Here is a 548,195-nt window from a genome sequence, read left to right as displayed (position 1 = left end):
CGGACATTTTTTATTGTCATAATTAGGGGAGTGCTACTGGCATCTAGGGAGCAGAGGCCAAGAATGCTGCTAAACATCTTAGAACACACAGGACAGCCCCCATCACAGAATTCTTCAATCCAAAATGTCAACAGTCCTGAGGCTGAAAAGCCCTGGTCTGCAAATTGGACAGTCTCAGGCAATTGCCTTGTGGAAATTTTCCTACTCTGTTCTCTCCCCTATTCTCCAGAATACCTGTTCCAGACCTGCTCCACTCTCTTCAAACTCTTATCCCAACCACCATCTCTGCTGTATGGCTGGAGGCTCTGGGAGGCCGGTGGAAGGCGCAGCAGGGCAGACCGGCGGTGCTTGGGCGTAGAAGGGGAGAGCAGTCCGACCGCAGGCGAGCAGCTCAGGGGTCCCCAGTCCGAGCCCCACGACCCTGGGGTGGCAGTGACGCCTGGAGTCGGGCGGGCGTGGCTGGGCCGGGCTCTTGAAGAGGCAGCCAGGCACCACCATTAGTGTCTACGGCCATACCACCCTGAACACGCCAGATCTCGGAAACTAAGCAGGGTCGGGCCTGGTTAGTACTTGGATGGGAGACCGCCTGGGAATACCTGGTGCTGTAGGCTTTTTGGCTCCCTCCCTCCTTTTGTCTCCGAGCTTCCCAACTGCCCCCTGACTCTGCTCCCCCTTTTCCGCCCGCCTGTGTACCCCGCGGTAGCCCAGGACCTCCTCGTGGAGGTCTGCCGCCGCAGCACCGCCAGGCAGCAGCATCCCACCTCTTCCGCCTCACTGCAGCCCCACCAGGAGCTGGCTTCAGCCCTGGCGGGGCAGACCTGGACCTGACCCCGAAAGCGCAGGCGCGGGTTCCCTGCCATCAGGGTGTCTTCCCGTTCCCAGGATGCCCAGGCAATTCAATTCACTCATCTCTCTCTGTCCATGCTTTCAGCGACACTAAACTTTCTAGTTCTTCCCAGATGCCACTGTTTTCTCACCTCAAGACCTTGGCATGTTTCCTCCTAACTACGGCACTTTTCCCTTCCTCTCCTAACTCCTAACCTTCCTTTAATCTCAGCTCATCTCTTCCCGGAGGTTGTTCAGAAGCTCTTGGCTACATTACGTCCCCCTTCTGTATTTCTCATAGCAGCATGTAGTCTCACAACAAAACATTCACTATGCTAATATTTACATGCTTAACCAGTTTCCCTAGACAGGAGAACAGGAACCATGTTCATCTTCATCACGGTATCCCCCAGTGCCTAGACAATACGAAATACATGATACGTACTTAATATTTACAGCTCAGGTGTCTCCTAAGCTCCACTTCCATTTGGATGTTCTCATATGCACAAACTCAACACAACCAAAACTAAACTCATCATTTTTTCCTATCTCACCACCATCATCAAAAACCTACTCTTCTATTGTCTTTTTTTTTTTTTTTCCCTTGGTCTGTCACCCAGGCTGGAGTGCAGTGGTATGATCTCGGCTCACTGCAACCTCCGCCTCCCTGAGTTCAAGCGAGTCTCCTGCCTCAGTCTCCCGAGTAGCTGGAACTACAGGCTCGCACCACCACACCCGGCTAATTTTTGTATTTTTAGTAGAGACAGGGTTTCACCATGTTGGCCAGACTGGTCTCGAACTCCTGACCTCAGGTGATCTGCTCACCTCAGCCTCCCAAAGTGCTGGGATTACAGGTGTGAGCCACCACACCCGGTCCTATATTCTTTATCTCAACGAATGGCACCACCATCTACCAGTTACCCAGTCATCCTTGACTCCCTGCTTCCCTCAAACCACATTTATTCATCTTTTTTTTTCTAAAAACGATGGTCACTTTAAACATACATTGTTTAAAGTGCACGCATTGTCATGAAGTCTGTCTCTTCTACCTTGATTTCTCTCAAATCCTTGCACTTCTTTTGGGCTTTTGTCTCAAACATACTGGGTTTAACCACTGACTATCTGCAATTCTGAATTGCCTTTGACAGGCTATTTAACATCTCTGAGCCTTAAATGCCTCATGGAATAACAGATGTCAAGTCAGCACCTACTAAGTGTTCTATTACAATAATGCATCTATTACTATTCTTGCCCAGCCCACTGCCATGACTTTAGGAGTATCAATGCAGCCCAGATTACTGCCATGGCCTCACTGTTATCCCTGCTCTAAACAGCACTCCAGTCTACTCTCACCAATGCAGCCAGAAGGATCTTTCAAAAATGCCAATGAGATGATGTCACTCTCCTGCTTAAGACCTTTGTAGCTCTCCACTACCTTCAGGATAACATTCAAACCTACTAGGTTAGCATATCACACTTTCAACACCCAGGCCCCTTCCCACTCCAGCACCATCTCTCATCACTTTTCCAAGCACATCATTTGCTCCAGGCACAACAAACACTTAAGAGTTCCCCCCAAAAGCCATTCTCTCTCCTTTAGTTCTTTCAGCTACTGTTTCCTTGGCTCATGTGGAAACCGTCTTAAGTATCTAACTCCATTGTCTGGCCATAGGCAACTTGAGAGCAGCTTCCTTACTGTTGTATTCTCAGTATCAACCAGTCTCTGGCTCATATTAACATTTAATAAGTATTTATTTGTTAAAGCAAACCAAATATGGCCTGAGAAGGACTCCATACTTACATATTTGAGTCCCTGTGGATGAACTGTAACCTAGCTTAATAGGCAGACAAGATTGAAAACCTAATTTACGAGTATGTGCCTGTAACAATAGCTGAGTCTTGGCCAATCCCAGCAGCCATACTTCAACCACTCATACACTGCTGAGTGTTCAAACTGTGTTCAAATAAGGCAAACGCCCACCTGTAACCAATCCAGCCAGCTGTTTCTGTACTTCACTGCCTATTTATTTACGTCACTTCCCTCTTTTTGTCTATAAATTTGTTCTGACCATGAGGCATCCCTGGAGTCTCTCTGAATCTGCTGTGATTCTGGAGACTGCCCAATTCGTGAATCGTTCATTGCTCTATTAAACTCCTCTAAATTTAATTCGGCTGAAGTTTTTAACAAATTGATTGAATGTAATCCTTTATTTTAAAGAGGATTAATCAAATAAATTCAGGGCTGGGGATGTACATCACAAGGTTAACCCTGTATGCCCAAACCTATAATGACTTGAATTTTTCCTAATAGCAATAACTCTTTTCATACCTTTATATGATGGACTTGTGTAACTCCACCAAAAACAAACAAAAAACCCCCAAACCCTCAAAACAAACAGTGATGTGAAATTTACCTACTAACAATTGTGCCAGGCAAAAGCAACATTTTGGGAGGCTGAGCTAGGAGGATCGCTTGAGCCCAGGAGTTCTAGACAAACATGAGCAACACAGTAAGACCACACCTCCTCACAAAAAAAATATTTTAAATTAGCCAGGTGTAGTGGCATGAGCTTGTGGTCCCAACTACTCAGGAGGCTGAGGAGGACGATCACTTGAGCCTTAAAGGCTGAGGCTGTGGTGAGTTGTGATTGCATCACTGCACTCCAGCCTGGGGGGACAAAGCGAGACCCTATTTCCAAAAAAAACTGCAATACTCTGTAAGCTTAGTTACCAGTTTCAGCTTGCCTTCTTCTTCTAGTATCAAGAATACATTCAACAAAAATGATACATCTACAGCACCAGGAACTCAAGGTGAGCAGGATGGAAAACCCCAGGAAACACGTTATGCCATTGAAATTGCATTAGAGTACCTTATACAGGTCACATACAAAATGTGAAAGGCTTAAGTAGACAAAGAAGCTGGCCCCATTTTTGTTTCTAATGCTCCTTGTTTTGTTTTCATTTAAAAAGTGTTACCCTGGGTGCCCAGTATGGTGGCTCCTGCCTGTAAACCCAGCACTTTGGGAGGCTGAGGTGGGTGATTACTTGGGCCCAGGAGTTCAAGACCAGCCTGGGCAACATGGCAAAACGCCATCTCTTCAAAAACACAAAAAATTCAGCCAGACGTGGTGTACATGCCTGTGGTCTCAGCTACTCGGGGGGCTGAGATGGCTGGATCGCTTCAGCCAGGAGGTCAAGGCTGCCGTGAACCTCTCGCCACTGCACTTCAGCCTGGGTGACAGAACAAGACCCTGTATCAAAAAAAAAAGTTACGATGGTATGTCCATTATCACCCCACCCCACCCCCAAGGCCTCCTCAGATATATATTACACATCTCTAAAGGATCATTTATATGGCAGCCTATGAACAGTGCCCCAAGAGTTATACAGTTCACAGCAATCTGCACCAACTATATGGTAATCCTGCCCCTACCCAAGCTCAGGACAACTAGCCAGATGTTTCACTCACCTTAATGGCTTTAGCTGTAAGTGCATGACCTTTTGAAAAGCGTATGTGCTACCAGGCTCTTTGTGGGCCATTCACTCTTCTTTGGCATCCTGCCAAAGAACAGAACCTGAGGGTCATGGATCAGTGGTTTCAATGAAGCCCTGAAATTGATGTTTAATATTGTGCTACTTATAAGAAGAGGTTTCATGAGGTTCATTAGCTTTTCAAGGAGGACTATAATCCCCAAAGTTTAAGAACCGCCATTAGAGACCCTAGCAGATGCTAGGCATACCAACTGATTAATGCATATGGTGTGACAAACCCTCAGTACCTCTCGTACTAGCCCCAATTCAAAACCACAACGAGCTCAATGTTAGAAAATACTCTGTAAAATTTGATGGATTTCTTCAGGATTGGGACCCTGAAAATAAAATATAGCAATTGCTCTAAAAGGTAACTGGGGGAAAATATCCAATGCTGCTGATTTTAAGTCCATTAATTTCCCCAAAGAAGTAACAGAAGTAATTTTCTGTTGTATCTTTGGTCTATCAGACCAAAAGATCCAATAGCAATGAGATTTAACTGTATACACACAAAATTACCTATTTCAAAAATAATGACAACACACAATGGCAAAAGGAAAAACATTTAATACATAAAAAAGCACAATTAAAAAGTATTAAAAGCATTACATAGTGCAAACACCAAAAAGACAGAGCTATTAACTTAGTGGTGCTTATAAGGAAAACTAGGCAAGAATGCAGAAAATGCCTTCCTCTTTCCTCATCTAGTGAGCTGGCCACATTCAATAAGTTGTTGTTATTATTATTATTATTATTATTATTAGCGAAAGACTGAAGTTTTATTATTACTCAATTCAGTCTCCCAAAAAGTTATTTTAAATTGCTGCTTTCTTCCCACTTGATGAAACCACATTTGCTGCTCTTGTGATTCTCTGATCGGAAATATTTGGAAAATTTCATGTTTTCTATATATTGACAGTGCATTTTATGCCACCTACTCAAGTGTATGTAGAAAGAGATGTTTTGGGCCAGGAGCAGTTGCTCACGCCTGTAATCCCAGTACTTTGGGAGGCCAAGGCGGGCAGATCGCCTGAGGTCAGGAGTTCAAGACCAGCCTGGCCAACATGGTGAAACCCTGTCTCTACTAAAAATACAAAATTAGCCAGGTGTGGTGGTGCACGCCTGTAGTCCCAGCTACTTGAGAGGTTGAGGCAGGAGGATCGCTTGAACCCAGGAGGCGGGGGTTGCAGTGAACCAAGATTGCGCCACTGCATTCCAGCCTGGGTGACAGAGTAAGACTCTGTCTCAAAAAAAAAATTTTTTTTTGTACATCAAGACCACAGCAAGGTGGTTTTATCAGGATAGAATGTACTATCCAAATTTACAAACTTCTCTCAGAACACCTAGAGAAAGAACTCTTTTCTGGTCAAGAGCCTCATATCAAAGAAAGAATACCTAAACTAGAAGCATGGGTAAAAGGGCCTGCAGTAATCAAACAGGCTCTGCCAGGCAGGCAATAAAGGGGAGCTAGTGCTCAGCTTCCAGAACATGAGGTATTCTGAATATATACCCCAGAGCTTGGTACACCAAGAGCATAATAGGTTCTTAGATCTCTTCAAGGAAATTTATAGGCTTCAGAATTGCTCTCCCGGATTTAATCCCTACAACAAATGATGAGGTAGAAAAGGGTAGGTATGTATACTGCTTTTTATATATGAGAAAAACTGAGGCATACGGACGTCAAGACTGGCACTCAATACTTAACTCTACCTCTACCCAAGAGGCACTTAATAGTGCATAGCTAGAGACTAAAGAAAGTCATATTCAAGGTTGCTATGAGGTCTACCTTGCCAAGTGCTGAGGAAGCCAAGAAGCATTTCATCCCTCCTTTGAAACATTTCCTGTTGATTTTAAAAGGGGGAAAAAAAAACCCAAAAGAAACACTTCGATTCTCATTGAAAAGAAAGTGAAAAAATGAGGCAAACTACAGAGAAAAAAATAATTCTGTAAGAAGGAAGCCTGACCTCAATTTCTTTGAGACAGCGTCTCTGTCACCCACCTTGGATTGCAGTGGTGCCATCTCAGCTCACTGCAACCTCCACCTCCCAGGCTCAAGCGATCCTCCCACCTCAGCCTCCTCAGTAGCTGGGACAAGCATGCACCCACCATGCCCAGCTTTTTTTTTGTATTTTTGGTAGAGACAGGGTTTCACCATGTTGCCCAGGCTGGTCTCGAGCTCCAGAGCGCAAGCAATCTGCCCACTTTGGCCACCCCAGTGCTGGAATAACAGGAGTGAACCACCGCGCCTGGCCTGACCTCAATTTCTTAGTGCTGAGACAACAGGGGAGCTAACTCCCTATCCCCCATCACACACAGAAAGGAAGCCTCAACTACGAGTTGTTACTTTATTAGATAGTAGCTCTGCCATCACAGCTTCCCATCTACCGCCTAACTCTGCAACAGAAACATTTCCCAGGACTGACTGGAAAGAGGAATCTTATCTAAAGATACTGTAGTTACAAGGGCTGATAAGGGTCTTTGGTATAAAAGCAATATCCAGAAATAAGATAATTAACTTTGGAACTAAGGGGATATAAATGACACAGTAAAGGTGGAAGGGTTTTTTTTTCTTAAGGGAGACCAGAGTTTTATTATTACTCAAATCAGTCTCCCAAAAAGTTACTTTAAAATGCTGTTTTCTTCCCACTTTATGAAACCACATTTGCTACTGTTGACAGGGGACTATCTGATCAGAAATATTTGTCTGTTGACATCAGTACTTAACTGTTTAAAAAAAAAAACAGTGCCTTCAGATAAGAAATTAGGGGCTCTAATAAGATGTTATAATGATAAATGTCCTTTTTTTTGAGACAGAGTCTCTGTCACCCAGGTGGGAGCGCAGTGGTGCAGTCTCGGCTCACTGCAACCTCCACCTCCCAGGTTCAAGCGATTCTCCTGTCTCAACCTGCCAAGTAGCTGGGACTACAGGTGCACGCCACCACGACCGGCTAATTTTTGTATTTTTAGTAGAGACAGGGTTTCACCATACTGGTCAGACTGGTCTCGAACTCCTGAGCTCAGGCAATCCACCCACCTCGGCCTCCCAAAGTGCTGGGATTACAGGCGTAAGCCACCGCCCCTAGCCTAATATCAATCTTCGATAAAGCATTTGCCAAATTACAGCAACTGCTCTGAAAGAGGAATTGCTCTTCTAGCATTATTTGACCCTTTTTAGGTATCCTTGACCCTCTTTACCTTAAGAAATGGAGAGTTCCGGCCGGGCGCGGTGGCTCACGCCTGTAATCCCAGTACTTTGGGAGGCTGAGGTGGGCAGATCACGAGGTCAGGAGATCAAGACCATCCTGGCTAAGACGGTGAAACCCCGTCTCCAATAAAAATACAAAAATTAGCCAGGCGTGGTGGCGGGCGCCTATAGTCCCAGCTACTAGGGAGGCTGAGGCAGGAGAATGGGGTGAACCCGGGAGGCGGAGGTTGCAGTGAGCCGAGATCGCGCCACTGCACTCCAGCCGGGGCGACAGAGAGAGACTCCGTCTAAAAAAAAAAAAAAAGAAATGGAGAGTTCTACTAACTGTCCTGTGCTCCCAGAGGGGATTCAATGAGGATCGTAAGAAGGAAAACAACCTGCAGGGGAAGCAGCATCTTGGATTTCAGATAAAGTACCAAAAAATATTAGCTATCTCTTTCTGCAGACATGCCTCTTTCTCTGTTAACACTTTCAGTCATTCAAAAGGCTATTGGTAGAGGTGCAGCAAATCCAAGTGTAGATTTACTGTAACAGTTTATTTAACTATGCTGTATTCACCAATAACGGCATTACCAATAATGGCATTAGTGCACATCAAAAGATCTGAAAATGCTAATGGGACATTTCCCACAAAAGGAAAGAAATCCAATGGCTCCTATAAAGGGAGAATATAGCAATGGCAAGCAGAATGAAAATTTCTGTCAAAAGAAAGTACTTCTCAAAGCAATCAGGAAAAACTGTTCCCAAATTAGGCCTGGGGAGCCACATTAGCCACTATCTCAGATACTGATTATTTTGTTTAGCCTTAGGGGCCTCAATATTCCCCCTCATCTGCTAAACTTCAACTTGTTTACTCACAAGTCTGATAAATTCCAGCCAAGTAACCTTAACATTCCCTATGGCAGTGCAAAATTCCAGACATTTGTAAACACTGTAAATTTCACGTTTGGTACATGAGACAGCTTACCGGTTCATCTTTGATTCTAAAAACATAGCTAGTTCCTAATCTATGGCCATTTTTAGCAAAGGTAGCATCAGGATCAAAACATGCTTGCACACATGCACACTCATGACTGGGAGAACCATCAGAACTAATTGCTCGTTAGGATATAGTTCTGAACAATTTAAGCAGATAACTGACTAAATGGAAAACAGATTCACAGTATCTAAAGCCATATATCAGAAATTCACATAATTCTGAGGGGAAAAAACTCAAATATCTAGTTAACAATTGTCTTCCTTTCAAAAGCGAGTCAAGAGGTAACATTACATAGCTTTGTATTATAGATCAGAAGAATATTCACCAATATATCAAAGACTTCAAAAGGCAGCCAACATTGCATTGAATTGACACACACAAAATGTTACAAATGACCTTGACCCTTAAAAATAAATTCTTACAAACCAAATAATACCACACAATGCACTACATACATCTAACTATACATAAATTATAATTAAAACACAACTGCATATTTCAAATGCTTGGCAGTGACTCAATCTTACATTACAGAAGTTAGTGGCAGTGTGGAGGCTGGCATGGCTCAACTCCAATCCATTGTACAAGCCTAGGATTAGAAACCCATACTATTCCATTGGTAGACTGGGGAAATGGCATACCATATTAAAGATCTGGTCTAAGATTTTTATAAAGTTTGATTTAAGCATTAAATAAAAAAGCATACCAATTACTGTGAAGTACACTGGAAGGAGAGTGAGTTAATATTCAGACAGAAGAACTTTTTAGCCGTAATACTGAAATTCATCGTTGTTCTAATGATTTGTCATCTCTGCTCTGAACTTTTCGCCCAAGATAACAATCATAAATATTAATTTGACAACTAAAACAAGAAATCTGATGGTAATGTGGTGTGATTTCATTATTCATAGTCTACAGCACGTTGCAGCAGAAACAAGCTCCAATGACACAGATCCTTCCTCACAATCAAGATATCAACTCGAACAAGGCTTACCTATAACTAGGTGACCATATAATTTAACATCCAAATGAAGAGGTTTGAAAGTGAAAGGGGACATGCAGAAAGAAACCAGGTGGGATGCAGAAAAATGGGAGCAATTTGGCAGTCTCCAGAAAACCAGAGCACATGGTCCCAATAACTACAGCTAAAAGGTAAATGTCAGTATTTGGAAGTTTCCTTATAGCAGTAAACTCTGAACACTTCACATATAAACTATGCCTTGCTTTAGTTTAGTGGCAGTGAGTAAAAAAAATCTGTACCGCAGTGGCAAGGAAAAAAGAAAATCAAAAACAGACCAAGAAAATAGTTTAAGCTGGGCGCTGTGGCTCATGCCTGTAATCTCAGCACTTTGCGAGGCTGAGGTGGGTGGATGACCTGAGGTCAGGAGTTCGAGACCAGCCTGACCAACATGGTGAAACCATCTCTACTAAAAATACAAAATTAGCCAGACATGGTGGTGCACACCTGTAATCCCAGCTACTTGGGAGGCTGAGGCAGGAGAATCATTTGAACCCGGGAGGCAGAGGTTGCAGTGAGCCGAGATCACTCCACTGCACTCCAGCCTGGGCGACAAGAGCAAAACTCCATCTCAAGTAAAAAAAAAAAAAAAAGAAAAGAAAAGAAATAGTTTAAAGTTTCCTACAAGTAAAGATGAAATTCGGCTCAAGCACATATCTTAGGATCGTCTAAGTACTTAGTGCTAACAGAAGCAGTGAAAAACCCCGGTGGGCAAGCAGGAAGAGTGAAGCTGAGCAGCCTAAGAGGATTCTTTCATGGGCAATGATGTGTCAAATTTAGGATCAAATACCTATAAACATAAGTAAAATGTTTACTTCTTAAGTTTTATTAAAAATTACAACTTGGCTGGGTGCGGTAGCTCACGCCTGTAATCGCAGGACTTTGGGAGGCCGAGGTGTGTGGATCATGAGGTCAGGAGTTCGAGACCAGCCTGGCCAACACAGTGAAACCCCCATCTCTACTAAAAATACAAAAATTAGCCAGGCATGGTGGTATGTGCCTGTAGTCCCAGCTATCTGGGAGGCTGAGGCAGGAGAATCACCTGAACCCGGGAGGCAGAGGTTGCGGTGAGCAGAGATCATGCCATTGCACTCCAGCCTGGGCAACAGAGTGAGACTGTCTCAAAAAAAAAAAAAAAAACCAACAACGACATTATGAGATTTTTCTTTTTGCGATTTTTTTTTTCTTTTTTCTGAGACAGTTTCGCTATTGTTGCCCAGGCTGGGGTGCAATGGCGCAATCTCAGCTCACCGCAATCTCCCCCTCTCAGGTTCAAGCGATTCTCCTGCCTCAGCCTCCTGAGTAGCTGGGACTACAGGCATGCACCACCATGCCCAGCTAATTTTTTGTATTTTTAGTAAAAATGGGGTTTCTCCATGTCGGTCAGGCTGGTCTCAAACTCCCGACCTAGGTGATCTCCCAAAGTGTTGGGATTACAGGCGTGAGCCACTACGCCCGGTCCACGATTTTTTTTTTTTTTTTTTTTAGCTCATCAGCTATTGTTAGTGTTAGTGTATTTTATGTGTGGTCCAAGACAATTCTTCTTCCATTGTGGACCAGGGAAGCCAAAAGATTGGACACCCCTGTCTAGGGCAAGGATTCCAAAAGTATGTTCTGTATAAAACTTGCATAGAGATTCCAGGAACACTTGTTCAAATGCAAATTCCTGGTCCAGATCTCAAAGATCAGTCTCTGCACGTTTGGACATTTTTAACAAGCAACCCTCATGATTTTTATGATCCTTAAGTTTGACAATTCTAGGGCCTTGGTCTTCAAAATGACACATGCATACCCTTGAGAACACACCAACATTTTCCCATGGGGGTAAGGATACATGCATAGCTCTATGGAAACCAACTTAAAGATGTCCAATTTCCATATGTGTTGTCCTAAAATATGTGCTCTGATGAGGCCTCTTCAGATCTACCATTTCTCTTTACCTCCCTTTTCACAACAGCCATACTCCCTATCCTCCAAAAAAAAAAAAAAAAAAAAAAAAAAAAAGAGGCTGCCTCTCAACCATCCAGTATATCAAGGCGTATTGCCTTGGTGTAAGCAGCTCCAGAGGCACTAAACAAAAGGATCAAAAAAAATCTAAATGACTCCTAAGACGCAAAGAGGGTAGGGGGCAGTAGCTCAGGACTGCAATCCTAGCACTTTGAGAGGCTGAGGCAGGAGGGTTGCTTGAGGCTAGAAGTTTGGGACCAGCCTGGGCAACATGGCAAAATGCTGTCTGTACAAAAAATACAAAATTCAGCTGGGCATGGTGGTGGCACGCGCCTATAGACCCAGCTACTTGGGAGGCTTAGGTGGGAGGATTGCTTGGATCTGGGAGGTCGAGGCTGCAGTGAACTGTGATTGTGCCAGTGCACTCCAGCCTGGGCGACAGAGCAAGACCCTGTCTCAAAAAACAAAACAAAACAAAACAAAAACTGATGCTTCTGAAGGCTGTGCCAGAGAAGTATGTTTGTGTGTTTATCTGAATTAAAACCAAGACATGTTCTGACGGAAGTTAAGTCTGATTTGGCTAATTAAATTAAGAACAGACTTTGCCAGTTTATATGACAGGACTTTTTCTATAAATTTAATCAGCTAAATCTATAGTCCCAGGGCTTTCATAAAAATATCTTTGAGCCAAGCATAGTGGCTCAAGGCTGTAAGCCCAACACTTTGGGAGGCTGAGGCGGGGGAATCACTTAAACCCAGGAGTTCGAGACCAGCCTGGGCAACATAACGAGACACCGTCTACAAATTATTTTAATTAGCTGGGAGTGATAGTGAATGCCTGTGAGGGAAGCTGAGGCTGGAGGATCACTTGAGCCCAGGAGGTGGGCCGTGTTTGCACCACTGCACTCCAGCTTGGATGACAAAGTGAGACCGTCTCTCAAAAAAAAAAAAAAACTTTAAAGCACATATATAATATGCAATATGTTGGATAGTATATCCTTTGTAAGTACTTAAATTTTAAAAATTTAGATTTCAGATTAAAGTCTTGCAAAAGGGCCAGACTAGGTGCCTCATGACTATAATCCCAGCAATTTGGAAGGCTGAGGCGGGAGGATTGTTTGAGCCCAGGAGTTCGAGACCAGCCTGGGCAACATAGTGAGACTTCATCTCCACAAAAAATTAGCCAGTGTGGTTATGCTAGTCTATAGTCTCAGCTACTCAGGAGGCTGAAGTGGGAAGACCACTTATGCCCAGGAAACCAAGGCTGCAGTGAGCCATGATCATACCACTGCACTGCACTTCAGCCTGGGAGACAGAACAAGACAGACCCTGTCGCCCCACACCTCCCCTATACCCCCGGAAAAAAAAAAGTGCAAAAAAAAAAAAAACTAGGGTGAGAGCCATGAAATAGCTGAAGGACTGTCTGAAGAGGGGCAGAAGGGAGTGTTTTGGGGTGACAGAAACATTCTATTGCTTTTTTGGGTGGTTACTCAGATTTCTACAACTCGTTAGAAGGAAACACTTTATCATGTTAATTATACCTCAATATTGTAAATGTGCATGGAAGAAATCTCTTGTTTTCAAGAGTTTTTCTTTTGGGTTCACCTAACTATGTACCTGACTGCTGCATAAAGTAATCCATGGCACTTAATAATTTGACTAATCAGATTACTTCTGTTCTTCATTGTTAGCTCCAGTATTTTTCTTACAGCTACCTTGGATTTTGATGCCTAAGAACATTCTCTGACAGGTTGGAAATAAAATTAAATAAAGGATTGATTTTCAAATAATGTGGTAAGTGAACGGAATAAATGCATTTTTATGTTCGTACTACCATTATGCTATAAAAACCTTAATAACCAGCTGAATCTCTTTCTTGCAAATAGGGCATGAAGCCCCAGCCTTCTTTAGTCTTCTGGCACAGTGAAAACAAGTGACAAGATGGCCCGTCCTTCCATGAATAATGTTCCCGTCTCGTGGTCTTTTCTCACATAAGCTACATGGCTTCAAGAGATTCTGGCAATCCTCCATGTTTTCTGTATCTGTTCTCTGTTCAGAAAGGTTATCTAACTGTTCTCCCATGCTTGAGATGGTCTCTTGGCTTTCAGAACTGTGAGCCAAATCCAAGAATTCCACTGAGTTGCAGGGATCAAAAAGTTTGGAGTTTTCTTTCTTTATATACGCATCTTTAGGTCTAACGACAGGAGCCGAAATGGTTCTTCGACAATCAGGGACATCATTTCCTTCATTTTCCTTTTCAGGTATGGCAGTGATATCAGACGTGGAGAGAGAATGGGTTAACTTTGAACAATCTGAATACCAATCCTTCCTCAAGGCCCAACAACGAAAACAGTACCTCTTGCTTGGAGAGTTAAATTTCTTGCATTCAGTACACTGCCACTCATCCTACAAAGACAAGTGAAGCCAATTAATACTCAGGGGGTTAATATGATGCTGAGAAAAAGGAAAGGAGGTCAAATTCATTCACATCCTCTCACTAAGCTATTCCACACCAGTGATCTAGCCTAGGATTTGAGCAAATTCTACAGCCACATGAAGGAAAGTCTTTGGAAGGTTTACACTGATAGTGCCACAACTGCTATTTTCAAGCCAAAATCTGATATAGTTATCTTTAAGAAAGTGGCTTTAAGAAAGGTGGCTTTCTACCTCATCTCGGTGAAATTTACATTGTTTGCTGTACCTTATGGGCTTCTTTGGAGTTATTTTTCTTTGCACAACTTACTCCTTTATCGGGCAAGAGGCTGAAGAATGAAGAGAATACTCTGTCATTCTTTTCTACACTAATAGCAAATGTTATAAAGTTTGGCAAAAAAGAAAGCTAAAACAAATGAGATTTGAAAACGACTAAATTTACTCATGCACTCTCATTGCACCCAGAATTATAGGTGTAACTGTATGCCTAAATCATGCCCTCTGAAAAATAAATGTTATTGTCCTTGAATGCCAAGTAATTTTTCCCTACTTCTCCATATTCAAATTAGGAGACACTAGATCTCAATGAATTTTAAATGCTTTGCTTAATTCAAAAATAGCTACAGGGAACAAGAAAGAATATTTAATGCGGTTAACTGGCTTTGACAGGATTTGATTTGACATAAGCTGAACTTGATTACTTTTAGGTCAAAGGCCAAGCACTTCAAGTCTAGAAGTCATAACTCAATTGTCCAGACTGAGGCAAGGGCACAACCATGTGTTAAACTGGGATTCCAGATGGCCTCAAAACACTCTTGCCAGTCTAAGATCTTCCAATCTCATTTAAAATGCTATACAAATAATCAAAGGAACTTCATAAAGATTTGGAATTCATGAGTGATGGTGTGCCACAGTTTAATTGGCATCACTTTTTCTTAGTAGGACATAAAATAATAGGGCTTATTAAATTCAATGGCATCTTTGATATGATGAAATACAGTCCATTTGCTTAATAGGTTTTCTGCACCCAAGTAGCCACAGAAGTCTGATTAAGATGGAAACATGGCCGGGAGTGGTGGCTCACGCCTGTAATCCCAGCACTGTGGGAGGCTGAGGCGGGCGGATCACCTGAGATCAGAAGTTCAAGACCAGCCTGACCAACATGGAGATCCTCGTCTCTACTAAAAATACAAAATTAGCTGGGCATGGTGGCACATGTCTGTAATCTCAGCTACTTGGGAGACTGAGGCAGGAGAATCGCTCGAAGCCGGGAGGCGGAAGTTGCAGTGAGCCGAGATTATGCCATTGCATTCCAACCTTGGCAACAAGAGTGAAACTCCATCTCAAAAAAACAGATGGAAACATTTATCTCTGTTATTTGTATTACAGTCAAGAACACTTACTGGACCAATATATTTTACTTTATTACTAAGCTACACACAGATCATTGGCAATGAACTACCATAATGCTCAACAGTGGTGTGGTGGGAATGGGGGAAGGATCAACACCAGAAACAACCTAAAAATGTTTCTCTTTCCAAGCAGCAAAATGTAAAATCCCCTTCTTATCCTTCCTCCACCAACCTTTTTCCCATAGTGTGTTACCTGTGGCAAGACTAAAAGAAACATGGGGAAATAGCAACAAAAAAGCAAGGTATACATTTGGGTCTAGACTTGAGTTGTCAACTAGTGACAAATCCATCCCTATTAACCTAAGAGTGGAATATCAAGTCTTCTTTAATAGTCCTCCATTAATACTAATCTGTGTGGAAATTAAGCTGTTTTCCATTTGCTTCTTTTTAAGAAAACAATGACAATATTATTTTTATATTCAACAAATAATTTTAGATAGCCTATGGGTCTGTCTTTGGGATTGCAGAGAGGTGTTGAGTCAGGGAAAGCAGTGCAAGACTATTTTGAATAACTTTGTGTCTCCAGAGAGATTTGATGGCAGGGAGAAAGGCACACAGAGGCATTTATCTCATCCTTTTCAAGGTAGGGAGAGGATAAGATCAAATTATCCCCTTCCCTTCTTAAGTTCCAATAAAAATCTCTTAAAAAAATGTAAAGAAACCAACATCACTTAGCAACTAGGCAAGGGAGACAGAAATGAGGGGTAAACAGCACTCTTCAACACAAGTGAACTGCTGGGATTACATCATCTGAAGATGGGGCTGGTGCAAAATAGTTCTTGCTAAAGATTCATACCTCAGAGGTAACCTCTACATCGGTATCATCACTTAAGGACTTAGAGTCCTCCAGGTCATCATTTTTTCCCACTTCAATCACCTGTGAAGGCAAAAACATCTCATTAGTAATGTTTACTTGTTTTAGATGAGGCTAATTAACTGAAAGCAAAAAAGACAACTGCTTCAATTTAAAACTCACATTCTTCTCCCATCTCTAGCACTTAAGGAGACAGCTTAAATGCAAGACCAAACACATGATTCTGTACTTCTAGTTGGCATTTCAGTAGTAGCACAAACGACAGAAAAGCACCCAGAAGAGTTACCAAATAAATTTTGCATTCAGAAGAGAGAAGATGCCCATATTTATGACTTTAAAGAAAATAGCTGGGCATGGTGGCTATTTTACAGCCAGGTGCCTATAATTTCAGCACTTTGGGAGGCCAAGGCAGGAGGATACCTTGAGCCCAGGAGTTTGAAACTGGCCTAGGCAACAGAGCAAGACCCTGTCTCTGCAAAAAATAAAAAAAATTAGCCAGGTGTGGTGGTGCACGCCTGTAGTCCCAGTTACTTGGGGGCTGAGACAAGAGAATCGCTTGAGCCCAAGAGTTCCGGCTTGCAGTAAGCTATGATCTCACCACTGCACTCCAGCCTGGGTGACAGAATAAGAGCTTGTCTCTAAAACAATTTAAAAATAAATAAATAAATAATTTCAGAGTAGAAAAGCTCCAAATTGTTAAACGTGCAATTTTTTATCTAAGCAGACAGGAAGAATGAAACAAAGTATCTTAAAAATTTACTTTTCACTTTCAAAAGTGAAACTAGTTATGTGATACTCTGGCTGTCCTATAAAAACATGCCCACAGAAACAGAAACAAACAAAAAAAGTCCGTTTCAAAAGTAAGGAGTGTTCTAAATTTTAAAATTTAGAATTTAAAAATTTAAAGCCCTAGTTTTGTGGTCCAATAAAAAGAATAAAACCAATTATGAAACAATTATGAACCTCTGTACAGCAACCTTCTCACAAATGGCCAAGTATTTTAAGTCCCATCTCTCTCTATAGACGTTTCCTAGGCCAGGTATGGCTGCACATGCCTGTGACCCCAGCTACTTGGGAGGCTGAAGTGGAAGGACCACTTGAGCTAAGAAGTTTAAGACCAGGTTGGGCAAAACAGTGAGATCCCATCTCAAAAATAAATAAATAAAAGTTTCCAAATGTCACTTTTGTCTTAATTCAAGCCACCTGCATTCCTTCTAATGCTACCCATATAACTAGTCTAAGAGAACCCAGGTACCATTTGACTACAACGAATATACTAGGGTATCCTTCAGGAACTCAAAATTCTTATGAAAATCCCTTAAATAACTAAAAAGGATGACCCAATTTTTTCTTTGCTGTATTTATCCGATGGATGTTTACCAACACTCTTCTACATGCTGGCCACTGGATCTCCTCCCCAATTTCTTCTGAGTCTTGAGCAAGTTGCCTGTATGACTCTTCATCTGTACATGAGTACATACCATACACATGAGTACTTCATGAGTACATACCATATGTATGTACTCAGAGTTCAATCTCCCCTCTTTTCTACTATTTTAACACTAAAATAGCTACAAAGAAATAATCTTATCTTTCCATTTAGGTACAACATGGTTATGGAAGCTATCAAGATTTCCAAGAAATAAGTTTTCTCCTACAGACTGCTGTTCATTTACAACAGGGGTGTCCAACCTTTTGGCTTCCCTGGGTCACACTGGAAGAATTGTCTTGGGCCACACATAAAATACACTAACACTAATGATAACTGATGAGCTAAAAGGAGAAAAAAAATCGCAAGAAAACTCATAATGTTTTTTAAAAGTTTATGAATTTGTGTTGATTCAAAGTTGTTCTGGGCCGCATGTGGTCCACAGGCTGTGGGTTGGACAAGCTTGATTAGCACCTTACCTTGTTAGCAAAGGGAGAGAAAAGGTAGCTTGTTGCTATAATCAGGGGAAAAAAGAGTAGCTTACTGCTTTTGACTAAGTAGGGGCTTTTAAGGCAGCCCTGGTTAACATTACTTAATGTGAATCTTAAAATTGGATTGAAAAATTAATTAAAGTTAAAAAGGGGATTATGTGAGCAATCTGTTGTAAAAACAGATACAAAGAAATCTCAACAGATGATACTATGAGCACACAAACAGAATCAACATGGAATTTTTCCACAACATACCTTTTTGTCACTTACTTTCCCTACTTCTTCACTTGTTTGTTCAGTATCAGCAGCTTCAACTTTTATTCCAACACCTAACTGCTCTGATACTGACTCATTCAAAAACCACAAGTCATCTGTAGTATCTGAAACAATGGCAGTACCCACATCCTAACAGAAAAAAAACAAACATGAGTTTCTGTATTCAGAGGTTTATCAGAGATGTTGAAACAACACAAATGAACCCAAAACTCAATGTCGTCACACTACATCGCCAAAGAACATCTTGCCTTTATTCAGTGGACATGTATTCATTCAACATATATCTACTTGACACCTACTGTGGATAAACTAATGGATGGATATAATGGTGTCAGGCATGGACTTTTCTCTTTTAACACTAAATCAGGTATAACACCTAAGAAACAGTACTGAAGAGTTTAAAAGGTAAGGACTTGTAGTTGCTCAAGTAAATAGAATCTATTCCCTAAATTCCCTTCTACAGGTGACACTCTAAGAAGCTACAAAACATTCCATTAGTTCTGACATATTCTTTCCCTTAAAATGGTCAAGGATGTTTATTAAAGAAATATGAGAAATACTGATGGTCACCCAAACCTTTTGTCCTGACACTTTCTGAACTCCATATAGAACTAACCTTCTGCATTCATCTATGAATATTTCATGACATGCTTTTCTACAACATTCATGAGAGACAATTTATTATTTTGCACACTATTAAATACTCATCCATTTATTAAACAAATACTCACTGAATACCTATTATGTGCCACATACTGTTCTAGGTACCAGGTAATGGAAAAAGTAGTGAATAATACAAAAGCCCTGGCCTTACATTTCAGTGGTAAACAGACAACACATACATAAAATATAGCAATATTTTTACAAAGTGAGAAGTACTATGGAGAATAAAATAGGATAAAAGAGAAGAGTGGCTAGAGAGGAGGCTATTTTAACTAGGGATGGGTTTGGCAGGGCCACCACCTATAGCTACACAGCTCCAAAACAAAAAGCGAATGGATCCTACTGGAACTGTGTAACATAATAGCCTTTGTGGCCAGGGATGACCTCTTTGAAGAAATTACATTTGAGGTGAGTCCTAAATCATGAGAAGGCAAAGAAAGAATGTGGGGGAACAGTGTTCCAGAAAGAGTAAAGAACAAACTTAAGGTGCCTGAGGAAGGCAGCAATTTTGGGCTACAGTGTCAGAAAGGAGCCTAGTATATCCAAAACGCATGTAGTGAACAAAGAAGAATGACAGGAAGTGAGGAAGGAGGGGGCTGAATCAGTTATTACTATAGTAAAACAGGCGCACGCCACCACGCCTGGCTAATTTTTAATTTTTTGTAAAAATGGTGTCTATGTTGCCTAGGCTGGTCTCAAACTCCTGGGCTCAAGCAATCCTCCTGTCTCGGCCTCCCAGTGTTATAGGCTGGGACTCCCAGAGATTACAGGCATGAGCCACTACGCACAGCCAAAGGCTCCATTTTGAAATTGTTCAATGTCAAATCCTCTAAGTAGAGTTGTTAGTTAAATAGGCATCTGGAAACTGAAGTTGGGCATTTAGGGAAGAGGTAAGGACTAGAGATACAGATTTGGGTATCACATGCATACAGATGGTATTTAACGCCATAGGAGTAAATAAGAATTCTTAGAGAATATAATGTGTGGTCAAGAGTAACCAAGAATGTTACCCTTTCAAAAGAAAAAAAACCACTTCCCTTCAAATGTGAAATTTACCTGATTTGTCTGTAAATCAGTTGAGCCATTACTTCTAGGTGTATAGTTGCTTCTCAAGTTTCCTAAAAACCACCAAGGCAGGCCAGCTACATCCCACTCCTCAAATCCAAGGTCCAGCCTAGATGTTTCATCTTGGGCTAAATTTTCAATTAAGTCTTCATCTATAGAAGTCAAATGAAAAGAATGATAACTATGCACAATACGTAATAACTAAGACTATCTTTAGAATACTTAAAACTTCTTTATAAAATAGGTAAAAAGAAATTCCTGTTCTAAGAAAGAAAGAACCAGAAATCAAGTATCTGTCTTAGTGGCAGAGCTCAAATCTCCTCCCTTGTTTAGACTTCATTAGCAAGTAATGACACTACAAACAGATCATCGTTTATCAAGTTTAAACTCTAAAAGCATTGTCTTCTATGAGAAGACAGGAAAAAAAAAAGACTCTAAAAGCATCTGAACAATGACCTTGTGCTAAAAGAATTTCTAAATGGGCATTTACTGGTATTTTAAACACTCCTACCATGTATAAACTATAGAATTACTTGCTCTAGTACATAGTGCCTGATAATAGTTTGATTAACAGCATTGCAAATGATGGTAACATAGTGGTCTAACCCTTAAGATCAAAGCAAGGCAATACAAACCATAATAGGTGATCACAAGGTTGTCCAGGCAATCTCACTGGTACCACATATTCTGGGTCAATTCTCAATAATTCGTATGTTTTAGTAGGTAACAACCACTATAAAACACTAAACTCTAGGTTGTCCAAATACATACATATGCCCTCGCTGGATCAATGGGCTCTTAGAGTTAAGTATCTAGACATACCACAAATACTAAGACCCCACGTTATTTCAAGTAAAAGATCTCACATTGTACATTTGAATGACACTGAGGGCAGCTAATTAACATAAGTCTGTTGTTATCACATGATACTCTTTTCTTTCCCATACTCCAGTCTTTTGTTGGGCTCTACTGCTCCTTTCTTACTTTCTCATTCTCTTCTACCTCCTCCCAATACATTAGGCCTGCCCATAGCAACCATGGGGTTAACGTGTGCTGAAGTACATATGGTGAAAGAATTTCTGCAATACATGGGTCCTTGCCAGAACATAAGGTTACCCTATTTACTTATAAATTATGTCAATATTGCTGACTAAAAGGCTTATCTGTGGCCAGGGAAACTTCAATTATGTTTCCACTTATTCATTATTGAAACTATCAGAAGCCAAATTCTTGAAATGGTGCCATATTAAAGTTATTCTTCCCTACTCGAGCTCTACAACTTATGAAGGAAATGAAAATAGGTCATTCTTTCCACAAATAAAAATTCTGTCCCTTCTACCTATAGGTCTTCCTGAAAATACTATTATTTATTCCCAAATTTTCATCACAAACTACATATCCCCCCTTGAGTTGGCTATTCTTAAATACCTGCCCTTGCCCCCAACTTTTTTTTGAGACAGGGCACCACTTTGTTGCCCAGGCTGGAGTGCAGTGACATGATATTGATTCACTGCAACCTCCGCTCACTGCAATCTCCACCTCTTGGGCTCAAGTGATCCTTCCATCTCAGCCTCCTGAGTAGCTGGGACGACTGGTGCGCACCATCATGCCCAGCTAATTTTCTACTGGGCTGATTTTTTGTAGAGACGAGGTCTCGCTATGTTACCCAAGCTGGTCTCGAACTCTTGAGCTCAAGTAATGCCCCTGCCTCAGCCTCCCAAAGTGCTGGGATTACAGGCACGAGCTACCATGCCCAGCCTTGATTTTCTAACAGTGCCCAGCCATGTTCTTATATATCTTAAAATTGCCTTTTGAGTACAAAATAAGCAAGGATTTGCATTAAGGAATAAAATTACACATTTAATATCATATAGACTGGAATAGTTACAAAGTAACTAGGTAGACCAAAATTCAGTTTATGCTCAAATGCAATGTAAAGAAAACAATCCAGCATGATAAACTTATTCAAATTTAAGCTTTTAAAATAACTTCAGCAGCCAAAGTTTCTCAGACATAACTAGAGGCTTAACCTGCCATTGGTCCACATGCCTAGACTAGAAGCCATCATGCCATAAAATGACTTTGGGGAATTTATGATTTTACACATCTTCGCCAACACAAAAACAGAAACAAAAAACTAATTTTAGAAAGTGTTTTTTTTGTTTGTTTTTTGAGACAAAGTCTTGCTCTTGTCCCCCAGGCTGGAGGGCAATGGCGCGATCTCGGCTCACTGCAACCTCTGCCTCCCGGGTTCAAGCAATTATCCTGCCTCAGCCTCCCGAGTAGCTGGGATTACAGGCGCCTGCCACCATGTCCGGCTAATTTTTGTATTTTTAATATAGACAGTGTTTCACCATGTTGACCAGGCTGGTCTCGAACTCCTGACCTCAGGTGATCCGCCTGCCTCAGCCTCCCAAAGTGCTAGGATTACAAGCATGAGCCACCATGCCCAGCCTAGAAAGTGTTTTTTAGAGTTTTGGGGAAAATATGGATGAACTCATTAGCCTGACCACAACATATCTAATGGAATGGCAAAGATCTGGTGACTACCATCCAAGGGCAAAAACAATTTTTCTGGATTTGGAATATTTGCATATACATAATGAGATATCCTGGGGATGGGACCCAAGTTTCCCTTTTGTTTTTTTTTTGAGACAGAGTCTCGCTCTGTCGCCCAGGCTGGAGTGCAGTGGCACAATCTCGGCTCACTGCTAGCTCCACCTCCTGGGTTCACGCAATTCTCCTGCCTCAGCCTCCCGGGTAGCTGGGACTACGGGCGCCCGCCACCACACCCAGCTAATTTTTTGTATTTTTTTTAAGTAGAGACAGGATTTCACCGTGTTGGCCAGGATGGTCTCAATCTCCTGACCTCGTGATCCGCCCACCTCAGCCTCCCAAAGTGCTGGGATTACAGGCGTGAGCCACCGCGCCCGGCTAATGGGACCCAAGTTTTCATGTACACCTTGTACACATAGCCTGAAGACAGTTTTTTGTAATATTTTAAATAATTCCGTGCATGAAACTAAGTTTTCACTGCAACCTGTCATATGAGGTCAGGTGTTAAATTTTCTACTTGTGGTGTCATGTGAAAAAGTTTTCAGAGGCTGGGTGTGGTGGCTCATGCCTATAATCCCAGCACTTTGGGAGGCCAAGGCGGGTGGATCACGAGGTCATGACATCAACCCATCCTGGTCAACATGGTAAAACCCCGTCTCTACTAAGAATACAAAAATTAGCTGGGCGTAGTGGTGCACGCCTGTAATCCCAGCTACTTAGGAGGCTGAGGCAGGAGAATCGCTTGAACACGGGAGGTGGAGGTTGTTGCAGTGAGCTGAGACTGTGCCACTGCACTCCAGCCTGGTGACAGAGCAAGACCCTGTCTCAAAAAAAAAAAAACAAAACAAAACAAAAAAAAAAAACAAGTTTTCAGATTTTGGATGCTCAACTTATTCTAAGATCCTTTGAAAGGGTCTTGCACCATCCTAGTACTCATGAGTTGCTAAAAGAGCATTACAATCTTTCAAATTGAGAATGCTCAACATTTCAAATTTAGAGTGCTCAACTTATACCAGGCTTCTTATATCTCATTCTTGGCTTTGTGATTAAGTATATTATGTCATCTTTGCAAACTTCAAAATGTGTAAAAATTGGGCCAGGTGCAGTGGCTCACGCCTGTAATCCCAGCACTTTAGGAGGCTGAGGCGGGTAGACCATTTGAGGCCAGTAGTTCGAGACCAGCCTGGCCAACATGGCAAAACCCCAAAATTAGCCAGGCGTAGTGGCATGCACCTGTAATCCCAGCACTTTGGGAGGCCAAGGTAGGCAGATCACCTGAGGTCGGGAGTTGGAGACCAGCCTAACCAACGTGGGGAAACCCCATCTCTACTAAAAATACAAAATTAGCCGGGTGTGGTGGCGTGCGCCTGTAATCCCAGCTACTCCAGAGGCTGAGGCAGGAGAATGGCTTGAACCTGGGAGGCGGAGGCTGCGGTGAGCTGAGATCACACCATTGCACTCAGCCCAGGTAACAAGAATGAGACTCCGTCTCAAAAAAAAAAAAAAAAAAGCCAGGCGTGGTGGCACACACCTGTAATCTCAGCTACTCAGGAGGCTGAGGCACAAGAATCACTTGAACCAAGGAGGTGGAGGTCGCAGTGAGCTGAGATCGCACTGCTGCACTCCAACCTGGGTGACCCAGGGAAACTCTGACTCCAAAAAAAAAAAAAAAAGTATGAAAATTGGCCTTTGCCTCAAGTAGATAAATCAAAATAAAAATTCTAACCAAATCATATACATACAAGAATACTAAGATTGAAAAGTCTAAGGCAGCTGAATTCATGTATGTAGAAAATTCACCTGGTAGCAAATCAATAAATGTGTAGCTATTTTCTAGTAGCATGCTAGCTCATGGAAGGGTCTTGCACCATCCTAGTACTCACGGGTTGCTAAAATAGCACTACCTCTTCAAAGCTAACAATGGTAGTAACTAGGCTGATAAAAAGGTTTTCAGAAAAGGATGAGAAATTGTGACATATCCCTCTCCTACTTCACATACGGAGAGATTAAAAATAAAAAGGTTGGAAGAGGAAGAGAACAAAAGTCTATATAGCCTTAATCCAAAACATACCTTCTCTAGAATGTATGCATTTATGCTCTGAGGTAGGCAGTGTGGGGATATCGTCTTCTGTAGTTCTTTTTCTGGAAGTGGAACTTTCCTCTGCACTTTGCTGAAAGAAGGGAAAGGTGTCCATCAGTGCAGTAGAAATAACTGAGACCAGGGGATGTAGCAGTTCCATTCTGGCTCACCAGTTAGTGTGCAACACAATGGGTTACACACAAGAAAGAGAACTCAAGTTCACAACAGTCATCAAATAAAGGCAACACCTCTCCTCAACCCACTGTGAGCAAAGCTAGAAGAATCCCAAACCTGGGGGGAAAAAAAACCTCTGCACAAAGGCCAAAATCTACTGTTAAAAACAGGCTATCTGTATAAACCCTCCAGTCTACTACAAAATTAGGCATAATTCAGAAAACATATGAAACCCTCGCCACGTACCAAGATGACTATAAAGTTTCCCCAGGTTTGGGGAAGCTTTAGGAAATGGCCTGACATGAACTTAACTGCAACACGCCTATTAAAATCTAATAAAGCAATATCCTCAAACACACACACACAGGTACACACAAACCCAAAGAAAAATGCAACTGGAAGAACTGAAGATCAGAAGTGCTACATCCCAAAGAAAGGTTCAGAGACTGGAACTCTGTTATGGGCAGAACAGAGAAGGTTCACTCTGTCCCTGGTCTGTGAACTCCCAAGAACCTTTCTTATTAAATTCTTACCACATTCAGGGAAAGGTCTTGGGAGTCCAAGATCCATAGGTACAGAGAAGGGGCCACTCTGTACAACAAAAGAAGTCACCGTGTGGTGATTTTACCTTCAGTTGGTCTTGACTTGGAATATCCATACTGTGATCCTGTGCGAGAGCGAGAGTCTGAGCAGCATCTGGATAGCAAGTAAAACAAAAGGAAAACCTTCCCTGGTAATAACCATTCTTTCCACACAAAAAGGACCTCAGCAAACAACCCGGGAGCCAGGTTTAGTCCCTAGAAATGTACTTCTCCATGTTGGCTGGACAAAGCTCTCATTTGCAAGGGAAAAATCAAAATTGATAAAAATGACAAAGACCAAGACAGGCCATATCCAAAATATATTACCAAAATATAATCGGGAAAAAAAACAGTGAAAAATAGCTAAAAATGTTCTTCCATATCAAGCTTTTAAATTTTTATATGAAAACTGGTTCCAAGCAGGACATAATGGAGTCTATTTTTGTCATCTCTTCCTATATATTACCAAATTCGCCTAACTCACAAACAAAAGGAAAAGAGTGTATGGCTTTTTACATTTAATTTCAACTTTCAAGTGTTAAGTCATACAGGGTTATGGGATCTTGAAATCTGGATTTTTCCCCGTTTGCTTCATAAAACAATAGCATCTTCATCTAAAGCGACATTCTAAGTGTCAAGGATAATTTTATGGTTTAAATTCCCATTACCATCACCTGTATATAAATTAATTTTTTTCATTGTCTTATTTTTCCCAGTTACTATAAACATTTCCTAAGAAGCAGCAGCAAATAAAGTTTTTCTCAAGGCCAATAAAAAGAACCAAGGAAAACAACACAGTACAGAGAAATTCTTAGATATTACATTAATCTAAAAGAGAAATGCATTCCAAGGACTTACAAAGAAATTTTTCAAGTAGAACAAAAGACAAAAACTTGGCTACACGAAAAGATCAAGCTGCAAACAATTTAATAATCTGGACTATTCATTATTTGAGGCTATGTGAATGAGATAGACCCAAAATAAGTCTACTGTGGGTCAGGTTCACCAACCACTACCAGGTTCAGAGATAAAATATGGAAAATATCATCACCATCTGATAAAGGCTGCTAGAGGAAGGATACAGATCCTACAACTGATCTGTCAATGCGGTTCTATTGAAAAAAGCAAACATTTTCAAAATTCTAATTATAAAAAACATTATTTCCAGAAACATTTTTGTGGACAAACGGAGACAACAAAAAGTTTGAGAGACAGCATTTTCTGACCACAGTGGTCTTCAAAGCGAAGTTGGACTAACATATAATGCAGATGGAGCAATTTTTTTGTTTGTTTGAGACGGAGTCTTGCTCTGTCACCCTGGCTGGAGAGCAGTGGCGCAATCTCGGCTCACTAAAACCTCTACCTCCCTGGCTCAAGTGATTCTCCTGCCTCAGCCTCCCAAGTAGCTAGGATTATAGGCGCACGCCTGACTAATTTTTGTATTTTTAGTAGAGACAGGATTTTATCATCTTGGCCAGGCTGGTCTCAAACTCCTGACTTTGTGATCCACCCGCCTCGGCCTCCCAAAGTGCTGGGATTACAGGCATGAGCCACCGCACAGGCCAGGAGCAATTCTTTAATAAAGCAATCCTATTACTGTCATTTATATTTCCAAAGCCTTACTACCTTACTTAGGTTAAAACAGTTACAAGCAAAAATAAATTATCTGGTGAAACCACAATGTAAAAAAGAAGTTTTAAAATTAGCCGGGTGTGGTGGCTCACGCCTGTAATCCCAGAACTTTGGGAGGTCGAGGTGTGTGGATCACTTGAGTCCAGGAGTTTGAGACCAGCCTGGGCAACCCACCAGCCTGGTGAAACCTCATCTCTACTAAAATCACAAAAATTAGCCGGGCTTGGTGGTGCGCACCTGTAATCCCAGCTACTCGGGAGGCTGAGGCAGGAGATCACCTGAACCCAGGAGGCAGAGGTTGCAGTGAGCCGAGATCGCACCACTGCACTCCAGCCTAGTCGACAAAGCGAGACTCAGTCTCAAAAATTAATAAACACACACAAAGTTAGTCATATTTATTTCATTTGTATACATGGGAAAATTTGGAGAGACAATTTAGAAAGAACTACCATTTTAGGCTGGGTGCAGTGGCTCACGCCTGTAATCCCAGTACTTTAGGAGGCCAAGGCGGGCAGATCACGAGGTCAGGAGATCGAGACCATCCTGGCTAACACGGTGAAACCCCGTCTCTACTAAAAATATAAAAAATTAGCCAGGCATGATGGCGGGCGCCTGTAGTCCCAGCTACTCAGGAGGCTGAGGCAGGAGAACTGCGTGAACCCGGGAGGTGGAGGCTGCAGTGAGCCAAAATCATGCCACTGCACTCCAGCCTAGGCGACAGAGCGAGACTCCATCTCAAAAAAAAAAAAAAAAAAGAACTACCATTTTAAACAATGGCATCTTCTTGACCAAAATGAAAAGTTTAACCCATTTGCAAAGGTATAAAATTATATGAAAAGCACTTCTCTCATTTGTCCTTTCAAATAAAACACAAGCAACCCAAATCACAAAAATCAACAGAGATGGCCATCCACAAGCACCAATGCAATTGCAAGTCAGAACAGATAACCAATCAGAATTACTTGGGGCAATTTTCTGGTTTTGATCATCATACTATTATTATGTAAGATGTTACCATTTGGGGACTCTGGATAAAGGGTATAGAGAAACTCTATGCAATACTTTTGCAACTTTATTAAGTCTGAAATTTTTTCAAAACGACAAGTTAAAAAATAAAAATGGGCCACGCATGGTGGCTCACGCCTGTCATCCCAACACTTTGGGAGGCCGAAGAAGGGGGATCGCTTGAGTCCTGGAGTTCAAGACCAGCCTAAGCAACAAGCAGAAAACCTGTACCTACAAAAAAATATACAAAAAACTAGCCAGGTGTGGTGGCATACTCCTGTAGTCCCAGCTACTGAGGAGGCTGAGGTGGGAGGACTGCTTGTGCCACGGAGGCGGAGGTTGCAGTGAGCCGAGATCTTGCCACTGCACTCTAGCCTGAGCAACAGAGAGATCCTGTCTCAAACAAAACAAAACAAAACCAACAAAATATTCTTTATATGGCATGTTAAATTCTGCAGAGAAAGTACAAGAAAGAAAATGAGAGAAAAAAGGAGAATTATAGATATTCAGAAAACAGATCAATCCAAAAACAAATTTTAATGAAAAAGTAGATCAGCAATTATAAAATCCTCCATGTATCTCAAACCTTTAGTGACTATCGCAGGAAAGCCATGCTATTTTACAAGTGATTGAATTTCAATAAAGCTGCCGTATCATTTGCAGGATCTTCACTCTCAAATTTACAGCTATGTGAAGTGGGCATATGACTCAATGAGACTAACAGGCTTCAAAATTCAGTAAGTTCAAAATCATGTTTCGGTATGACAGCAATGTCTCTTTCTCTGCCTTTAAAGAATAAATCTTTATTAGTAATTGATTTAGGTCTGGGGGCGGTGGCTCATGCCTGTAATCCCAACACCTCGGGAGGCTGAAGTGGAAGAATCACTTGAGGCCAGGAGTTCAAGACCAACCTGAGCAACAAAGCAAGACCCCATTTCTACAAAAAAACAAAATTAGCCAGGTGCAGTGCAGTGCCATGCACCTATAGTCCTAGCTATTTGGGAGGCTGAGACAGGAAGATGAGTTAAGCCCAGGAGGTAAAGGCTGCAGTGAACTATGATTGCACCACTGCATTCCAGCCTGAGTGACAGAGCAAGACGCTCTACATTTAAAAAAAAAAAAAAAGAAAAAGAAAAGAAAGAAAGAAAAAGATAAAAAGGAATGGATTCTTCTCAACCTACTTATTTCAGTAAACTATCAAAAGACAGTGCAAAAGACAGTTCAGTAAACTATCAAAAGACAGTGGCAGTGGCCAAGTGCAGTGGTTCACACGCATAATCCCAGGACTCTGGGAGGCCAAAGTGGGTGGACTGCTTGAGTCCAGGAGCTCAAGATCAGCCTGAGCAACACAGCAAAACCCTGTCTCTACTAAAAATACAAAAAATTAGCCAGGCATGGTGGCATGTGCCTATAATCCCAGCTACTCGGGAGGCTGAGGTGGGAGAATCACCTGAGCCCGAGAGGTCCAGGCTGCAGTGAGCTGAGATAGTGCCACTGCACTCCAGCCTGGGCAACCTGAGAAGAAAAAAAGATGGTCAATCTAAAAAGATTACTAACTTGGGCTTTCTTCAAAGGGCAATGTTAATATGAAGCTCACAAAAGGGCTTTATGTAGTAGTGGAGAGGGAAAAAGTTTCATTATTTGGAAATGGCTATGTTCAGTCTGTCCAGTTTATTTACCTATCTCTTACAGACCACCATTTTGGAGACTCCAGACTCCAGTACAGCCAGTTTCCTATACATACCTAATAGTTAAAGAGCAGTATTTAGAAGGTCTAGAATCAAGCAAAGGGTTAGACAAATTGGCATTCAGATAAGAGATGGCTAAAGCCATTAGGTAAAAGGTTCTTGAGTGACCTGTGTAACAGATGGATCAGACTGATACCACCTGAGCCCACAGATTATTAACATGACTGACTAAAATAGACAGGCAGACCTTACATGACTCTGATGTGATTAAACAGAAGTACAAAGCATTACCTATAAAGCTTTCTTGGCAAAAAATTTAAACTTGAATTTATTCAAGCACTACCAGTTTACCAAAAATAGAGAGGGTAAAGAAACACATTAAACAAAATCACAAGGATACAATCTGCCAACTCTAGAGCGTGGGAAATTCTACAGAACAAATGACCCATTTCTTCAACACGTAAATGACATGAAAACAAAAGGAAAGTTAAGTTTTATAGATTAAAGACACTTATGAGACATATCAACCAAAGGCAATGTGTGGACTTTGGATCCTAATTCAAGTAAGACAAAAATACAAGGTATTTTTGAGATAACTGGGGGAAATGATACATAAACTGGCTATGAAATAGGATTATGGAATTACATGTTAAATTTGTTATGTGTAATAATGATATTGAATGTTTGGAGAAAAAAGTCCTTATCTGCTAGAGATTTTTAAAAGTGTGTCTAGATGAAGCAATATGACAAAACGTTAACAGTACGTCTAGAAAGTGGAAATCCTTCTACTCTATGTTTGATTTTTCAGTAAAAAGTTAATAACATAACATTCTGTGTGACAGGTAGTATGTATTTCTCCCAGTCATGCCAAAGATAGCATTCCATTTCCACCTTCATCTTCTTTGTTTTCCCATCATTTGCCCCCTTGAACTCAAAGCTGTGATACAGACTGAAGAAATATGATGTGACATACCTGTAGTAGCAGTGGCTAAAGTGACAAGATTCTTTCTTAGCATATCATAGAGAGGGCTGTTAAAGAGAGAAGATAAAAAATTAACAACCCCAAATGCCACTATGAAGATATCAGTGGTTTGCCGTTAAATATTAAATGTATTTCTGATGTTATCTCCCAAGTCTCTCTGTAAGGCATACAAAGGCAGAATCTTTTTCCCAGAACAGTTTTTAATTATTTAAATATTAAGATGTTAATGCCCAGGCCCCTGTGTTACTCTGCCCCCATTAAAAAACTGATTAATTTACATTTTATTTCATTAGCGAACAGTAATCCAAGTGGGGAAATCTCTTTTGGAAACTATTCCTTCCTTCCAGGACTGAAGTTTCACATTGTAATTGGAAAGTGGGGGTGGAGGGGAGTCTTTTTTTTTTGGAGACGGAGTTTTGCTATTATTGCCCAGGCTGGAGTGCCATGGCACAATCTCAGCTCACTGCAATCTCTGCCTCCCGGACTCAGGCAATTCTCCTGCCTCAGCCTCCCTACTAGCTAGGATTATAGGCGCCCGCCACCACGCCCAGCTAATTTTTTGTATTTTTAGTAGAGACGGCGTTTCACTTATGTTGGCCAGGCTGGTCTTGAACTCCTGAAGTCAGGTGATCCACCCACCTCAGCCTCCCAAAGTGCTGGAATTACAGGCTTGAGCCACCACACCCAGCTAAGGGAAGTCTTAGTGTAAGACAGAATGAGCTCAGAAGCAGCAGTCATCAAAGCTATAGAGAAAGAGAGCTTCTAAATTACTAATTAGCTTTTGACTATATAAGCTAATAACTTACACCCCATGCAGCTGGAGAAAAGTAACAGGTCAGGTTAGCCCTACTGTGATTCTTACCAGGCTCATCATCAACCTCTAACTGCCCAGCAATTCTACATTTCTCTCATCTGCTCACTCTTCCTCCCTCTCCAACAATTATTTCACAAAATTCTAACCTAGTCACATCAAGCTTCCTCCTACCCAGGCCTTTACACATGGTGTTCAATCAACCTCAAACTCTCTGATTGACTACTTAATTATCTATCTTTCAGCTTTTGGCTGAAATTTCACTTCCTCAAAAGAACATTTTCTTGACCTCTAACACTCTAAATCCCACCCACTCCCTGCTTCATGTATCTCTTTTCTGTAGCACTTGCCATAGTGTAGGTTTACCATGAATTAGTGTGATTATTTGACTAAGATGGGCAAGAGCATCTACTGACTCACTACTCTGTATACTCCATAAAATCAGACTGTGTGTCGCTCATTACCATATTCTCAGTGCCTCATAGGCTACCTAACATATGTAGGCTCTTACATATTTGTTGAGTGAAGTAATAAATATTAATAACCCATAGAAATTAAGTGGCTAGGTATAAGCACCCAAAAAGATACGCAAGCCCTCACTGTTTTTACCTTGGGTCTTTCACGGAGAAGCTCTGACGTCCCAGTAGTTCTCCCAAAAGATCTCCACCACAATATACCATATGCTGCTCCTGCTGATCATAAAGTTGCTTCACCATTATGTACTGACCTAAATAGTGCATGACCTGCATGGAATAAAATACCATGTTGTGATCTGTCCAGCTGCTACCAAAAACACAAATTCATTAGAGGAGGTAAGGTAAGTTAGTTTGCTAAAGAAAGAAATAACATATTTACAAGACTGTCAAAGTTTGTGTAAGGGGTCCTACAACAGGAAAGCCGCTCCCAACTACTAGGTCCATCTACTCATTGTCTTTCTGACAATTAACAGACCCAGACTTTTCAGCACAGAAATGAACTGATCTGACAATGAGAAAAAGCAGTGAATTTACCTAGTATCCTCTTAAAAATTTTCTCAGACGTCCAAATAAAGAAGTCTATTCTATTACTAGAAGTAATTTGCCTGGATTATAAAAATATTTTCCCAGTCCAGGGCACATAAACGACTTTAGGCTTTTGATATGTGTTCACATAATAATTCTTTTTGGCAAATGAAGTACAATGTTTAATAAGAGCCATCAGCATTGTAAGTGGACAAAACATAAAATCCAAGTGTTTATCAAATAAAAATTTAGTCGGCTGAAGTGGTTCACACCTGTAATCCCAGCACTTTGGGAGGCCAAGGCAGGCAAATTGCTTGAACCCAGGAGTTTGATACCAGCCTGGGCAACATGGCAAAACCTGTCTCTACATAACATACAAAACTTAGCCAGGTGTGGTGAGGCACGCTTGTAGTCCCAGCTACTAGGAAGGCTGAGGCGGGAGGATCACTTGAACCTGGGAAGCGGAGGTTGCAGTGAGCTGAGATACCACCACTGCATTCCAGCATGGGTGACAGAGTAAGACCCTGGCTCTAAATAAATAAATAATAAAAATCAGGAAATTCCCTTTATGCAATAGATAGAGTCAAGGTTCATAACAGAAAGCTCATCGTGTAAACTCAGGCAAACTCTGCCATGCTAAATGAAGGAGATGGCATAATTCATCATAACCACTATAATGATATAAAAATCCAGACTTTACCCCTTGCCTGTGTGTGACGTCAGAATTGCCACAGCCAGCTATCTGTATGGGCGGGGCTGCCCTGGAGATGCAGGGCAAGCGCCAGGAACCCCTCCGGGTAGCTACTACCTTGGACCCCCCCCAGTAGTGGAGGGCAGTATGGCAGCGTGCTACCCCCTGGTGGTGGCTATGGGGGTCCTGCCCCTGGAGGGCCTTATGGACCACCAGCTGGTAGAGGGCCCTATGGACACCTCAATCCTGGGATGTTCCCCTCTGGAACTCCAGGAGGACCAAATGATGGTACAGCTCCAGGGGGCCCCTATGGTCAGCCACCTCCAAATTCCTACGGTGCCCAGCAGCCCAGGCCTCATGGACAGGGTGGCTCCCCTCCCAATATGGATGAGGCCTACTCCTGGTTCCAGTCGGTGACTCTGATCACAGTGGCTTTATCTCCATGAAGGAGGTGAAGCAGGCTCTGGTCAACTGCAACTGGTCCTTGTTCAATGATGAGACCTGCCTCATGATGATAAACATGTTTGACAAGACCTAATCAGGCCACATAAATGTCTACGGCTTCTCAGCCCTGTGGAAATTCATCCAGCAGTGGAAGCAGCTCTTCCAGCAGTTATGACTGGGACAACTCAGGCTCCATTAGCTACACAGAGCTGCAGCAAGCTCTGTCCCAAATGGGCTACAACCTGAGCCCCCAGTTCACCCAGCTACTGGTCTCCAGCTACTGCCCACGCTCTGTCAATCCTGCCAGACAGCTTGATTGCTTCATCCAGGTGTGCACCCAGCTGCAGATGCCGACAGAGGCCTTCCGGGAGAAGGACACAGCTGTACAAGGCAACATTCGGCTCAGCTTCAAGGACGTCGTCACCATGACAGCTCGGATGCTATGACCCAACCCATCTGTGGAGAGTGGAGTGCACCAGGGACCTTTCCTGGCTTCCTAGAGTGACAGAAGTACGTGGACCTCTCTCTTCTTTTCCTGTCCCTCTAGAAGAACATTCTCCCTTGCTTGATGCAACACTGTTCCAAAAGAGGGTTGAGAGTCCTGCATCACAGCCACCAAATAGTGAGGACCAGGGCTGAGGCCACACAGGTAGGGGCCTGATGAAGGAGAGGATGAAAGCTGAATGTCCCGACGGCCATGAGCAGTTGAGTGGCACAGCCTGGCACCAGACGCAGGAGATTCTGGTCCTTGTAATGGAGTTAGTGTCCAGTCAGCTGAGCTCCACCCTGATGCCAGTGGCGAGTGTTCACTGGCCTGTTACCATTAGCACCTGTGTTCCCTCACCAGGCCATCCTGTCACATGAGCCCATTTTCTCCAAAGTGGAATCTGACCAAGCATGAGAGAGATTTGCCCCTGGGACCAGTGGCTTGGATTCCATCACACCCATAAATCCTTGGGTATTAACTTCTAGCTGCCTGGGGCTGGCCCTGCTCAGACAAATCTGTTCCCTGGGCATCTTTGGCCAGGCTACTGCCTCCGCAGCTGGGATCCCTCACTTGCCTGCCACGCTCTGCTCGGCTTCCATCTCCAGGGGACAGTGGTCACCTCTCCTTGCCAATACTTTTTTTAATTTGCATTTTTTTCATTTGGGGCCAAAAGTTCAGTGAAATTGTAAGCTTCAATAAAAGGATAAAACTAAAAAAAAAAAAAAAAAATTCCAGACTTTAATAAGTTTGGGGAAAAAAAGGTCTTACGTGTCAAATTTTATACTCCAAAACGATGTGCTTAATTTAAAATCGTAAAAGTAATATAGGTATTCTAAAAAATCAGAAATGCCTCCAGATTTGTCTCCTTGAGAAGTGTAATGGTTCTGGAGTGTGGCAGTGTTGATAGGTGTGAAGGTTTTAAGTTCGAAAAAAAAAAAAGCCTGATAATTTTGTTTCTTCTCTTTAGGAAGGGTTAGATATCTACCCCACCAAATGAAAGCAGTTCCCAACATTAACATTTTAATACTGAGTCTTTTCCACTTAAAGAATACAAATTGTTTTTTAAAAAACTTCAGAAGCTAAATAAGTTATTTAAATGCATGTGTTTAAAATAACTCACAGTGCTCAGAAGAGTGTCTGACACTTTTTTTTTTTTTTTTGAGATGGAGTTTCACTCTTGTTGCCCAGGATGGAGTTCAATGGCACAATCTTGGCTCACCGCAACCTCCGCCTCCCAGGTTCAAGAAATTCTCCTGCCTCAGCCTCCCAAGTAGCTGGGATTACAACCATGCCAAGCTAGTTTTGTATTTTTAGTAGAGATGGGGTTTCTCCATGTTGGTCAGGCTGGTCTCGAACTCCTGACCTCAGGTGATCTGCCCACCTCAGCCTCGCAAAGTGCTGGGATTACAGGCGTGAGCCACCATATCTGACACATTTATAATAAAAACTACTGCATTTAATTCCTGCCTCAAAATACAGCCTGTAAATCAGACAGTGTCTTTTTTTTCTGAGACAGGGTCTCTCATTCTATCAACCAAGCTGGAGTGCACCTCATTGCAACCTTCACCTTCTGGGTTCAAGCGATCCTCCCACTTCAGCCTCCCATGTAGCTGCTGGGACTAAACGAGCAGACCACCATGCCCGCCCAATTTTTGTATTTTTTTTTTTTTTTTTAGAGACAGGGTTTCATCATGTTGCCCAGGCTGGTCTCAAAATCCTGGGTTCATGCAATCCCTCCACCTCAGCCTCCCAAAATACTGGGATTGCAGGCGTGAGCTATGGTGCCAGGCCCAGTGTCTTTTTAATCTTTACTTGCTCTGCATTTTAACTCTACGATCAATGAATTCATGGTTCATCTTATGTTTATCTTATAACACACTTCAAAAGAAAGGAAATATGATGTTCAACCTAACAGTCTTTAAAACAGAGTATAAGTTGCCCCTCTGATACCTCAGGAGTAGAACTTCCTTTCTTAGGCCTGATTTCAAAACTACATATTCACTGGCTTCTACTTCTCAACTGTTCTTAAAACTGAGAATTTGGCCAGGCGCGGTGGCTCATGCCTGTAATCCCAGCACTTTGGGAGGCCAAGGCGGATGGATCATGAGGTCAGGAGACTGAGACCATCCTGGCTAACACGGTGAAACCCCATCTCTACTAAAAATACAAAAAATTAGCCGGGCGTGGCAGCAGGCACCTGTAATCCCAGCTACTCGGGAGGCTGAGGCAGGAGAATGGCGTGAACCCAGGAGGCGGAGCTTGCAGTGATCTGAGATCGCACCACTGCACTCCAGCCTGGGCAAAAGAGGGAGACTCCATCTCAAAAAAAAAAAAAACAAAAAAAATGAGAATTTTATTTGATGGCTTACCTCTTTAACAGTGAACATTTCACCTTGCGCACCTGCTGCATGCAAAATCTTCAAAAGCGGCAGTTTTGGTCGTACCTGATATAAACATAAAATAAATGTGCTATTTACATTTCAAGTAGGTTTCTGAAACTATGGAACAAGAGAACCTCTTTAAACAGCTCCCCCCGCTTTTGTTTTTTGAGGCAAGGTCTTGCTCTGTCGCCTTGGCTGGAGTGCAGTGGTGTGATCACAGGTCACTGCAGCCTCAACCTCCCAGACTCAACTGATCCTCCCACTTCAGCCTCCAGAGTAGCTGGGACTACAGGTGCACGCCACCATATCCAGGTAATTTTTGTATTTTTTTGTAGAGAGGGGGTTTCACCATGTTTCCCTGGCTGTTCTCAAACCCCTGGGCTCAAGAGACCTGCCTACCTCCGCCTCCCGAAGTGCTGGGATTATAGGCATGACCCACCTCGCCCAGCACAACCCCCACCTCCCCTACTTTTTTTAAAAAAGAGACAAGGTCTCACTCTCTTGCCCAGCCTGGGGTGCACTGGTTGTGATCATAATTCACTGCAGCTTTGAACTCCTGGGCTCAAGTGATATCCCGCCTCAGGCTCCCAAGTAGCTAGAACTAAAGGCACACCCCACTGCATCTAGCTAATTTTTTCTTTTAGAAATGTTTTGTAGAGATACAGGTCTCACTATGTTGCCAAGGCTGGTCTCAAACACCTGGCTTCAAGTAAGCTTCCTGCCTTGACTTCTCAAAGTGCTGGGATTACAGTCATGAGACAGCTAAACTTTTTAAAAATTAAAAAAAAAAAAAACCAAAAAACTAGAAATACCGAAAATGATTTACCTGATTGATTTGTCCAGGAGAGATCCTGCAAGCACTGTCAGATGTTGAACACTGAGCAGAGGTGGAAAATGATGTCATTTTGGTAGTGAAGAAACTGCAGTCTGTTGGTAAAACTAAATAGAAAAAAAAATTTATAACATCTATTCTAATGCAGAAAATTCCCTATTTAGCATTCACACAAAGGCAACCAGCAGAAGTAAAAGACACATATGACACATATAATGGAGCACCGTACACAAATGCTGTATACCCTTGCTGAGGTTCTGCATATCTTCTGACTACTTTCTAGTTCTGATTTAATTAAGAGTAAGAATCGTCCAAGCTTCTCTCAGGTGAAGGCTGAAACAGTAACAGTTTCAGGCACGCTCCAACCTCCAACTGATGTTAATCAGTAAACTGTTTTAGCTGAAAGTCAAATCATTATCTCCCCAATGGTTATCAGGTAGAGCACTCTCTAGATGCAAGACTGGGGATTTACCAAGGTAAGTCACAGGTTTTAAGATTCCAACAGGACTTCTAGGAAAACCTCTACAACATGTTGGAACATGTCTTGACAAAGGACCATAGAAAGTTAACTAAGAGTCAACATTTTAAGTACCAGTTAAAACAGCTTGTAAATGTACCAACCCCAGAAAAAAACACAGCAATTACAAACCTACAAAATGGGTTAAACCGAGATGGACATATACCATCAAAGAAAAGATGTAGCATGAAGTGAAATACAGAGTAAAGTTCAATGAAAATCTTTCACCTACCTTTTATCCTTAAAAAAACAAAAGCTACAGAGAAGGAAGATAGATTGTTTATTTATTTATTTATTTTGAGACACAGTCTCGCTGTCCCCCAGGCTGAAGCGCAATGGCGCAATCTCGGCTCACTGTAACCTCTGCTTCCCAGGTTCAAGCGATTCTCCTGCCTCAGCCTCCTGAGTAGCTGGGATTACAGGCACACGCCACCACGCCCAGCTCATTATTGTATTTTTAGTAGAGACGGGGTTTCACCCTGTTGGTCAGGCTGGTCTCAAATTCCTGACCTCGTGATCCGCCCACCTCAGCCTCCCAAAGTGCTGGGATTACAGGCGTGAGCCACCATGCCCAGCCGGAAAATAGATTTTTAAATAAACTTAAGTTAACCTTCATTTATGCCTTTTTCTAACAAAAGGCAACAATTATTAAAACTGATGACTAACAAGCCACATCAGGGAAAGGGTAAATGGCGACTAGAATAGGCCAGGTGCAGTGGCTCACGCCTGTAATCCTAACAGTTTGGGAGACTAAGATGGGCAGATCACCTGAGGTCAGGAGTTTGAGATGTAGGATTTAATAAATTCCTCTTCAAAGGTTTTAGCCTGTAAATTGTTAAGTACAATGAGTTCTGAGATGCTCTCCAAAAAACCAATGTATCTGTATGTTCAGCTCCCCTGTTCTTTGTTCTTCATTTAAAACTTTAAAAGTTTAACTTCCTCATTCTCTTCATCTCCTTGCCCCTCGTTTCAGTAAACAACCCCCTCCTAGCTTCTATCACCTGCTCCATCCTGAGTCACTCCTGGTCACCTCCCTTGACCTGAGTCATCCTGAGTCACCTGTTCTGTAACTGTTCTTCCCGCCATACTACTCGCCCAGCCACTCCAGCTCATACCCCTGCTCTCTTTAAAATAGCCCATCAGTATTAGCTTAGACTGTGCGGTCCAACCCTAGCCAATACGGGAACAACACAGAAGTAGGGGCTACCTGCGTCAGGGATAAGAACCCCTTCCCCTCCCTTGTTCAGGTGTGCTCTCACCATTGCTCCATCCGTGAGATGCACCCTTCCATAGAAGTAAAATTGCCTTGCTGAGAAAATTAAATTTATGTTTGAGTGATATTCATTTGCAGCTTCGAAAATTTATTTCTAACAGAGGCCAGACTAGGCAACAGGGCAAAACCCTGTCTCTACTAAAAATACAACAACTAGCTGGGCATGGCACGAGCCTGCAGTCCCAACTACTAAGGAAGCTGAGGCATGAGAATCACCTGAACTGGCAAGGTGGAGGTTGCAGTGAGCCAAGACTGTGCCACTGCACTCCAGCCTGGGTGACAAAGCGATACCCTGTCGCAAAAAAAAAAAAAAAAAAAAAAAAAAAATTTTTTTTAGGTGGAGTCTCGCTCTGTCGCCCAGGCTGGAGTGCAGTGGCATGATCTCGGCTCACTGCAAGCTCCGCCTCCTGGGTTCACACCATTCTCCTGCCTCAGCCTCCCGAGTAGCTGGGACTACAGGCGCCCACCACCACGCCCAGCTAATTTTGTGTATTTAGTAGAGACGGGGTTTCACCATGTTAGCCAGGATGGTCTTGATCTCCTGACCTCGTGATCCGCCTGCCTCAGCCTCCCAAAGTGCTGGGATTACAGGCATGAGCCACCACGTCTGGACAAAAAAAAATTTTTTTAAGACTATCAGCCGGGCACGCTGGCCCATGCCTGTAATCCCAGCACTTTGGGAGGCTGAGGAAGGTGGATCACCTGAGGTCAGGAGTTCAACACCAGCCTGGCCAACATGGTGAAACCCCGTCTCTACTAAAGCTCCAAAAATTAGGCGAGCGTGGTGGCACATGCATGTAATCCCAGCTACTCAGGAGGCTGAGGCAGGAGAATCACTTGAACCTGGGAGGCGGAGGTTGCAGTGAGCTGAGATCGCACCATTGCACTCCAACCTGGGTTACAAGAGTGAAACTCCATCTCAAAAAAAAAAAAAAAAGACAATCAGTAAATACACTGGCTGAAGATAACAAGATCCCTCATGCTTCTGAAAAGGCTTATAGCTGTAATCAAGTATAAATTCCTCCCTCTCCCATTACCTTACTTTGCTATAAAATAAGTCAAATAGGAAACAAGCACAATTTAAAATTCAGAAGTGGGCCAGGCATGGTGGCTCACGCCTATAATCTCAGCACTTTGGGATTGTACTCCCCAGATGAGGCAGGCAGATCATGAGGTCAAGAGATCAAGACTATCCTGGCCAAAATGGTGAAACCGTCTCTACTAAAAATACAAAAATTAGCCAGGTGTGGTGGCACACGCCTGTAGTCCCAACTACTCGGGAGGCTGAGACAGGAGAATCGCCTGAACTTGGGAAGCGGAGGTTGCAGTGAGCCGAGATCGTGCCACTGCACTACAGCCTGGTGACAGAGCAAGATTGTTTCAAAAAAAAAAAAAAAATTTAAAACCTGGCTTTTAATGGGTGGCTATTGATCTCATCACCTACTTCCTCATTTGCTTTTTTTGTGTGTGTGTGATGGAGTCTCACTCTGTCACTCAGGCTGGAGTGCAGTGGCACAATCACAGCTCACTGCAGCCTTTCAACCTCCTGGGCTCAAGCAGTCCTCCCACCTCAGCCTCCCAAGTAGTTGGGACTACAGGTGCATGCCACCATGCCCAGCTAATTTATTTTTTGTAGAGACGGGGTCTTGCTATGTTGCCCAGGCTGGTCTCAAACTCCTGGGCTCAAGTGATCCTCCTGCTTCAGCCTCCCAAAGTGCTGTAATCCCTGGGATTACAGGCATGGGCCACCACTCCTAGCCTGCCCTCTAATTCTTATCCTTCTTTTTGTCTATGCTCAAATGACAGTTTGTCAACAAGGCCTCATATGAACACCCATTTTTAAAACTAAAACTCCCAACCGCTTGTATTCCCTATCTCCTTCCCTGCTTTATTTTTCCCTACCAACCTTTTTACCAACCAAAACACTACATATTTTAATTATTTATTATGTAAAATATAAGCTACAAGTGGACAGGAATTTGTAACTGTCTATTTATACATTTCCAGTGTCTAAATCTGACAACTACATACATGGTAGAGCAACATGGTAGATAGAAACATTAATTATAATGTGCAGACCGTTTCCAAAAATGGCTCCCAATGAACCACGCTCCCTAACTGGCCCTATGACTTAATAAATAGAATGCAGCAGGTGATAATGTGACAATTCCAGGCCTGGCAGGCTCATGTTTTGTACTTTTGGAGGTGCTTGAAATCTGGCTACTCTACTGGAGACTACACAAAAAGGCTACAAGGAGAGGGAGGTGCAGTTGCCCAGCTGAGCCCAGACTCTTAGCCATACCCTCCAAAGCACCACACATCTTCCAGCCCCAGTTGCCACCTGACTACAACAAAGCACTTACTCAACGGTCTCGAGGTGTCCTTAAAAAAAAGAAAGAAAACAAAACAAAGCATCACACACGTTCCAGCCTCAGCTGCACCTGACTTAACAGCTGCATGACAAACCACAAAACCACAAGAACTATCCAACTCAGCCTATCATCCCACTGAATGAAAAATAAATAAAATGACTGTTTCAACTCACTAAGTTTTGGGGTGGTTTATTCCATAGCATTAGATAATTGAAACAAATGGTAAGGACTCATCAAGCCTATTATGTACCAGGCATACATATAAACCCATTTAATACCAAAACAGCCCTATTATGTAGCTATTATCCTTATTTTACAGATCAGGAAAGAGAAACAGAAGTTATTTGTCCAAGATCACCCAATGAGTAAGTTGTTGGAGTCAAGATTTCAAACTCAGACAAGCACTAACATCCCCGTTTAGCAGCATTTTTTCCCATTAGACCTCAAGTACACAGAATTAATCATAACTCTTTTATTCAAGACATATGCTGATTATTCATCCACACATGGCCCATTTTACTTATTTTTACCTTTTTATTTTCATAATTTTTTTGAGACAGGGTATTGTTCTGTCACCCAGGCTGGAGTACAGTGGCACAAACATAGCTCACTGCCACCTCGACCTCCTGGGCTCAAGTAATCCTCCCACCTCAGTCTCCTGATTATCTGGGACTACAGGCATGCGCCACCATTCCTGGCTAATTTTTTTATTTTTTGTAGAGACAGGATTTTGCTATGTTGCCCAGGCTAGTCTCAAACTCTTGGCCTCAAGTGATTCTCTCAACGAAAGTGTTGGGATTACAGGCATGAGCCACCACACCTGGCCTGGATTATTTTTAACGCAATAATCTTCCACAAACTAAGACTCTGATCATAACCTATATTTAACGATAATATCCCCCATCCCATTTTGCTGCCTTCCTGCAATAATAATCATCCTGAACCCTATTGTTTTCATTTCCCTTGCTTTCCTTTTTATACATTTTACTGCATCAAAATGGATTCCTAAAAAGTATTTTTAGTTTAGTTGCTCTTAATTATTAAAAAAAAAAAAAAGCAGGGATGTTGCATGTAATTTGGGAAATTTTGTTCCACTAACATAGATTAATTCCTACTGTCATATCAAAATTCATTTTTTTTTTTTTTTTTTTGAGATGGAGTCTCGCTCTGTCGCACAGGCTGGAGTGCAGTGGCGAGATCTCCCCTCACTGCAGGCTCCACCCCCCGGGGTTCATGCCATTCTTCTGCCTCAGCCTCCCGCGTAGCTGGGACTACAGGCGTCCACCACCTCGCCTGGCTAATTTTTTGTATTTTTAGTAGAGACGGGGTTTCACCATGTTAGCCAGGATGGTCTCGATCTCCTGACCTCGTGATCCGCCCGCCTCGGCCTCCCAAAGTGCTGGGATTACAGGCATAAGCCACCGCGCCCAGCCTAAAATGGTAGTTCTTTCTTATCTCTTAGTTTTTCGTTTATATTTTTCTCTTTCTTTGTTCTAGATTTTCTCCTTCTAGAATTCTAATTCATTCCTCAGTTGTATCCGTTCTGTTATTTATTCCATCTGTGATTCCATAACATTACAGATGGAATAAATTACAGAATAGATATAGATGTTTTGAGACAAGGTCTCACTCTGTCGCCCAGGCTGGACTGCAGTGCCGTGATCATGGCTTACTGCAACCTCAACCTCCCCAGCTCAAGCAAGCCTCCCACCTTAGCCTCTGGAGTAGCTGGGACTACAGGCGTGTACCACCTAATCCAGCTAGTTTTTTTAATGTTCCCCAGGCTAGTCTCAAATTCTGAGCTAAAGCAATCCTTTTCAGCCTCCCAAAGTGCTGGGATTACAGGCATGAGCCACCATGCCAGGCCAATGTTCTTTAATCCAACCACTGTATTTTTCTTTTTCATATACATATATTTTTTGAGACGGAGTTTCGCTCTTGTTGCCCAGGTTGGAGTGCAATGGAGCGATCCTGGTCCACCGCAACCTCCACCTCCTGGGTTCAAACGATTCTCCTGCCTCAGCCTCCCGAGTAGCTAGGATTACAGGCATGCACCATCACGCCCAGCTAACTTTAACTTTATATTTTTAGTAGAGACGCGGTTTCTTTTTGTTGGTCAGGCTGGTCTCGAACTCCCAACCAGGTGATCCGCCCACCTTGGCCCAGCCTGCCAAAAGCATTTTAAAAAGTAAAAAAATCCTATAGTGTCAGGCCCTGCTCAACAGCTTGCTATTGCTGTAAAGATAAACACGTGGTCTATCCCCTCAGCACATTTTCACTCTTATCTTGCACTGTTTAGTCGTATCTTGAGCCTCAGCCACCCTGATCTTTTAGTTTCTCAAACAGGGCCTTTGCACAAATCGTCCCTTCATTTGGAGCACTGTGAGTTTTGTACAAAACTGATTCATCCTAAACCTTCAAGTCTCAGGTTAAATGTCACCTCTTCAACAGTCATCACGAGATTCCAGGCCAGAAGCAGTGGCTCACACCTGTAATCCCAGCACTTTGGGAGGCCAAGGCAGGCAGATTGAGGCCAGGAGTTCAAGACCAGCCTGGCCAACATAATGAAAACCTCTCTCTACTGAAAATACAAAAATTAGCTGGGCGTGGTGGCACAACGCCTGTAATCCAGCTACTTGCGTGGCTGCGGCAGAAGAATAGCTTGAACCCAGAAGGCAGAGGTTGCAGTGAGCCAAGATCATACCACTTCACTCCAGTGGCAGGGGTAGGGGATGCTAAAGCCATCTGAGTGAAAGGTTGGGGTGGAAAGAAAACACGTGGAGTAGGCTGACCATTCCACCATCCCCAACCTTATCACTAAAAGAGGGTCATTCACACACCATATACTACTTGATTATGAAGCAACAAGAAACTAGCACAACACCTATTAAGTATTCCTGACCAAAAGATAAATAATCCAAATCTAGACCTACCTACTAACTGCAAGTTACTAGGGAAAATGGAGAGCAAGCAGTTAATAAGTCAAATCCAGAACGTAGGTGTTCTACAGGACCTGGGACGGCAGGGAAGATTAAAGTGGGAAGATTAAACTGGGAAGATTAAATCTTTAATTAAAGATTAACGATTGTTATAGAATCTTAAAAAACCAACTGCAGCCGGTGGCCTGTGCCTGTAGTCCCAGCTATTCCGGAGGGCTGAGGCAGGAGGATCCCTAGAGTCCAGGAGTTTCAGGCTGTAGTGTGCAATGATCACACCTGTGAATAGCCACTGCACTGCAGCCTGAGCACACAGTGAGACCTCATCTCTTTTTTTGAGACAGGCTCTCGCGCTGTCGCCTAAGCTAGAGTGCAGTAGCTCCATCCCGGCTTGCTGCAGCCTTTACCTCCTGGGATCAAGCAATCCTCCCACCTCAGTCTCTTGGGTAGCTGGGACTGGAAGCTCGCTCTATGACACTGATTTTTTTATTTTTTGCAGAGATGGGGCTCAGTTTGTTGCCTAGGCTGGTGTCGAACTCCGAGACTCAAGCAAACCTGCCCCCTTGGCCTCCCAAAGTGCTGGGATTAAAGGTGTGAGCCACTGGGCCTGGCCGAAATCCCATCTATTAAAAAAAAAATGTATGAGGAGAGAGAAGACTAAATCTAAACTGAGATACAGTAATACTTAACACCAAGAGGTTCCAAGTATCTTTGACAGATACTAGTTCCACGTGCCAACAGCACAGAGCTGCAGCATTTTCTCCGGGTGTTGCTTTTAAACTGTGGTTTTCGGCCGGGCACGGTGGCTCACGCCTGTAATCCCAACACTTTCGGAGGCCGAGGTGGGCGGATCACCTGAGGTCTGGAGTTCGAGAACAGCCTGGCCAACCTGGTGAAACCTCATCTCTAATAAAACACAAAATTAGCCAGGCGTGGTGGCGCACACCTGTAATCCCAGCGACCCGGGAGGCTGAGGCAGAAGAATCACTTGAACCCGTGAGGCAGAAGTTGCAGTGAGCCAAGATCGCGCCACTGCACGCCAGCCTGGGCAAAAAGAGCGAAACTCCACTCAAAAAAAACAAAAACAAAACAAAAACACAACCAAAAAAACCTGTGGTTTTCAAGCTTTAAGGTATACAAAAATCACTGGGAGGTGTGCTCATTAAAATATATTTCTCTGAGCCCCATCTCGATACTGTCTGTAGGTTTCAGTGTGGCCCCAAAACGAACATTTTTTCTTTTTTTTTTTTTGAGACGGAATCTCCCTCTGTAGCCCAAGCTGGAGTGCAGTGGCGCGATCTCGACTCACTGCAACCCCCGCCCACGGATTCAAGTGATTCTCCTGCCTCAGCCTCCCGAGTAGCTAGGATTACAGGCATGCGCCACCACACACATCTAATATTTTTGTATTTTTACTAGAGACGGGGTTTCACCAGGTTGGCCAGGTTGGTCTCGAACTCCTGTCCTCAGGTAGATCCACCCACCTCGGCCTCCTGAAGTGCTGGGATTACAGGCGTGAGCCACCGCGCCAAGCCAAAACAAGCATTTTCAAACAAGCACTCAAGTGCCTCTAAGGTAGACTGTCCGCAGACCTAAAAACTAACTTAAAAACTTAAGACACGTCAATGTCATTCTACCCGGTTCCCTCTCTCCCACCTCCTTTCTCCAAATTGCCTCAACAGTCCTCAAATGTTGTGTCCAGTTAAACTCAATCCAACTACGTCGACTTTAGGTTTGTCACCTGTTGGCCAAAGTTACTTCACGTCACCCCACCTCCACTTTTATCTTCCGCGAGCCCTCATCCCACAACTCTTCCCCTCCCCCCGAGCCCTTCTTCCGCCTGGCGCGGCCTTCCCCACGCCGCCCGACCCACCTCTCAAGCTCCTCCCGCCCGCTACCCGCACAACTGGCGGTACGGCCGCCTGCTCCTCACTCTCCAGCTCCCGCTCCCGGCACCCCGCCGACGAAGGCCAAGAGCCACACCTTACGGCAGCTCCATGAGTCGCTCCCCCGCCGAGCCCGGGTGGGGGGAGGGGTGGCAGTCACAGATCCTAGGGCCTCGGCAGCATTTTGAAATGGCGAGTAATGAAGCCGCAACTTCCGGCCTCCCACACGGCCTCACACGAGGGCTTCCGGTGAGGCCTCCGGAAACCATAGATGGAGCAATGGGAGGACTAGAGAGCTAGAAAGGCTGAGCTCACTACCATAGAGTAGATCCTAGTCCGGGGAGAGAGTCGTGGGGCCCGAACGGTTGAAAGTCGTCAGATTTGAAGAGATAATAAGTGAGGGACTTGCAGGGTCTTGTGATATTTACAGACGTGTATTAGGAGATCAGAAAACAGAGAAGAGGAAGAGCTAAGGTCATAATCACAGGCTGCCTTCAGCTCTTCGGAAAAACTACGCTTCCTCTGCCATTCCCCAGTCCTCACCCTTACTCCCCAAGGGTGGTAGGGAAGGGAAACGGAGCGATGGCGGCACTAGGGTGGCAAGGAAGCTTGAAGCCATGTCAAATAAATAGTTGAAAGCACCAGCCGCTGTGGCTCACGCCTGTAATCCCAGCACTTTGGGAGGCCTAAGGCAGGCGGATCACCTGAGGTCAGGAGTTCGAGACCAGTCTGACCAATATGGTGAAACCCTGTTTCTACTAAAAATACAAAATTAGTCGGGTGTGGTGGCGCATGCCTGTAATCCCAGCTACTCAGGAGAATCGTTTGAACTTGGGAGGCGGAGGTTGCAGTGAGCCGAGATAGCGCCATTCCAGCCTGGGCAACAAGAGCGAAACTCCTCAAAAAAAAAAAAAAAAAAGAAAAAGAAATAGTTGAAGGCTCAAGGGAGTTTTTAACCTGCATATAAACGAGGGAGGCCGGGCGCAGTGGCTCTCCCCTGTAATCCCAGCGCACTTTGGGAGGCCGAGGCGGGCGGATCACCTGAGGTCAGCAGTTCGAGACCATCCTGCCCAACATGGCGAAACCCCCGTTTCTACTAAAAATACAAAAAATTAGCGGGGCATGGTGGCGGTCACCTGTAATCCCAGCTACTTAGGAGGCCGAGGCAGGAGAATCGTTTGAACCCGGGTGGCGGAGGTTGCAGTGAGCCGAGATAGCGCCATTGCACTCCAGCCTGGGCGACAAGAGCGAAACTGCATCTCAAAAAAAAAAAAAAAAAAAAAGAGGGAAAGGGTTGAGCATAGAAATTGGAAGCTGTCTTCAAATAACTGAATAGTATAATATTGGAAATAACGGAGCCTTATTCTCTTCTCCAAAGTGCAGAACTAAAACCAATAGAAATTACAAGGCAGTATTTTTAAGCTCAGAAAATCCTCTAACATTTAGAGTTGTTCTGAAATAAATGAAATTAGGTATTTGGGGGAAGTAATGTCATTTGAAGACAGCCTGCCTGAGAGGTTTGTTGAAAGCTCTTCTATATTAGGAAACATTAAAACTGGCTGTGTAACCCAAGAAAGCTCCATCTCAGTGTTCTTTGCACCTGTCTTTTAGCATTTACCACGTATTTTTTTTTTAGTTATTTGTGTATATACCATTCTTATCTCTCCCAATAAGCAACAACAAAACCTGGCTCCCAATGCTAGATACAGACCCATGCAAAAGAACACAGGGCAGTAACCTTCCTTAAATTTGTACATTCCGCTTTGTTCTACTTCTAGCATAACCTCCTGCATAGCTGGGAGATCCAGGGTTCCATTAAGGAGCTGAAGAATTAACTTCTTTTTCATAGAAATCTGCAACCACCTCACTCACAAAAAAAAAAAAAAAAAGGTCAAGGGTGCTTTTTTAGGTGAACCACTGTCAACTATTTCCCCTGTCCTTTTGTGCAATTAGTATTTTTTAAAACTTTCAACAGGAATTTTTTTTTTGTAACTTTTAAATAGCATCTGGTTAGTTTGGATCCTTTCCTAATGTCTCCTGGAGCCTTGGAATATGATCTGTTCATGCAATTCAGTTTGTGTGAGATCAACAGGTATTTGTTGAGGCCAGGTGCAGTGGCTCACACCTGTAATCCCAACCCTTTGGGAGGCCAAGGTGGGAGGATCGTTTAAGCCCAGGAGTTCAAGACCAGCCTGGGCAAGAAAGCGAGAACACCATCTCTACAAAAAAAAAAAAAAAAAAAAAAAAAAAAAAATTAATTAGCTGAGCATCCTACTTGTGCCAAGCACCAATCTAGAGGATTCCAAAACAAGACCTGAAATCTGTCTAGTGGAGGAATCAGACTGTCCAGGTAAAAAGAATGTGGTAAGTGCAATGATTGATGAGCTGCAGTTAACCTCCTCTAGGTTAAGAGAGATAAGCCTTTTCAATTTGGGCAAAATATTGACCAACATCTTTAATTCGTCTTCATTTAAAATCTCGAGGGCCCGGCGCAGTGGCTTATGCCTGTAATCCCAGCACTTTGGGAGGTCGAGGCAGGTGGATCACGTGAGGTCAGAAGTTCGAGACTAGCCTGGCCAACATGGTAAAACACTGTCTAAAGATACAAAAAAGATTAGCCGGGTGCAGTGGTAGGCGCCTATAATCCCAGCTACTCGGGAGGCTGAGGGAGGAGAATTGCTTGAACCCGGAGGAGGAGATTGCAGTGAGTCGAGATTGCTCCACTGCACTCTAGCCTGGGTGATGGAGCCAGACTCTATCTCAGTCAATCAAAAAAAACAAAACGTTGATAAATATGTTGACGAGGCCATGGTGAAGAATAGAGTTTTTCCCATCGTGGTTGACACTGATTTGTGAGTAATTGCTCATCTTCTAATTTTTTTAAAAAAATAGACACAGGGTCTTACTATGTCGCCCAGTCTGGTCTTGAACTCCTGGCCTCAAGTGATCCTCCCCCACACCTTGGCCTCCCAAAGTGTTAGGATTACAGGTGTAATCTTATAATCCTACAGGTGGCACCCGCCAGCACGCCCAGCTAATTCTATGTGTGTGGTTATTTTGTTTTGTTTTGTTTTGTTTTGTTTTTGAGACGGAGTTCCCTTCTGTTGCCAGGCTGGAGTGCAGTGGCACGATCTCAGCTCGCTGCATTCTCCGCCTCCCAGATTCAAACGATTCTCCTGCCTCACCCTCCCAAATTGCTGGGATTACAGGCGCGTGCCACTACGCTCCAGCGTGGGCGACAGAGGAAGACTCCATCTCAAAAAAAAAAAAAAGAAGAAATGAAAGAAAGAAATGAAATTGGAAATTGGCTTAAAAACTCAACTGAGTGATCACCACTTCCTTCTTTAAGAACTATGCTCACAAACCATTGATTCGAATAAAAAGACAGGAAATCTGGGTTCTAGTCTAGCTATTTGTAGAAAACAGAAGAAGTTACACAGGTTTCCGGTCTTCAGTTCCCTAATCTGTAAAACAAAATGGCTGAATTCAGCCATTTCTTATGGCCCTTCTAGTTTTAAAAAAATTAAAAGTCAGTATTATTGGTCTATAGCCTTTCTGAAAAAAAAATATAATTAATGACTTTATACATATCAAAAGGTATAAAGAATATGATCTCCCAGCTGGGCGCAGTGGCTCAGGCCTGTAATCCCAGCACTTTGGGATGCTGAGGCGGACGGATCACCTGGGGTCGGGAGTTCAAGACCAGCCTGCCCAACATGGCAAAACCCCATCTCTACTAAAAATACAAAACAATTAGCCGGGTGTGGTGGTGCATGCCTGTAATCCCAGCTACTCGGGAGGCTGAGGCAGGAGAATCGCTCCAACCCTGGAGGCGGAGGTTGCAGTGAGCTGAGATGGCGCCATTGCACTCCACCCTGGAAAACATAGTGAGACTCTGTCTCAAAAAAAAAAAAAAAAAGAATATGATGTCCCTTTTCCCATTCCTCTTCCTAAGAACAATACACATACAAAGAAGTTCCCTGTAGTCACCTCTATGGTATCTCCTTTCTTCATCCTCTGGGAACCACTATCTTGAATTTGGTATGTACCCCTGCCATGCATTTCTTTAGACTTTTAGAGTTTATATGTGTATATATTCCTTAAAAATCTGTTTATGCTTTTAAAATTTTTATAAATGGCATCAAACTATATGTGGTCTACTGCAACTTACATTTTTGCTCAGCATTGTGAAGTTCAGTGCTGTTAAACCGTGTAGTTATGGTTAATTTAATTTTGTTGTTGTTCGAGACAGAGTCTTGCTCCGTCACCCAGGCTGGAGTGCAGTGGCGCAATCTTGGCTCACTGCAATCTCCACCTCCAGGGTTCAAGCAGTTCTCCTGCCTCAGCCTCCGGAGTAGATGGGATTACAGGCACGCGCCACCACGCCAAGCTATATTTTGTATTCTTAGTAGAGACAGGGTTTCACCATGTTGGCCAGGCTGGTCTCAAACTCTTGACCTCGTGATCCACCCGCCTCAGCCTCCCAAAGTGCTGGCATGACAGGTGTGAGCCACCGCACCTGGCCCTGGTTAATTCATTTTTAATGTTTTAACGTTGTTCTACAGTAACATACTGAATTGTATAAATGTATAATGAATTGTTGTATAGTAATTGTATTAGTTTTCTAGAGTTGCCATAACAAAGTACCACTGAATGGCTTAAACAGAAATTTATTTTCTCATAGTTCTGGAAGCTGGAAGTTGAAGATCAAGTTGTTAGCAAGTTAGGTTTCTCCTGATGCCCTCTTTCCTTGGCTTGATAAATATGTTGACTAGGCCATGGTGAAGAATAGAGTTTTTCCTATCATGGTTGACACTGATTTGTGAGTAATTGCTCATCTTCTAATTTTTTTAAAAAAATAGACACAGGGTCTTACTATGTTGCCCAATCTGGTCTTGAACTCCTGGCCTCAAGTGATCCTCCCCACTTGGCCTCCCAAAGTGTTAGGATTATAGGTATAATCTTGTAATCCTACAGGTGGCACCCACCAGGATGCCCAGCTAATTTTTTGTTTGTGGTTGTTTTGCTTTGTTTTGTTTTGTTTTGTTTTTGAGGTGGAGTTCCCCTCTGTTGCCAGGCTGGAGTGCAGCCTGTCTTTTCACTGTGTCCTTGTGTGGTTGCCCATTGTCTGTATGTTGTCTATATCCTAATCCCCTCTTCTTATGAGGACACTAATCATATTGGGCCCATCCATGTGACCTCATTTTACCTTAATCACCTCTTTAAAGGCCCTGTCTCCAAATACATTCCCATTCTGAAGTACTGGGGATGGTGTTCAACATGATGTTTGAGAGGGACACATTCAGCCCATAATAGTAACGGATGCACCACAATTTTTATTCATCTCCTCCTTTAATAAATACTTAGGCATTATTCAATCGTTTGCCGTTGCAAACAATGCTGTTATCATTCTCATGCTTATCTCCGTGTGTACTCTAGAGGAAATGATTGAGTCACAGACTATATATGTTGTCCACCCTATTAGACCATGCCAAAGTGCTCTCCAAAGTGATCACAGAAAAATACTCACTCCTGACAGATGTGTATAAGAATTACCTTGGCCAGGTGCAGTGGTTCACGCCTGTAATCCCAGCACTTTGGGAGGCCGAGGCGGGCGGATCACCTGAGGTCAGGAGTTTGAGACCAGCCTGGCCAACACGGTGAAACCCTGTCTCTACTAAAAATACAAAAATTAGCTGGGCATGGTGGTGAGTGCCTGTAGTCCCAGCTACTCGGGAGGCTGAGGCAAGAGAATCGCTTGAACCCGGGAGGCGGAGGTTGCAGTGAGCTGAGATCCCGCCACTGCACTCCAGCCTGGTGACAGAGTGAGACTCTGTCAAAAAAAAGAATTATCTTTGCATATGTTTGCCAGTACTTGGCATTTTCAAATTATAAAAAACAATCTGATAGATGCAAAATGGTTTCTCATGGTGGTTTGTTTTATAGGTCCATGATTATTAGTAAGGTTGAGCACTTTTTCATATTTATCGACTTAAGGTTCCTTTTTTTTTTTTTTTTTGAGACAGAGTCTCGCTCTGTCACCCAGGCTGGAGTGCAGTGGCGGGATCTCGGCTCACTGCAAACTCTGCCTCCTGAATTCACGCCATTCTCCTGCCTCAGCCTCCTGAGCAGCTGGGACTACAGGCACCCGCCACGGTGCCTGGCTAATTTTTTGTATTTTTAGTAGAGATGGGGTTTCACCGTGTTAGCCAGGATGGTCTCAATCTCCTGACCTTGTGATCTGCCTGCCTTGGCTTCCCAAAGTGCTAGAATTACAGGCATGAGCCACCACACCCCGCTGACTTAAGGTTCCTATATATGAATTGCCTAATCAGACCTTTTGCCCATTTTTCTATGGGATTGTCTTTTACTTTTTTTTTTTTTTTGAGACAGAGTCTTGCTCTGTCGCCCAGGCTAGAGTGGAGTGGCACAATCTCGGCTCACTGCAACCTCTGCCTCCTGGGTTCAAGCAATTCTTCTGCCTCAGCCTCCCAAGTAGCTGGTACTACAGGTGCCCGCCACCATGCCTGGCTAATTTTTTGTATTTTTAGTAGAGACAGGGTTTCACTGTGTTAGCCAGGTTGGTCTTGATCTCCTGACCTCAGGTGATCCACCCACCTTGGCCTCCCAAAGTGCTGGGATAATAGGCGTGAGCCACCACGGTAGGCTTGTCTTTTACTTATTGATTTGTAGGAGTTTTCCATATAATCTGGATATTAATCCTTCTTGGTTATATATGTTATAAATAATGACTTCACGTATGTAGCTTTTCACTTTTTAAACATTGTCTTTGATTAACAATTTTTAATGAAATAAAATTTGTTAATTTTCTTATGTTTTGTGCTTTTTAAAAATTTATTATGTAAGAGATTCTTCCCCATCTCTGGGTCATAAAGATACTCTCATATATTTTCTTCTAAAAGTTCCAAAGATTTGTTTTTCTTTTTTCAAGGGTCCAAAGGGCCAGCTAGAAAGATTTGCTTTTCACACTTAGGGCCAGCTAGAAAGATTTGCTTTTCACACTTAGGGCATGTTGTAACATGCAGATCCAACATACAGTGCCCTGACTGGAGCACAGTGACTCCGTCCTGGCTCACTGCAGTCTCCACCTCCTGGGCCCAAGCGATTCTCCCACCTCAGCCTCCTAAGTAGCTGGAACTATAGGCTCACGCCACCACACCCGGCTAGTTTTTAATTTTTGTATTTTTTTGTAGAGAGGGAGTTTCACCACATTGCCCAAGCTGATCTTGAACTCCTGGGCAAGAGCGATCCTCCCACCTCAGCCTCTCCAGTAGCAGGAATCACAGCCAGGTGCCACCACGCCCAGTTTATTGATTGATTATGTGGGGGGAGGGTGGCGGCAGGAGGGGGCAGGTCTCGCTATGTTGTCTAGGCTGCTCTCGAACTCCTGGCCTCAAGCAGTCCTCCCATCTCGGCCTCCCAAAGTGCTAGGATACCGTGCCCAGCCTTAAAAATCAGCTTTATACATCTCGTTCCACTTCAATCAAATATGTTAATTCTTTGTTGAAAGGTGAATGGTGTCACAGAAGGTTGAAAGAGCAGGATCCATAGGATCTGTTCTTGTTACATCTTTGCCATTAAATCTTTATGTGCCTCCATGAATGCTTATTACATGTCAGACACTATTGCAAACAATGTCTATATACTATATTATTTAAATCTCACAGTCATCCTATTGTCCTGACACACAGAGAAATAGCTTGCTCAAGGTTACACAATGGTAGTCAGGATTCAAATAGAGCACCTAACTTCAGAACCCAGGTTTTGTATAAGCATTTATCCTTTGTTTGTTGTCTTTTTTTATCCTTTGTTTTTCAGTGCACATATATGCACCCTTTTCTTGAAAATACAAAACAAACAAAACCCTATTGATTTGAAATGTTTCCTAACTTAAAAATGTTTTCTATTTTTTTCCCAAATCCTATTCTTCCGAAACATGATTATTAATAGCTGCATAATAATTAAGGCCGTACCATAATTTATGTAGCTATTTTTCTCGTTTCTGATTAAAATGCCGTGACGATCTCTCCTGTAGTCAGATCTTTTTGTACACCCCTGATTCTTCTTTTTTTTTTTTTTTTTTTTTTTTGAGACAGAGTCTCTCCCTGTCGCCCAGGCTGGAGTGCAGTGGTGTTATCTCGGCTCACTGCAACCTCCGCCTCCCAGCTTCAAGCGATTCTCCTGACTCAGCCTCCTGAGTAGATGGGATTACAGGAGTGTGCCACCACGCCCGGCTAACTTTTTTGTATTTTTTAGTAGAGACGGGGTTTCACCATGTCGATCAGGTTGGTCTCGAACTCCTGACCTCGTGATCCGCCCTCCTGGGCCTCCCAAAGTGCTGGCATTACAGGCGTGAGCCACCGCGCCCCGTCACCTCTGATTATTTCTTCAGGACAAATTCCTAAAAGTGGAATTGCTGGACCAGAGCAATCACCCCGAAAGAGGTTAAGGATGGAATTAAGGTGAAGTAACATCAGCTAACAAAGACCTTTACTGTCCCACTCTCAAAGCTCTACCGTGGTCATTCTCAACACCAGCTCCATAGCAAAGGGCAGTGCTCAAATTACTGATGGCTACGGAAGGGAAGAACCTCCAATGCCAAGATCAAAACAATCTCTCTTCAATGCCATGTTCAGTTTTCCTGTCTCTCTAGCTTAGTAGGGCTTCTACCCCCAAGGTCGCTGCTGGTGAACTCTTCCAGAGTTTGCGCCCCTTAAAATTACTTGGATGCGCCGGGCCAATCACCGGAGGTCAGGAATTCGAGACCAGATTGGCCAACACGATGAAACCCAGTCTCTACCAAAAATACAAAAATTAGCTGGGCATGGTGGCAGGCGCCTGTAATCCCAGCTACTCGGAAGGCTGAGGCAGGAGAATTGCTTGAACCCGGGAGGTGGAGGTTGCAGTGAGCCGAGAGATCGTGCCATTGCACGCCAGCCTGGGCGACAGAGGGAGGCTCCGTCTCAAAAAAAACAAAAACAAAAACAAAAAAACAACTTGGATGCTTTCAGGCGACCTATTGGATAACCTCACCATCCTTCCTTTCTCTCACTTTATACCGCACAGTGCAACCCGATAGCTTCAGAACAGCATATTCATAGTCTCTTAGACAGATTCATTTTTTTCTATTATTGGATAGGTTTTAGCACTGATGCCCATTCTGTTATCAATGGTAAAATAGATCGAAGGTTATTACAGCACTTCAAAAGTGACACCTCGCCATTCTTTTAATCCTGAACCTATTTAACTACAAATAAAAAAAGCCTACCTAATCATGCTTACTAGGCGCATAAATATCTCGCAATTCTAAATTAGCTGGTGATGCTGGTGAAAGGCGCAGAATTTGGGCCTTCTGTTTTTCCTTTTACGCACGAATCACGAACTTTCTTGGCGTTAAAGCAGTCTCACAGTGTGGATGATGCAATCACTCAAGGGTCCTCATTCTTATGTAAGAAACGGCAGAACAAGCTGTTGTCTACGGGAGCCCGGATAGCTCAGTCGGTAGAGCATCAGACTTTTAATCTGAGGGTCCAGGGTTCAAGTCCCTGTTCGGGCGTCTTGTTCTCTTTTCCTCAATGAACAAATACAAATTGTACACATTATGGTGTATAACACCATGTTCTGAAATACGTATATATTGTTGAATGATTAAATCAAACTGATAAGGTTATGCATTACCTCGCATACCTTTTTTTGTGGTGAGAGCACAAGGTGCTTGCTTTTAAGTTTTTTTCTTCCTTTCTCAATTATGAGCCATCAAAAAACAAATATTTTTCTGGGAAACCACTGTGCCAGACCTCGATACTCTCCAAGAAATTAAATGACTTTTCAGTCATTTTTTTTCCTCCCTGAAAACACGTCTATCTAGCATATTCTGAACCCAGTGAAAAATGATTTGAATTCAACTTGAAATGTAAGGGTTTACGATGTCCGCTCTTGGGACTTGATGGGATAATTTAGCAGGTTAAAGTAACGAAAACTACAAACGCCCGAACAGGGACTTGAACCCTGGACCCTCAGATTAAAAGTCTGATGCTCTACCGACTGAGCTATCCGGGCGCTCCCGAAGAAAAGCTCTTTCTGTTCACTCCATATAGGTTGCTACCTTTTTTTCTTTTTTTTTTTTTTTCAGTTTTGAGATGGTGTCTTACTCTGTCGCCAGGCTGGAGTGCAGTAGCGCGATCTCGGCTCACTGCAACCACCGCCTCCCGGGTTCAAGTGATTCTCCTGCCTCAGCCTCCCGAGTAGCTGAGACTACAGGCGCGCGCTACCACTCCCAGCTAATTTTTGTATTTTTGGAAAAGACGGAGTTTCATCATGTTGGCCAGGACGGTCTCGATTTCTTGACCTCATGATCCGCCCACCTTGGCCTTCCAAAGTACTGGGATTATAGGCGTGAGCCACCGCGCCCGGCCTGCTTCCTTTTAAGTAGCTACATTTAGGTTTTAATTAGAATTAAAGGGTTTTTTTTGTTTTTTGTTTTAGCAAGATAAAGCAAAACAAATATTTTCCTTTCCTTTTCTTTTTGTTCCATTCACACATGTTCCATGAAGAACATGTGTTCTTCAGCTGTTTCATGTTTGATAAGTTACCAGTATTTACTAAACTCTCTAAAAGGAAATTAATGGTAGTAAATGACAGAAAAATGGGCAACCAAGATGAATATTCAAAATTTAGACATGGGGTTACAACCTCTCTTTCCTTCCTTCCTTCTTTCCTTCCTTCCTTTCTTCTTTTTTTTTCTTTCAATCTTTGCAGCTGTGCCAAGGAGCAACCTCTTTTTATTATACTTCTGCCTTCTATTTAGCACTTCCCTGATAAGATCTCTTAATTTTAATTATTCTACCAAACTAGATTACAACATCTCTCCCATTAATGAAAAATACATTTCCATTCATCAGATGATGTAGTTGTTAGATAAGTATTACTTAGCACAAAAGAAGGAAAGACACTTTTGATTCATGCACAGAGGAGCTAATACTATAAGAAAATAGACGTGATTGTGGAAAGGTCTGAATTAAGATTGCGGGAAAAGGAGTTTAGACCTTTAATTTAGATTGAATTTTGCCTTTCCTCCCCTTTCAGGCAAGTTGCCGTTTTCTTTTCTTTTCTTTTTTTTTTTTTTTTTTTTTGAGTCGGAGTCTTACTCAGTCGCCCAGGCTGGAATGGAGTGGCAGGATCTCGGCTCACTGCAACCTTTGCCTCCCAAGTTCAAGCAATTCTCCTGCCTCAGTCTCCCGAGTAGCTGGGATTACAGGCGCCTGCCACCACACCCGGCTAATATTTTTGAATTTTTTTAGTAGAGATGGGGTTTCACCATGTTGGCCAGGCTGGTCTTGAACTCCTGACCTCAGGTGATCCGCCTGCCTCTGCCTCCCAAAGTGCTGGGATTACAGGTGTGAACCACCGCACCGGCCTCAAGTTGCAGTTTTCAAGACAATCTCATAAGATGAATCCTCCCAAAGCAGTGTGCACCAGTGGGAGCAACATAGGGTATTAAGAATACAAATCTCCAGATCAGCCTAGTTTTTCCTAAAATCAGTTTCTTTTCTTTTCTTTTTTTTTTCTTTGAGACGGAGTCTCGCTCTTGTTGTCCAAGCTGGAGTACAATGGAGTGACCTCGGCTCACTGCAATCTCCACTTCTTCGGTTCAAGCGTTTCTCCTGCCTCAGCCTCCCGAGTAGCTGGGATTATAGGCACAAGCCACCACGCCTGGCTAAATTTTTGTATTTTTAGTAGAAATGGGGTTTCACCATGTTGGCCAGGCTGGTTTCGAACTCCGTACCTCAGGTGATCCACCCGCCTCGGCCTCCAAAAGTGCTGAGATTACAGGCATGAGCCACTGCGCCCAGCCACCTAAAATCAAATTTCATCAACCCTGACACATGGGGTGTGGAACACAAGATTATGAAATTTCAAATACTGATAAGGGAATTTATTTTAGTTTCTGGGAACTAGTGGCTTCTGAACACAATGAACAACAAAATAGCTCAGCCTCAGTTGGAGGAATTTTTCTTTCCTACAATTGTCTGATTCTTACAGAACAAAGACCAACAAACTGTGTGATCCTGAGCAGGCCTGGGTTTCCACATTTATAAAACAAGGGAAATTGATTAGATGGCCTCGAGATAACTTGTAATTCTAAAGTTTTACCATTCTGTTACTTTTTTCCATTGTGAATAAGATTAGAAGGAACAGACTCAAAATTTGCCAGAATGGAGTGATTTAATTCAACAAACATTTACTGATCGTCTATTACAGGTTAGGCTATGCGCTAGCCCTAGAGTCTGAGATGAGTAGGACATGGGTCCTGCTAACAGTCTAGGAAAGAAGACACACACAGAAACAAACAATTTCAACATAAAGTGGAGTGGCGGCAGATGAAGATGGACAGGAAAGCAGGGTTTATAAAATAAGGGTGGCTGGGCCCTTGAGTTTTCAGCAGGGAAACTGCATGATCATATTTCAGTTTAAACAGTTTAAACAAGTTAAACAGTAAAACAGTTTAAACAATGTTAGAGGTGTACTGAAGAAATTGTAATGAGCAAAACACAGACATTTATTTATTTAGACATATTTTTTTCAGCACCCACTGTGTTAGATAAGGAAAAACTGCTAGAACTGTTTCTATGAATGAGATGTGGAAATAAATTATAACACTTAAATTTTAGGGAAGGGAAATGGTGTCTATCCAGGCCTCCTTAAAAGGGCAAGAATAGATAAAGGGGTCTTCAAGTTTTTTCCTCCCCAAGGCTTTGTTACATCACACTCCCTTTCTTCCGGGATAACAAAACCTGCTGTTTAAAATTAAACTGAATGGGATTAATCAATCTAAAATTTGCTTACTCATTACCCACTGCTTCCACAGCAGTGAGCTAGGCACAGTAGGGAGGAAAACAGGAAATCTGGAAGGAATGTGGGGACTGCAAGGTGTATTTAGAGAATGGGGAATAACTTAATCTTGTTGGAGCAGAAGGAGATACAGAGGAGTAAGGTCACATTGGAGACTACACTTCCATCAGGCTAAGGCAAACGATTTTATCCTACAGGCAATGGTGAGCTATTGAAAGATCGGCTTGTTAACATTGCAAAGTCCACCCGAAATAGCATGAAATGAATCTGTTTGCTTCATTTATGTTGCATCAAAAACACCACAAGTGCCATCTTGTACTTTAGCATAAAATCTTCCTGGAGTGCTTCTTGAAGCTTCTTTATGCAGACTGTTGAACTTAATTTTCCCACTAGAGGGCAGGCTAAACTCACAGATTCTATATATTTGGTGATTCTCCTAGTTCTTAAATTTAATTTCTCCCACTATTTTTAAACTGTGTGCGTGTGGTGTGGTGAGAACACTTGAGATTACACTCTTAGCAAATTTCAAGTACACCATACATTATTAATAACTATAGTCACTGTACTGTATGTTAGATCCCCGAAATTTATTCATCTTACGACTGAAAATTTGTACTGTTTGATCAAGATCTATTTGTTTCCCTCACCTGCCAGCCCCATGGTAATCATTCTGCTGTTTCTATGAGTTTAACTTTTTTGGATTCCACATATAAGTGAAATAATATAGTATTTGTCTTTCTGTTTCTAGCTTATTTCACTTAGCATAAAGTCCTCCAGATTTGTCCATGTTGTCGCAAATGGCAGGATTTCCTTATGTATCACATTTTCTTTCTTTGTTTCTTTTTTTTTTTTCTTTAGATGGAGTTTCACCCTTGTTGTCCAGGCTGGAGTGCAGTGGCATGGTCTCAGCTCACTGCAACCTCATCCTCTGCCTCCTGGTTTCAAGTGATTTTCCTGCCTCAGCTTCCCAAGCAACTGGGACTACAGGCGCCTGCCACCACGCCCAGCTAATTTTTGTATTTTTAATGAGACAGGGTTTCATCATCATTTTGGCCAGACTGGTCTTGAACTCCTGACCTCAGGTGATCTGCCCACCTCGGCCTCCCAAAGTGCTGGGATAACAGGCATGAGCCACCGCACCCGGACCCCATATTTTTTATCCAGTCACCTGTAGACAGATACTTCTGCTGATTCCACATCTTGTCAATTGTGAATAATGCTGCGATGAACATGGAAGCACAGATCTCTCTTTAACATACTGATTTCATTTCCTTTGGATATATTCCCAGAAGTGGGATTGCTGGTTCTTACAGTAGTTCTATTTTTAATATTTTAAAGGAAACTCCATACTGTTTTCCATATGGCTGTACCAGTTTACATTCCCACCAACAGTGTACAAAGATCCCTTTTCTCCACACCCTCGACATCACTTGTAATCTTTTGACTTTTTGAGAGTAGCCACACTACCAGGTGTGAGGTGATATCTCGTTATGGTTTTGCCTTACACTTCTCTGATGATTAATGATGTCGAGCACCTTTTCATATACCTGTGGGTCATTTGTATGTCTTCTCTGGGAAAATGTTGATTGAAGTCCTTTGCACATTCAAACAAAATTCTGGTTATTTGTTTTTGTTTTGTTTTGCTATTGAGTTTTATGAGTTCCTTATATATTTTGTATGTTAATCCCTGATCAGATATATGGTTTGCAAATATTTTCTCCCGTTCTGTATGTTGCCTTTTCATTTTGTTGATCCCTACTATAATAATCTTTAAAGGGATGTTTTTTACCCTCCTTCTCATCAGAATTACTGCCTTTGGAAAAAAATCACCATCAATCTGATTACCCACTGTTTCCACAGCAGTGAGCTAGGCACAGAGGGGGAAAGTTGTGGACCCTTCCTTCCCAGAGTTCCCCAAACCAACACCAAGTCGTAGCTACCTACTCTGGGGCCCAGTCTTCTATCGCCACAGTATAGTGCATAGAGTCTTTGGAGCTGACACCATCACAAGGTACTAAGAAGATGTATAGTACAGGTTGTTTTTGTTTGTTTGTTTGTTTTGAGACAGTGTTGCAATCATAGCTTACTGTGACCTCAATCTCCTGGCTCAAGTGATTCTCTCACTTCTGCCTCCAGAGTAGCTGGGACTACAGGCATGCACCACCATGCCTGGTGAATTTTTTTTAAAAATGTTTTCGTAGAGATGGGGTCTTGGTATGTTGCCCAGGCTACTTTTATACTCCCTTAGCTCAAGGGATCCTCCTGCTTCAGCCTCACAAACTGTTGGAATTATAGGCATGAACCACCATGCCTGGCTGAGCCCAAGAATCTTACATAGCATCAAGAGCTCAGATACTGGAATAAATACTCCCTAAACAATGCAGCCCTCAAATGTCATGGATCATTGAAAAGGTGTAGGGAAGAAGTAGGACTGATTTCAAAGCCAGTAAGAGTCAAAGGATTGAAGAAGTCAATCTATACATAAAATATTTACAGAGCACCCCACCCCATCTCTAACATCCAATCATCTTTCAAAGATATTTGAATATTTTTGAAGAAAGCCTACTGAAGGATTTTAAAATAAAATTGTTATAAATACTGTCTTTCAAAATATTAGTTTTGAGTTGTATTACAGATTAGTCCTAGCCTAGAGCAGACCTATGAGAGAATATAGCACAGATAAACAGATTCTACCATCATCTCCTTCCATTGATTTCAGCCATTTGCTCCCTCACCAGTAATCTACTTATTATTACCACTGAAATCTTTTTTTTTTTTAAGATAGGACCTCAACTCTGTTGCCCAGGTTGGCATGCAGTTGTACCATCATGGCTCACTGCAGCCTCGACCTCCTGGACTCAGGTGATCCTCCCACCTCAGCCTCCTGGGTAGCTGGTAGTACAGGTACACACCACCATGCCCAGCTAATTTTTTGTGTTTTTTGTAGAGATGAGGTTTTGCCATATTGCCCAGGCTGGTCTTGAACCCCTGGGCTCAAGCAATCCACCAGCCTAGGCCTCCCATAGTGCCAGGGTTACAGGCATGAGCCATCACACCCGGTCACCACTGAAATCTTAGACTCTCAAGCTTTTCATTTTCTGGCTCAGTCACTCTGTCTTCCTGTAAACTAGATCCAGGTTTTCATCCATTCACTTATTGACCAAGAATTTATTGAGCACCAGCTTTGAATGAGGCAATGAATTAGGCCTAGAAATTCAAAGGTAAAAATAATGGAGATTCCTTGTCTTTAAGGCGCTTACAGTCCGTTGCCCTCCTCTTCTGTCCCCTCCCCAATTCAGAAAAAAGTGGACAAGCAATTATATATAACACCCATGATCAGTGTTATAATCCAAGTAGCTATTGGGTGTGTCTAGACACTCTTAGGAGGCACTCTAGGGAAACTTTGCAGAGAATTTGTTGTAGGATGTATTAGTTTGTTATTGCTGCTATAACAAATGACCACAAATTTAGTGGATTAAAGGAACACAAATTTATTATCCTACAGTTCTGCAGATCAAAAGCCCAACATGGGGTTCACTGGGCTAAAATCAAGTATCTGCAGGGTCATGTTCCTTCCTGGAGGCTCTAGGGCAGGATCTGTTTTTTGACCTTTCCAGTTTCTAGAGGCCATTCACCCCCTCCAGCTCAGGACCTCCATGCTTCAACTTTCAAGCCAGCAATGTTGCATTTTTCCAACCAGTCTTGCGTCATCACATCTCTCCCTGACTTCGGCTAGGAAAGGTTTGCAGCTTTTAAGGACTGACGTAATTAGATTGGGCCCACCTGGATAATCCAGGCTAATCTTCCACTCCCAAGGGCCTTAACTTAATCACATCCGTAAAATCCTTTTGCCTTGTAAAATAATGCAGCCATAGGTTCCAGGGATTAGGAAGTGGACATTTCCTCCTTTGGGAGGCCATTATTCTGCCTACCATGTAGAGAGACAGCTGCATAAAAGGAAGCGGGTAGAGGTGGGGATTGGAGGTAGGAGGCCCTTTCCAGGAAACCATGTGGAAGGGCCGTTAGGTGAGAATATTGTGCATTCTAGGAACTGTAGGGAGTTTCGTAAGGCCCAAGTATGAAGTTTACATTGGAATGTGGGAGGCTATTCATTCAATACATATTTATTGAATACTATGTGGTGGGTGCAGTTTGGGAGATGCAGGGATGCACAAGACAAAGTCCTTGTTCTCTGAGGCTAGAATGAAAAGCAAGGGCTGACTGTGAGAGAATTCAGAGTTTCCTTAGGAGATTGGACTTTAAGAGTTAGAGAAAGTCATGCATTAATTCATCTGCCAAAAATTTTGTGAGCACAAGTGCCAGGCATTGTTCTAGGCTCTGAGAATACAGATGTTTAAAAACCAAAGTCAAAAAATGCCATGTCCTACATGTTAGTTGATTTTAAGCAGGAGAAGCAGATGTTTGCTTTGGAAACATCACCCTGGCTGGGTTACTTGAGAAAAGATTGGAAGGGGAATAAGATTAGAGGTAGCTCAGTCCCTTTCCTCCCGCTTCTTGAAGATTCACAGCCTTTGCTGAGCTTCACTTCCGTCCTTGAGGACTTCCTCTTTTGTCAGGAGCCCTCTTTTCCTTTTATGCCTCTACTGTACCTATCTTGGAAACCTGACCTCATGTTCTACACCTGGGCTTCCAAGTGCTGCAGAAGAAAATGATGAAAACATTCGGATGTTTTTATTCATAGCCACAACATATTAGAGTATCCAATGCCAGCTGTATCTTCAACTCTGCTGACAATTCTCTCTCTCTCTCCTCTCTCTGGAGCTACCACTCTCATTCCTTATTCCTTTCTATTTTAACCTTAACCACTTTTTTTTTTTGAGATGGAGTTTCACTCTTGTTGCCCAGCCTGGAGTACAATGGCGCGATCTCGGCTCACCGCAACCTCTGCCTCCCTGGTTCAAGCGATTCTCCTGCCTTAGCTTCCCGAGTAGCTGGTATTACAGGCATGCGCCACCACGCCCAGCTATTTTTGTATCTTTAGTAGAGACGGGGTTTCTCCATGTTGGTCAGGCTAGTCTGGAACTCCCGACCTTAGGTGATGCGTCCACCTCGGCCTCCCAAAGTTCTGGGATTATAGGCGTGAGCCACCGTGCCCAGCAACCTTAACCACTTTCTTTAAGCCTTTAACCTCATCTTGAGCCTTTCTCTCTCAGCAGATTGCTTAGAGACTACAAGGCAGCAACTAGTCCTCTCAACATCTAGTCTCAAGTTCTAGTCTCTTTACCAGTCTACAGATGCCTCTGCTTTTGTACAGCCTTCCTCTCAAAGATATCAGAGGCAGCTCCACCCCATATACCTGGGTCCCAACTCCCTCCTATTCATGATCTCGCTCTCCTTGGTCTTACTCTTCAGCATATGAAAATGCTTAAGCCTTTCTTATCCTAAAAAGAAAAAACAAAAGTCTCCCCTTTGATCCTGCATTCCCCTCTACCCACTGCCTTATATTTCTCCTTGTCTTAAATTGCCAAGCTTCTAGAAAAAGCATGTGTCTTTTATTCCAGATCCAGGTTCATTCATTCACTTAGTGACCAATAATTTATTGAGCACCAGCTTTGAATCAGGGAATGAATTAGGCCTAGAATCCACTGGAGGCATTTTCTAGCCTACCCTCCTGGAGGTTCCTGCTGCACTGGTTATCCAGTCATTCTCTTCTGAGATTCTCCCACCCTAGTTTCTGACACTCTGTGGCCTCCAGTTTTTCTCTTACCTCTCTGGTTGTTTCTTCTTTCCTCCTTATGCCCATCTGGACGACCTCATACAGGCTTATAACTTCACTGACTACCCATAACCTACAGAATCCAAAGCTGCTATCACTTGTTCACACCCCAATATGAGTTTAGTTTCATAAGTTTGCTGTCTACTAGACATCCCCATCTAGACATTCCACAGATACCTCAAACCCAACATGTTCAAAATTAAGCTCAAGATCCCTCTGCCAACACCTGGGCCCTGTCTTTCTAATTGTCCCTAACTTAGGGAATGGTACCACCTGCCAACAATTTCTAAGGCTTCAAATGGGGAGTAATTCCAGAGTCCTCCTCTTCCCTAATTTCCTACATTTTATATATTTATCAAATACTATTGATTTCTCTTTATAAGTATCTTTTGTATCTGCTCCGTTTTTTTCATCCCCACTGCCACAGCTCTGGCACAGTTTTGAGATTCCCTGATTTCCCACCTGGAACGTAGCCATGGTTTCTCTGTTGAGCTCCCAGGCTGCACTCCTGACTTGTGTTACTAGGTCCTGGCAGAAAGCAAATGGCACACTGCACTTGAGGGGTAATTTGAGGAGAGGTTAAAAAATAAGGGGACAATTTATAAAGGGTCGGCGGAGTACAGGAAAACCACAAGAAATAGTGTACAATCTACTAGGGCCAGTAGCAAATCAATGTTTCCACCCCCAGGCCCGAAAAGTCAAAGGAGGGGAGTGATTACCTGAATCAAGAGAGAGGGAGGGGGCTGGCACTGTGGCTCACGCCTGTAATCCCAGCACTTTGGGAGGCTGAGGAGGGTGGATCATGAGGTCAGGAGATTGAGACCATCCTGGCTAACAAAGTGAAACCCTGTCTCTACTAAAAATACAAAAAAAATTTGGCCGGGCATGGTGGCATGCGCCTGTAGTCCCAGCTACTCAGGAGGCTGAGGCAGGAGAATCGCTTGCACCCGGGAGGCAGAGGTTGCAGTAAGCCACTGCACTCCAGCCTGGGCAATAGAGTGAGACTCGGTCTCAAGAAAAAGAAAAAAAGAAAAACAAAAGAGAGAGGGAGGGGAGAGAGAACCACCCGTGGAAGCTGTGATCTTTGGTTGAGGGTGGCAGCCAGCGCACTGTGACCCCAAAGAGAGGAATCCTGAAGAATAAATATCCAGTTTCCCCTGACCTCCCTCCTTATTCAATCTTCAGCCATGGCCCCCATTGGCCAACCCAGTCTAGGAAGCCAGAGGGCCAGGAAGATCTGGAGGGGCAAACGGAAGACATGCAGTGCATCTTCCAAATCCTTCTCTATAATATGCCAGGAAGTCTTTTTCTGGTCACACTACTTCCCAGTTCCATTTGTGCACAGCAGGTTCTCTGTCACCTACAGCACCTAAACTTTTTGGCATGCCCTGGTTTCTCTTTATTCAATTTTTTCCTTACCAAAATGCATGATAAAGCCTGTGATCTGATCCTCCACTCAGCTACCTATGCCTACTTCCTGTTAGTTCTTTCCTTCAGACTTTTCACCCCAGCAGCATAGAACCACCAGTGGTCGCCGGGCGCGGTGGCTCACGCCTGTAATCCCAGCACTTTGGGAGGCCGAGGTGGGTGGAACACAAGGTCAGGAGATCGAGACCATCCTGGCTAACACGGTGAAACCCTGTCTCTACTAAAAATACAAAAAAAAAAAAAAAAAAAAAGAAAAAATTAGCTGGGCATAGTGGCGGGCGCCTGTAGTCCCAGCTACTCCGGAGGCTGGGCCAGAAGAATGGCGTGAACCCGGGAGGCAGAGCTTGCAGCGAGCCGAGATCACGCCACTGCACTCCAGCCTGGGCGACAGAGCAAGACTCCGTCTCAAAAAAAAAAAAAAAAAAAAGAACCACCAGTGGCCCCTGTAACACTCTGTTCTCTCAGGCTCCTGAGCTTGACCTGATGACAGACACAGAGTAAGCTGTCATAAATATTTGTATGGTGAAGAAGTGCACGGACACGTTTTTTAACCCCTGTGGCTCCTGAGATCAGGAGTAGCATCATATACATTATGACATATGTGCAGACCAAGCTGCCTTCAGTTAATTATCAAGATGTTTCACCTACATTCTCTCCTTTGATCATTACGAAAGCGTGATAGGTGAGGACGCTATTCTTGATATTCAGAGGGTGAAGTGGAATACTGAAAGTCACAAGCATTGGGTACAGAAGGCACTGTAGGATCAGAAAGGGGAGTGATCCCTTTCCTCCCCATCATAAGAGTCACAGCCGACACTTCTATAACAAAAGACAAGTTAACCAGAGAAAAGCATAACAAATTTATTTAATCATGGTTTTACTTGAGAGGCTGAGGACCAGGTGTTAATCTTCATAGTCTGTCGAGAAAGAAAGAAGAAATGAGGGCAGTGGAGGAAAACACGATTCACGTTTTTAGGAAAATATACTTTGAGATTAGTGATCGTTGGTACTATGCAAACCAAATGCAAACGAGGAGCTGGCCAACTCATGGTTTCTTTTGGGTGGAGCCTTTAGGAAAATTCTTCCAGAGACCACTGCTGGAAGAAAGGTATTTAGAGTAGAAAATTTAAATATAACATATTGTATGAAAGGTTTTTTTTTTTTACTTTTTTTTCTCACTACCCTAGTTGGGTTGGAGGATCCTCTATCTCCCCTCCCTACTTAGGTTGACTGCTGTTTCCTGGATCGCAGCTCGGAAGATCCACCTGGGCGAATACAAAAACAAACGAGACTCCCCTTCCAGAAAGGGAGGAAGGAAGGAGACAGAAAGACGAATGACACTGAGCGTGTAAAGCCCGGAGACAGCCTCTCTCTACCCCAACCTAACCCTCAAGGTAGGGGATCCCCCGAACATCGCTACCGTAATTATGGTAGAAATTCCTGAAACGGATAACTGGACCTCAGCACCGTCATTTCTAGCAGAATGATTGAGCTTTCCTCTGACCCAAAGCCAAGGGGTTCCAGCAGGGGAAACTAACGACCATCCGCAAAAACCCTCACCCAAGTGGGGAGTGGAAATCCTGGCTCTTGGGTTGCAGAGCACAACTTGACGCCAGCGCGTTTCTCTTCCCCCACGCAATGGCAAGTGGGGCGGGAGTCGGAGGGGAGAGGAGGAGAGGAGAAGAGAAGAGGAGGGGGAAGGGGAGGGGAGAGGCGAAGGGCGGCCCGGGTTCCAGCAGCCGCCCCGCCCTCCGGCTCGCGGCGGATTCGGCGCTGCGGCTGGAGCCGGCGGCCGGGTGCCTGCCTGTCCAGGCAGGGTCTGGCCGAGCGTCGCGTCGCCGTGCAGTGCGCCGGGTGTCCGGGAGATGGCTTCCCCTCTCTCGCCCGCTGCTGCCGCTATTGTCTCACCCGGGGTGGCCTGACTCTGCGAGCTCGCGCACGCTCTCGGCGGAGAGCACCCCTCCCCACCCCCACAAGCTGGTCCTTGCGCCCTTTGCTGCCTCTCCCTCTGCCCCTTGGAGCCTAGGGTCTGTGCGGAGCCTGGAGAGGGGAGCGGCCCGGGAGCAGGCGGCGTGCGGCCGGCCAGCTCCTCTCGCGCTGGTGCAAGAGGCGCCTGGAGCCGCAGAGCGAGCCCGGGAGGCGCGGAGCGAGCAGCCCACGTCGCCAGGCACAAGACACGTCGGATGTTGCAGCAGAGCCAGCAGCTAGCGCAGGTAGGACACGCATCCTGCGGGTTGCATCGGCCCCAGCGTCTGTAAAGTGCCCCCAGAGTGGAGGCAGCCGAGGTCAGGGGGCTCTCCCTCCAACATGGCAACAGCGGAGGTGCAACAATGGAAGCAGCCGAGGGTTCCTGGCGGCGGGCTGAGCGGCGGACGCCGTGGGAGCCTGAGCTCCTGCCCGCCGGGCAGAGCAGGTTGCCCCTCACCCCACTCCACTCCACTCCAGCAGCTTCAGGGCCTCTGGGGCTCCAGGCACCCGCGTCCCCACCCCCTTCTCGCTAAACACACTTCCTGGCTCCCAGCTGCAGGGCGATCTGAACCAGTCAATGGCTTTGGGGTTTGTTTATTTAAGATAAGAAATAAAAAAAGCAAAACCTGTCCTGTGATGGGGTTAGTGCCTTCTGTGGACTGGGTGAGAAGTCGGCATCTAGCCTGGGGAATGTGTACGTTTCTTAGTCGGGCGGAGGGTAGAATTGGATTCTCCCTTATAAGGATACTGCAGCAAAAGGAGACTGAAAGCTTGAAAGAGGGAGAGGGACCCTCAGGCCTGAGTTCGCCGGTGCTGGGAGAAGGCGCTGCTCTCCTGGCCTATACTTGTCCCTCATTTTCAGCTCCCGACAGCGGTGACTTTGATGTTGGAGGAGCAATCGCAGCAGGAAGCACAAGCAAGGCTGCCAAGCTGGTGTGGGGTGGAGTAGGGTGGGGAGCCCAGGGGCTTGGCAGGCTTCTGGATTGTGGGAAGAGGTTACCAAATGTATGAGGTTAGTGCACACACCCTAGTTGGCTGATGTTGAAGTGTGTGTGTGTGTGTGTGTGTGTGTGTGTTTTCTGCCATTGCTCTTGCTCCTTCAGGCCTGCCTTTTCTCCTCTCCACCCGCTTCTGGGGTCTTCGTAGCTTCCCTGCCCCAGCCCTTCCAATCATGCCTGGGATGGAATCGCTGTATTGTCTCTGGCAGCTCTCTTGGGCTGTTTTTTCTCAACTCTGTTGGAGAGTTTTGTACCCTGGGCTGGCTGGTCCCAGCATGGCACCAGATTCTTTAGCAGGCGGCTACCCGGGCTCCAAGAAGTGGGCCAATGCTGCCCCTCCTCCTTGCTCTAAACTACCTATTTGGGATATGGCCAGGCAGATGTAAGCAATTTGTACTAAATTCCAACCCTGAATCAGTGCTGAATGAAAACTTACTCTGTTGCTGCATCAGGCTTTGGGAAGATATTAGGAAGAGAAATGGCCCAGGAGGTGGCAATGCCGACCCCCAAATACTTCCCTCTCCCCAACTCCAGCTGCCGATCCCAGAGCAGACAGGCAGTGAGACTTTGGAATCCCAGCTCCTCCAGAGTCTGGCTGGCCCATCTTGAGGTTGTGTCCATGGAAAAATTAAGTCGAGGCACATTTTATAGCTCTGCTTGGCAGCCAGCATCTGAAGAGATGGTGGCTCTGAGCTGGAGCCCTAGACCCAGGCTGTGGCTGCTTCTCCTTTGGCCTTTGGGTGAGCCTGAGGTTTGATTGCCATGGCTCTGAGCTTACTGCTGAGTGTGTATGGCTGAATCTGATCAAGCTCTCAGACCCGGCTGCTTGTCTATTTCCTTCTCCACTGGAAGCATGAGTGAGAAAGGGCCAAGGGGGTGTGCTGGGTGAGGAAGGGTCAGTTTATCTGGGGACTTGGGCTGTTTCTGGGGGAGCTCCTTTGGACTTCCTTGGTGGTCTGGAATGCCTTTGGTCTTTGTCATGACCTAGTATGCTCTGGCAGATACTCTATACCCTCGTGGGCCTTTGGTCCCCGCTTGGTGGTGTCCCCACTCCTCCTGTGCCTGGTGCTTTGCATCTATATCATGTCTGTGGTGCTTCAGCTGGGATGGCCCTGGCCTGGACCAGTGGGTAGAAAAATGAGGTCTCTGTTCCTTTTAGGGGCTTGTAACTAGCTATAAGGTTCAGGCTCCTCATGTTCCCAGGATGTGAACTTGGACATCATAATGTGAAGTAGTAGAGAAAACAGTGTCTTGGTGTGACTTTCTTTTTAGCTATGTGAGCACAGACAATTTGTGGACCTAAGATTTAGTTTGTATATTTGTAAAATGGAGGTGGGGGAGTAGCCATGGCTCACAGGATTAATAATGAAATGCTGCTTACCAAGAACTAAACAGAATCATGTGTGCAAAAGTACCCTGAAAACTACAGAGTACTTTACAAATGATTATTCTTACTGGGTTTAGCCTCCCACATAAGGGAGGGAGATCTGTGAGGGATGGGGATAGGGTGGGATCTGAGGGCCACATGGAGTAGGGAATGTTTTGGGACCTTTTCTTTCTTGCTAAGGAAAGAGTAGTGTGACAATACCAAGGTAACTGCTGTATTCCTTGGGTATTTTTCTTTAAATAGTGTTGGCAGGATGGGAACTGGGAGAGAAGGAAAGGATGCCTCATGATATTTGTAGGAATTGAGGAGGGATAAACACCTTCCAAAGGCTGGCTACTGCCTATAGAGAGGATAATGCTGAGCTGGCAAGTAATGTAATCACTAACACTCACTGATGTCAGCCAGCTAGTAAATGATAGAGGTGGGATTTGAAGCAAGCAGTCTCACTCCTTACCCTGTGTTCATAGCCTCAGTGCTACTCAGAGAGATATTGGGTCTTGGGAGAACAGAAAGGGACAGCAAAATTGTGGAGTTCATTCTTTTTGTTTGTTCTTGAGACAGGGTCTCTCCCTGTTGCCTAGGCTGGAGTGCAGTGGGCTCAAGTGATCCTTCGACCTCAGTCCCCACCCTGAGTAGCTTGGACTATAGGCATGCACCACTACATGTGGCTAATTTTTTAAGTTTTTGTAGAGATGGGGTCTCAGTATGTTGCCCAGGCTGGTCTCAAACTCCTGGCCTCAAAGGAACCTCCTGCCTTGGCCTCCCAAAGGGTTAGGATTATAGGCATGAGCCACTATGTCCAGCCTCAGAATTCATTTTTTTTTTTTGAGACAGAGTCTCACCCTGTCACCCAGACTGGAGTGCAGTGGTGTCATCTCAGCTCCCTGCAACCTCCGTCTCCCAGGTTCAAGGGATTCTTGTGCTTCAGCCTCCCGAGTAGCTGGGATTATAGGCGTGTGCCACCATGCCTGGCTAATTTTTTGTATTTTTAGTAGAGACAGGGTTTCACCATGTTGGCCAGGCTGGTCTCGAACTCCTGACCTCAGGTGATCCACCTGCCTCAGCCTCCCAAAGGGCCAGGATTACAGGTGTGAGTCACCATGTCCAGCCTCAGAATTCATTCTTAATGGATTCCTTGAATGCCCATGAGACGTCACCAGCCTGGGACATCTCATGGGCATGTAGGCATAATAAATTTTTCTGGGCCTCATCTGCTTTTCTATGCATTTTTATTTCTATGTCTACCTTCCAAGGAAGGAAGAGATGTGGGATAATCTGATCAAGTCATATTGCTGCCTTCTGAGCAACACTAATAGAAGGTTTGGGACTTGGAGGATCCTGGGGAAATTAAGGCAGATTTCTTGTTTTGGTATTTTCATATCTGCTTTATTTTGCATCTGTTTTATAAAATGAAACTTGAGGGACTATTCTTGCCTTTTTTTTTTTTCTTTTTCTGTTGAGACAGGATTTCACTATGTTGCCTAGACTGATCTCGAACTTCTGGTCTCAAGTGATCCTCCCACCTCGGCCTCCCAAAGTGTTGGGATTACGGGCATGAGCCACCTCTCCCAGCTTGTTCTTGCATTTTGTAAGATCACATAGAGTATCAAAACTGGAAAGGACCTGGGCCATCACTTCCCTGAGAAAAAGTGACTTTCTCAAGGTCATGCAGTTAGTAGCAATGCTGGAACTGAACGCCTACCCCGCAGATCACAACATGACCCGTGAAAGGACCTATCCTGCAACACTTTGGAGTTTCGTGCCGACCCAATTAGTGGCTTTGTCTTTGGGAAATTTACTTCCCCAAAACACTGGGACATTGGGATGGAATTCACTCACCCCAAATCATCACCCTGGTTAAGGAGACTAAAGAATCAGAAGACATTTGTGCTTTGGGGAGCAGAGGCCCTCAGGGTATAGAGAAGGAAGAAGAGAGAGGTTCACTGTAGTCCTGAAGCAGAAATAAGACCTGTGGCTGAAGGAAGCCTTAGCAATTCACTCCTTCCTCTTCCTGAGAACTCTCTGTAGGAAGTCTCACCTAGCAGAGGCTTCACAGTATTTCAGAGAAGCCAAAGATTGTTTGCCTCTTTGGAAACTGTTATCCTTCCATCATGACTGTGTCACTCCTGCCACTGTTCCACCATAGAGGTGGGTGCCTAATATTAGAGAGTTGTTTCACACACGTGGCTCATTCCTCAAGCCTCGCTAAGCCAAGCCCACCAGGAAGAAGCTTGAGTGGAAGCATTCTCTCCAGCCACATCTTTCTCTCTTTCTCTCATACTAGATGGCGTCCTTTGCAGCAAACCGTAAGTTATAAGGATGAGGGAAGAAGAGTAGAGGGCCAAAAGGATTCCATTTTGAGGAAAAACTACAGTTTGCCTTGCCAGGTAGAAGAATCAGGTATGAGTTCTTTTTGTCTCAGGTAATAAACTAAGCAAAGCCCAGATAGTAGTAATGATGGAGCCCTTCAACTATTGACGTCTCCCTAAGAGCCCTCATTTTCTGAAAGCAGAGTGTTTGTCCCATTCCTGACTCGCCATGCTGTGTGTCTCCCAGAGAGTGAAAGAAATTGCTGTGACTGCGAGCACCAGTAGAGTGGATTTAATTCTCACCAAGAAAAGGGAGGTGGTTTGCAAATGGGTTGTTTTGGGATCCTGGGAGAGGAACATTGTAGCCAGAGATATTAGATTTTCACTCTAGACTTTAAGGAGGCAGATTTTTTTTTTTTTTTAAATTAAAAGATAGGGGCCAGGAATAGTGGCTTATGCTGTAATCTCAGCACTTGGGAGACTGACATGGGATGATCACTTGAGCCAAGGAGTTTGAGACCAGCCTGGGCAACATAGCAAGACCTTGTCTCTACTAAAAATAAAAATAAAAACAATTAGGGTGTGATGGCGCACACTTGTGGTCTCAGCTACTCAGGAGGCTGAAGTGGGAGGATCTTTTGAGCCCAGGAGTTTGAGGCTGCAGTGAGCTATAATTGCACCACTCTGATTGCATCCAGGTTTCACTGTAGCCTGGGTGACAGAGTGAGACCCTGTCTCTGAAAATAATAATAATAATAAAGAGCTTGTACAATTAACTTGAGAGGAGCCAAAATTTGAGTCTAGGTCAGGAAACCTCTAGAACCTGTGTTCCTTCTGTGCTATGCTGAAGGGGACTGTGAGAAAAAAAATGTTCATGAGGCTCGAGTCCTGAATGAGATGGAGCTTCCCCAAGAGCCAGTAATGACACAAGTGGTTCTTAAAGTCATTTCTGGAAGACAATAGGATCACAAGGGTTTAAGTCTATCAGATCATGTTAAAAAGGAACTCATTCATTTATTCATTAATTTGACTAACATCTTGATTGTTTACTAGTGACTTTAGGTACTTTTAAGTCATTGAGTGGGGGAAATATGGGTTGCCTTGTGAACTCATCAGTGGGGCCTTTTTGATGGTCAGACTTCTTGGAGGAAATTAAGTGTTTGCAGAGATCTGAACAATGAGTAGGAATTGGGGCAGGATGGGGAATGGAGTGTGGTGAATGAGGTGAACTGAAAGCAGTTTAATCTCGCCAGAGCCACTGAAGGAGTTTGCATTTTATCTTTTGGGCATTCATTCCACCATTGTACATTGAATGTGCACTGACACTCTTCTACGTGCACAGCAGTGAAGAGGACAGGTAAAACCCTTGCCTAGTGCTTGGTGTTCTGAGAAAACTTAGTTCACTCATAGTTCTTAGTCCACTAAGAGTAGTTCACTAAGAATTAAACCAAGCTTTTTAATGTTACTGACAGGAATTCTATACTGATAGATAGGGAATTACTTGGAGAGATTCTCTAGTTGAATGCAAGGAAAGTTTGAGAAGGACTCTCATGATAATCCTATAGATTATACAGGGTAGAGACAAAAGGTGGGTTAATGATTGGTTGATTGTTCATTCAGCAAAAACATCTTCAGTGCCTCTTCTCATTCATTCTTACATTTATTCACTCATTTATCAAATGACTGGCAGTGCAAGTTCGGCAGATGGTTAAGAGCACGGCTTTGGAGCCAGATTACTTGGGTTCAAAGCCTGGCTCCACCACTTACAAGCTGTATGACCTTGGAAAAGTTATTTAACTTATCTGTGCATCACTTTCCTCATACGTAAGATGAGGGAAATAATAATACCAGACAAAATTTGTTGTAAAATGAAATGAGTTAATTAATGAACTACTTAGAGCAGTGCCTGATGCATGTAAATGGTGACTCAACAGCTCATGGTTCTTGTAATTATTATTCCTCAATAGCAGGTTTGTGCTAAATTCTAGGAATACAACCTTGAATTGAGTGTGGTCCCTGACCTTGAGGGAACCACATTGCACCCCCCTCCCACCCAAAATGCAGGTAAATGGATGAGTTTCTTCATGGAGTGGGGTAATCCTATAAGCTCAATATGAATCGATTGTGATAAGGTGCCCCAAGAGTTATATATATACAGTCTTAGGCAGCATTTCCCAGCGTCTTAATATATAGTCTTAGGCAGCATTTCCTAGAGATTATAGAAACTAGAACTGTGGTGTTTATTATTTTGGAGATCTCTAAACTTAAGAATCTGATAAATGCTGTGGGGTGTCTACTTGGAAAAATACATTACAATTTTGCCTTCAAACAGCCTCCAAACCTCTGATCCTATGATGAGGAGCTGTTAACTCTTCTCCTCTGGGTTGGTCAGACCACGCTGAGAACACAGTATTAACAGTTCTGTACTGGAGCATGTACTTCGTGTAAAACATTGTGCTAAGTATCCTGGGGGAGACAAAGATAAATACGAGGTAATCCATGCGGTTTAAAGGCTTAGTGGAAAAGAATGTTTTGTATGTAATGAGATGTTTGTAGATACATGTTGAAATGATAAAAGTAAGAATGTTCATCTTGAGCAATGGAACGAGATTTATCTATACAAAAATTTAAAAATTAGCCAGACATGGTGGTGTGCACCTGTAGTCCTAGCTACTTGAGAGGCTGAGGTGGGAGGATCACTTGACCTGGGGAGTTTGAGGTTACAGTAAGCTATGATTGCACCACTGCACTCCAGCCTGGGCAACAGAGTGAAACCCTGTCTCTTTAAAAAACAAACATAGAGGCTGGGCGCAGTGGCTCACGCCTGTACCAGCACTTTGGGAGGCTGAGAAGGGTGAATCACCTGAGGTCAGGAGTTCAAGACCAGCCTGGCTAACATAATGAAACCCTGTCTCTACTGAAAATACAAAGATTAACTGGGCCTGGTGGCATGTGCCTGTAATCCCAGCTACTCTGGAGGCTGAGGCAGGATAATTGCTTGAATCCAGGAGGTGGAGATTGCAGTGAGCGGAGATTGTGCCACTGAACTCCAGCCTGGGCAGCAGAGCGAGACTCCATCTCAAAAACAAACAAAAAACCAAACAAAAAATGAAGGATGTTACTTAAAAGTTGTGTTGGTAACTGTGTTAATAAATAAATAAGAGGTAATCTTTTTTTGAGATGGAATCTCCCTCAGTCGTCCAGGCTGGAGTGCAATGGCGCAATCTCGGGTCATTGCAACCTCTGTCCTCCAGGATCAGGCGATTCTCCCACCTCTGCCTCCCAAGTAGCTGGGATTACAGGCACCTGCCTTCATGCCCGGCTACTTTTTGTATTTTTGTAGAGATGAGGTTTCACCATGTTGGCCAGGCCAGTCTTGAACTCCCTACCTCAGGTGATCCATCTGCCTCAGCCTCCCAAAATGCTGGAATTACAGGCATGAGCCACCGTGCCCAGCCATCTTTATTCGTTTTTTTTTTGTTGTGTTTTGTTTTCTTTTTTTTTTTTTTTTTGAGACTGAGTCTCACTCTGTCACCCAGGCTGGAGTGCAGTGGCACTATCCCAGCTCACTGCAACCTCCACCTCCCGGGTTCAAGTGATTCTCCTGCCTCAGCCTCCTGAGTAGCTGGGATTACTGGCGCGCATCACCATGCCCAGCTAACTTTATATATTTAGTAGAGACAGGGTTTCACCATGTTAGCCAGGCTGATCTGGAATTCCCGACCTCTGGTGATCCGCCCGCCTCGACCTCCCAAAGTGCTGGGATTACAGGCGTGAGCCACCATGGCCAGCATTATTCTTAAGATTAGTGGGCTAATGTCTATAAAAGTGCTTTGTAGCTATAAATACCTATACAAATAAAAGCTATTATTTTTATTCTAGTCACTAGTAGGGATAATCCAAAGCAGAATGCACATAAATGCAGTAGAGCACATTACAAATTATAAAAATATTCAAAAGAGCAAAGTCACTTTTATTCATGGGGGATGTGCAGGCACTGCTCTTATATTACAGCCATCGCACATCCCCCATGAATAAAAGGGTGCAGTGGCTCACGGCTGTAATCCTAGCACTTTGGGAGGCCGGGGCAGGCAGATCGCTTGAGTTTGCAATCAGCCTAGGCAACGTGGTGAAACCCCATCTCTACCAAAAAGACAAAAAATTAGCCAGTTGTGGTGGCGACCACGTCTGTAGTCCCAGCTTCTCAGGAGGCTAGGATGGGAGAAGATCGCTTGGGCCTGGGAGGTGGAAGTTGCAGTGAGCCAAGATCCTGCCACTGCACTGCAGTCTGGGCGACAGAGCAAGACCCTGTCTCAAAAAAAAAAAAAAAGGAAGAATGACATGATCAGAGCTGCCCTGTAGGAAGATTATCCTGGCAGTGGAGAGCAGATACTTTAGGGGGTCAGCAAGGAGACAGACTAGTTAGTGGTCTGTTTCAATCATTCATCATTCAGGTGAGAAAAAGGAATAATAATTTTTTTGGTGCCTAATAAAATAATTTTTCAGGTAAAAGAATAATCATTCAGGTAGAAGAAAGGAATAACAAATTTTTTGGTGCCCAATATATGCTTTATATAGGTTATTTCACTTAAAGTCATCAGAGGTTTGGAAAGGAATGGACCAATTTAAGAGAGATTAGAACAGGAAGGCTGGGGGATTTCCTTTCCTGAAGGATTCTAAGAACGGGAGAGATAGCTGGGTGCAGTGGCTTACCCCTGTAATTCCAGCCACTTGTGAAACCGGGGTGGGAGGATTGCTTGAGACTGGGAGGTCAAGGCTGCAGTGATCCGTGATCACACCACTTCACTCCAACCTGGATGGCAGAGTGAGACCTTGTCTCTTAAAATTAAAAAAAAAAAAAAAAAGACTGGAAGACTGGTTATAGCTCAGCCTGGGAAGAGCACTGGAGAGGGAGTCTAAGGACCTGGACTCCCACTTCTGGTCTCACCTCTATCACTGACCAGCTATATGACTTCACACAGTGCCCCTTGCTCATTGGTTCTCTTGTCTACCAAACTGTGGGGTGTGTTTGTTTGCTTTGCTTGTTTGTTTATTTTTATGTTTATTTTTTTGAGTGGCCTGGGAGAGTGAAATGTTCTGGGATGGGGGTGTGGAGAGCATGGAGGTGTTCTAGAATAATCACCAACATCAGCTTAAACACTTTTTTTTTTTTGAGACGGAGTCTCGCTTTGTCGCCCAGGCTGGAGTGCAGTGGCACGATCTTGGCTTACTGCAACTTCCACCTCCCAGTTTCAAGCGATTCTCCTGCCTCAGCCTCCCAAATAGCTGGGACCACAGACATGCGCCACCATGCCCAGCTAATTTTTAGTATTTTTAGTAGGGACGGGCTTTCACTATGTTGGCCAGGATGGTCTCGATCTCATGACCTCGTGATCCGCCCACCTTGGCCTCCCAAAGTGCTGGAATTGAGTGAGCCACCGCGCCCGGCCATCAGCTTAAACACTTAATCAAATGTGATGTGCCTGGGTTTCCACAACAGGATGGGAAAAAGACCATGAAGTTTGGGCTCACACACATTTCAGTTTAACTCTTGATTTTATCATTTACAAGTTGTGTGACCTTTGGGCCAATTATTGCATCCCTTTCCTGTTTTCTACTTTCCTCTTCCATAAAAGAAGGATGATAACATCCACATTTAAGGATTGTTGTGAGGACTAAATAAGACAATACCTGGCACAAAATACCAGAGGGGGGAAAAAAAGGTATATTTCCTTCCTTCTATTTCTGTGATGCTCATATGCATGTAGTCTTCCCTCCTGTCTCCCCACTTCTCTGCCTTCCTTCTCTTTCCCTTTCACCAGCACAAAGTGTAACACCCTCACTCCCGTTGCTACAGTGGGCTGTACTAGTTTCACAGACCTTGAAATGGCACATACACGGGAAAGGTGTTTCGACACAGTTCCTATGGACTGTTGGTGCCGGATGCTTACACGGTCACACCCTGGTCGCTCATCCAGCTTAAGCAGTCAGTGAATCCCTGCTGAGAATGACCTCTGACTGTTGCTACCCTGGGAGACACTGGGCGAGGGTCACATGGGCAAGGGGCTGGTGGAATGTGAGCATGCTATACTGTGCCAGTGGTTCACCCTTTGCTTAGTGTAGACTTAGGTTCTGTCTTAAGGACATCTGTCTCTCTTGGGACCTTCCTGTGCAAACTGGGGGGATAAGAGATCGGAGAAAGGCATCAGGGCATGTACAAAGCAACATCAAAACTAATTGACATGATTCTTTGCTCTATACCCCTCCCCCTCGCTAAAGTCACTTTCTTTTTTCAAAATCTTCATGACCCATAACCATTCCATGCACAGAGATGCAAAAATGGTCAGTTAATATCCAAAGCAAAAGCGTTGCTCTTGTTCCCCAGGCGACAGGGCCACCATTTTTATCAGTGTGAAACAGAGTATCAGGGTATTAAGGAGACACTGAGAATAAAAGTGAGGAGATATTGGAAGGCTTAACCAGGGAAGGCTTCTGAAGATCGTTTTTTTTTTTTTTTGAGTCAGGGTTCTCTGTCACCCAGGCTGGAGTGCAGTGTCTCAATCATGGCTCAGTTGAGCCTCCTATTTCAGCCTCCCAAGTAGCTGGGACTACAGGTACATGCCACCACACCCAGCTAATTTTTGTGTTTTTTGTAAAGATGGAGTCTATGTTTCCCAGGCTGGCCTCAAACTTCTGGGCTCAAGCGATCGTCCTGCTTTGGCCTCCCAAAATGCTGGGATTGCAGTTGTGAGCCACTGTGCCTGGCCTTTCTGAGGATCTTGAATTCGGATGGAAGCAGGAGAGAGAGAAAGCAGGAGGAAGAGAAAGGCACCCCCAGTGGTAGCCATGGCTTTGGGGCCCTAAGAGTCAGGTGCAAATGGAAATAGGGATGGGGAGTCCATACCACGCTGTACGTGCAGGTGAGCAGGGCTAAGGGGAAACTGAAACCTACGGCTGCAACATGTCTAGGGGTGACCAGGCTGACATGGGCAGTCCTTCTGGGATCCCCTGTGGTCTGGCACCATCAGGACCACTGCCTTCTTCCCATTCCCCCCATCGAGATATTCTTCCTGTGGTTTGAGGATTCTGGGACACCACAGGCATCTTGGAGAATATCTTGTTTCTCAGTTCTTTTTTTTTTTTGAGACAGAGTGCAGTGCAGTGGCGCGATCTCGGCTCACTGCAGCCTCTGCTTCCTGGGTTCAAGAGATTCTTCTGCCTCAGCCTCCCAAGTAGCTGGTGTTACAGGCACCCACCACCACACCAGCTAATTTTTGTATTTTTGGTGGAGACGGGGTTTCACCATGTTGCCCAGGCTGGTCTCGAACTCCTGACCTCAGTCTGCCCACCTCGGCCTCCCAAAGTGCTGGGATTACAGGCATGAGCCACTGCACCCAGCCTTCAGTTCTCTCTTAAGGCGTTGCATCCTGAGTAGGGTTTCTCCTTTGACCTGGCTAAAGTAGAATCCTTGGTCTTCCGGCTGGGTTCAGTGTCCTTGACTGACCCTGGAGCAGGATATCCTTCTGGCCTGCTACCAGGAAGAATGGAGGCTCCCAGCTTGGGAACTGCATGGCTGTAGGCAGAGGACCGTGGCCACCTGGATCAACCTGGGCTAAGAATAGCCAAGGCCAGGGTTTGGAGGGGTCAGTGCCTTAAAGGGGCAGGCTGCCCAGTGGGCAGCATTGTGGGGACTGTACTCTAGAGGGGCAAGAGGTTCCTACACTCAGGAGCAGAGACCAGGGGGAGGCCATGGAGCTATGGGGCCTAACATTAGAGAGCACCCCCCCCCCCCCCCCCGTCTTTTCATGGCTCATTCCTCCCTGGGAAAATAGAAGTCTTACCATTTCCAGGGCCTGTTGGGTTGGGTGCTCCCCTCCTTAGATTCTGCTTTTTAATGCAAATGGCCCTGGGAGGGACTAACACCTTGACCTCTCACACCCCTGTGTAAGTGAGTATCAGATGTTTAGGGGTGTTTCATTTTTCTGTTTTTCTCTGGATTGAAAGACTGGAACTGCTTGAAAACCGGTGTCCCTTTCCTTTCCTACCCTGGTCTGTGGGGACCCCACGGCTTCTTTACACCTTCCTGATTTAGGGAATGACCGGCCACCCTGGGGGGCCTGCCAGAAGGCCTGGGGGCATTTGGGAGAGGGCTCTTGTGAAGCTCTTCTGCCTGAGGCTCCTTCTGTGGCATTCTCTTTGCCTGAGTGCCCTCAGCCTGCTGGAACGCAGAGAACAGCCTGCTTGGGGAAGGGCCGGAGCTGCCCCCTGGTGCTGAGAGGGCCTGTTTTCCTTTTTCTTCTGGGTTTAACCTTTTTTCTCAGACTTCTTTGCCAGTGACACTAAGAATGTGACCTCGGCGTGGTGGCTCATGCCTGTAATCCCAGCACTTTGGGAGGCCCAGGCAGGTGGATCATGAGGTCAGGAGATCGAGACCATCCTGGCTAACATGATGAAACCCCGTGTCTACTAAAAATACAAAAAATTAGCTGGGCATGGTGGCGGGTGCCTGTGGTTCAGGAAGCTGAGGCAGAGAATTGCTTCAACCTGGGAGGTGGAGGTTGCAGTGAGCGGAGATCACGCCACTGCACTCAGCCTGGGCGACAGAGCGAGACTATGTCTCAAAAAAAAAAAAAAAAAAGAATGTGACCTTATGGGTCTAGGCCAGCTTCCTCTCTTCTCTTCTGGGAGAGCTGGTGAGGGAGTGAGTGAGCAGGAGGGTGTGTGTCGGGGGAGAGTAGGGTGTGTATGGGGAGGGTGTGAGGGGTATGGGATAAGCATGGGAGGTGTGTGGTGTGTATGTAGCGGGGAGACATAGATGTGTGTGTGGGGTGCAGGGGGAAAAGTATGTGGAGGGGTTGGGGGTTACACATGGTTTGTGTGATCCCTATGGCTTCAGGCCCCCAAGAGTGACTGTAATCTATTAGGGATTGCCTTGATATTTGAGGAGTTAGCATTAACTGAAGATATCCTGCTTTATCATTAGACTCTGAGTCTAGCTTGCTGGTTGAGGAACACCACGATGGCACAGGGACAGTGGGCTGGGCTGTGGGCACGTGGTGGAGAGCCTTCCTATCCCAAGGGAAGAAAGAAGCATGGCGCGGGGGCTGGTCGGCGCCTTAGCCGGTTCCCATGAATGGCTGGCTCTGCCTTTTTCTGCTTGACTTCCTTTGGCCCTTCTCAGAGCTGAGCAGGTGGCTGTCAGCTGCCGGCAGCCCACCACCCACACAGCCTGGCCCTGCCCATTGGCTCCTGCACCCAGGCTTACAGGCAGTCACCCCCATCCTCCCCACAGACAGCACCACCACCTGGGAGCTGCTGGCCCTGCCTCCTCTACTCTTATGTGTGTGATCCTTCTGGGTACTGGGGCTCTGGCATATCTGTGCTGAGTGTATACTTGCAGGGGAGAGCACAGGGCTGGGGCCAAGAGTGTTTCTGAGTATTCCCACCATGCCAGCCTCCCTTCATCGGGTCTACAATCTTTTCCCAACTCTGGAACAGCTCCAGTAGGAGAGACAGTACAAAGTCACTTAGCCTGAGTGGTCCTCCCTCTCATCTGGGACAGAAAGGAGGACCCTGTCTTCAAGACCAGAGAGAACCTTTTGGACATCTGAGAAAGGTGCTACCAGAAAGCACCCTAACAATCATTATAATTGAACAAATTGGAGACGCTTGCTCAAAAAGCCAGTGTCAGCCCAGCAAGGATGTCTTCCTTCTGGAGGATGGTCTCACTGGCATTATTCAGTGCTCTCTGGTCAGTCCAGTGCCTCTGCAGTTACCCCGACGTACATCCTCATCCCCTTGGAATGGGGCTGGGCCCTCGTTTGAAGTACGCCTCCACACTGCCTCCTTGCTCCTTGCAGACCTGGATGGGTTAGCCCGGCCCCGCCGAGCCCAGTGCAGAAGACCTGCGGAGGCAGCTCCTCTGCCGTGGCCTCTCCTGTCCTCTCTCTGATGAGCCCTCCAGGCAGAGCAGAGCCTTGTTGTTATGTTGTTTCCTCACTTTGGTGCCCTGGCTGGATGGGAACAGCTGGGACTTGCTTTATGGACTCTGCTGAACAGGCTGGCATCCTCCAGGGAGTTTTCCCCACCCACACAGGAATGAATCCTGCAGAACTGGATTCCCAAGGGCATGAGCTAAGGAAGCTGAACTGAGGCTGGAGGTGACAGTGGTGACAATCTGGGCCTTGCAGAAGACCTCAGTTTATAGGAAGCAAATGCTGTATCGAGGCAAAGCTGAGGAGGATGGTAGATGGGGGAGGCCAGGCCTAAAGAGAGCTACTGTGTCTTCGTCTCTAACTCCACCCATTTTCTGTGTCCTCTTTCAGAGGACCTTTGTTTATACTTCACAGCATCTACAGTATTTTCAGAGCGTTTAGGGTTTCCTAGGTGTTGCTTTTTGGAAATTCTGTGGTTGTTTTTCTGATACAGGATGGGCTGGTGTGAAAGTTGTGTGTAAAGAAGTTCCCTCGGTGGTCTCCTCAGCTGGAGGCCAAGGTTGGTCAGGGGAGGTCATCCTGGGACCTTCCCTGTCCCCCTACCTTTCTCTGGAAGGCCAAGAAAGCTGGAGGAGTCCCTCATAACTACCATGCCCTTGGAACCTGGGGTGAACTGGATGAGAAGGATTGGTTCTTGGGTGAGGGAAGAGGGGAGGAGGAAGCAGGAAGTAGGAACCAGACAGAGATGTGGCTGCTCTGGCTCCTGGGATGATTCCTGGGTTAGAAATACACGTACTGCCAAAGCTTTTCTTCCTTCTTTGCCAAATGTTCCATTCAGTTGATTGCCAGCTTCTGGTTCCTGACCCTGCAATCAAAATTGCCAGCTCTAGAGGAAGGAAAGTTTTTAGAGGAGCCACAAGCTGCCTCACCTCTTCCATCCTGGTCTCCTCATAACACAGAGCCCACAGTCTACAGGGTATGTAGCAGGAGCTATGATCTCCAAGGATTCTATGTGTGTGCATGAGACCAAATGGTTTCTGAGCTAGAATCGGGGTCTCTGAGTTGGAGTCAGCAGTGCATGCAGACCTGACTTTATGTAGCTGTGTCCCACAGGCTCCAAGCTTCTGTCCCTCTGATTGTCTAGGACCCAGAAAGACTTCCACTAAACTCTTGTGTGCACTTTGGCTTCAAATTAATGGAGAGTCCAGGGTATGGTATGCCCAGAGAGTAGAATAATGGAGAGTAAGTCCTGGTAGGAAATGCCAGACCATGTGCGGCTGCTTTAGTTTAGCTATAGAGGTCACTAGAGAGGGGATGTATAAGTGGGAAGAAAACACAAGCTGTTATTTTGTCTTCTCACATTTGGAACTAGATGAGAGGCACCCAGAGGGCACGCACACTAGAGAAGAGAAAGACCTTATGGATGCATGTGATTCTGTAATAGACCTGCCATCAAAAAAGCTTATAGAGCTGTATACAACCTGTGGGTTTTCCATAAGGAAGCAGGGATCAGATGCACATCTGTTGGAGGCTGGGGGAGCCGGCTTGCTTGACCTTAATACACCTCCCTGCTGTAGGAGTCGGATTCCTGGCAGTGTGTTGATGTTCCCTGTTAGAGCCGGGCTGTGGGAGGGGCAGTTGGAGCCAGCGGCATGTGTGTGGAGTGAGATGCGAGGCAGGGTCCCTGGCTGCAAAGGAGGTGGGATTGGGGGTATGGGTGAGTGTGGGTGCTGGGGGATGGACAGAAGTGGAGGTCCTCTCTGAAGAGAAAAACCTGGACACCAAAGGGTTTAAGTCCTAATGGCCTCTGACTCCCTGACCCTGCCTGTCCTTAGGGGAAGTGCTGAGGGTCCCTTCCTGGGGAAGTCCTAGAGCTGAGTCTCTTCCCTTAGTAAAATCTACTGAAAATCAGGATGCCCAAGACTGGGGGCTTGAAACCCTGCATATTCTTCACCGCCTTGCTTGAGAGCTTTCCATTTTCCCTGCCCACTGAAGATGGTCCAAGACATGCAGTACCTTCTTGCTTCCTGCTTTACACCCCAAGAGGGGATTGAATTCTTTATGTATGTGTCTGCCACCTTTGCTAGATTGTAAGCTCCCTGGAATTGTGCCATAGTCATCTGAATACTTGTAGTCTTTAGATATGTATGTGCCTGGCCTGGCATGTAGCTGGTACTCAACACCCTTTGGGATCCAATCTGTGGCTCAGGGTATGGGGAAGAGATGACCCAGACCCCTCTAGATTCTCCCAGTCCCAAGGAGAACAATTCTGTTAGGGTGCCTTCCAGCAAGACAGCAGGAACCCTCACCACCCACTGGCTCCAGTGGTGGCCCCTGGGCTCCTCCCTCTCTGGCACAGGGACTAAACAGAGCCAGCTCCACTGGAGGGAGTGCCCTCTCCTTTCTTTCCATCCTTTGACTCTGAACCATTGTGTCACTCTGTCCTGACCCCATTTCCTCCCCGGCTAGCCCTCAGCCATCTGTGGGCAGCTGTGAGACTGAGTTTGGTGCCTGGTGCAGCTCAGACCCTGGCACCGACCTGCTTGGCCATAGGCATGTCCTCTTGTTTCTTCAGCTGACTGGTGCTTTTTGGGGTGCCTCTACCCAGGTCTTCTTGTCTTCCTGAGAGTTCTGAAACCCTCTTCTGTGGGGTCAAACCTGGCTGCACATTTGAATCACTTTAGGGGCTACTGAAGCATCCAGCATCCAGGGACTCACCCTACTGAGTCAGAACTTCCAGAGGAGAGGTCGGGAATGTGTATATTTTTAAAGCTTCGCAGATGACAATTGCGGTCACTCAAATGTGGAGTGTGCATTAGATAATATTATTGTTGTCAATGTTAAGTTTTGTGGGTGTGCTCATGGCATTGTGTTTTACATAGGAGAATGCCCTTGCTCTTAGAGATTCAGGCTGAAGTTTTTAGAGGCAAAGTGTTTCTTACAAACACTTTGCAAAGGGCATCTTACTTTTAAATGGTAAAGCAGAGCAAGAAAGAGAGCAAATGTGGAGAAATGTTAACAATTATTGCAGGCAGGTGGTGAAAGAAAACTGGCTGTAACAGACCTTCTGGACGATTTCCATCTGTTTTCTAAGAGGTGGACATTAGGAGAGAACGCAGCCTGAACCACCAAGGTGTATAACTCCAGGAGGCACCATTCACATGGTTTTCATTTTTGTGGTCGGGGGTATCATTCACATAGAATACAATGTGTGGGGTGCCCCCTAGAGTTGTGTGACATAGTGGCATTGGCCCCAGCCATCTCTCCCTGGATGGGCTGCAGAGTAGCAGAGACGCAGGCCCTGATCTACCCTTCCTCTTTCAAGGGACCGACATGGCTATTTGTTTTTATACAGAATCCCTAGTAGCCCTTGAAGACTAAGGGAATGGAGCAATCTTAATTTAAATTTTAATTTAATTTAATTTAATTTGAGACAGGGTCTCTGTCACTCAGACTGGAGTGCAATGGCACGATCACGGCTCACTGTAGCCTCAAACTCCCAGGTCCAAACGATCCATCCACTTAACCCTTCCCAGTAGCTGGGACTATAGGTCCATGCCACCACACCCAGCTAATTTTTTTTCCCCCCATAGGGATGGTCTTGAACCCTGGGCTCAAGCAATCCCCCCGCCTCGGCTTCCCAAAGTCCTTGGGATTACAGACATGAGCCACCACGCCTGGCCCTAGAGCAATTTCTAATGTAGAGCCTGACAGAGAGAGAACTGAATTGGGGAAGTGGGGAGGCAGGAAACATGAAACCCTGATTCCTAAAATACTTTCTGCGTGTCCTCTAGTCCTGGAAAATGAAATCTAGGGCTTGAATTTTTAGAGGAAGCCAGGTCGCTGTGTTTCAAGGTCGCTGGGACTGGTTGCTCCTGTGTTTCCATCTCTGGAGTTCCCTCGTGTCTGGCTGCTGCTCTCTGAACCTTCGCTTCACCTTGGGGGTGGCCTTCTTGGTCCTGTGGGGGATGCTGTTTGTCCCATTTCCTCACTGCCACCTCTCAGCATCATAGTGAGCTGAGTGCTGAGCCTTTGGGAGGAGCATTGCCAGTGTGGCCCTGGGCATGAGATCTGTCAGAGGGGTGGGCTTCCTTCCCTGTGTGGCTGAGACAGTCTAGTGGTGGCCTGGCCCAGAGCCAGGAGGATGGTGGTTAGAGAGGGGTAGCTCGCCTTTCCTCTGTCTGAATTCCAGTCTGGGAAGAGCTTCAGGAACAGTGCCTGCTTGGATCACCCTGGGACCTTTCCTTCTCTTTCCTGTGACTTTGGAGTCCTCTGAGAGATTTGACCTAAGGAATCAGTAGGTTGGAATCAAGGAATCCCAGAGCTGGAAGGGACTGTGTGTGGTTTTCTTGCCATCCTTGCCCCTGCCTTACAGATGCCAATCCAACCTGGTTAGTTCCAAAACCCAGTCCTGTGTCTGAAGGATACTAAGGAGCACACCACCTACATCCTGACCACCCATCTCCATGTCTGAAAATTCCCCACCTCCCAGAAGGTTCTGCCCTGACATTCCAGTTCAAGCTCAGTGGAAATGATGGGAATTTGGAACTTGAGGAACATAGTAGGGGTGATGGATCCATAAACATGTCAATTTTGAATAAAATATCTTAAGCCTGTGTTTGAGATATACACTGGTTGCTATTGGGAGCCAATAGCAAATAGCAAATTGGAACAATTTGAACCAAGTCACGGAGGTATCACATACGTGGTCATGAATGGTTGGAGGTGAGAGGGAGAGCAGGGCAGGAGAGAGTCTTATAGAGAAATCAGAGAGCCTTTGAAATATCTTAGGCAGGAAGCGAGGTGATCAGATTTACATTTTAGGAAGAGCCCTCAGGATGTTCTGTGAAAAAGCCTTGAAGAGGCCAAGGTTAGTAGGGGGAAGGACTATTAGGAGGCCATTGTAATAGCCCAAATGAGAGAAGATAAGGGCTTGAATTAGGGCAACCACAGTTAGGATAGAAGGAAAGATTAGCTTTGGGAAGTATTAAGGAGGAAAAGGTGGCAGGCCTTGGCAATTAGAGAGAGGGGTGAAAGGAAGGGGGACTCTAGGATGACTGCAGGATTTTTAGCTTGGGGGACTGGGTGGTGCCATTCACCACAATGGGGAACCAGGAGCAAGGAGCAGATTGTGGGGAGGAAAGAAGATGATAGTTGAGTTTTGGACATTTGGATTTTGAGATATGAGTGGGCATGTAAACTTGAAGGAGAGATACATATTTGGAATCATCAACATGTGAGTAGTATGGATAGGAAACAAGAATAGATGAGATTGCCCAAGCAGAGGGGGTAGAGTTAACAGTAAGCTGAGAATAGAATCCTGAGCCAACACCAACATTTCAGGGGTGGACAAAGGAAGAGGAAGACAAAGAAGGAGGAGATGGAGAACAAGAAAAAAATATCTTCATGAAAGCCAGCGGGAGAGGGTTTAAGGAAGAAGGGAATGGTTTGGAGAGCCAAATACAGCAGCAATGTCCAGGCAGGTGGAAATGGCTACGGAAATGGGCAGCCCAGGCATTGTTGCTGGAGCAGTTTTAGTGGGATGTGGGGGGCAGACACCAGATTACAATGAGTTAAAGAGTAAATGGGAAGGGAGAATTTGGAAACATCAGGTGTAGTCCATTCTCTGGAAGCTTGGCTGAGAATGGAAGGATGAACAGAGAGGACAAAAAGTCAAGGGGAGCCGGGCACGGTGGCTCACGCCTGTAATCCCAGCACTTTGGGGGGCCGAGGCGGGCGGATCACCTGAGGTCGGGAGTTCGCGACTAGCCTGACCAACATGATGAAACTCTGTCTCTACTAAAAATACAAAATTAGCTGCGCGTGGTGGCGCATGCCTGCAATCCCAACTACTCGGGAGGCTGAGGCAGGAGAATCGCTTGAACCCGGGAGGCGGAGCTTGCGGTGAGCCGAGATCGCGCCATTGCACTCCAGCTTGGGCAGCAAGAGCGAAACTCCATCTCAAAAAAAAAAAAAAAAAAAGTCAAGGGGAGGTGTTTAGGGTTCGGAGTTTTTCCTTTCTTGTTAAGATTAGGTGAAGCATGTTTATGTGCTGAAGAGAAAAACCATGTTAAGGAGAAGAGATTGAAGATACAGGAGAGGGAAGGGAAATCCATGGAGCATTATCCTAGAGATGAAGTGGATGGGGCAAGAGCAGAAGAGGATTGTGCCTCAGCAGGAGGCAGGAATCTGCTTCCCCTGGGCCAAAAGGAAGAAAGTGAAGCTGAGTGCAAGTATGCATAAGTGGGTGTTGGAAGAGAGGCTTGAAGTTGAAAAAGATTATTTCCAATGGCCTGAATTTTCCTTCTCACAATAGTGCCTGCTAAGGCAAATCTTAATACTCTGCTTGTCCTAGCTCAGCGCTGAAAATACACAGTCATTCTCTGGATTAACATACTTAAGCCCAATCCAACTTTGAGCATTTATCTGGTATCTCCTATCTATAAGGCACTAGGCCCTCCTTTTCCTGGGACTAGTCTCCCAGCTCCAGGCAGCTAGGTTCTGGATATCTCCATCTGCTTATGCTACTCCTTTGAATTTCAAATAGCAAGACTCCCTCATACCCACTGTGGATAAAAAGTGATCTGTAAGGAGCTGTGGAAAGGCAGAGAAATTAAGTTAACAGTGAACTGCTTTAGATACTCTGAGGCTGGGCTTGGGCCGGTCTGTCCTTGGTGAACTAATTCCTAAGTGCAATAGTTGTCAGATTCACTGAGCCAGAACCCTTCAGACCAGGGTCCTGTGCCTATACCTGACAGATGTACCAGGGTCCTGGGAGGGCACCCCAGGGTAAGGGATACCTTTGTCCTAACTTATTTTGAATCTAAGCAACTTGCCACCCAAGAGTCTATCTGAGCCTTTTTCCTATTGATGTTTTCAACATTCTAATCATGAGGTGTAATTTCATGTTTGTTACCTGTTGGGTGAAGCAGTACAATAGAATGAACATTTTCTGATAATTTTTATGAAACTGTCAACCTCTTGGCTGCTGATGCTAAGAGTCAGAAGTGACTACTTCACACTGGTCTCCCCCAACCTAATCACAAACACACATTCATAGATCCACAGTTCTGAGGTTGGGCTACACATTAGAATCTCCTGGGGAGTTTTTAAAAAATACCATTACCCTACCACAGAGCAATTAAATCAGAATCTCTTGAGAGTATTCAGGCTTCAGTACTTTGTTTTTTTTAGACAGAGTTTTGGTCTTGTTGCCCAAGCTGGAGTGAAATGATGCACTCTCAGCTCACTGCAACCTCCGCCTCCCGGGTTCAAGTGATTCTCCTGCCTCAGCCTCCTGAGTAGCTGGGATTATAGACGTGTGCCACCACGCCTGGCTAATTTTTTGTATTTTTAGTAGAAACGAGGTTTCACCATGTTAGCCAGGCTGGTCTCGAACTCCTGACCTCAGGTGATCCGTCCACCTCAGCCTCCCAAAGTGCTGGGATTATAGGCGTGAGCCACCGTATCCGGCCGGGCTTCGGTACTTTTTAAAACTTCCCCCAGTCGGGCCGGGTGCGGTGGCTCACGCCTGTAATCCCAGAACTTTGGGAGGCCGAGCTGGGTGGATCACGAGGTCAGGAGATCAAGACCATCCTGGCTAACACGGTGAAACCCCATCTCTACTAAAAATACAACAAATTAGCCGGGTGTGGTGGCGGGTGCCTGTAGTCCCAGCTACTCGGGAGGCTGAGGCAGGAGAATGGCATGAACCTGGGAGGTGGAGCTTGCAGTGAGCCGAGATCCTGCCACTGCACTCCAGCCTGGGCGACAGAGTGAGACTCCGTCTCAAAAAAAAAAAAAAAGTTCCCCCAGTGTTGCTAATGTTGCAGCTGGGGTTGAGAACCACTGGGCCAGACTGACCTTGTCGTTACCACCATTTGTTGAATGCTTCTCAACTCTGTTCACGTCATGGCTTCTAGAGAAAAGGATACCACCGCTGAAGTAAGTGGAAGCACTGGCCTGGAGATCCAGTGTGGCTTCCTGAGGGCTGGGGGAAAAAAAAAAATCAATATTTTGGCACACCTGTAAGACATCAGGTAGCCGGGTCTCACCTGTTGGCAAGCTTTGTTTTATTTTATATATTGGTGTATTTTGGGAGGATCCTAGTGCAAGCTGAGTAATTACAAGGTCCGTTTCACAGGGTTCTCTTGTACTTTTCATTTATAGTTTTATTGAGGTGTAATTGACATATAATAAAATATACAGATTGAAAGTGTGTAATTTGATAAGTTTTGACATGTGAGAATACCAGTGAAGCCATCATGTGAGAATACCAGTGAAGCCATCATGTGAGAATACCAGTGAAGCCATCATGTGAGAATACCAGTGAAGCCATCATGTGAGAATACCAGTGAAGCCATCATGTGAGAATACCAGTGAAGCCATCATGTGAGAATACCAGTGAAGCCATCATGTGAGAATACCAGTGAAGCCATCATGTGAGAATACCAGTGAAGCCATCATGTGAGAATACCAGTGAAGCCATCATGTGAGAATACCAGTGAAGCCATCATGTGAGAATACCAGTGAAGCCATCATGTGAGAATACCAGTGAAGCCATCATGTGAGAATACCAGTGAAGCCATCATGTGAGAATACCAGTGAAGCCATCATGTGAGAATACCAGTGAAGCCATCATGTGAGAATACCAGTGAAGCCATCATGTGAGAATACCAGTGAAGCCATCATGTGAGAATACCAGTGAAGCCATCATGTGAGAATACCAGTGAAGCCATCATGTGAGAATACCAGTGAAGCCATCATGTGAGAATACCAGTGAAGCCATCATGTGAGAATACCAGTGAAGCCATCATGTGAGAATACCAGTGAAGCCATCATGTGAGAATACCAGTGAAGCCATCATGTGAGAATACCAATGAAGCCATCATGTGAGAATACCAGTGAAGCCATGACCACAATCGAGATAATGAACATATTCATCACCTCCAAAGGTTCCCTTGTGTCCCGTTGTAATCCACCCCTCTTTCCACTCTGTCCCCCAGATACCGCTGATCTGCTTTCTGTCATTATAGATCAGTTTGCATTTTCCAGAATTTTATATAAATGGAATCATATGTACTCATACTGTTTTGTCTGGCATCTTTTACTCAGCAAAGCTATTTTAAGATTAGCCTTGTTATTGCATTTGTCAATAATTCATTCCTTTTTATTGCCAAGTAGTATTCAATTGTATAGACATCACATTTTTAAAAATCCATTCACTGTTGATGGACATTTTGGGATATTACAAATAAAGCTGCTGTGGATATTCATGAACAAGTCTTTGTGTAGACATATGCTTTTATTTTCCTTGGATAAGTAGGAGTGATAGTTGAATCCTGTGTTAGGTGTATGTTGACCTTTTTAAGAACCTGCCTGTTTTCCAAAGTGGTTGTACCATTTTACATTCCCCACCAGTAGTGTATGAGAGCTGTCCTCTTCAAATTGACTGGAGAAGCTTTGCTTCCATCTCTTCTTCTTGGCTAATAGAAGGTGCCTCTTGGCTGGGCGTGGTAGCTCACGCCTGTAATCCCAACACTTTGGGAGGCCTAGGCGGGTGGATCACCTGAGGTCAAGAGTTCGAAACCAGCCTGGCCAACATGACAAAACCCTGTCTCTACTAAAAATACAAAAATTAGCCGGGCGCAGTGGTGGGCGCCTGTAATCCCAGCTACTAGGGAGGCTGAGGCAGGAGAATCACTTGAACCTGGGAGGTGGAGGTTGCAGTGAGCCGAGATCGCACCATTGCATTCCAGCCTGGGTGACACAGCGAGACTCCATCTCAAAAAAAAAAAAAAAAAGGTGCCTCTCTCTCTTTTTGGGGCACAAATGACAGAGGTGAGTATAGGGATTAGGGCGCAGAGATGAGGCATGTAGAGATGAATGGATGGATAGTTGGATATAATAAATAGGTAAAGTTGTCTTGGTATCCCTTTTTTCCTCCATCTTCCTGTACATTCCATTAGTTGTACACAACGAAGAAGCAGGCACTGGCCCAGATAATATCACCTAAATTGGATTATTATGGATGATTAGTAAATCTCTCTTTGTGACTGATTGATATTTTTACCCCTCACCTGCAGGCGCCCAGACACCATGTCACAACCCTCCAGAACTGACGTTGGCAGGAAGTAGAGACTTTGTTGCCTGTGTCCCCCATCCTCACCATGTCTTCGACTCAGGGCAATGGGGAACACTGGAAGTCCCTGGAGTCAGTGGGCATCAGCCGCAAAGAGCTAGCGATGGCCGAAGCCCTGCAGATGGAGTATGATGCCCTGTCCCGGCTCCGGCATGACAAGGAGGAGAACAGAGCCAAGCAGAACGCAGACCCCTCTCTCATCAGCTGGGATGAGCCTGGGGTAGACTTTTACAGCAAGCCAGCAGGAAGGCGGACCGACCTCAAGCTGTTACGCGGTCTCTCTGGCTCTGATCCTACCCTTAACTACAACTCACTCTCCCCACAGGAAGGGCCGCCCAACCACTCTACCTCCCAAGGGCCACAGCCTGGCTCAGATCCCTGGCCCAAAGGCTCCCTGTCTGGAGACTATCTCTACATTTTTGATGGTTCAGATGGGGGAGTCTCTTCGTCCCCAGGACCAGGGGACATAGAGGGCTCTTGCAAGAAACTATCCCCACCTCCTCTGCCTCCCCGAGCTTCTATCTGGGATACCCCTCCCCTGCCTCCCAGAAAGGGGTCCCCCTCATCCTCCAAGATCTCCCAGCCCAGTGACATCAACACTTTCTCTTTGGTCGAACAATTGCCGGGCAAACTGCTAGAGCATCGGATCCTAGAAGAGGAAGAGGTGCTGGGAGGTGGGGGTCAGGGGCGCCTACTGGGGTCTGTGGACTATGATGGTATCAATGATGCAATTACTAGGCTCAACTTGAAATCGACCTATGATGCGGAGATGTTGCGGGATGCCACCAGGGGCTGGAAGGAGGGCCGAGGGCCGCTGGACTTCAGCAAAGACACCTCTGGAAAACCCGTGGCCAGGAGCAAGACTATGCCCCCTCAGGTGCCCCCCCGCACCTATGCCTCCCGCTATGGCAACCGAAAGAATGCGACGCCTGGCAAGAACCGCCGGATTTCTGCAGCCCCGGTGAGGACCTTCTTGTGTTTCTTCTGCCTTCCTTTCTCCATGTCCTTCAGAAACAGGGACTAGTCTCTGCTGTTCTACATCCAACTCTGCCAAGTCCTTACCCCTTTAGGCCTCTCCTACCCTCTTTGGGACCCTGGCCCTGGTGGGGGAGGTCCAGGGGAGGCTTGATTAGGGGTGGACACCAGTAGAGGGAGGGCTCCTTCTCAGGGCCAGGTTTCATGTATCTTGGCCAAAACGGGCCTTCTGGGGCAGGCATTTGGGAATCCTGGTTCCTAGCGTGTGCCTGCTTCCTGATGTAAGGACTGAATTGGGAGTTATGGGATTCATTATTGACTGGCTGAATGGCCCTCTGGACCGGAGCAAGTTGCTTCCGCTTGCTCTGAGGCCCTGCTCTGCCAAAAACGCTGCGTGGCGATGAAGATCATTCACAATAGTAACCACTTGTTTAGTGCCCACTGAATGCCAGACCCTGGTCCAGATCTCCACAACAACCCTTCCTGATAGTCCAAAGCCACACAGCAAGCAATAGCAGGGCCAGCATTCAGCCCTGGCCTCTCTCGTTCCTAAGCCTTCTGTCTCCTCCTCTCCTTCTCCCTTTCTCTCTCTCTCTCTCCCTGCTCTGTTCTTTATTGTGATAAAATATACGTAACGTAAAATTCGCCACCGTAACCATTTGGAAGTGTGCAGTCAGTGGCACTGACGACATTCACATTGTCGTGCAACCCTTGCATTATTCATCTCTACTCATTCTCTTCTCACAATGAAAATATTTAGAAAAAATATGCAGTATGACAAATAGTTTTATTTTTATCAGTACATAGTGTAAAATAGCGAACTATCTAGGTCAAAGCCCCCAGGCAGGTGCCAGGGCAGCTCTGATCTTTTTTCTGGTTTAGGGGAGCTTCAGCAGCATCTCCTGGGTAGGACCAGAAGGCCTATTTGTGTTTCATCCTTGGTCCCTGGAAACCCTGGCTGCAAGGAGTCAAGAGACAAGTGACACCCCCATGGCTGATGCCTTCTTTTTTTTTTTTTTTTTGAGACAGAGTCTCACTCTGTCACCAGGCTTTAGTGCAGTGGCGCTATCTTGGCTCACTGCAGCCTCTGCCTCCCGGGTTCAAGAGATTCTCCTGCCTCAGCCTCCCAAGTAGCTGGGATTACAGGCACCTGCCACCATGCCCAGCTAATTTTTGTATTTTTAGTAGAGACGGGGTTTCACCACATTGGCCAGGCTGGTCTTGAACTCCTGACCTCAGGTGATCTGTCCACTTTGGCCTCCCAAAGTTCTGGGATTACAGGTGTAAGCCAATGCCCCTGGCTGCTGATGCCTTCTGTGACAGCTTAGCATTCTACTTCATTCTGTCCTGGTTTCCTCCTTAGCCATTGTTTAAGGGGCACTGGGGTTTTCCCACCTTGTGTCTAGCCTTTGGGAACCTTCCCAACTCTGAAGAGCTACACAGTTCTTCCTTCCTCCGCTTCTCCTAAGAGAGTCCCCCCAAAAGCAGAATCAGCTCCTGGGATAAGCCACATCCCTAGAGCTCAGGGATTTTTAAAGGCCCTGCTCTGAGAGGTGGGGCTGTTCCCGCTATTTATAGGGACTGGGAGATTCCTGTTCCCAGCTCTGAGTTCCTCACACCCAGCTGGGCCTGCTCACTGAGTCAGGGCACCCTGGTAGGTGGTCACCTCTGTCACTCCTTCTCTCTCCTGCCTCCCCTACTCCCTCACCCTTCCCCATCCCCTGCATGTCATCAGAGTTCTGAGACAGAGCTCAGCCCAGAATCTCCTTGAAGAAGCGGACACAAAGCAAAAAGCTCTTGCCAGTTCTGAGTGGGGAAATGCGGCCTTGGTCCTCCCCGGCTCAGCTTGTTGCAGGGGCTCAGCCTGCTGGGAGGGGGGACCCCTTGGGCCCTCGGCCTATACCACCGCCCCGCTTTCGTCGGGCTTCCAGCCAGAGGGAACCTCCTTATCCCAGGCCAGCGGAGCCAGCTCTGGAACTGGCTGGCTCCAAATGCCAGCCTGATACCCCTGCTGCCAGCCTCTGCCCGGCAGACTCCCCCAGCCAGCATCGGGTGATGCCACCAGGGCCTGCCAGCTGGGCAAACGTAAGTGGCTTTTGTTTTCTTATGGTGCCAGTGAGTGGTACAGAAAGGACATGAGAGTGGCCTTCAGTGACCACTCTGTTCTCTCCCTCTCTTGCCTTCTCTTCCCTCCCCCCACTGTCTCTCTCTCTTTCTCTTTTTCTTCCTCTCTCTCTCCTTTCTCTTGTGGGTTAATTGCTGACAGTGGTGCTATTGTTTTGACTGGGACACAGGCACGAACTTGGCAGAGCCAGGGCCTCACATGCCAACTGTCCCCACTGCTGCCCTCCCCTCTGTGCACCCCCACCCCCCGCCGCCCATGCACACCCAGGGGAGCAAGCCTAACAAGAGAGGGTCAACCAGAGGAAACAGTCTGGATATTCAAATGAGGAGCTCAGTTGCTGTCATCTGCCCCAAGAGGCAGAGAGGACTTGAGAGTAGCCAAGAGGTTGGGTGAGAGATGTGAGGCGTTGCTATGTGCACAGGCCGGAGCTAGACTCCCGCCAGAAACAGCTGTTGGAACCACATGCCGGCCTTATCTCCATCTGAGCTGAAGCCTCGTCCCTGGTGTGGCCTCCCAGGCTGCCCTGAGCAGACCCCTCAGGCAGAAACCTGTCATGCACCAGCTCTCCCTCCCCCTCACTTCCTTCTCCCTAGGGCTGGGCTACAGGCCTTGCTAGGGGCTTCTTTAGGAACCCTCCTGGGTGACTGAAAGCAGCTCTGGGATGGGAGACCGTTTGGGACCTTGTCTGAGAATCCTACCACCACACACGTATTTTGAGAGAGGAAGTGGGGCCAAGGCAGGCTCCCTGACATTCCGGCCGTTCAGAGCCGGCTGACTCGGAAGCCAGAGGAGCCAAGCTTCTACCAGGTCCTCCCCTGCCCAGACCACTGCTTTGACGCTTTCTTCCTCAAATAGCATTTACCCAGAAGGCACATGTGTCTGAGTCATCTCCTCTATCTAAGGGTTCTGGGTCTCTCTCTGCTTTGGGTCCATGGGGCTTGTGGATATTGAGGCTTTAGACCAGGGCCAAGCTTCCCTGGGCACCATTTGGGCCGCCCACCTGCTCTAGCCTCAGTAGAGGGGCTGGGAAAAACAGCTGTCTGCTCTGCTCCCTGTCACGCCTCTGGGAGAATCCCCCGGAAAGCCCGTGTTGCAGGAGAGGCCCAACAGCACTGGATTGCCTTACTGGCTGCCTCACGCTTATCAGACTGTCCCCTCCTGAAGTGGCTTTGGCCACACTCTTGTCCATCTCAGCCAGAGCTTCGCCTCCTTCTTCAACTTGGCTCCTGGTCTCCTAGGACAGCAGATACATGTATTCCCGGATGTCCCATATGTTCTTGTGCCCCTTTCATTGGATGTCGAGTGACTAGAAAGTCTTTTCATCTAGAGTTTGAGTTTAGGTCTGGAGTACCTCATAGGGAGGGGACACCACGAGGAAAAAGGCACTGAGTCGTCTGCTCTTCTCTTAAAGGTGGGCTCCCGGCCCCACACTGTTGCCAATGGCCATGAGTTGTTTGAGGTCTCAGAAGAGAGAGATGAGGAGGTTGCTGCATTTTGCCACATGCTGGATATGTAAGAGTTAAAGAATGGGGTGGGATTTGGGAGGGCTATGGGGGATGGGGAGGGGGGCCATCCATTTCCAAACTTTCTTTAGGAGGGAAGAAGCACCATAATAAGTAAATCTCAGTTCATAGCTATGAAAATGCTTCCTACAACAAGTGTCTGCAGGGTTTTTGAAATCTTAGAAGTCTCACATTTTTAGCAAAATTCATGAAACCTCCATTGAATGGTCAAAGTATCCTGATCACTCTAGAGTCTGACCCTCAGTTGCCCTTAAGAGCAAATGCACCCCAGCTGGCGATAAGAGTGTTATCTGGAACTAAAAGAGAAAGGAAATGGATTCATAAAAAATTTTCCATTAAACTTAGCATGGAAAGCTTTGTCATTTTAGAACTATTTGTACTGTTCAATGGTGGGAAACATTTTGCAATTATAAGAGAAGTGTCAAGAAGGGGGTTTCTCAGAGCTGCTACCCCACTGCCCCCATCCTGGCCTGCAAATTTGGAGGGCTGGGCTGAGTGGGGACAGAGGGGCTCTTGAGCCTCAGAGCATGAGGTTCCCAACAGATGTCTTCTTGACTACTCTCTTCTAAAGGCACAGTGAGGGTTTTTTTTCTTCCTGTACAGCCTTCGATCTGGCTCTGACATCCAAGACTACTTCCTCACTGGCTATGTCTGGAGTGCTGTCACCCCTAGCCCAGAGCACCTCGGGGATGAGGTCAACCTGAAGGTGACTGTGTTGTGTGACAGGCTTCAAGAGGCACTCACTTTCACCTGCAACTGTAAGTTAGTGAGGGGGGAGAGGATGTGAGCATCCCTTGAAGTGGGGTGGGGATGACTGTGTTTTGACTCGATTTCCACCTCATCTTGTGGCCCAGATGAAGGGCAGTGAGGATGCTCCTTTGGGGGTGAGGGGCTGGCTATGGGGCCAGCATTCTAGTACAGTCACTTTCCTCAACTCTGAACTACTTGCCTGCTTTATCTGGTTGGTGATGGTGCTGGAGAATACTTAGCTGGAAAGGGGGATCAGGGTGGGGAAACTGAGACCCATCTGCCTTGACATCCATCATGATTGCTCCCCCTACCTTACCCTTCACAGGTTCCTCCACTGTAGACTTGCTTATCTACCAGACCCTGTGCTACACCCATGATGACCTGAGGAATGTGGACGTGGGTGACTTTGTGCTAAAGCCCTGCGGGCTGGAGGAGTTCCTGCAGAAGTGAGTGAATGGGTGGGAGGTAGCCCCTGCCTTCCTGGTAGTAAGATTGTGAGGGGGCTTCATGGGATTGGTGCTGGGACCGGCCTGGCAGCTCCGCCCCAATCCCACAGTCAAGACTCCTGCTTTCTGGGCACACTCTCGGCCACGTAGCACTTTCCCCAGGAGCTCTGTCTTCCAGCAGGGTTGGCTGACGTCCTGAGCCAAGTCTGCTGTGGAAAGAGCTTGGAGCTGGGATTAGGCAAAGACTAGGTCATATCTGCTTGCAGATTCTGCTTATGGAGAGATGTGTGTATTTGTGGGGAGGGGTGGGCTTGGGGAGACTATATGGGTAGTGCTGTATCTCCTGCTCTAGATTATGTGTGGTGTTTTTATGGCTGGGGCAAAATGAGGACTGGGCAGAAGTTCCCTTGTGGAGCCCAGGGGAGAAATTACAATTACTGTCTCTCCCCATTCTCCTGCCAACAAGTCTTTTCCCCAGCTGGCCCGTGCAGCTAGTTATCCTCCTCCCAAAGGCGTGCCTCCAGCTCCTCTCCATCCAGTGCCCTCTCTGGAAAGCAGCCTCCCTGGAAAGTCTGATGTGGACCAGCTGAGGCAACCCCCTTTCCACTACCCTGGGCTCTGGAGGGCTGCAGTGGAAGAGAGGCAGGGGCAAGGTTATCACTTCTCAGATGGTACAGCTGTGTGACAGCAGACAGATAAGATCTGCTTTCCTCTCTTAGGCTTCAGAGCCGCTCCTGCCCCCAGTCTCTGTCCACTTGGAGGAAGCACGTTTTGGGAATAGAGAAAGGAGAGACCTGTGTCTCACTTCTTAGGAGTGCCCTATAAGTGCCACTGCTTGCTTTTTCTCTCTCTTACATTCAGGTCTAGATGCAAGGATGGTTGATCTATGTCTAGAGCATAAGATTTGGCAGTCAGGATGGAAGATTCATTTCTGGACTTCTTTCTTTTTTTGAGACAGAGTCTCACTCTGTCGTGCAGGCTGGAGTGCTGTGGCGCCATCTCACTCAGCTCACTGCAACCTCCGTCTCCCAGGCTCAAGCGATTCTCATGCCTCAGCCTCCTGAGTAGCTGGGATTACAGGCATAAGCACCACCACGCCCGGCTAATTTTTGTATTTTTTAATAGAGACTGGGTTTCACCATGTTGGCCAGGCTGGTCTCGAACTCCTGACCTCGGGTGATCTGCCCGCCTTGGCCTCCCAAAGTGCTGGGATTACAGGTGTGAGCCACTGTGCCCAGCTATCTGGGCTTATTTCAAATTTAAGGATATTGTGGGGTCCTTTCTGGCCTCTGCCTCCTCATCTCGAAGCTAAGGGAAAGGAAAGAGGCAGGGTTCTGTATGGTACAACTCCAGGGTACCCTTCAAATGTGCCCCACCTTTAAACTCACTTATGTACACACTTTTCCCCTAGAGGAACAGGAGGGGTCCTAGACTCAGGGTTGCCTGGCAGAGAGAGTGCCAGGTGGCCTGCCACTGTTAGAAGGGAAAAAGGGGACATAGTGGATAAGTTGGAGCTCCTGCTGACGCCATTACACAGGTTTGAATTCGGACTTGCCACTTACTAGTTGTGAAGGCTGATTGATGCTCAGGGCCCTCTGTAAGCTGCAGTGAGGGTGAAATGTGAGAATGACCTGTGAGCAATCAGTAAATACCAGCAGGGAAGGAGCAGCCCACGGAGAGAAGTCCTAGGGCTCTGGGCTGCACAGATACTGCCATTTCCCTTGCAGCACCCCAAATCCTGGAGCCCCTGGGTCCGGAGGTAGTGGGAGCTGTCAAGTTCTACCTTCCTGCTAAGACTCAGGTGAAATATTCTTAGTGAGGTGGGACAGGGTCAGCGGTCCTCAGATCACACCCCTCATACTCTCACTTGAATGCACAGAGAGGAAGGCCTTCCACAGAGAAGATCAAGCAAGTCCCCAGGGGACCTGTGTGCATGACTCCTGGCCTAGGAGCCCCACTCCCACCCAACAGAAAAGCACAATGCTGTCTCCTGGCCCAGCCCCCAGACCCCCAACACATGACAACTGCCTGGGATGGGGGTGGAAAGGACGCTCCGGGGGTTCCAGAAATCTGCTAGTTCCCAAGGAAGCCCTGAGATTTTCTACCCCTGCCTGGCAGGAGGGGCTGATACTGAGGGGGTGAGTGGGTTCAGGATGCAGGCTGCTCTCAGATAAGAACCTTGAGGCAGTCCCGTGGGAGGGTTGGGTTTCCTGCCACCTCCCCCAGCCCCACCACACTCTTCCTTCCTCCCAGGCTCTCCCACCAGGCCCAGCCCCACAGCCCAGCCTCACCACCTCCAGGTTTTGGCTGCACTTCAGTCTTAGATCTGAGAGGGTCTAGATCGGAGATTTGGTCCTCTCAGGATGTGGAGAACCCCTCACTCGAGCCCTCATGGGACCTAGACGACCCTGGGCCCTGCACCTCCGCCAGCTTTTACATATACTGCCCCCCTTATGCTCCTGTCCTCTCCTCTCCATTTCTGGCCTAGATTCCCAGCTCTGCTGAGGAAGGAAGTCCTTTTCCGGCTTCTGTTACCCAGCTGCTGAGGCCAGGCCCAGGCCTGCAGTGCTGGCCTGGAGGTAGTTCTCCCTCTGCCCCTCCTCTTGGGTTTCCTTGCTGTTGAAGGTGTGATTTGGGAGAGAGGAAGAGGTTGGATCGCCGAGGGCTCCTAGGCCTTCTCTCTGAAAGGGGGAGTCTCACACATGGGTGCTTGAGCAGGTGGGACTGGCATGCATTTGGGACTTTTCAAGAAGTCATAGAAATTTGTAAGGTTATTCACAAGCAGGCAGGGCCAACAGATGGAAGGCAGAAAAAGAAGTTGGGTGGGGACACTGATCTGGAGGCTTGGTAGGCTTGCCCCAAGTTTTTTTGGCCTCAGCACCCTAGTTGGTAGCATTGGAAGAGGGGTCTCTCGCTGAGCTCCCACCCTGGAGCCTGAGCACAGGTGGACTCCAACATGTCTCTTCCTGGTTGTCCCCTATACAGAGGCCCAGAAGATAGGGCTTCAGCAACTGCTCCCTGTGATGTGCCTCTGTTTCCCCGCTCTCTCCAACAGTTCCCAGCCCTGGAGTGAACCAGTGATTACCACACGGGTAATAAATATCTAAGAGAGTCAATATTTATACCGGCCAAGGATTAAGTATATTAGGTGGCTTTTGTTTAGATAGACCTCTGTTCCTTCTCCTAAGCTCTACCGTGTCATTTTCTAGGAGCCAAAGTAGGGTACAACACGGGTACTACCCCCTTACCTAAACCTTCTTTCTGTATGTCTCTCCCCAAGGCTAAGGTATGTATCTCCCTTGCCACTGAGTCCCCAGGATGCTAATGGTCTTGTCCCTCTACCCTACCAGCAAGCATGCCTTGGGCAGTCATGAGTACATCCAATACTGCCGCAAGTTTGACATTGACATTCGGCTACAGCTGATGGAGCAGAAGGTTGTGCGCAGTGACCTGGCCCGGACGGTTCGTGTGAGGGTGGTGGAGGGTTGCCCAGGGCTGGGGAGGTGGAATGGGAATACAATATAGAACACATCAGGTGGGAGGGGGGTAGGAGTGCTGAGCTGAGATAAGGGCACCGCCCCTCTCTGAATAGGTCACTTCTTATACAGGTGAATGATGACCAGAGCCCCTCCACCTTGAACTACCTCGTCCATCTCCAAGAGAGGCCTGTCAAGCAGACCATCAGCAGGTGAGTGTGGGCACCATCTTGGATGTGCTCCAAACAAGAACTGTGCAGGGATCCCATCAGATGTGCCTGCTTGCCTTTCTGTCAGGGCTAAGGGATTCTTGCAGGTGTCAGGGGTTGGGGCCCACACATCTTATCAGAGAAGATCCCCACTCCAGGCATGTTTCATTTCTTCCCTCTGGAACTTTGCCATCATTCTCTCCAGGCGAGAAGTGGCAGAATAGAAAGACTCTCCCTCTATATGTCTTCACAGGACATATAGAAAGAGTGGGAACTCCTTTAAATCAGAGTGTGAGCTGAGGAGAGGGAGGGAGAAAATGGGTTTCCCAGGGCACTGGGTCTTTCATGACCTCTCCTGTGGTTTTTCCCTGCCCCCAACTCCCAGGCAGGCCCTGAGTCTTCTGTTCGACACTTACCACAATGAGGTGGATGCCTTCCTGCTGGCTGATGTGAGTACGAATCCAGGGGCTGGCCCTGCTGCCCGAAAGCTCCTCCTCTCCCCTTCCTCAGTCCTCCTGGGATCACCCAGCACTATGAGGGGTCTGGGTGGAGCCTGAAAATCTGTTGGCAGAGCACTTCTTTTTAACCCCTCGCTCATGGGCAAACTAAGACTACTAGATGTTGGGCAACGGCAAGTGCGTAGTCAGGGATTCTGCTCCTCTATAGAAGAAGCAGGTCGGAAACTGCATGCTGGTCCCATTCTCTGGAATAGGATGTCTCCAGAGCTAAGGAACCTAGAGCTGTCACCCCCCAGCTGCTGCACTTGATGTACACTGGAGCATGCATCCTATGAGCAATGTCAGAAACCTCCAGTTTGAGAGGTTCTGTTTTGCTGTTATCGCAGGTAGGAAACCATCAGGAGGTAGAAGGTTTCACATGTAGGGAGGGCCAGAGCCCTCCCCACTTGGATTCATGCGGAGTCTCAAGCCTCAAAACCATGAGAGTCAACATTTGTCTTAAATGTCACAACGCCAAAGAAAATCTGACAGTGATCTTCAAAAATAATCCCTTGCTGAGTGTGATGGCCCACGCCTGTAATCCTAACCCTTTGGGAAACTGAGGTGGGAGAATTGCTTGAACCCCAAAGTTCAAGGCCAGCCTGGGCAACACAGCAAGACCCCATCTCTACAAAAAATACAAAAGTTAGCCAGGTATGGTGGCACACACCTGTAGCCCCAGCTACTCTGGAGGCTGAGGTGGGAGGATCGCTTGAGCCCAGGAGTTTGGGGCTGTGTAGTGAGCTATGATCACACCATTGCACTCCAGCCTGCGTGACAGAGTGAGACCCTATCTCAAAAAACAAAACAAAAACCAATCCCTGTCTCATTGATCCAGTTAATAGTAGTCATAAACGCTTCCTTTTTGAGGGGTTCAGCATTATGTCTAGTCACTGCCAGAATCCCTTCTCCAGCAGCCTGTGCTTGAACATTTCCAGTGATGCGGGGGAAGCTCTCTGAACACCTGTGCTGTGCTGTTCTGGCCCTTTGCTAGTGGCTACGATGGGTAGAGAAGTGTAAGAATCGTCATAGCCTTGGCCAGGTGCGGTGGCTCACGCCTGTAATCCCAGCACTTTGGGAGGCTGAGGTGGGCGGGTCACCTGAGGTCAGGAGTTCGAGACCAGCCTGGCCAACATGGTGAAGCCCCATCTCTACTAAAAATACAAAAATTAACTGGGTGTGGTTGCAGGCGCCTGTAATCCCAGCTATTCAGGAGGCTGAAGCAAGAGAATTGCTTGAACCCGGGAGGCAGAGGTTGCAGTGAGCCGAGATCGCGCCATTGCACTCTAGCCTGGGTGACAGAGCAAGACTCCGTCTCAAAAAAAAAAAAAAAAATTGTCATAGCCTTTGGGGAGCTTGTGTTCTTGTTAGAAAAATTGAATAGTAACACAAAGCTATTAGTAGACAGAACAGGATGGTAATAAATTAATTAAGGGCTCCTGGAGGATGCTAGAGGAAGGGGATTGGCCAGGGAGGGCTTTATGCAGGAGGTAGAATTTTAGCTGCTCTGTGATTTAAATGTACATAGGTAATCAGAGCTGGACAGGTGAGGGAATTCCAGGAGCATAATTCCAGAGGGGAGGTTATGGCTGTGGCATGTCTGTAGAAATGAGATGAGATCTGTCTGGAAATTCTACAGGTCTCTGGGAGAGACCCTGTATATATGTGTATAGTATAAGTAGACTAACTATAGAGAGAGGCTAGAGATAGGAGGAGCTTCAAGGGGAACGGCTGAAAGAATTGGGGCATGTGGGCATGGCCCATTGAATTCAGTGGGAGAGATTATTTGCTGATGATGAATATTTGAAAATAAAATGTATTGCACATTTACCCCTGAGGATCATGAATCTCTCTACTCTTCCCAACCCTTTCCTTTAAAGACTGGGGTGGGGAGGGGTTGGAGACCAAGAGCATGAGAGCAGAGCCTGCCAGCCTCACTGTGCCACCTCCCACAGGGAGACTTCCCACTGAAGGCTGACAGGGTGGTCCAGTCCGTCAAGGCCATCTGCAACGCCCTGGCCGCCGTGGAAACCCCTGAGATCACCAGTGCTCTCAACCAGCTGCCCCCCTGCCCCTCCCGCATGCAGCCTAAAATTCAGAAGGTAAAGGGGCCCAGGGTGCTAGCAGGGGAAAGGAAGAGAGGGATACTGTCAGGTAACTGAGTTGCCTGTTGCTAGAGTGTGTAGGTGTTCACTCACTAAAAAGGGGCTTCTCTCCACCTCCATCTTTTATGTTTAAGGAATTCAACCGCAAGAGCTCTTCAGAAATGGATGCCAAGTGTGTCTCCTCTTCCTGAGGTTGAGGGAGAGCTACCTGGGACTGCTTGTTGAGAGCCCAGGCCAGTAAAGGCTTTATTCACAGTCACCAAGGCATTGCCTGACAGTCTGCATATCCATCAGGGTGCAAAAACAAACCAGGAGGAAAATCTCTCTAGAGCCAGGGGCTCCAGGACTCCAGCAGGGGCTGTGTGCTCTGCAGACAGGGCCAGCACCATAGGCACTGTGATCTGCAGCCGAGTAGCCTGAGGGTTGGGATATCTCAGAAGGGTGGACCCGATGATTGCTATCCTCCGTCAGCTCACTCTGTCCATCATACAGATCTGGTACAAACCATTACTCTCTCCTCTCTGGGGATTCTCAGCTACTCACATTTCAGCCCATTCTGGTCCAGATGAGCGCAGCTGTGAAAAGCCCTTCTTCCAGCTGTGACGAAAAAGGCTATGGCCCTGAAGCTCCCCTCCCTCTTCTTTTTCCCAACAGGATCCCAGTGTCTTGGCTGTGAGGGAAAACCGAGGTAAGGGAACTGCTCTCCATCTTCATCCAGTCGGGCTGCCGAAAACTGCAGTCTCTGCCCCGATTCCTTTTTCTGCCTGGGCCCCTTGATTTATGTGTCGGAGTTCGGCTGGTGTGTGTGTGTGTGTGGGTGTGTGTGTGTGTGTGTGTGTGTGTGTGTGTGTTCCTATATGAGGTGTGGATACAGCTGGAGAGCACATTTCTTTCCACAAAGTGTTTTCTTATTATTTTTCCTAGTCATTCCTCCTGGTGTCCCTGGGAGATGATGATGAGGGGGTAGAAGTGTGGGAGTGGGGTGGTGGGGCAGCACTAGCCCTGTGATCCAGATGGGAAGCCTCCCACTTGGGTAGATTGTGATTATTCTCCCAACAGCTCACACTTGCTACCTTTCCGATTTAGAGTGGGCCTTGGGAGAGGATGAGAAAGAATTTTCCCTACGATTTTTCTAGGATTCCCCTGTTGTGCCCTTCAAGCTGAACTTTGCCCTAAGACTGACCTATATCCCTGGGATTCCTTTGTTTTGGTTTTGTTTTTTGTTTTGGCATCCCTGGGATTCTTATGGTGATTCCCAGTCTTTTGGATTTCATAGACCAGTAAAATGTCCCCCAAAGTATTTGGGGGACCAAGAGAGAATTGGCAGCCTTTTACTTGGCCAAACTTTTTTGACTTTTGCTTTTTTGAAGCAACTGACAATAATTATTAACACTGTTTCCTAAAAGAAAGGACATTTTAATGCTAAGTAGCAATACGTAAAAATAAGGATTATGTTTAACATTGTATAACTGTCATTTTATGAAAAGCTCATGACATGCTTCTGCTTTTTTCTCATTTTACCGCAGATGGGTGAACTTTGTCACAGCTATTAGAGACTGACTAGCATTTGGGGACCACTGTCTTAGGCCATCCCATTCTAGCCAATGCCATGGCAACAAGGTAGGGCTTGTGGAGGCCTCATGACTTTCCCTTCTGACCCCTTCCCTTCCCAGAGAAGGTCGTGGAAGCCCTGACCGCTGCCATCTTGGACCTGGTGGAGCTGTACTGCAACACATTCAACGCAGACTTCCAGACGGCAGTGCCCGGGAGCCGCAAGCATGACCTGGTCCAGGAGGCCTGCCATTTCGCCAGGTCCCTGGCCTTCACTGTCTATGCCACCCACCGCATCCCCATCATCTGGGCTACCAGGTGAGCCCAGGGCTGAGTAGCCGCTAGGGAGCAAGCTGAGTTTGACCTCCACCAGGGCTTTTTCCTATCTGCATGTAATACCACTGTCCTAAGTCTTAGGATGTGTGGCATTGTGTGACATTGTGGTGCAATGGGGCTGCGGGGGTGAGCCAAGTGCCTGAGGAGGACTTGGGCTGGGGACATCCTAGAGGAGAGAGGAGGTCCCTTAGGAGATGAAGAAGATCCTGTTATTCCCTCTTGGTGCTGGCTGCCTCTGCATCCCTGCCCCCTCCAGATCCAAGACCAGTGGAAGGAGACATGGCAACAGATGGCCGATTCCCAGATAGAGTGCACGCTCCCTGGCCAGTGGGAGGGGGTGGGGAGGTGGGATTGACCCTTTGTCTGGGGTTCTCTAGGCCTGCAGGGGTGGGTGGAGGAGGATGTTCTTTTGGTAAAATCCTCAGCGCCTCTGTTGGGTCCCCAGCATCCAAGGCCTGAGGGAATAGGCACTGGGCCCTACCCCGCCCCTGCCGGTCCCCTTTCCCCAACCCCCTTCCCCTTCTCTCTTTGTTCCTTACTTAATGTATTCCTCTGGGCGATTGGCAGAGAACAAAGGAGGCAGCCTGGGAAACCGGGGCCTTCTCTGACCTCTTCTGTCAGGCACCTGTCATGAGCCACAGGGACCCCCGTGTGTTGGCATTCATGTCGGCATATGTCGTCTTCCTCCCCCACCCTTCTCACTTGCGCATGCACGTGCACGCGCACACACGCACGCACACACAGACGCTCCATGGGCTGGAGCTTTCTATAAAGAGGCTGGGTGGCCAGTTCCCATTAAAGGAAGAAAAACAACAAGGCTCAGAATGGAGCCTAAAACCGAGCAGAGGAATCTAGATTGAGTTGCTTTGGCCTGAGCACATTTCCTTACATCCAGTTTGGCTGTCCTATCCGGAGATCCTGTGTTACAGCCCTCAGAGACTGAGAGTTTTACCAGGGGAAATGGATTTTGGCCTTAGAGGGACGCATAGGTTTGGGTGATTGGTTTTGGGAGCTGGGTGTCCTGACCTGCTCCCTTTCTTTTATAGCTATGAAGATTTCTACCTCTCCTGCTCCCTCAGCCATGGCGGCAAGGAGCTGTGCAGCCCCCTGCAGACCCGAAGAGCTCACTTCTCCAAGTACCTCTTCCACCTCATCGTCTGGGACCAGCAGTAAGCCCTTCCCCCAGGCTTCAGTGCCCAGGCCACTGTAGACCTGCTCAGCCTCTGAAATATCCCTGGGGCCAGATAACTAGTCCAGGACTAATGATAAAACCAGGCTCCTTGTTAACCCTAACTGGACAAGTCATTCAACCTCTTGAGTCTCCACTTCCCTGACTCTTTTTTTTTTTTTTTTTTTGAGAGGCAGCCTCGCTTTGTTGCCCAAGCTGGAGTGCAGTGGTGCGATCTCGGCTCACTGCAAGCTCTGCCTCCTGGGTTCACGCCATTCTTCTGTCTCAGCCTCCCGAGTAGCTGGGACTACAGGCGCCCGCCACCACGCCCAGCTAATTTTTTGTATTTTTAGCAGAGATGGGGTTTCCATGTGTTAGCTAGGATAGTCTCGATCTCCTGACCTCGTGATCTGCCCGCCTCGGCCTCCCAGAGTGCTGGGATTACAGGCGTGAGCCACCACGCCTGGCCTCCACTTCCCTGACTCTTAAAGGAGCCAAGTATAATTACCACTTCTCAAGTTGTCATGAGGATCCAATGAGAAGTATCTATAAAGGCTCTTTGTAAACCATAAAAAACATATAAATTTTAGTTGTTGACCAGGCGCGGTGGCTTACGCTTGTAATCCCAGCGCTTTGGGAGGCCGAGGCGGGCGGATCACCTGAGGCAGGGAGTTCAAGACCAGCCTGACCAACATGGAGAAACCTCGTCTCTACTAAAAAAAATACAAAATAGCCGGGCATGGTGGCGCATGCCTGTAATCCCAGCTACTAGGGAGGCTGAGGCAGGAGAATCGCTTGAACCCGGGAGGTGGAGGTTGTAGTGAGCTGAGATCGTGCCATTGCACTCCAGCCTGGGCAACAAGAGCGAAATTCTGTCTCAAAAAAAAAAAAATTAAATGTTAGTTGTTAATTTTAATAATACTTTATTTTTTGATCTTGTCTCCCTTAAAGAGTTTAACTAGTTGGAGGGCTTCTCATCCTCTCCCTTCTTCCCTCAGTTCCTGTAGACTATGGAGAGGAGACTGTGCTTTTCCCTTTATATATAGAGAAGGGAGGGTTGTCTAGAGAAAGAATATTGAGCTTGGATTCCCAGGAGTGAGCCTCTATTTCTAGCTCTGTCTCGAATACTACTTTCTCTCTATTCTTTCTGTGCCTCATTTTTTCAAACTGAGAAATGGGGACATTGGTTTCACTCAGAGGCAGTTATGGCGTCGAGATGAGATAGGTGGGTTATAAATATAAATATGAAACCAAAAGCACAAGGTAATATTAATCACCACATGTAAACAATAATTTGGTGTCGGGAAGGTAGGCGTCAGCCAAGCAAAGCAGGAAGGAAACGGAGGAGAGGGTGCCTTGCTTGAATGGGGGCACCGCAGGGGTTTTCCTGCCCTGTGCTTCATCTGTGCTATGCTCTACCTTCCTTCCAGTCAGTCAGAAAATCCCCTGTTTGCTGCCCCCGGCTTTGCTTCCCCACACTGACTATATTAGAGTCCTCATTTGCAGAGCAGCACTGCAAGCTAAGTATTTGTAGCACAGATTAAAGAGACTGAGGAGGGTCCTGGGGAGGCCGAGGATGCAAAATAGGTAGATGAAGAATCTGGAGATGCTGGAAGAGGTGGGTCCTTTTACAGATGGACAACTGGGAAAATGGACCCTTTCTCATGCCCTTCACACTTAGGTAATTCTTAGAGCAATAAAGGTGTATATGGCTGGGCACGATGGCTCACACCTGTAGTCTCACCGTACTTTGGGAGGACAAGGCGGGATAATCACTTGAGATCAGGAATTTGAGACCAGCCTGGGCAACACAAAGAGGCCTTATCTCTACTAAAAAATTATTTTAAATGAGCTGAGTGTGGTGGCGTGCATCTGTAGTCCTAGCTACTTAAGAGGCTGAGGTGGGAGAGTCACTTGAGCCTGGGAGGTCGAGGCTGCAGTGAGCCATGATCACACCACTGCACTATAGCCTGGGCAACAGAGTGAGACCCTATCTTAAAAAAAAAAAAAAAAAAAAAGGACATGGGGTGTGCATTAAAGGTCCTCAAGCAAACAACTGCCAGGACAGGAGAAACTCCTTGCAGGCAGAGGATAGCTGCATTAAATGGCCCTTGAGTTCCACCATTCCCTTGGGATTTTTTGGTCACAATTACTGCTGCTGTCAAGAGAAGGGGTGCCAGCCTGGGCAACAAGGGAGACCCAATCTCTACAAAAAATACAAAAAATTAGCCAAGTGTGGTGGCATACACCTGTGGTTCCAGCTACTTAGGAGGCTGAGGTGGGAGAATCACTTGAGCCTGGGAGGTCAAGGCTGCAGTGAGTATCCAGCCTCGGCAACAGAGCGAGACCCTGTCTCAAAAAAAAAAAAAAAAAAAAAAAAAGGGTGCTGCACAGTGTTCTGGCCCAGGAGGAACTTTAAAAAATTGGCCTTAAACCCTTTACTCATACAGTATCAGAGGTAGAGAGGCAGCCCAGCCTGCCCCATGAGTTTCATTTTGTTCCCTGAGATCCCCACCTTGAATTTTAAAGGGGCAGTCCCCTGCCTAGCGCCTTGTGAAGGGCACTATCTTGCACTGTCCATCCAGAAGCCCCGAATGAGACTTCTTGGCCCTTCATGGTCAAGACCAGGACATTTGGGGGAAGGCGTGCCAGCGTTCAGAGGACAGTCTTTGGGCCAGTCATTCTCTCCTTCCTACTGTAGTTGCAGCCTGGGGCAGGTCTTTCAACCTAGAATGGTAGCGATAATAGGGCCTACCCTACAGGATTGTTTGAGGAGCAGTTAGGACACTGTAAATAAAGTACTTGGCACAGGCTTCTTAGCTGGGGAGCCCTCTTGGTTTTGGTTTCTCTGTTCCAAGTGACTGACAGACTGGCTGATACATGGGGATACGTGCGCATGAAAATACTATCTGTATAAGCCAGTGCCAGTGCAGTAACCACAGCATCACATAGCAAAAAGTACACAGTCTGCACACACATCATGCAAGTGAAGCTATGTTCCCCTTTTCCCTGATGAGAAACTGAGGCACAGAGATGGGAATTAAGTTGCCCAGGATTGTGAGTGGCAGAACCGGGACTGGAGCCAACCAGCACATTCCAGGAATCCTTCCTGGAGGAGGCAGCCTGTGTGATATGAGGTTGTTGAATGGGCTGCAGGAAGGAGAGGGGCTTCTCAGGGAGGAAGGTAAGGGCTGCAGCCAACATAATGGTTATCCTGACCAGCCCTGGGTGAAGATCTGTGGGAGAGGTTGTGGAATACCAGATATACCCAAGGACTGAAGGGAAGAGGGCCTTGGCTGGCTCTGGTTTCACTCATAAAGTCTTCTCACTCCCCTTTTCCTTAAGACACGAAGCTGGAAGCTTCTTCCTTGGGTGAAAAGAAAGGGCTCAGGACCAGCTCCCTCTCCCCTTTGCTATGGGGTCAGCTGATTCTCTGCCCCACTGTAGCGGTCCAGGGATCAGCTAACTCTCAAAATAGGCTCAGCAGCCGTGCTTTGTCACCTCCAGCCAAGCCCTGGCCTGGCATGTCTGCTGGCTGCTGGAGGGGCCCTAATTATAGCTGTGGGCCCCCAGGGTAGAGGCAGCTGGGACAGAGCAGGGCTCTGCCAGTCTGTGGTGGGCTGGAGGGAGTGCCTCACTTAGGTGGAGATTCCTCTGGAGGACAGCGGTGGAGGCAGGCTGCTTTATCATGAAACTGCCAACCTTGGGGGTGGCCGCCCTGCCTCTGCGCCCTCTGGCATAGAAGTTGCTGGGCCCTGGGCTGGCCAGGAGGGTGTGACAGTATGGACTTTGGCCCAGGGACAGCTTCCCCGAAAGGTAACGTGGGTCCTCCCTGCCTTTCCACAGCTCCCCTCCCCTGTGTACTTCACCCCACCCAGCAGTTCCTTATCCTGAGCTTAGAGGGAGTGGCTAGGTGTGATTCAGACTGAGGGACCTGGAGAGAACTTATGGGCTTGAATAGTGGTGGGGCTTATGTGTCTCAGTTCTCTTGGCCCTGCCATTGGCTTTCTCACCACTGGGGTACTTGGAGAAACCCCTCCTCTTTGTCCCTTTGGCTTTGAAGCTGTTTGGGGGTGGGGGTGAGAAAAACCCAGTGTGTGTCCCTGGGGCTAGGTGAAGGGGACTCCTATGAGGACAAGTGAGAGGGCTGTGGGGGAGGGTGAACCGAGGGCAGAGAACATGGTGCTTCTTCCTGGTGGCTCTCAGCAGCAAGAAGTGGGGGAGGGATGGAGACTGTCAAATGGAAAAGGAGGACAAAAGGAGTAGCTTTGCGGACCCTCTGCGGAAATCCTAAAACAAGGAAAGGAGCAAGGCTGACAACATGGGACGTGTCATCACCTGAACTCCGAGGTGGCTCTGCTAAGCAAGTTCTGTCCAGGCACCACGGGTAGCTTCAAAATCGGGATGTTCGCCTCACTCTACTGCAAAGCTCCAAGGACACCACATTGTGCTTCTGGGAACATCCAGTGGGGGTTTTGCCTAGTTTGGGACCTCTCCTGGTTCTGCAGGAGGAGGGCTTCCTCAGGGAGTATGTCTGAACCCTGAGAGGGAGGCTGTATCCTCAGCCTCAGCCTCAGCCTGACTTCCTGGGCCACCTGTTGCTTGAAGCCACAGGAGTGGCCCCTCCTAATTTGACTTCCTGTCCTCCATAGGATCTGCTTCCCAGTGCAGGTGAACCGGCTGCCTCGGGAGACACTGCTGTGTGCCACTCTCTATGCTCTGCCCATCCCCCCACCGGGGAGCTCCTCAGAGGCCAATAAGCAGCGGCGGGTGCCTGAAGCCCTGGGCTGGGTCACTACCCCACTCTTCAACTTCAGGCAGTATGTGAGCCCCAGGGTACAGCTTCTTGGCCTTGGAAGGGGAGGAGGGGGACAGAGAAAGGGGCCTGGCTGCTGCACTGGCCAGTGCGCCTTGGGAGAGTTGGCCATGTGGGGCTCACTGGTGAAGTCCAGAGGATCCCCAAGCACAGAACTGGTGACCAGGACTATTGATGTAACCAAGAGCCACTGAGCGGTTCTGGTGGCACAGGACCATGTTAAGGATACATGGAAAAGCAATGCTTGGGTAATAGATCATCTGGTCTTGTCATTGGAAGAACCTTAGAGGTCATCTAGCCCAGCCTCCCCACCTCATGAAGGCATCCCTGCCACCAGGTCATCCAGACCAGGGTGTGGTTAGCTCACAAGTCCTCTTGGAGGGCGTAAGCTTTTACAGGACTTGGGAGAAGGAAGAGGCTATGGTCCACGGTGAGAATGAGAGGGGAGTTGGATGATGGCTTCAAACAGAAAAGGCAGATTTTTGGATTGGGGGAGCAGTAGAAATATTCTCTGCTTAGCCACTTTAGCAGCTCTTCCCACTCTCCCTCCTTCTTAGGGTCCTGACCTGTGGCCGGAAGCTTCTGGGTTTGTGGCCAGCAACACAGGAAAATCCCAGCGCCCGTTGGAGTGCACCTAATTTCCACCAGCCAGACAGTGTCATCCTGCAGGTGAGGCTTTAGCCCTTCCCTCCCAGTCACCAGCAAGACCATTCCAGTCAACTCTACATTTTTCTCCTGGAGATTTGGGCTGGGACAGCAGGAGAGAGTGCTAGAACTTCAAGCATGGGAGGATGATGTGACTGAAGCAACTGAGGGAATATGGTTAGATGTGGATTGTGAGGTGAGCTCTGGGGTATCCATCTCCCATCTCCTGGAGGTTAAATTGATTTCGTGGAGCCTGAAGATGGGGTCTGAGACCCTCTGCATTCAGGGCTCAGCTTCTGAGTCCCTTGTATTGAATCTTCATACGTCTAAGTCTGATCAAACCTGACCTGGGTCCTCTTGGGGCCTGAGGGGACACCTTTGCCCCTGCCAGTGACTCAGTGCTTTGGCAGGATGGACCTATTCTCCAGGGAGAAGAGGAGGAGCTGGTCACGCCCAAGGTGCACTTCTCAGTTCCCAGCTTCCCCTTCTTGTGGTTATGAGATACTTTGGTATGGAGTATGAATGTTGACATAGAATGAAAGCTCCCTGAGGCAGGTTTTTTTTTTTTTTTTTTTGAGACAGGATCTCTGTCACCCAGGCTGGAATGCAATGGCACAATCTTGGCTCACTGCAACCTCTGCCTCCCAGGCACAAATCATCCTCCCACTTCAGCCTCCCGAGTAGATGAGACTACAGGCGCACACCACCACGCCCGGCTAATTTTTGTCTGTCTTATTTGCTGCTTTATGCCCAGACTCTAGAAAATGCCTGGCACATGTTAGGATTCAATAGATATTTGTTGAATGAGGCTGGGTGTGGTGGCTCATGCCTGCAATCCCAGCACTTTGGGAGGCTGAGGCAGGGGGATCACTTGAGGTCAGGAGTGGCCAACATGGTGATACCCTGTCTCTACTAGAAATACAAAAATTAGCTGGGTGTGGTGGCGGGTGCCTGTAAATCCCAGGTACTCAGGAAGCTGAGGCATGAGAACCACTTGAACCGGGGAGGCAGAGGTTGCACTGAGCCGAGATCACACCCCTGCACTCCAGCCTGGGTGACAGAGCAAGACTCTGTCTCAAAATAAATAAATAAATGAATAAATAAATAAGTTTTTTGAATGAAAGAAAGTAGACCTCCTTTGGAGACTTGGCTCACTCAGCTCTGATACTTTAGTAGGATGAACATCTGGTGGCATAGAGTAGGGACCGAGTGTCCCAGGGCCTTCTCCCAGTGTGTGGTCTTGCCTCCCCTCTGGCAGCAGTGTCCTCTGGCACCCCATGGAAGTCACCCCGGACTCAGCCTGGATGCACCCCGTGTTTCAGCTGGGTGACACCTCTGTTCAGAGTTCTGGCTGGGGCTTGTCCCCTCACCCCTCACCAAGGTGCATCTCCACCGAACCTCTTCCTCACATGTCCATTCTTTTTCTCTTTTTGTTTCCCTCTCATTTTTTGCTGAGAGTTATAGCTGGAAAGGACTTTAGAGATCACCAAGTCTAACAGGGCTATTTTACAAAGAACCTGAGGGAAAGTGAGGGAGGGACAAGGCCGGAATGCTGGGGTGAGAGAAAGAAGCTGGGAGTCCACACACGCTGCCTGTTTTCTCTCCTCACATCCCTGATCTCATCCCCCAGATTGACTTCCCCACCTCGGCCTTTGACATCAAGTTCACCAGCCCCCCTGGAGACAAGTTCAGCCCCCGCTATGAGTTTGGCAGCCTCCGGGAAGAAGACCAGCGCAAGCTTAAAGACATCATGCAGAAAGAGTCCTTGTACTGGTGAGACCCGGGCCCCCACTGAATCTGTCATGTTTCATCTGACCTCCCAGCACTGAGTCTCCGTCCTCCTGCTTTGGGAGTGGAGGTGGGAAGGGGTGGGCATTGCCATCTCAGCAGGAAGTGGAGGCAGCCCCCAGGCCTTTCTCCATCAGCTGACACTAGGAAAAGTGGAGAGGTCAAGGTCAGGAAATTAGATCTGAGAATACCCAAGTCCCCACCCCAGGGACTTGGTCCAGACTCAGCTACCCAGGAGGACCAGAGCTCTGCCCCACATCCCAGATGTGCTATCTACTACCTTCTGTCCACTGGGGCAGCTGGCCCCACCACCCTGCCCCCACCTCTTGCTCTCACCTCCTGCCCCTTCCACACCAACAGCCTTTGAATTTTTCTGGCCCTGTCACTTTCCAAAAAGGATCAGGTGTCAAGGCAAGCTGGCAGCTCTCAGGGGTACGTGAGTCCAGGCTGATCTCATCCTTGGGGCTGCTGCTTTCACAGGATTGGAGAAGGAGGGGTGAGAACAGAACTGGAGGAGCTGGAGGGACCTGGTTCCGCTGTCTGCTCTCTGTTTACCTCTCTGGCTCCTGCGCAGCCCTGTGCGTGTGTTGTGTGTGTGGGGGCATGAGAGAGATGGGGCTCATCTCTGTCCCTGATGTCCACCCCAAGTAGCTGGAGTAGCTGAGCGACCGCAGACCTCCCTTCCCCCACTCTGCCGACTACACTTCATTAGACCCTCAGCTCCCTTCTCCCATTAGACACCTGATCTCAGGCAAGGCCCAATTAGCTGCAGGTCCTTGAAAGCCGACAGCTGGTCCCTGGAGGCCCCAGGAGGCCTCTCAGCAGCACAGACCCTGGTGTTGGGGGACCACTGCCCTCTGGTGGTTCTATTGAGCGTGGTGCCCTCAGGGCATCCGCAGGAGGGGTAGCAGATTCGGTGCCCTTGGCCCATGCATTCTCCATCCAAGATGTCCCTGAGTTGGGATCAAAGATAGGATTTGGGCTCTGGTTCCCAAACTTTGATTCATATTGGAATCACCTGGTGATCTGTGGCATAGACTGATGCCTGGCTTCCCCAGCCATTTGGACTTAACTGGTATCAGGTGTGACCCAGGCATGGCGAGGGGGTTCACTCAGCCCCTCAAGTGGGTGTCATATGCAGCAAAGCTTGGGAACCGCTGAATTGCAGTGTGTGCAGCACTCCCTTGAGGGTAAGGGCTGCACCCCCTGGCTGATGCTGTTCTCTCTCACTGCCCCCTACCCTCCCACCACCTTCTCCTTTCCGTGTGCCCACCAGGCTCACTGATGCTGACAAGAAGCGCCTGTGGGAGAAGCGATATTACTGCCACTCGGAGGTGAGCTCGCTCCCCCTGGTGCTCGCCAGCGCCCCCAGCTGGGAGTGGGCTTGCCTGCCTGACATCTATGTTCTCCTGAAGCAGTGGACCCACATGAACCACCAGGATGCCCTGGGGCTCCTGCATGCCACGTGAGTTGTAACATCTGCCTTTTCTGACTATGTGTTCTTGTAGAAGCCAGGGCACGACACTGCCCATCAGTGATCTGAGCCAGCCCTGGGGAAAATGGTAAAGTGGGTGTGGATATTCAGGGATTTTCCATTTCTCCTTTTTGCTTTTTCTTTCTCATTTTCCCTTCAATGTTATATTGTCATTTTTCAAACATACAACAAAATTGAAAATTGTACAGTGAATACCCATGTGCCTACCACCTAGATTCTATTGTTAGCATTTGCTCTGTGTGCTGGATTGTGTACATTTCATTTATCCATCACTGTATCCATCCATCTATCCATCTTATTTTTTATGCTTTTTTTTTTTTTTTTGAGACAGGGTCTTGCTCTGTCACCCAGGCTGGAGTGCAGTGGCATGCATATGGCTCACTGCAGCCTCGACCTCCTGGGCTCAAGCACTCCTCCTGCCCCAGCCTCCAAGTAGCTGGAACAACAAGTGCACAGTGCACACCACCACACCTGACTAATTTTTAAAATTTTTTTGTAGAGATAAAGTCTCACTATGTTGCCCAGGCTGGTTTCAAACTCCTGGGTTCAAGCAATGCTCCCTCCTTGGCCTCCCAAAAATGCTGGGATTATAGGTGTGAGCTACCATGCCCAGCCTTTTTATACATTTTGAAGTAAATTACAGACACCATTAAACTCCCTGCTTTGGCATGCACATCATTAACTAGAGCTCGATGTTTGTTCTGTTTTTTTTTTTTTTTCTTTTGGGGCAACATTTATACATAAGCAAATACCCAAAGTTTACCTGTACATTGGCTGAGTTTTGACAAATGCATACGCCTGTGTAACTGAAATCCTTATTACTTAGTTTTATTTTAATCATTGCCCATTCCCTCTTTCTCTTGAAGGGTTCTCTTGGGACCCAAGGCTTCCAGTCTTAGATCTGTTAGGGCTGCCTTTTCTAGATGGTACCCAGGATTTCCTGCTTATTTCTCGCCACTCTCAGTAATCAAAATGTACCTATCCATGTGACCTGCCTTAAGGAGTTTTTGAGCCAATGGTTTTGTTAATCTCTGCTAAACTAATTCTGCCAAGGTTTATTGGCTTATATAAAATACTGTGATTTTCTGTTATTTGCGTGGTACATTTTGCATTAAAGGATGTTAACAAGACAAAATAATGCTTTTACCCACATCAGGGCCCTCCAATGGCAGGAATTTCTGGCACAGTGGGAGTCAAGGGAGAAATCTCTGGAGTAAGGTTGAGGACTTTGTCCCATTTTCTTTAAATCCTCCAAGGAGTGAGAGTGGCTACCTAGTTGTTCCCCCATGGCTCAAGGCAGACTCTGACCGTGAGGAAGGCTCATTCCCAAGGGTTGCTATCCAGGGAAGTTGCTAAGGATTCTTCTAGTGACTTTAGCAGAATCTAGGGCCATTGCATTTTCTTTCTCCATGCCTCTGAAGCCCAGGTGTGAGGGTGCTGGGCTCACAGCTGTGCCTCAACTTGCAGCTAGGTTGTCAGGGCACTGGGCTCTGTTTTGCAGCTTCCCGGACCAGGAGGTGCGTCGTATGGCTGTGCAGTGGATTGGCTCACTCTCAGATGCTGAGCTGCTAGACTACCTGCCCCAGCTGGTACAGGTGGGTGGATTGGTCCTCCCTCCAGTTTTGCTGGTCCCATCCCCAGTATCCCAAGTGAGTCTGCATTCTGCCCCTTAGAAACCAGAGATCCCAGTGCAATAATAATAAGTGTAGGTTACAGGCAGTTAATGAAGCTTCATATTCTCTTTCTCCCTTTCTCCGAAACAGGCCCTGAAGTATGAATGCTACCTGGACAGCCCGTTGGTGCGCTTCCTCCTGAAACGAGCTGTGTCTGACTTGAGAGTGACTCACTACTTCTTCTGGTAAAACTGCATGTAGAAAAGTGGGAGGTAGACACGTGTCTTTCACGTAGGAGTATTTCACTCTTAGGCACGCAAGGGCAAGGAACTGAGTTGTCCGGGCTTCAGTATGTGCTGACTTACCCTGTGGCCTTGGACCAGCATCTTTTCCTCAGGGGTCTCAGCTCACCCCATGTAACATAGTGAGGATTATGTTATCCTGTCTCTCCTCTACCCACACATGGCAGAAATAGAAAGGAGAAACAAGATGCAGAGGGGCTGTGAACTCTACTTAAAGACAGAGTGAGGGCACAGACTGGGGTATGGGCACAGGTGAGCATCTCCATATGAGCCGTACATACAGAATGTATTTTCCCTCCCAAGTTCGGGGTGGGTTTTGCAGTGAGTTGGAGCTGGGCCTGACTCTGTCTCCCCCTGTACCCTTGCCTTTGATCCCTGGAGTGCCCTGACTCCTGACTCCCTCTGCCTTGCAGGTTACTGAAGGACGGCCTCAAGGACTCTCAGTTCAGCATCCGCTACCAGTATCTGCTGGCAGCCTTACTGTGCTGCTGTGGCAAGGGGCTGAGAGAAGAGTTTAACCGCCAGTGCTGGCTTGTCAATGCCCTGGCCAAACTGGCCCAGCAGGTCCGGGAGGCAGCCCCATCTGCAAGGCAGGTTAGTGGGGTGAGGCTGCCCCTACCCATTTCTCATCCAGGGCTTTGGCAGCCAGTTTCTTCTTAGGAATCCTGAACAACAAGATTCCACGTGACGATTTTTGATTTTGGAGCGGGGAGCAGCTGACTCTGGAAACTAGGCCGTAAACAGGCAGTCCACAAGCTGGATACAGCCCGTGGATGTGTTTTGTTTGTCCTGTAAAATATTGAAATTTATTTAGCTGTTTGTTTTAAAGGCTAAGCACAGTTGTGTAAGTTGTTCATTGCACAAGAGCACTCAGCCAGAAGGGGCAAGTGAGGGCTGAAATCCAGCCATATTTTGTTCACCATGCTGTGACCCATGGCTCAGGCCTGATGCCACCCAGAGAGGACACCTTTATCTGTTTGTACGAAGACATTGTAACCAGCCAGCAGTGTTCCTGGTTAACGACATTTAAAAATTGAGAGATTTTGTATCAACGTCCAGATTGTTAGCTTTTCTTGGCAGAAGCCTAAATAGCTCTTCCCCCTTGAGAGACAGCCTGCCCTCTCTGTGCACTGTGGCCTGCTTCATGCTGTTCTGCCATCTGCTCCCCTCTAGAGCTATTTGGTCTTGCTGTTAGCGTACAGTCCCAGGCTGGGGTGTAGGGGGTCCTCCTCCTTAAGGATCTTCTGGAGGGTGTCCACACTTCTCAGGGGGTGGTTTTCATACCGACTACTACGGAGAACCCACCCCTGGGAGAGGTCTGGTTCTCAGTATGGACCCTCCATTTCACCCCTGCTGTACTCCTCCCCTTCTTTCCAGGGAATCCTCCGCACGGGCCTGGAGGAGGTGAAGCAGTTCTTTGCCCTCAATGGCTCGTGCCGCTTGCCACTCAGCCCCAGTCTGCTGGTTAAGGGAATTGTGCCCAGGGTGAGTGACTGGTAGGTTTGGGGCTCTCAGAGTGGGAGGGCTCAGTGGAGGTGAGGTCTTCACTAACCAGGCATGCAAGGTCGAGGAGCTGAGTTGTCTGGGCGTCAGTATGTTGCTAACTTACCATGTGGTCTTGGCCTAGCATCTTTTCCTCAGGGGTCTCAGCTCACCCCCATGCAACATGGTGAGGATTATGTTATCCTGTCTCTCCTCTACCCACACATGGCAGAAATAGAAAGGAGAAACGAGGCAGAGGGGCTGTGAACTCTGCTTAAAGACAGAATGAGGGCACAGACGGGGGTATGGGCACAGGTGAGCATCTCCATATAAGCCATAAAATAAGAGAGAGATTAGGAAGAAAGGCATATCTGTGGCCTCTTCCCATTCCTAATGTGTATGGACTTTTAGAAGCCTGACAGCTTGCAGGGTAGAGGAATTGGGTTGGAGGTTGGGCGGCTAGGCAGGTGTCTTTCTCTGATGATGTTGGGGATGAAGTCGGAGGTGGTGGTGGTGATAGCAGCTGTCATCTGTCATTTATTGAGCACTCTCTGTGCCCGGCCCTGTTCTGAGTGCTTAATGTTGGTTATGGCATTTCATCTTCACAACTCTTAGGATGTTGGTACTATTGGGAGTCCCCTTTTACAGAGGAGTAAACTGAGGTGTAGATGGGACATGTGACTTACCAGAGGTCACACAACTAGTAAGTTGTGCGCAGAATGAACTAACAGGATGGGAGGTTAAGTGCTGGAGCTGAGGTCATAACAAACTGAATTGGGATGATGACTATTTAACAAGAGAAGGAAGGAAATTGGGTTTCTGGGAAATCCGGAAGAAACAATGAGCAGGTCTTGGGTGGACCGGCAGCAGCGGGGAGGCAGCATCTTGGTCTGAAGTGGAGAGGTCGTTTTCCTTTCCTGGCATGGGCCACTCTGACCCTCGTCACTATCTTTTCACCATGGCAGGACTGTTCCTACTTCAACTCCAATGCTGTCCCCCTCAAACTCTCCTTCCAAAATGTGGATCCCCTGGGTGAGAACATCCGTGTCATCTTCAAGGTGAGAATACTTTACTCAAGCCTGGTGGACCAGGGTGGGAGAGAGAAGGAGGCAGCCTAGAGTGGCATTAAGTAGCCCCTGGGTGGTTCTCTTCCCACTGTTCCATGCTGTCTTAATGTAGGAAAGATGATCAGGTGAAAAAGGATTTAGATGAATTCTGCATGGCCCCAGAGGCCTAACAACAGAGTGTTAGGTATAGGGAGGCAACTGGCAGCTCAGTATCCCGAAGTGCTTTCTAGGAGGCAGAGCTCCCTCAACAATGGGTTGGGTAAGGTGGTGATCCGCTTGTCCCTTGGGTATTCAGGCAGAGGCTGAATGCCATGTGGCAGGGCTGCTGAAGAGGAAATTAATATATCAGGTGCAGGTCCAACTAGATGAACCCTAAGGTCCCTTCTAACTCTGATGTATCCACAATTCTGAGAAGTAAATGATAGTCTCAGAGCATATAATCTAATGGGGGAGACAAAATACATGCATGTGACTTAGTAACTTATATATTTGCTATGCGCAAGTTCCAAATCCAAAGTCTAAACGTTCAAGTTTAAAAAAGGCCTGATGGCCTGGGTGTGGTGCCTCATGCCTATAATCCCAGCACTTTGGGAGGCTGAGGCATGCAGATCATTTGAGGTCAGGAGTTTGAGACCAGCCTGGCCAAGATGGTGAGACCCCATCTCTACTAAAAATATATATATATATATATATATAAATTAGCTGGGCGTGGTGGCAGGCACCTGTAATTCCAGCTACTTGGGAGGCTGAGGCATGAGAATCACTTGAACCTGGGAGGCGGAGGTTGCGGTGAGCTGAGATCGTGCCACTGCACTCCAGCCTGGGTGACAAAGTGAGACACTGTCTCAAAAAAAAAAAAAAAAAGGCCTGATGGTCAGAGGGGCTGCATGCAGAAGCAGACCGTGAATTTAATTCAGATGGGGCCATGGGATTGCAGGACAAGCTGGAACAACACATGGGCAAACTGGGAAGCTTCCTGGGCCATCTTTGACCTGGTGTGAGCTGAGTGAGCAGGTCAGGGGTGTGAGGCTGGGGAACTCCCTGTCACTGTTAGTTTAGGGCCAAGGTTGAGCACTTGGGAGACCTGAGAGCTGGGGAGGTAGTGGAGATTAGATCTGGTCACTTTCTCCCTCCATCCAGTGTGGGGACGACCTTCGCCAGGACATGCTAACGCTGCAGATGATTCGCATCATGAGCAAGATCTGGGTCCAGGAGGGGCTGGACATGCGCATGGTCATCTTCCGCTGCTTCTCCACCGGCCGGGGCAGAGGTCAGTTGGGAGTAGGGGTGAGGGTGGAGGAGGGGACCGCTTTGCTTATTGTCCTTCTGCCCATTGCCAACACAAACTGTGTCCTCCTCCAGGAAAGTGAAAAGGGCAAGATTATTTCATGAGAAGCTGTGGGATAGCCTTAAAAGGGAGGCATGGGAGAAGACTGTTATAAAGTAAAACAGACTTGGTGCCGTGACAGCCAAGCATATTGTGTAGACTTTGGATCCTGATTAAAACAAACCAATTGTAAGGAAATATTTTTTGGGCCAGACATGCTAGCTCATGCCTGTAATCCCAGCACTTTGTGAAGCTGAGATGGGAGAATTGCTTGAGCTCAGGAATGTTTGGGACCAACCTAGACACCTCATCTCTAATAAAAATTATAAAAAATTAGCCAGGCCTAATGGCATGTGCCTGCAGTCCCACCTCCTCGGGAGGCTGAGGCAGATGGATCGCTTGAGTCCAGGAATTTGAGGCTGCAGTAAGCCATGATGGTGCCACTGTACTTCAGACCAGGCGACAGAATGAGACCCTGTGTGAAAATATATATATAGAGAGAGAGAGAGAAGGAGAGAGACAGTTGGGGGAAGTTTGAATATAGATTGAGTTAGATTAAAGAGTGATTGTTAATTTTTTGGATGTGACAATGGCATGGTGTCTTTGTTAATTACACTTGAAATATTTATGAGTGAAATAAAGTATCTGGGATTTGCTTTAAAATACTCCAACCAAGGTGGCAGGGAGTGGAGAAATAGGGTTGTGTGATTAGCAAACAAGATTAGCAAAATGTTGACAATTTTTGAAGCTGGGTGATAGTTACATGTGAAGTCATGATACCATTCTTTTTATTCTTATATATATTTTCAAATTCCCATAGTAAAAGCTAAAAACAAAGGGAGCAGCAGCTATGAACTGGAGAGACCAAAAAGTCACAGTATGGAATAGGAAATGTGGGAATGACCTTCCTTTCTATGGTTATTCTCTTCCTGTTATTATCAGACTTAGTCCAAATGCCTTACAGCTTAATTTATAGGGAAGCATGAGCACAGTCCTTGTAGTCCTCTCCCTGCAGTCCCCTTCATTCTGGTCTGGAACGTGACCCCCATTTCTCCCCTCACAGGGATGGTGGAGATGATCCCTAATGCTGAGACCCTGCGTAAGATCCAGGTGGAGCATGGGGTGACCGGCTCGTTCAAGGACCGGCCCCTGGCAGACTGGCTGCAGAAACACAACCCTGGGGAGGACGAGTATGAGAAGGTAGGGTTGTGGGTGGGGAGTGCGTCTGGTGTGTGTGTGTGCCTGATGCCGGCACACAGCTCTTTAACCACAAGACCTGCACTTGCTCAGAGAGGACAGCTCAGCTTTGTTGGCAGAAGGACCTACCCTTTCTTGGTTGACTGGTGCCTCCAAATATCTGGGGGTGACTCACTCAAATGCCTCTTGTAAGCTGGCTGAGAAAATCCCCTGATGCTGGACTGAGAAACTTTCACTGAGTTCTCCTGGCAGATTAAGTCTTGGAGGAGGCGCCAGCTTTTGAGAGCCTATCTGTATCCCTCCCAGTTGTGGATCCTCTTCAGGTTCCCTTATGTTCTCAGAGGGTTCAGTGGTACTTTCTAGAAAAAGAGTTGGTTGGAAGAGACTTTAGAGATCATTTTATGCCAGCCCCTTCTTTTCATAGCTGTGAATTAAGATTCACTCATTCATTCCTAGTTATGGAGCTGATATGTGGCAAGGCTGTAACTCAAAGCTAGGATTGAGGTTAGATATGAGACAGAGACGAGTGAAAACAGGGCTGGCTGGTTCCTGATGAAAGAAGATTAGATTAGAAGTGGAGCTTTCCTGGGTGGTAGGGCCCTGGTAGCCTGCTAGGGTCCGTGGCCTGTTCCCAGCATCACAACTCTAGTCTCTGGGTTAATTAGGTTGAGGAAAGTAGGGACACTGGGAAGGAACAAATCACAATAACCAAACTCACAAGAGACTGGCTATAGGCCAGAATGCTAATTCGTATAATTTTAACTTCAAGGGACCCAAATACTGATTTATATTGATCAATGTACTTTATCCTGGAGGGAAAACCAGCATGGGCAGCCAAGGTATAATCAGAACATTGTTTAGTGAATGTGTAATTAGATGATCTTAAATGGCTTTCAGTGTTTGTGTTCCCCGGGGCTTAATTCCTGGCCTGCTGGGCCCTCTTTGCACTCTTCTTGTGCCAGCTCATCCTCTTATTACTTCAACTACCACCTGTATCTTGATGACCTCCGAAGCCATTCCTCTAGCCCTCTTCCCTTCCTCCAGGTGGTTCTATAGCCACCTTCTTGCTGGACTTTTCCACCTACGTTTCACCCACGTCTCAAACTCGGTGTAGGCAAAACTGAGCCTGCTGTCTCTCCTTTGCCTCTTGAAACCTGCTTTTTGTGTTTGCTATCAGTCAATGGTGTGACTCTTTCTGTGCATTTACCCAAGCCAAAGCCACGGTCTTCCTGATGCTTCCCTCTATCTCACTTCTGTACCATGCTCTGTTTATTCTTCTTCCCAGCTATCTCTCAAATCTGTCCTCTTCTTCCTATTTTGTTACCATTGATTTTGTTCAGCTCTTTGCTGTCGGTCCCCTGAACCACTGGAATGCCTCTCCTCCATCTAGAGCCAGCCTCTGCTTGATTTCAGAGGTGTTTTGTTGTTGTTGTTGTTGTTTTGAGACAGAGTTTTGCTCTTGTTGCCCAGGCCGGAGTGCAATGGCACGAGCTTGGCTCACTGCAACCTCCACCTCCTGGATTCAAGCGATTCTCCTGCCTCAGCCTCCCAAGTAGCTGGGATTATAGGCGTGCACCACCATGCCCAGCGAATTTTCATATTTTTAGTAGAGAAGGGGTTTCACCATGTTGGCCAGGCTGGTCGCGAACTCCTGACCTCAGGTGATCCACCCACCTCAGCCTCCCATAGTGCTGGGATTACAGGCATGAGCCACAGTGCCCAGCTGTTGTTTTTTTTTTTAAGTGTGGATAAGTTCTTCAAAGCCTCTGTGTATCCTAACAGATAGCATTGCACACAGAGCCTTTTATAATCCAGCCCTGCTGACTCCTGTAATCCCATCCACTGCAACCTACCATCTTATGCTAACCTATGCTCCAGCTAGGTTACTAGCTAGATCATGCGGTGGGGGCAGGGGGGGCTACTACTTTCATTTCTGCAGTACTGTAGGCAGTAATATTTCCTTTGCCTGGAAAGTCATTTCTTCCCTTCTCATTCCTCAAAACTCTGCCACTCTATGCTATACATTTCAAGGCCCTCTACCCTTGGAGAGGAGTAATGATTTTTTTCCTTTCTACTACCAACCTCCCATATACTTACTCTTTATGCTAATATGCATTTTTCAGGTATTAAACACCCATATGCAGAGGCACTGTACTAGGTGCTGGAGTTGTGATTACTCCCTGCCAATGTAATAGTCATATATGTGTAAATGTATGGAAATAATACTAAATAATAATAAATGTACAGATGAATGTATAAGAATATAATAAAAATAAATGTACAGAAGAATGTACGAGAATACACACAGAGAGAAACTAACTCTGCATGTTCATGTTTAATCTCAGTCTTTCAAAGATAGCTTCTCTGCCCTTCTAGCCTTTCTCCAAGAATAATGCTGGTAGTTTCTTTTTTTTTGAGGCAGGGTCTCACTCTGTCACCCAGGCTGGAATACAGTGGCACAATCACTGCAACCTCCACCTCCTGGGTTCATGTGATCCTCCTGACTCAGCCTTCCAAGTAGCTGGGACTACAGGCATGTGCCACCATGCCCAGCTAATTTTTCTATTTTTCGTGGAGATGGGGTTTTGCCATGTTGCCCAGGCTGGACTTGAACCCCTGGGTTCAAGAGATTCACCCACCTCAGCCTCCCAAAGTGCTGGGATTACAGGCATGAGCCACCACCCCCAGCAATGCTGGTAGTTTCATTTGATGACTTCCAGAAGAAAGAAACTAGAGGTATTTTCTCTTGGCCACCTACTCAGCAAGAGAGTATCCCACACCCTACACATGAAACCCCTGAAATCAGAGGCAGAGTGTCCCTTTATAGAGTGAGACTTCTTGCCAGTAAGTGGCTAACACCCTGCATAACTTAGGGAGGTGAAAAGAGTTTAGTCATTTACCCACAGGCACACAGCTATTTTCTCAGCCAAAATAGGATTCATTTAAGGTAGAAAGAGCATCTGTGACAGGGAGAGGATTTGATAGAGATCCAGGTCACGACTGGGAGTTACGCGTTATGCTCCTTATTAAGTGCTTTTATTCATTTATTTTACTTTCTAAGAAATAGTCTTTTTCTTCCAGAAGATGAATGCTGTGATTTCTTTATAACCTTTCCATTCTTAGTTTCTGGTGGATCCATCATCAGGTTGTAATTCGACAAGTAGCTGGGTGGGTGCATTCTGTGTGGAGCTAGTTTTGCAATAGGCATTGTGAAATAGGCAAGAAGCTGTTAGGAGAACAGATCTGTAAACCCCATGGGACTGAAAGGGCAAAGTCAGTGCTGTATGAATGGAGGTGACAGTGCATCTGTAGGGGTTCAGAGGAGGAGAAGTCAGTATGAGCTTGGAAGGTCTGGAAAGTTATGGGACTCAAGGTCATTGAAGGATGATGGGTGGAAATTTATGGAAGGAGGCAAGGAGGGCGGGCATTCCATATCTAGTAAGCTTTCCCTCATTCCTAATTTCATGCATTCCTACCTGGCTATGACGATCATTGCTCTCTGCTGATGTCTTTCCTGAGTTCTTAGGAATTCTATAAACCTCACGAAGAGGATTTTGAAGGCAGGAGTGGTCTATTTCCTCATTCCATGTAGTTTTTCTTTCTGGAAAGACAGATAAGGGGATGGATGTTGACCAGACAAAATAAGATGGAGTCAACCCCTCACCACTCCTCTCCTGCTTTAAACTCAGAAATATCTCTAACATATTTTACCAACTAAAGATGTCCCATTTTCAAGTGTAAAACACTCTCTAGACGTGTTAAGCTGCCTCAGCTCTTCTTTGGAGTGCAGTGACTTTAATTAGATTAGCATTTAGCTGTTACCAAGAACTCTGGAAATGGGAATTTTATTTGGGGCAGGAAGAAGGATGATAGAATTCTGAGCAGGGTCAGGAAGAGATTCTTAAGTTGGCTTCCTCAGTGGCTGTACTTAAGATCATCACGGCCAGTTGGGGAAGTTGTAAATGTCAGTCTTCCCATCTCTTAAGGTCCCCTCAGTCTGGGCTGATCAAGACTGGGCTCTTGGATCAGTCCACTGTCTTTCCAACCGATCTCCCTAGGAGAAAGAAAGGAGAAGATGGTATTCAGATGAAGTGGTGAAGATATACATATAAATCTCCATCTTTTCCATAAGACATGGGAGATGTTTCTGTGTGTGTAAGTGTGTAAGTTAGTACATGATGAAGGATGAACAGGCAGATGTGAGACACTATTGGGGTTCACAGAAGAGAGAGAGGCCAGGGCTGGCTGAGTTCTGTCTGGCTGTGGCCCCTGGAGTCCTTCCAAGCCAGCTTTATGTCCTCTCCTCCCATCTGCCTTGACCCCTCCCAGGCTGTGGAGAACTTTATCTACTCCTGCGCTGGCTGCTGCGTGGCCACGTACGTCTTGGGCATCTGTGACCGACATAATGACAACATCATGCTGAAGACCACTGGTCACATGTTCCACATTGATTTTGGCCGCTTCCTGGGCCATGCCCAGATGTTTGGCAACATCAAGCGGTAAGTGATCTCCTGAAGCCAGATTGTGAGTGAAGGGCAAGGAGGTGAGCAACAGTGGTTCAGAGCTGGGACACAAGCCCATGATGGAAGCAGCTGGGCCTCAGATCATGGTCCCAGGGCTGAGCAGCATTGGAGGAGAGAAGACGGATAAAGAGGTCAAGTCCTTGCAGGGCCTTGCAGAAGAATGCGGGGACCAGCTGTTCTTCCCTACCAAGGACTGAACAAAGGGAAATGAACCAAACTGTAGCAAAAAGGAATGCAATCAGATATCCAGAAAAAAATATTGCCAGCTCACAGATAAGGAACCAATGAAGGATATAGAGATCTTTTAAGATTAAGGTAGGAAAGGAACAAAGAAAAAAGTTAGAGCCCCTTCTATCCAGTGTGTCCACGTGATGAGGGATGAGGGAAACTGACCCCTGATGCAGCCCATATGGTGGGCTTCCTCCTCCATGTTGACCTTCTACCTGTATGTTCCCCTTGGCTCAGGGACCGTGCCCCCTTTGTCTTCACCTCGGACATGGCGTATGTCATCAACGGGGGTGACAAGCCTTCCAGCCGCTTCCATGATTTTGTTGACCTTTGCTGCCAAGCCTACAACCTCATTCGCAAGCACACCCACCTCTTCCTCAACCTTCTGGGCCTGGTGAGGAGCTCCATCCCTTTCCGAATACCTTCTTCTTATTATCTGGCATCATCTTTAAGACTTCCCTGTCTTGCCGCAGAGGATTTCTAGAGATTTACCTCTCTGAGCCCCAACTGAATACCTGCCTGCCCTAGATAAAGGCAGGGACCCAGACTACCTGAGGACAATGATGTCTGTGTAGGTGCCTGACTCCCTGCTCCAGCCCTTCAGTTCCTGTGGCCCTCCAGCCACTGCCCACAGCATCTGTCTACCACCCTCTAGAAGGGTTAGGGAGCCTAGCTGTAGAAAACCTTGCCTAAGGGTAGAGAAGCAGCAAGAATTCTCTGTTGTTACAGGCACCCTCTCTTCTTCTTTCTGCTCCTTCTAGATGTTGTCCTGTGGGATCCCTGAACTCTCAGACCTGGAGGACCTCAAGTATGTGTACGATGCCCTGAGGCCTCAGGATACAGAGGCCAATGCCACTACCTACTTCACTAGGTAAAATGATTCCCTGAGCGAATCAGCACTGCCCACCCTGAGTAATTCCCAGCCTGCCGGATTGGCAGGAGGAGGACTGGGGAAAGGTGAAAAGCTTAGCTCAGATGCTAGAGCCTAGAGCTGACCACGTGGATACATTGTCCCAACTTTGCCCGTGATTTAGGTAAATCATTTTGCTTCTCTCAGCCTTGGTTTCCCATCTGTGTTTTGGTGCTAACCTTTGCACACAAGGGTATTGCCATCACTCTTATCTACATTCTCACTAGGTCCCATCAAATACTTTGTCTATGGGGCAATGTATAATGTGGCTTTTGTAATAACTTTTAACTTTCTTGGTCAGACGCTTCCCCCTTGCCAGAACATGGAGTTCCATGATTCAGTCTCCTCATATTTGACAATGTTTTTAGGTACACTGTGTGTGAAAGCAAGGATGTGTTTATCTATGAATGCCTGCAAAATGTGGTCCCTGTAGATAATGTTCTCCACTCTTTTTGGAATTCAGAGAATTAAACTTTCTCTGTTAGGTCTCCTAACACAGGACCTCTCCCGCTGAATTGAAATCTGAGATTGAACAGTGCTTGGTGAGGTTCTATTGTAATGAACCTTGAAATTTTTTGATATTTAGACATTTACACAGAGAGAGTGAGTTCCTAGTTCCTTTCTACCTTGGTTTGATGGTTTTTGGCTCAGGTGGGCAGCCAGGGGAGGAGATAAGACCCTGGGGTTCACATGAGCAAATTGCATGAGATTATTGTGTGCCAGTCATTTGCTTTATGAGGATATGACACAGGAAAATGGTTTGATCTGAGCTGATTGTTAGTCTCAGGAGTCAGGAATATTCCTTGGAACACCCCTGTCGAGGCAGCAGGAATTTGGGTTCATGGTTATATCCTCTTTTCTTATCCTCCTGCCAGGTTGATTGAGTCCAGCCTGGGCAGTGTAGCCACAAAGCTCAATTTTTTCATCCATAATCTGGCTCAGATGAAGTTCACGGGCTCAGATGACCGGCTGACCCTCTCCTTTGCCTCCCGAACACACACTCTCAAGAGCTCTGGCCGAATCAGTGATGTTTTCCTCTGCCGCCATGAGAAGATCTTCCACCCCAACAAAGGCTATGTAAGTGTTTTCTCCAATCTGACCCCCTTTCCTGCTCTCTGCTGACCCTGGCTTGCTGGGATCCTGACTTTTTCCACACTTGCACAGTGGGCACAGGAGTTGACCGAGCGTCCTGTGCTGGGAGCAGTCCTGGACCACTTCCCTCTCCTTTGCTCACGTGATCTGCCTAGAATTGGGTAGCTGAATTGGATGGTTATTCCCTCTGAGTCAAGGATCCTGGCAACATATGTGGGAAGTCTGCTTTTAGATTCCTGTGTATGTGCTATCATCTGTCTCCACTCTTGCTCTCTTCCTTCTGGAATGTGCCCCTCCCCTCAGCACATACATACACTTCCGGACCTTTCCTACACCCTTCACTGGGTGCAGAGGGCTCGGCAGGTACACCCTAAGATCTGGACCTTTGCAGATATATGTGGTAAAGGTGATGCGAGAGAACACTCACGAGGCCACCTACATCCAGCGGACCTTTGAGGAGTTCCAGGAATTACACAATAAGTTGCGGCTGCTCTTCCCTTCTTCCCACTTGCCCAGGTAGCTGCCCCCTTTACTATCTGCACAGAGGGATGTCGGGGAGGGGGAAAGGATACGGGATGGGAGGTGGTCAGGGCTGCAGGGGCAGAAAATACCCTTTTGGACTAAACATCTGCCTGCTTTGCTTGGCCTGGTATGGAGTTTGATGACAAGTGCTCCCCCTGCTGGCCAAGCTCTCCTTGCACGCAAGAGCTCTCACTCCAGGCCCACTGGCCAGAAAGGAAGGCATGGTTGAATCTGATGTTTCAAAATTTCTAATTTTTTAAAGAGTTACACCATTTTTCAAATGGATAAGCAAAATGTCATATGTACATACAGTGGGATATTATTCAGCATTTAAAATGGAGGGAGATTTCGACACGGGTAACAACGTGGATGGACCTTGAGGACATTCTGCTAAGTGAAATAAGCCAGTCACAAAAAAACAAAAACGGCACGATTCCACTTATCTGAGTTACCTGGAGTAGTCAGACTCCTAGAGGCAGAAAGTAGAAAGCTAGTTGCCCAGGTCTGAGGGGAGGTAGGTGTGGTTGTTTAATGGGTACAGAGCTTCAGTTTTGCAAGATGAAAAGAGCTATGAAGTTGGATAGTGGCGATGGTTGCATGACAGTGTGAATATGGTTAATTCCACAGAACTGTACACTTAAAAATGGTTAAGATGGCAAATTTTATGTTACACATATTTTACTGCAATTTTTTTAAAAACTACTTTTCAGGCCGGGCGCAGTGGTTCACGCCTGTAATCCCAGCACTTTGGGAGGCCTAGGTGGGCAGATTGCCTGAGGTCAGGAGTTCGAGAGCAGCCTGGCCAACATGGTGAAACCCCATCTCTACTAAAAATACAAAAATTAGTGTGGTGGCATGCTTTTATAATCCCAGCTACTCAGGAGGCTGAGGCAGGAGAATCGCTTGAACCCGGGAGGCAGAGGTTGCAGTGAGCTGAGATCACGTGACTGCGCTCCAGCCTGGGCGGCAAAGCGAGACTCAGTCTCAAAACAAACAAACAACTTTTTAAATGAATTTTTTGGCCGGGTGCGGTGGCTCATGCCTGTAATCCCAGCACTTTGGCAGGCTGAGGCAGGCAGATCATGAGCTAAGGAGTTTGAGACCAGCCTGGCCAACATGGTGAAACCCCCCTCTACTAAAAATACAAAAATTAGCTGGGTGCGGTGGTGTGTGCCTGTAATCCCAGCTACTGGGGAGGCTGAGGCAGGAGAATCGCTTGAACCCGGGTGGTGGAGGTTGCAGTGAGCCGAGATTGCGCCACTGTACTCCCGCCTGGGTGACAGAGCGAGACTCCATCTCAAAAAAAAAAAAAGGATTTTTACATCGATGGGAGAAACTGAGGGCTCCCGAGCCATTTCTGGGGAGCCACAGGACTCTGGCCTGCTGTTTGGTTTTCTTGTCTGGGGCCCTTGGAAATGTAGTCATGAGATGCTGAGCAGGTGTCAGACCTGGGCACAGATGTGCAGCACAGGAGGAATTGTGAGGGTCCCTAGAAATGGAGGCTGCTGGGAAATGGGTGCTAGGGGACTGGAAACGCAAATGAAATGTGAAAAAAGCCCATTGTGTCCATTTTCTTTCCCCATCTTCACCTCCTGCATCCCCGCTGCCTACGCTGCCACGCCAGCTTCCCTAGTCGCTTCGTGATCGGCCGCTCCCGGGGAGAGGCGGTGGCCGAGCGGCGGAGGGAGGAGCTAAACGGTTACATCTGGCACTTGATCCACGCACCCCCTGAGGTGGCCGAGGTGGGTGGGCTTGCCTCTCCTCCTGGCTGTCCAGGCTGGTGGGGATGGTTGGGGAGGCAGAGGTGGAAGCATCCGGAGGCACTAGGAGTCAGGAACAGGACTTGGCACTTCGGGGTCTGTGGGCTGAATGACCAATGCTCCAGTCTGCAGAAGACAGGAGGAGGGTGGGTCCAGCCTCACAGGGTTATACACAGAAATGCAATTAAACAGAAAGGTGAATGCATCGAGGCACATGGGCTGAGAATGATGAGAATGAGCGGAGCCTCAGAAAGGAAGGCTCCTCTTTGAGGAAAAAGTTTTTTGAGCAGGTTGAGTATGTATTATCAACCTAGATTTTTTTTTAAACAAATAGTAGTATAATGGCCCTAACAAAGTCATGAGGAATCCTATTATTAAATACTTTAACAAATCATCTGCCCCTATTGTCCATGTTCCCTTCCTATTTGTCCATATGCAAGCATGATTTTTACAGTTTTATAGTGGTTATAGCTTAAGTATAACTCTGGATTCTGAGCTTTTTTCCCTTAGCATTTATAGTATACATATGCTATAACTTTAAATATCTGTTCCTTCAGACACCAACTTGCAGTACCATAATCTTAACCATTTTATTTTTGAAAGATATTTAGAGTATGTGTTTTTTTTCCCCATTAATGTTCAAGTGAGTATTTTCACACAGTTTGTTTGTTTTTTGAGACAGGATCTTGCCCTGTCATTCAGTCTGGAGTGCAGTGGCACAATCACAGCTCACTGCAGCCTCCACTTCCCAGGCTCAAGCGATCCTCCCACCTCAGTCTCCTGAGTAGCTGGGACTGTAGGCATGGGCCACCACACCCGGCTAATTTTTGTATTTTTTTTTTTGTAAAGACAGGGTTTTACTATGTCACCAGGCTGGTCTCAGACTCCTGAGCTCAAGCGATCCTCTGGCCTCAGCCTCCCAAAGTGCTGGAATTATAGGCATGAACCACTGCGCTCGGCCTGTTTTTTCTTTTTAAACTTTTTAGGGTTAAAACTTTCAAGCATGCAGAAAAGTAGAGAAACAATATAATTAGCACCTATATATCCATCACCTAAACACTTAACATTTTGCTATATTTGCTTCTTCTATTTTTTATGAAGTATTTTAAAATAAATAACATGCCAGGTGCAGTGGCTCATGCCTGTAATCTTAGCACTTTGGGAGGCCGAGGCAGGTGGATCACCTGAGGTTAGGAATTTGAGACCAGCCTGGCCAACATGTCTCTACCAAAAATACAAAAATTAGCTGGGCGTGGTGGCGCAGGCCTGTAATCTCATCTACTTGGGAGCCTGAGGTTGCAGTGAGCTGAGATCGCCCCACTGCACTCCAGCCTAGGTGTCAGAGCGAGACTCCATCTCAAACAAACAAACAAAGTAAATTACAGACATCATAATACTGTACCCCCTAAATACTCACTATGCATCTCTAAACAATAAAGTCTTGTTTTTAAAGTAACTACAGTATTATTATATTATCCAGTCCATAGTCCATATTCAAAATTTCCCTATCATCCCCCAAATTCCTTTTACTGTTGGCTTGTTAGAGCTATAATCCACATAAGAACTGCATGTTGTTGGTTGTTATATTTCCTAAGTCTTTTTACATCTGGAACAGTCCCCTTCCTTTTTGTATTGGGCCATTGTCTTATTGAAGAATGGCCCTGTTTCTGATTCTGTTCCAGTGTGATTTGGTGTACACCTTCTTCCACCCACTGCCCCGGGATGAGAAGGCTATGGGCACCAGCCCAGCTCCTAAGTCCTCAGGTACAGTATCTTCTCTGAGACCTTACTGCCAACTCCTCTGAACTACCCCAAGGGTAACTGCTTCTGCCCCAACCTCTTCTCAGTTCTCTCTCCTTGACTTGCCTCCTGTTCCTTTTCTTACTCTCTGGGAAATCTAGTTTCCCACTCAGGCCGTGGGGTCCATAGTTCCTTACCTGGGTTCCCCACAGGGTGGATATTCAGTCGATTATATCCTTAGACCCATCCCAACCCAATTAACTCTAATCACATTCAGACTACACTTATGTAGATGCCTCATGAGTATCAGAAATCTGACATGGAGAGGCTGGGGCAAGGGGGTTCAGGAAGAAAACAGAAACACCTGCCTGGCCTCTTGACCCTTCATGGTTTCATTTGTCCCTACAGATGGCACATGGGCCCGGCCCGTCGGAAAGGTGGGAGGGGAGGTGAAGCTGTCCATCTCCTACAAAAACAATAAACTCTTCATCATGGTGATGCATATTCGGGGCTTGGTAAGTGCCTGCACAGCCGTGATTTTTTTTCTTTTTTAATGTTTCTTTAGCTACTTTTTTGGGCAGACCTTCTCTGCCGCGTGTCATATGGGTAACCACCACAGTCTACTGAGCATCCACCATGGACCTATAACCATAGCAAGCCTATGGTATGACTAGGCAATACATGAGACAGCTTTTTGTAGCTGTGGTCTTTGACAAGTAACCTAATCATTCTGAGCCTCATTAGAATGAGGAAAATGTTAGCACCTACCTCATAGAGTCATTATGGGGATTAAATGAGATAATGCTTGTGGAATACTTAACACCATGCCTGGTTTTATTAGAATAATGATTTTTATAGTAATTATAAGGGAGAGGCCCAAGGGGCTCATTACCTGGCTATAATGATTGAGCAGCCACGTGACATCCTTTGAATATGATCAAGGCAGTAGTAGATAATTACTAAATTTTTGGTACGAGTTCTAAGAACATTGTGACTAGAAGAGGAAGGGAACTTTTTTTTTTTTTTGAAATGGAGTTTTGCTCTGTCACCCAGGCTGGAGTGCAGTGGCGCAATCTTGGCTTACTGCAACCTCCGCCTCCTGGGTTCAAGCGATTTTCCTGCCTCAGCCTGAGTAGCTGGGACTACAGGCACATGCCACCACACCTGGCTAATTTTTGTATTTTTTAAAATTAGAGACCGGGTTTCACTATGTTGGCTAGACTGGTCTTGAATGCCTGACTTCAGGTGATCCGTCTGTCTCAGCCTCCCAAAGTGCTGGGATTATAGGTGTGAGCCACCACGCCCAGCCAGGAAGGGAACTTGAATACTTGCATTGTGCTGCATCCTATGTTAGGCATTTTATGTAGGTTGGGGCAGTGGGATATGGCAGGAGGAACATAAACATTCATCCATTTACTCTTCATTCAATAAATGTTTGAGTGCCTGCTATATACTGATACATTAGCTCTGGGTATGGGGGAAAACAAAACAAAATCCCTGCCCTCAGGGGGCTTACATTCTAGTTGGGAACGGCACACAGGCAGATAAGTAAAATATATGGCATAGAAGATGGTAGTAAGAGCTATGGCAAGAAATAAAGCAGAGAAGGAATGCTAGGATGGAATGAAGGGAGTGGACTTTGCAAAGAGTGCTCAGGGAAGGCCTCATTGTTGAGGAGGTGTCTTAGCAAGATGGAGAAGGTGAGGGAGGGAGCCATGTTTATGCATCTGAGGGCAGACTTTCCCAGGCAAAGGGAGCAGTTAGATCTGACAGCCCAGAGCCAGGAGCCTGCCAGGGGTGCGTCAGAAACAGCAAGGGGCCAGCGGCTGAAGCCGATGGAGCAAAGTCGAGAGGAGTGGATGATGAGGTTGGAGAGGGTATGATGGACCAGCACCTCACCCTGATAGTAAGAACCGTGGCTTTTTCCCTGAATGAGATGGGTTTTAAGCAGAGGCATGACATGATCTGACTTAGGTTTTAAAAGGATCAGGCTGGGTGAATCACTAGTTGGCTGCCCTTGAGCAAGCAGCTCAATCTCTGTGACTCATGTCTCTACCTCTTAGGGGTTAAGTGGACCAAATGACAAAATAGATAAGGATAGTAGATATGGCAGGAAGATACCTGGGAACATGATGGTTCACTCAAAACAGAGCACATTATGGGATGTCCTGAGGATTTGGATAAAAGTATAGACTTGATATCATAGGCAAACCAATTGATGTTTTAATAGGACACAATGTTATCATGGTAGATATTTTTATCAGAATAGAGTGAGCTTGGAAGCAGACAAATAAATTAGTTGTGCATTGCAAGATGCCAGATGGCAGATGAGAGTCTGGATCAGAGTGTGATCACAGGAATGGTGGTGAAGAGACAGATGTTAAAAATCTTAACATTTTTTTGGTTCTCATTCTATTGTAGCAACTGCTCCAGGATGGAAATGACCCTGACCCCTATGTGAAAATTTACCTCCTTCCTGACCCTCAGAAAACCACTAAGAGGAAAACCAAAGTGGCCCGGAAAACCTGCAATCCTACCTACAATGAGATGGTGGGTGGGGAAAATGGTGGGGTAGGGCAGGGGTTGGCAACCTGCGCCTGTTCTCCTAGATAAAGTCGTATTGAAGAACGTATTAAGATGTTGTATTAAGAACATGGCTGTACTTGCTGATTTAGGTGTTACCTGTAGCTGCTTTCATGTTGCAATGGCAGGATCGAGTAGTTGTAACATAGACCATATGGCTTATCAAGCCTAAAAATATTTACTATCTGTCCCTTTACATAAAAAGTTTGCCAGCCCTTTTGGGCTGGGATTTCATGGCTGGGGTCTGGCCCTATCCTGTGGGAAGGAGAAGCCTGCTGGTCCTGTGCTGAAAATGAGCAGTGGCCCCAATACAAAGCCCTCACCTGCTTGAACTCTGAGCAAAGAACAGAGTTCATTAATGCTTCCCTTGGAGTCTGTGTACCTTGTGTGCCTTCTGTATTACCTGGGACTCTGCAGGGTGAGTGCTAGCCTCAGCTGGATCAGCCCCCAACAGACTTTACCATCTCCCTCTCGGGTTCCCTCTGGATTCTTCTTGTTCCTTCTCTCACCACTTCCCTCACCCATCTCTATGTTTGCAGTTGGTATATGATGGGATCCCCAAGGGTGACCTGCAGCAGCGGGAGCTCCAGCTGAGCGTGCTGAGTGAGCAGGGATTCTGGGAGAACGTCCTCCTCGGTGAGGTGAACATCCGCCTGCGAGAGCTGGACCTGGCTCAGGAGAAGACCGGCTGGTTCGCCCTGGGATCTCGAAGTCATGGCACCTTGTGAGCCCAGCAGAGCCACCACCCAGCATCCCAGGCTGGTGGCAGGAGCTGGGGGAGAGGACTCTCCCCTGTGAGACTCCTCCTTGTGAAGGGCCAGGGCCCTGGGCAGGCCTCCAGCTCGGTCCAGGTGATTCTGGCCTCTGTGGTAGGAGGCAGGGAGAGTAAGACATGCTCTGCTGTCTCTTCCTCTGGAGACTGAACTTGGGTTGGTTGTGATGAGCAGCCCCTTGGAGGCTGTGAGGTTGCAGCAAAGTTTTAAGTTTACCTTGTGTCAAGGGAGCAATGCTTGGTTTGGGGAGTGTGTGGGGTGGGCTGTATGAAGTAGCATTTTGGGGGTGGGTGGGTGGATATCTTAATTTTTATTTTTAAAAAATGAAATAGTGATGTTGTCCTAACTGGGACAGGAAGCCTTGCGAGAAGGGACGTACCTATGCCCCAGAAGGCAAGAGAGGAAGACTATTTGGACTTTTTGTATGATTAAGGTTCTTATTGGACTTTTCCCTAGGTTTTTTTTTTTTGTTATTGTTGTTGTTGTTTCGTTTTCTAGCTATAGGAACTATCTGGGGAGGGGCCCAGTGGGTCCTCGGCCAGAGCCCTCTCTAAGGACAGGTTGGGGAGGGTTGGGGAGGGCTGCCTGTGCTGGACTGAGGCTTGTGCCACTGGGCCTTTCTGATTTTGCCTCCAAAGGAGAGCGCTGTGATACCTACATGTGTAAGGAAGGGCCTTCCGTATTGGGGTTCTGCCAAGGACCCGTATTCAGGGACCCATGCTCTTTTGGGGGGACTTTTCCTCTTGTCTTCCCTACTTTATTAGGACTTGCCCTGAATACCATTTTCTACCCCTTGCCCCTCCATTCTCCTGGCCCTTCTGGGGGTCAGCTGGTCTCTATGAATATGCTGGGGGTGCTTCCCCATAGGTCTCTCCCTTCATTTGTCTCTGGTGGGACAAAATACTGACTCAGTCCTTAGATGTAGTTTCACCCAAGAGCATCTTGGCCCTGGGAAGAGGTCCCTAGGCTGCAGATGCTACTGACTGCTTGCTAGGTAGCCTCTGGAAAGCATTCCCCATCCATCACTCCCCACTTCTTTCTGCTGTGCTGCTTCCCTCCCAAACTCCATTTCTGTCACCCTTTTTATAAGACTTTTCCTCATTCTGTGGGGCCATAAACCTATTTAGTCTGGAGCCAAAGGGATGCCCTATCTGAAGGAAAGGGGCATGGGGTGGGGGATTCCATCAAAACTGTTGTTTTTTGCCCCATGATTTTTCTTTGGTCAGTAGGAGGCTGGATTGGAGTGGTGATTATTCCCCTGGAGCTAAGCTCAGGAGCCCGAAGGGAGAGACTGAGACTGACTCCCTTATCTCTTCATATTCTTTATTCCCTACCAGATGGATTTTTTTTTTTTTTTTTGGAGACGGAGTCTCGCCCTGTCGCCAGGCTGGAGTGTAGTGGCATGATCTCGACTCACTGCAAAATCTGCCTCCCGGGTTCAAGCGATTCTCCTACCTCAGCCTCCCGAGTAGCTGGGATTACAGGCATGTGCCACCACGCCAAGCTAATTTTTGTATTTTTAGTAGAGACGGGGTTTCACCATGTTGGCCAGGATGGTCTCGATCTCTTGACCTCGTGATCTGCCTGCCTTGGCCTCCCAAAGTGCTGGGATTACAGGCGTGAGCCACCATGCCCCGCCCCAGATGGATTTTACATTTGCTCTTTTGTGTTTCGCTCCAAAGGGTTGTCTTCCTCGCCAAAAGGAGGGAGGGACTTTGAATTTGATATGAATCTTTAAAACCAGAATTGGCTGGATATTTCCCATGATTGGGAAAAGAGTGAAATGAGGACATTCTGTAAACTGTCCCTCCCTAATTCCAAGGATCAGAAACTCCCCGTTTTGCTGACTCATTCCATAACTGGAGAAAGAAGCTCCATTGACCGAAGCCACAGGGCAGCATGGAAGTTTAAATTTTCTCTAAAATTAAAATGCCAAGGATAAAGCTGGCTGCTTCCAGGAGGGGGAAGAGGAGTGGGGAGTGGGCGGTGAAACTTTTCCAGATGAACGGACCATAAATGTGTTACTGGCTTTGTGCCTGTAGCTCATTTTATTATGACCTATATGCTCCTGATTTAAAGAGATCTGTGTACTGTTTACTTCCCACTTCCCAGAATCCCTTGTATCTCCTTTCTCGGGAATTGTATTTTCTAATAAATGACATTTGAGAAAAAAATGAAACTATAATTTTATTTATTTTTTTGACACAGGGTCTCTCTCAGTCGCCCAGGCTTGGAGTGCAGTGGTGAGATCTAGGCTCACTGCAACCTCCACCTCCCGGACTCCATCCATCCTCCCACCTCAGCCTTCCCAGTAGCTGGGACCACAGGTGCACACCACCATGTCTGGCTAATTTTTTTTTATTCTTTGTAGAGACAGGGTTTTGCTATGTTTCCCAGGCTGGTCTTGAACTCCTGGGCTCAAGTGATCTACCCGCCTCAGCCTCCCATAATTTTTAAAAGTAATTTTTAGTAGAGCCAAGGTCTTGCTACATTGCGCAGGCTGGTCTTGAATTCCTGAGTCCAAGCAACCCTCTCACCTTGTCCTCCCAAAGTGTTGGGATTACAGGTGTGAGCCACTGCACCCAGCTGAAACTATCATTTTAAAGATTGGTTGATGTTTGGCTGGGCAGAGTGGCTCATCCCTGTAATCTCAGCACTTTGGGAGGCCAAGGTGGGTGAATCACCCGAGGTCAGGAGTTCGAGACTAACCTGACCAACATAGTGAAACCCCGTCTCTACTAAAAATACAAAAATTAGCCAGGCATGGTGGCATGCGCCTGTAACCTCAGCTACTCAGGAGGCTGAGGCAGGAGAATCACTTGAACCAGGGAGGTGGAGGTTGCAGTGAGTCGAGATCGTGCCATTGCACTCCAACCTGGGCAACAAGAGTGAAACTCCGTCTCAAAAAAAAAAAAAAAAAAAAAAAAAAATTGGTTGATGTTCACATGTTTACATTGAAACATCTGATGTATGAGATGAAAATAATAATAGTGGTTTTTTATACCACCACATGGTAACTTTTATATGCACTAGTGCACTGCACTGACCATTTTTACATTTGTCAGCTAAATCTATCCTCACAACAACTTGATCAGGTGTGTACCATTACCCATTTTACAGATGAAGAAACTGAAGCTCAGAGGGATGAAGTAACTTGCCTAAGGGCACACAGCCAATAAGTCTTGGAGTTTGAACCCAGGTTTGTTGCACTCCAAACCTTGTGCAACCCCTCCTAGGCAATGTTTAATACAATCCCTTAAGTTGGTCTAATTGGTATTTCGGGTGCTTTTTATACATGATATATATCATCTTCCATTACCACTGCCCTGGACAGTAAGTATGGCTCATTCATGAATTCTGCAACAAACATTTACAGTTCTTACCAGTGCTACCTAGTGGCATGCCTCCATTCATAAAAAAATACATTGTATTGAATGCATCCTGGGCCCTGTACTCTAGGTACTGGATTGGGGCTTACCAAGGTAAATTAAGACAGTTCTCTGCATTTAAGAAGTTCACTACCAGGGCCAGGCACGGTGGCTCACGCCTGTAATCCCAGCACTTTGGGAGGCCGAGGCAGGCAGATCACGAAGTCAGGAGATCGAGACCATCCTGGCTAACACAGTGAAACCCCATCTCTACTAAAAATACAAAAAATTAGCTGGGTGTGGTGGCGGGCACCTGTAATCCCACCTACTTGGGAGGCTGAGGCAGGAGAATCGCTTGAACCCGGGAGGCGGAGGTTGCAGTGAGCTGAGATTGCGCCATTGCACTCCATCCTGGGCAAAAAGAGCGAAACTGTCTTAAAAAAAAAAAAAAAAGAAGTTTACTACCTAGAAATATTTGACCAACTCCATTTTATAGGAGAAAAAACTGAAACTTGAGATGCCTCAAAACTATCAAGCCACTACAGCATAACCATAGCCCAGAAGGGAATCCCCCAAGTGCAGGATGGAAGTGAAGTGACCCTTGTTCAAGCATTGTACCCAGAAGTCTTCAGAACTCTCCAGTGGGGAGTCATGTTTCATACTGGGGAATTCTGTGGGGGCTTCCAGGGATTTTTCAGTAGTAAACAGTAGGAAGTGTTACTGCTTTATTTCTAAGTGGTCTTGAGGTGTCACTGCAGTTCTGGGCAAGTCCCTATGGACTTTTTAAAGGTTAGTACTTGAATCTGCCAAGAGTCTTAGTGAAGGAAATTTCGTGGCCAAATGAGGTAGAAATCTGAACCCTCCTGAGGGAATGGGAATGAGAGAGGTGGGGAATGAGAGAGAGAGGTTGCCCAAGGAGAAAAGAAACAAAGGCAGCCCAGGGGGCCCAGATTTCTGAGTTCAAAGAGAGGTGACAAAAATGAAGCAGCCCAGCTTGCCGAGATTTGGGGAGCAAAGATTAGACTGGATTTGAAAGGTGAAAAAATGAGGCAGCATTTTAAATTGGGAGAGAATTTTCTGGTGGCTGGGACTTGTCTAAAGTGTCAACAAACAACACTAATGGCTTACTCTGGGTGAGGCGAGGTGTCCGGTACTGTGGCTACTCAGATAACAAAGGTGTGGATCCTGTCTTCAAGGAACTCAGTCTTTCAAGGGAGGCAGGCATGGAAATAAATACAGTGCAGTGTGATACGGACAAGGTGGCATAAGAAGGGGTGGGGCAGGCAGAGTGGGCTTCAGAGAGGATATCTGATCTGAGTGTTAAAATCAATCAGAGCTTCAGGCTTTATTCTTAGGGTGATGGGGTTTTCAGAAAGGGAACTGCAGGGGCCGGGCACGGTGGCCCATGGCTCTAATCTCAGCACTTTGGGAGGCCAAGGCGGGTGGATCATCTGAGGTCAGGAGTTCGAGACCAGCCTGGCCAACATAGTGAAACCCCAACTCTACTAAAAATACAAAAATTAGCCAGGTGTGGTGGTGAACGCCTGTAATCCCAGCTACTCAGGAAGCTCAGGCAGGAGGATCACTTGAACCCAGGAAGTGGAGGTTGCAGTAAGTTAAGACGGCACCACTGCACTCTAGCCTGGGCAACAGAGAGAGACTCTTATCTAAAAAAAAAAAAAAAAAAAACCTGAAAAACGGTAATGTCTAATTTATGTTTTAAGGGATCATTCTTCTGGCTGCTGTTCGAAGCAAGAATGGAAGCAGAAGAGGAGGCTATTGTAGTCTAGGAGGGAAATGATGGTGGCTTGGGGATGGTAAAAGTGGTCAAATTCTGGATATATTTTGAAGGTAGAGCTGACAGGACTTGCTGATGGACTGCATATGGAATCGAGGGAAAGGGGAGTTGAGGTTGACTCCTCAGTGTGGAGCCTCAGAATGTAGGCAAAGAGTCCTCTGGAGGAATTACTGGGAGTGGGGAGGTAGGTTCAGTAGAGCTGAATCAAGACTACTGATTGTGATAAGTTTGAGACGTGTGATAGAAATCTAAGTGGAGAAATAATAGAATGGAATCTGAAGCCCAAGGGAAGTCAGTCTGGAAGTTTAGATATGGAAGTCATCAGCATTCAGATGGCATTTAATTCCATGGAATGAGATGAGATCACCCAGGTTAGAGAGGCATGTGGGTGGATTGAGGCCAACATTTAGAGGAGGAGGAGGAGCAGATCAATGGTGTCCTGGCAACCTAAAGAAAAGTATGATCAGTGTCCTGGGGCTGCCATAACAAAGTATCACAAACTGAGAGGCTTAAACAGCAATGTATTTCTGGAGGTTGGAAGTCCAAAATCAAGGTGTCTGCAAGGTTGATTCCTTGTGAGGGCTGTGCGAGAGTCTGTTCCATGTTTCTCTCCTGGCTTCTGGAGGTTTGCTGGCAATCTGGCATTCCTTGGCTTATATATGCATCAACCCAGTCTCTGCCTTCACATTGCCGTGGCATTCTCTCCCTGTGCATGCACATGTCTGTGTCCAAATCTCCTCTTTTTATAAGGACGCTGTCATCTTGGATTAGAGCCCACCATAATGACCTCATCTTAACTTGATCATCTGCAAAGAACCTATTTCCAAATAAGATCACATTCACAGGTACTAAGGGGACTTTAGTACTTTATCTTTAGGACTTTATCTTTTGGGGGACACAGTTCAACCCCTAACAGTCAAGAGGAGTGAACATAGCAAAGTGGTCTTGGTGACCTTGATAAGAGCTGCCTGAATGAGTGGTGGGGGTGAAAGCCACATTGGTGTAGGCTGGGGAGAGTATAGGTGAAGAGGAAGTGGAGACCATAAGCACTAACAACTCTCGAGAGGTTTCGCTCTGGTGGTGCAGAAGCTTGGAGGGGTGTGTATCTAGGGAAGGCTTTTTTTTATTATTTACTTTTTTTTGAGACAGAGTCTTGCTCTGTCACCCAGGCTGCAGGGTGGTGGTGTGTTCTTGGCTCACTGCAGCCCTAACCTCGTTGGCTCAAGCAGTCCTCCCACCTCAACCTCCTGAGTAGCTGGGACTACAGGTGTGAGCCACCACGCCCAGCGAATTTTTTAAATTTTTGTAGAGACAAGGTCTTGCTATGTCGTCCAGGCTGGTCTTGAACACTTGGGCTCAAGCCTTGGCTCAAGCCCCCTGCCTTGGCCCTGCAAAGTGTAGGGATTACAGGCGTAAGCCACCATGCTGGGTGGTCTTTTTATTTTTAATATAGCTGATATTAAGTTATGTAAATGTGAATGATCTATTAGTGAGAGAAACGTGTATGTTACTAGGGAGAAGGGATAAGAGAGGTCAGAATTCCTTAAGTGAAAATGGAGGGATGGCATCCAGGAGGTTTCTTGGGTTGTGGCAGGATTGAAGGCAGATTATGTGGGTCCAGATGCCGGTGGATTTGTTCAGGGAAAGATGAGGTGATTTATGTCCAGTTGTATCTGTTTTTTCTTGAAGTATGAGTGTGATCATAAACTGAGAATGTGTGTTTATGGGAAATGCTGGAAATTTGAAGAAAGAAGTATTGTGAGACAGTCTCAGAGTGTAGGAGAAGCAAAGCTTCTAGGGAACTGTGGTGGGAGTGCCTGGTGTCGATGAGATTGTGATCACAAGTATGAAGTGAGTCACTCAGCATGTCTGAGCGATCTTCTTAAGCAATGATTAGCTGCAAGGGTGCAGGCGCAGAATGCGTGAGTAGTTGGGTTTAACTAGGGTTGGAGTTTTGCCAGGGAGTAGAAGGGCAAGGGGGTAGTTTTAATACTGGATCATGGAAATTCATGCTGAGTAAGGAGGGAAATGAAGAGTGTGATGGATCACAAAAAGTGGTAAGAGCAATGGTTTGTGGTCTCTGAGGAGTTAACCAGCAGCTGAATAGGGTTATCAGGGCAGTGTGGATTGGTAGGAGGCGGCAGCCAGAGTGGGAGATACTGCGATATCAGATTTTGGAGCTGGTGGTGACTCCGAAAAAATCAAGAGCCATATACCCTTTACCTCAGTCTGGCAAAGTCTTTTAAAATAAACAGAATTAACTGAGGTTTTAATTTTCTCCGGCCAAAGTGCCAGTCAGCTTGCCAATGGAAGGACTTTTTGTCTTCACCAGCTTGCACACGGCCTTGGCAACATGTTATCTCTGTGTACAGATCTGGCCTCCCTCTGCCCTCTAGCAGGCTTGGGAAGGCTGAGTCACACTTTTCCAGCTGAGACGAACAAGGCAAAGTCACATATTCTCAGAGGCAGCTCTCAAATATTTTAATTTTTTAAACTTTTTTTTTCCATAAACTTTTGTAGACTGTTGCTCAGGTTCTTTCTTTCTTTTCCCTCCCTTCCTTCCTTCTCTCTCCCCTCCCTCTCCCCTCCCCCCACACTCCTGTCCCCCTCCTCTCCCCTTCCCTCTCCTCCCCCCCTTCTTCCATTCTTCCTTTTCTTCTTTCTTTCCTTTCTTCCTTCCTTCCTTTTCCCTCCCTCCCTCCCTTTCTTCTTCCTTCTTCCTTCTTCCCTTTTTTTCTTTCTTTCCCTCTCTCCCTCCCTCCCTTCCTTTCCTTTCCTTCTTCCTTTTCTTTCCTTCTTTCTTTCCCTCCCTCCCTCCCTTCTTTCCTTCCTTCCTTCCTTTCCCTCCCTTCCTTCCATTCCCTCCCTTCCTCCCATTCTTCCTTTCTCTTCTTTTCCTTTCCTTTCCTTCCTTTTCTTTCCTTTTTTTCTCTTTGTTTCCTTCCTTCCTTCCCTCCCTCCCTCCCTCTTTCTTCTTTTCTTTCCTTCCATCCCTTTTTCTTTCAAGACAGGGTCTCAGTCTGTCACCCAGACTGGAGTGTGGTGGCATGTTCTCAGCTCACTGCAGCCTCAACCTCCTGGGCTCAAGTGATCCTCCCACCTCAACCTCCTGAGTGGCTGGGAACACAGATGCACACCACCACACCTGGCAAATTTTTTGTAGAGATGGGGTTTTGCCATATGTTGCTCAGGCTGGTCTTGAACTCTTGGGCTCAAGCAATTGACCCACCTCCCAAGTGCTAGGATTACAGGCATGAGCCACCATGCCTAGCCCAAATACTTTATGATTGCATTTTCCCTCTTTAGAACTTCTAACATAAGGAAGAATAAAAATTATATATCCAATGACTACATGGGGAAGGGGAGTTCCATTCAAGAAAGTTTTAAGAAATTGTTTTCAGGGGTGTGTGGTGTCAGTCAGTGACAAAGTTGAGAGTGGAATGCAAGAGGCTTGGTCTTAAGGAAGACGACATTATTTTAAAGTATTATTACTCTTCCATTCATTCAACAAACATTTATTGGGTACCTATTATGTACCAGTCAACATACTACCTCAGTGGTTCTTAAACTTTTTGGCCTCAGGAAAAAGTTTATACTCTTAAAAAGTATTGAGGGCCCCAGCCAGGTGTGCTGGCTCATGTCTGTAATCCCTGCACTTTGGGAGGCTGAGGCAGGCAAATTGCTTGAGCTCAGGAGTTTGAGACCAGCCTGGGCCACATGGCAAAACCTCATCTCTACTAAAAAGAAAAAAAACCCCAACTTGGGCAACCTGGTGAAACAGTCTCCACTAAAAAAATATAAAAATTGGCCGGGCATGGTGGTGGGTGCCTGTAATCCCAGCTACTTGGGAGGCTGAGGCAGAAGAATCGCTTGAACCTGGGAGGTGGAGGTTGCAGTGAGCTGAGATTACACCACTGCACTCCAGCATAGGCAACAGAGCAAGACTCCATCTCAAAAATGTAATAATAAAATGAAAAAAAAAAAACAACAGGTGTGGTGGTACACACCTGCTATGCCAACAACTTGGGAGGCTGAGGTGGGAGGACTGCTTAAGCCTGGGAGATCAAGGGTGCAGTGAGCCGTGACTGCACCACTGCACTCCAGCCTGGGCAATACAGCAAGATCCTGTCTCAAAAAAAAATTACTAAGGACCCCAAATAACTATCTTTATACCTTTATGTGGTTTATAGCTATCAATATTTCCTATTTATGAATTCAAGACCGAGGAACTGAAAAATGTTCATTTAGGCTGGGTGTGGTGGTGTGCACCTGTCGTTCCAGCTACTTGGGAGGCTGAAGCAGGAGGATTGCTTGAGCCCAGGAGTTCAAGGCCATAGTGTGCTGTGATTGCCCCTGTGAATACGCACTGCACTCCAGCCTGGGCAACATATGAAACTCTGTCTTTAATGAAAAATACAATAAAATTTTAAAATTCATTTAAAAATAACCAATTACATGTTAATTTTTTTTTTTTTTTTGAGGCAGGATCTCACTCTGTTGCCCAGGATGGAGTGCAGTGGCACAATCTTGGCTCACTGCAACCTCTGCCTCCCAGGCTTGAGCAATCCTCCCACCTCAGCCTCCTGAGTAGCTGGGACCACAGGCGTGCACCGTCATGCCTGGCTAATTTTTGTATGTTTTGTAGAGACAGGGTTTTGCCATGTTGCCCAGGCTGGTAATGTTCAATTATTTTTCAAAACATAAAAAGCTTAGTGAGAAAAGTGGCATTGTCTTACATTTTTTCCAAATGTCTTTAGTATCTGGCTTAATATAAAACAGCTAGAATCTCGTATCTATCTGCTTTTGCATTCATTCTGTTGACAGTTCACACACCATGTATCTTCCAGAAGACTTCACTGTACATACATGAGAAAATGAGAGTTAAAAAAGCTGAGAATTATTATGGAAATATTTTTGGCCTTAAGGACCCTCTGAAAGGGTTTCAAAGGAGGATCCCCAGGGGTGCCCAGACCATACTTTGGGAACCACTTTTCTAGATAGTTGGATACAGCCCTCAAGGAATTCAGGGACCAGCAAGAGAGAATACTTACAGGTATATGTAATGCAATGTGTTAAGTGCTCTAATAGAGCGGAATAATATAAGTACTGTGAGGGATCCATTAATTCTGGCTGGAAAGGTCAATGAAGGCTTCAAGGAGAAGCTGACATTTGAATTGGATCTTGAAGGATGAGTAGGTATGTAACAGGAAAGGTGAAGCTTTTCTTGGCTGAGAAACAGCATGAGTAAAGGCAGGAAGCAAGGAGTACAGGTAAGTCCAATGTTCCTAGAATATAACATGCATGAAGACAAGTGACAGAGGAGGCTGGAAGAGTACAGTGGGAGGGCAGGCTGCATAGAGCCTTTATTCTGCAGGCAATGAGGAAACAACTGAAGACTGTAAAGCAGAACCACACAAGAATATTAGCTAATCTTTGTGCTCCTACTCTGTCTAGGCTAGGCACTGAGAAAACTTAGTTTTCTTACCAATCCATTGAAAGAGGAATTACTAGCCTCACTTTACAAGAAACAGGCTTCTGGTAACAAATTTGCCTACTTGGATCTGTATTATGAAACTGACCTCTATTATTAATACATTTTTCTGAAGTTCATAGGATTGAGATTTTCCAGAGGTATGGATAATAATACAGGATAAACAACAGAAACTGAGGTCCTCTTGGCTTCCTAGAAAGAAGTGGTTGTGCCGAACGTGGTGGCTCACGCCTGTAATCCCAGCACTTTGGGAGGCTGAGGCGGGCAGATCACAAGGTCAGGAAATTGAGACCATCCTGGCTAACATGGTGAAACTCCGTCTCTACTAAAAATACAAAAATTAGCCGGGCGTGGTGGCATGTGCCTGTAGTCCTAGCTACTAGGGAGGCTGAGGCAGGATAATAGTTTGAACCCAGGAAGGCGGAGGTTGCAGTGAGCAGAGATCACACCACTGCACTATATCCTGGGCAACAGAGCGAGACTCGTCTCAAAAAAGAAAAAAAGAAGTGGTTGTTCCTTGAACAGGCCCAGTAAGGCAGGAGGAGCTGCTGGTCTCCTCCCAGCTCCCTAAAGATTTTTCTGCTGTCCCTAGTGCTCATAACTGCCACCCTCCCTCTGTAATTGGTACTTGACTTCAGGGGTATCTATTACAGAGTTTTAGCAGAAATAAAGAAATGAACTAAGACCAAACTCACAAGAGATAATCAAATACAGCAATTAAAATTACCAGCCATTTTTTTTTTCAAAGGATAGTGGTCCATGTTTCCTTTTTGGCTGTTGTATTCTGTGGTTCTGGTTGCTAAGGAAGTATTAATAAATATGAATTGAATATGTTGCCTGCTTGGAAGCATAAAAGAGAGTAAATAGTTCTGGGGACTGAGCTGCTTCTCTGTGAGTTTAGTTTGCCCCACACCAGACATGTATGTACGCAGCACTGCCCAACTTTTACATAAGATCTCAGGTTGATGGTCTACATAGTACTGAACAATAGGAGAACCCTGAAATATCTGTCAGGCTGGGCGCAGTGGCTCACGCCTGTAACCCCAGCACTTTAGGAGGCCGAGGCGGGCAGATCACTTGAGCTGAGTTTGAAACCAACCTGGGCAACACGACGAAACCCTGTCTCTATAAAAATATGCAAAAATTGGCCGAGCACGGTGGCTCACGCCTGTAATCCCAGCACTTTGGGAGGCTGAGGCGGGCGGATCACAAGGTCAGGAGATCGAGACCATCCTAGCCAACATGGTGAAACCCTGTCTCTACTAAAAATACAAAAAATTAACTGGGCGTGGTGGCACACGCCTGTAGTACCAGCTACTAGGGAGGCTGGGGCAGGAGAATCGCTTGAACCCGGGAGGCGGAGGTTGCAGTGAGCCGAGATTGCGCCACTGCACTCCAGCCTGGCGACAGAGTGGGAATCCGTCTCAAAAAAAAAAAAAATTTAGCTGGGCGTGGTGGTGCGAGCCTGTAGTCCCAGCTCCTCGGGAGGCTGAGGTGGGAGGCTCACTGGAGCCCAGGAGGTTGAGGCTGCAGTGAGCCGAGATCGCACTACTGCACTCCAGCCTGGGCGACAGAGCTAGACCCTGTCTCAAATAAATAAATAATAAAAATCTAAGACTACGATAACCCTACAGTTGGCCCGCGGGGCATTCAACCTTCCATGGATTGAAAATATTCGGGAAAAATAAAGATAATAAAACATAATACAAATAAATACAGTATAACAACTAGTTCCATAGCACTTGCATTGTATTAGGTATTATACTTAATCTAGGGGATGGTTTAAATATCTGGGAAGGTGTATGCAGGTTATATGCAAACACTATACCATTTTACATAAGGGACTTGACCGTCTGCGGATTCTGGTGTCTACGGGGTCCTGGAACTAATCCCCATTTCATGAGAGGGGATGACTGTACACACGTCAGTGTGTATTAGGCCATCAAAACGCCTCCGGGAAATTCTCGGGTTATTTTGAAAACCCCTCCCCTCCCCAAGACCTTTAACCTAGAGGGCTGTTGGGGCGGTCTCCTAGGAGACCACACAGAAACGACTGCGCATGCGTGCATTCCCCCCCCCCCCCCCCCCCCCCCCCCCGCCCCGGCTGATGCAACCTCACGCTGCCGTGCGGCTCTACCTCGAGTAAGGAAGCCGACAGGGAAATCTGGCAAAACCAATCGGCGGCCACACGGAAGTGGGCGGAAAGGCCCGCCCCCCGGGGATTTTGCGAGTGACGTTGGGCGGCGCGGCGCTAGGGACGTAGACGCCCAACAGTCCTGCGTCTCTTCCGGCGTCTAGGGGGGTGTCCTGCCGGCGCGCGGGCCCTGCGGCCATTTTGGGCTTCGCTTCCACCGCACCAGCCGGCCTACCCAGTCCTTCCGGTATCGCGTTGCTCAGGGGCTTTTCAACCCTCTGTCAGTCGGAAAACCATCGCCGAGGCCGTGGGGGGACTCCTATCCATGGTGTTGAAGCGTCGAGCCGACTAGGGAACCTCCTTCCCCGCCAGGATGGAAGTCGCATCAGTCGCCGCCTATTGCGCGGGCTGTTCTTCCCTGTGTTCTGCCGCCCGCTGCCGCATTCGCTGCCCTCTGTGGCTTTTCTGCTGGCTCGAAGATCGGCCTGGAGCAGCGACGCCACCGCTGGGCAAGGCCGAGACTCTGTAGGCTTCCTCCGAATCCCGTCGACCTCCAGCCGCTGAGCGCCGCGGCCCTACCTGAGAGACTGTCAAGAAAAAGGAGATGGAGCCGGGGACAGGCGGATCGCGGAAACGGCTTGGCCCTCGGGCGGGCTTCCGGTTCTGGCCACCCTTTTTCCCTCGGCGATCGCAAGCAGGCTCTTCTAAGTTCCCGACGCCTCTTGGCCCGGAAAACTCCGGGAACCCCACACTGCTTTCCTCTGCCCAGCCCGAGACTCGGGTCAGTTACTGGACGAAACTGCTCTCCCAGCTCCTTGCGCCGCTCCCCGGATTGCTTCAGAAGGTGCTAATTTGGAGCCAACTTTTCGGTGGAATGTTTCCGACCAGATGGCTAGATTTTGCTGGAGTCTACAGCGCCCTGAGAGCCCTGAAGGGACGGGAGAAACCAGCCGCCCCCACAGCGCAGAAATCTTTGAGTTCGCTGCAGCTCGACTCCTCAGACCCCTCGGTCACCAGTCCCCTTGATTGGCTAGAGGAGGGGATCCACTGGCAATACTCGCCCCCAGACCTAAAATTGGAGCTTAAGGCCAAGGGAAGTGCTTTGGACCCTGCAGCACAGGCTTTTCTCTTAGAGCAGCAGCTGTGGGGAGTGGAGCTGTTGCCCAGTAGCCTTCAATCCCGTCTGTACTCTAACCGGGAACTTGGCTCTTCGCCCTCTGGGCCTCTAAACATTCAACGCATAGACAATTTCAGTGTGGTATCCTATTTGCTGAACCCTTCCTACCTGGACTGCTTTCCTAGGCTAGAAGTCAGCTATCAGAACAGTGATGGAAATAGCGAGGTAGTCGGCTTCCAGACACTAACCCCAGAGAGCAGCTGCCTGAGAGAGGACCATTGTCATCCCCAGCCGCTGAGTGCAGAACTCATTCCGGCCTCGTGGCAGGGATGTCCACCTCTTTCTACGGAAGGCCTACCAGAAATTCACCATCTTCGCATGAAACGGCTGGAATTCCTTCAACAGGCTAGCAAGGGGCAAGATTTACCCACCCCTGACCAGGATAATGGCTACCACAGCCTGGAGGAGGAACACAGCCTTCTCCGGATGGATCCAAAACACTGCAGAGATAACCCAACACAGTTTGTTCCTGCTGCTGGAGACATTCCTGGAAACACCCAGGAATCCACTGAAGAAAAAATAGAATTATTAACTACAGAGGTTCCACTTGCTTTGGAAGAAGAGAGCCCTTCTGAGGGCTGTCCATCTAGTGAGATACCTATGGAAAAGGAGCCTGGAGAGGGCCGAATAAGTGTAGTTGATTACTCATACCTAGAAGGTGACCTTCCCATTTCTGCCAGACCAGCTTGTAGTAACAAACTGATAGATTATATTTTGGGAGGTGCATCCAGTGACCTGGAAACAAGTTCTGATCCAGAAGGTGAGGATTGGGATGAGGAAGCTGAGGATGATGGTTTTGATAGTGATAGCTCACTGTCAGACTCAGACCTTGAACAAGACCCTGAAGGGCTTCACCTTTGGAACTCTTTCTGCAGTGTAGATCCTTATAATCCCCAGAACTTTACAGCAACAATTCAGACTGCTGCCAGAATTGTTCCTGAAGAGCCTTCTGATTCAGAGAAGGATTTGTCTGGCAAGTCTGATCTAGAGAATTCCTCCCAGTCTGGAAGCCTTCCTGAGACCCCTGAGCATAGTTCTGGGGAGGAAGATGACTGGGAATCTAGTGCAGATGAAGCAGAGAGTCTCAAACTGTGGAACTCATTCTGTAATTCTGATGACCCCTACAACCCTTTAAATTTTAAGGCTCCTTTTCAAACATCAGGGGAAAATGAGAAAGGCTGTCGTGACTCAAAGACCCCATCTGAGTCCATTGTGGCCATTTCTGAGTGTCACACCTTACTTTCTTGTAAGGTGCAGCTGTTGGGGAGCCAAGAAAGTGAATGTCCAGACTCGGTACAGCGTGACGTTCTTTCTGGAGGAAGACACACACATGTCAAAAGAAAAAAGGTTTGTTTCTTGTCTTTTAACATGCCTGATATGTTCTGACTGTTTTTATATGCTTAAATATAGCAGCATGACTTTGGAGGCTTAGGAGTGCATGTATTTTTGAGGAAGGCCTCTAAATTCATATACTTGGATTGAGAAATATGTAAATGACCCTTCTCCTCCTGTCCCTCACCCCCCACCCCAATGCACATTGTTGCTGTCCAAAACGAACATACCAGTGTGTAGATGTTAGCAGGAAAGTGCCATTTTTATTTGGGTTGGTAGTTCTGGACTGTTTCCTTACAAGCTTCAATTTTTCACACTTTTTAACGGACTATTAAACTTTGTGTGTACACGATTTAATTTTTCTAGAGATTGAAAAGGTCCTGTTACAGCCATAGAGTTTTAAAATGATTTTAAATGTATGTTGTCTGCAAATACTTAATATTTTTTTTGCATATAACAAGAGTGTCTTCATTCCTGTCCATTACAACCCAAAGGGATGATGATATCAAGTAGCAAGTCAGATTTATCTGGTCCAATTGGCCATGAAATTAAATAGTAATTTCACTGGTTTTGACATTACATGGTTTTAATTGAAAGTCAAAGCCAGTACAGGAAGTGGTATTGCCTTTTCTTAGGAATGCAATGCTAGTTATCAGTGGTCAGCTACAGGTTAATATTAATAATAAACAGTGATGGCCACTTACTTGGTTTATCTTGACTAGTTGCTTCCTTTTCCCAGGCTAGTCTTAAAACTTCATGCAGCATTTTACGCTTTAATTACATTGTCAGGTTAACCTTATTTTGGGAGTCTTTAGAGTTGGTTTGTTTTTCTTTATAGTTGATTCAACTAAAGTTATTAATTGAACTCTTCTCCAAACTCAAAGGTGTCTATTATTGTAGAGGGAACGTTTTTTTAGTTTTCTATACCGTTACTTGGAGAGAGAAGTTAGTGGGTGAGTTATTATTGACCTCAGATTCTGCCTCACTGGGGCGTTTCAAATGGACAGTACCATAATCTCTTGGCTCCACATGGCCAGCTTACTACTTTGAAATTATTCCTGGGTAGAAAATGTCTCAAAATGGTGATAATCTTACGTCTTACCTTTAGGGCAGAATAAGTCATGTTAAAGATTAAATTTTAGTTCACACTTTGTAAATGCCATCTCTCTTTGTCCTTTTAAGGGGCCCCTGACAAAATGACCTATTTAGAATGAATAGGTAAGAAACAAAGTGGGGCAATGGAATGAGCACTTGGCAGCTGGAGCCCTGTGTTCTCTACTCCTCAGTGGTTAAGGCGCAGAGATTTGGAAGGCAGCCAGACCTGGGAAGTTGCTTGACTCTCATGGCCTCAATTCACTCTTACTTGATGGGTAAAATAATAATATCTATTGTACAAGTTATTGCAAGATTTAAATGAGACAAGTAAATAAAACTCAGAATTTATTGCCTTGCCTTTAAATGCTAGCTCTTATTGAGAGACCTCAGGCCAGTCTCATGTCTTGTTTTAGCTTGCTCGTTGAGTAAAATGAAATGAGTGGAGTAGATGATACTATTGACTATGAACTAGAAGCAGAATTTATAAATGATTATGTCTGAATATGATATAATTATTTGACAGCCTTTGACTACCTGCCATTGGTATATATGGGGAATGGTGTATGGAATATATGGAGTATATAGGATGATGGACAGTGAGTCTAAAAAACCCTTCTACCTCTGTTTTCTTATCGGTATAATGGGGATGATAATAGTCCATACCTCATAGGGTTAATGTGAGGATTAGATGAGATAAAAATGTAAAGCTCTTTAAAAAAAGCCTGGTATATGGTAAACACTGTACGTTTTTATTATTTATCTTAATGACACAATGAATGAGTAGTATTCAAGACTAGAATGCAATAACTAGTAAGGTGTTACATACCTGCTAATTGTCCTCAGGGGCATCCCTTGGCTTGATGTAAAGGGAACGAAAGTAGTAGGCCACATTGGGGTTAGCTGATGTAACTATTAAACATACTTGAAAGCAAGTATTTACTTTTGGAGTTTGATATCTTAGAAAGAAACTTCATTAGAAATTAAGTAGTGATTAGTAATGAGTAGGGATTGTCACTCATTACATGTCATTATGTATATTAGAATCACAATTTCATATATAGTGATAGCATATTGAATACAAAGGTTTTTAAAATCTTAACTACAAAGTTTCTTAGAGTAACACAGCTTTAAAAATACTAATTTTGCTATACTTTGTTTACTAAGTAACTTTTTCTCTTCTGTATTGTTATTGCCAAAGTAATGATACAAAAATAGTACAACATGTTGATTTAAAAGTTGGAAAGTGAAAAAAATTTTTAAAAGGAAAAAGAATAGAAGTAAGCAAAAATATTGTTAAAGCCTTTATGCAGTGATAAAAACAGTGACTTCCAGGGATATAGTGGTTATTTTCAGAAATATTTTGCTTGTCATTTTGAGGGAAAAATATCACAGAACTGTATTTCCCTAAGGATTAAAAAATAGCAGGGGTTAATAACAGCATGAAAAATTCAATTCCCTATCTGGATTCATTTTATTAACACCAAAAGCCAAGGGCTGGTGGGGGATTGGGGGGGGCAGACGACTGTGTGTGTATATTATGCAGATATAGATAAATGAAGTATATATAGATGAAAGATATATATCTCTATATGAAATATTTAGGTGACATTTGTTCACTATTTTATCCAAATGCCATCTAATCTGAACTTTTTTTTTTTTGAGACAGAGTTTTGCTCTTGTTGCACAGGCTAGAGTGTAGTGGCGCGATATTGGCTCACTGCAACCTCCACCTCCCAGGTTCAAACTGTTCTCCTACCTCAGCCTCCTGCGTAGCTGGGATTACAGGCATGTGCCACCACGCCTGGCTAATTTTTTCGTATTTTTACTAGAGACAGGGTTTCACTGTGTTGGTCAGGCTGGTCTTGAACTCCTGACCTCAGGTGATCCGCCTGCTTCCGCCTCCCAAAATGCTGGGATTACAGGCGTGACAGAACTTTTTTTTTAACTTCAAATATAGCTGGGACCAAATATTCCTAATAATAATATGTTATTCTTAGTTGGGAATATTCTGAAAGAATTGGTAGCATAAAGGGTTATTGACCTCAATGCTGATTGTAAGATCCTAGACAGTTATTAAAATTAGTCTTTGTTTTTGTAGGTAACCTTCCTTGAAGAAGTTACTGAGTATTATATAAGTGGTGATGAGGATCGCAAAGGACCATGGGAAGAATTTGCAAGGGATGGATGCAGGTTCCAGAAACGAATTCAAGAAACAGAAGATGCTATTGGATATTGCTTGACATTTGAACACAGAGAAAGAATGTTTAATAGACTCCAGGGAACATGCTTCAAAGGACTTAATGTTCTCAAGCAATGTTGAGTTGGCAGCCTGTAGTCCTAGCTAGCATACACTACCTCTTACCTGAGAGGTGTCTTTTAAAAACAAATCTTGGCAGCTGTCCTTTGACATTTTTTTTTTTAGAGGAAATGTAACTTGGATCTAGTTTAATTTTTTTTTTTGCAACATATCCCACTCAGAAACATTCAGGTTTGAAGCCAGCCCTGATAATGAAGGATGAACTAGTGTGATTTCTAATCCTCCCTTTTTTGATTTAGTTGGATGTGCTTTTAAATGTCCTTTGCCTGCATGAGGTGGAAAGGGGACCTTTTTGAGTTGTCATTTTGCACTTTCAAAACTTATTTTCTTGGAAAACAATATTTATAGGGCTTAAAGCCCATTTTCATTTCTAATCTAAATTATGTGTGCCTATCTGAAAACTTTGGGCTCTTTCTTGTTTCTTTCCCAAAATTCAGAAGTTAATGGGCTTTTATGTTTTTCTATATTTTTTTTATTTCAATGATTTGGCCTGTCTATGTTAGGCTAAAAAATAACCTTGTGTATGCTACCAACTTAAAGTGCATTATTTTGTGTCACTTTTTTTTTTCTTGTAAAAATGACTTGGATTGAAAATATGTGGTAGCCTTTTTATTTCTACATTAAGTTCTACCTAGGATATTTCCAAGGACTGCCACAAAACCCATATGTGCAGTACTTTACTACTTTGGGAAAGCTGCATCTTTCTACCACATTTTAACATCTAATATATTTAATTTCTTTGAAGAGGGTTCTGTGTACGTTATTGTAGTTCCCAGTTTAATATAGTTCTTTGTATCTCTTAACAGGTTGAAGTTATTGCAAAACACTCTGGAAAGTAATAATTACATCATAATCATTTATTTTTTAAACTTAAAAGCCTAGAAATTTCCTAGAAAGAAAATAGGAGACATCTCAGAGCAATTTGGTTTTGGTGTATATGTTCTCAACAGAAAACCAGTGTTAATGAATATCATGCCTCAGCACTGTCACTTTTAAAACCTGTCAGGATCCCACTGTAAAATTGGAAATGGGCAGTTCTGAATTTTCACGTTTGAAATGTAAAATATAAACTTCAGTCAATATCCAGGTTTATTGTGTCCTACTATTTAATAATGAGAGAAGTAATGGCAAGGCCTTTACTTTCAGGAAAGGATAGAAGTATAGATTAATGACTGGAAAGTTTTAATATATTTAGCCCAAAGGTTACTTTGAATTGAAGTCTTTGCATTGACTGTTTGTGTTTGGTTTATTTGTTTAGCTTTACAAGGTACACATAAGTTAGGTTGAGGGGTTGTTAACCCTTCCGTGGTCTGCTTTCATTCCGTGTGCTTCCTGTCACAGGTAATGGAAAACATAAGTAGAATAGGTGACCTCTTAGTTTTGAACTTATTTAAGTGTGGGGATGAATTTTTCATCAGAAGTGCTTACAGGGTTACTACCTCAGTTTACAATCTACCTGGTCATTATTTTATTTCTATCCAGTTCTAAGAACTGCCTCCACTGTTTATATATTCATAATTAAACACATTGAGAATGCAACACTATAAAAGCTGGTCAAATTTTTGCAGAGCCCTTATTCTGTGTGTTTTTTGTTTTTTTCTTTTTTTTTTGAGACAGAGTCTCGTTCGGTCCCCCAGCTTGGAGTGCAGTGGCGCGATCTCGGCTCACTGCAACCTCCGCCTCCTGGGTTCACGCGATTCTCCTGCCTCAGCCTCCCGAGTAGCTGGGATTACAGGCACACACCACCACGCCCGGCTAATTTTTTGTGTCTTTTTAGTAGAGACGGGGTTTCGCTATGTTGGCCAGACTGGTCTTGAACTGCTGACCTCGTGATCCGCCCGCCTCGGCCTCTCAAAGTGCTGGGATTCTGTGTGTTTTGTGCACCTCCACTTTAGGTAATCATAGGGAGCACATTTACAGGATGGTCTAATAACATGAAAACAGGCTAGTTTCAAGCAACAGCAATGTCGGTTGGAAAGCAGGCGTCATTTGCCTTGAAAAAAGCCTTTTGACAACATACAGGCATTCTTTTAAAACCAGGCTGAAACATTTTATTTCCGAGACTTAACGTTGTGTTTCCTGTTTCTTAAACCTAGCACCTCTGTGTATTTGAAAATAATGAGACATCTTTCATTGGATTTTGGAAAATTGTTCCCCATGGGATTCTAACCTCACTACCAAATGAGTGAAAGCTTGATTAAGAGTTCTTCCATATACTAGCCTCCTTGGAAGAAGTGATCAGAAGGTGATAAGAAGGACAGAAAGGACTATTTTAAAGTTGGACTGAAGGAGAAAAAAGCAAAATTCTTGTTTCATCCCAATTCTAGTTAGAACAAAGTTAAACCCCCGTAATCTTAAAGAGAAAATCTTTGGAGGTTTTAATTAAACATTTTATACATTTAAAGTCTTGTTAATGGTGCTTTAAGTGTCAATGTAGCATGTAAAAGGCTTTGTACAGACAGGTAAAAGTTCCATTTCTGAGTGATGAAATGTAACACTTCTTCATCTTTAACTTGAAATCAAAACTATCAGATTTTATTTTTGTATAATTTAAGGAAGGTAAAGTTAGGGGACTAGAAGACTCTAAATTGGCTTCTACAGATCAATAATTTAAATGTAACTAGTTGGGATTTTATAGTTAAAATTATATTTGTGTATATAACATAACTAATCTGTAAATTGTAATAAATATATTTGCAATTATTAAATGTTAAGTGATATTTTGGTTCAACTTTATATTATATGTATCATAGTATTTTACAATGGTTTTGGAATTACTAAGCAGGATTAGTATAATTGCAAACAACATTTTAGTAATAGAAGAACTTGGTTCTTGCAGTATTATGAGAGGCCCTTCTAAGAAACTGAAGATTTGATTCTGAAATTGGCCCTAGCTTTTCAGTTTTGCTGCAAAGAAAATTAAACTGGGTATTCACAGAAGCAATAACATTCAGATGCTGGGCTTAGCCTAGTGCTTAAGTAGCAGGGAAATCTCTGTTTTGTGCATTATTATTATTATTATTTTTTGAGACGGAGCCTCTGTCACCCAGGCTGCATTGAAGTGGCACGATCTCAGCTCACTGCAACCTCCACCTTCCGGTTTCAAGCGATTCTCCTGCCTCAGCCTCCCGAGTAGCTGGGATCACAGGCACCTGCCACCATGCCCGGCTAAATTTTGTATTTTTAGTAGAGATGGGGTTTCATCATGTTGGCCAGGTTGTTCTCGATCTCCTGACCTCGTGACCCTCCTGCCTCGGCCTCCCAAAGTGCTGGGATTACAGGCGTGAGCCACCGTGTCTGGCTATTTTGTGTGTTACTAATCACGATAATCATGGTATTGTAAAATCATGATGATCTCTCATTTACAAAAGTGGGCCAGGTATGGTGGCTCACGCCTGTAATTCCAGCACTTCGGGAGGCTGAGGTGGGAGGATTGCTTGAGGCCTGGAGTTCAAGACCAGCCTGAGCAACATAGTGAGACACTTTCCTCTACAAAAAAAAACAAAAAAACTGGCCCATGGTGGCGCACACCTGTGGTCCTAGCCTATAGACCCAGTTACTGGGGAGGCTGAGACAGGAGGGTTGCTTGAGCACAGAAGTTCAAGCCTGCAGTGAGCTGTGATTCCACCATTGTACTCCAGCCTGGGTGATAGACTCTGTCTCAAAAAATAAAGTCAGATGGAATCATGCTTTAATACTAGATATATGGATCATTGAGACTGTCTCAAAAGAATAAATGTTATCAGAAAAAAATTTTTACTCCGAAAAAGAAAGCATTTGGGTTATGGCAACCCTATTAATGGATGAAAGAATAATAGCACTCTTAATTCAGGCACTTTCAAGATGAAAGGATAATGAAGAAAAGTTATTAAGATATATTTCTGAACTGGAAGGAAAGAAACTAACATTTAGTTGCAGTTAAACAATATTTAGTACAAACTGAGTTGACATCCCCGGGTTATAATTTTATTTCTATCTTGGGGTTAATTGAAGCATGTCTGCCATTCCCCAGTAATATATGTGAAAATGGCTACATTTACATTAAGCCAGATTTATTGCTATGCTTATCCTGATATTTCATAGAAATTGTGTTATTTTTCTTTTGTACTTTAGTAGAAAGTTAAAAGCAAATATTTAATTGCTGACCTCAGAATTTCTTGTTTTTTTGAGATGGTCTTGCTCTGTCCTCCAGGCTGCAGTGCATTGGTGCGATCTTGGCTCACTGTAGCCTCAACAGCCTCAACCTCCCAGGCTCAAGCGATTCTCCCACCTCAGCCTTCTGAGTAGCTGGGACTCCAGGTGCACACCACCGCACTCAGCTAATTTTTCTGTTTTTTGTAGAGATGGGGTTTTGCCATGTTGTCCAGGCTGAGACCTCAGAAATTTAGATAGTTACTCAGATTTGGGAATTTGGTGTTCTCTGGCATATTGTCATTTGGAGACTTCATTTGGACTCTATTCTCTGTACCTTTTTAAAATAAAAATGGGAAATTTTCATTTTTTTCTCATAATGCACGTTGTTTATAAAAGCATCTAATACAGAGATGTACAAAGACATTTTTGGTACATTAAAAAATAATGCTTCCCAGGGTACCTTTCTGAGCTGAGAGACTTAATTTCCTTTTATCTGTAAAAAGAGGTTTTGAGAGTTATTTAATGATACACAGGTTAGCTATTTGGAATCTTTCCTTATGAACTTAGTTGAATGTTTTGTGATCAACACAAAACACCAATCTTTTCCTTCCTGGATGTGCTCCAGCGAGACTTAAGTCTGTGTTGGCAGCATGCTATTGAGATCTATAATAATCGGTATCATAAAGAGGATACGTAAATCTCTTCTAACCCTGCTGACTTTGAGGATTCATCAAGCAGGACCTATGATGCTTTCAACCAATATGTTTCAGTGACAGGTTTGACATCAGGGAATTTAAAGAGAACTAACTCATTCTACACATGGAACGGAGAAGGCAGTTGAGAGTAGGAGTTATGTATTACCATGTAAGCAATTTGAGTTACATCAGTGTTTCACCACTGGCAGACGCCTTAATCTTATCAGAGAGAGACAGGGGAAACTAGGTTTGTGGAAAGTAGGTTGCTTGACCCATGGGGAGGATACCCTAGAGATCTAATGAGCCTGAGAGCCGCAAGGCCTGGAAAGCTGTACAACAAGGGAAGCAGCTTTGGAACAATTTTTCAGGTTTTGTTCTTGTAATCTTTTATACTTCCCCCTTTATCTCAGTAATATCCTTTATGTTTCCTCCTGCCTTTATTTGCTGAATATTTTATTTTCACTACTGTTTTATAGATCCCTACCAAGAAGAAGGATGAAGAACTTAATAGCAAAAGAAGAGCACAATTGCCAGAGATGCGAGAAGAAAGGACCTCACACGGTTCTTGACTTTTCTACAGAGCTCACTGCACATTTTCCCACTAAAATGTTGGGTAAATATTTATACTTAAGATTGGATTGGCCAGGGGTGGTGGCTCATGCCTGTAATCCCAGCACTTTGGGAGGCCAAGGTGGGAGGATCTCTTGAGCCCAGGAGTTCAAGACCAGTGTGGGCAACATGGCAAAACCATCTCTACAAAAAATACAAAAAAAAAAAAAGAAAAAGAAATTAGCTGGGCAAGGTAGTGCATGCCTGTAGTCCCACCTACTTGGGAGGCTGAGTTGGGAGCTGTGATTGAATCACTGCACTGCAGCCTGCACGACAAAGTGAGACCCTGTCTCAAAAATGTTGAAAATAAAAAAGATGGATTAACTTTCAGAAACATTCCAAGGATATTCAGGGTCAAAGAAAGAGGTGATAGTAAATGCTGCTTTGAGTTAAGCCTTCTTTTCTTTTTTTTTTTTTTTTGAGACAGTGTCTCACTGTCACCCAGGCTCTGAAGTACAGTGGCATGATCACAGCTCACTGCAGCCTCGACTTCCCAGGCTTAGGCAATCCTCCTATCTCAGCCTCTCGAGTAGCTGGGACCATAGGTGTGCACCACTTTGCTCACCTATTTTTTGTAGAGACAGGGTCTCACTATGTTGCCCGGGCTGGTCTCAAACTACTGAACTCAAGCAAGTAGCCCACCTTGGCCTCCCAAAGTGCTGGGATTACAGGCATGAGTCGTCAGGTCCAGCCATACCTCCTTTTCTTAATGGGCTCTGAAGGCAAAAACCAGAGGAGTCCCAGGGGTTTTGAAAAAGACTTATCTGGATATATGTTCTGAAGTGGGTGTTTTTAAGACCGCATTTTATCATGAAAGACTAGTTCCTCTTTGGATCTCAAATAATCACCTCAAAGAGCCCTCTGATCACTCTATCCCCCAACCCCTCCTTTTTCTCTCACAGTACCTTTTAAAATTATGTTCACTCTGCCCTCATCTTGTTAACATTTTTACTTGTTTCTCATCTACCACCACCCTCACTAGTCTGTAAACTCCATGAGAACAGGGATCTTGTCGTTTATGAGTCCAGAGCCTAGAACTGTGTCTGGTATGCTATAGTCAATAAATATTTGTTGAATAACAACTTTTTTTTTTTTTTTTGAGACAGGGTTCCACTCCCATCACCCAGACTGGAGTGCAATGGTGCAATCTTGGTGCTGAACCTCCGCCTCCCAGGCTCCAGCGATTCTCCTGCCTTAGCCTCCTAAGTAGCTGGGACTACAGGCAGATGCCATCACACCCAGCTAACTTTAATTTTTTTGTAGAGATGGGGTTTCACCATGTTGCCCAGGCTGGTCTCGAACTCTTGGGCTCATGAGCTGCCTGCCTTGGCCTCCCAAAATGCTGGGATTATAGGCGTGAGCCACCACGCCTGGACTCTTTTTTTTAATATATATAAATAGAGATGGGGTCTGGCTATGTTGCCCATATAGCAACTCCTGGCCTCAAGCAGTCCTCCTGCCTTGGCCTCCCAAAGTGCTGGGATTACATGTGTGAGCCACTGGGCCTGGCCAAGTTAATAGCTTTCCCAAAGTCACCTCTCTTATCAGCTTTATTGAAGTTTCATCCACACAGCCTTGTCTGACCAGAAACAAGTGTGCCACAATCATCAGATGATGTAGAATCACAGAATTTAAATGTCCTTAGAGAAAAGCTACCGTAAGCTTTAACTAAATTTGTAGAAAGTAATTACAAATTTCAATTTGGCTAGGTATACCACATCCATTAATTCTAGTGTCATTATTAATATAAGACACATTGTTAATTTATGAATTTAATATGCGAGCAAATCAACTGAGACCCTCCTTTCCCAGAATTAATAGGCTGCATTGGAGTACCAGAGTATTCTTGCCACCACACCAGGGGTTTTAGCTCTTTGGCAGAAGATTGGCTTTGGGTTTCTAGTGATGCTCTGTTGTCTCCACCAGATGGCGTTATCTTCCATCTGGGAGTGCCTGATGGACACCTGTTATTACAGATCTGGTTGCTATTGCTCCCCTGGAGGTGGGTCCCTCAATGTGTAAACAAGCTGGAAAACTGCCCTGCCCTGCCCATTCCAGGCCTGCCTGGCCCAGTGTGACTCCACCTTTTTGTGGTAATTACCCAGAAGTAGGGGCTCTTTCTTATAGGAGAACCAAGATTTGTATTTGAACACAAACAAAGGAACTGATTTTTTTTTTGAGTCTTGCTGTCGCCCAGGCCTAGGCTGGAGTACAGTGGCACGGTCATAGCTCACTGCAGCCTCCAACTTTTGGGCTTAAACAATCCTCCCACCTCAGCCTCCCAAGTAGCTAGGACCACAGGCATGCACCACATTGCCTGGCTAATTTTATTATTTTTGTGTGTAGAGATGGGGTCTAATTATATTGCCTAGGCTGGTCTCAAACTCCTGGCTTCAAGAGATCCTACTGCCTGGGGCTCCCAAAGTGTCGCGATTACAGGCATGAGCCACCTCACTTGGCCCTTGTATACTTTTTTATCACTGTTCAAGTCACATTGAATTTTAATTGTGATTTGCTCTTTCCTTTCTTCCTCTGTGGTGGAAGGGTCTGCGCAGTGACCAGAGTATTTTAGACACATGATACACTTTTCTTTAACTCAAGTGGTAATTTCCATAGCCTCTTTTTTCCAACACACAGGCTCCCTCCCGACATAACAAGTAATTTATGAATTCATTTCAAAGAAGCAATTTTGTATGTGAAAAGGTCTATCTTCAATGTTTACATTATTTTGTATTTGTAGTATTTGATTTTTTTTTTTTTGAAAAGCTAGCATTATTAGTGATGACCTGAAACCCAAAGTTTTAAATCAGTTGATGTAAGGTCGTCATGACTACTCTTTCCAGTGGTAGCCTAAGGTTCGCTGAAACATTGTCATCGTTATGAAAGGCACTTCATTATGCAGGATACCATTCATATCCAGTTTTCTAAGATGGTTGAGGACATTGTTTTTTAAACTTTTCTGTTTTTTAAATTGACAAAAATTGTATATGTTTACTGTCTACAACATGATGTTTTGAAATATGTGTACATTGTGGAATGGTAAGTCAAGCTAATTAACATGTATTACCTCACATACTTAGCATTTTTTTTGTGGTAAGAACCCTTAAAATCTACTCTTAGCAATTTCCTTTTTCTATTTATTTATTTATTTGAGACAAGCTGGAGTGCAGTGGTGCAATTTCGCCTCACTGTAACCTCCGCGTCCTGGGCTCAAGCAATTCTCATGTCTCAGCCTCCCAAGTAGCTGGGACTACAGGCGCGTGCCACCACACCCGGCTAATTTTTTGTATTTTAGTAGAGACAGGTTTCACCCCATGTTGCCCAGGGTGGTCTCGTACTCCTGAGCTCAGGTGATCTGCCTGCCTTGGCCTTCCAAAGTGCTGGGATTACAGGCGTGAGCCATCACGCCTGGGCTTTTTATTTATTTATTTTATTTTATTTTATTATTTATTTATGTATTTATTTATTTTGAGACAGAACCTTGCTCTGTTGCCAAGCTGGAGTGCAGTGGCATGATCATGGCTTTCTTCAGCCTCAACCTCCTGGGCTCAGGCAATCCTCTTGCCTCAGTTTCCCGAGTAGCTGGGACCACAGGCTCACACCACCACAACAGGCTAATTTTTAAGTTATCTGTAGGGGCGAGATCTCCCTATATTGCCCAGGCTGGTCTTGAAGTCCTAGGCTTAAGTGTTCCTCCTGCCTCCCAAAGTGTTGAGATTACAGGTGTGAGCCACCTCACCTGGCCAATTTGCAAGAATATAATACATTGTTATTGACTATGGTCACCATGTCGTACAGTAGATCTCTTGAACTTATTCCTCCTCACTGAAAGTTTGTATCCTTTGAGCAACGTCTCCCCAACCCACTTCTTGTTTTTTATTAACTTATTAAAGTATAATTTACAATAAGTTTCACTCATTTTAAGTATGAATTCAATGAGTTTTGATAAACACGTGTAGTCATATAAACACCACCACTATCAAAATATGGATCATTTCCATCACCCAGAAAGTTCCCTTATGTTCTTTTGTATTCGGTCCCCTTCCCAACCTCCAGCTTTTGGCAGCCATTGCTTTTCTTTTCTTTGTCTTTTTTTTTTTTTTTGACAGACAGGGTCTTACTGTCACCCAGGCTGGAGTGTAGTGGTGTGATCACGGCTCACTGCAGCCTTATCTCCCTGGGTTCAGGTGATCCTCCCACCTCAGCCTCCTGAGTAGCTGGGACTACAGCTGTGTGCGACCACACCCAGCTGGTTTTTTGTTTTTTTTTTTTTGTTTTTGTTTTTGCTTTTTTTTTTTTTTTTGTATTTTTAGTAGAGATAAGGTTTTGGCATGTTGCCCAGGCTAGTCTTGAACTTCTGGGCTCAAGAGATCTGCCTGTTTTGGCCTCCCAACATGCTGGGATTGCAGGTGTGAGCCACCACGTCTGGCCTTTGATCTGCTTTCAACACTTTTAGCTCTTCTAGAATTTCAGAAAAATGGTATCGGATGTACAGCATGGACCCTTCTGTGGTGGGCTTCTTTACTGTAATGCTTTTGAGATTCATCTGTGCTGTTGAGTGTCTCTGCAGTCCATTCCTTCTGTTGAGTGTATCAGTAGTCCATTCCTTTTCATGGCTGAGTAGTATTTCATTGTATAATTATACCACTATTTGTTCATTTACTAGATAATAAACAGTTGGCTTGTTTAAGTATGAATTCAATGAGTTTTGATAAATATGTGTAGTTATATAAACATGACTACATATATAAACATATAAACATATACATATATAAGCACATATAAATTTGTGTCTATTATGAATAAAGCTTCTATGAACTGTTGAGTACAAGCGTTTGAGTGGACATATGATTTCATTGCTTTTTGATAAATCCAGGAGTGAGACTGCTGGATCATATGGTAAGTATATATCTAATTATATAAGAAACTCCCAAACAGTTTTCCAAAGTGGCTATACTACTTGGCAGCAGCGTATGAGCTCCAGTTGCTCCACATCCTTGCCAACACTTGATATTGTAAGTCTTTTTAAGTTTAGCTATTCTAGTGGCATCTTATTTTGGTGTAAATTTGCATTTCCTTGGTGTTTAATGATATGGAGCATCTTTCCACATGTTTATTTGCATTGATAAATACCTTCTTCAGTCAAGTGTCTGTTCAAATCTTTTGTCCTTTTTTTTAAGCCAAATTGTTAGTATTTATATGGATTTGTGTATGTGTGTGTGTCTTTAAAAACATATTCTAGATATAAGTCCTTTATATTTTGCAAATATTTCTCCCAGTCTGTGGCTTGCCTTTTTATTTTTTAAATTATGTAATTTGGGGAGCAGAATTTTTTTAATTTTGCAGAAGTTCAGTTTATCAATTTTTTCTTCTATGGTCCATGCTTTTCCAAAGGTCTTAGAAGTTTTTCCCTAACAAAGTCATGAATATTTTTGTTTATGTTTACTTCTAGAAGTTTTGTAGTTTTAGCTCTGACATTTAAGTCTTGTCATTCACTCTGAGTTAACCTTTGTATGTGTTATGAGGGCAAGGGTTAAGCTTCATATTTTTGCACATGGATATTCAATTGTTGAAAAGACTATCCTTTCTCCATTGAGTAATTTTGACATATTTTTCAAATTTCAGTTGACCATGTAGATGGATCTATTTCTGGACCCTGTATTCTGTTTCATTGATCTGTATCTCTGTGCTTACATAAATACCACACTGCCTTGATTACTGTAACTTTATAGTGAGTCTTGAAATTACTTTGTTCTTTTTCAAAATGGTTTTTGTTACTCCAGGCCCTTTGCTTTTTTTTTTTTTGAAAAACAAATCTTTATTGTCTAGAAATACATATTTAAAAAATCCTCTTCAAAAGATGCTATTCACTCATTTCCCCATTTCCTCTTCTTCCACATCTCTGATATAAAGGACATTATTACACCTTATTAAAACTTCACCTAGATGTCCAGGCAATGCCTCATTTATGAATTCTGTATCTGCAAGCTGCATGTTCATATAGCCATCTACAGATACCAGGTAGCCCTTATACTCCATTCCCACTTAAGCTTCACCATCACTGGCTCTCCTGTTAATCCACTGAGGAAATATTTGAGATTGAGGGGTAAACTCATTGTAACTAAAGGGAATGTTGCGGGCTATTTGCCACCGACCTAGCTGCTACTCTCCTGTCCCTCCTAACTCAGCAGATACTGCAGGTCCAGAACCACTGAGCTTTAAGAGAAATGGCTGCCAAATAGGAGTGTCACCCTTTGCATTTCTATTTGAATTTCAGGACTAGCTTATTAATTCTTACCAAAAAAAATGCGGGGCAGGTGGGGGGTGCTGGTTGGGCATTGAATGGAATTACACTGACTGTATGGATTGATTTAGGAAGAGTTGACATCTTAACAATATTGAGTCCTTTGATCCATAAACACACTATATTTCTCCATTTATTTGAGTCTTTTTAAGTTTCTCTCAAGTGTTTTGTAGTATTCAATATATTGATCTTGTACATATTTTGTTACATTATCCCTAAATATTTCCTTTTTGAGATACTATTATAAATTGTACTTTTTTCATTTCAATTTCCACTTCTTTGCTAGTAATATAGAAATACAATTTATTTTTCTATATTAACTCTGTGTCTTGTGACCTTTGAATATTTTACATAGATGATCATGTCTTAGAATAAAAATGACTTCGCTTCCTTCTTTCTCATCTGTATGCCTTTTATTTATGTTTTTCTTGCTTTATTGTACCAGCTAGTATAACAAGTACAAAGGCAAGTAGAAGTGGTCAGAGGAGGAATCCTTGCCTTGTCTTTAGGATCAGTGATGTCTTCTTTTTCATTCCTGATCTTGGTAATTTATGTCGTCTTCTCTCTCTCTCTTTTTTTGCTTATCAGTCTGGCTAGAGGTTTATTAATTTTATTGATCTTTTTAAAGAACCAGCTTTTGGTTTCATTGATTGTTTTCCAATTGTTTTTTGTTTTGCTTTGTTTTGTCCATTGATTTCTGATCTGTAGTGCATTTTCTTTCTTCTCCTTTTTTGGGGTTCAATTTGTTCTTTTTCTAATTCTTAAGGTGGCACTTAGACCACTGATTCAAGACCTTTCTTTTCTTCTAATATAAATATCTAATGCTAAAAGGTTCCCTATAGGCATCATTAGCTGCTTCTCACATATGTTTATATGTTGTGTTTTCATTTTCATTCAGTTCAAGCTATTTTCTAATTTCCTGTGTGATTTCTTCGACCTATGGTTATTGGAATTGTGTCATTTTGGCCAGGCACAGTTGCTCACACCTGTAATCCCAGCACTTTGGGAGGCCGAGGCGGGAGGATCACTTGAGCCCAGGAGCTCGAGACCAGCCTGGGCAAAATAGGGAGACCCTGTCTCTGCAGAAAAGCAAACAAACAAAACAACAACAACAACAATAACAACAAAAAACGTGGACATGGTGGCACACATTTGTGGTCCTAGCTATTCAGGAGACTGAGATAGAAGGATTTCTTGAGCCTGGGAGGTTGAGGGTGTAGGGAGCTGTGATCGTGCTACTGCACTCCAGCCTAGGTTACAAAGTGAGACCCTGTCTCCAAAAAAAGAAAAATTAAAAGTATGTCACTTAATTTTTAAGTTTAAACATTTGAGATATCCCAAATATCTTGTTGACTTCTAACTTAATTTTATGGTGCCTAGATAAAATTACTTTCTTTTATTCTAATCCTTTAAAATGCATTGAGATTTGTTTTAAGACCTAGCGTATGTCTGTCCTGTAGAGTGTTCCATATATGTTTGACCAAAAAAATGTGTATTCGGCCTTTGCTAGTGACATGTTCTCTATATGTTGGTTAGGTCAAGTTGATTGATAATGTTGTTCAAGCCCTCTATATACTTACTGATTTTCTAATTGTTTTATAAATTGATACTCCAAGAGAGGAGTATCAAAACACCAACTATAATCGTTCAACTGAATTGTTTATTTCTACATTCTCTACTGTCAGTTTTTACTTTCTGTGTTTTAGGGCTCTTTGCTAGGTGCATTTAGATTTATTTTTGTTTATCTTCCTGATTTTGCCCCCATGGGGACATTTGGAAAAGTCTGGAGACATTTTTGGTTGTCGCAAATGGGGAAATGCTGCCGGCACCTAGTAGCTAGAAGCCAGAGATACTGCTTAACATTCTGCAATGCCTGGACAGTCTCTGAAACAAAGAGTTATTCAGCTCACAATGTAGGGACTGAGGTCAAGAAACCAAATTTCTTTTAATACTTAATACCTAAATCTCTAGCAATTTTTAAAGAGTAAATGCTTCTCAGTTTTTGGTCTACCTTTGGTTCATTTTCAGATGCCTGAAATGTTTATTTTTGTCAGTTTTTTCCAGTTTTATATTTACTTTTGAAGAGGAGGATTTGCAGATCTCTTCATAACACCACAAAATGGAAGTCTGTCCATCCTTTAACATTTAACCTGTTGATGTCTTTATATTTAAAGTAAGTTTTTTGTAGATAGCATTCAGTTGGATTTTTTTTTTAAATGCAATCTGACAATGTCTGCCTTCTAATTGGGAATATTTAGACCATTCACATTTAATGTAATTATTGATAGAGTTAAGATTAAATCTATCTTGTTTTTTTGTTTTCTGTATTTTTCTTTTCTTATCCTTTTTTGTGGATTATTTTTTGTGACTCCATTTTATCTTCACTATTGGCTTATTAGCTACACCTCTTTATTTGATTTTAGCAACTGTTGTTTAAATATATGGCTTTAACTCATCATAGTCACAGTATACCTTTAAATAATATACCACTTCATGTATATTACCTCACTTGTGTGTGTGTGTGTGTGTGTGTGTGTGTGTGCACCTAACAACAGTATGCTTCCATTTCCTTCCTCCTGTCCCTTGTGCTGCTGTTGTGGTACCTTTTTTCTTATACAAAAGTTATAAACCTACAATATGTTGCTATTGTTTTTGCTTTAAAGAGTTCATCATCTTTTAAAGAGATTGAGAATTAGAAAACATCTTTATTTACCACTTGTTTACCATTTCTGCTGCTTTGTGTAGATCCAGTTTTCTATTAGATATTATTTTCCATCTGCCTGAAGAGCTTCTTGAACATTTCTTGTCATGTAACCTTGCTGCTGATGATTTATCTCAGATTTTGTCTGAAAAAGTCTTTACTTCTTCCCTCACTTTAGAAAAATATTTTTATTAGCTTTAGAATTCTAGGTTGATGGTTTTTCTTTCAGTACTTTAAGAACTGGGTGAGATAATGGAGTGACTTTTTTTAAGACAGGGTCTCCCTCTGTCACCCAGGCTGGAGGGCATTAGCACCATCATGGCTTACTACAACCTTGAACTCCTGGGCTCAAGCCGTCCTCCTGCCTCGTGTCCCTCCCAAAGTGCTAGGATTATAGGTGTGAGCCAGAGCACCTGGCCAAGTGACTTCTTTAAACTCTTCAAGTCCCTGATTTTGTGCTAGGCTCCTTAAAGTTAAGATGTTAGATGTAACACCTGTCTTCTCAAGTTAACTGTTTTGTTACCTTTTCTCAGTAACAAAGTCTGATATTGCTCTTGGGCTCACACCCATGTTTCCTGTCATTTTTTTTCCCTTGTCGGGTTACATATTGGCCTGTCAACTGCCTTTGACTCTGAGCCTAATATTACTTCCTCATGCTCCTGTGTTTCTCTATGCTCCTTACCAGCACACACATTCTCTTTTACGGTCTCCACCTGAGAGTAAGTTTGAGAGATTAGACCTCTCTGCTTCTTTCCTAGTGCTCTTTCCAGTGCTGTAAAGAGAACCTGGGCATTGGTCCAGACAGATTTGAGGTTGAATTCCAGCTTTCCATTTCCACCAGCTGTGTGCCCATAAGTAAATTATTTGAGTCTTAAGAGGCCATCTGTAAAATTTGAATAATAATATCTCTCAAAGTAGTTGGGAGGATTAAAGTAGGTAATATATGACAAGTTCTTACACCATATTTGTCTCATAATATCAAATACTCACATAGTATATATTATGATATATATCCCGATTTACAGATGAGGGACCTGAAGCATAGTAACCCACCCGAGTTACGTAACTAGGGAATGGCAGAGAACTAGGAGTGAAACCCAGTCTGGCTCCAGATCCCATGCCTCTAACTACAATGCTTCACTCCTTTTCTAGGTAAATGTTAATTCCTTCTTTTTGGATTAGATAGGGTTGGACTCTAACAAATGAGTACTCTTGACTGGGTGGATGTTGAGGGAATGGGGCAGTTAAAGGGTAGCAAGGCAAAGGATATTTCAAGTAGGAAAAATAGCTTTGGAGAAAAGGTAGAAATGGAAGGATATGGGAAACATGCTGGGGAAATGGCTAATAGGCTGATAAGTTTGGGTGGAGGTCCTGGGGGATAGAGAAGAATAGTGGGGGATAAAGTTCGTTATGTAGGGTCTAAATGATAGAGTACTTTGAATGCCATGCTAACAAAGTTGGTCTGTTTTATTCTACATAAAGTGACAAACCATTATGGGAGTGACATGGTCAGATGGGTTCTTTTGGAATAGCTCTTGGATCATTTGTGGATGGATTGAACTGAGGAGCAATTATAATAGATCAAGTAGGATGCTCTTGTTCAAATATAGGCCTGAGGTAATGAGCTCAACCAAAGGGATGGTTAGAGTGGAAAGGGGGAGCCATGGAGGTGTAATAGTTGGCAGGATTCAGTGGCTTGTTAGATGAAGGAGAAGGAGAAATCACAAAGGAGTCAGCTTTACTAGGCTTGGTGACAAGGAGGAAGGTGATGTTTTCATTGAGATAGGAAATTCTGAAAGGGGAGCAGCTTGGTGGAGGGAGATGTAAGAGTTCTGTTTCACATGAATAATTGGCCATTTGTAACACCTTATTCCCCTTTCTCATTTGTGGGAAGCAGTGAGATAGACCACCTAAGGGAAATTTTGTAGGACAGTCCTAAGGGAGGAGGAAAAGAAGAGAAGGGCTTAGGTAAAGACAGGTGGGATTCACAGACCAGAGGCATGTTCAAAGCAATTTCAGAGATGAAAATGGCATGGAGTTTTTGGGAGGTCCTGTGAGTAGACTGGATCGAAAGTTTGCTCCCACAAAACCCCTCAACCTCTCTTATCTATCCTTTTTCCCCAAGTCCTAGGTTGGCCAAGAAGCAGCCAATCCTGGCCGGGCGTGGTGGCTCACGCCTGTAATCCCAGCATTTTGGGAGGCCGAGGCGGGCGAATCAGGAGATCAGGAGTTCAAGACCAGCCTGACCAATATGGTGAAACTCCATCTCTGCTAAAAATACAAAAACTAGCTGGGTGTGGTGGTGTGTGCCTGTAATCCCAGCTACTCAGGAGGCCGAGGCAGGAGAATCGCTTGAACCTGGGAGGCAGGGGTTGCAGTGAGCCGAAATTGCACCACTGCACTCCAGCTCCAGCCTGGGCAACAGCCAGATTCTGTCTCAAAAAAAAAAAAAAAAAAAAAAAAAAAAAAGAAGCAGCCAATCCTTCAAGGAATGACAGAGGCTAAAGCCAGGTGCATATGGAGCTGAAGATTAAAGGGCCCTTCCTGGATCTTTTGGACTCCTCGGACCTCCTTATAACTGTAGAGGTTGTGGGGAGAGGCCCAATAATGACTGAGATTGAATCTGCTGCCACCTCAGTGGAAAGAGGACCCGGAGCAGATCACATTTTCTTTAGTTTTAATTTAATTTAATTATTTTTTTAGAGACGAGGTCTCAGTCTCACTCTGTCACCCCGGCCGGAGTGCAGTGGCATGATCATAACACTGCAGCCTCCAAATCCTGGGCTCAAGTGATCTTCCAGCCTCAACCTCCCAAGTAGCTGGGACTACAGTTGTGCACCACCATGCCCAGCTAATTTTAAAAATTCTTTTGTAAAAATGAGGTTCTACTTTGTTGCCCAGGCTGGTCTCAAACTCCTGGCTTCAAGTGATCCAACCCCCTTGGCCTCCAAAAATGCTGGAATTACAGGTGTTAGCCCCTATAGCCAGCAACATTTTATTTAAGAAAATAAAAGACTATGCCACTTCTTACTCCCCATCATATTCAAACTGTTACGCATATTTTGTTTAAAAGGTTGATTTATGCATTTGTTTCCCAGTAGACCATAAAGTCCAAAAGAACTGTATCTTAGGTTATAAAGGTGGGCCCAGTGCCTAGCATACAGCTTGGTTTTCTCATGAATTTGTTCATTCAATGTCTTTTACGAGTACAGTGAGAGGTCCTGTACTATGTGGTGAATATCCATTTACTCATCAAATATTTATTGAGCACTTACTGTGTGCCAGGGTCTGGGCCAAGTGCTGGGAACACAGATTTGAATAAGACTGGCTAGGTCTCTGCTCTCAAGGAGCTTACACCTTAAGTGGTGGAGTCAGAAAACAAAAATAAGATAACAAGAAGCCTTCAGGTAGTGATATATGCTGTAAAGACAATAGAAGAGAGTGATGTGATAGGGAGAGACTTGCAGGGTATCTTTGGATACAGTAGTTGGGGAAGGTATCACTGAGGAGGTGACCTTGATCTCAGGCCTGAGTGGTAGGGAGGAGTGGGTCATGAGGTGATCACGGGGGAGGCTGGGATGAAAGATGGCTTCGGTAAGCGGTAATAAATAAGGGGGAGAGAAATATGAGATGACGGTGGCTGGGCCAACAGGGGCCAGATCATGGGGAGACTACAGGAAAAAATTTGGATTTATTCTCTGTGTAATTGGAGGGCTTTAGCTGGTGAGATTGTGGGGTGCTACAATCATATTTTCTCTTTGCTATTGATCCTCTGGCTATTGTGTAAAAAATAAAAAATGTAGCAGGCCAAGCAAAGAGGAAGGGAGGCCAGATGAAGAGGCTGTTTGGATGGTCTACGTAGGACATGATGGAGGCTTGGACCAGGGGGCAGTGGAAGTGGAAAGGGGGAAGATTTGGGGTATATCTGGAAGGAGGTCAAATTGACTGGATGTGGAATGTGAGGAAAGAAATCTAGGGTGGCTCCTAAGTAGAATGACAAACCAACCCAGATTGCCTGAGACTGAGGGGTTTCCTGGGACATGGGATTTTCAGGGCTAAAACCAGGACAAGTCCCAGACAAACCAGGATAATTGGTCACATTACTTTTAGGTTTTTGGGCCAAACAATGGGGTGAGTAGCTGGTGCCATATACAGAGATAGAGACGACTCAGGGAGAACAGATTTCTAGAACAGAATTCTATTTTGGCCATGTTAAGTTTGAGATGCTGATTAAACATTCACACAGAGATGCAGTAGGCAAATGTATATACATATCTGAAGCCCAAGGAGGAGATTAGATTCAGATAGAAATCTGGGGGCCAGCAATATATAGATGGCATTGAAAACAATGGGGGAGATTACCTAGGGAGAGTATGTAAATAAAGTACAGAAAAGGGCCCAGGGTGGAGTTTGGATATGAAAATGTTGAGGCTAAACAGAGGAGGAGCAGTCATCCAAGGTATTAAAAAGGAACAGTCAGTGAAGTAGGAGGTAACCCAGGAGAACATGGTGTCATGGAAGCCTAGAGAAAAACGAGCTCCATGAAGGACAGAGTGGTCAACTATGTCTAATGCTGCTGAATAAAATGGAGAAAGAAAAGTAGATTAAAACACAGTCCCTGCTCCCAAGGAGTTTCAGTGTAGTGGGGTGATGGGAAAGTCAATTCCTATACAGCGATGAGTGCTCTAGCAGTGAGAAGCACAGGCTGCCCGGCAAGTACAGTGGGCTCCTTCCTGGGCTGCATTTGGAAGGAGAATTGGAAAACAGGATGTGGATGGAGAAGAGTTATTCAGGTCGAGGAAGCCACAGGCACAAAGGCACACTCAAGGAACTGTAGGGTTTCAGGATGGTCGGGGCACAGAGTAGTGAAACAAAAGGAGGCATGAAGTGCAGGGAGTGGGGACAGCCAGGGCTATCACATGAGACAGAGAGGTCACCTAGGATGGGAACTGAAAAGTGTTGGATTTAGCAGCTTGGACATAAGTGTCTATCTTTGCCAGAATAGTTTCTGCCATTTCAAGGAGTTATGGGGGACATAAGCCAGATTAGGAGTAACTGGGAAGCAGGGAGTAAGACACCCTGAGTGCACAGATCACTCATTTAAGAAACTTGAAGTGGAAGGAAGGAGTGTGGTAATGTGGCATCTGGGAGTGGGGTTGGGTTTTGTGAGTTGTTTTTTTTTTTTTCCTCTATGGTAGAAATCTTGAGCTTAGTTATAGGCTTGAGGGAAAGAACTAGAAGTGAGGGAGAGCTTGAAAATATAGAGGAGAGGAGATAATTGATGGAGTAAGAATTCTGAGAAGCTGGTGAGGGATGGGCATGTGTAGGGTTGGGAACATGTAAAGCTTAGCTTTGGATAGGAGGAAAGAGACAGATGGGTAGAAATATAGATAAGATTGTTAACAGTGGGCTTAGGAAGACTGAAGGGAAGGTGTTCTTTTCTGATTGCCTTTATTTTCTCTCAGAATAATGATGAGGTCTGCTGCTGAGAGCAGCTGTAGACCCAGCAAGAGGTATATGGAAGGCTAGAGAGTGAATTTACAGGGGTATCAACTTAATTCCTCCAGTGGCTGGATGTGATATTTTTCTGGGCAGGAGCAGAAAAGTGGACGGATTAATTCAGAGTGGCGTCTTGCAGTGTGGATGCAGCTGAGGACAAGTGGACAAGGATATTAGCAAGGATGAAGTGACAGGCTATGAGTTTGGACTGAAAAATGCAGGAAGTGGAATGAGGATTTGGTTGATAGATTAGGAGGAAATGTACTGAAGGAAGAAGGCAAGGAGCAGGTATAAAGAGAAGAAAGGAATCAGGGTATGAGAAGCACCAAAACTGTTTTCAGGAAGCAGGACATTAGAGTTTAAGTTTTCCAGGTTGGAGCAAATCTGAGTGGTGAGAAAGTCCAAGGTGAGGCCTTGGGTATGAGTAGGTTATTGGAGTGGAGGTGAATAGCCCTGGAGTTGAGGGTATCAAGGTATTGTAGGGTTAGGACACTGGATAGATAGTTCATTCACATTAGTGCTGAAATCACCCAGAATGAGAGGGAGATAGGGAAGAGAGAAGAAGCTGCTGAACCGGGAGCCAAGGTCCTTGATGAGTGGAGAGGACTGACCAGCAGGTTGGTGGGTGACAGAGACAAGAGAGGAAGAAGCTGATTGGCTGAAGGCAGAAACAGTTTTTACAGAGATGAAGGCATAATTGTGCCTTATAATTTTATTGAACTAAATTGAACCAAAGTGCTATGTTAGTCCCAGGAAATGCCAAAGTCTGCACCAGCTGCCATTTTCTAGAAAAACCCCAGGACACACATTAAAGTCAGCACTGAAAGAGCATTGCCTACCTAGAAAGAGCTCTCAAGTCAAGAAGAGACCCAGAGAAGAAATGTCAGCAGGTGGACTACAGACGGGGCCATTCCTCTGGGCTCCACCAGGCCCATATCTTGCCCTGACAATTTCAGTCCTCCCCTCTCCCTCTGGGGAACTGTCAGTGCCAGCTCTCTGCTCCATGACACATCCTGGCAGGAAAAGTCAGCCAGCCATCTTGGGCTGGCATCATTCCCAGGAGAAGCCAGAGCAGAGGCTTTGAGAGATGGAGCTGAAGGAAGCACATTTCAGCACACTTTTCTACGGAAGAGCAAGGGCTCATTAGCTAAAACGATCATCTTCCCAGGCCTGTTCTCAGACCAACTTAAAAATCACCTGGGCTGTCTCTCCACCCTTTCACCCAGGAGTACAAGTTGCTTCCTGCTCAGACAGAACCCACCCTAACCTCAGCCCTTCTGGAGCACAGGCACCACTCACACATTGCTTCTGCTTGTGAGTGATGTGAATACACACAAGGCACACTTCCAGGACGCCGCCGCCGCTTGTCCTCCTGTTTCATGGGCACTTGTTCTCCAGTCTCCTTTGCAGGTTCTTTCTTATTAACTTGACCTCTGACATTTGGAATGCCCCAGTTCTCAGCCCTTTATCTCTGTCTCCTCTCTCCCTACATTCATTTCCTTTGTGATCACAACCAGCCTCAGGGCTGTAATACGTTCTAATCACTGAAAAATACTAATGCATATCTCTACTCCTCAGTCTTCTATTAGGTTGGTGCAAATGTAATTGCGGTTTTTGCTATTGTTTTTAATGGCAAAAACCAAAATGACATTTGCACCAATCTAATAGTCTTATACATCCACTCACCTTGTTGGCATCTCTGCTTGGCTATCTCATAGGCATCTCCAACTTAACATGCTCAAAATTGAACTTTTGATTCCCCCAACTCCCTGCCACACCTGCTTTACCTGCAGCCTACCCTCATCTTAGTCTATCCTTCCAGCCACCCAGGCCAAATCCCTTGGAGTCATCCTGACTCCCCTTCCTCTAAGCCCAAATACAGTCTATCAGCAAATCCTGTCAGTTCTATCTCCAAAAGTTACCCAGAATCTTACTCTTTCTCACTGCTTCTCCCCTCTGACATCCTGAACCAAGCCATCTTCATGTCTTGCTTGGATTATTACAATAGCCTCCTAACTAGAATCTGCTTTGACCCTATTTCAAACAACAGCCAGAGCGATCCTCTAAATACATGAAGCCCTGAAGATCATGTCACTTCTGCACTCAAAACCAACCAACAATTTTCTGTCTCATTTTAGAATAAAAGCAAAACTCCTTACACTGGCTTGGAATGACCTGGCCTCCCTCTACCCTCCATCCTCATCTCCTCCTGTTCTCTTCTTCATTCACCTTGCTCCAGCCTTACTGGCCTCCTTGTCGCTTCTCACTTCAAGGGTGCTCCCACCCACAAGGTCTTTGTACTTACTATTTCCTCTGCCTAGAACATGCTTCCCCTGGTGTCCACACGATTTGCTGTCTCCTGTCCTTCAAGCCTTTGTGCAAATGTCATTCTTCTCACTGAGGCCCTTCCTCACTACCCTATGTAAAATATTCACAATATAAGACAGGAGCGCCCTCTGTGCTCCTTCTGTTCCCTTTACTCTCTCCATTTCTTTCTAGACTTATCTTCTGAGACCACATGCTTATTAAATGTGAACTCCTTGAGAGGAGGGACATTCTGTCCTTGCCCACAGAGGGTATCAATAAATATCTGTGGAACCAATGCAATTCAATATACCTGGTTTTGGGGAAACCTCAGAATTCTGCCATCCTCTGGATGCCAGCACTAGAATGGCAGTTTTTATAATGAAACCCTTCTCTTTCAAGTCCTTACAGAGGTATGACTTTAATTAAGCAACTAGTCTGTCTGGACCCTTGCATATTTACACAGCCATATCTCGAATGCCAGCAGAGATAGCTGTTGCCTTCCTTTCCTTTGCTTCCTAGTTCTTGGAAGAAAATCAACAGTGGCTAGTGACCTTGCCTGCAGGTGAGCATAACTATTAAACACCAGCCCTCAACGCAGATTGCTGTTGTGGCTATTCTTTTATAGAGCAAAGGAATCTGTTATAATCTTCTTGTAACTATGTGAGTCTCTTGGCCAAATATGTTTAAATGATGTAGCAAATGTCTCAATGTGAACTTTCTACTGGTCAGGTTTTCAGGAGATTTGAGTTTTGGTCTTAACTCTACTGTGGAATTGCCACAACTCTGGGTACTTTCCTGAATTCTCTAGTATCTTCGTTGGGAAAAATGTGTTTTTTTGGGGTAGATGATCACTAAGACCCTTTCTTGATCTAAAATTGTGGTTTTCTCAGAACAGAAGAGCTCCTATTTGTGAGTCACTAGAAACACACATGATTATCTCTTTGGCTTTCCCATTACACACAAAAAGCCTTTTTTTGTGTGTGACTTTTATATCGGTCAGGACTTTTTCATTTGTTAGGGGCAGAAACCCAGCTCAAACCAACTAGAAAGGAAGTAAGGGGTCTATTGGCACATATAGCTGGAAATATAGGGGTAGAGCCTCTCTGGCAAGCTGGATCCCAGGGCTCCCAGGATATATGGAGGACCCATTCTCTCGCCGTCTTCTGGCTTCACTTCCTCCTGTGTTGGTTTCACTTTCAGGCAGCCCCCGCATGACGACCCCAGCAACGGCAACACAACTCATGCCACCTTCAAATGCAAGAGGAAAAGGGCTTCTTCCCGAGAATTTTGGCATCTTTAAAAAACAGAGTCTTATTGGTCTTGTCTGAGTCTTGTGTCCTTTCCTGCACCAGGGGAATGGAGAGTTGTCAGATCTCTGGGCAGATCTGTGTCACAGCCCAACCCTCAATGGAGCTTGAGAGTAAAGGTGGGGCCAGCCCACACAGGCTGAGAGTGGCAGAGGGTAGATAGATGTCAAAAGGAAACCTGCAGCTATTAACAGAAGAAGGGAGAGTAGATGCTGGAGAGGTAAAAATAATGGACATTTATTTCAGTCCTCATTGAGGGTTTTTTTTTTTTTTTTTGAGACAGAGTCTCACTTTGTCACCCAGGCTGGAGTGCAGTGGCGCAATCTCGGCTCACTGCAACCTCCACTTCCTGGATTCAAGCTATTCTCGTGCCTCAGCCTCCCGAGTAGCTAGGATTACACGCGTGCACCACCAAATAATTTTTGTACTTTTAGTAGAGATGGGGTTTCACCATGTTGGTCAGGCTGGTCTTGAACTCCCAACCTCAAGTTATCCACCTGCCTCAGCCTCCCAAAGTGCTGGGATTACAGGTGTGAGCCACCACACCTGGCCCTCACTGAGTTGTGATTTTCTTGTAGGTACTGTATTAATTTCTCATGTCTGCTGTAACAAATTACTACAAATTGGGTGGTTTAAAACAATAGAAATTTATACTCTCACAGTTCAGGATGAAATCCAGGTATTGGCAGGGCTGCACTCTGGAAGCTCTAGGGGAAAATGTACTCTTTGCCTCTTCTAACTTTTGGTGATTGCCAACATTCCCTAACTTGGGGCCACATCACTCCAATCTCTGTTTTCATGGTCACATGACTTCCACCTCTTCTATTACATTTCTTATGTGTCTCTTACGAGGACATTTGTCATTCGATTTAGTGCTCACCCCAGTAATCCAGGATGATTTTCTCATCTTAAGATTCTTAATTGTATCTGCAAAGACCTTTTTCCAAATAAGGGAACATTAATAGATTCCAGGGATTTGATGCAGATAGCTTTTGAGGAGATGTTTTTCAGCCTACCACAGATATCAAACCAGAAATAGTAATGTTGAAGTGATTAAGACATCAGAATGTAATAGAGAATCAGAATAATTTATAAATATTACTGATATATTTTTTCCAAATGCTTGGTTGCCTTTTAAAGAGATGAAAGAGGCCAGGCGCACTTGCTCACTCCTGTAATCCCAGCATTTTGGGAGGCTGAGGTGGGATGCTGGCTTGAGTCCAGGAGTTCAAGGTCACAGTGAGCTCTGATTGTGCCACTGCACCACCTTAGCCTGGGTGACAAAATGAGATCCTGTTTTTAAGCAAATAAATAAATAAATAAACATTTTTAAAGGGATAAAAAAATTTGCTGTGGGGGGAAAAGCAATCAGACAGCTAAATTTCTGACTTAGTTGCCAGCCATGTATGATTTTCATTTTAATCTATCAACCCTCCTTCTCTCTTCTAGGTAATTGTTGAACCAATAGCTGCTTTTATTTGGGTTTTCTACTCTTTTTCTACATGTCTTTAGCTCTTTTGCTAAAATGTCGTTACTAGCAGTATCAATACTAATCATAACTAATCATAAACAAGAACTAGCATGCAAAAAGTCACTAGCGAGACTAGACCACAGTTAGGGAAATATTTTCGAACGTGATTTCTTATTTCAAATGAGTAATAAACATTTACAAATCTGAGCCACTGGCCTTTTCTCATCTAGGTAAATGTCCCCAGGAACCCCAGGCTACATTAGACATTAAACAAGACAAAAATCTCGTGGAAAAATAGATCAAGAGGCGCTCGAAGAAGACAGTAGTGTAATACATGTTTTCAAATATATGTCATCTTGTCCCCTGTTTCTGCCCACGTTCAGCACAAGCAGCTGCCCTTACTGGTTGCTCAGGTTGGACTGGGAGTGCACTGATTGCTGGTATTTTCCCTTGAGGCATCTTGGCAGCAACTCTGGCCGTTTATATTCTTGGCCATCTCAGGGGCTAGGCAGGTGGCTCTGTGCTTTGTCAGTGGCGTGAGTCCTACAGGTGTTTCATATGGCTGGTGACAGGGGACTGCAGCCTGGCAGAGTCTGCTACCTTGATCTGCCAACTTTCTCCAATTCAGAAACGAAGGGGCACCTAGACCTTCATCTGTGCTTCCCAGGTGCAGCTCTGCTTCATTGTCAAATGAAGCTTTCTCTACTAGAAATTTGTAGGATCTGAGAAGAGAGAAAGAATTTGGACATCATGGGTTTCTGCGTGTCTTCTGCTTCTGGAGAATGGACTTAACTTAGATCTGGCAGCCAGGATGTTGGCAGAGTCCATTTCCAGTGTTGGAGTGCGAAGGATGTAATGAAAACAGCTCTGGCCTGAGACACTGGTGGGCAGATCCTTTTCAGCCACCACCCTTCTCAGTGACCTTGACCAGCCCCTTTCCCTTCTCTGTTCCTCACTTGCCATATTCAAAACAAGAGGATTGGACTAAATGTTCTCTGAGGCATCTCCTAGCTTTACCATCTATCAGATGTATACACTTTAAACCCTCCAGGTTGAGAATTTGGGATCTATGAGAAGGATCACAGGCTGTTTCTTTTCCCAGGAAGATCTCCCCACACACACCCTGATGTTGCTGATGGTTATATTGAGAGTGCCTCTAAATAAAGTCCAAAAGTACGGGATTGTGGTTAGAGTTAAGAGTAGTTCTCAGTTATGACCATATCAAGCATTCATCAAATGTTAATTGGTCTGGGCGCAGTGGCTCATGCCTGTTATACCAGCACTTTGGGAAACTGAGGCCGGTGGATCAGATCACTTTAGGTCAGGAATTTGAGACCAGTCTGGCCAACATGGTGAAACCCCGTCTCTACTGAAAATACAAAAAAAATTAGCCAGGCATGGTAGTGAGTGCCTGCAGCCCCAGCTACTCAGGAGGCTGAGGTGAGAGGATCACTTGAACTTGGGAGGTGGAGGTTGCAGTGAGCCGAGATCATGCCACTGCACTCCAGCCTGGGTGATAGAGCGAGACTCCATCTCAAAAAAAAAAAAAAAAAATTGTTAATTGGTGCCGCAGGCAGCTGCCAGGGCTGTAAAGATGGATAAGATGGAGTTCCTGCCCCAAGGAGCACACAGTCCAATGGAGGAGACAGATGACTAAATCAAGGATTGCATTACAGTGTGATAAGTGCTACTATAGGGTTATTCATCAGGTGCCATGACACATGGAGGATGGACATATAAATCTCTCCGGGGTAGTGTCAGGAATGGCTTCCTGGAGGAGGTGGCACATGGGTAGACACTGAAAGGATGAGTAGGAATTACCTATGTGGAATGGGGATCAAGTCTCCTGGAATGCTCACAAAACGTATGTTTGCCCAACAGATAATTGCCAGCTGTCATGGAACACATTGCTCCCTTTAAACACAGGTGTCTCTCTCATCGTCTAATTATTCTCCTGGGCCTGGCACATGGATTGGAACTGTATGTACCTAACTGGAGCCCCAGTGGCAGATCCGGAGTAAGCTGGGAAAGCCAAATGGACTTCAGCATTTTTTCTTTCTTGAGACAGGGTCTCGCTCTGTTGCCCAGGCTGGAGTACACTGGCAGGATCATAGGTCACCGCAGCCTCGACCTCCCGGCTCAAAGTGATCCTCCTGACAGTGTTCTGAGTTGCTGGGACTACAGGCTCGTGCCACCAGATCCAGCTAATTAATTATTATTATTATTTGTAGTGACAGGGTCTTGCTATGTTGCCTAAGCTGGCTAACTTTGATATAGACCCTGAGATAGCAGAACTGTGGGCTCCAGCAATACTGCTTTTGGTATGCCAGTATGAAATGCTTGCAGTCTGCATTCTGTACACATAACACATTCCCTTCTCTCTCCATTTTTCTTCCTTTTTCCTTTTCCATTTCTGGTGCAAGTTAGGGGGAATGGAATGGAGGGACATAAACGCTGTTGGTTTCTGAGTATTTCTAAGGTCTCCCTGTGATTCTACTTAGTCATGGCAGACTTCTTGGAGGAGGTGCTGGGAAAGAAAGGTAAGGACTAGCTCGACTAATCAGGCTGGCATCTGAGCTAGGAGAGGCTCCCCGGGCCCCTCGCTGCTCACAGCCCCGCCACGCTTCCGTGCCTTTGACCTTTGTTCCTCTCCTAACCTCCCACCAAGTAGAACCAGGTTTAATCACTTCCCCTTTTCCGTTCAGTGGCTGGACATGTCCACCAGGTTCCTGATTCAAAGCTCTTTTAGTCAAACTGGTTCTCTGCGCGGTGCGCCTGGACTGGGGGACTTGGCGCTGCCGGCGAGTTCTCGGGGCTGTGAATTACCTTCCGAGGCGGCGGCGCGGCTCCGCCCCCGGCCCCGCCGGTGGTTCAAGTGCAAGATCGGAGCTGGGAGCGGAGAGGCAACACCCCTGCTCGCACTGCAACCTGCTCCCTTCGGGGAGGGATCCTCCCCGCTCCAGCTTCTGCTCTCCGGGCTCCGCCAGGCTGGAGGGCAGCAGAGCCAGGAGGAACGGAGACCCAGCGCTGCCCGTTAACAGTCCCGGCAGGAGAGGCATCGTAATTACTCACCGCGCTAATTGCCCGTCATTAAAGTTCAGGAAACGGTCCGAAGAGGAGCTCCCGAGTCGACGAGGAGGCAGGTGGTGTCTGGGGCTCCCGGCCGGCCAGGGTTAAGCGCTTGCCTGCTCCCTGCCGCCCGGCTTGAGGCCAGCGCGTCTTCAGTGGGGAGGCCAGCCACACTGCCAGGGACCCGGGAGCGACGCCGCCAGCCCGGCCGGACCCCCTCCCCCACCACGGCCTCTGGAAGGGGGCAGCAAGTGGGGGTTCCCGGGTACCAAGCCCCCTGCCCAGCCGGCGCCTGGGGGCGCAGAGAGCGAGAGGGGCTGCAGGGACACCGAGATGGCCGATGAGATTGACTGGCTGGACCTGCCCGGCCGGTGGGCCTACGGAGTTGACGGCGGTGGGAGAATCTTCTTCATCAAGTATGTTGGTCTCGCTCTTCTTTTTATTTCATTTTTTTCCATTAAGTTGCCCAACTTGAAAAGTGGCGGGGCTGGGGGCAGGCCGGAGAAGGTGGGTGAAGCGGTGGCTACAAGGGCGGGCATGACTAATAAGTTTATCACCATGCCTGTTTGAATGTGTCTCCCGCCTTTTCCTCAATGGGTCAAAGTCCAGCAAAGGCTTGGCATTCCCTCAGCTTGGAAAGGCTGGGCAGGGCAGGGGAGTGCTGCCCTTTCTCCCTCTCCCTGGTCACATGCGAGGCCTCCAGGAGGATGACTAGACCAATGCCCAGCCTGGAGTTTTTTCAGCTCCTTCCCTGAAAGGGCCAGAGGTAGGTCTTTCATTTTCCCCGAGACTTTCCTATGGGAAGACTTGGGCTAAGTGACAACATACCAGGAGATCCTGCCTCTACCACTCAGTTCCTGGCAACCCTCGCCCCAGACTCAGCGTGCCCAGGACAGCAGTTCTCCTCTCCTGTCCTGCTTCTTTATGGGGCTGTGGTCAAGAGGGAGGGGGACGATGCCCACTGTATGTTTGGCATTCTTGAGAGAGAGCGCGCCTTTGCTACTCTCAGTAATATATTAGCACTGTTATATTAATTTCATAAGCCAAAGTGGCTCTGGCATAATCTCATTATAACAAAGTGGCCCTGCTGGCTGTCTTTTGGCTCGCTTCTACTATAGTCATCTTTTGCCAGGATAGACATCTTCCAGAAATATAGCAAGTCTAGAAGCACAGCGTCTTGGACTGTTACCCACACTTGACGAGCTTTTCCTTCCTCAAGATAGCCACTTAAAAACATCGGAGCTACAAGGAATCTTAGAAACAACCCCTTCATTTGTCAAATGGGGAACTGAGGTCCAGAGATATTGAAGTACCGGTCTAAGAGAAAACCACGTGTTAATCAGAGCTGGGACTCAGCCCCGCATCTGCTGACTTAGTGCACTGCTTCCCCAGGTACCAAACTGCCTTTGCAGGGGCTCAGGCAGGCAGTAGTTTCTCTTTGGTGTTTCTAAGTTTCCACATTTGCTTTAGGCCTTTGTTCTGTAATTATCACCACCATGATCATAATTGATGTTGTAATTATATTATCTTAGAAATTAACTCCATTAAAGTTCTTGACCCTAAGTCAGATTCTTAAATAACAGAACCTCTGCAATATTAAAACTGCAGTGGCTAGAGACATTAGAGTTTATAAGAATCACCCAAGGAACTTATTAAGAAGGTGGATTCCTGAGCCCTACCTCAGGAGATTCCTATTCAGAGGATCTGGGGTAGGGTCTTAGAATGTGAATTTCCATGAGCCCCTCAGGTATACTGATGAAGTGGTTCATTCTCTTCTTTCTTCCTGATCTCTTACTTGCCATCCAGATTCTTTTCCTCTTTCATTCTACAAACATTTATTGGGCATCCACTCTTTGCTGCAGTGCTAGGCACTGGAGATAAAAACAATAAGATATAGGTTTTTACTTTAAGTTAACAGGGAGAATACATAAATCAATACTTAGGAAATAATATGGTACATTCTTGAGGCATTTGCATGATGCTATGGGAAGGAAAGAACTAATGCTCTCCAGGGAGTTCAGTGAGGGCTTCCCAGAGGAGGAAGCATTTGAGCTGATTCTGGAGGAGAGACAAGAGTGAAAGAAGCCTTGGAAGTAGAGGCTTGGGGAAATAAAGGCACCAGTGGGGGCTGAGGAACAGGTAACCTAGAGCACTCGGAGAGGTTCAGTGGAGACGGAGTGGAGCTGCTGAAATACTGTAGAGGACCAGGAGAAAAAGTAGGAAGAGGCAGCTTGAGAGAGCCCTTATGTGCTAAGCTAAGGGGTCGGGACTCCATCCTATAGGTGATGGGAAGCCAAAGGAGATTTCAAACTGGGACTTGACATCATCGAGTCTGTGTTTAGAGCCTTGTCTCTGGCAGCTTCCTGAGCGATGATTTGAGGCTGAGCGAGAGGCAGGAGGAGAAACTTAAGGTATGGAAAGCAGTTAGGAAACAATTGCAAAAGTCCAGGAGACAGCTGATGGGGCCCGAATTAAAATGGTGAGAATAGAAGTGAAGGGGAGGGAGAGATGGGAGAAATCTTCAGGAACCAAATCAGGAATATTCTTCTAATGCTTGAATTCTGGGGAGGGGAGACAAAGGGAGGAATCAGAGGTGAAGCTTAGAATTTCCAGCTTGAGTTGACAGAGGTCAGGAGTATGGCAAGGGGAGTGCATATTAGGGGGAGTACAGGGTTAGTGGGGAAACACTGCAGTTGAGGTTCCCGGGGGACATTCAGGAGATGCTGTCTAACAGACAACTGGATATACAGGATAGAGTTTGAAGAGAGAGGCCTGGGCTGGAAAAGGGTCATCGTGTGGGGGTAGAACGACCCAGAAGAGTGCGAGGGAAAAGACAGGAGTATACCCCAGGCAGCACCAGTGTCAAGGAAGGGACAGAGGAACAGAGGCCAGGCTGGAGAGTAAGACCGAGAGGTTGCAGAGGTGGGCAGCACCAGGACCAGGGTAGAATGCCACCCCAGAAGGCAAGGAAGAGGGATGTTAAGAAGAAAAAAGGAAGGAATTCAACAGTATTGGATGCAGCAGAAAAGCCAAACGGGCCAAAGGCTAAAAAATGCCTAGTGGATTTAGGAGAGGGGGAGGCCTCTAATGACGTCTAGGAAAGTGGTTTCAGGAGAGAGCTGGGAACAGAAACCAGGTTGCAGTGGATTGGTGAATGAAAGGCCAGAAAGTGGGGAAAGCTAGGAGTGACTACTGTTGAATGTTTGGTCAGGAATGAGGAGTGCGAGACATGAAGCTGCCAGGGGACATGGCATTGAGTGGGAGGCAGCGTGTTTAGACTATAGAAGACACAGACAGAGGAGGAGGATAAAGGGATGGACCCTATAAAGAGAGAGGAGGTGAAGATGCAAGGCTGGGATGCTCAACAGAAGGAGGTTCTATAAAAGATGGAAGAGGAGGGGGACGATAACCCAGGCAGAGAGATTAGCCTTAAAGGGGAGAGAGGGCTACCTCTTCTCCAGAGGAAGACAAGTATTAAAGGATGGGTGAGAATCTGGGTAAGTTTTGGTGGTGAGGTGATTGGGCATACTGGGAAAGCTCCCACCTAATCTTTTCTATTTTTTCTTCATTAAGACATAAGATCCTCTGTGCCGGAGAGGGGCTAGGTAGCAGAGGCAGCCCTGGGACCTGAGGTTAGCCGGAAAGGCTTGGAGCACTCTGCAGATGGCAACTGACTGGGGACCTTGAAGAAGATTCTAGGTGGCACTCAGGGCTCAGCTAAGCTGGGAGACTGGATTTGCAGTGACCCCAGTTCTTCGAGGCCCAGTTCCCCCATCAGCCCGGTGCTGGAGTGGAGACAGCCTGTGACTGCGTTGTCCCAGACAGTGGTGCTGACAAGGGTGCAAGATGGTGCCAAGCCAAGGGGAAGAGGAAGTTGAGGGCTGTGGTGGAATGTCAAGGGTGTGATAGGGTTGTCTGTGATATCCAGTGGGGTAGAGATAGATGGGAATCTGAGGGGGCGGACAGTGTGCAAGGAGGGGAGAGTCAGGGGCTGAAAAATCTCAGGACAGATGTAATGGAGGTGAGGGCACTGGCTGACTTTCTCTCCAAACCCTTCCTTTTTATTGGCTTCCTCTTCCACTGCCTCCCAGGACCAAAGCCAAGACCAGAGACCCAGTATGTTAGAGTCTTCTTCAATGGTGCCTGAGCTCAGAAGTCACTAGAACAGTGACTTTGTTTTTTCTCTGCTTATCAGAGGGGTAGGTTAGCTGGGAGATCTCTTCCTGTAGCAGGTGTCCAACCTTAGAGAAAATGAGTGGAGTCAATAGAAAAAAAAGCATATTTTCACACCAACACTAGTACACAAATGTTCATAGTAGCTTTCTTTGTAATGGCCCAGAACTGAAAACAACCCGTAAGTTCAGCAACAGGTGAATGAATGAACACACTGTGGTGTTTCCTACAATGGAATACTATTCAGCAATTAAATGGAATCAAACGACCACACACCACAATATGGAAAAAAGCACGAAAGTCAGACAGCTGGGTGCTGTGGTTCACACTGTAATCCCAGTGCTTTGGGAGGCCAAGGCAGGAGGATCACTTGAGGTCAGGAGTTTGTAACCAACCTGGGCAACATAGTAAGACCTTGTCTCTGCAAAAAAAAAATAGCCAGAGACCAGGTGCAGTGGCTCACGCCTGTAATCCCAGCACTTTGGGAGGCTGAGGCACTTGAGGTCAGGAGTTTGAGATCAGCCTGGCCAACATGGTGAAACTCCGTCTCTACTGAAAATACACGAAAAATTAGCCAGGCGTGGTGTTGCATGCCTGTAACTCTAGCTACTTGGGTGGCTGAGGTGGGAGGATTGCTTGAACCCAGGCAGAGATTTCAGTGAGGCAAGATCGTGCCACTGCACACTCCAGCCTGGGTGACGGAGTGATACTCTATCTCAAAAAAAAAAAAAAAAAAAAAGAAAGAAAAAATATAGCCAGACATGGTGGTACATGCCTGTAGTCCTAGCACTCAGGGGGCTGAGGTGGGAGGATTGCTTGAGCCCAGAAGTTTGAGGCTACAAATGAGCTATGATTGTGCCACTGCACTCCAGTCTGGATGGCAGAGTGAGACCGTCAAAAAAAAAAAAAAAAGTTTTTCAGGGAAAGATGTATGATTGTATGATTGCATGACTGTATTGTATGATTGTATGATTCCTTTTATATAAAACTCTGGAAAATGCAACTAATCTATGGTAACAGAAAACAAATCAGTTGCTGGGGAGAGGGGTGAGGATAGAAAGAGCTTGGGGTTGGGGGTGGGAAGGAGGAATTACAAAGGGTCACACAGAAAGTTTGGGAATTCATTATCTTGATTTCGGTGGCAGTTTCACAGGTGTATAGATAAGTCAAAACTATTAAATTGTAAATTTTTTAGGGCGTTTATTCGATATCTCATTTTAATAAAAGTTTAATGGAGTCTTTCTTAGTGGAGTTTATTCTACATCCATTATACCTTAAAGACATTGAGTAGAGTCTTGTCCTGGGCTCCAAGATGCCATCCTAAAGCCTGGGTGATCCACGTGACCTGAGAGTCCCTTCCTCCACATACCTGAAGTAGCCAAGACAGTCAGATGCTTCTTGCTGGATCACATCTGGCTCTGGAAGTCTGTGTCACTTGGTCGGTGGGGATTGAGAAATGATGATGGCTTCATCTGCCATCCAATCTAGAGCCCAGAGGGTCTGTGTTGCTGGGGAGCCTGCCTTGCTGGGTGTGAGGTATCAGAAAGAGTTTTGTCGGGGACAGATCTAGGTCTGAATCTAGGTCTGAATCTAGGGACAGATCTAGGTTGTGACTTTGGCCAAATTTCTTAACTTCTCTGAACCTCGATTCATAATCTGTAAAATTTCCAGTGTGAGGGAATGTCGTGAATGAAAAATATGTAGCATTGTTGACACATAAGGACTATGGGTTCATGCAGTCTCCTCCTTTTCTTATCCATTCGAGAAGCTGCCAGTTAAGGACCTTCCTTGTTTTTCCCACCTGACTTTAGCAATCATCTCTAACATTGCCTCTGCCGTGAAGCCTTCATGCTTCCCCTTCCTTAACCTCATGCCAGGTAGCCCTTGTTTCTTTGCGATGGTATCACACTTTCTACACATAGTTACAATAGGGATTACAGTGCCTATCATATTGTATTGCAGCTATCTTTTTATGCATTTGTTTCCCAGTGGGATGTAGATTCTTTGAGGTTAGGGATTCGATATTATTCATCCTGAAATCCTCAGAGTGTGCTTAGTAAATAATTCTCTGTGAATGTGAATGAATGAACAGCCTTGTGGATGCTCTCATCTCATGTGTCTGGGATTGAATAGTCGGTGTTAATGTGAATCTGGAGATGAGTGTCCTGCTCAGAAAAGCCTCTCTTGTAGCTGACACTTTCTTATTGATCTTTCTGCAGTGATGAGGAAAAGTCAACCAGCTGGGTGCACCCTGGAACAAAGTCACCCATCCAGAGTGGACACACCTCCTGCCCAGGTAAGGAACCTGTCTGTCCCTGCCTTTGCAATTGAGGAGGATGTAATAGCTTGAGGTGGCAGCAGGAATCCTGTGCCCCAACTTTGCTTCTGACTTTTTCCTTTCTCCATGGATGGACTCAGCTTAGCATTTGGACTGCCTGCCATCTGGGGGAGATTGCAGGCTTGTTGGAGCTCACCTCAGTGTCTCTCTAAGCTTCCACCTCCAAAATTAGTATCTGAGATGGGCCTTTGAGGACAAAGATTTTTACTCATCTTTCATCCCTCTGCCCAGTCAGAAAATCCCCTGTCTCAAGGGCTCTTGAACTGGCAGAAGCCAGCCCCCAGTGCTGCGCTCTAGAACTTTTATGTCGTGATGGAAGGGTTCTCTATCTGCTCTGCCCAATACAATTGCCATGAGCCACATGTGGCAATGAACAACTGAAATGTTACAAGCATCACTGAGGCCCTGAATTTTTTTTTTTTTTTTTTTTTTTTGAGGCAGAGTCTTACTCTGTCGCACAGGCTGGAGTGCAGTGGCACAATCTCGGCTCACTGCAACCTCTGCCTCCCGGGTTCAAGAGATTCTCGTGCCTCAGCCTCCCAAATAGCTGGGATTACATGTGTGTGCCACCACACCCAGCTAATTTTTGTATTGTTAGTAGAGATGGGGTTTTGCCATGTTGGCCAGGCTGGTCTCAAACTCCTGACCTCAGGTGATCCACCCACCTCGACTTCCCAAAGTGCTGGGATTATAGGTGTGAGCCACTGTGCCCAGATGGATTTTTAATCCTAATTAATTCAAATGTAAATGGCCCCATGTAGCTAGTGGGAGCGCCTGTTTCTCCCACTGAGGAGAAACATGAAAGGGGACAAGGCTGACATTCATTGCTGATTATGGAGAAAACATCACTGGTAGCCCTCAGGGCTAGTGGGAAAGGTGGGACACAAACAGGTCAGAAATGAAGAAACAACCAAGGAAAAAGACTTCAGTCTAAGTTGTTGAGGTAGAGACATCAAGAATCACAAGGCCTAGGTACTTTAACTGAACAGCCATTCATCCTCCTCATGACGCCACCACGGGCCAGTAAGAGGGGGTGTGGGTCACAGTGCGGGGAGATATCTCTCCCCTTCCCGCCTTCCAGCCCTTCCCCCTCTCGCCTTCCAGCGCTTCACCGGACTGGACACTAGGCGCCTGGTTCCAAGGCCTCCGTCAATCATGGGCACAGCTGGCACTGCTGGACACACAGGATGAAGCCTTTGGCTTGTTCAGAGTCCTTTTCTTTTTAGCTTCTGAGCTGGGATCATTTCTGGAAGAGACTTCAGGGATCATGGAGTTCGACTCTTCATTTTATGGTAGAAACATTGAAGAACAGAGAGGAAGTACCTGGCTCAAGGCCATTTGACTAATAAGCAAAGTGGTGTCATGGTTAAAGGCATACATTTTGGAGGCAGAGAGATCTGAGCTCAATCTTGGTTCTATTGCTTCCAGTGTGCTCTTGCACTAGGGGTTTAATTCTTCCTGGACTTAGCTTCTTCATCTTTATAATGGGGAGAGGATTATGAACCTCAAAAAAGTAGTAGCATTACATCAGAGAGGTGGCTCCCAAAATGGAGGTGGCTGCTGCTGTTATTGTCACCATTGTATTTCCAACTTGCAGCGAGGCCTCCTGACTCTAAGGCCAGGGCTGTTTTCTTCTACCAGGTTGATGGTGGTGTCACCTTCAGTGTTTCAGCTGTTTACAGGTTGAGTCCTTCCACCTCATTATCATCCTAGGTAGGAGTGGAAGATGAATACCAGCCTGTGAGCCAATGCTTTCATTTTTGGCTGCAGCCAACTGGTTGTCTAAGGCTGGGAAGGGGTTAAGATGCCCCCGGAGCTTGCCGCGAGGGCAGCTGCCTCAGCGGGCACTCCGCCTGGATGGGAATATAAGCACTCTTGGTGTTGCCCAGGCAGAGAGGGCAGTGTGGAGGGAAGTTGCTAGAAAAAGGCAGGGGACATAATCCATACTGGCCTCTTTCCCAGGCACATCACAGTGGCAGAATTATTTATGATTCTGACCCAATGGGGATCCCTCTACTTGGGGAGACTGCCAACCCACGCCCTCCTGAATGGCAACGTCCTCCCACAGAGACAGAGGGGAACAAGTAGCATTTATGGAGCGGCACAGAGGAAAGAGTGTGGGCTTTGGAGACAGCACAGCAGCACTCACATCCCGGCCCAGACACTTCCTGTGTGACCTTGAGCCAGTTGATGAACCTGTCTGGGCCTCTGTTTCCTCATCTGTTATCGGCGAAAATGTTTCGGAGGACACCTATTGTATAATGTTGCTATGCAGATTAAATGCACTAGCAGAGGCAAAGTGCATAGCTTAGAGGAAGGAAGTACTCGCTAAGTGGTAGCTGGTGTGATAGGTGGGCCAAGTCCTGGCAGGAGCTGGGCTTGCTGGCTGCCCTGTTTTGCTGAAACAGCAGCATCACCATCAGCAGCAACTGTGGAAATATAGACCCTTGATAAATACAGGTGAATAAAATGAATGATTAGAAACTGGACCTGCCACTCTGCAGAACCCAGGCACTGCTCCCCAGCAGCTGGTGCCTCAAAGCAGCTGCTAACATGGCAGGAGACAGTCAGACCAGCAGTGAATAGCTATGCTTCGTAAGACTTCATACACAAGGCAGGCGTGTGGACTGACCAGAAAGGTGGCAGTCACTGTCCATCAAGAGAATCCCCACCTGTTTTCCAATATGTCAGCCAGGAGGCTCGCACTCCCAAAAGGAATGTTCTCAGCCAGCTCCCTGACTGTCCCCACCTCTGACAGTGGACTCTCTTGGGTCTCTCAAAAGGCTCCTCCTCCTCAGCCATGGGGTGAAGGAATCCTGTTTGCCGGGGAGGCGGGATGCTGCCCAGGGTGGCTGTTTTGGGAGAGCGAGCAGGATGAGATAGTGCCTATGAGTGATCTTTGGAGATGGAGGTGCTATGGCCACCTGTGGGGACTGCCTGGGTGCCTCCTGGCCACTGTCAACTTCCTTGCTCACACTGAGATTCTGTGATTCTCCTCTGAGCATTTCCATGGATAATTTTTTTTTTTCAGAGACACTATTAAAGATTTTAAAAATTGCAAGTCTCTTCATTTTCCTGGGGCTGATTTCCTAGGTCCTTGGTTTCCTGTCCAGAAAGAGCACAGCCTGATGGCCATAACGCTGGCCTGGTATTTGGAGACTTGAGTCTTACTCGGATCTTAGGTGTTAATGATCTGTGATGAGTTCCTGGGGCAAGTGACCTGCCCTTCTGGTTAGATGATCCTGAGGACACTTCCAGGGGAACCATCTGTGTGTTCACTGTTGTATCCAGGGGCTGGCACAGGGCCTGGCGCATCGTAGATGCTCAGTAAAGATTTGTTGAATGAATAAGTGCATCCTGCCAGGCTATGATTCATTCGGTCACTTCACCGCTCATTGACGGAGGACATCCCGTCCACTCCCATATCTCTCATTATTTGCTGGGAATCTCACTGCTAGAAATCACGGACAAAAAAGGATGGAATGGTTGGTTTGAACTCGGCTGGCTTATATTTGGATTTTCCTGACTGTCCAGGCACCCATCCCTCCTAAGTGCAGGTGGGGTTTGTGGGAAGAGAGGAAGAGAGGTTGATCCCAGGGTATCTCATTCTGGTGATTTTGCTTCCTCACAGGTTTGCCCAAGGGCTGGGAAGTGGATTCCACCCAGGAAGGAGCTGTGTATTTCATCAAGTGAGTAAGACGCAGTTTCCTTTCTGATGTCGCTGTTGGTTCTACTTTCATCCTTGTCAGGAGGAGAGATGGTTAAAGTGTCTGGTTTTTCACTGAAGGCACTGCTGGGTCTGTGATTGGCTAGGAGGTGCCGAGGCTCCTGAGAGCTGAGATAGAGATGGGAACGTATGTATCAGTGCGTCTGTTTATGTTGGCCTGGGCAGTAACCAGTGTCAGTCCTGGTAAGTTTCCTGGGGTGGGGTGGGTGGAGTGTTGGGCTGGGCTGTACCGGTGGGAAGGAGATGGCTCAACAAAGTAGAGGAACGAGGCTGTTCTAGACACACAGGCAGAGGTTCAGAGGCAGGAGACGCAGCCGCGGGGCAGGATGTGGAGGCAGTGGGAAGGGAAGGTGTCCGTGGGGTGTACGAAGGAGGACATCAGACTGGTGGTGGCAAGGCCAGCTCCGGTCACTCTTGCTCTTGTGGATGGGGGCATCTGCGATTCTGGGGGTGGTTTGTGTGGGCGGAGATGCCCTATTTTCCTCCTAGGAGTTGGTCAGGCCCCTCTGTGGGCTGGGGAGCCCTTATTTCCTGCCGTGGCTAAAGGTGTGCCTTGGGAAGTTGCCCTGGACTTAATCTTGGAAGCAGAAGACAGAGCTCTTTGGGCTGGGGTGGTGCATGAGCTACCCAGTTGAACTCACTTCTCTCTGCCTTGGCCTGGGTCTCTCCATCTGGTTTCATTCGCAAGGGTGAGGCTCAGCGTGCCCAGGCCTGTGGGCCTCACCTTCTGGTCTGGCCTCAGATTCTGCAGGGATGGTGAAGCGCCTCTGCCCAGCCTCCTGGGGCAATGGCACCACCAGAGGGAGCCCCAGTCTAGCCAGGGCAGGGAGGACCCTTGTCTCATCCCCTTTCCGTCCCTCTCTGCTTTGAAATCCTCATCCATCTGTACTAGGAGGGGTTACGTTTCCAATCCCCCACCGCCAAGATCTGCCAGCACTTAGATCTGCCACCATCTACCACCTACATCAGCTTAGCCGCTAACCTATTTTTTCTTTTTTTTAAGATAGGGTCTCACTCTGTCACCCAGGCTGGAGTGCAGTGGTGCGATCTCAGTTCACTGCAATTTCCATCTCCGGGGTTCAAGAGATTCTCGTGCCTCTGCCTCCTGAGTAGCTGGGACTACAGGTGCCCACCACCATGCCTGGCTAATTTTTGTATTTTTGGTCAAGATGGGGTTTTGTCATGTTGGCCAGGCTGGTCTCGAACACCTGGCCTCCAGGGATCCATCCACCTTGGCCTCCCAAAGTGCTGGGATTACAGGCGTGAGCCACCATGCCTGGGCCTGTTAACCATATTCTTAAAGCGAAAGCAAATTTTTCTTTTCTTTCTTTTCTTCTTTTTCTTTTTCTTTTGTTCCTCCTCCTTCTCCTCCTCCTCTTTCTCCTCTTCTTCCTGCTCTTCCTCCTTCTTCGTCTTCCTTTCAAAGTATCTGTTCTGGAAATTATTCTAATATCACATGACAGTTATAGACTGAATTTTTCCTGTTTGGACCCAAATGCTTCTTGCTTCAGTTAAGAATTGTGAATTGTTTCTTCTTTTCTCCCTCTTGCAGATACCATCTTCATATTCCTTTTGGTACATGGCTCTAGAGATTGTTCACTAAACACTTTCACATGTATTACGGCATCTCACCAGTCCCTAGAAACGTACCTGTCCACCTCTCTGACCTCGTGTCCCATGACTGGCTGGCTGTGCTGCCATCTTTCCTTCCCACCATCATGTCAAACCCATTCCCACCTCAGAGCCTTGGCGCTTGCTGTTCCCCCTGCCTGGGAGCACTGTCCTCCCATTTCCACACACCTGGTTCCGACTTCTCGATTAGCCCATGTCACCTCCTCAGAGAGGCCATGCCTGACTGCTCTGCCTGAATTCCCCCACCCCTCCACACTCTTACTCTTACTTTTCTTCACAGCACCTGGCACTACCTGAAACACGTTTGTTTATGTATCTGTTTGGTTATGTATTTCTGGTCCCCCCACTGCTGTGTAAGTCCTGGGAGCAGATTCTGGCTATTGTGTTTTTCACTCCCTCCTAGAACCTTTCTGGTGCATGATAGCAATCCAGTATTTCCTGAAATGAATGCATGCATGATAAACATTGGGAGACAAACAACACAGGCATAATTGATTTCTGCTTCAGCTACCAGCCCAGAGCTTTCTTCTGAGCTCCCTCAATTCATTGTGTCCAGACTTGAAGTCATTGCTTCTCTGTGCCGGTTCCATCTTTTCTAGAAATACCAGCAAAGCAGAGCCCTCGGAGATACCCTCAACCTTTCCCGCTCTCATGCCTCCCCCATGGGTCCTGTCAATTCTCCTCCCAAATATCTCTCAACCCACCCACTTCTCGATATCTCCATAGCCATGGCCTGAGTTCAGGCCCACATGGACTCTCACTTCCATTATTGTAGAAGCTTTCCAACTGATCTTCCTGCCTCCAGGCCATAATGCTGCAAGAGTGCTTTCTTTCTAGAATTCAAATTTGGTCATATTATTCTCCATTAAAAACTTTGCATGTTACCCGTCACTTACAGGATAAAATCTAAATTCCCTATCTGGGCACGTAAAGGGCATCATAGTCTCGCTCCCGCCCCCCTTCCCAGCCTCACCTCCCACACTCCCCACCTGGCTCTTTAGCCCTCTCCTCTAGCCCTGCCAAATCACTTGTGGTTCCCTCAACATTCGCTTCCCTTTCATGCTTCCGGGGCTTTGTAGGTGCCAATCTCTCCTCATGTGGCTCATGCCCACCTGAGAACACTTGTTCTTCCTTCAAGCCCTGCCCATGATGTCACTTCTTCAGGGATGTGTCCGTGTATGGTAGTTATTTGCTTATACTTGTGTCATTTTCCACTAGATTAGTAACTCTCCAACTGGAGCGTGTATCACAATCACTGGAGGGTTTGTTGGAGCACAGATGGCTGGGCCCTACCCCTAGAGTTTCGGATTCAGAGGGTCTAGAATTTGCACTTCCAACACATTCTCAGGTTATGCTGCTGTGGCTGCTCTGGGGCCCACACTTCGAGAACCAGTAGCCTAGACTGAAAACTCATCAAGGGCAGGGGCAACACAGGGGGGTCGTAAAGTCCGGAGACACAGGCAATATTGTTTAATTATCAACCAGCCATGAATTCTGTGTTCACATACATTTCCAGACCTGGTGGTCATTCTGTATATCATAGCAGCAGCCGCCACTCTAGGAGCTAAGTGCTTTATGACATTATCTCATTTATTCCTCACCGCACCTTTATGAGGAGGTTCTATCATCCCGCTTTTAGCAAATAATGGGAAAACTGGTTCTTCGTATGTATTACTCAATGTCACAAAGCTTGTATTAATAGAAAGCAAGCGGGAAGGCGGCCTCATGTGTGCCTGATTTCACAGGCTTTGCTCTTAGCATGATGGCACGGCTGCTTCCCAGCATCCTTGGCACCTTGCTTGGACAAACGAAGTGCTCAGTAAGTTCTTGCTGAATGAGTGAGTGAATGAATGAACGACTGGCTCACCGTTCGTTCCTATTTTCACAGTTCCCACAAAGGTTTATGACATTTGGTTGGTGGATGAGTTAGAAACTCAAACGACTTCAGACATGGATTCCAAGTAATAATAAGAGCCAGACAACCGGAGGAGTTATTTTGTTTCTTTTAGTGTGGATGAGGGAGGGAAATTTCAATGAGCAAATATTGACATTTGCCCAGGAGCAGACAAATGTGTTAATTGTGTGTCAAAAAGCTCTTTCTTTCAGGGTATTTAGGAAGTGACTCTCATGGTATCCACAACAGACGTTTTGCTCGAGTGTGCGTGTGGTTTTGAAGGTGTCATTTACTGGGAAGAGTGGTGGGAGGAGGAGAGAACAAGCGAAAGGTTAAAACGTGGGAGAAACGCACTGCAAGCCTGTATGCACTTACCGCAAGAATCCACAAGAGGGCTCCAGAGCACACATGATGGCCCCACAAGGCTTTCAGGGGGTTTGCTCACAGCGTCTCCCCAGGCTGAAGGCGCCTTCTCGGAGGTGACAGGGCCACCTTTCCCATCCCCTGCCACCTCCCAGCCATAGTGGGTCTGGTAGCTGTCTTTCTGATGCTTAAAGATCTAGCTATGTAACACCCATTCCTGCCCAACAGGAAGTGTTCCCCCGCCCCCTTGTCTCCCTCCTCCGCGTTCCTGCGGAAGCCGCCGCCGGTGAAACTGGCCAGTTCTGTCCCCAAGGGTGCCTCTCTCCTTCCCCAAGGTTGACAGGGAGGGAGACGTGGCAGGACGCTTTCTGCAGAGCCACACCCCTGATAACCCGGTTCCCAAGCTGGGCCCCTGCGGCTCCTCCACCGAGGGAACCCCACCCAGCCGTTGGTCTTCCTTGTTCTGTTCTGGAAGCTTCCTCCAGGAAGGTGCGAGAATGTGCAGGCAGGCAGTCCACCCACGGCCCTGGCGCGCCTACGGGCTGCTCAGCGCTTCTTGAGGGGTTGCAGGGAGGCAGAGATCAGAAGCCCAGGTCTCTGCCCCGCGTGCTTCCAGGCTGGGCAGTGAGACCCCGGTGAGCCTCCAAGGCTGTGCTGGGTCTCTGGGATTCATCAGTACAGACCCCAACCCGAACTGCGAGACCCCGGAGGAGGGGCCCTGGGAGGGGCGGGGGAGCCACCAAAAGCAGTTCTGTTGTCTCCAGAAGGCAGACAGGACAGAGCACAGGAGTGCTGGGGCAGCAGTTCTGGTACAGTGACCCCACTAGCTCTAGGCTTAGAAAGGCAGATAACACCCCAGAACAGTAAAGAAGGAGGCGGCCGAGGAGAAAAGGTAGTGAATGTGCTGGGCTTCAAAGAAGCCCATTTGCAGGTGAGGAAAACAGGCTGGATAGTCAAGTAATTTGTTCAGTCAGTGAGTTACTCAGGGATGGAGCTGGGCTTCCAAGTCACACAGGTTATCGTTAGCCAGGCATGGTGGCTCACACCTGTAAGTCCCAGCAACTCAGTAGGCTGAGGCAGGAGGATTGCTTGAGCCTGGGAGATGGAGACCAATCTGGGCAACATAGCAAGACTCTGTCTGTAAAACAAACTAAAAAATTAGCTGCATGTGGTGGTGTGTACCTGCAGTACCAGCTACTTGGGAGGCTGAGGAGGGAGGATTGCTAAAGCCCAGGTAGAGGTGGAGGCTGCAGTGAGCTAGTTCATCCCACGGAGCTCCCTTTGCTGCCCCTAGTTGGCATGTTCTGCGAGGAAGAGAGACCCATGTGGATGCAGTTCCACTGAATGGGCAGTGAGCCAGTCAAGTTAGTGGCCACCAAGACTGTATGGTAGGGAGTGGGGATGGCACCAGAAAGGTGGGGAGGACCCGTGTGTTTGGAGACCATGAGTAGGTGCCTGGGAAGCTTGGACTTGATCCTCTGAGCAATGGGGACCAGTGATTGTAGAGCAGAGGAGAGACGGGATCGCAGAGGTGCTTTCTGTGGAATCCTCCCTCCCTCACGCCACCTCACGCCTTCCCCATTGGAGTTGTTTAGGTGAGGCTTGCTTCTCCTCTTCTGGGCTCGCAGAGCAAGAACTTAGATTTGGCAAAGGGAATTTATTATCTCTGGTCCATCCGCCTCACCTGTCCTTGCTGTAGCTCTAAGATCTTCATGCTACCACATCTCTTCCGCCTTGGTCCCCCAGCTAAAGGCATGCACCCCACACCGACCCTCCCTTTGGCTTCTCATGCCCCTGAAGCTACTCAGATCCCCCAGAAACATTCACATGTCTGGCTCAGGCTTCTCGAAGGATCCGTGGGACTCGTCTGCGGCCCTTGCCCTCTGCCTGCCAGAGAGGAAACCCGCCCAGCAGGCCCATCTGTTGGTCGCCTGCCTTTTCCAGCTGCCTGAGGATTGTGGGGGCTTGGGCTGGGGTCTCTGTCCCCCTCCCCGGCCTCCCTCTGGGATGCTGTAATCTCTTGCCTCCACTCCTTTCCTCCACTGGCTCCGCAGGGTCAGAGACCCCCAAGAGCCCCTCATCTTGGCTGACTGAAAGCAGACTCTCCCCCTGCCTGCACCTGGCAGCCTTGCCAAGTCCTGGAGAGCCAGGGCAGGTGAGTTGGGCTTGATCGGTCCTGCCTGGCACTGGGCCCTCATCCACAACTTGTCTGCCCCTTCAGCAGAGCAGCTTTCCTATAGCCAATGCAGGGCTGGCCTGACATCTCAGCTGGGCAGGGGAACAGTGGGAGGTGACCAAGAGTCCCCCTCCCCAAGAGTGCTGCTGAGCTGCGCCTGCTGCCCTAACCCCAGATTCCTGGCTCCAGCCTGGCCTGCCCTGGGGTGGGAAAGACAGTCCCTTCAGTAGCTCTCTAGGTCCCTGTCTTCCTCCAATGCTGTGGTGTGTGTGAGTGGGGTGTGGAGCCACAGCCTTCACACCAACCAGCCAGGTTCCTCCCAGGCCCTGGGAGGGAAGTCTGTGCTCCTGTTCCTTCCGTTGCACATTCCTTTACAGATAAGGGCTTCAGTTGGTAAAAATGATATATGTACTCAGATCACACTAAGAGAGACCCACTTGTATTGGAGTCAAGAGGCTTAATTTTTTGATCAAGTTGTTCTAATAATAAACAAAAAATGCAATCACCAGGTGAGTGGGGCCTTGCAGACACCCTTTCTCTAGCTCCTGCTTCTTGACATATTTCTCTATTCAGAAGTGACTCCAGAAGCTCATCTGGTTCAGTCCCCAGTTTCCAGGTTTAAGGGGCAGATGGGACTGAGACCAGCGAGCCTGCCTGGAGGTTGAGGTGGGAATCTTTTGGTTTTTTCCATCTTTCTGATCCTGTTTATGAAATCAGTGTTTTTATTACACTTGCCCATTGTCACAGAGAATCCGTGGATAGAGGAAAACTGAGAGAGATGTGGATAAAGGGAAACTGAGGCAGAAAGCAATCTTTGTCTAAGCAGAAACAGAGCTACGACCCTATTGTCTGAAGTCCTTCCTTCTGCCTCTGATCCTGAATAATACAGAACCCAGGTACCCCGTAGCTTGGCTAGCATCCTTGCTCAGGGTTATCAAGACCGATTTGGGCAGGAGCTAGAGAAAGGGTTTCTGCAAGGCCCCACTCACCTGATAATTGCATTTTTTGTTTATTATTAGAACAACTTGATTAAAAAATTAAGCCTCTCGACTCCAATACAAGTGGGTCTGTCTTAGTGTGATCTGAGTACCTATATCATTTTTACCAACTGAAGCCCTTATCTGTAAAGGAATGTGCAACGGAAGGAACAGGAGCACAGACTTCCCTCCCAGGGCCTGGGAGGAGCCTGGCTGGTTGGTGTGGGGGCAGTGGCTCCACAACCCACTCACACCCCACTCATCCTGGCATCTCATAGTGGCCCCCAACCCTCTCCAAATGTTATTTCTCTAAATTCACCATATTGGGGGGGGGGCGGGGGATGGGGAGGCCCCAGGGCCCCAGCCAAGCCCTCTTGACACCTAGAGACGTGCCCCTCTCTGGAGTAGACAGCCACAGAGGTGAAAGGTGATCACCAGGCTGGCTGGGTGAGGCCCCACACATGATTCTAAGACCCTGGGCAGTTTCTGGCTCCCTGCAGTCTCTTGTGGGGGACTCTAAAAATGCAGCTTACCCAGACGGTGGCCCTGCTCCCCTTTGGGGGGCAGCCTTCTCCTGGTGGTGGAAGGCCCAGGAGGCTGTGCTGAGCCACCCCATCCTCTCCCGGGCAGGCAGGCTGCGTGGATGGTTAGCAGCTTGTCGCTGGTGTGGATGGAGTTAAACCTTTTCGGGGACTATTTACTCCTGATCCTAAGTGACAGCTTGGGGAGGGAGAGTCACGTGGCCCTGAAATCCCCGGGGGAGCCGATGGAGCATGCCCAGCTGCCTCTGCCTGGGAAAGATGCTGGATCCTGCAGTAACCACAACAGCATCCTCTCCCTGCGCCAGGGACCTGCCAGCCGGAGAGATGACTGATTAGATCAGATTAGATCCGGAGCCCCGCTCTGCAGAAGGGGGCCCCAGGGGCGGGGGAGGAGGACCCCAGCTGGCCTGAGCTGGGGGGAGGGGTGCCTTGGGGCTCGCAGAGTTAGAGCTTTCCAGCGCGGGGATCACACCTCAGAAGCCGGTGAGTCTGTTTTCATGCATCACATAGATGAGGTGGGAGGAGGAAGGCTGGGCTCTGGTCAGGGCTGGCAGCTGCCTGTCTGCCGCGTGAGCCTGGGCTGCTTGCACTGCGGAGCACTGGCTTCCCCATCTCTCATCCTTGGCAGCCTTACTTGGGGATCATGGATGCTGAGAATGCTAATTATAGCCCTCCCTGTGCCCCCACCCCCACCTCCAGAGTCCCCTGTCAGGGCTGATGCTGTTTAAATTGATTACATTTGAATTGCATCTCCTGGATGAAGGCAGCGTTGGGGCTGGCAGCTTCCTAGGGTCCAGCAGGGGTCCCCCACGCAAGCTAGCACAGAGAGGCCAGCCCACCCTCCCTTTAATCTTGCCAGCAGGAAGGAGAGAGGGAGGGGGTCCAGGGTCAGGCTCAGGTCAGCCCCAGGGACTCACCTTCCTCAGCGTGGGGAGGGGTCAGGGTGTGTATCATTCTTATGAGTCAGAGGTTGGGTCGAAGGGTGACAGAGGCTCTTGGATTCCAATTCCTAGGACGCATCTGAGCTCTGGGGGTCTCAGATTTAGTGGGGAGCTCTTGAAGGAGCTGGAGCCTGGTATGTGGTAGAGGAGGGCAGGGAATGAGGGGATGGCATTTATAATGATGGGACCAGGCTGCAGCCAGCTAAGAGCCTCGAGGTATTGTGTGAGGAGTCTGAGGAAAGGAGGACAGTTGGGGGACTGGCCAGAGAAGGGTAAGGAGGGCTACAGTGGAAGGGGAGGGAAGCGGGGCGAGACAGGAAAGTGGCGGGGGTGGGGGAGAAGGGAGAAGAAGGGAGAAGAGGCTCCTGGGAAATGCTCTTTGAGACAACAGGCCAGCCAGGGCAGGGAAGGGGGCTGTGGAGCCTGGGAGAGCAGAGATGGAGAACCGGGATAGAGGGAGAGCCATCCCCGGGGCACAGGGGTGGGGAGGGAGAGCTGCAGGAGGGTGGAAGGTGGTGGGGAGGAGGCTGGAGCTCAGAGCTGGTGTCAGAGGAGGTTGCAGCCTTCAGGGATTGGAGGCTCTTCCCAAAGCCCTGTAGACCCTTTACCCTCAATCTGATCACTTGAGTGGTGCACTCTGCTGAGGGTCTCCTGCATGGTGGGGCAGGGTCCTGGCTGGCAGGTATCTGCCTGAGCCCACTGTCTGGGCAGGTGCGGGGGCACTGCGGGCACTTGCCCTACAAATCTCCCAAATCCTGTTTTCCAGGCCACCCTGGAAGAGTATGAAACTGAGGAGGGCTCCTGTGGCTAGGACGGTTCAGTCGCCAGCTTTCACCCCCGAGCAGCTGCATTTTAGCTTCAGCAGGACATGAGCAGACCCTGCTGGTGGAGGGGAGGTGGGAGCGGCTAGGCTCTGGCCTGTCTCCAGGTTGGGGTGGCAGGAGGGGCTGAAGGCACCCCTCCTGGCACTGCCACTGGGCTTTCCTTATGGAAACAAGCGAGTTTCTGTGTCTTTGCACAAGGGCACAGAGTGCCGAGCCACAGATATGAATTATTAAAAGTCATTGGTTTTCCAATCAGCGGCGAGGTGATAAATGTGTTAGCACTGGTGTGTAATTAATCCTGGCAGGCTGCTGCACACAGGCTGCAGACAATGGGGGTCCCCACCTGCTTTTTTTTTGCTGGGCTAGGCTTCTTTTCCTCCTTCCTAGGAAGGTGATGGTGCAGGACGCCTTACACAGATAATTACTTTGAATGTGTCTGCCTGGATTATTGAGTTGGATTATTTCTGCTTGTAAATGAAATAATTACTGATCCCTCAGTCAGTGAGGGAGGCAGCCACCTTGGCTCCCGGGCTGACATCAGAGCCCCCACCTCGCCCAGACCCAGCCTGCAGCCTCGGGCTCATAGAGCGAGCTCTCTTGGCCCAGGGGACTGGCCTAGGCCAGAGTGAAGAAGCCGCAACAGCAGATGGGAGCGTGGTGTCAACTGGTGCTGAACAGGCTGCGGTTCCGTTCTCCGAGCCAATTTCCTCATCGTCTTCCTCACTGCCTGTTGTGAATTTGATGAGGTCATTGGCACTGGTCTTGGCGCACCCATGGGGCCCCCCAGAGGAAGGTTGGAGCTGTGCCTCACAAAAGAGCTGCAGGATTCGCACTCCCCTGAGCTCTGGGGTGAGGCGAACGGGCTCAGGAAGCCAGGGCTTAATGAGGGGACTTGAGCAGGCCAGTCTCCAAACACTTAAAGCACATTCAGAGAGGAAAAAAAGACTATATTTTGGGAGACATTTAGAGTAACTGGGAGCAGAAGGAAAAGAAGTTGAGGGTAGGCTGAGTGGAAGCCTTCCCTTGACCATCTGTCTGTTCAGGGGGCTCCTGCTCAGCACCTACAACCTTCAGACGCCCCTCAGAGACTATCTAGTCCAGACTCCCTCCACATCCAGATGAGCCTTCCTCAGCCTCCCTGACAGAAGCAGCAGCCTCACTTGGATAATTTCAGTGACAGGGAGCTCATTACCTCACAAGGCAGCTTCCTCTGTGGCTGGAACATTCTTCTATGTTGAATCAAAATCTGCCGACTTCTAAGTTCCACCCTCTGGTTCTGATTCTTTGAAGCTGTGCAGAACAAGTCACCTCTCTCTTTTACGTGGTCATAAAAATAGTTTTCTTTTGATTAAAATAGTATATAATAGTCCGTGTGTGGATGTAATATATTTTACATGATCATTTCTATATTGGACATTTAGGTTGTTACCTTATTTTCCTTTTACAGATAGCACAAGAGGAACATTTTTGTTCATAAGGCTCTTTCTGTGTTTTGGGTGACTTAGGATAAATTCCAAGGCATAGAATTAATGTGATGAAGGGTGTACATTAAAAGAATTACTATTCTGTGAGTGTAAAAGTAATACATTGTCATTTAAAAATGTAGAAAAACCTAAAGCAAAGTTAAGAATTACCCATAGGTTTGATATATAATTTTAATTTTGGTATACTTGTACTTTTATGAATTCATGCATGAGTGTATGTCTAGATTATCACAATACATATATATCATTAAAATTTTGGCCCAGATGTGTATTATTGTCACTTAAACAGAAAGCATTTTTTCATATTATTAAATATTCTTTAACAGCATTATTATTATTATTAATATTATTATTATTATTTGAGACAGGGCCTTGTTCTGTTGTCCAGGCTGGAGTGCTGTGGTACAATCTCTGCTCACTGCAGTCTCAACCTCCTAGGCTCAAGCGATCCTCCTACCTCAGCCTCCCAAGTGGCTGGGTCTACAGGTGCATGTCACCATACCTGGCTAATTTTATGTATTTTTGATAGAGTTGGCCACGTTGGCCAGGCTGGTCTTGAACTCCTGTGCTCAAGTGATCCACCCACGTCGGCCTCCCAAAGTGCTGGGATTACAGGCGTGAACCACCACACCTGGCCTTTACAGCATCATTTTAAAGTGGCTGTCTCATATTTCATTATATACCTTTTCAATTTATTTGTTGATTTGGCCCCTATGTTAAACTAGGTATTTCCAATTTTCTACTTTTATAAACAAGGCTACAATGAACATATAAATATCTGAATCTTCACACATATCAATACTTTTTTCCCTTAGGTTGCATTTCTAGAAGTGAAATGGCTACATTATTAAAATATTTTGCCAAATACCTCGTTCAAAAGCACTAATTTACATTCCTCGCAGCTGTGTCTGAGAATGGATTTTTTTTGTGTGTGTGTGTGTGTGTGTGTGTGTGCCATGAGCATCAACATTGAGTATTACAACTTTTTCATGGTTTTCATTTATTGCTTCGATCCATCTGTTTGACTGGGAGTGAGACAATTTTTAAAAAGAGACTTATCAAATGTGACATTGTCCATATTAATAACAATGCAATATATAATATGTCCATGTAATAAACATATTTGTGTGTTCGAGTCTTTGGCTTTTCTTAAAAGGCAGTGTGTGCAGAGTCATTAAGATCACAGTTGGCCAGGAATAGTGGCTCATGCCTGTAATCCCAGCACTTTGGGAGGCCGAAGCGGGTGGATTACTTGAAGCCAGAAGTTTGAGACCAGCCTGGTCAACATGGTGAAACCCCATCTCTGTTAAAAATATAAAAATTAGCTAAGTGTGGTGCTGGCTTCCTGTAATCCCACGTACCTGGGAGGCTGAGGCAGGAGAATCCATTGAACCCAGGAGGCGGAGGTTGCAGTGAGCCGAGATCGTGCCACTGTACTCCAGCCTGGGTGACAGAACAAGACTCTGTCTCAAAACAAACAAACAAACAAACAAAACGTAGTTATGGGGTCAAACTCAGGTTGAATCTGGAATCTACCATTTACCAGTGATATGATGCTAACAGTGGCTTTACTTCTCTGTGCCTCAGTTTCTCCATTTGTAAAATGAAGATAATGCTACCTATCTCATAAGCTTCTTGTGAAGATAAATGAGGTTACATATGCAAGCACATAGAATCCTGCTGAGCAGAATAAGTGATAAATGTGTTTGTTATTATTACCTTGTTGATTTGCATGAGAAACATAGATATCTGAAGACAGGTATAATCGTCTCTCTCCCTCCAAGCCCTCCCAAGTCTCCTTGTTCAAGACTAAGTGCCCCTGTTCCTCCAAAGACCCTCAAGTTCTTTCTTGAGCTTTCCTGGAGCCCCCACATGAACTGTGGCCTTACTGGCACAGAATGTGGTGAGGTGGCCACACACATGCCCAGGGCAGCCACTTCCTCCAGGAGAATCCCCTGGAATGGCACACTTGCTGGGGGCTTCTTCTGGCAGGTGCATGGCTTATAGGATACTCCACTGGGGCTGGTACTCCTGCAGCCCCTGTCCGCGCCCCTGCACGGCCGTGTGCACATCCTGTCTTGATTTCTCCCTTGTCAAATCTTCCCAGCATTTCTCATTCCCATGAGACCTCTTTGCACTTTCTAAAGTAGCGCAAGCTTATCTGATAAACTAATTATGATCCGTATGTTAGCTCCTGCTGTGGTCATGGAGAGAAGGCTCATCTGGAATTTGAAGACATGGGTTCAAATCCTGACCCAAGTAGTAGCCATATGATTTGTGGAAGTTACTTAATCCTTCTGAGCTTTCACTTCCTAGCCTGAGAACTGGGGTTAGTATCACTACCACCTACCTAGCTGATACCTAGGTGAGTAATGTACATGGAAGTGCTTTGTAAACTGAGAATAATCACACAAATGTCAGTTACTGAACATCATATTTCGGAAGGCAAGGCTTTAACTCAAAGACCAGATGGGTGCTGAGGTGGATTGGTGGGAAATGTTTTTAGGGTAGCTGGTATTCAGGGATACTGTCAAGTCCTCCCAGGTCACCCACTTAGTCTCTGTAAAGGATTGGTCCTCACCGTGTGAATTCAGGAAATAGAGCTGGAGCTGCCAGTGCTGATCTGATAAACATGCATCAGTGCTGAGGCTTCATGGTAGCTGGTCCACCCTGGTTTCAGCTATGTCTTCCTCGGGTTAGTCGGAGCTCCACTTCTGCAGTGAGGTGGCCTAGGGCCCTCTTTAAGGAGGAGGTGAGGTCCCTCCTTAGCTCTGACATCATTGTGTCCCCCCAGTCTGGCTCATCATGATCTGAGAAGAACAGGCATCTATAATTGCAGGTGCCAATTTGCTTTTAATTAGACAAATTCTTGCAATTAGCCTCTTAAATTCTACCTAGCCTCAGGTGGTGCGGTCATTGTTCTGGTTTTGCTTGGTTCCTGGGACCACATGAGCAGCAGTGGGCTATCCAGGGACTGGATCCAGGCTATCCAGCAATCCTGCTAACCTCACTTGAAACTGGGGCTGTCTCACTGGGGAATTGAAGGGGATCGGAGCAGGGAAGAAAAACCTGCTTTGGTGGGGTGGTGCGGGTGGGAGTATGGTGATAGAGGCGTAGTGCTGAGACCTGTTTGAATGACAAGTGAGGTCTAGAACCCAGGTTTCCTCCTCCTAACCCAATGCTTTTCCCCTTCTGAGCCTCAGTATCCTCATCTCTAAAATGGGAATAATAGTTCCCACCCTGCCCTTATCACCAAGGATCAAATGAGTTAGGTGTAGGAAGTAGGTGTGAATATAAAGCAATGCGACCTGAAAGTCCATGATCACATCAAATGTGAAAGCTCTTTAAAGTTCTCCATATGCTCCCGGTGGCCCTGGCCACTGCTTCTTGGACTCTGACCTTCTCAGTCACTTCTCTGCTGTCCAGTAATTCCTGACTCCATTGTCTTCTAATCCTGCCAACTCTCCCCACAACTATGAGTGATTACAGGGCAGTACTTAGCACATAGTAGGTGCTCAACAAATGTTGGTTGGATATATGAAGCTTTGGATGGGAGGGTTAGGCCCCAAGGAGCAGGCACAGAGAAACACTCATGAGAAAGCCTTGGGTGAGGGCAGTGGTGGGGAATTTATTCCCTGTTCTCCTCAGCCTTGCCTCTCACTCCACTGTACTTCTTCAAGGCAAGAGATGGCCTGATTTGTCTTATTTGTATCTGTGATGTTTCACGCAGAGCCAGTCACAAAATGGTTGGTAACTGCTTTTTGATTGGCTGAGTGAATGAGACAGGGTGATGTGGTAGAGACAGCATGGAATTAAGTGGTGGGTAGAACTTGGGAGCCTGGCCCTACCATTTGCTTTGGGTACATACTTACTGCATGCTCCTTATGTACCAGGCAGGTACTAGGTTGCAAAAATGAATTTTTATTTTGATTTATTTATTTTTGAGATGGGGCCTCACTCTGTCCCCCAGGCTGGAATGCAGTGGCATGATCATAGCTCACTGTAGTCTCCACCTCCTAGGCTCATGCAGTCCTCCCACCTCAGCCTCCTGAGTAGCTGGGACCACAGGCATGCACCACCACACCTGGCTGATTATTTTATTTTTTGTAGAGACAGAGTCTCACTTTGTTGCCCAGGCTAGTCTTAAACTCCTGGGCTCAAGTGATCCTCCTGCCTCGGCCTCCCAAAGTATTGGGACTACAGGCGTGAGCCACTGTGACCGGTCAAAAAAAAATTTTTAAACTCACGCTCTTGTAAGGGAGCAGATGAGTGAGCAAACGACCATGCTGTATATGATACAGACATATGCTACATATGTTGGTGGCCAAAAAAGAAAAGGATAGACTCTCCTAGGAGGTTCCCCAAGGCAGAAACCTTAAGCCGGGTCTCAGCTTGGGAAAATTACTTAACCTCTCTGGGTCTCTGTTTCCTAAGCTATCCTGTTAGGAGACTGAAGTCTCCGCAGCGGCAAGGAGTAAATGAAATAAAATAATATGAAGAAAACATGTGGCACTGGATAGTCTTTTTTTCTTTTTTCTTTTCTTTTTTTTTTTGAGACGGAGTCTCGCTCTGTGGCCCAGGCTGGAGTGCAGTGGTGCGATCTTGGCTCACTGCAACCTCTGCCTCCCAGGTTCAAGCAATTCTCCTGCCTCAGCCTCCTGAGTAGCTGGGATTACAAGGCATGCGCCACCATGCCGGGCTAATTTTGGTATTTTTAGTAGAGATGGGGTTTCACCATGTTGGCCAGGCTGGTCTCAAATTCCTGGCCTCAAGTGATCTGTCTGCCTTGGCCTCCGGAAGTGCTGGGGTTACAGGTGTGAGCCACCACACCTGGCCTAAATAATCTTTTTTTTTGAGACAAAGTCTCACTCTGTCACCCAGGCTGGAGTGCAGTGGCGAGATCTCGGCTCACTGCAACCTCCGCCTGCCAGGTTCAAACGATTCTCTTGCCTCAGCCTCCTGAGTAGTTGGGATTACAGACATGCACCACCACGCCTGGCTAATTTTTGTATTTTTAGTAGAGATGAGTTTTTACCATGTTGGGCATGGTGAAACTTAATAACTTAATAAAAGTTAAAAATGTCACCTTGAAACCAGGCCTGGGATTGGTTGGTGGGAGGAGCTTGGGGAGGGCAGGAGCTGAAGGAATTCCAGGAAGCTGGTCCCTACACAGCCTCACCCTGTCTCTGCTGGTTAGTACCTGTGCAGCCTTGAGTAAGTCCCTCACCTTCTCTAAGTCTCAGGCACTCTATCTGCGAAGTGAGGATAATATGATTGTTGTATGGCTCAATTGAGAAACTTCACACAAGTCACCTACAACATGCTAGGCACATAGTAAGTACTAGAAAATATTAGCTCTTCCTTATGATTTTTACCACCATATTTCACAGAGAGACCACATCTGCACGCTGACACACGCATGTTGCATATGTGTGGACTCCTGGATATGCTCAGGAAGGGCGGAGGGTGAGAGGGCCTGGGGTTAGGCTGAATGACAGCTGGCTGCTGCTCAGCCTGAGAAGCCTTCCTGGAGGTGAGGCGACCGGAACTCTGTAGAGAAGGTGGGAGGGGTCGGGTTCGGCTTGGGTGATGGAACTGGGGAGGACGGCTTGTGGTTCATGCCCAAGTTGGGGGAGCCTGCTTCATGGGAAACATGTCAAAGGGAAAGGTGGCCCCTGACAGCAGGAACTTAGTTATCTCAGGCACGTAGGCCACCTCCCCCCCGCCACACCCCACTCCCCCTGCCTGGGCCAGTCCTGCCAGCAGCATCCCAGCTGCTCGGTAGCCCGGCTGGTCCCCTGACCTTCCTAAGCAAGGCAGCCTGGCGGCCATGCTGGGTTGCCGTGGTAACTGGCGGCCTCCCAGCTGGGTTGCCCGGGTAACCGGTTAGCTGGCGTTCGGAGAGGAGGGTGGTGAGCTGGGGGAAGTCAGCCTCAAAAGAGGCAGAGAAGGACAAGGGCTGGACAAGGAGGAAGACAGATCCCAGATGCCCCCAGCACAGCCCTCTCCTCTCTCCCTCGTGGGACTGGGAAAGCCAGAAAAAGGCAGGTAGGAAAGAATGTTGTGCTGTTTCCGACCCTTTGTGTGTATGTTTTGCAGTGTGAGTCGTCTTGGCCTTCATGGGACGTTTAGGGGATTTGACAGGGCGGCTCAGGAGCTAACCCTGGCAGTGATAAAACCAGGGGCCATCCAAACCAAGACGTCAGTCCTGGTCCTCCCCCCGCCCCCATCTCCCAGACAATTTTACCTCTTTGAGCTTTGATTTCTTCATCTGTAAAATGGAGAGAACTTGGACCTCCAGAGCACACGTTTGGGAGCAGTGCCTGGCACCGTCAGCGGTGGGTTCCTTCCTCTCCTTCCATAGTGATTTTTGATTTGGTGGCTGCTTTCCAGCCTGTGAAGAGCTTGCACTAGAGGCCAACCCTGCTCTGAGCCCAGCCCTGCGGAGGGGATGGTGGTGGGATGGTTGGAATTCTTGACAAATTAGAGACATGGCTCTTACCTCAAGGAGTTTACCAGCTCACTCTGCTGAGGGCAGAACACAAGTTACACAGGTTGGAACATCTGCAAGAGCAAGAAAGGTTTTTTTATTTTTGTTTTTGTTTTTGAGACACGGTCTTACTCTGTCACCCATGCTGGAGTGTCCTGGTGACATCATAGCTCATTGCAGCCTTGACCTCCCTGGCTCAAGCCATCCTCCCACCTCAGCCTCCCAAGGAGCTGGGACTACACGTGCTTGCCACTGTGCCCAGCTAATTTTTGTATTTTTTGGTAGAGACGGTTTCACCATGTTGTCCAGGCTGGTCTTGAACTTCTGGGCTCAAGTGAGCCATCTGCCTCAGCTTCCCAAAGTGCTGGGATTACAGACATGAACCACTGCGCCTGGCCAGAATGTTTTAAAAGGAAGACATCGAAATTTTTGACTGCAACCAGTAGAAATACATTCCAGGAGCACATGCGTGTTACCCTTACTGTAAGTGGTGCATGTCATATTGCAGTCTTGTCTGGCCTATACATATTTATTTTTAAAGATAGTCTTCACCCTTCAACTTGCTTTCGCACTCACAGATGAGTCACTTCTTTCAGTGAAACACTGAGACAGCATGCGCACTAAGGCTCTTCAGGTATGTATAGGCCCTCCCCCACTGCTCTCACCTTCCAGGTGCCATCACCTGGGGCATCCTCGCCACTCTGATCTATGAAGTCAACGAGACTGAGAAGTCTCATGACTTGCCTAGGGCCAGAAGCAGCAAGTCCTGGAGCCAAGGCTCGAGCTGGGTCTCTGTTGCTCAGGTCCACAGCCCACCCTAACGCCTGCTGAATCTGCTGCCCAGTTTTATTCCTGCTGTGAGGAGAACTCAAGGATTCTTTTTTTTTTTTTTTTTTTGAGATGGAGTCCTGCTCTGTTGCCCAGGCTGGAGCGCAGTGGCGTGATCTTGGCTCACTGCAACCTCTGGCTCCTGGGTTCAAGTGATTCTCCTGCCTCAGCCTCCCAAGTAGCTGGGATTACAGGCACACACCACCATGCCCAGCTAAATTTTTTGTACTTTTAGTAGAGACGGGGTTTCGCCATATTGGCCAGGCTGGTCTCGAACTCCTGACCTCAAGTGATCCGCCCGCCTCGGCCTCCCAAAGTGCTGGGATTATAGGCGTGAGCCACCGCACCCGGCCAAGAACTCAAGGATTCTTATAGGGAGAGAAAGAGAGATCTCAAGATCCAAACAGATCCCAGGTGTCTGTCCTGGCCCCCTTAAAATTGAGGGCCTGGAGCCAGGCCCGGAACTCAGGCTCCTCTTGTCTGCTGTCTCAGGGACTGCAGAGGCTGGGACTGAGGAGAGCTGTGAAAAGAGAAGGCCAAGCTTGAAGCAGTCTGGGTGTTCCCTCCGTGTCTGAGGGGAGTCAGCCGGGAAGGATGGGTGGGGCTAGCTGCGTGGGCTGAAGCTAACCCCTCCCGACAAGCTGTTCTGGTTGCCAAGCAACTGGACCTCACTGTGAGGGCAGACTTGGTGTCAGGGGCCCAGGCCATGCCTAGAGGCCTCAGGCTTCTGGGAGGTTTTTTGACAGGAAAGCCTTAAACCAGTCCCCAGAGAAGCCCGTTTCTCATTGTCTATCTCCCATCTGACAATGGAGATGACAGTCAGCAGGATGTCTGCCAAGTGTGGCCTTGAGCACAGGCTAAGGTCAGCAGGGTGGGGGAGATGGCGGGGGGGGGGTTTGGCACCTGGGGGCTGAGTTGGGAGTGCCTGAAGCAAGAGGGGCGCGAGTGGCTGTGGAATACCCAGGCCAAATGCTGACCCTATAAATATTTATTGTGATAAAATAAAGATAAGGCCTGGAATGAGAAGCAGGAGCGAATGAAGGAATCCACACTGCTCGGTTCCATTTTCAGCCATGCTGTGTGAATTCAGCCTGTGTGTCCATCTCTCAGGACCGGGTTGGTTTGTGTGGGGTTCACTAGCTGGTACCATTCCTTCCCTTCCCAAATGGACTTTGCTCTTTGCAAACAGAAGAACGGGCAAGGCATTTATGGCTGGGAGACATTTCCTTGCTGTTTGGGCGTATTCTCTTTTCAGCTTCAAGCTGCCCAACCTGCCCTGTGTTGAAGGGAGGGCTGAAGGGTGGCTGATGGCTGAATTAGGGCCCGTGGCTTGAGGAGAAGGTTGCAGAGGGTCAAGAAGCTTCAGCTCTAGCCATGTCCTGGTCTCTCTAGGTTTCTTGTTAATTTACTCAGCACCCACTGCTTTAAGCAGCATTTCCAACTGTAAAAATGAGAGCAGTCAGAAGGTATCTTGTCCAGGCTCTTGATTTGTTATTTACGGCTCTTGGTGCCTCTGTAACATGTGGTGTTACAGGCCAGGGTGGTGGGTGTGTGCGACTAGGAATTCCGCTGAAATTCAAGTTGGATGTACGTTTCTAGCTCCAGCTGGGTGAGTAGAGGCTGGGGAGATGGTGGGTTTCTGATAAGGAGAATCGGTACTTCAGGATGGTACCAGCTGGCAAGGAGAGCATGCCCAGTGCTTCAAGAAGAGCTGATTTACACTGTGAAATTGGATGAGTATCTTTCTTATAGGAACCCCTAATCTCTGCATCCATATACTCTGCCATCTACCCACTCAATATACTCTATTCTCCCAGCTTGTCCAGGGTGACCTTTTGTTGCGGGAAGTCAGGGACCCAAAACGGAGGGACCGACTGAAGCCATGGCAGAAGAACGTGGTTTGTGAAGATTTCATGGACATTTATTAGTTCCCCAAATTAATACTTTTATAATTTCTTATGCCTGTCTTTACTGCAATCTCTAAACATAAATTGTGAAGATTTCATGGACACTTATCGCTTCCCCAATCAATACCCTTGTGATTTCCTATGCCTGTCTTTACTTTAATCTCTTAATCCTGTCATCTCGTAAGCCGAGGAGGATGTATGTCACCTCAGGACCCAGTGATAATTGCGTTAACTGCACAAATTGTAGAGCATGTGTGTTTAAACAATATGAAATCTGGGCACCTTGAAAAAAGAACAGGATAACAGCAGTGTTTAGGGAACAAGAGAGATCACCTTAAACTCTGACAGCCAGTGAGCCAGGCAGAACAGAGCCATATTTCTCTTCTTTCAAAAGCAAATGGGAGCCTTTCGGCCATAACTGCCATCTTCCAGTAATTCGCCAAAATGACGAATACAAAGGGAAAGAGGAGAGGCACCCGATGTATGTTCTCTAGGCCTTTTAGAAAACATGGAGTTGTTCCTTTGGCCACGTATATGCGAGTCTATAAGAAAGGTGATATTGTAGACATCAAGGGAATGGGTACTGTTCAAAAAGGAATGCCCCACACGCGTTACCACGGCAAAACTGGAAGAGTCTACAATGTTACCCAGCATGCTGTTGGCATTGTTGTAAACAAACAAGTTAAAGGCAAGATTCTTGCCAAGAGAATTAATGTGCGTATTGAGCACATTAAGCACTCTAAGAGCCGAGATAGCTTCCTGAAACGTGTGAAGGAAAATGATCAGAAAAAGAAAGAAGCCAAAGAGAAAGTTACCTGGATTCAACTAAAGCGCCAGCCTGCTCCACCCAGAGAAGCACACTTTGTGAGAACCAATGGGAAGGAGCCTGAGCTGCTGGAACCTATTCCCTATGAATTCATGGCATAATAGGTGTTAAAAAAAAAAAAAGCAAATGGGAGAAATATCGCTGAATTCTTTTTCTCAGCAAGGAACATCCCTGGGAAAGAGAATACAAAGAGTCTGTTTCTGAGGTGATGGGTCACTTACCCATGGCCACATTGGGAAGTGAGGGAGGAATCAGAATTAGAATTTATGGATGTTTCCATGTTTCCTGCCGAGCCATCTTCTTGCCCCTCGTGTGACCCAACTGTGAGTGTGGGTGTGTATTAACCAGTAAGAGAAATGGAGGTGTGGGGGATGTGGTTATTTATTTGACTCCACTTTGTCATGGCTTCCCCTGTGGTCATGGCTCATTTGTGGTGGCTCAGAGCTGCCCGGCTGGCCACCCTCAGGTGCCCAGACCCGTGTTCTGGAAGAGGCAGGTGGTAGATGCTGCCTCCTCTAGGGGGGTGAGAGTGAGAGTGTTTGCTGCTCTCATGTTCCCATGCATACAGAGAGGGCCTGTCAGCTGCTCTAGGTATAATCGAGGGGGCTGTCAGACAGTGCAGAAATCTAGTCACAAAGCAGCTGAGGCAGGGCTTAGAGGCAGAGCTAGGGTGGAGGGAGAATCAGAGACCACACCCAGTGCCAGTAGTCTTCCTTGCTCCCTGCTGCCCACTTGTGATTGAGGAGGGGGCTATCCAATGGGGCAGCAGCTCCTCTAGGAGCCATAGCTTCCCTTTGCAGAACAGGCCTTCTCTGAATCCAGAAACCAAGTGTCCCCACTTAAAGCCAGCTTAACCATCTGGTGGTGGCTAGCAGGGTGAGCTTCGCTCATTCTCTTCTTTTCTCTGTACTCCTCTCCACACCTTTCTGCTCTTCCTTGCTATCCCTGTAACAGGGGTCACTTTTCTTGTGTGTGTTCAGATGTGAGTGTGGAGAGCGACTGGGAAGTTGGGTGAGCTGATTTTCTCCAGGGCTTCTGGTCTCTTACCATTAAGGTCAAGTGACTCAGCAGAGAAAGGAGGGTTTGCTCCAGTGGCTTTGCTGGGGGGAACCTGCTCTGGGGTCAGGGGGAGCAGAACATAGTGTGGGGGAAGAGGGGACAGGAGGAGTCATTGTTGGCCCTGCTGTTCTTTCAGGGAAATGCTTGAGTGCCTCCTCCACCAGCTCTCTAGTACTTGTGCTGTGGGTGAGGCTGAACCCAGGTCACAGTGCACGTGGGCGCTGGGGGAGGGTAACGGGGAGATCCTGTGACATCTGCCTCATGGTGGCACCCAGACCTGAGGGGGGCGGGAAGAAGAGAACCTGAGACCTCTGGAAGAGTGGCACAGCAGAGATGGGGAGTGTGGAGAGGGTTCTCAGTGGAAAGAAACCTCGAAGGGAGTGGGGCCAGGGGGCTGAGCAAAGAAGCCTGGGTTGGCAGGCATAGGGGAAGCTCAGGCACCTTCTGATGGGCTGTGTGTGGTCAAGCTGTCCTGGCCTCCTTGTTAGGAAAGTCTGCAGGGAGGGGGTAGAGTGGTAAGCATGGAGACAGAGAGTGTCTAGACCTCAGGAAGGACTTTTTTGTATCAAAATAGAAAGCATCCCAATCGGGCCCAGTGTCTTCCAGATTTGGTGTTGTCAGAACCAAGGCCAAAGTCATCAACACTTATACTTATTAAGTTATATTTTTAAAAGTGTCCTTTAATTGGCTGAATCAGCCAGTTGGAAATACAAGTTGTTCTGAAATGTTCCATCCACATATGTCTTTCTCGCCGATAAATGTGTATCTCCCCACAGCAATTAACACAATATCTTGAAAGAGTTGGTGCTCGGTAAGTCGCTTTCCCCACCTTCTCCAGGCATTATGCTTGGGGCAGGGGTGACATACAGGGAATGAGGTGCGGGAACTCTGGTTATGATGGAACTCTTACACCCACATTTTTTCCTGGGTTAGATTTCAGCTTGTTTCTCCACCTTCTGGCTCAGAGCCAGGATCCCTGCTTCCCAGTCACTGGCTGAAGGATTGGCAGGATGGGGCTGGATCACATCTCATCTGTCCTTTTCTGCTTTCCTCCTTGGAGATGTTGCTTTGTCACTCACTTCTGGGGCACCCTGATAATATGGATGAGGTACTGGTCTGCAGTATAATTAATTTGGGTTAGAAAACACTGAACATCTTTTATACTTTTTATAATTGACTCTATATATTTTTAAATATTTCTTTTTTTTTTTTTTTTTTGAGATGGAGTCTCACTCTGTCACCCAGGCTGGAATGCAGTGGCACAATCTCGGCTGACTGCAACCTCTGCCTCCCGGGTTCAAGCAATTCTCCTGCCTCAGCCTCTGGAGCAGCTGGGATTACAGGTGTACTCCACCACGTCCAGCTTATTTTTGTATTTTTAGTAGAGACGGGGTTTCACCATGTTGGCCAGGCTAGTCTTCAACTCCTGAGCTCAAATGATCCACCTGCCTAGGCCTCCCAAAGTGCTAGGATTACAGGCGTGAGCCACCAAGCCTGGCCTTAAATGTTTGTTTTTGAGAAGGAGCGGGCTATTTTCAGCCGGCTTAGAGGAGTTTATCACTCCCACAAGAACCTCAGGAGAGAACAGGTCAGGGAAGAGCGAGGTGTCAGCAGCAACAGCTCATTTACATATTTTCTGCAACTCTTCCCTTGGCTCAAATTGCAGGCATCCTGGCCAAGTTTCTTTATTTTTTCGAGATAGGGTCTTGCTGCGTTGCCCAGGCTGGTCTCAAACTCCTGGGCTTAAGCTATCCTCCTGCCTCATACTCCTGAGTAGCTGGGATTATAGGCACGCACCACTGAGCCTGGTTCTGGCCAAGTTTTAGTCTGGGCATTACTGTCACTTTCTCTCCATCACACACACCAAAATCAGGGGCAAGTCTGGGCTTAATGTAGCTCATTATAGACGCTGTGCTCCTGGTGTCAGAGTCTATTTTTCCAGATGGAATGACCAGGATAGGGGAGGGACTGAGAATCTCAGCCTTGAAAGTAATCTTTCACTTGGTCAGCTTTTCTCCCATATAGCAGGTGCCTTTCTAGTGTCTCGGGCACATGGTCAGGCCAGCCACTGCTTGAAAGCCCCCAGTGACTAGGAGCACTGCCCTGTGAAGTAGTTTTTTCTATTGTTATAGACAGTTTCAACTTGTATCATTCCTTAATGTTGAGCTTAAGTTTCCTTCTAACTTCCACACGGTGGTACCAGTTCAACATCCTGGCCATCCTTTTCTGGGCTCACTTGTTTATCATTGTTTCAAGAGTCAGGCAAGTATGGGGAGAGCGTATAACCCAGTGGGGAAGATACAGGGTCTGTCATATGCCTGCCTGGGTTTGCACTTGGCTTCCCACTCACCAGCTGTGTGACCCCGGTTATAATCCTTAACCTCTCTGAGCCTTGGTTTAGTCATCTGTAAAATGTGAGTGATGATGGTACTTACCTCATAGAGTTGTTGAGAGGGTTAAATACATTAATACATGTAAAAAGCTTGGAACAGTGCCTGGCAACCAAAGGCAATTCAGTACATGGTAGCTTTTAATCTCTCTTGAAATAAATTGTCTGGAATTGAACACAATACTCTAGACATTGTCTGTTCCATGGGACCCTGATGCCCTCCAACTTGATGATATATTTCTATTATGTCAGACTAAATTTGCAAATCACTGGTGTTTAAATTGAGCTCATTGTACTGAAGCCCTCAGGTTATTTTCCCACGGACAGCTGTCAGGCTTAGATCTCCCCTTTGCTGCATAAAAGATGTGATCTGAGTTAGAGGGAAGGTCAGGGTCAAGGGGAGCCCAAAGCCTCCCCTCACATTGGTTCCAAACACACATGAACTCTCACTGATGCAGTCGCGTCCTTTTTATAATGCTGTTCTGCGATCTGGCGTTCTATTTGGAAAATCTCTTGACCCACACGGGGCTAAAATAAAATTCCCTCCCCATGGGTCTTTTCTTTCTTTCAGTGGGTCTCTTTTATTCTTCTTTGCTCATTCATTGCATTTGCTTATCAGGTGAGCTGAGCACTTACTGTTGGGAACTTCCTTACCTCCAACTCTAGCTCCTCTGCTTCTCCAAGTTCCCAGGCTATAGGGGAAAAGACACAGATGCCCACAGCATAATCAGAGTGACTGTTTTCACAGACAAACCTCTGGGGCTCTCTAAATCCTTGGTCTTCATGGTCCACTAGCATCTGTATCATCAGGGAGCTTGCTGGAAATGCAGAATCTCAGGCCTCACCCCAACATGCTGAATCAGAATCTATGTTTTAACAAGGCCCTCCAGGTGATTCATATGCACATTAAAAGCGGAGAAGCCTTGCTCTAAGTCATTCAATGTGGAGTAGGAATGCGGAAAGCAAGAAGCCTATCTTTCAAGGCCTTGATATTAGTCCTACTGACCAGGTTCCTGGGGACATAAAGCTATTTCTGTACTATTTGATCACAAGCTATTTCTTGGAATGCTCATAATAAAGGTTTTTTTGTTTGTTTGTTTGTTTTTGCTATGTTGCCCAGGCTGGTCTTGAACTCCTAGAACAATTCTCCCGCCTCAGCCTCCCGAATAGCTGGGACTACAAGCGTGCACCACTGTGCTCAGCTCATAATGTTTTTATAAAATACTCATTTTCTTTTCTTTTTTGAGACAGAGTTTCATTCTGTTGCCCAGGAGGGAGTGCAGTGGCACAATCTTGGCTCACTGCAACCTCTGCCTCCCAGGCTCAAGCGATCCTCCTGCCTCAGCCTCCCGAGTAGCTGGGATGACAGGCATGTGCCACCACACACGGTTAATTTTGTATTTTTAATAGAGATGGGGTTTCACCATGTTGGCCAGCCTGCTCTTGATTCCTGACATCAAATGATCTGCCCGCCTCAGCCTTTCAAAGTGCTGGGATTACAAGCATGAGCCACTGCACCCGGCCACTCATGCATTTAAAAAAATATAGATTGTACTTATGTTTTCCCCATTTTATTAGTAACATACTCTTGAGCTCATGTATTTCAAACCACTGGATATGTACAGTTGGAATCTTAAAGTTTAAATGTTTGGTTTTATGTTTCTGATCTACTTTTTTTGGTTAATATTAGGCTATGATTCCAGTATATGGAATCCTCATTCTGCCATCACTGTGTTAGTCATCCCTCCCAGCTTTGTCAGTAGCAAATCTGATAACCATGCCTTCTAAGTCTTTATGCAAATCATGGATGAAAATGTAGACCACAGCAGGATCAAGAACAGATCCCTGTGGTGCACCCTTAGAAGCTCATTCATTTATTTAGCCAGCAATGTTGACTTCCAGAGCTCCATCCCTGCAATCAGATGAACTGGTTATAGCTCCTCCCCTGTTCCCTGCTGACCTTTGGCAAGGTATTACTGCACCAGACTCCCAGTTCTTTATCTGTAGCCAAGGAAGTTGGAGTAGTCACCAGTATCCTCTGGGGGGTGCTTTAAAGAAATGCATGTTCCTGGGCCCCTACCCTTTCCCCCACAGATCCTGGTTCAGTTGGTCTCTGGTGGGTACCCAACACCAGTATTTTGAAAAAGCCCTCAAAGCAGAGAGCAAAAAGTTCTCTGGGTAATTCTAGTGCGAAGCCAGGATTGAGAACCACTGGGCCAGATAATCTCTAACAACCATGATCTGCCTTCCTGATCCAAGAGGATTCCTGGGGGCCTGGTACACATCTTCTGGGGCTTCTTGTCCTATGGCCTGAGCCCTGCTGGCTGCAGACCACGGTAGGAGAGGGGGCCTAGCTGGCTGGTAGAGCACCGTGGCCAGGCACCGGGTGTGCTGTACAGGACTATAAAGCACCCCAGTCTTCCCCACATCCCTGGGAGAAGAGTTGGGATGCCTCCTATCAGCTGCTCGCTCTCCTGCCCATCTTCTCTGGACAAAAGAATCATCTCTGACTTCTCTGAAGTTAGCTCCTTCTCTGTGTTTCTGAGTTTGCTGCTTAACAAAAATAGCCAAAGGCCAGTGTAAGTCTGTTTCGGGGATCAGCACCCTGTCTGATTCCTCTCTTTGTCTTCTGTTTCTTTCCTCCCATAACTCTGGAGGCAACAGCACCTCTGAGGCCTTCTCTTGCATCTCTTTCTCTCTATAGACTCCCACAGGCTGAGGACTGCACCATTCCAGAGCCATAGCAGCTCCCAGGAATGTTGCTGGCCAACGAGTGAACACAAAAAGACCTCTCTGACATGGCCCTGGGGGTCAGGGTACCTACTTGCCCAGCTTGGCTCATTTGAGGCAAGACCAGCTTCTACCTTGGGGCTCAGGTTGTTGCTTTGAGCATCGCTTGCCTGGTTCTGGGATATGAGCGTGTCCAGGATGTGTGGTCTCATCTTCTCCCTGCCTCTCCGCAGTTGTGCTGGTACGGGAGTGTCTCTGCAGTGGGCCTGTTAATTGGTGCTTCAGCTGGCTGATTGACTCTAATGCGGGTGAACATTTATTTACCCCAGCAGCCGCCTCTCAGACAGCCGTTAATTGCAGGCACGAGAGAGACAATAATTACGGGATAATGGGTGGCTTTTGTGTGAGTCCTTCTCTTTGCACTGTGTCAGCAAACACAGAGGGTTTGTTTTCTAACATTCAGCTACCCTGCTGGGGAATAACACACCCCCCTCCCACTCACTCCATCCCTGTCATCCAGTCCACCCTTCCCTTTCCCTGTCCTGGGTGACAGAACATGTTCCAATTTTCCAAAATATTGTCTCCTTCCAATTCTCATGCGGTCATGACCCCATTTTTTTGATTTGTGAGGTCTAACTTGTACTTTTAAAAAAGTAATGCTTAATTAACTTTGCCTAAAAATGGGTAAGCAAATGTTAAAGGATATGCCTATTCCATGTGCCTCCTGATCTTTGTTAATATAGTTTATATAGTTGTAATTAGTTTATACAGTTAATATAGTTTATATAGTTGTAATCCTGTGTTTATATAGTTGTAATTGATGTGTAGCTAGTGTCTTGTGTCATGAATTTCTTTTTTGTTTAATATTATTTTATACAAACACTCCCAGGTATGATAATGATCTATAAATTTGTCATTTTAAATAGCTATAAGTAATTCTGTCATGTTGCTCCATTACTGGATTGCTTTTCTCTTATTACTGAGAATTTGGGTTGTTTCCAATTTGTTGCTATTATGAATAGCTCTGCTATAAATGTCTTTACATGTACTGATTTTCCCCCTAGTTATTTCCCTGGGGGTTCATTGAATTATGAAGTTATATTGATCTGGGATCCTGTTGGGAAGAATGGAGGGGCTTGGGGAGCTGGAGGCTACTGGGAAAGTTTAACTGATTCCCTCCTCTCCCTCTCCCAGCACACAATTCCTCTTCTTCTCACCTCTTTTCACATCCATTTTGAGTATGATCCTTGCCCCAATTTCCCTAGTAACAGCCCAGGTTGGTGAGATGGAGACTTAGTGTTCCGGTTATGTATTGCCGCATAGCAGGCCACCCAAAATGTAGTGGCTGAGAACAAGGGCTGATGCCTGTCTCTCAGGGTTCTCTAGGTTGACTGGGCTCGGGGAGGGGTAGCCCTTGCTTGGGTCATTTCCGGCCGTGGCCATCCTCTGAAGGCTCGACTGGCTGGGCTGCCAGGGAGGCTCCTCACATGTCTGGCAAAGGATGCCAGCTGTCATCGGGGAGCTCAGCGGGGCCTGTCAACCTGAGCACCACAAGTGGCCTCTCCACGTGGCTTGGACTTCCCTCAGTGAGGCGGTTGGTTCTAAGACAGAATGTCTCAAGAGAGCGTTCCAGGAGACCCAAGTGGAAACTGCAAGACTTCTTATGCCCTAGCCTCAGGAGTCACACAGAGTCATGTCCGTTACATGCTGCTGGTCCAACTGAGCCTGCCCGGATGCACGGGGTGGGGAATTGACTCCACTTCCCAATGGGAGGGAACAGCAAAGAATCTGCAGACCTTTTTGGTCTTCCACTCTTGAAGACTGAAAGCATGTATTGGTTAGTAGCCTATGCATCCTACCGGGGTCTGCCTTAGGAGAGGCCATGCGAGAGTCCCTCTCCCCATCCCCTTCATTTCCACAGAAGCAGTCTGCTCCTGTCTTACTTCCATTTACCAAAATCCTGCCCGTTTTCAGAAGTCATCTGATCTCTCAGCCTTCCCTGGTTGCCCACAGGAGCCACAAGTCTCCCTGTCTTTATCTGCCTTTGTCTCACATGGCTCTTCTCACAGTTGTTTATGGGCTTGGCTTGCTAGGTTGTAAACTCTTGGAAGGCAAAGACTCTGTCATGTTCTTCTTGTTAATCTCAACACCCCACCCTAAAGACCTAGTAAAGTTCCTGGCATAGAAAAGGGCTTCCATAAATTCCATCTGCTTTCCCCTTTTTCACACATTTGAGACTGCACTTCCTGTTGAACTAATGAGTTCTTATGAACTAATGACCTTAATGGAGCGGGGGATGGTGGGAAGAGAACAAGCACTTGCCACACACTTTGTATGTGCATTTAACAGAGCAGGCTAGGAGCTTTACATATATTCTTTCACATATGTAAAAGAATTCTTTTACATTCTTTTACATATGTGGCAGCCACTGGGAAGGGACTTCCTTGGTAGAGCTGGAAAGTAAGTAGCAGCATTCCTATTTTATAGAGGATGGAGTTGAGGTTTGGAAATGTTAGGTAACATGTGCACAGTGACATAGTTGGGTCACCTAGTTAGAAAGTCGTGGAGCCATAATTCAAATCTAGGTCTTCGGGAATTTAAGGCACACATTCCCTTCTGTAGGCTTAACCTCTTGGAACCTCAGTTTCCTCATCTGTAAATGGAGAGAAGAATACTTCATAGGGTTGTTTGGATGAAAAGAAATAAGACTGTAAGCCATCCAGGGCTGCACTTGGCATCAAGTGGGCATTCATTCCCTATTGCCTGTCATGCCATGGCTTCTTGTTCTCAAGGCTTTGACAAGCACTTTACCCACCTGGCATGCTTTATGGCTGGCAACGCAGTTGACGGGTTTGCCCTCCTCATCTTTGGGTGTGTGCGTTGTTCACCAGCATACATATGACTATTGTGGTACGTGCCTCCCAATTGCTCCTCCCCTTCCACTGGAGCACAAGTGAGTCATTTTCCCTGGATTCCCCCCCCAAGTGAGAGACCGCCATCTTCTTTCTAACACAGTGCAGACAGCCAGGTCTCCAGTCACCCCGGAGGCTTCTCCTAGAGCAGCTGAGGTGAGGGATTCCACCCTTCCACATTAATTGCTTTTGTTTGCTCCTTTAAAATTAATTCCAACGAGAGCTCATTAATTCTTTCTTTTTCCTCATCTCATGCTCACTTGTTGTCTTCACTACTCAGTTCTGTTTTCCATTTTTTGGTCTTGCTCTGTCTCAGAGCATGTAGGAGCCCCATTCAGAATGATTCTGCAATGGTGACATCTCGCCGGGTGAGTTAGGATGTAGGCTAGTAAGAAGGTAGCAGCTACTGGGAAGGGGCTTGCTTGGTAGAGCTGGGGAGAGCTACAATTTATGTCTTTTGCTTCCTGATTCCCTTCCTTCTTATTCCTTTGGCTCTGGTCTCCTCATTCTCTGGCCTGAAGCATTGCCTGGGAAGGGAGGAGCTGGCTGGTTTAGGCGTCCACTAGTCTGGTCTGATCTGTCCCTTCATTCCCCAACTCAGTTTCATCTCCAACTCCCCTGCCTGGCCATTGATATATGGCATAGAGTTGCCAGAATCACAGAAGGCAGAGGAGATTGGATTGTTTCTCTTAACTCTTCTCATACCCTTCCCTCCAAGGGTTCAAACTGAAAAGTCTGGGAGTCCAGAAAGAGATGAGATTTTAAAAACTCTTTCCTCCTTGCCTTCAGGCTCTTCTTTCTTTCCAGTGCTAGTCCTTTGGAGGAGCAGCAGGGCTCAGGGGCAGGCAAAATGGAAGCCTTCCCAGCAAACTGCCCTGCCAGAGCCTTGGAGGAGGCCTCTTTAGACCTGGCTTTCTTTATTGTTCTGGTACAGCCCTAGCAGGGGACTTGTCACAGGCAGTTGCTAGCTTTTGTGATTCTGTTCCAGTCATTGACCTGGATGCCTGGAGTTTGACAAATCTTCAAGTAAGGAAAAGCATTTCCTGCATCCATGTGAATTTGCAAATATATGTCTTTTGTGCTTACAAGCCCATGGGAGGGTAAGGCAGGGAGGAGGAGGGCAGAATGCAAGCTGGGCAGTATGCAAGTTGGCCTAGTGCATGATCTAAGTATTTTCCCCAGTGTATGTATGTGCGTGCACACACACACACACACACACACACGCTCACACACCTCTTTCAGGAGGTCTGCCCTGATGGCCTCAGCTAGAACTAACCTCTCCTTCCGCTGAATTCCTGTGGCACCAGTGACTTGTATCACTCACAGCAAATCTATGCTTTCAGTTGTACAGTGGTAGCAGAAGATCGTATTGGATAAATAAGTTGGGGCTGGATTGTAAAAGACCTTGCATTTCAAGCCTCCATCCTGCAGACAGTAGAGAAGCACTGCAGGTTTGTGAGCCAGGGCATGATTGGATTGTCACTTGCGGGGAGCAGGGAGACCAGACCAGAGGTAGAGGCACCCTGTCATCTCAAGGGCAACAGGACTGGGGATGACTTGGTGCAGGTGGGTTGCTGGACCAGTTTAATCTGCAGTCTGAAGGCAGTGTCATGGACAGGGAAGATTGGTTGGTGATGAGGGTTTAGGATGCCGCACTGAGAGCTGTTTTGGGGGCTCAGTGGGTGTGGTTGGGGACCTGTGTCTTAGGGTAGAGTTGGTGACTGGAGACAGAAGAAGACCAGATGGAATTAGGTACAGGACCCTTACAAAGCCCTTCTTGACACTAGAGAAGTTTACATTGGGCCACCCCCTTATGTAGGGGCATGTGCCCTGGAACACTTTAGAGGCTTCTCTTAAAGGTGACATGGCAGAATTATTTGCTGGCTATCAAAGTTATTGAGATGAGGTGACAGGGGCTGTGGCAGAGCCAAAGCTATGGGGTCTGGGTCCAAAGACAGGTACAGATGTGCCCTGCCCATGCCACATGGACACTGTCATCCTCCACAGCCCAGCTCAGAGCAGCTGGCCCTTTCACTCCCCCGGGGCTCAGCATTTACTGCCCAGACAGAAAAGGGGAGGGAATGACATGACTCCTTGTCTGTCTGCTTTCTCCCAAGGTCACCTTTGTCTCTGCTTGTCAAAACTGGCATCATCTCCCTGGCACTGCCAGTCCTGGAGCTGGGGGCTGCATGGTGTTCCCTCAATGTCTTCTTGCCTTAACCCAGTTGCTCTGGCAAAGAGCAGGGAGAGGTGCAGCGGCCACTGCGGCGTAAAGATGCCTTTGAGAGATGGGATCCCCTTCAGACTCTTCTCTAGCCCTGAAGTGCAGCCTCCCTCCCTGTCCCCTACTCCAGGAGGGGCCTTCTCCAGGGCCTTTCTCTGCTGGGGAAGGAAGGGAGGGACTTGGTCCAAGGGAGCCAGCCTGGCTGTCTATATGTTGAGAGGAGTTGTCTGCAGTGCTGGGCTGAGGCCAAGCTAAACACCCCCCTGCCCAGCTGCCTGAGCCATTCTGCTTTCCTGGATTGGTGGGGAATGGGAGAGATTGTGTATGTGTGTGGGGGGAAGTGGTGGGGGCAGGGGTTTGTTATCTGCAGGTTAACCCTTGGGAGGCCAAGGGGAAGGAAAGCATCCAGTGGGAAAGTGCCGCTGTCTGTTTCTTGGATAGGTGATCTCATCCAGATCAAGTCCTTTAGTGGAAACTAGGAGATGGGGTGTGGATGGGGAAGGAAGAGACATTGGTCAAAGGGTACAAAGTTTCAGTTAGACAAGGGGAATAAATTCTGGTGATCTATTACACAGCATGGTGACTATAGTTAATAATAATATAATAATAAATTATATTTTTAAATTGCTAAAAGAGTAGGTTTTATTTTATTTTATTTTATTTTTTAGACAGAGCCTTGTTCTGTCACCCAGGCTGGAGTGCAGTAGTGCAATCTTGGCTCATGTAACCTCCACCTCCTGAGTTCAAGCTATTCTTGTGCCTTATCTTCCCAAGTAACTGGGATTATAGGTGTGCACTACCGCGCCCGGCTAATTTTTGTATTTTCAGTAGAGATGCGGTTTCACCATGTTGGCCAGACTGATTTCGAATTCCTGACCTCAAGTGATCCACCCACCCTGACCTCCCAAAGTGCTGGGATGACAGGCATGAACCACCCACTGCGCCCTGTCAAGAGTAGGTTTTAAATGTTCTCACCACAAAGAAATGATAAATATGTGAAGTGGTAGATATATTAATTAGCCTAGTTTGATCATTTCACAATGTATACATGTATCAAACCATCGCATTTTACCCCATAAATAGATGCAATCATTATTTATCAAATAGAAAAAGACCAAGTTTGGAATGATAGCCCCAGAACCATCCTCCGTGGTGATCTTATGAGGAGCACAAATGTATGTCATAGGTAATTAGGAAAGTTGTGTGGAGGGTCAGAGTCTTTGACTCCCTCTCTTAGGACAAAGATTTGAGGTTTGACTGAGCAGGATACAAAGGCTTTGCGTCCCACTCATCTTGTTGCCTCTCCCTGCCACCCTTGGCTCTCCCGCTGTGATGGAGGGTTAGCTATGCTGTCTGCCTTCATCCCTTGCCCAGAAGCATGTTCACCACAGGGGAGCTTTTCCAGGCACCTGGACCGAAGCATATCTGTCCTTACTGCACTTGTATATCATCCCATCCCAGGACTTCCCCCAGAGCAGGTTCTAGAAATGGGATTCTCTTCCTTGCCACCCCTGCTTTCATATTACCCTTGGCTGTTGTGTTCAAGACCTGGGGACAAATAGTGCAAGGCTAGGCCTCCTCAGAGCTCCCAACCTCAGAGGGACCTTACCATTTTAAATAGGCTGATTAGGAAAGCTTGTCAATGATCAGGAGCATAAAGAATGGACGTTTTTTGTTTTTGAGGGAGTTTTTTGCTAATGAAACCTTGGACTGAAGCCACTGAACTTGCCCGGTCTGGAAGTGGGTTGCTAACTGCATAGCCTGAGAAGGAGCTCTCCCCCAGGGCAGCTGGAGAGCAGGGGCCAGGAGGTTCCTCCCAGAGAGCAGGACCTGGGCTGCAGGATTCCCCCTTCCCTGCAAGCTGAGGCCTGGCCTGCTGAAGCGGGTGAGAGAGAGCTCTGAGCTGGAGAGTCAAAGATTTGGGTTCCCAGCTGGCTTTGACACTTCCCTAAGGATGTGTAACTTCAGATCATTCACTATCCCCTTTGAGCTCTAACTGTTTAAATCAGCTGAGAAGGAGAGATGATAATATAGTGCTTCCTTTGGGTTATGTGAAGCTGCAATGAAAAATAGTCAATGTGTGTAAAACGCTATGCAAATGTCAGAGATTATTATTAATATTGTTATTGTTCTTAGGAGAGGCAGAGAACTGGAGTCCTGGGCTTGAGCTGTACTTTCTCTTGGAAGTTTCTGCAGCCCACAGCTTCCTCCCCAGTAGAGTAAAGAAGGGGCCTTTGGGGTGGGAATTGCCTGCTCCTCCAAGCCACTTTGCTTTGGGCAAAGCCCTGGAGGGTAAGAGAAACCCTAGTCATCCTACAAACACAAATGCCAGGGCCAGATCATTCCTCCCTGCCCCTGTCCCTTCCTTCCCCTTCTTCCTCACTCTGTTCACTCAGCCAGTTTTCATTTCCCGCCTGGTGGAGCTGGGGGCCTCTGGCTCTCCTGGGCAGGGTGCCCGAGGCCTGGGGGCCTGGGTCTTCTCTGGCTTAGTTTGTCGTTTGCCTTATCCTCATTTGGCGGAGGCATTGCAGAGCCTAACAGAAACCTGCCTCCTCCTCCCTAGGTGGGGCAGGAACTTTCGTTTATGATAATGATACTCTGCATTTATAGAGCGTCTTTTCTACTGAGAGCTCAGAGCACTTTTCCTTCTATGCACACTCTCATCTTTCTGGAAGTGCAGGCTGAGGGAAAGAATCACAGTGACTTTATAACTGAGGCTTGGAGGCACTGAGTAGCTTGCCTTAGGTCATGCAGCCAGCAAGGGGCAGAGCCAGGATTTGAGTTTCAGAGTTGGGACTGCTGCCGGGATTAGTCTTGAGGTCCCTTGACCTTCAGCGAGGGACTTGTTGGCCTGTTTCCTTAGTGCCTAAAGAGTGAGGACTGGGTCAGGCGCAGTGGCTCACGCCTGTAATCCCAGCACTTTGGGAGGCCAAAGTGGGTGGATCACGAGGTCAAGAGTTCAAGACCAGCCTGGCCAACATGGTGAAACCCCATCTCTACTAAAAATACAAAAATTAGCTGGGCATGGTGGCGCGTTCCTGTAATTCCAAATACTCAGGAGGCTGAGGCAGGAGAATTGCTTGAACCGGGACCTGGGAAGTGGAAGTTGCAGTGAGCCGAGATGGATCGTGCCACTGCACTCTAGCCTGGGTGACACAGCGAGACTCTGTCTTAAAAAAAAACAAACAGTGAGGACTGATGCCTGCCTGCCTGGCTTGGCATGGGTTGATTCAGAGGTAACCTCAGGCCCTGTGGTCCCTGAAGATCAGTGAGTGTGGGGAGGTGGGAGGTGGCGTGGCTTGCAGGCAGCTGTGCCTTGGCCATCTTGTGACTTCCCAGCGTGGGCATGAATATGGAACAAGCACATTGGCTGAATTCTGGGTTAACCCTCTGTCCCCTGCAGCAACATGCCGGCAAAGGGTGAGCTAGGGCAGGCTCCTTTTGGCTCCTTGATTGGTCTGAGGTGGTGCTTCCTCCCAGCACTCCGCCCCTCAGGAGGCAGGTGGATTAGTCCACTTGTCTCTCTTCCTGGAGCAGGCTGCCAGGAGTTAGGAAAGGAAGCGTTTGGGCATGAGGTGTGTTTGCACCCCGGCTCCTGCACACCTTTCTAGGCTGGTAAGGGGAGGCTCCCTCTGAGCAAAGTGGGCTGGGATGGACACTGGGGCCTCTCGGGGCATGGGGCTTTGAGGACGGGGGGACGGCTGGGTGACTCTAGGGGCATGGGGCTTTGGGACCCGGGGGGGACAGCCGGCTGACCGTTGACTCAGTTTCCATGTTCCCAGGGGCCTCTCTAACACTGCCCTCTCCATCTTTCTTCCCTCACTCCTTACAGTTGCTTTCTTTTTCCTTTCTCTTTTTCTCTTTTCTCCCTTTTACTCATTATTTACTTGGCAAATTTGAGCTCTGAAATAGGCCAAGCATGATTCTCTCACCTTCTATGTTCTCCCTTCCAAAGGACTTCTCTAAAAACTGAATATTCATCGTGTCCCTTCTGAACTCTCTGTCCCCTTTTCCACCAATTCTCTTTCCTCCAGAATGTTCTTCTCTTCTCTCCCAAGAGCTCTGGGATCAGTAGCACCAGGAAGTGTTAAGGGAGGAAGCAGCCTGGGAGGTGCCAGCTGTTTGCCCAAGGTGGGGTTGGCTGTAGCATGGGTCGCTGGGCTGGGCTGGGCTGCAGCATGGACTTAGGTGCTTAGCTCTTCTGTGTTCTTGTTCTTCCCACGCCTTCTGCCTCCTTTCTTCTTCCTGTTTCCCACTTCTGGTACCTACCTAATGCAGGCAGAAAGGCAACAAGGCATTTGATCAGTTGCTGCAGGTGCTGCTTGGCTGAGATGCTCATTCCTTTTTTTTTTTTTTTTTTTTTGAGACAGAGTCTCACTTTGATGCCCAGGCTGGAGTGCAGTGGCATGATCTCAGCTCACTGCAACCTTCGCCTCCTTGGTTCAAGTGATTCTCCTGCCTCAGCCTCCAGAGTAACTGGGATTAGAGGCATGCGCCGCCAACATGCATGGCTAATTTTTTTGTATTTTTAGTGGAGATGGGGTTTCGTCATGTTGGCCAGGCTGGTCTCGAACTCCTGACCTCAGGTGATCTGCCTGCCTTGGCCTCCCAAAGTGCTAGGATTACAGGCGTGAGCCAACGTGCCTGGCCGAGATGCTTGTTCTTTCCAGAACCCAGGGTACTGAAAGGCCAAACTCAGTATGAGGCTGGAGATGCTGTTTGTTTTCGGCTCTGAGCCAGGGTGATCTAGGGAAGGAGGGGTGCTTCACATCGAAAGACAGAATGAAGCTCCTCCACAACCTCATGGTGGGGCCTTGGGAGGGCTGCTTCCTCTTCGGTAGCACTGGCTCTACCTCTGTCAAAGGCTCTGAGGGGATCTGGCTATAGAAAGTGAGCTCTAACTTGTCACAGTTGTTCTGCTGGGAAGGGAAGAACAGCCTGAGGGTTCTCTCTACAAGTTCTCCAGAGCAGGACCTCCAGAGGCCTGGCCAGCTTAGAGGAGTTTATTGCACTATCGCCTAGCACAGTTACTCCTAATCTGTAGGGTCTGATTTATATTTTTAAAGCTTTTTATTAGAGAATCAAGCATACACAAAAGTAGAGAGACTGCTATAATAACACCAATGTGCCCAAGCTTCAGTGGTTTTGAAGTCTTCTCTTAGTCAGTCTTCTTTCAAGTATGTTCCTGGTCCTTTCTGCCCTCTGACAATTTTGAAGCAAATCCTAGACAGCTGAATATTTCATCTCTAAAGAAAGGGACTTCCAGCTGAGTGCAGTGGCTCATGCTTGTAATCCCGGCACTTGGGGAGGTCAAGGCGGGCAGATCATCTGAGGTCAGGAGTTTCAGACCAGCCTGCCCAACATGGTAAAACCCCACCTTGCAGCTTTTTGGCTAAGATCAAGTGTAAAGATAGGGACTCTAAGAAAAATACCAAAATATGATCACACCTAAACAAAATGAACAATTCCTTAATGTAATCAACTGTCCTGTTACTGTTTATATTTCCCTGATTATATATATATTTTTTTCTAGTGTTCTTTTAAATTTGGATCCAAATCAGGTCCATTCACTGTGATTGGTCATTATAGCATTTAAATCACTCCTAATCTGTAGGTGTTCTCTCTCTCTCTTCTGAAGAAACTGGATTATATGTCTTCTCTTTTTTTTTTTTTTGAGACAGGGTCTCACTTTGTTACCCAGGCTGGTCTCAAACTCCTGGCCTCAAGTGATCTGCCCACCTTGGCCACTCCAGTAGCTGGGATTACAGACAATGAGTCACTGCATGCAGCTTGGGTGATTGTCCTGTAGAGTTTTTCACGTTCTGGATTTGGCTGATTGCATCCTCATCGTGTCATTTAACATGTTATGCTGTCCCTGTAGTTCCTGTAAATGTAGTTAGATTTAGGGCTTAATCAAATTCAGGTTCCTTTAATTTACTTATTTGTGGGACAGAGGCAAGAATCCATTCGTGGTATGCACATCTATCAGGAGGCACACGATGTCTGGTTGTCTCTTTTTTTGTGTGATATTGGCAGCCTAGATGATCTTTGCCTAGCTCCATTAATCCATTACAGGCTAATTGCCTATTAATGACTCTCTAATTAGACGTTGCTTCTTTGATCTCACAGTAAGCGATCTTTTGCTTTGGAAAGAGGCCCTTCTCTGGGAGGTGTTGTGGTAGAGGCTCTGGGATGGCAATAGGATGGCCCACTCCCACCTGTTCTGGCTTCCCTGTGGACTGGTAAGACATGGGCCCCATGAAGGCCAGGTTGAAGGTCCTGGAAAGAGTCCTTTGCATTGCTTTCCAGTCATGTTTTAAGTCTTCGTACTGATGGAGGGAGTCAGAGCCTGAAACATTCCAAATAACTTTTCCAGTTAGCTCTGAAATACAATTCAGCCATGTTTAATCAAATTAATGCTCAGACACAAATCTTTCCCAACTATCCCCTCTAATCACCCCAGGCTCTTTCTACTATCAGTGACCTAACAATAACTCTATAATAATAGCTTACAGTCTACAAAACATACACACACAAGAAGTAGTGCAACACAGAGGGTAAGAGTGGAGCTTTGAGGTCAGCTGGGTTGGCTGCGGACTGTGGCTCCACCACTGTCTAGTTGTTTGGCTTTGGGCAAGCTAGCTAACTTCTCTCCACATTAGTTTCTATCCAGCCTTATAAGGTTGTTATGAATATTAAGTGAGATGATATAAACAAAGAGCTCAGCACAGTGCCTGGGATATAGTAGATGTGCAACAAATGTCAGCTATTGTTATTTTGAAATCATCTACTCATAGCAATCTAGTATCTAGCTGCAAGACTGTGCAGACACTGCACAGGGACAGAGTAGCAGCAGACAATTGAAAGTTGACTGTGAGGCCGGGCACAGTGGCTCAAGCCGGTAATCCCAGCACTTTGGGAGCCTGAGGCTGACGGATCACCTGAGGTCGGGAGTTTGATACTAGCCTGACCAACATGGAGAAACCCCATCTCTACTAAAAATACACAATTAGCCAGGCATGGTGGTGCATGCCTGTAATCCCAGCTACTCAGAGGCTGAGGCAGGGAAACCCGAGAGGCAGAGGTTGCAGTGAGCCGAGATGGTGCCATCGCACTCCAGCGTGGGCAACAAGAGCGAAACTCTGTCTAAAAAAAAAAAAAAAGAAAGAAAATTGACTGTGGGTTGGGTGCAATGGCTCACGCCTGTAGTCCCAGCACTTTGGGTGGCCGAGGCGGGAGGATCACCTGAGGTCGGGAGTTTGAGACCAGCCTGGCCAACATAGAGAAACCCCGTCTCTACTAAAAATACAAAATTAGCTGGGCGTGGGGGTGCATGCCTGTAATCCCAGCAACTCAGGAGGCTGAGGTAGGAGAATCCCTTGAACCCAGGAGGCAGAGGTTGTGGTGAGCCGAGATCACGCCTCTGCACTCCAGCCTGGGCAAGAAGAGTGAAACTCTGTCTCAAAAATAAATAAATAAATAAATAAATAAATAAATAAATAAATAAATAAATAAAATAAATAAAAGCAGCTTCTTTCCTTTTTATCCCAGCCAGGGTCATCAGAAAGCAGCCAGGGCTCCAGCTCTAATTTTGAGAATAATGAGGTTTTATCCAGAGAAGTCAGGGAACTGGCTTTCAGAAACACAGTGAGTCAGAGGATATGCCTCAAATGGGAAAGGAAAGCCAGCCATCCCAGCTCTCTGATACCTGCCCTGTCCTTTCCTTAGGAATGGGAGCAAGTGAGAAGAAAGGAGAGAGGATTGGGGTTTGGCTTATACTTGCTCTTGTATTTTTCCCTTTTGGAGGCCTGGGCTGTCTCTTGCCCTTGAGACAGGCCCCCTGAGTCCTTGGTCTAGAGAGCCAGGTGGCTGTGCCTCCTCCCCAGGAGCTTGTGGTCCCCTGGGGCCTGGCACAGCGCTCGCCCATCTGCCCATGCAGATCAGAGATGGAAATCTGCAGTTAGACCATTGGACACCACAACGTGCATGGACAGATGAGGAAGTCTGCTTGCAAGGTGCCAATCAACGACGGGGCTCTCAGCGCTCTCCTGGGCCTCAGCGGGCCAGAGACTGCAGGCCAAGAAGGGGCTCCCAGAAGGGGCCCGTCGGCATCAAGGCTCACTTGCCCTGTGCTAGTTCCTTATCGCTGTCTACTTCCTGTACCTCTCCACATGTGGGGCACTAGAGACACAAGACACCCTCTGTGGGCCTTGAGAGGGAGACAGAAAGGAATGGAGCTGGGGATAAATCAGGAGTGAGGCCTCAGCGCCAGGTGGGTGGGAGAGGTAGGAAGGACAAACAAGCAGGAAGCCCTGGTACTGCTTTCTTGGGCATTAAACGAGGAAGAATGGTGCAAAGTGAACAAAATGAAATACTGTATTTCTGTTTCACTGGGCTCGCGCCTGTTACATCCTTGAGCTACTTCTTTTGCTGGGAGTTCAGCCTTGTGACTCAAGCATGTGAGCAGAGAGTGGCAGGGTTTCTATCCCAGGAGGAGGAGGAGGGGATGGAGAGAGACTGGGGAGAGGCTGAAACCCAAGTAGCTGCTTTGTCCACAAATCCCTACTACAGAGGCTGCCGTACCCAGCGCGCTTCTGCCTGGACCACTCCCTGCCTAAGTGCGGAGGCCCCAGGGTTTGGGCAGTGAGCAGTTCCTCACCCTATTTGGATCATATAGGAAGGAGGGAGCTAGTCTAAGGATGATGAAAGGCAGTGAATGCTGAGTGAGGTCAAGTCCTAGTGCTGAGCTCCATACTGGCACACAGAAGGCACTCATAAAATATATATGGAATGAATGAATGAACCAACCAACCAAGGAGAAGGAAAGGGGTTTGATTACATTTATCCTCCGACTCTTAATTCTCTAGCTTAATCCCTAGCAGTCAGATTTAGGGCTTGGACAGCAAAAATTATTTGCTAGAAATGTGTTGTGAGAGGGTGTAAGGCTCAATGATCTATCACCTGGAGCACTGCTTTGTGAATTAATTAACCAGGCTTTTGGTTCTCTTCTTTCTCTTTTGTCTCCATGCCTCTGTGGTGCTCACTTGGGTTTGGGAGGTGGCATGGACTGGGGCAGCCATGCAAAGTCTTGTTAGAATGAGAGCTGGGAAGCCTCTGTCTATCTGTGCTCTCATGGCCCTTTTTGGGTTCTGAATATGGGTCTCGATTGTCTCTGTTTCTTTGCCAGTGCTTTGCACATAGTGGGCACTGATAGAACATTTGATGAGCTAAGACGTGACCGTGTGTTGGCACAGGCAGGAGGGAGAAGCTTCACTCTCCTGGCTGGTTGGGTCTAAGGGAGAGAGGAGCTGAGTGTCTACTTGTGCCCTCTGGTCTTCACAAACTGAAGGGCACTGTTGGAGCCGGGCTCTGTTTCAGCTGGCAGAAGGGGGCATGGAACTGGAGCTGCCCTCAGCCATGGAGAAAGTTGGCCACAGCAGGACTGGACACGTGGAGTGCTCAGAGCCTGCCTCACAAAGCAGCTTAGGAGAAAATTAAGTGGTCTCAAGCCAGGGGAAGCATGGCTCCCTGTGCTGGATGCATTAGGGAGACGGCTGGGCAGGGTGAGGAATGGGGCTTGCTGTGGGCAGAGGGACTCTGCCCCTTTTGTGTTCAGCCCAGTCTATATGTTAATGGCAGCCCAGCGGTGCTTGGCTTTGGCAGCCTGGAAATGGCAGCTACTACTTCTCCCCATGCTGCCCTTCCACCCCTTGTTCGCCTGGGCCCTGAGATCTCTGCAGGACTAAGTGACCTTAGGGACAGGCAGAGTAGAGTCTTGCGCCAAGGCCTCCTGGGTTTGTTCACAGGCTACTCTAAGAAGCCACCAATAAGGAACTTTCTCAGGGCTCAGGGTCCTGAGCACCTTTAGAAGTTTCTAATAGGATTTTGTCTTCCAGATAGGAAGGAAAACCCATCCAGATCTTATAGAGGAACCAAAGCCCAGCGAGGCAGGTACTTGCCCACAGTAACGTGTGTGCTGAGGGCTCACCAAGCAGGCAGCTGGGCATTCGGGCTCCTAGTCCTGGGACCTGAGCTCTCAATATTTCTGAGCATGAAGATCTCATGTGGTGCCCATTGGTTCTTTGTCAAACCAGATATTTATTTACGTGAGTTCTTTGGTAGGACAACCAATTTTTCTCAGTGTGCCTGAGACTGTCCCGGTTTGAGCACTGAAAGTCCTGGGCAAACTGGGACAGTTGACCACCATGTCCCTAAGGATTCTCCCCCTGGCAGCCCTCTAAACCCAGTTTGCATTTCTCTTTATTGCTTTAATTGCAGGAAACATTTCTTCCTGGCATTCGTTTTCTATGGGCTGACCCCAGAGAGCTGAACTTGTAGATAACTGGGAAGTAACGTTGCCTACCCAAGGTGCCTGACACTAGACTTTCCTATCTCTCAGGAGCTCTAAGACAATCAAAATAGTTGCATCTCTCTAAATGCAATTGGGGTAACTGAAGTACAGTGTGGAGGTGGCTCCTGCCTCTCCCTTGCTGAAAGCTCTGATCAAATTCTGTATTCCTGGGAGGCTGAGGCAGGAGAATGGCGTGAACCTGGGAGGTGGAGCTTGCAGTGAGCTGAGATCACGCCACTGCACTCCAGCCTGGGCAACAAAGTGAGACCCCATCTCAAAAATAAATAAATAAATAAATAAAATTCTGTATTCCTGCATCTCCTCTCTTCTAAGTAACTCAGGCATCATGTGATCTCCAGTCTCCTTTATCCAACACAGTCCCTAAGCCAAAGGACAAAGACACAAACAGGTGACCCAATACCCTTTTAATGAATGGAGAAACTGATATCTATGGAAGGTTTAGTAAGCTATTGGCCTCAGGTCAGATAAAAACACCAGGATCCTAATCGACTTCCAATTCAGCACCTTTAGACATAAAGCCTTCAGCTTTTGTGACTTCTGGAATAGTCTCTCCACTTTCACTCATTTCTTCTGAATTGTATCCCTCTCAGATAAGACTTTGTCAGAGAAACTCAACCTCAGAGAAAACTGTTTCTAAGTTCTCTTCATTTGGTTCCTTTCCTTGTCTTATTGATGGTGAGACATTTCTGTCTCATCACGAGCTGCCTCTCTAATGGGGGCTGCAAAGTAGCCAGAGCTGGAGTTTCCTATTGCCCAGCCCTGCCCTTCGTATCCTATCCCATAAAGGGCTTATTCATTGAGGCCCCTTTCTTTATCCTATTTATAAATCTTTTCAGCATGTCTTTGTGCCCAGTGACAAACCCTATTCTATCCTCTACTTCAGCCTTTGAGATACTAAAAATTTCCTTCCATCTTCAAAATCCCTTCACGATCCATAGCCCTGACTCTTACCAGGGATGCCTGGCAATCAAAGTCAGAGCAATCAAAGTCAGATTCTGGGATGTGGACCCCAAAGAGGGCTCCTGAAGTCCTCGTGCAGCTGAAACACATCCCTACTGGCTGGACTTTTACTGCACTTCATCATAGCTAGGAGTGACTCATGCAGACTCAAGCAGAACCTTGGGGCCCAGGGCAGAAGTGTGACTTCAGGTCTCACTCAGCACTCATCAGAACACTCACTCAGTATGCTTGTAATTAGAATTGAGTGATCTCATGGATGAACTGTACTGGGCTAACTTGAAGAGCACAGCTCTGGAGTCAGTCTGCCCAGGTCCTTTCCAAGTCCTGCCACTCCATCCTCAAGCAGGATATTTAACCTGATTTTGTCTCAGGTTCCTCATCTTAAAACAGAGGTCATAACAACAACCATCTCAAAAGGCTGTTGTGAAGATCAAATGAGTTGCATTTAGAATTATGCCTCACACAAGTATGCACTCAATAGATAGCTATTATTATAATACTAGGTAGCTTACACCCTCTGCCATTTACCTCTCTAGTAAGCTGTTTATTCATTTGACAAACACATACTGAGCACCTATTATGCACCAGGAATACAAGTACAACCTTGTTGAAGCTTTCCAGTTACACAAGCAGTTTATAATGCCCTCTAATTTCACATTAGCTTTCTTTCTTCCGAAATGTCCATTTGGCTGTGACAGCAGTTGAGAAGTCATCACTTTGGTCCCATCTAGCTCTCAGTGATCCTAGTCTGCATGTTGTGGGGCAAAGGCCACTTGCCTTGGGAGTCAGAGGACCTGAATTTCTATTGATGATTCAGCTGGTAACCAGCTGGGATCTATTGGACAGGTTGCTTCATCTTTTCTGAGCCTCAGTGTCTCCATCCTACCTTGAGGGGTGCTGCGGAGATAAGATGAGATAACGATGCAAAAGACCTATTAAATGTCAGGTGCTAGGATGGAGCAAAGAGAAGACAGTCCTTGGGAGAGTGCCCCATCTAAGTGCAGAGGGGGGCCTCCCCCAGGCAAGGCTCTGAAGATAATTAACATGAGTGCAAGCTCCCGGAGGGCACTGAGTGTCAGGGCCTAGCACAGTGTGCTGTGGCACATAGTAGATACACAGTTAATGCCTGCCACATAGCTGTAGACCCTTAGCAAATGTTTGTCAAATGAATAAATGTGACATAAATGGCTCTAACCAATGTAAAAGCGGGGAAGGCATTAAGTTCCAAGGAAATGCAAAGCAAAGGGAAGGTCAGGTTTGGGCATGGTCTATCAGGGAGGGCTTCCTGGAAGAGATGACTTAGATTTAGGTTGGGAAGACCTTGCATCCACAGAATGATACGCCATGGGACAAGAAGGGAATTTGCAAAATGCGTAGGGCCAGTTAGCTTGGTTGGGGTGGGAAGAGTGGTCCCCAGAATAAAAGGAGTAGGATAGGAGTTTACATGGGCAGTAGCTACAATTGGGTTTTGAGAGAGTAAACACTTGGTTGGGGGAATGTGGAGGAGCATGTGTGAGGAGTGTGATTATGGCTGGTGCAGAGTAGACCACAGGAGGCCCATTATCTGCTGCCTGCCCATTAAGGAAAGAATCCCAGCGGCTGATAGCTCTGGATAATAGTGACAGCGGTTGAAGCTATGGGGGCCTGGGACTGCCTGAGACCACCGGCTAAGCAGCCAGTTTCTATTGTCCACTAATGGCACTTTGAAGGTGGCAAAAGCTGGATGGCAGCAGCCTGCTGTGCGACCCCACTGGCTTCCCAAGTCACGCCAGGGAGCTGGTGTGGCTCATTAAGAGTCCTGAGAACTTCTGTTGCGGTGGAAAGCAAGGGCACAGAGAACTTCCAGAAGGATGCCGGGGCAGCTAGGACTAAAGTCATCCAGTTTAGAGCCTTGAGGTGAATAGATCATCATTTCCTCCCCTTAAACAAGGAGTCTGGGCACAAATAGGCGCTCATTGTTAGTGTGTTAAATTGGGCAGCATGAGACTAAAGGGGTGTGTGTAGGGGGGCGGGTTCAGACGGACCTGAGGTCCTGTGCAAGCTCTGCTGCCTCTGTATTGATATTAAGAAAGCTTCCTAACCTCTCTGGGCACCACTTTTCTCATATATGAAGTCAGAGTAACAAAGATTTTTGCCAAAGAGTTAATTCGAGGACTAGCTAAGGTATAGATAACAGTGGCTACATAGCACATGGTAAACTGCTCCACAAGTGGTGGTGGTTTATGTTTTTAGTTTCTTCTCAATATTTTTTAGTCTCCTGCTAAGGGAGAGAAGGCAGAGCATGCCCTGCCAGAGCCCCAGGGGCAGCTCCTGGGCCTGCCTTTCCTGACTCAGCAGCAGGCTGGGCCCACTTGGGCCTGCACTGCCTTAAGCACTGGGGCCAGCCGACTGAGTCTGCCCTTTTCTCCTTTCTATTCTGGCAGACACACAGCAGACATTTATTAAATGCTTGTTGAATGAAAGATGCATTTGACATGGTCCTTGTCCTTTCCGTTTCACAGTCTAGCAGGGGAGACACACTTGTAAACAAAGGATGAAGAAAAATAAGATCAGATGCACAGAGTGGTTTGCAAACACAGAGGGAGGAAGACTGCCTGGGTGGAAGTAAAAAGTGGCTGTAGGGTCAGGTTTAGGTTGAACCTTAAAGTATGGGAAGGGTAGGGTGGAAGGGTTGAGGTTCCAGCAGAAGAAACAGCATGCACAGAGGCTGAGATGCAGGAGGAAGCATGGGCGCCGGAACTAGATCAGCAGAGTCAGAGGCTGGAGCACAGAGTGCACTGCAGGGGGGCAGTAGGGGAGGCTGGAAGGTGGGCCAGCCTGTGAAAAGCCTTGACAGCCCTACACAGGAGGCTGAACTTAATCCTTTAAAAGTTATAAGCAGACATGGGGCACAATCAATTTGCGTCCTTTCCTCTCCTTGCTCCCATCCTTATGGTCATGTGCAGATCCTCAGGATTCTGAGGATCAGAGAGGCTTGTAGCCTGCCTGAGGGTGCACAGCATGTTAGCTGTGAGGTCAGAATGAGAGTTCAGTGCCTTTGGCTTCCCCTGAGTGGTGCTTTATGTAGTGGACAGTCCTGGTGATGTTGCCTGACTCCCTCTACCATCCTTGTGGGCAGCCATGGCCTCTGGGTAACACTATTCCATATTCTGACCCGAAACAACAGCCTTGTCCATTTAAAGAGCCTAGTGTGATTGAGCCTGGACCTCCCCCTTCATCATCTGCCCCCTTCTTTGGCACAAAGGAGAAGCTACAAGATCCCTTGGAAATAGCCTCCTGCTTCATTTCCAGGTGCTGGGCTGCCTGGCATGTACCAGACTTGGCTTCAGAACATGTTTTTCAAAAGAGATCAGGCAGGCTTTGCAGAATGTAATGGCATTATTCTGGGTTTTTTGGGGGAAGGCTAAGAACCCCTCTCTCCCACTCCCCATTCTACACACACATACCCTAGAGATCGAGCTCCAAGAGTGCTGCAGGCCAGCCCAGTGTGCTGTGCGTACAGGAGGTCTCCACAGAGCACGTGGAGGGAGCAGTTGATGTATGAGCAATAGCCATGTGGGGAGAGATAGGGGACCCAGAACTTTCCAGAAAAGAAGGAGGAGCTGTGGGGCCCCACATGGGCTCAGCATAAACAGGGCTGACCGAAAGTTTCCCTATCTCTTTGCCCCAGGGAAATTCCAGAGAGAAGCCAAGTTGCTAAGTTATGGTTTCTAGTTGTTTCCCTGAGTCATGCAGGCACCAAGCCTTCTCAGAGCCCCTTCCTATAGAAGCCACTGCTCCTTCCCACCCACAGTCTCCTGGGGAGCTGAGCTGCGAGTATGGTGAATCCAGATGGAGGGCATGGCTCCTTCCTCAGGGCCCTGCTGGCACCAGCTCCCCACCTAAGAAGCACCCCCCATGCTCACCCCTACCTCGAGGGTTGGGAGTCAAGTGGAGGGGTCTACCCAGTGTACATTGCATGCCACCATCCTCCTAAATCCACTTCCATCACCCAAGACAGCACCGAGCCTCCATTAAATAGGTGGACATGGAGGCATGAAGGGGTGGTGGAGCATAGCATTCCCCCAGGGAAGAGGCAGCTGGTTCTTTGTTCCCTTCCTTATGGTGGGAAAGGAGAGAATAAGGATGATGGGGCAGCAGTGTCTTAAGTCTTGTGGCTTCCTGGCCCCTTGGTGGCTGAAAGGCCACTCTGCTACTAGTGCTCTCTAGTGATATCCCAGATGGACTCTAGTAGGGCAGCCTGTTCCACTCGTCCCTGTTAGAATTAGACCCGCAGAGGGTGGTGTACCATGATTCCATTGAACTGGTTTGAGATGACCATGAGCTCCTGGTACCCACTCACCCACTCTTCCTCCCTCCCTCCTCATCCCTGCCCGCCCTGTCCCTTTCTCCCTTCTCTCTTTCCTCCCTCTGTATGTCTCCCTTCTGTCCTCCCTTTCCTCCCTTTCTTCCCCAAATATTTATTGAGAAATGTTTATATGCCAGATACCAGGAATGCAAAGATGAGTAAGACACGGCCACTGCCCTCAAGGAACTCAGAGTGCTGTGGGGGAGGCAGACATGTAAACAAATGACTGCAATGCAGGACAACAGGCGTGACTCAGAAATACCTGCTTCTGACTTACAGACAAAGCGCACAGGAGGGAGGGACCACTCCTGTTGGGTGGGGACAGGGGATGTATGGGGACTAGAAGTGCCTACTAGCTCTAAAAGAAGCCCGCCTTAATGGGATCCTCCCTCGCTTATGTTCACACAGTTGTGACAATGAGTAAGTCTCTTAATGTCTCTTGATCTCAATTTCCTCAGTTTTTAAAAAAATAATGTATGTTTGGGGCTTATCACAGAATGAAAAGATATGAAAAGTCATGGGTTGTACCCAGTATGAGGAGATAGTTAGCCAGCTCTCATTTGTAAGGACAGTGAATAGGACACGGAATTTTGGAGGAAACAGTCTATAAGACTGACAGCCTGCTCCTCCTCCTGCTCCCAGTGTTATGAAATGTTCCATAGCACAGGAAAGGACTGTGGGCGCCTCACGGGGAAAGGAGAGTGATTCCACAGTTACAGCCCACTCCCGTCTTCTTTCTCCTCTTTCCTTCCCACCAGAAGTGTCCACTGGGTTGATGTGGCACAGGGTCAGTTCTAGAGATGAACCGAGTACCTTGTTTTTGGGGGACTTTGCATAGTTATCAAGATGGGAAGGAAGCAAGGGCAGACTGGGAGAGCTAGGGACCACAGGAACTTGGAGATGGAGATTACCTGATTTTCTGTTCTCCCATTTACTGGACCGGAAACCTTCCCTCTCTGCACTGCGGGCTCACTCATAGAGTGGCCTCTGGCAAGTCAGAGAATATTCCCCTCCTAACATCTCTGGACCATGGAGAAAATGAAACGAGACGTGCTCAGAAACAACCCGAGTCTTCCAGAATAAAGGGTATGGGAGAGATGTAATGTCATCTGGTCAGGTTTGTACTGTTCAAATTAAACGAGTACTTAATGCATTATATGCTATGAGCCTGTTAACCAAGTTTATTATCGCCAGCTATTGTAGTAGAAAGCTCTGGACTTTATATTGTGACCCTGGAGTTATTGTTTCCTGAATTCAAGCCACTTGAAAATTAAATTGCTTGAGGCGAGTGCCTATGAGGCCACACTTATGGAGCCACTTCTGTCACAGACAAGGCCACCTCCTCAGTGGCCAAAACTTCCGAGGGCCGGCCTTCCCCTGCTATGCAAGAAGTTGGCTGCAAAGTGAAACAGACGCTGTAGTCCAGTGGTTCCAAGTCCAGACTTGGGAAGCAGAGTTCAAATCCAGGCCCTGCTACTTCTTAGCTGTGTGGCAACTTAACTTCTCTCTGGTTCAGTTTCCTCACTTGTACAGCAGGGGTAATAATAGTACCTACCCTGCTGAATTGCATGTGGAGTAAATGAGCCAATTTGAAGCCCTTGGCCCTGTGCTCTCGGATCCTCTACACGCTCTGTCCAGCCACTGCTCCTCCAGTGACCTCTGTCTCCTTCTCTAAAGCCAGGACAGACACCTGTGAAATCTCCTGGGCACTGGGAATTGGACTCCAAGAACAGATTGTCTTTGGAGAGACACTTCTTAGCTTCTCCCACATAGTGACTTTCAGTTTTTTCCCCACCCTACAGAAGGATATTTACCTTGTAAGCAAAGATATTCATGCACGCACGTGTACACACACATGCACTCATGTGTGTATAAGTGTATGAAATAACACTTTTATATAGCACTTGTGTAAAGTACTTTTCCAAATGCTCCATGAATATGGACTAATACAGTCCTCACAATAATGATATGAGGTGGATACTGTTATTGTCCTCCTTTTAAAATGAAGAAATGGAAGCATAGAAAGATTAAGTGGCTGAGTCAGGATTCTCATATTGTGTGTGTGTGTTTTAACAAAAGTATCCCAAAATAATATTTATTCTTACCAAGTGCAGTATACACTACGTTCTATTCTGTTCCATTAAATTTTTAAAAAATGCATTTCTCCCATGTGCCAATTTGGATTATGTTTTACTAATTTGAGTTCCCAACCCACCGATGATTCCAAAGCCACAGTTTGAAAGACACTATCTGTAAGACAGGGTAGTTAGAGGAAAACTTCTGAGGAAAAAGAAATGGCAGACTTCCTCCGTGTGGCTTGTGTTCAAAGGTGGGTGGAGATCTAGCCGGGAGTGTTGGTGGGGCTCTGAGATGGATGAGAAGGTGCCTCCTGTTCCTAGATGTGAGGTTCTAAAGAAAATAGGCCCAGACCCTCAGAGCCGGCTGAGGAGGTGAAGGCTACAGGTGGGGCCGAGCTTGCATTCCTGGTTGGGCAGATTCTGCTGATAAACTCTCCGAAGAGGCCTGGCTGCTGGAACAACATCGCTGATTGTTATCTTATCTCTTCCCAGACTCAAATCAGGAAAGGCTTTCCAAACTGGAGCCCCTGCCTGGAGCTAGGACCCAGGGCTGCTAGCTGTCCCTGAGGGCCTCTTTAGGCCTGGATTGGTATTCTATCAGCAGTACCCTATGCTTAACTCTTTGGTTTAACTTTCTGAGACATTTTTATATTTACCAAGTTATTTTATGCTCAGAAGAGCTGAATTTGGTGAGCACAGGTTCCATTCCATTCTACAGGTGGGGAAAAGAGGCTGAGAGATGCTCAGTGATTTGGTCCAGGCTGGAGGAGACTGGAAGGTACCTCCAGATGTCCAGTTCTGGTTATTTCAGCTGCAGATGGCACGGTAGATTATGTGATTGGCCTTGGAGGTGTTTAAGGAGTGGATACGAGGAGGCCGCTTTATCTGTCTGGGGTTCATCATTTGGCTTCTCCGTTCTTCAGCCCTAGTTGCGCCTGGTAAAATACCAGTAGGGTGATTGAGTCCCACCCTGGGATATCCTAACGCAGATGCCAAAGGAAAGAGGAATGAGCTGACATCTTTATTGATTTCCCTAGTGGGGAATGGGTTCAAATAGGTAAGTTTGATACCTGTATTGAGCTCTCCAGTGGAGAATGGGCTTAAATTCCAGTTGGCCAGATAAAAGTTAAATCAAAGACTGGGAGGCCAGAAAAGATGGGAAACCGAGGGAAACTGTGACCTTTTAGAAGGACCTCCATCTCTCTGGAATGAGTTAGCCAAGTCACCGTGCCAATGAGTGGGGAGGCAGGGCAAACTCAGCTCCGGAGGCTCTGCCAGCTCTGGGTGGTGCTGAGTGAACCCTACCCCCACATATCCTGCAAAGGCACTGGGAACAAGGGGTTGGGTACCCCTGGACTCACCCATTGAAAGCATTTCTCCCGTGTCCCTATTCTGAGCGGCCTGCAGCTGTCTTTCCCGGCAGCTGTCTCCCTGAGCCTACTTGGGTTTCTTGTGGGCACAGGGAGTGCTCCAACACCCACTCTCCACATCCTGTATCGAGAAAGTCAGGTTCTTACCCAACCAGGGCCTCTCCTCCCCTTGTCAGTCCCGATGTTTCTTTTAATAGTTTAAAAAGTTAGAAAAATATTTTTCAGAGCTTTAGTTGCTCCTGAGAAATTCTAGCTTCCTCCCACTGGGAGTGAGCCTTCAAAGATCATTTATCCATTGATCAACGAGAAAATATTTATTGAGCGGGAGCCACCTCGCGCATTGCATTACATGCATCGTGGGACTCCACAGTCTGGCCCCCAAATACCCGTCCAGCTTCATTTAGTTATGAGGAATAAGCAAGCTTATAAATAGGAAGCATTCCCACAGTGTCCATAGTAAACACACAGTAAATGTTTATAGAATTATCGTTACTTCCCAACACGAACCTTTACCTAGTCCAGGTACCCCAGTAATCTCCCGTCTCCTTAATGTGACTCCCTCTAAAACGCCCAGCCTCCTCCTCTCATGCTGTCGTCTCCATGCTGTGGCCTCCCCTGGGCATCTCCCCGGCTCCCCACTCACGCTGCCCTCATCCCAGGCTGCCTGTCACGGGAGGATGGTTTTGTTGGTTTGCTTTTATCTGTATCCACTCTCTAGATTAGGGTTTCCTTGAAGGTGGGGACCACATCTCTGCTCAGTCTCTAGCACTGTCATGCTCAGGACATTTCTAGGGAATGACTGGCTAACATATGCCTACAACTTCACGGCGGAGGGGGTTTTCTGTGGGCTGGGGGTGTTTAACTGAAGCTTTCTGGAAGAGGTGGCATTTGAGCTCAGCCCTAACACGGTGTCCACCTGCCTTCCCCTGGGAGATTTGGATTTAACAGGCATCTGGGGGAGAGGGAAGGGGAATGACGCTGCCAGAGCAGGAATGCCTAAGGCCTTTCGGGGAAATGTTGCAAAGTTCAGTCAGGTTGAACTAGAAAACTTACACATGGAGCCATAGAATATGACGTTTGAAAGATGAGTGGGGACGTGCCGCAGTGGGCCTTGGATGCCAAACCGTGGAGGTGGACCCTTATGTAGCAGGCAGGGGAGGGGTAACCACTGAGGATTTCTGAGCAAGAGAGTCACATGATGAAACAGGTATTGAGCCATAGCCAGTGGAGGGGAAATTGGCTTTAATTTTAAAGGCCAAGGACAGAGTCCTAAATGTCCTCTTATCACCCATTTCAAGTGATTCTTACTATCTAACCTAAACCATTCCTGCTGTAATCAAAGTCCAGTTTGTCTCACAGGAACTGGAAAACAGCTGGACAGGGCTGTCATTCTCCCATTTCTGCCAGAGTGAACCCACATATCTTGGTGTGGTGCAGGAGTGTGTGCCAGCGTTCCGAGCCAAGCTGGCAGAGCTCTGGATCACATGAGGGCACCGAGGCCTACATTGATACCTCTAGGGGTTGGATTTGGAGTCACTGAAGCCCCTGTGGAATTAGAAGACCTAGATCCATCCCTGAGTACTATTCCCTACTCCCCAAATACCAGCATACATGCTGTCCCTGTGAAAAGCTTGTGGGCATCCATACCAGCATCTCTACCGCCCCTGCGCCATTGTGGAGGTAAGAGATGAAGTGGATAAAGGTCTCTGAGGCAGGGAGATAAGGGCCTAGAAGAAAGACAAGCTTGACTCAGGGAAGGGCACAGGAGAAGAAGTTAAGGAGGATTCTGCTATTTCTCGCCCCAGCTTGGTTGGGATACTCATCTGACACCTGAGAGTGAGGTCCGCCAGGAGCTACAGAGGCAGCAGGTGTCTGTCTATTCCCCTCCAGTCTCCTTGGTTAGACCATCCCCAGGCCAGGGGGAGTGGTGGCCAGTTAGGATCAGTCTTGTCGTTCCAGGATCCTTCTCTGCACTTACTGTTGGCCCAGTCACTCCATTGTCGTCTGCAGGAGTATTAGATGAAATTCCAGAGACTTCAGTCTCTAAAGAAGAAAGCTTTTCTAGAACAGGGAATTTATTTCTCTCCCCGGGCTCACAGGGGAAGTGGAACATTCCATTTGAAGGGTGAAACAGGAACAGGTGAGCTACAGTTCAGACAACAGGACTCTGAGACACAGGTTGAGGGAGTGGCTGAGCCACTCATGCTGTCCACCTCTGTCTCTGCCATCTTATTATCAATCTGTTTGAGGGCACCTTGCTTCCTGTGCCCTGATCTCAAGATGCTAGGATGGCAGGATATGGCTCTGGGACCCCTAAGGAAGACAGGTAAGAGGACATCCCTCAGAAGATCCTGTCCCTCCCCATCTGGGGACCCTCACTTTCCCACCCACCAGTGCTGCTGTGTCCCACAATTCTGAGGGCACCGTTCACATTGTGCTATATGGGAATAGTACCCCCTGGGGTTGTGCAGAGGCCAGGAAGTCTGTGCCAGCAGATAAGTAGGAGGGCAGAATCGGACACTTTTCTGTGTTCTAGGCAAACAATAGAGACCTTTCCAGGAAGCTCGGGGGAGGGAGCTGCCTGTAAGAGGATCCCCGGGGAGATGCTCTGTGGGGTGGCTTGAACAGGTTTCTGCATTTGCTGCTGCTTGCTTAATTAGACACCTACATGGTGCTCTCTGCTAATGACCATGTCTCCCAGGGAGATGACAGATAGAAAGGTGGTTAGCTGCAGAATGTCAGGTGAAAATCTCAAAGACAGCCACCTGAGGATGGGGGCATGGAGGTGGAGAATCATATGATTTCCTTGGGCTAATATGGAATATAGACTGCCAACAAGAGAATTTTCTCCCCAGGGACTGAGAAGAGAAGCAGTAGCCTCAAGGTCAGCTTCTTTCTTCAATAGTAACATCTTGTGTGAGCTCTGAACTCCTGGCTGTGGTTTGTGCTCTTGAGAAATGGGGAGGTCATCCCTATGTTCAGGGAGTCCCCGAGGCCAGATGAGCCCAGGAATGTGCATGTTTCTGGAGGTAGGCATCCTGGAGTGGAGGACAACCCGGTGTTTTTCCAGCACCCTGTAAGTTAGGTTGAAAAGATGAGCTGTGTGGGGAGGCCTGACTATTGTGTGAAGTGCATCACTAAGATGGTGAACTCCAACAGGGCGATTAGTCAGGAACCATCCTGGGATTTGGAGCTGAGCTTTGGAAATGGGCTAAGGGCTGGGCACAGTTGGTCCCACTTGTAATTCCAGTGCTTTGAGAAGCTGAGGTGGGAGGACCTCTTGAAGCCAGGAGTTCAAGACTGGCCTGGGCAACGCAAGGAAGGAAGGAAGGAGGGAAGGAGGGAGGGAGGGAAGGGAGGAAGGGAGGAAGGGAGGGAGGGAGGGACAGAGGGAGGGAAAGAAAAGAAAAGAAAAGAAAGAAAATGGGCTAAGGGCCTGTGCTTTGAGAAGCTGAGGTGGGAGGAATGCTTGAGGCCAGGAGTTCAAGACTGGCCTGGGCAATGCAAGGAAGGAAGGAAGGAAGGGAGGGAAAGGAAAAGAAAAAAAAGAAAAGAAAAGAAAAGAAAAGAAAAGAAAAGAAAAGAAAAGAAAATGGGCTAAGGGCCTTGATGCAAATGCTTCAGAGCTTCTCAGAGAGTGCACTAGAGGCAAACTGATTTCTGCTGATGACTCGGGAAGTGGCTGCATTTTGGCATTTGTGATTCTTCTGTGCCTGTCCCCAGCACACTCTAGCCCATCTTTGTGGAACTGGGATTGTTGGGATATGGGTAAAGAGGTCCTGTGGTCCTCTCCTGGGTGAGCCAGCCAAATATTTACCAAAGCAGCGCTGCCGAGAAAAGGTGCCAGGACCCAGGTGAACGTTGTGTTTGTGCTGCCCAAACAATGCCATGCTTCATGGGGTCCTGAGCATCCCGGCCCTGTAGTAAGGCCTGGAGCCAGACCCAAGCAAGGGCAGGTTGTAGGAAAGCACAGGACTGTGTGCCACTTGTGAGCCAGAAAGGTGTCACTCTGCCGTTGAGTGTTTCTGGGATGCTTTGAATGGTTTTGCTCTTGTTTCCTCCATCCCAGGAAGGCCTGAACACCCCCAGAGGGTGGAATCTGGAGAGGGACAGTAGGATTGCTGTGTGCCGTTTATCTCTCCCATGCTTCTGATGGAAATGATGGAAATAAGCATTTCTGCACATTTCAGGGACAGAGTGAGGTTGGCAGAGATGATCGACTGTCATGGAAGCCTTGGACTGTAGGGAAAAGACTGGGTTTTGAAGCTGAGTAGACCTAACTGAATTTTGGCTGTGTCACTGACTAGTTGTGTGATGCTGGGCAAGTTAGCTAACTCTTCTAACCATGAGTTTCCTGTGCTATAAAATGGGAATACCACCACCCACCTCCAGAGTTTCTGTAGGAATTCAATGAGAAAATATGTATAAAGCATCTATCCAGCACTGGCTCAAGCATTAGGCATTAGCATTTTGTCATGTAGCACCAACTTAATGCCTATAGTAGGAAGGGTAAGAAATGGGCTGAGACCAGAGGAAATGCTATTGCACGAGGGATTCAGTTTAGATCTTAGGATGCATTTTCTGAGTTTAAGGATTTTAGGGCCCGCATGGCCATGGGTGATTGTGAAGTTTCCTCCTCTAAAGAAATAAAATGATTCCCTTTAGAGTGTAATCTTAGGGCTTTCATGTTGGGAAGTAGGAAAAGGAATTATATTCAATTTCATTCAATAAATATTTTTGAGCAAAGGTACTTTCAGTTCCAAAGAGTTGATGATTTTGTGTTTAAAAACCCTTTGAACATCTTGGAAGGAAGAAATATTTGAAAACTGTATTGTATTTGGCAGTTATCATTAGTTTTTTTTTGTTACACTCAAGAAGCCTTAATCTGCTTAGTTCTGGAACTAGAAACAATGAGTAGAAGCAGAATAACTTTTTTTTTTTTTGACACAGAGTTTCGCTCTTGTTGCCCAGGTTGGAGTACAATGGCATGATCTCGGCTCCCCACAACCTCTGCCTCCCAGGTTCAAGTGATTCTCCTGCCTCAGCCTCCCGAGTAGCTGGGATTACAGGCATGTGCCACCACACCTGGCTAATTTTGTATTTTTAGGAGAGATGAGGTTTCTCCATGTTGGTCAGGCTGGTTTCAAACTCCCGACCTCAGGTGATCTGCCTGCCTCAGCCTCCCAAAGTGCTGGTATTACAGGCATGAGCCACCTCGCAGAACTTTCTAACAGCACTCTTCAACAATGGAGCAGGCTACCTTCCAAAGTAGTGAGTGTGCTGTCTCTGCAGGAGTTCAAGCGGCCTGTGGATAACCATCTTTCATAGTGGTTGCTGAGGCCTTTTCCTGCACCGGCTGGGAGGGCAGACTGCTTAATGCTGAGATCCCTCCAAAATGTGGGAGGCTCTCATTCTGGGATCACCAAATCTCCCAGCTCAGGATAAGGGGTTTCCCTAACTCTAGGCTAATGCACTAGAGATTGGAATTAGGGCAAGTTCCTCCCCACACCCGCATCATCACCGGAGGCATTCTTCCTGACTTCCTTCTCCAAAGCAGAGCCTCTTTTCTCTCCCTAAATGTCCTTTACTATGATTTTTTCTCCCAAAGTCTTTGAGCTTTTGTGTACTCTCCCTGCTGCATGTCTCAGAACTAGCTTTTATTGTAGATGAGTCTTTGCCCTCTGTTCCTAATCATTTCTAGCAGGATGAGAGATTGGCAATCAAGCAACTATTTATTGCATCTCTACTACGTATAAGGCATTTGTATAGGAGCTGAGAGGGAAGGCAAGGAATTGCAATAAATAGTCCAATCCTTAAAAATCTTCAGTCTCTCTTTTGGAAAAACGTTTTTGGCGTAAAAAGTCAGTTGAGGGTCAAGGTTGTATGTAAATGACAGTTGAGTGGTAAAGACAGTAGTAGGAATGCGGGAAGGGGAGGGAGTAAGAGATGGCCAGTAGTAGGCTGAGGTACTTTGGTGAACTGGGCCAGTGGATTTCAGATCTGACTGCTGTTGGGATGAGAGACTGAAATAGAAGAGTCAAAGTTGACCTGGAAGTTATAACCCTGTTTAACCAGGAGAGTTAACATTGACATTGATAGAAGTAAGGGTGAACTTAGATGGGGAGCCCATTCATAATTGATTTTTGTTTTTTCACTTGCATGCATAGTAGTCAAACAATATAGAAAAGTATTCAGTGAAAGTCTCTCTCTCGATCTATCTCTCATCTATGCCCAGTCCCCTCCTTGGAGAGGATCACTGTTACCAGTGTCTGCTACATCCTTCCTGAGAGGCTGTAAGCTAGGGGTCGGCCAACTGTGACCCATGGGCCACATCCAGCCCACTACCTAATTTTGCGTGACCCTTAAGCTAAGAATGGGGTTTATATTTGGTGCTGAAAAAAAAATCAAAAGGAGAATGATGTTTTGTGACACATGAAATTCAAATTTTAGTGTCCACAAGTAGAGTTTTATTGAAACATAGCCACACTCATTCATCTATGCTTTTTTGTTTCTGCTCATTTGTTTACTTATGAGTGGCTGCTTTTGCACTATGATGGTAGCATTGAGTGTAACAGGGACTGTATGGCCTACAAAGCTAAAAATATATATCTAACCCTTTACATAAAAAGTTTGCTGACTCCTGCTCTAGGCAAATATAATATTGGTAGTTAACATAAATTATTTCTTAGTCCAAGAAGCATCATACTAAATTGATACTATCTTCATTTACCATATCTTGTACAGTTCCTTCTCAATATGGTCATGCATTACTTAATTTTGGGGCTACATTCTGAGAAGTGCATTTTTAGGCAAGTTTGTTGTCATGCGAACATGACAGTGTACGTACACAAGCCCAGGTGGTATAGCCTACTACACACGTAGGCTTTATGGTGTAGCCTATTGCTTAAACCTGTACCGCATGCTACTGTACCGAATACTGTAGGCAGCTATAACACAGTGGTATGTGTGTACCTAAATATAGAAAAAGTACAGGAAAAATGCAGTGTTATAATCCTATGGGAACACTTTTGTATATGTGGTCCATCGTTGACCAGAACGACCTTATGCGGCGTGTGATTGTACAATGATATATTAGTCAGTGGGTGGTCAATCTTAATTTGATTGTAGCATGCTGAGTTTAAGGTTCAGTCTGGTTACCCTCAGGAAAATGCTCAGTAGGTGGTTGGGCTCATGGGACTGAAGCTTGGAGCCTGGAGGTTGAGATGCGGGGGAGACCTGCAGGGAGTCTTCAGTGTGAATCTGTCTATGACCTCAGCCTGCACGTCAAATATTTCCCTTAACAGAAATGAAGCACTACATGCTGAGCACTGTACAAAGTAAACTATGGATGTTAATAGAGTGACAGAAAGACAATGAATGAGAAACATGAAACCAGCCACTGGAGGAACAGTAAATACTACAGGCAATTTAGAATTACCTTCTTGAGGCCGGGCGTGGTGGCTCACGCCTGTAATCCCAGCACTTTGGGAGGCCAAGGTGGGCGGATCATGAGGTCAGGAGATCGAGACCATCCTGGCTAACACAGTGAAACCCCGTCTCTACTAAAAATACAAAAAAATTAGCCGGGCGTGATGGTGGGTGCCTGTAGTCCCAGCTACTCGGGAGGCTGAGGGAGGAGAATGGCGTGAACCCGGGAGGCGGAGCTTGCAGTGAGCCAAGATTGTGCCACTGCACTCCAGCCTGGGCGACAGCCAGACTCTGTCTCAAAAAAAAAAAAAAAAAAAAAGAAAAAGAAAAAGAATTACCTTCTTGAGTCAGCTGGCGACTGGAGGTAGTGGGAAGAGCAATGGGCATTTACTGAGTGCCTACCATGTGCCCCTGTATACATGTTACCTTATTTACTGTGACTCAGATGGGATCCTTAGCCTCATTTTACAGATAAGGAAACTGAAGCTCAGAGAGGTTAAGTGATTTTTTTTTTCTTGCAATCAGTGGTCCAAGTGAGTATCTAGTTGTATTAAAGCATGGTTCCAACTGACATTGATTGATTGATTGATTGACAGGGTCTCGCTCTGTCACCCAGGTGGGAGTGCAATGGCATGATCATAGGATCATAGCTCACTGCAGCCTCGAACCCCTGGCCTCAAGCAATCCTCCTAAAGTGTTGAGATTATAGGCATGAGCCACTGCCCAGCCCATCTGACTTGTAAGCCTCTTATTTTCCTTCTACCATCCAAGATGCCGAATCGGGCTGGGAGTCACTCCCTGGCTTTGCCAAGCCATGTCATCATCCTGGCCTCAGCTCTCTTATCTGCAAAATGAGGCATTTGTTACAATTGCTACAGTCCCTTCCTAGTCTCACCTGGCCTAATTCTATTATGGGTGGAAGCACAAAAGAAAGGGGAGCTCCATAAGAAGGATATGCAGAAAATTGGGAGAGGTGAGGAAGACAAATTTAGCCATTTATATATGTCAGACCCAGTTATCTAGAATCGGATCCTTAGGAGAATATTCCCTAATATGGAGGAATAGTCTCAAAATCTCTGCTCTTAAGCTGCAGACTTGCCTGTTGCCCTTATTGCCTCGATCCTGAGTGCCACTTAAGCACCTGGACTTGAACTGCTGGAGGGGTTGGGGCTGGGAGAGACAGTGGAGAGCACCTGGCAGGGCTCTCTCCCAGTGCCTGCACCTCTGGGCTCAGCTCCGCTGGGCTAGCTCAGCTTAGGGTTTCAGGAGTTGCTGCAGCTAGAGGGCTGTCTGATGTTTCCAATGAGCAGGCGGGGTAGGGAGTGAGGGGAACGCGAGGGCGGGTAAGCCATCAGACCCGAGGAACTGGGGGTGTGAGTGTGTTTATATAGGACTTGGCCAACCTGCAGTTTCAGATTTCAGAGCCAGCTTTATTGGGAGATGTTCCTTAGGTTTTCAGTTAGCGCTGGAGCAAGGAGAGAGCTGACACCAGAGTCTTCCTGGAAGGCTGGGGGAATTCTGGAATCCCAGGCTCTCTCCCTGTCTCCTTCCTTCTCATGGGCAGTGCATCCGCCACCCTCGGCAGCTTTCTCCGATCAGAAGTATTGCTTCACTCCTTCTCAGTCGGCAGTCTGCGTCTCCCAGCTGGGTCCTGACATCTGGCATGGAAGGTAAAATCTAGGGTCCTGGGGATCTCCGCTAGGAAGATCTGGGGCCAGCCAAACTTTCAGTGGAGAGGACCCGGGAGAAAAACTCACATGTTGGGCAAAGAGCAGTATTTCACAGTAAGGCAGATATGAATGAGTGTGAGTGTGTGAGAGTGAATGTGTGTGAGTGTGTGTGTGGTGCAGGTACTTCTGTTAATAGTTGGGAAGCAAATCTTTTACCTGTTCTTCCTCTTTCTTTTACCTCTTCTTCTTTTCATTTATCCCTTCTTTCTCTTCTAGCAAATAAGAATATTGCATAAATGTTCATCTTCCTCGGGGTCTCTCATTAAAAAGTTAAAGAAAATATCTAATTTCTAGAAGGTGACTATTTTCTCCCTTGGGGGTAGGGGGCTGCAGAGGGAATTTAGAGACATAAGTACAACCCATGTGTATCCAGAGGACTGATGCCCCTAGGGTAAGCCCTGGATTTTGTAGGTGCTTAGAACACTTGTTTTTTTAATTTTAGATGGTGGGGGATGGTGTACATGTACAGGTTCATTACGTGGATATATTGCATAATGCTGAGGTTTGGGCTTCTGTTGAACCAGTCACCCAAATAGTGAATATAGTACCCAATAGGTTTATCCCCCATTTTGGAGTCCCCGGTATCTATCTACTGTTGTTATCTTTATGTCCTGGAACATTTCTTATAAATCTACCTGTAAAGCTGTCTGTTGGGAAGGTGAGATCCTTATGCATTCCAGCATGGTCTCCATGTGAAATTAGCTTGAACCAACCCAAGGGATCAAAGCTATGAGGGGCAAGTGGCAGGAGCACTTTCTTCTCAGTGCCTCAGAATTGGGCAGGATGGAGGCCAAAGCCTTGGAAGAGGGGGAGGAGGAATTGGCATTTTGCCTGAAAGCAGAAATTTGGGCGAGACAGGTGATTGGTGGATGGTGGGTAAGGCTGGCTGAATGTGGCCCCGTCTTCCTAGGGTTTGTGTGGTGTTTCTTGGTGGCAAGGAGCAGAGATCAGAGAACTGCCTTGTACAGGGGCTGGTGGGTGGGCAGCCTGGCCTGGCTGCCATCTGAGCAGTCACTGGTCCTGTGGGCAGCACATGCTGTGAGGCAGGATCTCGCAGGAATGGTGGGTGGCCCAGACTCAATGGGACAGAGCCAGAGGCTGGAGGTGGTTTTTGAAAAGCAGATTTGGGGTGGTGAGATATACATTGGAGGAGGAATGTGGTGGAGAAAGCTAGAGAAAGAATATGGGGTGGATGGAAAGGAACAAAAAGAGGGATTGGGGAGTCCTAAACTCTGACACATTCCAAAGCTGCAGCCAGGCAAGTGATCTCAACTCTCAATGTCGATATAATCCAGAATAGGTGAGAAAACCACCGTTTGCCTACTGACTTCTGAATATAGTGGGAGAAATGTATGAGAGGTGATGCGGGATGGGCAAAGTGCAACAAAAATACATTTTAAGCCTAAGAAATCATATAGTACAATGGAATTTAGAAGGCAATCACACAGCCATTTATTAGGCAATACAATTAATAGGTTGTACAGTCTGGTTATTTTTGAAACTATGGGCATTAAACATTTTTTTATTTATGTCACCACCTACTTCCAAATAGAATTCATAGCATCTTTATGTAGTTGGTAGATGCTGCTGTGCATAATTTTGGCCAAAAGAGTGTCATAATTTCTTCCTTTTGTTCAATTGTACAGTGCTTTGCAGCTCAGACCAAGTGTGCTTTCATACCCACACTCCCATTCTAGCTCAATTTAGCAGGTGTTTACTGATCCCTCTTCTTCCCTAAGCAGTGTGCTAGATTTTGAGTATAGAGAGATGGAAAAGAACTGGATCTGCCTTCAAGGGTCTCTCAGTTTACCTGCAATCCTGTAGGGAAGATGGGAAAAATATTCCTACAATATAGATGAGGAAACTGGAGCCAAAAGATGCTGCTATGGTTAGTCAGCAGGAGGGATGGATTAGAATCCAACTCCTAATCCAGCGTGCCGCAGTACTGCATGCACCTCCCTCTACCCCACTGCCCAGCAATGCACGCACTTTCCTTTACCTGTTCATCCCCCATACTTTCTGCATCAGAGTAATGAGAAAGAAGCAGTGATAGGGAAGGCAGAGTGGAAAACTGCTCCCTGGTATGGAACCAGTCCTCTCTGGGCCCCCTCATCGTGCAATTGAAATGGCATCACTGGGTCTATGTCTCTGTTACGTTGCCAATTTGATGCTCTCTACCACGCACCAGAGGCATACTTTTTTTCCTCAGGTAATTCTTGACTTGGAGTAGATTGCCTTCTTCTCTATTGTCCCTGAATTATTTGAACAGGCGAGGATATGGTAAAATTCAGGGGCTCACAGAAATTTAAGAGGTTTCAGTAGGGTGGTAGATGCTCACTGGACACCTGCTTTATAAAATAACAACCAATGTTTGTTCAGTGCCTTGTAATTGACAGAGTGCCTTTAATATAAGTAAAGAATAGTATGTGTATTAATTTCCCCCTCCCTTCCATACCTGCCCTACTCAGGTTTTCTAGAAGGTCTGAATCCCAAAAGCGTAGGATCTTTCTCTTAATTTTTAGGCTCAAGCTAAAAGGGACATGGAGCTGTCTTCTGGCCCAGTGATTCCCAAGTTTTGGTCTGTGACAGAGTTTTCACCAGTCTGAGGTAAAATAAGAAAAATAGGGAAAATTTACCAATTTTTTTCAGAAAGCAAAATGTATTAGAAGACATCTTTTAGGGGCAGGAGATGTGCTGAAATATTTACTAGCTTATCCTTTTTCAGAGCTGATGGTGAGAGTAGATGGTAATCAGGCTTTTAAAATATCCTTATTTAGCAAAATTAAAAGTTGACAATCTTATATTGGTTGTCCCTGATAAGGCCACTTTTGGGGCAGATTTCTGAAAACTTGAATTCTGATCTTGTCACTACCATCTTTCCCTGCGGGTCTTTAGAATGTGATAAACTGATAAACATATTGAGTCTTTCTCCATTCTTACTTTGTGAGAGGTTTCTACCTCCAGGGTCAGGCCCCCGGTGAAGGAATGTACTCTCACTTCCTCTTCCCCTTTGTCCTGAATAGCAGGGATAGCAGGGCTTTGGGATTAGGACTTGCGCATTCTTATTCCTACAGTCACCTTTTGGAAATGAGGGAGGTCGTCTTCTATCTTTGGAAAAGAGCAAGGAGATCTGTGGATTGGATTTTGGGAATAGTGTGAGAAACATGTTGTTAACTGGGTGGTTGAAGTCAAGAACATTTAAAAATCTTGATATCAATTTTTGAAATGGTGGGTCTTCTTGAACTCTCAAGAATATAGGCTAAGCCTGGCACAGTGGCTCACACCTGTAATCCTGGCACTTTGGGAGGCTGAGGCGGGCAGATCGCTTGAGCTCAGGAGTTCAAGACAAGCCTGGGCAACACGGTGAAATCCCGTCTCTACAAAAAAATACAAAAATTAACCAGACATGGTGACACACGCCTACAGTCCCAGCTACTCAGGAGGCTAAGGCAGGAGGATCGCTTGAGCCAAGGAGGCAGAGGTTGCAGTTAGCCGTGATTGCGCCTCTGTACTCCAGCCTGGGCAATAGAGTGAGACTCTTGTCTCACCACCACCCCCGTACCCCAAAATAATATAGATTGGAGCTTTTGTAAATTTGGAGGCTCCTGGGGGTATTAGAGTGTCTGAGTCTTCTACCTTTTGAGGATTCAGACCTGGAATTACAACAAATATGTGGGAAACCCCAGACAGGTGCCCAGCTGCCAGAATCTGAGACACATGGTTGGTGTGCACATATATGCAGACTTGTATGAGCAAAAGCTTTTAGGAAAAACTCAGTTTGAAACCACCCTAGGACTTGAACTAGATGCTCTTTTTTGAGGTTCATTCTAGGACACTTTTCCTAAAAGCAGATACCCAGGACTTCTTTATATAAGAAAACTTTCTGATTTTTTCATCCCATTTTCATGTCCTGAAATAAGAGCCCTCCTAGCCTAGGAAAGTGGTTAAGATTCCTAAATTAGGAAGGTTGTTCAACTGTGGGGAGAGGGTGAGAGGGTGGCAGATTCTCGAGCTTTCTCAGGGCAAAGAGGCATAGGGAAAATGACTAAAGGGAAGATTGGCTCCGATCTGGAAGACCAGGCCAAGGTGTGTGAGATTTTCTTTTCCAGACAGTTTCTAGATAGTGATGGGTCAGTCCAGCAGCATAGCCCTTAAGAACGGTGATGCAGGAAAGCCTGAACCTGTGACTGATGATGGATACCATGGGGCTGTTCAAACTAGCAGAGGGGGGAAAGAAAGAAAAGGATCCAAGAAGTGTAAATTAAAGATAGCTGCCACTTGAGGAGCTTCTTCAGGTTAGACCCCTCCGTGCTTCATCTGATGGCTCCACCTAGGGTTGGGCAGATGAATGATGGTGACAGGCAGTGGTTTTCTTTTTCTTTTTCTTTTTCTTTTTCTTTGAGATGGAGTTTTGCTCTTGTCCCCCAGGCTGGAGTGCAATGGCTTGATATCGGCTCACCACAACCTCCACCTCCTGGGTTCAAGCAATTCTCCTGCCTCAGCCTCCCAAGCAGCTGGGATTACAGGCATGCGCCACCACGCTCAGATAATTTTGTATTTTTAGTAGAGATGGGGTTTCTCCATGTTGGTCAGGCTGGTCTCAAATTCCTGACCTCAGGTAATCTGCCCGCCTCGGCCTCCCAAAGTGCTGGTATTATAGGCGTGAGCCACTGTACCCGGCTGGCAGTGGTTTTCTTAGCCCACCTCTGGTCCCCTCCAGTGGTGGCTTTCCCCAAGGAGGCTTTCCCCAAGGAGGATCTTTTCTTAACTTTGCATAAGTTTGGGACACAGCATTAGGGAGTACAGCTAAATTCTTAGAGATTAGAATCTCTTCTGAGATGTTCAAGCCAGAAGGAAGAAGGCGTTAATCATGCAGCATGGCTTTTCCTGAATGCAAAGACCAGCCTGGGCAACATGACACATGCAAGGTCAACAAGGATATTCCTGGACTTTTGAAGATGTCCCCCTCCTTATCATGGTGAGATTATGGAAAGCAATACCTGGACTCCAGGGCCAGCTTTGTCTCTAACTTGCTTCATGGTCTTGGAAAACTCAATCCTTCTCTCTGGGCCTCAGATTCTTCATTTGTAACATGAGGGAATTGAATTTGATTGCCACCATCCTCTTTGTTTAATTCTGCATGCCTCAGGTCTCCATGTGATACACAGTAGGGCGTTTCTAAGAATTTCATGTAGATGTTATCACTCCAAGAAAAGAAGCATCCACAACCTCTTTCTGAACTGCAGGTCTACTGCCCAACAGTCGTATGCCTGTTGGAAAAGTGGCTGAAGGTGGCAGGATGGACTAGGTCTTCTCAAGATAGCAGGTCCAAGGTCAGAATTGAGAAGTCCACTTGGACGACTGTGCCTTAGAGTGGGTTGAGTCCATAATAATCATCAGTAAGTCCCTAAAATGTACGACTAGAGCCAAGAGATCTGAGAATTGCCCAACATTTTTCACTGTTACTGACCAGGGCTGGTTTCCCATTTTAAAAGCCTCCTGAGGCCATGAAACAGCATCAGGAGAAACATGCCAAACCTGTTCGGCTGTGTGTTGATATGTTTGTTTCTCACCCTAATGTCCCATCATCATCATCCCCCTCACAATTGGAATTCCTTCCTTCAATTCCTCATAAACTCAAGCCCCCCTTCTCTCTGTTTCCCCCACAGCTCTGTCATTTATCCCCTGGGAATGGCCCTAGGGAGTAAGTGGTACAGATGAAGCCATGGGGTGGTGGTAGGGTGGAGAGAGGGCTGGAAGCCCAATGAGGTGGGGACTTGGGTGGCGTGTTTGGACTCTGTGGGCATGTCTATACCTGAAGTCCAACCAAATAACACATTGCCTCCGCCAGCTCTATTCAGCGTAGAAATGCAGCAGATTGCTGTAGGCTGATGAGCTGTTCTTTGAATCCTCTCCCCTGTCCCATGCCAACATGCATTCCCAGGAGCCAGCTCCAGGCTGCAGGAACCCAGAGACTCTCCAGACTGGTGATGAGGCAAGTGCTTTGACTCGCTGTCAGCATCTTTAGCTTAAATAACTCTGGTGACTCTGCTGAAACTCCTGTCTTCTGGAGCTAGAGAGGTGGCTTGTATAGCTCTATACTTCATTATCTGAAATCTTTGGGGCCTATGGATTTTAGAATGGTAAAGTGGTACACATTGTTTATTACATAAAACCTTCAGTAGGATCTGGAGCAGCTCCATAATCAAACATATTAATATCCTGCAGCCAGACTGAGAGCGTCACATGAGTGGGATAAATAAAGGCTGTAAAGAGTCTCTTGCCAGTTCAGGTCGCAGTTTGCAGCTAAATATGCTCAAGTCAGGTTGAGTTTTGCTGCCAGTTAGGACAAAACTTTCAGTTCAGACATTTGTAGGTTTTGGAATGCTATGAAAGCATTGCGGCTCTGTATTGCCTCATATAGTCTTGTAAGGTAGGAATTGGTCTTCCCATTTTACAGATGAGAAAGCTAGGGTTTAGAGAGGATCAATAACTTGTCCATTGACATTCAGCTGATAAGTGGGCTGAGCTGTCATTCCAATCCAGGTCTGTCTGCCTGCAGAGCTAGGCTTTTCCTCCAAGGTAATACCTCTTTAGAATGAATGAAGACAACTCAAGGGTGGGCACGGGGAGCTCTGACTTTGACATCTTCTCTGATTAGGGGGGTACTTTCTGGACATCTGATAGGGATCATTTATTGGCTTGTTCTTATTTATACATTGACTTCTGGGATCCCAGTAGGCTAATGGCTCAGAAGAGAGGAAGCTAAATTTCAGTCAACTTTGTGGCTTACAAGAAGAATCCAGCTGGCTTTGTCGGGGCTATGAGAGCCAAGAACAAATGGGGTCAAGTTGGATTTAGTGAGAGATGCATTATCTGCAGTGGAAGAAACCCCCATACAGAGCCAGTGAAATGCACAGTGCTTCCTGCTTCCCCACGCATTGCATGGCTGGAGAAGTGTTCCCTTGAGTGGGGACCTGTCTTGAGAGAAGGATTGTCCTCAAGGATCATGAGCCCTGGGTAAGCTTGAGAGTGATGAGCAGCTTGAAATAGGGAGAATTCAATTAGGGAGTCTCTCTGGTCTTCATTAGTGATATGAAAAAACAGTCAAAGGAAGCACTAATTCAATCTGCTGAAGATGCACCCTGCTGTTAACACATCATTGGAAAGATGGACCCTGGTCTGTTGTCTGGGCAATGGCATAGATAACCTCCCTCTTCTATCTTCTAAGTACTGTCAGATGGCGGCTGCCATTTCTGGGTCATCTCTAGGTCAGGCAAGATCTGGACTCTTAATATTCAGGCACATGTGTCCATGGTGTTCCTCTGTGGTGAGGAGCCTGCCATCAGTGAACTCCAAGCAGTAGAAGGGCCGGCTGCTCTGGCAGGGGAGTGGCCTGTGCTTCACTAGGGAGACACCCATTAGGAAGGGTGGTAGGTTAGTTTCCACAGGAACAAAGAACATCTGCTCCAGCCAACTAGAGAACAGATGGGGCAAAAAATATTCTTAAAGGGGACATTAGCTCATGGAATTGGTGCCAGGGAAGTAGGCCTTTCTAAAGAAGACATGAGGGGGCAGGTTAAACCTCTTAGCCTGAGAGAACTGTGAGGCCCTAAGACAGTAGAAGACCCACGTTGCTTTGGAAAGTGCAGGAGAAAGAATGCGAGATGTTTTCTCCCCTCAATAATGGCTGTCCTCTGGGAAAATGTCTCAAAGCTGTGTCAGCTTGCTGGCTGCCGGCTCAGAGCTCCCTGAGTCCTTCGGTCAGCAGTCCTCCCCTGCCACCTTCCCTATGGACCTTAGCTCACCTATATGACACACCCCACTTCTGTTGCCAGCTCCCTCTTAAACATCCCAGGGGCTCTTCTGCACTGGGCAGTAGGAAGCTCACCTGCTTTCTCTGACCCTCCTCTTTCTTCCTGTCCTCTCAGATGGCCTGGTGTCTAGGCTGGTGACAGCCTCCCAGCACCCTTTTCTGCTGTCTTTAGACAAAATTCCCAGTGCTTTCCCTTCTTCCTCCTGTTTGCTTTCCTTTTCTTCCTCATACCAACCATGTGTGCAAAGTCTAGATGGAGACTTTGGGTCCTCTGGAAATTATCTTGTCCCTTCCTCTGGGATTAATTTGTGACTTCTGGGTACAAGTTACTGACTACTCAAAGCAGCTGAAGCCCCAGAGGGGATTTAATTATAAGGGAGCTGGGGTGTCTCTCAGAACTCAAGGTCAAAGAAATGGCTGGATCACAAGAATGGACTAGAAGCAAGAAGCTGAATGCCACAGATATGGTCTTTGCCCCTCTCTGTGTGCTGGCTCATTCACTTCTCTCATTGCAGAGAGGACTTTCAGCTTCCTGGTCAGTCTATAGGAAAGAAAAGATGGAAAAGCAGCTCCTTCCTGTGCACATCACCAATAGAATTGCCTGGAGAAGGGCTGGCCTCTTTTTTCTCTCCATCTCTGTTCCCATCCCTGGGGAGGGATTTTGGCTGAGCTGAGATCAGGTGGCTACCCCATGTAACCACAAGAGTGGGTAGGGTTTAGGCACATGGTTATTTCCTTAACCATGGATCTAGGGATGGGGCCAGTTTCTAGAAATGGGTTAGTACTTTCTGTTGCACATTAGCCCTTCTTGGACCTCCAAGCCTAGGGGAGTCTGGCCTAGAGAGTTTACACACCCCAACTCCTCTCGCTTGGCTCTTCTCCTGCCTGGCATGAGGACGGGCAAGGCCTAGCAAGGAGCAGGGTAGTCTGACTGATGGAACCTGGGGCATGGCTGTGTGTCATTGCCATTCTCCATGTGCAGAAAAGACCCGGAACCTGGACCTTGAAGGCCATTCAGTCCCCGACCCCTCCTCAGGTACCACTCTACCCTTTTAGTAAAGTCTTTCATAAATGGTTTGATTGTTCCATTTGACACTAGGGAGTCAACATTGAAAAGTCTCACTGTTGGAAAGCTCATTGTTTCTAAATTCAGTCTTTCATGATGTAACTGAATCCATCCATTGTCCCTCATTCCATCTGGGGCTCACAAGGAAGACTCAGGCCCACCATCTTGCTTAGGTTAGGATTGAATTAGTGAATATGAAACTATTTTTGCATGAGAAGACAAGGGCTTGGGCCAGGCTCTATGGGATTTGGAAGCATTTTTGACTGGCTGCTGCTCTTCATCGAAGTGAACCCCTGAGGAGAAGAGACACATGTCTGACTACTTGTGGAAATGCCCAAGAGCACTCCTCTAGATTCTTCTTTTCCAACTACTGGCTCCATGGGACCAGAGCCAATTGTGAACCATGAGAAAGGTGTGGAGGTTCAGGCAAGTCAATGGGGAGAGATATGAGGAGTAGGGGGAGGACAGCAAAGGGGTCCTAGATCAAGATGCCGTCTTCCCTCTATCACTCACATTGATGGACCTTGTGGAGGTTGGGCAACCAAAACCTGCAAAGAACCCTAAATCCTTTTGGATCTCTGATAAGAAACAGCTCATAGTTAGCAATGTAGAGGGGACTGAATTTCAGTTCCGATGTTTCTGGTGGTTCCACAAGCTGGGGGGTTGAGACAATGATAACCACGAACGTGTAACAGGCATCGTTTTAGGCATTTTATGTGAATTAAGTCACTTAATCCTCACAATAAATCCTATGAAGTAGAAACTGTTACCCACCCCCCCTGTTGCCGATGAGGAAACTGAGGCATAGAGAGATTGAATAACTTGTCCAAAGTCCCATTGCTAGTATGGAGTAGAGTCAGGATTCTAATCCAGGCATTGTGACTTCCCAGCCATCCTTCCTTTTCTCTCTGACCAACTGGGGAACCAAACAGTTCTACCCCAGGTGAACAGGAGAAAAGACTGCCTGATATCAACTCCCCCAGGACAGCGACCTTGTCCTTTGTAGCCATGTGCTAAGGCCCAGTGCCTTACACCCAGTAGAATTTCTTGTTGGAAAGAGAAAACTTAAAGGGGGACGAGGATTAGTCTTTGTCTTGAGACTTTCCAACAAGAGAAATTTACATTTAGACACTCCATGTATCCATGTATTTTCCTACCAGAAGGTAGTGTTTAGGAGTTAAATGTCACATCAAAGACAAATGTTAGAGCCAGGAGATTTTTCTTTCTAGGAAGAAGGATATGTTAGTTAGTGACTTTCTCCATCTGATTCGGATTTTATCTCTACTGTTGTCACTAAATTCTTTTCCTTTCTCTCTCCATGGAGCTGGTAGTTTAAAAAAAGAAATCTGCAGGGATGGGTACGGTGGCTCTCTGGTTATGGTGGTAATAGCCATGTTCCTAAATCTGAACTCCTTTCTTCAGGTCAAATTGCATAAGCTTTCCATGGTACTGCAGGCTTTTTCTTTCTGCTCCCCTTCACTCTGCGATGCCTCAAACCTCTCATTTCCGTCCACGCTCTCTGCAGACACAGAGTACTGAGGCTGGAAGGAGAAGGAGGGGAACAGGCAGGCCCCACTCTCTGCTCTGAGTAGTGTGTGGGAGGAGGCTGGAGAACGGAGCACTTCTCTCTGATCCTGCCTGACTCTTTTGGAGCCAGTGAGGTGGGGGTGTCTCTGAGTGAAGCAGAGGGAGGCCTGGAGGGGCTCAGGAGCTGGACTATTTCTGTAACACAGAGCACGTCTGCAGCCAGCCACAGAGAAGGTCAAACTCTGGGTGCAGGGCTGGAATGCAAGGGGCCAGGCAGCTGGGGGGAGCTGTGGTTTCACCCTTCTGGCAGCTTAGAGGGCCGCTGCAATGCCCTTTGGGGAAGGTGGGGCTACCCACAGCAAAGCGAGTAGGGGAGTGGGGAGGGACTCTGCTCTGGTAGATAGTGATGATGGTGCAGGGCATTGGAGGAGGGTAGGGGAAGGCATGCAAAATCTAAATGCCCATCACATGTGTTGGAGAGGAATTGAATTCCAAGATGTGGGGGCTTTAATTCATGCTCTCTACCATTAAAAAAAAAAATCAGGCAAAGCACTGTGTGAGAGGAAAGAGAAATAGTGCTGAGACGGGAACCAGGAGGCCACGAAACACACGCATGTGAGTGTGCACCAGTGTTCAGAAATCCACATGGGGAGGAGGATGCACTTGCACTGGCCCCTTCCAAGGCCATATCTAACACACAAATTTGTACCTATAGTCTTTTCCTTAATGAGGACCACGCCCCTCCCACCACAAATTGTATAAGCTCCAGGACCCCAGAAACCCAGATCTGTTGCTGCATCCACGACACTGACACATATGCCCTTCCTTGGTCCCCTGCCTGCACGTCATGAAGCCCCTTCCTCTGTGTGCGTGCACCCCGTAGCTTCTGTGCCTTACCCTCATCTTCCCACGTGTGTTTGTGCGGTTTGGAGCTTCTTGAGTTTCCGTTTATAGTTAGAAAATTGCCCTGCTCTGGCTCTGGCTTTGTCACAGGAGGCTCGTGTTGGCTCAGTCTGACTGCTGCTTGACCTTTGGCCACCCTGCCCTTGGCTTGGCCTGCTGTGGCCACCTAGAAGCATAATCTGTTGGTTTGTTTTCCTTCTCGGGCTGTGGGTCCTCCCCAGCTGAATCTAAGCCTCTAAAATGGGGTGAGGGTTTCAGATGAGCAGGCAGCCTTTGGAAGGAGCGCTTCCCTGAAGAACCGAAGGTGCTCAGGATGAGCAGCTCTTTTGTCCTATAATTTGCTCTAGGGGCAATGAGATTCCCTTTCTCAGGTCTAGTGGGCCCCAAGAGAACAAGGACTTGCTACACACCTTATGCAGCTGGATAGCAGCATAAGCACTAGAATTTTTTTTTTGTTGTTTGTTTTTTTTTTTTTGAGATGGCATCTCCCTCTGTCACCCAGGCTAGAGTGCAATAGCATGACCTCAGCTCACTGCAACCTCCGCCTCCCGGATTCAAGCGATCCTCTTGCCTCAGCCTCCCGAGTAGCTGGGACTACAGGCGTGTGCCACCACACCTGGTTACTTTTTGTATTTTTAGTAGAAACAGGGTTTCATTATGTTGGCCAGGCTGTACTTGAACTCCAGACCTCAGGAAATCCACCCACCTTGGCCTCCCAAAGTGCTGGGATTATGGGCATGAGCCAATGCGCCTGGCCTAGAACTGGGTCTTCTTAGTCAATTATTTCTGTCCAGTAATGTTGACCCTTAGAATGGACTGCTTTCAACCATGACACACACACAAAAGCCCACCTCCCAGTTCAAATTACACTAGGAACAGACCTCCCTCACATTTGAGATTCTCAGGTGTTAATTGTTCTGGCTCCTAAGTACAGGGGAGAGGGTACTATCTTGATGGATAACTTCTTTAGGAACAAATTATTAAGCATCCATCTGTAGGTGTCAAAGTGGTGAGGGGTTTTATAATCAAAATTGAGCCACTGTCTCCTAAGGATAAATAGCCCAAGGCAGATGCAGACAGATAATAATGATTATTAGCATTTATTGAACATTTACTAAGTGCCAGAACCTTTCATAAATTTTTTGTGGGTATAATCTTATTTACTCCTGTGACGAACCCATGAAGAAGGTCCGTATATTATCCCGTTTTCACAGATGGGGGAATGAAAGCACAGAGAGGTTAAGTTTCTCACCCAGAGTCCCTTAGGTAGTAACTGGTGGAGCCGGGATTGGAACTGGGGCAGTCTGACTCCAGAGCCAAAAATCTCAAGGCTAATGCGGATTCAACTCAATAAAAATAAACGAAAGGATTAGCTGGTAGGATGATGCATGAGAAGGGAATTTCAAGTTGCACAACTAACATAAAGTGGGAAGAAAGCTGGCTTTGGGCTGTGTCCTGGGCTCTAATCCCAGTTCTCTCACTTCCTAACTGTGTAGCCTTGGGCTAATAACCTGACCTCTCAGGTTCTTCCTCCGCAACAGCAGGACAGCAATACCTATCTCTGGGGGTTAAGCAGAGAATTCGCTAGCATCATGACTTGGATAGGTGTTAATTTCCTTTTTCTTTCTGTGCTAGTTGTCAAGTTTTCCTGGGAGGGTGAAGGGTAATTTGGGAATTCAAGGTTAATTCTTATTTCAAGAAGAAATGTCCAACCAGCCCTCCAGTACCCTATCTTCTGGACAAGATTTTCTGCCATCACCACTTCCTCCGTATCCTCCTGGGATGGCCTGGAATTGGAGGAGAGACAGGCTGGAGAGAGAGAAGGGTGTTTGGCTTAATGCAGCTGTCAAGCAGCTGTCACGCTCTGGCCACTCTTTCTTCATCTTCTCTTTTTCCTTTTAAAAACAAGGACATTCTCTTGCATAACCACAGTACAATTAACAGACTCAGGAAACTTAATAACATCGATACAATTCTATTATCTAATATACAGTCCATATTGAAATTTCACCAGTTGTCCTAATAATGTCATTAGAATCCAATTCAGGATCATGTCTCTTTCCTCTCAGTCTGGAAAGTCCCTCAGCCTTTCTCCATGTTCATGCATTGAAGTTTTCTTAAAGAGCACAGGATCCTCTCTGGGACTTCCTGAGCCTTGTCCCGTCTTTCCTCATCCCTGAGCAGGGCTGACTAGAGTAAGGCGATTAATACACTCCCCTTAGGTACAAAATGTCTTACATTTTGCCAAATGGGTGCCAAAAAACTCGGTAGTCAAGATAAATAACATTTCAATGCAATAATTTTAAAATCAAAATCAATGCAAACATTTCATGAAGAACAAAATAGTAACATTCGAAATAAAGACAGGATCTAAAACAGTGCCACTTTAAGCCAAATTGGAGGCTGAGGCAAAAGGGAAATTCCAGTGATACTGGTCCTGTCTTTATTTGAAATGTTGGTATTTCATTCATCATGGGTTTTTAATGTTAATTTTTATTTCAAAAATATCGCGTTAAAATAAGTCTTGATTGGCCGGGTGCAGTGGCTCATGCTTGTAATCCCAGCACTTTGGGAGGCCAAGGCGGGCGGATCACCTGAGGCCAGGAGTTCGAGATCAGCCTGGCCAGCATGGTGAAACCGTATCTCTACTGAAAATACAAAAATTAACTGGGTGTGGTGGCACATGCCTGTAGTCCCAGCTACTTGGGAGGCTGAGGCAGGATAATCGCTTGAACTTGGGAGGCAGAGGTTGCAATGAGCCAAGATCGCGCCACTGCACTGCAGCCTGGGTGACAGAGCAAGACTCCATCTCAAAGAAAAAAAAAAAGTCTGATTACTGAGTTTTTGGATGCCCCTTAAACTTTGTGCTCCCTCCCCCACTCCCACAGTGTGGGCTTGCTCCCTCTCCCAGTCATCCCACCCTCAGAACAAGTTGGGGGAGAGAGGTGGGGCTCCATGCCAGGAGGAGGAAGGTTAGGGTACAGAGAAGAGGCGGGAGGGGAGGGGTACAGAGGCCTGGAACGCAGCCGTGTGTCTGGCCGGGAGCTCTCTAACACTAACAGCTTCCAGCTGCTTCCACAACCTCCAGACTTCCGCCTTGGGAGTGGCATTTGGTTGTTTTTTATTCCCCCTCTTCACATCAAATGTGTGATCTAATTAGACTTTGCATCCCTCATTTCTATCAGTCTTCCCTGTCTTGCAGTGCTCCCCTTAGTTGACCTGTCCTGACCCTGTTTCCATCCATCCCAGGAGCCTCTCAGGTGCTGCCACTGGCATGCTCCAGGAGCATCCACCCAGTGCTGGGTGAGCACCACAAAGACCAAGCCAGGGCAAGAGACACAGGTAGGCGTCAGCCAGGGTGAGGGAAATGGGGGGCATCAGCCAGGGCGAGGGACACAGGTGGGCATCAGCCAGGGTGAGGGACATAGGTGGGCGTCAGCCAGGGTGAGGGACACAGGTGGGTATCAGCCAGGGTGAGGGACATAGTGCCCGGGTGAGGGACATAGGTGGGCATCAGCCAGGTCGGGGCAGCTCCTTGTGGCCCTGAGGAAAGAGCTTCGGACTGAGGTTAACAGACCCCGAGGTTAGCCTTGCCTCAGGTATATGAGGTGGGTTATCTCAGCCAACACTTCCAGCTTCAGGGATTTTGTTTTGTAAAATGAGGGTGGTACTAACACTTTTCTGCCCACCTCATAAGACCATAAAAGAACCAAATGAGATAATGATGACAGTGCTTTGTGAACCGTAAAGGATTTTATTTGATATTTTCCCTTCTGTCATAGAACAAATAATCCTTTATTTTGATGAAGACCGTATTCAGGTCTGCTACATTATTTGATCTAAATCCATGAGAAGAGTAAAGGCGGATTCAGGACACATGTTCATCTCTGCCTGTAACCAGCATTTCTGTCAGACTAAAGCAGGTCAGTAGGAAACCATACCCATTCCCACCCTCATTCCATCACCATGTGAAACAGAATGGGTGTGCCCAATAATAGCAGTCGTTGTTTTAATGTCTCAATTGAAGGCTTTTCTTTTTTATAGATTTATTGAGGTATATGATAAATTGTATATATTTAAAGGGTAAAATTAGGTGCATTTTGTGAAACCATAAACACAATTGAGATAATTAACATATATCCATCACTCCCCAGTTTCTTCCTGCCTCTTTGTAATCCCTCCCTCCACCCTGGCCCCAGGCAACCACCCGTCTGCTTTCTGTCACTATAGATTAGTTTGCATTTTTAAGAATTTTATATAATGGAATCATAAATGAATACTTTTATTTCAAGAAAGCCTGGCTCCTTTTATTCCATATAAATATTTTAAGATTCATCCATTATGCTGCATATTTCAATAATTCATTTCTTTTTATTGCTGAGTAGTACTCTGTTGTATGCATGTAACACATACGTTGTACCCAGGTTTTCATGGACATTTGAGTTGTTTGTAGTTTGGGGCTGTCACAAATAAGGCTGCTGTGAACATCTGTCTACAAGTCGTTGTGTGGACATATGCTTTCCTTTTTTTTGGGTAAATGCCTAGGAGTGAAGTCAATGGGTTGTATGGTGCATGGATGTTTAAACTCTTTAAGAAACTGGGAAACTGTTTTCTAAAGCAGGATGTACCATTTATATTCTCACCAGCAGTATATGAGCATTCCAGTTCCTCTACATTTTTGCCAGCACTTGGTATGGTTAGTCTTTTAATTTTAGCTATTCTAGTGGGTGTGGGTAGAGATAGCTCATAGTAGTTTCAATTTGCATTTCTCTAATGGCTAATGATGTTTTCTTTTCATGTACCTTATTTGACATGTGTATAACTTTGGTGTTGTTTGCTATCTTAATACTAAGTTGTGAGAGTTCTTCATAGGTTCTAGATAAAAGTCCTATGTGCGTTATATAGTTTGCAAATATTTTCTCTGTTTATGGCTTACTTTTTCATTTTCGTAACAATGTCTTTTTTTTTTTTTTTTTGAGACAGGGTCTCACTCTGTCACCCACGCTGCTATGCAGTGATGCAATCTTGGCTCACTGCAACCTCCCCCTCCTGGGTTCAAGTGATTCTCTGACTCAGCCTCCTGAGTAGCTGGGATTACAGGTGCACGCCACCATGCCTGGCTAATTTTTGTATTGTTAGTAGTGACGGGATTTCACCATGTTGGCCAGGCTGGTCTCGAACTCCTGACCTCAAGTGATCTCCCCACCTTGGCACCCGAAAGTGCTGGGATTACAGGCATGAGCCACTGCGCCTGGCCTGTAATAGTGTCTTTTGAAGAGCAAACTTAAATTCTGACAAATTTCAATTTATTGATTTTTCTTGATGGTGCGTTTTTTGTCATTTTAAAGACATCTTTGCCAAATGCAAAGTCACTAAGATTTTCTCCTGTGTTTTCTTCTAGAAACATTGTAGTTTTAGCTCTTTCATTTATGTCTATGGTCCGTTTTGAGTTAATTTTTTAATGATAGGGTCAAGGTTGTTTGTTTGTTTGTTTTCATGTGTTTTACAGCACCATGTATTGAAAAGCCTGTCATTCTCCTTTGCATTGACTTTATACCTTTGTCAAAAACCAATTGACCAAAATGTGTGGATTTATTTCTGAACTCTCTACTCTGTTCCATTTATCTATATATGTGTCTTTATGCCAACACTACATTGTCTTGATAACTGTAGCTTTATAATAAGTCTTGAAGTCAGGTAGTATAAATCCTCCAAACCTATTCTTCTTCAAAGCTTTTGAGTATTCTGGATCCTTTGAATTTCCATGTGAATGTTAGAATCAGCTTGTCAACTTTACAAAGATCTGCTAGGGTTTTGGTTGGCACTGTGTTGTATCCATAGAAAAATATGGGGAGAGTTGACAATTTAACAATATTGAGTCTCCTGATCCATGAAAACAGTATTTTTCTCCTTTTATTTGGATTTTATTTCACTTCTTTCAGCAATGTTTTATAGTTTTCAGTGTATAGGTCTTGCACATCCCTTGTCAAAAGTATCCCTTAATTTTATGCTATTATAAATGGTGTTTTAAAATTTCCTTTTTTCATTGTTTGTTGCCAGTATATAGAAATACAACTGATTTTTCTATATAGACTTTGTATCCTGAGCCTCTCCTCCCTTGCTTTGAAAATTGAATTTAAAAGAGCAGGAACCTGAAAATATCAAGGGGCAGGGCATTTGCATGACATGATAAACATTTACAATGGCTCTAAAAGCATGAGCATCTTTCTGTTCTAAGTCATAGATCATTTCAGTAGCAGCTCTACAGTAGCTGTGACTGTAAAGGATGGGAAGGAAGGGTGGTATAGTAAATTCTGACCCTACACAAGTAGAACACCTCCAGATCTCTGGGGTACTCTTGAGGGTGAATGGAGCAAGTGGGAATGCAGTGCAGCCCCTTTAAGGAACCCGGCCAGCCAGCCACCCCGCGGGCTGCTAGGAAGGCAGCCCAGGAGATAAGATAAGGCCCCCTGGCAGGTTTAAAGCAGGGTCCTGAGCCACAGTGGCTGGGCTACTGATAGGCAAACAGGAACCAGGGGTGATAAGGAGGAGGTGCCAGCTACTAAATCCGGGCTGGCAAGAGGAGGAGTAGCCAAATCACTCCTCTGGGGCCTGAAAGGAGAAGGGGCTATTAATTGTGGGTGTGTAGGGAGAGGGAACTTGTATTCTCTGTATATCCCATTTATGATCATGGTAAAAAAGAAAAATCCTACTGGGCTGTACTTAAAGGCACTCTGTTTCATATGGAGTAAATGCTCAATAAATATAGGCTTATTGAGTTCCTTATGCTCTAGTGAGATGCTCTGATATGGGGTTTAGAGACTACCTAATTTCTTCCTCAAATGAGGAAAATCCTGGCAAGGACTTACTCTCACAAGCCCGGCGCTGCTCATTTGCACACATCTGCATAGATTTGCATGTGTCCTGCTTGTAGATACTTTTAGATTTCCCCCAAATCAGTTGCCTATTTTTAAAGGATAAAGAGGGAATTTATCTCTTCTTGTTCTTGCTCACCTTCCGTCTGTATCCTCCAAAGACACTAAAATAATTTCTGCAACTTTGAACTATAAACAATAACTGTGGTTGCATAGTTTATGCAGATATGAAGCAGTTCCTTGACTGACAATGTGTTTCTCCTCTTAATCTCTATTACAATTCCTAGTGCTGCTCTCCAAACTTCTGAGTGGCGCAGAGAGACATTAAGGTAAAAAAATAAAAATAAAAACAAACCCTCTAGCTGAACAGCCAGGCTCAAATTGCTTAGAAAGCTTCAAGAATTAGTTCACTCTACCTGGACAGAGCAGTTAGAGGCAGTTCCATGGATCTGAAGACCACCTTCCCACTGCTTCCCATCCCAGGGCTAGGGATGCTGTGACTATCTTTGTCTGCTCTCCTTCCTCCAGGAATAAATAACAATATCATCCCTCCCCCAGATCCCAGTTCCTCTATTGGCCCGCCAGGCAAATATTTCATAATGTGGGCTCATCCAATTGGGCATCGTGCCAGAGCCAAACGCCTCAGGTTGCAAGTGTGCTCCAATCAGGCGGGGCGGCCTGGGTGGGACTAGAGGGCTCTCCTTCTCCACATGGGAGGCGGCAGCATTACTCAGGTGGATGGCATCAAGGTGGGAGTTGCTACTTTCTCAGGGCAGAGTAGAAGGGACAGGGCTGTCCATCAGCCAGCTCCGGCTGGCTGAGGCAACCCAGCACTGAAGGGGTTAAGGCCAGCCAGCATGTGTGGCTGTTAATGATTGCTACCCACCAGGGACCTGGTGAGTATTAAAGGAAAACCTTCTCCCTACTCCTCAGTGTGAAAGGAGTCAGGGCTAGAGGCAGCAGAGGGAACAGCAAAGAAGAGCCGGTGAGTAAGTGGTTATCTGTCTGGTCTATGTTTGTCTGGGTGGCTCTGGAACAGAAAAGGAAGCCTAGATATACCCATTCTATCAGCCAGAGTGGGCTTTTGTTACAACCAGATACAAATTCTCAGCTTGAGGCCAGATTCCAGTATCATTACTATTTATTAGAAGGAAATCTTTAAAATTATCTTAGTCCAAGGGAGTGAACTGCTCAGCGCAGAAGCCAGAGATACAAACCATTGTCTGTCCTGATGTCAAGACAATGGTTTTGTGTGGCCACCCTGAGCACAAAGCTGGAGCTGCTAGTCTTCCTCCTTCTCTCTGAGCCATTGTCTCCAGAGAGGCGCTCGGTAGCTCTGGTCAGAAGCAGCGTCGGCCTCTCTTGTGGGCCGATTTCCTGGATGGGGCCACGGGAGGAAGGTGGAGGGGACAGAGCCACAGGAGACTGGCATGGCTGTGCTCCTGGTTTTATCCTTTTACTTAGCAGAGTCAGGTGTGGTGAGATGTAGGGTAAGACAGAACCTGGCGGGGGTGGGTGCAGAGAGTTGCGGGGAGAACTCTTCACTCATTAAGAAGACAAGGTTGTCAGTTGAGAACAAAACTGAAATCCAGGGAGAAAGAGAACCAACCTTTTGCATTTAGATTTCTGTTGCCCCCATTCCCTCAACTTCCCCTTCAGGTCCCTCATCCCTTCAACCTCCAAAACATTTGTGCTCTTTGACCCTGGCACCTTCTAATGACAGTTTTGTGGAGGGGGTGTGGACAAGAATTCCTTGGCTTGGAGGAGGAGGTGGACGCACTGGCTTTTCTCAGCTGATGCTATCTCTCTGTGTGTGTACTCATGAATGCCCACGTGATTTAAAAAAAAAAAAAAAGAGGGAGACTGTCACCAAAAAGGAAGTGCTTACTTTACTCTCCTCCCGCCCCCAGCTAGGAGCCCTTTTGTTCCCTTGCCTCTTTCTTGGGAGGAAAGAGATTCGATGACATAGTGATGCTAGGTTGAACCTAGGGAGGAACTCGGGGCTCTGGAGAGCCTATTAGGTGGGAACAGGGTGCTCCCTGTGCCAGTTTAGAAAGCAGATTCGAGCGATAAGGTAAACCCAACCCCCTTGTGGCTTTCAGCTGTGGTGCTTCCTCTGGCTGGGCTGCCCATGGGCAAACAGAAACCAGGCACAATAGGGGGAAGGTGCCAGCCACTAGACCCAGCAGGGCGAGAGCAGAAGCAGCCAAGTTTCTGGGCATTTGAGGCCAAGAAAGAAGGGGAAGTAGAGTATAGGAGAGGAACGGGGATACTTGTTGTGTTCTGCCTCATATTGAGAGTCAGCCACAAATGTGACTAGCCAACCTCCATCCCTACACTCCCAGGAGAAGTATACTGGGATTGTTATTTCCAGGCAGGGCAGGGGGGCTTCATGGGGGATGCAAACTGTGCAGTTGCCCCACATGCTTGGTTTAATGCTCTGCTATTGCTGTCTTGAAATCCTTAAGTTTTGCACAAGGGGCCCGCAAATTGTGCAGCTGGTCTTATTTCCTGGCCCAGCCAGAAGTTGCAGGTGCAGAATAGTTGCTCATATACTCCAACAGGTGTAGGCAGGCTCACCTGTTACTCAGGTGTCACTTATGGAGGCCGGCTTCTGTCCCGGCTGGCACCTGTGCTGCATCCCTTTCCCTTTCCTCCTCTCTGTTCCCCTCCCAGAGTACTCTATTCCTCCTTGTCACAGCCTCCATGCCCAGTCTTTCTTCACGGCTGCTGCGTGGCAGGACAGGGGTGGGAACAGCAGTGTCCCTTGTCTGACTGCCTCCCTGCCTTCCTTCTCAGGCCCTCTCTTTTCCTTATCTGGGCTATAGCCAGCAGGTTCTCTAGGCTAGGTCTAGGCCTAGGAGCACCTCTTCCGTTCCTCTGAGATTGTCTTCCCTCCCCTCTGTAAGCCCCGGTTATCAGTGGATGCTCTCTGGCACCTGCTTCTTGTGATGTCTGCTTAGCAACAGGTTGTTTACCTGTGATTTCCATAGGATCCAGGTCTGGATGAGTGCTGGGTGGGGAAGGGGAGGTGCAGGGAAGGAAGAATCCTAAGCCTGCTGTCCTTGGTGGTACTTCCTCTACCCTGTCCTCCTCCATGCCAGCTTCTCCTGCTCTGGACCAAATGGCCCCACAGAAGACCTCCCTTTCCTCCTCCTCCCCCAAGCGTCAGCTAGAGGTTGGCCAATCCAGGAAGGAAAAGGAAAGCAGGAGGGAGGAACAGGTCCTCTGTGTCTCCAGCCTCCTCCCCAACTCTTCTTCCTTCTCCAACTCTTCTCTCCCAGCCTCCTTAAGCTGCTGGATGACCTTTTCCAGTGTTTCCTACCAGGCCAGTGCTGTTAGTAATGATACTTTCAAACTGTGCAGAGGAGTCTTAATGCATGTGATTTAAAAATAATGAGCCTGGCCAACACGGCGAGACCGTGTCTCTACTAAAAATACAACAAATTAGCCAAGCGTGGTGGCCCGTGCCTGACGTTCCAGCTACTGGGGAGGCTGAGGTGGGAGAATTGCTTGAGCTCAGGGAGCGGAGCCTGCGGTGAGCCAAAATCGCACTACTGAACTCCAGCCTGGGATACAGAACAAGAACGTGTCTCAAAAAAAACAAAAACAAAAACAACCAAAAAAAAACCAACAACAACAACAAAAACAACAAAAAACCCAAAAAAACGAAAACAATGGATTGTCCAGATTAATTCTGAGTGAACTTTGGAGTATATCATTTCTGATTTTTAACTTTTTGTTGTTGACAGCAGATTTTCCTTTCTTTTTAGCTTAGTTTAGGTCTATGAGGGAACTTGTATTTACTGAAGACACTGAGCTCATCAGCTGGTGGAAGGATACACTGGCTTAGAATTGCATTTCATAGAATTCAAAACTATTAGAACTGGAAGGTGGCTTAGAGAACATCTAGCCTAGTGCTGTCCAATAGAATGTTCTACAATGATGGAATGTCCTGTGACTATTCTGTCCCGTATGGTAACCACTAGCTACTGTGGCTCTTGAGACACAGTGAAATGTGGCTAGTGTAACTAGGAACTGAAATTTTAATTTTATTTAATTTTAATTATTCAAGATAGAATACGGCTAGTGGCTATCAACTTGGTGCAAATTTAGGATAGTGCTATTTATTGTATTCCCTTATTTTATTAATGATTATAACATTAGCCACTACTAAACAACTCAATGTGCCAGGCATTCTTCTAGAGGTTTTAAATATTTAGTCCTCCCAGCAACTCCAGTATCGTTACATGTTGCAGGTGGGGAAACTGAGACCCAGAAAGGGACAGTGACTCAGTAGTGGTCAGTTACCAAGACTCCTGACTCTGAGACCACCGGCCTTACCCTTTTCCTTAAGGACAATCCACACGCTGTCCATTCCTTGCCATCATGTGCCAGCTTTTTTCACAACTCTCCAGTCCCTTTCCAGATCTCCCTCTTCCTCTCGGGGGCGTCAGGGGAGCTCACAAAGGATCGTCTCAGTCTGCAGCAAGTGCTCTCCTAGGCACAGTCATTTTCTGGCTGGTTCCTTGGGTGGCCCTTGTTCCTAGGCTCCCTTTGGATCCCCCACCAGCAGGCAGCAGTGCAGGGATATCGCTTTGCCCTCAGAGTCCTTGGCAAGCTCCCCAAGTACAGGGGAAGTTCCAGATTCCTTGCTCCTGGCAAAAGGAGGTGTTCATAATTTCCCACAATCCACCTGGCTCCAGCTTACCCTATTACTCCCAGTCTGAGAGAGAACATCAGCTGAGCCCTCCTTGGGGGCCGGAGGCAGAATGGGTCTCCCTGGGCAGGTGAGGAGCAGCACTACATTAGAGCCTGCTGTTGCCCCTCAACCCTTGCTGTGCTACCCTCCAGCCAGGAGGCTCCTGCTCTCCAGCTCTGGCTGGTTTACTGCTTTCCTCTTCCCAGGGCAAAGCTTCTGCTTTGTAGACTCTTATCAGAGTCTGGCTGGCCAGTAGGGAGGGGAGGGACAGGAGGGGGCATGAAGCAGATGCACTGTGCACACTGATCCCGGCGAGAGGGATTTGAGGCTGAGCTCCTGTCTCCTTCAGCCGCTATTCAGCATCCCAACTGGAACAGCACGTGCCCCCTCCTCCAGGCAGTGGTGAGCCTGCTGGCCTGCCCTACAGCTGCTCCATCAAACTCAAACAGTTATTCAGTTCCCCTGTGTGTGAGGTGCTGGGCAGGGGCACAGCAATAAAGGCCAGGCTGTGGACAGTGTTTGTGTGGCTGCCCTTCCATGCCCCTACATCCAGGCAGCTGTTGTCAGACTAAAGTTTGTGGGTAGCCCCCAGCCCACATCACACACAGTCCCCAGACCTGTAGCCCACAGATATTACCAGTGAAAGAGTTTGTGGCTTTCATTACTGTGTTCTTGGAGCAGACCTTGAAAAGCTGGCATCTCCCCCTGAACCATGAAGCTCTCTCCTGCTTTCCTAGGGGCAGGGAGCTCAGATTGGGTGCATCGCAGGAACAGAAAGAAGGGAGCCCAAGACTCAAATTTTTCTGACCTCTCCTGTCACTATAGCTGGGACAATGCACCTCAGCTTCCCTGATTCTAAAATGGGCCTTCCTTGCCTCCCTCCCAGTGTAAGGACCAGAGATTGCATGCGTTTTATTTTTCTCTTCATTCCACATGCCTTCAGAGCATCATAACCTTTCTTCCTCTGCTCTCTGGTCCAGTGGGAGATTTGTGTTGTCTGCTCAACAAGGCATCACTCAATACCATTGTTTTACTGTTAAAATGAGAAAACTAAGATACCAGACAGCTTGATTCTCAAATTGCTGGATTGGGAACCAAGAAGGCACTGGTAGCTTTTGAGGATGGGGAAGGAGAGAGATCAGCCAGCTTCATAACTCTCCAAACACCCACTTTGTAAAATTCCTTTCGTTGGGTGGGGCAGGGTGGGGTCGCTGCTCTCCGTAGGACACCAGAAGCAGATCTGCTGAGTTAGGGATGCAGAGACATGGTTTCAATGACCTTCCATAGACCCGGCGGCGGACAGCTGGGCTGCCTCAGCCACTGAAGGGCAGGGGTTTGAGATTCAACTCAGAGCTGGAAGGCGGCGGGGCGGTGGGGGGGCATAATTAATTATTGCCCTGCCCTGTTACCCCTTGGGATCCGTTCCACATTGCTGGCTGTCAGGAGAAGGCAACTTGGAGGCGAGGGGGCTGGGGCCTTTTTTCTCTGCTTCTGTCTGGCTTAGCTACTGAGGAAAGGCTGAGAGGAGGAAAACCCAGAGCTGTAGGCAGCTGGTTCTCCTTTGAATTCCCCCTCTCTTTAGAAGGGAACAAGAGCACACAGCACAAGGAGGAGCTCCAGGGAGCTGGATTGCCCCAGTTCTCCAATTTGGGTCAGGGTGAAGGAGAAAGTGTCTCCCAGCCTGCCCATGGCAGCTTCTGGGTGGTAGAATCGCAGTTCCCCACAATTGGAAGACACTTCAGTGTTGAGACAGTTAAGGACTGGCTGTACCCGGGAATGATATTCAATAATTCATCAACCAGAAAGGATGCTGGCCTGGAGTCTTGGAGGGCCCTGTGGTGCCAGGCATTAACTCTTTTGTCTCTGGGTCATGGAGATGTGAGGAGGTCTCAGACCCTGGCCCAGAGATGGGGCAGGGACACTCGAGGGACTTGGGGGAGCAGCTTTTCACCCACCAACATGGAAGAGCTTCAGTATTTGAATCACTGGCAGAGTTATGCTATCTACTCTGGTTGTCTTCATTTTTCAGCAGACAGATGGAATTCCCTAAAGTAAAACAACCAGTTTAAAGATGAACCAAGCTAGGGTGGGAGGTCAGGATGAAGTTCCCCTGTATAGTATCCATGTTTTCTCTCATGCACACACACGTGCGTGCACACACATGAGCTTGAACCCGTTACCCTGACTGAAGTACACCTTGTCCTCCTGCCCTCAGTCTGCCATCTTAGGCCTTCCTATCTCCTCTCATAGGAATAAGGGACCACCCAGGCCCAGAGCAGGGGCTGGGAGACACTACAGTGAGAAAATGGGGGAAGGACAGCACCTGAGCTGGAAGGGAAGAAACCTGGACCTGGCCCCCTGATTTGTGATTTCTCTCCCTTGTCCACGGAGCCATCTCTTCTATCTTCTGCCTGTGGTGGGAGCTGAGCTCACGTAGAAGGCCCCCAGCCTTCCATAACTGCCCATAACAGGTTTTGGGATGGGGCTGGGGGTGCGGTGTGGCTGGGCAGAGTGAAGCAGGAAAGGGAGCAGCATGAGTCTTGTCTCCTAGACATGCAGCCGAGTAGCTTAGAACATTTCAATAAACTGGCTTGGGGCAGGGAGGTACCATCTTCTTGACAGTTTGGAAATAACTGTGGCATCAAAGGGGGGATGAGCAAGGGCAGAGAAGAAAGGTGAAAGCAAATACAAGGCTGGGTGACAGCCACTGGCAGCTGGTTCCCAGCACCCAGAGAACTGGTATTTTGATCTTCAAGGAGCACATGGAAGAGAGACAGTAGGGGTTGTTGTTTTTAGAGACAGGAGGGTCTTGCTCTGTTGTTTTTTAGAGACAGGGGTCTTACTCTGTTTTTTTTGTTTTTTTGAGACGGAATCTCTGTCTGTTGCCCAGGCTGGAGTGCAGTGGCGCAATCTCGGCTCACTGCAAGCTCCACCTCCTGGGTTCACGCCATTCTCCTGCCTCAGCCTCCTGAGTAGCTGGGACTACAGGTGCCCGCCACCAGGCCCGGCTAATTTTTTGTATTTTTAGTAGAGACAGGGTTTCACTGTGTTAGCCAGGATGGTCTTGATCTCCTGACCTCGTGATCTGCCCGCCTCTGCCTCCCAAAGTGCTGGGGTGACAGGTGTGAGCCACCGCCCCCGGCCTTTTTTGTTTGTTTGTTTTTGGTTTTTTTTAGAGATGGGGGCCTTGCTCTGTTGTTTTTTAGTGACGAGGGTCTTGTGCCTCAGGTTGGGGTGCAGTGGTGTGATCATAGTTCACTGCAGTCTCGACCTCCTGGGCTCAAGTGATCCTCCTGCCTCTGCCTCTGAGTAGCTGGGACTACAGACATGTGCTACCATGCCTGGCTAAGGCAGTGTTGTTTGGAGGGGTTCCTTCCCACCTGCAAATACCTAGAAGTGCTGCCAGGGCCTGACCCTCTTTGACCTCTTCTTTATGTGGCAGCAATAGGTAGGAAAACAGAGGGCCTCTGATGAGAAGTGGCTAGGAAAGTGTATTTTCTCCTGGAAATGGCAGGGGGAGCTTCAGGAATCAGGTGCATGAAGATGGCTGGAAACATAAACTGAGTTGGTTTTTAATTGGGACAGGATGCTGAAGCAGATAAGCCTCCTTGAAAATAATGATGAGATCCAGATGGGGAGGCACAGAGCAGGAGCCAACCTTCTCCCCACCTTCCCCTCCTCTGTGGCAGCAGAAATCCTCTCTGGAGCATGGACAGTCTCGGCTTGGAATTTGCTAGCTGGGAGAAAGAAGGAAGTGGAAGGGATGGGACCCCCTTTCCACTTGCCTTGCATGCAAACCTCTCTCCACCTAATGAGCTGTAATGCTGGAAGCCAAGGCGTCCTCAGGATGGGGAAGCTGGGCCAGGGCTAATTCTTTGTCAGCAGATTCTCAGGAGCTATGGAAATGAAGCAGCTTGGTGTACAGCAGATAATCAAGAGAGGCCCAGTGGGTGGAAGGAGTGGAGTATTTCTCCAGTCGTTCAATATTGATCACAGTGGGGTTCTGGGCATCCAGCCTGGGAGTGTGTGTGCATGTGTAAACATACATGCCTGCAAAAGATCGTGAAACTTGGATTAATTTTGCCACTCTTGACAGTGTAGTGCCAGGTATACTGCACGTGGAGGCTGACTCTCCAGGGGGATGTTTGGAGATGAAGCAATGCAGAGTTATCTCTATGTGAGGTACTGTAGGGGTTGAGGATGTCTCTTGAACTACAGGAAAGCTTTAAATAGGTGCAGAGACAAAGGCCTGGAAAAATAGAGAGGATCTGCTTCTTTTCTTTGTAATTTATCGCTCTTGAGACTTCCAGAGTGCCTGCCCCTGGCACTCCCAGCCTGTGCCCCATACACGATCTTCTTAAGCCTGGGACTAAGTATTTTTCATTTTTTCGCTCCTTCATCTGGCATATATCTTAATTTGTTTTTAAGTAGAATGATCATAGCCATTATCTCTTCTGCAAAAAATGGTCTATATCTTGCAAGTTTACAGCTATTATTTCATAGAATTAGTGTCTGTGCTGGTGAAGTGAGCACTATTATTTCATGTAGTTAGAAGGTACCTCATTTACACATGAGAAAACTAAGGGCCCAAGAAATAAAGTCATATTCCTAACTCAGGTTGGATCTTGGACTGAATGTTTGGTCCTGCCATGTTTGTTTCCACTGATGGCACTGCCATCAGGGCCACCCTCATTGTGGATAAGTGACCACCTACTGGACTGCTCTGGAGTTTAGGGCTGTTTCTACCTCCACCGCACAATCTCCTTTACCACTTGAGATTTTCCCTTCTCTTGGGTGGAATTTGAAAGGTCCATTTGGGTATGTATTCATGGATTCATAATCATTTGTCCTTGACAAATGGAAGCCTTTTGACATCCCAAAAGGAAGGAGAGAAGAAGGAGAAAACGGATTACCTGTCCTTGTTTCCCTTTTTAATGTTCTGCCTCTTGTAAGTTCTTCTTGATGTCTAACTAAAATGAAAATTTGCCATACTCTGCAGTTTATTGGCAAAGGGAAAGAACTGCTGCTAGACATTCTGTGTGCAGACTTAATTCCTAGGAGTTCAGAGCTCTTGATGAGCAGGGGAAGCCCCTGAGCCTTCCTTCGTTCCTACTCCCTTGTGCTATCTTTACAGGGCATAGGAGAAGTAATTTAACTTGCAGCTTAAGCAAAGGCTGTGGGAGGCCCCTGAGCTCAGCTTGAAGTGAAAGGGGATATTTTTGCCTTCTAGAGGAAGAAAGCTCATTTTCCCAAAGCGCCCCTACCCCCTCCTCCTTCTGTGCAGATGAGCTTAATTTTCTTCCCGTCCTACTGAAGGTGGATCAAAGCCAAGCTATGTATTCAAGGGGGAGCTAGGCAGGGAAGCTGAGTGAGGGGGCGAGGGGGCAGAAGCAAAGCTTCTCTCATGGAGAGGAAGTAATTAATTTTAAGAGAGAGCTAAGATAGGGAAGCCCTCGGTGATAGAATGTCAAACTCCAAATGCAGGTGGTTAAAAATTAAGTCAGGGCTGGAGAGTTTCTATTATTCATTCATTCAACAAATATTTATCGAGCACCTGTTATGTATGGGCAGGAACCTCAAGCCGGCATCAGGAGAGGGCCCAAGAAACTGGATTAGGGACAGGGAAAGGATGTGATCTGAAAACCGAGGCCTCCTGTCACCAGGATAAATCATTTGCAAAAGTCCCACGAAATAGCTGAATATATTGACCTTCTGGATTTAAGATTAAGCTGTTTAAATATCAGCAGCGGTTGACCCCAGTTACATCCTACCAACTTGTCTCATTATGGGTTAAATAATAATGTTGTCCATTTGCTTTTCCATTCACTGATCACATTATTCCCCAATCAAGTTCTTGCTCGATCCAAAAAATTAGATTAGCCCCTTCCTTTCAGTGTCTGTTGTGACATCACAGAATTGCCATAGCAACAGACTGTGATGTCAACAGACTGCCTGGTGCTGCTAAAAAGAACCACGTTGGTCAAAAAAGGAATCTGTCATGTGAAGACAAAATGGAATAATATAGAAAGCCAGAGGAACTGAAACGTGATATCAAAAAGAACATCTTGGCAGGATAAGATAGCAGTGGGTCTGGAGCCTCCTTTGCTAGAACTCTTTACAGAAAACCAAGGAACTTAATGAGGATTGATTGGAGAACAGGCTTGCCTAGAAGCAGGGGGATGGCAGCGATGACCTTCGGAAGGCCCTTGCAGTCCAAGGATCCTAAGACATGAAGGACATTAGGAAAGGGGGGAGCGCTGACCATCTTTAGCCGCTGAAGAATTCAGGGGAATTAACATCGATACAAACCTCCTTGCTTCTGAGCAGATCTGACAGTCCCCAGCTGGAATGTATCATCTCGTGTCTGGGAAGATTTTCAGCCATAAACACACAGTGACCCCCTCTCAAGCCCCATTTGCTGCCCTCTTCCTTGCAAGCCTTGAGAGGAAGCTCTCCTTTAATATTGCCTGAGCAGCCCCATCCTAGCCACCAGCTCTGGTTCCACAGCATCCACGCCCATCTGGTCGACTTGCTTCTCATCGGTAGGACTGCCACACAGGGAGGGAAAGCAACCCCGTGCTGTCTGAGGGGAGCAAGTCGGAGGGACAGGGGCAGAGGACCTTCATTCATTATGCTCCTGTCCACACAGAAGAAGGCTGGGCAGGCTGACCGAAGAGAAGGGAGAACTGCTCAATCAATCTCAGCTTCTCAGCAGCGGCAGCAATAACAGCAGATGAATCGGGAGCTTCATTTAACCCTTATGCCCACAGGATCTGAAGGATCTCTGAGAAGCAAGTTGATTTTCAGCTCAGGAGCCTGTATTGTGGGTTGAGAATTGGGGAGGCAGGAGGACTGTCTCCCTACAGGTCGGGCTGGCATGGGTTTCAGCCGTGCAGATGGGAATGCAGCCCCAGACTCCTTCACCCGTCCAGCTACTCTGCGTCCTTAGCTCACTGAGGTCGGACTACCTGGGAGTGCTACACCTGCTCCGTGTATGCCTGTCTCTCCATTTCAGCATTTTCTCCTTGGGGTGCTGAATGGGGAGGATATCATCCCCTCCTTGTTTATTCTGCCTCCAGTCCTCTGACCAGTAGCATTCTGGCCGAATACCAGGAAGCCACAGGCCTACTAGGGCACCTAGGCGACCCCTACCACCACCCAAGGAGAGTGCCCTCCTGGTTCTCCAGAGCCAGAGCCAGGAGGAGGGAGAACTGCTAGAGACTCTGCCACCAATCACTCTGCATCTCTGCCACAGCCTTACGAGTTGGACCAGAGGACTTACTTCTCAGAGGCATGGTAGGATCAGGGTGGCCGGCGGGTCCTCTGAGGCTGCCAAACTGGGGACGGAGCTGCCAAAAAGATGTTGAAGTTTCGGGCTGATCGACGGGTCAGGTAGGGATGTCTTCCACGGATCATGAGCCAAGTCAAGTCAGAGCAAGCTGAGTTGGCAGCTCATCCTGCTTGGATCCGGGGGCTTCAGAGTGAGGGGTCTGCTTGAGATGACCTGGAGAAGGAAGCATAGTTAGGTCAATGGTTGCTGCATTGCAGTGCTTGTGAAGGGGAAGCTATTTTGAAATTGGTAGTGCCGGGATAGAATGAGGACGTCATTTGTAGGGGTTGCTGGGTAGGAAAGTCTGGGGCTGGGAGAGATGTGCCATTCCCTAGAAGTCTTGTGATGGTTGGCAGCAGACTGTGTGTGTATGCTTCTGTGTGTGTGTGTGTGTGTGTGTGTGTGTGTGTGTGTGTGTGTCTGTGCCAGTGCCTGCAGGGAAGATTCCAGCAGTTACCATTGGGAACACACAGAGCAGAAGGAGACTGGAGGGTCAGGGCAGGGGGCGGGTGCCCTGCACCACTGAGAAAAAGCAGACAACTTGACACCTCAAAGGACACCGTAGTTGCCACAGACTGCTTGCCCCCCAGACCACCAGATGGGACAGATTTAGGGGCAGACAAGAGTAACGGGAAACAGTTGCCCTTCCTTGCAAAGATCCCCTGTGATTAAATTGAGGAGTGTGTCCTTGTTGGACCTGGGAGGGAGGTGGGAATAAAGTTTGGGAAGTGGGGAGTGGATTATCAACGTGCTAGACTCAGAACCCAGGCCTGGTGGACACGCGCCTGGTTTTTGGGTCCTGGCTGGCAAGCCTGGGCTGCGAAGCCCAGATTTCCACATAGACTGTAGGCACTGCCTGCTGTGCTTTTATCTCCTGCATGTCTTTGGATTACATCTGAGCACGATAGCTTTGGAAACTGAAAAAAAACACTCTTTGATATTATCTTTAGCTTTAGCAGACAGCCCAAGGGCTGGGATGTGTCCTGGGCTATTGAAAGGGGGCCCCCAAAAGGTTATTTTCCTTCTCTGATACAACTGAAGGGACTAAGCTAAGATCTCCTTCCTCTGCTGCTGGCTGACCTGCCACTTGTCAAGCAGAGCCAGCTCTTTGCTGTGGGTGTGCTTGAGTGGCCCTGTCTCCGTGGCCTCTGTCCTAGTGCCTGTTCCTTGCGGGAGTTTGGCACCTACTCTGGGTTCTCACAGTATTTCTCAAGAGGAATGGGTGAAAAGGCCCTTAACTCATCTAGTCCCTCCACTGGCTGAATGCTTGAATCTCCACTGCTACATTCTTGCCAAGTAGTCACCGCTTACTGGATCCATCTTGGGGGTTGCCATTATGGCTTAGACCGCTGCATCAGCCCCTCTGCGCTCTGTCTGCTGCCTTCCTCCCCATCTCCCCTGAGAGCCTCCTGGGGAACTGTCCTGACACTCAGCCAGCCGGAGGAGCCACAGCAGGTCTTCCCAAGGAGGCTCCACGATGCTGCTCCCCATCTGCCTCTGCACCTACCCCCCACCCCCCAACCCCTGGGTTCCTGCTCCCTTCTGCTTCCTGGCAGGCCATCCTCACAACGCCCTGCCCCTCTCCTGGCCACAGCATCCCTTAATGAGACTGGACTGTTGAGCCAGCACTGACCTTCATGCCTGACAGCCCCTGAGGTCTCAATGACATCAAACAGCCCTTAGACAGGAGACCCTGGACTTAGGGTGTGGGTGGGTCCAAGCCCAAGCTCAAGAATGGAATTTTTTGAGCTCCCATTTCCTTTTAAGAAAGAGACGGAGCAAAAGCAGGAGAAGGAGGAGGAGTCCAAGGTCACAAGAAAGTTTTTTCAGCAAATAATGGGGGAGCTTTTTTTTTATGTGGCTCACTGGCAGACGCCGTCCCTGGGAGAGAACCTGCCATGCGTGAGGTCCTGATGTGCTGAATTGGCTGTTGGAACCCCTCTTCCCCACACTTAGGATAACCACTGAAAGAGTTCAGTGTGGCTTATTTCCAGCCTCAGAGAACTCTAGTAAGTAGTTAGCACTGACTAGTGGGAGGTGACCAGGCTTCATCTCTTCCTTCCCCCACCCCGCCCCCACCCTCATCCAGATGTCAGCCCAGGCCTCCCATGGATCCCCCTGGAGGACAGAGGCACAAGCTCCTTACATGATCACCTGTCCCTGTCACCACCCAGGGTCTGTCCACGCATTGGCTTTTGTCTCTGCCTTCTTCATCTTTACCACAACTCTTCTGTTTTTCCCTCTACAGCCACAATGAAAGACGGAACACATTTCTACACCCAGTGACTGGCCAGGTCCCAGAGGAAAACAAAAAATTTGACTTGAAAATGTAAGTGTGTCCCCTACTTGCTGTTTGGGCTTTCTGCCCTTAACCACTACCATCCCACTGCCTCCTTGCAGCTGGAAAGCAGAAGGCAACAGGGAGGGGAAGGAAAGCAGAAGGGCTTTGCAGTGACTCACCTCGGTTCTGAGGACTGGAAGCATCTGAGACCCATCTGGCTTGACACCCTCATCCACTTTTCCTAGGGTCTAGCAAAAGCCAGGGTGGTGCACCCCACAGGTTGAGCTGATGGAGTAGAAGACAGGTATGAGGCTGGCATAGCACCCAGGGGCCTTTGACGGAAGCGCTGAGAAAATCTGATATGATCATGAGAGCCAAATGCTAATTCCTCTCACTGTGGATCCTGGCTCACCAAATGAAAGGAGAAAAAAAGAAAAGAGGATAATTAATCTACTCTCATAGGCCACTAAGCAGTTGTGTCTTTTAAAGTAGAAGGAAAGGATTTCTAGATCCCCAGGGTCTAGATTTTAAAATAAATGTCCAGGGCTGGGAACAGGTGGCTCATGCCTGTAATCTCAGCATTTTGGGAAGCTAAGGTGGGAGGATCACTTGGGTCCAGGAGTTTAAGACCATCCTGGGCCACATAGTGACACCCTGTCTCTCTAAAAAAAAAAAATTAGCTAGGCATGGTGGCCCATGCCTGTGGTCCCATCTACTCTGGAAGCTGAGGTGGGAAGATCACTTGAGCCTAGGCATTCAAGGCTGTGGTGAGTCTTGATTGTGCCACTGTGCTACAGGCTGGGTGACACAGCAAGACCCTGTCTCAAAAAATAAATAAAATAAATGTCCAAGATCCCTGACATATAATTTCAGAAAGGCTAAAGGAGTGGCTGAGGTGACCCCTCAATGGCACTCAAGAGATCTAATTTTGTGCTGATGCTGAAACAGTGGGTGGCAGGGTGTGGAAAAAGGATGGGCTGTTTCCATTGTTTCTTGGATCTCACCAATCTCTTTTCTCTGGTCGACTTGAAATCAGATCGACCTTGGACATGTCCAATAAAACAGGTGGGAAACGCCCGGCTACCACCAACAGTGACATACCCAACCACAACATGGTGTCCGAGGTCCCTCCAGAGCGGCCCAGCGTCCGGGTAAGTCCAGCCCTCAAGGCAAGCTGTTGGGCTGGAAACGTCTTCAGTGCATGTTTAGTGGGATCTCTGGGAATCCTAGGAAATTGTAGCCTGTCCAGCTATTTCTGCAGGCTCCAAGAGTAGGCAAGGTGACCCAGGAAGAGAGTGGAGAGTAGGAAGGGAAGAGGGCTCAGATCAGAACCTCGTAGAAGACCAACATCTAGACCAGGGGTTCTCAACCTCAGCATTGCTAGCAGTCGGGGTTGGATGATTCATCGTGCTATGAGACTGTCCTGTGCATTGTAGGATGTTGAGCAGCATCCCTGGCCTCTGCCCACTAAATGCCAGTAGCACCTCTTTTCCAGGGGTGACTGTCAAGGATGTCTCCAGACATTGTCAGTTGTCCCTTGGGGACAAAATCTCCCCAACCTCATTGAGAACCACTGGTCTTGAAGGATAGTCACGAAGGTCATGGTGATTGAGAGCTCAGAGAGGGGGAAGGAAGGAAGAGAGCCCCAGGAGAAGGAAGTCTAGAGAAGAATGTTGCAAAGAGGGCCAGGAAGACAAAGGCTGAAAGTGTCCTCTGGGTTTAGCAGCAATGTGGTCACAGGGGACCCTGACAAGGGCAGTTTGAGTGGTGTGAGAAGAGCAGAAGGCAGGCTGGAGAGGTAAAAGGGGGGATGGGAGAGGAGATGTAGAAAGAGCATAGCATAGAAACCGCTCTTCTAAGGAACTAGAAAACAAATGGTAGTATATCATCACATAATGGAGCACTTGCCAAAAATTAAAATGAACTGGAGCTGTATGTATTAACAAGGATAAATCCTGAAAATATAATGTTGAGTAAAAAGCAAGTGGCAGAATATGAGAAATATGATATCACTTATGTAAATGTACAGACATGAAAAGCAGTACTACATATTTATAGGAACATCTGCAGTAGAAGTGCATAATCATGGACAGGAAGACTAATTTTGGGTCAGTGGTTGCCTCTAGGGAGGAAGGAAAGGTAATGAGACTGGGGAGGGGCTTGAGGGAGTTTTAGCTCCGGTTGTCTTGTTTTATTAGGGAAAAACAACATGAAATGATGATCATCATATTATTCCCTACTTTTCTGAAATGTTTGAAATACTTCAAAAAAGTGTTTTTAAAGACACTTGACTGTGATGGGAAATGGAAGGGTAGGGAATGGAAGCTAGAAGGTAACGCAAGACTGGAGGGAGGTTTCATTTGTTGGTTTTGTTTTAAGATGTCAGAGGCGTGAGGGGAACAGGCCAGTAGGTAGTAGGTTCAGGAGAAAGAGGACAGCCAGTAAGTCACGTTTCTATGGAGACAGAGGGAGTCAGATGCAGAGGTGCTGTTAGACTGGATGGGGAAAAGCCACCTCTTCCTGAAACTGCATTAAAAAAGGCGTGTGAGGCTAGGGAGTGGGTGTCTAGGAAATTAAAGAGACTCTCACATGATGTCCTCAACTTGTGCAGAAAAGTAGGAGGCAGGGTTTTCTCCTGAGAGGAATGGGGTGGGCGGGGAAGCATCAGGTGCGGGACTGGGAGCTTGAAAATACGTGATACATGTGCCACATTTTCTTAATCCGGGGAAGGGGGAGGGATAGCATTAGGAGATATACCTAATGTAAATGATAAGTCAATGGGTGCAGCACACCAACATGGCACATGTATATATATGTAACAAACCTGCACGTTGTGCACATGTACTCTAAAACTTTAAGTATAATAATAATAAAAAAAAAGAAAATACGTGATACAGGTTTGGGAAACAGGAATGATGGTCAATGAAGGACACATGAAATGTTGCCCTATAATTTCAAAGGATCATCTGGGGCAGATGATTCTGTGCAGCCCTAAATCTGCAGGTTTGTGTGGTTTTCCTCCAGCATGCTCATAGCCTGGCTGTGAGAGCAGGGAAGGCAGGTAGCTGGATTAGCCTCAGTTTGCCGAGAAGCTGTGGCAGAAAGATAGGAGGCCAGGATATTCAGGAGTCAGTGGGAGGTTGTCTGGAGTGGTAAACTATGGGTGGAGTTTACCATAGTTTACCACTGGAGAGAAGAGGTAGAATTATGAAAGTGTTGGACTGAGAGAAAAGGGAAGGATTTAGAGATTTGCATAGGGTTGTGGTGACTTCTTCCAATGGCAAATCTCAGTCATTATATGTGTATTTTTGTTAGTAATGTTCAGATAATAATGTTATTTCCCAGTTGTGGGAGTACTTTATAATAAAGACCAATTTCTTCCTTACTTCCTTCTACAAACAGTTGCTGAGTGCTTGTTATGGCTGGATACCTTGCTGGCTCTGGTGATAAAGAGATGAAAAAGACAAAAGTTCCTCCCTGCAAAGAGCTCATGGTGCAATGGAAGAGATAGAAAGCTGCATTGTGACAGGTTTTAGGCAAGGGGTGTCCAATCTTTTGGCTTCCCTGGGCCACACTGGAAGAAGAAAGATTGTCTTGGGCCACACATAAAATACACTAACACAAACAATATCTGATGAACTAAGAAAAAAAAATCATAATGTTTTAAGAAAGTTTGTGTTGGGCTGCATTCAAAGCCATCCTGGGCTGCGTGTGGCCCACGGGCCATGGCTTGGACTGTCCAGATGTGTGGAGAGTAGTGTGCAGCTAACCACTCAGGGGGATCAGGACTTCGTGGAGTGGGGGAGTCTGCAGCAAACTTTAAAGCATAAGTTGGGATTTGACAGTGGCCAAGGGAAGACGGGTCCTCCCCCAATGCCAGGGAGCACACTGCGAAAGGCACGGGAGGATGGAGAGAACCAGAAGCAGGGCCTGTCTGGTGAAGGGGCAGAAGGTGGGTGACAGGCCCTGCCATATCTCACAAACCTGTCCTCTGTGCTGTGCTGAGGAATCCAACCTCTCTCTTAAGTGACGAGTGCAAGAGAGAAATAGGATTATTTGTGTTTTGGAAAAAAACCTTAGTTCATTGTAGAGGGCGGACAGCAGGAAGTGATGAGGACCTTTAAGACCACGGTAGTGGAATTTGAGAGGCAAGAGCAGATTTGAGAACTATTAAGAAGACAGACTCATCAGCCCTGTATACATGATTGTGTAATGGAACAGAGGAATGAGGGACCTATGTAAGATAACGTGGAGTTCTGGGGTGGGTGGCTAGGTGGCTCATGGTACCATTCACCAAGATGAGAAGTGCAGAACAGGCTTGGTTAGAAAGAAAATGAGTTCAGTTTTGCACTTACTTAATCCTGGCAGACAAGCAGGCATAAAATGGGTTGAGCTGGAAGACAGGTCTTGGCTATAGCTTAGGGAGATTTTATCATATTGCTTATAGCTCAAGCAATGGGTATGGATGAGGTAACACAGGCACGATGTAAAAATGAGAAAATAAAAATAAAATAATAAAAGTGTGATTGCGGCCCACCAACACTTGGAGAGTGGAAGTAGAGGAGATTGAGAAGGAGTGGCCACAGATGGAGGTATTGAAAGGGAAACAATAGTCTTGTAGAAATCCAAAGAAGAGTTTCAGGAAAGTCAGAAAGGTTAAGACTGCCCAGTGCTTTAGAGTGAGTGGCCTTAATTCCATAACAGTGCAACAGCCATTTCAGAAAATAGGTAGAGGAGGTTTAGGAGTGTTGGAGGGAGAGAAAGTTGAGACTCTTCCCAGGAGCCTAGGACTGAAGAGTAAGTAAGGGAAGGTATTACCTCACAGTGGACATTGGGTGTATTGAAGGGGGAATTTGGGTATGTGTGTGGGAGCATGAGAGAGAGACAGAGACATTTTCAGATGGAGAGACTTGAGTGCATCTGCTAAGGAGAAGACATCAGTGGAGGAGGAAGCATCAGAAACATATTTGAGAGGAGATGATCGGTGGAGCTAAGTCTCAGAGGACACAATGGGTTAGAAGTGTTTAGCCTTGGAAGGAGGGCAGCACCTCTTCTTTTGACATTGGAGGGGAAGAGGCAAAGATAGTGTAAGGACAGTCATTTTCTAGGTAAAAGGGTGTGACATTGAGGGAGTGCATGTCTAATAGCCTCAAATTTCTCTGTGGAGGAGCAGGTCCATTGTCGGGAGGACAGAGGCAGGGGAGGTCGGGGGGCTGGGAAGGATGGTGAGGGTGTGGGGTGGAGCTGCCATCTGGGGCTGAGCCTCCTGGGATTGGGACTGTGGCTCTGTGGCAACCTCATCTGTATGGCAGTGTGATTTTTTTTTTTTATTCTCCAGCAGCACCATAATCTGGCTATGAGTGCAGGGAGAGTAGACAATTTGATTAATTTGGAGTGCCGTATTGAGTTTTAGAGAAGGTGAGGTAGGAAGACAATAGATGAGGTTTCTGAGAGCCGGGTTGATATACTCCACCATGGGGCCAGGCTTTGTAGGGAAGTAACGAAAACCGGGAGGAGCTGATGGGTCCAGAAAAAAAGACAAGAATTGAGGAGCTGGGGACCTCAATGGAGTAGAAAAGCTGGTGTTGAGTTAATGGAGTGAGAAAGCCCAAAGGGTGGAATGTTGGGATCAGAAAGCAGGAATCCTGGAAGTGAAGATGTTAGCCGCAGAGGGGCTTGGGGTGCTGAGAAGATTAAAGGTGTAGCCCTGGGAGCATCGCTGGAGTGCAGGTGGAGGGTGCTGGAGCCGGGGACATCAAGGCTGTGTAAAGTTAGGGCATTGATGGGTCATGCTCCTGAGCAAGGAGATTTTCCACAGTGATGCAGGACAGAATGAAGAGGAGGACTAACATCAAAACCCTTAGACTGAAAGAACGATTGAGAAGCGGACAGTGATGAGAAGGATTAAACAGTGGGAGATCAGGCAGTGGTGCTTCCAGAAAGGTGGACTATTGCCATAGTGTGGAAGAATGACAGGGTCCACGTGGCAACACAGAGCTAGGAGAACACCCGTCTCTCCTCCTGGCTCTGTGTTATGTTGGGCATGAGATGACGAACAGGACTCCCAGAGCAGGAGGATGCAGGGAGTTAACTTCCAGAACACACTGTGGAAGAGAGAGGGAGTAGGAGGTTGGGAGTAGGATAGGCCAGAGTGAAATTGGAAATCTTATTATTTTCACCTCCAAAAAAAAAAAAAAAGGCTGTGAGACAGGGAGGACTATTATTTTATTTTTTGGAACTATTATTTTGAGCCCTATTTTAGAAATGAGAAAAATTGCCAAAGAACTGAAAGTCTCTGCTCTTGAATTAGTAATAGATCCAAGATTCACACCTGGGCCCCTTGGTGTGAGGGCACCCCAGGGTTAACCCTAGGGAGAAGCAGCTCTAGCAGGGGTGGCTCCCTTGCAGATAAAGCAGGAAGGAGGAGACTGGGGACCTAGATCAGCTTCTCTCTCTGCCCCCAGGCAACTCGCACAGCCCGCAAAGCCGTCGCCTTTGGCAAGCGCTCACACTCCATGAAGCGGAACCCCAATGCACCTGTCACCAAGGCGGGCTGGCTCTTCAAACAGGTGAGGCCACCCTGCGGTTCTGGCCACCGTAGCCTCCACCTTCTCCTCACAGAATAAGGATTCCTCTGTGCTTATGACAGGCTGTGTATTTTTTTGGTATGTCCCCCTGCTGTCTCTGTGAATGAGTCTCCTAATTTTATAAAGGCTCAGAGAAACTGAGTATCTTCCCAAAATCACACAGAAAAATTTGTGTCAAACTTGGGAACCCAGCCCGGTTTCCTGATGGACAGATGCAATGACCTTGAAACATGCTGAATCCCCAACCCCATGGGAACAACCCACTAGCTCCCCAGCAGGTCCTGCTTATTATGGTGGGGGGTAGGGGTGTCTCCTGCTAGTCTAGGGTCCACCGATTGGCACCAGATTGGCCTTGCCACTATCCCTGCCTGCCCTTCCACTCACTCATTCTGCCCATCTCTTGCCCCTGTTATCCTCCCCAGGGGAGGCACTGAATGACAGAACTGGAAGGTCACAGGCAACAATCTAATGTCAGTTCCTTGCATCTGAGGTCTCCAGGGGTTGCTGCCGTGCATTAACAGCAGAGCCGCAGCTAGGGCCAGGATGTCCTTATAATTGGCACTGTGCCCTTTTCCCTGCATCCCATCTCCTCGTCCACGTCCAGCTTGCAGCCCTCACATCTGCCTCTCCCATGTCCCGCAGGCCAGCTCCGGGGTTAAGCAGTGGAACAAGCGCTGGTTCGTCCTGGTGGATCGCTGCCTCTTCTACTATAAAGGTGAGCTTGGCCCTTGGACTGGCAGGGATGGCAGGAAGCCAGGACCCACTACTCTTTCTCATTCTGCCATATCCCCGAGCTTGGCTTTGGATGGGCACCAGCAGGGCAGATCTCCTCACTGTGGTCCTGGCACCAGTGGCAGCAGGATAAAAACAAAGCTCACTTGTTCACTCACACACTCACTTACTCACCCATTCAGTTCACATTCAACAATGCTTGCTAGGTTTCAGGCAGAGTTCCAGCGATACACTGGGTGAACAAGGTGGTCATATGGCTGGTGAAGTCCTGGAGGAATGGGGAGAGAGGATGAGCACAAAGAGGAGGAGGTCACTAGTCACTACTAGTAGGTCACCTACTAATTGGAGCTTGTGTGTGGCCTTTCTTCCTATCCCACTGGAATGCACAGTCCCATCTGTGAAGGCAGGAACTTTTGTCAGTGTTGGTCACTGCTGTATCCACAGCACCTAAAACACTACCTGCCATTTAGTCGGTGCTCAGTCAATACTGAATGAGTGAACATGTCCTCTGGCTTCACCTTCTCTGCTGACCCCAACACCCTCTCCCTACTCTCTATTTTTAAAAGTTGTGCCAAGGCAGGCTGAGGGCACCAGCAAGGGTTGAGGTCAGTGATGGTGGCGCCATGTGGATGCAGGGGAGGAAATAGGCGTGAGGGATGAGAGGAGAGAGGGTACAATTGTTATGAAGCAGGAGAGGCTCTTTCCTTCACTCCCTTGGCCCAGGAAGGCACAGCCCTGATTTCCAGTCCTCGTGGGAGCAATTCAGTGAATCATTAACTTTGGCAAACAAAGGTTGTACCCAGTGACCCTGCAGAGCACTGCTGTTGCTGGTTGCTGTATTGCAGCCACCTGAACCCCAAGGAGGGAAATCAGGAAGGGGCTGAGCATACAGAGTCCAGTCCCAGAGAAAAGCCCAAGACTCAGGGAGAGGAATCTGCCCAGGCCCAGGACCGAGGTGCTGAACCTCCAGGATACGGGGCCACAGTGGAGCCAGAGTGGGAATGAAACTGGAGGAAAATTGGGGGTCTCTGCACAGGAGAGTCTTTGGGAAGCAGTGGGGGTAGAACCTCAAGGAGCTGAGAACCCAAAGGCTCAGGACACACCAAAATGGGGGCCACTGTTCACAAAGAGATGGACCCAGGACTCCCCTAAATGCTGGCCTGGACTCTGTCATGCAGGGGCTCCATCTCTGGAGGACAAGAGCCTCAGCTCTCCTGAAGGCAGCCCTGGGGTCCAACCCCAAGTGCCTCCTACTACTCTGGTTTACCCCTTCCTCCAGGTACCATGCTGGGGTCCAAACAGAGAAGCTGATCTGTGGGCCAAGTATCGTGTAGATGTGATGAGTAGGAGGAGAAGCAGGGCTTAAGGAGTTTATAACCCTACAGAGGTTTCTTCTGAACCCTAGCCAAAGGCTTTTCAGAGTCCCCAGCCTGGGGAACAAATAGTGATCCCAGGGAATTGGAGAGGGCCTTGCCATAGTCTCATAATTGTCCCCCCCACTGTCCCACAGAGCACTCCCCGCCCTTTCTTGCTTCCTGCTTCCAGCTGGGGCCCAACTGGCCAATCCATCAGGCTCCTTTGGAGATCCGGGATGAATTATGTAATAGCTGGACTGTTAGCCCAATCCCAGGGAGGAGAGGGCCAGAGCACTCCATGCAGGGAGCACTCCTTTTCCTGTGGAGACATAGAACCTCAGCAGGGATCTGCAGCAGAAAAGGGCAAAGCAGGCTCTGAGTGCCAGGGAGAACCTTAGAAAGAGTTACCCAGAGGCACCAGAGAGCAGAAGGTGGGATAGTCCACTCTACAATGATCTATCCCATCACCTTGTTACATATGTCACTGCTGGGATGGTCTCATTTAGCGAGGCAGGATAGATAGGATAGTGGTCAACAATGCTAGCTTTGGAGTTCAGTTTTTGTGTTTGAAGACCAATTTTACCACTTGTTGCCTAAGTAACCTTGGATAAATCATCTAACCTCTTTGTGTCTCAGCTTCCTTACCTATAAAATGAGGGTAATAATAGTACCTCCTCATAGGTTTGTTGGGAGGATTAAATCCATGAAGGCATTTCACTTAGAACAGTGCCTGAACGCTTCCAAAATATCAGCTGTTATTTCTTTGTTTATTTGTGCACTAGAATGCAAATTCCTTTAGGGTAGGCACTACTTCTCTCTTACTCACCTCTGTAGTCCCAGTGTCTGGAACAGCATCTCCAGGGCCACCACACTCCCTAACTCCAGGGAGTGTCCTCTCGGAGCATGTGTGGTGGCCCTGAGTGCCTGACAAACAGGAGGTGAACAACAAATATGTATTGATATTTATCAGGGAGGGACAACACACTCCTCCCCACCCCTGGCGCACGCACACGCTTGCACACACACACACACACCCTTCTTGTGCCTCTCTCCCTGACAGATGAGAAGGAAGAGAGTATCCTGGGCAGCATCCCCCTCCTGAGCTTCCGGGTAGCCGCAGTGCAGCCCTCAGACAACATCAGCCGGAAACACACGTTTAAGGTCAGTTGGCCTTCCCTTCCCAGGGCAGGTGGGGAAGGAAGGCCTGCTCTTCTAGAGCCTATGGGAATGGAGAAGGGCCAAGAGCCATCGCTCTAAGGAATCCCAGGTGGTGGTGGCCATAGCAGTGGTGGTGGGTTGGGGGAGGAGGAGTAGTAATGGCCCCTAGACTCAGCACAGTCTCTTGTAAGGCTAGAGCAAGGCTATGCTGGGACCTTCCTCCTCTCTTGGGGGTTGGGTGGGCAATTCTCCTAAGAGTGGGCCAGTAGAGATGTGTTTCAGCAGCACCACAATTGTTACTGGGGCAGGAATAGTTATGTTCTTAGTCCTTGGACTTTTTGCCCAGTTCCTGCCCCTGGGAAATCCCTCTGGGCAGAGGCAGGAGCTGTGGCTGGTGGGTTCTGAGACCTTTTCTGGAAAGGCTTCCTCCCCACCGTGGTTTCAGGAAACTGGACCTACCCCCAAGTCAAAGTTACTCAAATTTCAATCTTTAACGAATATTAGAAGTTGAGTTTCATTCCACAAGAGCTGCAAATCTTACGAAGAAACCATTTGAGAGAACAAGTGCACAGGAACATGGGCCTTTCCTGCCTGCTCAATATCACTGCCTTGAACCCCTGGGGAGCCACCCGTTAAAGATGTGCCTGCAGCTGGCTCATCCTAGGCCAGTGTTTTTCCACGTTTAAAAAGTCACGACCCATCAGAAACTATAAAAATCTCATGCCCTTTCGTATTTTATGATGTAAAAATCATAGGTCCCTTTTCATTTTCCAAATATAAAATTATAATACCAACCACACATTTTCTTGGTACAAAGCCCTCTCTCCCCTAATTGACAATTGCTGTCCAAGACCCTTCAAAGCTATGATATTAGATGACTGGATCTGTAGGTCACTCCTTGAGCTTCTAGAGCCTTAGAAGAAGGGACTCTGTCCCTTCCTGTCCTTCAGGCTCCAGTCACCTGGCCACAGAAGAGAGCTGGGCAGCATGCACAGGGCCCGCTACAGGGAGCAAGGAAGGACTTATTTGGCACATAATTAGTTTCCAGCCTCCCGGGGTCTTGTATGCCAGAGGTGTGAAGAGAATGAACAATTAATAAAGCTCTGACTCCAGGGAGCCAGTTCTAGCTGGGGAAATAGGAACAGGCTGTTTAACCAACAACAAGTAGTCCTGTTATACACAGACACACACACACACACCCACACACACAATCAAACAGCCTGTCTCACCCTCCCCACCAGACCTGTGCAGAGACACAGACACGTTCCAGCTCGGAGCTCTGCCAGCAGCAGGCGTGAGATAAACATCCCCGAGTGACTGACACACTCCCTCCACCACAGATCCCAGATATCACCTCTCTGCCCACCAGCCCCTCGCCTCCTTCCCCCACACTGCGCTGCCTCTTTTAAACCTGACTCTGAGGGCTGTGCTCGGTGGCCCACAAAGGGTTCTGATTGTGGCTATTCCATGGCCCTTCCCCAGGGAAGGGAGGGGAGCTGAGACAGATGGGAGGCTTGTCCTGTTGTGGCCACCGAGCGAAACTCTTGGATGGCTAAGAATGAGCCAGGAACTGTTCCTGCCCAGGCTACCGCTGAATGCCTTAACCTCTCCCTAACTCTGGCCCCACAGAGGCTCCGGGGGCTTTGCCCCGCTGGGACAGCTCCCTCAATTCTCTGGCCCCCTTTCATAGTTCCAGGCCAGCGCCCCTACCCACTCCCCATCAATGGCCCTGTCTTTTCCCAGGCCCTCTGCCTTCTCCTGTCACAGCACTTGTCCCTGTGCCTCTGCTCTCTCCTTGTTTCCCGCGGCATGTTTTGTCCCCCAGCGTGACTGTCAGCTCTTCAAGTGCAAGAGCCTGTCTTTGCCTTCCTTGTGACTGGTGCCCCCAGCGAGTTCTGCACACACAGGCTGCTCCCTGGATGCTCATTGAATTGATGAATTCATTTGCTGCCCGCTCCCACCCACCCCAGGACACACCCACGAGCCCTGCCTGTGTGTCTCCGCTCTACAATAACCCTGTGTTCTCCACCTAGAAGGCTTGCTTGGGCCCCTGGTCTCTCTATCCCCTATCCGTCGCAAGTCTCAGCTTCTTAGTCTTCACTGGCTTTTTGTCAACACCTCCCCTGCCCTCTCCCACACCTACATGCTAAGCCCTCTGCTGGAGGGTGGGGACCAGAGGAAGGAGGCCCACCCCTGCCTCTTGCTGGGTAATGGCTCCTGTCAGAAAGAAAATGAGGGCTGGGGACAGGTGGAGGCGAGGTGGGACCAGCTGCAGCTGAGGAATCTTTTGAGCATTTAGAGGGTGTGGGCTTGACGTTGCTGTTCAGGGGAGCCCTGAAGCTATCTCAACCCCCAGAGACCCAGGATTTAGGGCTCAAGGGGTCAGAGGCTGGAGTGAGGCTCACATCCGAGACTCTGAATCACTGCTAGATGTCCCCTGTTGAGTGGGCTAAGCTAGGCTACTGAGGATCTCACTGGGAAGTGTGCTGAGGTCCCAGAAAGCATTTAGTCCTGTGGCCTCTTTTCCTTGTGGCCTAAGAACTTTGAATTTCACCAGGCAGACTCTTTTCCCGTGAAATAGATGCATCAGTGAAGACCAGAGCAAAACCACAACTTGTCTGCAGTTGCAGAGCTGGTCAGGAGCAGAGCCAGGCTTAGCACTGCGATTCCCTGACTCACTCTCCACCACCAGCCTGAATTTCCCTGGTGCAAGCTCTCCACTCCCCACCCCTTGGTAGGCAGAACTGGGCATTGTTGGGTGCTGCCATTCCCGGGGGAATGCTGAGTAGAAGAGGACAATCTGAATATTCCCCCTTCCCTGTGCTCCTCACCGTTTCCTGCCACGTCGTCTTCTGTCTCTCCCTTTGGTGTTTGGTTGACCTGTTCTCTGCTTCTCCTCCTTCTGACCGCGTGAGGACCCCTCCTCTGGACAGGAGCTCTCTTCTGGGTTCCCGCCCGCAGTACCTGCTCGCAGCCACCAACTAGGTAGTGTGCCCCATCTGTATGCCAGTGCCTGCTTTGCATGCCTGCAGAGAGGGGCTTGGCTGTCTCTCCACGTGGAAGAGACAGTGCTAGCTTCTCAGCAGTGAAGCTGGGGCTAAGATTGGCATGTGCTCAGGGGGTCCTCTCTCCCAGACATGGGGTCATTGCCTTTGAAATCAAACATGGAATTTGCCGGGAGAATGGGTGTGATCATTGTCCCTCCTGCTTTAATTACCCCAGGTGGGGCAAGTAGGCTGACCTGGTTATTGGGCTGCCTAATGGTGCCCAGAGAGCCAGCCAAGGTGGATACGTGGGTACCAGCTGGAACCCTCGGGGTAGCTGCAAGCTGCCCTCTTCACCTTGCTCCTGAGCTCCGCATGGGGAAGAGCCCCAGGTGCAGGGAATGGCCCAACTGACTGCCCATTCTGTGGGCGTTGGTGTCTTCTCCCAACAGGTGACTGTGTGCTGGGTGGATGAGGCCGAGGCCAGCTCCACACGCTGCCTCTCCCCACAGGCTGAGCATGCCGGGGTCCGCACCTACTTCTTCAGTGCCGAGAGCCCCGAGGAGCAAGAGGCCTGGATCCAGGCCATGGGGGAGGCTGCTCGAGTACAGATCCCTCCAGCCCAGAAGTCAGTGCCCCAAGCTGTGCGGCACAGGTGAGTGCCAGGGAATTGAGTGTGGGGGTGCAGGAAGAATAAAGAGGGGAATGGAAGACACACCCAGCTCTGGGCCATTGCTAATCCCAGTGTGCCTACTTGAAGCCCTGGAGAATGTGTGAGCCGTCTCCTTGCATCCAGGCGGGAGGCCTGGCTGAGTGATTTCAGAGCCTGAAGTCTCTCTTCCCCTAGCCAGCTCCTCCTCTTCTCTCTGAGCTCGGGAAGGCCAAGAGAAAAGCCAGGTTCCATTGGGGTCTGGCCAGGAGCCAGAGGTCAGGGTCATTTGCTGGTTTTTCTCGGCTGTGTGTGTTAAGCACACCGCCTTTGGAGGAAAATAAACTCAGGTTTGAATCACACCTTGTCCACTTGGCTGTAGCGTGATCTCAGTGCAAGGGACTCACCCTCTCTGAACCCGAGGTTCCTCTGCTCAAAAACCAGCAAATACAACTCTACCTCATAGGGTTGTTGTGAGGCCTACACAGAGTGCGTGTAAAACACTCAACATGCAGTAAACTCTTAACATATGGCCGCTCCCATCGCCCGCCGTCACCCACGGTCTCAGCGTCTGTCTCTCCCTTAACTGGATGTGGAGTCTTGAGTTAGGTGCTAAGGGGGATCCAGGAAAAGGGGGTTTCACAGTGTAGGCTCCAAGTCCACATATCTTAGAAATGTTTACCAAGCAATGTTTCAACAATCCCACTTGAATATGTGGAGTTTGGGAAGCTGTAGGGGGAAAATTGTCACAAATTTCCATCTTCGCTTCAACCAAGGGGCATAATTCCAAGAGTTCATTCATTCATTTCACAAATACTTACTGTAAATATAAATGTGCAAGGCACTGTAGTGGGTGCTAGGAACACAGGGGAAGAAAGTCTGCCATGTTCCTACCCTTGTGGGGCCTGTATTCTCATGGAAAGTCAGTCCTGGAAGAAATGTGTTTTGGAGAAGGGAACTAGCGTGTTTATGTGCTTGTGAGTTTGAAAGCAGAAACTTCTGCTCCTGGTGCCCGCCATGTTTTATCTCACAGCAGTCCTAGGAGGGGAGCTATTATTATGCCCATTCTGCTGATGAGGAGCCCAAGACTCTTGGCAGTTAAATAACTTTCTATAAGAAAGACAGCTGCCCCGTGACAAGCCTTTGTCACTGGAGTATCAAGGACAGTTACTGATGTGAGTGCAAACCCAGTTTGGGGAGCTGGGTCAGGGATAGATCGCAGAGAGGACCAAGACTAGGTGAGGTTAGTCATGCCATAGCTTGAAGGCTGGGCTCAAAGCAGACTGACAGAGGGGAGTGGGGTGGAGAATGACCTGCAGAGAAGACGTGGGGGGCAGAGTTAACACAGCAGGTGTGGGCAGGGGCGGATTAGGTTGTATAATAATTTCCCAGGCTGGAGCGAGAAGGTGAAGGGGTGGGACTTAGGAAGCAGAACTGGAGTTCATAGAATCCTGGTTCCAGCCACCTCCCTGCCCATCCTTCCCCACTCCTCTTCTTCCCAGTCTGGCACCCCCTGCCCCACTCCATGCTGGGCTAGAGTCACTGACAGCATCTCCCTTGGCATCCTGCAGCCATGAGAAGCCAGACTCGGAGAACGTCCCACCCAGCAAGCACCACCAGCAGCCACCCCACAACAGCCTCCCTAAGCCTGAGCCAGAGGCCAAGACTCGAGGGGAGGGTGATGGCCGAGGCTGTGAGAAGGCAGAGAGAAGGCCTGAGAGGCCAGAAGTCAAGAAAGAGCCTCCGGTGAAAGCCAATGGCCTCCCAGCTGGACCGGAGCCAGCCTCAGAGCCGGGCAGCCCTTACCCCGAGGGCCCAAGAGTGCCAGGGGGTGGGGAACAGCCTGCCCAGCCCAATGGCTGGCAGTACCACTCCCCAAGCCGGCCAGGGAGCACAGCTTTCCCGTCTCAGGATGGAGAGACTGGGGGACACCGGCGGAGTTTCCCACCACGCACCAACCCTGACAAAATTGCCCAGCGCAAGAGCTCCATGAACCAGCTTCAGCAGTGGGTGAATCTGCGCCGGGGGGTACCCCCGCCTGAAGACCTTCGGAGGTGAGGCATGCCGGCGGCTGGGGTGGGGCTGATATGGTATTATGGCTAGAGCGTGCGAGTGGGGTCATAGCCCACGAGGCATCCCCTGTTGGAAACCTTCTGGAAGCAGGCTGAGTTGGGAAACCAAGCAAATCCCATGCTTCCTGGCTTGCCCAAATCCTGCCTGCCCCATGGCTCCACCATTAGAGTCTGGCTGCTGTCCCTGATTCTTGGTTTCTTTGTCTGCTTCCTTCAGAAGAAGGGACAGAGTGCCCCAGTGCCTCTCCACGGCGTGCTGGGGAGCCCAGAACACAGCAGGCTTTGGGAGGGGGCCTGAAGTTGTTATAGTCATACATCCATCCAAGCTATGGGCCCTCCTACAACATCCTCTCCCCAGTGCTCCACCCACTTGAGACTCACTAACTGCCAGACCAACTCATTCCATTTTTGAACAACTCTAATTGTTTTAAAGCCATGATTTATATGAAGTTAAAAAACAAAACAAAGTAGCTCATTGGTCCCAACATGGCCATCTATGACCATTTACGCCTTTATCCAATGACTGACTTTGAAATATCTGGGGACATTTATTGGGCCCAATGGTGTCCCTCAGGGCAAATGGGCTGCAGGCTCCTTCCCTGGGGATTTGGGCAGCTCCAGGGACTGCAGGCCACAGCTTCAGGAAGGCCATGGGGCCCGGGAGGAACCTGCCCTCTAGTGGCCTGAGCGGCTGCGCATTGCTGGTGGTCTGGTGCCTGGGAGCATCAGGCCTGCTCTGGGGAGAACCACTTGGGATGAGTCCCAAGAATCTACTGGTTCTGTCCCTGACAAGATCATACAGTCAGGAAGCTGGGCATGGTGGCTCACACCTGTGGTCCCAGCTACTACTCTACAGGTGGATGTGGGAGGATTGCTTGAGCCCAGGAGTTCAAGGCTGCAGTGAGCCTTGATGGCCCCACTGTATTCCAGGCTGGTGACAGAATGGACCTCATCTCTAAAATAATATAAAATAGATCAGGAAGCCGCCCTTTCTTTCATCCCTCCTACATTGCCCTCCTTCAGGTGCCTGGTAGACTTTCTTCTATTTGCCTCTCTCAGAAAAGATCTGATAAACTGGTTCATGCTGAGATGGAGATGGCTGATAAGGCTTCACGTTTCTTCCTAGGGATATGTCATTTTAAAGAGGCAAAGATTGAAGCTCTGAATGGTGCAGTGTCCAGCCTTGGGGAGTTGTTTGAGGAGGGGGGCTGTGAGGACAGGAGTCTTTCCCTCATCTCTGGAATAAACCTCAGCCCCTGTGTACCTATTCAAGCACCCTGCTCTAGGCTGGGGGACCTGGAGGTGGGGCTGGGGTGGGTGGAGGGGTGCCCGTGTTGTCTGCCTTCATTACAATGTCCCCTCTCTCTCAGTCCCTCTAGGTTCTATCCTGTGTCTCGCAGGGTCCCTGAGTACTATGGCCCCTACTCCTCCCAGTACCCCGATGATTATCAGTACTACCCGCCAGGAGTGCGGCCGGAGAGCATCTGTTCCATGCCGGCCTATGATCGGATCAGCCCGCCCTGGGCCCTGGAGGACAAGCGCCATGCCTTCCGCAATGGGGGTGGCCCTGCCTACCAGCTGCGAGAGTGGAAGGAGCCCGCCAGCTACGGGCGGCAGGATGCCACCGTCTGGATCCCAAGCCCCTCCCGGCAGCCAGTCTATTATGATGAGCTGGATGCCGCCTCTAGCTCCCTGCGCCGCCTGTCCCTGCAGCCCCGCTCCCACTCTGTGCCCCGCTCACCCAGCCAGGGCTCCTACAGCCGTGCCCGCATTTACTCCCCTGTCCGCTCACCCAGTGCCCGTTTTGAGCGGCTGCCACCTCGCAGTGAGGACATCTATGCTGACCCTGCTGCCTATGTGATGAGGCGATCCATCAGCTCCCCCAAGGTGAGCCACCAGCCTGCCCTTCCTTCCTCATCCCCTGAGGTCCCCAGAAGCCTAAGACCATCTACTGAGAAAAGGCAGAGATGTGGGAGCATCTGTGCCACGGGGCCACTGGGCCGTTTGTCTGCAGGACCAGCAGTGCTGCCCAGCGGAGCCCCTGGCCTGTGGTTCTGTCTGTAGGAGAGCTGTCTTGGGGATGGCTTTGCCTCTTGAGTGGGGACATTGCTTTCTGTACATGCCCCCAAGTTGTGCCAGATACCATGCCGTCATATAAGAGGGCAGAGAGGGTTCTGTCTTTTCAAATCTTGAGGACCTGGACAGATCATTGCAAGGGGGGCTGCTGTCCATTTCAGTTTGGGATCTGCTCTGGGAACTGAACACAAATACCTCTAACCTTGAGCTTCAGCTGTTGGGGAACTCCGTGTCCCAGCCAGACCCCTCACCTCTGCGATCCCTTTCTCTTCCAGTATGATTACCTGGGAGACAGGCGGCCAGTCCCTGCAGGACTGTTCCCCTACAACTACCCACCATCCCCCACGGTCCACGATAAGATGGTACGTCCTTTCTCCCCTCCACCTGTCTCAGGGCCTCCCCGCACCGTGCTCCACTCAGGGTGGAGCTAAACTGGGGCGGACTCCAGGGACGCTCTGTGCCTAGTGCCTGGCCTGGCTGGTTTTTAGCAGCCTCTGGATACCTCCTCCCTCCCAGCCAGGACTCTAGCCCCAGTATCAAGTTTGGTGCCAATAACCCCTTCTCCTCTGTGACACAGCCCGTGGAGGAGGGATGAGATCTGGGAGCATGTAATATCCTGGTCCCTCTCCTCTCCAGCATGCAGGAGAAGGGGCCTAGGCAGGAAAAATCAGGCCAGAGCTCCTAACAAGAAGCAAGATCTTCTAAACTTTTTTCCCCTGAAGCATAGTTATTTCATGTTTGTCCTTTGCCTGGAATGCCACTTTTGGGGAGAGATACAAGCGATATGATTGAGGAAGAAAAAATTTTCCGAATTGCATCTCCTCCTTTTTCTCTGCCTCTTTCTACTCGTGTCTCTCCCTGGAATTTGTTCTCCTGAGAACTTTTGCCACCACCTAGAGACCTAGATAAGATGCTCCACTTGGGAGGGTTGGGGAGGACCACTGGGACCAACAGGCAGAATCCTTTTCCAGAAAGCCTGTTGCTGACTCATTTCCATAACAGTACCAGGAGGCCAGAGTGGAGGAGGGCTGGGCAGGCTGGAGGCTAGGCGGCTGCTCCTTCCCCTCTCTGTCTGATTCTCACTCTGCCAGTGTCCACAGCATATAAGCTTTGCCCACAGCAAACACACGCACCCAGAAACAACCGATTTTTCCAGAAAACTCAGAAACAGCTGCTAACAAGTGCTGCCTAAATTGCTCTGATGACACTCACCTCTCCCAGGGAGGCCTAGGCAGACCTAGGAGAGATGGCACTGGGGTCTGCGTGTGCCCCTCCTCTCCTGGAGTGTCCAGTAGAGAACTACTTTGCCTGCCCACATCCTCAACCCCTCCCTTCCTGAGAACTCCTCAAGGGCAGAGGGAGAAGCCTCTCCTTGTCCTTGTCGCTAACTCTTAACTGCTTTGCTTCTTTTTTTATTGTTTTCTTTTGTGTGTTCCTGTTTGTTTGTGTTGCTGTTTGGCCTCTGGGCCTCGGGCTCCGGGTAGGATGAACTTTTAGATCTTCAGTTGCAAAGAAACCTAGAGTATTTGGATCAGCAGGTAGGCAGAGCTGGTGCCCCCCTTATCATCCCACTGCCTTCCTGTCGCATCTCTCCACTCCTCCCCACCTCCTCATCTTCCAGCCATTTGACAACCTTTGTTGGTGCAAGCAGGACACAACAAAGTGGCTTATGTTTTGGTTTGCGCCTACACACCCCTTCTCTTCAAAGCCCTTTAGGACAGCTGGGAGTTTCCTGGGGAAAGAAGCATAATAAGTAGGCACATGAATAATTAATGCCACCTCTTATTTCTCCAGTGCTCAGCTCAGATGGAACTGCCCCCAGGGGGCAGGTGGGAATTTGCATTTTTTCTGGCGAGAGGAGGGAGTCGCAGAGTCGAGGGAGCTCTAGGCTGGGCCTAAAATGCTAGGGATTTAGTTCAGCCTGAATCTGGGAAATCATCTTATCATATTTTACAGGTTGTTGTTAAACTCCATAATTGGTAAACTGAGGCCTGCAGACCCTCCCTAGGATGATTTTTAAAGTAATATTCACTCAGTGTATTCATTAGTTCCTCCAAAAGCCCTTTTGCATAAACAGCTCGTGCATTCCTGAGAATTCAGTGCAAACAGAGGGAGTATTATCAACCCAGTTTTACAGGTGAGCAAGCTGAAGAGGCAGTGAATGTTCCATGAGCTGCAAGCAGTGGCTGCCTGGTCTCTGCTCCGGGGTTCTAACCCTTTCTTGTCTTTTAAGCTAAGGGAGCTGTGAGACTGAGTTTAGACAGGCTGGGGGTCAATATGCTGGGTATTTATATAAGCACATACTCTTAAGTTTAGATCTGTGCTACAAACCACGACCTAGAAGTACACAACACTGTCCTGTGGAGGCAGCCTGGAGGGGTGGAAATAATAATAATAATAACAACAGCTACAATAATTGGATGCCTCCTCCATGCCCCATACTATTCTAAGCATTTTTCAGATCTTAACTCATTTAATCTTCACTATAACCCTGTAAGATGGATGCTATTATTACCCCCATTTTACAGCTGAGGAAACTAAAGCACAGAGAGGTTGAATAACATGCCAAGAACACACAGCCAGTGAACAGCCGAGCTTGGACAGTGACTCCAAGCTTCTGACCCAGTTTACAGCTGAGGAAACATCTAATGTGTGACAAAGCTGCTGTCAAACCTCATTAGGATGAGTTCATGCTCTTAAAGTTACAGAAAAAAAAAATTTTAAATGAGATGCTATAGCTGCAACTGTTGGTTCTTCTAGTCACAAGCCATGTGACCCATCTCACCAGGGCTTCATGTCGGTGTCGCAATTCGATTTTGTAATAGGCCTCAGGCACTAGGAAGCACCAATGTCCACAGTTCAATAAACAGGGATGGCTCCTGGCCCTGGAGGCCGTGGCATTCCAGCTCCAGAAGCAGCTCATTGTGTCCACACCATGAGCATTCTGGGCCATGTGGGAACAGATCCCAGGATTCCAACTCTGAGCAGGGCCGGGAGGTCCAGGATCCTGCTGATGGGAAACAAGATCCAAAGTGCCTTGCAGGGGTGAGGAGCAGGGCTCATGGCCCACCCACCTCCGGATTCCTGAGCAAGCTATCCTCCCTGTCACCCATGTGATTGGCTTTCTACTCCATCCACAATGCCCAGCTGTCCAAGCATTCAGTGCAGACAGCAGGGTCCCTTCCTGCGGGCTTTTGCCCTCACAGAGGGGCTGGTCCATTAGGCTAGGGGCTTCAGAACTAGCCTTCCAGAAGACTCCCTCATGGATAAAGGGTATTATTCCTTTTTGTTTGTTTGTTTGTTTTTGTTTTTGTTTTTTTTTTTTTTTTTGAGACAAGATCTCACTCTGTTGCCTAGGCTAGAGTATAGTGGCACAAACCTAGCTCACTGCAACCTCCACCTCCCAGGCTGAAGTGATCCTCCCACCTCAGCCTCCTGAGCAGCTAGGACTACAGACAGGTGTGCAGCCACCACACCTGGCTAATTAAAAAATTTTTTTTTGTAGAGATGGGTGTCCCACTGTACTGGCCAGGCTGGTCTCAAACTCCCAGCCTCAAGTGATCCTCTCACCTCTGCCTCTCAAAGTGCTAGGGTTATAGGCATGAGCCACTGTAGCTGGCCAAGTGTAGTACTCTTTTTTTTGAGAAGGAGTCTCGCCCTTTCACCCAGGCTGGAGTGCAGTGGCGCGATCTCGGCTCACTGTAGGCTTCGCCCCCAGGGTTCACGTAGGTAGTACTCTTAAAAGGCAGTCTTGTATGATGAGAAGAGTCCAGGACATAGTCAGACACTGCTGCTCTAGTTCTAGCTCTGCCATTTACAAGGAAGTTTGTTTTTTTTTTAATCTTGGAAATGTCACTTAGTTTCTCTGGGTCTTTGTTTTCTCAATCATAAAATGGGCATTGTAGAATCTGCCCTTTCCTTTCAACCTCACAGATGTATTGGGAGAATCAAGCAGGGGTGCATATGTGAGCTCTTTGTCAGGCATCGCAAGGAGTGACAGTCACCACTTGCTGCTGTTATTATTTTGTTTTTCCCAAACTCAAAAATATCAATGAGCACTCCTTACCATGTGTGAGGCACTGGGTTAGGTAGTTTCTTACAAAATCTAACATTTTGAAGAGACAGAAGGTAGCACACAAGAATCCTCCTAGAGGTAAGACCCACCTGTGCTGAAAGATCCCCAAAGCCGCAGCACAGGCGGGAGCAGGCCAGGATGAGAACACTCCTGCTCGCTTCCTCTACTGCTCTGGATCTGCGTGTTGGGGAAGGAATGAGATACCTACAGGTTACTGTGCATGGATGGCTCCTGGCCCTCAAGGCCCTTGCATTACAGGGCTAAAGAGGTAGAAAAATCAGTTCCTAGGAAAGCCTTTTGAAATGCTGCAGACCCTGCAAATGGGATGGTGGGTGCCCTTGCCCTGCCTACAACATGTAGAAGCAAGGCTGTATGTGGGCCGCTGCCTAAAAGGGGTAAGAGGAAGAAAGGACAGTGTGGGTGCAACTGAGATTGGAGAGATGACGGAAAAATCACAGGGGACCCTCTGAACAGAAACCCCAGATAATCTTCCCTAATGTGGCTCTTTCCTCCCTTTCTCATTCACTTTCCCTTCCAGAAAGCTTTCCCTGCACAACCCCCTCTGTCTTCTGCTGCCTTCCCCTGTAGAACAATGGAGTTAAAGGGACACAGCCAAAGACATTCCCTGATATCTTCACTTTTTGGTCCTTTCCCATTGGAACCAGTGGGGGAAATGATGGCATTTCTGGTTGATTGGTTGGCCTGCCCTTTCTCCCACCCCTCCTTTCCCTTCCTCTTCCTCCTCATCCCATCCCTTCTTCCATTTCTCTCTTTTTAAATTGGCAAATAGTCTTTCCACCTCCATGTTCCTAAGGATTCTTGAAATAGAAAGAATGTGTTGGAAAGCCTGGTGTCCCTTTAATGTGGCTTGCTTGTTTTGGCCTCCTTGTTTGCTCCCTAGCGTCATCCGAGATCCTCATGGATGCTGCCAGCCCAGCTCTGGAAACCGTGTTTAGCACTTTCTGCACTAGAGCCGAGGGTGGGGAGGGGCAGGGGCAGGGAGAGGGGGCAGGCCTCTGTATCTGTGGCGGCCCATCCAAAGAGCAGGTCCTAGATTTTCTTTTTTGGTTGTTTCACTTAGTTCAACTTTGGGGAGATCAGTCTTCCAACTGCCTCTATGGTCTTTGTCAAAAGTGGTGTGAGAAATGAGATCAGGGCAGGGAGATGACAACCGTGGCCAGTGCGGATGGGACAACAGCCAGGCACCCTGGGGAAGAGTCACCAGGCCCCAGCCTCTGCAGTGCCTCCAGCAAGGTCCCAGTGGCCTCCCGGCCCCTTCTGTGGCCTTTCTGCAAGGACAGCTTCAGTGCTGGTCCTGAAACAGAGGTCACTAGGGGTGAGCAAGGAGTGAGGGCAAGCTCAGGGTGCTGGGGGAGCTGCCCTCCCCTGTTTCCTGGGAAACAAGCACAGGTGGGTGAAGGGGAGATACCTACATGTAGGTCGGAGTGTGAATAGTCCGTTCCTTCCTCTGCTGCAGATGAGTGAGAGCGAGACTCTCATCAGTATGGTGAACCGCATGGTGGAAAACTCCTCCCCCAGGTCCCAACTCTTCATGCAAGTAAGACCTCTGCCTGGCAGCATGGTCCCTGCCAATGCCATTTCAGCTGCTTGTGCATGGTCGAGTTGCCCATCTAGGATGAGGCTCACGCCACCCAACCCGCTCATCTGCCTGGAGACAGGCTTGGCCTGGTCTTCCTTCCTTAATTCCACTATGTCACCTCCATTCTTCACTTTCATGGGTAAACCCAAGGCCCATTTCCCAAACCATCAAAATAGCCAGCACCAACATCTCATGCCATGCTGGGGATCGCAACTCTGCTCTTGAATGTTCTGATTTCGATTTCATATTTGTAACATCTTGACAGACGTCACTGGGGTTAAAGGCATGAGGGGTGTAATGGAACCATCTAATGTCAAAGGTGTATAGAATGTGCTGTGGTCACCAGATGTGGCGTCCAGGCTAGGCAGCATTTACTGGATCCGGAGACGCTTCTGAATTCTTGCCAATTTTTGTTTAGACACAAGCCCAGGTGTTCAGTCTACTAGGGCAATAGTTTTCAACTGTTCCCAATGCTCATTCCGACCATTCCCCTATGTCTTAACCCCACAGACAGCCATGGAGTTCACTGATGTTCTCATGGTGGTTACCAACAAGCCACTGGGAGCTGCACACCCTGCAGTCGCTCTTAGCAGCTGACCCTAGTGCTTGGGGGAGAGGAAATACAGAGCATGACTCAAGCAGAGTTCTGATCTCTCCGGAGTCAGCCTAGGACAACTGGGATGGGGTTAGGCCGGGCCATCCCAGGCTTCCAGCCAGGGGATGTGGAATGAGCTCAGGTCCCTGGAACAGAAGCTACCAGAGGTGACGGACCATGGTCTCTGGCAGGAGCACAGCGGGATTGTGATGTTAGCTTCCTATCCCTGCATACCCTCATCCTGCCCCTGCTGCAGTAACCGGCCTCATGTTCCTGCAGGTCCCTCCATACCCAGAAGTGTTCCGGGACAGCCTCCACACCTACAAGTTAAACGAGCAAGACACAGATGTAAGAGCAGCGCCCCCTGCTCCCTCCCTCCACTCCAGCCTCCTGCTGCTGTCCTCTGCGGGGGGCTGTCTCTCCATCCATCTCTCTTCCTCTGCGGGGGCTGTCTCTCCATCTATCTCTCTCCTTCTGGTGGCTTTTCATACCTTTGATTCATGTCTTCTCTCACCACAACAAGATTCTGCCTACCTCCTCCTCATCCCCCTTCTTTTCTGATCTACCACCCACTCACCCTTCCCTCCCATGCTGGCTGTATCCATTTCTCCACTGAGCGCTGGGCCGTTTTGCCTACGGCAGTGAGATCTGCTTGTAACATGAATGCAGACTTTGTTGGGAGATAGATCAGTCAGTCTATTCTGTGCCCAGCATGGCATTAGTCCCTACAGGTAACTAGAAAGGAGAATACGGCTATGCCCCTGGCTTCAGGGAGCTTCAGGGTAGTGGGAAGTGCCAGGTAGCAGCAGGAGGTGGCAACACGGTATTCATGTAGTGAAGGGGAGCCATAATAGGTTCTGCCAGGTGCAGGGAAGTGAGGCCGTGTGGGCTGAAGGTCAGGGACAAAACAAGCAGCATGTGAGTTAGGCCTTGAAGTTAAAAGGCCCAGAGGGTAAAATCTGGCTCAGTGGAAAGGAGCAAAGCAGGTATTTGAGGAATGGCATGAATAAAGGTGCGGACTAGGAAAGCATGAGCCCTCTTTCTGGCCTCACCTGTCTGCTCCCCATCACCACTGGCCCTGCTTGGGTAGTGGATCTGCCCAGTGAGACTGGGAGAGGATCCTTCCTGACAGGACTAGACCTCAGAGGGAGGATCAGCCATCCTGAGACTTTGAAGGGAGGAGGGAAGAACAGGATCTTGAGAGAGAAGGGAGAAGGTTCTGTGGGATTGAGGGACAGTTTCTATTGCTCACTGCTTTTCTAAGACTGCTTGTTCTGACACCCGGCCCACCTCTTCAGTCCAGCCTAAGAGGTGAGGTCATATCATCTCCTCAGTCCTTTGTGAATTGCAACCCTTGGAAGGATGGGGGTGCCAGAGTTTAACACTTGCCTCTCAGCCCTCTTAACCCAACTCACTTCCTCAGAGAGTAAGCATACCTCACCTCCCAAGATGAAGACCCATCTTCTTGTTCTCAGGAGCCACCAAGGGCAAGGTGAAGGCCCAGGGTTCCTCAGCAGGAGAAAGGAGGGGGGTATCCAGAGGCCAGGCCTATAACTCCCAGGTCCCCATCAAACTATGTCCTTCATCCCCTTCTTTCTCCCTCTCCTTCTCCACTCTCTGGGTCCCTAGAAGCTGCTGGGAAAATTGTGTGAGCAGAACAAGGTGGTGAGGGAGCAGGACCGGCTGGTGCAGCAGCTCCGAGCTGAGAAGGTGAGAAGCTGGGGGTGGCTTTAAGCTGGGGCAGATGGGCGAGGCTGGCTTGGAGAAGGTTGTGGGCTGCTGTCTCCAACCTGACTGAGATGACAAAGCAAGGACAGCTTCCACTCAGCTGCCTGTTGAACCTCTAAGGGCTCAGGCCTCTGCTGTTCAATCCCAGAGAGGAGCTGTCAGGGCTGCTCATGTCATTCCCCTGCCTTTCTTCAGGAGAGCCTGGAAAGTGCCTTGATGGGGACCCACCAGGAGCTGGAGATGTTTGGAAGCCAGCCCGCCTACCCAGAAAAGCTGCGACACAAAAAGGATTCACTGCAGAACCAGCTCATCAACATCCGCGTGGAGCTGTCTCAGGCGACCACGGTAACCCAGGGAGCGGGGTTCGTGCACCCCACCTCATCAGCACTAGGCAGCAGGGCCACCACCTCCCAGCTTGTGCTGTCCTAGTCCAGTTTTCCTCAGAGGACAAGAGCTGAGTACTCCCGTGCAGAGGGGCATAAACAAAGACCTCAATATTGCCCTGCAAATAAATAGCAAGTCAGCCAGTCTGCTCATTCCAGTCTCCACCGAGGAAATGAGCTTATTTCCCACAAACTATACCTGTACCTGGATTTCTTTGGGACAGCATGAAGTTGTGAGTTACTTATTTCCTTGGCTGTGCTAACACCTCTGCTGCCCACTTCTGTCTTCTCCCTCGGAGAAGCAAAGCACTGGCAAAAAGGCTGCTGCCAGCTGGCCTCAGTGGCTCACGCCTATAATCCCAGCACTTTGGGAGGCCAAGGCGGGTGGATCACCTGAGGGTGGGAGTTTGAGACCAGCCTGACCTACATGGAGAAACCCTGTCTCTACTAAAAATACAAAATTAGCCGGTTGTGGTGGCACACACCTGTAGTCCCAGATAGGAGGCTGAGGCAGGAGAATTGCTTGAACCCATGAGGCGGAGGTTGCCGTGAGCCGAGATCGCACCATTGCACTCCAGCCTGGGCAACAAGAGTGAAACTCCATCTCAAAAAAAAAAAAAAAAAAAAGGCTGCTGCCCTGGTCACTACTTCCCAGCAGGTAAGGGCAGACCTTCCGACACAGACTGCTTGGAGAATGGCTCCAAGAAGCAGCAGAAAAAGCCCCGTGAAAGTGTGGCTCGGAAAGGAGGAAGCTCTCTAACCTCTGAATAATAAATATCCTCCTTCAGGCTCTTTTCTCTTTGACCTCCACTTAAATTTTTTTTTTTTTAAGAACAGGGTCTCACTGTGTCACCCAGGCTGGAGTGCAGTAGCACAAACACAGCTCACTGCAATCTTGACCTCCAGGGCTCAAGTGATCTCCTGCCTCAGCCCCCAAGTCGCCAGGACTACAGGGGTGCGCCACCATGCCCAGCTAACTTTTGTAATTTGTAGAGATGGGGTCTTGTCATTTTCCCCAGGCTATGCCCTCTACTTTTTATCCGCTGATCTGGGGAGAATAGGAGGGTATGGAAGTGATATCATCCCTCTCCATTTTCTCTTTATTTCAGTTGGTGGTGGGATGGGCTGTTACATCTCTTGTAAGGCTAGTGTTTGGCTGTCACCAGAATGTCTCAGCCTGGTGCCCCTCTCCTTCGGTCCCTCCATGCCCTCTTCCCCAGATCTTTGTGCCTCTGGTACCCTGGCCCCAGGGTCCATTGCAGGATAAGGAGGAATGCCTTGGTGATGGCGGCTTTCTCAGTGAACGCCTCTTTCCCCCGTAGGCCCTGACAAACAGCACCATAGAGTATGAGCACCTCGAGTCTGAGGTCTCTGCCCTGCACGATGACCTCTGGGAGCAGCTCAATTTGGACACCCAGGTGAAGAAGGGCCCCTGAGCTGGCGGGGATTGGGATGTGACTAAAGATGAGGAGTTGGCCTCGAGACAAAAGCAAAGGTTCCGGCCATTGATAACAGACTCTAAGTTTCAGGATGAAGATAATGGGACGCTTTAGGTTCATCTCACAGGGGAAGGAGTTAAAGCTGAAGCTTGGGAGACTTCAGTTAGACACAGGTGTTTTATGACTGAAAGGATTTTTTTTCCTCTTGGGATGGGGTCTTGCTCTGTTGCCCAGGTTGGAGTGCAGTGGCGCAGTCACAGCTCACTGCAGCCTTGACTGCCCCGGGCTCAAGCAATCCTCCCACCTCAGCCTCCTGAGTAGCTGGGACCACAGTCATGAACCACCATGCTTGGCTAGTTTTTGTATTTTTTGTAGAGTCAGGGTCTCCCTGTGTTGGCCGGGCTGGTCTCTAACTCCTGAGCTCAAGTGATCCTCCTGCCTCAGACTCCCAAACTGCTGGGATTACAGGCATGAGCCACTGTGCCCAGCAGGATTTAAAAACAGACGTGTAAATATAAATAACTCAGGCATTAGAAGAGTAGGCGCTGCGGGAGCAATCTGCTCAGGAATTTTTAGATAGGAGAGAGGCTTTTCTTCCTGGGGTGGGTTAGAAACAGTCTGCCTGGAGGCAGGAGGATTGACATGATGATCTTGGGGAGTTCTTGTTCTTTTCTTCCCTCTGCCTTTTCTTCACCCAGGCCCTGCCTCTTCTCTAGCTAGTTTGCAAGCCCTGTCTCTCTGATGCAGTTAACACCCTGGTTTCCCCCATTTTCTTCTGTTTCCCTCCTGGTAATGCTACTCACCACCCCTACCTTGCAGCTGGTTAGGTAGGGTGAAGACCCACCTGGTCCAGAAGACCCAAATACCACCATGTCCCGTGGCCAAGCCTCACTTGAAACACAGACATTTTAGTAGGGGGGATAGGGTTGTGGTCAAGGGCGCTAACTTCGGGTCCAAATAGACCCATATTGAGATGATGGTCATGCTGCTTACTAAATAGATGGCCTTGGGTGTAAGTCTCTTCATCTCTGAAGAGGGGATAGCTGCTGCCCTTATCTCCTAGAGTCATGCAGCCGAAATGAGTTAGCACTGTATATGCAAATTGCTTAGCATAGTGCCTGGTGCTGAGGGATGCTAAATAAATGGGAGGTCTTACCTTTTAGACTGTCAACTGTAATTGAATTCATGACTCTTCAGGCGTACGCTGGGAGTGGGTATTAGAAAAGGGCTGTTTGGATGTGAAGAAAAGCAGTAAAATGGAAGCTCTTGCCCCACGAAAAACAGGATACCATAAAGTGTTCACTTAGATGGGCATTCACTCGAAAACCACCCATCTTTCCCCTGAGGGAGCTCGGAAGGGTGCGTCCTCAGTCTTGGTTCAGAAACTCGGGCAATTCTGGGGTGCCATCTCCTAGAGGCTGAAGAGCAGAGGCAGCCCATGGGAAAGATGACTGCTGGAGGGGCATGTGTGTGTGTGTGTGTGTGTGTGTGTGTGTACACAGGGTGCCTGCCTCCTGCTGGCCCAAAGGGATGTGGGTTCCAAGGGGTCTGGGCTGAGAGAAAGGGCTGGACACTCCTCATGGCCATTTCCTTTGACTCACTGTGTGGCTGCTTCAGAATGAGGTGCTGAACCGGCAAATCCAAAAGGAGATCTGGAGGATCCAGGACGTGATGGAGGGGCTGAGGAAGAACAACCCCTCCCGGGGCACGGACACCGCCAAGCACAGAGGTGGGTGCCTCCTGTGCCAGCCTCCTAGGCTGCCTGCCTCACCAGGAGTGCTCCAGTATTTCTGACCTCCATCCCACTCCTGCCAGCTCACACTGTGTTCAGAGCCAGGCAGGGCCTTCTTGGGACACCAGAATCTTCCCCTGGGTTCTAGGGTGGTAGGTAGGGGTCCCTTACCCCCCACAGAATAGACCAAATAAACAACTCAGAGACACTGTTGACCCTGACACTCTAAAGTCCTCCCCAGAAAAGGTCAAAAGCACCTAAGCCTCCCCAGCCCCCAAGCACATGGGCCCACTTGTGACATGTGACCCCTACCTTAGAGTTTTCCTTGAGCCCTGGGACCTCAGACTGGCTTTCCTTGACACCTCAGGGACAACAGTATCAGTTCCATCTACCGTCTTCCCCACCCAGCACACCTCTCAACAGCCAGCCTGTGGCCCCAGAACCTGTAATGAGCCCCTTTGGCAGGCCCAGGTAGCCCTGAGACACTAAATCTGCCCTTCCACATCCCTGGATCTGGCTTCTCCCTGCCACCTCCACTCACAGTGCCCATCTACCCACCAGGCCGCACCCCTCCTCCATTGCTCACCCATCCCCTTGTTTCCCCCAAGGAGGACTTGGCCCCTCAGCCACCTACAGCTCCAACAGCCCGGCCAGCCCCCTCAGCTCTGCCAGCCTCACCAGCCCCCTGAGCCCCTTTTCACTGGTGTCGGGCTCTCAGGGGTCCCCCACCAAGCCTGGCTCCAACGAGGTAAGTTGAGAAATGGAGTAGAAGGTAGGTGGGGGAGGGAGGACCAGATCCTCGTTTGTCTGAAACTATACAACTTCTGTGCCCATCTCTTCCCCACAGGCCTCCAGCCCTAGTGCTGGAGCTCTTTGTTTAAGGAGGTCATTCTCACACCCCATTTTGTGAACTTCTCTCCAGGTTTCCCCTTTACCTGTTCTCATCTCCATCTGTCATCTTTAGCTCCCTTGCAGTGAAGCCTGTTCCTGGGCACCAGGATGGATAGCAGACAGCATGCATTTCACAAGAATTTAAATCTAGGATGATACCAGGATAGCAACAGGGTTAAGGGTCAGTGTGGGGAGCAGTTTCCTAGTCAGTCAATCAGCAAGTGTTTTCTGGGGCTCGACTGTGGGCATGGGGTACCATGAGGCCCTCTTAGAAAGATACACACGTGGCAGGGTGCGTAATCGTGTAATCCCAGCATTTTGGGAGGCCAAGGCGGGTGGATCGCTAGGTCAGGATATAGAGACTGTCCCGGCCAACATGGTGAAACCCCATCTTTACTAAAAAAAAAAAAAAAATACAAAAATTAGCTGAGCGTGGTGGCGCGCGCCTGTAGTCCCAGCTACTCAGGAGGCTGAGGCAGGAGAATTGCTTGAACCCAGGAGGTGGAGGTTTCAGTGAACCAAGATCGCACCACTGTACTTCAGCCTGGTGACAGAGGGAGACTCCATCTCAAAAAATAATAATAAAAAATAAAAGAAAGAGGCTGGGCGTGGTGGCTCACGCCTGTAATCCCAGAACTTTGGGTGGCTGAGGTGGGTGGATCACGAGGTCAGGAGATCAAGACCATCCTGGCTAACACAGTGAAACCCTGTCTCTACTAAAAAATACAAAAAATTAGCCGGGCGTGGTGGCTGGTGCCTGTAGTCCCAGCTACTCCGGAGGCTGAGCCAGGAGAATGGCGTGAACCCATGAGGCGGAGCTTGCAGTGAGCCGAGATTGCGCCACTGCACTTCAGCCTGGGTGACAGAGCCAGACTCCATCTCAAAAAAATAATAATAATAAAAGAAAAAAGAAAAATAAAATAAAGATACGCACATGTGCTCAAAGGCTTCACTCAGGGAGCCCAGCATCCTATGGACCAAGACCAATTCATAGGAACATGACGGCATATGTCTCAACATTAAGCCACATGGTTCAGACTGTAAACGCCCTGATGTTCCAACAGACAGTGGGGCCTAAACCAGGCCACAGAGCAGCAAGACAGGGAGAGGAACAAGGGAAAGGCATTCTAGGCAGGAGAGTGGGTGGAAGCAAAAGGGTGGGAGAGGAGCTGCCTGGCATGGGGGCGAGGCAATGAGAGAGCTTTGGGGAAAACTTGGGGAGCAGTGGGGAGTGGTGGACAGGTAGAGGCTGGGTCAAGGAAGGCCTTGAAGGTCAGGCAGAGAGTTGGCTTCAGAGCTGGCACTCTCTTCAGGCCACGGGTGGGAGTGCAGTGGTCCCAGGGGCCCACCCAGGTCTCCAGCAATGTTGTTGTCTGCCTCCTGCTAACGCTCTTTTCTCCTGCTCTCACAGTGGCTGCTCTTGTTCCTCCTAATGCTCTGGCTTCTGTCTGCCTCAGGAACCTGGCCCGCCTCGGCCTCCCCTCCCCAAAGCCTACGTCCCCCTGGAGTCTCCTCCAGCCGTCCCTCCACTCCCTAGCGAGAGCCGCTTCTGGCCCTACCCCAGCTCCCCTTCCTGGCACCGCAGTGGCGAGACAGCCAGGGGGCAGGTACCCATCACCCTTGGGTCCTGGAGGGTGGGGCAGGGGACAATGGGCAAAGGGCCAGGCCAAGGGGCAAGGCAGGGCCCTGGAGTCATTTTCCCCATTAATTTTCCCAAAGGTCGGTTTCTACGGCACCCCTGCCCAGCTGGACTCTGGGATAAGGAAAGGATAGTTGAAGCCATCATACAGGCCATCTTTCTGTGCCTTTTTGCTTTCTGTAGGTGATGGGGACATGAGTTACTGCTCCAACCCCAGGCTCATGGGCAGCCAGTGTTTGTGGGTGCTGGTATTAAGCCCCACTCCCTACCAACATGACCAGCCAATGGGGACTGAGTGATACTCTCAGCAGTGCCATTCCGATCCCTTCGTGTGCCCATCCCAGGCCCCACTCCACCCATGCTGTCTCTCTGCCTCCACTTTGTGTTGTATCCTCGTTGGGTTTCATGAGTCCCTGTAGTATAAGGATACAGGCCCTTTTCTCTCCTGTTCTGGCTCATTCTCTCACCTGCATCCCTAGCCAAGATCCAGGAGATATGCAGTTAGGTTTGGAAGAGGTTGTGTGGTGAGTAGAAAGAGTCCTGTGCCTAAAATTGGAAAACTCATATGCTCATCTAGGTTTAGCTATGTATAATTTGCATAACCCTTGAGTGTTTGCCTGGTGAGATGGGCAGAGCAGGTAATGTTACCCGTATGTGACAGGTGAAGAAAGGGGACCTCTGTTCTCTAGTTGGGCTAGAACTGGAGCTGCTGACCTTTAGCCTGGTCTTCTTTTTGTATTCTTCTCACTGAGGCTTAGATTCTTCAACTGTACCATGGGAGCAGTGGCTCAGATGATGGCTGAGGTCTCTTCTAGTCTCATGTTTTTGTGAGCCCACACACTAAGTGCCCTTTTCATTTCCCTAGAATCCTGGTACCAAGGCCCGCCTGGTTCTGTTTGCTCATGTCTTGGGTAGGATTCCCTACAGGATCCTCAGAGACCCCCCACCGGCCATTCCTTGAATCTGGCTCACAGCAAGTCTGTGGTTCTTAGTGCCAGCCAAGACAAATGGTCAGGTTGAGGGGCCTCCTAGGGGCCATGAGCAATCATTCCTCAAGATGGCCCATCATTGACCAGTCTTAAAGTGCACGAATGGGAGGCTCCAGTGCATTCCTGTCCGCCTCCCAGGCGGCACACATAGAATTTCCTTGTTCCTTGTATCTGCAAGGGTTTGAGCTTCAACCATTAAAAAACAAAGAAACATCACTGGGGGCCAAGTTCCTGACAGCCATACTAACATCAACCATCTTCTCACCCTTTCTCCCCAGCCCAAGGCAAACTATGAACAAAGCAAGAAAGACCCCCACCAGACATTGCCCCTGGACACCCCCAGAGACATCAGCCTTGTGCCCACCAGGCAAGAGGTAGAGGCAGAGAAGCAGGCAGCTCTCAACAAAGGTACTTTCTGTCCCATCTTCCCCTAGAAGTAAGGCAAGGATGCTCAGGGAGGAGCCCTGGGTGCTCATTCACACCCAAAACCTGGTGCCACACCCTGGGCTTTTTAATCTCGGTGGAGAGTGGGGCTGAGATTGTCTCTGAGAAGGAGGCTTCCTGCCTTCCTGCTCTCCATGAGGCCCACTGGCTACTCTGTCTTTCTGCAGTTGGCGTTGTGCCCCCTCGGACAAAATCGCCCACTGATGATGAGGTGACCCCATCAGCAGTGGTAAGAAGGAATGCCAGTGGGCTCACCAATGGACTCTCCTCCCAGGTGGGTACCTCTGCAAGCTCATGCAGGCCTGAGCTGGGCTGCGAGCCCAGGGGCCTGTGTGTGTACCTACTCATCTCCCTCTGCTGTTCAAGAAATTCAGGGCTGGAGAGGAAGGTGGAACACGTGAGAGGAGGGGCAAGAGCCCCACTGGAGGAGGAGCTCTCCTGCAGGGAGATGTGTCAGGGGATGAGGAAGCTATGCTGCATTGGTCAGGGTTCTCTAGAGGGACAGAACTAATAAGATATATAATATATATGTGTAAAGGGGAGTTTAGTAAGTATTAACTTACATGCTGACAAGGTCCCACAATAGGCTGTCTACAAGCTGAGGAGCAAGAAGAGCCAGTCTGAGTTCCAAAACTGAAGAACTTGGAGTCCGATGTTTGAGGGCAGGAAGCATCCAGCACGGGAGAAAAATGTAGGCTGGGAGGCTAGGCCAGTCTCTCCTTTTCATGTTTTTCTGCCTGCTTTATATTCACTGGCAGCTGATTAGATTGTGCCCACCAGATTAAGGGTAGCTCTGCCTTCCCCAGCATGTTAATCTGTTTTGGCAACACCCTCACAGACACACCCAGGATCAATACTTTGTATCCTTCAATCCAGCCAAGTTGACACTCAATATTAATCATCACAAGTCCACCCCTTGTCAACTTGAACCCATACACATCTCCTGAGATCATACATAATCTTCAAATAAAGACAATAATAAGGTCATAATTACACCTAACATAATACGACTATCCTTTGTACAACAGGAAATGCACCAATCCCCAACCCAAATACTATTACATAAAGTTAACAATACTTCAATGCTTATGTGAGGTCAATAAATCCTATGTCATATGATAAAGGAAAAGGAAATGAAATAAAGATATTTCCTTAGCACAAGTGTATACATGCACAAACATATTTTTAGCAAAAGAAGGAGGAAATACTCATGACCATTACAGTCCCTGCTTCTGCAGCTGGTCACGTGGTCATAGCAGATATTGATGACTACTTTCTTTTGCTATCCATTCTGTATTCACTTTGCCTTCAGCAAGCACCTCAGCAGGTCATGGTGTTTTTCCTGGTGGAGTGACCAAACCTTCATTCCTGAGGGGTCTGGGCCATTTGTAGTCCTGCCTGGATTAAGCTGTTGTAGTTTCCCATTGACCTTAATCACAGGATCTCTTAATACTAAGAGATGCCCTAATGGATCTCCTGTATTCCATGCATATTCCTCCTTATTTCCATTGTGGAGTGGTAGACTGATTTCATCTTGATAGTCCAGGTCAATCACCCTAGCCAACACTATAACTCCCTTCTTAGCCTGTTGATTTAAAGGTACGAGGAATCTAAAGTGTCCAGGTGGCAATCTTAACTTCTAGTTTAATGGAATCGTTGTGTTTCCTGGTAGCAGCGTTCCTCCCTCTGGAACGAAGACCCGTAGGCCAGCAGAACATAATGTCATGGGAAAAGGAAGCAAAAATTTTGTTAGTGGATCACTAGGGGTGATGGTGAGTGGTGCCACTTCCACTTCCACCCCTTGATTCCTGGACCCGTAAATCCTGGCTATGGGAGAAAAAGTACCATATATTGGATGCTGATTCAGAACATACATGGCCTTCTGAAGAACTTTGCACCAGCCCTGCAAAGTATTGTCACCTAGTTGGTGTTGTAATTGTGACTTCAAAAGGCCATTCCACCGTTTTATCAATCCAGCTGCTTCAGGATGATGGATAACATAGTAAGACCAGTGAATTCCATGAGCATGAGCCCACTGCCACACTTTTTTTTAGCTGCAAAGTGAGTGCTTGGTCAGAGGCAAGGCTGTGTGGAATACCATGACGGTGGATAAGGCATTCCGTGAGTCCATGGATGGTTGTCTTGGCAGAAGCATTGCATACAGGATAGGCAAACCCATATCTGGAGTGAGTGTCTATTCCAGTGAGGACAAACCTCTGCCCTTTCCATGATGGAAGAGGTCCAATATAATCAACCTGCCACCAGGTAGCTGGTTGTTCACCCCAAGGAATCGTGCCATATCAAGGGCTCAATGTTGGTTTCTGCTGCTGGCAAATTGGGCACTCAGCAGTGGCCATAGCCAGGACAGCCTTGGTGAGTGGAAGTCCATGTTGCTGAGTCCATGTGTAACCCCCATCCCTGCCACCATGGCCACTTTTTTCATGGACCCATTGGGTGGCTGGGAAAAGAGGCTGAGTGGTGTCCACAGAATGGGTCATCCTATCCACTTGATTATTAAAATCCTTCTCTGCTGAGGTCACCCTTTGATGAGCACTCACATAGGATACAAATATCTTCATGGTTTTTGACCACTCACAGAGTTCCATCCACATACCTCTTCCCCAAATTTCTTTGTCACCAATTTTCCAGTCATACTTCTTCAAAGTCCCTGACCATCCAGCCAAACCATTGGCTACAGCCCATGAATCAGTATATAATCGCACATCTGGCCATTTCTCCTTCCATGCAAAGTGCACAGCCAGGTGCACTGCTTGAAGTTCTGCCCACTGGGAAGATTTCCCTTCACTGCTATTCTTCAGGGATGTCCTAGAAAGGGGCTGTAGTGCTGCAGCTGTCTACTTTCGGGTGGTGCCTGCATATCTTGCAGAACCATCTGTGAACCAGGCCTCAGTCTTCTCTTCCTCTGTCAACTGATCATAGGGAACTCCCCATGAGTCCATCAGTGCAGGGTAGGGGAGAGAAGGCATGGTGGCAGGAGTGGAGGCCATGGGCATTTGAGCCACTTCCTCATGTAACTTACTTGTGCCTTCAGGACCTGCTCGAGCCTGATCACATATATACCACTTCCATTTGATGATGGAATGCTGCTGTGCACCACCCACTTTATGGCTAGATGGGTCAGAAAGCACCCTGTTCATGATAGGCAGTTCAGGTCGCATGGTGACTTGGTGACCCATAGTCAAACGTTCAGTTTCCACCAAAGCCCAGTAACAGACCAACAGGTGTCTCTCAAAAGGAGAGTAGTTAGCTGCAGAAGATGGCAGGGCCTTGCTCCAAAATCCTAGGGGCTTCTGCTGTGATTCACCTATGGGGGCCTGCCAAAGGCTCCAAACAGCATCCCGATCTGTCACTGACACCTCAAGCACCATTGGATCCGCTGGGTCATATGGCCCAGTTGGCACAGCAGCTTGCACAGCAGCCTGGACCTGTTGCAGAGCCTTTTCCCATTCTGGACCCCACTCAAAATTGGCAGCCTTTCAGGTCACTTGATAAATGGGCCAGAGCAACACACCAAATGAGGAATATGTTGCTTCCAAATTCCAAATAGGCCTACTAGACTGTGCCTCTTTCTTGGTTGTAGGAGGGGCCAAATGCAGCAACATATCCTTCGCCTTAGAAGGAATATCTCAACAGGCCCCATACCACTGTACCCCTGGAAATTTTACTGAGGTAGAAGTTCCCTGAATTTTAGTCGGATTTATTTCCCATCCTCTGGCATGCAAATGTCTTGTCAATAAGTCCAGTGTGTTTGCTACTTTTTGCTCACTGGATCCAATCAGCATAAGGTCATCAATGTAATGAACCAGTGTGATATCTTGCGGAAGCAAAAAGTGATCAAGGTCTTTCTGAATAAGATTATCACACAAAGCTGGAGAGTTGATACACCCCTGAGGTAGGACAGTAAAGGTATATTGTTGGCCTTGCCAGCTGAAGGCAAATTGCTTCTGGTGGGCCTTATGGACAGGAATGGAAAAAAGAGCATTTGCCTTGTCAATGGCTGCATACCAGGTACCAGGAGATGTGTTAATTTGCTTAAGCAGTGAAACCACATCTGGTACAGGCAGCTGCAATTGGAGTCACCACTTGGTTAAGCTCACAATAATCCATTGTCATTCTCCAAGATCCATGAGTCTTCTGCACAGGCCAAATGGGAGAGTTGAATGGGGATGTGGTGGGAATCATCACCCCTGCATCTTTCAAGTCCTTGATTGTGGCACTAATCTCCGCAATCCCTCCAGGGATGTGATATTGTTTTTGATTTACTATTTTTCTAGATAGAGTCAGCTCTAATGGCTTCTATTTGGCCTTTCCCACCATCATAGCCCTCACCCTACCAGTCAGGGAGCCAATGTGGGGGTTCTTCCAGCTGCTAAGTATATCTATGCCAATTATGCATTCTGGCACTGGGGAAATGACCATAGGATGAGTCTGGGAACCCACTGGACCCACTGTAAGTTGTACCTGAGCTAAAACTCCATTAATTACCTGACCTCCATAAGCTCCTACTTTAACTGGAGGACCACAATAACGTTTTGGGTCCCCTGGAATCAACATCAGCTCAGAGCCAGTGTCCAGTAGTCCTTGAAATGTCTAATCACTTCCCTTTCCCCAATGCACAGTCACCCTGGTAAAAGGCCAGAGGTCTCCTTGGAGAAGGATAGAAGAAAGATTCACTGCATAAATTGTTGGTAATATAGTGGGGTCCTTCCTCAAGAGGACCCTGCCTCCCCTTCATTCAAGGGGTTATGCATCTGTAAACTGGCTCAAGAATGGAAATTGACTGAGAGGCTGTGATTCTCTGTTTTTATAATTCAAATTAGTCTTTTGCCCATTTGACTTGGAAGCTTTCTGCTTGTATAAATTAAGTAGGAATGCAGTAGGCTTCCTACCAATTTCACTTCTAGGAATACCAGGATTAATTAGCCAATGACAGAGCTCTACATAAGTCAGACTATTCTGATTGCCATTTTGCCTCTGCTGTACATTACAGTAGCTACACCCACCTTGCCTTTGATGGTTGAGTGCCACCACTTGGACCCTGCCACCTCGGGATCCAATTATTCCCATTGTATTTAAATTTTTTAGTTGAGTGACTGCAGTTCCCACCGTTAGATCTGACATGCAGAGAAGAGCAATTACAGGGCTCTTCAAAGATGCAAGTGCTGCCCTCACAAATCTGTTTCACAATGCCTTGGTCAAGGGTATATCTTCTGGACCCTCCCAGCTGGAATGAGTAGGTCTAAAGTGACTAATCCACTCCACCATCCCAGTCTCCCTGAGCCTTTGGATCTCTTCCTCTACATTAAACCAAGGGAGATCAGGCATTTCCATCTCGCTCACAGTGGGCCATCTTTTATCCATATTTCAGCTAACCAAGCAAATAAACTATTAGAACCTTTTTTAACTCCCTGAGCTGCAACATTAAATGCAGAGTCCCTACTTAGTGGGTCCAAATCAATAAATTCAGCCTGATCCAACACTATGTTCCTTCCACCATTATCCCACACTCTTAATATCCATTCCCATGCCTGTTCTCCAGATTTCTGTTTATATAAATCAGAGAACTCAAACAGTTCGAGTGTAGCATACCTCCTCATGGGTCACACTCTCAACCTCACCTCTAGGGGCCTGCTGGGACTTTAGTCCAGTTATAGGTCTAGAAGCAAACAGAGGTGTTGGGGGTGCCTCTCAAAGAGAATCAACATTATCTTGCCTGGCAACTGCTTCAGGGGAGGCCTTGACTGTTGCCTCTGGCAGCACAGGGTTTACCTTCTCAGACAAAGGTGGAAAGGCTGATGGCAGCATGGGTCGGGGAGGGGATGTTGCCACTATTGGGAATGGAGAAGCTGTTCCTTCTGGCAAAAAAAGGTTCATAAGAGTTTACAAACTCAATGTCCCCAGCTTCATCAGGGTCCTCCTACATGTCCCCAGCTTCATCAGGGTCCTCCTACATGTCCCCATTCTAAGTTTCAGAGTCCCATTCTTTTCCAATCAATGCCCTCACTTTAACAATAGACGCCTGGCAAGGCTGTGCATGCATTTTTCATTGCAGGTCAGCCACTCACATGATAAGAGCTTGTGTCTGTTTTTACACAATTTCAGCTCTTTCTCTACAGGAGATAAGACTCTAACTCAGGACAGTCTTAGCATACTTGAGGCTCAGTATCTGCTTCTGAAGCTGGGAGATAGAATCCCTGAGTTCATCATTTTCTTTCATCACTGTCTACTGAACTTAGGAGCAACCAACCAGCTTCATTATGTTCCTTGGTTCTCCACATATGGTCAAAGGTATTATGTAGTCACTAAACTCCTTGCCTCTCAATGAACCGTGAATCAAGAGTGTCAAATGCATTTATTTTGCATAACTCTCTAAACAGTTCATGCCAAGGACTATCAGTGTTCTCCATACTATTAGAAGTAGAGTCCTTAGCATTTTTGGGTCTAATCATATTAAGCAGCCAACTCCAGAAACCCCAAAACCAATGAAAGAACTCCATCCTTAATACCAAAATCTGTATTAATTAGGGTTCATCCTTAATACCAAAATCTGTATTAGTTAGGATTCTCTAGAGGGACAGAACTAATAGCAGATATATATATATATCTGCTATTAGATATATATATATATATATATATATATATATATATATATATATATATATATATATATATAAAGGGCAGTTTATTAAGTATTAACTTACATGATCCCAAGGTCCCACAATAGGCTGCCTGCAAGCTGAGGAGCAAGGAGAGCCAGTCCAAGTCCCAAAACTGAAGAACTTCAGTTTGATGTTCGAGGGCAGGAAGCATCCAGCACAGGAGAAAGATGTAGGCTGGGTGGCTAGGTCAGTCTCTCCTTTTCACATTTTTCTGCCTGCTTTATATTCACTGGCAGCTGATTAGATTGTGCCCACCAGATTAAGGATGGATCTGCCTTCCCCATTCCACTGACTGAAATGCTAATCTGTTTTGGCAACACCTTCACAGACACACCCAGGATCAATACTTTGTATCCTTCAATCCAGTCAAGTTGATGCTCAGTATTAACCATCACATATGCATAAAAAATATAAAAGAATATTTTACAAAATTATCATAATGTGCGTTGATGAAATACAAAGCAGGGAAAGCAGCAAAAGTCAGTGTTCAGAGTCAAATGTGCTGATCCAAGGTAGTGTGAATTTCCTAGGGCTGCCAGGAGTTAACAAATTACCACAAACCAGGAGGCTTAAAACAATAGAAACTTATTCTGTCACAGTTGTGGAGGCTAGAAGTCCAAAATCAAGGTGCCAGCAGGGTTGGTTCCTTTGGAGACACTGAGACACAATCTGTTTCCTGCCTTTCTCCTGGCTTATGGTGGTTCCTGGTAACTCTTGGCATTCCTTGGGTTGTAGATGCATCAACCAAATCTCTGCCTCCATCTTCACATCACCTCATTTTCTGTGTGTCTTCTTTCCTGCCCCATGTAAGGATACCCATCATTTAATTTAGGGCCCATCCTCATCCAGGATTATCTCATCTTGAGATTCTTAATTACATCTGCAGAGACCTATTTCCAGATAAGTTTACAGTCACAGGTATTGGGGGCTAGGACTTGGACATCTCTTTTTGGGGGTACTATTCAACAACTTCAGTCCACCCTGTGATACCCAAATTTCATGCCCATTTCACTTGCAAAATACATTCACCTAACACCAACATTCCCAAAAGTCTCAGCCCATGACTGTATCCTAAGTCTAAAATGTCATTGAAATATCATCAGCTCAAAAGTCCCAAATCTCATCATCTAAATCATCTCCATCTGGTATGCATGAAACTCTAGGTATGATCCATTTTGGGGCAAAATCTCTCCATTTTTAAACTAGAAAACAAATTAATTGGCCAGGTGCAGTGGTTCACGCCTGTAGTCCCAGCACTTTGGGAGGTCAAAGCAGGAGGATCACTTGAGCCCAGGAATTTGAGACCAGTCTGGACAACATAGTGAGACCCTGCCTCTACAAAAAAATTAAAAATTAGCCAGATGGGCTGGGTGCGGTGGCTCATGCCTGTAATCCCAACACTTTGGGAGGCCGAGGCTGGTGGATCATGGTGAAACCATGTCTCTACAAAAAGCACAAAAGTTAGCTGGGCATGGTGGCACATCCCTGTAATCTTAGCTACTCAGGAGACTGAGGCAGGAGAATCGCTTGAACCTGGGAGGCAGAGGTGGCAGTCAGCTGAGATCACACCCCTGCATTCCAGCCTGGGTGACAGAGTGAGACTCCATCTCAAAAAAAAAAAAAAAATTAGCCAGGTGTGGTGGTGCATACCTATATCCTAGCCTCCTCCAGGAGGCTTAGGCTGGAAGATTGTCTGAGCCCTGGAGGTGGAGGCTGCAGTGAACTGTGGTCATGCCACTGCACTTTAGCCTGGACAACAGAGCTAGACAAAAAAAAAAAAAGAAAAAGAAAAAAAAAGAAAGAAAGAATAAATTAATCTGCTTTCAAAATACAATGGTGGAGGACAAGCATAAGTAAGTCATTCCTGGCCAGGGGTGGTGGCTTACACCTATAATCCCAGCACTTTGGGAGGCTGAGGCAGGAGGACCATTTGAGCCCAGAAGTTTGAGACCAGTGTGGGCAACATAGTGAGACCCTATCTCTATTTAAAAAATAAATTTTAAAAAATAAAAATTTTAAAAAGTAAGTCATTCCTGTCCCAACAAGGAGAAATTGGAAGGAACAAAGGGGTCACCATTCCAAGCAAGCTTGAAATCCAGCAGGGGAAATTCCATTAGGTTTCAAGGCCTGAGAATAATCCTCTGTGGCTCACTCCCCTGCCCTCTGGGACCACAGAGACTCCATCAGCCCCTGCCTCTAGGCCTGCCTCTTTGGACCCTGCCTCTGCATCCACAGCTTTGCTCTGAGTCATTCTTGCTTTTCCTTGAAGGTTAGCATGTGTTTGTAGTTAAGTAGCTCTATTAGCCTATTTCCTGCCTGTAGAATCCCAGAGGTCCCATAGTTATTTTCATTTTCCATTTCATCTTATCTCTGTCCTTTCTGTACAAGCTAGCAGTGTTTCTGTATGTATAACAGTCTCAAAAACTTTGTAGACCCCCTTTGTATTTCAAGGGTATCCATTCTAGATAACTCTATCTCTATTTCTGGCTTCTTCTGGGATGGTCGATTGGGTTCATGAGACATACCTAATCTCTTTAGCAAAATGTTGTCCAGCTACATCCTTGACCCTCTCTCTAGGGCACACTTTTCCTACAATGAGTTTCTTAACTTAAGCATCCTTTGTGAACTAGGTAGGCTGAGAACCTCCCAAATAAAAAAGCCCTGGTTTCTCTTGGCTTAACGGTTCTTTTCTCAATTTATCTTCTGTATCATTTTCCTGTAAGTACAAAGAGAAACCAGGCCACACCTTCAACACTTTGCTTGGAAATCTCCTCAGCTAAATATCTAAGTTCATCACAGCCTTCAAGTTCTGTTTCCACTCGACAGTAGAAAACAATATATCCACACTTCTGCCACTTTATAATAAAGATGGCCTTTCTTCCCTTTCTAATAACACGTTTCTCATTTCCTTCTGAGACCTTACCAGAAGCATCTTTAACATTCATATTTCTACCAGCATTCCATTCATGATATATATACAATGGGCCCTCCATATCTCCGGGTTCCGCATCCATGGATTCAGCCACCACAGATCACAAATATTCAGGGGAAAAATACTAAAAAACAAAACAACAGTAAAAATAAAATAATAACAAGCAATACAGACCAGGCATGGTGGCTCACACCTATAATCCCAGCACTTTGGGACAAGAGGATTACTGGAAGCTAAGGGTTCAAAAACAGCTTGAGCAAGAAAGCAAGACCTCATCTCTACAAATAATAATAATTAAAAAATTTGCCAGGTGCAGTGGCATGTGTCTGTAGTCCCAGCTACTTGGAAGGCTGATGCAGGAAGATTGCTTGAACCTAGGAGTTCAAGGCTGTGGTGAGCTATGATTGCACCACTGCACTCCAGCTGGAGTGACAGAGCAAGACCCCATCTCAGAAAAAAAAAAAAAAGAAAGAAAAAAAACCCAACAATACAGGATAACAACTGTGTTTACATAGCATTTACATTGTATTAGGTATTATAAGTAATCTAAAGGTGATTTAAAGTATACTGGAGGATATGTGTAGGTAATATGCACATCTTTGCCATTTTATAGCAGGGATTTGAGCATTCATGAATTTTGGTATCCATCAGGATCCTAGCACCAGTCCCCTGGGATACTGAGGCATAACTCTATTCTCTAGGGCAATAGAAGCTTTCTTTTCTATGCTGTTCACTTCCTCTGAGCCCTCATCAGATCATCTTTAAAGCTCATATTTCTGCCAGTCATCTCTTCAAGGAAATCTACTAGGCTTTCTTTATTATACACCTTGAAATTTTCCCAACCTCTACCCGTTAGCCAATTACAAAGTCTCTACCACATTTTTAGGTATGTGTTATAGCAGCAACCCCTTCCCAGTATCAAAATCTGTGTTAGTTTCCTAGGACTGCTGTGACAAATCACCACACACAGGGTGGCTTAAAACAGTAGAAGTGTATGCTCTTATGGATGTGGAGGCCACAAGTCTAAAATCCAGGTGGTGGCAGGGTTGGCTCCTTCTGGAAGCCCTGAGGGAGAATCTCTTGTAGGTTTCTCTCCAAACTTCTGGTTATTGCTGGCAATCCTTGGCATTCCTTTCTGAGTAAATGAACCACTCCGATCTCTGCCTCCCTCTTCATGTCACCTCTACTCTGTATGTCATCTTCTTTTCTGTCTCTTATGAGGACACACCATTGGATTTAGGGCCCACTCTAATTCAGGGTGATCTCATATTTCTAAATAAGGTTACACTCTCAGATACCTGGGGTTGGGACTTGGACATATCTTTTGGGGACCACTCTTCAGTCCACTACAGGCAGACTTCCCGTAGAAGGTAAATGTTAAGGGTTCAGGATGGAAAAGCTGGGTGGGGGATAAGGCACTTGTCAGAGCCCTGTTTTCCCATGGCAGCAGGAACGCCCCAAGAGTGCTGTGTTTCCTGGCGAGGGGAAGGTCAAGATGAGCGTGGAGGAGCAGATTGACCGAATGCGGCGGCACCAGAGTGGCTCCATGAGGGAGAAGCGGAGGAGCCTGCAGCTCCCGGCCAGCCCGGCCCCCGACCCCAGTCCCCGGCCAGCCTACAAAGTGGTAATGCCTTCCCAGCTACCCACAGGCGTGAGCCTGGCATCTGCCAACACTGCCCACTCCCAGGGCATGGCCAGCTTGGGCCTGGGGGGTTTGAGAGGAAGGAGAGGGGAAAGAACCCAAGCTGGGCACCTGGGAGAGCCGGAGAGTCCTCTCCCCCATCGGCAGAAGAGTCCTTCAAGTGTTGACTTTTTCTTGTTTAAAGAAAATAACTCACAAAAAGGAATGCCTTAATTATGTTTGTTGAAATGAATTATACAAAATTCACTTAATAGAGAATAGTACAGAATTCACCACACAGAAATAGCTGTCACTTACACCCATTTCTGGAGCATCTCCTCTGTGCCTAGCACTGGGCTGGCTGCGATGAAGATAATCATAATAGCTCACCATTGCATGGCACAGTATAATCCACAAATCCCTTTCATGTTATTTCATTTAATCCTTTTAACAACATTGGGTTAGGAATTATTATCCCTATTTTGCAGATGGGGAAACAAAGTCAAGAGAAATTAAAGGATTCCTGGGCTACACAGCTATTAAGTACAGAGCTGGATGTAGCCCAAGACATCACTTAAATTTTCTTTCCATTAAATTTTAGAAATATGGAAAAATTATGACTCATAAGTCCTGTCCTCAACAGCTTACATTCTAGTTGATGGATTAGAACTTCTATAATATGAAATCACTGGAAGTTAGCCGGGTGTGGTTGGCTCCTCATGCATGTAATCCTAGCACTTTGGGAGGCCAAGGTGGGAAGATTGTTTGAGACCAGGAGTCTGAGACCAGCCTGACAACAAAGCAAGACCCTATCTCTATAAAAACATGTTTAACAAGTAGCTGGGCATGGTGGATTCACCTATAGTCCCAGCTACTTGGGAGGAGGCTGGGATGGGAGGACTCGAGGCCAGGAGTTGGAGACTGCAGTGAGCTATGATTCTGTGACTGTACTCCAGCTAGAGTGACAGCAAGACACTGTTTCTTAAAAAATAAAAAGAAGAAATCAATACAAGTCACACTAATTCAGCTGCCCAAAATATGTAGCACAGAATGAGAATACAGGGTAGAGCAGGATGGGGAACAGCAAGAACTGACAAGAGATGATGAGATGTTGCCCCTGGGGCCTAGCAGGTGGGCAGGCTTTGGGCCAGCAGAAAGGAAGGAAGATAGTTCTGCAGTGGGGTATGGTGGGAGCAGTGGGGTGGCAGCTAGATCAGGCGAGCTGGGAAGGGAAAGCGAGGACAGGGCATAGCTAGAGCTGCCTGGAGGCATGGGTAGCCATGGTGCAATCACGATGCTGCTGTCCCCTAGGTGCGCCGCCACCGCAGCATCCATGAGGTAGACATCTCCAACCTGGAGGCAGCCCTGCGGGCAGAGGAGCCTGGCGGGCATGCCTACGAGACACCCCGGGAGGAAATTGCCCGGCTTCGCAAAATGGAGCTAGAGCCCCAGCATTATGACGTGGACATCAATAAGGAGGTGAGTGGAGCCAGGAAGGGCTGTAGTGGGAGACTCTGGGAAGGGACAGAGGTGGTGACCCCAGCCCCTCCATAGCTCTCCACTCCAGACAAAGTCCTCATCCCTGAACGGTACATTGACCTGGAGCCTGACACTCCCCTGAGCCCTGAGGAGTTGAAGGAGAAGCAGAAGAAGGTGGAGAGGATCAAGACACTCATTGCCAAATCCAGGTAACCAGCCTGGGTGAGCCTCTACTTCCTCTGCTCACCCTGGCACCTAGGACACCTGGGCCACTAGAAGTCGTTGGGGGCACAGAGCCTCCCCAGGGGAGAGCACATCGAGGTGGTGACTCCAGGCAGCAGACAGGGCCCAGCTACCGGCAGAGGCAAGGATGCTGCTGTCAGGTGCTACTAAGACCTGCCAGGCTCGTGCACACCACACCATCGAGACAAAACTGAAGGCTCGCCCTCTGGTGACTTCTTTTCCCCTTCAAGGCTGCCCTAAATGCTCACTTGAACCTTTTAATTCATTTGAGAACATTGAAGGTAGGGGTCCCAACCTGTGTTTTGCCAGGGTCCCACTCACTCCTAGGGACAGCCTTGCTGGGAACCAGAGACTGCACATTCACGGGGCCCTGGCCCTCCCTGCCAACCTCAGTCCGCAGGCCCCCTCAAGCCACTTGGACCATCCTGTCCCTCCCTCCATTTCTGTGTGTCTGTGCCTCTTCAGTATGCAGAACGTGGTGCCCATCGGCGAGGGGGACTCTGTGGACGTGCCCCAGGACTCAGAGAGCCAGCTGCAGGAGCAGGAGAAGCGGATTGAAATCTCCTGCGCCCTGGCGACCGAGGCCTCCCGCAGGGGCCGCATGCTGTCTGGTGAGAGGGGCTGGGCCTCGCTCCACCCTGCCAGGGAAACCAGCTGACCAGGTTTAAGGGAGGAAGCGTGGCACTGCTACAAGGGGGGCAGTAGCAAAGAGATACAAGGCTGAGGAGATGCTCCTCGAGGTTGAGACGAGCATCTGTTGAGCACCAGGTACTGTGCTAGGCTCAGGGAGGTGCAAAGGGGCCAGAGTTGCTGCATCCAGGAGCTCAGAGCCGGGATGATCCTTACAGCCACCTTAGGGAGTAATGGCCAGAGGCCATGCAGAGCATGGGGAGCCATTCTGCTTGGGCAGGTCAGGGAAAGGCACAGAGAAAAGATGACAGCTGAGTTTGACTGAGAAAGATAAAAATATTTCTCAGTTGCAGGGAGAGGGCCAGGTATTCCAGAGTATCCTTTCATTTCCTGCTTTTGCTGCATGCAAATAGGAAGAAGCCAAGAAAAGATAGTGAGGGCAACCAAAGAGTTGAGAGCGATGCAATTACCACCTTGGCTACTGATCCAACTCACTTTTCTGCTAAGAAAAGATAACTATGAGGAACTGACTTCACGCTGATACAAAGGCTACCAGGTCCTGACTAGATGCTGATAGGGCTGAGATCAACAGGGTCAGCTTCTACTCAGCCTGAGATATCATCCCAGAATAGATGAAAATGTAGTTGAGCTTTTAAGAATGAAAGAGATTCTGTATGAATGGGAGGGTTAAAGGGAGAGGAGAGACAGTGGGTAAATCAAGGAGCCTGGGAGACTGTTCCCTTCATCAAGATAAAGGTGCTTAGGATAGAGAGGTAGAGTGAGAGTGAGAGCTTTGAAGGCCACAGTTAAGAGGAATGACTCAGAAGGGGGAGCCATGGTTGGAGATGACACTGGCAGAGAAGCTAGAGCAGGTGTGCAGGCCACCATTCCAGTAGCCCAGGCAAGAACCAGGCCATGAGCAGGTTAGAACCGTGGCTCAGAACATAGTGGAAGGGATGGCGTTTCATGTTGGTGATTGAGGAGGTTCAAATTCTGGTGCTCTGAGGCTCCATTTCCTCATCTGTGAAATTCAAATCAAAATTCCTGCCTCCAGTGCTGGTGGTATGAGGATTGGAAACAATGTGTGCCAAACACCTAGCACAGTGCCTGGCATTCAGTAAGTGCTCAATACATGCTCGCGTGCCGTAGTAGTGGTGACAGTAGCAGTAGCGCTGTGTTGCTGGTAGTAGTAGTTGAAATAGCAATAGATGAAGTAGAAATAGAAACCATTTGTCATTTTGCTAATTATTTTAAATATGGATATTTTCAGAAACCAGATTTTAGCTACAGAAAAGAGGATTTAAGTAAGCCTTAATGAAGAACCTTCTGCCAGTTAGGGTGTAATGGACTTTAGAATGGGTGTCCAGGGAGAGCCTTGGAGGTATTTCAGGGAGAGGCTGTCTTTAGGCTGGAGTTGAGGGTAAGAGAAGGGATAGCTTCAGAGAGCCCCATCCTGCAGCCAAAAGGCAGCAAAACCAGTCTGGCCACAAGGAAGCAGGCCTCTGTTGAACCTCCCTGTAGTTTAGCTGCAAAATGAACTTGAACCTTCCAAAGATCAGATTCCACATGCTCTGGGCAAAAGGCAACTTCCTGTTTCAAGGGGTTAGAGAGACAAGGCTGGTTTAAAAACCTTGCTCAGCCCCAGCCCCAGCCCCTGGCGCTCTCTACTATAGTTCCTCAGCCAAAGGTCCCATGAAAACAAAACCCACCCGGCCTATCCGATTTCCGTCTTGATACACATGGGCTTACATGTCAGGGTCTGTGTGCTGAAACCAAACGGTCACCTTGCTTTTGCCAAAACCCCAACTATTTAAAAAAGGGCTGTGGCAGGGCCAGACCTCAGACTCAGCCCACTGTTCCCACCGCCCCTGGCCTGTGGCCCAGCTCCCCAGAGCTACAGCTCTGCCAGGCACAGCAAGACTGGTCCTGGGCATGCACTGTGTGGGCACAGGTTCACACCCAGGACACTGTGTGTGTGGCAGTGCTGGGCACAGGTCATGAGCACAGCGTGCAGCGGGTGCAGCGAGTAGAGTTCAGTGCCCGCGTGTGGTGTGTGGCATGGACAGAGTAATCAGTGAGGAATGCTGTTATGCTTACAAATCCACCCGGTGCGTGCAGACTCAGGTATGTAATATGTGGAAGTCATGGCATTTTTTGAGTTTGTACGTGTGGCGCGAATGTCTTGTGCAGTGTCTGGATCTGGTCATGTTTGTAGATTCATGCATTTATTTGTGTGTATTCAAGTATGCAGTGTGAGAGTGGAGGAAAGGTTTGAGTACAAATGTAGGAATGTGTATTATGTCTGTGTAAAATGTCTAAGGATGTTGTGTGGAGACCTGTTATTTATGAATCCAGGTGGTATATGGTAAGGTGTTGGAGCATAAATGTACATGTATGTGAGTGTACAATACATTGGTGGAGGTGGTGTTTATGAATGCATGTATTTATGTGTGATTGGCTTTTCCGCAGTATGGGAAATGATAAAGCATATTTGTGTATATGTTGTGTACAGTGTATATATTGCAATACTGTGAACTTCTGTCTGTGTGCACAGGCTGGGAGAAAGTACAGTGTCATGAATGTGAGTATGTGTGACTGATCATTTCTGCATGCATGTGGTACTTGTGATTGCACACATTATAATATCACATCTGTATGATTCACATCTGCAGCATATGCAAATCTTAACTATTTTGATGGATATATTTCTAATATATATTTAGTATTTTTCTGCCTTCTTAACAAAGTTCTGTTTACATATGACCTCTTCTTGCTCATGTATTATCATTATAAATATCTTTATTTTGCCGATCTCTGTTAAAGGAATGCCCTTAGGGCCACAATGGACATAGATCTGTTTGTAGCTATGCTAAATGTTCCCAAACTGTCACTCTTTTAAAGCTGTTATGTCTGCTTTTTACAAAATATTTTTTCTCCTCAGTCGTGCTTTCTTACAGATGTCAGTGGGCCTCCCAATTCCTCTGTCTCTTTGAATTTTCCTGTTTCTAATCTCCCCTGGGCTAGAAACCCAGCGAGTCAACACCTTTTAGAATTGCGTATAAATAAGAGTAACTGGACTCCAGGGGGTCCATATGAGTAAATTCTGAGAGCCTCGCTGCATGTCCTGTGGGCTATAACCTCTATGTTGGCTTCCTGGAGATATCTTTTGCTTCGTTTTTGGTTTCTTGGCTGTTTTAGAAGTTGAGACTGCTAGATGACTAAGCGTTGGGTCAGTGATGTGGCTATGCACACGAATGTGTGTTTGAAAGTGTTTGTGAGTGTATTTGCACATGAAGTTACAAGTGTTGGGTCATGTGGAAGGGCACAGGCTTGGAAGTACACAAATACGCTTATGTGAGCTGTGTGCGATGAGTGTAATGATATGGACTTGCCAGATCCCATGCACAAACTTTGTATCGTGTATAGGCAGAAAACTTCACATCCATGCGAGAACTACATGTGTTCTATGCACATGTAGGTGTATTAGATATGTAATGACAGTAGCCACCTTGGCTCTTTCTCTTGCACAGACGGCAGGGAAGGTGATGAAGTCCAGGGTAGGGTGGGGGACGAGGGACTGGGAAGTTCAATTTTGGGTCCCCTCTCTCGGTGGAAATGCAGTGTGACACTGGCTGAGGTCTGGTTCCTTTCTGAGCCTGAGTGAGGATGTTGTCTCTGCCATCCTCCTGCCTCGCGGCTACAGTGAGGATGCATAAGGGTCTGGAGACTGCATAGAGCTTGTCCCCAGTAATAAGTCTCCCCTTCTCATTGTCCTTCCACTTTGCTATTCTTAACATGGAATAATAATGATAATAGAGTAAAATCTCATTAATTCAAACATCATTTCAGGCTTGTCTCGATTTGCTCAGGGGTGGACCGAAGTTTGCCTTTACTGGACTGATGAAAAGGGGGTCTCAAGTGTTAGCAGGGAACATGTTTCCGAGCCCTTGACTGTGCCAAGTTGACAGAACTCGCTTTAAGTTTATTAGAAATCTCTGTTTTTATGGCATTGATTAACATGGTGGTCACTTCACTTCTGTTCATTAAATGGGGCCAGATGGTTTGGATTAGTGTGATTTTACTGCACTATTAATCATTATCATTAGTGACACTGCCGTATATAAAGTACCACTCCCTGGTTCTGTCTGCACAGTAGTGGAGAGGTGTGTGAATCTCCCCATTGTGTGGATGGGAGGGGAGCCCTTTGCCCAGAGATGGCCTGGCCTTACCCACAGTCACACTGGTTCTCAGCAGAGCCTAGATTCGGCCAGGTCTCCTCTGGGGCCTCACACTCTCCTCCACGACGCCCTGGGAATGAGGACAGCTTGGCCTAGCTTGAGCAAGCTCCAAGCTCAGTGCTCTCTCTTCGCTTGCCTCCCTGCCTCACTCCCTGCCTGGGGAGGGCCTCGCTTGCTCTGGGTGCCCACCCTCCTCCCCCACCCACCCCCATTCACCTCCCTGTTCATTTCTGTTTCCAGTGCAATGTGCCACCCCAAGCCCTCCCACCTCCCCTGCTTCCCCGGCTCCTCCAGCAAACCCCCTGTCGTCTGAATCCCCACGGGGCGCCGACAGCAGCTATACCATGCGGGTCTGAGCTCTGACGTAAGCACTTTTCTACTGTATTTCATCCACCTCGGGAGTGGGGCCCCTTCCTTCACCCCCATTGAGCCATCTATGCCCTCTCATTTTGGTATTGCTTCTCCCCTACCCCAGTGCCCTGTGCTGCTCCTCCCCACTATCCATCCATTCATCCATCCATCCGTCCATCCAGCTTCCCCACGCAGTGCTGGGCTGGAGCCAGCTGGCAGGGCCGCTTCTTGGATGTTGTGATGCCAATGGCCTTTGCTTCTCCAGAAGCAGGCAGGGAATGGAGCCGAGACCTCACCTGTCTGCTCTCAGGGAAGGCTCTTCCCTGACACCCCACCCCTGTGCCTCCTGTCTGCTGACAAGCTTTCCATCTGTTGAGATACACAGATGCAGAACCTTCAGAAGCCCTCAGAAGCTGTTTCTCCACTCCCAGATCTTACTGTAAATTAAAATAACATTGACAACTACGGCCAAAGGCTGTGAACCCTTCCCTTGCCCCTAGCCCACAGCCGCTCACTCTCAGTCAAGTAGAAAAGAACACTGACTTCCTTTCCTTTGTTCCCCTCTCAGGACTGAGGGACCGGAGTGGGTTTCTGCCAGGTTTTTGCAGGATGAGGCTTCTTTTTCCTGGGAAGGTTGGCTGGAGTCCTTGCTCCTCTGTGCAGCACTCTTCTCACTCCATTTCTTTTTTCTCCAGTGCAAGCCCTGGCTGAGGCCAATGCTGTGAAGCTCCACAGAGCCACATTCTGAAGCCGTCCTCTGCCCACCTGAGGTCCTGGCTCCCCACCCTGGCCCCCTGCCCCTGCACTCCCATGGGAATGCCGCAGGGAGCCAGGCTGGGGCCATGGGCTGCTGCCAGAGGACCGTGGATACCTCAGTGTCCACACACCCACCATGCCCAGCCCTGGAGCCATCACTACTCACACCGTGGTCCTGGGCCAGGGCCTGAGATGACAGTGGGGAGCACCATCCTCATTAATGTCCAAGTCACAGGGAGCCTCAGCCTTGCCCTGGCTGGGGTTGTGGTGACTCCAGTGGAACATTCCCTGATGGGGGACATGCCGTGGTGGAGAACACACCTGTGGCTATCTTATGTGAGGACTAGAGGTGAAGAGGAGATGGACACTGCCTCTGGAGCCAGCCTGACACCAAGGACAGCACTTGTCATCATCCCTATCCTCGTCAGCCCCACCCTACTGCCTCAGCTGGACCCAGGGCTTTGACACAAACCCAGTGCTTTGCTTATGGGTGCTCGCTGGGGTCCGGTGGAGACTGACCACCCTGCTTGAGCCAAAGACAAGGTGATGAGAGATGGGGAGAGGCCATTGGCTCCCAGAGGGAACAGTGCTGGCTGTGGCTAGAGAACAGCAGGTCTGTGCAGTGTCTGAGGGCAGGTTGGGAAGGGTAGCAGAGAGAGAGAGACAGAAAGAGAGAGAGAGAGAGAGAGAGAGAGAGATCCTCAGAGTGGAAGGAGGGGGAAGCAGCAGGACACATTGGCAAGTCAAGCAGGAAGGAGGGAGATGGAAAGGGGATATCAGATTGGTTTCCCCCGGTGGAGCCTTAGGTTAGTGCCCAGTGCAGTGCCAGACTGTCTCCTCTGCTCCTCCCACCTCATCCCTAGGAGGACCCACCAGTGGAGCACATGCAGCCTCAGTGGAGATGCTTGGTGTGGGGATCTGGGTGAAGGGGGTTGAGTAGCGACTGCCTGGGAGATGGCTGTTAGTAGGTCTGTGCCTGGTGTCTGCCTCGCCATCCTGGGGTAAGGGGCAGAGAGAAGGACTTGTCTTATGTAGGGTGTGGTCAGCCTTGGGGCCTTACCTACCCAGTTCCATGATATTTCTTGCCCTGTTCCCCCTGGAATGTGCAGTGGGCCAGCTGAGAGTACGCCTTGAGGAGGGGGGATGAGGCCTTAATCTGGGAGGCCTATCCCCCTATCCCAGGCATCCCAGACGAGGACTGGCTGAGGCTAGGCGCTCTCATGATCCACCTGCCCCGGGAGGGCAGCGGGGAAGACAGAGAAAAGCAAACGCATTCCTCCTCAGCTCCACCCACCTGGAGACGAATGTAGCCAGAGAGGAGGAAGGAGGGAAACTGAAGACACCGTGGCCCCTCGGCCTTCTCTCTGCTAGAGTTGCCGCTCAGAGGCTTCAGCCTGACTTCCAGCGGTCCCAAGAACACCTACTAATTCCTCTGCACTCCTTCATGGCTGGGACAGTTACTGGTTCATATGCAAGTAAAGATGACAATTTACTCAACAAATATTTATCGAGCACCTTTTATGTACCAGGCACTGTTGTAGGTGCTTAGGATATTCTCATGTTTCTGAGGGATTACAGCCTGGGAGGATTCCACCGATCTTCACTTCTAGCAGGTTTTTTAAACGTGACCCTTGGCTGTATTTCCCATCTTCACAGTTCAAGCACCCCAAACCTGCCCTTTCTCCCCTGCAGACTGGCAGGTGGGATTGGCTCCCAGGTCATTTCCTCTCTCTCTCTTTCTCCCAAGCCTTTCTCCCTCCACAGGAAACAGATTTTTCAGGGCCTTCCATGCCTGCCACTTTGTCCGTCTCTTTTTTTTTTTTTAAAGTAATATTTTTTAGAAATACATGTAAAATACCAAGAAATAATGTCTGCGCCTCTGCCACCTCTCTCTCATCTCTTATTTCATAAAGCTGGCTCTTTATGTTGCTTTACATGCCTTAATATATGTTTTATGGAGATTATACATATTATAGATCTATATATGTAATATATTTGTTTGGATGTCTGATCTTTTCCTACAGTTCCTGCCCAGGCCTGTTTTTCTCTCCCTTATTTTCCACATCATTCCTAGCATATCAAGACCATACCCCTTGCCTTTTTGATCCAAAGAAGGGGAGAGGAAAGACTTATTTTAAGACATCTATTTTATGCTTTTGTTTAAAAAAAGCAAATCTATTTTCAAATTGTGCAATGTCTGAATGGAATTGGCAAATGAGGTGAGGAGATGGGGTAACTGCCTTTAGGTCCCAACCCTGTGCCTGTCCCTCTGCCACAGTGGCTTCCTTCCATCCTATTCCCCAGTCACGAAAGGGCTGGTCCCCAGAGCTCACCCAGAAAGCATCTTGCCGGGGGCAGGGCATTCCCTCGGAAGTCCTGGCCTAAGGATTTTATTACACTGTCTGCTCCTGATGACCCTCTGCGGTTGTCAGGCGTGAATCCTCTGGAAGGAACTGTTTGCAGTTGTATGCACAAAGGAGACCCATGCAGGCATGCACCCCAGATGGGCTGCTAGACTACCCCTCTTCATCAGCCTGCTGGAAAGAGCAGACAGCGTAACAGCAGCCTATGCCAAACAGCACTAAGGATGTCAGTGTACGAGACGGTGCGAAGCCCAGAGGAGGCGGCTTGGGATCCTCTGGGCCATCCCTGGCCCTGTAGCACAGACACATACAAGTTCCTTGGACTTGTCACACTCCTTTTCACTTGATCCCTCTCTGGCCTGGGTCACATTTATGACATCCCCCCTCTGCAACCTTTCTCTCTGGGGGCTGTACCAAAGGCATGGTACCTCAGTCTGGTATCCAGACTGTGAAATCAGCCTCTGGGCCAAGGAGGGTCCTACAGACAAGGTGGCATCTCAACCTCACCCAAGAAACCCCCGGGACTTTACCCCAGCAGGCTGCCACTGGGGCACCGAACTAAGCCAGCTCAGCCTTCCAAGCTGCTTAGCCTTTGTCAACCATCAAAGTGGGGAAAGGGTCTCTGGCCTTGCAAGGATTTGGGCAGGATGGAAGTCTTTGTCTAGGTCTGAAATCAAGGGCTTGGGAATCTAGAGCAGAGCTCCTGGCCAGCGTTTGAAGCCTGGCCTCCCACCTGGGGCATTTACTGACACCCTGTCGCCAGCCTAGAACATCCTGCTCTGAATGAACAGAGCCCAGATGGGGGTCCAGAGCTAAGTGACCCACCTGGGGAAGCTCTGATTATTCATCCAGGGCCTTCTCAATGAGCACATTACCTCCATGATCAATAACCAAGAGGCTGCAGTCAAATACTGCTACTGTCACTTTGAAGATTTTCTAAGGGCACAAGTGGCACACTTGCTCTCCGGCCTTTGGGAGAGGCATGTTCTTGGGCAGGGCTGGCTACGGCAAGAGGGAACCAATTCCTTTCCCCTTTAGGCACCCTCTACCTGGCAGCTCTTAAAACTAAGAAAAAATATGATATACACACACATTATATATATATATATATATACACACACACACACACACACACGTATATCTATTTATGCACATATTGGGGCCAATTTGATTTGCTAGTATTAGACAATAAACTGTACAAGGAAATTTATTATCTCAGTGTCTTTATTTAGCATAAAAGTGGCCTTAGAAGAAGGGTGAAGGTTAGATAGATGGAATCTCTGTCAGGGGACAAACAGCTGTAGCATCCCCTTAGCATCTTTCTAGCCAATGAGCCCCCTCCCCAGGAGGAGGGATGGCCTGACTGAAACAGGTGAGAGTTTGCTTCCCCCTTTCAGCAGCATTCTTTTTAGATTTAGGTACTGAAGAATCCCAGTGAGTTCTGCATTTGTATCTTGCAAGTTTGTATAAACCCAATACAGGAAATAAAATGAATGGTTTGTATATGTGGTGTGTGTCTCCTACTCGGTGTCTGCCCTTGTGGTGCTTGTGGGGTTGTGGGGTTGGCAGCTTGTGGGGTTGGCAGGAAAGGGGAATGGGGGCTGGGAGGTAGGCTGGGTGTAAAACATGTGCTCCTTCCTCCCCTGTGCCTCAGCCTGCACTTTTTGGCCTCCATCCCCAGGAGCTGGGGAAGCGAGGGTATGCTACCAACACCAGCATCATCATTTCAGTTCAGGTGACCCCAGATCAGGGTTTGCCCCAAGGTTCTGTATAATGGCAGTATCAGATGCTTCAGGCCCTGGCACCTTCCCTTGGTTTGACTCATACAAAGGACAGGACAGCAGGAGAAGAGAATGAATTCCCAGCCTTTCTTGATTACTACACAATGCGCTATATTGCTGCTTTACAAGAAGTTGTATAATTTGGTGGGAGGTATGAGACCACCCCAGTTCTCATTCTGCCTCCATCCCTTTGGTTTATTTCTCTTGGCAGGTGTTTTGTGGTTATCAGGTATTGACACTCTGTGTGAAGGGCTTTACCAGTGCTTCTCAATTTGGAATCTTACTGTGGGGACCAAGAGTCAAGAAGCCTGGTAAATTTTGTGGGGTGGGTAGTGGAAGAGAAGAGGTGCGCCCGGGAGACTGGCAGGCTCAGCGGGGCTTCTGCATGTTGTCCGAGGGAGGGATGGCTCAAGAAAAAGCGAGAAGGAGAGATGAGAAAGCAAGCTTCCTCTAATTCCTGATCTTGCATCGGCTTGGCTTTCATGGCTGAAGCTGAATTCTGGACACCTGTTCCCATTTCTAAGGGCTAGTACGGGGGAGGTCATTTTTAAGATTCGACTCTATTTTGGATTTTGTCACATCCCCAGGATGATGTCCTTTGTGAACCCGGGAGAGTTGTGACCAGATGTAGGCTCTGGGGGAGGGCCTGCATCAGAGGCTGGGGTAGGGGGATGCATATTGGAGAACTCGTCACTTTCTGGGGGGCTGAGCCTTTATCTTCAGGCTCCATCTGAGCCAGAGCCAGTGGCAAGGGCTTGGGGAGGAGGTGGAATGTGAGACCACAGAGTACCACCGGGCATCACTGCATCCACCGACAAGGGCTGCCTCCTCCTCTCAAGAGATGATGCCAGCTGGTGCCTGCTCCATCCCCTACCAGATCAAGCCAGGTTGGGATTTGTAAAAAGGGGGTAGTAGCTGAGAAATGTAAATGAAAATGCAATAGCAGAATGTCCTTTAAGGAGCAGAGCTGTGTAACTGCATGATCACTTATTTATTCTTGAAGACAGGCACGACAGGGTCAGGCAGGCAGCCAAGCCTCAGACCCTGCTGCTGCCAGGGAACTGGGGCCACGCCACGTCCCCCTCCTCATCCCGAGCCTCACCTCGTTACTGAGACCAATGAGAGAAGGTGGCATGTCATCCTCAACTCCTGCCCCTAGCAACATGCTCCTTGCTAGCTGCATGAAGATTTGGACAAGTCATTAAATTCTTGAGTCTCAGTTCCCTCATCTGGAAAATGGGTATATTAACCACCATCTTATGGAACTTTCAAGAAAGACAAATGAGAAAATGGATGAAAATCACTTTGAAAACTCAAATTCACTTCCAAATGTGAGGAAGTGGAAGTGGTGATGTTGCAAAGGCTCCCTGGCCACCTGCAGGGGCCTGATGTGGGAAGAGGGAGAAGGTTTTCCAGGACCCCTCCTTTACTAGCTCTACAGCCTTTGCTGGAAGACATCACCAGGGCCCGTGCCATCCCTGAGGTGTCCCTCCCCTGCCACTTCTATGCCTCCAGCCCAGGGAGTAACTGCACTACCCCACACTTTTCTCATCATGGCAGGGTCATGAGACTGCCATGGGTCGAGGACTAGCACCAGCCTTCCCGGCGTTGTCCCTATGAAGGTCCCTCTCCAGAAGGATGAGTTGTGGACAGCGCCTCTGGGCTTAGCTCCAGTACCCAGAGAATCAGGCCCGGAGGGCCCAGTATCATGAGCGTTTAATTCTCCTGAGCTCACAGGTGGGTTCCATGGCTGGGGGTGGGGGCAGGAAGGGGCATCCCCAGTTGCTATTTTATACACCTGCGGGAGTGGTTTAGCACCACAATTTGAGATGACAGTAGAAGTCTTTCATATAAAGCATATTAACAGTATACTAATAATAACATTAATAACAATAGTAATTATTATAACTATACAGTAACAGGAATAACAGTGGTTCATTAAGTGCTTACTATGTGCCAGGTACCTGGTTCTATGCACTTCACATGCATTTACTCATGAATCCTCATCCTCTATGTCAGTCATAGGTACTATAATTATCCAAGAAGCTGAGGCACAGAAAGGATAAATAAAATGCCCAAGGCTTCACGAAGCCAGGATGAAGCTCTTAACCTACGAGTGATTTCAACAGGGATGATTCTGGCCCCTAGGGGCATTTGGTTGTCTCAATCATAAGGGTGCAAAACTCTTGCTGGCATTTCGAGACTGCAATGCACAGGACAGATTTCCAAAACAAAGAATTGTCCCATATCCTGTACTACTTTCGAATGTACAACTGAACTAAACCCACTACCAGTAAAAGTTGGTCATACTTCAATTGACAGTAATACCAAAAGGTTTTGTAAGCTTTTAAAAATAAATTTCATGAACACTCAGAAAGTTAGGAGATGGTTATTATGGAGCAGAAGCTTAAAAGGAATAAAGACATTGTCTTAAAATTATTGAATAATCTACTCCATGCATTGTCTACACAAAGGATTATAAGATTTCAGCTACTATGTATTTGATTGAAAACAGTTCTGATCAGTAGGTGATACTGAATAAACGAAGAAATTGACTGAAAATATTTAACAGAGGATATGTGAGAGAAGCAAACATGGAATCAGAGACACTTGAGATGCAGAAGATCTCACTGAGTTTCCTTAATAAAAGTTTTTAGGGTTTATTTCATATTATTGCCATCCTTTATATGTTTAGTTTTTTTGGAGCCCAAGGATGCTATGTTGTCATAATTATGTGTGGAAATGTTGTGTCCTGTCTTTACAACACTGTCCCGGGTGTCCACATGCAATTGCTCTAAACCACTTTTATCTTCTTTTCTTTTCCCAATCCATCCTCTATCCCCCATTGCCCATTGGAAATATGTGATCTCTAAGGCCTTTTAAGATCCCAGAGACTGAATTTTACCTCAACGCTGATATGTTTCAAGACAGAGGTTGATGTGTCTGTGGTACTCTATGGCGACCCCATTCCATGGGAGCTATTTTGACAATACACACATACCTAAGACTGAGTTCCTTTGCATGCACATCATACTTCTATATTATCTCCACCTTGTGCTCTCTAATTTGCCTTGCTATGTTATCCCTATTTCAATTAAGATGCTTTCCCTCTCATCATATGCAAGTACGTCTGGTCTGTTATTCCTTATCTAACAGTTTTTATTCTATGTTCACTTCCTGCTACTCTTTCATTTTCTTGCATGTGTGTGATTTTTGTTTTTGCATAGAATGGCTCATCTTCTATTTCTCTTAAATTCAAACATATATTATGTGTGGGTGCAAGCAATCTGCCTATTTCATTTATGTCTTCTGGTAAGTCTTGCCTGAACATTTATATATTGAAAGACATCATGTTTTATTATAATTTATCTTTTTGTTTCTTTTTAAAAAATTATGTTAGCTTTCCTTGGTTTTGTTGTTGTTGTTTGGTTTGTTTTTTTTTGAGACAGGATCTCGCTCTGCTACCCAGGCTGGAGTGCATGGCTTGATCACAGCTCATCGCAGCCTCGACCTTCTGGGCTCAAGCAATCCTCCTACCTTAGCCTCCCCAGTAGCTGGGACTACAGGCAGGTACCACCACATCCGGCTAATTTTTTATTTTTATTATTGTAGAGACAAGGTCTCACTATGTTGCTCAGGCTGGTCTCAAACTCCTGGGCTCAAGCAATCCTCCTGCCTTGGCCTCCCAAAATGCTGGGATTACAGACATAATGCATTTTGTATGCCAGGCCTATTTGCATTTTTAAATGATGTATATAGGTAGTCTTTGAAATTCATTTCTTCATTTCTGGACACAGAAGACATTGCAAAGTGGATGTTGGCTCTCCTGGCATCAATGCCACGTCAGAACCACTGCTCTGCGATGGGAAAAAAGGATGTTAGGAACTAACTGCCTCTCTTTTTGCAGGCCCAAAGGACGAATCCATGTCTACACAGCTGGTGGGTAGACTAGAACCAGGCCTCCTAAATTGTGCAGTCCTGCCCCAACCCCAAATTCAGGGCTTTGTCTTCCATAGCTCAACATCACAGTCAGTCCAAAGCTTGGACGCCGCTTGGGGAAAGGAGGTCGAAGACCTTCACGTCTAACTTCCCCCATGGCGCTTTTGCCATTGATTTAACCCGATCTGGCTCTGCCATTAGGTCAACAACAGGCTTTGTGCTCAGTCGCTCATCGCCTCCCAGCGCCTAGCATGTGCAATAGCAGAGAGCAAAAAGCTTGACTTTCAAGATGAATTTAGTACATTCCCAAAGGGATGCGCAGATGCCAACTCTTCCCACACTATCAAACCAAGCAAGAAACTTGAGCACCCCCTAGATTCCAATGCTTCCACATACAATCTAAGTTTCGCGGAGCAGACGAGAGCCGCAGAACACCGCGAGGTGCGAGGAAAGGGTCAGGTGGGCGGTGCCTTCCCCGGGCAGGCGCGGCAGGTGGAGGGGCGGGGCATTGCCCTACCGGAAAACGGGAGGAGGGAGCTGGCGAGTAGAAGCACCTGCGTGGTGTGCGGGGGTGGAGCGGGGGCTGGAGGGAGAGTTAATGATTTGCCACAGGCTCATTTCGCAACTTAACCAAGGGTCAGCTTCCCGTGACCATGTACCAGCTGCGTCCTCTGGGCCACGCTCCACTTGCCCGCTTCCACCCGGAAAGCCCCCCAGGCTGAGTGCGGCATGATCTCCATCACCGAATGGCAGAGTAAGTGGGATGAGCGGGGCTGCAATGGGCTATCCAGGCCAGGCTCCCTGCCGGCTGGCTCTCTCTCCCAGCTGGGCTCTCTGTCACTACAAGCGTGACCTCTGGAGCCAGGGGCTGGGAGATGCTGTGCTGGCACCCTGGGGCAGCAGGCAGGGTGGGGTGTGGCTCCCTACCCTCCAGCGGGTGGGAGTTGCTCAGGGCCCACAGGTAGCTAGAGGCTGGTGCCCAGGGGGCCTGGCAGGTTCCCCATTCACACTGACCCCTTTCCCATCCCGGGTTCTTAGAACTGGGTTGCCACAAAGGTGGACTCAGGAGGCCTCTGCCCATTCAGACATCTTTCCCCACACCATCAAGGTCTCCTGTGGCCCTGGGGGCTTCTTATAAAAAACTAAACTCCACTCCCCTGACCAAACCACCATACCCTCACTCCTAAACATCCTTCCCCTTCTTTTGGGGGAAGAGGTAGGGAGGAGGTCTTGGAACAAGTCTGGGGCCATGGGAAGAACCGTGGCTCTGTGGGCTTCATTTGGGTGAGTTACTTAAAGCCTCTGAGCCTTGGTTTTTCATCTGAGAATTGGTGACAACATTCTTTTGTTCACTCAACAGATTTGTCTCTGCTGTGTGCCAAGCACTGTGTTGGATATAGAGTGTCCAACATTAAATGAAACTGACTCCCTGCTTACATTCTAGAGAGGGGAGACAGGTAATTAACAGAAAGAAGTATATAGTATATCAGAAGATGATAAGTCCTCCAGATGAAAATAAAACAAGAGGAGGCTATGGAGTTCGAGGTAGGAGGGGTCGCTATTTTATATAGAGTGGTCAGGGAAGCCTCACTGAGAAGGTGAGCCTTTATTCAGATCTTTTTTCAGAGATCTATAGGAAGTGAGGAAGCAAAGCCACGCAGCTCTCTGGAGGGGAAATGTTCAGGAAGCAGGGACAGGCAGTGCAAAGGCCCTGAGGCATTAGCATACTTGGTGTGTTTGAAGAACAACAAGGAGGTGGGTATACCTGGAGCAAAGTGAGGTGAGGGGAGAATCATAGGAGTTTAGGTCAGGGATGTCACTGAGGGGTCAGGACACTGGAGACTTATAGACCATGGTAATGACCTTGGTTTTGTGCTATGGTGTGATATGTTCTATTTCTATGTTTAAAAGATCATTCTGGGTGCTGGGTTGAGAATAGACTGTGGAGGTATGAAGGCAGCAGCAGGGAAGCCAGTTCTTTTTTTTTTTTTTTTTTTTTGAGACAGAGTCTCACTCTGTCGCTCAGGTTGGAGTACAGTGGCATGATCTCTGCTCACTGCAACCTCCACCTCCTGGGTTCAAGCGATTCTCCTGCCTCAGCCTCCTAAGTAGCTGGGGTTACGGGCACCCACCACCACACCTGGCTAATTTTTGTATTTTTAGTAGAGATGGGGTTTCTCCACGTTTACCAGGTTGGTCTCGAACTCCTGACTTCTCAAGTGATCCACCTGCCTGAGCCTCCCAAAGTGCTGGGATTACAGGCGTGAGCCACCGCGCCCAGCCAGGGAAGCCAGTCCTGAGTGTGTGAAGGTGGAGACCAAGGTGTTAGCAGGAGATTAGCGGGGCGTGGTCCATGCTGGATCTGCCTTGAGGAAAGCGTTGAGGATTTGCTGACGGTTTGGACATAGGGTGTGAGAGAAAGAGGAGTCAAGAATGCCTTGTATATTTTTTAGCCTGTGCAATGGGAAGGGTTGAGTGGGGGGAAGCAGGAATTGGGCTTTAGATGTGTTGAGTCTGTTTGTGCTGTTAGACATCCGGGTGAGATGTCAGGTAGGTGGTTGGGTATGTGAGTCTGGAGTTCCAGGTAGAGGCCTGGGCTGGAGACAGAAATGTGGGAATAATCTGCATATACATGGTTTTTAGGACTATGAGCATCCATGAGATCACCGAGGGCAGGCACAGTTTCTCACCTCCCCACTATTGACATTTTGGGGCAGGATAATTCTTTGTTGTGGGGGCCTGTCCTGTACATTATAGGATATCAGCAGCATCCCTGGCCTCTATCCACTACATGCCAGTAGCACCCCCACTCCAAGTTGTGACAATAAAAAATGTCTTCAAACATTGCCAGATGTCCCCTGGGAAACAAATTTCCATCCCGCACCCCGCTTCCCCACCCACAATCCCCTCAGCCCAGTTGAGAATCATGGACCTGGCGAATAAAAATATAGAGAGAGGTGGGTTGGGTCCTCAACCCAGTGGCACGCTGACACTTTGTTAAACCAATTAGCCTGCAAGTAATATACTCTTACCAAATATGATAAGCAAGTCCTGTGAGAGAGAGAAATGAGGGATTTAGGTCAGGGAAGAGAGTGGACCAGCTTTCCCTGAGCAACTGACATTTCAGCTGAGACCTGAATGATGAGGATGCATTGTCAAGTAACAAGTGAGAGGCAGGGTGTTGCAGACCAGGAAACTGCATGTACGAAGGCCCTGAGTCAAGAGGGCTCACATGGAAGCCATGGAGAACAGTGTGGTTGGAGCATGGCAGGCAATAGGGACAGTGGCAGGAGATGAGGTGGGCAGGCAGGCCTGGGCCCCACCAGGCAGGGCCTGTGAGCTGTGGTGTGGATGAGAAGGCTCTGCTGCAGTCTAATCTCAGTGGGCAGCCGTGAAGGAGTCTAGGCAGTATGCTAACATGATCAGGTTGTATGTTTTGCAAGACCTTTGAGCGCCGTGTGGAGAAGGACTGGGAGGGTGCAGGAATAAAGCAGGAGGCCAAATGGGGGCTGCTGCATACGTCCAGGAAAGAGATGATCGTGGCCGGGAATTAGGTGTTAAGAATGGAGAGAAATGGACAGCTTTCAACATGTATCTTGGAAGAAGAAAAGAAAACTTAGCTGTGGATTTCATGGGGGAGGGGTGGGCTTCTGCGTTAAGTGGTGGGGTGGGCGGTGGTGACATGTTTACTCATTTGAGGACAACCAAGGGAGGCACAAGTTGAAGGAGGGAAGATAAATAGACCAGTTTGGGATTGAAGATTAGCCCAGTTCAAGATGGCTGAGAGAAAACCAGGCAGATATGCCAAGTAAGCAGCTAGATATGAGTTTCAAAGCCCAAAGAGAGGCATGGACTAGAAAGAGAGACATCAGTGTCATCAGCATACAAGGGAGGTTTGAAGACGTGAGAGGCTGGGTGTGGTGGCTCATGCCTGTAATCTCAGCACTTTGGGAGGATCGCTTGAGGCCAGGAGTTCAAGACCAGCCTGAGCACATTGCAAAACCCCTGTCTCAACAACAAAAAAATTTAAACCAATTTTAAAAAATTAGCTGGGCATGGTGGCCAAGTGCCTGTAGTCCCAGCTACTCAGGAGACTGAGGTAGAAGGATCCCTTGAGCCCAGGAGTTCAAGGCTGCAGTGAGCTATGATTGTGCCATTGCACTCCAGCCTAGGCAACAGAGCGAGATCCCAGCTTTAAGACAAAATTAAAAACAAAAATAAACACATGGGAATACATGTGGAAATAGAATGAGAAGAGAAGTGAGCTTGGGCACAAGCCCTGTGCAATTCAAATCCCAAGAAGAAGAGAGAGAAGTAGGAGCTGGCAGAGGAGACAGAGAAAGGGCAGTTAGAGCAGTAGGAAGAAAATCAAGAACGTGTTGTGCACAAACCAAGAGAAAGGCTGTTTCAACACGGCAGTGGTCAGTTCTAACAGATGATGGTTCACACCTGCCCATTGGATCTGGTAACATGAAGGTCATTAATGGCCAAGGCAAGAGCATTGCCTGCAGAAGTGGACTGGACTGGGTTGGTTAAAGGCACTTTTTATTTTTTGTTTTGTTTTGTTTTTGGTTTTTGAGATGGAGTTTCACTCTTGTTGCCCAGGCTAGAGTGCAATGGCATGATCTTGGCTCACTGCAACCTCTGCCTCCCGGGTTCAAGCGATTCTCCTGCCTCAGCCTCCCAAGTAGCTGGGATTACAAGTGCCCGCCACCTCACCGGCTAATTTTTTGTATTTTTAGTAGAGACGGGGTTTCATCATGTTGGCCAGGCTGGTCTCGAACTCCTGACCTCAGGTGATGATCCACCCACCTCGGCGTCCCAAAGTGTTGGGATTATAGGTGTAAACCACCGTGCCTGCCCAAAAGGCACTGTTTGGAGCTCAAGACTAAGTTCAAATCCTGCTTCTGCCAGCTGCTGTGTATCCCCAGGCAAGTGACTTAACCTCTGTGTTTCAGTTTTGTTTGTGAAATGGTGCTAATAGTAGTACCTATGTCACAGGTAGTTATGAAAATTAAATGTGTTAATATACTTAAAGCATATATGTGCTTAGACTGTGCCTGGCCCAGTATGTTCATTACACTATCAATCACTATTGCTAATTTTAAAAAGTGAATGAGGCTCTTTCTCTCCTTATTTCCCTCCTTCCTCTTCCTGAACAATTCAGTCTTAAAGCCATTAGGTTTAACACAGAGAAGGCGGTGCCCAGAGTGGGGTGTTAGAACCCCAGCAGGGTGAGAAGGGTGTTCACACTAGGGGTGGCCTGGTACAAAGTATCATAGGCAAAGCATCCCCTGCAGGGTCAGGGATGGGGTGGTGAGGGGCCTGGCAGATACTGCCTTAAGAATAAAGAAACATTATCAGCTATGGGGCAAATTGACATCTTGCACCACCTACCAGGATGCAGTGAGAAAAATACAGCATCACATCTTGTGCTATTTCTGCCTAAGATGCATAACCTGAAGCTAGTCGTGAGGAAACATCCGACAAACCCAAATGGAGGGATGGCTACAGAATAAGTGGCCTGAATCTTCAAAAGTGTCAAGGTCATGCCAAGGAAAGACCAAGGAGCTGTTCCAGACAGAAGAGTTTAAAGAGACATGATCATTAAATACCACACAGAATGATGAACTGGATTATTTTGCTATAAATGATGCTACTGGAGTAACTGATGAAACTTAAATGGAGTCTGAGGGTTGGAGGATAGTCACATATCAATGTTAGTGTCCCAATTTTGATGGCTGTATGTTGGCTGTTTAGGAGAATTTTTTGTTTGCTTGTTTATTTCAATAGGTTTTTGGGGAACAGGTGGTTGGTTACATGAATAAGTTCTTTAGTGTGATTTCTGAGATTTTGGTGCACCCATCACCCGAGCAGTGTACATTGTACCCAATGTGTAGTCTTGTATCCTTCAGCCCCTCCTACCCTTTCCCATGAGTCCCCAAAGTCTATTGTATCATTCTTATGCCTTTGCATCCTCATTGCTTAGCTCCCACTTGTGAGTGAAAACATATGATGTTTGCTTTTCCATTCCGGAGTCACTTCACTTAGAATAATGATCTCCAATTCCATCCAGGTTGCTGCGAATGCCATTATTTCATTCCTTTTTGTGACTGAGTAGTAGTTCATTTTTTATATATATATATATATATATATATACACACACACACACACAAGTATACATATATACACACATATGTATACATATACACATATGTATACATATATACATATATGTATACATATGTGTGTATATGTGTATAGATACACACATATATACATACATGTGTGTATATATGTATACATATATATGTATATGTGTGTGTATATATATACACATCACAATTTATTTATACACTCATTGACTAATGGGCATTTGGGCTGGTTTCATATTTTTGCAATTCCAAACTGTGCTGCTAGAAACAGGCATGTGCAAGTATCTTTTCCGTATAATGATTTATTTTCCTCCGGGGAGATACCCAGTAGTGGGATTGCTGGATGAAATGGTAGTTCTACTTTTAGTTCTTTAAGGAATCTCCACACTGTTTTCCATAGTGGCTATTCTAGTTTACATTCCCACCAGCAGTGTAGAAGTGTTCCCTGTTCACCACATCCACGCCAACATTTATTTTTGTTTGTTTGTTTTTTGATTATGGCCATTCTTGCAGGAGTAAGGTGGTATCACATTGTGGTTTTGATTTGCACTTCCCTGATCATTAGTGATGTTGGGCATTTTTTCATGTTTGTTGGCTGTTTGTATATCTTCTTTTGAGAATTGTCTATTCATGTCCTTAGTGTCCAGGAGTTTTAAAAACCACACCAGAGCATTCAGGGGTGATGAGGTATGAGGTGGCAACTACTTTCAAATGGTTCAAGAAAAATATTCTTTGTACTGTACTTGCAAGTTTCCTGTACATGTGTGATTGCTTTAAGAAAAGGAAAAGGGGGAAAAAAGACGATGATGTTCTGAGACTCACTGCGTGCCTGAGGCCAGAAGGACTCATCTGCCTGCTCCATGAGATATTGTTTTCTTGGAGCTGTAGCTGATTTCTGGAGCAAGAAAGACATTGAACCTGGCTTTTCTTAAAGTGAGCCACAAAATGGGGAGTCAGGGAAGCCTGGCTTGTCCGTATCGGGTGGCCATGGGCTCTTCTTGGCAGCAACTCGGGAGTTGCAGAGCAAGGAGCTAAACAAGGGCACCAGTGCAGCCATCAGTGTACCTTGCCAGGGAGATCTAAAGCTGGTCTCTGAGGTCTGGGGAGGTCTCCACTTCTAGGTGGCGCCTGGAGAGCCGGGCCTCCCTGAAGTTACCTTGGCCTCCCAGCTTTTTTCGGCTGGGTGTAGGCGTGACAGCCCTGGCCGCCTCCAGCAGAGGGCGCGCTGCCCAATCTGTCTGGATCACGGGGACCGTGCCGGGCAGGCACACCTGTCACTCCTGGGGGCATCTGTATGACATCCCCACCCCTCCACTCTTTCTGCCATGGTTGCTGCCTGAAAAGAACTTTAGGAGTAACCTCTGGCTGGATAACTTGACTAAAATAGCTAAGCTACTCCAGAAGCAAGAGGCAAAGGCGGGTCTGAAGCTTGTGTGTGAGAAACAGAGTTTCTGACCCTTTTCTGTGGGGTTTCGTGTCCCACTGAGCACTGAGAGCACTAAGTGTGGCCCATAAAGAAGGCTGCCCCCATCACAGGAGAGTCCTGGAATTGCATCTGCCCTTAAAGAAGAGTGTAGAACAGGTGGAGGAGGGATAACTATGGCAGCCAGCAAATCACTGCTGCAGAAGAAGAAGGAATAAACAGGAGAATGGACATCATGTGTGAATGTGAGAAACTTACGCTGTTTCCACAAAATGAGTATGAGGCTGTTCTTAAGTGTGTGCAGGATGAACATATAGAAAGTTCAACAAAACGAAATGAAAACCCCGTAAAATGTGCACATCGTGTTTCCACACAAATACACCTACTGAGGGGGAGGAAAGGGTGTATAGTCAGAGCTGAAATCAATGACAGATGTTTTTATGGCAGGCATAAGCCAACAACAGATATTTTATAACAAGCATAAAAACCTAAAACACTTTTATCATTTGGGTTAAAGAAAGATGACTGTGGTCTTCCTCCACAATATTCTGACCTACACGAAATTATCTTGGTAATTCAGGTAGATGTAACTCTAGATTCTCAATGTGTTGTCTCTGAGGATGGAAATGTTGACAAAACACAACCTTCATCATGACCCATGGGGGTGATATTCTGCTGAGCTGTCCCAGCTTCTAAGAGATTTAATTCAGGCCAGCAGGAGGAGGTAGAAGTAGGAAACAAGCCCAAATAGATCACGAGGCTTGTCAGGAACACAAGGAATCAGCTTTTAGTAGAAAATGGATTCTGGGCAGCTGGGTGATATGTTGAGAGAAATTATGTTACACTGGGTCCCAACAAAATCCAGCTTCTGCCAAAAGTGAGATCCAGTAAGACTGGCATGATACCAGACTATGAGTTGAGCAAGGTTTCAGTCTATAATTTGAATGCTAGATCTTATCACTGTATTTTTCTGTTTTCTTTTTTTTTGAGATGGAGTTTTGCTCTTGTTACCCAGGCTGGAGTGCAGTGGCATAATCTCGGCTCACTGCAACCTCCACCTCCCGGGTTCAAGCAATTCTCCTGCCTCAGCCTCCCACGTAGCTGGGACTAGAGACGCATGCCACCATGTCCAGCTAATTTTTGTATTTTTAGTAGAGACGGGGTTTCACCATGTTGGCCAGGCTGGCCTTGAACTCCTGACTTCAAGTGATCCACCCACATCAGCCTCCCAAAGTGCTGGGATTACAGGTGTGAGCCATTGAGCACCTGGCTTCATTGCTGTATTTTTGATGATTCTTTTAAAGAAGCTCTTTGACCTTTTTTCTGTATTGGAATTGATCCTAATCCTCTTAAAATCTGCATAGCAACAGATGATGGATTAACTACCCAGAAGATGATTATGTTGTTTCATTTTCTTTCAGTTGTAAATAAAACTCAGCCAGTAAATCTAGTCTTGATAATTTTGTTTTTGTTTTTACAATTCTGCCTCTAAACACCAGAATAATTTTTCCCCTCACTTTTAACAACTATCTGCAAAAGCATAATAATAATACCAATTTCATAGAGGTTATGAGAACTGATTCTAACAAGTCCAGTAAAATTTTTGACGAGGGCATCAAGACCATGAAATGGGGAAAGAACAGTCTTTCCAACAGATAGTGCTGGGAAAACTGGATATCCACATGCAAAAGATGCAGGTGGATCCTTACCTTATACTATCTGCAAAAAGTAACTCAAAGCAGATCAAAGCCCTAAAAATAAGAGCTAAAACTATAAAACTCTTAGAATAAAAAATAGGGGAAAGCATTACAGCACTGGATTTGATAATGATTTCTAGGTTATGACATGAAAAGCACAGACAACAAAAGAAAAAAAAGACATCAATCAGACTACATCAAAATTTAAAACTTCACCGCATCAAAGGACACAGTCAACAGACTGAAAGGTAACCTACAGAGTGGGAGGAAATATTTGCAAATCATACGCTACATAGTTAATATCCAAAATATATAAAGAACTCCTACAACTCAACAACAAAAAGAACAACCTGTTTAAAAAATAGGCAAAGGACTTAACTAGACAATTCTCCAAAGAAGATATACACATAGCTAACAAGCACATGAAAAGATCATTAATCATTAATCATTAGGGAAATGTAAGTCAAAACCACAATGTATACTACCTTATACCCATTAGCATGGCTGCTATCAAAACAAAACAAAACAGATAAAGTATTGGCAAGATGTGGAGAAATTAGAACTCTTGTGTACTGTTGCTGGGAATGTTAAATGGTGCAGTCACAATGGAAAACAAAATGGCAATTCCTCAAAGAATTAAAAATAGAATTACCATGTGATCCAGTATAATTCCGTTAATTCCACTTTGTGGGGTATATACCTGAAAGGATCGGAAGCAGTGTCTTGAAGAGATATTTTCTTATGCTCATATTTATGGTAACACTATTTACAATAGGTAAGAGATGGATGGAAGCCACCCAGATGTCCATCAACAGATGAATGGATCAACAAAATGCAGGGTACAGATAGCAATGGACTATTATTCTGTTTTAAAAAGGAAGAAAATTCAGACACATGCTACAACATGAAGGAACCTTGAGAACGTTATGATAAGTGAAATAAGACAGTCACAAAAAGACAAATATTGTATGATTCCACTTATAGGAGGTTCCCAGAGTAGTCAAAAATTCATAGAGAAAGTAAAATGGTGGTTGTTGGAGGCTGGTGGGAGGGGAATGGGGAGCTACTGTTTAATGGGTGTAGAGTTTCAGCTTTGCAAGACGAAGAATTCAGGAGATGCGCTTAATACCACTGAACTGTACATTTTTAAATGGTTAGATGGTAAGTCTCATTTTATGTGCACGTTGCCACAATTTAAAACTTAAAAAGGTAACAATTTAAAAACAAAGCAACAGAATGAATTTTTATTTATTGACTATCATAGTGGCAAAGATAAGTAAAATGAACAATTCTGAGTGCTGGAGAGGGTTAAGGAAAAAAGGAACTATATATCCGGTTATTGTACAAATCGTCTTGAGGGGAGCGATCTGAAATATGTTTATCAAAATGTCAAAAATGTAGCCCTTGACCAAACGAGGGGGCCTTCATGTCCTGCACTTCTAGGCTACGCTTGCTGGCTCTGAGTGAACTCCTGCAGCTTCAAAGAATGCCCTGAGACACTTACAAACCTTGGGAATGGGGGCTTACTGTCAAACCTTGGGAATGGGGGCTCACTGTCAAACCTTGGGAATGGGGGCTCATTGTCAGTGTGGGTCCAACCTCGGCAGAACTGCCCAAAGCCACTGGGCTGAAATGAGAGTTGGCCGAAGAGTGTGTGGGGGGCCCGCAAGGTGCCTGCTGCAGGAGGGAGGGAGGACAATGGGAGCAGGTGCAGGCTTGGGTCTTGGATATAGGTCCCAGCTGAGAAGAGGAATGCATTCCTAACTGATGACTTCTGTTTTCCCAATCCAGTGGGAAATGTCACCACCTGAGAGTGGAGACAGGGCAATTCTGAGGAGGAAGGAGGCAGTGTGGAGAGTTGCTCAGGCGGGCCAGCCTCTTGAGTAAGGACCAGGAGAGCTGGGTGGTTCTGAGGCTCTTTGGAGCTGGTGGTCCTGAGTTTTCAGTGGCTCCCTTCTGCGCAGTGTGGGCTGGGCTCCAGTGGTTCTCAGTTGCACAAGGCAGGAGCAGAGGCAGCAGATGCTATGTTCAGCCTTGATACTGATGTGGATAATGTGGCTTTTGAGGACAAGAGGAGGCTGAGAGTATAAAGTGGTCAGGGCAGCACCAGCTTCCACACAGGGCTGCAGTGAGGACAGCATGCCACTGTGTACAGAAGTGACAGCACAGTTCCCAGGTGCCAGACAAAGCTTCATGCCATCCTACCTTCCCCTTCCCATCCCACCATCCCCTGAGAGCATGAAAGCTGAGATTCCTGGATGGAAGTGGAGTCACCCCCATAGAGGGCACCTGTCCTGTGGCAATGGGGGAAGTTTCAGGGTCCCCACCTGCTCCCCAAAGCCCTTTCCTCCACCACCTCCTTGCCCATTGCAGAGATTGGTGTGGGGATCACCGGTTTCGGCATCTTCTTCATCCTCTTTGGAACACTCCTGTACTTTGATTCCGTGCTCCTGGCCTTTGGAAACGTGAGTCTCCCAGCCCTGTGTCCCCACTCCCCTGCCCCAACCTTTCTGAAGTCTCTATTGCCAGGATAGTCCTGGCAATAAAGACTTACAGTTTATTTAAGTCTTTAAATAAATCCCTTAAGTAAATCCCAAGTTTATTCAGACCATGCCTATCCAGGGGTCAGACATCATCAAGCCTGGGCAGAGGAGGGCACAGGAAATGGACGCAGAGCCCGCTGGCACCAAGAATCTGAGGACCTGGATTCTCACACCGAGCTCTGGGCGAGACCCTGGGGGTTCTAAGAGGACTCAGACACTGTCCCTGCCATCTGAATCCCACTCTAGGGCTAGAGATATAACATGACATACATGGCTGGGAGGAAGGCAGGGGCCATGGTAAACACATTTAGTATGAAACAAGGGGCTTAGTGGAAAGAGGGCACACTGAATTGGAGAATGGTGGAGAGGAATTTGGAAAGGAAATGGGTGTGGAGGTGAATAAAGCACTTCCAGGGGGATTGGAACAGCAGGAGAAAAGGTGTGGGGAAGGAGCAGGGAAGCATGGGATATGCTGGAAGAAAACCAGAGAGTTCAATTTGATGAGAGCCTGGGCACTCTTAAGGGATTCATTAGGAGCCAAGCTGAAGACGGTGATAGGGCATCCAGGGGAGGGACTGGAGGGTTATTCTGTAGGCAGTGGAGCCTCTGAAGGTTCTGTGTGACTTTCAGTATGGCTGCCTAACCTACTTAGGCCTCAATCTTCACTTCTTTGGAATAAAAATCCCTCCCGATTCCATCTTCCCCAGATGGTATGGTGAGAAACCAAGTCCCATATGAAAAATGCTTGGGCTCCAGGGAATTGGGTAGGCAACTAGAAACCGTCAAAGGTTTCTCATCCATCCCCCTGCCTCTGCGCAGTCCTGTTCCCAGCCAGCAAGACTTATCAAGGCTCTGGGATTCTGCCACACTGCTGGATGGCCCTCGCTCAGATGGTCTTGAACAGTTAGCACATCCTGTCCCAGCCCACCGCCTGGCTCCAGGCCTAAGTCCCTCACTCCTCAGGGGGCTGGTGGGTTTGCTTCATGCTCCCCTCCCTCCCCTACAGCTGCTGTTCCTGACGGGCCTGTCCCTCATCATTGGCCTGAGGAAGACCTTTTGGTTCTTCTTCCAACGGCACAAACTCAAGGGAACCAGCTTCCTCCTGGGGGGTGTGGTTATCGTGCTCCTACGCTGGCCCCTCCTCGGCATGTTCCTGGAAACCTACGGATTCTTCAGCCTCTTTAAGTGAGTGCAAATCCCTATAACCCTGGACAGACCCACCAAAGTGTCTGAGTGGCTGAGATCACCCCAGCAGGGAGTGCAGAAGCTGGGACTTTATCCTGCAAGAGATGAGAACCATGGACACCTTGGAAAGGCCCCCTAAAGTAGGCTGAAGGGTACTTTGGAGGGATTAGCCCATCCATCAACAAATACTGATAGAGTGCCGACTGTGTTCCCAGCACTGTGCCCCCAGCACTGTGCCTGTGAGCAGGGAAGAGACACGAGGCCTGCCCTCAAATCTCAGTGATCCAGCCGGAGAGGAAGGGCAGTGAGCTAACATGTTCCAGGCACACTCATGATCATCATCTTATTTTATCACAACAACCCACTATAGGATTATCCTCTACTTCATAGATAAGGAAACCAACACTCAGAGAAGTTGCCCCCGGCCCAAAGTCTCAAACTAGTATGTGAAAAAGGTCGCCCTTAACCCAGGGAGCTCTGGCTCCTGACCCCTGTGTCATCCCCTGGCCAGGCCTGTGTCAGCCCTGGGCCTGGGAAAAGGCAGGGTGGAACTCAGCCATGATGTGTGGCCACTGTCAGGCCTGTAGGCACTTAGAGGGGAGCCCAGGGTAGTGTCATAGAGGAAGCAGGACTTGAGAGAAGCCTTGAGGGATGGGTAGGGTCTAAGAGAAGACTGGAGGGCACTGAAGGAAAAGGAAGGAAGGAGTCTCAGAGAAAGTGGGGGTGGGAAGGAAGACTTCATATGTCTACACGGTGGTGTGGAGAGAATAGGGGTGGGATTGGGACAATGGACCCTGGAAGAATGATGGCTTCTGCAATCATGGAAAGGTGTGGGGCTCAGGAATCCCCAGGTTCTCACAGGAGCCCCCGTTTGCTGAAGGCAGCCCTGAAACCCCCTGATTAGCCTGAATGGCCTAGGCCTCAGAGACTTTGGGAAGTGTGGCTTTAAAGTTTCTCATGCATACCTGCCATCTATTTATTCCATATTCAAATATGTCATTTTATGGCTGGGTGCAGTGGCTCACACCTATAATCCCAGCACTTTGGGAGGCCGAGGCAGGCGGATCACTTGAGGTCAGGAGTTCGAGAACAGACTAGCCAACATAGTGAAACCCTGTTTCTACTAAAAATACAAAAAAAAATTAGCCAGGCTTGGTGGCAAGTGCCTGTAATCCCAGCTACTCGGGAGGCTGAGACACAAGAATTGCTTAAACGCAGGGGGCGAAGGTTGCAGTGAGACAAGATCACACCACTGCCTCCAGCCTGGGTGACAGACCGAGACTCTCTCTCTCAAAAAAAAAAAAACAAAAACATATATATATATATATATATACACATATATGTCATTTTCAAACAGTCGCTTATTCAAATTGTCAAATATATAATAAGCACCTACTGCATGCCAAATACAGGGCCAGGTGTGAGGATGTGGCACTGAATGAGGAGAAAGTTCCTAAGGAATTTACAATTTAGTAGGGAAGACCCATAAATAAATTCTGACAACAGTTAGCATTTATGGAGGGCTTAGAAAGTGGAGTGGGACAGCAGCAAATTCAATAGTTCAAACTGAAAGTCAGCCTTGACAAAGACACTGTGCAGTAACACAGGAGGCAAACAAATTACAGCTATCAGGGACCTCAGAGTGCAGTGAAACCTTGGAAAATTGAGGCCCACGGTAAGGAAGTGGCTCAGCCAGAATCCATATTTCAAATCTCCCTTCCCATCCGCCACACACCGGGATCCCTTCCCATGCCAGCCTTGGCACCTCCAAGCCCTGTGAGGGGTCACGCATGTGTCTGCAGTCAGGCCTTGGCAGGGTATCTTTGATGAGAGCAGGGTTGCCAAAGGCAGGGGTGGCTGTGTGCCTGGGGGAGCCAGGGCACCAGGGAGTGTAACGGTGAGCATGGCTTCCAACAGCCCCCGACGCCCAGGGCCCAGGACACCCGGGGCAGGTGGATCTCAGGAAGAGAAGAAAGCTTTAGGCCAGAAGAGTCATAATCATGAGAGTAACAATAATAAAAATAAGCACTTCCTGAGCATTTCTTTGTACGTGGCCTTATGATGTAGATACTGTTATTGTTAGCCACATTTTATGGCTGGAAATTGAGATTCAGAGAAGTTAAGGAATTTGCCCAAGTGTATATGGTGCCAGTAAGTGGTAGAGCCAAGAAGTGAACCCAAGGAGTGTGACCCTGGGGCCTTCATTCTTAATCATGTCACTCGACTGTCTCTCGGAACACAGGAGTGCAGAATCAAGCCTGTCCCTGGTGTGTGGAAGCCAGAGCTTGAACCTTTCAGTGGACCTCAGCCTCGTGCCCTCTATCCTCTCTTCCTGGGCCATCACTGACTCCTCCCTTCTCCCCTCTGCTCCTAGGGGCTTTTTCCCTGTCGCCTTCGGCTTCCTGGGCAATGTCTGCAACATCCCCTTCCTGGGTGCGGTAAGCAGATGATGCCTGCAGCCCTGCGGGCGTACCCTGGGGAGTGAGGGGGAGCACACGGAGGGGAGCTGGTAAAACTGCTGCCCCAGGGGCAGTGGCCTCTCCCCTGTCTCCCCTCAGACCCCCTAGCCCAGGTTTGGTGCTTTAGGCTCCTCTTCCCCCCGCACCTTCTCCATTTGACAAGAGCCCATGAGGAGAGGGGATCCAGACGCAGTTGTAGCTGAGTGTGGCTGTAGAGGCAGGTAGCTATGAATAGCTTCCTGTTTACAGCCAAAGAAATGAAGACGCAGAGACTCTAGGTGACTCAGCCAGGACATGCCTGAGATTTCTGGGGATCTGGCTAAGTGCGGGCCCCAGGCATGGAGAGAATGTATGACAGCTGATGACAGCAGGAAAAGCTGTCCTGCAGGTGGCAGATTTTGTCCTCTCCTGGGGATAGGCACAGCCACTGGTATCCAGCCCCTGCCCCTCCTTATCCCTTTCTCTGAAGCACCTGGCAGAATGTGAGCTCTCTGAGGAGCCCAGGGAGACCCTACAGCCAGCACCCCACCACAACCGCCAGCTGGACACAGCCCCTACAGCCCCTCTCGTATCTGCGCCTGGCACAGCTCCTGGCTCTCAAGGCCAGCTCTGTAATAACTAGATATTGCATCTGCTCTCTACCCTTTGTGTGGAGTAATGATTCTTGGCTCCCACAGCTGTTCCGGAGACTTCAAGGCACTAGCTCGATGGTCTGAAAAACAGAGATGAGCTCCTTGAACTTGGATCATTGGTTGAGGGGGCTAGAGGGAGAATGGGAACCACCCCCTCAGTCCCCTGCACTGACTCACTCCCCGACATATCCGGACCTCCCCAAGTCCAGAAGGAAGGAATGGAGCTGAGCAACTGACGTCAAATCCCCAAGTCGACTCAAGAGGCTGCCAGGAAGCAGAGATGCAGACCCCAAGGAGACTGGGCTGGGGCTGGTATCACACCCTCACTCTATATTTATGGGAGGAAAAGTGAAGATTAAATTCCCAAGTTGTGCGTGTGTCTAAGGCTCAGAGTTGGCGTCTTTGGCCGGGCGCGGTGGCTCACACCTATAATCCCAGCACTTTGGGAGGCTGAGGTGGGCAGATCACCTGAGGTCAGAACTTCGAGACCAGCCTGGCCAACATGGTGAAACCCCGTCTCTACTAAAAATACAAAAATTAGCGGGGCGTGGTGGCAGGTGCCTGTAGTTCCAGCTACTCAAAAGGCTGAGGCAGGAGGATCGCTTGAACCCAGGAGGCGGAGGTTGCAGTGAGCTGAGATCGCACCACTGGATTCCAGCCTGGGTGACAAAGCCAGACTCCGTCTCAAAAAAAAAAAAGTTAGCGTCTTCAGCCCATTAAGACCACCTCCTGCTTCAGGACAGGCCAACGTACACATCATCCCCACAGCGAAGTTTTGGTCTATGAGGGTCAGTGCTGTCCTCATAGGCTATCATTTCTGTCCTGGTGTTTAACAGCCCTAATGGGTGTGATAATAATATGTTTGCAATCCCCTGTTAACAGTAAGCATCAGACAAGTGAGGGGTGCTAACCTGCAGACTGCCGGCATGCTTCTCCAGCATTAGGGGACGACCAGGTTGAGCTTGTGCTGGGAGAGCGTCCTGTCTGAGGGTAGAGACATAGCCCCTGCCTTCAGAGACTCCCAGCCTGATAGAAGAAACAGTCTCTGCCCTGGAGAGCCCCTTGTCCAAGGGTATAGAGAGTTATTGCAGGCTCAAGAAAGAGACAAAAGTCACTTGCGATGCATGCAGTTAGCAAATATCTATTGAGGGCCCTCTCTGTATGTGCCCAGCAATGGAGTGGGTGCCAAGGGTACAGGGGGAAGGGGGCCTGTCCCTGTCCTCAAAGTGCTGTACCTGAGCAGTCACAAAATAGTATGGTGGTGGGTGCCACGAGACAAGAAGGTGGGGCCCCCAAGCAGGCTGTCTGGATGTGCTGCCACCTGGAAGTCCCCTCTCTGCACCCCTGGCACTTCCCAGGTGCATCCACCTTCTGCAGCTCCCATTTCGTCCTCCTTGCTCATAGCTGGTTGCTTACCTAAGGTCTCTGACCAGTCCATAGCCTATTCACCTCAAAACCCTGCGCTGAGGAAGCGCTCAGTGACCGAGGAAAGAAGGGAAGCAGGAAGGAAGGAAAAAGGAGAGAATCTCTGCCACCACCACCCTGTGCCAGTCACAGGGCGCAGTCTAGGAGCCGCCTGGAGACCCACGCTGACCTGGCTTTCCCTCAGAGCTGGGAGCATGGGATGTGAGGAGCCCCTGGGTCAGCCTGTGCCCTTCTCCTCCCCTCTTCCTGTCGTTTTCTACGTCTAATTCAGACTAGGTGTGTCTGTGGCTCTTCGGAGAGGAAACAAGACATTTCACACTGACACTTCTCCCCACCCTCCTCAGATAGCCCATTTCCACGTTGTTTGGGGGCAGGATGGGTCCTCTGGGTGGGAAGAGGGTGTGGAGGATGGAAAGAGCCGGTAAGAAGGAGAAAGTCCCGCCTCGGAGGGCTCGGGTGGGGCAGGAGGAGAGGCTGCCTCCAGTCACAGAGCCCGGAGGCAGAGGCCTCCCAAGGTGCCATGCTCTTCAGGAGGGTCTGAGGAGGAGGGAGGGGCGGCAGAGTGGGCCTGTGCTTGGAGACGTCACCCCGGGCTTTATAAAAGGGATGTGATCAGGGAGCTGGGGAGAACTCTTGAGACCGGGAGCCCAGCTGCCCACCCTCTGGACATTCACCCAGCCAGGTGGTCTCGTCACCTCAGAGGCTCCGCCAGACTCCTGCCCAGGCCAGGACTGAGGCAAGGTAGGCACACTGCAGTGTCCACCCCTGGGAAGGGGGTCTGCCCTGACCTGGGGATGCTCTGGAGGGGAGCAGGGAATCCGTTCTAAGACGGACAGATGCATCCAGGCAGGCAAAGGCAGGGGAGGGAGACACTGATCTTTCCTGTTTACCAGCCTGGCCAGATTATCCTGGGATGCCTGGGCGAATACACTGAGTCGCACTTTATTTGTGAAGCTAACACTCTGGGGATCCCGAGGGCTCTCTCTTGCTGTGGAAGGAATACATGCAATAAATAAATGCTGTGGCTGGAATTAGAGACCACAGACACGCTTGGATGGACCTAGGGAACCGCTCGGGGCTCTTGAGAGCAATGGGGCTCCTCTGAGCAGCTCCCCCCAAATTACAGATGGCAAATACAAGCCTAACCAAGGGCATCTACCTACCCACTAAGAACTAGGGGCCACTTCACTCCAGAAGCTTTCCAACCATGCCTGGAATTTCTGTCACTCACTGGATACAAACCCCCCAGGGTGGAGGGAACCACAAAAATTGTCTACAGCAGGTCGGCCACTCATGGCCCCTTTCCAAATAATTCATTTCTACCATATATGTTAAGTGCCCCGATGGGCTGGGCAGTGGAATCTGTGTGTGTGTGTGTGTGTGTGTGTGTGTGTGTGTGTGATATGTGTGTATGGGTGTATGTGTGTATATGTGTGTGATGTGTGTGCGCATGTGTGGTGTATGTGGTGTATGTGTGTGTATGATGTACGTGTATGGGTGTATGTGTGTATATGTGTGTGGCGTGTGTGTGCATCTGTGGTGTGTAGTGTATGTGTACGGGTGTATGGGTATATATCTGTGTGGTGTGTGTGCATGTGTGGTATGTGTGGTGTATGTGTGTGTATGATGTGTATGTATGGATGTGTGTATGTGTGTGTGTATGTTGTGTGTATGGGTGTATGTGTGTATATGTGTGTGTGGTGTGTGTGCGTGTGTGGTGTGTGTGCATGATGTGTGTGTATAGGTGTATGTGTGTATATGTGTGTGGTGTGTATGCGTGTGTGGTGTGTGTGGCATATGTGTATGTGTGTGTATGGGTGTATGTGTGTGGTGTGTGTGGTGTATGTGTGTGTGTATGATGTGTGTGTATGGGTGTATGCGTGTATATGTGTATGGGTGTGTGCGTATATATGTGTGTGGTGTGTGTGTGCATGTGTGGTGTGTGTGGTGTATGTGTGTGGTGTGGGGGGTGTGTGTGTGTGTGCTGGGGTCAGGCAGAGTTGTCCCATGGCGCACATGGTAAGTGCCATCCACAGTGGGAAGGAGGCACTCGGGGGGAAAGGGGAGCCGGAAGAAAGAGTACCACCCTCCAACCACACAAGCCCACTGCCCTCCTTCCTGGCCCACCACCCTGCTTCCGCACAGAGAACCGGAAATGTACATCTACCCACATTCCTGTCTGGCTCAGACCCCTCCAGGATGAAGCCCCTGCAGGGCCCCTTCCCCCAGCCTTGTCACTAGCTTTCTCTCCATGCAAAGCTCCATCCTCTTGTCTAGCTAGAGGGCCTGAAGTTCCCTTTGCACTCAGCCCCTGCCCTTGCTTCAGCGCCTTAGCACCGTCCTGGGAACACTTTCTGTAAACCTTTCAGCGATTCATGCTCAGAAACAGCTCAAGTGCCACCCCCTGCCAAAAATCTGCCTGGTCCTCCTAGGTTGGGTTCCCCTGGACTCCCATATCCCCTTGTGGATTCACATGCATCCGGTATGTCATTTACAGTGTTATTTTGAAATGATCTGCTGATGAGTTAATTTCTCATGCTAGACTTGAGATCTTGGGGGCAGCAACTCTGTCTTAGCACACCTGTGCACCCCTAGCACCTAGCACAGCACCAGCACCTAGTCGGTGCTCAAGGAGTGATTTCCAAATCAACCCAGACCCTGTGCATCCACGGTCTGAAATGCTTTTACACTATTCTCTCCAATGGATTAATCCTACCTCTACTCCGTGCCCCAGCCCTGGGCCTTAAGGTAAATGCAGAAAGCTGTGGTCTGGGTTTCAACTTGTCACAGTATCAAAGTCTGCAAGGATAAGTAAACTTCTGAGCAGGTGGCTGGTGGCCAATCTGATCCAGGGTTCTTATTTTATAGATGGACCAATGAGGTCTGGAGATGGGGGTGACTTGCTCACATTTCACAGGGAATGAAAGCAGAGCTGGGGCAAGATTCAAGTACTCCTCATTCCATTTCAGGGTTCTTACTCTTTACTCCATGCCTGAGTCCTGCAGGGAGCTGGGTGAGGAATGGGGGGTGGGGGTGTGGGTGCAAGAGCAGAGAGATGCATGGGCCTGAGCCACCATTAGGAGCTGATGGGCACAAAAGGTTCTCATCCCCCAGTCCCCCTTCCCCAGGGAGAGCGGCTCCAGGCTGTGGGTCAGGCCAGGACAATCTTTTTGCTCAGCTGGCATTGCTCCTGCCTCCCCAGCCTTTTGTCTTTAATCGTGTTTGTTGGACAGTCTCAAAGTGTCTGGTGACTTTTTCAAAAAGAAATTAGATTTGGGAGCCGGAAGAGGTAGGGTGGGGTATGTGGGGTGTCGGTGGGGCAGAGCAAGGCAGGGTGATGGGAAATGGTGTGAGGATCAGGGCACACGGCTCCCATCTCAGCAGCCAAAATGATGAGGCCAATTCAATTCATAGCCTCTTAGAGTCCACAAAGAATAGACTATGGAGATAACTGACCTGATAAATCAAGGAAAGGTTTTTCTTTTCCATGAATGATAGGCAATAAGACAATTTAATGACCGTCTTCAAGGCTGTGAAGGGCTATGAGAGAGAGCAAGATGATTGCCTCTTTCTTTCTTTTTCCTTATAAAAGAAAAAGAAATAAGTTTCTCTTACAGCAGGAGAGAACAAGGTCAGACTCAAGCGTATGGATGGGGAGAGTGGAACACAGAAAGTTGTGGATTTGTGCAGAACCCACCATGGAAGGAAGAAGTGCCTGTTGCCAGGCTCCCGAGAGAATATTGGAACCTCAAAGTTCCCCACTCAGTGCCCTGAAGTCCTTGCCCTACTTCACCCCTCCCCAGTCACTCCTATATATGGCATCTCACCCCACCTTTCTCAAACATTCCTCTCAAGCAACCCTGAGATTCAGAATCCTGGCCATTCTCTGACCCAAGCAGTCCTGCCCCTTCCACCAAATTGGGTCTTTCCTTTTTTCCTAACTTTACTGTCCTCACCTCCTCCAGGAAGCCCTCCCTGATGACCCTCACCTAGCATGAATTCAGCTTTAACTACACTGTGTAAAGAGTCTCAATCCCATTTCACTGATATATTTGTTTAGACTCATCCCTCTACCAGGAGCCTCCAAAGGCAAGAACTTGCCCCTCTCTTGGAGGACTGTCCCTTTTGCACTGGGCTCTGCCCTCAGCACCCAGCCCAGATCCTGTGCCTGACCTAGTCTTTGTTCCCTCTCTCTGTCTCAGCCTCAAGGCACTTCTAGGACCTGCCTCTTCTCACCAAGATGAACTCACTGGTTTCTTGGCAGCTACTGCTTTTCCTCTGTGCCACCCACTTTGGGGAGCCATTAGAAAAGGTGGCCTCTGTGGGGAATTCTAGACCCACAGGTATGTATCCTCTGGGGAAAGGAGTGGGAGGGAGCAAGTGGGTTGTTGCAAAATGAGCTTTCCCGTATTTTCCATCTAGTCGACTGGTGTGAGTTTAACATTGCATTTGGTGGAAATCTAAGACTGGCACACATGCAACTCATTGAGGGGGTCCTGTTAACCCTGCAAGTGACGGATGCCTTGCCTCTGTGATGGCCTCAGTCCGCCCACCTAGGTTCCAGGGCTTATTAACCCTTGAGCTCTTTCATGGTTTCCTCACACTGTGTTCTCTGCTCTACGTCAGCAACCTCTCTGTGCCGATGTTGAGAAGAAACTTCATATGCAACCTTGCTTTATCGGTGACCTCAGATTCTTTGTGGAGAATTTGGAAAAAAAAAAAAACCTAAACCAAAGGGCAGATATTTGATACCTATTAACCTTTTGGAGACAATGAACTGTCTCCAGTTCATTGGGGAACTGATAAGCTGGAAAATTTGAGACCCACAGAGGTAAAGAGATTTCCCCAGAGTCGCTCAAACACTGTGGAAACCCAGCAGGTGTCAGAGCTCCCCAGGAGTGTGTCTGGTGAGTGGCACAAGCTAGAACAATACTAGTCCCCAAGTCAGGAGCTGTGGCTTGGCACACTTCCTGGTGTCAGCTTTCTGGGCAAACTAGAACCCATGACTTAGCTTCTCTGGACCTGAGTTCCCCCAGCTATAAAACTTGGGGCATGCCCTCTACACATTTGATGTCATCGTATATGCCCATAAGACCTTCCAGAGCACAGAGGACACGGCCCCGGGTGTCGTTTGCCAAGCGTGTCTTCTGTCCTGGGATCAGGCGTTTTTCTGGGTGAGGGAGGCTACCCCAGAAAATAACCCCACACTGCCCAGGGATATAGGGTTGTTGGCTCTTTTTGGCAAAAGGCTTTAGGTGAGGTCACCAACAGCAGCCTGAACAGTGATTTACTACTGGTCTAGCGTGCGCAACTGGGGAGGAAGCCATCCTCCTCCTACCTCAGCCAGGCCCTGGGCAAGGGCTGAGGGACCTCGCAGGCGACTGCCATTAACTCTGGACCAGGTCCACACTCCTCTTTTCCAGACTGTGCCAGGGCACGGAGGAGCAGGGCTCAAAGCCAACTGCCGCCCCAGCACATCTATTCACACCCATTCACACACCAGGCCTCATTTCCACTAATCTCTTGCCGCAATGGGCTGGGGTTATTGTCTACACAGAGCTAGTTGCCCTATTTTACAGCCAAAAAGTACAGTGAACTTAATGAGCCTTGCATGTGAAGTGCCTTCCAAATTAGCCTTGTTAATCCTCAGAATGAAGGAGAGAAGTTATACCCAGGATGGAGGAAGAGAGCCAGTTAAGGTGACCTAGATAATTTTTGTTTCTCATTGAGTCCTTATGTAGCTTATTGGGCGGGGTTGGGGGGGTGGGTGGTCACAATTCTTATCAAAGACGAGTGTTGGAACACAGGTGTGTGGGGCCACAATGTCTTAGCTCCACTTTCTCGATTTCTGTTACTACACGTTTTTAGCTTTTATGTATTTAACAGGCATTTATTGAGGCCCCACTATGAGCAAGCCACTGTTTCAAGCACTATGAGAGATACAGAGATGAATTAACATGGCCCCACTGCCCAGGCTGCTCACAGCCAGGAAGGGGCCCAGAGCTGGGTGTTCAGCAAATACTTTGGTTTTCTTTATTTCCATGCCCTACCCTGTTTGTTTCCTAAAAGGAAGTAACGTAATATGAGAGTTATTTAAGATAATTCTGGCAAACATTCTAAATCAAAGCTATGTTGGAAGAGGGAGGCGCCTAGGGCCTAATCATCCCAGCTAAGGTGATCGTGCTGGTTCGCATGGCACTGAGCTCCGAGCTTCCAAAAGGTCAAGGAAGGAAAAGAAGGATAGGATGGGATGACAGGAGGTGTTGCAAAGCCATCTTTCCCGGACCCCGGCCTCATCTTTCTGTGCCCTCTGTCCTAGGCCAGCAGCTAGAATCCCTGGGCCTCCTGGCCCCCGGGGAGCAGAGCCTGCCGTGCACCGAGAGGAAGCCAGCTGCTACTGCCAGGCTGAGCCGTCGGGGGACCTCGCTGTCCCCGCCCCCCGAGAGCTCCGGGAGCCCCCAGCAGCCGGGCCTGTCCGCCCCCCACAGCCGCCAGATCCCCGCACCCCAGGGCGCGGTGCTGGTGCAGCGGGAGAAGGACCTGCCGAACTACAACTGGAACTCCTTCGGCCTGCGCTTCGGCAAGCGGGAGGCGGCACCAGGGAACCACGGCAGAAGCGCTGGGCGGGGCTGAGGGCGCAGGTGCGGGGCAGTGAACTTCAGACCCCAAAGGAGTCAGAGCATGCGGGGCGGGGGCGGGGGGCGGGGACGTAGGGCTAAGGGAGGGGGCGCTGGAGCTTCCAACCCGAGGCAATAAAAGAAATGTTGCGTAACTCACTGACGTGTGGTCTGCGGCTCATTTTTGCAAGCAGCTCTGATGAGGCTGTTCCCCTTCCATCCTCAATGGATGGTTAGCTGATTTCAAGAGGCCTCTGGTGTCATTAAGGTCAGTGCTTCTCACACTAGGTGTAATGAAGGAACAGGCGGTTAGTTCTCCAATCCATTGCAGATTGGTACTTAAAAAAAAAAATTAAAATGGATCACTGAAAATCTGAAAAATTTAAAAACAACAAAAGAGAAGACCAAACTGTATGCTGCTGGAATGTTTCAGCGATATCAAATTTCTATAAAAATTTCTGGAGATGTCCTCAGAATGCCCAGACTTATCTCCCTGAGGATGGGTGACATTTTGCAGAGGGTCATGGCTCACTGCCCACACTTTGAGTAGTACTGGGGGATAAGGGAGGCATGGGGGAGATGGACTGATTAAGTACCTTTCCCTTTCCCACGGAAGTTGGGCAGCTTGATCTGGAAGATGATGCCAATCACTGCCCTGTCCATTGAGGCTTAAATATCATCTGAGCCCCACAGTCAGACCCCTGCTGGGGTCTGGGATGCAAAGGGCATCAACAGTGGACCAGCCACTCACTCTTCCCCCTTCCCTCCAGGGAGCCAGGTTGGGTCTTTACACATATTGCTTTCCTTCATCCTCATAACTACCCAGGGTGATGGGAATGCATTAGCCCCATCTTTACAGGTAGAACCCTAAAGTCAAGAAGGATAAACCACTCGCTCCAGACACATCGGCAATGAGCTCCAAGCCTAATAGGTCTCCTGATACCAGAGCCTGTCTTCCCCACTGACCTGTCATGCCTCTCTGCCATGGCAGGGTTTCCATCTGAGTCAGCCAGGTGCAGATCAAGAAAGCGTAGCCTGCCTCATGGGGACTTACTTTGGGGTGCAATAGCTGGGGAGTAGAAATTGTGGTAGGAAGAAGTAGAGCTCGTCAGTGGGAAAACCCCAGGAAATCCACCCTCCTGCCGACAAGAAAACACAGCACTACTTAGCCTCGGGGTACCCCTATACTGCACAGTCTAGGATGAAAATGTTCTTTCCCAGAGGGATCGTAGGACCCGTCTCCATACAGTGAAGTGACACAGTGTTCCACCCACTACGGAAACCAGGACTCCACAGGATGGAGGCAGAGCTGTGTTGCTATGGCAATGAGATAGGCTGTCATGGGAACATGACAACATGCTCCCCCATCTCTACCCTTGAAACAGCTCTCCAGGATCTCCCAAATTATCGATACTGCTGTGAGCTCACATCATCACGCATCATGACAGCATGATGTTGATATTTAGAAGGGCTTTTTATTCCTAAACACTCTGGGGTGTGTCTCTGTACCTCTAGGAGGGCAATCATCAACTCAAGACCTATTCTATTAAGCATGCTGTTCTCCTAGCCCCTGGAAGCAATCCTTTATCTGATGATGGGCAGGAAGAAGCTGATGGTTTCCTGAATTCTGCTCTGAATTTTTACAAAACTTCCTGTGACCCCATTTACTCTTCCTCACAAGCTTAAGCTTGGGCAGATGGGAGGAGTGTGTGTGCCGCTTCAAGTGCGGGAGAGTGAAATGTGTTCTCTGGTGTGAGAAGCTGGGGTGTGTGTGAGAGGGCATGTATGAGGGGGGTCAATATAAGAAACTGCATGAAGTTCATATGCACATGCCTGTGTGACCTTGTGTATAGTGTGGGTTCCTCTAACCATCTTCCAGTCCTTGTCAGCACTGCTGCAACCCGAGGGTCCCCCAAGATCTCTCGTCTAGCTGACCAGAGGCCCTGCTTCAGCAGACAGCTAGAAGGGGGTTGAATGCCCATCCCATGCTTCTAGCAGCCTGAACTGCTACCTTTGAGACTCTGGGCTTTGCAGTTCTTGGCCTCGTGTCTTGGGAAAATATGGGGAGTCTCTGTGGAACAAAAGGGATTTCTGATTTCATGTGGCTCCCAGCCTGTGAGCCTGCTATCCAGATGGAAGGGAAGGAGAGGAGGAGATTGGAGGCTGTGAAGAGCCCCAGGGATTCCCTTCCCTCCCTCCAGCCTTTCTGGGTGGGCTCAGAGAGTGGGGCACCAGAGCCCAAACACTTGGAGGTAGGGCTGCCTGCAGGCACTCGAACCTACTTCTTCCTGGGGTCTCTGGACAGTGCCCAAAGGGGAGAAATCAGCAGGGCCTGGCATCCCTTGTGATTGGAAGTGGGAGGATCTCTTCCCAGGCTCCATCCCGTTTGGTAAGTCATTTACAATAGATGTGGGCTAGGAATTAGGGGGCAGGGGTGAGAGGGATGCAGGGAGATTTCTGCCTCTAGTATCGTTCTTATCACATTCATGAGCCATTTTTGAGTACCTGCAGCATGCCAAGCACAGGCCTACCTCATTTTATCCTGACAACTGCATGAGGTGGGAGTACAATCCTCATTGTATAGAAGAAAAAACTGAGGCTTGAAGAGGTTTAAGTAGTGTGCTCAAGCAGTTGTAAAGTCGTAGAGCCAAGAGTCAGACTCCCACATTCTAATTGCAAACACCATAAGCTTCCTACATACTGTAGCCTTTCCTTCTTCTGTAGCCCCTATGCCACTTAAGAAAGCACTGCCAGGTAGCAAACCCAACCCTTTTCCTGAATGATTTGTCTTGGGAAGCAGTCTGGCAGGCAATGTCACTCTATCCAACCCATCTGCAGTGCCTCTCCACAACACTAGTGACAATACAGACAAGTCACCAATCCCCAGGGCAGGTCTCCTCTTCTCAGACCACATGCCAGGGGCCAGGCATCTGCTCTTGCCCCTGCCTGCCTTCTCTCTCTGCCAGCAGCTTCCCAGGTCTAGAATTGGTCACAGGGAGGGGAAGGATGTCAAGTCCAAACAGTGTGCCCTTCCTCACCTGTGCCTTCTTCCGTTTTTCCATCTTCCATTTTAAAAGACATCAGAACCTATCATGGTTTCGTGCTTGGTGCAGAATGCGGAGCCTGGGGACAAGGTTTGCTTTTGGTTACTGGGGAAGCCAAGACACAACAAACAGCTCCCCACTTTCATCACCTTCTCAGGTTTTGCTTTCTTATGATTCCTTTAATATCTGCCCAATAGTCTTTACAATTAACCCTGCAGCATATTGCCTTCATAAAATGTTAAAAAGTACCACTTTGGACACATCTGTGTTTGCTCACTCCCTAAGCCCCTTAGAAGAAGCAAAGGAAGAAGAAAGGTATAAACCCTCAAGGACAAAGAGAAGGGAGAGGAAACCGGAGCAGATGAGAAATGTCAACAAGATTTTGAAGATGGAAATTGTATGATGGGCTTGGCAGAGAGCAAAGGAAGCTACAACCTGAAGCCAGCAAAGGGGGTTACCGACGGGACATGACTGATTCCTGCCCAGGACCAAGCCTTGGCATGTGGAAATGTCTGGTAGAGATGACACCTGGACTGAAAACAGGGAGACTGGCTGAAAATCTGCACAGGGAGGAGTTAGATTTCCCGACTCCCCTCCCGCAGCGAACACAACCAGGCTACTCCACCAGGAAGAGGCCAGACACTTCCTCTCCCAAGGACTGCAGTGGAGACACTCCAGTCATGGGGACAGAAAGCATAATCAAGATGTGGATAAAGAGTGGTTGAAGGTCAGGCGCGGCGGCTCATGCCTGTAATCCAAACACTTTGGGATTCCGAGGTGGGCGGATCGCTTGAGGTCAGGAGTTGAAGACCAGCCTGGCCAACATGGTGATACCCTGTCTCTACTAAAAACACAAAAATTAGCTGGGTATGGTGGTGTGTGCCTGTAATTCCAGCTACTCAGGAAGCTGAGGCATGAGAATTGCTTGAACCAGGGAGGAGGAGGTTGCAGTGAGCCAAGATTGTAACACTGCACTCCAGCCTGGGTGACAGAGTAAGACTCTGTTTCAAAAAAAAAAGAGAGTGGCTGAAAAGCAGGACCATGTGACAGTCTCTCTGGGTAAGCCCCCTCCCTCTCTGTGTGCCGGGAATGCAGGCAGCAAGGTATATATTCCCCAGGCGGGAGACCAAAGACCCCAAAGAAAAGACCTTCAGATGCTGACATTGGAGGGTGCCCCAGAAAAAAGCCAGCTTGGAGCCCCCAACTAGAGTGGGGTGCACCTGCGCATTAGTTCTGCCTATGCACTCTGAGTTTCTAGGCCCCTCCACCTGCTTCCCTCTTAACCATGAATGAAGTCAAGGAGTCACTGGAGTTTGAAGAAAACTTCGAGTTGGAAGAGTAGACCAAGCACACAAATACAGAGGAAACACTTTCTGCAGAAAACAGATACAATTTTTTATGTGTGGTTAAAAAAAAATTACAAAATGTCCCATATTTCCAAGTGTGGTGCTTTATACCTGTAACCCCAGCACTTTGGGAGGCCAAAGAGGAAGGATAGCTTGAAGCTAGGAGTTCAAGACCAGCCTGAGCAACATAGAGAGACCCCATCTCTACAAAAAACAAAATAAATTGGTTAGGCATGGTGGTGTGCACCCAATAGTCCCAGCTACTTAGAAGGCTGAGGTGGGAGGATCGCTTGAGCCTGGGAGGTCAAGGCTGTGGTGAGCCATGATCATACCACTGCAATGCAGCCTGGGTGACAGAGCAAAAAAGACTCTGTCTCAAAAAAAAAAAAAAAAAAAAAACGGCCAGTTGTGGTGGTTCACACCTGTAATCCCAGCACTTTGGAAGGGTGAGGCGGGGGATCTCTTGAGCTCAGGAGTTTGAAACCAGCCTAGGAAACATAAGGAGATCTTGTTTCTTAAACACAATGGGCCGGGCATGATGGCTCACACCTGTAATCCCAGTGCTTTGGGAGGCCGAGGTGGGTGGATCTAAGGTAAGGAGTTCGAGACCAGCCTGACCAATATGATGAAACCCATCTCTACTAAAAATACAAAAATTAGGCAGGCCTGGTGGTGCATGCCTGTGGTCCCAGCTACTCAGGAGGCTGAAGCAGGAGAATTGCTTGAACCCGGGAGGCGGAGGTTATAGCTAGCCGAGATCGTGCCACTGCACTCCAGCCTGGGCGACAGAGTGAGACTCCGTCTCAAAAAAAAGAAAAACAAACAAACAAAACAAAAGTGTAAGATCCCTGAAGGTATAAAAGAAAATTTTGCATCTATAAGACAAGTGCTGGATGCAGTAAAAACAGAAGTTATCAGAGAATCAGAAATGGCCTTTGGAAGTTAAAAATATGAGATCAAAATGTTTAAAAAAAAATAAAAGAATTGAAACATAAAGTTAAGGAAATCTCCTAGAAAGTAGAACAAAAAGAAATCAAGCAGGCATGGTGGTGGGCTCTTGTAGTCCCAGCTACTCAAGAGGCTGAGGCAGGAGGATCACTTGAGCCCAGGAGTTTGAGGCTGCAGTGAGCCATGATCACACCATTGCACTCCAGCCTGGGTGACAGAATGAGACTCTTTCTCAAAAAAAAAAAAAAAAAAAAAAAAAGGAAAAGAAAAAGAAAAGGAAAAAATCAAGAGATAAAATATAGGAAAAGTAGAAAAACAAACAAAAGTTGCAACATCCTACTTATGTGAGTTCCAAGAAAAGAGAAAAGAGAAAAATGGAAGGGAAGAAATGACCAAACAATTAATGCAGGATGATTTGCCAGAATGGAAGGACATGAATTTCCAAATTGAAAGGGCTCACTGAGTGTCCAGCTTATGAAAGAAAAAAGACCCAGGCCAGGCATAAGGAAAAGGCAGTGGAAGCCCCTTGGGATGAAACCATGGAAGGAGTTGAGAATCAGACTCATTCAAACAAGAAGATATGGCCAGGCACAGTGGCTCATGCCTGTAATCCCAGCACTTTGGGAGGTCAAGGTGGGAGGATCACTTGAGGTCAGGAGTTCGAGACCAGCCTGGCCAACATGGTGAAACCCTGTCTCTACTAAAAATACAAAAAAATTAGCTGGGCATGGTGGGTGCCTGAACTCCCAGCTACTCTGGAGGCTGAGGCAGGAGAATCCAGCCTAGGCAATAAGAGTGAAACTTTGTCTCAAAAAAAAAAAAAAAAAAGAAGAAGAAGATATTGGAAAAACCACTTCCAATATCAGAGAGAAAATAATTCCAACCTAGAATTCTTTTCACATTGAACTATCAAGAATAAGGTCCAAATGGGGATCTTTTTAGACATGTCAGGGCTAGAAGTGTTTACTGTCATGCACTCTTTCTCAGGGAGCTTTGGAAGCTCTATTTAAACAAACACATAAACTGAGAAAGAGCAATTCCCAGGCACCAGCACACAGAGATGTAGCAGAGAGAGGTCCCCAGGGCAACAAGGCAGAGCTCCCTGGAAAAAATCCCACTGGGCCATAAATTGGGTGTAAGACCAGGTGGGAAGGGGTTTGGAGGATCTCAGCAGAATATATAAGGTCAGGCGGGTGCAGTGGCTCACGCCTGTAATCCTAGCACTTTGGGAGGCCAAGATGGGCAGGTTGCTTGAGCCCAGGAGTTTGAGACCAGCCTGGGCAACATAGTGAAACCCTGTCTCCACACACACACAAAATACAAAAAAAAAAAAAAAAAAAAAAGCGTGGTGGTGTACGCCTGTAGTTCTAGCTACTCAGGAGGCTGAGGTGGGAGGATTGCTTGAGCCTGGGGTGATTGAGGTTGCAGTGAGCCACTAGTGCACCACTGCTATCCAGCCTGGACGACAGGGTGAGACCCTGTCTTAAATAAATAAATAAATAAGTTCATAGAAAAACAAGAAGTAGAAGAGGAGAGGCAATGCTAAACAATGAATATACAAAATACACAAGAAAGGAAATTAATCCATAATACACAGTGAACAATAATTATTTATTGTAAATATTGAGGTTGTTTTTGTTTTTGTTTTCACTTGCCAGACTATCCAAAACTTCAGTCTTGCCTTTTCCACCTTCAGAATTAGAAAGCTTAATGTTATCAATGGTGACTTCACAAGGGATGCTGTCATCTTCATCCTCAGATTCTGAACTCTTTACTTTTGAATTCGACTGGTTCATCTCAAACAAGACCATATCCATTTGTATAACTTTTCTAAGAGAACCATCAATATTTTCAATACTGAAACAACCAGGTGGTGAACCCGCCATTTATTTTCTTAGCTTTTCATGTGCCTGGGCCATCTGTGGGAGAAAGGTCTGTCGTTGGTCCACTAAGGGACTCCTCTGTGTCTGGACTGGTTGGAGAGTGGAGTTCTTTCTAGAATCAAGCTGGGAGTTGATGAGCAACCTGTCTGATATACCTCCTTGGCTGTTGTTCCCTACCGTCAGCCACTCCTTAGGCACCAAGGCTCCCTCTGTAGCAGTCCTGGGTGGACAACACAGAGCTTGAGCTGGCCTGGGGCTTGTGGTGACCTCTATGCCTCCTGCACACCCAGGCCCGAAGGCAGGAAAGACCTGAGTTTTGATTTTGTCAAAAACCAAGGGGTGGAATATGAGAGAAATTCTCATCTATCACAAAAGAAGAGTAATAAAAATGTGTAAAATTTTGGCCAGGCGCGATGGCTCACGCCTGTAATTCCCAGAACTTTGGGAGGCTGAGGTGGGTGTATCATCTGAGGTCAGGAGTTCAAGGCCAGCCTGGCCAACATGGTGAAACCCTGTCTCTACTAAAAATACGAAAATTAGCCAGGTGTGGTAGTGGGTGCCTGTAATCCCAGCTACTCTGGAGGCTGAGGCAGGGAGAATCTCTTGAACCCGGGAGGTGGAGGTTGCAGTGAGCCGAGATCATGCCACTGCACTCCGACAGAGCGAGACTCCATCTCAAAAAATAATAATAATAAATAAAAGTATATGCGTCACCTTTAGGAATATGAATGACCAACAATAGCAGAATAGTCTAGAGAGTTAACAGTCTTACCTTGGAGGAGCCAGGCTGAGAGCTGGGGGTGGGGGTGGAATTGGAGATTGCTGGTTTTCATTATAAGCCTTTTAGTTGTATTCATTTTTAAAGCTACAGCATATTTTTTTCTGATTAAAAAAATATTAAGTCCAGCCTGGCCAACATGGTGAAACTCTGCTTCTACTAAAAAATATAAAAATTAGGCCGGGCGCGGTGGCTCACGCCTGTAATCCCAGCACTTTGGGAGGCCGAGGCGGGCGGATCACGAGGTCAGGAGATCGAGACCATCCCGGCTAAAACGGTGAAACCCCGTCTCTACTAAAAATACAAAAAATTAGCCGGGCGTAGTGGCGGGCGCCTGTAGTCCCAGCTACTTGGGAGGCTGAGGCAGGAGAATGGCGTGAACCCGGGAGGCGGAGCTTGCAGTGAGCCGAGATCGCACCACTGCACTCCAGCCTGGGCGACAGAGCGAGACTCCGTCTCAAAAAAAAAAAATAAATAAATAAATAAATAAATAAATAAATAAATAAATAAATAAAAATTAGCTGGGCATGGTGGCTTGTGCCTGTAATTCCAGCTACTCCAGAGGCTGAGGCAGGAGAATCATTTGAACCCGGGAGGTGGAGGTTACAGCGAGCTGAAATCACACCACTGCACTTCAGCCTGGTGACAGAGCGAGACTGTCTCAAAAAAAAAAAAGAAGAAGAAGAAGAAAAAGAAGACGAAGAAGGAGAAGAGAAAAGAGGAAGGGAGGAGGAGAAAGGGGGGAAGGAAGGATGGGAGACGCGGGTGGGCAGGCAGGGAGGGAGGAAGAGAGAGGTCTGTTTTCTGGGAAATGTATTCTTGAGGTGCTGACAAAGAATTTTTGCTTGTCCAAATTTTAGTTATGCCTTTCAAATCTTCTGCTAGGTTTATCTGGGCACTTCCTTGTAAAATCCAGTTTTAGCAAAGAGCCCTGCTAAGTCAATTTAGCAAATAATCCCCACCCTCAATATCTGATCACCCTGGATATCTGACCAGGTTCCTCAGCCTGCACCATGCCACAGGTGATGTCTGATCACCATGGCCTGTCTGTGGCAGGAATCCTGTTACATGAGTTTAGCCAGAATGCCCCCATGCCCCTGATGTTTCCTCTTAGTAATTTTCATCCACTGACCCCACCATGCTCCTTGGCTTTACATTTTCACTTGCCCATGCTGTATTTGGAGTTGAGCCCAACTTCTCTCCCCAACTGCAAGAACCTGTTGCAGTGGTCCCTGTATCTATCTCAAAAGTCCTGAGTAAAGTCTGCCTTACTGTGCTTTAATAAGTGGCACTGGATAATTTTGCTTTAATAGTACAACCCCTGTCCCTAACAGCCATCCTCCATCCCAGCTATGCTTCTGCTGGTGACACTCAGCACACGAACCCCTAGCACTATACCACCCCTCTGTCACTCCCTACACACCACACACACACACACACGCACACACACACTCCACTGCTGTGCTGTCAAATCCTCCTCTAGAAAAGGAGCCTTCCAGCTTAACCTTGTTCGATAACAAAACAGACTCCTGGTGCCACTAAGGAAAAGCATTTTTCTATGTTTCTAGCTTTCATGCCTCAGGGTATTGATGTCTGGTTCCACCACATTGGGTGCATCTCATTTTAGGAACACCCTTCAATCAGGCTATCCCACCAAGCCCCCATCCCCCATGCCAATCCCCTCCTGCCCCAGGCCCCTACAGATCCCAAGACCTGTGTAACCTGCCTTCAATTTTCCTGGGTCACCAGTTAAACAGGCCTCAGGTTGGGATCACCCAACCCCATGGCTGAATACCTGTTCCTCTAAGGTTCCCAGAACAAACAACTAAGGATGCTTGGTTCTCCTCACTCCTACCCCTACCCCACCTCCATCCCAAGGTTCTTCCGTTCCTGCCCATCCCTTGCCCAGAGCTCTCTGAGTAATTATCCCTTCTGGAGAGTCTGCCCACACAAGGCAGCACTGGACGGTTACAAAACTCCATTCTGGGTCTTTCTTTCCTCTCAAGGCCACAGCTGCTCATCTCTACTAGTAGAGTTCAGCGCCCCATCTGATTGGTAAATTCCTCCAGAGCCAGCTGGAGTTCTCCAGCGATGGGGAGTGAAGCATGATGAGGGAAGGAGGACAGGTGGAAGAGAGACGTGGCCATTTGATCTCACCGCTTGCTTGCTCATTTGCTTTTGTTTGTTTTGAGACAAGGTCTTGCTGTGTCACACAGCTGGAGCGCAGAGGCCCAGCCACAGCTCACTGCAGCCTCGAACTCTTGGGCTCAAGCTATCCTTCCTCCTCAGCCTCCTAATTAGCTGGGACTACAAGTGTGTGCCCCCATGCCTGGATAATTTTTTAAAAATAGTTTTAGACACAGGGGCTCTCTATGTCACCAAAGCTGGCCTTGAATTCCTGGCTTCATGCAATTCTCCCACCTTGGCTTCCTGAGTAGCTGGGATTACAGGCATGAGCCACCATGCCCAGCCCCATTTGCTTTTTAATGAATTGAAGCAGGACTGGCCAAGAGATGATTAGCTCCCAAGCACTAAGCCTCAGTGAGTCCAAGTTCTACCTCTTTACCACCACCCCCTGGGCAGGGGCCATGATAAGAGTTTTCTACTAAACTGCTGATACCAAGAATAAATCCATGCCTGTTTCGCAGCAGCACAAACCAGACTCTTCATGCTACCCAGACTTCCCTCCCTCCACCCTCGACCTCCCCTGACCACTCCAGCCTTGGTCTCAACACCTGAATCTCCCTGGGCTCATTATCATGGAGGAGAGTGGGATTTGGGGTTTTTAAGAAAAAACCCTGAGCACCACTTATGTCCTGAGAGATTTCCAGAGGTTGTGGGATCTGAAGTAAGATGAGAGGGCTGGGATCTGACTGGATTTATGCTTCCCCTGCCTGGTTCTCACGTCCCAGCCCTGCCCCGCTGGGAAAGGGCTGGGGCAATATGACCCTTCCCTCTGCCCCCACCCACTCCACTTCCCTGAGCGAGAGGTGACGCAGCCCAGGGCTTTTGCGTAGCATCCTGGCGAGCCTTTGTGAGAAGAACTGGACCCCGGGCAGAAGGGGGTCAAAAGATGACCTGATAAGGGTCCTCATACTCTCTCTTTTCCATCCCCAGCCTGGGACTCGGGAAGGCCCAAGTTCAGAGGGGAGGAGAGGCTCTCCTGGCAGCTTCACCTCCCCTTCTGTATTTTCCCCCACCTGTGCAGCAGAAATGGGAGAGTTACAGGTCAGGCCACCTGGCAGTCAGGACACACCAGAGCTGGACAGGCACAGAGTCAGCCTGGCCCTGTCCATGGCAGGGAGCTCCCTGACAGTTGAGCACCTGGGCAGGACTATCCCCAGGTAGGGGAGTTCACCGCCTCAGAGGGCACTTGCCCTGCTGGGCAGTGTGAACCGCTGGACAGTTCCTCCTTAGAATGGAACTCAAACAGATTCTCCCCATCCCGCCACTTCTCATGAGCCTCAGATCTGCATTGTGGGCACAGAAAATAGGGCTGGTTCTGATTCCTTCCAGGGCCGCATGTGTGGCTTCTCTCTTCCAGCTAAGCTTCTCCAGGGCCTTTGGCCAACCTTCAGGACATGGTTTCAGGCCCCTTGCCTGTCCCAGCTCCAGACCATGCATGGTCGTGCTTAGCTGTGTTGCCCATTTTCTGATCTCGGGATCTCTCCTCCAACTGTTCCCCTCCCAGGCTGTGCGCTGGGGTGGAAACCAGGAGAAATAAGACAGAGGCTGTCATTTTGGACTCTGTTACCCTCTTAGAAGTTGATTTCCTTGCCTGCCCTGTGGTCTCTGCAGATCTTGTCTGCAACTTGCTTGCAGCCTCAGAGTGAGTTAGCAGAGTCATTGTTCCACTTCTCTCTCCTGGTGAGGTTATTCATGCTTCATAGTCTCACTTGTATGCACTGCTGGGCTCAGGACCACATGGGGGTCATGGTGCTGCATACATGGTGGGAGGCAGGGGATAGATGTGGGAGTGAGGACATGTTTGGTTGGAGAGTGCTGGGTCCCCAGGGGACCTAGATCTACTGGTAGCTCAGGGCTTCACATTGCCTGCTCTGGACCTCCTGGCTCTGCCTTTGCTGTTGAAGAGTCCGGAAACTTAATCAAAAATAGATGTGAGGGTTCTGCTGCACTGTACTGGGTGTCTAAACTATACTAGACGTGGGGCTTAGAAGAGCTCCCCTTTCCACATAGAAAAGCTCTATGGGGTTGGATCACTCTCTACAGATTCTTCTTTTGAATCCCATTGGCTCTCCCAGTTGTTCCTGACACCCATAGCCACAGAGAAGGAGTCACAAAGTGAAGCCCTCAGCTTGTCCTTCTCTAAGCTCTCTGCAGCCTCAGTGGCCTCATCTGAACAGTGCAGATGATAGTTACCACTTCATAGGGCTGCCTAGAAAACAAAATCCAGTAGTGTTCAAATCACCTCATAGCACATCATAGATGCTCAAGAAAGTTGGCTGGTGTTACTCACATTCTGCTGCAGCCCCTAGGCTGACCCCATCTCTGACAGTCCTCCAACTTGTTCTCTCCCTGCTCCTTGCTCCCTTTCCTCTAGGGTTTGCTGAGAGCAGAGGGAGAGAAAGGGTGGGTGGTCAGTCACCCTTGCTGGCTATGACAGGTTGCAGTCATGGTGGGAAAGGAGACAGCATCACTCTTAAGCACTCTCCTGAGATTCATGATGGACACTCCTCCAGCAACGCAGGGGCCCTCGAGCTCGAGGTGGAGAGAAGTGAGATTCTGGGGCAGGGCACCCACCCAGGTTCAAGCCCAGCAACTGTACCCATGAGCAACACAGGATATGGTGCAGGAGAGATGCAAGTCCCCACTCTGCCACTTACCATCTGCAAATCATGACACACTGCTTAACCTCCTAGGTCTTGGCTTCCTCCTGTTGGGGAAACTGATCCACTCACCTCCCAGGCTGATGTGGACACTGGGAGAAGACCCTCTTCCCTTCAGGCCCTGCTTTTTTGCCTTGGACCCTCCACACACTCCCTGCTGTCATTACTGGACTAGCAGTTCCCGCCCTGTCATTTATCAAAGACTTTGGCTCCTGATTTACAGACTTCCTCCACCCCTTGCCCTCTGCAACCTCCTGATGACATCACCAACCACGCAGATGGTGACCTGGCCATACTGGCCTCTCAGATCCTTGGGGCCCCATTTCCAACAACCTCACCCCTCCTCTACTTCAGCTATCCACAGCCACGTCCTACTTGGGACTTATCACTTATAACCACTTCCCCTCCAGACTATCTCAAGCATCCCATGCTCAGCCAGCTCGTCCTCCAGCTTTGTGGTTCAACTGTTCCCACCAGCCCTGCTCACTCTTCTCAATTGCCATGGTCCTTTGCTTCCTTCCAGATCATCCATTCTGTCCTGTCTTGACTTCTCTAGCCACCTTACATTCCACAGTTTTTCATTCAATAACAGTTTTTGTCGTTGTTGTTGTTGTTGTTGTTGTTTTGAGACAAGGTCTCACTCCATCACCCAGGCTGCAGCACAGTGGCAACAATCACAGCTCACTGCAGCTTCAACCTCTTGGGCTCAAGCAATCCTCCACCTCAGCCTCCCAAGTAGCTGGGACTACAGGTGGGCACCACCATACCCCAGTTGATTTTTGTACTTTTTTGTAGAGACGAGGTCTCACTATGTTGCCCAGGCTGGTCTCAACCTCCCAGGCTCAAGCAATCCTCCTGTCTCGGCCTTCCAAAGTGCTGGGATTGTAGGCATGAGCCACTGCTCCCGGTCCAATAACATTTTTGCTAAAACCTTAAATTCCTTTGTCCCTCATCTTTGATCACCCTAGCCCTGGATGAAGCCAGCTATATACTTTCTCTCCATCTGTATCCAAGGAGCTGACACTGTGGTATTGGTAGGGGGAGACAGAGAACCAGGCCAACTGGCTTCCTTTAAAGTCATGATCTCCAGCCATTAAATGTCTTCATTCCTCACAGAAATCCTCTTGGTTTCCCTGGCCACCTTCTTCCCACTTTCCATAATGATTCCAGAGCTTCTCCATTTTTCTCATGCCTCCAAACCCCCTCCCATCCCCAACTCTCAGCAGAGGTCCTTGCTTCCTACTTGTCAGAGAAGATAACAGCCACCAGACAGGCAGTCCCTCAGCTTCCAATGCCAAGCAAATCAACCACTAACACCTGCACATGCCTTGCCTTCTTTCCTCCTGCTGCAGTGGAGGGTCTGCTCCATCCTGCTGTTTCCCACCCTGTATACTCCTTCCCTCCCAGGAATCCTACTGCGTTAATTAACTCTTCCTCTCAACTGAGTGCTTTCTATGCATTAAATATACTCAACTCCCTCCCATCATTAGAAAAGATTGGCAGTGCAGCGGGATAATTAAGGAATCAGAGAGACCGAGGGGTTGAGGAGGAATTATTTAATTATTTAGGTGCACCGACCCAGTCGGATTAACATCTAAAGGACTGAGCCCCGAACAAAGAGTCAAGCTACCTTTTAAGCATTTCGTCAGGGAGAGGAGGAGGAGAAGGAAGGAGGGAAGGAGGAGGAAGAAAGAGAAAAACCTCTCACCTGGTCCTCGTTCTCCTCCAGTTATCGTCACCCTCTTTCCCCTTTTTTACTCCTCCACTTTTCAAAATAGCTGCCTACACTATGTTGTCTTCATCTTCTTACTTTCTATCCTAGTCTGTTCAGGCTGCTATTAAAAAATACCATAAACTGGGTAGCTTATAAACCACAGAAACTTATCTCTCACAGTTCTGAAGTCTGAGAAGTTCAAGATCAATGCATTGGCAGATTTGGTGTCTGGCGAGGGCCTTTGTCCTGGTTCATGAGTGGCATCTTCTTGCTGTGGCTCACATGGTGGAAGGGGAAAAAAGAGCTCCCTTGGGCCCCCTTTATAAGGGCATTAATCCCATCAGGACTTAATCACCTCTCCAAAGGTTCATCCTCCTAATACTATTATATTGAGGGTTAGAATTTCAACCTATGAATTTTGGGGGACACAAACATTCACATCGTAGCACTTCCCATCATTCATCAACCCATCCCTGTGTGGACTCCCACCCCTCTGAATCACCAAAACAGCTCCCACTGACAGCACCAGTGGCCCGCATGTCTCCATTTTAACCCAAGTCTCACCTCACCCTGCAGCAGCACCTACTGTCCCTCACCATCTCTCCTTAAACAGTCTCTCCCTGCAACTTCAGAGACACCTGCTGCTCTCCTCCTTCCTCTGTGGCCACTCCTTTGGGGTCTCCTCTGCAGATTCCTCCTCTGCTGCTTGTCCTTAAAGCTTAGAGTCCAGGGCTTTCTTGCTGCTCACCTTCTCCCTGGCTAATTTCATTCATACCTGTCGCATTAATCACCAATTGCAAATAACACATAAATCTTTCACCCGGGTTTATTTATGCACCTGCCATTTGATATCACCCCTGGGATGTCTCAAAGGAGATCCATACTCAACAGTTCCTCAAACTTATGGTCTCTCCAACCCTCTTCCCCTTCTGAAATCCTCGTTCTCTTCCATCACTCTATGTACCCAGAGTGCCTCCAAAAACCAATCTCTTCCTCACTCTCTATATCCGATCTGTCACCAAGTCCTGCAGATTCTATTTCCTAAATTTCTCTCAAATCCATCCAATCTTTTTCATCTTCACCATGCCCAAGTACCCTAGACCAAGCTAGTTCTAGCACCATGACCTCCTAACTGGTATATGCCATGCTATTCTGGACCCATCCCCACTCCTTGCTAGTCCACACTGCAGCCGAAACACATGCAAAACACATCTAATTACAACATTCCCTTCTGTTTTTTTTTCTTTTTTGAGACAAAGTCTCGCTCTTGTTCCCCAGGCTGGAGTGCAATGGCGCAGTCTTGGCTCACTGCAACCTCCACCTCCCGGGTTCAAGGGATTCTCCTGCCTCAGCCTTCAGAGTAGCTGGGATTACAGGTGCCTGCCACCACGCCCAGCTAATTTTTGTATTTTTAGTAGAGACGGGGTTTCCCCATGTTGGCCAGGCTGGTCTTGAACTCCAGACGTCAGGTGATTCGCCCCCCTCGGCCTCCCAAAGTGCTGGGATTACAGGCGTGAGCCACTGCACCTGGCCCATCAGTCCCTTCTTCACCTGTCTGCAAAAACATCTAATTACATTCATTCACTTCTTAATGGGTCAACAGCTTCCCATGGCTCTTAGGGTAAACACAGAACTTCCTAACATGGGATGCAAGAACCTTTATGGTTTGACACTCAGCGCATCTATGTACTGGGTTCTGGGCCACACAGCCTAAACTTACTGTCTGACTCTGGCCCTTATTGCCAGTGGGACCTTGGGCAAGTTACCTTTTGAATCCTCTTGGGCCTCAATGTCCTCATCTGTAAAATAGTGATATAATGCTACAACCTCATATGGTTATTGTGAGAATTAAGTGCATTAAACACCTAGAGTGGTATCTTGCACATAGTAAGTATTCAGTAAGTGTTAGCTCTTTCAGCTCCTGCCTCTGGCCACATGTCTCACCCCGCTCTCTCTCATCTCTCTGTTCTTGATATGTTGGCTTTTTTTGTTTTTATTGACATCATCCTCTCTCCACAGGGCCTTCGCACGTTCTGTTCCTGCTGGGACTCTATTTCTTTGTCTTCAGCTATTCATTGCCAATGCAGCCTTCAGATCACAATGCGAGTATAATTTTGGGTGGGAGGGAAGCTTCCTGGAGTTCCCTGACTGGCACTAGTCATCAGCGCTATTTTATATTTATGCATGATGATAATAATCTATCTCTTCCACAAGACGGTGGGATCCATAAACAAGAGCAGAAACTGTGTTTATTTTTGTGAACTTTGTAACTCCAGCATCTAGCAGAGTGCCTCACATTATAATAAAGGCTCCATGAATATTTGCTAGTAAATGAAAGAGGACTGAAAGAGCAATTTAGGGGTGCTTCATAAATGTTCATTTATTCTGACAAGATACCCCTACCATGAAGGATCTAAAAGTATTCCCCTGTCCCCAAATAATTCCCCCACTCCCAACCACAGTTCCTGAAAAATCACCACTAGGGTCCATCGTTTGGAAAGGGCCTTATCATCTCTGAGGTCAAAACACATTAATTAGCCAAAACATTAGCCACAGAGATGAGCTCCTCTCATTGTCTGTACTGCCCACAGCTGGTGTGGAGCTGGTGTAGAGGGCAGTACCCTGGAGGCACAGAATATTAGAATATTAGGGTATCAGAGCATGAAGACACCCTTGGTGCCATCCAGCCATCTGCTTCACTGTACAGATTTGGAAACTGAGGTCCAAAGAGGAGAAAGGAGGGATCCAACATCACATAGCAAATTTATGGTAGAATGAAGACTAGGATCCAAGTCCCTGACCACCAACCCAGGGCTCTTTGCACTGCCCATTGCAGTTCACTAGTTCATCCACTTAATAAATATTAAGCACCACTGTGGGCAAAAATCATATTCATACATACATAAAGAACTCTGCTGCAAAAGCAGCTAAGTTGGTGCTGTCATAGAAGGGCTTGTAGCCATGCTGTGGAAGCCTACAGCAGAAAGCAGTCAATTCCAGGCTGAGTCAGGGCCTGCTTCATGGAGGAGGGGGTAATATTTGAAGTGGGCCCTAAAAAATAATCAGGGAAAAGCCAAGATAGGCATCTTAGCCTGAATAAATAGCACTCATCCTGGGATTTAGGGACCAGATGTCTGTCTGGGGAGCTGTACTTGACTGCTTGTAAAGCTACAGGGAAAAGGAAATGAGGCAGAGAACCAGGGCCTAAAAGGGAGTTAGAGCCAAGCAGAAAGAGGAGAATAAGTTGGAAGATCAGCTGCCCTACCTCTATTTAGCAGAAGCCAAAACCCTGAAGACTGCCCTTCTCTCCCACCCTTACTAGGTCAACAGAGGATAGACAACCCCCTCCTCCCCCAGCTCCCTGCTTCCAGAGGATTATGTAACCAAATCCAAGCACACACCACTCACCACACAACAGCAAGTAAGCTGAGAGGTAAGGTGTTGGGGCAAAGAAAGCGACCCTATTCAGAAAACCAAGAAGATGGTGGACTAGCGTCATAAAGAACCATCTGAAGTCAGCATGACTTTTAGGTTACTTTTTACATTTAGGGGAGGGGGAAGAGGAAGAGGTTGGGATCAAGAGGTGACTGATGACCGCAGACACCTGGGTGCCAGCAAGGGTCTGAGGAGTATGTAAAAGTTCTTTTTTCTAGGTCAGGTCACAATGTTCCTATAAATCTTTAACATAACATTGTTATTTCTCTGTATTCTTCCTTATCTCCTTGGGGCTTAGTTTGGGGGAAAGAGCTGTTATCATTTTTTTAAGTTGAACTGCAAGCTAATCTATAATTAGCTGGTCTGTGTACAGAGCTAAGCAGAAGCTTTTAACCTAAAAGATATTACCCCTGGGGGTCAGAGGCAAAATGGAGTCAGTCATGCTAAGCCTCCCTCCACTATTTCAATTTCCCCATTGTCAAAGGTTCATCCCACAGTCTTGTGGGATTGGGGAAAATGAGACATCATTACTCACCTGGCTACTTCCTGCCAAACAGGGTTGACAAGGGGTGACTATGGAATGAAACCATTTGACCTGGCTAAGGAAATATTTCGTAGTGCCATTTTTAGGAACAATGATCATCGGCATTTCCCTTTTTGCTTTGATAGTTTTAGCGAGACTTGCACAACCTTTGTTTACACAGTACATAATAAGTTTTACTAGAACGTAGGCCACCATGACTAAAAGAAGAACATCAAGGCTGAATTTAAGAATGCCTCCCAAGATTGATGGAATTACACTAGGAATCCAGGAGAATAGGTCTTTAAAGCAGTCTCTGTAAGTGCCCCCAGATTAAGCCTGCTTTGGTGTTCTAAGGTTTGTTAAAGCCAGGTAGCCTGTTGTCTAATTGTATCAATATGGGTCTGTAGAGGAGGAATTAAGCTAGCAACAGGTGGCTAGCTTAGGGACGCCATTTGGTAAGTAGAAAGTAGGCTTGCGGCTGGGCGCGGTGGCTCACGCCTGTAATCCCAGCACTTTGGGAGGCCGAGGCGGGTGGATCATGAGGTCAGGAGATCGAGACCATCCTGGCTAACAAGGTGAAACCCCGTCTCTACTAAAAATACAAAAAATTAGCCAGGCGCGGTGGCGGGCACCTGTAGTCCCAGCTACTCGGGAGGCTGAGGCAGGAGAATGGCGTGAACCCGGGAAGCGGAGCTTGCAGTGAGCCGAGATTGCGCCACTGCAGTCCGCAGTCCTGCCTGGGCGACAGAGCGAGACTCCGTCTCAAAAAAAAAAAAAAAGAAAGTAGGCTTGCAGGCTTGTGGGTCCTTATTATTGCTTTGCATGTAGTGTCTAATGAGGTGCTGCATAAGAAAGAAACATGGGGCCTCTGGGTATGGAGTTATCAATTGGATCCTATGTATGATTTGAGAAACCAGCTTCTATAGATCTAATGCCCAAGAGGCTACATGACTAAAATTATGTGTACAGGAACAACTAGAGGATCAGAGTGGTCATGTACTGAACAAGGTTTAAGATGACAAATCTGGCAGTGTGATATGCTAGTGAAAGAGGCAATAGATTGAGAAATCCTAACTCAAGAGTTGTCTTGCCAAGGAAACAAAAATCTCTAAAGGACATGCAAGACACATAGGGGATACATTTTCATTGTACTTATCTTTTTGTGAAACAGTAGCTTTCGGTCTTTCAAGTGCTCACAAGCCCACTGTTTTCCTGGTTTCCGGATTAGTGGGCTGTCTTCTGGTGGTACTGCCTTGACCTGAGTATAATGTGCACATGGCTTTACTCCAGCAAGTTTAACTGATAAGCGTGTGTTCACCAGCAGCTCAAATGGCCTTGTCCACTTGGCAGCAAATTGGTGTTCAGGTCCTTGTTCTTTCCAGGTATTTAGGAGGATCTAATTTCCCAGTTGAAAAGGATGTAGGACCACATCTGCTGGATGAGTGGTCCTGCTAGAAGCAAACTCATGAACAGAAGTTAGTATAGTGCCTAGAGTCTTAATATTTGGTAATTGCCAAATCTCTTAAAACATCAGTTGGTTCTCCCACCAGGACAAAAACCTAGAATGGGCTACCAGATAATACTTCAAAGGGGCTCAATTTGAACCTACTTGAGGGAGCCACTCGAATCCACAACAGCAATCAGCAACATCTTATCCCAAGTCAAATTAGTTTCTTGATATATTTTGGCAATGCTTCTTTTTAGAGTATGGTTCATCTTTTCAGTTTTTCCCATGGATTGTGGTCTCTAAGATGATAATCTAAAGGTTTCAGGAAGAGACAAGTCACAGCTCCCCTGACACTCCTGTCACCATCATAGATAGTCTTTGAATTAAGGTAGGTGGGTATTAACTACAGAATACGTTGCCCCTGTATCAATAAGAAAGTCAATAAGTTTGTTCCCCACTGTCAATTTTACCCAGGGCTCCTGTGGGACTATGACAGCAGTTGGCTAAGCATACATATTCAATGTATGTATGTTACAGAAGAAGCTACGAATATTTATGAAGGTGATCCTGACACATGCGTATTGTACAAACATGCATGTTACATATGACCCATGTTTACCTTGAGGTGAAAGCGTAACATTTAAATGTACTACAATTAGGCCCTGTACATCAAAAGGTCTTTTCAGAACACAAAGGCATGCAAATGCACAATCTCTATAACTAGCTAGAACCAGTTCATGGCCAGCAGTCTTATTATCAGGAGAAAATTAGTGAAATCAGTCTTTTGTTCAATCAAAGCTATAGTTATGGCTGGTGGAACTGGGGTTCAGTTAGTCAGCATCTATGAACTGGATGAGTTGAAATTGTTTTAATATTGCTTGTCTTAAGGCCAGTGCTTGCTTAGCTGCTAGAGAAAAAGAGAAACCTTGTGTCATTGAGAATATAGCTTATTCTTTAAGTGTAAGGATGCATGACTTAACTCTTGCCTGGCATGGCCTTAGGTCCTGTTTATAATATGGTATTTTATTGCCACAAAATTTCAGTTATGTCAGTCTTATGACCTCTATTTTAACATTAGTGTTGATTAGTTATTGTATCTAAACCACAAAAGGGAGAGGGTATAATGAGGCGTATCTGACTTCCCATCACATTATACCTGAAGACTAAGTTTTTAAGGTTTTTCTGGGGTCCCCTTAGCCAAGAGGGGGTCCATTCAGTCAGCAGGGGGCTTAATATTTTATTTTTAGTTGACATTCTCCCATTTGGCCAAGATATACCAAAGGCAGCATAAATGGCCAAACTTTTATTTTGTTCCATATTGTTGCTGGGGGTGTTGTGGCTATGTGCCCCAGGTCCATCACATCCCTTGGTAGGATCCCTGTGGCTAAGGAACTCAAAGCCAAAAGACTTGTAGTCAATTAAACGTTTTAGGCCATTTGGTAAGGGAGGTGGCCAAGCATTCATTAACCCTTAAAACCTTTTAAGTAACATAAGAGCCAAAACCAAAAGCCAAATAGCAAAGGTACAAAACTGACCTTTCTATAAGTTCTATGTGTTGAGCCATCAGCTGTTTAGGCATCTGTGTACCTATATTTGGAGGATCTGAACTAATTTTACTCCTTAAAAGTAAAATTAGTACATCAAAAGGTGTTTTGTGCCCACCTCTTCCATGAGCGTCCTTGGGCCCAGAGGGATTTAATAGTTTTTTAAATCCTGGAGATATTAGGTACAGAGAGAAAGGTAAACCCAATTTCTATAAGCTATAAATAGCTCAAAAAGAAAAAAGGCGGGCCAGGCGCAGTGGCTCACGCCTGTAATCCCAGCACTTTGGGAGGCTGAGGCAGGCAGATCATGAGGTCAGGAGATCAAGACCATCTTTGCTAACATGGTGGAATCCCGTCTCTACTAAAAATACAAAAAATTAGCTGGGCGTGGTGGCACGTGCCTGTAGTCCCAGCTACTTGGGAGGCTGAGACAGGAGAATGGTGTGAACCCAGGAGGTGGAGCTTGCAGTGAGCCGAGATTGCGCCGCTGCACTCCAGCCTGGGTGACAGAGCAAGACTCCGTCTCAGAAAAAAAAAAAAGGCTTTCTTGACTCTGGAAAACAAAACATAAAGAATTAGCAACATTTCAAACTTAATTTAGGATTAGATTTTGAGGACATTTGTCAAAATGTTAAAGCCTCAAACCATTTGATCAAAACAGAACCGCCGGTCTTTGTAAAATAATAATTATTCATTTCACAAAAGTGATAATTAAAAGACTTTAATAGCAATACAGAAAGTTACATGAATATAAAGACTTAACCTTTCTAAAGCTCAGTTTTCCTAAGTAATCAAAAACCTGATAAAGATAACAAGAATGAGGAATTATCTTGAGAAAATGTAAAATCTTTCCTTTTATTTTTTGAGACAGGGTCTCACTCTGTCATCCAGGCTAAAGTGCAGTGGCACAATCATAGCTCACTACAGCCTTGAACTCCTGGACTCAAGTGATCCTCCCGCCTCAGCCTCCCCAGTAGCTAAGACTACAGGCACGCACCACCACACCCAGCTAATTTTTTTCAGAGATGGGGTCTTGCTATATTGCCCTGGCTGGTCTTGAACGAGCTTCAAGTGAGCGTGAGCCTCCTACCTCATCCTCCCAAAGCACTAGGATTACAGGCATGAGCCACTGTTTCCCAGCCTAAAATAATTGTTTCTTAGGCCAGCTACCAAAAACGCAAAGAAAAACTTTCTGTAGTGTGATTGCTTCTTCTTATGGGAAGCCCATTTAGATAACCTGTAAGTCAAACCTGATGAAAACAATACTTGAATGTAATCAGACACAGAAAGACTGTTCAAGGCTATGAGTAGCTGAGTCCAAGCTCGTATCACTTGCCACACAACAGCCAATAAGTCTAGAGACAAGGTATTGTGGCAAGGAAAGCTACCTTATTCAGAGAACCAGAAAACCAAGAAGATGGTGGACCAGCATCATAAAGAACCATCTGAAGTCAGCATGAACGTTAGGCTCTTCTTTATGTTAAGGGAAGGGGAAGAAGAAGGGGATTGGGATCAAGAGGTGACTGATGACCACAGACACCTGGGTGCCAGCAAGGGTCTGAGGACGTTGTAAAACTTCTTTTTTCTAGGTCAGGTCACAATGTTCCTATACATCTTTAACATAACATTGTTATTTGTCTGTATATTTCCTTATCTCCTTGGGGGTTAGTTTGGGGAAAGGAACTGTTACCATTTTTTTTAAAGTTGAACTGCAAGCTAAACTCCTATAATTAGCTGGTCTATGTACAGAGCTAAGCAGAAGCTTTTAGCCTAAAGGATAATACCCCTGGGGGTCAGAGGCAAAATGGAGTCAGTCATGCTAAGTCTCCCTCCACTCTCTTTCTTTTTTGAGATGGAATTTCACTCTTATTGCCCAGGCCGGAGTGCAGTGGCATGATCTCAGCTCACTGCAACCTCCGCCTCCTGGGTTCAAGCAATTCTCTTGCCTCAGCCTCCTGAGTAGCTGAGATTACAGGTGTCCATCACCACACCCAGCTAATTTTTGTAGTTTAGTGGAGATGGGGTTTCACCATTGTTGGTCAGGCTGGTCTGGAACTCCTGACCTCAGGTGATCTACCCACCTTGGCCTCCCAAAGTGCTGGGACAGGTGTGAGCCACCATGCCTGGCCCCTCTACTCTTATAATTAAACCAGCTGTTGCTTTTCCTGCCAAGAAACCAGTCATGAAGATTCACCCATGTTCTAGATGGGAAAACTGGGCTGTAGCCTGGGAGAGGCCAGTCAGGGACAAAGCCAAAGTTAATATAGAGAATGGAGCTTCCAGGGTATAGGGGTTGGGTCTGGGCTAGGGAGCTGGAAACCTAGGTTTTACGCTTGTCCCAGTTTTGATGTTAGCCCTGAGCAGTGCTGTTTCTCATCAGCCTCTGCCTGCTCCAGGGGTCACAGGGCCAAGCCAGATAGAGGGCTGCTAGCGTCACTGGACACAAGATTGCTTTCCCACAGCTGTCCTTCCTCCAGCCCCTCTGCTCCCCATCCGGAAACCTGGGTACCCTTCACCCACCTAGCTCTGTCCCGCAGTGAGATTTATTGCTGACTGCCCTGCCATCTACCCCAGGGTAATAAATCAGGGCAGAGCAGAATTGCAATCACCCCATGCATGGAGTGTATAAAAGGGGAAGGGCTAAGGGAGCCACAGAACCTCAGTGGATCTCAGAGAGAGCCCCAGACTGAGGGAAGCATGGATGGATGGAGAAGGATGCCTCGCTGGGGACTGCTGCTGCTGCTCTGGGGCTCCTGTACCTTTGGTCTCCCGACAGACACCACCACCTTTAAACGGTAATTGGTAACTCAGGCAGAGAAGGGGTGGGAGGGGTGCAGGGTTCCCACCTTCCCAACACCCTGGCTTTTCCACATGCGGTGTCATTCAGTCCTTACGATCAGCTGGACAGGGAAGTATGGACCTGTTCAGAGAGGTCAAGTGACTTGCCCAATAAATGACACTAGTAGTCAGGTCTAGAAGCTGTGACTTTTGCTTCCTGCCCAGAGCACCATGCTAACTAAGCACTGTAGAGAACTCAGAAGTATTAGGACATGCCCCTTGCACTTGAGGAGCTCACAGCCTGAATATTAAGAAGGGCATGGGTGGTTGGGCGCGGTGGCTCCTGCCTGTAATCCCAGCACTTTGGGAGGCTGAGACGGATCACTTGAGGTCAGGAGTTTGAGACCAGCCTGGCCAACATGGGGAAACCCCATCTCTACTAAAAATACAAAAATTAGCCGGGCATGGTGGCAGGCACTTGTAATCCCCAGCTACTCGGGAAGCTGAGGCAGGAGAATCGTTTGAGCCCGGAAGGTGGAGATTGCTGAGCCAAGATCGTGCCACTGCACTCCAGCCTGAGTGACAGAACAAGACTCCATCTCAAAAAAAAAAAAGACGGGGGTCGGGGCATGGGTACAGTTAACTGTACCAGGGAAGCAGCTTGATATCGTGGTTAAATGCAAGGCTTATAGAGTTAGATTGCCTTCATTTAAATTTTGCTTCACTAGCAGAACAAACTAGGTCTGGAATCATGGGCAAGTTATTTAACCTCTCCAAGTCTCAGTTTATCATTTTAAACAGGTATGATAATAACAGTACCTACTTGATGGGGCTGCTTTGGGGATTTTAGGAGATAAGGCATAGAAAGCTGGGCACGTTGTAAGAGCCCAGCTACTGTTAGTACTACAGGATAGATTCTTACAAATATCAAAAGCAAGGTTTGGCCGGGAGCAGTGGCTCACGCCTATAATCCCAACACTTTGGGAGGCCGAGGGGGGCAGATCACCCGAGGTCAGGAGTTCAAGACCAGCCTGACCAACATGGAGAAACCCTGTCTCTACTAAAAATACAAAATTAGCCGGGCGTGGTGGCACATGCCTGTAATTCCAGCTACTTGGGAGGCTGAGGCAGGAGAATCGCTTGAACCTGGGAGGCTGAGGTTGCAGTGAGCCGACATAGCGCCATTGCACTCCAGCCTGGTCAACAAGAGCAAAACTCAGTCTAAAAAAAAAAAAGAAAGAAAAAAACAAGGCTTTAGGTAGCCCACAATTAGAAGGAGAAAACCTTAGCATCCCCTAGGTGCCAGGCCTTGTGGGAACAAGTGATTCATTAAGACTGTAGAAGGAAGCTGGGCACGCGGCTCATGCTTGTAATTCCAGCACTTTGAGAGGCTGAGGTGGGCAGATCGCTTGAGCTCACGAGTTCAAGACCAGCCTAGGCAACATGGTGAAACCTTGTCTGTACAAATACAAAAATTAGCTAGGTGTGGTGGTGCAAATCTGTAGTCCCAGCTACTCGGGAGGCTGAGGTGGGAGCATCACTTCAGCCTGGGAGGTGGAGGCTGCAGTGAGCAGAGACTGACCCACTGTGCTCTAGCCTGGGTGATAGAGCCAGACCTTATGTAAAAAAAAAAAAAAAAAAAAAAAAGACTGAAGAAGGGGAAGAGACAGCATTTGAGAAAAGGCCTCACAGAGAAAGGGGTTTTCAATCTGGGGACAGCAGATATGACCAGCAGTCCTGAAGGTAGGGAGGCACACTTTAATAATGGTAATAGTTGCTAAGCCTATAAAATGCTTAGGGTGTCACAGGATCTTTTCACATGTCTCATCTCAAGTCATGCCCCCAACAACTCAGCATTCCCACTTTGCAGATGAGGACACTGAGGCTCAGGGAGGTGATATGTAAGAGGCTAAGCCTCAACACACACTGGGCCTTTTGCTTCCGAAACTGCTTTCCCTTGCTCTGAGGCTCTCGGAGAGTAATTGCTGGGTTGTGAGCACTGGGTAAGAGGATGGGTGCTTCAAAGCAGCTGCACTCCAGGATAAAGGTAGAGGAAAGTAAAAACATCTTCCCCTGCTGTTATCCAAAAGAGAAAAAGAATGGAATTGGGCAAGGGGTGGAGGGGGAATCCAGCTTTTGAAACAGTATTATAGGAATTTTGCTACCCGCTATGTGCAGAGCATCATGCGAGGCACTTGGGACAGCTGAATGAATGAGCTCCATTCTCAAGGTGAACATGTACATATACACACCTACAATTTACATTTATTGAGCAGTGGTCGCATGGTTTCATCTGCACAGTGACTCTGAGGTAGGTACTACCATTAGGCCCATTGTTAGAGAGGGGTTAATGGAGACTTAGAAGAGGCCCAGAGAGGTTAGGTAGCTTTCTCAGAATCACATAAGTGGTAAGGGGATTCAGGCATGCCCCCTGCAACCACTGTCTTCACCACCGTACGGCACCAGTTCCACAAGCTGTACAGTGTGGGCTGTGAGACCCAAGGAAAAACAGAGCTGAGGCCCACGGGAAGGTGAGGCCGGTGTGGGCTGGAGGCCTTGGGGTAAGCTTCCTGGAGGTGGGGGTACATGTTGGGCCTTGGAGGACTAAAGAACTGGGGGGAAAAGGAAGGGAAGAAGGAAAGGATTTTCTGAAAAGGAAATGGCAAGAAGTAAAGGTCCAAAGCATAGGCTGTTGTGAGTAAACAGTGGGAAATGCAACCTCTTTGGGGCCAAACCTCTGACCCTCCACGTTCCCAGCTGTGAAGTGGGAGTAATAAAATCATCCACCTTATGAGAGCAAATAAAATAATGATTGTGAAAATATTTTGGTAACAGTAACCTGTGATAGGAAGATAACAAATCATTTCTGTTACAATACCATGCTGATAGGCATAAAAGTTGCATTCATGTTCATGGGCAAAATGGGGGTAAGTAGAATGCATGGGACGCAAGAAGGATGTAGGAAGGAAAGGGTAGTGTGAGTATAGGAGGACTAGCCACTGAGAAGAAAGTAGAAGAAAGAGGGAATCTTTGTGTGTATGGGAAAGTCTATTGCAGAGTCAACTTGGGCTTCCATCCTGGGACCTTCCCGTGAACAGCTAGAGACATCTTCCTCTGGGCTTTGGCAGCCTTTATGTCGGGACCCAGGGGACCCTATATGGGAAATAGGGCCAGACACATGCTCTGAATCCCTGCTTCAACATTTCTGAGTCACCTTTGTCCCTGTGAGCCTTCATTTTTCTCATCTATAAAATGGATGACAGCTAGCTTGTTGGTGTGATTTCAGTAGCGGCTCAGTAGAGTCAGTTTCCTAGGTCTCTTTAATTCTGCCTCTCAAAGGTGATGGGAAAACATCTAGACAAGAAGCCAAGGGACCGGGACACATCTCTCCAAGGACGAGGTGCATGGCGCTCTGAAGATGCTGGCATCTCTCTAGGCCCAACCCAGCTCAGGGGGTCCACTCCACCACAGCCCTGGCTGGGTGCCTGTCCCCTGGTATCCTGGAGACCTTGCAGCTGCTGTGGGCATCTGCTGCCACCTAGCGGCCTCCCATGGCACTGTCTCCCCGCCAGCCCCTAGTTTTGACAGGGGCACTCCCTGGCATTAATCTCTTCAGAGGGAATGTCTGTGCCTGTTTCCTGTCTGTCCTCCCGCCAGGTGGAGTTCCTTAAAGGCAGTCATGATCATTATCTTTCTAGCTCCAGTGTCCAGCACAGTGAGGCACAAAGTAGTTGTTCAGCAGGTGATTACGGAATAAATGAATGAACGGACCAATAAACAAATAGCCTTGTCTAATCAAAATTAGGCAACAGAAGGAAGTCACTTCAGGGTTATTTAATCCCCGGGCAGCTGACTCCTCTAAATTGACTCTTGACAAGAAGTAACTCTTATAAATGCTCCAGAGGCCCTCAGCGACAGAGGTGATTTCCAGGTGGCTGGGCTAACGTTAAAGGTGGTTGTACTAAAAGCAGGGGTTTGGCCTCAGGGACTCCACCACTGTGGTGGAGGTACAGCACTTTTCTATTTTTGCTTCCTCCACCCTGGGCCAGGATCTTCCTCAAGAGAATGCCCTCAATCCGAGAAAGCCTGAAGGAACGAGGTGTGGACATGGCCAGGCTTGGTCCCGAGTGGAGCCAACCCATGAAGAGGCTGACACTTGGCAACACCACCTCCTCCGTGATCCTCACCAACTACATGGACGTGAGTGCTTGGCTCAGCCCCTCGCTCCCTCCCTGTCTCCTTTCCCTCATGGACCTAGGGCTTTCTTTGCTGCAAGACTCACCCTTTCCAAGCTGTGTTTGACGAAGGCGCTGAGTAGCACGTGAGCACCCTAGAAAATTCCCATTTTCCAGCTGGAAAGCCTGAGCACAGAAGACAGGAAGGCATCCAGGGGCCATTCAGGGGCAGGGTTAGGTTTGGAACTCAGCCCAGGCCTCAAGCCAGGTGTCACAGGTGGGTGGGAAGGGGTGTGTGACTCAGGTGGGGGTTTCTGTGACCTGGCCCAGCACAACCTGATGGCTTCCTGCCCCAGAGGATCCTCAAGAGTCAAGTTTGCTTCCTGCTTCATTCTCAATGTTTTGATTTTGCCCTCTTGTCTTACTGAGACTCCCACTTTCTGGGATGCCATGGGGAGATGCTAAGCCTCCTACCAGTTCCTGCAGGAAAATGGAAACCCCGAGAGGCTATAGGACCTCGCCTGGGCCAAGTCTCACACCGAGAGCCAAGAGTGAAGCCAGGCAAGACCCCAAGACCCAAGGTCCCCTGAGCCCCTCCAGCCCTCTCTTTTTACCCCCACAGACCCAGTACTATGGCGAGATTGGCATCGGCACCCCACCCCAGACCTTCAAAGTCGTCTTTGACACTGGTTCGTCCAATGTTTGGGTGCCCTCCTCCAAGTGCAGCCGTCTCTACACTGCCTGTGGTGAGACCTAAGACCCACAGTGCCTCTCCTCCATCCCCCTGCCCTACTGTGCATGAGCAATCCTGCCCAACACCCAGCTCCCATCCCTCTTGCCACCAAGGGAGTGGCTTCCTCTCTGCCTCTGTGCCCACTGACATGTAGGGGAGAGGGGAAGATGTCTCCCGTTTTTCTGATACAGCCACCAAGGTTAAAAACAAAAAAAGGTCCAAGAACCCCTGAGCACCCAGAAGGCCACTTCCCAGTCTTCCTGAGATTGAGACAGGACTGAATTCTCAAACCCATCCCAGGCACTCGGAACTCTTCCATCCCTAGTCTTAATCAACAACCTCTTACTAGGCACTTACTCTGTGCCTGGCATCTTCTCTGGTGTTATCAGTGTTAGTGATTACTTTAAATTCCTTCATTTAGGACAAAATTCTCGATGTATGGGCACATTAGGAGAGCCCAAGAAACCCAGTCCTTGATTGATGAAGCACATATTCCAAGCCCCCTGACCCTAGGGCCACTCATCCCTGCACCTAAGCTAACCAGCCATACCCACAATGCACCCTGCCTCTGAGTCCCCCTGTCTGGGCCACTCTTGGACAAACCTGAGCCTCTGTCCCCCTGCCAGTGTATCACAAGCTCTTCGATGCTTCGGATTCCTCCAGCTACAAGCACAATGGAACAGAACTCACCCTCCGCTATTCAACAGGGACAGTCAGTGGCTTTCTCAGCCAGGACATCATCACCGTAAGTTGGGCCGCCCTAGGTCATCTGCCCCGGACCCCTTCTGTCCCCAGGCCTCTCCTGACCCTCCAGGGCCCACACCTGCGGGGAGGTACACTGCAGCCCACTTGGAGCCTGGGGAGCTGAGGAACACCCTACTCTGCCACATCTGGCTGTTGCTGCAAAGCAGCAGTACCTATGGGGGAGCAAGCCTGGGCTACGGGCTCACCGTTGGGTGGTTTGTGGATGTTTTTGCATCTAACTTGCATGTAGGGCTTGTCCTGAGCCCCGTGGCTGCAGTCAAGTAACTCGTCCAAGTTCACCAGCTCTGACTGGGCTACACCCTAGACTGAAATCCAGGGTCAGAGTCAGGCTGAGTTTTAGGGTCAGGCATAGGTTTTAAGGTCACAGTTGAGGTTGACTCTGGGACTCAGGTCAAGGCCTGCTTTTCTTTTCCATGTGGCCCATGTCTGACCGTTTCCTCATCCTGGAGTTTCTCAGGCCCTGCTCCATCAGAGTTAGGGGAGGGGCACACGTGGCACCTGAGAGGAAATCAGGGTGATTCCTGCCTCCCTTCCTTTTTCTGTGAACTCAGATATAAAGGAGGGAGAAGGGCAAGCTTGTCTGTGCTAAAGAAACCCTTCGCCCATGATAAGGGTGGGGGCCAAGACCCAGTCCTGCCAGGCACGAAAGTCTGGCCACTGGGGAGGGGAGGAGCTCTTGGCAGCTTTTCTTTTGCTGCTTGGCAGGACCACCCTCTCAGCCTCTGCTCTCCGATCCCTGGTCAACTCTAGCTCTCTCTGGGCTCCGCAGCAGAGATGTGTATTGGCACAGAGTGTGTGCGTGCAGGGTTGAGGAAATACTCTTACCCCGATTTCTGTACCCTGGAGCATGTGTGCCCCTGGGATCCCTAGTGTGGAAGCCCAGACCAGACTCCAACCAAGGAGTGGGCAGTGGGCTTGGTCTCCTCTGGTCCTTCCTCCCACAGGTGGGTGGAATCACGGTGACACAGATGTTTGGAGAGGTCACGGAGATGCCCGCCTTACCCTTCATGCTGGCCGAGTTTGATGGGGTTGTGGGCATGGGCTTCATTGAACAGGCCATTGGCAGGGTCACCCCTATCTTCGACAACATCATCTCCCAAGGGGTGCTAAAAGAGGACGTCTTCTCTTTCTACTACAACAGGTGGGGACTGGGACTCCAAGGGCTGAGGTGGGGGGACAGGAGGGGAGAAGAGATGGGGAGTGGAAGGAGAGTCTGGGCCAGAATTGTAAAGTGTTTGTAATTAGGTGACAGCCAATCAATATCTAGAGCTGTACTAGCCAATATGGAAGGCACTATTGAAATTTAAATTAATTAAATACAGTTAAGCATCAATTAAGCATTCAACTGGTGGCTCTTAGTTGTACTAGCCACACGTCAAATGCCTGGCAGCCACGGTGGCTAGTAACTACAGTCTTATGACAGTGCAGATAGAGAATATTCCCAGCATGACAGGACATTCTAATAGACAGCGCCACTCTGGAGCAAGAGGAGATGCAAGGTGGGGGCGATGGTAAATAAGGGATTACTGTGACCTGTAGCCCTGCCTGTTAGGGCCATGGCTCCTCCCACACAGAGACAGCCAACTTCAGTCATCCATTAGATCCTTCATTCGTTTGTTTGCTCACTCATCAGTTCAGTAAATGCTATGTGCCAAGCACTGTGGTAGGCTCTGGGGGTGCAGCAGTGAACACAGTGAACAAGGCAGAATCTGTACTCCCCTACCCACATAGAGCTTACAGGCTAACAGGGAAGACAAGACATATTCCAACATAAAGAGTGTCACAGGCAGGCAGCAAGTGTGGTGCTGAAAACCATGGATGCTTTTCAATTCTAGGCTGAGCTTATATGCAGCTCAGCCAGCCTTGGGGAAGCTCTTGAGCAGGGTTGGGCTCTACTCCAAACTGCTGGGCTTAGAAAGATGGCATGAGTTGGAGACAAGAGAGCTGGAGGCAAAAGGGGCTGGGTGCAGTGGCTCATGCCTGTAATCCCAGCACTTTGGGAGGCCAAGGCGAGAGGATCGCATGAGCCCAGGAGTTAAGGCTTCAGTGAGCAGTGATTGTGCCACTGCACTCCAGCTAAGGCAACAGAGTGAGATCCAGTCTCAAAAAAAAAAAAAAAAAAAAAAAAGTCACAAGGGTAAGAACATGAGGCCAGTGGCAAAAAGAATAGAGGAGAGGATCAGAGTTCAGAGAAATCTCACAGTAAAATGGAGAGGAGTCTCCGGTTTGGTGATAGAAAGTGAGGCCTTGAGAAAAGGCCAATTGGCGGCTCTGCATTCAGGGGTGGTCTTTAGAAGAACTGTTTTAGAGGAAGTGGGGGCAAGGCCAGATGGCAAGAAGTTAAGAGGTGGACGACGTGGGTGTCAGGAAGTGGAGGTCATGAGATGTAGGCTGCCCTGGGACATTCAACAGGGAAGGGAATGGGGGGTGGCGTGGGGGGTGAGATCCAGAAGCAGAAGAGGAAGGGTGGGTGTTTTTAAATGCTAGAGGATGCTCGAGTGATGCCTGTAGGTGGAGGAAGAAGCCAATGGAAAGAAAGAGATTAAAAATGTGGAAAGAAGAGGAGCTAAATGGGGGCACTGGAGTTTGGAGGCCTTGAAAGAGATGAGGTTCCAGCAGACAGGAAGAAGCCAGGTTTTGCAGAGGAGAGGGCTGGCCTCTTCTTTTATCTTGGGATGGGAAGGAGGGAACATCCAGAGAGATACTGAAGTGTTGAGAGACAGGCAGGAGGGAATTTGTGCTAGCATATACACATACATTCCGAATTTATAAAAACACAAGTAGTTTGCAGTTGCACAAAATAACATATGCACACCTACACACCCATGCACACATGTGCATGTGTGAATTCTAGTATGAATTCTGGAAAAACACATCACACACACAGGCATGCCCTGGAGACTAGGCCTACAGTAGTCCCTGAGCCAAGTGCAGTGAGGAGGAAAGGAAGGTGAGGGGAATCAGCTCCAGACGGGGCACCAGGAGCCTGGCTCCAGTCCCCCACTTGTTCACTCATGGACTGGGTAACTTCAGGCAAGTGACTTCGCCTCTTGGTGACTCCATTGCCTGAAGGGCAAAGAGAGTACATAACACCCACCCTGCCAAACAGCAGGGCTGATGAGGCTGGCATGAAATGAAGCTTCCTTTCTGCTGTCTCTCTTTCTCTGCAGAGATTCCGAGTAAGGAGACAAAACCCCCACATGGCTGTGACCTTCCAGTACTCCCCGAGCACCTGACCTAGAATTACACACGCCACCGGCCCAAAACTCACATCAGCAAGCCCAGCCTCCGCTAGATGCCGAAGTTCTCTGTCTCTCCTTCCTGCTCTCTCCATGCCACCTGCCCACCCCATACCCAATAGCCTCCCCAGGGTCCCCTCCCATGCACCTGCTCAATCAGCAGCAACCCAAGAGTGAGGGGTGTCCATTTGTGTCTTGTTCACATCCACTCACTGTCCTTGTACCTGCTCCTTTTCTGTGACCTCTCTGGGGATGCTTTTTGGGGGAACAGCTGGACTACCCTGGAACAACCTCTGGTTGGTCTTGGGGAGGGGAAGAAAGGCAGAGAAGCAGTATGTTCTGCATGCTTCCCAACGACAGCTCCGAGCCTGGCTGTCTGTCCCACATTCCTCTGCTCTAGAGCCCTCTGTCCTCCCCTGCACCCTTGTGCAACCTTCCCCAATTGCCTGAGTTGCTGGGTCCTGGAGGTTATGGGTTTCCAAGAGCTTCTGATCTTTCCTTTAGGAATTCCCAATCGCTGGGAGGACAGATTGTGCTGGGAGGCAGCGACCCCCAGCATTACGAAGGGAATTTCCACTATATCAACCTCATCAAGACTGGTGTCTGGCAGATTCAAATGAAGGGGTCAGAAATCCTCAACCCTCCCCGGGCTCCAAAAAATGCTGCCGTCACTGGGGTTGGGGAGGGTGGGGAAGGACTGCATTACCATCCTGCCCTCTTTCCAAATGCAGCCACTTCTTAAGCACAGCCACCATTTGCTCTCTGCCTGCTCTGTCCAGGCTGGGGAACAGAGAAGGGAGGGGCCTGGGGAGAAGTGGTGGAGGGTGACAGTACCTTCCCTCCTCTACTCACTGCCTCAACAGGCCACCAGCGTGGCCTCCACCCACCCACCCACACTCAGGAAGGACATGCAGCCTGGAGGTGCCCCATCAGCCTTCTGTCTGTCTGTCTGTCTGTCTGTCTGACTGTGGCCTCCCCCAGGGTGTCTGTGGGGTCATCCACCTTGCTCTGTGAAGACGGCTGCCTGGCATTGGTAGACACCGGTGCATCCTACATCTCAGGTTCTACCAGCTCCATAGAGAAGCTCATGGAGGCCTTGGGAGCCAAGAAGAGGCTGTTTGATGTAAGAAGCCAAAGAGGGAAGGTGCTGTGGGTGGGGGGAGCGCCACCTGGTATCGGCTCACAAATCCCCCAGGCAAATGAGGCCATCTCAGGCCTTCGCTTGTTCACCTCACACTCTCCACACATGTGGCTGGTCACCCATGGGGCGGGGCACTGTCCCCAGCCCTCTCCAGCAGAGAGACCAGGCCACCAGCGCAGGACTCCTTGTCTGCTGAGACGTCTTCCATACTCAAGAAGGCTCTCTTTGCCCCCCACCCCAGTATGTCGTGAAGTGTAACGAGGGCCCTACACTCCCCGACATCTCTTTCCACCTGGGAGGCAAAGAATACACGCTCACCAGCGCGGACTATGTATTTCAGGTGAGGTTCGAGTCGGCCCCCTCGGTGGCAGGGAGAAAGGCTGGACAGAGACCCTCAAAGAGTGACAGATTACAATGCACAGGTCATGTTAGAACTGTAGTTCTCAAACTTGGCTGTGCATGTCACCTGGAGAGCTTTGAAAAATCCTGGTACCTGGGCCACATCCCATACCTATTAAATCAGAACCTCTAGAAGTGGCACCTGGGGTTCAGTTTCCCCAGGTGATTCCAATGTGTGGCCATGTTTGGGCATCACTATGCCTGTTCCCTCATCTCCATTTTCTCATCAAATACTCCCAAGAATCCTATGCTCCTATATTCTTACCCTCTTTTCATAATCAATAGGCTTAGAGAAGTTGAATAACTTGTCTAGGATCAGAAGCTAAGGCAAACTGTAAGCTCCTGAAGGAAGCACGGTGCCTGATGCATTGTTTGCCTGGGATCTAGCACAGGGGCTAAACATAGGAGTGGTGCAGTCCACGATGGGGCAAAATGGCCATGATGTGAGGGAGGCCCAGTGTGGCTAGGGGAGAGATGGGGGCGAGAGGGGGAATGTTGCTGAAGACAGTTGCTGGGGGTCAGGCAAGGTGAAAGGAGAATGCTCATGTGCTGGGTATGGAGAAACTCTCCCCCTTCCTGCCAGGAATCCTACAGTAGTAAAAAGCTGTGCACACTGGCCATCCACGCCATGGATATCCCGCCACCCACTGGACCCACCTGGGCCCTGGGGGCCACCTTCATCCGAAAGTTCTACACAGAGTTTGATCGGCGTAACAACCGCATTGGCTTCGCCTTGGCCCGCTGAGGCCCTCTGCCACCCAGGCAGGCCCTGCCTTCAGCCCTGGCCCAGAGCTGGAACACTCTCTGAGATGCCCCTCTGCCTGGGCTTATGCCCTCAGATGGAGACATTGGATGTGGAGCTCCTGCTGGATGCGTGCCCTGACCCCTGCACCAGCCCTTCCCTGCTTTGAGGACAAAGAGAATAAAGACTTCATGTTCACAGCCTGTTGCATCTGGGTTCACTAGGGTTTAGAACAGAGGGAGGGGCTGCGTGATCATGTGTGGACAGGAATGTGACACAGACAAGCTACACATTCGCCTAGCGCACAGGTTCTTGCGTGCAGGGATGATGCCATCCATCTGCCATCAACGGGACTCAGGTGGAGCTGTTTACACAACCTCAGGTGGGAAGTCTGAAAAGAGCCGGAACCAAGCTCCCTCTAGTCCCTCAGGGACCAAGGCTAATGCTGTGGCAGTAGACTGTGGGTCAGAAAGTTCTCCCAGCTCACAGAAGCCAGCTCTGAGTTCAGACTCTGCTCTGCTGAGCTAGTCAGCCCTGTCTCTTGTCCCTGCAAAACTCCCCTCAGCTGTCCTTATCCACTGCAGATGCCCCCGCCCTGCCCCATGTAGCCATTTACACAGGCATTCTAAGGCACTACCACCTAAAATCATAGAACACCAGAGATCCAGGCAATACTTCCACTTTACAGGTGGGGAAACTGAGGCCCAGAGAATGGAAGGCCTTGCCCAAGATTACTCGGTCAAGAATCAAGTAGTGAAGAATACTGAAAGATAGTGAAGAATCAAGACTGGAACCCAGCCCGTCTGACTTGGGTCCTGGGGGTTTCCACCTTATCATAAGCAGTTGGTACCGTCATAAGTACAGTGCTTCACGCACGCTGGTACAGGGCCACGTGCACAAGCACACAGGTGCACACACACACTGCTATCCTCCATCCCATCCACCTGGGACTCGTCAGGCTGAAGTCTCTTCTCCCACTCTCACTCCTTGGGCTGTCTTCAGGGCACATGTAACTTGGGGAATGAGAAATTAGCATCCACCTGGAGCCACTGAAGCCATCCCTCTTCACCATAGTTGCTCACCTCTCTTTTGACAGAAAGTCGTGAGGCACTGAATGGCCCAACCAGGCCCTCAGTACCTCTGGGAGCCATCTGCAAGAGTCCCTGTGTAGCGCCAAGAGCCGGAGCCTGGGCTTCAGGACCCTGGACTCCCACTGATTCTCCATGTTCCCTTGTCCTGCATAGCTGTACTTCCTCACTGCAAAGGAAGTGTTGGTGGCCAGTGTCTTTTCCAGCTCCATCCTGGAGCTCCAGGACCTTAGGAAGGCAGGCACGACCCCCATTATCTCCTTCACTATCCAATATGGTAGGCACATGTGGCTATTTACACTAAAATTAAAATTAATTAAAATTGAATAAAATCAACCGGGCGCGGTGGCTCACGCCTGTAATCCCAGCACTTTGAGAGGCCGAGGAGGGTGGATCACCTGAGGTCAGGAGTTCAAGACCAGCCTGACCAACATGGAGGAACCCCCGTCTCTACTAAAAATACAAAATTAGCTGGGCGTGGTGGCACATGCCTGTAATCCCAGCTACTCAGGAGGCTGAAGCAGGAGAATCGCTTGAACCCAGGAGGCCGAGGTTGTGGTGAGCAGAGATCACACCATTGCACTCCAGCAGCCTGGGCAACATGAGCGAAATTCTGTCTCAAATAAAAAAATTTTTTTAATAAAATCAACGTGGCTAGTGGTCACTGCATTGGACAGTAGATATAGAACATTTCAATCACTGCAGAAGTTCTGCTAGGCAGAGCTGGATTCTGGACCGCAGTAAGCATAGGAGCCTTGCGGTTGAGAGGTTCCGGGATAGGCCAAAGGGGTAACTGGGAAAATAGGAAAGGGCCCCTTCTCTGAAGGCGCTTTTCTGGGTGGGGCAGTGAGAGATAGTGACTAGTGAGATCCCTGAGGCCTCACTACAACAAATAGGGCTGGCAGCCAACAGAGCCCTGCTCAGAAGGTGGCAGAGAATGACCAAAGGAGAATCTGGCTAGTAGAGGGACTTGCCCCCTGAGCCGGCCTGGCCTCTCTCCATGTCTCCTCCCCACAGCAACCTGCCCCGGGACACCTTGTCACCCCTTCCCCTTCCTTCCCACCCCCAGCCATCACCATGCCTTGCTTTGGCCCTTAGCTGCGCCAGGCATTTGGCTGTCCTCCCCAGGACGCGCGAGGGTCTGTCCACTTCACACCCCGAATGCCAAGCAAAGCACTGGGCTCGGGTACACCGCTGGCCTGCTACCTGGCTCCATTCACACGCTCAGGATGGGAGGGAGGCTTTAACTCAGTCTGGCCCCAAGTCCTGCCCAGGATGTGCCCAAACACTCCAACGCCCTGGCTGTTCAGTGGCCTGCCAGGGGACAGCGCAGTCTGCTGGACTGGCACACTCTCACCCCAACGCTATCACCCAATGTCCCCTCTTCATGCAGTGTGTTTCTGTCGGGGATGGGAGGTTGCCTGGGTGTGGGGGGGGGCTCTCTGCAGGGAAGGACCTTTGAGATGCAGCAGGGGCCGCCCCTGCAGAGCCATTTCCCGGGGTCCGGGGACTGGGGGCACGGAGCAGGGGCACAGAGGGGCGAGCCCAAGCTGACGTCGTGGGAGCAGCGGATCTCTCTATTCCAGGATGAGGTGGGGGCGCAGGACGAGCCCTCCCCCGCCTCCACCCCAGGCTACCGGGAGAGAGCTGGAGTCTCGCGGCCTCGGAGGCCGGGAAGCCAGCCCCGGCGGGGACCCGGGCGGGGCGGAGCCAGCGGAGGCCCCACCCCCGGCGTCACCGGCCCCCAGGGGGGCGTCGCCCCCACCCCGCGCTCCAGGTAGCGGCGGCCTCAGCTGCCGGCGGTGGCTGGCTGAGCTCCCCAGCGGCCCGCGGGCCGGGGCGGGGGCGGGCCGGGGGCGTTCCCGCGGGCCACCGCCCGTGATGTCACAATCGCGGCGGGCCGCGGCGCTCCGGGGTCGGCGGTGGGCGGCGGGCCGCGAGCCGGCGATCGAAGCGGGCAGCTCGCGCCTGAGTCATGGACTTCCCCTGGCCCCTCCTCTACCACTCCCACTCCCTCGCCGGACCCCCCCGCCGGGGCTAGCGTCTGCCGCGGCTCCGAGGGGGTGGGGCTGCTGGGAATGGCTGTGCCCCCTTCGGCCCCTCAGCCGCGCGCGTCCTTTCACCTGAGGAGGCACACGCCTTGCCCGCAGTGCTCATGGGGCATGGAGGAGAAGGCGGCGGCCAGCGCCAGCTGCCGGGAGCCGCCGGGCCCCCCGAGGGCCGCCGCCGTCGCGTACTTCGGCATTTCCGTGGACCCGGACGACATCCTTCCCGGGGCCCTGCGCCTCATCCAGGAGCTGCGGCCGCATTGGAAACCCGAGCAAGTTCGGACCAAGGTAGCGGAGTGGGCGCGGGGCCGAGGATGGGGTCCTGCCAGGGCTGCCAGGGGGATGCGGGGACCCAGTCCTCGCATCCTTCCGGGTGTCAGTCCCAGGGGTGCGCGGCTGCTGCGCAAGAAAGGTTTGGAACGTGGTTTGTGTACGGATTGATTTCGTCGCTACCAAAACTAGGCTCACACCTCCCTTGGCCCTGCACACGCCCCCCTCCTCCCGGGGCTCTTAGGCACGCCTGGTGGCCACCTGCCCACTGTCGGCATGCTGCGTGTGCGGGCCGCACCCCCTGTCGCTGCGTGCTGGTGCCCCTCGCTGACCAGAAGCGCGTACCCAGCCAGCTCTGAAACCTGAGGAGGCGGGAACTTTTAAGAGACCCCCCGCCCCCCCGACCCAGCCATACATGCATACATTGCTGCCCCTTCTCCACCCCATGGTGGGAGCAAATCCTCCAGGCTCTGAGCTGCCCCTGTGGGTCCCAGGAGCCACCCTGTGGAATTCCAGCTAGCACTCAGCTCCTCACCATCGCTGCAGGCTCGGGCTCAGCACCCCCACACAGGCCATCTTCCCCAGCCCCAGCTGGACACAGGTCCCAGGACACACCTGTGGGCAGAGCCACTCACTGAGCCTTAGGCTAACTCCCCAGCTGACTACCTCCAGCCCCGCTGTGGGCTGCCTGTGGAGGAAGGTGCCGAGTGGGGCGCTTGTAGCTTGTGCTGGAATGGTAGCGGCTCCATGCAGACAGGCATTCTGGGGTGGGGTGGGGGCAAAGTTGTGGGGAGGTTCTTAACCAAGTGTGGAGGCTGACAGAACCCGCCCTGGGGATGGAGTAGCGTTTTCAAAATAAAAGGCCCAGTTTGGTATAAGACTGTCAAGGCATCAAGCAGGCCTGAGGTTAATTCCAGCACTGATCTAACGTGCTATCTGCCAGTCCCTCCCCTCTCCTGCCTCAGTTTCCCTACGTAGAATTGGTTCAGATGACCTCTAGGGCCCTCCCAGCTCTGTCACATTGTGCCCCGTAAATTCCATGGTTCCTTTCTCCTCATCACCCTGCTGTCCAGAGAACCTTGCTCGCAGCCCAGTTGTCTCCTGTCTTTTCTGGTAAGGACCTCTGGCCACTAAAGTCCTGGGATGGGTGCCAACCTCAGTACCCTCCTTGTACCTCCACCACTGGATGGGGCAAGGGGTAGAGCAGAGCACACTGCCCGGCACAAGGTGATTGGCAGCTGGTCAGGACATAGTGTTCTGGGCAACTCCCAGCCCTCCCCTGCCACATTCTGGTCCATGATGTTTCTTTCCGTACTGGGGTGGAGGGTAAGGAGCAGCAGGAGGCGTCTACCTCCCAAGTAGTGTGGAAATTTCTCCACTGCCAAATCCCATTCACTAGAGGCACACCCAGGAGTGTGTGGGAGCTAAACCCAAGCTACCATTTTTTTCTTGAACTCTATAGAGACTGGAGACTCCCAAGGTTGGGGACAGAGAGGAGCATGAGTGACTGGGCTAAAGCACTGGGGGCTTGGGGTGGTTGTGCTCGGCATTCAAATGAGCACCTCCTGCTGGAGCTACAGAGCCCAGGAGAGAGACCAGAGAGATCCTGCCCCACCCACCCACCCACGCACTGTCCTCTCCCCATGCTAGCGCTTCACGGATGGCATCACCAACAAGCTGGTGGCCTGCTATGTGGAGGAGGACATGCAGGACTGCGTGCTGGTCCGGGTGTATGGGGAGCGGACGGAGCTGCTGGTGGACCGGGAGAATGAGGTCAGAAACTTCCAGCTGCTGCGAGCACACAGCTGTGCCCCCAAACTCTACTGCACCTTCCAGAATGGGCTGTGCTATGAGTACATGCAGGGTGTGGCCCTGGAGCCTGAGCACATCCGTGAGCCCCGGCTTTTCAGGTGAGGAGGGTGCCAGGGCCTCTGTCTCTACTATTCTTCAGGCCTTGGGCTTGGAAATCCTTGGCATGTGGGGTCCATGGTGGAGAGTTGTAAGATCTGTGAGTTCCCTGAAATTGCATGAAAAATGCATGTTTATATGCATTGCTCTGCAGAGAGGGGCTATCGCTTTCTGTAGATTTTAAGGGTGAGTTCTGGGGGAGGAAAGGAAGAATTGTGATGAACATGGGAGCAGAGGACCTGGTTCCCTAAGTGCGGCAGAGATCTGCTTCCTGGCATCATGCCTCAAACCTCTGCCCACTCCAAGTCTGACCTGGAAACATCTCAGAGCCTTAGAAATGAAATCTGAGCCAGATCCCCAGGGCACTCAGGGTTTTCTACCTCTGTCTCTGTTTGTCAAGGAAAATGGGCCCTATCCAGGGTAAGCATGGTTTTACCAGCCCAGGGAGATGCTATCTCTTCTGCCAGTCTGAACTCCTTCCTGGCTCCTTGACGAAGTGGGAACCCAGGTTTGGGGAACTGTCAAGGCCTCCTTTCAAAGGCTCACAAGAACCTGTGGCTCCTGGGGAGCCCCTCCCAGTAAATGCTTGGATGTGTAGGGCCCAGGAACTGGACTTTTCCTTCAAGCCCTGGGAATGCTGTGGAGCCTGGAAAGGGGGAGGACCAAAGAAGGACCCCTAGCATCTCCCTCTCCTCTGTGCCAGAACAAGGATGGCAAGCAGTGTCCTCCTTCCTCCCTCCAATGTCATGACCCACACGGAGGGCACTCAGACTTGAGTGAGGCCCAAGGCAGGCTGAGGTTTACTCCTGACACTGGGACAGTGGCACGGGGATCTGCCTAGGAGCCTTGGCATCTGCCCAGGCTAATCCAAGGGGAAGGAGGGCTTGCATACTGAGGGGAAACAAGCCCACCTGGGGGTAGAGCAAGAAGCTTCTTTGCTTCCTCACCTGCCACCCACTTAACCCCAAATGCACCTGGCTGTGTTTGTGCATGCCTTCTGCAGGGACTTAGAAGAAGAGGATTTGAGAGCTCTTCCACCCCCATGCTCATAAGCGGCTGGTCAGGCGGGATATTTGAGTTGTGTATTGTAGCAGTGTGTGTGTGTGTGTGTGTGTGTGTGTGTGTGTGTGTGTGTCTTGAGGGTGTGAGAGGCATACAGACCTATGCAGGGATGTTTGCAGGCTCCAGTTGAACAGTTCCAAAAGGACCCAGACTGGAGATGTGAAGTCAGAGCAGGGTGCAAAGGGACCCTGTCCTGACTTCTGCCACTGCACTCCCCCCAGCTCTCCCTCAATCTGGTGCATATAAGCTCAGATATTGTCAGGTCGTCACCACTCCCAGGATCCCTCCACCTCTGTGTATCCGATGCTGTCACTCATCCTGTCACGCAAACAATTACCATTGTCAGGAAGATTGAAGGTGGATTTAGGTTCCATAAGAAGAAGAACGTGACATCTGGGGGAGAGCCCGAAATTGGGATAGGTGTAGGAGGTAGGCCCTTCCTTGATGATTTTCCCAGGATAGACCATCATCCCTCTGGGTGAAGGTGAATGTCTATGGGGAAGGCCTCCAGGAACCACCCTCTACATGTTCCCTTGAACCCCACCCCCAACCTCAGCCTGCTGAGGCTTTGCAGCATGAAAATGCTGAGTGTTGAGGTTACTTTCATTGCTATTCCAGACAACAGCCCTATTGATATTCAAGAAAACGCTCTGTTCATGCTCTGTTCCGAATCTTCCTTTGGGAAGGGAAGGCCTGAGTCTCAGGTCTGTTTCCCTGCCTTGCCCAAACCCTGGTGGGTTCCCTTCTGCCCCAGGGCCTCTGGCCTCTGAAAGAAAGCACAGCCTTCCTCTCTCACCCAGGAGGTTGCTGCCACGCCCCTTGTCTCCTCCACCCTTTAGGAGGTGGGAGCCTTGGGGGCTTCCAGAGGAACCCCAAAACTGCTCTGTTATCCCAGTAGGGTATGGCCTGCCTCTTTCCAGGGCCTGGCAAGAGAAAGGATACCCCTTGAACAGCTTGGTAACAAGGTTTCAAACAGCTAAGGCCTTTGTTGTCTTTCCCAGTGATTGTTATTCAAGCAACAGGCAGAGGCTGTATGTTGGAAGGAAGCTGAATGTTGGAGTCTTAGCAGACGGTTGGGGGGTGGGACAGCGGAAGGGAAGACTGGAAGAGGACTGGGAGGGCCCAGCTGGGACACAGGGCCTCGGGCGATGGGGTCTTTATCAAGGCCCTCCTTCTCTGACCGGTCAGTTTTCCATTCACCCCCACCTTCTCCCAGCAACCTTTCCTACCACCCAATCCTCTCCTGAGACCTTGGATAATGTCCACAGAAGAACTTGAAAATAGAACGCTGGCTTGTTTTGCGGCCTTGGCACCCAGCCGCCAGCATCAACTCCCTATAGCAGAGGAAGGGGCTACCCTGGGCCAGCCTGTTTCCCTCCCCACCTTGGCCAGGCTGATAAGAGGCGGGCATTTCTTCCCTGCCTGGCATCACCACCCCCTGATCTCTTGGTGCAAAGTGAACTATGTTCACGTCCCCTGAGAGGATGGGTCAGAGTCCGGGGAGAGGAGGGCCAGCCCCGCCCCCATCCCCAGGTGCCCCTCTGTTCTCAGGAGTTGCTATGGGTACACTGGGGTAGGACAAGGCCACTGACCTGTGACCAACAGCCCCACTGCTCTGCCCTTCTGCTCCCTGAGGCAGCCCCAGCCTGGCACTGGAAAGGGAGCAGCCAGGCTAAGGTCTTAATTCATTCTCCTCTCTTCTGCTGAGACCTTCCTTCTGCAGGACCTGTGCTCCTAAGGGACTTGCAATCATCCCATCCTTGGCCCTCTGGCAAGTGCCCTGGTGGGCCTGGAGGGTCCCTATCTGGCCAGGAGGAAATGAGTGGGGAAGGCAATGTCCCAGCACTGATGCTCTACTCTTCCTGTTCCCTGCTGTAGGTTAATCGCCTTAGAAATGGCAAAGATTCATACTATCCACGCCAACGGCAGCCTGCCCAAGCCCATCCTCTGGCACAAGATGCACAATTATTTCACGCTTGTGAAGAACGAGATCAACCCCAGGTACAAAGATCTGGGAGGGTCCAAGGCTGCCTTAATATGATCTCCCTTCCCCATCCTTTTGGCTCCAGCCCACCCTGCTAGGAGGTTTAAGGGCTTAGGTCTCGGGGAGGAGGCTGGGGAGTTTCTCCTGCAGTCCCTTCAGTCCTAGTCGGTAAGCCTCTGTCTCCAAGCAGAGTTGGCCCTCCTGACTAAGGAGCTTAGATGGGCAGTTTTATACCCATGTGCTCATTTCTCCTTCACTCTCTGATTGTGGCAGGGACCAGGGTTGGGGACATTTCCCCATTTTACTTAGGGGATGCCGAAGCTCAGAGACTGAGCTTGGCCCAGCGTTATGGGGCTTGTAAGAGGCAGAGCTTCTGTTTCCCAGCCCAGGGCTCTTTCCACCTGCCCCACCTTCTGAACCATGAGCAGGGCAGGGCCCTCAGAATGAGGTGGGACTGAGTTTAGCATCAGTCAGAAGAACTCAACTCATCAGCTGACAAGCCCTTGGGGACATCGAGGTTCCTGCTACTTCCCAAGACCCCTCTTGTCCCCATGTGCCTTTGGGGACCCTGCCCCCACCTTGCTCTGACTGACAGCTTGCTGCTTCCTTCACTGCTCTTCCCAGGAAAGGAGATAGACCACCCATCCTGACATTGCCTTTCCCTGATAAGACAGGGTTCCCTGAGTTTTCCCTTAAGCACTCTGACCAGCAACCTGAGAGTCCTCCAAGCCTTTAGACGCCTGACTCCCCAACACACCCTGAGTGCCGAGGAAAGGATGGAGGCCTGGAGGAAAGCGTGGTGTCTTGCCTTCCCTCCTCCAAAAAAAGGCAATAGTGAGTCTCATTCCTTCACGCTCCCTGCTGGGTTTGGCTATCACCCGTGTTCCAAATGTTCATGGGAGTAGGGTGCAGAAGAGGTTTGAGGTGAAGGATGTGTCTTCCCTCTTCCAAGATGACAAGATAATAATTAACTCTATCCCCATTTTGAGTATGTCTCTGTCACACACATGCATGACTTTATCTGCATCATCCCATGCCATGCCTATCAAGCACTGCTTTGGGACTATTTGTCCAAGGTGGCCCAGGCCTGCCCTCTCTTTGACCATGTTCAGACCTTGTATGTCAAATATTCTCTTTGGGACAAGGACCTCCTTTTCCCTCAGGGTTAGAACAGTTTGTAGAGAACAGGTCCTTCCAACCTTTCAGCCCACAGCTGTTATTTGACAAGTGGAAAACCGAGGCCCAGGGAGGGGATGGAACCTGCCCAAGGTCGCTGATCAGTGGCAGCTTAGCAACTAGAGCCAGGCTTCTGGTGCTCAGACATAATCCTTGATACTGCAGCTTCCTTTGACTGTGCTGTCACTGTGTGACCTTGGGGGTAACCTTACTGGGAGGGAGTAATCCCTGGAGAAGAGCTGGCCCAATCTCTTTGCTCTTGTCACACCTTTGAACCTTGGACAAACCAAGTTGCTTAACTTCGTTGAGCCTCTTTAGGGGATGATCCATGCCCTAAGCTGCCTGACTGCCCAAAAGCAGAACAATGATGAGCAATCATTTAGACGAGATAAGCACCTGGAGCTCCAGGCATTGCCTAATAACCCTGAATTATTCAATCCTTCATTTCACAGACATTGATTGACTGGGATTTAAAACAATTTAAAAATGAATGTGACACTGGCCCTGCCCTCAAAGAGCTTAAGAGCCATCTAGGTACACAGGACATGCCCATGCACAGCTGCAAAATAAGGCAGGGTGTGTATAATGTATGCTGGGGGTGGAAGAACCAGGGAAAGTTGTCTTGGCAGAGGTGGCATGGCAGAAATAAGCAGGGAGGCTACTCCAACTGGAGGAGATGGCTGGAGCAGGGTTTGCTCCTGAGTGACGAGTAGATGAGGTTGGCTGGAGCAGATCTTTGGGAGGACCTGGGAAGGGTTTGGGGGCGGGGGTGGACTACAGAGTTGGAGCTAGGTGGTAAGGGGCCTTAAATGTCAGGCTAAGTAGCCAAGATTTAATTTAGCAAGTAGCGGGAAGTCATGAAGATGTTTGAGTCAGAGATTCAGGTCAGTAACCTGACCAGGACTGGGCTTTAGGAAGAAAGTCCTCTAGCATCATAAGGGACAGATTGGTGGGGGAGGGTGGATTTGAGGTAGGAAGACCAGTTGGGAGTGATGTAATTAAGTGAACAAGATCTAGGACTAGGATTCCCAAACTTTGAGCATAAGATTCCCCTGAAGTGCCCAACTTTGGAGATCAATTGAGAGGTCTTGCATTTGCCCCCTAGGAAATGGCTTTTTTTTTTTTTTTTTTTTTTTTGAGATGGATTCTCACTCTGTTGCCCAGGCTGGAGTCCAGTGGCATGATCTCAGCTCACCGCAACCTCTGCTTCCCAGGTTCAAGTGATTCTTCTGCCTCAGCCTCCCAAGTAGCTGGGATTACTGGTGCCCACCACCACGCCCGGCTAATTTTTGTATTTTTAGTAGGGACGGGGTTTTGTCATGTTGGCCAGGCTTGGTCTTGAACTCCTGGCCTCAAGTGATCTGCCTGCCACAGCCTCTTAAAGTGCTGGGATTACAGGTGTAAGCCACTGCGCCCGGCCAGGAAGCTACATTTTGATAGGCACCCCAGGTGATTCTGAGGCAAGTGATTGAGGAACATTGCCCTACGGCAACTTGAGGTGGCGGGTGGAGAGCAGGATGTGTCGGACACCTGTGGAAATAGATTTAGTAGCCTTGGTGTTGGATCCATGCCCTAAGCTGCCTAAGCCCTAAGCTGACATGGATGTGTCCAGAGTGGCTGGGAGAACGTGGGGCGGATAACTGGGTTGGGCCATCACAAGGAGATACTGGTGGGTGGGTTGGTGGGAGGGCAAAGTGTGAAACCAGTAAGCTCAAACGCTTAGAAAGAGCCCTGTGGGGAGAAAGTACTCTTGCCTGTCCAGATCTTGACAGCAGAGTAGAAACTGGCCAGGCAGCAGTCCCAATATCAGGAGGAACCCCAAGGCTTCCCTGCAGAGACCTCCAGCCCCTTCCTTCCCCTCCTGCTGGCCCTGGGGCAGAGGAGCAGAAGGAGCAGTTTTTCCTGGGCAGTGTTTCTGGGATGCGGTGGTGGTTACTCTTCTGCCGATCCCACAGCCTTGAAAGAGCCCCGTGGTGGCGGGACTGAAGGTAGCAAAGCTGGCGATGTTTCAAGTGCTCAGGGGAGGGAAGCAGAGCAGGGAGGGAGGCCCCGGGGAGATAGAAGGCTGGGATTGTTCCCACAGTAACCATCTGCGTGGCCTTGGGGTGGGCAGGGTGGGGTTCAGACTGAAGTCAGGGACAGAGCAGCAGGCATCTTGGATGTCAGAGCCATGTTTTTCAGGCCGGGACCTGAGCAAACCAAAGGAACCCTCCTAATTCTTCCCTTTTGATGGTCTCAGTCCAAGAAAAAAAAAAAAGGAATCTTAAAAGGTAGCTTCTTAAGGAGAGCCAGGACTGAAACACATCTTACGCAGACCTGTCGGCACAGATAAACTCCAGGAAGCATGGGGGAGGCCTCCCCCATATCACCTCTCCCAGCAGACTCCCTGGACTCAGAGAGGCCTTTGCAGAACCTCTGAGGGGCACCCAGGCCTTCAGAGAGAGTGCACAGTCCTCACAATTAGGAGACTCCGTTCGATTTGGATCCTTGGACGGGCCAAGGACTGCTTTCCTTAAATGAAGAAGTAAAGGATCCAGCAGTGCAAGAGGTATCTGGAGGCTTGGAGGGAGGCTCTTTCCTTCCTTGAGCCTCAGTTTCCCAATGGGGCTGGACTAGATAACCTCAGATCTTCTTGAGCTTTGACCTTCTCAAAGCCTGGAAGGGACCCTGTCCTCTCTTCCTTCTCCAGAGGGGGCAGAGGAGTGCCTCAGTCACTGAATACTCTTTCTCGTGTTCTGGCCCCTGGGCTGGGTGAGGGAGTGATCGGTCTGTCCTGTGGGAAGGTGAGAGAGGGCCGGTCTCATCCTCATCCTTCTCTATGTGCTCTTGCTACCCTGGACAGAGAAACACAAACAGGTGACACAGGAATGGAGATAAAAGCCCAGCCTCCTCCCCTCTGCCCATTGGTGGTTCTAGGTTTTTTAAGGACTGTGATAAGTGTTTGGCCTTTTCAGTGTACACAGACCTGTGTGCCTCCTGGGGACCAAAGTTCAGAGCACACAAGCACAGTGGACCCTCATCAGACTTCCACATGGCCTCTGATAACTTGATTGATTGGCTGATTTCTTCATTCCTCAACATGTGTTTCTTTCAGCAGAAATGGCTGCTGAGTGCTTGGGATGGGGGTGGGGCAGCAGGAGAGGTTGACCCATGCATCTTTGTTCATGCCCCCAGGTTGCACTTGCATGATATGGCAGGGGTCTGGGACAAGGGAACACTTACTCATAACTCAAGGTAGAAGGGATGAGTCAATGGGGAGCCACAAAGCAAGCATGCTCTTCATTGAAGGCTTTAATGTTCCTTTGACAGTGTAGGAGTGAGCTAAAGAAGCTCTTAGTTTGCTTTCTCATGTGAGCCGATGGTCTGTTTGTGAGATGAGAGGTTAGACCAGACCGTCTCTCTGATCCCTTCTACCTGTGACATGGTCAGCTGCTGGGGTGAGAGGGGGGTGCATACCAGGACATACCTCTGCCTCCTCAAGAGAGCTCCATTGCTCCAGCTCCCTGCCAGGGCACTACTCTTCCTCCTGGGGAGGATCTTTGTGGGAGTCAGCTCGACTTAGGGAGCTGCACCGCCTCCTGGGGAGTTTTCCCAGCATCCTAAGATCAGGTCTGTTTTGCATCTCTCCCCACTGCTCCTGTTGCCCTTGTTCTTAGTCTGGAATCCCCAGGTCTGGACACTCGTTCTCACCTGCCTTGTCCTTTCCCTGTGTCTCCTTCCTTACCCTCCTGTTCCTTTCACAAAGTAGCAGGGATGCCCTCAGTCAGTGACTTTTATGCTCTGCCTCATGCTTTGACGCCCATGTCTTTATCAGCTTCCTAGCATAACCAGAGGAGTCAGAAGGACAGGACGCCTCAGTGCCATTTTACAGATGATAAAAGTGAGGGTCTAAGAGATTGGCCATTTTTCCAAGGCCCCCTGCAGTAAGACAGAGGGAGTGATGAGGCTCAGATTCAGGGCTCTTGAGGCCAAGCACCTGTCTATCAGCCCTCCTTTCACTGGCTACCTTTTTTGCCACTGCCCAGCCTTTCTGCAGATGTCCCTAAGGTAGAGGTGTTGGAACGGGAGCTGGCCTGGCTGAAGGAGCATCTGTCCCAGCTGGAGTCCCCTGTGGTGTTTTGTCACAATGACCTGCTCTGCAAGAATATCATCTATGACAGCATCAAAGGTATGGCTTCTCTGGCCCTGGGGCAGCAGCAGGGTTTTGGTTGGTTGGTTAGCTGGCTTCACGGAGCTGTTCTTCCGGCTGGCACTTGGACAAGCAAAAGTTAGACCTTGATTTAGGTCTTAAGTTAATTTGTAGGAGGGAAGGGGGAAAGGAAATAAAAAATTCCCACTTTGAAAAGTCTGTGCCAAGGGCCAGTCTCAGTGGCTCATGCCTATAATCCCAGCAGTTTGGGAGGCCAAGGCATGTGGATTGCTTAAGCCCAGGAATTCAAGACCAGCCCAGGCAATGTGGTGAGACCCTGTCTCTACAAAAAAAATACACAAAACTTTTCCTGGTATGGTGGTACATGCTATAGTCCTAGCTCCTCGGGAGGCTGAGGCAGGAGAATCACTTGAGCCTGGGAGGTGGAGGCTGCAGTGAGCCATGATGGAGCCACTACACTCCAGCCTGGGCAACAGAGCAAGACCCTATTTAAAAAAAAAAAAAAAGTCTGGCCAGGCGCGGTGGCTCATGCCTGTAATCCCAGCACTTTGGGAGGCTAAGGCGGGTGGATCATGAGGTCAGGAGTTCAAGACCAGCCTGGCCAACATGGCGAAACCCCATCTCTACTAAAAATACAAAAATTAGCTGGGCATGGTGGTGTGCGCCTGTAATCCTAGCTACTCAGGAGGCTGAGGCAGGAGAATCGCTTGAACCAGGGAGGCAGAGGTTGCAGTGAGCCGAGATCATGCCACTGTACTCCAGCCTGGGCGACAGAGCGAGACTCTGTCTCAAAAAAAAAAAAGACAAAAACAAACAAACAAAAATCTGTGCCAAGAAAGAGAGAGAACGAACACATCCTGGTGTTGCTGATGAGGGCATCACCCCAGGGCGTATTAATACTTAGCTTTATTCCTGATCCTTAGCCATGCTGAGGACAGCTGTCTTTAGATGAGGAGAGCCTGAAGATCCAGCTGTGTGAGAGGGACACTGGGAGCTGGGAAGGGCAGATGGATGGATGGATGGATGGATGGATGGATGGATGGATGGATGAATGGAAGTAGCTTGGAAGACTGCTGCAGTGATGGGATTGGGCAGGGTTGCTGCAGAGGCCGGCATCACTCAGTGGGTGCATCCCAGAGGTCTGTGGAAGCTTGACCAGGCTCTGTTGCCAGATCTCCTGGGCCAACTCTCATCGATTCTCCTCTACTTCATAGGTCACGTGCGGTTCATTGACTATGAATATGCTGGCTACAACTACCAAGCTTTTGACATTGGCAACCATTTCAATGAGTTTGCAGGTGAGAGGGGCATTTCTACAGTCATGTGCTTTGTAGCGGTGTTTCAGTCAATGACTGACCGCATGTAGATGGTGGTCCTATGAGATTACTGTATATTTACGGTAATAGGTACCATATTTTTACTGTACCTTTTCTATGTTTAGACATGTTTAGATACGTAAATACTTAGCATTGTGTTACAGTTACCCACAGTATTCAGTATAGTAACATGCTGTACAGGTTTGTAGCTCAGGAGCAACAGGCTATACCATGCAGCCTAGGTGTGTAGTAGGCTATCCCATCTAGGTTTGTGTAAGTACACTGATGATCACACAAAATCACCCGATGGTGCATTTCTCAGAAGGTATCCCTGTCATTAGGCAATACAGGACTATATTTGACCAACGTTCAAAGCACCCTCTTTAGGATGGGGACCAGGGCCAGGGTATGGGGAAGGCCAGAGGTGGTTCTATACTTAGAGGGTAGAGGCTAGATAGCTCTTGTCCTCCAAAATATCACAGCTTAAGGGGTTAAGGCACAGCCTGCTTTTAGAGAGTTCCAAGTCTCATTGGAGGAAACAGGACTCACATACACAGAGCAGACCTCTCCTAGCCCATATGGCACTTTGGTAACTCAGCTTGGTACATGAATTAGAAAAAGACCCCTTCCTCCAGGCAGACCCAGCTTAGACGATTGCTGCAGCTTGGCTAGCACAGCACAGGATGACTTCAGCCTCCACTCCTTTGTCCAAGCTCCTTTATACCCAGTACAACTGGCGCAATTGTACATGAGGGCCTTACATGTAGATAAGGAGCAGAACAAGCTACAAGTAGCTGTTTGCCTGGTGGCCTGATGAGAGTCATCTAAGTAGGATCTAAATATGTGCTATGTAATTTGACTCCCTAAGTTCAGTTTCTGGCTTTGCTGCTTACTGGCTGTGTGACCCTTGGGCAGTTTATTTACCTTCTCTGTGCCCCTATAAAATGGAGATGATGATAGTACCTACCTCATAGTGTTGATATGAGACACACACACACACATATGTATGACACATACTAAGCATTGTATTGGTGTTTGCTGCTGTGATTAGACTGCGAAGCTTTCCGGGAGTGGGGATGGAAGAGGCAGGATAGGGGGGTGATTCCTAGGGGTAGGCAGGTGTTCTATAAAGGCATAGTATGCACAATGGAACCATTTGTGTAGAGGAGGCAAGGCAGGTTTTTCCAGCTTGAGGGCTTAATTAGATGGAACCGAGGAGGCAACTCACATGGACGGAGCTGGACACTGGGGCTGGAGAGCTGTCCCCAGACTAGCACAGTAAAGTGTTCACATGATGGGGCCAGGCCCTGTGGCTCAGGATAGAGAGGCATGCCCAGGCCAACTGGACAGCCATTCTCCAGCCCCATCAGGCCAATTGTGTTCCTTCTGGAACCCCAGGTGATCAATCTGTCGAGCAATGATTGTACCTGAGAGTACACCTAGGAACCCCCAGGGTGATGGAGCCTCTGCTGGGCAGAGCAGCTGAGCCTCGGGGTGTGGCATGGAGCAGAGGCTGGCACTGGCAGGGCCCTGGGTCCGGGAATGCTTGGCTGCAAGGCCCCCTGGCCTTTCCACAAGGGATAATTCTTAAGCATTTTAAGTCCTCCTTGCCCACAGCACAGAGCAAAATCCAACTGGAATTTCTCCAAAGGGGTAGATTGCAGCCTGCTCTCAAGTTGAGAATGGAGGAGGAAGAACCTAGCCTGGGGGAAGGAAGAGAGCTAGGGAGATCCAGACCTAGGGAGAGGGGCCTCATGGGTGCGCAGGAGTGAGGAAGACACAGTTCTGGGCATTGGGAGATGAGAGTTCCAGCCCTGACTCTGCCTCTAACCACCATATGACCTTGGGTGCATTTCTTCTCCTCTCTGGGCCTCCGTTTGTACATCTGTTCCAGGAGATTCTTTTCTAGCCACGCTCCTGGAGCCTCAGGAGACTGTGTATGTTTCTCCAGGGATATAAAGGAAGCTTGAGAAGGACAAGAAGAAGAGGAAGGAGGGAACCCTAGAGAAGGTGGCCCAGTCCTGGTCCTCCTGTCTTAAACCACTTCTTTCTGTACCAGCTCTGAAGCTGTGGTTTATTCTACCATGCCCAGGATGAGGCTGGTGGTACTGGGCTGGCAGCTGGAGGGCTATGGTGGGGCTGGAAGAAACCAGAGCCATCTGATCCATGGGTTCCCAGCCTGGCTACACATCAGAGCCATCTGGGGAACTGGACTGGGGTGGGGGTGCTCTCCAGGTGATGTTTTTAAGTAGCCAGCTTAACACCAGGAAGCCATGTTTGATATCCCTACATGAAGTCCAGCTCCCTCATTTGATAAATGAAGAAATTTCGGCCAGTGATAGAAAAGAGTTCCCTTAAGGCTAACAAGGTTAGCATAAGACCTAGGGCTAGTAATGCTTATCCAGTGCTTTTAACTGAGGGCCTCCTGTGCACCATCATTTTTGTGCAGGGGTTGGGAAAGACAGTGGTGCTGTCTTGAGGGGTTCCTGTCACTCCCAGGACAGTGTCTTGCCCCTTAACCAGTCTACCTCTCTCTCTGCTTTCCTCAATCCCACAGAAACAGTGCTCCTAGCTGGGATGGGGTAGACCCCACACTAGCTGAGTTTAGTAATCAAAGAAGCTGCCTTCTCGGGCCGCCTCCTTGGGCACAGCCCCAAAGATCAAAGGAGATGGGAGTTTGAGGGGAGATGGGAACACCTACTGAGCTTGAGGAGACCCTTGGTGGGCCCATCTCTGAGCAACTTTGTCTGGCCTGCCTCCCCCTCAGGCGTGAATGAGGTGGATTACTGCCTGTACCCGGCGCGGGAGACCCAGCTGCAGTGGCTGCACTACTACCTGCAGGCACAAAAGGGGATGGCCGTGACCCCCAGGGAGGTGCAAAGGCTCTACGTGCAAGTCAACAAGTTTGCCCTGGTGAGTGCCTTATTTCTAGGGCTGGGGCAGGAAAGGAGGAGTTAGCAGGAGGGACTGGTGACCCACCTAGCCTCCTACCCAGAGCCCAGGGTCAGGTGAGAGCCTGGGGACACCCATCCCTGGCTCCTGACCCCACCCTAGAGGTGAAGCCTGGGAAGAGCCATCTTAGGCAGCTCTTAATACTTGATGCCCTGTTCCCTGCTCCCCAAGCCCCACCAAGTCTAGGCTCTCTCCTTTCTAGAGAAATACTTCCAAGAAATATCCTAGCTTCCTGTGTTAGCAATTCCCTTGTTTGAATAAGTAGTTCTTTCTACTGCCTAACCTCAGCCCTTCATGCTGCAGTTAAATTCATCCATATATATGTATATATACTTTTTTTTTTTTTTTTTTGAGGCAGAGTCTCACTCTTGTTGCCCAGGCTAGAGTGCAATGGCGCTATCTCGGCTCACTGCAACCTCCGCCTCTCAGGTTCAAGCCATTTTCCTGCCCTCAGCCTCCCAAGTAGCTGGGATTACAGACATGTACCACCACACCCAACTAGTTTTTTTGTATTTTTAGTAGAGACGTGGTTTCACAATGTTGGCCAGGCTCATCTTGAACTCCTGACCTCAGGTGATTCGCCCGCCTCTGCCTCCCAAAGTGTTGGGATTATAGGAGTGAACTACTGCGCCCGGCATATATATATATATATATATATATACTTTTTTTGAGACAGGGTCCCGCTCTGTCATCTAGGCTGGAGCACAGTGACACAATCATAGCTCACTGCAGCCTGAAACTCCCAGGCTCAAGCAATCCTCCCACCTCAGCCTCCTGAGTAGCTAGGATTACAGGTGTGCCACCATGCCCGGCTAATTTCTTTAAACTTTTTGTGGAGATCAGCTATTGCTATGTTGCCCAGGCTGGTCTCTAACTCCTGGCCTCAAATGATCCTCCCACCTCAGCCTCCTGAGTAGCTAAGGTTATAGGCGTGAGCTACCATGCCTGGCTATATGTGTGTGTGTATATACATATATATTTTTTTAACCTTTAGAGAAGATACAGAATATCAAGCTCATACTTCTGTGTAACTACCTCCACTGACTCAGAACTCTAAGTAAGCTTTTCCCAACAGGCTCTTCCTGCTCAAATGACTGTGCTGTCAGTTCTCAATTTTCAGTGCCCCTTATCCAAGATACCTGGTTCATGCCAGGTCTCCACCGGTGTGTGCCCAGGGATTGCTAATGTTGGCTTGCAGAAGTAAGAAGACAAGTCAGCTGCCTTGAATTTCACAGTACAGAAGAGAGCTAAATACAATCTTTACTTTTCTGTAATTTCGGATTCCCTATTCTGTTTTCCTCACTGGCACAAAACAGAGTCTACATTAGGTTCTTCCTCCTCAGTCTTAAGACTTTAAGACCTTAAGCACAAGCCTTCCTCTTGCTAAGTTTTTTAGTGATCATTCACATGTGCTAGCTTATCTATGCCCCTTTTAAGGAATGGAAAGGAAATAAAGTGGAGGGAGGTACTTTGTAGCCAACCCCTGAGTGAGGAGGATTCTGGGATGGGGTGGGAATGGGATGGGAGAGCCACAAGGGTTGGGGGACTCACATGGGAAAGTGATGGCATCACTAGTGTTTGTTCAGGGGTAGACGGGAACCGCAGCTCCCTGGCTTTATTTTATTTTATTTTTTTACTTTTATTTTAGATTCAGAGGTACACGTGCAGGTTTGTTATATAGGTAACCTGCCTGTCACCGGGGTTGGTGTACAGATTGTTTCATCACCCAGGTAATAAGCAGTGTGTGACAGGTAGTTTTTTGATCCTCACCCTCCTCCCATCCAATCCCTGGCTTCTTGAGCCTGAGGTGACCTGGGCCTGGTGGGTACCTCTAGCCACAAGGAGAGCACGGTTTGAGGCTTAGCAAATGCCTAGACTTGGGGGATTCTTGTTTCCATATCTAGGTTCATTTTCCAACCCAACCAGCCTCCCAGGAGAGAGGAAAAGGAGTGGAGGAGGTTAGTGTAGGGATCTTCCAGCAGACACGTGGCCAGGGCACTGCTGCCCATCACTCTTCCTTCCCTGCACCTTCCTGAGAGGCTCCAGCCCCCCACTGACCATTAAGCCTAACCTCTGGCTTAGGGGTTCATCTTGGCCTGGATCCTACCTTGGCCTTGAAGACTCCAAGAGATTTCCCTGGATAGGGAAGAAACCAGAGGTGGAGTGTGGGTCCTGCTTAGGTTGTGGGAACCCCCCAAAATTCCTCACTGCTGACTACCTGCCTTAGGGTTGGTAAACATTAGGGCCTCGGTAGAACTAGCTCTGCCCACCTTTCTCTAGCAGGAGTGGAGGCGCCAAATGCTGTGCAGTGACTTGGCCTCCAGAATTTCCCCAGCTTGTGCTAGGGAGACCCCACCACATCTCTTCCAGGGTCCTAGCTGTGTGTCTTCCACAATGACTGCATCCCTCCAGTGCTGTAGAGTCGGAAACAGGCATGGGGAGATTGCCAGGCTGACCCTCTCTGGTCTGTTTCCAGGCGTCTCACTTCTTCTGGGCTCTCTGGGCCCTCATCCAGAACCAGTACTCCACCATCGACTTTGATTTCCTCAGGTGAGTGTGGGGGTGATGGTGGGACGTGGAGAAAAGGGAGAGCCTTGGTTGAGCCCAGGGTGTGGGCAAAGGACAGCCCAGGCAGAATGCCCAGAGTCCGCTCCCCTGCTCTGCTGACTCGCCCCCGTTCCAGCTCATCTCCAGCGGGGCCACTATCCCCAGGGGATGCCAGGAAAGTACCACTCTGAAAAGAGAAGTGTCATATCCTCCCTGTTCCTCGTAGGAGGTGTGCTAGTCCCCACGAAATCCTACCGCCTACTCCACTCCCCACCCTGCTTCCAGCGCACCTATCCACAGAGCCTGGTGGTGGATGGGATCGTTGAAAATCAGTCTGAACGACTGTAGGTCTTACCCTCATTTTACAGCAGAGAGGACAGAGGTCCAGAGAGCAGAAGTGACTTGCTGAAGCCATGCAGTGGTTAAGGGTTTACCATGCTGCCTTCTGGTTGGGCGACAGCCCCAGCTACTCCTTCAGTAGCTAGCCGCTGCTTGTGTATCGATGATTCAGGGAGTCCCTGTCCTGTGAGGCTCCTATGTACCTAAGGCCAGGAATCATTTCTCCTTCCATTCTGGTCCAGGGCCTTGCCCTTCTCCTCCTCACCCACCTTCAGCTGAAAGGGAATCACTACCCTGGTTTCAAAGTGTTCACAACTATTAGAGAAATGCAAATGAAGAGCACGGTGAGGCCGGGCGCGGTGGCTCACGCCTGTAATCCCAGCACTTTGGGAGGCTGAGGCGGGTGGATCACGAGGTCAGAAGATCAAGACCATCCTGGCTAACACGGTGAAACCCCGTCTCTACTAAAAATACAAAAAATTAGCCGGGCGTGGTGGCGGGCGCCTGTAGTCCCAGCTACTCAGGAGGCTGAGGCAGGAGAATGGCGTGAACCCGGGAGGCGGAGCTTGCAGTGAGCCGAGATCCCGCCACTGCACTCCAGCCTGGGCGACAGAGCGAGACTCCGTCTCAAAAAAAAAAAAAAATAAAATAAAATAAAATGAAATGATAAAAAAATAAAATTTAATTAAAAAAAAAAGCAAAGCATGGTGAGATGTCGCTTCACACCCATTAGGATGGCTGCTGTTAAAAAACAGAAAATAATAATTGTTGGTAAGGATATGCAGGAATTGGAACCTTTCTGCACCATTGGTAGGAATGTAAAATGGTGAGCTACTATGGAAAACAGTAGGGTGGTTCCTCAAAAAATAAAAATGTAACTACCGTATGATCCAACAATCTCATTTCTCGGTGGGTAGCCAAAATAATTGAAAGCAAACTCTCAAAGAAATATTTATATACCTATGTTCATGGCAACATTATTCTTGGCATAGTAGCCAAGAGATGGAAGCAACCCAGCTGTCTGTCAACAGATGAATGAATGAATAAAATATAGTCTATACATGCAATAGAATATTGGCCTTAAAAACGAAGGAAATGTCACTTGCTACAACGTGGATGAATCTTGAGGACATTACGCTAAATAAGCCAGTCACAAAAAGACAAATATGGTTCTTTAAGAGATAACTAAAGTAGTCAAATCCATAGAAACCAAGTAGAATTGTTGCCAGGGGGTGGGGAGAGGGAGCAATGGGGAGTATTGCTTAATAGGTCTAGTTTCGGTTGTCCAAAAGGAAAAAGTTGTAGATATTCATTTGCACAGCAATGTGAATATACTTAACAATATAGAACGGTAAAAACAAAACTCCAAACAAGCATGTTTGTGGAAGGGTTTCTCTAGTCTGATCTAAGAAGAAAAAAAATGTAGTTGAAGTTAAAAAAAAAATAGGCTGGGCACGGTGGCTCATGCCTGTAATCCCAGTACTTTGGGAGGCCATGGCAGGCGGATTGCTTGAGCTCAGGAGTTCAAGATTAGCCTGGGCAACATGGTGAAACCCTGTCTCTACAAAAAATACAAATATTAGCCAGGTGTGGTGGCGTGCACCTATAATCCCAGCTATTCTGGAGGCTGAGTGGGAGGATCATCAGAGCCCGGGAGGCAGAGGTTGCAGTGAGCCAAGATCATGCCATTGCACTCCAGCCTGGGTGACAGATCCAGACCCTGTCTCAAAATAAATAAATATTAAAAATTTTAAAAAGAAGCAAAAGAAATAATAATACTAATCAGTCTGGGTTGGGGTTGATCTGCTCAGACTTAGATAGGCCTAGAGCCACTGAAAAACTTTTCTCATGATGTCAGCACCCCCAGCAGGGCCCACCTGGCTTTCTTCCTCACACCCAGCTTCCTTCTGTCTTCCCCACAGGTACGCAGTGATCCGATTCAACCAGTACTTCAAGGTGAAGCCTCAAGCGTCAGCCTTGGAGATGCCAAAGTGACCAGCCACCCCATCCCTCCCCTACCCATCTGTCTGGCCAGACCTGTTCTCCAGAGCTCAATTCTGCACTCTGGGATCCACACCCTTGGACAGGGTGGGAGAGGGGACACATGGGTGTCCAGGGAGAAGGCTCTGTCCCTGCCGCCAGACCCCAGTGGTTGCCACTGAAGACCTCATTCTCCTGTCTGGAGGGGCTGATAGGACCCCCTTCCGGGGGTCCCCTTCACCCCACCAGGCTTGGGAGGAAGTGCCTGCAGCCAGGTCCTGAACCATAACCACCCCTGGGAAACACATCATTCCCAGCCTCAGGCCCTGCTGGAATTGGGGCTGCCTTATATGTGTGTTTACCCCTTCCTGGCCTGGGGAAGGAGGCGGGGAGGGCTCCTTTCTACCTCCAGTGCCCTGAGCCTCCAGTCCGTCTCCCCCTGCATGCCCCATGTGGGAGGTGCTGAGCTCCAAACCAGCATCACACCAACTCTGACACATGGATGTACCTATCTTGGTGATGGGTGGGGGCCAAGAATTGAGCATGACATCTTCCCCAGCAGCCACCTCCTCTGAGATCCCTCACCTTCTCCAAACCAGATCCAATCAAACCTCAGCCCGAGGAAACATGCTCCCCAACGTGCTCTCCTGTGCTTCTGTTTTGTCCCCCTGCTGGGGGGACAGGAGAGGGAGTGGTGAGGCCCTGGGCCTCCAGAGCCTGGCTCTGCTTTGTGCTGTGGCTTAGCCGGAGGGGACGTGGCCAAGGGTGAGGTGGCCAAAACCAGAACCAGCAGTCTCCTGCCTTGTTCCCTCCCTGGCCCTCAGGCCCTCCTTCCAGGGATGTCTCTCCAGCTCTACTTTATGTCCTGAAGCTGACCCGAGGTCTTCCTATCTGGAATGACTAGAGGGAGCCAAGAGGATGGGGTGGGGGCCAGGGCCCCCCAGGGCCTATCGTGGGAGAGCCTGGGCAGGATCCCATCAGAAAGGTGCTGACTAAACTGGTTGCCCGGACACTCAACAGCCTCCACCTCCCTTTCTACCCTCACAGCTCCTGGGGCCTTCCTGGCTCTGGCCCAGAAAGTGATTCATTTGTAAATTATCATGGTTTTCTTTCTGCATTAAAATGCTCATTTCCGGACTGCTGTGTCTTGAGTGACAATGGTGAGGAACTGACCCCTGCGTGGGGGCTGAGGGGTGCTGTAACCCCTCCTGATATCCCCCCTCCACCTGGGCTTCATGCTGAAGTCAAGGTAGCCGCCTGCACACATCCTCCTGTGCACCTAGCTCCGAAGGCTCTGGGCAGGGCCCCCTATTTCTCTCACTCAGCTTCTGTGCCTTTGACTCTCTTAGTAGAACCTACCAGTTAAACCCGGTAAAGCACTGCTTAGGGGGAACTAGGCTGTGGATTACAAGGACTTTGGTTGACCCAGGAGATGAACCAGTGACATTCTAAATAGAAGTGCTCAGGACACCTTCCTCGGTCATGTCTGGCTCCCAGCTGTCAGTGGGGTGGGGAAGGGGCTGCTCTGCCTGAGAACAGGCAGGAGTGATTTCTGGAACCAATCCGTCACTTTTTCAGAAGGCCAGAAGGAAGAGCAGAAACTCAAAGATGAGAAGGGGGCACCCCTCTTGGCAGCCCAGTCACTCCGGCTATACTTCCCAGGCTGTGCACTGGGCAGCAGCTGCTCCAGGACTGCCCCCCTGCCAGTAAGTGCCCAGTGCCCTTAGGGGCAGCAGAGGCAACAGCAGCAGCAGCCTGCCAGGTGGACTCTGGTTGTTTGGCTTTTGCCTGCAAAAAGCACCCTGGTGCCATGGCAACCACTGGAGCTGGCACCTGCAGCTGGAGCTTTCAAGGTCATGGTGATCCAGCATAGCCAGGCCCTCCATGGGCAGCAGCCTCGGGGGGTGACAGTGGGGGGACACGAGCGAAAGAGGTGCCCAGGCATAGGGATGGTGCCAGGGCTGGGCAGGTAGGGGCCCCCTGGGGTCACCTGTGGGGTCAGGTGGTCATCATAGACACTACCTGTCTGGACTAAATAGCAGTGTCCCCGCTCCTTCTTCCTCTCTGAGCCACCTCTGGAATTGAGGGCAGAATTAACACTGTGAAGCCAGCTTTGTTTCCAGCCTCCTGGGTCTTGATGCTGTTGCGCTGGAGATAAGTGTTGCAGTGGTGAGTAGGGAATGGCTGGGACAGAGCCCCCCCCCCCCCCCCGGGTATTGTCCTGTGCCCCTAAGGTCCTGACCACCATCTGTATGGGAAGGAATTAACAGCAGACATCATCCCACTGCCGCCTCTGAGAAAGCATTCTCCTTCCCCCAGTCCTCCAGGGGAGTGAGCCGGTGTGGTGGCAGGGAACACAACCCTGTTCCTCAAAGTCTGGGAGTTCCACCTTGGCTCCTTTCACTGCCACCCCAGGCTAACCAGCACTCCTGTCCTCCTGGCTGAGCACCAGGCCTGGGAGCCTCCCAGTGTGATCCGGGTTCCACCCCCTCGGGCCCCTTCCAGGACTCTTAGCAAAGAGCTCTAGTTAAAGGACTCCTGGGCACATTCACCTTCCCAACGGGCTCTGCCCCTCGGTCTCTGCCGGAGACGCACGGAGGGGACGAACTTGTAGCCCAGCTTTCCTGGTAATGACCACAGCACTCTGCTCCTGGCCTCTCCAACCACCTGGCCCCATCCTGCCTCTCATGAGACAGGGGTGGGGCTCCAGGACCCGCAACTGTGTCTCAGCAGAGGGAATAAGGCAGGCAAGACAAGAGGACTTGCGGGAGGGAAGAGGAACTCAGGACCGACAGGTGGGAATGAGCCAGGCTGGGAGAGTCTTGAGACTGGCAGGACATGGTTTGGACCCACCAGTGGAGTGGAGGAGGCCGGGGGCCGAGAGGGGCGGGCGGAGAGGGGAGGGCGGAGAGCGGAGGGCCGGAGGGCAGAGGGCTGAGGGGAGTGGGAGGTGCAATGGGCAGCTCTCCATCGTGACCACCAGGGGGCAGGCGCCGCCGCCAGCTCCTCCTCCCACCTCTGCCTGCATCTTTTCCAGACGTGGCGTGGGGAGGGCGAAGGAGAGGAGGCTCTGAGAACCCGGGCTGGGGAAAAAACAGCCAGCCAGCGTTCAGGACGCTCCCCATACCAAATGGCTGGGCCCTTAATTCTTGGGCAGTCTCCATTCCACACCCTCCCAACTTTGTGGCCCTAGAATCAACCACCACACCTACCCTCTCTCACCACTACCCTCTCCAATCTAGAAATCCCTCCACCAGTACTCAAGAGCTTGAGGACTTGAGTTGGGAAGTTCACTCTTTTTTGTGGAAAAGGTGTTCTTTATGTCAAGACAGTCTTGAACCTCATCCAGGAGCTCAAGTTCTGCCTCATGAACTTTGTGCAATACTACACTTTGCCCACCTGGCAGTTTTGGAGAAAGCAATCTTGTCCTTTCTGTCCAACTCTGTCTTCTTTTCTAGAGGAAACACGCCTGACCCTTCTGACTATTCCTCTAAGGACAATGTGCACCAGGATCCCTCCTGTGCTCCTCCATGTGGGGTGCCTGCTTCAGGGCCCCTCCATTGTGAGACTTCCCTAGTGAGGGGGCGAGGAAGGGCACGCTACCCCTGGGACTAGGTCTGTGTGGGGTACACTGGACCATCACCTCCCCTGTTGTGAACACAAGCCTCTATTAATGCAGCCCAAGTCCAACTCTTCCACAAGAACTACTGCCATTCGGTTTTGCTGTCCCCACTCTATACTGATGGGATTAATTTTTCACTACAAGATGTGTCTCTCTAGAGCCTGGTTAATATGCATTTTTGAGGTGTTTCAGTCTGTCATCCGGCCCTTGCAGGCCTATTACTTCTCCTAATGGGATAACTAGGTCTGAAGTGTTCACTCAAAGCATGTGTCATGGATAGAGAGCCCTGAAGCATTATCATTAGAGACCCTGCTTCATTAATTAGCATCGTAGGGGCCTCAGATGGGCTTCAGGGTAAACCTTTGTGGGCCCTTTTCTAAGAAAAGGATCCACAGCTTTCATTAGAGTCTCAAAGGGCTACTTCTCTGAATGGTAAGAACCAGGTATAAGGTTTAATCTTGTTGTCAGATGAGGACAATGAGGCCCCAAAGGAGAGACCTGGCTCCCACTCCCCAACCCCAGCCATGTGGCCAGTTCTAGAGAGACCCCGAGCTTCATGACTCCTATTACAGTGCTCTTACTACTGCCTTCTTTCTTAGGATCCGGGTGGCCTCACCTCGTCAAGGTAGGGGCATTCAGCGTGGGCTCTGTGGAGGGCATGTGTCACTCACAAGCTTGGCCTGGGATTCCCTTGCATTAAGCCAATTCCTCTGAGGCCCCAGGCCTGAAGCTCCTGCAGGCTGCCACCAGGGGACAGTGGTGCCCAGGCTGGTGGCATATTTGGGAATTCTGGACTTAGGCCAGCCTCCCTCCTCCCCTGCACAAGGGCCAGATTCTGAAATGATCTGTCTTTATTATGTCATCAGAAAACAAAAAAATCCCCCGAGTGTAAACAGGAGAAATGTGCTGGTTAAGTTACTCATCATTATCTTATTATTAACAAAATAAAGCACTATCTATGTTTACAGTCATAAAAAAAGAAACAGCCTGGAGAGAAGTGGGGGCTTTGAGGATGGAGAGAAGACGGGGGCAGACACAGACTCCACATCTGGCCCTGTGGGATTTGGGGTTCCCATACTGATCCAAGGGCTATTTAGATCTTCAGAGTTAGGTGACAATGGGATTTGATTTCCTTAGGGAACAAACTTTGTGAAACTGATCAGAGGCTGAGATCCAGTCCCTAGTATAGAGTGGGGGAGGGGAGGGCAGGCAGGTGAGGGGCAGGGCTGGGTGGGAGAGGCTGAAGCCCAGGAGTCTTCTCAACCTCTTCCAAGAATGGGGACCCCCCCGACCCTGTGCTCATGAGGGAGGAATAAAGACCAGCTGCCATGGACAGCCCCTCTCCAGGGCCTCTGACGCTGGCAGGAAGGGGAGCACCATCAATCCTCCTGTCCCAACTCCCTCGTGGGATCAGGTTGGGACCAGGGGCGGGGGCACCAGGACAAAGCCCCTTGGAGGCCGAGGCACATTCCCATGCTGATCAGAGCTAAAAATGGCTCCGTGGGAACCGACTGGCAGAGCCAGGGAGGGAGTGAAGGGGAGGGCAGGAGGAGGTCAGGAAGGCTGATGAGCCCAGGGCAGACCAGGGGCCTACATAGACCCAGAGAATCCAGAGGGCACAGGGGGCAAAGGACAGACACCAAGAAAGAGAGAAATAGAGGGCCTTGCAGAGAGACGAGGACAGAGAGAGACAGAAATGCACACAAGGACACACAGAACCTGAGACACCCAGACTGACAAAGAGGTAGCAATTTGGGGACAAAGAGAAGCACAGAAAGAGGCCCCCAGAGAAGCAGGAGTGGCATCGAGAGACACACCCACAGGAACTCAGCAACAGTGCCTGGCACGTAGTGGGCACTCAATAAATATCTTGTGCAGTGAATGAACAGATGAAACACACACACGTGCACGCGCACACATACAGCAGCCAGAGGCACAATAGGCTTGGCAGAGATGAAAACAGCAAGGGACAGCCAGACCCTTTTGCACAAAGTACAAAGCGATCCTGGTGATAGACGAGCAGTCTGGGGGAGTGTGGGAGGGGTGTTGGTCCCACAGTGGCTGGTCCAGCCAGGACAAGAATGGAAACAAAGCATGTGACCCCAGGGAGACAGGTCGGTAGATGCCATACCCCAGGTGGATAGACACCTGCAGGAGAGGAGAGTCATACAGTGTCCCCTGGCCATAAGCCCTAAAGGCTGAGGTGCTCAGCCTGCTCAGCCCATGGCCATACTGCAGTTCCTGCCCACCCAGGCCAACAGCTCCTCAGGAAGGGAGGGCGCCTCTCCCCTCATGAATGTATCTGCAAGTGCACAGCTTTGCCCATCTCTGGGGCACGAACAAGTCCAAGTACCAACATAGTCTTAGGTTGGCTGGCTGTGCCCATCGAGTTGGGACAAGGTCTTCCCCAGAGGAGAAGGGGCCAGGCCCACCCAGCCGGGATCAGTCTGTGAGCACCACCAACTCCCCATCGCTCTTCTCTTCGCCCTCCGAGTCCTCGTCCTCGCTGTACCGGTACATCTCGCCATCAGCCACCGAGTGCCTGTCATCTGTGCCCTCACCCTCCTCTCTGAGGCTGCAGGTGTTGACGATCACAGGCATGTTGGGGTCCAGGCTACGAGGGACATAGTGCTCCACCAGTGGCTGTGCCAGCGGCATGCCTGCTGCCCGAGGGTACAGGACATCTGAGGAGCTCATCTGCACCTGGCCAGCCTGCGGGCTGTGGGGCAGAGAAGGGGAACGGTGATGGATGCACACTTGATTCAACCCCAAACCCATCTCCCCTCCAGGCCTCCTCAGAGCATGCACTCCCACTCCACACACTCTTGGCTGTGACTTATATACCCTGCCCCCAGCCTGCTTTCTGATGGCCAAATTCACTGGCACCTACGACCCTGCAGATGACCTGCAGACCTAGGGCCATAGATGTGTTCAACAGATAATATTCTTGGAGGATCATGTGTGAATCCAGTTTTTAGAACTTGTATATTTTATGTTTTGTTTACTTATATTTAGAGACAGGGTCATGCTCTGTCACCCATGCTGGAGAACAGTGGTACAATCACAGCTGACTGCAGCGTCAGCCTCCCAGGCTCAAGTGATCCTCCTGAGCCTGCCTCAGCCTCCTGAGTAGCTGGGACTACAGGTGTGAACCACCACACCTGGCTAATTTTATTTAAAGATGAGGTTTCACTATGTTGCCCAGGCTGGTCTCAAACTCCTGAGCTCAAGGGATCCTCCTGCCTCAGCCTCCCAAAGTGTTGGCATTACAGGCGTGTGTCACTATACCAGGCAGAAATTGTATATTTTAAATGCCCTGGGAGATGTCCTGTTTAAAGGAATAGACTAGGGTGCTTGCTTTAGTCAAGTCAGGAACCTTTCTGTGTGATGAATACTTTGATTTCTAGCACCTCTGAATTTCTATTGAGTTTATCGGCCGTGGGATCTACAGGCACTTTCTCCAGGTCCACGTGGCCAGTCCTCCAGTCACATTCCTACATCCTCAGCCACTGAGTGCTCACCACAGTCACATACATAGCCATACACAGTCGGGTCGCACGTGCAGGCTCAGCTATACACAGATAACACACACACGTACGCATACACACAGCACCCCTGGGGTCACACACAAAGGCAGGCCACACACTGACACCCAGCCACTCATGAGAGCTACACATGTACACACAGTCTCCTGGCTGCCTGCGGGGGGGCCTGCTCACGGGATCACGTAGCTCTGGCGGGCATCCTGACGCCGGGTCCTCATCAGGGCCTTGTACTCTCCCACGCGCAGCCGCTTGCCCTCCACGATGCAGGTGCGCTTGGGCCGCGGCTTGTACTTGTAGTCAGGATACTTCTCCAGGTGCTGCCGGCTCAGCCGCGCCTGTTCCTCATAGTAGGGCTGCTTCTCCTGGTTGGTCATGGACTTCCAGCGAGATCCTGACCCAACCCCCCAGGGGCAGGCAGTCAGTGCTGGGCTCTGCTGACCACCCCCAGCCCCATGCAGGACCTGAGAAGACCTTGATCCCCAGGTGGGTCCATAAGATAATATATGTGCAAGCACTTAGCAAGGGCCTGGCCCGATACGGGTGCTCCTTGGATATTGGGCAAATGAATGAAGTTGGCCTGTATAGGGATATCCAACTGCCAGCTTAAGACTCAGTACCCACCCATGTTCCTAACAATCCAGCAACTTCCTTGAGCCTCTGGCCTGCCTGATTTGCATAAACAAAAGAGCAGCCACCTCAGACCTTCAACAACCCAGACAGGCTCCCTGCTCAGGACAAAATACCTGATGTCTCAGTTGACAGAGTCCTGCGCTGACACTGGAGGAGCCTCAGTCTTGAAAACAACTGGCCCCTCGAGCTCCATCTGCCCTGCCCAACATCCCTCCGTGGCCACCAATCAGGACATATAATTTAAAAAAATCTTTCTAGTGACAGCCCAGGAACACTAGTCTCTCCTGTTTTCTGCCAGAGCAAGGGTCTGGACAAACAGTGGAACAGGTTAGGTTTAGATCAGGAGTACTAAAGAATGTAAACACACACACACGCACACTCCTTGAGTTCTTGAGGACAGGTGCTACCGAACACTTCAGTGATATAAGACCCCAGGACCCAGCTGCCCTCACATCCCCAGCAACTCCTGCACCCCTGTCGTCAGATTCCACTGGAGTCCAACACAGTATGGAATATCACCAAGCAAGCCCTGAATAGACCCAGCTGGCTCCTGCAACCAGGTCACACTGAACCATGGCCCCAGCCACTGGCCCTTACCAAGGATCTTGCTGATGCTGGAGTTGTGCATGTCTGGGAAGGCTTGCAGGATCTTCCTCCGCTCATCCTTGGCCCACACCATGAAGGCGTTCATGGGCCTCTTGATGTGGCTGCTGTTTCGGGACTCGGGGAAGTGGCGGGAGCCTGGGAGACAGGAGTGAAGTCAGCCAAGCAGCCTGTCTGGGGTCAGGAGAGTGCCCCAGGGCCAGCAGAGAGACGTCCCCTACTTGACCAGCAGGAGGCACTGAGGAGGCTCCCACAGCAGCCAGCCGAGGAGGAGCAAGGCAGGAGCAGATGGGGCAGAAGAAACAGCAAATTATCCGCAGAGGCCCAGCCAGGGAACCAGAGACAGACACACAAGAAAATCACAGCGGTATGGCCTCAAGAGAGAGCAGAAACTCAGCAGTCACAAAACTTAGGAAAGCAGACTCAGAGACAGAGCCGACAGACACATAATGGGACAGCAGAGGCACACACACCTGGAAAGGACCCAACAGACCAAGGGAGGGAAGAGATCAGAGGCAGACACAGCCCTGGCCCTGGTGGAATACAGAGTTGGGCCCTCCTGCGCATCAGCCCTGCGCCTGAGCCCTCACCATCCATGTCGCAGCTCAGCATGGCTTCCTCCAGTGGGTGCACACAGCCGTCCTCCAGCCGCTCCTTGGCTGGGGATGAGTCCAGGCTGATGAGGTCCTAGGTTGACAGGGGCAACCTGACATCAGCCTCCTCTGCATCACCCCACTCCTCCCCATGCTCCTCTCTTGGTGGCCTCAGACTGTGTCTTCCACTCCTGGCCACCATCTGTTGCTGCCCCTAGGCTCAAGGGAGTGGGGGACCATACCTTACGGAAGGGGGTGTTGGGGGAGCCATCCAAGGCCCCACTGTGGCTGTGCAGCAGCTGCCGAGCATCCTGGATGGCTTTGGTGACAGCGTCCCCTTCACCAAGGAAGCCTGTGGGAGAGGGCAGAAGAGAGGGAAGAGAAGCGAGAGAAGCTGAGGGCATCAGCCCAGCATGAGCCCAAACTCCATCAGCTTCCCGCCATGCCACTCCCATGAGGCACCTGAGTTAGTGTTCCCTCCTGTTCTTCCACAGGGCGGCTGCATTGCATGTCCTCAGGGATATGCCACTTACACTGGCTAGTTATTGTGCATGTCAATAGACTAGAAATGACAACAGTACCCCCTGGAACTATGTGACTCTGGCCTGAATCCCTGATGCTTGGAATGCCCAGACAGATATGATGAGGGAGAGGAAGAAGGGGATCTTCTGCTAAGAGCAAGTCTAACCCCTCATTTGATAAAATCTGGAACCCAGGGAGGAGAAGGGACCTGCTCAAGGTCGCATCATGCCGCCGGCTCTCCCCTAAGAGGGCTGAGGGACAAGTGCAGGCAGCAGGAGGCTTACCCAGAGGCAGGCTCGGGGGGCTGGACTGCAGGTCCCGCGTGGGGCCTCCATGGCTGGGGGGGCGGGGCACACAGCTGCTCATCTTCAGGCTTGGGGAGCTGGAGGTGTTGGGCAGCTCGGGGGCCTTGGGCTTGGCTGTGAGGTTCAGGGGCTGGGAGGGCTCCTGAGGGAGACCCAGCAGGTCAGAGGATGACAGACACCAAAGGACACTCCCACAGCAGGACAGAGAGGAAGTGAGGTGAGCATACCCAGAACACACAAGGAGACAGACAGAAAAGTGGACGCAGAAGGAGCGGGTGAACAAGAACACAGGATGCCAGGGCTCACCAGTCCACACCCCGCAGTTCCCTAACACGGCAGCCGGCCGTCATAAGCTCGAGAGGGAGCCCCAGGCCAGTGGGTAGAGGGCGGTACCTGCAGGGGGTGGTGGGTGGCCATGGCCCCAGGCCTCTTCACCACTGGGGCAGGGGGGCTGTGCAGCAGCTGCAGCGGATACTCCACTATGGAAAAGGCAGCAAGGAGAAAAGTCCTGGATGAGCACAGAACAGCAGACACCCTGCTTGACGAGGTCCCAGCACCACAAGATGGGCAATGGCTCGGCACTGGACCAGCTTGGTTCCAACCACTGCCCTCCCCAGCCCCAAAGCACTGCTTGGAGGCTCCTATCCCCTCACTCCACACTGCCCCTGCACACTGACTGGCATCTTCACTGGGTTCCCGCCCTTCCCAACCCACTCTAAATAGAGTTTCCCAGATTCTAGAGTCCCATCCAATGGCACAATGAGAGAGGGTAAAACACCTATTCATCCAACAGCTACTTTTATTTTGTACCTACTGGGCACAGGGCACAAAAGCGGCTGCCTGTTGTGTAGAACGTCTCATATGTATCATCTGACAATAATACATGGTATGTGATATATAACAGGGGCTGAATACATCATCATCCCATTTTACAGAAAAAGAAATGAAAACCTTAGAAGTCAAATGGGGCTGGGTGTGGTGGCTCATGCCTAGCACTTTGGGAGGCTGAGGCAGAAAGACTGCTTGAGGCCAAGAGTTCAAGACCAATCTGGTCAACATAGCAAGACCCCCATCTCTATTATTAAGAATTGAAGCCAGGCGTGGTGGCTTACGCCTGTAATCCCAGCACTTTGGGAGGACAAGGTGGGTGGATCACAAGGTCAGGAGTTCGAGACCACCCTGACCAGCATGACCAACATGGTGAAACCCCATCTCCACTAAAAATACAAAAATTAGCCGGGTGCGGTGGCACGCGCCTGTAATCCCAGATATTCAGGAGGCTGAGGCAGGAGAATCGCTTGAACCCAGGAGGCGGAGGTTGCAGTGAGTCGAGATTGCACCACTGCACTCCAACCTGGGGGACAGAGCGAGACTCTGTTTCAAAAAAAAAAAAAAAGAATTTAAAATTTTCAAAACTAAAAAAATAAAAATAAGAAGAAAAATGGGTTGTCCACAGAGCTATGAAATGGCAGCATCAGGATTTGAACCCAGGGCCTCTAGACTCCACAGCCTTTCCTTCTTCTCGACATGGCACTCCTGCCTACCCTACCTCACTCCCAGGCCCAGCATCCAGGTGGAGAGATAGGCCACATGTAGAAATCATGAAGTGCATGGCAGGTGGTGATGAGGGCCACACAGACAGAGCACCAGCAAACTCTGCTCCAGCTGGGGTAACTAGAGCAGGCTCCCTGTGGGAGCCGAGGTGTGCGCTAGTGCCTGCAGGATGGGCAGGATTTGGGCAAGTAGAGATGGAGTGGTGGGGTGTGTGAGGGTGAGCTGTGGGGAATGAGGCAGGCCATGGGGGCCAGGTTGGCCCCGAGGCCCATGAAGGCCGAGGTCAGGAGTACGGAGCCCATGCTGTGGGTACAGAGCACCATGTAAGGCTTGTGAGCTGGGGAGGGCCACTGTTTACAGTCAGCTTTTGCAAGGGACCTTGCTTGCTTAATTTCTGGAGCAAACAAAGTGGGAGGCAGCCATGCCAGTCCCGGGCTCCCACAGCTTATTTACTGCCTTACCTGCCCAGAAAGCAGTTGGGGGTCCTATCCCCGACCAGATCACTGTCCCCTTGCCTCCACAGCTCTCCTCCACACTCATGGGGAGTTGCAATGGTTTGGAATTGCCCTGTCCTCCACCTTCAACCTTCTCCACTCCCCATTCCCCCAGCTAACTGGAAACTTCCACATTGGGCCTGTCTTAGTCTACTCAGGCTGTTGAAACAAAGTGCCATAAACTGGACAGCTTACAGACCTCAGAAATTCATGCCTCAGTTCTGAAGGGGAATTTGCTTCAGAATGAATTATACCTTGAGTCTTACCTATAACTGATTTAGGTGAGATTTATTATTATTTTTGTCTGTTTTGCGACAGGGCCTCACTCTGTATGTCTCGCTTTGTCTCCCAGGAGGGTGTGCAGTGGTACAGACACAGCTCACTACAGCCTTGTCCTCCTGGGCTCACGCAATCCTCCTGCCTCAGCCTCCCAAGTAGCTGGGACCACAGGCACAGGCCACCATGCCAGGCTTTTTTTTTTTTTTTGTAGAGACAGGGTCTCACTTTGTTGCCCAGGCTGGTCTTGAACTCCTGGCCTCAAGCAATCCTCCTGCCTTAGCCTCCCAAAGTGCTGGGATCACAGACATGACCACTGTGCCTGGCCTAGGTGAGATTAGATGAGGCTCTGGACTTGAAACTTTTGAACTGATGCTGGAACAAGTTAAGATTTGGGAGCCTATTGGGATGGAATGAATATATTTTGCATATGACAAGAAAATGAACTGGGGAGAGTCTGGGGCAGAATGCTATGGTCTGAATGTGCCTCCCCCACCCCAATTCCTATGTTGAAATCTAATTCCCAATGTGATAGACTTAGGAGGTGGGACCTTTGGGAGGTGCCTGGGTCATGAGGGTGGAGCCCTCAGGAATGAGATTAGAGGCCTGAGGGAGCCCGTTTACCCCTTTCACCACCTGAGGACACAGTGAGAGACGCCATCTGTGAACCAGAAAGTCAGCCCTCACCAGACACCAAATATGCTGGCTTTATGATCTTGGAATTCACAGCCCCCAGAACTGTATGTGAGGAATAACATCTGTTGTTTATGAGCCACACGGTCCATGGTGTCTTTCTACAGCCCCTGAATGGATGAAGATGGGGCCTGGCTTTCTCAGTCCTTTGTGTTTCCCCTTCACACCACCCTACAGTGCCCGGCACAAACCAGGCAGGAGCAGAGAGCCAGTGGGGCTGAGCAGTCTACCCAAGCCCATGGCCTATAGGCCTCAGGGAATTTCCTCTTCTCTCTCTCTTTCTCGCCTGTGGAACAGGGAGGATGATCTAGCACGTGTTGCCTTTAAAGCTGTCCACACTCCTGGGGTAATTATGGGCAGCATCTCTGCCCTGTCCCCATAACTCTCTGTCACTGCCCTAGTTCAGGTATCATCCCCTGCTGCTAGAATCACCTAGCAGGTCCTGCTTCTGGCCAGTCTCCCCTCCACTCCCCACCCCTCAAAGCCAGAACGACACACTCACTTCTCAAATGTTCACATGCACCCCACAGCCTACAAAATAAATCCCAGACTCCATGCTCCCTCCCCAACTGCCCTGTACCGTCAGGTCCCACACCCTTGTCTGACACATGGCCATTCTGCTGAATTTCAGTGATGGGGTAGAAGGCCAGAGTGACATGGTGTAGGCAGGGACAAGAGTGTGAAGGTAGGAATCGTGGCTGTTAGAATTTGGGAGATGTTGGCTCACGCCTGTAATCCCAGCATTTTGGGAGGCTGAGGCGGGAGGATCACTTGCGGTCAGGAGACCAGCCTGGGCAACGCGGCGAAATTTCGTCTCTACTAAAAATACAAAAATTAGCCAGGTATGGTGGTGTGCACCTGCAATTCCAGCTACTCAGGAGGCTGAGGCAGGAGAATCGCTTGAACATGGGAGGTGGAGGCTGCAGCAGTGAGCTGAGATTACACCACTGCACTCCAGAGCCCAGGTGACAGAACAAGTAAGACTCTGTCTCAAAACACAAAACACAAACAAACAAAAAAGAATTTGGGAGATTTGTAAAACCCAGTTAATATTCCAGATTTTTTTTTTTTTTTTGAAATGGAGTCTCGCTCTGTCACCTAGGCTGGAGTGCAGTGGCATGATCTCAGCTCACTGCAACCTCCACCTCCCAGGTTCAAGCGATTCTCCTGCCTCAGTCTTCTGAGTAGCTGGGACTACAGGCATGCACCACCACACCCAGCTAATTTTTGTATTTTTAGTAAAGATGGGGTTTCACCATGTTGGCCAGGCTGGCCTCGAATTCCTGACCTCAAGTGATCCACCCACTTCGGCCTCCCAAAGTGCTGGGATTACATGCGTGAGCCACCACACCTGGCAATATTCCAGATATTAATACTCTGACACAGTAAATGTACTAGAGTTGGAGAGACTAGACCTGGATTGCTACATCATTTTACATCTGGAAAGGGCTTTATGGTTTTTCATTCTCCCAGTGAAGTTCAGAGAAATTCAGCAAGATTCAGAAAAAGAGGATGATTCTTCTACCAGACAGATCCAAAACTGAGGCCCAGAAAGTCCACATAGCAAATTAATGGATGAGAGTGGCTCCAGGGCGCTTTCCCTGACCTCAGGACAGGCTGGCCGCAGTGGTGGAACCTCCCTTCTCACACTCACCTGGTTTGCAGGGAATGGGCTGAATGGGTAAGGCCAGCTGGGAGTCAGGGGTGACAGGCAGAGGTTGGTGGCTTGGGGGGAAGGCTGGGATCATGACATAAGGCATGTTAACCTGCTGAAGGCAAAGAAACCCTGTGTGAGTCCCCAGGGACCCAAAGAGCTACCCAGCTATGGTCAGCCCATGGCACAGAGAATGGACCCATGGACAAGAGGCACAGGGGATAAAGCAGGGACAGTTTTCCAAAGGATCCCTTTGACCCTAGGCCAACTCTGTGGGCCCCTGTCTACCTGCCCTCAGGTCTCAGCTGGGGAGGAAGACATGCCGGGCTCCTCCCTTTAATCAGGGAAGGAAGACAGGTTGGGGGCTAGAATAGAAATAACCCTCCTCAGGTCAGGCCTGAGTGATTCTGCTCTGGCTCTTTAACTTGGTGCACATCCCCTGTCCCCAGCACCCTCCAGGCCGGTGTCAACTCCCTCAACTGCCTCCTGTGCCTCTCCGGGTCTCCCCTCCGGTTACCTGGATCTGCTGCTGAAGGAGGTTGATCTTATGCTGCTGCTGAATCAGCTGCTGCTGCTGCTTTGCAATCTGGGAGAGGGAAAGAGTAGGCAGAGGGGGTCACGGACATTAGCCCTGGTGCCCAGTCTGCCCAGCCCTAACCACACCCTGCTTTCTACAGTGGGGCAAGCCATGGAGTGGGGTGGCAGTAGGGAGCAAAGCAGTCAGCCCTCAGAATTGGTTCTCCTTTTGCAGGAAGCTCATCCCTCCCTCCAGGACCAGGAGGCTGGGCAGGAAGCTGCAAGCTGCTCTTCCTGCAGAGTCCCTTTCATACCCTCCCACCCCTAACCCTGTACAAGGGCTCATGAATCAGTCCAGGTGGGAATCCTACAGCCCCTGGCCACAGACCCTGCCCAGCCTGCCCCCAGGCCCCAGCTTGCACTGGTGAGGCCTGTCCCTAAGGCAGCCTTCTCTAGGTCCTGACACACTCCTTTTCCTGGAAAGAAAGCTACACCCACCGAACAGGACCTACCTGCTCCTGCTGCTGCCGGGCAAGCTCCATCTGCTGCTGCTGCTTCTCAAACAGCATGGCAGCCATGTTCTTCTGCTCCGAGTGGGCTGTCAGGAGCTGGTCCCGCAGGGTGGACAGCTGGTGAATCATGACCAGAAGCTGGAGCTCCTTCTCTGCTAGGCTCTCTTGGGTCCCTGCTCCACAGTGAAACAGACCCCATTGAGACTTTTTACTTGTTCATCTATACATCCATCCATCTATCCACCCATCCATCAGAAACTTATTGAGCAATTGCTATGTCCCAGGACCATTAGGGGCTGAGCCACAGAGATGATGACACAAGATGCTTGCCTTGAAGGGGGCTCTTCATGTTGCTACCTGGCAACTACTAGCCTAGAAGTTCTCCCCTATTAGCCATGAATTCCAGGCCCCCTGAAAATGCTGACAGTGGGACATGTCAGCCCCAGAGCCCCAGGCCTCTTCAATGTCCTCGAGTGCTCAGCGCCACACAGGGTCAGGGTGGACAACCATCCCATCGGAGGGATCCAGTGGGACACACTCAGGCTTTGAAGCAAGACAGGTCTGGGGTCAAATTCCCATTTCAACCCATCCTGTCTGTGAGCTGTTAGGCAAGTTACCAATTTCTCTGCACTTTAGGGTTTTCAAAATCTTGGTAAGTGGGCATAATAATAATCACCTCAGAGGGTTACTATGAGGGATAAATGAGCTAATAGAGGCCAGGTGTGGTGGCTCACGCCTGTAATCCCAGCACTTTGGGAGGCCGAGACAGGTGGATCACTTGAGGTCAGGAGTTCGAGACCAGCCTGAACAACATGGTAAAACCCCATCTCTACAAAAATGCAAAAATTAGCCGGGTATGGTGGCGCATACCTGTAATCCCAACTACTTGGGAGACTGAGACAGGAGAATCGCTTGAACCCAGGAGGTGAACTTTGCAGTGAGCCGAAATCACACCACTACGCTCCAGCCTGGGCAACAGAGCGAGCTGTCTCTCTCCAAAAAAAAAAAAAAAAAAAAAAAAAGAAGAAGAAGCGCTAATATATGCAAAGCTCTTAGTCCAGGATCTGGCACATGGTCCTCAACCAATAAATGTTAGTGTCCCCCTGACCTCCAGTTTAGCTCCTGTCTGATGCAGCAGTTTATTCCTGAGTGCCTGGCCATAGACCTTTTTTTTTTTTTTTTTTTTTAAAAAAAAAAAAAAAAACAACATCGGAATCACTCATGGATCCTTTGAGAAGTATAGAGGCCCAGGCCCCTACCATACCCTGGGGTTCCCATTCAATAGGTGGGGGTGGAGCCTGGGCATCTGTACGGTTTTAAAGTTCCCTCTGTGGGTGTGATCAATGACAATGCAAAAATGATCATTCTGGCTGGGTGCAGTGGGTGGCTCATGCCTGCAATCCTAGCAATTTGAGATGCCAAGGTGGGAGGACTGTTTAGGCCCAGGGGTTCGAGACCAGCCTGGGCAACATAGTAAGACGTCATCTCTACAAAAAAAATATAAAAATTAGCCTGGCTTGGTGGCAGGTGCCTGTGTTCCCAGCTACTCAGGAGGCTGAGATAGGAGGATCATGCAGGAGGTTGAGGCTGCAGTGAGCCAAGATTGTGCCACTGCACTCCAGCCTGGGCGACACAGGGAGACTGTATCTTAAAAAAAAAAAAAAATCACTCTAAGGAACCCAAGCAGCAGCCCATTAGTAACTACTTTTCACTCACTTAGTGAGGTCCAACTGACCTAGAATTAATTAGAGTGAAAGGGAACTTTCTGCTCATTTTGCGGTTAGACTCGGGAAGTGGCAATGACATGCCTGAAGTCACAAGGGTGCCTGGTGAGAGCCCAGATTCAGAGTCATGGGATTTGATTCCTACCAGGCCTCTCCTGCATGGGATGAGTGAGACCTAATGCTTGGGGCCTCCAGGCGAGGGATGGTGATGACCCCTAAGGCCAGGCAGGAGCCAGATGGCACAGGATAGGTATGTACCAAGAACTGCCCTACAGAGCCAGGCTGCGTGGCCAGACCAGGAGAAGAGAGATGGGGTTCAAACATCTCCCCCACCCCCAACAGGCCTTCACCTTTGACATCTTTGGCTTCCATAGAGTTCCTTCCTAGAAACCTCTCCTTCCAGTCACTGGACAACAGCTTCTCTATGGCTGGCACCACTGGAAGACAGCAAAGGGGTGAGGAATAACCGTCTTAACACCTCCCTGCCTCAGGCCTCTGCTTCTAACTAGGGCAGACATCCTACCTTCTTTCAAATTTCGGTTGAAGTCCAGCTTCTCCTGGCTTCCAGAGGCAGCCTCCGACACTCCTGGTCTCTTGGGTTCTGGGGACCCATTACCCTCTGGAGAGCTACAGTCCTGCAAGACATACTGAATTGTCACCATAACCCCCAAGAGAAGGGGACAGGCTGCAGGGAGGGCTGGGCACCCCAAAGATGTGTACCCTGAGGGATCCCAGCCCTATCCAAGTCCTACTTCTCCACTCACTAGGTCCCTTTGGCCTCCACCTGCCCAAGCTTTGTTTAGGAAAAGAACAGAAGATTTCAAAACAAAAGACCTGGGTTTCAGTCCAGGCTCAGTGACTCACACGATGCTTGATCCCACACAAGTCCCTGAAATGCTCTGAACCTGACTTCCCTCTTTTGAAAATGGAAATATTAATACCTCCTCTGTCACAGGATTGTTGCTGGGATCAAGGGAGTTAATGCATGTGAATGAGATTTGCCATTACAATCAGGGGCCAAAAGTCAGCTATTAGTTATCACTCCCTTGAACATACCCACTACACCAGCTGGGCTGCATAGGGGAGCAGGTAGGGGCTGGCAAAAGTTACTCACACTCCCCACTGCCTGCCTCACTCCTCTTCTCGTCAAAGTCCTCCCCATCCTTTAAGGCCTAGCTTGAGGCTCTACTTCTCCAGGAAGCCTTCCTTGATCACCAGTGCCCCCACCCCCCACCTCCTTCCTCCAGGCTGGATTCTTTCTTAGAGCCCATAACTCTCCTCATTTTCACTTATTTGGATTTTAATTATATATCACCTTTTTACATCTCATATGTGAAATCAGAATTTTTAGGAGCTGCAAGAATCCTTATGAATCATGCAGCTCAATTCTCTTGTTTTTTTAAGGGTCAAGAACCGTATCATCTTTAACAGTGACCTAATTCTTGCTTGTGTAATCAGGTTGATTTTCCCAAATCATCTGAAAAATCTGGTAGATTACTTTAAAGCCAAACTTTAGCATGTGTGTCCCATCTCCCCATCTAGTCCTCAGAAGCAAGGACTGGGTCACACATAGGTGAACTGTCACTATCAAGCGAGTAAGTACAGGCATGAGTCTAGGTCCTGCTCTGATAGGTGACCCCGCTTCCAGCCTCAGACTGAACTTGGCAGTGCCTCCCTGCTTCCCTACATGGCGTCTTACCCCTAGGATCACCACTTCTGCCTGTATCTGCTGCCATCTAGGGGAGTGGGCCTGCCCAGCCGAGCAGAGAGCCCAGGTACAGCGCATGGGTGTGAGGATGGAGGCAGGGCGGGGACACTGACCCAGGAGCCCCTGAAATTCCCCTGGGCTGGAGCTTGGGGGTCAGCACTATCCTGGGAGGCCCGGGCTGGGTCTCCAGGCTGAGGTTCAGCGGCAGTGGCTGAGCCCTGGGGGGCCTCGTGGCAAGGCTCTTTCTTCTCCTCTGACTTGATGGTGCAGTTCACCATGGTGCCAACGCCATCCAGGGCCAGCTGGGCAGAGATGGGGCTCCTCATGGACATCCTGGGGGAGGGACAGAGTGAGCTGAGGTGAGTCCCCAGTCGTAAACTTCTGCCCAGAGGCAGTGACCCTACTGTTTGCTCCCCTGACCCCACCCAAGTGCCTCCTGGTGCCTGTCACATGGGCACACTCACAGAAAGGGCAAGCTTACTTGTGAACCCACAGAAAAATCAGCAAAGCCTCTTGTATCCCTCATGCTTTTTTGTTTTGTTTTTTGCTTTTTAAACAAAAAGTTCTAGAGAAGAGTGGGCCTACCCTTGCGCAGCAGCTGCCTGTGTAATGCTTGGGACTACGGGACTAGTGGACTGACGGCCCAACTAACGAGGCCAGATACTGACTGGCTGTTTCTGAGCCCAACAGAGTTGGAGAGCGACAGCGAGAGAGAGAAAGTGTGTGTGTGTGTGTGTGTGTGTGTGCACGCATGTGTGCATGTGTCTGTGCATGTTTGTATGTATACAAATGCATTTTTTTTTTTTTGAGACAGAGTCTCACTCTGTCACCTAGGCTGGAGTGCAAGGGCACGATCTCGGCTCACTGCAACCTCCGCCTCCCAGGTTCAAGTGATTCTCCTGCCTCAGCCTCCCGAGTAGCTGGAATTACAGGCACACGCCACCACCCCCAACTAATATTTGTATTTTTAGTAGATATGGGGTTTTGCCATGTTGGCCAAGCTGGTCTCCAACTTCTGACCTCAGGTGATCTGCCCGCCTCAGCCTCCCAAAGTGCTGGAATTACAGGCGTAAGCCACCACGCCCAGCCTACAAATGCATTTTTATAATTAGTTACCAATACTTAAAAATCAAGAGATAACACATAAAAATCTAGATTTGAACTTCTAGCTCAATTGTTTTTGTGGTAAAAATTGGCTGGAATTGAGTAATGGGTATTTCTTATGGACAGGCCAGTCTACTTTAGCCTCTACACTCCTACTACTCCTCAAAAAGGAAACCAAGTATTAACTATATAAGACATATATTCTTCTATATATAAGACATATAGTCTTCTTCTTACAGTGGAGATAAGGTAAAAGTAAATGATTTCTTGCTTCATGCATCTATCACACGGGGGGAAATAGCCGGGTATGGTGGTTCATGCCTGTAATCCCAGTTACTCAAGAGGCTGAGGAAGGCACATCACTTGAGGTCAGGTGTTTGAGGCCAGTCTGGACAACCTAATGAGACTCCCATCTCTTTAAAAAAATAAAGGGCGGGGGTGGGGGGAATAACAGACTGAGATGATTGGCTTTACGAAAAATATTTTCCGGTATCTAGCTAGAATCTCTCAGAGTCTGGCCACCATAGGCATCTGAGTTTGCAGTTCCTAGTTTAAGCAGCTGGTATACCTGGCAGACCCTCTTGAGACTCTGCACCTGCTGTTCCTTTCCTGTCACATCACTGCCTGGGACATCTGAGGAGCTGAGCAATCGCAGCATCTCAGGGAGTGGTTTCCAGGGGTCATGCCAGGCTTGGGCGGAGCAGCAGATGCCTATCCTCCAAAGTCACAGAGATGCGCTCTGGGTTCTAGTGGGAACACAGCAGGTTCCAGCTATGCATGGGTCCTGCCTCAGCTACTGACTAGCCAAGTGACCTAGGGCAAGTTGCTTAGCTGCTCTGTACTTCAAGTTTCCTCATCTGTAAAATGAGCATGGTAAGAGTCTCTACACTATAGGATGGCCGTGAGGACTAGGAGTTGATATTTATATGGTACTTAGAATAGTTTGTGGCACCAGTAAGCACCGATCTGGTGTTTTGTTGTTTCCTTGTTTATCACATTTCCAAATAACATCACATGATCTGGTGTTTGTTAAACCACTACTAGTTGGAATGCAGTATAAGGACCAGCAGCTTCAGCATGCCTTGGGGGCTTGTTTGAGAGGCAAAGTCATAAGTCCCTCCCACAAATCAGAATCTCTGGGAGTTAGGCCAGGGATCAGGTTTAACAAGACCTCCAGGTGATTTTGATATGCACTAGTTAGAAAAGCACTGTTAAATACATTTTTTGATTTTTTTTTTTTTGCATGGGGATTAGATGTTTAGGGGAAGTATGTAAGGCTAAAATCAGATATAGTAAAAATATCCCTACAGTAAAAAAATTCCTTAAACCTCCCAGGTGCAGTATGGTATTTAAATACTGCATCAGCTCTGTATGGATGCATTTGGATAGATTGCATCAACTCTGTAAAATGTTTGTTATGTATTATGAAACACGCATTGTATATAATAGAGTACATGTAGAGTATTTTAAATAAGCATTATAATTGAATAAAATATATACAATCAGCCCTCTGTATTTGTAGGTTCCACATCCATGGATTCAACCAACCTCAGATCAAAAATATTTAAAAAAGAAATTTCATCTGTACTGAACAAGTAGACTTGTCATTATTCCCTAGACAATATAGTGCAAAAACTATTTATATATGATTAACATTATATTAGGTATTATAAGTAATCTAGAGGCACAGGGGCTCATGCCTGTAATCTCAACACTTTGAGAGGCTAAGGCAGGAGGATTGCTTGAGGCCAGGAGTATTGTATTTTTTTTGTAGAGACAGGGTCTTGCTATGTTGCCCATTAGCATGAGCAACATAGCAAGACCCTGTCTCTACAAAAGAATACAAAAATTAGCTGGGCATGGTGGCATGCGCCTATAGTCCTCGCTACTCAGGAGGCTGAGGCTGGAGGATTCACTTGAGGCCAGCAGTTTGAAGCTGCCAAGATTAAGCCACTGCACTCCACTCTGTCAAGGTGACAGAGCAAGGCCCTATCTCAGAAATGATAACAACTGGCCAGACGCGGCGGCTCATGCCTGTAATTCCAGCACTTTGGGAGGCCGAGGCGGGTGGAGCACCTGAAGCCGGGAGTTCGAGACCAGCCTGACCAACATGGAGAAACCCCATCTCTACTAAAAATACAAAATTAGCCGGGTGTGGTGGTGCATGCCTGTAGTCCCAGCTACTCAGGAGGCTGAGGCAGGAGAATCTCTTGAACCCGGGCGGTGGAGGTTGTGGTGAGCCGAGATGGTGCCATTGCACTCCAGCCTGGGCAACAAGAGCGAAACTCCGTCTCAAAAAAAAATAATAATAATGATAATAATAATAACAATAAATAAAAAACAAGGTATACGGGAGGATGTGCATAGGTTATATGCAAATACTATGCCATTCTATATCAGGGACTTGAACATCAGCACATTTTAGTATCTTTGGAGGTCCTGGAACCAACCGTCTCAGATACAGCGGGATGACTATATACAGTCCTACATCAATTAATAGCATAAACATGTTCTGAGAAATGCATCACCAGGCAATTTCTTTGTTATTCAAACCTCATAAAGTATATTTACACAAACCTAGATGGTACAGCCTACTACACACCAGGCTGTATGGTATAGCCTATTTCTCCTAGGCTACAAACCTGTACAGCATGTTATTGTACTGAATACCGTAGGTAATTGTAATGCAATGGTTAAGTATTTGTGTATCCAAACATCCAAATATAGAAAAGCTACAGCAAAAATACAGTAGTAGAATCTTGCAGGACCACTGTCCTATATGTGTTCGGTCGTTGACAGAGACATTGGTAGGCAAGCAGTGCATGAGTGCATGTGTATTTGATTTGATTCCACCTTGCTGATCAGACCAGACTCTCCTGCTCACCCACTTTCAAAGTGTAGGGTTCCCCAGAGGCTGGGTCCCAAGACAGGGCACTGCAGAGAGGGGCCTCCATGACCATAAGTACAAAGGCCCCATCCCACCTAGATGCAGAGAAGAGAAGAGACCCCAGGCCAGCTCACCCTGGGGTCCCCTCCTACAGCCCAGGGGCTTGGAGAGCGTCCAGAAAGCAGGCGGCTCAGCCCATCCGGGCACCGGGAGGGGCTCAGAGCCAGGCCGAGAGCAGGGGGGCGAGAAGTGGGAGTGGGTGCAGTTGGGGAGGGGGTTTTATCCTGAAGCCGAAGGCAGCAATTACATAACAAACAAACCCTGGGCTCAAGCTGTGAATTAATCAAACCGCTGAAAATAAAACCTTCCTCTCAGGAACTTCAGACAAAAGAAATGAAAACAACCAGGCTGGCTGGAAAATAAAAGGCAGCAGCACTGAATGGGGGACAAAAGGAAGCCAGACAATAGGGTGTTGGACAAAAGCAATAAAGCCAAAGGAAGTGTGACAGGCGCACAATGCGGGCCTGTGGGCCTCTGATCCGTCGGCTCAGCGCCACCTCACTCACACCCACTGCGGGCGCAGGCCGGCCACCGGGTCCCTCCTCACTCCGGACTTGGGTCCTAAGGGTCTCTCCTTCATTCTGTCCCAACTTCAGGGGCCTCCAGCTCCCACCTCAAAGCCTTCCTGCTGCAGCCCAGAAATCCCAGCAGCAGCCACAGCCTCCAGGAGCATGGTCAGATGAACAGGACACAAAAGTCCAAGGTCTCCCCAGTTGGGGATGGTGAACGACCATCCATCCCTGGAGCTGATGGTGGAGGCAGAGGAGGCCATCATCTGTCCTAATTAACCCTAGGACTGCACGGCCCAAGATTGCAGCCACTTGCCCCATGCGGCTACTAAGCACTTATAATGCAGCCAGTCCCAACAGAAATGTGCTGTGGGCATCAAACCCACCCCAGGTTTTGAAGGCTTAGTACATGGAATAGAATGTAAAATAGCTCATTAGTAATGGTTACTGATTACAAGTTGAAATTCTTTTTGGATAAGTTGGTTAGATAAAATACATCATTAAAATTCATTTCACCTATTTCTTTTTATACTTTTTAATACAGCTACTAGCAAATATTACACATGTAGTTCCCATTATATTTATGTTGGACAGCGCTGCACTAGGACACCTCCTCCCTTTGAGCTTCTACACACACTTAGCCTCCACGGTCCCTCCAGCCAGGCACCATGGATCACCCTTATATTAGGGAGCCTGTCTCCTGGGCCTCTCAGTGGCCTACCCTGGCCTCCAGCACAAAGACAATGGCTCCTGGTGACCAGCCAAGCCAGCTTAGAGGTGTCAGTCTGTTCACTAGGGCTGGGTGCCCACCAGATAACCCTGCCCAGACAAGGGCCCTTCCATCCTCACAGGTGTCTGGCTCAACGGCAGGTGCTGGGCACTGGCCCTTAGTTGGTATCCTCTGGGCCCACTTGTCCATGAAAAGGCAACAGCCCAGGCACAATGCCACCCCGCCCCCAATGGAGAGCAACTCTGGGTCTCACCTTTGGGGGAGAGGGTCCCTGGGTACCTCTTTTACCTCCCTCTCCCCCTCCCCAAGCACAGGCCTGCTTGAGAAGAGCAGCTGCTTTCCCTGCCCTGTCTGGTCTTGAGGGAACCAAGCCCCAGCCTGCCATGGCCCAGAGAGACGCAGGTGTCTCTGTGAAGAGCATCAGTACCAGGCTCCAGACCCTAACCATCCCAGGGAGGGGAGCGACGGTCCCATGATCAACTAGATAAGGGAGGAAAGGCAGTGAGATGGAAAGAGAGGGGTCATTATGTGGTCACTGCTCTGTCACTCTGCAGCTGGGGGTCTGCACAGTTTGCTTCACCCCTGCAAGCTGTGTCTATAAAACAAGGGTCCTGGAGGGAGTCAGGGGACAACTTGGAAGACCCGCAGGGTTTGAATCCAACAACCTGGGTTTAAATTCCTGCCCTGCCACAGGCTGACTTGTATGAACCTAGTCAAATTAATTAACCTCCCTTAGCCTGTCTCCTCATCCATACAATGGGTACAATAACCCATGTCTCACTGGTGTCCATGAAGATCAGATAATACAGGGTGAATATCTATTCTGTAAGTTGTGCGCAGTCCAGGATGCTCTGAGAGTCAAGTGGTTGAGAGAAAAGCCTCTAGGGTCAGACAGACTTGGGTACATTTGAATCCCAACTCTGACCAATCATTGCTGTGCAACCTTGGGCAAGTAACTTAACTTCTCTGAGCCCATTTCCTCCTCAGTAAAATAGGAATAAGAAACTCAACATCAAGAGGTGAATCTCCTGTTAACAACACCAGACCCTATCAGAGTGCCTATTTTACATTCTCATGGCACTTTGAACTTGACCTTAAAAGTATTTATCACAATTGGTAATGATACCTTTACACGCTTAATTTATTTTGGAGTCGCTGGGCGCGATGGCTCACGGCTGTAATCCCAGCACTTTGGGAAGCCAAGGTGGGCAGATCGCCTGAGGTCAGGAGTTTGAGACCAGCTTGACCAACATGGTGAAACCCTGACTCCAGTAAAAACACAAAATTAGTCAGGTGTGTAATCCCAGCTACTTGGGAGGCTGAGGCAGGAGAATTGCTTGAACCTGGGAAGTGGAAGTTGCAGTCAGTTGAGATCACGCCTCTGCACTCCAGCCTGGGCAACAACAGCGAAAACTCCTTCTCAAAAAAAAAAAAAAAAAATTTATTTTGGAGTCACCCAGTAGCCAAAAATATACCTGTTTCTGCTCATCACTGTAGCTCCAGAGCCTAGCACAGTGCCTGAAACACAGTAAGTGCTCGATAAATATTCTTAGAATGACAAGAGAGTGACAGAGTTCAGCAGCACAGCACAAAGCAGGTCTGGATGCTTAACAGGTGATGGATACTGTTAGGACTATTAGACAGCTCCTGCTCTCTCAGGTTTTTCTCCCACACCCAATTATCCTCTGCTGCCTCTTCCTTGGGTCTAAGCTCTTCCTATGAGTTACCTAAATACCCCCAGCAGCAAAGCGATTCCATTTCCTTTTCTTTTTACCTTGGGTCGGATAAGAAACACTTTCCATACTTTTTGGATTTAAAGACCCCGTTGGAGTCCTCCCTTAAGTCTCCCTTTAGACTTTCCAGAAACTAAAATAATCCCTCAAGTTCCTTTACTCCTTTGTTACACAGCATGCTCCTTGCTTCAGTCATTTTCCATGTGGCTCCGCAGGAGGTTTTAAGGTCAGTAACCTCAAACTCCACTGTCCCAAAATGCCCAGAAGCCAAAGAACGCTGGGTCCACAGGATACAGGAGTTACTGGGCTCCCTCAGTTTCCACCCTAGTCTGATGCCTTGGTACTGGTCAGAGGCCACAAGTCCACAGGGTAGCCCGTCAGCCCCTCGCTTGGATGGAAGTGCTCCTGCGTGCCCAGTTTCCTCTCTTGCCCAACCTCAACACATTTTATAAACAGAGAAACTGAGGTCAGGAGATGTTGAGTTCACGCAGCTTTTGGGGCAGCACTGCTTCAAGACTGTATAGAATGGCCGGACTCATATCTGTAATCCCAGCACTTTGGGAGGCTGAGGCGGGTTGATCACCTGAGGTCAGGGGTTCAAGACCAGCCTGGCCAACATGGTAAAACCCCATCTCCACTAAAAATACAAAAATTAGCCAGGCATGGTGGTGCATACCTGTAATCCCAGCTACTCAGGAGGCTGAGGCAGGAGAATCGCTCAAACCCAGGAGGCGGAGGTTGCAGTGAGCCAAGATTGCACTGCTGCACTCCAGCCTGGGTGACTGAGGGAGACTCTGTCTCAAAAAAAAAAGAGATTATACAGAGTCAGAGGCCTTCAGCCAGCTGGGGCGCTAAGCGGCATCTCTGCTCTGCCCTCCCTTCCTTCTCAGGAACCCACCTCACAATCCCTCTTCCATTCTTCTTCCTCTGTGGTCTTATCTCACCCAAGTGAGCATCCTTAAGAAGTGAAGACCTCTAAGGAGAGGGCTCCAGCCATCTTCGCCCTTGACATGCAGAGCCTTGAGTCTCAGCTTGTGCCTACCAGGCCCCGAGGCCCCCAAATCCAGCACCTGAGACAAGGTATAGAGAGGCACCCGCCTCCATGGAGGGACAGTGGCTCAAAGCATGGCGCTTATATGACAAAGCCCGCTGCAGGTGCCGATCCTCTTCCTCTCTCCTCCCCACAACCAGCCCTGTCACGGCCCCTCTGAACCCCACCAACCCACAGGCGCACACAAACCTAGCCCCTTTCTGCCCAAAACAAATCACCAGCCACTTCCTCTTCTAACCAGTCAACAACTGACCCTGTTGGATTGGAATCAAAGGAGTTTTTACTGTCAGTCCTTCCTCCCTCCACAACGACAGCCTTCCCCCACCCTACAAAAAATATCTAGATGAAGATAAAGATAGAGATAAATTCCAGTCATCGTAGCATGACGGGTGACTCAGACCCTGGGGTACAGGAAGCCTGAACAGACAGGCAGACCCTCTGAGAGGGCCAATGGCTACACTTCCCCGCTGGGCACACACTAATCCCCCTCCACTGCTGGCTCCCACTCCCAAGCTTGCTCTGAGTGGGTGGTGCCAAGGGGCATCACCAGGGAAAGAGATCCATGCAGCAGGGGTGGGGCAGGGCTTGAGTCCCAGGGGAATGCCACTTCCTCTGAAAGCCCCCAGAGAGCTGAGAACCTCAGGCTGCCCTAAACAATAGGCCAAGGCGTGGGTGCCCAGAACAGTGCCCCGGTGCCACATCCTGCCATTCTTCTCACAGACCACACCCTGCCACCCTTCCTGGCTACACCCGATCCTATCTCTAATGTTTACTCAGAGCTGGGAGCTGGACTGGCTGCAGGCTTGGGACAAAGCTTTCCTGCGAGTCCCTCTCACCCTTTCCAGCCTCTGTGAGCCCTGGGGGGTATCAGATCCAGGGCACGGCCGGTCTGGTCTAGCCCAGCTCAGGGGGGCCACAGCCAACACTCCCTCGGCTGTTTCCAGGCTGGTCAGGGTGGCATTCACCTGGTAGAGTGGCCAACATCAGACAGAGGCTGGGTCAACTCCCAAGCATGGGAGAAGAGGCACTTCCCCACAGCACCTCAGGTACAGAATCACAGTCCAGCCTGAGCTTCTGTGGCTGCCGGGACTCAGCTGACCCTGGCCCAAGGGCACAAAGGAAAACAGTGGCCAGGGAGAGACTGTAGCTGTGATGTTCCCACCTGGTCCTCAGGCCTCAGAGGCACCTGAGTCTTCTCCCAACCCAGTGAGTGGGTCGAGAAAGAGACAGATGGGACTGCTTGAAAGCGCCATTGAGGCTCCCAGTGTGATGTGTGCCTCCAGAAGGTCCCAAACCGAGAAGAGGTCAACAGTGTCTCTAGGAGGCCCTTCTCTGGAGGCCTTCCTGCCTCTAGAACCCAAGCCTGTCTCCAGGTTCTCCTGCACCCCAACAGTGCTAGAAGGCAGGGGTAGGCCTCATCCTTGTTTCCCAATGGCAAGGCCAAGCCTGTGTCCTGGACAGGTGAGCACATCTGGCTTCCTGCAGGGACAGTGCCCAGCCTAGGGCTGGGAGATGCAGAAATTGTGCAGCTGAGGCTGACTGGCCATGTCAAAGGCCCCTTGGGGGATAGCCCTGAATACTGACCAAAGGAATGGGAGGCAAAAAGCAAGCATGCAATGCTACAGCACTTACTTGGCTGCAAGCACTAAGTGAAAGGCTCTTCATTCACATTCCTGCTTAATCCTCACAAGAACACTACAAAGACTAAGGCTCGGGGGCTAGAACGTCCTACTGAGGGCCCAGCAGAAGTAGCATTTGAACTCAGGCCTCGCTGATGTCTAAATCCACATCCTTTCATTTATCAGCTGATGCCCTGGCCACTCTCCTCGGTGCAAAATAACAGGCTCTGGTCCAGCAGAGATAGAATGGCCACTGTCTTCACCTCTTACAGGATTGCAGTTGTTTCTGACTTGAGTCATAGCCAAGGAAAACTTAGTCAAAAGAAACCCAGGCAGCTCTGGCAAGTTGGGGGAAAGACTTCACCTCTCAAAACCCCCATTTCTTCATGTGTAAAATAGAGATTCCAAGAACTATTTTGTGAGTAAGAGATAAGGTATAATTACAGAATCTGGTACAGAATATATGTTCAGGGAAGGAGGTAAGGAGAAAGAGCCCTAAAGCAGGAAGGAGTCCCTCTCCCTCCCTGCCCCCAGGGCAAGGGGGAGAAGGACTCACACCCTATTCTCCTCCCCAGCCAGCCCAGCTCTTCCGGAGGCAGGTGGGTGGGTGTGATGACCCAGCATTGCTGGGAGGCATCCTGGTGTGGCTAATGGAAAAAGGACTTTGTCACATGGACCTGTGTCTGAAGACTGGCTCTATTATATACCACTAGATGTGTGGCCATGGGGAAGTTTCAGTTTCTCTATCTCTAAAATGGGAACAAATAACACCTACCCCATAGAGATAGAGAAGACTGAATATGATGGTGTTTGTGAAAATCAAAAAAATGTTTGCTCCCTGACCCACCGCCACCCCCTTCCCCCACATGGTCAAACAAGCAGAAGACATGCACCTGCAGAACACCAGGGCCCGCCACCCTCTTCCTCCTCCATCTGCTCCATGTAGGTCTCCCTCCCTAGCCTAGGTTATCAGTTTTCTGAATGCCCTGTTGATGTCCCCAACCACCCTGGAAGCCCCAGCAGGTGCCCCACAGTGCAAACAGGCGGAAAGGCTACAAATCTGCCAAGGAAGCCCCACATTCGCAGCGCCACCGCTTATCTGGCCAAGCCACGGTGCCTTCCCTTCCCCGGCTGATGACACAAAAGCTCTGCAGAACTCATGAGCTCCCTCATTTCCTCTGGAGCCCACAAGGGTGAAGTGCTATATCATTAACCCTTGCGTTCTCCTGCCAACCCCAGAGGGAGAGGAAGGTGGGGACCATAGGGATGACTACAGACAGCGGAAAGGACAAGCGCAACTAGTCTGCAAACAGCCATGTTTACCCGCCAGGCTGATGAAATCTCACCTTTGCCAAACACTCCTTCTCCCAGTACTGGGGTGGGCTGGGCATTATCGGCTTTTGCTTTGTGACAAGTCTAAGCCATGTAGACTAAGCCCTCATAGTACATGGTGAAATGAGGCTCTGGGAGACACGCAGCATTGGTTCAAACCCAGCATCCGTCTTAACTAGCCAACTAGTTTAACTCTCTCAGCCTCACCATGTTGCCCAGGCTGGTCCTGAACTCCTGGGCTCAAATGACCCTCCTGCCTTTATCTGTAACTGGGGCAAATAGTAATATATACTCACTAGTGGGGTTTCAAAGAGTAAACGAGATAACACAGGCAAAGCCCAGTGCCTGGCACACAGCCGTGATGAACAACTGTAATGGGCATTTTACCATTGTCATCTAGATTAGGAGGTGAAGGGTGGAAAATTGGGAAGCAGCTGGGCTCTAGGTAGCCCAGTGAATACTTGAGACTTAACCTCTTTACACCTCAGATTCATTGTCTGAAATGGGGGCTAACAATACCTACCTCTTATGCTTGCTAGAGAACTGATAAGTTATTATATAGAAAATACTTAGCCCAATGCCTGGCACAAAGCAGATTGGCACTTAGTATTGTGGTGGCTGAATGAAGGACTGTGTTTCCAGGAAACCTCTACCAGCCAGACCACTCAGCCCCAAACCAGTATGTTTCCAAGGCCTCCTGCCACTTTTTTTTTTTTTTAAATAAAGAGGGAATCTCGCTATGTTGCCCAGGCTGGTTTGAACAGCTGGGCTCACGTGATCCTCCTGTCTCAGCCTCCCAAAATGCTAGGATTATAGGTGTTAGCCACCGCGCCCAGCCATCTAAGGCCCTTCTTAAATGCATTTCAAATATCAGCCTCTACCCATCTGTGAGCCCACAGCCCACTCCCAAAGTGGGCACTTCCACACAGCATCCTGGGATCCCAAGGGCTCAGGAAAGGTTTCTCTCCCCTTCCCACCTCAGGCACCCAACTCATTGCAGAGGCAGGAGAAATGGGTCCACGATCCAGATGGGTAAGTGGTACAAGAAAGGAAGAGAAGTCAGTAAATTTCATTCACCCAGAAAGCCACCAGGCAGTGTTGACAGGAGCACAGCCTTGAATGCAAACAGTCAGCAAACAACTTTGGCCTCCTCCTCTCCTCCCTGGGATTGTCTCCCTAACACTCCAGAAAAAATATATACCTTGACAGAAGGTCTAGGGGCTCCCTAAGAGATTCAAGCATCCAGCTCCCAGCTTGGCCAGCCCTTGAGGAGGTGAGCAGCAGCTCTATGATCATGGCAGCCAAGGCTCTAGGCCAGACTGGCACACCGGCCTCCCGTTGGCACAGCCCGCTTAAGCCTAAGGTGTCCCCCATCCCAGGGGTTCTTGGTGGAATGACACTCATGCCTCATGTAAGCCTAATCACCACCAGCTCCCCTAACACAGGCTCGCTCATCGGACACCCCAGTTTAGCAGCTCTTCCTCAGGCAGCATTCATTCTTCCAGTGAACAACGCGTTCCGTTCTTTTTCTCTCCAAAGGCTGCGTTTCCTCTCCCATTATCTACCCTATCGTCAGCCAAGCCCGCCACTAAAGCAAGTTTTCTTTTTCGATTTTGTTATTTCATGGTCCTCTTTATTTATGGGTGGCTGTTTGTTTTTCCTGGCTTTGGCGCCTTTTCAATAAGGGCAGGGAAGGAAGGGGAGAAGCAGCTTAATCTACTATAATGCTCATCAAACAATCCCCAAAGCAGCCAGCTTTCACCCCAATCTGCCCAGCACCCCGCTTTCCATCACCAGCACCCTTTGGAAACTGAGGCAGGACCACATCAACCAAGACTTGGCAAAGGGGTAAGATGAAATACAACCCAGGAAGGGATCCTGACACGTGGAACCCACAATACTAATAATAGTAATGAATAATGGTGACATTCAAGACTATTTAGCAAGGGAGTCATGGGCACTGACCAATCCACTGAGGCTCTTGGGACAATCAGATGAATTGGCAGTTGCCAGCCACAAACAACTGGCTGAGTCACACTAGTATGTGGTGAAAGACCCCAATTATGGCTAACTTTACTTTTTAGAGATGGGGTCTCACTCTGTCACCCAGGCTGGAGTACAGTGGCACAATCACAGCTCACTACAGCCTCTCAACCTCCCAGCCTCAAGCAATCCTCCCACCTCAGCCTCACAAGTAGCTGGAACTACAGGTGCATGCCACCATGCCCAGCTAATTCATTTTTTATAGTGACAGGGTCTTGCTATGTTGCCCAGACTGGTCTTGAACTCCTGGCCTCAAGCTATCCTCCTGCCTTGGCCTCCCAAAATGCTGAGGTTATAGGCATAAGCCACCATGCCCAGCCTATGGCTAACGTTTATTGAGCATTTACTATGTGCCAAGCACTGTTCGAATCACTTTTACTTATATTAATTCATTTAATCTTCATAATAATCATCTGAAGTAGATCATATTATCATCTCCACTTTACAGATGAAAAACCTGAGATGCCGACTGGGCGCAGTGGCACACACTTGTAATCCCAGCACTTTGGGAGGCCGAAGTGGGAGGACTGCTTGAGCCCAGGAGTTCAAGACCAGCCTGGGCAACATGATGAAACTCCATCTCAACAAAAAATACAAAAATTTGCCAGGTGTGGTGAGGCATGCCTGTAGCCCAAGCTACTCGGGAGGATGGCTTGAGCACAGGAGGTTGGGGCTGCAGTGAGCCATGATCATGCCACTGCACTTCAGCCTGAGCTACAGAGACCCTGTCTCAAAAAAAAAAAAAAAAAAAAAAAGCCAGAAAAAGACACTGAGACACCAACATGATTTGAGCCCAGGCAGTCTAGCATCAGAATCCACCTCTCAGTCAGACCATAGGAATCAACTACTTACATGCTAAGCATAATCTATAAGGATTTAGCCTTTTAATTCCTTCATTAGTCCTGTGAAATAGCTACTATGAGGACACAGAGGCCTAAGGAGGCTAAGCCATTGCCCAAGGTCATAGCCAGTGAGTAGTGACCAAGAAACTGAACCCAGAGACTGGCTAATGAGTCTCTTCTTTTAAGTGTTGGATTATACTGGCTTCTCTTCTACTAGTCAGAGGTCCCAAGAGCCATGGAAGTTTATCTCCTGGAAACCCCACTGTCCCACCTCTGCTGGGCCAGTGCTGCTCCCACAATGGAAGTCAAGGGAACCAGGCCCTTGGCCCTGGTACGGATGATGCAAGGGAAGTAATAGTCAACCTGGGGCAGGAAAACCCCTGGTTTCACAGGCTACAAGCTTCGCTCACTCCTGCCAGCTATGCCAAGGGACCAGGTGAACATGGGTGAAGAGCTCAATGGAGCCTGCCTGCGCCACTTGCAGAGACAAGGTGACTCAAGGCCAGAGTCCTACCCACGGTATCTTCCCCATGAATGAGGCTTCTCATGAACAAAGGCAGCATTCTGGAGGGCTCCAGGCTGCCCAGACCCTGACTCCCCTTACATTCATCACCCCTCTGTGTTCTGGCCAGTCCTCCCCACCACCTAACCCCACACCTCCCTGTTAGCTTCGCATTCATTCCTGAACTTTCAATAGCATCAAGCAGAGCTGAGTGTTCAGTAGACCCTGGCAACACATATGCCTAATGAATAGTCGTAGTCACTCTTATTTTATCAGTTTTTTCCTAAATATAAAAGGAGTGTGTGCTTACTGTAGAAAATCAGCAACAACAACAACAACAACAACAAAATTTTTTTTTTTTTTGAGTCTCGCTCTGTCACCCAGGCTGGAGTGCAGTGGCACCATCTCAGCTCACTACAACTTCTCTGCCTCCCCGGTTCAAGCAATTCTCCTGCCTCAGCCTCCCGAGTAGCTGGGATTACAGGCATGCGCCTCCACGCCCGGCTAATTTTGTATTTTTAGTAGAGATGGGGTTTCTCCATGTTGGTCAGGCTAGTTTCGAACTCCTGACCTCAGGTGATCTGCCCGCCTTGGCCTCCCAAGGTGCTGGGATTACAGGCATGAGCCACCGTGTTCAGCCAATCTGCAAAATTTTAAATAACATAAAGAAAACAGGTTGGGCGATGGTGACTCACATCTGTAATCCCAGCACTTTGGAAGGTCGAGGTGGGTGGATTGCTTGAGTTCAGGAGTTTGAGATCAGCCTAGGCAACATGGTGAAATCCCATCTCCACAAAAAATATGAAAAAATTAGCCAGGTGTGGTGGCACACACCTGTAGTCCCAGCTACTAAGGAGGCTGAGATGAGAGGATCACTTGAGGTTGAGGCTGCAGTGAGCCATGATCACACCACTGCACTCCAGCCTGGGCAACAGAGCAACACCCTATCTCAAAAAATAAATTTAAATTAAAATTTAAAAATAAGAAAACAATTTTAAAAATCACCCATTTCACATCCATCCAGGAGGTGGCCATTGACAACAATTTGGCCTATTTCTATCAAATCTTTTTTTCTGAAGGTGGTTTTGTTTTTCATTCATAAGCAAGTTTTTTTTTCTTTTCTTTTCTTTTTTTTTTTTTTTGAGACGGAGTTTCGCTTTTGTTGCATTCAGGCTGGAATGCAATGGCGCAATCTCGGCTCACTGCAACCTCTACCTCCCGGGTTCAAGTGATTCTCCTGCCTCAGCCTCCCGAGTAGCTGGGATTACAGGCATGCGCCACCACGCCCAGCTAATTTTGTATTTTTAGTAGAGACAGGGTTTCTCCATGTTGGTCAGGCTGGTCTCAAACTCCCGACCTCAGGTGATCCACCCACCTCGGCCTCCCAAAGTGCTGGGATTACAGGAATAAGCCACTGAGCCCGGCCTCATAAGCAAGTTTTTATATTTATTTTCTCCCACTTAATAGTACACATCAGCAGTTTTCATGTTACCAAAAACTGGATATTAAAAATTATTCATAAAGCCATATTTAATGGCTGCACATCTTCCACTCTATGGCTGCATCATGATTTCCTTTATCCCCATGCCCCGTGGTTGAAATGATTCAACTCTTCCAATTTCACATTACTGAAACCTCCTCCTGACCCCTAGGGACATCCACCCTCCCAACACCTCTGCCAGGTCACAGCCACTCTGCTGCTGTGACAGGAGGGAAGGCAGGGCCCCTAACAGTCAGTGGACCTCGCCCCTGCCCTCTCTTGATGGACTGGAGACAAAGGGGTTTAGGACAGAGAATGGAAGCCAGGATGGGGCTAGAAAGCCTGGGCCCAAGGGGCTCTGCAATGCAGAGGCACGTATCAGTGTTTCTCAGGCCTTGACTTCCCCCTTAAAAGATAAAAAGCACAGTGGATTTTCACTTCATACCCAAGAGGATGGCTATTATCAAAAAAAGAAGGAGAAAGAAGAAGAAAAAGAGAAGAAAGAGGAGGAGGAGAATTGGCAAGGATGTAGAGAATTTCTGATGGGAATGTAAAATGAAAAGTGGTATAGCTGCTGTGAAAAACAGATAGAAGCCTGGGCAACATGGAAAAACCTCATCTCTACAGAAAATACAAAAATTAGCTGGGCATGGTGGCTCATGCATATAATCCCAGCACTTTGGGAGTCTGAGGTGGGTGGATCACAAGGTCAGGAGTTCGAGTCCAGCCTGGCCAACATGGTGAAACCCCATCTCTACTAAAAATACAAAAATTAGCCAGGTGTGGTGGCGGGTGCCTGTAAACCCAGCTACTTGGGAGACTGATGCATGAGAATTGCTTGAGCCCACGAGATGGAGGCTGCAGTGAGCCGACAACCCACCACTGTACTCTAACCTGGGCGACAGAGCAAGACTCTGTCTCAAAAATAAATAAATAAATAAATACAAAAATCAGCTGGGCATGGTGGCATACACTGTGGTCTCAGCTACTTGGGAGGCTGAGGTGGGAGGATCGCTTGAGCCCAGGAGGTTGATGCCGCAGTGAGCTGTGATCATGCCACTGTACTCCAGCCTGGGAGACAGAGTGAGACCCTGTCGCAAAAAAAAAAAAAAAAAACGAAAGAAAGAAAAAGAAAAGAAAAGAAAAATATGATGGCGGGTCCTCAAGAAATTAGATATAGAATTACCATATGATCCAGCAATTCCACTTCTGGGGATATACCCCCAAAACTCATAGCAATATTACTCACAACAACCAAAATGGGAAACAACTCAAGTGTCCATCAATGGATGAATGAATCAACAAAGTATGATATATACATGCAATGGAATATCATCAGCCCTAAGCTGGAAGGCAATCTTGACACATCTACGATGTAGACAAATATTGAAGACATTATGTTAACTGAAATAAGCCAGGCATAAAAGGTCAAATATTGTATGTGTCTACTTATGTGAGGTACTTAGAACAGCTAAATTCATAGAGACAGAAAGTAGAATAGAGTTACAGGGCTGGAGTGAGAGAGGAAGGGGACGCTATTGCTTAATGGGAACAGAGTTTCAGTTTGGGAAGATGAAAAAGTTCCATGGACAGATGGTGGTGATGGTTGCAAAACAATGTGAATGGACTTAATGCCTCTGAACTACACATTTACAAATTGTAAATTTTACATTATGTCTACTTTAATCCAATTTTTTAAAAGATGGAGAGAACAAAAAACTGCTAATAAGTTATGCTTTCAGGGCATCTTTAATCTGCAGATGGACAGAGGCGAGACCATAAACATAGCCTCACTGACTGGTGAGGGGACAACATGGGGGCAGCAGGGCTGGAGAGCGGCTGCCTTGGGAGAGCCTGTGTTCACAAGGCCATAATTAACATCCCTAATTGAAGTGTCTAGAAGCAGCAAGACCCAGACAGTGCCAGACCTGCCCGACCAACTAGAAGGCCTTCCCTCACTGCCTCTAGAAACAATTAAAGGCTTCCATGCGCAACCCAGAGACAAGGTGTATTTAGGATTTCTCAGCAGGGAGTTCAAGGGACCCAGACGACAAGAAGATGGGGATAGAGAAAGAGATTTAGTCTTCCCCTAAAATCAGTTCCTCGACTTTCCTGGAAATCCTTTCCCCTCGGATGTCCATCTTAGAGTTGGCGGTTTCAAGGCAACTGAACTGACGCCTGTTTACAGAACAGCTCTGCCCCTGCCTTGCCGTACAACCCTGGGAGACTTACTGTACGGCTCAGGGCCGTGGAAGGAGGTTTACTCCTGATGCCCTCCCCGCCTGGAGAGGACACAGCACAATGGTCCAGACTGAAGCTCTAAACCAGAAGGTCTGCGCTCATAGAAGGGAGTGGCAGGACGGGGGCCACTTGGGAAGAGGAAGAGGAACTGGGCAGCCTTCCCAGTTTGCAGGGACTCATCCATTTGAGGTCACAGATGCTGGCTTCTGTGGGCCACCCAAGCCATCCTTTTCCTTTTCAATGAATGAATGACAGGCAAGCCCCAAAATCCCACTAGCCCTAAGGTTCATTTGATGCTTCCATTTTCTGATTTGGTGCTTTACTGGCAAAAATTATCCCAGTTCCCACTTAACCAACAACACATCACAGGGTTTGCTGTGTCTACAGGAGCTGCCCGTGCTCCACGGTGTGATTAAGAGTGCAGGAAGAGCTGATGGCAGCCCGCCCCAAGGGAGCCTTGGGGATTTTCTATGGAGACTGAAAAAGCCACCGGCATCTTTGTTCATCTCTGTCCAAAGAGGGAGACAGATGAGCATCCCTTCCTGGCCCTCTCTCTGCCCGCATTGGGCCATTAGAGCTCCCTGCAGTGCTTCCCTTCCCCCACTGCCTGCAGTCCTGACCCGAGGGAAGGGGGTCAACAATGGGGTCACTGAAGGTGCCCAGCTCAAAACCAGCTCTGTTGCTTAGGAAGAATTTAACCCTGTCCCTGCTGGCTCATGACTCTCCACCTTCACAGATCTACCTGTATGGAGGGGAAAAAATAATTGCAGAGAGGGTCTAGAAGGGCCCAGGTGAGAGGTCTGCGTGTGCGGTGGAAAGAGCAGAGGGCTCGAGTTTGAGCGTCAACTCTGCCACAAACTCAATGTACAATCTTGGGCTCATCTAAGTTCTCTGAGTCTCATCGTTCCCATCCGTAAACTGGCAGTCAAAATACATGTACCAGATCCCTAGGAGACTCGGCACAGTTATTTTCTAAATGTCAACACCCTTTACACACTTGATGGTTTATAAAGCCCCATACATGTGTAAGGGATTTTGATGCCTTTAACTCACTATGGGGCCTGGGACAAACCACTCAACCTTTCAGGTCTCAGTTTTTCCATTTGCACATGGAGTGAATTATTACTTCTTCTCTGAGAGACAAAAGTATAGGCAGGGGAGGGCTCCCAGGCCTTTGATGCAGTGGAAATAATAGTGTTGCTAAGCTTCTGATTTCCATGTTCGAGTTGTAGCCCAGGGCAGGTCACATATGGAAGCCCCTCATCAGAAAGATAATGACAGTGCCTATTTACTGAGTGATCACAAGCTAAGCACTTCACAGGTGGATTTTCTTCAGGGACAAAACTCATTGTACAGATGAGGAAACTGAGGCTTACTTGAAGACAGAATTCCACTTTCGGTATGCCTGATTCCAAAGTTCCAAACCATAGCACAAGATATTTGAGAAGAGGCTACTTTCCACAGACACTCCAAATCCCAATTAACCCTCTCCGCCTGCTGGGCTGGGTGCCAAGGGGACAGCCAGTGACAAGGCTTCTCTGGGCCTGGATGCCACCCGCCACCATGGTCAGAGGGAGGGGTGGCCCCCCACACCCATGCCACCGCCTTCACTTCCTGTCAGGCCCCACAGGCATCATCCTGAGCACCCAGGGTCCAAAGGTCAGGTACAGGCTGTTTATTATTATAAATTGCAATTCACCCGCAGCTGGGTTTTGTGAATACGGTGGCTTCATGCCTCAAAGCAGCCCCTCAAAACTATATGTAAATTCCATAGATTTCACAGAAATCAATCCTGTGTAGTGTAGAACTGTCCCCTTAGTAACCAGTTAAGGTGGGAAGAAAAGGCAGTGTGCTCTGAGCCAGACTGTCATTTCAGTCACACCTGGGAACGCCCTACCTACAGCTAGCATTCGAGAAACAGTTTCTTTCCTTCTCTAGGCTGCTCCCTGGGGCCAGCATAGCGAGGTCCATGCCCCAGTCCACCTCCCCCACGTCCCCACGTCCCTATGCTGATACACTTGGGACAGCAGCTCTCACCCTTGCTTCTTTGACTGAATGGGGGTCACTCCAAAAACAGAATAATCACAGCAACAAATAGCCAACACCTGGATAAGATTCCCACGCACTATTCTAGACTCTTCTCATGTGACCCTTCTAATGTTCTCTCTTCTCAAGTGAGAGCATTGTGATTAATGGCATTTCAGTTAGGAAGCGGAAACACAGAGAGGCTAAGTAACTTGACCCGTGCTGCACAGCAAATCTGCACGTAGCAACCAAAGGAGGTGTTATAGGAGACAGTGCCTGTCCCCACCACACACCGGGAAGCTGATTCCCCTCCTTTCCCATACCCCATAAAGGCCATGCCCATGACCCTAGGAGGAGCAGCCCCCTAAATCCAAGTAGGCCCAGGAATGCTGGACTGTCCCCACCCCAGGACAGACTTCAACAACCACCTCCACAGCAGCCATCACACTAATATCAGCTCCCACTTACCAAAGCCTTCTATACTCCAGGTCCTATACTAAGGGCCATAATATATACATCACTTCATTAAATCCTTTTAATCTCTCAAAGTAGGTGTTATTCTTTTCCCACTTTGTAGGTGAGAAAACTAGGGTTTAAGAAAGTTCTGAGGCCACAAGTGGTGGCTCACACTTGTAATCCAAGCACTTTGGGAGGCCAAGTCAGGAGGACTGCTTGAGCCTAGGAGGTCAAGGCTGCAGTGGGCCATGATCATGCCACTGCACTCCAGCCTGAGTGACAGAGCAAAACCTTGTCTCAAAAAAAAAGAAAAAAAAGTTCTGGGCCAGGTGTGGTGGGCCTACACCTATAATCCAGCGTGCTTCAGGAGACCAAGGCAGACTTTGAAGACCAGCCTGGGCAACATAGCAAGACCTTGTTTCTACAAAAAAACTTAAAAATTAGCCATGTGTAGTAGCACATGCCTAAGTCACAGCTAGAATCACTTGAGCCCAGGAGCTCAAGGCTGCAGTGAGCTAGGGTCGTGCCACTGCACTCCAGCCTGGGCAACAGAGCAAGACCCTACATCAAAGAAACAAAGAAAGAAGAGAGAAAAAAAGTGAAAGAGACAGAAGAAGGAAAGCGAAGGAAAGAAAAAAGAAGACAGAAAGGACAGAAAGGCAGACAGAGAACGAAAGAAAGAATGAACAAAAGAACAAACAAATGAAAGAAAGCAAAGAAACAAAGAAAGAAAGAGCCAAAGCTAAGAAAGAGGTGGGGCACAGTGGCTCACGCCTATGATCCCAGCACTTTGGGAGCTCAGGTGGGAGGGCTGCTTGAGCTCAGGAGTTCAAGACCAGCCTGTGCAATATAGTGAGACCCCCATCTAAAACACAAACACACACACACACACACACACACGCACACGCACACAAAGAAAACGAAAAAAGTTCTGTTATTTGCCAGAAATCACAGGGCTCAGAAGCAGAGCCAGGACTCAAACCCCAGTCTGATTTCACCTTGCCCCCAGCCTTCCAACCCAAGGCTACAGAGATGGGAAAGAGGCTTTGTTCCCACAATGAACTGTTTCACCTCCCCAGAGAGATTAGAGCATCCCTGAGGGTGGGGTCTGATCCCCTCACCCCTAGCCTTGCCCAGTGCCTTTCACATAATGAGGGCTTGGTAAAGCTTATCCATTGGATGAGTATCTCATTCATTCACAAATATACCAAACCATTGGTTTTAAAAAGACATCTAGAGATCAATATTCCTCGATCCTGAACAATATAAGCATGCTCATGCTGGAAACTGCACATGCTGGATATCCCAGGAAAGCTGGCCACACTGATTCGTTTGGGTCCCAGTGGGACCAAAGCCGTGAGCAGCATGGGTCAGGGCAGACGAGGAAACGCGACTTGTCTTTTTCCCAGGGTGGCAGCCCTGGGAACCCACTAGCCCTGGCAGGGAAGGGAAAGTTGTCTCAGTTACCAGGCAGTTCAATACGGAAGGCAGCAAAAATGTCTTTGAATGGAAAGGAAAAGAACAGTGTTCTGTTGGAATTTTTTGCAGGACAATGAGAGAGCAGCTTCAGCCTGAATGAATGAGCCACCCATTCTGAAAGTTCTCTGACAGATCCTCTGGTTCCCCATTGTCAACAAAGTCCTAGCTCCTCGGCCCGTGTCCAAGGTTCCTTCTAACCTGGATGGTCTCCGCCTAACTGCAATCTAAACTAACACCATCCCTTCCCACCCCACAGGGCCTCCTCAGCCTCTGTAAGTCACCGGTGTTCCTTACAGCACCTGGTGCAAAGGTGCCCTACAGATGCTCATCTTAGCAGAACACTGGGCCCAGAATCCATGCTCAATACACACTTACCAAATTCACCCGTGCTGAATCGAATTTGAGTTCATCCTTTCCTGAGCCTTTGGCAAGAGTCTTGAGCTTGGCCGGGCATGGTGGCTCACACCTGTAATCCCAGCACTTTGGGAGGCCCAGGCGGGTGGATCACTTGAGGCCAGGAGTTCAAGACCAGCCTGGCCAACATAGTGAAACCCTGTCCCTACTGAAAATACAAAAAAGTTAGCCGAGTGTGGTGGCGCACACCTGTAATCCCAGCTACTCGGGAGGCCAAGGCAGGAGAATCGCTTGAACCCTGGAGGCGGAGGTTGCAGTGAGCCAAGATCATGCCACTATACTCCAGCCTGGGTGACAGAGTGAGACTACATCTCAAAAAAAAAAAAAAAAAAGAAGAAGAAGAAGTCTTGAGCTAGTCAGGGAGGAGGCAGTCAACCCAGAGAACAGAGAACAAGTAACCAGCCTCAGGGTTAAGTGGCCATCAGCTCAGTGTGGAGGATAATAATAGTTCAAACCTCACAGCTGGAAACCAGGCCCATGCTCTCCCTGCCTAACACCCTCTCTCCCCGACTGCCCAACACACACATTCTCTGTGCTGGCTCTACCCAGAGTCCCACCAGAGCTTCTTATCCTTCCAGTGAATCTGCCCTTCAACAACCATCCAATGGCACCCAGCTTGAAGATGTGGCTGGGATGCAAAAAACCACTACCGAAGGGTTCACTCTCCCCTAAGCAGCCTGGGCTCCCACCAGAGGCCCAGCCATAAGGCAGAGGCCCCGGGGGCTTCAGCCACCACCATCCTGGTCGGAGAGAGTTCCTCCTACCAGAGTTCCCTGCCCTCTGGCACCATGGCCCTCTACGCAATGCTGGCCCCTTGAAGACTAGATGATGTAGCTACTTCTAGTCAAAGCCACAGTTGGGAAGAGAATGAGGGAAAATGGGAAGAATGAGACCAACTTACGTGACAGGTGGATAGAGATAAGGGACGCACCTCCAGGAATGGGGACCAGTGATGAGCCCTGGGCAATGTGGAGGCCAGCTCAGGGGAGAGGGTGCCACAGGTGCTGCCCCTGCCCTCTCTTCCGGGACCCCCTGCACCCACACAGCCCTGGTGCCCGCAGGGCTCTATCTACTGCCCTGATCTCACAGCCGCCAAGTGAAATTCCACCAGCTCAGCACTTTTGCAGAGAGGGGGTTGTTTTGCTTGTGCACCATTCTTTCCACAGGGTGGCCGCCTTGCCTGCTACCCCTCTTCCGGGGTCCCCTCACACAGCTGCTCCCCTGTTCCTCGGAGGGATCTCCCCAGGCCCCGCTGCCTCAAGAAACTATGATTTTGTTCCAGGCATCACTGTCCTGACCTCATTTCACAGAGAGAAATCTGGACCCTGAGGCCGGCGGGCATGAGAGTGGGAGGGAAGCCCATTCATCCTGCTCCCCAGGGCTGTCTGGGCTCGCATGGGAATGCCATGCTGTCCAGAGGAGTGCCTCCCCACACGGGGCTGGGCTCAAAATGCCCTGTGCTAAAACCGTCCTCTAGCGCACGCCAAGACACCACACACTCAGTCATAAAATTGTTGATCTGCTCCTCTTTCCTGTCCAGCCTCTTCCCCACCCCCCCATGCATCTTCCCCCAACACTGGAGAACAGAATGTGCTTGGCTGGAGACCCGGATGTAATAAATTGCTAGTAACAGAGACTCAATCTGAAAAACAAATTAATACAAGGCCTAGCTCTTCCTTTCTGCTCCTCTCATTCTCAACACTGTTTCCTGCAAGGCCAAGCAGAGAAAGAAATGCCTCCCTGGTCACAATCGCTGAGAGGGAAATTGATTCCTCCCACCCTCTGGACCACTGGAGGCTCCCCTCAACCCACCAGCATCTCCCTTCATGAGCTCAAAAGCCAGGTCCCGAGGAGCCTGCACAGTATGTATTTGTCCGAACTCTAATTGAGCTTTCACTTCACATTTAATGGGTACCTGCTGAGTGCCAGGCATGGTGTCCTGATCCCTGACGAGGCGAGGTGGTGGCCGCTGGGGTGGGATGCAGAGGGGAGGCTGGGCCTGTGCATCCAGCCGTCTGTGCTAAGCCCAGAGAGGTCAGGTCTGATCTCATCTTATCAGATCAGTTCAACAGCAGGAATGACCCCTACCCCACACTGACTCTGTTCCCAGTCACCTACCCCCAGTCTGGGAGTGGGGGTAACGGGACAGGAGTGAGAAGGCACAGACAGGTGCAAAAAGGCAGAACCAGCCATCTCTGGAAAGAACAAGAGTAAAAGGCAAATCTGAATGTGCCTGGGGATAGATTATAAAATTATGTTTAGTGTACTGGTTATATGCAAATGCCATGTAAATATGGACAAAGCCCCTGGAAAAATCCGAGTGTCCCTGCTGCTCTTTCTGCCTCGCTCTCTTTCTTATTTGGGCAGTTTCCAAGGCTACGTAGGGAGTCATCTGACCACCTGGCTAGGAGAACCCAGAGTAGTGTCCCCAGCCGAATCGACCAGCATCCCCTTTGCACCAATGCCTCTCCTTGGTCTCAGCCCACTTTGTGGCTATCTGAGAAACATGACCACAGGGGAAGAGAAAACAGGGCTACGTCCACAGCCAAGGTGGGAAGTGAGGGAGGAGAAGGTAAATGAGGGCCCTACAAGCACACATCCTTCCAGATCCAGTCTCAGGATGGTTCCCTGTGACTGTCTGGAGACCCAATGGGCCCTTCCCATCACCATTTCCCCAAAACCAATGGCAAGATGCCAGGGCAGGAGGCCAAGGGACTCTAAAGCAAGATCCCAGTGTGGGCTGTCACTTGTTCTGAACAGAGTCAGACATACCGCATAGACCAGCCTCATCCCTGCAGATCCACAGCCAGGTGGGACTCTGGAAGCCCCACTACCTAGACAATTTCCAATATCCTCATCTGCCAAATCTGAGGAGTAGATGCTCCCTGCCCTTCCAAACTAGAAGGTTTTATGAGGTACCCGAGACAAGCCTCACAGAAGCATCCTGTGCGGGGCTGTGGCAAAGTGTCTGACTCCACATCCGGGCTTTGAAACTGCAGCAAAAACTGCCAGTGTGGTTGTCATCATCCTCATCTAACTCTATTTCCAGCAAACCAGAATTCTTACTTTATAGCAAGAGAACTCAAAATGCTCCTTCCCAAGTTGCAGATGGAGGAAGTAAGGCTCCAAGTGGCTAAGTGACAGCCCTGAGGGCATACAAGCCATTAGCAGTAGAAGCTAGACCAGGGCCTTAGCACTGGTGGTCCCAGCACCTCCCGGAAACACCAGCACAGACAGAAAGGGGAGATGTCAGGGTGCTCCCATAAGAAAAGGTGGGACAGGGGGGCCTACTGCCTCATGCACAGGGAGCAGGCCCTGGGAAGCTACAGGAAGGTCCTGGAACAGATAGCTGCAGCCACCATGGAGTCAGCAGGGTCCAGCTGGTGCCCCTGGGAAGGCAGGCACCTGACCCCTCTGTATAAGGCGAGCAGTCCTAGGCCTCCCAGCCTGACTTATCTACCCAGGTGATGGGCAGCCTGGCCCTTTTGCCTCTGCAGAAGTCATGGAAGGAAGGAGAAAAGCTGGGCGCGGTGGCTCACGCCTGTAATCCCAGCATTTTGGGAGGCCGAGGCGGGCAGATCACAAGGTCAGGAAATCGAGACCATCCTGGCTAACACGGTGAAACCCCGTCTCTACTAAAAATACAAAAATTAGCCGGGCCTGGTGGTGGGTGCCTGTAGTCCCAGCTTACTCGGGAGGCTGAGGTAGGAGAATGGCGTGAACCCGGGAGGCAGAACTTGCAGTGCGCCAAGATCGCGCCACTGCACTCCAGCCTGGGTGACAGAGTGAGACTCCGTCTCAAAAAAAAAAAAAGGAAGGAGAAAGACCATTGTCTCCTTGTTACAGATCTAGAGACCAAGGCCCAGACAGGCTTCGGACATGAGCCAGATCACAGAGGGACCCTAATAGCTACCATTTACTGTGAGCCCAGCACACACACATCTTTCTCTAATCCGTACCATCACCCTGCCACAAGGGAGAACCATTACGCCATTTTATGGATAAAGAAAATATGGCTCAAAGAAATTAGGTAAATGGCTCCATATTTAGAGTCAAAACCCAGAAACTTCCAAACTTTCTGACTCTAACACCCCATGATGTTGTCACTAAACTATCCTGCCTTTCTAGAAGTTGAAGGCAGGCCAGGTGCAGTGGCTCATGCCTGTCATCCCAGCACTTTGGAAGGCCGAGGCGGGCAGATCACGAAGTCAAGAGATAGAGACCATCCTGGCCAACATGATAAACTCCTTCTCTATGAAAAATAGAAAAATTAGCTGGGTGTGGCAGCACATGTGTGTAGTCCCAGCTACTCGGGAGGCTGAGGCAGGAGAATCTCTTGAACCTGGGAGGCGGAGGTTGCAGTGAGCCGAGATCGCGCCACTGCATTCCAGCCTGGGCGACACAGCGAGACTCCATTTCAAAAACAAAAAAAATTTTTTAAAAAGTTGAAGGCTACTCCAGAGTGTGCAAAGCTGAGTTATTCATAATGCAGTGAACTGAGGAGGGGGAGGGAAGATAGACACAGTGATGGCCAAAGCTGGCACCCGACCCTGGAGGAACCGGCAAGGAGCTTGGGATGAGCCCCAACTCCTTTCCAGGCTGCACAGGCCCTCCACACCTGGCCCAGGCCACTCCTCCAGCTGTGCTCACAAACATGTACTTAGGACACATACTCATACTTTCACACCTCCGGGGTCTGGCTCACATGGTGTCTCTGCCTAGAAGGCTAGAAGGCACTTCCTACATTCTTTCTTTTCTTTTTTTTTTTTTTTGAGACGGAGTCTTGCTTTGTTGCCCAGGCTGAAGTGCAGTGGCACGATCACTGCTCCGCCTCCCGGGTTCACACCATTCACCTGCCTCAGCCTCCCGAGTAGCTGGGACTACAGGCCCCCGGCACCACGCCCAGCTAATTTTTTTGTATTTTTTTTTTAGTACAGACGGGGTTTCACCGTGTTAGCCAGGATGGTCTTGATCTCCTGACCTCGTGACCCACCTGCCTCGGCCTCCCAAAGTGCTGGGATTACAGGGGTGAGCCACCAGGCCTGGATCTTTTTTTTTTTTTTAAATATGCACTTTCTGCTTTTGTAATTCCTACATTCTTGACCAGCGAACTCCCATACCTCACTCAAAACCCAGCCTAGATGTCCTTTATAAATCCCTTCCAAACAATCTTAGAAGAGTTCATTATTTCTCCAGGGCATCCTAGAGACCTTGGACATCACTGGTGTCCAGTACTTAACCAACCTGCCATTATTTGTTTACCTCTGTACCCGCCAGACTCTGGCTAGATTTGAGCCCTTAATATGCTCTCAAGAAGAGGGACAATAACAGGCATCTTTTAAATGGCCCTTACTATATGTCGGGCAGTTTTACATCCTTTCTCTATACTTTACATCTTTACATTTCACCATCACAATAGCCCCATGAGCCTGTGGCAGGTACAATTGTTATCATCTCTATGGTTAGGCTAGATTACTTACCCAAGATCACACAGACAGTCTGGCTCCAGAAGCTGCCTGTCTGTCTGTGCTGGTACTATATTATTCTCCATGTCCTCCCCAGTCCCTAGTGCAGTGGCTGGCACACAGTAGGTGCTCTGTAAAGGTCTGCTTTAGAAATAGGTAAGGAGGAAGGAGGGTTGCCACACCCTGGCCACCTCCTGCCCTAAATCCCACCTGGAATCCCTTAAGTCTCATCTTAGCTTCCATCACTCCTGACATTCACCACGTCTTTCTTCCCCAAATCTCCAGATGCTTTTCCCATCTCCCATCCATTTCATGTTTGGGTGTCCCAGTGGGAGAGATCTTGCTGTCTTTCCAGCAGGGAAACTGAAACACACAGAGACCTCAGGGCTGGTGGATTCGCTCAGAGGCAGATTTCCTACCTCTCAGGCTAATGCACCTCACCCCCACATGGTCTAGTCTCACCTCTGTCTCAAGCAACAACAAACCCTGAGAGGCAAGGGGGTGAATCTGGAAGACAGCATCCCCTGGCTGACCTGGTCACTGATCTCTGGGCGGGGCCTGAGAGGAGGGAGGAAGGGGCTGGCTCCCTGAGGCCAGGGAGGAGGAGACAAGAGGCCCTTTGTGTCTACAGAGCTCCTGAGACACCTGTTCTCGCCTCCTGCCTGCCTGTGGCCTCCCTCCCGGCTGAGCCTGTGTGCGGCCTTGTTTATCCTGCAGCCCTGGCAGCTAGGCCCAGCCTGCTCCCAGCATGGGGCTCCAGCAGCCCCTGCCAGCACCTGCCTGGTCCTGGCAGCCCTGGAGGCTGCTGGCCAAGCACAATCACCCTGCTGTTGACACAGTTGTTGATTTTCAGGAGGGTAGGGAGGGACAGGAGGAGAGAGGCAGCAAAGGCATTTAATGCCAGCCTGGCTAATTTGCAGTTGGCCCTAGCAATCCTGCACCCCCCACAGCTGCCTGGGAGAGGCTTGGGGTTTCAATCCCCTGGCAGCTTGGGCCACACACCACAGAGTGCCCAAGTCCTGCTTGAACCCACAGCACCACACCACAGGCAGGGCCCCCACGTATGGTAGTGCACACCAAAACCCATGCTGCCCCGTGCTTGCACACACGACTTGTAGCTGAATAAGGCCCCTGAGCTCTGGGAGCCCCTGGCCACCTTGTCTTCAAATGCCCAGCACTCACTCTTCCCGCAAAGTCATAGTGTGCCTGGGTCCTTAGTGAGGAATAGGACCATCTGACATGCCCTTAGAGGCCCAGGTGGGGCCCCTGGGAGATGTGGAGGGGACCTACCCTTATGACCTCCTCTTCCCTCTGACCTGTTCTCCTCCCCACCCTCCAGATCTTTATGTTATGTCTTTCAGGGAACTTTTCGTGGGTGCTCCCGAAACATCCTGCCCTGTCCCTCCCTCCCCTCAGTTTGTCAGTACTGGTATCAGTTACTTACTTCACTTTCTCCAAGTTGTGTCAGGGCTATGCTGGCTTCATGGTCTTTCAGCCCCAGCCCAGGGTGGCCCGGCATAGCCACAAGGCAGGTGCTCCCTACATACCTGCCTCAGGGACGGAGGACCAGAGAAGGCCCCCGCAGTCCCCAACATCCACTCCATCTCCACCTCAAGTTCTTGCTTTTCAATCACCTCTTGGATTAGTAAGGCCCCGCGGCTGCTTAAAAGGCCAATGTGCTTCTGGAGTTACCTGTTAATCTGTCCACACACCTAGATTGGTAAAGCTGACTATCCAAGCTATCTCCTTAGAGATCAAGGAGCACGGATCCCGAAGGGCAAGGAATGGATGAGTTTAGATGATGGGAGATAGAGAGAGGAAGGCAGGGATATAAAGAAGACCCTGTGGGTTGAGGAAAAGCAGAAGGGCCTGGGGCAGGGGTTGCTGTCAGGTGAGGCAGAAACTTCCTCTCTTCCCCACGTGCCTCCTTTCAGTCTTACCTGCCCCATCTGAGAGCTCCTAAACCCCATCAGTCCTGACTCAGGAATCAGGAGGCTCCTTACACCTGTGGCCAATTGGCCCAAGAGGACTCAGGCTCAATAAAGGGTGTCAACAGTCCAACAGACCCTCTCTAAACTGCCAAACACACCAACACTCACACACAACCCCCTTCCCCACTACACACACAATTCTGGTTCTCCAAACTTCAAGTTAATCAGTGCCCAGAAAAGGGTAACACAGATAGCCAAAATGAGCCCCAAATGGAGGGTGCCACCATGGTGAGAAGTACGGATCTAAGGTCAGGTGAACCCAGTAGAAGAGAAGGGGAATTTACATTATGAAAACCAAAGGTCCCTGATGCTTTCAGCCAGTTCCAACAGGCTATCGTGTACAGTTGTACAGACTGTGCACTGCACAACTCTAAGAAAGGCCCATTCACCTAGACTTGTACACCCATTTCAAGGATTCTCTGGCCGAGAGCAGTCAAGTCCATCCCTTGTCTACTCAGATATCAAACAGAAAGCCCTCTTGCTACCCACCTCTACCCAAGTCAAGATTTGACACAGGTCCCCTTTCTCTATTCTCTGACCCTGTTTCCTGTTCTGGTCCCTAGGAGTTTACTGGATAGGGAGGAGAGGCCTCCTCTCCCTGCCCCACAAGCCCCAGTTAGGGAGCCCACCATTGGGTCTTTCTCTACCTCTCCTTTCTCTTCCTCAGCCCCTTGCCCTGGCCAGACACTCCCATATTAAGTGCTCCCGGGCGAGGGGGATGGCTGGGGTTCCATGACTGCCCCGGAAACAAAGTTGACAGCAAAAGGAGGGAAGGGGGTGATAGCCCACTACTGCTCCTCCCCAGGTATACTGGGATTGAAACCCCAACGTGCTTGGGGCACCAGAAGCTGGCTGTTCTGACTCTTCCTTTTTCTTCCATTCTACTCTCCCTTCCTTCTTGACATCCGTCTAATGTCCTCACTGTCTCCCTGGAGTTCTCGGAGGCCCTGCCTGGTTCCCATGGGTTGGAGGAGCCTGGCCAGGGTCTCCAGAGCACAGGCCCCTGCCTGCCTGCACACATATGTGCACACACACACACACACCACACCTGGCCCTCCACACACACACATCACACTCATAGATACACACATCACGCTCAGCCCTTCACAAACACACACACACCTGGCCCCCCACACATACACCCACACACACATCACACTCACATTACACTCACACACACATCACACTCAGCTTCCCTCCCCCCCACACACACCCCACCACCAGCCAAGAAAAGAGGAGCCGGGCAAGCCTGAGAAACAGCAGGGGCTGAAGGGGCCACTCCCTCTGCTTTCGACAGCGCCCTATTCAAGCCCCACTGCCCTCACCCCACCTGCCTCTGAGCCACGGCTGTACCTGCACACAGGCTTCCTTCCACCCCTCCCCACTACATTTTATTCCCCCTTCTTTCCCCACCCTACCCCACCCTCATGGAACAGGCCAGAACCAAAACCTCACAAGGATGGTTGAGTGACTTCAGACTCCTTCAGTAGGGCTGGAGGGTGGGGAGAGGTTGTTCGCATGAGGGTGGGGGACCTCATACCCCACACAGGCTGAGGGCTAAGACAGAAAACCCTCCTCACCCTCCACTCTGAGGAGTGCCAGGTCCTGCCTTGTGTGGCCAGGCAAGAGTTAATGCTTTTAAGTCAGTGTGAGGGCAGCTCACGCCAAGGCTCCCCTCCCTGTCTAGCCTTTCCTAGGCGCCAGGGCCAAAGCAGGAGGCCCCATGAGTCCCAGGCAACCCCCCAACCCCCACCCCCAGAGCCCGCCAGGGGGTCCGTGGGGCCCACTCAGTTGTCATCGTGAAAGGGCATCAGCCCAGTCTGACACATTTGCACAACCACTCTTCCTGCCACATCCCCTCTTAGCGCTGGTCAAACCGTGACTCCTCTTGGTCTTCCGTGGAAACAAACACTGATGACATTTCTGTTTCACTATCTGGAAATATTAGATTTATTTTAAATCCTTTTCATCCTGATGACGAAAGTGATACACATTGTTGTATTACTCTTAGAGACTACAGAAATAAGAAAACGAATATGAGCCACGATCTTTAAAAAAAAGAAAGAAGTCATGGCTGGGAGTGGTGGCTCATGCCTGTAATCCCAGCACTTCGGGAGGCCAAAGCAGGCGGATCACCTGAGGTCGGGAGTTCGAGACCAGCCTAACCAACATGGAGAAATCCCGTCTCTACTAAAAATACAAAAAATTAGCCAGGCATGGTCGCGCATGCCTGTAATCCCAGCTACTCAGGAGGCTGAGGCAGGAGAATTGCTTGAACCTGGGAGGCGGATGTTGCGGTGAGCTGAGATGGCACCATTGCATACTCCAGCCTGGCCAACAAGAGTGAAACTCCATCTCAAAAAAAAAAAAAAAAAAAAGTCAACAAAGGATATTGACCACCCCCAGCTACAGAAGCTGGAGTTGGAGCTGCTCTGCCTGCTGCACTTTCTCTAACTCAGCACCTGCCCCGCATGGTGGACTTATATGAAAACCTTCAAATGGCTAGTCCTGGACCCCCACAGCACCTGCCTGCCTCTGCACCAACTCAGCACAGGACCTGAGTCTGCATCAGGGAAACACCAGCCATACCTGGGAGCAGGCCCTGCCTCCAGGTTCCTCACCCCCTTTGTTGGGGGATGGGAGGGGCGGGACCAAGGCCCTCTGGGAACTAGTTCTCACCCCATCTTGTTCCACAGGCTGCACATTCCATTCTGAGTCAAGCAGGGGGCGGGGACTGGGGGAGGTAAGGCAGAGGGGAGGAGAACAGTCGGGCCTCCTCTGGGGCGGATCCCCCAGGGAGCTCCAGGCTTGGCAGGCAGGGATTACGATCAAAACCACCAGAGCGGGAGGGGAGCCAGGAGGGCTCCTGCCCAGTCTGTGGCCCCTTCCCCTCTCTCCTCTCAAGCCAAAACACTGACACCCTAGCTTGGACATGTCCCCAGAAGACACAGGGGGACAATGTTGGGGGTAACACCAATACCCCTCCCCCTAACCCTGCCCCAATCCCTTGGGCAGTTTATAGGGCTTCATGCCAAGGCTATTTAAATGCTAAGGCCACCGCTGGGGGGAGAGTGGAGGGAACTGAATTCCAAATTTGATGACTTCCCAGTGTCAGACTTCCTGTGACCAAAAGGGCCTGGGTATCCAAAGCTATTTGGGAAGAAAGGTGGCAGCTGGAGATACTGTCCCCACTTCTTCCTTCTTTTCCTCTACTATGCCACACAAATTCCGCTCCCCCAAAAAACACCCCTGGCTGAAGCCCTCAACATGTGGGTACAGATCTCGGGACGTCTCCTAGCTGTGCACACCCTGTGCACACCCAGGACTCTGAGATACCAGGCCACACACACAGCACATCCTGCAGCTTTGGTTTGCCCATGGATGACCTTAGGAGGAGGCAGGGGAAACCTCAGCCACTTCCTCCTCACCTCACAGCCTCTAGGAGGTCTGACCACTGCTGCTGTTCCATCTGAGACCATGGAGGTCCTCCCTGACAGCACCACAATGTGCTCTTGCCAGGAGTGAGCAGGGAGGCAGGCCTCAGGGCATTCCTAAAGCAGGAAGGACCCCCTGCCACCCACTAAGGCGGGAGAGCCACCTGGAGTAGCAGGTGGTAGCTACAAGGTTCTATGCTGTGAGGCCAGGCTCGGTGGTTCTCACCTGTAATCCCAGCACTTTGGGAGGCTGAGGTGGGCGGATCACCTGAGGTCGGGGGTTCGAGACCAGCCATGGCCAACATGGTGAAACCCCAACTCTCCTAAAAATACAAAAATTAGCCGGGCGTGGTGGCGCATGCCTGTAATCCCAGCTACTCAGGAGGCTGAGGCAGGAGAATTGTTTGAATCCAGAAGGCGGAGGTTGCAGTGAGCCAAGATTGCACCACTGCACTCAGGCCTGGGCGACAGAGCAAGACTCTGTCTCAAAAAAAAAAAAAAAAAAAATGTTCTATGCTGTGGACCACACCACAGGCTGGACAGAAATCTTTTTTTTGTTTGTTTGTTTTTTGAGACGGAGTCTTGCTCCGTCACCCAGGCTGGAGTGCAGTGGCTCGATCTTGGCCCCGGGTTCATGCCATTCTCCTGCCTCAACCTCCCCAGCAGCTGGGACTACAGGCACACGCCTCCACGCCCGGCTAATTTTTTGTATTTCTAGTAGAGACAGGGTTTCACCGTCTTAGCCAGGATGGTCTCGATCTCCTGACCTCGTGATCCGCCCGCCTTGGCCTCCCAAACTGCTGGGATTACAGGCGTGAGCCACCGTGCCCGGCCCAGAAATCTTTTCCTAGGGGAGCTGCAAAGGCTTCATCACCATGGGGCTTTAAGCTGGGTCCATGGCATACAGCAAGTGCTCTTAGGAGGGAACTACCATATCTCTGCTCCTCAGAGAAAGTATTTGCATTTTTTAAAAAGCAGTCACTCTTTATCAGAGAAGCTGACAGAGGTCGGAGGAACCCTGCTGAGCTGGCCTATAGCAATCTCTGAATCAAGTCTTCCCAAGAACTAAGGAAGGGCCAGTCAAAAGGGGGGTAGTCACCGAGGCAAAGACCACCATCTAGAGCATGCCTTCCTGCTTCGGGGCAGGGAGCTGACAGGAGAGGGAAAGCAATCCTCCATGGGTCTAGTTCCCCATCTGGTAAAAGGCACTGTGATGGCCTCCCTGGCTGACACATCCGGGTTCCAGAAAGGGGACTAGCAAAGGGTGAGGACCGCAACGAGTTCAGGCAGGAGCGAGCCCTCTTAAGCAAACACTGGGCACAAAAATAACTCCCATTCAAAGCACGATTTACTGTGTGCCTGGCCGGCCCTCCCAGCACAGAGCCCTTTTCAAACACTCAGCTTCACCCCTGAATGTGGCTGGGGGAGGGGGCTCAGGAGCACAGCTGCATTTGAATTCCACTTTTTCCGGTGGTGTCAGCTTCCTGGAGACTTACCCAGGGGAGCTGCCCAATAAGGACCGATCTCAAAGCACCCCCAGAGAGGAGAAAATCTTTGTAGAATCCAGTGTCAGCCTCTCAAGGGCAAGGACACCTAGATCCCTTGGTGGAATAGGCCTAGCTCAACCGACACTTGTCTGGCAACAGAAAACCCCAGAGCCCTTACCATTCATGGAGCACTGCTGCCGCAGACATCATCAGCCATTAGCCTCCCAACAGTTCTAAGAGGAAGGTATTGGCCGGGGGCAGTGGCTCATGCCTGTAATCCCAGCACTTTGAGAGGCCGAGGAGGGCGGGATAATTTGAGGTCAGGAGTTCGAGACCAGCCAAACCAACACGGTGAAACGCCGTCTCTACTAAAAATACAAAAAAATTAGCCAGGTGTGGTGGCACACACCTGTAGTCCCAGTTACTCGGGAGGCTGAGGCAGGAGAATTGCTTGAACTCAGGAGGTGGAGGTTGCAGTGAGCCAAGATCACACCACTGCACTCCAGTCTGGGCGACAGAGTAAGAGTCTATCTCAAAACAAACAAACAAACAAGCAAACAAACAAACAAAAGTAATTCACGACCATTGTAGAAAAGTGAAAAAACAAATGGAAGATAAAGAAAGAAATTAAAACCATCCATACGTCCAGTATCCAGAGCTAACCTCTGTAAATATTCTGATGCATCCTCCCAGATTCTGTCCTTGCGTGTGTGCATGATAGCCATGTGTATACTTACAATTCTCTGTACAAGATTAAGATTGTACTCTGTAGTTTTATATCCTGATTTTTTCACTTCTTATGTAATTTTCCAGGTTATAAACTGTTCTTTGTTAACCACGTTTTTGGGAGGTTTTGGGGGATGGTTTGTATACCCACCTGGTACTAAATTCAGAAAGGACAAAAGGGTCTACAGCAAAAACAATCTTTTCTCCATCCCATCCCTCAGCCACCATTTCCCTCCCTTGGGGCAACTATGATTACCGTTTCTTGTGTCCCAAATAATCTTTTAAAATCATAGAGCAGATCATGTCACTCCCCCACTTAAAACTCTCTGATGGATGCATCGCCTGCAATAAAATCCAGGCTTCTAACCAGTATTACCAGGCTTTGGCTCTCCTCTGATTTCTCCAGTCTCTCCTCTCCAGCCACATAGCTGTTGCCCCTGTTCTGGCCTCAGGGGCTTTCATTTGCTATTCCCTCTACCTGCAATCCCCTGTCTCCAGGTCTTTATGCAGCTGGCTCCTCAGCCTTCAAGGCCTGGGCTGAGCTATCCTCTCCCCCAGGGTGGCCTTCACTGGCCTCCCAATCTAGGGCCACCACTGCCTGACCTACATATGTTTTCTATCACATCACCCTGTGGTATTTCTTTCCCATTGCATGTCATAATCTGATAGTCTTGGTTACTTAAAAGTATTTACTGTCTGTCTCCCCACAATAGAAAGAAGCCTCTTTGAAGGCAGGCACGCTGCCTGTCTTGTTCTCCCCTGTTATCCCACTGCGTAGCACAGGCCCTGGCACATAGCAGGTGGTCAACAATTTCTGTTGAAGGAATGAATGGGGTGACTGCAGTGCCAGTTGTCATAATGACTAAAAACTGCCAATTGCAGGATCTCCAACATGAAGAAGCAACCTTCTGGCCATCCTCCCCCATGCCTGGGGTGGAGGTTGGAGGGTCTGAGAAAGGAGGACAGGAGCCTGTTGTCCAAGGCAGTGTGGCTGGGCAGCAGCACCCTGTTCTTCCTCCTGGTTGCTCAGCTCGCCCCTTACCTGTGCTATGCATTTGCAGAGTCCTGAATCAGACAAGGAACTTGTGACAAACCCAAATTCCTAGAAAATCCTCCAACTGCAAGTGGAAAGTTGGAGGTGACACTTTTGCCCCTCACCCCAAATCCCACATCCAGTCTACCCAAGCAGCTGTGCTATTCCAGGTTCCCAAGTGAGCCCAGCAGCAGGAGACACAGACACTACCCAGGGAGCAGGGCTCCTCCTGGGACAGTCCCAGCCCATTCCACCTGACTCTTCCCCTGGGCCCCAGACACCTGACAGGCTCTTTGCTCTGGAAATTCACCCTGCCCCAGAGACACAAATGCACATCCAATCCTGATCCAGCAGCCCAGGCTGAGGACGCTCAAGGGACACCCTTTTGGAGACAATTCCTTCCTGGGACCTGATTTCCATGGAGAGAACACTGCAGTTGAGCCAAGATTGATTTTTAAGAATGAGGAAAGGAGGGAATGAAATGCTTTCACAAAAGTTGTGAAGGGAGGGAGAAAGGAAGGAAACAAGAAAAAGAAAAAAGACTCGAGAAGATGGCACTAGACAAGGAGTAAGAAGGATACGTTTGATCTGAGGGGCTGGAATCAGGCAAGGGTGGGAGAGAGTACAAGATCTCCTCCTCTCCAGAAGTGGGCAATGTTATAATTGATTAGTTGAGCACAATCACCAAGTGCTCTTCTGGGCTCTGTACAAGGTCAGTTAAGTAATAATGGCAATAATAGCTCATATTTACCTAGCACTTATTATGTGCCAGGCACTGTTCTCAGTTTCACTTTATTAAGTCTTTTAATCCTCAAGACAACCCCATGAAGCGTTCATATTAACCCTATTTTATGGCTGAGGAAACTGAGGCACAGAGGTTAAGTTAAATTGCCCAGAGTCACACCGCCAGTGGCATCCGGGATCTAACTCCAGCTCCAGGACTCTTAACCACTAGGCTATATTTGGCCCTTAATGATCCAGAGGTAGGTGGGTCCCTACCCTCCTGGAGATCATGCCTTCCAAACCAGTATCCCCCAAACGATCACGACATGCCAGTTTCAAAGTTGGGTGCATAACTCTGCCCATTTCGCATGCGGGGAAGTCCAAACCCACGCTGCTCATCGATGGGGAACTGGAATCCAAATGTGCTGAATCCCAGCATCTTGTGAAGCGCTTTCTAATGAAGCACAGTGGAAACAGGGGTCAGCCTCAGGCCCTGACTCGCAACTGCGCCGAGGCGCAGATTACGGAGTCAGGGAGCCGGGGAGCCAGGGAGCGGGGGAGAGGGAGAGCGGGAGGTAGCGGGCTGGCGCCGCGTCGGACGAGTCCGAAAGCACAACCGCGGTAGGCAGGGAGACAGCCCCACGCCCAGGGCAGAGAGCAGAGGGCAGAGAGCGGCCTGGCTCGACGGAGAGCGCCGCCCGGCTGGAACCGAGCTTGCCTCCCTGGACTCCAAAACGAGCAGAGTTATGCACCCATCTTTGAAACCGGCATGTCGTGATCCTTTGGGGGATACTGGTTTGGAAGGCATGAACTCCGGGAGGTAGAGACCCACCTACTTGGACTGCTGAGAGCCAAGTACAGCCTAGTGGTCAAGAGCCAGCAGCATCGTCTCTGGCCGTCTTTGGCCAGACCCCTTCACCAGCGCCAGCGCCAGCGCCAGCGCCGAGGCGTCCTGCCCGGAAATTCCCAGAGAGTCAAAGCAAACTTCCCAGGAAAACTCTTCGGCTTCCTCCAAGCCTCTGTCACCGAGGCGGCTGCCAAGAGCGCCAGCGGAGTCTTTGCAGCTGCCGCGGGCCCTCCAGGGCGGGAGCCGCCGCTCCAGCGCTCGGGGTCCTCCCGGAAAGGTCCAGGGCTGAAGTTCAAAATTCACTTCCCGCCCAGGCCCGGCTCACCGCCCCGCCCGGTACTGTCCGGCAACCCCCACGTCTCTTGTCCTCTCCAGCTCCAGTTAAGTCCTGGAGCGCCTCCAGCCTGAAGACCCATGCGGGCAGCTGAGCGAATCCCGCGGGCGATCCCTGCGCGCCTGGGGACGGGAAGCAGCCAGAGCCGGCGCACACACACAACCTTGTGTGTGCGTGTGTGTTTACGTACGGAACGCGCGGGGTGGGAAAACAATGGCGAGCCGCTGGGAACTGAACGACTACCCGCTCCGCATCTCCCTACCCCTAGGCGCGATCAGCGTTTGCAGCGGAATCGGGATGAAAAGGCTCACCTACGATATCCCAGGGCGGGAGGTGGGGGTAGCAAGAAGCAGCCTGCGGTGGGGGTGGGGGTGGGACAGGAGCAGCCGGAGCAGAAAACAAACAGGATGCCGCGCTGGTCTGGTCCGCTGGGGAACGACCCTGAAACCGTGGCAAGGGGAGCGCGTCTGTCCCCCAGCACCCCACGCAACCATGGTGGAGGAGCTCTGCGCCTCGTCGCAGGCACCTGAGCCCCACGCAGGACGCGCGCAGGTCGCTTCGGCTTCCCGCTGAGAAATCCTTAAACTAGGCGCATAGTCGGGCTGATGAGAAAGACCTAGTCCTCTGCGGTCGGCGAGGAGCGGGTTGGGGGTGCACCCTAAGCTCGACCCGCGTGGTGAACGCGCGCGCGCGCGCGCGTACACACACACACACACACACACACAAACACACACACAGCCACGCACTGCCTTAGAGGCTGCCATCCCTCTCCACAAGGACCCAAGTCGGCCAGGGAGGAGCCGCCACTGCCCAGCGTTGTTGGGGGTAGGTGAGGGTCCGTCTCTCCTCGAAAAACTTTGCACAGGGTGGAAACTCGCAGGGAAGAGAGCCGGTGGGTGCCCAGAAACGTAGGGGCGCAAGTGTCAAACTTCAGAGAGCTGGGGAAATGGGCGCGACGGCGCGATCATGGCGGGGAGGGGTGCACTTACTACTCAGCCAGGCGCCGGGCTCGGGGCTCGGGGCTCGCGGCTCCGCGCTCCTGCTCCTCCTCCGTGCGGTCCTCGCGGCTGGCAGCCTAGGCTTCCCGCTCACATGCCCCCGCGACGCGGCGGGCGGGCCGGGTTGGGGAGGCTGGGCTGGGAGGGGGCACGCCCCCCGCCGTCGGCCGGGGAGTCGCTGCGGACCCACGGCCACCCTGGGTCCGCGCCCCACGGGGCCCGCCGTCCCGGGCGGCGAGCTTGGTTCCGGCCGGGCGGCGCCCTCTCCGCCGAGCCAGGCCGCTCTCTGCCCTCTGCCCTCTGCCCTGGGCTTGCGGCCGTCTCCCTGCCTTCCGCGGTCCTGCTCTGCGACTCGTCGGACGCGCAGCCGGCCCGCCCTCCCTGCTCTTCGGCTCTCACGCTCTCCGGCTCCAACCTCAGCGCCTCGGCTCGATTCCGAGTCAGGGCCTACGAGGCTGACCGCTGAGCTCTGGGCTCAGACCTGGGCTCGCCGGTTCTGGGCCCGGGTTCCAGGACCCGTGCTCACACAGTTCAGTTCCAAGCCGGGACTGGAGAAGGGCGCTCGCGGCTCGCTGCTGCGAGGCGACTGGACAGCCTAGAGGAGAAAGAGGGAGGGAGACCGAGAGCGCGCAGGGGGAGGAGGGAGGGAGGGTGGGGACTTGCAGAAGAAGGGAGGGACAGAGAGTTTCCTCCTCCTCCCTGCAGCCGGGTCCATCCAGGCATCAACAGCTGGAAACCTCTGTTGGAAAGGGGAAAGCTAAGGTTTACGGGCGGCGGGGAAGGGTGGGGGTGGAGTGAGGGGGTGTAGAGAAGAGAAGAAAGAAGGATTCTGCCCGCTCCCACTGCCCAGGTATGAGGGTCGCTACAGAGAATCTTCACTCCTTAAAGCAAGACCTAAGAAGTTATTGGTCCAGCTCCAAGCCTCCCAACCCCTCCAAACAGATAGCCTGGACTCGGGTTTTTTAAAAACCCCATTTCTCCGGACTTCCCTTAAGAACCTGATCTCTGCCGGGCGCGGTGGCTCACGCCTGTAATCCCAGCACTTTGGGAGGCCGACGGGGGCGGATCACGAGGTCAGGAGATGGAGACAATCCTGGCTAACACGGTGAAACCCCGTCTCTACTAAAAATACAAAAAATTAGCCGGGCGTGGTGGCGCGCCTGTAACCCCCTACTCGGGAGGCTGAGGCAGGAGAATCGCTTGAACCCGGGAGTGGGAGGTTGCAGTGGGCCGAGATCGCGCCATTGCACTCACTCCTGCCTGGGCGACAGGGCGAGACTCCGTCTCAAAAAAAACAAAACCTGATCTCACCTGTAGCTAGACGGATTCCTGATATCTCCAACCACTCCCTAATCCTGTCATTTGCAGCCTCTCAAATAAATCTTATTTTCTCCTGTCCCATTATATGGGAGGGTGGGGGAGAATGGAGAGTTGGTTTCCTTTCATTCAACGTATTTATCAAATGTCTACATATGACCGGGCGCAGTGGCTCACGCCTGTAATCCCAGCACTTTGGGAGGCCAAGGCAGCAGATCACCTGAGGTTGGGAGTTCGAGACCAGCCTGGCCAACATGGTGAAAACCCCTCTCTACTAAAAATACAAAAATTAGCCGGGTGTGGTGGTGCATGCCTGTAATTCCAACTACTCAAGAGGCTGAGGCAGAAGAATTGCTTGAACCCAGGAGGCAGAGGTTGCAGTGAGTGGAGATCGCACCACTGCACTCTAGCCTGGGTGACAGAGTAAGACTCTGTCTCAAAAAAAAAAAAAAAAAAAAGTCTACCTATGCCTGGCTTACCGGGGTGCTGGGGACACGAAGACAAATGAGACGGTGTCCTGCCCTTTCTGGATTCTGATTTTGTAAAGGAATGGGTGAATATACCATTGCAGTGAAGTGGAGAGGGCTAAGATAGGGCAGGCAAATGGGCACAGGGCCACCAAAGACACTGGGATATGGGGACTGGAACTTCTTGGGGGAGGTGGCATCTGAAATGGGTCTTGGAAGGACCTGTGGGTGTAGGGCAGATTAAAGGAGTGACAATCATGGACCTACTAATAAGTCTATGCCCACAGTGTGGGTGGCCAGCATGTGTTCAAAGGTGATGGTCAGCAAGGCTCTGAAGGCCTTCTAAGGGCTCATCCTTGCCCACTGCTTTGCCTGGCTAACTCCTTTTATTCATCTTTTAGGTCTCAGCCTAGACATCAACTTTCCCTGAAGCCTTTCTTGATGGCCATATCTGGGCCAGGTGCCCCATCTGTGGGCTCTGGAAAAACCCCATTTGTAAATAATATGGTAACCATTCATTTGTCTGTCTCCGCCCTGGACTGTAAGCTCCACAAGGGCAGGGATGTATCTCTCCAGTGTGCCTAGCCAGAGATTGGGAAAGAGCAGGCCCTTCATAAATACTTATTGATCAATACTTGTTGATGGAAGGAAATGGGGAGCCACTGAAGGATTCTAAGCAAGGTCTCAGATGGCATCAATCTAGCTGGAGGTAGGAAGGAGGCCAGTGACCAGACAATGGCAGTGGCCAGGGTAAAAATGATGCAGGCCTGAGCTAAGCTGGGAGTAGGGGGAATGGAAAGGAGAAAACAGGTGGGTGTAAGAGAGTGGGAGAAGCCAACATTAAAGGCTTGATGTTTGGATAACTATGGATGAAGCCATCCTAGAAATCATGAAAGGGTTACCCAAATTGCCGGGCGCGGTGGCTCGCGCCTGTAATCCCAGCACTTTGGGAGTCTGAGGCAGGAGGATCACCTGAGGTCGGGAGTTTGGGACCAGCCTGACCAACATGGAGAAACCCCATCTCTACTAAAAATACAAAATTAGCCGGGCGTGGTGGCTCATGCCTGTAATCCCAGCTAATCAGGAGGCTGAGGCAGGAGAATTGCTTGAACCCCGGGAGGCGGAGGTTGTGGTGAGCTGAGATCATGCCACTGCACTCCAGCCTGGGCAACAAGAGGGAAACTCTGTCTAAAAAAAAAAAAAAAAAAAAGGGTACCCAAGTGCCACCAAGACTTTCCTCCTCCCAGACAACATGCCTGTGTTTTCCATATATCTGGTTGTTTTTCTCTGGCCCCTGATCATCTTCAGGGGGGCAACTTGATTGTGGGTACCTCCCTGCAGCTGTCCTTAGCAACAGCAGATTAAGAGAGGAAGAGCAAAGATCAGCCCTTCCACTCACTGCCACCAAATTAAGATATAAAGTGTCTCCCTACTGGGTCTTAGGCACAATACTGTTTTCCTATATGGTATCTATTTGTACCTTATCCCAGTTCTGTGATGTTGGTGTCATTATCCCCATTTTATCTTATTTTTTAATTTAATTTAATTCCATCTCTTTGCAAGTCCCTGAGTACCTGGAATCCCATTTTAGAGATAAGAAAAATGAAGCTCCAATTAGTGAGACAGGAAGCTATCTGACTGAAGATTCTAGATTTTCTCTACTACTGCACCATTTCCCAGGAACAACTATCAAATTTACATGATGTAACCCAGTCAGCCACTCCTTGAAACACTCACTTCATGAGTCCACACTTTCTTGAGTCCTCCCACCTCACTGGCTGCTCTTTCCCAGCCACCCTTTTTTATGTTCCCTCCTCCATCCTGGTCTCCAGGTGGGCATTCCCTGTGGGCTCTCTCCTACACCCTATTTTCCTCCTACCACATCTCCCTAGGTAAAATTTTGTCCTTTTCCATAGCTTTAAGTACCAACTATGTGGTGATGATTCTCCCAATTATTTAATATCCAAGACTATTATCCAACCACACACTTGATGTTTCTACCCCAGGGCCTCACAGACATTGTAACCGTAATGGGTCCATTGCCTGAGGGCCTGCAAGTCAATACACCAACACCGAGGGTTGCAACAGAAAAAGAATTTTAAATGCAAGGCTGAACAAGGAGAGGAGAGAAAACCTCAAATCTGCTTCTCCGAAGAGTTGGGGGCTAGGGATTTTAAGGGGTTTGGAGTGGGCCGAGGTGTGGGGATCACTGTGGATGTCCCGTGACGCAGAGTCACGGGACAGGGAGATGAAGAAACTGCATTCTCATGCTGATTACGCTCCTCTGTGAGGGTCTTCAAACTGGTGGCATCAGCCATTCTGCTGGAACTCAAGAGCTAAAAACATCTTAAGCAAATCTTAAACAAAAGCCTTATGATTCCAACGTCAGTGATCCTATCTATAGGAACAATGGGGATGCAAATCGATTCTTCAACAAAAGCCTTATGATTCTAACATCAGAAATCCTATCTATAGGAAAAATGGGGATGCAAATGGTCAGTATCTGGTTCTATGGAACTTTTAGCAACAAGGAAGTGCGCCAAAGTGCAACCTAATTAATGCTTTTTCTTTCTTTCTTTCTTTTTTGAGACACGGTCTTGCTGTCACCCAGGCTGGAGTGCAGTGGTGAAGTCACGGCTCACTGCAGCCTCAACCTCCTGGGCTCAAGTGATCCTTCCACCTCAGCCTCCCAAGTAGCTGGGACTACATACACAGGCATGAGCCACCCTGCCTGGCTAATTGTTTTTCATTTTGTGTAGAGACAAGATCTTGCTATGTTGCCCAGGCTAATCTCAAACTCCTGGGCTCAAGTGATCCTCTCGCCTCGGCCTCCCAAAGTGCTGGGATTACAGGTGTGAGCCACCGCACTTGCCTATTAAGGTTAAATTATAACAGTATTTCCGCCCAGAACCTAGCATGTAATACTTGCTAACCCTGTGAGGATGGCTTCCACATCCTAACCCTAACATTGAACCTTTAACCATCATCCCCAACCCAGTACCATCTTCTTTCCCATCCAGTAAATGGTACTACCACCTACCTAATGGCTCAAGTCAAAAACCTAGCCATCATCTGTGATTGTTTCTCGCTCATCTAATCAATTTAGTGAGTCACTGGCCTATCTCCAAAAATATATCCCAATCCATCCATTCCTGTCTTTACCACCCCACCCTAGTCCAGGCCACAATTACCTACCACTCAGCCAGACTACAACGGCCTCACCTGCGGTGACATCATTTCACTGAGGCTGCCTACATCTGCATGACTTTAATATTTGTTCCAGAAATTTCTTCCCCAGGAAGATAAGACTGTAAACTGGTAAATAACTTCATTATTTCCTTCAGGAACTTCCTGAAAATCAATTTATCTGAACAATAGACTGCTCAAACAGCCCCCTTCTCGGGACAATAGTTTGCTTAACTGGGCAAACCAGTAGCTTATCAAACAATTGTTTATTCTTCAAGACCCTCCCTTCACCATGTCCTCCAATCCTAAACTGTTATAAATTTTGCCCAGTCCCAATCAGATCCCCATATTGAAAGATCTGCCTTGAACTAGACTTCAAACCCGATAAAAATCTTTACACCTGTTAAGTTCTTCCCCAAACCCTCCTCTTCCTAGAGTGGGCACCTTTTCATCCTCTTGTCTCAACAAAAATGTCTCTTCTCTCATCTTCCCCTTTCCTCCCATATAAAATCATCCTCTACCCCATCCCACCTTTATTCTGTTTCTCAGCCCTGTTTGCTTCTTTCATAGCACTTACCACAATTGCACTTGTTTTATCTGTTTTCTGTTTTCTTGTGTTTTTTTTCTTTTTTTGGAGACAGAGTCTCGCTCTGTCACTCTGGCTGGAATGCAGTGGTGCGATCTCTATTTACCACAACCTCCGCCTCCTGGGCTCAAGCAATTCTCCTGCCTTAGCCTCCCAAGTAGCTGGAATTACAGGCGCACGCCACTACCACCTGGCTAATTTTTTGTACTTTTAGTAAAGATGGAGTTTCACCATGTTGGCCAGGCTGGTCTTAAACTCCTGGCCTCAAATGATTCACCCACCTCGGCCTCCCAAAGTGCTGGGATTACAGGCGTGAGCCACCGTGCCTGGCCTCTTGTATTTTTCCTGCTTCCCTTTAGACTATAGGCTCTGTGAGGGGAGACCTTGTCTGCTCTAGTCTCCATTTAATTTCCAGAATACCTGCTGAAGGAAGGACTCTGCTTGGCTTCAGGGAGTGGGGGCTCCGAGGGCTCCTATCTGATTTGTGTGTGGCCATAGCCTGAAACACAGGTGGGGGTTGCGGTGCCCAGGTGTGCTAGGTTTCTGATTTTCCCTTTAACCTACGAGGTTAGAGACAAGGTGTAAAATGCAAATGCCCTTGGGAGAGATAATAAAAGAATTAAATTCACAAAATGGTGTGAATTACTTTCCTCAAGCACCAGAGTGAAAGCTCTGAGAGAAAAAGCAAAAGCCCACGGGTTGAGAACAGGAAGAAGCATACTGGAATCCTGGTCTCACTGCTCTGCTTCAAAAGGGTCCTGCCTGTCCCCTCACCCACCCCCACCTAACCCAGGGCCATTTTCCCTGCAAAGCTTAGAAAGAGGGTGCTTGTAGGTCGGATCAGATCAGGGTAGGCCCAGCCTCATGAGGTTTGTCTGGTACCAACTCTTCATCCTTCTGTCTGAGCAAGGGCTTTTCCAGATGGCTATAGCTAGAGATGTGAGTCAGAGGTGCCCCACTCAGGGGGTCTTGCACCATGGCACAGCCCGTGGGGCTTCTTCTCAGAGGCAAGCACTGCCTTCAGGCTGACCTGAGGTGGGCTTCTACTCAGTTCTACTTGGGCTTTTCTAGGGAGTCACACTCAGGTATGGAGCCAATCAAGAAAGTAACAGATTAAGTCACAGCTGTTTCATTTGCCTATCAGAATCTGACAGTACAAGATCTGGAAGAAGCCGGGTGCGGTGGCTCATGCCTGTAATCCCAGCACTTTGGGAGGCCGAGGCGGGCGGATCATGAGGTCAGGAGATCGAGACCATCCTGGCTAATACGATGAAATCCCGTCTCTACTAAAAATACAAAAAATTAGCCAGGCGTGGTGACGGGCACCTGTAGTCCCAGCTATTCCAGAGGCTGAGGCAGGAGAATGGCGTGAACCTGGGAGGTGGAGGTTGCAGTGAGCCGAGATCGCACCACTGCACTCCAGCCTGGGCGACAGAGCGAGACTGCATCTCAAAAAAAAAAAAAAAAGATCTGGAAGGAATTGGCCGTCCAGAACCATCTCCTCCAGCTCCCTCTTTGTGCAATAGAGAAGACTGAGGCACAAGAAGGAGGGATAGCTCACTCAAGCCTGCACGTTACACACAGGACTCGCTTAAGCTATCAGCGGCTCTGTGAAGACCGGGACAGTTCCTTTCACAGATGAGGAAAAAGATACTCAGAAAGGGGAGGGAAATTTCCCAAGACCACACAGTGAAGGGGCACCATCAGACATCTGAACCCAGGCTTTCCGGCCCTCTGATCCATGCTTTGTCCAGCATACCATGCTGCCTTGCTGCTTGTGGGGTTTTCTGGTCCTTGGAATCTGAAACATATAATAAACAGCAGCTGAGTATTATTCCGTACCCTAGATTCTAGCCTAGACCCTAGAAGTTGAAGCAGCTCTCTGCTTTCCGTATGCCAGTCAGCCTCCTATTTCCTGAGTGGCGGACTTTCTCCCAGGGACAGAGGACCCAACCCATACCACCACTCCTTAACACGCAGGCACAGAATCTCCCAGGGACAGAGGACCCAACCCATACCACCACTCCTTAACACGCAGGCACAGAAACACGCAGGGACCCCACTCAGTGTGTGGGTTCAGCTAATGTTGGCGACTTGAGTCCTTTTTACACACATGCACACTTCCAGAGCTTTTCCACTCCATCCTTCACGTGTTCAGCTGCCACAGGGAATGAGCTTGGGAAGAGGGCTGGAGTAGTCATTCTCACCTCCAGGGCTAGTGCACACTCTCTGTGAATGTAATTATCTGGAGTCCTAAGTGTAGGGCCAACAATCAGGCCGCATGTTTTCCTGATCTACTTGGAATGGGGGCAGTGCAAAGACAGGGCCACTTCCCCCTGAGAGGACGCCCACACGCATGCGAATACACACAATGGTGGTTTTTTTCATTTTCTTCTGTCTCTTCCCACAGAGAGGGGCCACTGGGCCACACCAGCAAAGGCAGGTGAGGGAGGGAGGAAAAGAGATGCAGAAGGTGCTTCCCTCCCAGAAGCCTGGGCCATTTAGAAAATCCTTAGGCCGCCTCCTCAGTCCTCTTCTCCTCCCCACCTACCACCTGGCTTACAGTGCCCCACACCCATCCCCAAACTTTTTTTAAATCCCTGTTTCCTGCCTTGAGGAGACCTAGATCCCCATCCTGGGAGGGACTGGCAACAATTAACAAAGGCACCATGGAGTAAAGACAATTAACAATCCAGAAAAGAGGCGAAAGAGAGGCTTTGTTCTGGTCTCCATGACAACAGCGGGGGGTGGGGGGGAGATGAGGGAGGAGGAGGAAGAGAAGGGGCATCCAGAGAGGCTGATACTTTCACTTTCCTTTCATCCCTCCCCTCTCCGCCCCTTTGGGTTTCTGCCAGGGATCCCAAAGGGAACAGGGCTGGGACAGGCCAAGTCTGAAGGCTGGAGATTAGAGGTGGGCAACTCCAAGATTCAAGCCTTAGCTGAGGGCTCACTGGGGAGTTAAGACTAGACAGGAAGCCCTGGGGACTGAATCAAAGGCATTTGAGTGCTTCCTCCTCTTTTTCCAAAGGGCTTACCTTATGCTAAGAACTGTACCCAAAGATCAAGTCTCTGCCCTGGATGGACACCTCACGGTCAAAAAGCTTGGTGGCTTCTGCATCCCTTCTCATCAGGACGTGGTGGAAAGTGAAGAAGTGAAGGCAGGACTGTCTACATAGCTTGCAGGGTCCAGTACAAAATGAAATGTTCCAACATTAGTCCAGGCGCGGTGGCTCACACCTGTAATCTCAGCACTTTGGGAGGCTGAGACGGGTGGATCGCTTGAGGCCAGGAGTTCAAGACTAGCTGGCCAACATGGTGAAACCCCATCTCTACTAAAAATACAAAAATTAGCCTGGCATGGTGGCATACACCTGTAGTCCCAGCAACTTGGGAGGCTGAGGCAGGAGAATTGCTTGAACCCAAGAGGTGGAGATCGTGCCACTGCACTCCAGCCTGGGTGACAGAGACCCATGAGACCCTGAAAGAAACAGAGAAAGAGAAAGAAAGAAAGAGAGAGAGAGAGAGGAAGGAAGGAAGGAGAGAGAAAGAGAAAGAAAGAAAGAGAGAGAGAGAGAGGAAGGAAGGAAGGAGAAGAAAGAAAGAAAGAGAAAGAGAAAGGAAGAAAGAGAAAGAAAGAAAGAGAAAAAGAAAGAAAGAAAAAGAAAGAGAAAGAGAGAAAGGAAGAAAGAGAGAAAGAAAGAGAAAAAGAAAAAGAAAGAAAAGAAAGAAAGAAAAAAGAAAAGAAAGGAGGGGGAGGGAGGGAGGGATGGAAGGAAAGAAGGAAAGAAGGAAGAAAAAAGAAAGAAATGTTCCAAAATTGTTAAGAATTTCAAGATGGCAAAAGCAGAGCATCAAGTGTAGGGCCCTCTGAGCACAGTGCACAGGTTGCACATCCATAAAGCCAGCCCTGTCAGGAGGAGCTTGGGGCTGGGCTCTGTCTGCCTGCTCAATGTATGCGTGCGTGTGTGTGTGTGTGTGTGTGTGTGTGTGAGAGAGAGAGAGAGAGAGAGAGAAAGAGAGAGACAGACCTCTCCACTGCACACATTTCTGAGCATGTGCTATGGTCTAGATGATGGTGTCCCCTCAAATTCATATGTTGAAACTTAATCCCCACTGGGATCCTATTAAGATGTGGGGCCTTGGAGGGGTCATGAAGGCAGACTCTTCATGAATGAGATTAGTGCCTTTATGAAAGAGGCTTGAGGAGCCTGTTTGCCCCTTCAGTCATGTGGAGGACACAGATGGTGCCATCTATGAAGACTGGGCCATCCTAAGACCCTGAGTCTGCCAGCATCTTGATCTCGGACTTTCTGGCTTCTAGAATTTTGAGCAATAAATGTCTGTTGTTTATAAATTACCTAGTCTAAGGTATTTTGTTAACAGCCTGAATGGATTAAGACATTCACCTTTGAGCAAGAGAGAAACCAAGTACAGAAAACCCATTCCCAAGAGTGGGGTGTTCTGGTAACCAGTGATGACCAGCTATCCCAGGCTTCCCTGTTTGGAAAAGGCAGAAGACAGTGAGATGTACAAAGCTCCAAAATCCTGCTGAAGAACATGATGTCTATCCTAGGGGATTTAGAAAACACCTTTCATCTCACAAGGTGTTGCTCCCGGTTGCAGAAGTTTCTTGGCACGAGCAGCCAAGCACATCAGGCCTGGCCTCATGGGTGGGCCTCTTCATTAGCCATAGGAGAACGGACCTTCAGAACATTTCTTGCTCTCAGCAACCCTAACATCATAAGAGAAAATGGGTTAGGGACTGTAGAGACCTGTCCTTCTAGGGCTCAGCCTCACTGACTTGTGGGTCCAAGTGAAATAAAAAATATTACTCAGAAAAAAAGTCAGTTGTGTCGGAGGCCCCAAATTAGGCAAGAAAGAGGTCAAAGATTCTGCTTGCTGCCTTCACCTCTCTGCCCAAAGGGATCCTCCCAGGGACTTCTTGCAGGGTTGCTGTTATGGGCTGAATTCTGTCCTCCTCCACTCCCCGAATTCACATGTTCTAACTCCCAGCACTTTAGAATGTGACCATATTTGGAGACAGGATCTTTACAGAGGTAATTAAATTAAAATCATGGTGGTGGGCGCCTGTAGTCCCATCTACTTGGGAAGCTGAGTCAGGAGAATGGCGTGAACCCGGGAGGCGGAGCTTGCAGTGAGCTGAGATCAAGCCACTGCACTCCAGCCTGGGTGACAGAGCGAGACTCTGTCTCAAAAAAAATAAATAAAATAAAAAATTAAAAAATTAAAAAAAAATAAAAATAAATTAAAATCAGATCACGAGAGTGGGTCCGAATCCAATGTGACTGGTGTCCTTACAAGATGATATTTGGACGCAGAGACATACAAAGAGATGCTGATGGGAAGAGTCACAGGCAGAAGACAGTCATGTACAAGCTAAGCAGAGAGGCCTGGAACGGGTATTTCCCCCAGAAAGAACCAACCTGCTTACACCTTGACCATGGATTTCTACTGTCTAGAATGTGAGAAAATGAATTTCTGTTGTTTAAGCCACCGTGTCTGTAATAGTTTGTTAGGGGAACCCTAGCAAATTAATATATAGAGGCTTAGATGCTGGAAGGTCTGCATAGCCTTAGGTTGCCTGGACCAAAGAATGCATCTGAATGAGGGATATGTTTGTACTTATATTGCAGCATTATTTTAACTTGAAGCAAAATTGATCTATTACTCCCTTCCCCCATAGCTCAGTCTTTTAAATTTTTTATTTCTTTTGGTATTGGTTGAATACATTTTATTGTTTTAATCCCTTTAGTCTTTTTATTTTTCTGGTTTTAATGATTTTGCTTATCTCAGTCATTTTTAATCTCTGTTTTGTCTTCTAGCTACTTTATACTATTTTCTTTGATCTCATCTTATCTAGATTTATTGTTATTGTATTATCTTTTTATTCCGCATCTTTTATTTCTAACCTTTGCCTTGTCATGTCTTTGTTCTAGCTTTTAATTTCTTTTTAGCTTATTTGGTTTATTTTTAGTTCATATTATCACTTTATTGCCTGCCGCCCTCTTTTTTTAACTGTTTTTACCACCTTTTTTTTATTTCTTCTTAGTTTACTTTATCTTTTTATTGACTGTTGTATTATCTTCCATTTTTTTACTGTTTTCAATTCTCTCTGCTTATTAAACGCAGAGGCTGGAAACACAGCCCTCAGGGGAGAGCTTCAAGGCTAACCCAGGCCCTAAGTGGAGGAGGAGGCTGGCTGCCCTCTCTGCCTTCTGGAGTGGGCCCTTCCAACCACCCCTTCTAGATGCTCCATTTGCACCAAAGCTGGCCCCTCCTGTCTATAAGGATTAATCTGTGTAAGATAAGAGATCCTGGGGAAAAACTCCATCAGGAAGATAGTTATAGTGATAACCCATCTGAACTGCTGGAACAGCCTGGCTTTCTCACATCATATGCCATCAAATTGCTCTATGTGCATCTGAAATGTACCATCACTGGACATTAGACCAAACCTATAAAAAGAGCATATTACTTGTCAGGTTGGGTGTGGTAGGTACGAAATTTCACTTTGGGAAGAGCTCTCAACATATCTCTGTAGGTTTAATTTTAACAACAACAACAGGAACACAGTGGAAGGCCAGGCACGGTGGCTCATGCCTGTAATCCCAGCACTTTGGGAGGCCGAGGAGGGTGGATCACGAGGTCAAGAGATCAAGACCATCCTGGCCAACCTGGTGAAACCCCATCTCTACTAAAAATACAAAAATTAGCGGGTGTGGTGGTGCTGTAGTCCCAGCTACTCGGGAGACTGAGGCAGGAGAATCACTTGAACCCAGGAGGTGGAGGTTGCGGTGAGCCGAGATCATGCCACTGCACTCTAGCCTGGAGACAGAGCAAGATTCCATCTAAAAAGAAAAAAAAAAAAACTAAAACAAACAAACAAACAAAATACAGTGGACTGGATCCTTGCAGCACAAGTTTTTGGGAGGAGGCTCAGTGAAGTATTTTCTGGAATTCTTCTTACATCTAGCTGCCTCTCATTTATTCATTCACCTGATAAATACGTATTGGAACCCTCCTACATGCCAAAGCTCTGCTAGGCAATGAAGACAAAGTACTGACCAAAAAGTGTGAAGCTCCTTGCTATAATAAAGTTTATAGTCTATTAAAAGGATGTTTATCTATTACCAATCTTATTTGCCTTCCTTTAGGCAAGATTACAGGAGGTTCTTATGTCATAGATTGGTAATTGTCCTCAAGTATCTGTTTCTTCCTTCTAGAATAATATAAGTTTTAGCTAAGAAAATAATGATACGTTAAAAGGCTGCATATAGCCGGGTGAGGTGGCTCACACCTATAATCCCAGCACTTTGGGAGGCCAAGGCGAGTGGATGACCTGAAGTCGGGAGTTCGAGACCAGCCTGACCAACATGGAGAAATCCCATCTCTACTAAAAATACAAAATTAGCCAGCTGTGGTGGCGCATGCCTGTAATCCCAGCTACTTGGGAGGCTGAGGCAGGAGAACCCTTGAACCCGGGAGGAGAAGGTTGTGGTGAGCCAAGATCACGCCATTGCACTCCAGCCTGGGTAACAAGAGCGAAAAAAAAAAAAAAAAAGGTTGCATATCCCAGTCTCCCTTGCAGCTAAGTACAGCCATGTCCCTAGGTTCTGCCCTATAGAAACCTAAGCAGAGGGATATTTGCTTGCTGGTTTGGCCCTATAGGACCTAAACAGAGGGATGCATACTTCCCGGTTCTGCCCTATAGGACCTAAGCACAGGGATATATGCAACTTCCTGGTTATGGCCATTAAAGGAAAGGGTATATTCTGCCCATTCTCTCTTTCTCCCTTCTGCTGGCTGGAATGCAGGCATGGTGGCTGGAGCTATAGCTGGTATCCTAAGCCATGAGATGAGAAAAGGGCATTGAAAATGGGTGAGGGCCAGGCGCAGTGGCTCATGTCTGTAATCCCAGTAGTTTGGGAGGCCGAGGAGGGCGGTCACTTGAGGTCAGGAGTTCAAGACCAGTCTGGCCAACATGTCGAAATCCTGTCACTACTAAAAATACAAAAATTAGCTGGGTGTGATGGCATGCGCCTGTAGTCCCAGCTACTCAGGAGGCTGAGGCAGAAGAAATACATGAACCTGGGAGGTGGAGCTTGCAATGAGCCGAGATCGATGCCCCTACACCATTCCAGCCTGGGTGACAGAGCAAGACTCTGTCTCAAAAAAAAAAAAAAAAAAAAGAAAAAGAAAAAGAAAAGAAAGAAAGAAAAAAGAAAAGAAAAGAAAATGGGTGAGGAATCTAGGTTCCTGATACCATGGAGCCTCCAGAAAGCCCTGTAGTGCTTATTTTTGGACAATTACCTGAGAGACAAATAAACAGCTATCTTGTATAATCCACTGTGACATTGGCCTTTGTTACTGCACCTGAATCAGTTCTCTTTAACATATAGTTCTCCCTGAAAAAAATCTTATTTTATTTTGAGAGCCAAGGAGTACATGGCAATCCTTAAATCATATCCTTCTAGAAAATAATTAGATATATCCCTGCTGGGTTACTTCTGTAGGTAAGAGCCCTTCCTTGTCACCAGGGTGCATGAGGGTGGGTGATCTTCCACACTTCACAGCTGGGCCTCTGAGTCTGCACAAGCCTGCTCACTGTGTTCTGTTCTCTTCAGTCTCAGAAAAATTATCAGGGTTCTTAGTACCTGTCCAACTTTTTTTTTTTTTTTTTTTTTTTGAGACAGCCTCACTCTGTTGCCCAGGCTGGAGTGCAGTGGTGCGATCTTGGCTCACTGCAACCTTCGCCTCCCAGGTTCAAGCGATTTTCCTGCCTCAGCCTTTCGAGTAGCTGGGATTACAGACGTGCACCACCATGCCCAGCTAATTTTTGTATTTTTAGTAGAGACAGATGGGGTTTCACCATCTTGGGCAGGCTGGTCTCAAACTCCTGTTCTTATGTGATCCACCTGCCTTGACCCCCCAAAGTCCTGGGATTACAGGTATGAGTCACTTGGCTCGGCCTACAGGTTCCCACTTTAAATATATTTTTCATGACGAACTAGCTATGCAAGCTGAAGAATCTATTCTGTTAAAAGCAGGCTTTCATCAGTGAAATCTATACCAATAGCCATGTGACCCCTGCACCCCCAATCAACAACATGATTCCTTTCCAAATCTTCAATCATTGGCTTAGAACTCCAAGTTAGCCCTTAAAATGTTTACTTCCACACTGCCCAGTCACATTTTCAGGGATTTCTTCAGCTGTTGAAGGTAATTTCCAGAGCCCTGCCCCTCTGCAGACAGAGGTTGTCGTGAAAACCTGCAGATTCCTCCACTACAGAATACTCTGTTGAACCTAACACTGTGAATTTGGCCTTGCTCTTACTCAATAAGATGACAATAGCTCCTCATCCCCCACTCACCTCTGTCTTATTCATGCCTACATCCCCAGTCTCTAGAATAAGCAACAGTAAGAGTCATACTCCTGCGTAATTCCAAACTGCCAAAGGATACATCCTTCCAGAATATTTTTTTTTTTTGAGACGGAGTCTTGCCCTGTTGCCCAAACTAGAGTGCAATGGCATGATCTGGGCTCACTGCAACCTCCATCTCCCAGGTTCAAGCGATTCTCCTGCCTCAGCCTCCTGAGTAGCTCGGATTACAGGTGCGTGCCACCACACCTGGCTAATTTTTTGTATCTTAATAGAGACGGGGTTTCACCATGTTAGCCAGGCTGGTCTTGAACTCCTGACCTCATGATCCGCCTGCCTGGGCCTCCCAAAATGCTGGGATTACAGGCGTGAGCCACCTCGGCTGGCCAAAGATTTTTTGAAGTTGCCTTCTAATATATAAGATATTTCTCCCATCATGGGACTGGATTGGGTTCTCAATAAAAACTCCCATTACTTTTGTTTGTTGTTTGTTTTCTTTTCTTTTTTTCACTGCATATGTGTAGGTCTAACCATTATTTTTTATTTTAGTATATAATAGTACAATATATTTAAAGAGGACAAGATTCTAGGAAATAATTTCATTTCTAAGAATTAGGACTTTTTCCTTACAGTGCTGTGTGGAAAATGAGGCAAAGATGGATTGACCATTTAAATCTCAATGTCACTAAACTTCCAGATTATTAAAATTGTAGTCAGCCCATAAAGATATCTGTGGTAGTAAATCTCCAGGATGTCCCCCAGTAATCCCCCTCTTGGTGTTCATGTCCTTACCCTTGAGTAATCCCTTTTCATTGAGTTTGGGCTGGACTTTGTGGTTTGTGACTCACTTCTTTTTTCTTTTTTCTTTTTGAGACTTTGTGACTCACTTTTTTGTTTTTTGTTTTTTTTTTGCTTTGTTGCCCAGCCTGGAGTGCAATGGCAAGATCTCGGCTCACTGCAACCTCCGCCTGCCGGGTTCAAGCAATTCTCCTGCCTCAGCCTCCCGATTAGCTGGGATTACAGGTGCCTGCCACCACGTCCATCTAATTTTTGTATTTTTAGTAGAGACGGGGTTTCACCATGTTGGTCAGGCTGGTCCCAAACTCCTGATCTCAAGTGATCCACCCGCCTAGGCCTCCTAAAGTGCTGGGATTACAGGAGTGAGCCACTGTGCCCAGCTATGACTCACTTCTAATGAATAGAATAAGGCAGAAGTTACAATGCGGGATGAATCAGGTCATGAAATGCAGAGTGGCATTTCAATCACTTGCTGTGGGGTAAGCCGCCCACCATATCAAGCAGCTCTGTAGAAAGACCCACATGGCAAGGAACTGAGGCCTCCTGCCCACAGCCAGGTGAGTGAGCTTGGAATAAGATCCTCTAGTCCCAGACAAGTCTTTAGAGACTGCAACCCCAGCCAATAGTTTCATGAAAAACCTCATGAGAGACCCTGAACCAGAATCACTCAACTAAGCCACTCCCAAATTCCTGACCCACAGAAACTGTGTAAGATGAAAAATATTTATTATTTAAGTCACTAAGTTTTGGGGTAATTTGTTATGCAGCAATAGATAAGGAGATAATAGAAAAGGATGTCAATATCGCTAAGATAACTCTACAGGTTCTTGTTTGTTTGTTTGTTTGTTTGTTTGAGACGGAGTCTTGCTCTGTCATCCAGGCTGGAGTGCAGTGGCGCAATCTAGGCTCACTGCAACCTCTGCCTCTGGGTTCAAGTGATTCTCCTGCCTCAGCCCCTCCAAGTAGCTGGGCCTACAGGTGCACACCACCACGCCCAGCTAATTTTTGTATTTTTAGTAGAGACAGGTTTTGCCATGTTGGCCAGGCTGGTCTTGAATTCCTGACCTCAGGTGATCCGCCCACCTCGGCCTCCCAAAATGCTGGGATTACAGGCATGAGCCACCTCGCCTGGCCGATAACTCTATAGCTTCTAAATATATTTACCTTCTATGGATGGGATCAGCCACTTGCAAAATAGAAAATCAATAAATGGGAATCTGAGAGAATATTTATTCTCTGGAAAGCGTGATTGAATCATCGCATAATCTGTGTTTTCCCAATCCTCATAGCTGATGCTGGACACCGAATTAGCTAATTGATTAATTGGTGGCTGCTTATTGAGACTTGTATTGCTTTCCATTTGCCTTATTTAGACAAAGTTTTAGTAGATTCACAAAGCTCTCTCTGGAGTGAAAAAGTTACTTGCCTGGTGGACCTATTTTAAACGTCTTCTTTGAAGTCTTCCCTGAGCATCTTCTGCCCCCATCCTCATCTTCACATCATCCATCAGAGTTTGAATCACTTTCTCGGTGCTTTCATGGCATTCTGAGACTACCTCTGCTATGGCACTTGTCACTGCATTGGCTGAGAACTTGCTACTTCCCTCATTAGGATGGAAGATTTTTGAAAGCAAAGGCTGCAATTTATTCATCTTTGGTCTTAGAACAGCCTCTGGTCCGTAGTATAAGTTCAACAAATATATCTAACATGAATGAATAAGAACATATTAATGAAGAAAGGAATGAATACATGAATAAATGAATTGACCATAGATGAAAGCTAAGTGGCCGGAGGAAAACCACTTCCCCCTCTGAATTTCTGTTCACCTATAAAATGAAAGGGGTGGACAAGATTGTTTCTAAGATCCCTTTTAACTCAGACCTTCTGTGATTTATGATTGGAGATGGGAGTAGAAGCCTATGCCCTTCTATGGCCTTCAAAAAGCAATACTAGGAAGAAAATAATAAAGATAAGAGTGGAAATCAGTGAAATAATAAACAGAACAACAGTAAAGAAAATCAATGAAAGCAAAGGCTGTTTCCATGAGAAGACCAATGAAATTGATAAACCTCTAGCTAGATTGATCAACAACAAAAGAGGAAAGACAAAAATACCAATATCAGGAATGAAGGGTGGGGGGCATATCACTTCAGATTCTACAGACATGAAAAGGATTAAAAAGGAGTATTATTAACAACTTTATAGAATAAATTTGGCAACTTAGATAAAATGGACAAATTACTTGAAACACACATATTACCAGAACTGGCCCAAGAAGAAATAGAAAATCTGAATAGCCTTCTATATATTAAAGACTTGAAGCAGTTATTTTTAAAAACTGGCAAAATTCTATCAAACACTTAAAGGTGAAATAATCCTAATCATACATTAATTATTTCAGAAAACAGAGAAAGAAGGAATATTTCCCAATTAATTTTTATGAATCCAGTATTACCCTGATACCACAACCAAAGATATTATAAGGAGGCCAGGTGTGGTGGCTCATGCCTGTAATCCCAGTGCTTTGGGAGGCCGAGGTGGGTGGATCACATGAGATCAGGAGTTCGAGACCAGCCTGGCCAACATGGTGAAATCCTGTCTCCACTAAAAAACACAAAAATTAGCCAGGTGTGCTTTGGGAGGCCGAGGCGGGCAGATCACCTGAGGCTGGGAGTTCAAGACCAGCCTGATCAACATGGAGAAACCCCATCTCTACTAAAAATACAAAATTAGCCGGGCGTGGTGGCACATGCCTGTAATCCCAGCTACTCGGAAGCAGAAGAATCACTTGAACCCAGGAGAAGGAGGTTGCAATGAGCTGAGATTGTGCCATTGCACTCCAGCCTGGGCAACAAGAGCAAAACTCCATCTCAAAAAAAAAAAAAAAAAAAAAATCAGCCAGGTGTGGTGGTGCACGCCTGTGATCCCAGCTACTTGGGAGACTGAGGCAGGAGAATTGCTTGAACCTGGGAGGCAGCGGTTGCAGTGAGCTGAGATTGCGCCACTACACTCCAGCCTGGGCAACAGAACAAGACTCCATCTCAAAAAAAAAAACCCGCGATACACAAACAAATAGTATATCAAGACCAAGTGGGGTGATCTAGAAATGTGGGGCATACAGCTAATAAAGGAAGAAATGTCTTTTTTTAATTAAAAAAACTTTTTTTTTTTCTTAAATAGAGATGGGGTTTCACTATGTTGCCCAGGCTGGTCTCAAACTCCTGGGCTCGAGCAATCCTCCCGCCTTGGTCTCCCAAATTGCTGGGATTACAGGTATGAGCCACCCCTCCTGGCCAAAACTATCTGTTTTTTTTTTTTTTTTTTTTGAGACAGTCTCTCTCTATCACCCAGGCTGGAGTGCAATGGCGCGATCTCGGCTCACTGCAACCTCCGCCTCCTGAGTTCAAGCGATTCTCCTGCCTCAGCCTCCCAAGTAGCTGGGACTACAGGCACACACCACCATGCCCAGCTAATTTTTGTATTTTTAGTAGAGGTGGGGTTTCGCTATGTTGGCCAGGCTGGTCTCAAACTCCTGACCTCAGGTGATCCGTTCACCTCGGCCTCCCAGAGTGCTGGGATTACAGGCGTGAGCCACCACGCCCAGTCCAAACCATCTTTATTCAGTTAATATGACACATATATAGAAAACCCTAAGCAATTAACAAAAGCAATAAACAAAACTGGTAGCACCAATAGGTGAACTGGGCAAAGTTGCAGAATGCAAGGCCAATATGCAAAAATCAGATGTATTTCTATATACTAGCAATAAACAATTGGAAAATGAAATGAGAAGGTGCCATTAGTACCAACAAACAAACATACAGGGTCCAGCCACCTGCAGCCCTGAACTGGAATAAGCAGATTGGAAAATGAATTAATGCACATAAATTATTATAAAATAAAAATTCATCCAGTCTATGATAATTATAAACATGCATGACAGTAAATGATGCAGTTCTTTTTTTTCTTTTTTTTTTTTTTGAGACGGAGTCTCTCTCTGTTTCCTAGGATGGAGTGCAGTGGCTCAGTCTCGGCTCACTGCAAGCTCCACCTCCTGGGTTCAGGCCATTCTCCTGCCTCAGCCTCCCGAGTAGCTGGGACTACAGGTGCCTGCCACCACGCCCGGCTAATTTTTTTCTATTTTTCAGTAGAGACGGGGTTTCACTGTGTTAGCCAGAATGATCTCGATCTCCTGACCTCGTGATCCGCCCGCCTTGGCCTCCCAAAGTGCTGGGATTATAGGCATGAGCCACTGCGCCCAGCCACATCTAATTTTTAAATGTCTTACTAATTTTTATTCTTACAAACATCATCATTATTATTATTATTTTGAGACCAAGTCTCACTCTGTCACCCATGCTGAAATGCAGTGGCACAATCTTAGCTCACTGAAACCTCCACCTGCCAGGTTCACACAATTCTCCTGCCTCAGCTACCCGAGTAGCTGGGATTACAGGCGCGCACCACCATGCCTGGCTAATGTTGTATTTCTGGCAGAGGTGGGGTTTCACCGTATTGGCCAGGCTGATTTCAAACTCCTGAACTCAAGTGATCTGCCTGCCTCAGCCTCCCAAAGTGCTGGGATTACAGGCATGAGCCACCGCACCCAGCCACATCTAATTTTTAAATGTCTTACTATTTTTTATTCTTACAAACATTATCATTATTATTATTATTTTGAGACCAAGTCTCACTCTGTCACCCATGCTGAAATGCAGTGGCACAATCTTAGCTCACTGAAACCTCCACCTGCCAGGTTCACACAATTCTCCTGCCTCAGCTACCCGAGTAGCTGGGATTACAGGCGCGCACCACCATGCCTGGCTAATTTTGTATTTTTGGCAGAGGTGGGGTTTCACCATATTGGCCAGGCTGATTTCAAACTCCTGACCTCAAGTGATCTGCCTGCCTCAGCCTCCCAAAGTGCTGGGATTACAGGCATGAGCCAATGCTCCCAGCCCTACAAACATTACTACTATTGTTATTATTAGAGACAGGGTCTCACTCTGTCGCCCAGGCTGGAGTGCAGTGCAGTGGTGTGATCATAGCTCACTGCAGCCTCGAACTCTTGGCCTCAAGCGATCCTGCTGTCTCAGCTTCCTGAATAGCTAGAACTACAGGTGCGCATTACCATATCCAGCTAATTTTTAATTTTTTTGTAGAGATGGGTTCTTGCTCAGGCTGGTCTTGAACTTCTGGCCTCAAGTGGTCCTCCCTGGCCTCCCAAAGTGCTGGGATTACAGGCATGAGCTACTACTCCTAGCCCTAATCTTTTTTAAATGTATGTAGAGCTCACATTTATTTCAATATTTAATATTAGAACTGTTGGTCAGGCGCAGTAGCTCACACAGAAACACCTTCACAGACACACCCAAACATAATGCTTTATCAGGTTTCTAGGTACCCTTAATCTAGTCAAGTTGACACCTAAAATTACCCATCAAATAGGAAGACTCAATATTGTGTTTCTTTTTCTTTTTTTTTGAGTTGGAGTTTCGCTCTTGTTGCCTAGGCTGGAGTGCAATGGCACGATCTCGGCTCACCACAACCTCTGCCTCCCACGTTCAAGCGATTCTCCTGCCTCAGCCTCCCTACTAGCTGCGATTACAGGCATGTGCCACCACGCCTGGCTAATTTTGTATTTTTAGTAGAGACGGGGTTTCTCCATGTTGGTCAGGCTGGTCTCGAACTCCCGACCTCAGGTGATCCTGAGGCCCACCTCGGCCTCCCAAAGTGCTGGGATTACAGGCGTGAGCCACCATGCCCGGCCGACTCAATATTGTTAAAATGTTAATTCTCCCAAAATTGATATATAGATTCAATACAATCCCAATAATAATTATCCAGTAATTTTTGCAGAAATTGACAAGCTAATTCTAAAATTTATGTGGAAACTCAAAGGGCCTAGGATATCCAAAACTATCTTGACAAAGAAGAGCAAAATAGGACTCATATCACCTGACTTCAAAACCTACTGTACAGCTACAGTAATCAAGTCAAGTATGGTATTGGCATAAGGGTGGACACACAGATCAATAAAGCAGAACAGAGTCCAGAAATAGATCCACACATGTTTTGTCAATTGATTTTTTTACAAATGTGCCAGGGTAGTTTAAAGAGGAAAGGATATCTTTTCAACAAATGATACTAGAACAACTATATAGTCTTAGGGGGAAAAAAATATACCTTGACCCCTTCCTCATAATACACACAAAAATAAACTAGAAAAGGATCACAGAGCTAAAAATATAAGCTAAAATGGTAAAATTCTAAAAGAAAACATAAAAGAAATTTTTTTCTGACTTTGGGGTAGGCGGTGGTTTCTTAGGACACCAAAAGCATTCACCATAAAGGAAACAATAAGCCTGACTCTGTTGAAATTTGAATCTTCTGCTCTTCACACTTTCAGAAAATGAAAAGAGGCCAGACATGGGGGCACGTGCCTATAGTCCTAGCTACTAGGGAGGTTGAGGTGGGAGGATTTCTTGAGCCCAGGGGTTGGAGGCTGCCGTGAGCTATGATTGTACCACTGCACTCCAGCCTGGGGGACAGAGTGAGAACTTGCCTCTAAAAAAAAAAACCAGGGAAGTCAGGACAGTCGTGTTGGCTCATGCCTGTAATCCCAGCACTTTGGGAGGTGGAGGCGGGTGGATTACCTGAGGTCAGGAGTTCAAGACCAGCCTGGCCAACATGGTGAAACCTGTCTCTACTAAAAATACAAAAATTAGCCAGGCATGGTAGCACATGCCTGTAATCCCAGCTACTCGGGAGGCTGAGGCAGAAGAATCGCCTGAACCCGGGAGGCGGAGGTGGCAATGAGTCGAGATCGTGCCATTGCACTCCAGCCTGGGCGATAGAGCGAGATTCTGTCTCAAAAAAAACAAAAAACAAAAAACAAAAACAAAAACAAAACAGGGAAGTCACAGGTCACAACCTGGGAGAAATATTTACAATGCATATGTCAGACAAAGAATTCATATCCAGAATATATAAAGAACACTTATAATTCAATAAAAAGAAGACAAGTAATCCAATTGTTTTGTTTTGTTTTGTTGAGACAGAATCTCGCTCTGTCACCGAGGCTGGAGTGCAGTGGTATGATCTTGGCTCATTGCAACCTCTGTCTCCCAGGTTCAAGCGATTTTCCTGTCTCAGCCTCCCGAGTAGCTGGGATTACAGGCGTGTGCCATCACGCCTGGCTAATTTTTGTATTTTTAGTGGAGGTGGAGATGGGGTTTCACCATGTTGGCCAGGCTGGTCAAAAACTCCTGATCTCAAGTGATCTGCCCGTCTCAGCTTCCTAAAGTGCTGGAATTACAGGCATGAACCACCGCACCCTGCCAACCCAATTGTTTTTAATGGACAAAAGATTTGAACAGTCATTTCACCAAAAAAGATATATGAATGACAAATAGGCACATTAAACATCATTAATTGCAAGGACAAAAAAACCAAACACTGCACGTTCTCACTCATAGGTGGGAATTGAACAATGAGAACACATGGACACAGGAAGGGGAACATCACACACCGGGGACTGTTGTGGGGTGGGGGGAGGGGGGAGGGATAGCATTAGGAGATATGCCTAATGCTAAATGACGAGTTAATGGGTGCAGCACACCAGCATGGCACATGTATACATATGTAACTAACCTGCACGTTGTGCACATGTACCCTAAAACTTGAAGTATAATAATAATAATAAAATAAAATTTAAAAACATCATTAATTATCAAGGAAATGCAAATTAAACCCACAATGAGACTTTACTACACTCCCAGTAGAATGATTAAAGGAAAAAAGATGGAGGCCAGGCACGGTGGCTAACGCCTGTAATTCCAGCACTTTGGGAGGCCAAGGCAGGAAGATCGCCTGAGCCCAGGAATTCGAGACAAGCCTGGGCAATGTAGAGAGACCCCATCTCTACAAAAACTTAAAAAATTAGCCAGCCTTGTTGACACGAGCCTGTGGTCTCAGCTTCTTGGGAGGCTGAGACAGGAGGATCGCTTGAGCCTGGAAGGTTGAGGTTGCAGTGAGCTATGGTCACACCACTGCACTCAAGCCTAGGTGACAGAGCAAGAGCCTGCCCCAAACTAACACAAGAACACTAAACCAAACACCGCATGTTCTCACTTACAAGTGGGAGCTGAACAATGAGAACACATGGACACAAGAAGAGGAACAACACACACCGAGGCCTGTTGGTGGATGGGGGGAGGGAGAGCATCAGGATAAATACCTAATGCATGCAGGGCTTAATACCTAGGCAATGGCCGAGCGTGGTGGCTCATGCCTGTAATCCCAGCACTTTGGGAGGCCCAGGCAGGTGGATCATGAGGTCAGGAGTTCCAGACCAGCCTGGCCAATATGGTGAAGCCTTGTCTATACTAAAAATACAAAACTTAGCTGGGTGTGGTGGCAGACGCCTGTAATCCCAGCTACTCGGGAGACTGAGGCAGGAGAATCATTTGAACCTGGGAGGTGGAGGTTGTGGTGAGCCGAGATCCATGCCACTGCACTCCAGCCTGGGTGACAGAGCAAGATTCTGTCTCGGAAAAAAAAAAAAACCTAGGTGATGGGTTGACAGGTGCAGCAAACCACCATGGCACAGGTTTACCTATGTAACAAACCTGCACAGCCTGCAGCTGTATCCCACAACTTAAAATTAAATTAAATTAAATTAAATTTTTTTCAAAAAAAGAGACTGCCTCAAAAAAAGAAAAGAAAAAAGATGGATAATACCAAAAGTGCACAAAGATGTAGAGCAACTGGAACTCTCATAAGTTGCTGGGGATGCCTGAAATGTTGCAGACACTTTGAAAAATAATTTGGCAATTTCTTTTTTTCTTTTCTATTTCTTTTTCTTTTTTCTCTTCTTTTTTTTTTTTTTTTTTTTTTTGAGACAGGTTCTTGCTCTGTCCCCCAGGCTAGAGTGCAGTGGCACGATCACGGATCAGTGTGGCCTTGACCTCCTGGGCTCAAGCGATCCTCCCACATCAGCCTCCCAAGTAGCTGGGACCACAGGTGCACACCCCCATGCCTGGCTAATTTTTTTTAATTTTTAAAAACTTTAGTAGAGACCAGGTCTCACTATGTTGCCCAGGCTGGTCTCAAACTCCTGAGATCAAGCAATTCTCCCACCTCAGCCTCCCAAAGTGCTGGGATTACAGGCATGAGCCACTGCACCTAGCCACAATTTCTTATAAAGTTAACATACACTTAGCACAAGATTCAACAATTCCCCTGCTGGATACATACCTAAAACAAATGTAAATATGTATCCACAAAGACTTGTTTTTTTTTGAGACAGGGTCTCGCTCTGTCACCTAGGCTGGAGTGCAGTGGCGCAATCTCAGCTCACTGCAACCTCTGCCTCCTGGGTTCAAGCAATTCTCTTTGCCTCAGCCTCTTGAGTAGCTGGGATTACAGGTGCCCGCCACCATGCCTGGCTAATTTTTGTATTTTTTAGTAACGACAAGGTTTCGCCATGTTGGCCAGCCTGGTCTTGAGCTTCTGACCTCAGGTGATCCGCCTGCCTTGGCCTCCCAAAGTGCTGGGATTACAAGCGTGAGCCACCGTGTCTGGCTGTATCCACAAAGACTTGTACACAAATGTTGAAGGAAGCTTTCTTCATCACAGCCCCAAACTGAAAACAATCAAAATGTCCACCAACAAGTGAATGAATAAACAAACTGTGGTATAGCTAGCTACACAGTAGAATCTACTCAACGATAAAAAGAAACAAACTACTGGTACATGCAACAACTGAGGAAAGCCACACACAAAAGAGCCCATATTCTATGTGTTCATTTATATGAAAATCTCAGATTTGCAAAACTATTCAATAGTGACAGAAACCAGATCAGTGGTTGCCTGGGGCCAGTAGCTGCAGAGAGACTGGCTGCAATGATGCAGGAGGGAACTTTTAGAGAAACGTTTTATATCTAGATTGTGGTGCTGTTTACATGGGTTTATATATTTGTCAAAACCCATCGAACTGTATACTTGAATCTGGTATATTTCGGCCAGGTGTGATGGCTCATATCTGTAATCCCAGTGCTTTGGGAGGCCAAGGAGGGAGGATTGCTTGAGGCCAGGAGTTCAAGACTAACCTGGGCAACATAGCGAGACCCCTTCATACAAAAGAAAGAAAGAAAGAAAGAAAATTAGCTGGGCATGGTGGCATATACCTGTGGTCCCAAGTACTCAGGGGGCTGAGGCAGGAGGATGGCTTGAGGCAAGGAAGTGAGGCTGCAGTGAGCTATAGTCATACCACTGCACTCCAGCCTTGCTGACAAAGTGAGATGCTATCTCCAATGAAATAAAATAAAAACGGTGCATTTTTATTTCATATTTTATTTTATATTTAACTCAATAAAGTTAATCTAAAAAGAAAGGAAGTGTTGCTGTGTCCTACACTGAGGGTTTGTAGTTTGAGGCTGTTTTTTGTGTCTCATCCTTTTATCCCTTCAGCATATTTCTTTTTTTCTTTTTCTTTTTTTTTTTTTGAGACAGAGTCTTGCTCTGTCACCCAGGCTGGAGTACAGTGGCACGATCTCGGCTCACTGCAAGCTCCACCTCCCGGGTTCACACCATTCTCCTGCCTCAGCTTCCCAAGTAGCTGGGACTACAGGTGCCCGCCACCACACCGGACTAATATTTTTGTATTTTTAGTAGAGACAGGGTTTCACCGTGTTAGCCAGGATGGTCTCAATCGCCTGACCTCGTGATCCGCCCACCTCGGCCTCCCAAAGTGCTGGGATTACAGGCATGAGCCACCGTGCCTGGCATTTTTTTTTTTTTTTTTGAGAATGAATCTCACTCTGCCACCTAGGCTGGAGTGCAATGGTGAGATCTCGGCTCACTACAACCTCTCCCTTCAGGGTTCAAGTGATTCTCCTGCCTCAGCCTCCCAAGTAGCTGGAATTACAGGTGTCTGCCACCATACCTGGCTAATTTTTGTATTTTTAGTAGAGACGGGGATTTCGCCATGTTGGCCAAGGCTGCTCTCGAACCCCTGACCTCAGGTGATCCACTCACCTTGGCCTCCCAAAGTGTTGGGATTATAGGCATGAGCCACTGCGCCTGGCCCTTCCACATACTTCTAACATCTTTTACTCCACAGCCATCTCATAGCAGGGGCTCCTTCCTCTGTGAAAGATCCTTTTTCCAGCATGTCCTCCCCAGTCCCCAGGTCCTCGGCCAGGACCTTTCTCCATCAGCCTCCACAATCCAGAGCTCCTGTATCCCCTCCCAGCGAGCTCTATGGATAAGCTGTCTGCGCTTCCCTGGGTGAGGGCTCAGGGCCAAAGCTGAGCAGACTTAGCAAATTGTGTTTAGCTGATGCAGAGTTGGCCTTCAACTAAATACATCATCAGCCTCACCAGCTCTTGCTGGGTCTTGGCAAGAGCGAGAGACTACACGCAGAGTCTCTGGCACCCTTGCCTTCCTACCTTAACACTTCTCATCTTGTGGAGCACCAGGGCCAGCTTTTCCCTGGCCTGTGCATGAGGTTGCACAAATCTGGCCTAGGCCTCTTGGTCTCTACCCTACCCCGAATCCCATCCTTTTTTCAGATCCTAGCTCACTCACACCCAAGTTCTCTCCCTCCCCTAAGGCATCATTCCATCTAAGGAATTCCAAGTAGAGACATTGAAAACAAAGAAATCCAGGTTGGTGGTGATTCTGGCATAGGCCTCCTGATAACCCACTTTGAGGGGGGACCCAGCTGAATGCCTATTAGAATCCCTTGAGAAAGAAAACCCTGGGCTGCCAGAATTTCTCCTCCACCAAGTGAGGGACTCTTTGCGAAGCTCGATGACCTCATTGCTCACATTACTGATGGGCCTACCCTTGCTGCCACTGAGCCCCTCCCTGGGGATATAATGCATGAATACTTTGGGGTATGGGGAGCAATCCTAGCCAAACAGAGAGAAAGAAGTGCCAGGAAGGCCGGGGGGCTTGATTAGGGCCCCAGGCCCGCATTTGTTTCTAGAGTCTTCTTTGCATCCCTGTTCCAGGGAAAGACTGAGGCATGGAATTCACATGCACAGCAAAGGCCACAGGACTCCTGGCCACGGACTGTGGGGATCTGGACAGTAGCATCCTTAGGGGAGCTATAGCTCTTTGCCCTGGCTTCTTGACCTCCCACTTTTGGAAGGCAAAGAGGATGCAACTACCCTGGTCATGGGAATGGCTGGACCCCTCAGACTTGGAGACAATGGCTTGGCCAGAGCACGTGGGCGAGCCCAGGAGGCTGGCTCGGGTCTGCGGCTTCCTGGGAGGAAGTGAGGCATTGTTTCTTGGGCTGTGTGGGCCCGCTGGAACTCCAGCACAATGCAGGGAGTGGTGGGTGCCAGGTCTAGCCCACCGACAATTGGGAACTTGTTTATTGCTTTAATGACCCTATGGTGGATCCACCTGGAAATAGACCTGCTAATGAGCAGAGACAGAGCTGGCACAGCCCCAAGGGAAGCCTGTCGGGCCAGCTACCCTGGAGGCGCTATGGGTGTGTGGTCTGAGACTAGGAGAGCTGGGAAGTGGAGACCTGGGTTCTGTCTGGGAAAACCACACGGAGATCTCATGCTTCTCCACTGCTATCCACCTCTTGTTGTGGGTTACACGAAGGTGAAGTGGGGGAAGTGGCGTGGGGCTGAGAATTCAAGGCATAGTTGGTCTCCCCATTCCAGCCTTTGCTCCCAACTGCTGGTGGCCTTGGACAAGCTGTCTACACTTTCTGGGCCTTATGTCCTCATCTTTCAGGAAGGGATACCAACATCATTCCTGCTGTCTCCCCACTTCCCCAGGGTGTTGGGAGGATAAGGTAAGATCAGACACAGTAACTGCTTTGAACTCCTTGGAAGAAAAAAACCCTTTTAGACATCAAGGCTTTACAATGTTTGCTTCTTTCCCCTGTGGCTGGAGCCTGGGAGCTTGGAGAGGGATGGAGTGTCTGGGACTTGGTTTTCCTAGACTGTTCATCAGACACCTGCCAGGGACTGAGACGAAATTAAAACTTCCCCTGCATCAAGGACATCTGAGAGCCAAGAGTGGGCACCTGGGAGGGGGCAATAATGTGTTGGAGCCAGCCCATGCCAGCTCACAGGAGCTCAGGAATGTTAAATCCACTGGTAGCTTGCAATTGGTTATTGTAGGAGTTTTTATTTCATAGATATCAGCAAACTCTACAAATCAAGGCTTTCTTTATTTCCTTCCTTCCTTCTTTCCTTCCTTCCTTCCTCCTTCCTTCCTCCTTCCTTCCTTTCTCCCTCCTTCCTTCCTTCTTCATTCATTCCTTTCTCCCTCCCTCCCTTCCTTCCTTCTTCCTTCCTTCCTTCCTTCCTTCCTTCCTTCCTTCCTTCTCTCTCTCTCTTTCCTTCTTTCTTTCTCTCTCTCTCTCTCTCTTTCTCTTGAGAGCTGGGACAGGACGTGTAGAAGACTGTGACCCCCATCACACTCCCTACCCAGGTCTCACCAAGCAGTCCCAACCAGGTGTGGCTTATTTGCCCTTTGAACACAGACCCCAGGAGACTGGAGGCCTCAGCAGTTGAGAAAATGGTCTCACTCCACGCAGTAGTGGGACAGGAGTGGCCGTGAGATAGGTGGAGGGTGCTGGAATCCAGTCCTAGGAAGAATTTGTCTCTGCTGTACCATACTGAGTTCTGAAGGTCAGGAAGCCAAACCGAAGCTCCAGTCAGGTGCTGAGTGTTTCTTTGCCCTGGTTCAAACACAGCAGTGAGTGGAGGGTCTGGGGTTGGAGGATGAAGGGAATGGGGTGAGACCACGAGGTGAACATATCGGGCATCTATATGGACACTCTCATAGGAGCATAACTCAGAGATCCTAGGAAGTATTTAAGGAACTGCTTGCTTGCTTGTGTTTTGGGGGTTTGTTTTTAATCCAAGAAGTTTCTTTACAGGCTGAAAAGAGGTGACCATCATTGGTTCTGCTGAAGGCCTCTGGCATGGCAGGCCGGGGGGTGGGGGTGGGGAGCTGACATTGTGAAGCAGAAGGAGGAAGCGGCCAGTGACCTGGGATAGGTCAAGGGGACAGCTGTGGGACCGGAAGCCAGGATACTCCGGTTCTAGTTCTGGCTGTGCCAGGCGATGCAGGACAAATCGCTCCCTCTCCCTGGGTCTGCATGCTCTCAGCTGTACTCTGCAATCATCTGCAGGTGATCTCTAGGGGCCCTGGCAGCATCGAAGTTCTCCGACAGTTTATCTTCAATGCTCTTTGGTTTCTCTCATCAATGCCCCTACACCCATGGGTTGGCACCTAAGGGCTTGAGGTCTTGTTATTGACTGAAAGTTTGTGTCTCCACCCCCTAAATTCATGTGTTGAAACTTCGATCCCCAGTGTGATGGTATTAGGAGATGGGGCCTTTGGGAGGTGATTAGGTTTAGATGAGGTCATGAGGGAGAGCCTCTAGGATTGGATTAGTGTTCTTATAACAAAAGCCAGAGGCTGAGTGTGGTGGCTCACACCTGTAATCTAAGCATTTTGGGAGGCCGAGGTGGGCAGATCACCTGAGGTCAAGAGTTTGAGACCAGCCTGGCCAACATGGTGAAACCCCCTCTCTACAAAAGTATAAAAATTAGCTGGGGATGATGGCGGGTGCCTGTAATCCCAGTCACTCAGGAGGCTGAGGCAGAAGAGTCACTTGAACCTGGGAGGTGGAGGTTGTAGTGAGCTGGGATTGTGCCATTGTACTCCAGCCTGGGTGAGAGAGCGAGACTCTGTCTCAAAAAAAATAAACAAATAAAAGAAGAGCCAGAGACTAGAGCCCTTTCTCCCTCTCTCCTCCATGATGTGAGGACACAGCAAGGAGGCACAGCTTCTATCTGCAAGCCAGGAAGTAGGCCCTCACCAGAAACCAAATCTACTGGCTCCTTCATCTTGGACTTCCCAGCCTCCAGAGCTGCGAGGAATAAATGTCTGCTGTTTAAGGCACCTAGTCTATGGTATTATTTTTGACAGTTGTGCTTCCCCCCTCCTAGGAGATTTCTACATGCGGCATAGCCCGTCTTTCACAGTTAAAGACATTGCTCTGGAGCTCAGGCAGTCCTGGTCTCAAATCTTGGCCCTTGCCTCTTGCTAGCTGTGTAACCTAGGGTAATATAGTTTGGCTGTGTCCCCACCCGAATCTCAAACTGTAGTTCCCATAGTTCTCACGTGTCATGGGAAGGACCCAATGGGAGGTAATTGAATCATGGGGATGGGTTTTTCCTGTGCTGTTCTCATGATAGTGAATAAATCTCTCACAAGATCTGATGGTTTCCTAAAGGGGAGTTCCCCTGCACATGCTCTGTCTTGCCTGCCACCCTATAAGATGTGCCTTTGTCCTCTTTCAACTTCCACCATGATTGTGAAGCTTCCCCAGCCATGTGGAACTGTGAGTCTATTAAACTTCTTTTTCTTTATAAATTACCCAGTCTTGGGTATTAGCAGCATGAGAACAGAATAATACATAGGGCATATTCACTTCTCTGTTCCTACTGCCTCACCTGAAAAATAAGAGTGGTCAGAGTGCCCACTACCCAGGGTTCCTGGAGGACCAAGTGAGATAATTGGTGTAAATCCTTGGCACAGATCTGGGACACAGCAGGTGAGCAGCCGTGTTGGCCATGGTTAGTCCGTCATTCTGAGGACGGCACCGCTCTGCTTTCTAGAGCAAGGTGGCGTGGCAGTCCCAGGAAGGACCTGCTGCCTAAGAGAGGTGGGAGACCTGGAATCCCCTCACCAGGGGAGGCTGTGTGTCTCCAGACAGTCCTACTAGGGGATTTCAACCCAGCAAGTGAAAGTCACAGCCCCCCAGAGGAGACCCCCATTTTGTCACAGTTAAACTGCATAACTGATCTAAGGGGGAGAGTCAGGGAACTCGGGTTCTGACTCGGACTTGGCAAGTCCCTTAGCTGTGCTCGTTCTTACTTCTCTTGTTTATGAAATCGGGCTCATCTCTGCCCTGCCTCATAGACCAGGACAAATGAGGTCATGCTGACAAGCAACATGAAATCAGTAAAAAATGTTTTAAAGGACTCTACAAAAATAAAACGAATTATTATCACAAATCATAATAGAATTAATCTACATGGCCCAGGGCAGCCCTTGGAGATTTATCTGTGGGTAGTAGAACTTCTTCTCTTTCCCGTTCTTTTTCAGGGAGGTTTTTTCCAGCAGGCCCCTCTGCACCTTGGGGACAGAGTGGAGCTGAATGTCCCATGTAACTCACAGTCCTGTCTTCCACCTCCCACTCATCCCTCCACTGGGAAATCTCAATGTATTTTTAGGGAACCTCATTCCTCCCGCCCCTGTTTCCTTTCCAGGGCATGCCTGGGAAAGTTCTTAGGAACTCGTGAACCGAGGCTGCTGTTAAGGACGCTGTCTTTGGCCTGGGCTTTGGTCCCTGGCCCAGGTCCCCAGGAGGGCTGAGATGCCCCGTGGCAGTGAAGAGAAGAGTGAGAAAAATCCATGTGACGTGTCAGGGAGGGGCAGCTGCCAGAGGCCCCCAAGGAGGGAGAATGAGTAAACAGCCCAGCCACCACCCCCAGTCCCCCTGTTCCACTTGGGTGCAGGCGGTTCAGCTTCAGAAAGCTGGGGGTGGGGCAGGCGGGTGACACATGCTCCTCTGGGAGTGGGATAAATAATCTTCAGCTGCAACAATAAAGATCAATTATGACCTAATCACTCCGCCCGATTCCAAAAGCCCAGGGGGTGGGCCTCGCCCTTCCTCTCCCTCCAGGTTTAATTATCTGAAGAGTCTTGGACTTTCATTTCTTGTTTTTTGCTTGTTTGCTTGTTTGTTTGCACCTGGTTGATGTATAAGTCTTGGACTTTGGGAGACCCAAAAGAGAAGGAAGGTCTGCAAATAATTAAGCCAGGGGATGGCCTTCAGGACAGGATTGTCTGTGGGCATGGGGTGGGGGTAGAGGATATGGCAGGTTCCCCCTTGGTACATCTGTGTGGGTTGGGTATGGGGTGAGGGCAGAGAACCAGAGCAGGGGAGAGAAGGCAGCTGAAACAGACAAGTGCTTCAGGCACAGGAAGAAAATGGAGTGAGACCCGAGAGGCCTAATTCACTGACCAGTAAGGCAAGGAACATGGGAATCCCTTGTACCCAGAGTTCTCCACAGTGCTCATGGTACATTTATTACAGATGTTGTATTTTTAAATATTTACATATTTATTTATTTATTATTTCGAGATGGAATCTTGCTCTGTTGCCCAGGCTGGAGTGCAGTGCCACGATCTTGGCTCACTGCAACCTCCACCTCCCAGGTTAAAGAGAGTCTTTTGCCTCAGCCTCCCGAGTAGCTGGGACTACAGGTGCCCGCCACCACACCTGGCTAATTTTTGTATTTTTAGTAGAGACGGGGTTTCACCATATTGGCCAGGCTGGTCTCGAACTCCTGACCTCGTGATCCGCTGGCCTCGGCCTCCCAAGGTGCTGGGATTACAGGTGTAAGCCACCATGCCTGCCCTAAATATTTATTTATAAAGATTTAATATAAATATAAATATAAATATTTAATATTTGTAATGTTACAAATATTACAGGTGTTGGCAATATCCTTGAAGAGACTAAAAGAACTCAGAACAACACTGAACAAGCCAGCAGAGCCATCAACTCACCCCTACAGTCTCCATACACAGACTCCATGAAAGCATTGGCCATCAGCTCTCACTGGTGTGGATATGTCACCAGTGGGGTAGAGTTGTTCCTCTCTCTGACACTGTATTAGTCCATTCTCACACTGCTATTAAAAAACAAACAAACAAACTTGAGATTGGGGTAATTTATGAAGAAGAGAGGTTTATTTATTTATTTATTTATTTTGAGACAGAGTCTCACTTTGTCGCCAGGCTAGAGTGCTGTGGCGCGATCTCAGCTCACTGCAACCTCCAACTCCCTGGTTCAAGGGATTCTCCTGCCTCCGCCTCCCAGGTAGCTGGGATTACAGGCGCGTGCCACCACGCCCAGCTAATTTTTGTATTTTTAGTAGAGATGGGGTTTCACTATGTTGGCCAGGATGGTCTCGATCTCCTGACCTCGTGATCTGCCCGCCTTGGCCTCCCAAAGTGCTGGGATTACAGGCGTGAGCCACCGCGCCCGGCCAAAGAAGAGAGGTTTAATTGGCTCATGATTCTGCAGGCTGTATAGGAAGCATCATGGCTTCTGCTTCTGGGGAGGCCTCAGAATGTTTCCAATAGTGGCGGAAGCCAAAGTGGGAGCAAGGAGCTCCACATGGCCACAGCAGGAGGAAGAGAGAGAGCAGGGAGGTGCCACACACTTTCAAACAACCAGATCTCAAGAGAACTTACTATGGTGATGACGGTACCAGGAGGATGATGTTAAACCATGAGAAACCACTCCCATGATCCAATCGCCACCCACCAGGCCCCACCTCCAGCACTGGGGATTACATTTCAATATGAGATTTGAGCAAGGACACACATCCAGTTCATATCAGACACCATCCTTGGCCAAGTTGAGCCTGTTCAGCAATGCCTCTTGCCTCTACCCAACGGCAAGTGGTGCCCACTGTGTGTCATCTCACACAACTTGCCCATGTCCCCCTTCTGTGCAAAAGAAATCACTGAAATATACGTGTATCCACAGCAGTGGCAAAGATCAATTTGACACAATGATCAAAACCTGTAAAGGATTCATGGCACACAGGTTAAAAACTCCTGCTCAGTTTGGCAGGGCCCACTGGTTTCCCTAAAGGAGTTTTGTGGTCGCAATTCATTTGCCTGGGATGTCTTCCCTGGTCTTTGTCTTCAGATAGAGGTAGCTAGAAGGTCCCTAATGGGATTTCCACATCTCCTCCACCATGTTTGCCCCTACATTCCTAAGCAACCCCTTTAGAATCATGGCCTATTAGAGCCAGAAGGAATAGTAGAGGTGACAGAATCCATTTTACAGATGAGGAAACTGAGGCATGGGGCAGGGAAGTGGCCTTCTGTCTTCTAGTTCGGTGCTCTTTTCTTACCCAAAACTGGCTCTCCTGACTCCCATCTGCTTTCTTTCTTTTTTCTTTTCTTTTTCTTTTCCTTTTTTTTTTTTTTGAGACAGAGTTTCCACTCTTACTGCCCAGGCTGCAGTGCAATGGCACAGTCTCGGCTCACTGTAGCCTCTGCCTCCCAGGCTCAAGCAATTCTCCTGCTTCAGCCTACCAAGTAGCTGGAATCACAGGCATGCAACACCACACCTGGCTAATTTTGTATTTTTAGTAGAGACAGGGTTTCACCATGTTGGCCAGGCTGGTCTCGAACTCTTGACCTCAGGTGATCCACCTGCCTGCCTAGTCCTTCCAAAGTGCTGGGATTACAGGCATGAGCCACTGTGTCCAGCCTCTCATTTGCTTTCTTTCTTTTCTTTTCTTCTTTTTTATTTTTTTCGTTGAGACAGTGTTTCACTCTTGTTGCCCAGGCTGGAGTACAATGGTGCGATCTCAGCTCACCGCAACCTCCACCTCCTGGGTTCAAGAGATTCTCCTGCCTCAGCCTCCTGAGTAGCTGGAATTACAGACATCCACCACCATGCCTGGCTAATTTTTTAAATTTTTAGTAGAGATGGGGTTTCACCATATTGGCCAAGCTGGTCTCAAACTCTTGACCTCAGGTGATCCACCTGCCTCAGCCTCCCAAAGTGCTGGGATTACAGGCGTGAGCCACTGCGCCCGGCCCATTTGCTTTCTAAATTATTTTCCACATTGGTTTTTGCTAGTTAGGTATATCTTTATTAGTGATAGTTTTACATTTTCTCCCATATCACATGGTTTTTTAAGACAATGAGGGAGGCTCACCTTGGATTAAACTGTATCCCCAGGCAGCCCACAGGGAAGACAGAACACAGGTTGCCTGTGAGCCTGAGGCCCATCCCCCACCCTAGCATTGAGGCTGCACTATGTTTTAAAATTACCTGGGTATATTTATATATTAGTGTTCTTTTCTATTTTAAAAATGCTTTCCCATTGTGCTTGGCTCACCAGGGCAGTGCTGTTCTCCTGGTTGTGCCGATAGGCTTTTCAATCAAAAACAAGAAAAAAACCCACACATTTCTATTTCTTTATATATCTCCGCTTTTTCTGGAAAATAAATATTTGTTGAATTGAATTGGGAAAATTTTTTAGAAAAATGTTTTTGTACCTTGTGTGTTCTGCTGTTATTGTTGTTAAATAAGTGCTTTCAGTGACAGGGCTTTTGTTCTGGAAAGGGGGTTTTTTGTGTTGGGGAGGGGAGATATTCTACATCCAGGAGGCTATGTCAGGCGTTTTGGAGTGGGAGTCAATGCCTGCAAGCCAGCAGTGGCCACTGTCTTCTCATCTTTCTCTCTTCTCTCTTTTTTCTCTCCCACCAGGTTTCTGCCCCAAATTCACACACTCCCTCCTATCACCAAAGCCACCCGCCACCGCTGGCCTCCTGCATGCTGTGGGAGGAGAGGAGGGCAGACAACGTTGCCTCCCCTGACTCCCATCGCGCGGGCTTGTGAGTCCATGGAGCGCAGTTGTCCAGGGAACTATCCGATGCAGCATGAGAGGAAGGTGATGCAGCGGCATCCCACCTTGAGATGAGAGAAAGCTGTTCTGGGCTTCCAGTGATTGGCAGCTGAGGTCACTCCTTTGCCCATACCCCCGCCCCGAGACTGTTTCCAGTGCCCCAAGTTCACCTCAAGGATCATTGCACAGCAGAAGTGAGTTTTACTTAGGTTGAGACACTCACATATAGGGAATGCAGAATAAATCCCATCCCTTCCTCAGCCAGCAGGGGCAAGGCCCTGAGAAGGAGAACATCGTGTAGGTACAGGCCAACCCCAGGGGCCTCTCACAGGGCCCTCCTCATCATCACTCACCTCTCTATTCAGCAAACACTCAGTGAGACAACCATGGACCCTAGGGATGCAACAGTGAAGGAGACGCAGCCTTTCAACACCTGGCAGGGCAGAGACACTTCAACAGTCATTGCCAGCCCCAGTGGACAGTAAGTGTGATGGCAGGGAAGCCCAGCATGCGACACTTGCACTTAGGAGGGACAGATGACAGGTGGCTGACCTTTCTTGCTTGCTTGCTTGCTTGCTTTTTTTCTTTTTCTTTTTTCTTTCTTTTTTTTTTTTTGAGACAGAGTCTTGCTCTGTCACCCAGGCTGGAGTGCAACGGCACAATCACGGCTCACTGCAACCTCTACCTCCCGGATTCAAGTGATTCTCCTGCCTCAACCTCCTGAGTAGCTGGGATTACAGGTGTGCGCTACCACGCCTGGCTAATTTCTGTATTTTTAGTAGAGACGGGGTTTCACCATGTTGGTCAGGCTGGTCTCAAACTCCTGACCTCGTGATCCACTGGCCTCGAACTTCCAAAGTGCCGGGATTACAGGTATGAGCCACCGTGCCCGGCCAGCTGACCTTTCTTAAAAGATGCGTAGGTGTTGTTGGGTGCAGTGGCTCACACCTGTAATCCCAACACTTTCTGGTAGGCTGAGGTGGGCAGATCGCTTGAGCCCAGGAGTTTGAGACCAGCCTGGGCAACATGATGAAACCCTGTATCCACAAAAAATACAAAAATTAGCCAGGCAGGGTGGCACAAACATGTGGTCCCAGCTACTAGGGAGGCTGATGTGGGAGGATTGCTTGAGACTGGGAGGTCAAGGCTGTAGTGAGCTGTGGTCGCACCACTGCACTCCAGCCTGGGCGACAGAGCAAGGCCCTGTAAAAAAAAAAAAATTAATTAATTAATTAAAAAAAAAAGATATGTAGGTCTCAATCATCTCAACAACTGAAGAAGAGAAGGAGAAAAGGGATTCTAGGAGAAGGAACAATGTGTGAGACAGAATGACTGAAAAGCAACTTCAAGTCCTGCAGAGTATGACAGGAAGCATGGGTGGCGGGGAAGCAAAGGCAGAAAATGAGAGCCATTGGGCTCATCTATTTATGCCAAGCACTGTTCTGTGTGCTGAGGGCACCATGCTGAGCAAGAGGGTGCTCCCTGCTCTCATGGAACCTCCATTCTAGTGGGGGAGACAGTAAAAACCAACCAAGCAACCTAACAGAGTCGTAAATGCCGTGCAGAAGATGACTGCGGAAAGGCGGGGCGCGGCAGCTGGAAGAATCTTTCTTTCTTTTTTTTTTTTTTGAGACGGAGTCTCGCTCTGTCGCCCAGGCCGGAGTGCAGTGGCGCGATCTCGGCTCACTGCAAGCTCTGCCTCCCGGGTTCACGCCATTCTCCTGCCTCAGCCTCCCGAGTAGCTGGGACTACAGGCGCCCGCCACCACGCCTGGCTAATTTTTTGTATTTTTTAGTAGAGACGGGGTTTCACCATGTTAGCCAGGATGGTCTCGATCTCCTGACTTCGTGATTCGCCCTCCTCGGCCTCCCAAAATGCTGGGATTACAGGCGTGAGCCACCAAGCCCGGCCTGCTGCTGGAAGAATCCTTCTAGAAAGAGTTGAGTGATAAGAGTCGGCCATGTGAAAATCAGGCATCCCAGGCAGAGGACACAGCTATCAAAAATGTGCCAGGTGACACAGCTGTTTAAGAATTTTTTTTTTTTTTAAGAATTTTTTTTTTTGGCCAGGCACGGTGGCTCACGCCTGTAATCCCAGCACTTTGGGAGGGAGGCCGAGGCGGGCAGATCACAAGGTCAGGAGATCCAGACCATCCTGGCTAACACGGTGAAACCCCGTCTCTACTAAAAATACAAAAATTAGCCAGGCGTGGCGGCGTGTGCCTGTAGTCCCAGCTGCTGGGGAGGCTGAGACAGGAGAATGGTGTGAACCCAGGAGGCGGCGCTTGCAGTGAGCTGAGATCGTGCCACTGCACTCCAGCCTGGGCAACAGAGTGAGACTCCGTCTCAAAAAAAAAAAAAAAAAAAAAAAAAAAGAATATATATATTTTTAATTGAGACCGAGTCTCACTCTGTCACTCAGGCTGGAGTGCAGTGGTGCGATCTCAGCTCACTGCAACCTCCACCCCCTGGGTTCAAGCAATTCTCCTGCCTCAGCCTCCTGAGTAGCTGGAATTAGAGGTGCACACCATCATGCCTGGCTAATTTTTGCATTTTTAGTAGAGACAGGGTTTCACCATGTTGGCCAGGCTGGTCTTGAACTCTTGACCTCAAGTGATCCACCTACCTCGGCCTCCCAAAGTGCCGGGATTACACGTGTGAGCCACCATGCCTGTCCTGTTTAAGGACATTTTTATGGGGAACTGCTTTAAAAGACTGCCCCCCTGCGAAACTCTCACCTCTCTAGTCTCTTGAAAGAGTTATTGCTGCATAACAAATTACCCCAAAACTTAGTAACATACGCCGGCATGGTGGCAGCATGGTGAGACCCTATCTCAACTAAAAATACAAAAATTAGCTGGGCATGGTGGTGCACACCTGTAGTCCTAGCTACTCAGGAGGTTGAGGCATGAGAATCACTTGAACCTGGAAGGTGGAGGTTGCCCTGAACTGAGATTGTGCCACTGCACTGCAGCCTGGGTGACAAAGCGAGACCTTGTCTCAATAAAAAAAAGAAGGAAGGAAGGAAGGAAAGAAAGAAAGAAAGAAAGAAAGAAAGAAAGAAAGAAAGAAAGAAAGAAAGAAAGGAAAGGAAAAGGGCATTGCAGATGTGATTAAATTAATAAATCTTGGATTAGCAGGTGTGCGCGATGTCATTACAAGAGAATTTTTTTTTTTTTTTTTTTTTTTTTTTAGACAGAGGCTGGCTCTGTCACCCAGGCTAGAGTGGTGCAGTGGCGCGATCTCGGCTCACTGCAAACTCTGCCTCTCGGGTTCAAGCAATTCTCCTGCCTCAGGCTCCCAAGTAGCTGGGATTACAGGCATGAGCCACCACGCCCAGCTAATTTTTGTATTTTTAGTAGAAACGGGGTTTTGCCATTTTGGCCAGGCTGGTCTCAAACTCCTGACCTCAGGCGATCCACCTGCCTGAGCCTCCCAAAGTGCTGGGATTACAGGCATGAGCCACTGTGCCCGGCCCAGCCACAAGAGGCCTTATAAGTAAAAAGAGGGAGGCAAGAGCATCAGAGAAAGAGATGTGTTGATGGGTGCAGAGGTTGGTGTGATGTGATTGCTGGCTTTGCAGATGTAAGGAGGCCACCAGCCAAGAAATGCTGTCAGTGCCTGGAAGCTGGAAAGGCAATGAAATGGATTTTCCCCAGAACCTCCAGGGAGAATATGGCACAGCTTCTACCTTGATTTTCACCCAGTGAGACACATTTTGGATTTCTGACCTAAAGAATTGTAAGGTAAATCTGTGATCTTATAAACCACTAGGTTTGTGGCAATTTGTTATAGCAGCAACAGGAAATTATTATGGGGGTATTGGTGCCATTAAGGTATGCAGGGGTAGAAGCAGATTTGGGGACAGGAAACACTTATGTTTTAGGCATGATAAGTTTATGGAGCCCAGGTGCAGTTGTGCAATAGCTGAATATCTGAGGCTGGAACTCAGGAGGAAAGTCTGGCTGGCAGAGGATGCTCAGGAACTAACAGGGTTTTAGGAGAAATGGAAACCGTAAAAATGAATGAAGGATGAGACTGAGCTGAAATGGAGGATGGCAGAGGAGCCCTTGAAGGAGAGAGAGAACAATTATCCCAGATTAACTACTTCATCTCCTAACAAAGGCAGTAAAGTGATAGCATAGTGAAGACTTTAGTTTCATTCTACTGATTCTCTGGGGTCTGTTTTTTATTTTGCAGGCTGCCTGGATCCCCAGAGTTTGTCTGGAAAGCCTCTTGAGATGGGGTTATGTGCTCCGAGGATCCCAGGAGGAAGGATGGGGCAAGAGCAGACAAACCTATGCCTCTACAGCAGCTGTACCGTTGTCCTGGGAGTGAGCCCCAGCCGTGGCTCAAGGCACACGTGCCTCCAGAGGACAATCTGGGATGCTCAGGGGACAGAGAGGCAGAGGGACTATCAGGGTGAAGCTGTCTTTTTCACTTGTTTGGCACTCAGCCCAGGGCCTGGATTTATCCTGCACAAAATGAACAGTGCAGGGCCCTTCATCTGGGGAAAGCCTAACAGTGGCACCCAAGCAGAGCTAGGAGGTCCAGGTCCTCCAGTGGCAGGGAGGGAGGGAGCTCCTTTCCAGGTACTTTCTTTCCTAGATAGAGGATCTTGGTGACTCATCTCCCAGTTCAACTGTAAAGGCTAAGGGCCTCCTTGAAGTTTCCTTCCTTATGAAAATGTCCATAGCAAGTTTGTCACTTAGGAATGTTTTTCAATGATAGGAAACAGAAAAGCCAACTAGTAGGAGATGAAATAAGTTGAGATTTTTTTTTTTAATAGCAAGAAGTCTGGATATTGTCAGTAGCCGGCATTGGTTTAGGACACAATAATATTGGGGATGATGTCCTGTATTTTTCTTGGCCTTTTTCTTACAGTCACAATGTGGATGCCATGGCTCAAGGTATCACATCCCTATTCAAGGCAGGATATAGGAGGAAGGGATGGTGCCAGATACATCTGTCCCATTTATTAAAAAGCAAGCTTCTCCAAAACCCAAGCAGGTTTCTGCCTATCTCTCACTGCCAGGACACTGTCAAATGTTCCCTACAGCTACAGAAGATGAGAAAAGAAGATACTCATTTTTCCAGCCTCTAGAGTGGAGACTGGTAAGGGAAAGGAGGTTCAGAATGGGTGTGGGGTAAGCCAGTCTATTGTTAGATAAATGCTTGTTGACCCAAATTGCTTCCCCTTAAAAAAGACAGGTTGTTCCATGTGAAGGCATCCGGGGTATAAAGGATCTCTCACCCATGTCAGAGACCCCTCACCCACCACACCTGGGCAGCCCCTGATGGTCTACCCAGGCACCTGCTGCCATGGACTATGGCCACTAACATCTCTCTCTCTCTCTCTCTCTCTCTCTCTCTCTCTCTTTCTGGGAGGTTTGTCCCACAGAAAGCCACATCATTGAGGAAGCAGAAGGAAAAGAGAAAGTCTGTCTTAACTTCCAAGTAATAAAATTCAGGGCTGTTTTCTGTGGCCAAAGTTAACTGTTCAATTAACTCAGAGAGGAAACGTCAAACCAGTTATCTGGGATACTGACTAGCTCTCACCTTTCCACCAGCTGCCTGGACTTGAAGAGCCAGCTGGCACTCAGGTCCTGGGTATGTGGGGGCCTCCTTCCAGCCAGCTTTCCTCCTCACCCTCTCACCTCATTTCTGCTGCTTCTTCCACCTGGTCCCACCTGATCTCCACATCTGTTTACCCTTAGCTTGGGCTGCCTCCCATCCGTCCTCTCTCACCTGCAGATGGAGTATCTCTGAAGCTGACTATGCAACCAACACCTCCCTCCCTCCCTGCCCCTCCTTGGACTCTCCACCCAGCAGCAGTGGGCTGGCAGGAACACCCACCTTCCTAACCACAGGCCCCTGCCGGGCGCACACACAGTACTTGGATTCCCCGGAGCAACGCGATGCTGTTAGATGTGGTGGGAGGGTCAGGATCTGGGAGAAATTCTGAGGGACTCACAGGCATGACTCACATTTGGCATTTGGTGGGTGTCTGCCCACTTGAACATGAAGACAGGCACCTGCCCACCTTCAAGCATGCCTGGGGTCTCCTGCTTGAGTGGGCAAGTTTTTGCTTCTGCAAGACTGCAGGGAGCTCATTGGCATGTCCTTCGTAGGGGCAGCAGCTGGCCTACGGTGCTGGTCGGTGGGGGGAGTCCACAGCAGGAGTCCACAGCAGGAGCCTTGCCCAGCAAGGATGTTGCATCTCCTGGTGATTAACGGACGAGAGTCATTCCCATCGACCCTGAATCCCAATAGCCTGAGAATGGGGTGGGGTGGTAAACAAGGGTAGGCAGATACAGGAACAATTTCCAAAAGTCTAGGTTAGCCCTGCTGCTGTGTTGGTGAAGGCTGGTGAGGGTGCAGGCAAAGGGAAAAGGGACCCTTTCCTAAACTGTTGGTAGAAATATAAATTGGCTTAGTATTTCTGAAGGACAATTTGGCCTTAACTATCAATTTTTATTTTTATTTTTTTTTGAGACAAGATCTCACTCTGTGGTCCAGGCTGGAGTGCAATGTTGCAATTGTGCAGTAGCGCAATCATGGCTCACTGCAACCTCCACCTCCTGGGCTCAAGTGATCCTCCCACCTCAGCCTCCCAAGTAGCTGGGACTACAGGTGCACATCACCATGCTTGGCTAACTTTTTGTATTTTTTTTTTTTTTGGTAAAGACAGGGTCTCACCATGTTGCCCAGGCTGGTCTTGAACTCCTGAGCTCAAGCAATCCACCTGCCTCAGCCTCCAAAAGTGCTGAGATTACAGGCGTTAGCTACCATGCCCAGCCACCTATTAAATTTTATTTTATTTTATTTTTTGAGTCCGTGTCTCACTCTGTTGCCCAGGCTGGAGTACAGTGGCGCAGCCTCGGCTTACTACAACCTGCACCTCCCAGGTTCAAGTGATTCTCCTGCCTCAGCCTCCTGAGTAGATGGGACTACAGGCGTGCAACATCACGCCTAGCTAATTTTTGTATTTTTAGTAGAGATGGGGTTTCACCATGTTGGTGAGGCTGGTCTCAAACTCCTGACCTCAGGTGATCTGCCTGCCTCTGCCTCCCAAAGTGCTGGGATTATAGGCATGAAGCACTGTGCCCAGCCACCTATCAAATTTTAAATGGGTAAGTGTATATCTAGGCTGCAGATTTAGTTCCACACATGTATTATCTTAGCAAGGTTTCTCCCAAGGATTTGGGGGAAACAGAGGACTTACATTTTCTACTTCATACACTTTTAGATTTATATTTTTTGATGATGAGCATGTATTAACTTTCTAATTATAAAAATAGCAAAAGGGTGGCTGGACACAGTGGCTCACGCCTGTAATCCCAGCACCTTGGGAGGCCGAGGTGGGCGGATCATGAAGTCAGGAGATCGAGACCATCCTGGCTAACACGGTGAAACCCTCTCTACTAAAAATACAAAAAAATTAGCTGGGCATGGTGGCAGGCACCCGTAGTCCCAGCTGCTGGGGAGGCTGAGGCAGGAGAATGGCACGAACCTGGGAGGCGGAGCTTGCAGTGAGCCGAGATTGCACCACTGGACTCCAGCCTGGGTGACAGAGCAAGACTCCATCTCAAAAAACAAACAAAAACAATAGCAAAAGGGTTACCAACATTTTCCTATACTTCAAATGTGTGTAAGTGTAGGTAAATATATTATCATCACCCTGGGGACAACTCTGGCCTGGGGGCTCCTGAATTCCACTGGTGGAGGTTTTTACGAGTCAGCAGAGTCAATGGGGATGTGAGGTGCCTGGTAAGGGGATTTGGGGGCCATCAGAGAGGGCAGAGCATCCGGCTTCATTTGCCTGGGGGCAAGGGCTGCCTCATGGATCTCCCCAGAGGCCTAGACTCCCAGCATCCAGTTTATTAAGATGAAAAAATAGAAAACAGGAAGAGAAAAAATAATATAGCAGACAATAAAAGAGACAAAGTAAATTAAAAGAAATAAAAAAGATTATTAAAACGATATAAAAGACAGTAAGCAACTAAATGATTAAATGAACTAAAAATAGCCCCCGACTCAGCCTGAGACCCTCCAAGGCCAGTCAACTCTGGAGGTTGCCAAGCACAACCACAGGTTCCCCCCAAGCCCACAGTCTGAACTGCACCCAGCACGAGGAGGGCCGCGAAGGTAGGGTTCGCCTTGCTGCTCAGTCCTAAGTGAGGACACGGGCTGATCCTTTGCTCCTGATGGCCGAGCTGGAATCTGGTGGGGCTGTTCAGACAATCTGAGTGAAGACCTGGGCCCCTCAGAGGGGCTTTGGAACGTGGAGATGTGTGTGTTCCTGCAATGACCAGGTACGCTGGCTCTGAGTCCCCTGCGGCCCCGTTCCCAGTCTGCTTCCTTGCCTCTCAGGCCTGCCTTCTCCCTTCGGAGAGAGAGTGATCTTCAGGCTTTCTTATGGGGGACCTTCTGAGCCCCAAGGCACTCTCAGGCCACTTCTCCCTGGTCTCACATCCTTCTAAGGATCTGCCCACAGCTAGGGTAATTGTCAGATGTGCATTCCCTACAGAACAAAAGGACAGAGCAGGCCTTGCCTTAGCTCTGAGCAGAGGGTTTAACCGGCCTCTCTCCTCACAGGAATACATTTCCCAAGGTCGGGGTTCTTCAACCTGGCATAGCCTCATGAGGAGACGAAAGCATGCCCCTGGGTGTGTCTAAGGTCCTCTTAGTCTGGCTGTAAAGGGCACCTCTGGCCAGGAGCGGTGGCTCAGGCCAGGTGCGGTGATTCACGCCTATAATCCCAGCACTTTGGGAGGCTGAGGCGGGTGGATCACCTGAGGTCAGGAGTTCAAGGCCAGCCTGACCAACATGGATAAACCTTGTCTCCACTAAAAACACAAAAATTAGCTGGGCATGGTGGCACATACCTGTAATCCCAGCTACTCAGGAGGCTGAGGCAGGAGAATCGCTTGAACCTGGGAGGCGGACATTGCGGTGAGCTGAGATTGCGCCGTCACACTCCAGCCTGGGCAACAAGAGCGAAACTCTGTCTCAAAATAAATAAATAAATAAATATAATAAAGGACACCTCTGCCAAGCTGGGAAGAATATTATGCCTTGCTATCCTGCTGGCAGCTTCCTCTCTGTGCCCCATCTAGCAATGGCTAGAACTGGGCCAAATCCTCACTCGTTGCTCTGTGATTTACAGGCACAACACCCTCTACCTCCCTATGGAAAAGAAGCTGCTATCACCAGGGGAAAGATTAACTGGTACATGTTGTTGCATCCTCACCATAGAGCACTCCTGAGCTCTTAAGAGGCTGACGTGGGCCTCTTAAGGCCCACCCATATGTGGGCCAGGAAAGGCTATCTATGCTGGGTCATTGAGGCCCAGGGTCTGGTCTTCCAGAACAAAGAAATATTTGCCCAGAATTAAATCCCCATCACCTGTAACAGCTTCCTGCTTTGAGACCAAGGCTTCAAAAGTCCCAGGAGCAATGCTTGGTCAAGGCTTGAGATTAAATGTTGAGGGGCTCCCCACCACACAGAAATCTCCCTAAGGAAGGAAACGTTCCCAAGTACAGAGCAATCTGGCTCCCAGGGAGGTCAGGGGACAAATTACCACTGTCTGCTTCTCCAAACCCCAGGAGTTTTTCGCCAGTCACAAAAAAACAGCACAATAACAGTAAAAGCGAGAAGATAAGATGAGATGAAAGAATGTCATATAAAATCATAAAGAACAAAATAGAGATAAGGAATGATCAAGATAAGTAAAACAGAACTAGAGGACTCAAAGATGAAAAGGAGAAAAGAGATAAATAAGCTTTTAAAATTATACAAAAAAATACAATCAACAATTTATGAGATTAGAAGCTGAGGTTATAAAAACAAAGGTTTACAATGTTCAAATAGCCCCAGGCAATGGAACCTGAGCGGCCAGCAGCCTGCAGGGGTCTTCCTGGTCTCCCACACAAAGGCAGAGTTTGAAACCCCCTTTAACCAACTCCAGAGCCCTTCTAGGCAACATCTCACTGCTTAAACACCTTGGGGCCATTATTTCTGACTTCTGATTTTTGCTGATGTCCATGAGGTACTATCCAATTCATCTTCTGCCTGTATTTCCAAAGCAAATGTTATTGGGAACTAGTAAAATACAGGTCCACAATTCCTAACTCTCAATTCAGAAATCCAAAAAGCCATGAAAACCAAAACTCTGTCATCTCTTACTTGATGGCATAACCTGATCTAGCCTGAACTTATTTGGCAGCAAAACCTGACCTGAACTGAGGTGAAGCTATTTATAGGGTGAATCTTCATTCATTTCCTTGCAGAAATATTAATGTGCTTGATTTGAGGGAACTGCCACAGAGCTTGCTCTGGGAGTTGTGTAATACAGGGTATGTGCATCTTACCTTACTAAAATTCTGAAACACATCTAGCCCTAAGGTTTCAGATAAGAGATCGTGGACCTGAATTAAAATCCTCCACCAGATAGAAGAATAGGAAAACAAATGGTAGCATATTCACACAATGGAATACTACACAGCAATCACAATGACCTAGCTGCACTACACTCTACATAATGTCCAGAAAAGAAGCCAGACACAAAATTCACACGTGTTGGAAGGCTCAAGACTACCTTGTATTTGTTTTGTTCATTTCTTAAATTCCACTGCTATAGAGTTCAAAAACAAGAAACCTAATCAGGTAGGATTTCTTTCATTTAATCTTTCAGTAAATATAGGCCAGTACCCCGATTACCTCTTCCCACCAGAGCCTAAGCTGACCACTCTGGAGAATGTACTGCTAAGCCCCACGCTGACAGCCCTGTCGCCAATGCAGGACCAGTTTGTTCCCTCTCCACCTTCCTCCCTCTGCCTTTGTCTCCAGCTCCTCTTTGTTTTGCCCCGGTGGAGTGGCTCACGGGATGGTGGCGATCTTGTCTTTTCATGCTTTTGTCCTCACTCCATCCGGGGTCCCTGTCCACCCTCTTCCCTGGCCATTCACATAGGCGTTTTATCTTTCTTCATTCCCTCTCCTCCTTGGCTGATGGGCTGCCCGATCCCCACGCGGCCCAGTCTCTTCCTGTCCTTATGTCTCTACCGTCTGATGCTTGGGATCCGCTGGTTTTAGGCTTTTGTTTGGGCCGCAGGGCGTTCTCTCTGCCTCTGCCTCTCACTCCCACCACCCTCCCTTCCTTCCCCCTCATCTCGATGTCCTTTGTGGGACATTCACTTTTATCTCCCTTTGATTTTCTCTCTCCTCTTTGTAGAGGGAGAATGAAAGGCTCAGCTAATTGTAGCAGTGGGGCAGTGACGCCTGGCTCCCCTTCCCAGCACCTTCCCCACCAGGGCTGAGCAGAAAGGGAAATGAGGGCAATTCAGACTCCCACCGCCCTAAGCCTGCTCCAGATCTCTCTCCCCATGGACTTTCCACCCCCAGTTTTTGCAAGGGGAGATTAGATAGTACTGGAGCCCCTCAACTCCACCTCCACTCAGTCTCCCTGGACTTGCCCCTTGTTCACTTTTGTATTCACTGTGCCCTGGTGTGTGCCAGGCAGCAGGCAAGGTGCTGGGTGCAGAGTGGCCAACCAGATGGATGTGCAGTCTCTGACTTCATGTCCCAACATGAAGCAGGTCGGGGCTATGATAGCGGAATTACAGTGTCGTCTTCAACAGAGGGACTGAACTCAGAATGGGGCCAGGGACCAGCTCCCTGAGGAAATGATGTCTAAGTTGAGAACTGAAGAGGACTTAGAGGAGTCTGGACAGAGAGGAGGAAAATGTGTCCTAAACAGAGCATCCAGTTTAACAGGAGAGAGCATGACATAAAATTCATTATGATCAGAACATGAACTGGTGGGAGCCGGGTGATGGGGTCTTGTAAGGAGCTTGCAATTTATCCTAAGGATGCAGGAAGTCACTGAAGTGTTTTCAGTGGGGAATGGGACAGATCATATTTGTGTTTGGGGTGATGTGGGGAACAGGCTGAGGGGGAACAAGACTGGAGGGAGGATTAGGACATGTAGTGCTTCCCTGTGGTTGCTGTAACAAATGACCACAGATTGAGTGGCTACAAATCACATAAATGTAATACAAATCACACAGGTCTGGAGGTCAGAAGTCCAAAGTCAGACTCACTGGGATAAAGTTAAGGTGTTGGCCGGGCGGGTTCCTTCTAGAAGTTCAAGTGGAAAATCCGTGTCTATGTCTTTTCCAGCTTCCAGGGACCATCTGCATTCCTGGGGTCATGGCCCCTTCCTCCACGTTCAAAGGGGATGACTCCAACCTCTGCTTTTGTGTTCATGTCTCTTCTCTATGTCTGACCCTCCAGCCTCTCTTTTTTTTTTGAGATGAAGTTTTGCTCTTGTTGCCCAGGCTGGAGTGCAATGGCACAATCCTGGGTTCAAGCGATTCTCCTGCCTCAGCCTCCCGAGTAGCTGGGACTACAGTCACTTGCCACCATGCCCGGCTAATTTTTGTATTTTTAGTAGAGATGGGGGTTTCACCACGTTGGCCAGGCTGGTCTCAAACTCCTGACCTTCAAGTGATGCACCCACCTCGGCCTCCCAAAGTGCTGGGATTACAGGTGTGAGCCACCACGTCCAACCCAACCTCTCTTTTATAAGGACCTTTGTGATTACATTGGGCCCCTCTGGATAACCCAGGATAACCTCCCTATCTCAAGATCCTTCATTTAGTCACATCTGCAAAGTCCCTTTTCTCATGCAAGGCAAAATATTCATAGGTTCTGGGGATTAGGATGTGGACATCTTTGCCAGGCCATTTTTCTGCCCACTGCAGGGGACTGTCATGGTATTTGAGATAGGAAATAGTGATTGGTAGCAGTACAGATGGAATCAAGGGCATAGATCTGAGATAACTTTAGAAATTAGACTAATTGGTGACTGATTAGATATGGGACGTTGGGGAGAGAGATGAGGGGAGATCATGTCTGGTTTTCCGACTCCAGCACTTGACAAGATGGGGATATGGTTTATAAGACAGAGAACACAGGAAAAAACTAGGTGTCAGGAGTGGACTACAGGAGGAGATGAGTCTGACCTGCCTCTGAGACAGCTAAGATGAGATGCCCAGAGGGCAGGTGGAGGTGCATCTGGAGTCCAGGAGAAGGGTCTGGGGAAGGTGATATGGTTTAGAGTCAGTAAACCATGGCCAGGGGGCTGGCAGCCTGTTTTGCAAATAAAGCATTATTGAAACACAGTCAAGCCCATTCATTCTGATTTATTTATTTATTTAGTTAGTTAGTTAGTTAGTTAAGAGATAGGGTCTTGCTCTATCACTTAGGGCGGAATGCAGTGGTATGATCATGGCTCACTGTAACTTGAACTCTTGGGCTCAAAAGATTCTCCTGCCTCAACCTCTCAAGTAGCTAGGACTGCAGACATGCACCACCACACCTGGCTAATTTTTTATTTTTAGTTTTTGTAGAGATGGGGTCTCCCTATGTTGTCCAGGCTGGTCCTCAACTCCTAACCTCAAGCAATCCTCCCACCTTGGCCTCCCAAAGTGCTGGGATTATAGGCATGAACTACTGTGCCCAACTCCATTTCTGTATTCCTTATGCCTGCTTTCATAATACAGCAGCAGAGTTGAGTATTTGCAACAGAGACTGTATGGCCCACAAAGCCATGTGGCCCTTTCAGAAAAAGTCTGCCAACCCCTGGGTTAGAGAGTCATCAGCCCAAAGGTGGTACACAGGAGTGGGATATTTACATGTCCCACCCACACTCAAGGGGAAGGGATTATTCAGGGTTTGTACACCAGGGAATGGGAATCTTAACCTTAGGGGAACTTCTGGCCAGCAGGTCTCCTATATCAATCAGGTTAAGATTTTTTTAACTAGGAAGATAATATGTGCCCATTAAAGGAAGCCAGCACCACAAAACAGAGGGGAAAAACTTCTGGCCCCCTTAGCTTAAGCTGTGGGTCATCTGCACAGCACAGCCGCACATTAGAACTGTGCTTATGCCTTCCATTTAATAAATCAAGAGAAAGTAAGTTATTTTTTAAAAAGCATTTGTTTATTTATTTATTTAATTTTTTTTTTTTTGAGATGGACTCTCACTCAGCCGCCCAAGCTGGAGTGCAGTGGCTCAATCTCAGCTCACTGCAATCACCGTCTCCCGGGTTCAAGTGATTCTCCCATCTCAGCCTCTGGAGTAGCTGGGATTATAGGCACCTGCCATCTTGCACGGCTAATTTTTGTATTTTAGTAGAGATGGCATTTCATCATGTTGGCCAGGCTGGTCTTGAACTCCTGACCTCAGGTGATCTGCCCGCCTCGGCCTCCCAAAGTGCTAGGATTACAGGCATGAGCCACTGTGCCTGGCCAAAAAAGCATTTAATAAAGAAAAAATATTAAATTAATGGAAAAATCAAAACTGTAATAAAAGACAAGATAAAAAGAGGGCAACAGTGGCTCACGCCTGTCATCACAGCACTTTGGGAGGCCAAGAAAGAGGATCACTTGAGGCCAGGAATTCAAGACCAGCCTGGACAACATAGTGAGACCTCATCTTTACAAAAAATTTTAAAATGAGCCGGGTGTGGTGGTACGTCCCTGTAGTCTCAGCTTGGGAGGCTGAGGTGGGAAGATCACTTGAGCCCAGGAGTTTGAGGCTACAGTAAGTCATGATTTTGCCACTGCACTCCAGCCTGAATGACAGTGAGACCCTGTCTCAAAAAAAAAAAAAAAAGCAAGAAGCAACTATAAAGTTTAAAGTGACAAGAAGAAACAAAAAATATGATTGAGGGCTGAGCATGGTGGCTCACACCGGTAATATCAGCACTTTCGGAGGCTGTGGAGGGCAGATCACGTGAGGTCAGGAGTTCGAGAGCAGCCTGGCCAACATGGTGAAACCCCGTCTCTACTAAAATCCAAAAATTAGCTGGGTGTGATGGTGTGTGCCTGTAATCCCAGCTACTCGGGAGGCAGAGGCAAGAGAATGACTTGACCCTGGGAGGTGGAAGTTGCAGCGAGCCGAGATTGTGCCACTGCACTTCAGCCTGGGTGACAGAGTGAGACTCTGTCTCAAAAAAAAAAAAAATATATATATATATGTATATATGATAAATATACATATGTATATATGATATATATGTATATGTGATATATATATGTGATTGAGGACAAAAAGGTTAAGTGAAATAAAATAAAGATGTATAAAATAGGAAGAAAAGACAAAGCATGCTAAGAACAATTAAACTGCCAAATCAGTACAAGTTAAAAGACTTGAAGACTTGAAGGATTAAAGGACCAAGGAACTTTCAAAGCTAAAATAAAATGTAAAAAACTAAGAAGTAAAGAACTGTAGTAAATGTGTTTAAATCTGGAGCAAGAACAAATTGAAAAGCTTACCAATGCCATGCTAAGTCAGCCAGTGATTCAAACGGAAGCAACTGTAAAATCCAACATACCTGCCTGAGTATCTTTCTCAACCAGTGTTCCGCGTCTGAACCATGGAATACAGAATATTATTTGGGTGACTGTTTTCTCAATTCCCCCAAGGTACATAACCAGTTCCATTTAAATGCAAAGGAGAGAAGTTAATTTATTGCACATAGTGCCTTGGATGCTGAGAGCATTAGGGCTTCCTTCTCACCAAACTGGCTGATCTATGTCAAAAAGTGTGCAACTAAGAAAGGGTCTGTCTATTTGGCATTGAGTTCTGTGAGGCCTTTGAGAGACAAGTTTTGGACAAGAGGTGGAAACAGAAGTAAGATTCCTGGGACATTCTCCCTCTTCAAGAGCTGCTCAATCAAGTGATGACTGACTAAAGCACAAGTCACTTTGGATCATTTACTGGAAATAATAAAGCCATCAACAGATGTCTTGATTTCACCCAGAAGAATTCAGAGGGGTAGCAGAGAACGTTCAGTTATTTGATTTTACTCCCTATAAGCCTGCTGGCCAAAGGCACAGGAAGGATTTGTAAGTTGGTGCCTTAAAAAAAAGAAAAAAAAAAAAAAGGCCGGGCGCGGTGGCTCACGCCTGTAATCCCACCACTTTGGGAGGCCAAGGCAGGCCGATCACGAGTTCAGGAGATCGAGACCATCCTGGCTAACACGGTGAAACCCCGTCTCTACTAAAAAAAAAAAAAAAATTAGCCAGGCATGGTGGCGGGTGCCTGTAGTCCCAGCTACTTAGGAGGCTGAGGCAGGAGAATCACTTGAACCCGGGAGGCAGAGATTGCAGCGAGCCGAGATTGCACCACTGCACTCCAGCCTGGGCGACAGAGTGAGACTCTGTCTAAAAAATAAAAAAATAAAAAATAAAGCTCTTCCAAATTCACTCTGCAATGAGCCAAAGCTGTCTTGTGAGTGAGGACTGATTGATTGCAGTCTCCAGATGCTCCTTTTTTTCTTCCCCTCCAGCATTATATAAGTGAAAAAGCAAATGATTGCTAGTTTCACATGATTGTATTCATCCTAGCCAAGGGACTCCTACAAAAGCTGAGTTAAACTTCCTCAACTCTGGAATAATACAACAGGACTCAGTACCCACCAGAAGATAACTGTGTTAAAAAAAAATCAAGCTAAATTCTGCATGGATATGGTTGATCACTCTTCCCTTGAAAAACTACCTGCTCCCTTATTGTATTCATTATCTACTGCTGTGTAACCAATTACTCCAAAACTTTAGTGCCTTAAAACAACAAAGAGTTGGCCGGGCACGGGGGGTCATGCCTGTAATCCTAGCACTTTGGGAGGCTGAGGCAGGTGGATGGATCACCTGAGGCCAGGAGTTCAAGACCAGCCTGACCAACAAGGTGAAACCCCATCTCTACTAAAAATACAAAAATTAGCTGGGCGTGGTGGCAGGCACCTGTAGTCCCAGCTACTCGGGAGGCTGAGACAGGAGAATTGCTTGAACCCAGGAGGCAGAGGTTGCAGTGAGCTGAGATCGTGCCACTGCACTCCAGCCTGGGCGATGGAGCAAGACTCTGTCTCAAAAACAACAACAGCAACGATAACAACAACAACAACAACAACAACAAAGAGTTATTATCTCACAGTTTCTGTGGGTCAGGAATTCCAGAACGACTTAGCAGGGTGATTCTGGTTCAAAGTCTGTCGTGTAGTTACAGTCACTTTGAAGGCTTGACTGGGGCTGGGGTCCTACCAACATGGCTCTTCACATGGCTTTTGGCTGGATGCCTCAGTTCCTCATGATGTGAATGTCTCCAAACGCTATTTGTGCCATGACACTGCAGTAACATCCCCCAGCAAGAAAGAGGCAGGATTTGCAGTGCTTTTAATGACCTAGTCTCCAAATTCACACATTGTCACTTCCACTTTATACTTTTTTTTTTTTTTTTTTGAGACGGAGTCTTGCTCTGTGGCCCAGGCTGGAGTGCAGTGGCTTGATGTCGGCTCACTGCAACCTCCACCTCACAGGTTCAAGCAATGCTCATGCCTCAGCCTCTCAAGCAGCTGGAATTACAGGCGCGTGCCACCACAACCAGCTAACTTTTGTATTTTTAGTAGAGACGGGGTTTTACCATGTTGCCCAGGTTGGTCTCAAACTCCTGGCCTCAAGTGATCTGCCTGCCTCGGCCTCCCAAAGTGTTGGGATTACAGGCGTGAGCCACCGCACTCAGCCCACTTTATTCTATTCATTAGAAGTGAGTCACTAAGTCTAGCCCACACTTAAGAGGAAGAGATTTAGATACCACCTTTTAAAGGGAGGGATAGCAAAGAATTTGTGCACATATTTTAAAACTCCCATGCCTGTCTTCCGCAGCAAGACAGCTCCCCTGGTTGTCTTCCTATGTCTCTGGCTACTCCTTCTCAGGGTCCATCAGTGGTTCCTTGTATTCTTTCTGCTTCCTGAATGTTGGTTTTCTGGGGCTTCTCCTGTTCTCACTCCATATGTTTGCTCTGGGCTACCCTCTACTCCTCTGTACCATCTTTGGGCTGATGGTTCTCATGATTATGTTATGTTACTTGACAAAGGCGAAAGAATTCTGCAGATGTATTGAAGGTCCCAAATCAGCTGACTTTGAGCTAATCAAAAGGGAGATTATCCTGGATGGACCTGACCTAACTAGGTGAGTCCTTAAAAGAGACAAGGCCTGTATTAGTCCATTTTGCTTTCTTATAAAGGTATACCTGAGACTGTGTAATTTATAAAGAAAAGAGGTTTATTTCACTCACAGTTCTGCAGGCTGTACAAGAATGGCACCAGCAAATGCTAAACTTCTGGTGAGGCCTCAGGAACCTTTTATTCATGGTAGAAGGCACAGGGGGAGCAGATTTGTCACATGGCAAGAGAGGGAGCAAGAGAGAGATGTGGAAGATTGAAGACAGGTTTTTTTGTTTTTGTTTTTTGTTTTTTGTTTTTTTTTTGAGACAGGATCTTGCTCTGTCCACCAGGCTGGAATGCAGTGGCACAATCACAGCTCACTGCAACCTCCTGGGCTCAAGCAATCCTTCTGGGCTCAAGTGATTCTCCCAACCTCAGCCTCTTGAGGCAGGACTACAGACTTGTGCCCCCATGCCTAACTAATTTGTTGAATTTTTAGTAGAGATGAGATTTCACTATGTTTCCCAGGCTAGTCTCGAACTCCTGAGCTCAAGCAATCCTCCCACCTTGGCCTCCCAAACTGTTGGAATTACAGGCATAAGTCACTGTGCTGGGTCCCCAGACTCTTTTTAACTAGATCTCATGTGAACACATTACCCCGGGGCAAGGTGGGTGGGGAAGGGATAACCAATACATTCATGAGGGATCTGCTCCCATGATCCAAACACCTTCCACCAGGCCCCACCTCCAACACTGGGGATCATATTTCAGCATGAGTTTTAAAGAGGACACACATTCAAACACTATCAGGGCCCATCTTAAAGTCAGAGATTTGAAGAGAAAGAGATTCCGAAATGAAAGAGATTCTTCTGCTGGCCTTGAAGAAGTAGGTTACCATGTTCAAAGGGCCATTGGAGAGGGCTGCATGGCAAAGACCAGAGAGTAACTTCTAGTTGTTGAAAGCAGTTCCCAGCTAACAGCTAGCAAGGAAATGGGAACCTCAGGTATGCAACTGCAAGAAAATGAACTCTCCCAACAACCCGAGGGAGCTTAGAAATAAACCTTTCCATAGCTAAGCCTCCAGATGAAGACAAACCCAGCTGCCACCTTGATTTCAGCCTGGTGGGACCATGAGCTAGGGACCCAGCTAAAACATGCCAGACTCCTGACTCACAGAAACTGTGAGATCATAAATCTATATTGTTTTAAGGCACTAAACTTTTGGTATTTTATTATACAACAATTAAAAACTAATATATCATGTGATATCTCACTAATAACCTTGTTGAACTGCTGAAATAGATGTGATTTTTTCTCTCATTCTGTTGAATTTCTCTCTGAGGAGGTACAGCCTATAATCTCCATTCAATAAACCCACTGGACATTGGCAAACCCTTATTCACATCACCATGTATTGGGAAGGGAAGCTAGGTAAGAAGTTCTCTTTGGGGAAGGATTGTCAACAGAAAAATGGCTAAAGTTAACAAATATACAAAAACATGTGGTCTTGAGTTCTTCCAATAAGACTCCTTGGAAGGAAGGAAGGTTGAAGAACCAAAAGTTGGTGTCATGATTACATTTTCCCAAAATGCACAAAACAATGTTACCCATCCCATGTGATTGTTGGGCTCTGAAACCAAGATTCCAAAATATGGCCTTTTGACATGCTGAACTGTATTAGTCCCTTCTCACGCTGCTAATAAAGACATACCTGAGACTGGGTAATTTATAAAGGAAGAGGTTTAATTGACTCACAGTTCTGCAGAGCTGGGGAGGCCTCAGGAAACTCACGATCATGGTGGAAGGGGAAGCAAACACAAGTTCTTCTTCACTTGACAGCAGCAAGGAGAAGTGCAGAGCTAAGGTGGGGAAAAGCCCCTTATAAAACCATCAGATCTCGTAAGAGCTCGCTCACTATCACAAGAACAGCGTGGAGGTAACTGCCCCCATGATTCAATTACCTCCCACCAGGTTCTTCCAATAACACATGGGGATTATGGGAACTACAATTCAAGAGGAGATTTAGGTGGGGACAGAGCCAAATCATATCATGAATGAAGAAGAAACCTCAAGGTCTCTCTGACCTCCCCCTCACTGACTCTCCCAAATCCAGGATGAAGTTGTTCTCTGAAGTTCCTTTATCTGCCCAAAATCCAGACCCACAAAGGAGAACAATTGTTTTTTCTTCCCCTCCCTGCAGGACTAAGACAAGTTAATCTCTGTTCTGGCATCCATGCATTCTCCCTAGTAATCCTTTATTGCCCCTCAGCAGAATTCCTCTTCTCCCGCTCCCATAGTCTGTTTTGCCAGGATGATATATAAACTTCCAAACTCCACTGGGAAGTGAGCAATCACCCTGTGGTTCTCCCCACATACACATTAATGATACATGTGTATGCCTTTTCTCCAATTAATCTGCCTTTTCTAAGTTGATTTTTCAGCGAAACTTCAGAGGGCAGAGGGGAAGTATTCCTTGAAAGGAAGTGACTTGAACCCTCTCCACATTGAGAGGCAAGCCTCTTCCCTTGAAACTGGGTAGACTTGTGACAGAAGTAACACGATGTGACTTCCAAGGAGATAGGTTGCTGGCAGTGTGGAAAAAAACAAGCTGTTTTGCCCCTGCTCTCACACCACAATCAATCAACACAGAAAACTGTGACCAAATGTGTGTAGGTTTTACCCCACACACCAATAAGCAAGCAATCAATTCTGCAGCAGACACACCAGCTGGGTGTCCTCTAAGTCTACCTGGAGATGGTGTCAGATCCCACAGGTTGAGGGTTCAGTGCTAGAAGACTGCCCCCGACTTCAGATGCCAATCACAAGCTCCAGGTATGTTTTACCTGTGCTTCTGACTGATCAGATGTAAACTGGGGTTTCCATGACCCCTTTCTGGGGTTTGATTAATTTGCTAGAGCAGCTCATAGAACTCAGAGAAATGCTTATGTTTACTTTTTTTTTTTTTTTTTGAGACAGAGTCTCACTCTATCCCCCAGCCTGGAGCGCAGTGGCATGATCTCGGCTCATTGCAACCTCCGCCTCTCAGGTTCAAGCGATTCTCATGCCTCAGTCTCCCGAGTAGCTGGGATTACAGGCACCCGCCACCACGCTGGACCAATTTTTGTATTTTTAGTAGAGACAGGGTTTTGCCATGTTGACCAGGCTAGTCTCGAACTCCTGACCTCAGGTGATCCACTCGCCTTGGCCTCCCAAAGTGCTGGGATTACAGGCATGAGCCACCAAGCCTGGCCATGCTTACTATTTTATTATAAAAGATATCGTAAATGAGAAAAGAAAAAATAGCCCAAAGCAGTCTGAGTTAGGGTTAAGGATGCAAAATTTATCAAGTCCAGAGACACATGTGTGTGGGACTTCAGTTGTGCTCCTCCCCCAATCCATGTCAAGGGGGAATTGTTTAAAGGTATTTTTTGTTCCCATTATCTTCACGGTACTGAATTTGTGATACAAAGATCAATGGATAGCCAATTAATAGCTTATGTTATTTTAATGTAAATTCTTAGTAAACAACTTAGAAAAATCCAGTATATATTCAGGGCAAACTGAATCCATGTTCCCAGGTTGTAGCCCTCAAAGTTGGCCCAAATAAACTCTCTGCTTATATTAATTTTGCCTCTTTTTTTCTTTAAAAATTTTTTTAAATTTATTTTTTATTTTTATTTTGTAGAGATGGGGTCTCATTATGTTGTCCACGCTGGTCTCATACTCCTGGACTCCAGCGATTCTCCTGCCTCAGCCGCTCAAAGTGCTGGGATTACAGGCGTGAGCCACTGCATCTGACCAGTTTTTTCTTTAGGTCAACACGGGCGCCTGCCACCATGCCTGGCTAATTTTTGTATTTTTAGTAGAGATGGGGTTTCACCATGTTGGCCAGGCTGGTCTTGAACTCCTGACCTCAAGTGATCCACCCGCCTCAGGCTCCCAAAGTGCTGGGATTACAGGCAAGAGTCACTGCGTGCAGCCATGGCTTGACTCTTTTTTTTTTTTTTTTTTTTGAGACGGAGTTTCTCTCTTGTTGCCCAGGCTGGAGTGCGATGGCACAATCTCAGCTCACCACAACCTCTGCCTCCCGGGTTCAAGCAATTCTTCTGCCTCAGCCTCCTGAGTAGCTGGGATTACAGGCGCCCGCCACCACGCCCGGCTAATTTTGTATTTTTAGTAGAGACAGGGTTTCTCCATGTTGGCCAGGCTGGTCTCAAACTCCCGACCTCAGGTGACCTGCCTGCCTCAGACTCCCAAAGTGTTGGGATTACAAGCGTGAGCCACTGCTCTCGGCCTATGGCTTGACTCTTGAGTGGCCTCCCTTCTACTCCTACCTACTCAAGACTTGACCCCCATCATCCTTCTGAGCAGGCTTATAAAAGATCCTCTTAGTGTGTAAATTGCCTCAATCCCCTTCCTTTGTCTTGAGAGGCCAGAGAGTTTGGCTAAAGGTGGGATAATCTTCAATGACTCTTCTGGTACTGAGTCACCTGTGCTTTTTCAGGACTAACTGATAGACAAGAAGACCACAAGTAAAATTACACTAGAGACTGGGGACAAAGAGGTATGAAACATGACCGGTGATCTCAAGGAACTAACAAGCTATTTACTGC

The 548,195-nt window shown here is 48.0% G+C and overlaps 10 protein-coding genes, 3 long non-coding RNA genes, 2 other non-coding genes and 5 pseudogenes across 74 annotated transcripts, besides 114 other annotated features; 14 read left to right on the top strand and 6 right to left on the bottom strand.

The window, feature by feature from the left end:
- On the top strand, positions 503 to 611 carry RNA5SP74 (RNA, 5S ribosomal pseudogene 74; annotated as a pseudogene).
- On the bottom strand, positions 4,904 to 46,618 carry MDM4 (MDM4 regulator of p53). 16 transcript variants are annotated; one of them, XM_024447114.2, is made up of 11 exons: positions 46,405 to 46,618; positions 37,428 to 37,540; positions 36,590 to 36,664; positions 32,207 to 32,340; positions 30,778 to 30,833; positions 25,527 to 25,594; positions 24,716 to 24,815; positions 20,080 to 20,240; positions 18,340 to 18,489; positions 16,147 to 16,227; positions 4,904 to 13,911 (listed from the first exon to the last, which is right to left on the bottom strand). In XM_024447114.2, the coding sequence occupies exons 2-11, from the start codon at positions 37,503 to 37,505 to the stop codon at positions 13,342 to 13,344; spliced, it is 1,473 nt and encodes a 490-aa protein (XP_024302882.1). In that variant the 5' UTR covers positions 37,506 to 37,540; positions 46,405 to 46,618; the 3' UTR covers positions 4,904 to 13,341. The 16 variants fall into 16 exon arrangements, with proteins under 16 accessions (XP_024302882.1, NP_002384.2, XP_024302883.1 ...); NM_002393.5 differs by having other exon boundaries at positions 46,515 to 46,618; XM_024447115.2 differs by lacking the exon at positions 46,405 to 46,618 and adding an exon at positions 44,529 to 44,551.
- Positions 33,317 to 34,931, top strand: LOC100291628 (penta-EF-hand domain containing 1 pseudogene; annotated as a pseudogene).
- Positions 37,432 to 38,631: an enhancer, noted in NCBI's record as "MED14-independent group 3 enhancer chr1:204493521-204494720 (GRCh37/hg19 assembly coordinates)". NCBI's record gives its function as "activates an origin of replication core promoter dependent on BRD2, BRD4, P300/CBP and CDK7 cofactors, and independent of MED14, by STARR-seq in HCT116 cells {active_cell/tissue: HCT116}" and the evidence as "EXISTENCE:reporter gene assay evidence [ECO:0000049][PMID:35650434]".
- Positions 46,165 to 47,364: an enhancer, noted in NCBI's record as "MED14-independent group 3 enhancer chr1:204484788-204485987 (GRCh37/hg19 assembly coordinates)". NCBI's record gives its function as "activates an origin of replication core promoter dependent on BRD2, BRD4, P300/CBP and CDK7 cofactors, and independent of MED14, by STARR-seq in HCT116 cells {active_cell/tissue: HCT116}" and the evidence as "EXISTENCE:reporter gene assay evidence [ECO:0000049][PMID:35650434]".
- Positions 46,165 to 48,136: a biological region, named in NCBI's record as "MED14-independent group 3 enhancer GRCh37_chr1:204484788-204485987".
- Positions 46,314 to 47,224: an enhancer, noted in NCBI's record as "NANOG-H3K27ac-H3K4me1 hESC enhancer chr1:204484928-204485838 (GRCh37/hg19 assembly coordinates)". NCBI's record gives its function as "activates a minimal SCP1, AML or CMV promoter by ChIP-STARR-seq in naive and primed H9 embryonic stem cells {active_cell/tissue: H9 hESC(naive and primed)}" and the evidence as "EXISTENCE:reporter gene assay evidence [ECO:0000049][PMID:30033119]".
- Positions 46,346 to 46,625: an enhancer, noted in NCBI's record as "active region_2372". NCBI's record gives its function as "activates an Ori minimal core promoter by ATAC-STARR-seq in GM12878 lymphoblastoid cells {active_cell/tissue: GM12878}" and the evidence as "EXISTENCE:reporter gene assay evidence [ECO:0000049][PMID:35858748]".
- Positions 46,656 to 46,735: an enhancer, noted in NCBI's record as "active region_2371". NCBI's record gives its function as "activates an Ori minimal core promoter by ATAC-STARR-seq in GM12878 lymphoblastoid cells {active_cell/tissue: GM12878}" and the evidence as "EXISTENCE:reporter gene assay evidence [ECO:0000049][PMID:35858748]".
- Positions 46,746 to 46,875: an enhancer, noted in NCBI's record as "active region_2370". NCBI's record gives its function as "activates an Ori minimal core promoter by ATAC-STARR-seq in GM12878 lymphoblastoid cells {active_cell/tissue: GM12878}" and the evidence as "EXISTENCE:reporter gene assay evidence [ECO:0000049][PMID:35858748]".
- Positions 47,225 to 48,136: an enhancer, noted in NCBI's record as "H3K27ac-H3K4me1 hESC enhancer chr1:204484016-204484927 (GRCh37/hg19 assembly coordinates)". NCBI's record gives its function as "activates a minimal SCP1, AML or CMV promoter by ChIP-STARR-seq in primed H9 embryonic stem cells {active_cell/tissue: H9 hESC(primed)}" and the evidence as "EXISTENCE:reporter gene assay evidence [ECO:0000049][PMID:30033119]".
- Positions 53,549 to 53,843: a silencer, noted in NCBI's record as "tiled region #2072; K562 Repressive non-DNase unmatched - State 7:EnhWF". NCBI's record gives its function as "represses a minimal TATA promoter and a strong SV40 promoter by Sharpr-MPRA in K562 cells {active_cell/tissue: K562}" and the evidence as "EXISTENCE:reporter gene assay evidence [ECO:0000049][PMID:27701403]".
- Positions 55,636 to 56,552: an enhancer, noted in NCBI's record as "NANOG-H3K27ac hESC enhancer chr1:204475600-204476516 (GRCh37/hg19 assembly coordinates)". NCBI's record gives its function as "activates a minimal SCP1, AML or CMV promoter by ChIP-STARR-seq in primed H9 embryonic stem cells {active_cell/tissue: H9 hESC(primed)}" and the evidence as "EXISTENCE:reporter gene assay evidence [ECO:0000049][PMID:30033119]".
- Positions 55,922 to 55,994, top strand: TRK-TTT3-2 (tRNA-Lys (anticodon TTT) 3-2). Its single transcript has one exon. It is a non-coding gene; the product is annotated as a tRNA-Lys (tRNA).
- Positions 55,995 to 56,044: a silencer, noted in NCBI's record as "silent region_1728". NCBI's record gives its function as "represses an Ori minimal core promoter by ATAC-STARR-seq in GM12878 lymphoblastoid cells {active_cell/tissue: GM12878}" and the evidence as "EXISTENCE:reporter gene assay evidence [ECO:0000049][PMID:35858748]".
- Positions 56,385 to 56,464: a silencer, noted in NCBI's record as "silent region_1727". NCBI's record gives its function as "represses an Ori minimal core promoter by ATAC-STARR-seq in GM12878 lymphoblastoid cells {active_cell/tissue: GM12878}" and the evidence as "EXISTENCE:reporter gene assay evidence [ECO:0000049][PMID:35858748]".
- On the bottom strand, positions 56,425 to 56,497 carry TRK-TTT3-1 (tRNA-Lys (anticodon TTT) 3-1). The gene has a single exon. It is a non-coding gene; the product is annotated as a tRNA-Lys (tRNA).
- On the bottom strand, positions 67,292 to 71,273 carry LOC124904584 (translation initiation factor IF-2). Its single transcript, XM_047439554.1, has 2 exons — positions 71,263 to 71,273; positions 67,292 to 68,848 (listed from the first exon to the last, which is right to left on the bottom strand). The coding sequence occupies exons 1-2, from the start codon at positions 71,271 to 71,273 to the stop codon at positions 67,828 to 67,830; spliced, it is 1,032 nt and encodes a 343-aa protein (XP_047295510.1). The 3' UTR covers positions 67,292 to 67,827.
- Positions 68,070 to 68,539: a silencer, noted in NCBI's record as "silent region_1726". NCBI's record gives its function as "represses an Ori minimal core promoter by ATAC-STARR-seq in GM12878 lymphoblastoid cells {active_cell/tissue: GM12878}" and the evidence as "EXISTENCE:reporter gene assay evidence [ECO:0000049][PMID:35858748]".
- On the top strand, positions 68,219 to 140,391 carry PIK3C2B (phosphatidylinositol-4-phosphate 3-kinase catalytic subunit type 2 beta). 3 transcript variants are annotated; one of them, NM_001377335.1, is made up of 36 exons: positions 68,219 to 68,668; positions 72,274 to 72,956; positions 73,093 to 73,208; positions 93,138 to 94,154; positions 97,705 to 97,805; positions 98,420 to 98,574; positions 98,892 to 99,012; positions 102,363 to 102,474; positions 102,621 to 102,700; positions 103,083 to 103,146; positions 105,150 to 105,296; positions 105,954 to 105,987; positions 106,973 to 107,168; positions 108,233 to 108,355; positions 113,007 to 113,174; positions 113,728 to 113,839; positions 115,446 to 115,588; positions 116,880 to 116,937; positions 117,022 to 117,068; positions 118,600 to 118,693; positions 118,862 to 118,956; positions 119,427 to 119,607; positions 120,391 to 120,498; positions 121,461 to 121,553; positions 122,703 to 122,832; positions 123,953 to 124,089; positions 128,416 to 128,585; positions 129,075 to 129,231; positions 129,599 to 129,708; positions 130,623 to 130,824; positions 131,231 to 131,355; positions 132,986 to 133,103; positions 134,804 to 134,885; positions 135,270 to 135,376; positions 137,283 to 137,411; positions 137,984 to 140,391. In NM_001377335.1, exons 4-36 carry the CDS (start codon positions 93,222 to 93,224, stop codon positions 138,170 to 138,172), a joined length of 4,821 nt encoding a protein of 1,606 aa, NP_001364264.1. In that variant the 5' UTR covers positions 68,219 to 68,668; positions 72,274 to 72,956; positions 73,093 to 73,208; positions 93,138 to 93,221; the 3' UTR covers positions 138,173 to 140,391. The 3 variants fall into 3 exon arrangements, with proteins under 3 accessions (NP_001364264.1, NP_002637.3, NP_001364263.1); NM_002646.4 differs by having other exon boundaries at positions 116,880 to 117,068; NM_001377334.1 differs by lacking the exons at positions 72,274 to 72,956; positions 73,093 to 73,208 and having other exon boundaries at positions 116,880 to 117,068.
- Positions 68,640 to 68,769: an enhancer, noted in NCBI's record as "active region_2369". NCBI's record gives its function as "activates an Ori minimal core promoter by ATAC-STARR-seq in GM12878 lymphoblastoid cells {active_cell/tissue: GM12878}" and the evidence as "EXISTENCE:reporter gene assay evidence [ECO:0000049][PMID:35858748]".
- Positions 68,840 to 69,029: an enhancer, noted in NCBI's record as "active region_2368". NCBI's record gives its function as "activates an Ori minimal core promoter by ATAC-STARR-seq in GM12878 lymphoblastoid cells {active_cell/tissue: GM12878}" and the evidence as "EXISTENCE:reporter gene assay evidence [ECO:0000049][PMID:35858748]".
- Positions 70,099 to 70,178: a silencer, noted in NCBI's record as "silent region_1725". NCBI's record gives its function as "represses an Ori minimal core promoter by ATAC-STARR-seq in GM12878 lymphoblastoid cells {active_cell/tissue: GM12878}" and the evidence as "EXISTENCE:reporter gene assay evidence [ECO:0000049][PMID:35858748]".
- Positions 80,536 to 81,535: an enhancer, noted in NCBI's record as "H3K27ac-H3K4me1 hESC enhancer chr1:204450617-204451616 (GRCh37/hg19 assembly coordinates)". NCBI's record gives its function as "activates a minimal SCP1, AML or CMV promoter by ChIP-STARR-seq in naive H9 embryonic stem cells {active_cell/tissue: H9 hESC(naive)}" and the evidence as "EXISTENCE:reporter gene assay evidence [ECO:0000049][PMID:30033119]".
- Positions 81,396 to 81,445: an enhancer, noted in NCBI's record as "active region_2367". NCBI's record gives its function as "activates an Ori minimal core promoter by ATAC-STARR-seq in GM12878 lymphoblastoid cells {active_cell/tissue: GM12878}" and the evidence as "EXISTENCE:reporter gene assay evidence [ECO:0000049][PMID:35858748]".
- Positions 82,436 to 82,495: an enhancer, noted in NCBI's record as "active region_2366". NCBI's record gives its function as "activates an Ori minimal core promoter by ATAC-STARR-seq in GM12878 lymphoblastoid cells {active_cell/tissue: GM12878}" and the evidence as "EXISTENCE:reporter gene assay evidence [ECO:0000049][PMID:35858748]".
- Positions 84,228 to 84,727: an enhancer, noted in NCBI's record as "H3K4me1 hESC enhancer chr1:204447425-204447924 (GRCh37/hg19 assembly coordinates)". NCBI's record gives its function as "activates a minimal SCP1, AML or CMV promoter by ChIP-STARR-seq in naive H9 embryonic stem cells {active_cell/tissue: H9 hESC(naive)}" and the evidence as "EXISTENCE:reporter gene assay evidence [ECO:0000049][PMID:30033119]".
- Positions 85,569 to 85,863: a silencer, noted in NCBI's record as "tiled region #6329; HepG2 Repressive non-DNase unmatched - State 10:DNaseD". NCBI's record gives its function as "represses a minimal TATA promoter and a strong SV40 promoter by Sharpr-MPRA in HepG2 cells {active_cell/tissue: HepG2}" and the evidence as "EXISTENCE:reporter gene assay evidence [ECO:0000049][PMID:27701403]".
- Positions 94,045 to 94,872: an enhancer, noted in NCBI's record as "H3K27ac hESC enhancer chr1:204437280-204438107 (GRCh37/hg19 assembly coordinates)". NCBI's record gives its function as "activates a minimal SCP1, AML or CMV promoter by ChIP-STARR-seq in naive H9 embryonic stem cells {active_cell/tissue: H9 hESC(naive)}" and the evidence as "EXISTENCE:reporter gene assay evidence [ECO:0000049][PMID:30033119]".
- Positions 100,529 to 100,823: a silencer, noted in NCBI's record as "tiled region #12859; HepG2 Repressive non-DNase unmatched - State 16:ElonW". NCBI's record gives its function as "represses a minimal TATA promoter and a strong SV40 promoter by Sharpr-MPRA in HepG2 cells {active_cell/tissue: HepG2}" and the evidence as "EXISTENCE:reporter gene assay evidence [ECO:0000049][PMID:27701403]".
- Positions 104,708 to 105,207: an enhancer, noted in NCBI's record as "H3K4me1 hESC enhancer chr1:204426945-204427444 (GRCh37/hg19 assembly coordinates)". NCBI's record gives its function as "activates a minimal SCP1, AML or CMV promoter by ChIP-STARR-seq in naive H9 embryonic stem cells {active_cell/tissue: H9 hESC(naive)}" and the evidence as "EXISTENCE:reporter gene assay evidence [ECO:0000049][PMID:30033119]".
- Positions 105,208 to 105,709: an enhancer, noted in NCBI's record as "H3K4me1 hESC enhancer chr1:204426443-204426944 (GRCh37/hg19 assembly coordinates)". NCBI's record gives its function as "activates a minimal SCP1, AML or CMV promoter by ChIP-STARR-seq in naive H9 embryonic stem cells {active_cell/tissue: H9 hESC(naive)}" and the evidence as "EXISTENCE:reporter gene assay evidence [ECO:0000049][PMID:30033119]".
- Positions 105,208 to 105,837: a biological region, named in NCBI's record as "H3K4me1 hESC enhancer GRCh37_chr1:204426443-204426944".
- Positions 105,637 to 105,837: a silencer, noted in NCBI's record as "peak665 fragment used in MPRA reporter construct". NCBI's record gives its function as "represses an SCP1 promoter by STARR-seq MPRAs in K562 erythroleukemia cells {active_cell/tissue: K562}" and the evidence as "EXISTENCE:reporter gene assay evidence [ECO:0000049][PMID:32103011]".
- Positions 107,217 to 108,194: an enhancer, noted in NCBI's record as "VISTA enhancer hs1368". NCBI's record gives its function as "enhancer in: neural tube[6/10] | hindbrain (rhombencephalon)[6/10] | midbrain (mesencephalon)[6/10] | forebrain[6/10]" and the evidence as "EXISTENCE:transgenic organism evidence [ECO:0001131][PMID:17130149]".
- Positions 109,787 to 109,896: an enhancer, noted in NCBI's record as "active region_2365". NCBI's record gives its function as "activates an Ori minimal core promoter by ATAC-STARR-seq in GM12878 lymphoblastoid cells {active_cell/tissue: GM12878}" and the evidence as "EXISTENCE:reporter gene assay evidence [ECO:0000049][PMID:35858748]".
- Positions 113,051 to 113,575: an enhancer, noted in NCBI's record as "H3K4me1 hESC enhancer chr1:204418577-204419101 (GRCh37/hg19 assembly coordinates)". NCBI's record gives its function as "activates a minimal SCP1, AML or CMV promoter by ChIP-STARR-seq in naive H9 embryonic stem cells {active_cell/tissue: H9 hESC(naive)}" and the evidence as "EXISTENCE:reporter gene assay evidence [ECO:0000049][PMID:30033119]".
- Positions 116,334 to 116,383: an enhancer, noted in NCBI's record as "active region_2364". NCBI's record gives its function as "activates an Ori minimal core promoter by ATAC-STARR-seq in GM12878 lymphoblastoid cells {active_cell/tissue: GM12878}" and the evidence as "EXISTENCE:reporter gene assay evidence [ECO:0000049][PMID:35858748]".
- Positions 131,369 to 131,663: an enhancer, noted in NCBI's record as "tiled region #11435; HepG2 Activating DNase matched - State 12:CtcfO, and K562 Activating DNase unmatched - State 12:CtcfO". NCBI's record gives its function as "activates a minimal TATA promoter and a strong SV40 promoter by Sharpr-MPRA in HepG2 and K562 cells {active_cell/tissue: HepG2 | K562}" and the evidence as "EXISTENCE:reporter gene assay evidence [ECO:0000049][PMID:27701403]".
- Positions 150,920 to 150,969: an enhancer, noted in NCBI's record as "active region_2363". NCBI's record gives its function as "activates an Ori minimal core promoter by ATAC-STARR-seq in GM12878 lymphoblastoid cells {active_cell/tissue: GM12878}" and the evidence as "EXISTENCE:reporter gene assay evidence [ECO:0000049][PMID:35858748]".
- Positions 150,980 to 151,679: an enhancer, noted in NCBI's record as "active region_2362". NCBI's record gives its function as "activates an Ori minimal core promoter by ATAC-STARR-seq in GM12878 lymphoblastoid cells {active_cell/tissue: GM12878}" and the evidence as "EXISTENCE:reporter gene assay evidence [ECO:0000049][PMID:35858748]".
- Positions 150,980 to 152,230: a biological region, named in NCBI's record as "NANOG-H3K27ac-H3K4me1 hESC enhancer GRCh37_chr1:204379922-204380756".
- Positions 151,015 to 151,461: a silencer, noted in NCBI's record as "fragment chr1:204380691-204381137 (GRCh37/hg19 assembly coordinates)". NCBI's record gives its function as "represses an EF-1alpha promoter that drives an FKBP-Casp9 reporter gene in an ReSE screen in phorbol 12-myristate 13-acetate-treated (for megakaryocytic differentiation) K562 erythroleukemia cells {active_cell/tissue: K562(+PMA)}" and the evidence as "EXISTENCE:reporter gene assay evidence [ECO:0000049][PMID:32094911]".
- PPP1R15B (protein phosphatase 1 regulatory subunit 15B) lies at positions 151,207 to 167,198 on the top strand. 3 transcript variants are annotated; one of them, XM_005245551.6, is made up of 3 exons: positions 151,207 to 153,532; positions 162,235 to 162,371; positions 163,474 to 167,198. In XM_005245551.6, the coding sequence occupies exons 1-2, from the start codon at positions 151,613 to 151,615 to the stop codon at positions 162,325 to 162,327; spliced, it is 2,013 nt and encodes a 670-aa protein (XP_005245608.2). In that variant the 5' UTR covers positions 151,207 to 151,612; the 3' UTR covers positions 162,328 to 162,371; positions 163,474 to 167,198. The 3 variants fall into 3 exon arrangements, with proteins under 3 accessions (XP_005245608.2, XP_047288474.1, NP_116222.4); XM_047432518.1 differs by having other exon boundaries at positions 163,470 to 167,198; NM_032833.5 differs by lacking the exons at positions 162,235 to 162,371; positions 163,474 to 167,198 and adding an exon at positions 156,711 to 159,643.
- Positions 151,396 to 152,230: an enhancer, noted in NCBI's record as "NANOG-H3K27ac-H3K4me1 hESC enhancer chr1:204379922-204380756 (GRCh37/hg19 assembly coordinates)". NCBI's record gives its function as "activates a minimal SCP1, AML or CMV promoter by ChIP-STARR-seq in naive and primed H9 embryonic stem cells {active_cell/tissue: H9 hESC(naive and primed)}" and the evidence as "EXISTENCE:reporter gene assay evidence [ECO:0000049][PMID:30033119]".
- Positions 151,940 to 152,089: an enhancer, noted in NCBI's record as "active region_2361". NCBI's record gives its function as "activates an Ori minimal core promoter by ATAC-STARR-seq in GM12878 lymphoblastoid cells {active_cell/tissue: GM12878}" and the evidence as "EXISTENCE:reporter gene assay evidence [ECO:0000049][PMID:35858748]".
- A 952-nt stretch (positions 167,199 to 168,150) lies between the features above and the next one.
- LOC124904489 (small nuclear ribonucleoprotein F-like) lies at positions 168,151 to 168,900 on the bottom strand (annotated as a pseudogene).
- Positions 180,499 to 180,548: an enhancer, noted in NCBI's record as "active region_2360". NCBI's record gives its function as "activates an Ori minimal core promoter by ATAC-STARR-seq in GM12878 lymphoblastoid cells {active_cell/tissue: GM12878}" and the evidence as "EXISTENCE:reporter gene assay evidence [ECO:0000049][PMID:35858748]".
- On the top strand, positions 184,856 to 344,171 carry PLEKHA6 (pleckstrin homology domain containing A6). 31 transcript variants are annotated; one of them, XM_011509297.4, is made up of 28 exons: positions 184,856 to 185,441; positions 191,418 to 191,494; positions 195,168 to 195,225; positions 288,215 to 288,295; positions 289,284 to 289,398; positions 294,712 to 294,816; positions 295,477 to 295,549; positions 297,982 to 298,082; positions 301,516 to 301,718; positions 303,284 to 303,766; positions 305,155 to 305,671; positions 306,136 to 306,222; positions 307,345 to 307,398; positions 311,413 to 311,493; positions 312,410 to 312,478; positions 313,760 to 313,840; positions 314,054 to 314,203; positions 315,564 to 315,659; positions 317,298 to 317,409; positions 318,021 to 318,160; positions 319,761 to 319,910; positions 321,210 to 321,339; positions 321,543 to 321,649; positions 332,435 to 332,611; positions 333,920 to 334,087; positions 334,163 to 334,296; positions 334,796 to 334,941; positions 339,439 to 339,562. In XM_011509297.4, exons 1-28 carry the CDS (start codon positions 185,359 to 185,361, stop codon positions 339,552 to 339,554), a joined length of 3,894 nt encoding a protein of 1,297 aa, XP_011507599.1. In that variant the 5' UTR covers positions 184,856 to 185,358; the 3' UTR covers positions 339,555 to 339,562. The 31 variants fall into 31 exon arrangements, with proteins under 31 accessions (XP_011507599.1, XP_047305415.1, XP_047305411.1 ...); XM_006711221.4 differs by lacking the exons at positions 184,856 to 185,441; positions 191,418 to 191,494; positions 195,168 to 195,225 and adding an exon at positions 203,095 to 203,330; XM_011509304.4 differs by lacking the exons at positions 184,856 to 185,441; positions 191,418 to 191,494; positions 195,168 to 195,225 and adding an exon at positions 212,041 to 212,140.
- LINC00628 (long intergenic non-protein coding RNA 628) lies at positions 193,305 to 194,594 on the top strand. Its single transcript, NR_027022.1, has one exon. It is a non-coding gene; the product is annotated as a long intergenic non-protein coding RNA 628 (long non-coding RNA).
- Positions 199,666 to 200,219: an enhancer, noted in NCBI's record as "H3K4me1 hESC enhancer chr1:204331933-204332486 (GRCh37/hg19 assembly coordinates)". NCBI's record gives its function as "activates a minimal SCP1, AML or CMV promoter by ChIP-STARR-seq in primed H9 embryonic stem cells {active_cell/tissue: H9 hESC(primed)}" and the evidence as "EXISTENCE:reporter gene assay evidence [ECO:0000049][PMID:30033119]".
- Positions 203,207 to 203,842: an enhancer, noted in NCBI's record as "H3K4me1 hESC enhancer chr1:204328310-204328945 (GRCh37/hg19 assembly coordinates)". NCBI's record gives its function as "activates a minimal SCP1, AML or CMV promoter by ChIP-STARR-seq in primed H9 embryonic stem cells {active_cell/tissue: H9 hESC(primed)}" and the evidence as "EXISTENCE:reporter gene assay evidence [ECO:0000049][PMID:30033119]".
- Positions 203,958 to 204,884: an enhancer, noted in NCBI's record as "H3K27ac-H3K4me1 hESC enhancer chr1:204327268-204328194 (GRCh37/hg19 assembly coordinates)". NCBI's record gives its function as "activates a minimal SCP1, AML or CMV promoter by ChIP-STARR-seq in primed H9 embryonic stem cells {active_cell/tissue: H9 hESC(primed)}" and the evidence as "EXISTENCE:reporter gene assay evidence [ECO:0000049][PMID:30033119]".
- Positions 204,885 to 205,812: an enhancer, noted in NCBI's record as "H3K27ac-H3K4me1 hESC enhancer chr1:204326340-204327267 (GRCh37/hg19 assembly coordinates)". NCBI's record gives its function as "activates a minimal SCP1, AML or CMV promoter by ChIP-STARR-seq in naive H9 embryonic stem cells {active_cell/tissue: H9 hESC(naive)}" and the evidence as "EXISTENCE:reporter gene assay evidence [ECO:0000049][PMID:30033119]".
- Positions 213,692 to 214,430: an enhancer, noted in NCBI's record as "H3K4me1 hESC enhancer chr1:204317722-204318460 (GRCh37/hg19 assembly coordinates)". NCBI's record gives its function as "activates a minimal SCP1, AML or CMV promoter by ChIP-STARR-seq in naive H9 embryonic stem cells {active_cell/tissue: H9 hESC(naive)}" and the evidence as "EXISTENCE:reporter gene assay evidence [ECO:0000049][PMID:30033119]".
- Positions 215,726 to 216,267, top strand: RPL21P19 (ribosomal protein L21 pseudogene 19; annotated as a pseudogene).
- Positions 221,808 to 222,416: an enhancer, noted in NCBI's record as "H3K4me1 hESC enhancer chr1:204309736-204310344 (GRCh37/hg19 assembly coordinates)". NCBI's record gives its function as "activates a minimal SCP1, AML or CMV promoter by ChIP-STARR-seq in primed H9 embryonic stem cells {active_cell/tissue: H9 hESC(primed)}" and the evidence as "EXISTENCE:reporter gene assay evidence [ECO:0000049][PMID:30033119]".
- Positions 224,130 to 224,913: an enhancer, noted in NCBI's record as "H3K4me1 hESC enhancer chr1:204307239-204308022 (GRCh37/hg19 assembly coordinates)". NCBI's record gives its function as "activates a minimal SCP1, AML or CMV promoter by ChIP-STARR-seq in primed H9 embryonic stem cells {active_cell/tissue: H9 hESC(primed)}" and the evidence as "EXISTENCE:reporter gene assay evidence [ECO:0000049][PMID:30033119]".
- Positions 225,698 to 226,481: an enhancer, noted in NCBI's record as "NANOG-H3K4me1 hESC enhancer chr1:204305671-204306454 (GRCh37/hg19 assembly coordinates)". NCBI's record gives its function as "activates a minimal SCP1, AML or CMV promoter by ChIP-STARR-seq in naive H9 embryonic stem cells {active_cell/tissue: H9 hESC(naive)}" and the evidence as "EXISTENCE:reporter gene assay evidence [ECO:0000049][PMID:30033119]".
- Positions 240,640 to 241,139: an enhancer, noted in NCBI's record as "H3K4me1 hESC enhancer chr1:204291013-204291512 (GRCh37/hg19 assembly coordinates)". NCBI's record gives its function as "activates a minimal SCP1, AML or CMV promoter by ChIP-STARR-seq in primed H9 embryonic stem cells {active_cell/tissue: H9 hESC(primed)}" and the evidence as "EXISTENCE:reporter gene assay evidence [ECO:0000049][PMID:30033119]".
- Positions 258,477 to 259,097: an enhancer, noted in NCBI's record as "OCT4-NANOG-H3K27ac-H3K4me1 hESC enhancer chr1:204273055-204273675 (GRCh37/hg19 assembly coordinates)". NCBI's record gives its function as "activates a minimal SCP1, AML or CMV promoter by ChIP-STARR-seq in primed H9 embryonic stem cells {active_cell/tissue: H9 hESC(primed)}" and the evidence as "EXISTENCE:reporter gene assay evidence [ECO:0000049][PMID:30033119]".
- Positions 266,805 to 267,696: an enhancer, noted in NCBI's record as "H3K27ac-H3K4me1 hESC enhancer chr1:204264456-204265347 (GRCh37/hg19 assembly coordinates)". NCBI's record gives its function as "activates a minimal SCP1, AML or CMV promoter by ChIP-STARR-seq in primed H9 embryonic stem cells {active_cell/tissue: H9 hESC(primed)}" and the evidence as "EXISTENCE:reporter gene assay evidence [ECO:0000049][PMID:30033119]".
- Positions 278,520 to 279,019: an enhancer, noted in NCBI's record as "H3K27ac hESC enhancer chr1:204253133-204253632 (GRCh37/hg19 assembly coordinates)". NCBI's record gives its function as "activates a minimal SCP1, AML or CMV promoter by ChIP-STARR-seq in primed H9 embryonic stem cells {active_cell/tissue: H9 hESC(primed)}" and the evidence as "EXISTENCE:reporter gene assay evidence [ECO:0000049][PMID:30033119]".
- Positions 279,020 to 279,521: an enhancer, noted in NCBI's record as "H3K27ac hESC enhancer chr1:204252631-204253132 (GRCh37/hg19 assembly coordinates)". NCBI's record gives its function as "activates a minimal SCP1, AML or CMV promoter by ChIP-STARR-seq in primed H9 embryonic stem cells {active_cell/tissue: H9 hESC(primed)}" and the evidence as "EXISTENCE:reporter gene assay evidence [ECO:0000049][PMID:30033119]".
- Positions 280,106 to 280,309: a silencer, noted in NCBI's record as "fragment chr1:204251843-204252046 (GRCh37/hg19 assembly coordinates)". NCBI's record gives its function as "represses an EF-1alpha promoter that drives an FKBP-Casp9 reporter gene in an ReSE screen in both phorbol 12-myristate 13-acetate-treated (for megakaryocytic differentiation) and untreated K562 erythroleukemia cells {active_cell/tissue: K562 | K562(+PMA)}" and the evidence as "EXISTENCE:reporter gene assay evidence [ECO:0000049][PMID:32094911]".
- Positions 287,090 to 287,925: an enhancer, noted in NCBI's record as "H3K4me1 hESC enhancer chr1:204244227-204245062 (GRCh37/hg19 assembly coordinates)". NCBI's record gives its function as "activates a minimal SCP1, AML or CMV promoter by ChIP-STARR-seq in primed H9 embryonic stem cells {active_cell/tissue: H9 hESC(primed)}" and the evidence as "EXISTENCE:reporter gene assay evidence [ECO:0000049][PMID:30033119]".
- Positions 296,266 to 296,410: an enhancer, noted in NCBI's record as "145 bp enhancer 91/92 fragment used in the MPRA reporter construct; PK_construct_19". NCBI's record gives its function as "activates an SV40 promoter by MPRA in HepG2 cells {active_cell/tissue: HepG2}" and the evidence as "EXISTENCE:reporter gene assay evidence [ECO:0000049][PMID:23512712]".
- Positions 296,332 to 296,345: a transcriptional cis regulatory region, noted in NCBI's record as "HNF1 motif; enhancer activity is reduced when this motif is scrambled". NCBI's record gives its function as "necessary for full MPRA enhancer 91/92 activity {active_cell/tissue: HepG2}" and the evidence as "EXISTENCE:site-directed mutagenesis evidence [ECO:0005528][PMID:23512712]".
- Positions 308,376 to 308,875: an enhancer, noted in NCBI's record as "H3K4me1 hESC enhancer chr1:204223277-204223776 (GRCh37/hg19 assembly coordinates)". NCBI's record gives its function as "activates a minimal SCP1, AML or CMV promoter by ChIP-STARR-seq in primed H9 embryonic stem cells {active_cell/tissue: H9 hESC(primed)}" and the evidence as "EXISTENCE:reporter gene assay evidence [ECO:0000049][PMID:30033119]".
- Positions 308,876 to 309,377: an enhancer, noted in NCBI's record as "H3K4me1 hESC enhancer chr1:204222775-204223276 (GRCh37/hg19 assembly coordinates)". NCBI's record gives its function as "activates a minimal SCP1, AML or CMV promoter by ChIP-STARR-seq in primed H9 embryonic stem cells {active_cell/tissue: H9 hESC(primed)}" and the evidence as "EXISTENCE:reporter gene assay evidence [ECO:0000049][PMID:30033119]".
- Positions 339,922 to 340,421: an enhancer, noted in NCBI's record as "H3K4me1 hESC enhancer chr1:204191731-204192230 (GRCh37/hg19 assembly coordinates)". NCBI's record gives its function as "activates a minimal SCP1, AML or CMV promoter by ChIP-STARR-seq in naive H9 embryonic stem cells {active_cell/tissue: H9 hESC(naive)}" and the evidence as "EXISTENCE:reporter gene assay evidence [ECO:0000049][PMID:30033119]".
- Positions 340,422 to 340,923: an enhancer, noted in NCBI's record as "H3K4me1 hESC enhancer chr1:204191229-204191730 (GRCh37/hg19 assembly coordinates)". NCBI's record gives its function as "activates a minimal SCP1, AML or CMV promoter by ChIP-STARR-seq in naive H9 embryonic stem cells {active_cell/tissue: H9 hESC(naive)}" and the evidence as "EXISTENCE:reporter gene assay evidence [ECO:0000049][PMID:30033119]".
- Positions 348,509 to 349,165: an enhancer, noted in NCBI's record as "H3K27ac-H3K4me1 hESC enhancer chr1:204182987-204183643 (GRCh37/hg19 assembly coordinates)". NCBI's record gives its function as "activates a minimal SCP1, AML or CMV promoter by ChIP-STARR-seq in primed H9 embryonic stem cells {active_cell/tissue: H9 hESC(primed)}" and the evidence as "EXISTENCE:reporter gene assay evidence [ECO:0000049][PMID:30033119]".
- On the top strand, positions 349,036 to 364,861 carry GOLT1A (golgi transport 1A). 2 transcript variants are annotated; one of them, XM_017000314.2, is made up of 5 exons: positions 349,036 to 349,142; positions 360,037 to 360,128; positions 361,213 to 361,391; positions 363,766 to 363,829; positions 364,686 to 364,861. In XM_017000314.2, the coding sequence occupies exons 1-5, from the start codon at positions 349,118 to 349,120 to the stop codon at positions 364,716 to 364,718; spliced, it is 393 nt and encodes a 130-aa protein (XP_016855803.1). In that variant the 5' UTR covers positions 349,036 to 349,117; the 3' UTR covers positions 364,719 to 364,861. The 2 variants fall into 2 exon arrangements, with proteins under 2 accessions (XP_016855803.1, NP_940849.1); NM_198447.2 differs by having other exon boundaries at positions 364,528 to 364,861.
- On the top strand, positions 355,735 to 356,921 carry LOC100420418 (tripartite motif containing 60 pseudogene; annotated as a pseudogene).
- On the top strand, positions 366,533 to 372,683 carry KISS1 (KiSS-1 metastasis suppressor). Its single transcript, NM_002256.4, has 3 exons — positions 366,533 to 366,648; positions 370,110 to 370,250; positions 372,227 to 372,683. The coding sequence occupies exons 2-3, from the start codon at positions 370,148 to 370,150 to the stop codon at positions 372,538 to 372,540; spliced, it is 417 nt and encodes a 138-aa protein (NP_002247.3). The 5' UTR covers positions 366,533 to 366,648; positions 370,110 to 370,147; the 3' UTR covers positions 372,541 to 372,683.
- Positions 373,463 to 373,542: an enhancer, noted in NCBI's record as "active region_2359". NCBI's record gives its function as "activates an Ori minimal core promoter by ATAC-STARR-seq in GM12878 lymphoblastoid cells {active_cell/tissue: GM12878}" and the evidence as "EXISTENCE:reporter gene assay evidence [ECO:0000049][PMID:35858748]".
- Positions 383,708 to 384,208: an enhancer, noted in NCBI's record as "H3K4me1 hESC enhancer chr1:204147944-204148444 (GRCh37/hg19 assembly coordinates)". NCBI's record gives its function as "activates a minimal SCP1, AML or CMV promoter by ChIP-STARR-seq in primed H9 embryonic stem cells {active_cell/tissue: H9 hESC(primed)}" and the evidence as "EXISTENCE:reporter gene assay evidence [ECO:0000049][PMID:30033119]".
- Positions 384,545 to 396,702: a promoter, noted in NCBI's record as "12 kb region for complete renin regulatory region; -12166 to +16". NCBI's record gives its function as "promotes expression in kidney and renin-expressing cells" and the evidence as "EXISTENCE:transgenic organism evidence [ECO:0001131][PMID:12163396]".
- Positions 384,545 to 400,858: a biological region, named in NCBI's record as "REN promoter and enhancer region". NCBI's record gives its function as "regulatory_interactions: REN".
- Positions 385,459 to 385,670: an enhancer, noted in NCBI's record as "h202E or KE (kidney enhancer)". NCBI's record gives its function as "required for full transcript levels in transgenic model" and the evidence as "EXISTENCE:knockout evidence [ECO:0001091][PMID:16990260]" and "EXISTENCE:reporter gene assay evidence [ECO:0000049][PMID:10488050]".
- Positions 385,459 to 385,677: a conserved region, noted in NCBI's record as "conserved_region; HEMM; 77% identity to mouse". NCBI's record gives the evidence for it as "EXISTENCE:sequence alignment evidence [ECO:0000200][PMID:9314837]".
- Positions 385,545 to 385,565: a protein binding site, noted in NCBI's record as "WT1ir". NCBI's record gives its function as "negative regulation of enhancer activity" and the evidence as "EXISTENCE:protein binding evidence [ECO:0000024][PMID:18496514]".
- Positions 385,629 to 385,636: a response element, noted in NCBI's record as "enhCRE". NCBI's record gives its function as "mediates response to cyclic AMP and response to beta-adrenoreceptors and low salt diet" and the evidence as "EXISTENCE:reporter gene assay evidence [ECO:0000049][PMID:21424707]" and "EXISTENCE:transgenic organism evidence [ECO:0001131][PMID:21424707]".
- Positions 385,653 to 385,672: a response element, noted in NCBI's record as "HRE (hormone response element)". NCBI's record gives its function as "may contribute to induction of expression by peroxisome proliferator activated receptor gamma" and the evidence as "EXISTENCE:reporter gene assay evidence [ECO:0000049][PMID:17785633, PMID:18483152]".
- Position 385,669: a sequence comparison, noted in NCBI's record as "sequence_comparison; C in human genome results in decreased activity relative to T in mouse genome". NCBI's record gives the evidence for it as "COORDINATES:sequence alignment evidence [ECO:0000200][PMID:10488050]".
- Positions 390,810 to 391,401: an enhancer, noted in NCBI's record as "-5870 to -5279; includes polymporphic C/T site (rs12750834); T variant has increased activity". NCBI's record gives the evidence for it as "EXISTENCE:reporter gene assay evidence [ECO:0000049][PMID:12473863]".
- Positions 390,903 to 391,128: an enhancer, noted in NCBI's record as "CE (chorionic enhancer); -5777 to -5552". NCBI's record gives the evidence for it as "EXISTENCE:reporter gene assay evidence [ECO:0000049][PMID:9737995]".
- Positions 391,024 to 391,062: a transcriptional cis regulatory region, noted in NCBI's record as "footprint C". NCBI's record gives its function as "important for enhancer activity" and the evidence as "EXISTENCE:reporter gene assay evidence [ECO:0000049][PMID:9737995]".
- Positions 392,769 to 393,867: a transcriptional cis regulatory region, noted in NCBI's record as "NRR (negative regulatory region); -3916 to -2822". NCBI's record gives its function as "important for negative regulation by tumor necrosis factor alpha" and the evidence as "EXISTENCE:reporter gene assay evidence [ECO:0000049][PMID:9853270]".
- Positions 394,880 to 394,934: a response element, noted in NCBI's record as "nCARE (negative calcium response element)". NCBI's record gives its function as "mediates negative regulation by calcium" and the evidence as "EXISTENCE:reporter gene assay evidence [ECO:0000049][PMID:12569263]".
- Positions 394,893 to 394,916: a protein binding site, noted in NCBI's record as "nCARE". NCBI's record gives the evidence for it as "EXISTENCE:protein binding evidence [ECO:0000024][PMID:12569263]".
- Positions 395,621 to 395,641: a response element, noted in NCBI's record as "THRE (thyroid hormone response element); -1066 to -1046". NCBI's record gives its function as "mediates response to thyroid hormone" and the evidence as "EXISTENCE:reporter gene assay evidence [ECO:0000049][PMID:11208763]".
- Positions 396,104 to 396,538: a promoter, noted in NCBI's record as "-583 to -149; contains positive and negative regulatory elements". NCBI's record gives its function as "strong promoter in JEG-3 cells" and the evidence as "EXISTENCE:reporter gene assay evidence [ECO:0000049][PMID:2540188]".
- Positions 396,313 to 396,620: a transcriptional cis regulatory region, noted in NCBI's record as "-367 to -67". NCBI's record gives its function as "contain multiple negative regulators of expression in chorionic cells" and the evidence as "EXISTENCE:reporter gene assay evidence [ECO:0000049][PMID:8156625]".
- Positions 396,423 to 396,458: a protein binding site, noted in NCBI's record as "ARP-1-REN or COUP-TFII-REN; includes footpring E". NCBI's record gives the evidence for it as "EXISTENCE:protein binding evidence [ECO:0000024][PMID:8914017, PMID:15368359, PMID:17455195]".
- Positions 396,428 to 396,443: a transcriptional cis regulatory region, noted in NCBI's record as "-259 to -245; direct repeat (DR)". NCBI's record gives its function as "negative regulation of transcription" and the evidence as "EXISTENCE:reporter gene assay evidence [ECO:0000049][PMID:17455195]".
- Positions 396,453 to 396,488: a protein binding site, noted in NCBI's record as "CRE_REN or hRENCRE or proxCRE; contains footprint D". NCBI's record gives the evidence for it as "EXISTENCE:protein binding evidence [ECO:0000024][PMID:8999953]".
- Positions 396,453 to 396,488: a protein binding site, noted in NCBI's record as "CRE_REN or hRENCRE or proxCRE; contains footprint D". NCBI's record gives its function as "mediates response to cyclic AMP" and the evidence as "EXISTENCE:protein binding evidence [ECO:0000024][PMID:8645191, PMID:8999953]".
- Positions 396,538 to 396,551: a protein binding site, noted in NCBI's record as "Pal3". NCBI's record gives its function as "promotes gene expression" and the evidence as "EXISTENCE:protein binding evidence [ECO:0000024][PMID:18483152]".
- Positions 396,538 to 396,551: a protein binding site, noted in NCBI's record as "Pal3". NCBI's record gives the evidence for it as "EXISTENCE:protein binding evidence [ECO:0000024][PMID:18483152]".
- Positions 396,539 to 396,690: a promoter, noted in NCBI's record as "-148 to +4 promoter". NCBI's record gives its function as "active promoter in multiple renin-expressing cell lines; drives expression of transgene in juxtaglomerular cells of kidney, lung, and adipose tissue" and the evidence as "EXISTENCE:reporter gene assay evidence [ECO:0000049][PMID:8420924]" and "EXISTENCE:transgenic organism evidence [ECO:0001131][PMID:10516288]".
- Positions 396,546 to 396,579: a protein binding site, noted in NCBI's record as "huREN/CNRE". NCBI's record gives its function as "mediates response to cyclic AMP" and the evidence as "EXISTENCE:protein binding evidence [ECO:0000024][PMID:15353176]".
- Positions 396,605 to 396,627: a transcriptional cis regulatory region, noted in NCBI's record as "RP-2, also called PPE (proximal promoter element); -78 to -60". NCBI's record gives its function as "mediates activation by POU class 1 homeobox 1" and the evidence as "EXISTENCE:reporter gene assay evidence [ECO:0000049][PMID:8420924, PMID:8645191]".
- Positions 396,653 to 396,688: a protein binding site, noted in NCBI's record as "Ets-REN; includes footprint A". NCBI's record gives the evidence for it as "EXISTENCE:protein binding evidence [ECO:0000024][PMID:8914017, PMID:15368359]".
- On the top strand, positions 396,687 to 408,205 carry REN (renin). Its single transcript, NM_000537.4, has 10 exons — positions 396,687 to 396,828; positions 400,861 to 401,011; positions 401,609 to 401,732; positions 402,346 to 402,464; positions 403,429 to 403,625; positions 405,655 to 405,663; positions 406,228 to 406,347; positions 406,705 to 406,846; positions 407,106 to 407,204; positions 407,847 to 408,205. Exons 1-10 carry the CDS (start codon positions 396,731 to 396,733, stop codon positions 408,006 to 408,008), a joined length of 1,221 nt encoding a protein of 406 aa, NP_000528.1. The 5' UTR covers positions 396,687 to 396,730; the 3' UTR covers positions 408,009 to 408,205.
- Positions 396,831 to 400,858: a silencer, noted in NCBI's record as "intron A". NCBI's record gives its function as "negative regulator of gene expression" and the evidence as "EXISTENCE:reporter gene assay evidence [ECO:0000049][PMID:8760248, PMID:9166895, PMID:10419062]".
- Positions 400,311 to 400,390: a protein binding site, noted in NCBI's record as "site 1". NCBI's record gives the evidence for it as "EXISTENCE:protein binding evidence [ECO:0000024][PMID:18632798]".
- Positions 410,980 to 431,962, top strand: ETNK2 (ethanolamine kinase 2). Of its 7 annotated transcripts, none has more exons than NM_018208.4 (8): positions 410,980 to 411,429; positions 413,062 to 413,321; positions 416,260 to 416,382; positions 421,567 to 421,709; positions 422,906 to 422,989; positions 425,775 to 425,920; positions 428,436 to 428,509; positions 430,768 to 431,962. In NM_018208.4, exons 1-8 carry the CDS (start codon positions 411,172 to 411,174, stop codon positions 430,838 to 430,840), a joined length of 1,161 nt encoding a protein of 386 aa, NP_060678.2. In that variant the 5' UTR covers positions 410,980 to 411,171; the 3' UTR covers positions 430,841 to 431,962. The 7 variants fall into 7 exon arrangements, with proteins under 7 accessions (NP_060678.2, NP_001284689.1, NP_001284690.1 ...); NM_001297760.2 differs by having other exon boundaries at positions 428,330 to 428,509; NM_001297761.2 differs by lacking the exon at positions 413,062 to 413,321.
- Positions 411,202 to 411,901: an enhancer, noted in NCBI's record as "H3K27ac-H3K4me1 hESC enhancer chr1:204120251-204120950 (GRCh37/hg19 assembly coordinates)". NCBI's record gives its function as "activates a minimal SCP1, AML or CMV promoter by ChIP-STARR-seq in naive H9 embryonic stem cells {active_cell/tissue: H9 hESC(naive)}" and the evidence as "EXISTENCE:reporter gene assay evidence [ECO:0000049][PMID:30033119]".
- On the bottom strand, positions 420,015 to 421,616 carry ERLNC1 (estrogen receptor responsive lncRNA 1). The gene is made up of 3 exons (NR_123739.1): positions 421,548 to 421,616; positions 420,764 to 421,459; positions 420,015 to 420,375 (listed from the first exon to the last, which is right to left on the bottom strand). It is a non-coding gene; the product is annotated as an estrogen receptor responsive lncRNA 1 (long non-coding RNA).
- Positions 431,050 to 431,585: an enhancer, noted in NCBI's record as "H3K4me1 hESC enhancer chr1:204100567-204101102 (GRCh37/hg19 assembly coordinates)". NCBI's record gives its function as "activates a minimal SCP1, AML or CMV promoter by ChIP-STARR-seq in naive H9 embryonic stem cells {active_cell/tissue: H9 hESC(naive)}" and the evidence as "EXISTENCE:reporter gene assay evidence [ECO:0000049][PMID:30033119]".
- Positions 431,586 to 432,122: an enhancer, noted in NCBI's record as "H3K4me1 hESC enhancer chr1:204100030-204100566 (GRCh37/hg19 assembly coordinates)". NCBI's record gives its function as "activates a minimal SCP1, AML or CMV promoter by ChIP-STARR-seq in naive H9 embryonic stem cells {active_cell/tissue: H9 hESC(naive)}" and the evidence as "EXISTENCE:reporter gene assay evidence [ECO:0000049][PMID:30033119]".
- Positions 432,139 to 432,641: an enhancer, noted in NCBI's record as "H3K4me1 hESC enhancer chr1:204099511-204100013 (GRCh37/hg19 assembly coordinates)". NCBI's record gives its function as "activates a minimal SCP1, AML or CMV promoter by ChIP-STARR-seq in primed H9 embryonic stem cells {active_cell/tissue: H9 hESC(primed)}" and the evidence as "EXISTENCE:reporter gene assay evidence [ECO:0000049][PMID:30033119]".
- Positions 432,642 to 433,145: an enhancer, noted in NCBI's record as "H3K27ac-H3K4me1 hESC enhancer chr1:204099007-204099510 (GRCh37/hg19 assembly coordinates)". NCBI's record gives its function as "activates a minimal SCP1, AML or CMV promoter by ChIP-STARR-seq in primed H9 embryonic stem cells {active_cell/tissue: H9 hESC(primed)}" and the evidence as "EXISTENCE:reporter gene assay evidence [ECO:0000049][PMID:30033119]".
- Positions 435,281 to 489,909, bottom strand: SOX13 (SRY-box transcription factor 13). 4 transcript variants are annotated; one of them, NM_005686.3, is made up of 14 exons: positions 489,313 to 489,909; positions 449,890 to 450,109; positions 448,592 to 448,703; positions 448,419 to 448,505; positions 446,345 to 446,517; positions 445,834 to 445,902; positions 445,317 to 445,431; positions 441,039 to 441,124; positions 440,625 to 440,787; positions 440,061 to 440,170; positions 439,816 to 439,912; positions 439,220 to 439,363; positions 438,167 to 438,383; positions 435,281 to 437,166 (listed from the first exon to the last, which is right to left on the bottom strand). In NM_005686.3, exons 2-14 carry the CDS (start codon positions 450,106 to 450,108, stop codon positions 436,890 to 436,892), a joined length of 1,869 nt encoding a protein of 622 aa, NP_005677.2. In that variant the 5' UTR covers position 450,109; positions 489,313 to 489,909; the 3' UTR covers positions 435,281 to 436,889. The 4 variants fall into 4 exon arrangements, with proteins under 4 accessions (NP_005677.2, XP_005245680.1, XP_047290962.1 ...); XM_005245623.4 differs by having other exon boundaries at positions 445,317 to 445,428; XM_047435006.1 differs by lacking the exon at positions 489,313 to 489,909 and adding an exon at positions 482,329 to 483,450.
- Positions 436,496 to 436,995: an enhancer, noted in NCBI's record as "H3K4me1 hESC enhancer chr1:204095157-204095656 (GRCh37/hg19 assembly coordinates)". NCBI's record gives its function as "activates a minimal SCP1, AML or CMV promoter by ChIP-STARR-seq in naive H9 embryonic stem cells {active_cell/tissue: H9 hESC(naive)}" and the evidence as "EXISTENCE:reporter gene assay evidence [ECO:0000049][PMID:30033119]".
- Positions 436,996 to 437,497: an enhancer, noted in NCBI's record as "H3K4me1 hESC enhancer chr1:204094655-204095156 (GRCh37/hg19 assembly coordinates)". NCBI's record gives its function as "activates a minimal SCP1, AML or CMV promoter by ChIP-STARR-seq in naive H9 embryonic stem cells {active_cell/tissue: H9 hESC(naive)}" and the evidence as "EXISTENCE:reporter gene assay evidence [ECO:0000049][PMID:30033119]".
- Positions 453,288 to 454,131: an enhancer, noted in NCBI's record as "OCT4-NANOG-H3K27ac-H3K4me1 hESC enhancer chr1:204078021-204078864 (GRCh37/hg19 assembly coordinates)". NCBI's record gives its function as "activates a minimal SCP1, AML or CMV promoter by ChIP-STARR-seq in naive H9 embryonic stem cells {active_cell/tissue: H9 hESC(naive)}" and the evidence as "EXISTENCE:reporter gene assay evidence [ECO:0000049][PMID:30033119]".
- Positions 454,132 to 454,974: an enhancer, noted in NCBI's record as "OCT4-NANOG-H3K27ac-H3K4me1 hESC enhancer chr1:204077178-204078020 (GRCh37/hg19 assembly coordinates)". NCBI's record gives its function as "activates a minimal SCP1, AML or CMV promoter by ChIP-STARR-seq in naive H9 embryonic stem cells {active_cell/tissue: H9 hESC(naive)}" and the evidence as "EXISTENCE:reporter gene assay evidence [ECO:0000049][PMID:30033119]".
- Positions 454,975 to 455,818: an enhancer, noted in NCBI's record as "H3K27ac-H3K4me1 hESC enhancer chr1:204076334-204077177 (GRCh37/hg19 assembly coordinates)". NCBI's record gives its function as "activates a minimal SCP1, AML or CMV promoter by ChIP-STARR-seq in naive H9 embryonic stem cells {active_cell/tissue: H9 hESC(naive)}" and the evidence as "EXISTENCE:reporter gene assay evidence [ECO:0000049][PMID:30033119]".
- Positions 469,493 to 469,637: an enhancer, noted in NCBI's record as "145 bp enhancer 209 fragment used in the MPRA reporter construct; PK_construct_1793". NCBI's record gives its function as "activates an SV40 promoter by MPRA in HepG2 cells {active_cell/tissue: HepG2}" and the evidence as "EXISTENCE:reporter gene assay evidence [ECO:0000049][PMID:23512712]".
- Positions 469,559 to 469,572: a transcriptional cis regulatory region, noted in NCBI's record as "HNF4 motif; enhancer activity is reduced when this motif is scrambled". NCBI's record gives its function as "necessary for full MPRA enhancer 209 activity {active_cell/tissue: HepG2}" and the evidence as "EXISTENCE:site-directed mutagenesis evidence [ECO:0005528][PMID:23512712]".
- Positions 475,349 to 475,893: an enhancer, noted in NCBI's record as "H3K27ac-H3K4me1 hESC enhancer chr1:204056259-204056803 (GRCh37/hg19 assembly coordinates)". NCBI's record gives its function as "activates a minimal SCP1, AML or CMV promoter by ChIP-STARR-seq in primed H9 embryonic stem cells {active_cell/tissue: H9 hESC(primed)}" and the evidence as "EXISTENCE:reporter gene assay evidence [ECO:0000049][PMID:30033119]".
- Positions 479,952 to 480,879: an enhancer, noted in NCBI's record as "H3K27ac-H3K4me1 hESC enhancer chr1:204051273-204052200 (GRCh37/hg19 assembly coordinates)". NCBI's record gives its function as "activates a minimal SCP1, AML or CMV promoter by ChIP-STARR-seq in primed H9 embryonic stem cells {active_cell/tissue: H9 hESC(primed)}" and the evidence as "EXISTENCE:reporter gene assay evidence [ECO:0000049][PMID:30033119]".
- Positions 482,289 to 482,583: an enhancer, noted in NCBI's record as "tiled region #2526; HepG2 Activating DNase matched - State 5:Enh, and K562 Activating non-DNase unmatched - State 10:DNaseD". NCBI's record gives its function as "activates a minimal TATA promoter and a strong SV40 promoter by Sharpr-MPRA in HepG2 and K562 cells {active_cell/tissue: HepG2 | K562}" and the evidence as "EXISTENCE:reporter gene assay evidence [ECO:0000049][PMID:27701403]".
- Positions 483,667 to 484,595: an enhancer, noted in NCBI's record as "NANOG-H3K27ac-H3K4me1 hESC enhancer chr1:204047557-204048485 (GRCh37/hg19 assembly coordinates)". NCBI's record gives its function as "activates a minimal SCP1, AML or CMV promoter by ChIP-STARR-seq in primed H9 embryonic stem cells {active_cell/tissue: H9 hESC(primed)}" and the evidence as "EXISTENCE:reporter gene assay evidence [ECO:0000049][PMID:30033119]".
- Positions 484,596 to 485,524: an enhancer, noted in NCBI's record as "H3K27ac hESC enhancer chr1:204046628-204047556 (GRCh37/hg19 assembly coordinates)". NCBI's record gives its function as "activates a minimal SCP1, AML or CMV promoter by ChIP-STARR-seq in naive and primed H9 embryonic stem cells {active_cell/tissue: H9 hESC(naive and primed)}" and the evidence as "EXISTENCE:reporter gene assay evidence [ECO:0000049][PMID:30033119]".
- Positions 487,152 to 487,843: an enhancer, noted in NCBI's record as "H3K27ac-H3K4me1 hESC enhancer chr1:204044309-204045000 (GRCh37/hg19 assembly coordinates)". NCBI's record gives its function as "activates a minimal SCP1, AML or CMV promoter by ChIP-STARR-seq in primed H9 embryonic stem cells {active_cell/tissue: H9 hESC(primed)}" and the evidence as "EXISTENCE:reporter gene assay evidence [ECO:0000049][PMID:30033119]".
- Positions 488,538 to 489,230: an enhancer, noted in NCBI's record as "H3K27ac hESC enhancer chr1:204042922-204043614 (GRCh37/hg19 assembly coordinates)". NCBI's record gives its function as "activates a minimal SCP1, AML or CMV promoter by ChIP-STARR-seq in primed H9 embryonic stem cells {active_cell/tissue: H9 hESC(primed)}" and the evidence as "EXISTENCE:reporter gene assay evidence [ECO:0000049][PMID:30033119]".
- Positions 493,856 to 494,357: an enhancer, noted in NCBI's record as "H3K27ac hESC enhancer chr1:204037795-204038296 (GRCh37/hg19 assembly coordinates)". NCBI's record gives its function as "activates a minimal SCP1, AML or CMV promoter by ChIP-STARR-seq in naive H9 embryonic stem cells {active_cell/tissue: H9 hESC(naive)}" and the evidence as "EXISTENCE:reporter gene assay evidence [ECO:0000049][PMID:30033119]".
- Positions 496,438 to 496,957: an enhancer, noted in NCBI's record as "H3K27ac-H3K4me1 hESC enhancer chr1:204035195-204035714 (GRCh37/hg19 assembly coordinates)". NCBI's record gives its function as "activates a minimal SCP1, AML or CMV promoter by ChIP-STARR-seq in primed H9 embryonic stem cells {active_cell/tissue: H9 hESC(primed)}" and the evidence as "EXISTENCE:reporter gene assay evidence [ECO:0000049][PMID:30033119]".
- On the top strand, positions 521,759 to 530,579 carry LINC00303 (long intergenic non-protein coding RNA 303). Its single transcript, NR_027902.2, has 6 exons — positions 521,759 to 521,932; positions 522,630 to 522,759; positions 525,436 to 525,563; positions 525,940 to 526,055; positions 529,157 to 529,319; positions 529,774 to 530,579. It is a non-coding gene; the product is annotated as a long intergenic non-protein coding RNA 303 (long non-coding RNA).
- Positions 536,024 to 536,573: an enhancer, noted in NCBI's record as "H3K27ac-H3K4me1 hESC enhancer chr1:203995579-203996128 (GRCh37/hg19 assembly coordinates)". NCBI's record gives its function as "activates a minimal SCP1, AML or CMV promoter by ChIP-STARR-seq in naive H9 embryonic stem cells {active_cell/tissue: H9 hESC(naive)}" and the evidence as "EXISTENCE:reporter gene assay evidence [ECO:0000049][PMID:30033119]".

This window comes from Homo sapiens, chromosome 1, assembly GCF_000001405.40.
Source record: "Homo sapiens chromosome 1, GRCh38.p14 Primary Assembly".
Taxonomy (NCBI): domain Eukaryota; kingdom Metazoa; phylum Chordata; class Mammalia; order Primates; family Hominidae; genus Homo; species Homo sapiens.
This window is presented reverse-complemented; position numbering and strand designations above follow the sequence as displayed.

Coding starts and splice junctions, on each gene's coding strand:
- MDM4 (XM_017001311.2), bottom strand. Junction 36,665..37,427: donor CTCCTGGACAAATCAATCAG/GTAAATCATTTT, acceptor TGTTTATATCAG/GTACGACCAAAACTGCCGCT. Junction 18,490..20,079: donor CTGATTTACAGACAAATCAG/GTAAATTTCACA, acceptor TTTTTCTGTTAG/GATGTGGGTACTGCCATTGT.
- PIK3C2B (NM_001377334.1), top strand. CDS start 93,222: ATGTCTTCGACTCAGGGCAATGGGGAACACTGGAAGTCCCTGGAGTCA. Junction 103,147..105,149: donor ATGCCTTCCTGCTGGCTGAT/GTGAGTACGAAT, acceptor CACCTCCCACAG/GGAGACTTCCCACTGAAGGC. Junction 113,840..115,445: donor CAGACAGTGTCATCCTGCAG/GTGAGGCTTTAG, acceptor CTCATCCCCCAG/ATTGACTTCCCCACCTCGGC.
- PPP1R15B (NM_032833.5), top strand. CDS start 151,613: ATGGAGCCGGGGACAGGCGGATCGCGGAAACGGCTTGGCCCTCGGGCG. Junction 153,533..156,710: donor CACATGTCAAAAGAAAAAAG/GTTTGTTTCTTG, acceptor TTGTTTTTGTAG/GTAACCTTCCTTGAAGAAGT.
- PLEKHA6 (XM_011509297.4), top strand. CDS start 185,359: ATGGCCGATGAGATTGACTGGCTGGACCTGCCCGGCCGGTGGGCCTAC. Junction 294,817..295,476: donor CGGGCTGGCTCTTCAAACAG/GTGAGGCCACCC, acceptor CATGTCCCGCAG/GCCAGCTCCGGGGTTAAGCA. Junction 305,672..306,135: donor GATCCATCAGCTCCCCCAAG/GTGAGCCACCAG, acceptor TTTCTCTTCCAG/TATGATTACCTGGGAGACAG.
- GOLT1A (NM_198447.2), top strand. CDS start 349,118: ATGATCTCCATCACCGAATGGCAGA. Junction 349,143..360,036: donor CTCCATCACCGAATGGCAGA/GTAAGTGGGATG, acceptor TGCCCATTGCAG/AGATTGGTGTGGGGATCACC. Junction 363,830..364,527: donor ACATCCCCTTCCTGGGTGCG/GTAAGCAGATGA, acceptor TGGCTCCCACAG/CTGTTCCGGAGACTTCAAGG.
- KISS1 (NM_002256.4), top strand. CDS start 370,148: ATGAACTCACTGGTTTCTTGGCAGCTACTGCTTTTCCTCTGTGCCACC. Junction 370,251..372,226: donor GGGGAATTCTAGACCCACAG/GTATGTATCCTC, acceptor CCTCTGTCCTAG/GCCAGCAGCTAGAATCCCTG.
- REN (NM_000537.4), top strand. CDS start 396,731: ATGGATGGATGGAGAAGGATGCCTCGCTGGGGACTGCTGCTGCTGCTC. Junction 402,465..403,428: donor TCAGCCAGGACATCATCACC/GTAAGTTGGGCC, acceptor TTCCTCCCACAG/GTGGGTGGAATCACGGTGAC. Junction 406,348..406,704: donor TGGCAGATTCAAATGAAGGG/GTCAGAAATCCT, acceptor GGCCTCCCCCAG/GGTGTCTGTGGGGTCATCCA.
- ETNK2 (NM_001297760.2), top strand. CDS start 411,172: ATGGCTGTGCCCCCTTCGGCCCCTCAGCCGCGCGCGTCCTTTCACCTG. Junction 416,383..421,566: donor AAGAACGAGATCAACCCCAG/GTACAAAGATCT, acceptor GCCACTGCCCAG/CCTTTCTGCAGATGTCCCTA. Junction 425,921..428,329: donor AAGTCAACAAGTTTGCCCTG/GTGAGTGCCTTA, acceptor CATCTCTTCCAG/GGTCCTAGCTGTGTGTCTTC.
- SOX13 (NM_005686.3), bottom strand. CDS start 450,108: ATGTCCATGAGGAGCCCCATCTCTGCCCAGCTGGCCCTGGATGGCGTT. Junction 445,432..445,833: donor TCCTTCAGCAGCAGATCCAG/GTAACCGGAGGG, acceptor CTTTGCCTTCAG/CAGGTTAACATGCCTTATGT. Junction 440,788..441,038: donor CCACCCACCACCCCCTGCAG/GTACCGCCCTCT, acceptor GGTCTCCCTCAG/GAGCCCTCCCAGCCCCTGAA.